General features: G+C 47.0%; 1 protein-coding gene across 1 annotated transcript; it reads right to left on the bottom strand.

The window, feature by feature from the left end:
- Positions 1–191,731: 191,731 nt before the first annotated feature.
- Positions 191,732–453,788, bottom strand: DNAJB14 (DnaJ heat shock protein family (Hsp40) member B14). Its single transcript, XM_078676085.1, has 8 exons — positions 453,486–453,788; positions 304,670–304,844; positions 282,998–283,143; positions 256,227–256,412; positions 215,243–215,340; positions 209,347–209,456; positions 207,308–207,480; positions 191,732–193,185 (listed from the first exon to the last, which is right to left on the bottom strand). The coding sequence occupies exons 1-8, from the start codon at positions 453,616–453,618 to the stop codon at positions 193,061–193,063; spliced, it is 1,146 nt and encodes a 381-aa protein (XP_078532211.1). The 5' UTR covers positions 453,619–453,788; the 3' UTR covers positions 191,732–193,060.
- Between the last annotated feature and the right edge of the window lie 122,928 nt (positions 453,789–576,716).

Raw genomic sequence — 576,716 nt, 5'->3', positions numbered from 1 at the left:
ATGAATTGTCACTTTTGCTCAACGTCCATACGGGATTGTTTCATGCAGTAGTGATTGGAACCACTACCCCTGCATCCATCAAGTCTTGAATTGTGACACTGATTTCATCATTCCCACCAGGAATTCTGTACTGTTTCATAGAAATCACTTTAGTTGCCTGAGGCCCCGTCACAGGGGGAATTTTCAAACGACCTACTCTCACTGCATTAGCTGAAATGTAACATTTTGTTCCAAACTGATAGTACCAGTCATCTAAACACAGTCATTCCTTTTAAAATGTCAATTCCGATGATATATTCAGAAAGAGGCACAACTAACACACTATGGGCCAGATGTAGGAGCCATTTACCGACCGGTAAATGGGTTTTTGGTATGTAGGGGCACATTTTTACAGAATCGGTAAATTTACCGATTCGGTAAATTTACCGATTCTGTAAAACACCGAATCGGTATTTTTACCGATTCGGTAAATCTCAGATGTAGGTGGGACTCTTCAGAGTCCCAATGGCCCTACAAATTCGGTATTTTACCACCCAATCGGGTGTTAAAATACCGAATTCAGGTGTGCATGCACATGTGTGCATGCACACCTATGCCATGTGACAGACAGACATGCCCTTAGGGCATGTCTGTGTGCCACAAGGCGCACATGTCAATTTCTGGGGTGCCAAAGGGTGTCAAAGTGACACCCCCTGCACCCTTGCAGAATTCGGTATTTACCGATTCGGTAATTACCGAATCGGTATTTCCCATTGTTTCCTATGGGCTGTGAAGCCCGTAGGAATCAATAGGAAATACCGATTCGGTATTTACCGAATCGGTAAATACCGAATATTAGCGATTCAGTAATTCCACATCTGGAATTACCTACATCTCCCCCCTCTATTTTACCGATTCATAAATACCGAATCGGTAAAATTCGGTATTTATGAGTCGGTAAAATAGACTTGCCTACATCTGGCCCTATATTCTCTTTTTGGTATTCTTCCAATTTTTTATTTGACATTGGTTTGCACTGCTGGGGTCTCTTTACCACCTCAACCTGTGATTGTAAAATACTGTCCTCTAAATTTCTTGGGATATCCATATATTAAATTGGCCTCCGCTCCCGTTTCTACTAGGGCTCGGGCCTGTTGTACATGTCTCCAGAAAATATCTATATCCACATGGGGTCTATTATCTTTGCGAGCCCAATTTTGTACAGGAGCTTGACCTATTTTCTAGCCATTTTTTGCTCTTGTCCTGCGCCCAAGACAAATCAGGGTAAAGACTTTTGTATCGTTTAGGAAGCACATCCTCCACATACACTCTCTCTTCATAATATGAATTACTTATGTTTCTGTCGCTCTGCGTTCTTCGATCTGGGGATCTACCTTGTTCGTTTCTCATTCTCTGTACTGGGGATCTACCTCTTTCACTTCTGACTCTGCGATTTACAGATTCTTCCCTCTCATGTCGTGTTCTATATTTTGGAGATTCCTCCCTTCTCCCACGGTATGACTCATCACCACTTCCATCTGAGTGTCTCCGCTCATGATCCTGTTATTAACTCTTCTGCTCCCTTCTTTTCTGTCTAAACCCCTTTTCCGAAACATGCTCCATAACTTCGGAGTAGTTTCCTCATCTATTTACTCTTTCTTCACCCCATCTTTCATTAAAGCGGTAAACAAATTTCGTCTAGTTAGTCTGTTATTATCTGTTCGAGTTTCAGGTCTAGAAGGTCTTTCGAATTTCATCCACTCTCCCAGGTCGCTCAACTCACAAACTGCCTCAATCACTTGTGTTAGAGTATTTCCAATCTGATTTATCAATAATGTCATCATCACCTGCTTGTAAGCAGGAGGAGCAGTACGAATAATCTTATTTCGCACAGAAGTATTAAGCAATCATCCATTAATTTATGTGCCTGATCCAGGAAAATAGACGTTTTCATGACCTCTTCCTTCAGTCTTTGTGTCGCATCTCTCAAAGTATACCACGGTTTCTCATTTATTGTCCAGTCTGATTCAGTCGGGTATTTGTGACTACACCCAGCTACAGCTAATTGTAATAAACTAATCTGATCAACAAGTTCATAGTTTCTAAAATGTTCCTGAACTGTCGGGCCTGAGCTTAACGTATAAAATTTGACTGCATCTCCTTGGTCTAACATCACAACTGCGGAACCAAAATCATAGATGCGAACCATCCATGTAAGTAAATGTTCATCAGGTCTCTGCCAAAACCTGTCCAAGATGTCATTAATCTCTTGTTGCGTAAAATCCTCCAAGCTATCTAAAGCTACCCCCAGGGGGTATTGTGGACCACCCTGCAACTTTCTTCTATGTATCGGCTGCGCATACACCTCTCTACGCTCTTCTGATTTATTCTCTTTCTCAGTCTTAATAGGCTTCGCTTTCTTGTTATCTTCCTCACCCGACCCTGAAAACTCTGAAGAATCCCAGATATTTCCATCCCACTCCTCGGGATCCCAATCAAGTCCTGCCTTTGCAATAGCTGAGTATATCTTCATCCTATTAATTCTCCCTCTCTTGTTCCTATATTTGTACTTTGCAATACACACTGCAGCCATTTCTGCTACGATCTGATAAGTCTCTATCTTGTCCAACAATAATTTATTCTGACATGTTAACAACGTCGTGGCATTCTTTGCTTCAACATACTGTTCTTGAAATCCCTTACGCTCACGCTGCAACCGTACATATTTCTCATGTATTATTCTGTAGGCATTTAACAAAACCCATCCTCTGCTTCCTAATATAGGAAGCTCTTCTCTTCTTCTTACAGGTACTTTTTGTAGACCTGCAACCACCTGAGCCGGTTTGGCTTCTAGCAAACACGCATTCCAGTTTTCACTCAAACCAGCACTATTAGCCCACTCATGGACCAGTACTCCATATGGAGTCGATTCCCATCCGGGAATTTCCATTGACAACTGAGAGTCAACCTTTGTTTTCCTAGAAAACATAATCCTCTTTTCTCCCCTTAGAATCCACCCCTTTGATCCTGTTCGGCACGACGCCAAAATGTAATGGCTAGAAAATTCTGCCTATTATCAGGACATGCAAGCTTATCCCTCTTGGAACCCAAAAGATACAACACTCTACAATTCCTACCCAAGAAAGGTACACCAAAACTAAGTATAATGCTATAGCGCTTGCCGAGAGGTTCGCACACAACAACAACAAAGTATCAAAATGTATGAACACATTACAAACCTCTTGGTGACAAGCGCTGCACGGAAGACTATTTCTTGCTCCTCTCCGGTTACAGAATACTCACCCAGGTAGGACTACATATATCCAATGCATACCTCTCCTAACAAGGCAGTGGGGGGTGGAAGAATTAGAATTTCGCTCCTTGCTGGGAGCCGGTCAACCTTCCATATCAACAATTACACGTTGGAAGGGAACTTACCCATCCTTCGACAAGCATTTGGTCAAAAAGGAGCCTGACCTCCCTCCACAAGGAATACAGACAAATAATCATATACTCTGGGGTTTCTTTTATTACACAATGAAAGAATAGGAATAAGACACGATTGGCCTTCTTCACACTAGCAACTAAGCAATTGCTAAACGCAATCAATAAAACATATATAGAACTTATATGTATATAAATGTATAGAACCTGAAACAGAAGAAGATAGTTAGGCAAGAACAGTAGGAATATAAGAATTAGTGAAACATCTCACCAACTGTTTGCACATCCCGCGTCCACTTCGCCGAGGGGAGTCCGTTTCTCCGGCCTAATCAGGATTATCTGCTCCCTCGTCACAGCTGCACGTCTACACTGTGCTGAACGTCCGGTGATCTGAATCCAGACACCCCTTTAGTACCAGTGGAGACATAAGATGAGGCTCCTGTGAGCCCCGCCCCCTTTTGCCATCAGATTCTGTACCACTCCGTACCAAGGCCACAGCTTCAGCTGGCCAGGCCTCTGTTATGACTTGGGAGCAGAGTGAGTAGATTCTTCTGACAAGAACCGGTTTCTACCAGCATACGGAGTGCAGAAAACAAGTGAAAAGCATAACATTGTTTCTCATCTAGAAAGGCTCAGAAGATGGCGACAGCTTAGAAAATTGAGTCGCTTAAGCATAGGCCACTATTCCCGTAAATGAGCAAAATTAGTATGCATGACGGCATAAGAGTATGCCAAAGCCAATAAGCAAGATAAAGTCTGAAACAAACAAGGCATTATCGAGCCCTACTTTGTAGCTTAATCATACTATGCAGGCCTACACATCACTATATTAGACCACAATATACTGAGATGGTGATGGGCAACGGTCATAATCGGGCCATTCAACCATATACATGGCACATTCATTACAGCTTCCTTCATCTGAAATAATTCAATAGTGTTTCCAATCACTTCTTTTGGATGTAGAGGATGTATAATGTGATGTTAATAAATCTCTTCACTCCTGGAGTTGTCCACTTTTTCAATTTGGCCAGTTGAAATTTCTGTATCTTCTTCCAAACATATTTCCTGTTCTTCCACATTTACAGTGTTATAATAAATATTGTTCTGTGCAAGATATAATGTAGCCTTTTGAAGTCTGGTGACATCTACTCTCTCTTGCCATATTTTCCGACTTTGTTGGTACACCATTAACTAGAATAAGTATAGGATCACTTTCCTCTCTCTATACCAACAGTTTCAATATTTTTCTTAAAATCTAATGGTAAGTACAAAACTTTTCCTTTCAGACCTCTTAATAAATCTGTTAGAGGCAGCTTACCTGTTTTAGGCTCCATACGAACAATAGCCTGAAACGGGTGAACTGGTTGAATAAGAATGGACTTTCATGTATTTAAATCTGCCAGTCCCGGAGAAATAGCTACCAACTCAAAGTTGTTCTATACTGCTCTTGCTAGCATTTTGTTCTCTTATAATTTGTTGTAACAATAGTTACAAATACGTTGATCAGTACCCAACTCAAATGACCTTCTACCAAAAAATAAGCACCAAATTCCTCCCACTTATGATTATTTTCCTTTTCACTTTTTAAATACACTTCAACATTCCTAGTTTGACTTCTATAGTGAGTAAATCGACAACAAATACAAACATAGTTTGGTTTTTCACATGAAAGTATCTTAAACTTTGAGATTTCTTCAGCAAACTTCTCAGTACTAATATCTCCCAGCTGCCCTTCAACTCTTACTCTTGAAGAAAGCTCTCACTTTCTCTAGTCTCCTCTTGTAAACTAAAGAAACAAAACTGTATTTCATCACAAACTTTTTTTACAGCCTATCATGAACCATGCAAAAGAGCGTTGTTGATTTCACTTAAACTTAATGCGGAACTATTTCTTCTTCGATAACTTTATTTCGGTCACATTAGACCATAAAAGCATATCTATAACATACATACAGACAACTGCCAAATGAATAAATAACATTTAAACAGTATAAAACAGTCATATTTACAAACATTTACCGTATTTAAATGACGCTTCTACCATCCCAATTTAAACACAGAAAAGTTCATTATTAGTTATCGGAGAACTAAGTAGTTAAAAAAACGTGTTCCAAATGACCAGTACATCGATACCTTCATGCTGGTTCACTTTAATAAAAAACAAATATGCAGTTCCGTAGTTAGTTACTTTAAAAAGGTCCTACGCTTATGCCACATCGCGTTAAGAAAACGCGAGACGGCAAAAACAATAGGGGGATGGGTATCATACTTTAAAACCCTAAAAGCCTGCAAACAGTGTCTAAAACCCAAGTTTCTGCAAATTGGAATTACCCATCTTTTACGTAATTGCAAATATGCAGGACAAATGAAAAATACATGAATTTCCGACTCTAACTTATAATTACACGCAGGACATTCAATATTCTTTTCACTGTCCCATTTACTAGTAAGCGGCTTGAGTGGAAGAGTCCCTATTCTGAATTGGATATATAATTTCCTAGCCGCAGGCGGGTAAATCAAGTCTAGAAACTCTTCTTTTCCATAGCCCACTTTCACTTGGAAAAACTCTGATGTCAAGCGAGCAACAGTGGAAGTTGTTTGCAAAATCAACAGATTGTGAAGCCTGTAATAGTGCCCCAAATCCGCCCTAGTTATTAATGGGCATGCTGTGCCCGGAGCTTCCCAGAGCTCAGACCTTCCTAATCGATTACAGAGTACTCTTATGTGGCTAAGCCATGGGATTTTCCTGCTACTCAGAGTTGGTAGTACCTCCCTAAATTCCTCTCTATAGGAAGATAACTCTGGGACTGCCCAAAGTCTTCTCCAATACATCAGTGGCCTCAACGCGGCTTCTTCTCCAATGAGTAGAAGCCCCATATCCATGCGGAGGGGGACAAGAAGCGTACTCCCTGGAAGTCCAACCAAATTCCTCATGAATGCATGCTCTATCTTCATGAGGTTGGCGGTGCTAGAGTGCCCCCATAATTCGGCCCCATATAAAGTAGCCGCCCTGGCCTGTACTTTATAGATTTCAACACTGGGAGCAACTGGCTTATGATTGGACAATCTATACATTTTCAATATTCCCCCCACTACTTGAGATAATTTCAAAGAAGCCCTAGCAATCTGGGTCTCCCACTCAAATTTTTCCGATAGAGTGATGCCCAGATACTCAAACGTCTTCACTCTTTCCAGGGGAGTGCCATCTAGTGCTGGGTTTGGGCGAGTAGTCCCGGGAGGATTGAAGATCATATATTTAGTCTTAGATAAATTGATCTCCAGTCCTCTCGAGGTACAAAAACCAGCAAAGCCATCCAGAGTACGCTGGATGCCTGTTGATGTTTTGGACAACAACAAAGTGTCGTCCGCAAACATCAGCGCGGGCACCCTCCCCGAAACTAATTTTGGGGCGTCACAGTCTTTGATACCATGTAGATGGTGTATGAGCCCATTGATGTAGAGGCAAAATAAAGTTGGTGCCAAAACGCACACCTGGCGAACCCCCTGTTTCACCGGTAAGCATGCTGACAATTCCCCATTCTTCCCACACCTAACTTGTGCGTAGGTCTCCCTATGCAATCTCTCAATCACATCTAGAAGTTATGGTGGGATTCCAAGATCATGCAATACCCTCCACAGCTTTTCTCTAGGCACCAGATCGAATGCAGACTTCAGATCAACGAAGATGAGGTGGAGGCTGCCACCCTCTACACTCACCGTCTTCCAGTAAAGGACCTGAAGTCTGAATTTCTGGTCAGTTGTTGATGTGCTCATCCTGAAACCAGCCTAGAAGGGACTCAGGATCTCTTTCGCCTCAATCCATCCCTGGACTCTGTCCAAGATGACCCGTACCATAAGTTTCTGGGTGGTATCTATTAGGCTGATGGGCCTATAATTGGACGGTAGAAGTGGGCAGCCTTTTTTGTAAATCGGGACTATCTCCGCCCCTTGCCAAGTATTCGGGGGATCCATGCCCTTTAGAATATCATTGAACAGGGCACATAAATATGGGGCCCAGATTTTTGGTTCCATCCTAAAAAGATCCCCGGGTAACTTGTCTAGACCCGGCGCTTTGTTGGGTTGTAATTTATCAATGGCAAATTCTACCTCGCGTAAGGAAATCTCACTGACCCTCTCCAATGGATGCTCATGGAGGGGGCTCGGAAGAGAAGAAGAATTGCCTTCATTACCTGACTCAGCATACAAAGCCCCAAAGTATGCTCCCCAAACAGCTGGGGCAATATTAGGCTCTACCACAGGTCTCCCCTCCCTGCCCCCCAGAGCTCACTATAGCCCAGAATGTTTTCAGGTCTCTATCGCGAAGGGCGATCCTGAGATCTTCCCACTGATTGGCTTCCCAATCTTTCTTGGCTTGGTGAATATTCTGTGATTTGCCTATCCTTTGCTTTTACTGCAGTTAGCAATTCTGTCTTAGCTTTACGACAGTTTGCATTATACCAGGGGTGGGCTGGAAGAATTTTCACCCTTTGTTTCCCTATTGGGTAGAACACGTCCACTAGTTTGGATATCAGCCGTTTGTGGATTTTAACGGGCCTGCCGTCATTCCCCGACTGTATGTTCGTATCACCTGACTCACTCACTTCTATAAGATATGGTACAACTTGTTGGTAAATAGTTGCCAAGTTGGTTGGCGAGCCCTGGATATGACACCACTTTACTCTCCGCCTGTTGTTCGCCAGGGACAGTGGAGCCTGAAGTGAGTTCGGGTCTGGTGCAAGATTGGACAGGCCCAGGCTCCCTGGTTTGAGAGTCATTACCAGTGCAACGATTTGTGTCCTTCTCTATTGAAGGTAAACTGGCCCGGTCTATCCGATTTCCCCCTCCCGTTACAGGCCCTTAGCGAACATGACAGGGTAAACAAGTTTATTTGCAGAACCAGTGGTGTCCAGGCTCTAACAGGTGGAATCTGAGGGTCGGGAATATGTCAGTACTGATCCTCATCTGCAATGCCATCTAAAGTTGAAGTGGATAGAGGCTCAAACTGGCAATTGAAATCACCCCTACTATCAAAACAACTGATGGATCAATGGGTTTGTATAAACTGTCTCAATTGGTCAATTGTCCCGGATTCCTGCCCGTTCTGTACTGGCCTAGAATAAACGTTAAGGAGGGCAATTTGTGTATTGTCATAGTTAAGAGAACACATTCTGCATCCTCGGATTTCGTTTTAATTTGCTCAGCTTTAGCACCGAGGTGAGTACCTACCCAAATGCTTAGCCCACCCGAGGGTCTCTTTCTACCCTTCATGAAGGCCATTATGTTATAAATGGCAAAGCCTGATCTTTGGTAGTCCTCCCGATCCCAGGTCTCTTGGAACAGGCACACATCAAAATCTTCTACAAAGGATCCCCAATCTGTGCAGGAAAGCTTGTTTTTAATACCCGCCAAATTCCAACAAAGTATTCTTATATTAGCATTAACCTCCTTCCCGTGGATATTCTGGGATACGATGCTATGTCTATCAACTGCGACAATGATGTCATCGGAGTTTGATCCCTCTTGGTTTTGCATGTGCACCCCCTCCACCAACTCTACGTCTGGGCTTATAACCCTCCTGAGTGCTGCAGGAGATACAGCTCAAGCTGCACATTCTCTGGTTGGTAGACCAGTAATAGGCAACACACCGTCATCCCCGCCGGTCAAATCTATATCAACCCTGATCTTGTCACTAGCCCCCAGTATAAGGCTCTCACACCCCTTGCAACCATTTCGGGAAAAAATCTGTTTATATGACTCCACTCCCTCACAGCCCCCCAACATTCCCAAGCCCTTATCACCATTCCTCACCTGTCAATCTACCTGATCCAGGACACTGAATCTATTTTTCAGGGGAAATGGACACAATTGGAGGGTGTTGTTAGATTCTTCCCCCCAATTTCCATTGATTGGCTGGGCTCTCGGTCCTCGGGTATCCCAGTTAGACCAGCGGTGGGATCTTCTAGTTAAATTAGAAGTATAATTAGTGTGGGTATGGGTAGCAGGATAGAAATAGGTTAGAGGAAGGGGCTGGATTTGTGTGGTTAGGCTGGCTGGATACCAATCACATATGTGCTCAACAGCCTGCCTACTTCTAAAGTTGATCAGAATGCAATCACCCTTAATGCTTTTCTTTTGTTGTCCCACCCAGTTCACCCTTCGAGCGAAGAAAATTTCACAAGAGACTTGTGCAGGAAGGGGCCTATTATTATTCAGCCAATGGATAGATTTATTCTTGCGATCGATAAATGACTCATCTTTGCCTTCGCTTAATGCAGGAACCCCAGCCAACACCACAACGTATGGTGTTGACTCAGGGTGGAGATCTATAGACGGTAGTATTGACTTTGGTGTATCTCCGATCCCAACCCCCCTTAAGGGGGCAGGAGGGCCTGTTCTTGTCACTGTCTCAGGCATCATACCACCCTCCTTAGACAATAGTACTATATTAGTGTCCTTAGTTCCTCCACTCCGGTCATTTGCCGCCCTCTACCCCTAGTTATACCATTATTCACAGTGTGCACAATGGTTGGTGGTCTCTCTGGAGTCCCATTGTCTCTGTTTTCCAGCACAGTGTCCTTGGCATGGACTGCTGGTAGGAGTTGCTCAAGATGCGCTAGTCTGGCCTCTATAGATTTCAATCTATCGTATAGAGGAAGACAGGAATTGGTGAATAGGACTTCCATTTTAGCCCAAAAGCCTGGTTCTAGCTGTATCAAGTTACCATCACCCTGATAAGATGTGGTTACACTCTTTTGCCTACGTGGGCTATGGGGTTCAGGGCTAGATCCGGTAGTTATCAGTTCTCCTGGCTTGGTGCGTTTTGAGATTTTGGCTTTTTTGTTCCCTTGCAAGGTTCCTCCGTGCTTCCTCTTGGTGGCTGGGTCCGGTGCACATCGTTTAGTTGCCGCTGTCCGGGTTAAGTTGCACGCAGACTGAGTCTTAAATATAAACGGTTACAGCTCTGAACTTTAATTGTAGGTTAGGAGAAAAATGAAAACCGTGATGTATGACATGCTTATGGTAAATATATGTTGTGCTGGAAATAGACATTCACGAATAAAGTTTTTTTTTAAAAAGTTGCACGCAGACCTCGTTTGTGCTCCTTGCGTGGGATTTCTAACAAACTCTTGGTTTATTGGACGGACTTGTGGGGTTTCTACTCTAATATTAGGACACGCCGATGGACTGGGCTGGCCCCCTACACCCTCAGAGCGCTGGATACTATTGCCTATATTGGAAGCGGAGTCAGCGGCTTTAGATCGAGGTCATTTGGGTGAGGTTGCGTTGGCCAGCCTTCCCAAAGATGACCGTTTATCAAGGATGGGGTCTAATGACAACCGCCTTTCCGTCAGTTCGATCTCATGGGCCAGTACAGAGGATGCCCTAATTAAAAATTGGTCCAGAGAGCCCAATATCGTCCCACCAGAAATAGATTTCTTGCCTTGCCCTCCTCGGCACGTCATCTTAATTTGAGGGGGATACACAACAGTTACTCAAGTAGTGCAACACAGGCCTGCAGTATATAATGATGACTTGATTAGCGACCGTCTTGAGGCCAAAAAGTGCGTGCACTAACCTTGTATGGTTTCCGTGTCAAAAAATTAGAGGGGGGTCTCGTCCCATCCCCGCCGTTGGCCCGGGCTTCGCCCGGTGCGCGCCCGCGCGCGTTCCGCAAGGCGGAAGCAGCGAGTTCCTTTTGTAACCCCCGGGTGGTCACAGGTGAGGGTTGTTTAGCAAAGAGGCTCCTGGGTCATGCAGTCCTTGACCAGTGGCAGTGGCGTTTCATGAAACGGGAGCGGCGAGTTCCTTTTGTAGCCCCCGGGTGGTCACAGGTCAGCGCTGTTCAGCAAAGAGGCTCCTCGGACATGCAGTCCTTGACCAGTGGTGTTTCACGAAGCGGGAGCAGTGAGTTACTTTTGTAGCCCCCGGGTGGTCCCAGGTGAGGGCTGTTTAGCAAAGAAGCTCCTGGGACATGCAGTCCTTGACCAGTGGCAGTGGCGTTTCACGAAGCGGCTCCCACGAAGCGGGAGCGGCGAGTTCCTTTTGTAGCCCCCGGGTGGTCAGAGGTGAGGGCTGTTTAGCAAAGAGGCTCCTGGGACATTCAGTCCTTGACCAGTGGCAGTGGCGTTAGTCCTTAATAACTTTCGCATTTCTGAGTGATGTACAGCAAACATTCTTAAATGATGAAAAGTACTTTGACACACTTTTCTAGAAAGACAAGTCAGAGAATGATACTGCAACTTTGTATATTTTCTCACTTTACAAGGATCTAGTCCTTGCAACATCTTAATCTTCTGTTTAACACTTTTTTGGCATATCCTCATTAAGAAAATTCATAATATATCGATGGATTCCTGTTGAATACTACAAATACTACTACAATCCCACTTATACACTGGAGCTTGAGTACGTCTCTCTTCAATTTCTTCAGCTATTTCTTCTTCTACATTTCTAGAAACCATCTTTTCTTTTTCAATTGGACAACCATCTTTAAACTCATAACAATGACCACTGGTATCAACTGCATGAACTAATGAATTTTGTTGAAAATAGCTATCTTCATTAAAGAAAGGCTCCGTAATAGAAGTGTGCTTCCATTCACCAGTAAAAGTTTTACAAAAGTTACTTCCATCAACCAGTCTTTTTCTTTTGCTTTTCTCCTTCATAAAGTGCATTGTTTTATTCAATGTTTTCATTCTCTTCAATACCAATATAAATAATTTCTGTTTCAATTCAAAAGCAGTATCTGCTACACTGTTGCCTCTTCTTAAATGCTGCAGACTTTTTAAATACTTTTTACAATCTTTTATTACATTTTGAATTACTCTGTTATGAAACATACGTATATCACTATCAAAGGAGAGAGAGAGGACTAGGTAGCTAGTCCGTATCCCCAGGGTTTTATATGTGAAATCAATAAGGACTAGCCTATTTGTGAATTTACATAGATTCAAGCCTGTAAGACAGGGTACAAACCCTTGTGTTTGTTCATGAAGCCCTCACCCACCAACCTGGTTGGTGGCATGCTTCATCATCGTGCCCACCCAGTGACACCGAGTGTGTCCCGGGTGTGCTTTGAGGCCTGAATACAACGGAGCAGGTATGTTTCTGAGTGTGCAGTGTAGTGACGGGAAGGTGAACATTTAATAGCTATACAGGGATCCCAGTACCCAAGGGTAAATTATATTTCAATAACTGGGTCACTGTTAGCATTAAAAAAAGGCTGTTGGATGTTATAGGAGTGTTAATTAGGTTCTCCTACATCCAGGTGTGGTCTACATGTTTCAGCCAGGCCTTTGATTAAAACTGGTTTCCCTCCGGACCAAAGTGTGTAGGTGCAAATTACTTAATTTTAAGTGATTGTGTCATTTTCAAAAATGTATAGCACTCGCTAAGGTGCTTTACACGTGTGGGGGATTCCCTCTTAGAGCATTACTGGACATACAACAAGTATGACAAAACACACATACAGGGGAGAGTCTTAGTATGGTGACATATTCACAAAACAGTTTGATTGCCGATATCTATTGTGCTGTGTAGACGATAAATAAGGGGCAAATGGTGTAGCCATATTGGTGGTATGGCTAGGGTGAAAGTTATCATATATACATGACGTTTTGTGGTGGGCTAAACATCGTAAGCGCATCAACACAAAAAAACGGTGGTAGGTGCATGAAAGGAAGAATATCCTCACGTTGGCTCGTTGCCAAATTGGCCCCATGGAGTAGTCCGGCAGAGGAGTGGACCCTGGGAAGATAAAGGGGCCTCAGGGGGTTAGGGACCTGTGGAGAGAGAGCTTACCAGGCTCGTAGCTGAAGCGCTCGGTTTACTCACGAAACTTTCGGTCAGTGTCTGCGTTGAACCTCTTGTTGTCTCTGCGACCTCCGTAAGACTGCCCTGGGCCGTGTTTGTGAGTTAAATGCAGTCTGCCTCATTTGGATCACCTGTGCGGGGGAGGACAAGGAAAACAGACTGTGCGATGACACGCTGAGTCATGGCTATACTGCGCATGTGCGGGAGAGTAGTGTATCCTACTGTGAGCATGCCCATGTGTGGGAGAGTAGTGTATTCTGCTGTGAGCATGCGCGGTACCGATTGTCGGTGCCTGCGTATTGGGTGTGGCTCTGTAAGCTGTACCCAGTGTACACAGATTAGTGCACAGGTGTAGTAACATGAACGGTTGAGAAATAAAGAGCGCTAATGGTAAACAAGCATTGAAAATGCAATAGGTCTCGCAATAGAAGAGTTTGACCTTTTTTGTTTTGCAAATGGATGAGTGGCGTTGCGTGGTTGAGTGGCGTTGCGTGGGTGAGTGGCGTTGCGTGGGTGAGTGGCGTTGCGTGTGTGTGAGTGGCGTTGCGTGTGGGTGAGTGGCGTTGCGTGTGTGTGAGTGGCGTTGCGTGTGAGTGGCGTTGCGTGTGTGAGTGGCGTTGCGTGTGTGAGTGGCATTGCGTGAGTGGCATTGCGTGAGTGAGTGTCGTTGCGTGTGTGAGTGGCGTTGCGTGTGTGAGTGGCGTTGCGTGTGTGAGTGGCGTACAGTGCATAGAGTGGTGGATAGGGTGGTGGCACATAGAGTGGTGGCGGATAGAGTGGTAGAGTGATGGTGGAGAGAGTGGTAGAGTGGTGGCGGTAGAAGGCTGTACTGTGTGTGAGAGAGAGTGTGTGTGTGAGAGAGAGTGTGTGTGTATGTGAGAGTGTGTGAGAGAGAGAGTGTGTGTGTGAGAGAGAGAGTGTGTGTGAGAGAGAGAGTGTGTGTGAGAGAGAGAGTGTGTGTGAGAGAGAGAGTGTGTGTGTGAGAGAGTGTGTGTGTGAGAGAGAGTGGGTGTGTGAGAGAGAGTGTGTGTGTGTGAGAGAGAGAGTGTGTGTGAGAGAGAGAGTGTGTGTGTGAGAGAGTGTGTGTGTGAGAGAGAGTGTGTGTGAGAGAGAGTGTGTGTGACAGAGAGTGTGTGTGAGAGAGTGTGTGTGAGAGAGAGATAGAAAGAGAGAGAGAGTGAGGTAGTGAGAGAGAGAGAGAGAGATAGTGAGGGAGAGTGAGGTTGTGAGAGAGAGTGAGTTAGTGAGGTAGATAGAGAGAGTGAGGTAGTGCGATGGCAGTTAATGCCCATTGCTCGTAGGACCTCAGCTTTGTGCGGATACAGTGAGTTACTTAGACATGGAGAACCGCACTGGATAATTAATGTTTCTGCTGACAGAAGGCAAAGTGTTGTCGAATATATTCCGTTTCTTGTTTGGATTGTTTCTTGAATCTGCAGCTATAAACTGGAAAAGCTTTATGATGAGTCCTGTGTTAACAGTGGAAGAAGGAGAAGTGAGGCCACTGCATCTTTGTTATATTCATAAGATTAGTTCAAAAAAGATTTATTGTTTTCTCTGTATGTAACACACCTGCGCATGGATGTCAGTTTTCAGGACCTGGTCTTACTCAATATTCACGCATATGTTTGAAGTAAACTGTTTAGCCTCCTTTTGCCAAGATTTGCAGGAATTACACAAAGTGGGGCATATTTAAAACTGTTTTCACATAATCCAATGTAGCATTTCAGTTGTCTGGCATTACATGTTATATGGCCATTGACACAAATCGTGGAAAATTTGCTGGTGACGTGCAACACCAGAGAATTCCATGGACACCAGCTGAAGCCGATACAACAAGGACATTAATATGGGATTTTCCTATTTAGGGTCAACAATAGGGTTATTAAGACCCAGATTTAAAAGTAGCGCAATAGAAAACCGACACAGACTGCGTGTCACTTTTTCTGTAACCATTTTGTAGCAAGTAATGCTCCAGTTCTCAGTGAAAACTCTCCAAGCTCTAAGGATAAACGTTTAAAAATTAGCGAGGGGGACGACAAAGGCTGCTATAATTAAGCAGGTGAACTGACCGCCAGTATTGATTAAATTACTCAATTGAACTCATGAGATAATGCAAATATGGGTGCTGTGTAAAGATAAATTGCCTGAAAGTAATTATATATTAGAAAATGTATCTGGCCCCAAACTCAACGATTCTTTGGACGGACTGTTTCTCTGTTTGCGTTTTTGCAATGTAAAACGCTGTTTATCTTAGAGTGTTTAAATTTACATTTACCGTACTCAAATAACATTTAGAAATAATTATTTCAGCCTGCAAGAGGGAAAAAAAATCAAACCTTAGGAAAGGGTCCCAGGAAGCACGGCGTGTCTGTCTGACTGTAGAGCAGGGAGGAAGTGTTTTTAAAAGAGGAAATATCTACAGATGCTGGAAACAAGAAACACGAGGGAGGAATGTTGGGGTAATTAAAGCAAGACAAAAAGTGGAGTGGTGTGCCAGGGGGTGGTAAAGCAATCAGAAACAGCTGGGAGGAGGCAGGGGAGGAATGAAACCAACACGAGAAGGAGCAGCAATGGCAGGGGTGAATTAGGAACTGCTGTGTTTGGTTGCCGATAGAGTAAACCAGGCTAGAGGGGCTGGGGGGAGGGCCGAGGATAGGCTGAAAACAAGCTGCAAGCGGTTGGGATTTCAGATGATCCTCATTAGTTTAAAGCAGTTAACGCCGATCCGCTGAGAACACAAGCGCTAATTAAGCAAACACACACGTTTTAAAGCCTTCTACAGTTATTAAAATAGGGACTGATTTCCTCACCCGAGCCACAGGGATGTTAACAGTGACGGATCCTTCCTTTCCCTCCTCATGGCCGGGGTACTATGTGAAAGAGGCGAAAGCAGCTGCCGGGAGCAGCTGATGGATGCTTCCGCTTTGATATGGCGCACTCGCACATTTCTTTTGTTGTGTACTCGGCACGCAAACTTTGACGGCGCCTGTGTTGTCAATTTCAATAAGAAAACATGTTTGTGCGCCGAGTAGGTGAAGGAAGAGGCACAGAACAAAAGAAAAGACACTGTGAACTAGAAGGGATATAAAATGTGAGACGGGTCACAGGCATAAAGAAGGGCACAGTAACAAAGACGGGCGTTGAGAAAAAAAAACAAGAAATCTTTAAGTCCTGTGGTTGAAAGAAAACCGCCAAATAAAAGCGTGGCTGGTGCATCCAGTTCAGAAGCTTACAAGAGCACAAGCCTCACTCGTTGCAGACTGGCAGTCTGGGCCAAAGCGCGCACTCTGCAAGTTCAACCCTTCTGAACTCTACGGTCCAAACAGCTCAACAAGAAGCCCATGCCCCCTTTCGGGTTATGTGGTAAACAAAGGCTAAACAATTTAAACGAAGCCTGCAGAACAGGCAACTGAGGAAGGGCTTCAAGGCTGTGGTGAGAGCCTCAGAAACATAAATTAATGAGACGACCCGCAAGCAAAGGAAAGCGGCCCGAATCAATACCAAGCAGCAGGGAGGAGCTGCAATGTTGCACTACAGGGACAATGCTTATCAACAAGCAGCAGCCACAATGTAAAGGACCCAGCAAATTCAAAACCGACGGCAAGCTCTTGAAAGGTTGCAATAGAGGGAGCCTCTTAGCTGCTCATGTCCCCGAAGAGACTGCTGCGTGCAGGATCTTTATAATGGTAGTCGATAAACACTACATATGCGAGGCTTGTAATGGACGGGGATTAGGACCCGAGAGAGAAAAGGAAACAAGCAGAAACACGAGAGACGGCCTGCGGCCGTCAAAGTGAAGTGGACACGGCGGGCAGGGGAGGGGGCGGAGCGGGGAGAGCGGCATGTGGGTGTGAAGAAGCCGGGGCCTTTGAAGTGAAGCTAAGCTTCACTTCAAAAGGTGTCGGAGGAATGCGGCTGAGGGAACAGACGGCGATTGCGGCTGAGGGAACTGATGTGCACGCGCTTTTAAGCTCAATGCACATGCGCATTGAGCTTAAAAGTCACGGGCACTGCAAGGAATCGCCACGATTCCTTGCAACTTGGTTAAAGACTGTTTAAGCCGCAATAGGCTCGCAAGCTCGATGCGCATGCGCATCGACAGGCGAGACCTAAAAAGGACTTTAAAAGTGCTGTGGGGTTAGGTTGTGAGGCCAGGGGTATTATAACTGGCTAATACAACTGAGGGACATTTAACACGGAGAGGAATCCAGAGTAGTGTTTCATGTGCGGAGACAAAAATTCATGTTTTTAGTGAGGTCCAGGGTATGGAGTCATTCAAGCCCAAACCCAGTTGCTGGGTGGAGAAGCGATATATCCATCTCTGTTCTTTTGTATGAAGGATCCGGTCATTGTCTGTTTGGTTAATGTCAAATTGTTCAATAACAGTCCAGGACATGTAATTGGGGGTGTGGTGTGCCGTGAGGTAGTGCTCTGTCAGTCTGCTGATGTTTTGCCACTCCTGATCGTGCTTCTGTGTTCAAGCGCTCTGGTCCTGATTTTGCGGGTCGTCATGCCCACATAACGGAGCCCGCAGGGGCATGTTATGAGGTTGCTGGAGTTGCCCACCACAAAACTTCATGTATATATGATAACTTTAACCCTAGCCACACCACCAATATGGCTACACCATTTGCCGCTTATTTATCGTCTACACAGCACAATAGATATCGGCAATGAAACTGTTTTGTGAATATGTTACCAACAGAGAATCGCTACTGGAAACGGTGACAAGACCAGGAACCACTCATGACCTGTGTGACCACCTATAATACAGTGTCAAATCAAGTTTCTAGTATCATCCGCAAACATTAGAAGATAATCAATTCAGGCACCAGAGAATGGAAGATCCCGCGCTTTGCATTTAAACGTGCTAACAACCTTAAAGACAAACTAGTGTCAACACTACCAAGTGCCAGTCCTAAATCTATGGACAATACAGTCCTCAACTGTTGGGGCCTCCCCAAAGTTACTGGCCATTATCCATGTAACAACTTCAGTGTCTGCCATCTCACTAAACCATGGAAAACTCTCAACCTTGAACCTGGCAAAATCTGGACACAATGCCAACACACCAACTGCAACTCCAGCAACCTCGTGTACCACATAACATGCCCCTGCGGGCTCTGTTATGTGGGCATGACGTCCCACAAAATCAGGACTAGAGTGGTTGAACACAGAAGAACGATCAGGTGTGGCAAAAACATTGGCAGACTGACAGAGGACTACCTCACGGCACACCACACCCCCAATGACATGTCCTGGACTGTCATTGAACAATTTGACATTAACCAAACAGACAATGACCGGATCCTTCATACAAAAGAACAGAGATGGATCTATCGCCTCTCCACCCAGCAACTGGGTTTGGGCTTGAATGACTCCATACCCTGGAGCTCACTGAAAACATGATTTTTTTCTCCGCACATGAAACACTACTCTTGATTCCTCTTCATGTTAAATGTCCCTCTGTTGTATTAGCCAGTTATAATACCCCTGGCCTCACAACCTAACCACACAGCGCTTTTTAAGTCCTTTTTTCACCGTTAGCGCTCTTTATTTCTCAACCGTTCATGTTACTACACCTGTACACTAATCTGTGTACACTGGGTACAGCTTACAGAGCCACACCCAATGCGCAGGCGCTGACAATCGGTACCGCGCATGCTCACAGCAGGATACACTACTCTCCCGCACATGCACAGTATAGCCATGACTCAGCGTGTCCTCGCACAGTCTGTTTTCTCTGTCCTTTCCCGCACAGGTGATCCGAATGATGCAGACTGCATTTAAGGCACAAACACGGGCCAGGACAGGCTTACGGAGGCCGCACAGACAACAAGAGGTTCAACGCAGACACTGACCGAAAGTTTCGTGAGTAAACCGAGCGCTTCAGCTACGAGCTGGGTAAGCTCTCTCTCCACAGGTCCCTTACCCCCTGAGGCCCCTTTATCTTCCCAGGGTTCACTCCTCTGCCGGACCCCTAATCTTCCTTTCATGCACCTACCACCGTTTTTTTGTGTTGATGCACTTACGATGTTTAGCCCACCACAAAACTTTATGTATATATGATAACTTTCACCCTAGCTCTACCACCAATATGGCTACACCATTTCCACTTATTCATCGTCTACACAGCACAATAGATATCGGCAATCAAACTGTTTTGTGAATATGTTACCATACTAAGACTCTCCCCGGTATGTGTGTTTTGTCATACTTGTTGTATGTCCAGTAATGCTCTAAGAGGGAATCCACCTCACACATGTAAAGCACCTTAGTGAGTGCTACACATTTTTCAAAATTACACAATCACTTAAAATTAAGTAATTTGCACCTACACACTCTGGTCCTGAGGAAAGCCAGTTTTAATCATAAAGGCCTGGCTGAAACATGTAGACCACACCTGGATGTAGGAGACCCTAATTAACACTCCTTTAACATCCAACAGCCTTTTTTAATGCTAACAGTGACCCAGTTATTAAAATATAATTTACCCTTGGGTATTGGGATCCCTGTATAGCTTTTACATTTTTACCTTCACGTCACTACACTGCACACTCAGAAACATACCTTTTCCACTGTATTCAGGCGTCGAAACACACCCGGGACACACTCTGTGTCACTGGGTGGGCCAGATGATGAAGCATGCCACCAACCAGGTTGGTGGGTGAGGGCTTCATGAACAAACAAAAGGGGTTGTACCCTGTCTTACAGTCTTGAGTCTAAGTAAATTCACAAATAGGCTAGTCCTTATTGATTTCACATGAAACATACGTACACATATGTCCTTAAATTGTTTTTGTCTTTTTGTCACATGTGCTTCTTTTCCCTGGTGTTTCTTCATTTCCTTCTCCTTTGTTTGAAAAATATCTTTCCACCTTTGGTTCTTATTTTGATCGTTCAATCTCTCCACAACTGTTTTTTTAATAAATTGCTTAGTTCTCTTACCAGAAGCCACTTTATCCTCAGCATCCTTTTGGTGTTTTTCTTCTCCACTCATGTTAGTTTTCATTAAGTACTTCTGTTTCCTTTGTTCTCTTTTCATGTTTTCTTGCCCTCTTTTATTTTTCATCCAAATAAAATATCCTCCTAAAAAATGAATAGTTTAATTATTTTAGTACATTAATTAAAATTTCAAAATTAATAGCATTTTAATTTTAAAAATAACAACTAAGCACAAAACTACAATTAAATTTCTATTGCATTTATAACTCATAAGAAGAAAAAAGTATACAAATGACATCTGCAAAAATACAAGAATAGGTGGTCACACAGTCAAAAGGAGAAAGGAAAAAAAAACAAGTTTTATAAACAGCAAAATAAAATACTTAAACAATACAGCTACTGAAAATTTTAAGAAATGCAAAAAGAAGCCACGGATGTACAGAAAGAGGCAAGACAGATGCATAAAGAGGCAAGAGAAGTGCAGAAAGAGGGACAGGGCAGTAAAACGAGGGAAAAGATTTGCAGAAACAGAGAAAAGGGCTGCAGAAACAACCAAGATGGGTGCAAAAGAGACAAGAGGATTGCAGAAAGAAGCAACAAACGTGCACAATGAGACAACAGTGGTAAAGAAAGAGGCAACAGAGGTGCAGAAAGAAGCAAGAGCGGTACAGGAAGAAGCAAGAGAAGTACAGAAGAAAGAAACAAAAGTGCAGAAAGAGGCTAGAGAGTTGCAGAAACAGGCAAAAGAGGTAAGGTTAGAGAGAACAGGGGTGCAGAAAGAAGCAAGAGAGGTGCAGAAAAAGTGAAAAAGGATACAGAAAGAAGCAACAGAAGTGCAGAAAGAAACACCAGAAATGGAAAAAGAGACAAGAGAACTGTAGAAAGAGGCAAGAGTATTCCAGAAACAGGCAACTGCGGTACACAAAGAAACAAGAGAGGTGCAGAAAGAGGCAAGAGAAATACAAAAAGAGGGTAGAGGGTAGAGGGGTGTAGAAAGAGCCAAGAGGAATGCAGAAAAAAACAAGTGAGGTGCAGAAAGAGGCAACAGAGGTTCAAAAAGAGGGAAGAGGGGTGTAGAAAGAAGCAAGAGGGGTACAGAAGGCAGCACTTTCAGCTGCAGCTTCACTATTTAACAACTACTCGGTATTAGACCTGCCAAATACAAAACAGCAAGTTTTTTAATATGTTTCTTAAAAAGACTCACAATATTCCAGAAAGCATGCATGCATGTGTCGGTAACTTTTACAAGTGCCATCATATATCAAAGAAACCTGCAAATAGATTGGAGAGTGGGCAGTGCTTGAGAAAATAGATGACTAGATGGGTAGTGCCTGAGGGAATAGTTCACTGCAACACTACTGCCTGGGTGATTTAGTGAGAGCAGCAGTACTAAATGGGTGATTAGATCAGCACAGGAGAAATACCTTAAACAAACCATGTGCGCAAGCTAAACACATGGTTGAAGACATGAGTATGAGTATTGCTTGAAAGAATAAAAACATGTATACATACTGCCTGAGTGATTGTGTGGCTGCAGTGGTAGTAACTTGATTGTATGGGAAGTACCTGAGAGAAAATAACACTGTAACGGTAATGCTACAGACATTCTATTAGTGCATCAGTTGTACCATATTGAGTTGATGAGAACATCAGTACTGCCTGACTGAATCTTTGAGTGGGATAGTAGTGCCTGCATGATTGCACAAATCTATGATCAATATCTGAGGGAGTACATAACATGTGTATCTGTGTCTTTTCATACTGCCATCATATGTAAAAGAAACAAACAGATACAGGTGTACCAGAGTATTACACCTCTAACATCTCTTCAACATAACACATGAGAGAATACATGAGCACGCAGACACATACCTCAGTCATAACACTAAAAAGTCCCTTAAGCTTAACAGACTACACTTCTCATTTTAAAGAGACACTTAAAATTCTGCAGCATACTTGAAGTATACATCTCAATAGACCAATACAACATACCCTAATAACTAATCCCGCTGCCAACATATATTAAACCTCACTTTTCAGCTGCTCCTTCACTATTCACTAACTACTCAGAGTCTTGGGCTTAAGCAAATACAAAGCAACAACCTTTTGAATCTATCTGTTAAAAGTCTCACAATATTCCAGAAAGCATGCATGCATGTATCTGTACCTTTTTAAAAGTGGCATTATATATCAAAGAAATTGCCTGAGAGAATGCACGACTAGATGAGTAGCATCTGAGTAAATAGTTCAGTGCAACAGGACTGCATGAGAATAGTAGCACTGAATGGGTGATTAGATGAGTGCAGGGGAAATACCTTAGACAAACCATGAGTGCAAAGTTAATGCATGGTTGAAGACAAGATAGGCGTGAACTACGTGGATGGCTTTTTACGTAGCGCAAGCCTTTCCATCCTATCTATTGTGCCCTGCCTCCATGTTATAGTTTCAGTCCGATTGGCCATTGAAAAACCTCCCCCACGGACTGTCATGCATCCCCTTGTTGGTTTGTGTATGAATGTGTAAATAATGTGCTGAATGATGTTATGAATGAGAGTACTTGCTTTGGATGACTGTGGGAGAAAGTGGGATTTGATTAAATGATTTTGATTTATAAATTCTTGTGACCCATTGTATATTTATAATCTATGTTCGATCAACTATAAATAAAATATATCTATTTTTCATAGAGAATTGCTTGGACCTTGTGTCATTCTATGTCTGCTCTGAGATGGTTACCCTTGTCACCTCTCATTTAACATGAGGATCCTCGAGTAGGACCTTACAATTTAGCCCTGGCAGGGTTCTGTCCTTTTCTATTTTGCTGAAGACAAGATTGAATCAGTAATGCTTGAAAGAATAAAAACATGCATAGGTACTGACCGTGTGATTCTGTGACTGCAGTGCTAGTAACTGGATAATTGTTTAAGAGTATGGAAAGTACCTGACAGTAAATATAAGTATAAGGGTAATGCTTGGACTATTCTATGAGTGCATCAGTAGTACCTGACTGAGTATATGAGAGAATGGGTAGTGCCTGGCTAAATCTTTGAGTGGGATATTAGTGCCTTGGTGATTGCACGAATCTATGGTTAATGTCTGAGGGATTACATAGCATGCATGTGTCTGTGCCTTTTCCTAGTGGCATCATATGTAAAAGAAACATACAGATACATGTACACCAGAGTTTTATACCTCTACCATCTGTTTAGGCATAACACGTGAGAGAATGCATGTGCACGCAGACAAATACCTCAGTCACAAGAGTAAAAAGACCCTTAATCTTGACAGACTGGACTTCCCATTTTAAAGAGACACCTAAAATGAAGTGGCATACTTAGTGTACATCTCCACAGACCAACACGAGCTAACCTAACCTCTAATCCTTCTACCAACAACTCTTAAACCTCACTTTTGGGCTGCAGCTTCAGTATGCAGCAACTACTCAGCTAGTTGGGCCTAGCCGAATTACAAAGCAGCAACTTTTTCAATGTGCCTGTTAAAAGTCTCACCATATTCCAGAGAGCATGCATGCATGTGTCTGTACCTTTTAAAAGTGCCATAATATATGACAGAAACATACAAATAGGCAAGTAGTGGGTACTGCCTAAGATAATGGATAACTCGATGGGTAGTGCCTGGGTGAAAAGTTCAGTGCAAAGGTACTGCCTGGGTGATTGTATAAGTATATGGGAAAAACCTGAGATACAATATGAGTGTAAGGGTAATGCTTGGGCTATTCTATGAGTGTATCAGTAGTACCTGACTGAGTAGATGAGAACATGGGTAGTGCCTGACTGAATCTTTGAGTGGGATAGTAGAGATTGGTGATTGTACAAATCTATGCTTAAAGTTTGAGGGATTACATAGCATGCATGTGTCTGGGTCTTTTGCTAGTGGCATCATCTATAAAAGAAACATACAGATACATGCATACTAGAGTTTTATACCTCTACCATCTGTCCTGAATGGGTGATTAGAACAGTGCAGCAAAAATACCTTACACAAACCATGAGTGCAAGGTTAATGCATGCTTGAAGACAAGAGTATATCAGTACATTTTAAAAAGAGACCTAAAATTATGCGGCATATTTGAAGTATACATCTCCACAGACCAATACAAGCTAAGCTAATCACTAATCCCTCTGGCAAAATGTTTTAAACCTCAGTTTTGGACTGCAGCTTCACTATTCAGTAACTACTCCGAGAGACTAAATACAAAGCACCAACCTTTTCAGTCCATCTGTTAAAACTCTCACAATATTCCAGAACGCAAGCTTTTATGTGTCTGTACCTTTTAAAAGTGGCATCATATATCAAAGAAACATACAATTAACTGGGTAGTGGGTAGTGCCTGAGAGAATACATGACTAGATGAGTAGTGCCTCAGTGAAAGGTTCAGTGCAAGAGTATTGCCTGGATAATTTCAGAAAGCCAACACTAATGCTTCTACCATGTTTCTATCTCCAAACTATTTCAAAACTCTTCATTACAATAATACAAAATATAATAGAGCGCTGTACATTTCACAACATATTTCATAAATCACATTTGTCTTACAATTTCAACACTTAATTTTTTTTTTTTTTAAAGTAAAAATATCAGTAGACACAATAAAGCTGTGCTGAATAATATATGATACACCTTGCAAAATGGTGACCCACGTTTGAGGTAGTATTGCAGAATACCAAATATCAGAAACTCTTAGCAGATTTTCTTTTCCATACAAGAGATGTAATGCACCGCTCTCGAAAAAGTGAAACCAGAAATGGCAAACTTTCCTTCTGTTTTTGCACTCAAATAAATGTAGGTATCAAATCACATTGCTTCCCTCATTATTCCAAATTGTAAAACACATTTCTAATGGTTAGACATATTAACCCTTTCTAACGGTCTTCAAATGGTGCCCAAACTGCTTCTGTCATTTTCTGAAGTTGCGACTCCACTGCAGTGGAGCCGCAAATCCACATCGGAGCTCAAAAAACAATTTTTAATAATACTAGTATAGATTGTCAGCAAAGCACTACTTCTCCACATACTACTGGCTTAGAAAACCTTAATTTACTAAATTTTCACTTATATTTAAGTATCCATTTCACATTTTAAGTCCACAGTTAAGTTTCAACCCTTCCCCCATTCTACTTAATGCCAGTTTCCATAGAAACAGTTCATGGAATTTTCAACTGTACTGACAGGTCACAAGTTCACTGTAGTTTCAAGTTCACCACACAAACTTACTAATGCATACAGCAGGTGTGGTTGACCTTTGCAAAATTTTACCTTATGGTATCAACTGTACCTTTCAAACATTTTCTAACAGTGACTCACAAACATGATACCTCAGCAAAGTAACATGCATCCTATTTTTGAGCGCACAATCTTGATGAACAGCCAATCATTTATCAACTTTTTTTTAAAACATGTTCTCCACCATTTTAGATACTTCTCATTCTACTGACTGACTACCTAAGCTACAGACATCTTTTGATTACTTCCAGACATCCTTTCAAGATGCTGACAGTGTGGATTGTAGGGCCAGGCTATGTTTTCTGGTGCAAAAGGTATGCTGAACGCTGAGGTATTGCCAAAAATCTAGGTTTGCAAAATGTGGAAATTATGTGGATTGTAAGGAGAGGATTAAAGTGGCACCAATTGATGCCTTAGGTTAAAACCTTTTTGCATGTCTAACCCCTTGACCTCATGATTGTGCACTGTGGCAATGACCTAGGCACATTGACTGGGGTAGGTCTGGAAATGCTAATGAAGGACCCCTTTGCACAATTGATGTTGCTTTTGCCTCGAACTGTCTTTGTATACTCTAATATATGCCAAAGACACAACTTGAACTGGTCAACTCAATTCTGTCCACAGTTTGAGAAAGCTAGGAAAAATGTCAATAAAGCTGTTTCTGCATACCTCAGAGATTATAGAATGGGGACCATCTACAACAACAATCTAGGTTTCAATATGGACGACATCTACAGAAGTGATGGAGTGTACTTCATAGATCAAGGGATCTTCCAAGCTGTGCATCCGCACTGGCATGTAGCTTCAACAAAGTCAGAATGAAAACAAGGGTTCTTTTTAGAGCCACCCTATAACCTAACATATAATCTTACCTTTGAAAAAACAAAATATCTTCTTTTTTTTATTTTGCCTGGAGTCGCAAACTTATCGTGGTTACACAGGGTGCCGCGCTGAGAGCTGCAATAGAGTTGTGACACTAAACACGTGACAAAAAGAAATGCCCCCATTCTAATTACTCAAACTCTGCCTCAGGGACCCACCCCCCGAGACCCCATCCCCCAGGGCATGCCCTCACGTTGGGAACCGCTGGGGAGCCCCAATGCTCTCACAGTCTCTGCTGGCTCCCCACCTCCTGCGGGAGCCAGCATTGCTTTTGGACAAGGAGAGCAGCTACCTTTGTCCAAAAGCAATATGCGGGGTCGTGGCTAGCGGACACCCAAGATGGCCACAGAGGAGTGAAGCTCTGAGCTTCCATTAACTAAATTCCCCTCAAACTCAGCTAAATTATTCCGGATAGCCCACAAAAACCATTTATCTGGGTGCCCACTGAGCAACGGAGTCATCCGGTCAGCTGACAGCAAAAATCGGTCCGCTCTAAACCTGAGAAATCCGACCTGAAGTGCCGGACCGGGATCGCAAGGAGGCTTTGGCTGTGACAATGTCTGGAGCCGCCCTACATGACATCTACTTCTGCTGTGAGGGTCTGCAGGCATGGGGCATTGTTCTGCTCTCGGTGCTGCTGCCTTTCTGCGGAGGGGGTCATACCTTAGTCCTGGTGGGTCTCCGTCTGCTCTTCATCAGTGGATCTGTGTGGCAGACTTTGCGCTGTGCTGGGTGGGTGGTACGCGTGAAGATAATTGGTGAGAGGCGGGTGCAATTGATTGCCTCCGATGCTGCCGCGGGGGTTGGGAGCGGTGGTATTGGCTTCCCTCCCCCTTCTACTGCAAATTAAAAGGTCGTCAGTGCAAATTTGGGACATGTTTAACTATTGCACACTGGGCCCGCCATTGTGTAGCAGCACGGTGCCCCTCCCCCATCCGGGCTGAGAACTCAATTTACAGTCGACTACTGGGGCGAATGGAGTAAAAACGTAGCAGATTAATAGTCAAACAGATCCAAGCCCTTGGGATCAGCTGGTTCCACTTCAAGGATAGGACTGGAAGCTATGTAGCTGGCCTGGTATCTTTTATTGCCCCAAGAGCACAGAGGAACTGTGCGAAAGCGATGAAGGGTTAGGACTTGACTCCTTGTTTCCCACGATGAGTTGCTGTTCCATTGGAGGTTTGTTGAATGTAGAGCGATTGGACTTCCTCTAATCATTGTTAGTATTGGCCCCCCAGTATATGCACCTCACTATCCCCTACATCTGGGGATTCTATTTGAGACTGGATAATAATAATAATAATAATAATAAAAACATTTATTAAGCGCCTGAATACACTAGGACAGTGTGTCTCCGCGCTAGGATGCGTTCCAACATTAAAAATCAAGAACAAACCATGGAGAAGAGGAACAAGGGAAAAAGGACACCGTCAGGAAAACGAATCTTTCGGAAATAGATGGGTCTTCAGTTTCTGTCGGAACCTGGTTTCCGATGGCTCCATCCGTAAATCAACAGGAAGATCATTCCATTGCTGGCTGGCCAGAAATCTGAAAGAGCGCCCTCCCATCCGTGCTTTGAGTATGCGAGGTATCACAAACTGCATACTGCCCATGGATCTCAGGAGTCGTCTGGGACGATAGATAGTTAGCAGCTTGTGGAGATAGACCGGACCCTTGCCATGTGCAATATGGTGACTAAAGCACATGGTCTTAAACCTAATGCGTTCCCTCATGGGGAGCCAGTGCAAGCGCTGTAGTGCACGTTTACCAGACGACCTCCTCGGCAACTTCAACACAAGCCTGGCCGCCGCATTTTGTACACACTGTAACTGGGTCAATCCCTTTTTACTTAGGCCACAGAGCAGAACGTTCCCATAATCAAGATGGGACGTGACCAAAGCGTGGACCAGGGTTTTCCTATCTTTCATAGGTAGGAGATCCAGGATCTTCCGCAGGACCTTCAATATGCCGTAGAATCTCCCTGCCATCTTACCTATGTGTTGAGAAAATGTGAGCTTGGAGTCCAGAAGCACACCCAAGTTCTTCACAATGTCAGAGGGGATGGGTGTAGGACCCAGGTCGATGGGCCACCAATCCGATGACCAAATTGAGGGCGAGGAGTCAATCACAAGTAGCTCCGTCTTATTGCCGTTCAGGCGAAGACAGTTGCACTTCATCCAGTTCGCCAGTGTCACCAGGCACTCCCTGAAATTACCAGCCGTCTCAACTGGGTTATGAGATAGCGTAACCACCAGTTGCGTATCATCCGCGTATGATACAATCTCCACCCCGTACGATTCCACCAACCTGGTCAGGGGTTCCATGTATAGATTAAACAGTACAGGACTTAAGATGGAACCCTGCGGGACCCCTTGGTTTAAAATTCGGGGCGTGGATTTGAAGGGGGGACAGTGAATTTGAAATTGTCTGTCCGCCAGGAAGGAAGTTATCCATTCAAGAGCCGGACCAACAACACCAATTTCACTCAGACGGGCTAGCAATCTGGGGTGCGACATGGTGTCAAATGCCGCACTTAAGTCCAGCAATATTAAGGCGGCCGTCTGTCCTTGATCCACTTTCTGTCGAAGCAGTTCTGTGGAAAAGAGAAGGGCAGTTTCCGTCGAATACCTGGCCCTAAAGCCAGATTGGGAGGGATGAAGAAGCTGATTGTCTTCCACATATTTAACCAGCTGATTGGTAACCAGTTTTTCCACCACTTTAGCACTAAATGGCAAAAGCGAAATGGGCCTGAGGTTGTCTAAGTTCGAAATGCTCAATGTAGCCTTCTTCTTAATTGGAACAACCTGTGCGAGTTTCCATTCCGTCGGCACTAATCTTTCTTGGAAGGAAAGATGAGCCAAATTGCCAATGTAACTTGATAAGAGGTGGGCATGGTTCCTAAGGATCCTAGGCGGCGCCACATCCAAAGGGGAGTCCGACTGAATACTCATGATTAGCTTTATCAGTTCCTCCCTTGGTGGGACTGTAAATTCATTAAGACAAGCGCTAGTATGCGGTCCTGGGTAAGTGATTCTAGCCGATAATTTTTCATGTGATCCCTGCTGAAAAGACACATAAATCTTCTCCACCTTATGTACAAAGTGATCGGCGATAGATTCGCATATTTCAGTGGATAGATGGTCTTTAGTCTCCGTCCTGGTGAGAGCCGTGAGCTCTTTATAGATAGAGAAGAGCTCCTTTGAGGAGTTTTCAGCAGATTTGATCCTTACTTTGAAAAATAGTCCTTTCGCCTTATTAATGCGCCTATGATATTCCTTCAGGCTGCTCATATACCGCTCTTTCATATCAGAGTCGTAGTCTTTACGCCACAGGCGTTCAAGTCTTTTACAACTGGCTTTTGCTGCACACAGATCCTCGTTATACCAGGGGGCGGACTTTGTCCTGCGAGCAGGAGCTTTATGGGTCCATGGGGACACCTTGTCTAACGCTTTAGATACCCAGTCCTCATACTCCAACCAAGCTTCCTTAAAACTTTTACTAAGGGGAGGTTTCCCTAGCATAAGCATAGATTCGAATGTCTACTGATTAAAATTGTTCCATTTCCTACGTTTACATACAGTAGGCCGCTCAGGTCTATACCCCTTACCACTGCCAGTGATATTAAATGGGATAAGATAATGATCAGACCATGGAACTCTAATAGGAGGGAGCACCCTTATACTGTCCCAGTTAGAGAATATGGGGTCCAAGAGATGACCCGCCTGATGCGTGGGCATCTCAACCAAAAGGGAGAGCATCAGGGATTTCAAGGAGGATATCATTGATTGTGCCTCTATGCATTTCATATCCTCAAAGTGAAGATTAAGATCACCTAGTAAGATGAATTTATTGTAGCGTAAAGCCGGCTGAGTCACTGATTCCAGTAGACTATCAGCGAACAATGTAGAACCCCCGGGGGGGCGATAGATGAGATACCCCATAATCGTGCATTCAGGGGAGATGTTAATGGAAAAAAGACCGGCTTCACAGTTACTAATTTTTATAAGTTCTAATGAGCACTCAAACTTAGCCTTATATACCATTGCGATACCACCCCCTCTTTGGGCTCCTCTATCGATTCATAGTATACTATATTCTGGTGGAAGGGCCTCCAGGATCTCAGGTGATGAAGATTCTTCTAACCATGTTTCAGTTAAAAACAGCAGATCTACCTGATACTCAGTCAAGACATCATAGATGTCTAAGCTATGTTTTTTAAGAGAACGGCAATTGATTAGAAACCCCTTTAATAAATCTCCGGTATTGCTAATTATCGGGGCCGGGGGGCGAAATTAAGGTGACACACCATACACTTCAACATCCCATCACCCGGAACAATACTGTGTTTACAGGCGGCCTTGACAGTAGTGCGAAGGTTAAGCAATTGCTCACCCGTAAACATTATGGTTTTAGCCGGTTCCCTCGTAGAAGAGACAGAACTCCTCACCCTTGGCCGCATTCGCTGCGCCTCGCCCTCCGCACAAACGCCCACAATGGATGCGGCGGACCGGGCGGGATCAACAAAAAAGGCACAGGTAGTTAAAATAATTTTAAACAGGGAAATACAATTTATCGGAGTTCTCACAACATTCTAGCAGCAATAGGTTGTTAAAACAATGTGAAGGTTGATTTAAAAATGCAGGGTCTGTACACCTCATGAGCCTCCCCTTCGCCCCCCCATGCCGAGGTTGTTGAAAACAGTAACGTTAGACTCTCTGTCCCTGCCACTGACAGAGTACACATCCACCTCAAGGGCCCTCGCGTTCCTCCCTATAACAACTCTGCCCTGCAAGAACTAGAGCGCTCACCCCAGCGCAGCGTAGGCAGGAAGTGGAGTATTCCTCGCCTTCCGCACAAACGCCCACAATGGACGCGGGGGACCGGGGCGGGATCAACAAGAAAGGCACAGGTAGTTAAAAACAATTTTAAACAGGGAAATACAATTTATCGGAGTTCTCACAACATTCTAGCAGCAATAGGTTGTTAAAACAATGTGAAGGTTAATTTAAAAATGCAGGGTCTGTACACCGCATGAGCCTCCCCTTCGCCCTCCACGCCGAGGTTGTTGAAAACAGTAACGTTAGACTCTCTGTCCCTGCCACTGACAGAGTACACATCCCGACACAATAGCTAACAATAAAGGCTCCAGGTAATCCAGCCTGATGAAACTATCCAAATTTGTCCAATCTAAAGCTGATGAATCGGAGGAAAAGCAAGCCGAGACCGAACTGAAGCAACAAACCACCACAGACAACCCGTCTTTCTCCGACATTATGGAGGCCATTCAAGGGGTTCGCTCGGTGTTGGAGCAAAAGATTTATATGGTAACAACGGAAGTCACCCTCATACAAGCTGATCTTCGTAAAATGGGCGATAGAGTCAAGGAGACCGAAAATTCGGTAAAAACACTTGAGACCTCAACTAAGTCCCTCGAACTGTCGGTCAAGTGATTACAGGCCAAGCTTCGGACTTTGAGGCTAAATTGGTGGACTATGAAGGGCGCGCACAAAGAAACAACGTACACATTTTGGGGTTCCTGAAAAGTCAGAAGGGCAAGCCGCAGATCTGTTTGTTGAAGAATTAATACACTTCCACCTACAGCCCGGTCCCTTACAAAACACTTTTCTGAGGAACAGGCTCATTGTGTGCTGGTAGGCCTCCGAAACCAGACGCTCCTCTGCGACCTATGCTTGCGAGGATGTTTAATTTTTAAGACTGAGATATCATCCTATAAACGGCTGCCCCACCACTTAAATTCGAAAACTCTTCTATTACATTTTTTCCAGAATCTACCTACAAGGTACAACAGAGATGCAGATCTTTCCTCGAAGTAAAGAGGGCACTTCATGATTACGACCTAAAATATGCCATGCTCTTTCTGGCCAATTTGAGGATACTCACGGATGGGAAATTGTGATTTTTCCAGACTCCGGAGGAGACCTGGGACTGGCTTGAAGGTTGGTGCTCCTCCAATACACGAAAGCGATTATCCCCGAGTCAAGGGGGGAGACTGGACAGTCAGCCAGAACACACTGATAGAAAGGAGAGTGACTGACTGATGGTCCAATTCTCCTGCAGTAAAGACCCGACTTGCCTGCCGGAATTGAGATGAACCCTGGTCAAGCAGTAGTCACGATGAGTATTGACTGGTCTTATGGGGCTGGGGTCTGTTCATATTGCCAGATAGAGAATTGGAGGTTGCAAATCTTTTCACCTGGTAGGGTGCCCAGAACTAATAGACCGGCTGGAAGGGTCACTTGCGCACTACCTAGAACCATTGTTAGGTGGCAAAATTGCAGATGGGAAGTATTTGGTAGCATGTAGGAACTGGCTCCTGGCTCTTTCACCGTTATGTTTAGGGGCTCATGCATTAGTTAACTCGGGAGTTTGGTAATGTAACCATTTGGGTAGATTGGCTGTGTAACATTTTCCTCCGTAAAGTTGATTTGAACTGGGTTTACAGGCGCTCTGCAAAATTGGAGGGTGGCCAGTTTTATGTCTATGTTGCAGGGAGGCAGGATGGGGGTGGGATCCAGGGTGTGTTAATGGGTGTTGTTGCAGTCTTTGCATGTGTGTTCGGTACAATCTCATAGTCGTGGTCTCCTTCAGGGCAACTTGGGTCATTATTAATGTTGATTTCCATATTTCATGAATCATGTACTTACTGTTTCCAGTGTGGCCACGGGGGGATGATTCATCTGTATTACATCTCAGTTATCCTTCATGTATCAGGGCCTGTTACTAGTTGGTTAAATGGGTATTGAACAAGAACCAACCCCGCTCTTGGGATGCCTTAAATTACTTTCTTGGAAAGTGAACGGCCTGGGTGATCGCGTCAAGTGGGAAATTGTGCTGGAATATCTAAAACAACAGGCCCCTGATCTTGTTTTGCCCAGAAGACCCATATTCAAGGTACCTCCTACTGTGCTCTTAATAGATTGGGCTATAAATTGGTGGCTCATGCGGGCTATGCAAGAGGGTCCAGAGGGGTGGGTATTCTTGTACGCTATTCCCTTCCTTTCCAAATACAAAAAGTTACTCGAGATCCACTGGCCAGGTTTGTCACAGCTTTGGGGAGGGGGGAGGGGAGACCACTTAACTTAACCTCTCCCTTTATGTGCCCCCCAGACTTCATTCCATCATACTTGCTGACCTAGAGCCACATATGCTGAACTTGACGGATGGTGTGTACTGGTAGGGGGTGATTGTAATGCCGCTCTCAACTGGGAAATGGACTGTTTGCCTCCCGGGGTGGGGGGGGGGGGCATCCGGGAAGTTACTGGCAGAATTTCTTGAGGCACTGTGTTTGATGTGTGGAGGACCTGTAATCCTACCTCCTCACAATACACCTTTCATTCTGGGGTACATTGGAGTCTATCCAGTATCGATTATTGCTTTAGAAAAGCCTCTCAGCTTCCCATGTTCGATGGGACCTCCTTCCTTCCCAGGGGCATCTCAGACCACTCCTCAATCATGACACACTATGGGGGTGTTCCTCCCCATATCCGACACAAAATGATTCTTAATCCCTGGTATCTCAAAGTGCAGACGATAAGAGGCAATTTGGTAACATCAACCCAAAATTAATTTGCGGAAAATGACAGTTCGGTGGCTTTGGATGTAACGTAAAGGGAGGCTTACAAGGTTGTAATCCGTGGTAGTGGGGTGGCAGCGATTGCGGGTCACAGAAAAGAGAAACATAAACAACTGGTGGATTTGGAGAAAGAGATGGCCACGCTCGAAGGTGAGTTGGTGGCCTCTCATAAAACTGATACTACGCACAAATTATCTATAAAACAAAAGGAATATAGGGACATTGCTGAGGGGGCAGCTAGGACCTGGTACCGGGTCACCTCACATTGCATTTATGATATAGGTGACAAGTAGTGTGGTTGGACAAAAGAAAGTTGGCCAATGGGTGGGTGGCTCAGATCCTTGATCAGGGGGTGATGACATACAGGACAGGGTTAAAATTGCGGGGGTGTTTGCTTACCATTTTGAACGGGTATATACTTCTATGCAGTAGTCTACGCCGGTGGAAGCAGAGGAATTGCTTGCTACTTAGCCGCTGCCTGTTTTAGACGCCCACGAAGTTGAGGACCTCGATGCTGCTTTGACAGCCAAAGAGGTATCTAAAGCTATCTGCTCTTTGCAGTCCGGTAAGGCCATGGGCCCGAGAGGCCTTCCAATTGAGCTGTATAAATCTAATGCCTGGACTATTGCCCCATTCTTAGTGCGAATATACAAGGAAAGCACAATTTGGGGTATTTTGCCTGAAATGCAAAGACTAGCCAATATTGTGGTAATTCATAAAAAAGGTAAACCCCCCGGGCTATGTAGCTCCTATTGGCCTATTTCCCTATTGGACCCTAAGGTTAAAATCCTAGCTAAGCTACTGGCACTACGTCTTTCCCTGTGCCTCCTCAAATTAGTGCATCCTGACCAATGAGGCTTTATGCCCAAAAGGAATAAAGCATTGAATCTCCACTGTCTATACGGTGTCCTGGGCAGAGCAACCACTTTACAGGAGGATTCCATTATTATGTCTTTTGATGCCAAAATGGCCTTTGACATGATTGAATGGCCCTTTCTGTTTGCTGCCCTTGAAAGATATGGATTTGGTGGTCGGTTTCTGTCTTGGGTGCATCTTCTTTACTCTGAGCCCCTAGCAAGGATTTCGGTAAATGGAGTTCGTTAGGCATCCTTTGGGTTGGGGAAAGGTACGAGACAGGGTAGCTCGCTCTCGCCCCTGCTCTTTGCCTTGGCTCTGGAACCTCAATCACTTTGGATAAGAGGTGACCCCCTTGTCAGGGGCCTCAATTGGTCGTTGGACTGGACAGACAAGATTTCCCTCTATGCCGATGACATCTTGCTGTACCTGGCAAAACCCCCCTTTTCTATTCGAAGAGTGATACATATCTTTGCTCTTTTTCAAAAATATTCCTGCTATACTATTAACTGGGCTAAATCCCTGATTTATGTTTTGAGTGGGGGCCTTAAGAGTTTACCAACGGGTTGTGAAGCCCAAATGGTACTAGACGGCTCTCAATACTTAGGAATATATATTACGCCAGATTCCTCAGTTTTCCATTAACGTAACTTGCTGCTCCCCTTATATCATCTTCGAGAGGATATAAACCATTGGAAAACATTACCCCTTACACTTTTAGGTAGAGCAGCCCTCTACAAGACGATGGCACTCCTGTGCTTTTTGTATGCCATGCAAAACACGTCATACTTAGTCCCACTGCGGTATTTTCAAATTATTGACTCTGAAGTGCATGCCCTGCTTTGGAACCAGGGTACTCCACATATTGCTCTCACGAAACTAACAAAAAGCTGGTATGACAGAGGAATTGCCCTACCTGATATCAGATCTTACTACTGGGCCTCACAATTAGTTGTTCCGAATCACTGGGTCCACCGACCCATGTCGGACCCCTCTTACAGAATGGGCAGGCATAATATGCTTCCTTTCACCTATCTACGGGCGCTTTATGGAGGGGCAAGGTATGCCCCTTGTTTCACTCCCACATCCTCTACTGTAGAGTTATGGCACAAGGCAGCACGCGTTCTGGGGTGGAAAGACAAAATAATGCAAGTCACTCCATTATTGGAAACAGACCGGTTAGGTATGCTATCAAAACAACCAGGGTTCGACGAATGGGACTTGATTGGTCTCTCGAAAGTTGGAGACATGTGGGTGAAGGCTAGAGTGGTTCCTTTTAGCGACTTGAAAAGAGACTACCAATTGCATGAAAGGGGAAACTTTTGTTACCTTCAGGCCAGAAACATGTTGTATAAAGCTATTCCGAAGGACTCAGACTTGCCGGTCTCTCCTCTGGAGGCTAGGTAGTTGGATGACTATCTCTTGGAAAGGGCCATCTCATTGACCTACCATAAAATCCTGTATCATACTCCAGATGCCCAGGAGAAAACTGGTACAAAGTGGGCTGACGACATAGGGGACTTGGATGATGACGACTGGCGGGAGGCATTGGCCTCCCCCGTGAAGTAGCGATCCATTCTAGATTCAAACTTATCCAACTTAAATTGTTGCATCGGGCCTACTACACCAGCTCGGTACTGGTCAATATGGGGGTACTGGACTCCCCTGACTGTCCCCGTGGTTGTGGGCACATGGGTACCTACAGACATCAATGGTGGCACTGCCTTATCCTCCAGGGGTATTTGGAGAAGGATATCACAAGAATTTCTTGAATCTGTAATTCGCCTATAAATGTTTCCCCCAGGTTGTGATTGTTAAACATTTGGGATGACACGGCTCAATCACACGCTGAGAAGACATGGGTTTCTTTGGGCTGCATGGACGCGAAGTGCAACATAGCACGAACATGGAAGGGAGGATCCCAACCCAGCTACACAAACTGGGAGTCGGATTGGTGCATGCAGGCGGAGAGGGTTGTCTATGGGAGTAGGGGTTGTACTCTTAAATGGATGAAAATTTGGGGCCCTTGGAATGAGAGTAGAGGTTTGGTATGTACTCCCATTAGCCTCCCTCCTTCCCTGGTGGTTGACGATGAAGATATTTAAATGATTTAAATATGGAACAATGATATGTGCCTTTTGTACGGTAACCCAATGCCTGAACTTATATCTGTACTGTGTGACGCGATTATTGGAAGTTTTGAATGATGCATTGTACTGCTTCTGGTTTTTTATGTTGTCTTTTGTATTTTATGTTATTCTTTGAATAAAAAGATTTCCCCCCCAAAAAAGCAATATGCATCGCTTCATGGAAGCGAAAGCATGTTTTCTGCTCTCGCTTCCATGAAGCAAAGCAGAGTTTGCAATGACAGGGCGGGAGCGTACTCCCGCTCTGTCATTGCAAACTGCAATGTCCTGGGGGTGGGCACCCTTGGACATTGCTGGAGCCGGCCCTGGTGGGTGGCGGTACCCAGGGCCAAGGAAGGCTCCAGAAGGGGGGCTGCGCAGCCCAGCCCAACTTGTAAATAGCCTTGGGGAGGTGGTGGTCCCTGGGGCTGCGGGGGCCCACGTGGCCCTCACATATATTTTTCATAATGCCCCTGGGACCGGGCCCACCCAGGGTCTCATTAAAACAAAGCGCAGCATATCGCGCATAGTTTTTTTTTCCAGAGGGATTCGCACTCCCAGCGCGAATTCCGCCGAAAAAGTACAACAAATACAAACAATAATACTCTTTTGTGCTCTGTGGAACCCCCTGAACAGGCCTAGGGGGTCAGGGTGTTTCTACCCTGCCCCCTTTTTTTTTTTGAATGTATAAATACTCTTTTTTACGGGGCGTGGCTTGACCACCGACGAGCATGGACGCGTGAGCTGAGAGCTCCGCGCTCGCCTCGATGCTTATCCTGTTTTAACTGCTGCCCCGATGGCGCTTGGGGTTCGGAGGGGCCCCCTAGAACCGCGTGGATCCCTGTGTGACAAATGGGGATCCTAGGAGACGTTTGCCTGCAGCACCGGAGCGGAGATTTCTGCCGGCCTTCTCGGGGAGTGCCGGCCATCTTGGTGGGGCCTGCTCCAAACGCTACATCCTCGGCCTCGCATGACTGGGAGGCCGTCGCGGAGAGGGTACGAGTCGGCCATGGCTGCAGCTGAGTCCGGTGAAGTGCGCCTAACACCGGCGATCGGAGGTGGCGTTGCTGCGACCTGGACAGTAGTCGGAGCTGCTGGTGAAGTGAAGCAGGAGACCCCGGCAGCCGGGGGATGTTGTGCCCAAGTGCTGGTGGCCACGAGAGGAGACCCGTGCAACGCGTGGTACTGGCGCAGGGGCGGAGGACACCCGAGCGCTTGTGAGACCGGCCAGCTCGGAACCACACATGTACTCCTGACGACAAGACGTTGCTGCGGTCGCAGTGGGGACCCATCCATCTGTGTGAGTGTTGCTGCCACAGAGGGATTAAGGCCGGATGCCCGCACGACTGGCGTAGCGGCCTGAGAGAGGCCAGCAGCGGGCGGAGCTGTGTCGCAGCAGGTTAACAGGCCTTCCCCGTACCCTAGGGGGTGTTTGAAATGGATCATAACCCTGAGGGGCAGCATTGGAGAGTGCGGCAGCACTGAAGGCCAGGTGCATGCTGCAGAGGTTGCAGGGGTGGCCACCACGAGACCATTCGTCCGGAGGTTGGAACGGTGACATAGGCGCTGGCCCTTAGCGACTGGAGCTGGCCTAGCGGGGCTGCTGCGGAGAGGTACTGCATCGCTGAGGGTGAAGCCCATCCGTGATTGCCCAGTGCCTGGTGGTGCTTGGAAAGCTGCCTGGCAACGGAGGTCTCGGGTGGTTGGGGCTGGACGCCTGGGGCAACCACCTGCGACCGTGAAAGACCTGCAGAAGGGTGGCCAGAACTATTGGGACTCTGCCAGCATTGAGTGGTGATGGCTGACAGCCCGTGCCAGCACCCATACCGCTGGGGACTGCTTTTGTGAGGTCCCGACTAACGAACGTCTTGGAAAGTATCTGGAGGCCTGGAATATGGGGAAACCACGGCGCGATACCTCTTGACCCCAACTGAGGAACTACCGGAGAGTCAGGATCAAGATCCATCCAGAGCACACACGACAGGGCTACAACAACAGCAGATGGACCAAATTCTGAAGGCCATTTCGGACACGAGGGAAGCATTACACCATGACATAGCACAAGTGTCGACGAGTTTGGGGCTATTGCGGGCGGACCACGGAAAATTGGTGGACCGTGTCAAGCACACGGAACTTACCTTGGAAGTGCTGGAACCGGCCCAAAAGGCAACAGATGCGGCGATGGGGGATTTGTTGCGAAGGGTGCAGCACCTGGAGAAAAGAGCTGAGGACGCCGAAGGACGTAAATCGGCGTAATAACATACGGGTGGTGGGCCTACCCGAAAAAATTGATGGGGACAGTATGATCAACTACTTGGAAACCTGGTTGCGTGATGTGGTTGCCCCCGATGGACTGTCACAGTTCTACACGTTAGAGCGGGCTCATCGGGACCGGCCCGCCCACCGGCTCTTGGCCGACCCCCTCGACCTGTGGTGGCATGCCTATTGCACTTTAAAGACCGGGGGCCTCATTTATGAGGCCTTGCGTCAGTTTTGCGCTTCCGATGCGTCACTTTTTGTGATGCATCGGCGGCGTAAAACATGCCTCCTGTTGAGCACTATTTACAAAGTGACGCATCTAAGCAGATGCGTCACTTTGTAAACCCCTGCGCTACATTATACCTGCGTCAGGTATAATGTATGCAGAGGGGGCGTTCCGCTGCAAAAAGCCTCGTAATAGTGACGCAGTGAAATCTATGAGATTTCACTGCGTCCCTTTTAGGACGCTGTTGCGTCAAAATTTTGCGCCTGCCTCACAGCAGGCGGAAGACTGACACAAGCCCTTTTACTTGGGGCTTTCCCCATGTGAAAGGACGCATTGCTGGAGTTGCGTCACTTTTGTGACACACTCCAGCAATGCGTCACTTTTGCGCTTACAGATACGTCAGAAATACTGACGTATCTGTAAGTCCTTGCGCAATGGGAGGGGAGGGATGAGGGCTTGTTGGGGATGTTTGGGGTTCAAGGGGAATGTCAGTGTGCCTACCAAGCTAAGGGAGAGGTTGTTCTGTAGCATGCTCAGGTATGGGGACCCGACTTGAGTTGAAATGTATCACCTGGAATGTGCGGGGCTGAGTTCCATGACGAAACGATACAAGGTTCATGCATATTTAGTGCGTAGGGGGATTCAAGTGGCCTTTTTGCAGGAAACGCACATTGATCAGACTGAGGGGCGGGTGTTGCAGCGGAGATGGAGGGGCCAATTGTTTTATACTACTTATTCTGCATATGCACGAGAGACATTGGTTTGGGTGAGATCAGGTGTTCCCTTCCAGCCTTTGACGACGGTGATTGATCCGGAGGGGAGATTTGTGGCGGTACAAGGGCGACTAGATGGGAGGGATGTTGCACTGTGTAGTGTGTATGCCCCGAATGTGGAACAGTCCGCTTTCTTTTCACGGTTGTCTGGGAAGCTGGTGTCATTCCTGACGGGCACGTGTTTTTGGGGGGAGATTTTAATTCAGTCACTGACATAGATTTGGACCGATCGCATCCTCCGTTGGCCCAATCTGCGGTTCACCGACTAGCGAAGGTGAGGCGGGAGTGGCAGAACACCTGGGGTCTAGGCGATGCCTGGCGGCCACACCATCCCACGGATAGAGATTACTCATTCTATTCGGTGCCACATGATTTACATGTACGGCTGGACAGTATCTTATGTTCGCCGGCAGCTCAGGGGCTGACTTACCGTAGTGAATATTTGGCGAGGACGATATCTGATCACAACCCTTGTCTGATAGCGGTACAGTGGACCAGGCAGCGACAGGCGATCCCCACTTGGCGCTTGAACCCCCATGACACTGGAGGACCCAGTTTTTTGTGCGGAGGTTCGAGATGGTATTGAGTATTACTTTACGGAGAATAAGGGGACAGCATCGAGCAGGGCCCAGGAATGGGACGCTTTTAAAGCAGTAGTGAGAGGGGTGTGTATTTCGTCCACAACAGGGGCTCGCAAAACATTATTGCATGATATAGAGCAGGAGGAAGATCGCTTGCGCCAGGCAGAGAAGGCTAGCCATATAGATCCAAAGGGGCAGGAGGCAGTCCTTGCAGCACGCGAAAAAGTGGCTACTCTAATTGAACGGTTACGCTGTTTTGACTATAAGGAATACTTGGTACGGGCGCATGCAGAGAGGGACAGAGTGGGGTCCCTACTAGCTTGGTTGGCTAACCCGGCAGCCCGGGGCACTCCGATTTTATCGCTGGCTACAGCGGCCGGGAACCTAGTATACTCACAAAAGGAGATTAATGATCAGTTCCTGATCTATTACACGTCGCTCTACAAGAGCACGATGCAGGACCTGCCGGACGGGGTTAATGACGTCCTGTCGGCAGCGCAGCTCCCACGTTTAGATCCTGAACAGGGGGACAGGCTGGGGGGGGAATTCTCACTAGGAGAGATTCGAACAGCGATTAAGCACATGGCTAGGCGGAAAACACCAGGAGCGGACGGCCTCCCTGTGGAGTTTTATGCGGCTTATGTAGACCTCCTTGCACCGCACTTACAATCTGTGTACAGGGAGGCGTGGGAACAGGGCAGGTTGGCTTCGACTGCCAGAGAAGTGATCATAGTACCGTTGTTGAAGTGAAGGGGGGATGCCTGCTCTCGATCGGCATACCGGCCACTCTCAATGCTCATGGTGGACTACAAAATTCTGAGTAAGATTCTTGCAACGCGACTCCTGGGACACATGGGTACCCTGATACACCCAGATCAAGCGGGCTTCATCCCCACTAGGAACACAGCGACATGTATATGTCAGCTTATTAGGGTTATGGGAGAAGGACACGATAGGGAACCGGGCGCGGTGGTGCTCTCGGTCGACATTGAGAAGGCCTTCGATAGCGTGGAATGGCCGTATCTATTTCAAGTCTTGAGGGAATTTGGCCTTGGAGATCAGTTCATACGGTGTACTAAACTGTTATACAACTCAGCCACCGCTAGGGTTCGAACGGGGCTAGCCATCTCAGCGGCATATCGGGTGGGGAGAGGTACTCGCCAGGGCTGTTCCTTATCCCCTTTACTGTTTGCCCTGGCCATTGAACCACTGGTGTCACACGCTCGACTGGGATGGTCGTATGAGGGTCTATCACTGTGGGGAGAGGTCCACTACATTTATTGTTGTTTTTGGCTGATGTGGATGACTCTCTGCAGGGTGCCAAAACCCTGCTTCGGGAGTTCGGCGGTTTTTTGGGTTAAAAGTGAATGGGGGTAAGACCTGTTTGTTCCCTTTGACCCTGGTTGACCGAGTGCCTCTAAAAGTGGGGGATTCACGATGGGAACCCCAGTGTCTACCTTACCTGGGTACTCACATCTATCACACTCAGACCGACCTCCTGGAGGGCAATGTAGGCAGAGCGATGAGGGGGCTTCAGGGCAGTATGGGGTTCTGGCGAACCCTCCCCCTGTCAGTGGCCGGGAGGGTGGCACTGTTGAAAATTGTGGTGCTCCCACGTTTGCTCTACTTTTTTCGCACGTTACCCGTATGGGTCCCGGCGTCATTCTTTAAGAGGCTTAGAGCCTTGACTAAAGGGTTCATCTGGGGTTCGGGTAGAAGACGAGTTGCGCTAAACACGCTGATGCGACCGAGGGCACAGGGGGACTGGCGGCCCCTGACTTTGAATGGTACTATCTGGCAGCGCAGTTACAGTGGCTCACACAGGCGGTGGCTCAGGAGTTTAGAGGCCCTGATGGACCGCACGGTAGAGTAATTCCCCGGCATGTATTGTTATTTATAGTCCTCCAACAGAAGATCAGTCTCGATCAGCTCACTCTTGAGGAACGCACACTCTGCTTATGCTGGAAACGGAGCCAAAAACTAGCGGGGTTTCCTCGCCCATATGCTCCGGAGATCCCCCTGGGCATGTGTACAGCCCTTCCGCATGGGGGGAACTGGTCTGCGTTGGCTGTTTGGGAGGAGCTTGGGCTCCATATGTTGGGTGATTTATACAGAGACGGAGCTCTGTTATCATTTCAAGACTTGCAGAGCACTTTTGGGTTACCGTGGGGAGACTATTTATTGCATGCTGCCCTAATAGTAGGGATTCAACGACAGTGGAAGATGGGGCTATTGAAACCCCTGACTTCATTGGGTTGCCAGTATGTAACCATGGCGGCAGGTACGTTCAAGGCTATCACGTGCCTCTACAGACGCTTTGTCGACCGGGCAGCTTCCACCCCTACATGTTCTGAAAGGCAAATGGGAAGCGGATATTGGTAAGCCCATACCGGAGATGACATGGCCTCAGTTGATGCAGTGTGCCTGGAAGGGTACACGTAACGCCAGGTTCCAATTGGTTCAGTTCTTCACATTACATAGGGCCTATTTGACGCTGGTTAAAATCCTACAGTATTTTGGGGGCTCCCTGTCACAGTGCCCGAGTTGTAATGCCGATGGAGCTGATTTCCGTCACATGTTCTGGTCTTGTACGGGGTTGGGGTCTTACTGGGAGGAGGTGATAGCATATTTAAATCAGGCGACAGGACGAACGATAGAAGCCGAGATGGGGACTTGCTTATTACTTTGGGTCCCCCATACCCCCAACACGAAGATTACGAGTAAGTTCTATGACTTAGGGTTAATTATGGCGAAAAGGGAGCTTACCATGCACTGGAAGCCGAAGACGGGGCCTAATTATCTGAGATGGAGAGCAAGCTTTTTAAATTGGGCGGGCAGTGAAGGGAGGCTTCGCTTGCAACTGGCTAGACGCACTGCTAATGATATCGCATTGGAGGCGGCCGGGGCATGGGGGGCTTTGGTGGCAGATCTCCAAACCCCGGCTGTAGATGTTGAGGAAGGGGAGGAGGATGTAGAGATAGAACAGGGGGAGAGAGTGACGTCGGCGAACTAACAAGAAGTGAAGCACGGGATGGCGTACCAAGTTGTAGTGTGAGGGAGGGCCGCCTTGCATATTCCAGGTTTAGTGTTACTAGCGGGCTAGAGCGGTGACGCAAGGGAACATGTAGTTTGCTAATGGAACTTCCTTTTTTTGTTTTTTGTTTTTCTTTTTCTCTGTTTGATTGGCTGGAAGACAGGACAGTTTGGTAGCTACATTCAGGGCTAAATGGGATGGGCACACTGACAGGGGGTGGGGGTAAAGGGGCGGGGGTGTTAGGACTGTTGGGGATAGGGGACGGTTGAGTAACCTTGATTGACACTGAAAACGTTTGATGGGCCATCTGCGTACTCTAAATGTGGCGCTTATTTGAAAGGTTATGAGGAATGTTGAAAGCAATAAAAATCCTTTTTAAAAATAAATAAATACTCTTTTTTTACATTTGACTTGGTTTTACAGAGTCACAAAATGGCTGCCAACACTTATTGGTTTGGAGTGTTGATAGTCAATCAAAATGAAGCTCATGCTCGGGAGGGTTGGCGAATTCACTGTGGTCACCAGATATCAGATATATTTTTAATTATTTCTCGGGAACTACGGAATGGATTTACACCATTTAAAGCAAAGAATGCACTCTGGAACAACAGCTGCATCTCTACCAAATTTGGTGTAATTACGTTCAGCAGTTCAAGCTGTAGCCGCGACAAAAGTTCCAATAAAAATTAACATGAAGGGACGTGGCCGGGCAAGATAGCCGAGCGGACGTGATCTGCTTCGGCTCCCGGTCCGTGCGCTGCCTTGCAGCATTTATCGGCCTCAATCACTGACCGAATAGCCTACCAGAGATACCTGCGGTTGGCGGATGAGCTGAAGTACTGCCGCGGGACGTTATCGCGGCTCTCCATCGAACCCTGGGGTCCCCGCGCGCTTGATCCAGCTGCCGGAGGGAGACTCCGGAGCTAAAATGGCGGCCGCAGTCCAATGCGGGGTCGCGACTGGTGGCGGCGGGTGAGTCCCCACGGCAGCCTTAGTATGAATGGAGGGCTGCTGCGGGCGCTGACCCTCCCGGGGCATTGGCGCTGCGCCTGGACTCTGAGTTAAGAAGTGAGGGTCTCGGCAGATGACGTGAATCGGCTGGCCTCCCCCCTGCTTGACTTCAAGATGGCAGCCGTGGGGTTTCCTCGCTCCAGTGCGGCCCTCTGAGAGCCTCCCCCACGACAGAAGTTTGAATCCGAGATTCGCACCGAACTCAGCCAGGACATCAAGGTCTCCATGGATCAACTCCGAACAGACTTGTCTGAGCGGTTGTCCTCTCTCCAGCATGATGTGGACTCGGTGGGCACGAGAGTCCTAGACATGGAGACGCAACACCAGGAACACAAGCAACTTACCGATGAGCTCTGCGAAGATATCCACGCCCTTAAGGTACAACTGCAAGAGACACAACTTAAAGCGGAAGACCTTGAGAATGGTGCTAGGAGGGAGAACATACGGATCAGAGACCTGGTGGAGGGCGTGGAGGGACCGGACCTAGGATCTTTGTGGAAGGGCTTTTCTCTGAGATTTCGAACCCCCAGAAGCTTAAGATAAAGCTGGACAGAGTCCATCGAGTGGGTTCCCTGCAGAATGGCGATCGGCGGAGGCCCCGCAACATTTTGACAAAGTTCCATTCCTACAAAGTCAAGGAGGCGGTATTATAGGCGGCTAGAGCGAAGGACTCCATCTCCTTTCAGAATTATTCCTGTGCTATATATCAAGATGTCGCCCCCTCCATGCTGGCACGCAGGCAAACACGTCAGCCGGTCACTAATAACCTGCAAGCAGATGGCATCAGGTACAGCTGGACATACCCCTTTGGTCTTAGTTTTGAATACCGGAACAAGCAGCAACATGTCACCGAGCTGAAGGAGGGCTCAGAGATTCTGGGCCTCCCAGTGGAGGAGAGTGGCCCCTCTTCCACAGCATCTGTAGAACCCTCTCGGGGTTCTCTATCCACTTCCACTTGGGTGCTGGGCTCGCGAAGAGGACGCCGCTGAGGACCTGCGAGTCTTGTGCTCACGTATGTGAGGCTATGTAGCCCGCTGGAGGTGTTCTGATTTGCCCGGAGCCACCATCTCTGCAGAGCGGGCCTTCCTGGAGATTTAAGGACTCGACAGCGGTGAGAGTGTGTACTTTCTCTGTCAGTAACGCTGCACCCTCAGACTTCTTCTTCTTGGCTCCCACGAATGGGGGGCCTGAACCTCTCCTGGAACTATGGGTGCAAAAGACGCTTTGGGAACTCTGTATATGTGTCCCCTGCCTTATCACCGCTGTCGATACAAGGGTGGATGGCTTGGCCGCTGCTTTGGGGGACACTGTCTTCCTGAGGTTATGGGCCTAATGTCGGTTGGTTTGTATTATGCTGGGGCAGTTCAGGTACACTTTAGCTACATCATGGACCTGATGATTCTTCCAAGAGAGTTTGCCGGGACACGGCGTGGACTGGGTCCCTGGACCCGTTGTCCCCCTGATCCATGTGGGGCGTTTACGCCCTGATGTGTGTATCTTGGTTTCTGTTTGGTTTTCTTGTTTGTTCTTGTTTATGTTTTACTAGAGGTTTTGGGGTGGGCGAGGGAGGGACGTGGTGGCGGCTTTTTATTGATCTTCTTTGTTGGCTCTATTGCTTTTTGTATCGGCACAGCATACGTAGGCTTAGGGGCCGTTGAGGGCGGAGAGGTATGGGGGCCCAATAGGCCTAGAAAGATGGGGTCTTCTTCCAGGTGTCATGATGCCGGTCACTGTGGCAACCTGGAATGTCAAGGGCCTGAATTCACCACAGAAACGGCTCAAAGTTTGGAAATATATTGTGGACTATCACTTAGATGTCGTAGCCCTTCAGGAGACTCACTTGGCTAGACCCGACGAATCCCGTCTCAAGCATAAACTCTACCCCCTAATATACCGCTCCTCTGCACACACCAAGCACCGGGGGGTGGCCATAATGTTTTGTGCTGCTGTTTACTTCCAACCTCTGGGAGTTCAATCTGATAGGGATAGCCGATGGATCTTGGTCAATGGCCGATTGAGGGGACGCCTCTGTACCTTTGCAGCCTTATATGCTCCCAATGTAGGCCAGACGACATTCTTGCACTCCTTCCTGGGGAAACTCACTGACTTTGCAGAGGGCCAACTGATAGTAATGGGTGACTTTAACCTAATTTGGCAGAAGGATCTGGACAGTTACCACTCCCAGCGTGCAGACGCAGGCTCCTTTTCGGCGGACACGCAGCAGACAATGCGGGACCTGGGCCTCCTTGATTCCTGGCGGGTGTTATATCCACAGGCGCGGGATTACACATTTTTTTCCCATGTCCACCGCACCTATTCCCGGCTGGATTATATTTTTATTAGCCAGTCCTTTCAGGGTGAGCTGCAGGAAGCTAAAATATTCCCCCTCTCAGTCTCTGACCATAGCCTGTACTCTATTTGCCTTCAATGGCGGGGTCCTGCGCCCGCTGCTCCCAAATGGTACTTTCCTCCTGCTTTCACTCGCGACATAGACTCCTGCACCAAGCTTCGGTCTGCCTTCAATGATTTTTTTAAGGCCAACCCGCCAGAAGACGACTCAGAATTTGTAACTTGGGATGCTCTGAAAGCCATCCTCCTGGGCGAATGTATTGCCCTTAACGCCGCTCTGAACAAGCAACGCGCTTGTGAACAGGAGGCGCTGGAAACAGAGCTATCCGCCCTCGAGCAGCGTCATAAAGCCAACCCCACAAGGCAGACGCAACGACAACTTACGGCGGTGCGGGGCAAATTGCGGGCTATCTATACTAATAGAGCAGAATTCACCCTTCTTAAATTGCGCCATCACTCTTACGCCCAAGGTAATAAAGTGGGTAAGCATCTAGCTCGGCAGTTGAGAGGTAAACGTGAGAAGGAATATGTTGGAGGCATCCTGGACCCACTTGGGAGAGTGATGCATAAAGATGAGGATAAGGCCACTCTTTTCGGGTCTTTTTACCGGGACCTCTATTCAGGAGTCCCCTTAGAGGAGGAGGCCCAGCGGGAGTACCTCTCGGAAGCCTGGAATGAATCCCTCTCCGCACCCATCACCTTGGAGGATGTTACCTCGGCTATCGCAGCCCTAAAGCCCAATAAAGCCCCCGGGCCTGATGGCTTCACGGCCCTTTTTTTACAAGACCTTTGCCCCTGATCTCTCTCCCTATTTGGTTACGCTCTTTAATAAAATGGCGGAAGAGGGAACGACCTCTGGCTCTATGTCTGAAGCCGTAATCTCAGGTATTCCCAAACCTGGGAAGGACCCTCACTCCTGTGCCTCCTATAGGCCTATAGCCCTGCTTAATCTAGACGTGAAGCTCTATTCCTCCATCATTGCTAAGCTCCTCAATGACCTCATGCCCATACTTATCCACCCGGACAAGTCCGGATTTATTAAAGGCCGCCAGACACACGACAACACGCGCAGGGTCGTTCACCTCATAGAGAAGGTAAACAGGTGCCATATCCCAGCGGTTCTAGTAGGCCTGGACGCCGAGAAGGCCTTCGACAGGGTCGATTGGGCTTTCCTTTTTCATACACTCACGGCCTTCGGCTTCGCCCCCAAATTCCTTAATATGATTCGGGCTAACTATCGCTTCTCCTGTTCCAGAGTGGTCGTTAATGGAGTACCTTCGCCTCCTTTTCCGCACTCCAGAGGGACCAGGCAGGGTTGCCCCCTCTCCCCCCTGCTCTTTGGTTTAAGTATCGAACCCCAGGTGCTCGCTATTAGGAACAATCCTGCTATTCAGGGGATTCCCTTCACGGGGGAGCCTCATAAGATTTCTTTATTTGCAGATGATGTGCTCTTGTCTCTGACAGAGCCAGAATCCTCTCTCCCGAGCTTACAAGAGGAGCTTGCGCGCTATGAGCGGGCCTCGGGCTTTAAAATAAATGCCAGCAAATCCTTCATTCTAAATCTTCCCTCTAGCCGGAGGCGGTTCTTAATCTGCGACCCATTAAGACGCTAGCCTGGGTCTCCACGGCCATTCAGTATCTGGGGGTTCAACTGACATCCACTGTGCGCGGGCTTTATGCGGCTAATTTCCCCCGCTTCTCACGCACATCCAGGCGGAACTCGCTAAATGGAAGCCACTCTTCATGTCTTGGTTAGGCTGCATCCACGCTGTAAAGATGACCCTCCTGCCCAAGCTTCTGTATCTTTTTCAAGCCTTACCAATTGAGTTGGAACGTGATTTCTTCCAGAAGATGAAGTCCCTTATCCTGCGCTTTCTTTGGCAAGGAGGCCGAGTTCGCTTCTCTTATTCTCTGCTGCATCGTCCCCGGGTTAAGGGCAGGGTTGGCTTACCTGATATCCAGCTATACTATAGAGCAGCCCAATTGAGGGTGTTAGTGAAGTGGACCCAGAGAGATTCAGAGAAGCAGTGGCTACACATGGACCATAGTGCGACAGGCAGAACTATATGGGACTTGGTTTGGCGCCCTGGCAAGGACAGACCCCTAAACACGTGCATTAGTACTCCCACACTGACGACATTGAAAATCTGGGATATTGTCTCAGGCGACAACAGATGGACCTCTTTCCCGTCGCCTTTCACTCCCATCCATTTCAATCCAGCTTTCCCCCCAGCTCACCATGAAGGGCCTTTTGAGGCGTGGAAACGGGGCGGGTGCCTTACTCTCACTCACCTATTCTGCGACTCTGAACCCCTCTCTTTCGAAGAATGTAGGCGGGAATTTGACCTAGGGAACGGGGAACAGTACCATTACACACAGCTGATGCATTGGGCCCTGACACCTAGTGTCCGGGAAGCCGCTACTCGTCCCCTCACAGATCCTCCGTGGGTAAAAGCGGCATAGTAGAGTGCACAGCCTTGAATCATCACACCATGTGCGCGCTGGCAGTCCCGAATTCCATGTCATAGACACATCAGGGGCGCACACATGCGGCGGTTCCTCATCGTGACCCAGGTATGACCGCATTAATTCCACAAAAAGTTCTGCCCGATAAGATGAGGCCCACTCTGCCAGCGAACCGCCTCTCGCGGGGGTGACTGCAGCCTCAGAACACAACTTTAATATGCTTGAAGCCTTACGCGTTTCAGAAATGAATTCCTTAGTGACAAAATACTTGAAGAGGCAGGAAGGAAGGCTAAAACCAGGTCTCGAGAGTCCCTTTTGAAGGGCAAAGCAATCTCCGATGGGGTGGTTGCTATATCACCTAGCACAACCATGGCGCAAACGGCCCCCAGACTGATTACGACCTTCAGCAAACATCACAAACAAGTAAGGGGGATCTTGAATAAAAATTGGCCAATTCTACAAACGGATGGGGTTCTGGCTCCTATTTTAGGGAGCAGGCCCACCATTACATTTAGAAAGGCCAAATCAATGAAAATGGACCTGAGAAGTGATAGCACATTTGAGATAAGTAAAAGCACCTGGCTCAAACCCAAGAATGGATTTTTTAAATGCTCTACTTGCAGGGCTTGTAAGTTGGAATCAATAAAAACAAATACAAAGTTCCTTTTAGCCCCAATGAAAGACCCATTACAGGACACTTTACGTGTCGCACAGACTTTGCAGTATATGTTTTATCATGCACGTGTGGTCTCTCATACATTGGGAGTACCAAGCTACAAGCTTATGCACGCATTCTTCAATACCTTCGGGCTTTTGTCAATAGTGATTCCAGCTACCCAGTGGCTCGGCATTTAAAAAAAGTACATGCCAATAACCTTGACTGTCTCAAATATTTTGTGATAGATGCGATTCCCCCTCTGTATAGAGGAGGGAATAGAGAAAAACTGTTGAGACAACTGGAATCACAATACATCCTGGAATTTGACAGTAAGGCCCCGAATGGTCTCAACAACACGGAAGGCCTACATAATTTCTTGAAAGATGCATTTAGTTACACAAATCATATATATGTAGGGTATAAGATGAGACAGGAGATAGTTTGGTACGTGAATGTTTTCCATCTTAAAGCCATAGATTCATTAGACTTGGGTGATATGTTCAAGATTTAAGATATGCATATCTTACTATGTACACTGAAATTTGAAAATATTTAAAACATTTAACTCTTCTTTGTGTTACTAGATCTATATATATATATATTCACTGAAAAAACCATAGGTTATAGACCATATATAGTTAGGAATTTGCATTTACAAAACCTTGAAAATTCACTGAAAAAACCATAGGTTAGAGACCATATATAGTTAGCTGGACATTTTATTGACATAAAACCAATGAAATTCCATATATAGTTAGTTGCACTAACTATATATCGCGCACCCGCAATCCACTGCTGATGATGTCACATATTACATCATTCATGACATGGTCAGTGACATCACTGATGACATCACTGATGACATTTCAAATGACATCACTGATGACATCTCAAATGACATCACTGATGACATCATCTAGTGTCTGTGTGTTTTTGTAAAGTTTAAATATGTTTTACATATTGAAGAATGAGTGGATGTATGGAAGACTGAGTGTGTGTGTGGCTGGCTGGGAGGTGTGTGACTCTGTGCATATCAATGTGTACTTGTATCAGTGATTGTATAAGAGAGTAAGTATGTGTTAGTATATGTGTGAAAAGTATGGTGTTCAGTGTTTAACTGTATAGATGAGGAAATCGAAGTGTGATTGATTCTTCACAGGACTGACTAGGTGTATGAGTGCATATGATAGTGTTGTAATAATGAGTGACTGTATGTATGAGTGATTGTATGGGTGAATGAGTGAATGTGTGTGTAGACGTAGGAATCAGTGAGTGCGTATGTAGTAACTGGTATTGGTGTGTCATGATGTCATCAGTGATGTCATTTGAGATGTCATCAGTGATGTCATTTGAGATGTCATCAGTGATGTCATCAGTGATGTCACTGAAGTATGGTGTTCTGTGTTTAACTGTATAGATGAGGAAATGGAAGTGTGATTGATTCTTTACAGGACTGACTAGGTGTGTGAGTAACTCCATGGATGAGTGGCAGTGTGTGAGTGTCTGCATAGGTGTATGAGTGCATATGATAGTGTTGTAATAATGAGTGACTGTATGTATGAGTGATTGTATGGGTGAATGAGTGAATGTGTGTGTAGACGTAGGAATCAGTGAGTGCGTATGTAGTAACTGGTATTGGTGTGTCATGATGTCATCAGTGATGTCATTTGAGATGTCATTTGAGATGTCATCAGTGATGTCATCAGTGATGTCACTGACCATGTCATGAATGATGTAATATGTGACATCATCAGCAGTGGATTGCGGGTGCGCGATATATAGTTAGTGCAACTAACTATATATGGAATTTCATTGGTTTTATGTCAATAAAATGTCCAGCTAACTATATATGGTCTCTAACCTATGGTTTTTTCAGTGAATTTTCAAGGTTTTGTAAATGCAAATTCCTAACTATATATGGTCTATAACCTATGGTTTTTTCAGTGAATTTCATTGGTTTTTTAAAAGCTAATATCTATAGCTGTAAAATATATTCTTTATTACGTGACGTATCACGTAGCCACGTGAGACGCCTCATGACGCGTCGCATAACCGTGACGTATCGGCTCTGCAGCGCAAACAAAACCCGTAACGTAAGCGTGCCGGAGCACGCTTACAGATATATATATTTTTTTTAACCTTAATTAGACAAAATCCACACGTGCACATATCTTGAGGCCTTGCAAAGGCACATCAAACAAACAGTCCCTACAATTTTGCCAAGTTTGCTGGAAATCTATTCCCTTAATTTTTTTTTACTGTTTCTCTTGGTTTTCCCCTTGTTACGCTTACCGGGACGCTACCCGGTACGCGAACCGGACGCTCCAAGAACACAAGATGGCGGACTCCCGCTACGCTGCCGGTTAGCTGCCCGGTTCGCGTACCGGGAAGCGCCTCTACCGCGAAAAATCGCGGGGGACTTTAATATCCCCCTCATCAATCCTAGGGGGTCAGGAGGGGTTTACCTTGCCCCCTTTCCTTCATTTCCCCCTTCTTTTTTCACCACATCTTGTCTCTCGCACCTACCGAGAGACAAGATGGCGGCCGCTCCGGACTGTTTACAATGTTGACAGCTACGCTGCCGGTTAGCTGCCCGGTTAGCTGCCCGGTGAGCTGCCCGGTTCGCGTACCGGGACGCGCCTCTACGGCGTAAAATCGCAAAAAAAAATGTTTTTTTATTTTTTGCCCCGCGGGGCACTTTAATATCCCCCTCATCAATCCTAGGGGGTCAGGAGTGGTCTACCTTGCCCCCTTTCCTTCATTTCCCCCTTCGTTTTTCACCACATCTTGTCTCTCGATCGTACCGAGAGACAAGATGGCGGCCGCTCCGGACTGTTTAGAATGTTGACAGACACCGGAGAGCCAATCAGCTTCGCTTCGCGAAGTTCCGTTACGCGTCAGGTACGCGAACCGGGGCGCTAACCGGAGCGCTGTCACAGATATATATTTTTTTTTAAACGTTAATTTCTCAAAATCCACTGGAGCACATATATTGAGACATAGCAAAGGCACGTCGGGCAAACCATATCTACAATTTTGCCAAGTTTCATGTAAATCTATTCAGCCGTTCGAGCTAAAAGTGAGTCCAACCGCCCTATGGAAAAATGAATGGGAAAACGCGTTTTGGGACCCCCCTTTTTTCTCGGCCCCCCCTTGACGAAACCCCCCCAAATTTTCGGGGGCTGCTCAGAAACAAAATGTGCCATTTTCCTGAAAATTTCTGCCAATTCCGTCCACAAACGCCAAAGTTATTAGACATAGAATTTTCAGAAATCCCATAGAGAAAAAATCCTAACTATATATACCCACTGGCTATCGCCAGTAGGTAATATACATATATAAACATATATAATCTGCATATCTATATAAATATAAATGCATGCATACATATACATATATGCATACATATGCATGTTATTTACATGAAAGTTTTAAAAACACTAATAAAAGCAAAGCTAAAAAGCCACCTAATTACAAACAGAATGGCTTTAACTTAAACGAGGGCGAGATCTATTGCATTTTCAATGCTTGTTTACTTTGGTTCTATCAAGAAGGCATTCAGATGTGTCACACATTTGCCATAAATTCTGAATGTTAGCACTCTAGTTGCTCATTAGATCACTGTAGTAAAGCTAGTGCTCACCAGGGAAGTCTGCTGCTAATCATGGTTTGCAGCCATTTTCCCGCATTTTTTATCCCGCAGACTTTCAGTCCGCATACCATTATCCCGCAAGGTCATTGACCTCGCATACCATTATCCCGCATTTTTTCAAAACGCATGTGCATTTATCGCGCATGCCTTTACAAAGAATTACGTTTTAAAGGCATGTATGGTAAATGCATTTGCGTTGTGAAAACCACGATGACGAGAGAGGTAAGTGGGTTTGTGTTAATTTTTTCGTGGGTTAGTGATTGTGTAGTGTAGTGTAGTGTTGTGTAGTGTAGTGTTGTGTTAGTGTAGTGTAGAGTTGTGGTGGTTGTTTAGTGTAGGGTCATGCTGGGGGTAGTGTTTTAGGGTTTAGGGTTGTGTTGTAGTGTTTGCGTAGTGTAGGGTCATGCTGGGGGTAGTGTTTTAGGGTTTAGGGTAGTGTTGTAGTGTTTGCGTAGTGTAGGGTCATGCTGGGGGTAGTGTTTTAGGGTTTAGGGTTGTGTTGTAGTGTTTGCGTAGTGTAGGGTCATGCTGGGGCTAGTGTTTTAGGGTTTAGGGTAGTGTTGTAGTGTTTGCGTAGTGTAGGGTCATGCTGGGCGTAGTGTTTTAGGGTTTAGGATAGTGTTGTAGTGTTTGCGTAGTGTAGGGTCATGCTGGGGGTAGTGTTTTAGGGTTTTGGGTAGTGTTGTAGTGTTTGCGTAGTGTAGGGTCATGCTGGGGTGTAGTATTTTAGGGTTTTGGGTAGTGTTGTAGTGTTTGCGTAGTGTAGGGTCATGCTGGGGGTAGTGTTTTAGGGTTTTGGGTAGTGTTGTAGTGTTTGCGTAGTGTAGGGTCATGCTGGGGTGTAGTGTTTTAGGGTTTTGGGTAGTGTTGTAGTGTTTGCGTAGTGTAGGGTCATGCTGGGGGTAGTGTTTTAGGGTTTTGGGTAGTGTTGTAGTGTTTGCGTAGTGTAGGGTCATGCTGGGGGTAGTGTTTTAGGGTTTTGGGTAGTGTTGTAGTGTTTGCGTAGTGTAGGGTCATGCTGGGGGGTAGTGTTTTAGGGTTTTGGGTAGTGTTGTAGTGTTTGCGTAGTGTAGGGTCATGCTGGGGGTAGTGTTTTAGGGTTTTGGGTAGTGTTGTAGTGTTTGCGTAGTGTAGGGTCATGCTGGGGGTAGTGTTTTAGGGTTTAGGGTAGTGTTGTAGTGTTTGCGAAGTGTAGGGTCATGCTGGGGGTAGTGTTTTAGGGTTTAGGGTAGTGTTGTAGTGTTTGGTAGTGTAGGGTCATGCTGGGGGTAGTGTTTTAGGGTTTAGGGTAGTGTTGTAGTGTTTGCGTAGTGTAGGGTCATGCTGGGGGTAGTGTTTTAGGGTTTAGGGTAGTGTTGTAGTGTTTGCGTAGTGTAGGGTCATGCTGGGGGTAGTGTTTTAGGGTTTAGGGTTGTGTTGTAGTGTTTGCGTAGTGTAGGGTCATGCTGGGGCTAGTGTTTTAGGGTTTAGGGTAGTGTTGTAGTGTTTGCGTAGTGTAGGGTCATGCTGGGCGTAGTGTTTTAGGGTTTAGGATAGTGTTGTAGTGTTTGCGTAGTGTAGGGTCATGCTGGGGGTAGTGTTTTAGGGTTTTGGGTAGTGTTGTAGTGTTTGCGTAGTGTAGGGTCATGCTGGGGTGTAGTATTTTAGGGTTTAGGGTAGTGTTGTAGTGTTTGCGTAGTGTAGGGTCATGCTGGGGGTAGTGTTTTAGGGTTTTGGGTAGTGTTGTAGTGTTTGCGTAGTGTAGGGTCATGCTGGGGTGTAGTGTTTTAGGGTTTTGGGTAGTGTTGTAGTGTTTGCGTAGTGTAGGGTCATGCTGGGGGTAGTGTTTTAGGGTTTTGGGTAGTGTTGTAGTGTTTGCGTAGTGTAGGGTCATGCTGGGGGTAGTGTTTTAGGGTTTTGGGTAGTGTTGTAGTGTTTGCGTAGTGTAGGGTCATGCTGGGGGGTAGTGTTTTAGGGTTTTGGGTAGTGTTGTAGTGTTTGCGTAGTGTAGGGTCATGCTGGGGGTAGTGTTTTAGGGTTTTGGGTAGTGTTGTAGTGTTTGCGTAGTGTAGGGTCATGCTGGGGGTAGTGTTTTAGGGTTTAGGGTAGTGTTGTAGTGTTTGCGTAGTGTAGGGTCATGCTGGGGGTAGTGTTTTAGGGTTTAGGGTAGTGTTGTAGTGTTTGCGTAGTGTAGGGTCATGCTGGGGATAGTGTTTTAGGGTAGTGTTGTAGTGTTTGCGTAGTGTAGGGTCATGCTGGGGTGTAGTGTTTTAGGGTTTTGGGTAGTGTTGTAGTGTTTGCGTAGTGTAGGGTCATGCTGGGGGTAGTGTTTTAGGGTTTAGGGTAGTGTTGTAGTGTTTGCGTAGTGTAGGGTCATGCTGGGGGTAGTGTTTTAGGGTTTAGGGTTGTGTTGTAGTGTTTGCGTAGTGTAGGGTCATGCTGGGGGTAGTGTTTTAGGGTTTAGGGTTGTGTTGTAGTGTTTGTGTAGTGTAGGGTCATGCTGGGGGTAGTGTTTTAGGGTTTAGGGTAGTGTTGTAGTGTTTGCGTAGTGTAGGGTCATGCTGGGGTGTAGTGTTTTAGGGTTTTGGGTAGTGTTGTAGTGTTTGCGTAGTGTAGGGTCATGCTGGGGGTAGTGTTTTAGGGTTTAGGGTAGTGTTGTAGTGTTTGTGTAGTGTAGGGTCATGCTGGGGGTAGTGTTTTAGGGTTTAGGGTAGTGTTGTACTGTTTGTGTAGTGTAGGGCCATGCTGGGGGTAGTGTTTTAGGGTTTAGGGTAGTTTAGTTGTTTAGTGTATGCTAAAGGCATATTCGTTCTAAAAGTTTTCGTTATTTTAATTTGCGGCCTAATAGTACATGCAGGATTTTTTTTGCGGACTGATGGTATGCGGGATTTCGTCATATATTCGCTAATCATACTTTCTATGGCAAAATGAACCCTCTCATTTTGTTCAATTTTAAATTAAATGTTTTAAGAGTTACCACTTTATTCCAATCAAGATGGCTTCAGGTGTGCCATACCTTTGTAATAAGTAGGACTGTTAGCACTCTAGTTGTTCTTTAGAACACTCTGGGACATTCTGTCATTGGGCTATAGTTGGGCTACATCTGGCTGATATTTGGGCTACATTTGTTTTTTTTGTCTCTGGTGGCCATCTTTGGGCTACATTGGGCTACATTGGGCTACATTGGGCTACATTTGGGCTCCAACATATATATAGCCCAATGTAGCCCAATATATATTTTTCAAAGTTAATTTTCGTAAAAACCACTGGAGCCTATATCTTGAGACATAGCAAAGGCACATCGGGCTACCAGTCCCTACAATTTTGCCAAGTTTGGTGTAAATCCATTCAGCCGTTCAGGCTAAAAGTGAGGCCAACCGCCCTATGGAAAATTGCATGGGAAAAACACGTTTTGGGACCCCCCTTTTTTCTCGGCCCCCCCTTGACGAAACCCCCACAAATTTTCAGGGGCTGCTCAGAAACAAAATGTTCAATTTTCCTGAAAATTTCAGCCAATTCTGTCCTCAAACGCCAAAGTTATTCGACATAGAATTTTCAAAAATCCCATAGGAAAAAAATCCTAACTATATATACCTACTGGCTATCGCCAGTAGGTAATATATGTATATATATATATATACATATACATTTTATACCCCATGTGACATAAGACAAACTTTTTATTCTTTTTAGTTGAGATGTCCACTCCTGGGATACGTTTTCTCTGAAGTTCATGTACTGCATTTTTTAACAGGACGTTGCATTGTAGTTATGTCTTCTTTCTAACAATCTACCAAGACCTCCCATTTTATATATCATTACATTTTACACATATGAATTTTTTGCACTTTATAATAGATTTTTAAACATGGTTGTAGGGGATTATATAGTACATTTGGACTGCATATCTGCCTAAGATCATGAATATGTATTGTTTGATAGCTCCAAGTCGGAAATCAAATTGAGGACTGCGTATTTTGCACATTTGTATAGAGTTTTGCACTAAACGTAACTGGCATTAGGGGATAACATGTATTTTGTACTGTAAGCCAGCATACATTTAGAACAGCAATGTTATGCTTATTACGTTGTGCACTTTATCTGCATATTTTTGCACATTTGTTACTCTTTGCACTATTTGCAATTTGCACAAATCATATCATATTATACTGTATGCAGGTCTCTAGCAATTACCTTAAAACAGCAATGCTAGGTACATAAGGTTATGCACTTTATTTTGTATCTTTTGCACAAATTTGCCAAGATTTGCACACTGACAAGGTGCTTCCAATATGTAAGATCAAACTGAGTCGGATTGGCATTGATTCTGGCAACAATTCAGTATTTTGTACTAGTTATATATTGATAATATATACACTTATTTGCCTGTTGTAGTTTATAAATTTTAAAAGCATACCAAAGATGGAAATGAATGCCTAAAGTATAAGGTATTTTCTTGTAAATAGCGGTATATGCAAACTAAGTATTTTTTCTATGTCTATGCATTTTTGAACCATGTGACACTTAATGGGTGTGTATTTTAAAGTCAGATCTCGCGTCTATGGGTTTACATGTGATCAAGGCCAGCTTGGCGGGCCGAAACGCGTAATGATAGGTTGTGGGAGCACAGCAAGTAGTTGAAAATAAAAAACAACTGCAATTGGAGTTCGTGTATTTCTCCATCGCCGGCCGAAGGTTGGGGAAACTTTGGACTTTGTAATATATATATATATTTGGTGCGGTCTGGGGAGATGAGGGGGTGCCTGCCATGTGTATTCCAAGGTGAATTTGGCCCGTTAAAACTTTTCTCACCCCGTGATTGTGCCAGTTCAGCCCACAGCATTCTGGGACTTGTAGTATCGACGCACTGGGCGTCCTATACTATCCAATTAACTTTCAGCCATTAAGATCTAGTGCTGTCCGGGGGGCGGAGCCTACTTTCACCCAGCAGGAGGAGAAGCGGTATTTATACCGGTGAACATTTGCCCGTGACCTGCTGCAACCATCTGGCGCTGACGAGGCTAAACATCATGCCGAAATGCATCCGCCTTGAATTTGGTTTGGCATTAAATGTACCTCCTATGTCTCCCCGCTTGTGGCCTCTTCTTCCTGTCCTTGGAGGAGTTCTGTTGATATATATATATATATATATATATACATATATATATGTTATGTTATGTTATGTTATGTTGTCTTGTAAAGCGCATGGCTACCCCAGCAATGGGGAGTCCCAGCGCTGTAGACCACTGGGGAACCCGTCCTGGCTTTCCCTGTGAGATGATCCCTGCTGGGTATCTCCAAGGTGAAACCAGGCATCCCCGGTGTATGTGGGGGGCCGTTGTGGAGATGAGGCAAGCTAATGCCCAGAGTTGCCGAGTGTGATCCCTGGTTAGAGTAGGCACCGAAGCGAGAATTATCGAGTCCGTTGTCCCTGGTCCCCGACCCTTCCGCGTCGGGAATTGAACCCTGGTCCCGGGCCGTCCTCTGCTTCCGGGTCTGCCGCCTCTAACCAGTGAGCCACACCACTCCACATATATATATCATGCTCGAAAATTTCTCGCTTCACGAAAAATAACAGCACTCTGGAGGAACGGATCAGGATCCACAGTTTCTTTATTCAGGAACCCCACAACAAACGCGTTTCGGCGTTGCCTTCGACAGTGTCAGTGACACAATGCTATATGATGGGCAATTTTCCAATGTGTAATGTTGTATACCCTCTGCTAGTGTGTAGCAACCTATCTATAGGCTGCATGATACTGACTGGAAGGCAAGAAGTAAATACACACTTCAAGATGGCGCCTATGTTGTTGCAGAGGGGTCAGTCCCTTGTTGATGTCCATTGAGGGTGAGAAACTTTATTAACATGTCAAGAGCATTGTGTCACTGACAAAGGCAACGCCGAAACGCGTTTGTTGTGGGGTTCCTGAATAAAGAAACTGTGGATCCTGATCCGTTCCTCCAGAGTGCTGTTATTTTTCGTGAAGCGAGAAATTTTCGAGCATGATGTTTTTGCGGCGTTCCACAGCCACTAACAGCACCCGCCCATGAGTGCACGAGGCATCAGTGTGGAGAGTGAGCGGTTATAATATATATATATATATATATATATATATATATATATATATATTTTATAATCCAATCTCCCGGCACTCAGTTGTGACAATTTAGGTCAATATTTGTTCAAAATAGGACTTACTCTGTGCATAGATCTAGGCATTCGTCCACAAGCCACAATTTGGGTTCTTACAAAAAAGGTATTTTATTAACACACATTAGTGAGCACAGTCACAATAATTTATAAGGCAGACATAAAATAGTACTAATTTCACTGGTGAAAACTGGCCAGGAGAGGATGGTAAGTGAAATAAGGGACAATTGATATTTATATGTCCTCCTCTTCCTGGTCCACAAGAGACAACAGCCGACAAAATCATTCGTTACCAATTCCTTAACTGTGGAAATCAACGAGAAGAATATAGACTCAGACACCAACCTTCGCTTTAAAATATCTAGAAGCCTTGAGGAAGTCACATGACGTGACGAAACACATGTTTCGTCACGTCATGTGACTTCCTCAAGGCTTCTAGATATTTTAAAGCGAAGGTTGGTGTCTGAGTCTATATTCTTCTCGTTGATTTCCACAGTTAAGGAATTGGTAACGAATGATTTTGTCCAAATGTTTCTTATGCTCCTGTTTACTGCAGTTAGTGTATCAGACCCAGAGATAGTGTTGCATCAACGTGTCTTCCTCAACAAACCGAGTCCAATGATAACGCAAGAAATATCAGTGTATTTATCAACAAAAGGAAGAAGGCCACCGTAATATACTGGAATCTCAAATCTGTGTTCCTATGGGGTGTGGGCTTCGGCGGGCCGGAATAACAAGCGGGGAGGCCAGATATAATGCGCTATCGTTAGCTGGTTTTATTGTTGCCACAGTACAGGAGGGGAGATGGAGTCTCTGGGATGGGGCCACGGGTTTCTTGTAAGGTATCCGGAGGAAAAAGGAGATGTCCTGTGGGTTGCTTTCCGCTGCTGGGCTGAGGTCGTCCGGGCAATGGGCTCTCTCCTGGGGTCGTCCGGGCGATGGGAGCACTCACTCTCGGCGTAGTCGTCAGGTCCTGTATAATACACCGGTGGGCCTCGGAGGTTTGGGACGAGAGGAAAATACAGAGCCGTTAGTCTTTATGCTCTCCTGACGTAACGTAACTACCACCGACACCAGGATGTGGGGGTTTGGAAGAGGCGAAGGTGAGGGAGGGGTGGACGGGGAAGGTGGAAGCGACCGACGAGACAGGGGGGGGGAAAGGGGTGAATAGTGTGCTCAAGGGGTGGAAGGGACCTATATATATATATATACAGTGATTACAGTGCTCCGGTTTGTGCAGCTTTCTACAATATTTACATCTATCTGTACAAGGGACACACGGCGAAAGATGAGGTGTACTCACGTGGCCCGCCGCAACTCCCTGGTGAGTTGCGGCCGCTCTCCAGCCACCTCCTGAGGACTCCACCAGTCCTCAGACCACACGTCGCCGTCGGGGTCCTCCTCCTCTGCCTCGACTCGACTCTCCGACTCCTCGCTCCTCGGTCTCAGCTCCGGTTCCTTCCTTACTGCCTCCTGCCACGAGTCCGCTGGTTGGAACCTCCTTCCTTGTGGACCGTCGGCTTTTCTACCTTCCGGGTCGGCGCAGGGGGTGGGGTTTCCGGGGTCATGGAGAACTGCTTCCGGTATCCTGTCTTCCGTGTTCGGTTCTTGGCGTACCTGCAGGGGATGAGAGAGAGAAGAACTCCTGGGGAAAGGGAACAAGGTGCAATCTGGGTTAGACGAGACGGCCCCGCGCGAGGATGCTTCCCCGCTAAGGTAGGGGCCTCGACCTTTCCACATCCCCTTTCCCTAGCTGTCTTTCTTGTAGGGGCAGCAGAACAAGGGTATCGGGAGAGGTAATCAGCATTCCCCTGTTCCGTCCCTTTCCTATGTTCGGTTTTGAATCTATATGGCTGAAGGGAAAGGAACCATCTAAGGACGCGATCATTGTGGCCTCGATTCCGGGCCATCCATTCCAGGGGGGCATGGTCCGTATATAACACGAACTCCCGTCCCTCGAGGTAATAGCGGAGACTGTCCACTGCCCATTTTATTGCCAGTGCCTCTTTCTCCACACAGGCGTAGTTCATTTCCCTGGGATAGAGTTTCCTGCTCAGATACAATATGGGTCTTTCGTTCCCTTGTGGATCTCTCTGGGACAAGACGGCCCCCAACCCTTGGTCGGATGCATCAGTTTGTAAAATGAATGCTTGCCTATAGTCTGGGCTAACAAGGACGGGTCTTGACACCAGGGCCTGTTTTAGGTGTTCGAAAGCCCGTAGTAATGGAACTGAGGGATGGCAAAGTTCCTCTTCTGTTTTAGTGCACTTCTTCAATAAATCGGTTAGGGGAACAGCAGTTTGTGAGAAGTTAGGTATAAACCGTCTGTAGTAGTGCAGAAGCCCCAGGAAGGCCCTGAGTTCTTTCTTGGTCTTCGGGAACGGTATAGAGTGAATGGCCTCTATTTTGTTGTCCTGGGGGCGGATTAGGCCTTCGCCCAATAGATAGCCCAGATACTTGACGCTTTGAGCGACTAGTGTGGTTTTGGCAGGATTTATGGTGAAGCCGCTGTTACCCAGAGAGGACACAACCGCCCGGAGATGTCCCAGATGTTGCTCCCAGGTGTCGCTGTGTATCACTATATCATCCAAATACGCTCCCGCGTATTTGGAGTGGGGCTGTAGGACTAGATTCATGGCCCTCTGGAAAGTCGCTGGGGCTCCGTGTAGCCCAAAAGGCATCACTCGAAATTGAAACAGGCCATCAGGGGTAGAGAAAGCAGTTTTTCTTTTGTCGTCCTCTTTCAGGGGTATCTGCCAGTATCCCTTGCATAAGTCGAGCGTGCTTATGTACTTTGCTGCGCCTATCCGTTCTACCATCTCGTCGACCCGCGGGAGGGGATAGGAATCGAATCTAGAGACCTTGTTTACTGCGCGAAAGTCGATGCAGAAACGCACCGAACCGTCGGGTTTGGGGACCAAGACTATCGGCGAGTTCCAACTACTGACCGAGGGCTTGATAATACCCATCTGCAGCATTTGCTCTGTCTCCTGTTTTATTATTTTTCGGCGGGCCTCCGGGACACGATAGGGTCGTTGTCGTACTGTAACCCCAGGATCAGTCGTAATGGCGTGTTCCACTATTTTGGTGTGACCGGGAAGAGAAGAGAAAACGTTACGTACAGGGGACAACACTCGTCTCAGATCCTGTTTCAACATGAGAGGCAGGTCCGGGTCTAGGCAGGCCTCAAAGGGTAGAGCGACATCCGCTGGGTCACTGGATAGGACGGGACGGGGGCCCTCCCATTTCTTCAGGAGGTTGATGTGGTATATTTGTCGGACCCCTCTAGCTGGTTCGGTCTCTATCTCGTAGGTAACAGGGGTCACCTGTCTAATGACGGAGAACGGACCCTGCCACTGACCTAAGAGTTTGTGATCTGAGGACGGTAGGAGCAATAACACTAGATCCCCGATTGCAAAGGACCGCGTCTTGGTTCCCTTGTCATACTGTTGTTTTTGGGTCTTTTGTGCGTTTTCCATGTTCTGTCGTACAATGTCTATAATTTGTGCCAGGTGGGTTTTCAGATTGTCGACATATTCGGGCAGGGGTCGGGTACGGTCGGGTTCGGCTTCCCAGGCTTCGCGAGCCATATCCAGCAATGTCCGTGGAGGTCTCCCATACAATAGTTCGTAGGGCGAGTAGCCGGTGCTGCTGTGGGTCTTACACCGGATGGCGAATAAAGCCAGAGGTAGCATCTCCTCCCACCTCTTGCTTTCCAAACCCAACAGTTTTTTAAGTGTGGCTTTCAGGGTGGCATTGTAGCGTTCAACTAACCCGTCGGTTTGTGGGTGGTACGCTGAGGTTCTTATTTGCTTGATGCCTAACTGGGAGCATACTTGGCGCATTAGGGTGGACACAAAAGGGGTCCCCTGGTCGGTTAAGACCTCCCGGGGAAAACCAACCCGGGCGAAGATAGACACTAATGCTTTCGCTATGTTTTGGGTGGTGGGTTGTTTTAGGGCGACAGCCTCCGGGAAGCGCGTAGCATAGTCCACCAATACTAAAGCGTATCTACAGCCGCTCCTGGAAGGCAACATCGGACCTATAAGGTCCATCCCTACCCGACTGAAGGGGACGTCTATGAGGGGAAGAGGACTGAGGGGGGCCTTAGGGGGTCGGTAGCGGCTGTTCTTTTGGCAGATGGAGCATTCTTTACAGTACCGTTTGACTTGACTATATACCCCGGGCCAGTAGAATTTCTCAAGTATTGCCTGTCCTGTCTTTTCTTCGCCGAAATGGCCTCCCAAAAGATGGCTGTGGGCCAAGAACAACACCTTGTCCCGAAATGGCCCTGGAATGACTAGTTGGGGTTTTTGCTGTGGTCCATCCTTCCGGTATAACAATCCCCTAGAACGGAAGAAGTAGGGACCTACACGTTGCGGGTCCTCGTTGTCTTGGGCCTGACCCCAGGCACCCTGCAACACCGGATCCTCCTGCTGAGCTGCTCGGAATTCGCGGTCTGTTTCCCAGGGATGCAGTGCTTCTTGTACTGGATATGCTCCAACGTACCCCCTCCTTTCCTTTTTCTTTTGATTTTTGGTTTTCAACTGTTTCAGCGAGGAATGACTCGGGGTTTGGTTTTGTGCGAACGGGGCTTCCTTCCACCATTTCTCAAGGGAACATGTAGTGTCCCGTAGAAGGAAGGGAAGACCACTATAATCGCTTCCCAGTATTGCTTGTTCCGGTAAATTAGGGATCAGTCCCACTTTCAGGGTGCTACCAGGGTCGGTCTTATTGTGTATAGTCACTCGTGCAGTGGGGTAGCGTTTGGTGTCGCCATGCACACATTTGATGTCCACAGACCCAGTGATAGGGCCTACTGGTTTCGGCATGTCCTGAGGACGCAATACACTGTGCCTACATCCGGTGTCTGCAAGCGCCATCAGGGGATGGTTGTTGATTCGTACCGGACATCTAAACGGCGGGGGTGAAGGTCCTGACGTGAGGCATACATAGTTCCGAGATATGCCCACTTCCATGGGTTCTTCCTTCTGCGGGCAATGACGAGCGATATGTCCAAAACCACCACAGTGATAACATTGAGGTCCGGGGGGGTTTGGTCTAGGCATCACTGGATAGGGTACAAAAGGCGCTGGGTCCGGTCTCCTGGGGACGGGTGGCCTTTGAGAGCGGAGGTGACTGCTGTGGGGCCCCCGAGGGAGATGTTCGTCCTTTGTTTTCTGTACTTCTTGGGCTTTACTGTAAGCGTTGGCTATCTCGACTGCTCTGTCTAGTGTCAAGTGAGCATGCTGCCGTACCCACTTTTGGGTGGTCGGATGAAGGGAAGCGAGGAATTGTTCGAGATTAATTTTGGCCACTATCTCTTCTTTGGTGGATGTAGCCGGTTTCAACCACCGGGTTAAGTCCTGGATACGATAGGACAGAGCCCGCGGGGTTTCTTGTGGGCCCTCTCTGACTTGTCTCAGGCGTATCCGGTAGGAGTCCTCGTCTATCCCTAAGCGCTCTAGGATGCAAGCCTTGATGTCAGTATACGGGGTCTGTCCTTGCAGGTTGGCCTGTTGGTAGGCTGACTGCAATTCACCGGTCAACAATGGTCCCAAGTAATGCCCCCAGCGATCAATCGGCCAATTCGCTGCCTCTGCCAGTCGTTCAAAGTTCGTGAAAAAGAAGTCGGGGTCTTCTCCCGTTACATATTTCTGTAGGACCACAGATGGCAGGGGAGCCACGGGCTTCTGCTGTCCCATGGCCTCCGTGAGTTTCCCCAGCGCCTGGTCTTGTGCTGTGCCTTGCCCTTTCAGAACATCGTGCAGTTGTCCGCAGTCATCCTCCGCGGTTTTCATGAACCTTTCCATCAACTGTCCGAGTTGTTCCTGGCTTTCCGCCAGTTTCTTGACAGCGGCCTCCATGCCTCCGGGCAATCCCACTTCTGACACCACCTGTGGGGTGTGGGCTTCGGCGGGCCGGAATAACAAGCGGGGAGGCCAGATATAATGCGCTATCGTTAGCTGGTTTTATTGTTGCCACAGTACAGGAGGGGAGATGGAGTCTCTGGGATGGTGCCACGGGTTTCTTGTAAGGTATCCGGAGGAAAAAGGAGATGTCCTGTGGGTTGCTTTCCGCTGCTGGGCTGAGGTCGTCCGGGCGATGGGCTCTCTCCTGGGGTCGTCCGGGCGATGGGAGCACTCACTCTCGGCGTAGTCGTCAGGTCCTGTATAATACACCGGTGGGCCTCGGAGGTTTGGGACGAGAGGAAAATACAGAGCCGTTAGTCTTTATGCTCTCCTGACGTAACGTAACTACCACCGACACCAGGATGTGGGGGTACGGAAGAGGCGAAGGTGAGGGAGGGGTGGACGGGGAAGGTGGAAGCGACCGACGAGACAGGGGGGGGGAAAGGGGTGAATAGTGTGCTCAAGGGGTGGAAGGGACCTATATATATATATACAGTGATTACAGTGCTCCGGTTTGTGCAGCTTTCTACAATATTTACATCTATCTGTACAAGGGACACACGGAGAAAGATGAGGTGTACTCACGTGGCCCGCCGCAACTCCCTGGTGAGTTGCGGCCGCTCTCCAGCCACCTCCTGAGGACTCCACCAGTCCTCAGACCACACGTCGCCGTCGGGGTCCTCCTCCTCTGCCTCGACTCGACTCTCCGACTCCTCGCTCCTCGGTCTCAGCTCCGGTTCCTTCCTTACTGCCTCCTGCCACGAGTCCGCTGGTTGGAACCTCCTTCCTTGTGGACCGTCGGCTTTTCTACCTTCCGGGTCGGCGCAGGGGGTGGGGTTTCCGGGGTTATGGAGAACTGCTTCCGGTATCCCGTCTTCCGTGTTCGGTTCTTGGCGTACCTGCAGGGAATGAGTGAGAGAAGAACTCCTGGGGAAAGGGAACAAGGTGCAATCTGGGTTAGACGAGACGGCCCCCGCGCGAGGATGCTTCCCCGCTAAGGTAGGGGCCTCGACCTTTCCACAGTTCCCAAATGTATTTATCTCTCAGGTTCCATTGTCCCTTGGAGCACACTAATAATTTTTTCAGTATGGCCTTAATTTCTCTTTTGGTGTCCAAGGTAGCGTCCTCAAAATCGTTGTTCGTGTCCTATGTGTTTATTGGTTGAGACCGTTTGTTATTGGAAGCATTTTCAATTGAAGAGCGTAAGTCGTGGGCTCTGATAAGCCACGTAAATAAAGAAATCCGTCCTCTCCACGACAGCTACCAGGTCCGCTGTCGTGGAGAGGACGGACTTAGGGATTGTCTTTGATATTCCCTTTGTTTTTGTGCACCTAGGTAGTAGGGTGCGTTTTTTCCCGAGAGGCACCAACCCCAAATATAAATGTGAAAACAATAAACATTGTTGCATTCCCCAAATGTATAGTCCGATCTGATTGTACTGTTAAATGAGGTGTGCCTCCGTAGCATTACTGCCAGTGAAATTGTATATATATATATATATATATATATATATATATATATATATATATATAGATAGATAGATAGATAGATAGATAGATAGATAGATATTTATAAAAACAAATTCAGGACAGGGAACTAAGGGGTATATTATCAACAACTAGCGATAATTTTTGTCTCTAACTTGTTTAGAGACAAAAATTATCGCCGCACATCGGCGATTTTTATCGCAGATAAACCTTGCTATTAGCAAGGTTTATCGCAAATGCGATAAAAAACGCCCGCAATGCATGAATATCGCTGAAAAGTCAGCGATATTCATGCATTATCGAGCAAATGCTCTTAGCCATGTTATCCACCTCCCATTGGATAACATGGCTAAGAACTGCTCAGGGCAGGTGTTAGCTTTTGGAGATATTCGCCCTTAGCGCAAATATCTCCAAAAGTTGGTAATAGGAGATAGCGATGTTAGCGACTGTTTCCAGTCGCTAACATCTTGGCACGCCCACTTTGCATATCATTAGTGATAAATATCACTGACATGCAAAGTGGGGCCCATGATGGTCGCTATCTCCTATTAGCTGTCGCTAACTGGTGTTAGCGACAGCTTGGTAATAGGGAGATAATTTTATCTCCGCTTTCTTGGCTTTTAAAGCCAAAAAAGCGGAGATAAAACCCCTTGATAATATACCCCTAAGTTCCAGAGTCCTGCTGCATGCAACATTTTCTTTCTCATGTTGCAGTCAGCCAATTAAAGTATTAGCTCCCACAAAAGCCTGACTCCTGCAGAAGTGAAGTGGCCCAAGGGAAAGAAGCCCAGTAGGCCAATAAGAATGCTCTATTTTTGTATTAGTTTCGAGGGACTCTTGCAAGACTCCCTCAAACCCAACCGTCCAGATATACAAACTGATTTATACATTTAGGGGCAGATTAGGATATCGGTTTTTCCGTATCCTCCGGGCCGGCGGAAGCCACCGCCGGCCCGGAGGATACGGAAAAACCGCAGCGGACCCACCAAAGACCCACCGCCACATTAGGATGGCTGGTGGGTCCAGGTTTACGTCCGCAGCTTTTCAGCCGCGGTTGGCTTACAACCGCGGCGGAAAAGCCCTAATATGGTGGCGGTGTCTCTCAGACACCGCCAGCCATATTAGGATGCCCAAAGAGAAATGCTTTTCCACGGCGGGTTTTCCGCCGTGGAAAAGCATACGGAGCTTCACTGCGGGGGCCCGTTGGGTGCGGGCCCCCTGGGTGAAGGGGGGTTGGGGGGTGCACATGGGGGGGTACCTATGGTACCCCCCTGCATTTGTATGCAGTAATCGGCAGGCACCGCGCGGTGCCTGCCGCTCTCTGCATACAAATGCAATGTATGCATTTTTAACATTGCGGGGGGTGCAGCTTGAAGCTGCACCCGCCGCAATGTTAAAAATAGAGGATGTGACCACCAGGGTGGCGGTCACATCCTAATTGGAGAGGAGGGAACTCCGCAGGCCATGCGGAGGTTCCCTCCTCCTCGAAGGTCGCGGACGGACTCAAGTCCGTCCGCGATCATAATGAGCCCCTTAATTCTCAAAAACTACTGAACGGATTTACACAAAATGCACACTTTCTGGCCCAAGATTTATATAGCGCGGTAGCTACCCTCAGGCGTCCTAGCGCTGCAGACATCACGCTTGATCCTCGGCAGTCAGGAGCTATTCGATTTTTGTTAAAAAGCCAAGTTTTTAAGAGTTTGCGGAAAGCGAGCAGTTTGGGATCTGAGCTGGAGAGGGAGGGAGTTCCAAAGCTTGGCTGAGTTATGGGAAAAAGAGCGGCCTCCACACTGGCTCGCTTGACCCTAGGCATTGCGGCCAGGAAAGAAGAGCCCGATCTGAGCTGTCTGGTTGGGTGATAGGCGGTTATCAGAGGTTGGTTGATGGCAGCACCTGTCCCCCAGAAGGATCGGTGCGCAATGCACATTGATTTAAATTGAATTCTTTCCCTGATTGGGAGCCAGTGGAGATCTCCGAGTCTGGTTTTGACAGGGAGGCGACGGGGGATTTGGAGGAGGGTTCTGGCTGCACAGTTTTGGATGATTTGCAGTTTGTTTAAAGTGATCTGGGGTGCTCCTAGATACAGGGCGTTTCTAAAGTCTAGACGGGACAGGATTAAACCCTGGACCATAGTCTGTCTTGCGTGGAAGGGTAGAAGGGTAGAAGGGGAAGGATTTTGCGCAAAAGTCTTAACAAGCCAAAGCAGGTGGCCGAAAGTTTGGCTGCCTGACAGTTGAATTTGAGGGACTTGTCAAGCCAGATGCCTAGGCTTTTAATTGTGTCCTTAGGTGCGGGGGCAGCTCCTAGGCAGGGGGGCCAGAATGGATCAATGGTGTTATTTATGGAACTGCCCAGGAGCATAAGCTCTGTTTTGTCCCCATTGAACTTGAGGCAGGAAGATGTCATCCACTCGTGAACTGCTTCCAGGCAGTTCTTAAGGTCATTGGGTGCGTTTTGTGGGGGGTTGAGAGCAACCACTAGCTGAGTGTCGTCCGCATAAGTGATGATTTTTACACCGAAGGGGCGGATGATCTCAGCTAGGGGGCTCATGTATATATTAAATAATGTAGGGCTCAGGGAAGAGCCCTGCGGTACGCCGCAGCCGAGGAGCTTGCTGGGAGAGGTGTTGTTGCCCTCAAAGACCTGGAAGGAGCAATTGGATAGGAAGGATTTAAACCAGGAGATTGCCATGCCCGAGATTCCCTTGCTGCTAAGTCTGTGGAGTAGGATGTTGTGTTCACAGTGTCGAAGGCGGCACGTAGGTCTAGGAGGATGATGGCAGCAGTGCCTCCATTGTCCAGGATCCTCCTGGCCTCATGCGTTACGGCAACCAGAGCGGCTTCGGACGCGTGGAGGGGGCGGAAACCGGTCTTTCCGGTGTAATTCTGTTCAGCAGTTTTTGCAGTACCTCAAAAAGTCTATGCAAACTGCATTGGGAAATTTGTTTTTGGGACCCCTTTTTTTCTCGGCCCTCGTTCAACGGAGCACCCAGGAATTTTTGATGGAGCAGAGGGGGAGTGCCAAAGTTATTAGCAAACTAAAAAACGCTCTTCCTATGAAAACACAGGCTTCACTATAACTGCCCAGTGATGGCTGCCACTGATATATATATATATATATATATATATATATATATATATATAGATATATACATATATATATACATATACATATATATATATATATATATATATATATATATATATATATATATATATATATATATATATATATATATATATATATATATATATATATATATATGTATTTCCAAATGTGTATCCAAGAGGCCAAGGACGCACTCAACAGCAGCAATTCCGACTGAATTCTTTAATGGAAGGGAAACCGGCAATGTGTTCCTGAATTATTTTCTGCCTGACCCGTTTCGGAGCCTTCCTGCTCCTTTATCGAAGGCATCTCAGGATTTCTGCAGACAATTCAAAGGCACACTCGAGGCTGCATGCTAATTAAGTACCTGCCCCTCAGTGGGCCTCCAGGTGAGCAATTTTCACATAGAATGCTCGTTGTTGACCACCTGTGACCTCCCCCATCCTGGCCAATTATAACTGACGCAAGCCGTAACTGAGGACACTAGCGCTGTAAACAAACACTCAACTCTAATGTGTAATGGCTGGCACACCAAGTCCTGCACAGGGAAGGTCAGTCCATCCTCCTCCTAGCTGTCGAAACAAGAGCATGGTCTTTAGTGTGGTCCCTGAATCATTCAAAAAGGACATCCTCTCTTCTTTTAGGTCTGGCTACAGACATTGATAGATGTCTTGTGGAGCTACTACAATGTACACAGATGGGCAAAAAAGCAAGTCTCTTCAGCAAGAGATGTTTTAGGTGTCATTTGTTTGTTCATCACACCCCATTCTTCAGGTATACTCTGACTGGAACAGTCATTCATGACTTATGAAGTTACCACTGCACCTCAGTTACAACAATTTTATTGGTGTCAGGTTTTGTTGTCTGTAAATTGAAGGACATTGTCTTAGTGCTGGAAGGCTATAGGGGGTCGGTGTTTGTGTTCCTGAGCTGTTATGCGTGCAAAACATTAGCACAGCTGGTGCATCTGCTGCCTGCGGCTTCCCAGTCCCCCTGAGTGTTTTGGGGTTGACGACACTGATCGTGGATTGCTTGTTGAGACAATAAACCTTGGTATTACCAAGGTTTATCGCAAATGCGATAAAAATCGGCCGCAATGCATGAATATCGCTGAAAAGTCCGCGATATTCATGCATTACCGAGCTAATGCTCTTAGCCATGTTATCCACCTCCCATTGGATAACATGGCTAAGAACTGCTCAGGGCAGGTGTTAGCTTTTGGAGATATTCACGCTTAGCGCGAATATCTCCATAAGTTGGTAATAGGAGATAGCGATGTTAGCGACTGTTTCCAGTCGCTAACATCTTGGCACGCCCACTTTGCATGTCATTAGTGATAAATATTACTGATATGCAAATTGGGGCCCAAGATGGTCACTATCTCCTACTAGCTGTCGCTAACTGGTGTTAGCGACAGCTAGGTAATAGGGAGATAATTTTATCTCCGCTTTCTTGGCTTTTAAAGCCAAAAAAGCGGAGATAAACCCCCTTGATAATATGCCCCTATGTTCAGGTCACATGAGAAGGTAGCAGTGTTGTACATGTCATTGGCAGTCGTTGCTATTCATTTTTCAACTGATATATCGGACTTTCGTGACATGCAAATCATAGTTCAATGGCCCTAATCCACATAAAGTAATATGAGTGAAGTTCCACAGGGGCTTTGAGGAACCTAAGCAAGTCCATTGAGTCTCAGAGGGGGCTGATGTGCCTCCTAGGATGAGCAGATGTTTGCTTTAAAAAAAGAAATTGGCAGAGCCTAGGAGCCCTTAAGTCTTCAAATATTGACGCACTGACAAAATATCTCAGTTTGGGCGAATATGCAAAAAAGAATGGCTGAAGGGAGCCCTACATTGGGGTGGCCTGAAGGTCACATTGTCCAGAGTAGGCAGAGTGACCAAAATGCAAAAACGCGTCCACGCCTACATTATTTGAAAGCTCATGCACCAAAGAGCAAATGCTCACTCTGCCCCTAACCGCAATAAATCAGGGCAACATTATGCGCTCACTGATCCATTTCCTGATCTATCTGTTTCTCTGTGCATACCTACACCCATTCATCCATCCTCTCACCTATGCATCCATCATTGAAAAACTAATTATCATCCTTCATCCATGGACTCACTCATCACAAGATCATCCAAACATTCTGTCTCTGGTGCCTGGAGAAATCTTTTAACTTAGCGCGCTATGAAGAGAGTCTGACCCAATAATCTCTCTGGCAAAATCAGGCTTACAGTTGTGTTCTACAATTCGTAATTTGAGCCTGCGGGGCCCACCAGCACACATGTTTGGGGACTGCCACTTATTTTTCCTCATCAAGCTTTTACCCCCAGCAAAAGAGAAAAACACAAAAGGGGAAAGGAAGAAGAGAAGGATAGAAAAACAGTGAAAAAGGCAGAAAGCAAGAACCTGTTAGAGTGAGATAAAGGGGCAGAGAGTGTCTGGTAGTAGAAAGATGCACAAGGGGCAATCTAGACTATGGAGCGTTGGTATTCTGCAATCCTGACATTCGGAAGTGCGGCTTCCCAGCTTTTAAACATCATTTTGAGCCCCGGCAGTTGGGGGTCTATTTACTAAGAATTAACTCTGTATTTGTGTCACAAAAGGGAAGCAAAACAATGCCAAATACTTTTTTCACCTATTTACTTTCCAATGTAAAGCCTGTTTCCGATGCAACCACCCAAGGTTTCCAACACTAAGCCCTATCTACTGAAAAAATAGATTGCGTTTAGCGTGAGAAACTAGCACTCATTTCAAATAGGCGCTATGAAGGAGAAATGCTTTCATTTCTCCTATATTTCCCAACTTTTTACGTGTGCTGCACTCTACAGCGCACATACAAAGAGGGAAAAGGTTTCAAGTTAGTCTAAGCATGGTATTTTAGACTGTGGTGCAAAGGTGTGTTCGTGGAACACAGCAGCACATTTCCGCGTGGCGCTGGTGAGAGGCGAATGCCATATTTATGTAAATGTGACACTCTCCTGCTCTCTCCCCCTCATGCAGCACAGCATTTGTGGCTGCTGCACTGCACTCTGTTAGAATCTAGTAAATCTGGCCCTTATTCTTTTACAAATTAAGCACTGGGACTGTTCCATAATGGTCAATCTCAGGTGCTTTTCACATTCCTAGTCATGAAGGGCTACTTAAGACCTAAGGACAAGGTACCCATGTATGTATCAGAAATATTGCTCCCCCTTGGGAGTTGACTTATGCTCTTTCAAAATGATAGGCTCCTCTTTGCCATGCAATAAATCAGATCTTCGGCACCTCTCTTTGAAGGTCACATTTATTTGCAATCACTTTAGTGCTTCAGGTTTGAGGGCCACTCTGTGCCACGCCAGGCGGTTATTTGACTGCCTGGACCACACAAAAAAAAATTGAAAAGTAGAAACAATAATTTGATAACTGTGGGGCTCTCCACTGAGGCCTGTCAACATCCCGTCTTTTAGATTGTTTTCTTGTAACCGGTTATGAAAAAGCTGACAAACACCTTCCAAGAAACCCAAGGATCATTCTGTCAGAGGAAACATGGCTATTACAGTCCTCCTTGGCAATGTCCCCATTGGCAAGATGTCCAGGGTAAGCTACTCTTGCCAATCACTAGTGCCCGCTCTCTGATTTCAGAACAGATGGGCCAAGTTTATCTTCAGGAGCTTTTTTTGGTTACTTTTCAGTTTAATTTTCCCTTCTTCCATCTTTCTATTTTCCTGGCTTGCTATTCCATCCTGTGTTTATTGTTATCCATGAATACCCCACCTTTGAGAAAGAAAAGTTATTTACTTTTTAAACCTACTTCTCCATTATGTGTGTATTCTTGATTTAAAAGAAAATCTTGTTCTTCATTTGGGACGGTGGTTGCTGGTTGTGTGAACCGGTACTTAAATTCGGGCACCAGGACTTATTTTTTATAATCGGACTTTGACCCAGAGCAAAAGAGGGAAAAAGGCTGAAAAAGAAGACGACGAAAAAACGGAGACAACCAGAGAAATCCGGGATTTAAAAGGAAATAGAAGAGTGACATAAACAGTTAGAACGTGTTGAGTGGTGGAGGAAGAAATACCTGAGAAGGAATTTGGACTAGGCAGCCTTGGTATTCTGCAAAACCTAGCATTCGGCTGCTGGCTCATAAGAACAAGCATTTGCGATGCAATAGGTCTCACATTTACGCAAGTTTAAGCTATTGGCATTGTAAATGACAACGCCTTTTATTTATGTTTTAAACACCAAAACATTTTTCTCAAAAAATGTGAATACAGAAAGGGAGGCCATAAATGAGACAGTCTACCAATCTTTTCTCCTCTAGCAAGGCTGCCAAGTGCTACGTGTCATGTGTCACTCCTGACCCAATGCTGTCTTTTTTAATTTGAAACCAAAAAGAGGGTTTGGGCTCCATGCAGTAAGGTCAAGCCTCACTTAGCTGAATAGCAAAACAAAAACACCAGTACTGCAAAATTACTCTAAACTGAGTGAACTTGATATAGTGAATCAAAACACCATATAGACAAGACTACTTTTTCTGTCTGAATTGAATCTTTATATATAAACTTTGTTTTCAAAAAAATCAAATTTTTCATTTTTTAGCACATTGACACATAGGATACAGAACACAATTCAATTTTTTGTATATCACATATATTACACAAAATTACAAATATGCAATCATCATCTCCAATCACACCATCCAAACTCACATTCACCCAGACTCACTAGAGCCACTCATACTATTTATTTACACATTATACATTTTACAACTAATATAACAATGTCAGTAACTTGAAATCAAAAAGCAACCTTGGAGTCAATTTAACTTCATTATATACATTTGATATTTTAAATTTCCTAAGGTCGCACAAAGGCTGGTCTACGCGTTTCGAACACCCTTAATGAGGGGTGCTCTCGTCAGGACCACATATCTCTGCCTTGTGGTGGCGCGAGGTGAGAGGAGAATTATTCAAGGGGTCTTATGTGCTGCCTTGATTGAGATATATTAATATTAAAGGATTTGTGCTTGTGTGCAATGCACCGGCGTTTTATTTTCTTTAACGGCCAGATGATTCTTCGTTCGTTTTCATAAGCAGTCGCATAGTCGACTATCCTTCAGGACTATGCGACTGCTTATGAAAACGGTGAAGAATTGGCTTTGTAGTTTGGTCTGCCCTGTTCCCATGATGCACTGGGCCAGGGACAGACTAATTTGCATATAGCCAGGTTCTGAGCTGGGATGGGGCAGTGAGCTAAATAACGGTGATGGATCAAGCCCTGATCTTTGGACTGGGTAAGAGTGGTCTGCTTAATTCAGACACTCTGTTCATCACCACCCCCTTTTCTGAATCACCCCCTTTTCCCCCTTTTCTGAATCATCTACACTGATTAGAGCATGGTTAATTAACGCCAGGTCTCTGGTTAAGCATGCCGCCGATGTTTGTGAAATTGTGGCGGAGAACCAATTGGATCTTTTTTTTATTACTGAGACCTGGTTAAATGGTTCTTGTGCTCCAGTGGTGGAACTAGCTATTCCGCGTGGTTTCAAGATCACGAGGGCAGACCGCCCACTCGGGAGAGGGGGTGGTGTCGCCGTGATCTACAGGGACCAATGGGTTCTCTCCTGTGAGCCTCAGGACGAGCTAGGAGATGAGGAGATGCTCAATTTTTCCATTGTGATTAACCCACATTTTACCCTAGGAGGTACTTTGGTGTATCGGCCTCCGGGTAATGTTGGGAATTTTATAGGGGCATTGGAGGAGGTTATAGTGCCTCGTGCACTCGTGATCTTTTTTTTATTGCTGAGACCTGGTTAAATGGTTCTTGTGCTCCAGTGGTGGAACTAGCTATTCCGCGTGGTTTCAAGATCACGAGGGCAGACCGCCCACTCGGGAGAGGGGGTGGTGTCGCCGTGATCTACAGGGACCAATGGGTTCTCTCCTGTGAGCCTCAGGACGAGCTAGGAGATGAGGAGATGCTCAATTTTTCCATTGTGATTAACCCACATTTTACCCTAGGAGGTACTTTGGTGTATCGGCCTCCGGGTAATGTTGGGAATTTTATAGGGGCATTGGAGGAGGTTATAGTGCCTCGTGCCTTAAGATTTGTAAGGTATCTCCTTTTGGGGGATTTTAACATTCATGTGGATGTTCCGGACTCCATTGAGGCCATTCGCTTGGGTGAAGCTCTAACTATGGCCCATCTCAAACAATGGGTCGATGCCTCAACCCAACCTTTTAGATCTGGTCTGCTCCAACTTTGATATTGACATGACTTGCCCTGAGAAGGTGACATGATCAGACCATGAGCTAATTAGGTTCTCCTGGTCCTTGGATAGAGCTACGGGGGCCGGGAGTATCCCCCCATCTGCACATTTACAAAGGATCAATCTAGCCATTATGAATGAGTCTTTATCCCGAAACCGCCCGATACTGACTTCGGAGATCGAGACGGCGGTTAGTGCCTTCAATACATGGGTGCAACAGGGGTCTGCTGCTTTCATCAACAAGGGATGTATTCGCAGGATGCGATCTACCCCCTCCAAACCATGGTTTTCCCACACCTTACGGGAACTGAAACTTGGATGTAAGAAGCTGGAACGGGTGTGGAGACAAGCTTACACGCCCGAGGCAAAGAGCAATCTGCGTGCGGCTCAAATAGAATACTATGCTGCGATTAGGTCAGCTAAGAGCAGTTATTATGCAGGAAGAATTGAAAAAGCGAATAATAACAGCAAGGAAATTTTTTCAATTGTACAGAGCTTTTTATCGCCATGCGCTGCGCAACCTTTGTTGCCTTCATCTGATCACTGGTGTGAAGAGCTCTCTTCTTTCTTTATAGACAAAATTGCCAAGATCCAAGAGGACTTGCGAGTCGTCTGTGATGGCTCCAAGTCCTCTCCAGCACTACCCTCTTTTCTGGTGCCTAGGTCAGCTGAGCAGTTTGCTGTCTTCTCTCCTTCCACTGAGTCTGACACTCTGGCGGTACTTGAGGCCCTGAAATCGGGGTCCCCCTCTGACCCGTGTCCTGCAAGGGTTTTTGGGGGGGTGGCTGAAACAATTTGCAAAGAGGTTACCCAGATTGTTAATCTCTCCTTTTCGTCCGCAACTGTTCCACTATGCTGGAAGCAAGCCAAACTTCTGCCACTTTTAAAAAAGGCCGGCTCAGATCCAGCTGCTCCTTCCAGCTACCGGCCTATTTCGCTGCTGCCGGCCCTGGCGAAAGTCTGTGAGAAGATTGCTTTTAGACAGTTGGACAATTTTATTGAGTCATCTCAGGCCTTGCACCCTGCTCAATCAGGGTTTTGGGCGGCTTATAGCACTGAAACGGCACTGGTAGAGATGTCTGAGGCGATTTGGGAGTGCCTTGAAGGAGGTGGCAGAGCGGTTCTGATTCTACTAGACCTCTCTGCCGCCTTCGACACGGTGCCCCATGCCCTACTTCTTGCCAGACTAGCTGACGTTGGCATCTCTGGACTAGCACTTGATTGGCTGACATCATTTCTGGATAATAGGACGCAACAGGTCTGGATGCCACCTTATGCCTCCCTGCCAAAAAAACTCACCACAGGAGTCCCACAGGGGTCCACCTTGAGCCCCCTGCTTTTTAATATTTATTTAACTCCTTTGATCTACCTGGCGGAATAGTTGGGGGCTAAAATAATGGCCTACGCCGACGATACCCAACTTTTATTCACTTGGTCAAAAGATAATTTGGATACGTCGGCGGTTCAGCTTTGCCTATTATCCGTTTTTCGCTGGTTAGCACTTGCCCAGCTCAAGTGTAATGAAGATAAGTCGGAGGTTCTGTTCTATGGTTCCTTTCCCGATAATTTTAGAGACCTCCTATGGCCACCAGACTTGCCTTGTCCCAACTCTATGTGTGGCCCAGCTAAGAACTTGGGGGTCTGGTTTGGGAATGATCTTAAGTTTGAGGACCATATTAAAAAACTTACGGGTGTTTGCTTCGCCACTCTTAAAGCCTTACGTAGGTTTTTTCCCCTCCTTCCGAGAGAGGCCAAAGAAACGGTGCCACGTGCTCTAATACTTTCCAGGCTTGATTATGCGAATGCCCTGTTTAGTGGCTTACCTGCCTATCTGATCCAACGGCTTCAGGTTATTCAAAATGCAGCCGCACGACTTTTGTTTAAGCTCCCTAGGAGATCTAGCATCTGCCCTTACCTACGCAGTCTTCACTGGCTTCCGGTTGCTCATTGGATTTTGTTTAAATCATTGGTTCCCTCCCATCAGCTTGGCCCTGTGTACTTGAGGAAAAGGTTTACCTTATATGTTCCGAATCGTTGTCTCCGCTCGGCAAACCAGTGCCTAATGATTGTGCCCAGTTTTAGGTACTCTTGACTAGGAGGCCAGTCTATCTCTGTTAGGGCATCTAGGGCTTGGAACGCTCTCCCTCTGCATCTTAGGGTTGCCCCGACGGTTGCTGCCTTCAAGAAAGGGCTGAAAACTCATCTGTTTCATATGATCCTTTAATTTTCAGCTCTGTTTTTTACCACTCACCTCTGCAACCTCATTCACCGCGCCAGGATACTTGTAAGTAATGGAGCGCGATATAAACGTTTTTATAACATAACATAACATAACAAGTCCGAGAATGCAAAGTGGTGTTTGGTGAAATTCAGGCCTGGTTGATGTTGTCACACATAATATGGGTCACTTAGCACCTTTGCATCCCATCTCTCCCACCTGACACTTCCTTCTCCCACAAACTCTCTCTTCCTTTCTGTCTTCCTCTACCTTTCTCTCTTCCACTCCCATTCACCCTTTCTTTTCCCCCATCTTCCCTTCCCCATTAACTGACTCTTTCTCTCTCACTGGATTTTCTCTCACCCGTCTCTATCTCGCTTTTTCCCCCTACACCCACTAGCGCTTCCAATATCCTCACTATCATAATAAGGGTGACCAGGACATCTGTTTTCTTTTTCTGGGACTTGTTTTTTACTTTTCTCATTATTACTGTGGCCTGCAAATCCCAGCATGTGCTGTTGGCAAAGTACCTGGATTCCTGAACTCTGTATCTTGGCTTAGATGCAGTGTACACCTGCCTCTCATACTTTATAATATGTGTGATCAAACCACCTACCTCCCTTTCCTACCTTGTTTTCTCATTTAACTGGAACAACGATCTGTGTTCGCCTCTTACCTTTTGTCCAGTCCCTCAATCTCCTCACTTGTATGTCTTCTCCCTTTTTCTCCTCATCCTCTCAGAGTTCACTTTTAATGAAAAGCCATCGCAAAGTGTTTCGGATCTACAAACCTACTGTTAATCGCTTATTTAAAAGTTAGCCCTGAAAGTGCCTAAACAGAAATATGTTTGCCGAACTAAAACCATGGGTGCACAAAATATCCCCAGTGCTCTGCTCTTTCTAAAAAGGCTTACTTACACAGAAGGCTGCTCTGACCACCAGGAGATACTCAGGACTGTGCTACTTAAAATACCCACCTATGTCAAGCCAGTTGGTTGTATGATGGTACAACGCATGCCTCTGCCACGCAGTCTCGACCAGGCCTTTACCATGCATGCCTTTACCATGTGCACCTTTACCATGCATGCCTTTACCATGCATGCCTTTACCATGAGCGCCTTTACCATGCATGCCTTTACCATGCAATTTCGTGGTAAAGACATGATGGGTAAAGAGTCATGCGTTCTAAAGATCATACCCCTGACATCTGCCCTGTAAACTGTCCCTTTTCCCCTGCCCTACGCCTTAAACATTAAACCCATGCTCCAAAAACTACCCTGACCTCAGGCCCCACGCCCTAAGCCTTACAAATTGTCCCCTAAATGCCTAAACTACTCCGATTCATCCCCCCCCACCCGCACTGAGGTCTAAAACTGCCCGCTGCCCTGTAAACTGTCCCTTTACCCTGGCCCTCAGCCCTAAAAATTAACCTTCCACCCCAAAAACGACCCCAAACCCAGCCCCCCCCCACCCTGAGCCATAAAAACTGCCCCTGCCGTAACTGTTTACACATTCCAAAAGGAAGTTGGAAAGCTTACATAAAAGGCATATAATATCTACAAACATACTAACACTACAGAATAAATACAAGATTCGGGTAGGTTCTCACCCGTGTTTAATCTTCCTATTCACTCGTGCAGTGGTGTAAATTCAGTACTACAGGGACACTTTACATATGATCAAAATCCATCTTTCCTCTTTCTTTTACAGCACTACTCGTTCCACCCCTGCTTTTCACTATTGCATCGCCGTCACCTTTTCTTCCTATCTCTAAACATGGGTCAAATAATCACTCCACTGCAAAAACAAAACAAAAAACTAAAAAGCAGTGTCATTTGCTACACCAATACCTCTAACTTTCACTATTGCGAGACCAATTGCATTGTAAATGCTTGTTTTCTCGGCCCTTGCTCAACACAGAACACAGGAACTTTTGAAGAAGAAGCAGAGGTGGATGATCGTTTTTTCTTTTTTTTTGGCAGGATTCGTGAAGATTTATCAAACAGTGCCAAAGTTATTAGCAAACTAAAAAACGCTCTTCCTATGAAAACACAGACATGCCACTGAGATATATTGTAGTGTAGTTCCTATATTCCCAATAGTTTCTGCGCATTGGAATAGTGTATCCTGTAGTTTAGACGTAGGACTGAAGTCGACTAGGTCTCTACCGAATATACTTAATTGTGTGTGTGTCAGCAAGCTCAGAGGTCACTAGAAACGTTCTCGAATGAACAAGAAGGGATTAGTTTCTGACAACCTCTTAAAACATGACAACTTTGTTCCCCAAGAGTAAGAAATATATCTCTAGAGTCGTGGAAACAATAGATAGTTATTTCACTCAGTCAATCGTGCATGCTTCGTTTCACCAGAGGTGCAGAGAAATAGAGAGACGGGCGTTTTTTACTAAAAAGGTATTTATTGAACAGTCTTCTTTCTCAAGCATAAGAAATGAACTGCTGCAATCGTAATACTTGCTGTAAAGTACAAAGCGTACAATACGAAGAGTATTATAAAATAATACTATAAAAGCATGATATGGTTTCTAAGCCATAAAATACCTAAAATGCATAAAATACATACAGTGATACATAATGACTAATAGTACTCAACTGGTGCTTCTAAAATACGCCTACCCCTGTGTACCTAACCTAGGTCTAATACAAGGGAAGAAGTAAGTAAGGTGTAGCCTAGTTTTAGTATTCTTTGCCAAGAATCTAATCCAAGAATTCTCTTAGGGTCTAATCAGCTCCGTACCTTGGTTTTTAGAATGTAGGAGATCTCGTATCTCTCTCTCAGGACACGATTTCCCAGCAACCCGCAAGGGTAGCCTGGAAACACTGGAGCTGGATTTCTCAGCAGGAGAAAGTACAGCGTCTCTCAGTGCGTCAGCTGGAGGGTCGGCTTCCTTCGGCACTTGCTGCAGCAGGGCGCGTCGGGCAAGTAGATAGTCGTACAGCTCCAAACCACTGTGTGTTTGTTTGGACAAGTGTGGGCATATTTATACCTTGAAGGTGCCGAGATTGGACATAATAACGTCATCAGAGACTTAATTCTCTGAAAACTCCATGAGTTCTTGGATAAATTAATATTCATGCAGGGGCACGTCCTGGACTGCTGAAGGCGGGTTTTTCCAAGAAATCGTTGTAGATTTTCGGAACTAGTGAAAGTAGCCAACCCTAATTAGGACTACATGAGCTATGTCTTAATATGGTTCTGATTTCTATGCCTATATTAGGATACGATATTTTATACCAATATAAGGGCATGAATCGGGAAAATTACACTAGGGTACTAAAACGCTATACAACAATATATATATATAAATATATATATATATATATATATATATATATATATATATATATATATATACATATATATATATATATATATGTATATATACATATTTTTTTTTTGCAAGGAACAATCTTTACATTTGTACCATTTTTAGACCAAACATAAATTCATTGGAAAAAAATAAGCGCACTTAATCTTTCGTTCTAATTTAGTCAAGACATGGACCAAATAATGGTATGAACTTTGTGTTGCTCATTCTCAATTGAAATGTTTATTTTATAAAGGTTTTTAAAATCCACATTTCCGAATTCTGATTCCTATTTGTCCATCTTTTTGATTGACTTGATGTGGTAACTATTAAGATGTTTAAGCCTCATGAAATGCTTTGACACCATGGGCCACAAAAAGCTTACACACAAATTCCACCAGCAAAGAATCATCAATCTTTCAATCACAGTGCATACACTGCTGTTCAGTTATTTTTGATAATCAGGGGCAGCTTCTCTGCAATGGTGGAGGAGTGTCGCCTCCCCGCCAACACCCTCCAAAACATGAAAAATAAAACAACAATAAAACGGGTTTAAAACCAGTTTTATCATTGTTTTATTTTCCTTGTGCAGAGTCTTGGGGAGGGAGTAAAAAAGGGAGGAATGATTTCTACATTTGCAACAACTAAAATGCACTCACTTATCAAAATGGTCAACCAATGAATGAATGATCATATCAGCATCAGCAGAGAAAGAGTCCATATTATTTGGAATCCGTCCGTATGCAGGAGTTATTTAATGTAAAAAGAGGAGACAAGGGTATAATCGGAGGCCACTACGGCTCAGATTCAGGCTTAAACATAGTATCAAGTGGGAAAAGAACGTCTGCCGGCGGGAGACACAATTACCTTAATCTGTTGTGGAGTCCAGCTGTGTGATTGTGACGCCGCTCTCCTCGTGTCTAAATATAAACAGCGGAAGGTCAAAGTGCACACGGCAGGGAATGCGTCGGGAGCCTAGTCGCTAAGGGGCATATTTACAAGGGCTTTTTTTGGCTTTTAAAGCCAAAAACGCGGAGATAAAACTATCGCCCTATTAACAAGAGGGTGCTAACATGCATTAGCGCATGTTAGCACCCTTTTACCCGACGCCTCCCTTTGCATCTCTAATGACATGCAAAGTGGGCATCACTGGGCAGTACAACCTTGTAAATATCTCTAATGTGCACATCGCAATATTTACAAGGCTGCCAACGCATTTTAGCAGACAGTAGTTTTGGGCGAAAACCGCTTTTGGGCGAAAACCGCTGTTGGAAAATCAGCGATGTTCCCTGCAAAATGGTGATTTCCCCGCTATTGCTGGTAATTATATCGCCCTGGGTAAACGCGCTGTAAATTACGCACTAACAGGGCGATATAATCCAGTGATAGACGGCGATAAATAGAAAAGCTCTAAGCGCGCTTTGCGTTTATTTATCGCCATCCTTGTAAATATGCCCCTTAGTGTGTACTCTGATGCTCAAGTGCGGCGGAGGCCGTCATTCGATCAAGTAAGTGAAAAGGGGAAAGCATCCAAACCACTGGATGTCAGGTCAAACGGTGTGCCCGAAGGGAAAGTTGTTTTATGTTTCAAAAGGTCCTTATCGGATCAACTATTAAAAACAGACATATGTTTAACCAATAGCATCACAAAGGTGATGAACCACCATTATATTGGGGAACGAGACTGATACTTGTAGGCACAACAATACATTGCAGACATCATCTCTGCCGAAATGGATGGGATCATTCATTCAATGGTTGACCATTTTTGATGAGTGAGTGCATTATAGTAGTCGCAGCTTTAGAAATCATTCCCCCCCCCTTTTTGCAATAGACTGGCGTGCTTTCCGTTACTTTCAGCACGCGCCATTCACACAAAAATAATCCTTGCGACATCTCATCCCTCTGCCATAAGAGCCTATGGGCCCAATTATTTGCCATTTTCCACGGACATCTTCCCCGTGGAATAAGGTGAACATTATTTGACCTCTCATGTATAATACATATTACATGGTCCATGTCACCCTTATTAATTTTGACATTTTTCAACTCATTTCACCTATAAGTGGCTCCCCCCTGTCCTGATGAAGACCCCGGTCTAAGGACTGAATGCTCCTCTATATTTAGGTTCCAAACGTCGACTATTACCTACATAATTGTACTGGTTTTGTAACTACAGTTAGATAACAGTGGTTGATTGACTGTATCTCCTTAATACTGTGTATCTCTACTCTGATTATTGCAGTGACCAGACAGGTCCTTATAAATAGATGGTATATATTGCACAATTCTCCTACCCTCACATGAGCACATCTTCCTGCACAATTCTTTTACTTTTCCTCAGAGCACCTTTCATGCAAATTATATTGATTACTCGTTTCATGTTAAATGATGGTAACATTTCCTTTTGAATTTGAACTCTAATTGAATAATGTGATTATTTAGGGTGATAAGTTTTGATGTAATTTGTACTTCCACTGTGACCACTCTTTCTGTACTATAATTGACCCAGGACCAGTGATTTTTGGGTTTCCCCCATTATTTTGTAGCAAGTCTTGGGGAGGAGCCAAAGTGACGACAGGAACTGAGGGGAGTGGTATGTGCACTCCCTTCACTGCACAGGACTGTTTGGTCAGCCGTCTAAGGCAGGCCAAACCATCATACGCAGTGAACGTTCTCTCCAACCCAGTAACGCTGCTGGGTTGGGGGGAGAAGGTACAGACTACCAGTCTGTCCTGGAGTGCAAATCGAGGACACTCAGGCCAATCATGAAGCTGCCCTCATGCTTGAGAGCAGCTTCAGGATTGGCCGCAGGGCAGGCTGGAAGCAAGTGTCTTCGGAAGAGGAGAGAAACAGCCGAGAGTGATGCAATGGTAGAAGGCAGCAAGTAAGTTATTTTTTATATTTATCTGCCTTGTTCCCCTTTATACTCCCCCCCGTGACTTCCCCAACCCGCCTCTTTTCCCTGACACAAGCCGCAACTGAGGACACTAGCCTGTAAGCAAACAACTCAACTCTAATGTGTAATGGCTGGCACACCAAGTCCTGCACAGGGAAGGTCAGTCCATCCTCCTCCTAGCTGTCGAAACAAGAGCATGGTCTTTAGTGTGGTCCCTGAATCATTTAAAAAGAGCATCCTCTCTTCTTTTAGGTCTGGCTACAGACATTGATAGCTGTCTTGTGGAGCTACTACAATGTCCACAGATGGGTAAAAAAGCAAGTCTCTTCAGCAAGAGATGTTTTAGGTGTCATTCGTTTGTTGATCACACCCCATTCTTCAGGCATACTTTGACTGGACCAGTCATTCATGACTTATAAAGTTACCACTGCACCTCAGTTACAACAATTTTATTGGCGTCGTGTTTTGTTGTCAGTAAATTGAAGGACATTGTCTTTGTGCTGGAAAGCTAAAGGGTTCTGGTGTTTGTGTTCCTGAGCTGTTATGCGTGCAAAACATTAGCACAGCTGGTGCATCTGCTGCCTGCGGCTTCCCAGTCCCCCTGAGTGTTTTGGGGTTGACGACACTGATCGTGGATTGCTTGTGTTGGCCAAGGCCTTTGATGCCACCTAGGCTGTTAGGGTCTTGGGCTTTAGGTGCTGAAATACTCCCTGCTCCCGACAGGTTGTTGGACAGGACACCAAGGAGGTAGCATCGAGGTTCCATGTGCCAGATGGCATCACATTTCCATTCAGCGGCATGAACCATTGCCTTTGGAGAGAGCAATTTTAAGGTACTGGTTGAGGATGGAGATAGGAATGCAGAAGTGAACGGGTGGAGATTGCAGGAGAGGGGAGATATGAAGCCAGGCCATTGATAGTGGTCTGCCTCTCTGGAAGGAGGAGTGCCTAGAGGCGTTGTAGGTACTAGTGTGCAGTGTGAGCGATCTATGTTCCGGTCACATGAGAAGGTAGCAGTGTTGTAAAAGTCATTGGCAGTCGCTGTTATTCAATGTTCTACCGATATATCGGACTTTGGTGAAATGCAAATCATAGTTCAATTGCCCTAATCCACATAAATTAATATGAGTGAAGTTCCACAGGGCTTTTTGGAACCTAAGCAAGTCCATTGAGTCTCAGAGGGGGCTGATGTGCCACATAGGAGGAGCAGATATTTGCTTTAAAAAAGAAATTGTGGGGGGCGGGGGGGCATGGCCAAGATGGCGACGGAGTGAGACATGTTCTAAAGTCCTTTCGGCGCCACGCGACTTATAGCTTTGATTAGCACCCTCTTGGAACTCCAGATTTCCGTGCCCCGCGCTGCCTGCGCGCCGGAGACTGTCTGGAGGTGCCGGGAGATCCCGTTCTGCCGCTGGGTCGCCGTGCTGAGGAGATCGGCGGTGCGGCCTGCTTGGCGGCAACTGCGGGACTGGCCGGCGTGCGGCGTAGCCTAAAGTTGGTGAAGGCCCCGGCGCGGGGATCCCTCGAGACGGTGAGAGCGGCGGCCCCTGGGGCCTGCGGCCGGAGAGGGCCTGCCGGGTGCCCAGATTGATTGCGGCTGCTTGACCGGAGGTGAGGCTGCGGCGCCCCGTAGCCTGGGAGGAGCCGGGACAGCAAGCAGGCACCGGGACCCAGCTCCCGGGACTCGGCTCCACTGGCCAATCGAGGTCGGGGCAATAGCGTCCTGACCTGCAGGCGGCTGACGCTAGGATCAGTGCCGGCTCTCCCGACGGGGAGAAGAGACTTTGGTGCCCCGCAGCGCTGCTGGTGTGTACGCGGCTTCGGACCCCGGGAACTTGAGCACTGAGCCTGCTCCGAGCTGAGGAGGACGCTGGGGGGGTTTCCCGGCCTGGTGGTGCTGGCTTCGGGAGTGCAGAGGGCTTCCCTGGCCTGCGGCCGGAGAGAGCCTGCCGGGTGCCCTGAGTGACGGCGGCTGGTTGACCGGAGGTGAGGCTGCGGCGCCCCGTAGCCTGGGAGGAGCCGGGACAGCAAGCAGGCACCGGGACCCAGCTCCCGGGACTCGACTCCACTGGCCAATCGCGGTCGGGGCTTCTGGGCCCGTGTAGGCCCCGACCAGCAATAGCGTCCGGACCTGTAGGCGGCCGACGCTAGGATCAGCGCCGGCTCTCCCGACGGGGAGAAGAGACTCTGGTACCCTGCAGCGCTAACGGGGTGTAAACGGCTCCGGACCACAGAATCGCGAGCGCTGAGCTTGCTCCGAGCTGAGGAGGACGCTGGGGGGGGTTTCCTGGCCTGGTGGTGCTGGCTTTGGGAGTACAGAGGGCTTCCCTGGTCTTCAGAAGATCGTCTGAGGAGGTGGAGGGGCTAATCCTTTACCCTCAAGCTCTGGGGGAGCGCCTGAAGGATCCGTTGAGGGCAACCTGAGGCAGGAGCAGCCTGTAAGCCTTAGTAGTTGTCCGGCTGGTGGTCCGCCGCGTGGTTCGTCCTGGCACAGCTCGCGAGTGGGCTCATCGTCTGGGGAGCGCAGCAGTGGTGGGCCTGATGCCTGGTGGAGCCCTATCTGGACCTTTGCAAGCGATCTGGCGAGGGGTACACGGAACACTTCTGGCCAGTGGGGACGACACCTTCCAGACCTGCAGTGAGGCACGGAGTACTGAACGGAGGGGGGCAGGGGAGCGTAACCGGCGGGCCGTACTGTCGGCGGTCGGTACAAGGCCACCCTGGGAGGACGTGAGGTCGTTGGTCGGACATAGTGCCCCTCCCCAAGAACTAGTTTTGGGGTGCGCTCCAGCAACCATGGCGTCCAACAGGACAAAAAAGAATAAGCCGGGGAAAGAAGGGACCCTGAAAGGAGCGGCGCAGTCTACCTCGCCTATCCCGACAAATCCCCCAAAAAGGGGGACAATGAAGAACCCGCGACCAAGGCCTTCATGAATGAACTTTTTGCTGCCATCAAGGAAGACATATCGGAGCTGCGCTCGCAGCTGGCCTCAGACCTGCGCGAGGTGAGGAGAGATGTGGACGGTGTGTGGGGGAGCGGGTCGCGACACTGGAAGAACACGACGTGGGAACAGCAGAGGACATCCACCGCCTTCAACAAGATGTGATTCGCCTGACGGAGCAAAACCTTGACCTGCAAGCCCATACCGAGGACTTGGAAAATAGGTCGCGCCGCAACAATATCCGCATTCGCTCGGTGCCCTGGAAAGGAGAGGGGGCAGACTTGAGGGAGTACGTCGAGGCGCTGTTCAAACACATTCTCAGAGGGGCGGACATCCAAATCATGCGAATGGATCAAGTACATTGTGTAGGGTTGCCACGCGGACCCCAGGCACCACCCCCTGACATTCTGGTGTGTGTGCATGATTTCCAGCTGAAGGAAAGGATCCTCAGGAAAGCACGAGATCAGGCCCCCCTCCAATTCCGGGATCATCGCCCCCTGCTATATCAGGACCTAGCAGCTTCTACACTGCAAAAGCGCAAGGACTTTAAACCGGTTACCACATACCTGCAGGAGCAAAAAGTGCCCTACTCCTGGGGGCACCCCTTCCGTCTCATCTTCCGTTGGCAGAACAAGTTGGTTCAGGTGCGTTCGTTGGAGGTGGCGATGGATCTACTGGGCTTGGAGCGTCAGGACTCGGCGTCTGGGGACAGCGGCCCAGTTGGTAGGCGACGTCGGCGCTCCGCAGAGTGGCAGAGACTGGGCAAGCCCAAGCAGGTGGGGGGCCCGGACCTGTCGGCAAGGGCACAAGAGCGGGATGCAGCTGTAGCTTCTGTGGCCCAGGTCACTGACGCAGCAACAGGTCATGGTGAGACGGCCTCATGAAACTGAGAGGGCCATCTGCTGGCGCCGGAGGGGGCCACCACTCTGAGGTAACACTTGTGCCTTCTCTCCATGATCGTGAGGGTGCCCGACGACACGAACTGGAAGAAAAGTGACTGGTGCCATGTCCCCCTGTCCTTCAGTCTTCTCCCTTTTATGTATTGTTTTTCTTCTAGGGCTGTTGGAGGGGTGGAAGGGGTGGGTTAGGGTGGGTAGTGGTGGTGGTAGCAGGGGCACGCGCGTAGGTCTGCTTCAGGGGTACTTGCGAGCGGGGTGGGTGGGTTGGCGGAGGGGAAGCGGGGAGTTCAGAGCGGGGAGGTCCTGCGAAGCGGGTTGGTCCTGACATGAGCGGGTGGTGGCATGCTGCATTCGGGTTCTGGCGGGGATCTGAGGAGGGGGGAGCCGTTAACTCGGACGCTCAACATGATGGGCTGGGGCAGAAGGCCTTTGCGGAGCTGCATTGTAGGGACTTCCAATGCTGCCTCTAACCTTAGGAACGTGGAATGTTAAAGGGCTGAATTCTCCCCAGAAGCGCCAAAAGATCTGGAAATATATCATAGATCACCATCTAGACATAGTGGGCCTTCAGGAGACTCATCTGACTAAAACGGAGGATTCACGCCTTAAGCACAAAAGGTTCCCATTAACCTATAGATCCTCCGCCGCCACGAAACAGAGGGGGGTGGCCCTAATGTTTCGCTCGACCCTACAATTCCAACCCATGGGTGTTCAGAGTGACAGGGAGGGTCGCTGGATCATGGTTAAGGGCCTATTGCGGGGTAGACTCTGCACATTTCTTGTGTTGTACGCACCTAACACGGGGCAAAACGCCTTTCTGCATACCCTGCTGAGGACCGCGGCTGAGTATGTGGAGGGGCCGCTGATTGTCATGGGGACTTTAACTTGGTATGGCAAAAAGTCCTAGATAGCATGCACTCAGAGAGGTCAGACATGGGCACGTTCACCCCCGACACGCAACAACAGATTTCTGACTAGGGCCTTTTTGATGCTTGGCGTTTCCTATATCCCCAGTCCAGAGATTTCACCTTCTTCTCCCACGTCCACCGCTCATATTCCCAAATTGACCACTTCTTCCTGAGCCAGTCCCTTCGGGGGGATCTACGGGAGGCGAAGATCTTCCTATTATCGGTTTCTGACCATAGCAGTGGGTTTCCAGTGGGGTGTGAAGAATAAGGATAGTTCCAGGTGGTATTTCCCAGCTTCCCTGGTTCGGGACAAACCCTCTTGTACCAAACTACGAGGCCTTATCACCAAGTTGTTTGCTCTCAACGATCCAGGGGACCACATGGGATGCCTTCAAGGTGTGCCTTCATGGGCATTGCATAGCACTGAACGCTGCTCTTAATCGGCAGCGAGGTTGGGAGCGAGAGCAACTAGAGGAGGAACTCTCCTCCTTAGAAAAGGCGCATAAGGAAAACCCCTCCAGATTGGGACATACGGCAGCTAACGGCCGTCAGAGGCAAACTCCGAGCCCACTATAATAATAGGGCCGAATATACCCTGCTAAAACTGAGGCGCCTCTCTTACTCCCAGGGCAACAAGGTGGGGAGACACCTCGCCAGGAAGCTACGGGATAAAAGGGAGAGGCAGTATATAGGGGGAATTCAAGATGCACAGGGAGGAGTGACGCATCAGGACGAGGTGAAGGCGGAGCTGTTTGGGGCCTTCTACAAGACCCTTTATACGGGGGACCACCTGGACGCTACAGCTCAAGCCGAATACCTGGGAGGACTAACACTGCCCCACGTTTCGGTGGAATGGAATGAGGCACTCTCTGCCCCCTTCTCTAGAGAGAGGACGTGCTGGCTGCCATTAAAGCTCTAAAACCCCACAAGGCTCCGGGGGCTGATGGGTATACGGCCATCTTCTATAAAACGTTCGCCTCTGAACTATGCCCATACCTGGTTCAGCTGTTTAACGGCATGGCGGAGGAGGGTGAGACCTCCCGCACGATGGCAGAGGCACTTGTATCCATCATTCCCAAGCCCGGCAAAGACCCTAGTAAGTGCGCTTCCTATAGGCCGATTGCCCTCCTGAATCTAGATGCGAAGCTCTACTCCTCCATCATCGCTCAGTGGCTCAACGACCTGATGCCGGCTCTCATAGACCCCGATTAGTCGGGGTTCATCAAAGGGCGCCAGACCCATGATAACACACGGCGGGTGGTACACCTAATTGAGAAAGCCAACAAGTTTAAAATTCCAGCGGTTCTGGTGGGCCTGGATGCCGAGAAGGCATTCGACAGGGTGAAATGAAATGAAATTAAATTAAATTAAATGAAATGAAATGAAAAAGAAACTTAATAGAGCGCACTGCGGCCAAGCGGCTTCCTGGCGCTGAAGACTCATACAGGCTCACAGAGGGAACCCAAGGAGACTAGCTGGGGAATGCCTGAGAGAACAGAAAGGTTTTGAGGGCCCTACGAAAGTGGGTATAGATAGGGATGGAACGTATGGAAAGAGGGAGACTGTTCCAGAACCGGGGGGCCAGAACCGAGAAACGGGTGCCCCCTGTACGTGATTTACGGAAACGGGGAACGTGGAGGAGAGAAAGTGATGAGGAACGGAGAGTACGGCTGGGGGCGTGAAAGGTGATGAGAGAATTGATGAAGAGAGGGACGGAGCGAGCGTGCGCCCGAAACGCCAGGCAGGCTAGCTTGAAGTAGGATCTGAGATGAACAGGGAGCCAGTGTAGGGACTTAAGTGCAGGGGTAATGTGAGAAGATTTGGGTAGGCGGAGGATAAGGCGGGCCGCTTGGTTTTGAATGGCCTGGAGGCGGCGAGTTTCATAGGCAGGAATGCCTACGTACAGGCCATTCCCATAATCCAGGCGAGAAATAATAAGAGCCATGACGATGGTTTTAAGGGCATCTACAGAAAAAAAACGGGAAATCTTACGAATTAGGCGAAGAGACAAGAAACAGGAGGACACAACGGAACTGATTTGGGCATGCATGGACAGGTCATGGCTGACCTTGATGCCCAGGGTACGAACAGAAGAAGCCGGTGAGGGAGGGGGACCAAAGGAAAGGGGCCAGTGTGCCGGGGACCAGGGATTAGAAGGACCACCCGTGAGTACAAGCTCTGTCTTGTCCGGATTGAGCTTCAAATGATTGAAGCTCATCCACTGAGAAATAAAGACTAAAGTGGAACAGAACTTGGGAAGGGAGTCAGAAGGGGACGAAAGATCAAAGACGAGCTGGAGGTCATCTGCGTAATTATACACAGAGACCCCCAGCTCGAGAAGAGAAGAGATAAGAGGACGGATATAAAGATTAAAGAGAAGTGGGGAAAGGGAGGAACCTTGAGGGACCCCACAGGTAACCGGACGAGGGGGAGGGGAAAAACCGGAGAGGTGAACCGCTTGCGACCTGCCTTGAAGGAAGGACGCGATCCAAGAAAAGGCAGCGCCCTGAATGCCCGCTGCGCTGACACGATCGAGAAGGATGGCATGATCGACCGTGTCAAACGCAGCAGACAAATCGAGGAGGACCAGAGCTTGGGGGAGGTTGCTATCAGCTTTCCCCTTGAGTTCGTCCAGGACCGCAAGGACCACTCCCTCAGTGGAGTGGCCTGGGCGAAAACCCGCCTGGTGGGAGGCCAGAAGATGATTCTCCTCGATGTAGGTGGACAGGCAAGATGTAACATGACTTTCAAGGATCTTCCCCAGGTAAGGGAGCAAAGAAATAAGCCTGAAATTAGATGAGAGAGAAGGATCTAAACCAGGTTTTTTAAGAATTGGGAGAACTATAGCGGATTTGAATGAAGAAGGGACAGAGCCCAAAGCCAGAGAAAGATTAAGGAAAGTAAGAGGAGGGGCGGGGCAACAAGTGAAGAGTGTTCGGAGAATCCGTGCAGGAGCACAGTCTGCCGGAGAACCAGACTTAACCTTGACAAGCAAGTCAAGGAAAAGCTCAGGAGAGATGGATTGAAAATGGTCCAAAGAAGAGGAGGGCAGAGGAAGGGGACCAGAGAGTTCAGGATGAGGTACAATGGGAATGTTGGCCTTGATAGTAATGATCTTGTCAATGAATTAATCATTCAGTGAAGAGCAGAGAATTTGAGATGGAACAAGAGACGTGCAGGTGCGTTCGGAAGTGGCGAGATTATGGACTAATGAGAAGATTTCTCGGGATTTATTGGCAGAGAGGGCCACTCTCTCGGTGAAGTATTTAGCCGCTAAAATGGCTCTTTTGTAGTCATTGAGGAGAGCTTTATATTTGAGGTGGAGAGTGGGGCAATAGTTCCGTCTCCAATGGCGTTCCGAGCGCCTGAGATCTAGTTTGAGAGCTTTAAGCTCGCTGGTAAACCATTTGTGCGCATCGTAGGGACGGAGGGATTTGACCTTCTTGAGCAGGGCAACCTGGTCGCATGAGGAAGAGAGCCAGGTGCTGATGGCAACTGCCTGACTTTCCAGGGACAGGTCAGTCAGGTCAGGAGCAGAAGAGGCCAAGGAAGACAAAAGAGAGTTGAGGTCGGTCTGGTTCCAACTACGAGCCAGAATGTTTTTAGGTAGAGGGACTTTCTCAGCTGGACCCAAGTAGATGGAAAATGAGATCATAGAGTGGTCCGACCAGACGCAGGGGAGGATAGAGGTAGATGAGACGTTACAGCGTAAAGACCAAATTTGGTCCAAGATATGACCCTGGATGTGAGTGGGGGCCAAAACGTGAGATGAAAAATTGAGACACTGAAGTGTAGCAGAAAAGTCTTTAGACGATGAGTCCTCCCTGGGGTCACCCGGCCAAAAGTTGAAGTCACCAAGTAGTAGCAACGAAGAGTTGTTAACCACCAGTGTGGCCAAGAGATCCTGCAAGGTGGACACAAATAGCGGCATCGCTTGAGGGGGGCGGTACATAAGGACAACAGTGAGAGGAGAGGGGAGATTAAGGGAACGGGCGACCAGATAGTCTACATTGGGTATGGGGGGTGAGCAAGAAGTTGGAATTTCAAGGAAGAGCGGATTATCATAGCCACGCCCCCTCCAACCTTGCCGTCCGGGCGGTCTGCTCGGAGGGCGTAATAGGTGTCAGGGAGGATGGCCAAGAGATCTGGAAGAGAATCAGTGGAGAACCAGGTTTCTGAGAGAAATAGGAAATCAGGGGACTCAGTGTTGAGAAGATTAAAGAGTGCCGTTTGATTTTTGGCCGCAGATCGGGTGTTGAGCAGAAAGGCAGAGGCTGCCAAGGGACCAGGAAAGGGGCGAGTGGCAGGGAGAGTACAAGACATAGGGGAGGCGGGACTGGATGCGACTGAGAGAGAGCAAGTGGGGTGGGGGGCATATATACCAAGAGTATCTAAACGGTGCAATAAAAAAGGGGAGAGGGGGATGGTGGCAAGATGTGCAGACAGTTGAGCCGAAGTGTAGACCAGTGGAAGAGCAGAGTCTGTGGCCCCTGGTCCCGGCCCGTCGCGGACGGGCGCAGACGGGCTTAACTTAGGCGCTACTTCGGCGCGCCTTCGTCGCGCCCGCTGCGCTCATCCGCTGCGCTGCCGGGACTGATTAACCAAGATGTAGGGACACATGAGGGGGGAGGATCAGGGGGAGTGGCAGGGGGTGGAGGGGCCGGAAGACTGCAGCGCTGACCCCAGAGCCGCCCAAGATGGTGGACTCGCCCATCCCTACCAGCCCGGCAGGAGGAGACGATCAGCGGCAGGCGCTCTGTGGCGCGTGCAGGAGGTTGAGGCAGCTAAAAGGTTGCAATGCGCGAAAGTCCAGAGCGCAGCTAGGAGACACAAAGTTCGTGGACCAGAGGTCAGTGTTTAGCTAAAAAGAAACGTTGCTCCCGGCGAAGCCTCGGGAGATCTGTGGGAGGAGTGAGAATAGGCGCGAAGTCCGCTGGGTGCCTGAAATGCTTGTCGGGGAGGGAGGGGCCGGAAGACTGCAGCGCTGACCCCAGAGCCGCCCAAGATGGTGGACTCGCCCGTCCCTACCAGCCCGGCAGGAGGAGACAATCAGCGGCAGGCGCTCTGGGGCACGTGCAGGAGGATGAGGCAGCTAAAAGGTTGCAATGCGCCAAAGTCCAGAGCGCAGCTAGGAGACACAAAGTTCGTGGACCAGAGGTCAGTGTTTAGCTAAAAAGAAACGTTGCTCCCGGCAAAGCTTCGGGAGATCTGTGGGAGGAGTGAGAATAGGCGCGAAGTCCGCTGGGCGCCTGAAATGCTAGTCGGGGGGCAGGGGCCGGAAGACTGCAGCGCTGACCCCAGAGCCGCCCAAGATGGTGGACTCGCCCGTCCCTACCAGCCCGGCAGGAGGAGACGATCAGCGGCAGGCGCTCTGGGGCGCGTGCAGGAGGATGAGGCAGCTAAAAGGTTGCAATACGCGAAAGTCCAGAGCGCAGCTAGGAGACACAAAGTTCGTGGACCAGAGGTCAGTGTTTAGCTAAAAAGAAACGTTGCTCCCGGCGAAGCCTCGGGAGATCTGTGGGAGGAGTGAGAATAGAGGTGGACTGGGGATTCCTGTTCCGCACGTTGGCCGCCTTCGGCTTCTCATCCAAATTTATTACAATGATCCGGGCGAATTACCTCTTCCCCCGATCCCGAGTAGCAGTGAATGGCCAGTTATCCCCCTTTTTTGAGCATTCCAAGGGCACAAGGCAGGGATGTCCTCTGTCCCCGCTGCTTTTTGCCCTTAGCATTGAACCACTGGCAATAGCGGTGAGAGCCAACCCTGACATCCAGGGACTTCCTTTCGCTGGGGAGTTCCACAAGATTACTCTCTTTGCAGACGATGTACTCCTCTCCGTCTCTGAGCCGGCCCACTCCCTTCTCTATGTGCAAGCCACGTTGGAGCGCTACGAAGCGGTGGCGGGGTTCAAAATTAACTAAAACAAATCTTATATCCTCAACCTCACGATTCCCCAGTCGGAGCTTCCCCATCTTCAGTCGTTAACCCCTCTGCCGTGGACTGATTCCTCGATTCAATACCTGGGGATCCACCTGACCCCCACGCTGGGGAAAGTGTACTCTGCTAACTTCCCTCCACTCCTTGCTAGGATCCAGTCCGACCTGGCCCGATGGAAACCCATGTTCATTTCCTGGCTTGGGAGGATCCACGCGATTAAAATGACTCTCCTACCCAAGCTTTTATACCTGTTCCAGGCCCTTCCTTCTTGACGGAGAATTCTTCAGGCGAGTGAAGTCCATGATGCTGCGTTTCGTCTGGCAGGGAGGCCGGGCACGCTTCTCCTTCGCCGTCGTACGCAAACCAAGGAAAGAGGGGGGCGTGGGGCTACCTGACATTCATTTGTATTACAAAGCTGCACAACTCCGTATACTAGTTGAATGGTCGCAACCAGAATCAGATAAACACTGGCTTCATATGGATAGGAGCGTGGCTGGGAGAACGATTTGGGACTTGGTGTGGAGGCCCAAGTGCGATAGACCTAAGAATGCATATGTCAGTACCCCCACTAGCACCACCCTGAAGGTTTGGGACTCTGTCTCTAAGGATGACAGTTTGACCACCTTCCCCTCCCTCTTCACGCCTATACACTTCAACCCCGCCTTCCCCCCCGTGTCACTCGAGGGCCCCTTCAGGGCTTGGAAAGAAGGAGGTTGCCTAGCACTTACTCACCTATTTCACATTTATTTTTGACCCGCTCACCTTTGAAAACTGTAGGAGGGACTAAGGGGTGTTGGAATGTGAGCGATATCATCATGCGCAACTGATGCACTGGGCGCTCTCCCCTCAGGTACGGGAGGCGGCCACTCATCCCCTCACGAAATTTGAGGCCTTCCTGACCAGGACTTCTTCCATGAAGGGTGCCATCACTTTCATCTATGGGCTCCTTCTTACCACTGCAGTTTCTCCTAGGCCCCGGTATATGAATATGTGGGAAGGGATCCTCCAACAGGGCATCTCCGATGCCGAGTGGACACACCTTTGGTCCGATATTGCCAAGTTTAACCACTCAGTGGAACTTAGGGAGGCACATATGAAGACCATGATGGACTGGTACCTATACCCCGCCAAGCTGAAACTGATTTTCCCGGGCACCTCCGACAGATGTTGGAGGGGATGTGGGTTCTTAGGGGACTTCCAGCACATTTGGTGGGACTGTCCCATTATCCGGCCGTTCTGGGAGGAAATTCTAGCCTAAATTAAGGAAATACTGGGATACCCTATTCCTACTTCGATGGCCTCCACGCTGATGGGTCTCCGGGATCCTGACCTCGAACACCAGACCAGGGCGTACAAGAGGATCATGTGGCTCAGCATTGGCGCAGCCAAAATTACTCTGGCTGCGGCGTGGAAGAAGAAAGAGGCTCCGGCCTCCTCTCTTTGGCACTCGAGGCTTTGGAAGTTGCTCAGTATGGAAAGGATGGCGGACATCTTTCTAGATGATTTTAAGAATTTCGAATTTCGCTGGGGCCCGCTGGTTGCTTTCCTCTCCAAGGGCCTGCCATCCGCGGTCTGTCCACCTAGTGTTCGAGCTCTCCACTTGTTTCAACTCTGATTCCCTGCCACTATGCATTTGGTTCCCTGTCCTGGGATTAATGCTACCACCACTGGGGAGGGAGGTGGTGGGTGGGGAGAGGAGAGGGGGGGTTAATGTTCGTTTCTTTGTTTGAATTTGACATCTCTCTTAATGCTCACTTATAGTCATGCACGCTCAGCCACATATCTGCAGAAGGGGCTATTAGCACTATTGCAAGCTGTTTGTGATCCACATTCCAGGAGGATTCGTTGTTTTAACGCATGGGTATGACTCTGTACAACCGAGACTCTTAGCTGGCCTCTTCCTCCTTTACATACCGTCTGATGGTTCACACGTTGGTCGATTGGCACTTCCTAGGACACTTCGCTAAGTGTAAGAGGCTTGATTGCAGGGACCCTTCCCCAGTCTGTCGTGCTGTCTTAAGGCAACTGCTTTGGCTACCCCCTGTGTGGGATGAAATGCGGGATTGTCGCATGTTTATTTCTACTGTTTTTTATTAAACTGTCAATAAAAATACTTTTGACAAAAAAAAGAAATTGGCAAAGCCTAGGATCCCCAACGTCTTCAAATATTGACACACTGTAAAAATATCACCGTTTAGGCAAACATGCAAAAAAGAATGGCTGAAGGGAGCCCTACATTGGGGTGGCCTGAAGGTCACATTGTCCAGAGTAGGCAGAGTGACCAAAATGCAAAAACGCGTCCACGCCTACATTATTTGAAAGCTCATGCACCAAAGAGCAAATGCTCACTCTGCCCCTAACCGCAATAAATCTCGGTGCAACATTATGCGCTCACTGATCCATTTCCTGATCTATCTGTTGCTCTGTGCATACCTACACCCATTCATCCATCCTCTCACCTATGCATCCATCATTGAAAAACTAATTATCATCCTTCATCCATGTACTCACTCATCACTAGATCATCCAAATATTCTGTCTCTGGTGCTTGGAGAAATCTTTCAATTTAGCGCGCTATGAAGAGTGTCTTGCCCTAATAATCTCTCTGGCAAAATCAGGTTTACAGTTGTGTTCTACAATTCGTAATTTGAGCAGGTGAGGCTCACCAGCACACATATTTGCCACTTATTTTTCCTTATCAAGCTTTTACCCCCAGCAAAAGAAAACAGCAGAAAAGGAAGAAGAGACGGACAGAAAACAGTGACAAAGGTAGAATGCAAGAACCTGCAAGGAGTGAGATAAAGGGGCAGCGAGTGTCTGGTGGTGGATAAAGGAGCACGAGGGCAATCTACACTATGGAGCATTGGTAATGTGCAATCCTGACATTCAGTAGCGCCGCCCCCCAGCTTCTAAACATCACTTGAAGTCCCGGCACTTGGGGGTCTAGTTACTAAGATTTAACTCTGTATTTGTGTCACAAAAAGGAAGCAAAACAAAGCTAAATACTTTTTTCACCTATTTACTCTAGAATGTAAAGCCTGTTTCCGATGCAACCTCCCAAGGTTTCCGACACTAAGCCCTAATCACTTAAAAAAAAGCAGACTGCGTTTAGCGTGAGAAACTAGCGCTCATTTCAAATAGGCGCTATGAAGGAAAATGCTTTAATTTCTCCATTCTTTCCCGACTTTTTATGTGTGATGCACTCTACAGCGCACCTACAAAGTGGGAAAAGTTAGTCTAAGCATGGTATTTTAGACTGTGGTGCAAACGTATGTCCGTGGAACACAGCAGCACATTTCCGCTCTGGCGCTGGTGAGATGCGAATGCCATATTTATGTAAATGTGACACTCTCCTGCTCTCTCCCGCTCATGCAGCACAGCATTTGTGGCTGCTGCACTGCACTCAGAGAGAATCTAATACATTTGGCCCCTATTCTTTTACAAATTAAGCACTAGGACTGTTCCATAAAGGTCAATCTCAGGTGCTTTTCACAGACCCAGGCATGAAGGGCTACTTAAAACCTAAGGACAAGGTACCCATGTATGTATCAGAAATCTTGCTCCCCCTTGGGAGTTGACTTATGCTCTTTGAAAGTGATAGGCTCCTCTTTGCCATGCAATCAATCAGACCTTCGGCACCTCTCCTTGAAGGTCACATTTATTTGCAATCACTTCAGTGCTTCAGGTTTGAGGGCCACTCTGTGCCACGCCAGGCGGTTATTTGACTGCCTGGACCACACAAAAAAAAATTGAAAAGTAGAAACAATAATTTGATAACTGTGGGGCTCTCCACTGAGGCCTGTCAACATCCCGTCTTTTAGATTGTTTTCTTGTAACCGGTTATGAAAAAGCTGACAAACACCTTCCAAGAAACCCAAGGATCATTCTGCCAGAGGAAACATGGCTATTACAGTCCTCCTTGGCAATGTCCCCATTGGCACGATTTCCAGGGTAAGCTACGCTTGCCAATCACTAGTGCCCGCTCTCTGATTTCAGAACAGATGGGCCAAGTTTCTTTTCAGAAGCTTTTTTTTGTTACTTTTCAGTTTAATTTTCCCTTCTTCCATCTTTCTATTTTTCTGGCTTGCTATTCTATCCAGTGTTTATTGTTACCAATGAATACCCCACCATTGAGAAAGAAAAGTTATTTACTTTTTAAACCTACTTCTCCATGATGTGTGTGTTCTTGATTAAAAATAAAAATCTTGCCTTCCTCCAGTGAAACTAGTTCTTCATTTCGGACGGTGGTTGCTGGTTGTGTTAACTGGTACTCAAATTTGGGCACACGGACTTATTTTTCATAATTGGATTTTGACCCAGAGCAAAAGAGGAAAAAAGGCTGAAACAGGACAGGAAGGAAAAACGGAGACAACCAGAGAAAGCCGGGATTAAAAAGGAAATAGAAAAGTGAGATAAACAGTTATAAAGTGTAGAGAGGTGGAGGAAGAAATACCTGAGAAGGAATTGGGACTAGGCAGCCTTGGTATTCTGCAAAACCTACCATTCAGCTGCTGGCTCACAAGGGCAAGCATTTGCAATGCAATAGGTCACGCATTTACGCGAGTTTAAGCTATTGGCATTGTAAATGACAATGCCTTTCATTTATGTTTTAAAAACCAAAACATTGTAAATGACAATGCCTTTTATTTATGTTTTAAAAACCAAAACATACATAAAAGGAATAGTGATTTACAATGCCAATAGCTCAAATTAGCATAAGACTTATTGCATTACAAATGCTTGTTTTTGTCAGCTGGCGCACAGGTGTTTATTCAGCTCTTGTATGTTTTCTACCTGGCGCACTGGACCAAGATGCATTTACTAATGAGCACTGTGGGGCTGTGTATATATAGTATTGCAGACATTCAGATAATCTAGGTCTTGCCACAATTCCAAGAATGAGGTTCCTGAGAGTCCTTTCTTTCAAAATGAGTCCGTGTCCTCTGAAACCTACTCTCTTGGCTAAGGATTGTCAAGTTTGCTTGGAGTAGTTAGCAAACTCTCTTCAAAACCCATTCTGGATACACGTTTGTTTCAATAGAAAGGAAACAGATGTTTTTGTAAGCTTCCCTTCGAAATACAATTGTCACTCTGAAAGGGGAATGAAGACTGACTACAAATTGTCTCACCTGCCCAATCGGGGCTTGGGGTAGGGTGAGGCTGAGAGGGAGGAGGCAAGCATGAGAGCTCAACTGCTTACATTAAAGGACAGTTACTAGAACCCCTACTAAACTCTCACACCAGCACCTGTATTTCCAAATATCCGGTAATCTGTTTCACACTTTTCCAGTATTAATAGCTCCCTCTAGAATCTATCGTTGCTGGAAGATATTATAATTCATGCATATGATCTTCAAGCTATATACCCTATTAATATTTCTGCATAAGGTTGAATTCAATGCTCGTATCACTACTAGACCTAACATGGAACATGGTCCTATATTGCTGGTTGAAGGTAGGGACCTGGATAAACGCAAATGATTTAACAGGTTCGGATATACCAGGCCGTGATATATGCCGGCAATATAGGTGCACTAGAATTTAACGTTGCTTGACTTAGTATAACCTGTTAGACCAGCTTGGGTAAAAAGAGGTGTGTGTTCTGATACTAACGGCGTATTTTCCTCTTATGTTTGAATTCATTGGCCTAATGCTACTGCACCTGCTGCTCTACTGATAACACTGCCTCTGTACATAGGAGTTCACAACCATCAGTGGGTTAAAAAGGAGGGGCATATTCTCAAGAACGTGTGATAATCATCTCAAAATTAGCTGAACACAACTCTTCACATCGTAGTCTATCGCCGGAAAATAACGCCGAGTTAACGTTGTATTCTCTAAACTGCAGTACCATGCGATAGGCTCACGATAACGGTCAAAAGACTGCGTTAAAATCAACGCGACATCGCAAGAATGCGAAAGAAAAAATGCAAAAAAAGTTGCAATGAGGCCAATCGCGATACAAAAATCAGCGATAACCAGCGACAGGCCTGCAATTTCCACACGTCATGTGGGAAAATGCACCATAAAAGCAGAACAAAAACAAAGGGGGAAAAAAATAAACTGTGTAGCACCATGAATGCACCCGGACCGAGTGCAGAGGCCTACGCAAACCCCACAAGCCCCCCAGACCACCAGGAAGGAACCTCGGTGTCCGGTAAGGCCAAGGAGAAGAGGAAGAGGAAGACGGGGTTCTGTCCGCATGAAAACCGGATCAGCGTCACGGAGGCGACAGAGCACTACCAACAAGCGTTCGTCACCTCCACTGTGTCATTGGCAACACAAACGGAAATATGGTGGCTACAGTCATCATTGTGGAGACAGTGCAAGGAGTTGGGGAGTCCGGACACAGCTCGATAGGACCTGACAAAACATCAACAGGGTGAGCAACGACAAGGGACTGGGGGGGCAGGGGAGATGGGCACAATGGCACATATGCACAACAATGTGTAGCACACTGCACACCCAGAATGACCCTGGATCATGTCCCTGATCCCCGTGGCACACTGCAGCACAGATACAAACACCAAGTAGGTCCCCATCCATCATGTGCCCAAAGGAGTCCCACCCCACACATCAACAATCCTACAACCAACACATGCACATGTGCGAAAACCTGCAAAGATGCACATTTGTGAGCCACACTGACAATGCAAGTGACACTACATGACGATCAGCATGGCTCCAGTACAATCATCATGACGTTGTGCACGCCACAACACTGAGGTGGCTGAGTGTGGACCACATCCGGAAAGGAGCAGGTCACACTCTGACACATCCACGTGCACAAACAACCCCTGACGTCTACAATACATCTGCAGACAAACAATGCACAAGAGTACAATAACCGTCCAAGCGCACAAATGACCCAAGTCGCCCACATCTCAGCATCGTAAAAGTACAAAAATCAAAGGCACACCGTCTCAAAGGGATAAGTACAGCAAACTCACAGCTGCAGGGGCGACTCTCCCATAATGCAGCACACACACATAGCAATAACAGCACATCAACATTGACGACAATGTGGTACAAAGTGCATCACTTATACTGCAGAACAGAGGACACAACTGGGTCCACTTGTGCGTAGAAACTGGTCAATCACATCTGACATAGCAGGAACTGTGAGATGAAAATGTGCATGTTCAACATCACATCCGTCATGTAGTCTAAATGTCCACTGTCCCGCATCAAATAGTCAGCTCCTCCTAAACAGTCACAATGTACATTGTCATACAGTCTGCATGTAAACTTGAACAATGCGCCAACATACATGTCAACACAATGTCAAAATGCATCTCCCCTTCACATTGCAGTGGGACAAACAACAACTCCAGCAGACCAGACAACTCATCAGTGATGCTGAAGAGGACCTCCATACCTACGACACCGACGCCCTTCAACAGCTCATGGACATCTTAGGCAACCCACCTCCAGGAGCAGGGCAGCCCAGCTGCATCGAGGAGATCCCACTCCCTGCACAGACCACACAGCAGGAAGCACCCACCACCACAGCTGGCTCCCAGAACCTGACTGAAGCACACATCGCATTCCAAGGTCAGGTGTTAGACTGCGAGAAGGAGGTGGCCGAAGAGGTGTGGGTGGGGTTCGACCTCATGGAAGCCTAACTAGATCACATACGTGGGTGTCTAAGTCCCATCAGGGACCACCTACACTCCCCAACGGAGACCCACACTGTGACAGAGACACAGGCATTTGCAGATTTCCTGTATTGAACCAGAGCCCCAAGATAATCATTCACACCCCCACACTGGACCTGCGTATGCCGGCCCTGTCCACACCTCTTACGTATTGAGTGGGGGATGACAAAGGTACATGTCCAAGGCCTGCGGTGACATGGTTGACACATTCAGATAGTTTGTGGGACTGCTTATGGGCACGTGCGCAAGGCACCTTTATTGCCAGGGTCACATGTACAGTGACAACTGTCCTGGATGTGTGTGGGGTGAGTGTAAGCCAGCCCTCACAGAATTGTCAGTGCTGGCAACAACTCGAACAGTGATCACTATTAAAAAGGAAACAGAAAACACCAGCATTGCAGAAACAATTGCGAAGCATCATGGTGGTAGCCGGAGCAAGTACAGAGGTCACCCAATATGCAAACAGAAGTGTCCATGATTTGCAGTGCACTGAGGTTGGGGCACTAGAGCTGAGCGTGCTCATGTGAATAGATTGCCTTGGAGTGTGTCCCTTCTGGATATTCTTGATGCAGCTGCAGTGAGGTGTGTTACACCTGCATCATCTTTCTCATCATCGTCCCAGATCTCCCACACTGCCTGAGAAGACATTGCTGCGTGAACTGTCCAGAGCACAAAACTCCATCAGAAATGGTCCATGAGTTGTGGTGCACTGAGTTAGTGGCACCTGAAGAGCTGAGCAGGGTATCATGCAGATGATGGCATCCACGACAGGTGTGAGCAACTTTGATAGTCTGGCAGTAAGACTCTTTGGACTCTGGCAGTTGTTGGTTGTAGGTGGTCCTTGGGGTGGTGGTGTGTGCATCCTGCGGTGATGCGACGTCCGGACCGGTCAGGACTCAATTTGATGTGTGGGTCCTGATGGACCGTAGTTGAGGCCGGAGGCAGGGGACAGCGCAGAACCACAGACACATGGCGTTGATGACCCCTAAGCCATCGACCCAGAGGCCATCCAATATTCTATCAGACAGGGTCCCTGACTTGAGCTGCACAGAGCTGGTGGCCCGGATGCACTGCGGCTGGCACAAGCACACTGCCACGGGACAGTGACTTGCGGCGCACTGAGGTAGGGCCATGAGAGCTGAGCGGATCCTCGTTGATGTCGAAGGCGAATGTAATGAGGATTGCGGGGGACAATGGAAAGTGTCCTTACAGGGCATGATGCAGAGGGCAGAAGCCGGCCGAAACAGGCAAATGTAGGAGTGGATTTCTACAGCCTCACTTTTTACCACCAAGTCAGTATCACCAAAATGATGATGAAGACAACCCCCAGGCCACAGACTCAAACGCCACCTAAGTTCAACCACATAGTATCCATGAATGTCGGGGCACAGACTTAGTGCCACCGGAGCTGAAGCGGGATACAGTCTGCAATGAGGCCTGTACAATGATATAAACTCTGCCTTAAATAAATCAAAACTCTTACGATGCACAGAGTTAGTGACTCCAGAGCAGTTGTTGGTACTGTTCGATCACCTCCTTAACGATGATCCTTTTTTCCTCCGTACTGAAACGCATCTTCCTCTTACGCCTCTCCTTGTGTGCAATGATTTGAACTCTGCCATTGGGAAATCAAGACTTAGTTCCAAATGTGTGGCCTACTGGCTCGCAGTGTAGGCCGAAGGCAGTAGTCAGCAAGGGACCACAGACACGTGTGGTTGGAATGCTATACACAGAGTTGGTGGCACCACATCGAGGGGATACAGTGATATCAAAAGTCCCATGAACATATGAACTCGGCCATCAGGATATCAAGACTCAGTTCCAAATGTGTGACCTACTTGACCATAGTGTAGGCCGGAGGCAGCAGTGGAGTACGTCAACGAGAAAGGAGTACTGCAGCCTGTGTCGCGGAGGCTGTGATTGTCTGAGGAGGCTGCAAAGGTCGCAGGCCTTGGGCTTGGTGCTTGCACCGGCACGTGGTGAGCCCTCTTTGACACACACCGGTGTCAGCAGGTGAGCAGTGAGGCCTGGGTGTGTAGGGGCGGGCAAGATGGGTCCGGGGAACAGCGCCCCGGGGTGCAGCAGGTACACAGGATCGTGGCCAACACCGCTCACGGTGACGGCATCGGCCTCGTTTTTGGGTGAGAGGCGCCGCCCTGGCAGACACGTTGGGCATTCCGGAAGAGAACCATGCCCAGAGCTACGTGCTCTTTATTCACACCCCTACGCTGGCCTGGCGTACGCCGGTCCAGCCCATTCCGCTCACACTCACAGGGGGGACGTAACAAGGTACATTTCCACGATCTTTCCCATTAGCTGGGGTGACATAGTTGCATCCACTGTCCACTACGCTCCAAACACCAGCAGTGTCTGTTGACATGGATATGTCTATGGTCTGCAAACTGCAGTCTGTCCTACACATCTGCGCCACACTTGGCATTGTGTACATACTCATTCATGGAACACTTGCCTCTTCGCACATGCCTGGTTCCCGCCTCTTCCCACAATCTGCTATTGTGTGGCTGAGTTGCCATGCCGTTGATGGCTCATGTACCTGGCTAGCCCAGGTTACCACAGTAAGTTGTGCTGTCATGTCTGGTGGGTGGGCATGTTGTTTGGCATGTTGTATGTGATTTTGTAACATGTGCATTCCCAGAGTTGTGAGTTGCATGATTGTGGAGTTGGGGTGTGTGGTGTGTTCATTTGGTTCTTGCCAATGAGCAGAGCTTTTCTGTAGGTGCCATCCGTTAAGCACCGGTTGATGATGGACTGTCGGAAGATGTAGGAATCATGCACACTGCCTGGGTAGTTGGCGACGAGATTGGTGAAGCGTCCCCGGTGGTCCACTATTGCCTGCACATTGATGGAATGCGTGGGCTTTCTGTTGCGATAAATGTGTGCAGTATCGGCAGGGGGCACAAGTAGGACATGTGTGCAGTCAATTGCCCCAAACACGTGCGTTGAAGCCTTGCTTGGTCTTCAGCTGTTCCTGTGCAGTGTAGGGGTAGTGGAGGTGTTGGGGTACCAATTTGATGATTGCATCCAAGACAGTTGTGATGGACTTTGATGGTCTGGCTGTGAGACTCCTCCGACTAAGGCGGTTGTTGGTTGGAAGGTACCAGAGGCCAAAAGATGCAGCACAGCCAGCAGCTTTGTCTGAGGTGGGATTTTGGTTGCCCACTGTGTTGGTACCGTCAGCCTGTGGGCTATGATGTTCAGGATGCAGCGGATGGTTGTCCTCTTGAGCTTGTGGTGGGCAATAACATCCTCTGGTGTTAGGTCTGTGAGGCTGATGCATTTCCCGAAGGTCCGCTGTCTTTGTCTGCGCTGCCTCTGTGGTAGTCCGGGGGTGGTGGGGGGTTCCAGGGGTGGTGTAGCGTGCAGGGGGGGTGGGCTGGTGGTGGTGGCGGTGGGTGTTGAGGCCCTCTTGGGGCTCTGAGCTGCATGATCAGCAGCTCCATGGTATCTGTTGTTCTTCTGGTGTGGCTCTTGGCTGGGCTTCCTTTTACGACCGACTTTACACCAGGTCAGAGCAGGTGTTAAATTCCTGCTGTTCATGCGCCTGATCGCCTGTTTTGGGATCTTATCACCAATCTGGCTACTCGTTGAGAATGTTGCGGAGAGGTGTTGTCGCAGCTTTTTGCATGGGAACGCCTACTCTGCATCTCATTAGCGTTAGTTGCCGGGGTCATCTGTGGCGATGTTTTTTGCGGCTGCTATCGCAGTTAAACTCGTTGTAGGGGCTGTTAGCACCAGCTTGTGAATGGGGTGATAAATATATCGCCATTTTGGCTGTGATAAAGTGCTGATAACTCGGCGATAAGTCCTTGAGAATATGCCCAGCAGTGTTTGCAAAATGCTGTGGCACGGCTGGTTTGAGGTCTTTGCAGGCCTGAACATGTAACTTAGGCCACTAAATGTGTGCACGTAGGAAAATGCCATTGGAGAAAAGGCACGGACAGCAGAGTGGGGTGAAGGGAGGGGGTGCAAAAATGCACAGACAGCGGAGTGCGGGCAGGGGTAGGGGGGGTGCGAAAATACACAGAGAACTGAGTGCGGGCAGTGGGAGGGGGGTGATAGGAGTTCACAACCATCGGTGGGTAAAAATGCAGTGTTTACAAAATGCTGTGGCATGGCTAGTTGGAGGTCTTTGCAGGCCTGCACATGTAACTTAAGCCACTAAAGGTGTGCAGGTAGGAAAACGCCATTGAAGAAAAGGCATGACAGTGGAGTGGGCAGAAGGTGCGAAAATGCACGGACAGCAGAATGCGGGGGGTGCGAAAATGCACAAACAGCGGAGTGCAGAGGGGGTGAAAATGCACAGACAGCAGAGTGCGGGCGAGGGGAGGGGGTGCGAAAATACATGGAGAACTGAGTGCAGGCGGGGAAGGGGGGTGCAAAAAGGCACGGAGAACTGAGTGCGGGTAGTGGGGAGGGTTTACGAAAATGCACGGACAACGGAGTGCGGGCGGTGGGAGGGGGTTACGAAAATGCACGGACAACAGAGTGCGGGCAGGGGAATAAAAATAAATAAACTGAGCACCTCGGCGTGGGCTATATCATGTAATCATAAATAAATAAACAGAACACACGTGGAGGGAAGGGGCAAATAAAATAAAACATGTTACAAAAGAATAGCATGGCAGCTATTATTAGTGCTGAGGCTGCCGCAATGTTAAACAAGCTGTCGCCATTGCGCGAACGATTAAAAAAAAGTGCTTACCTAGTAGTTAAAGGAGACGTATTCTAACCTTACTTCACGGCCGCAACTGCACAGACCGTTTCTACGAATTTTGTACTTAGTATGCTTTTAGTACGCATGCTACTGTTACTTCGCAGGCTATTTACTTTGTTGTGTTTTTTGATGCGCTTCCGTATAATGTGAATCTAATGACAGGAAGCACATGAAGAGAGGAACCATGCTTGAAGGTGAAGTGAGGGACCATAAGGGGAGACAGGTAAGTGTTTAGGGTAGTGTTGGGGTCGTGAAGGGTAGTGTAAGAATGCAGGGACAGGACTAGGGGAAGGGGAAGAGGGAGGGTCGTGCAGCGGGTAGTAATTTAGGATTTAGGATATTGTTGTGGTGTAGTGCTGTGGCGTTTAGAGTAGTGTCAGGGTTCTGAAGGGTAGTGTAAGAATGCAGGGACAGGACTAGGGGAAGGGGGAGGGTTGTGCAGGGTTAGGGATTTAGGGCTTAGGGTAGTGCTGTGATGTAGTGCTGTGGTGTTTAGGGTAGTGTAGGGGGTGTGAAGGGTAGTGTAAGAGTTCAGAGACAATACTAGGGGAAGGGGGTAGGTCGTGCAGGGGGTAATAATTTAGGGTTTAGGGTAGTGCTGTGGTGTAGTGCTGTGGTATTTAGGGTAGTGTTGGGGTTGTGAAGGGTAGTGAGAGAATGTAGGGCCAGGATTGGGGGAAGGGGGAGGGTCGTGCGGGGGTTAGTAATTTATGGTTTAGGGTAGTGCTGTGGTGTAGTGCTGTGGTGTTTCGGGTAGTGTCAGGGTTGTGAAGGGTAATGTAAGATTGCAGGGACAGGGGGAAGGTCGTGCAGGTGGTAGTCATTTAGGGTTTAGGTAGTGTTGTTGTGTTTAGGGTAGTGTCGGGGTCGTGAAGGGTAGTGAAAGAATGTAGGGCCAGGAGTAGGGGAAGGAGGAGGGTTATGCAGGGGGTAGTAATTTAGGGTTATGGGTAGTGCTGTGGTGTAGTGCTGTGTTGTTTAGGGTATTGTAGGGGTTGTGAAGGGTAGTCTAAGAATGTAGGGCCAGGAGTTAAGGAAGAGGTAGGGTCGTGCAGGGGGTAGTAATTTAGGGTTTAGAGTAGTGTTGTGTTATTGTTTATGTAGTGTAGGGTAGTGTGAGGGGGACGAGGAGGGTAGAAAGTGCTGTAAATGTTACGTTTTGTGCTTTAATAGTATTAGCACTGTGACTCTATTCAGTGCTAACTAGACAAAAAAAAAGAGGTGAAAGGTTCATCCCAACAAAATGTGTATAGTTTTTGTATGGATGTGATGCAAAAGGATTATTTGATCTAAGCATGTTTGGTTTAAATATCTTGCCACTTGTTTTTTAAAAAGATATTGTTATCGGTTTATTTCAACATTGTACGATGAATACTTGTTTTTATTTTCAAGTTCAAAGTTTGGTATTTTTCCATATCTCGGTGATGTTGGTATTTGGCTGCAGGATGGCTTTTTGAGATATTACGTGACAAAAATGAAAAAAATGTGGTATAAAACAGCATAGTTTATATTTGTCAATGTATTTGCGTAGTAAAAGCATGCGCACTAAAATATTGCTAAGTAATGGTTTTTGCGATGTAAAAACATCGCACTAAAGACATGCGTAGTAATGTCTACTAAGTAAGCCATCATCTTCCGGGATCACTTATTTTGTAGATCTAGCGATGCCCAAATCATGGACTCCGAAAGCTGCTTCTTTACCATCCAGCTAGCCCCGACAAGTACTTTGTCTGGCCTATTGGTATATCGTCCCCCTGGCCATTTTGGCCCTTTTGCGGTCGCTCTCCTTGAAACCATATCATCCTTGGCCCATCTCACCTCCAATTTTTCCATTCTGGGAGACTTAAACATCCACTTCGACGACCCTCTGGACTCAGGGGCATCTGACCTGATCAATGACCTGGCTGCCTATGGCCTCCCTCTTATTAACTCCGGAGCTACGCACATTAAGGGACATTTGCTAGACCCAGTGTTCACTAACTGCCCTTCCCTACAAACCATAGAGTCCCTCCCCCTCCCGTGGACGGACCATTTCTTGGTCACTATCCACTTACCAGGGTTATTCAGGAAACCCCCAAAACCAGCCACCTATACCAGGGACAGGGCATGGGCCAGACTCTCGGCAGAGGACTGGACTAAAGCCCTAAACTCAACAACCCCTAGCCTTCCTGACAACCCGGCCACTGCCGACAAACAGTTCAGGGAATGGATTTCCACCTCCCTCGACTCCATCCTTCCTAAAAAAACTCGGGTGGAGAATAACAGGAAAATTGGCTCGGCCCCCTGGTACAGCCCTGAACTCCGATCTCTCCGCAAAGAGTGTAAAAAAGCAGAGAGAGTGTGGAGAAAGGAATGGCTCCATGCCAGTAAGGATGCCTACCGCAGGTCGGTGAGAATTTATAAATCCACCCTGAAGCTTACTAAAGCCGCCTACTATGACGCCAGAATACAAAATGCTACCAACTCGGCTAGAGAATCTTACCTTATCGCCAAAGAGCTGCTTAAAATACCAGGGCCATCGTCTTCGCACCCACCCCCACCAGACAGAAGTAACGAACTGGCATCCTACTTCGACTCCAAAATTGCCCGGATACTAGCCTCCCTCCCACCTCCTAGTCCATCCTACCACACAGACAAAGAGGCGGCCGATATTCCTTTGGGCAACAACCTACATCCCCAGCTGTCCACTTTCAGAGCGATTTCTCTGGACGAAGTAGTCTCAACACTGGCCAAGATGAAAAGCGGCTCTCCTCTTGACCCGGCCCCTGTGAGATTCCTAAAAACTGTGTCCCCTAGCATAGCTCCTACTATCAGGGAACTAATCAACATCTCTCTTTCGCAGGGCTCTGTTCCTTCGAACTGGAAGAGCGCTGTTGTCAAGGCCCTGCTCAAAAAACCTCAACTGGACCCCGTGGACATGGCCAACTACAGACCGATCTCGCTTCTCCCTTGTATAGGCAAGATGGCTGAGAAGTTGGTTAATGTGCAACTTTCCCAGTACCTCGAAGTTAACAATCTACTGCGTCGGTCCCAAACTGGATTCCGACCCGGCCATGGCACGGACACCGCACTCCTCACTGTCATCGAGGAGGCAAGGTGCATTTTGGATTCAGGAGGGTCAGTGGCGGTGATCCTCCTGGACCTCAGTGCAGCCTTCGATACGGTAGACCACCGTGTCCTTCTCCAACGGCTGGCCATGGCAGGAATCGCGGGTACTGCGCTCGCTTGGATAGACTCATTTCTATCAGGCCGCTCATTTCAGGTTTGGGACGGCAACTCACACTCTGCCCCTCTTCCACTCTCTAGCGGAGTCCCCCAGGGGTCCTCGCTTAGTCCCACCCTGTTTAATGTCTACATGGCCCCCCTCGAGGATGTTGTTGCACCCTACGGGATAAAAATAGTGAGCTATGCGGACGACACGCAACTGGTCGTCTCACTATCCCACCTTGAAAACCACCCAGATAACCTGTTGAACTGCCTCCAGGACATTTACAACTGGATGAGCGAGTCCTCTCTGAAGCTCAACGGAGCGAAAACTGAAATAATGCTTATGGGCAAGAAATGGACAACCATCCCCCTCTCGGTCTGGCCAGACGTCCTCGGTGAGGTGCCAACCCCGGAAAAGGAAATCAAGACACTGGGAGTCTGGCTAGAACCCGAGTTGACCATGAAGACCCAAGCAGCCAAAACAGCAGGAATCTGCTTTGGGCTCATGCGATCCATCCGCAGGATCCTCCCACTTCTTCCTCCGTTATCAAGGAAACTACTGGTTCAAGGCCTTATTCTTGCCCGGCTTGACTACAGCAATGCCATCTACCTCGGGGCCCCTGAATCCACCTTGGCTAAACTCCAACGCATCCAAAATGCGGCGGCGCGGCTCATTATGGGCCTCCCCACCAGAGCATCGGCCAGACCTGCCCTCAAGGCTCTTCACTGGCTCCCGGTGCGGCAGAGGGTAGAATTCAAGGCCCTGTGCACTGCCCATAAACTCATCAATGGTGTTGGCCCAGCCGCCCTGAAGGATATGGTCACTCCCTACAAAGCCCCCAGACTCCTGCGCTCGGACAACGAACGCTTGGCCAGTGTCCCCAGATTCAGGAAGGTACGCACCGGTGGTCGACGCTTTTCGGTCAAAGCGTCCTTAGGATGGAACTCACTCCCCCGCAGCCTGCGTCTGGAATCCTGTTACCCCCTCTTCCGTAAAAGACTGAAAACTCTCCTATTCCCCAAATAGTACCTCTCCTCATTACCTCCGGTCTCCAATAACTTTCACAGCGCGGGGATGCCTTCGGGTCACCAGGCGCTCTATAAATCGCTAAATAAATAAATAAATAAAAATAAGTAACGTCATATATTCGAGAGACTGTATATTGCCGTAAGCAAAAGATCCAGTCCGGATGGGCCGTCCAAAAAGGAGACAGGGCAGTAACAAAGAAGCCTCATTTTTAATTGGAAGCCAGCGTTTAGCATAAACGATGATGCCAACCAATCAGAATGATGGGCAGGGCTTCAACTCCATTTCTGAAATCTACTCGATTACAATAAGCCTCGCAAAGCTAGCAGCGCATGCGCGCTGCAACGCAGGTCTGCAAGACCTAAAAATCATGGGTCCCGTCAAACGCAGGTCTGCAAGACCTAAAAATCATGGGTCCCGTCAATTATTTTTTTAATTAATCAGTGACTAACGCCATGAGAAATGGAATGGAGTTTAGCTATGAGCTTGACTTGCATTTGTACTGCTTCTCTCAAGGGTGGGTGCTTAACCTGGCTGCCCTAAAAGTACATAGTTCCTCCAGTCTTTGAGGCTGGGCTGCCTATATGGCTATTTTGTTTCCTTTTGGAAAGGCAATACCATCCTTTTCCGAGGTTTCATCATTTCTGAAAACTTCTTGTTAAATGATGAATAGGCTACATCAGCGTGCCTGTAGACAGATAGGGGCCTATTTATTATGAAGTCACCTTGCTGCGCTGTGCTGTGTGACAGGGAAAGGCCAGGAATGTGCATTCCTGTCTTTTGTCAGCACTGATCCACAATGTGCAAGGTGAAAAGGTTCCTGCTTTATAGGCAGGATTGTTTTTGGGCAAGAAGGGGCACCTTCCTGCCCAAAAACAATCCCCTGAGGCATTTTCCTCTTTCTATGTGTCCTGCAAAATGCAGCAAACCTAGCAAGAGGAAATAATGAAAAGAAATAAACCTATTTTTCCTCGTTACACCTCACCTGGGAAGGCTTAGCATTTTGGCATATTCCCAGGTCTACCAGTGTTGGTAAATCTGGGAATGCGCTAAAATCCATGGGTGTTACGTAAGAACACCCAAGGAACGCCTCCCTGGGACAAAGTAACCCAACACAGTGATTTATGCTGCCTTGCATTACCCTAGATTTATCAAGCCACTCACGGCTATGCAAGGTGGCCTTGTGTGGCTTCATAAATCGCACTTTGTAGTTATGTCGTGTATGCACCCTGTTGCATGTTGCAAGTGAGATGCAACTACATGATAACTGTTAAGCCTGGCATCTTTGGCTGCTTGTTGTTCCCCTGGATTTTTTCTTCTAAACTCCTGGTTTTGACTGTGTGCTGCATTTCATTTTTGCTAATTTTAGAACTCTGGGCAATTTATCACTGCTGATCAGTGCTAAAATGCAAGTATTTCCTGTGTAAATTGTGATTGGTTTCCTTGATTAGCATATCTAATTTACTTGAAAGTCCCTAGGAAAGTGTAGTATGTGTGCCCAGGTCTTGTAATTCAAATGCTACTAGTGGGCCTGCAGCACTGATTCGCCGTCCACAAGAGTAGCCCTGTAACCATGTCTCAGACCTGCCACTAAACTGTCTGTGTATGCAGTTTTAAACTGACATGTCGACCAAAACCTTCCTTTTTATCTACATGTAGGCAGGGTGCAATCTATGTGAAAGTAGGACATGTACTGGTTTGTTTTATATGTCCCGATAGTGAAACACTGCCAATTTTGTTTTCCAACTATTGCCAGGACTATCTCTCCCATAGGTTATAATTGGATCAGCCTTGTAACATCTTACAAGTGCCACTTTCAACAGGGAAGAGGTCGTGATCTGGAGTTTTGGGTTCCCTGAACTCAGAATTTAAAAATACATATTTTAGTGAAGCTGGTTTCTAAATTGTGTGTTTAATAATGCCACTTTTATAAGGTGGACATTTTCTTGCTTTACCATTCTGTGTCTCTGCCTGCCTGTGCAATCAACATCTGGTTTAGAATGACAGTTGGGTAGTTTTTGGATTCACTCTAGACAGACACACAAAGGAAGCTGAGGCGTTCCCTGCATATCCTGATGGCCCAGCACCAGGTCGATTGGTCTTCCTGAGCTAAAGTGATGTGAGGAGTTGTAACTGACACCTGAATAGGGCTGTGCCTGTCCTCGCACAAAGCTGTCTCCACCTCCCCTGTAGTGTGTCATGACCCAGGCAAGGGCAAGGCAGGATCATGTGCACTACAAAGACTATCCTATGAAGTTGCCAAGTACAGGCTGACTTCCAAGAGAAATTGTCAGATTATGAGGAGATAGCGGCGTGGGAGGTGAAGTTCAGGGGTAGATACTGGGTGGCCCGTAGATACGGGGAGGGCGAATGGCCAGGTAGAGTGTTGGCAGAGGTGATTAGGTGCCCACGCTTCTCCATGCATATTTTGGAAATTGCAGGACAAGGGGAGGTAGTCCATCAAGACACAAGTGACATACTCAAAGCATTCACCTCACACTATAGCACATTGTATACCACTCAGCGCAGCGGGTCACTGGATATGGATGACTTTTTGGGAGATGTAGCACTTGGGTGGTAAAGTGACACGGTGAGAAAATTCTCGTGCCCTCCGTTTGAACTGGACTAAATCAGAGAAGCAATAATGCAACTGAAAAACAGAAAGGCGCCTGGGTCAGACGGTATACCCGCCGAATTCTATAAACACTACATTGACATTATGGCCCCGGTCCTTAAGGAGATATACGAGCAATCCTTAGAACAGGGAGTGCTCCCCCCCCCTCGATGAGGGAAGCGCTAATAACATCTCTTTTGAAGCCGGGTAAGCCCCCGAATCTTGCGACTCTTAATGGCCGCTTTTCCTTATAAATTGTGATACGAAAATACTTTAAAAAATATTGGCTAATAGATTGACCCTCCTAATGGATGAACTTGTTCTCCCCGATCAATCAGGATTCATCCCAGGCAGATCCACAACTCACAACCTTAGAACTTTGTTCTTTCTCCTTCAGAACGTGGCACCTGAATTCCCACTAGCTGCAGTTTTTTTAGACGCCACCAAGGCGTTTGATTCTGTGGAGTGGGATTATTTATTTAGTGTCTTACAACGCATGGGTTTTCCCCTTTTATTTATTTCCTGGATAAAGTTGTTATATCGGCAACCTACTGCAAGGGTGCTGATTAATGGTCATCTCTCTCCTGCGCTCTCCATCACGAGAGGTACGCGGCAGGGGTGCCCGTTATCTCCACTACTTTTTGCTTTAGCGGTGGAACCACTGGCATCCCGACTCCGTCAACACCACTGCGAGAGGGCATTCCGCTGTTGTCTGCGTCAAATCCTAATATTCCTATACGCAGACGACATCACACTGTATGTTAGGGACCCGCAACAAAATGTAAACCCTATATTGCGGGACTTTCTCGTATTCAGCAGGTTATCTGGGCTTGGTATCAATTGGGGAAAATCTCAGTTTTTCCGTTTAACACCTGTGGTTGCCAAGTTCACACTAGATTTCCCACTGGACTGGTGTGATACTGACTTACGTTACTTAGGTATACAGCTGGCCCAGGACAAGGACACTGTTGTGCGTCTCAACTATGGTACGGCAGTTGCGAAACTTGCAGATAATGTTACTCGCTTGATATCGTTGCCCCTCTCGCTCGCAGGCCGCGCGTACATTATCAAAATGGTAGTTCTCCCGCAATTTTTATATTTATTTATAAATATACCCTATAATCCTGGCCAGCACTTCTTTAAAACTTTACGCACTGAGCTATTACGACTTCTGTGGGGAGGTAAGCAGCCGCGACTGAAGTGGTCTATACTTACAAGGCCCTACGCTCAGGGTGGTTTCGATATACCTGACTTTGAGGTCCATTTTCTCAGTGCACAGGCTCGCTATGCATATTACTGGGTCAACCCCCAAAATACATGCCACAGATCGCCACAGAGGACCTGCTTGTGGACCCTCTCCCACTGACCGGTCTTATACACGCCCCAGCTCGCACGCGTGCATCACCACCCACCATGGTTACCAGTACGGTGGATGCATGGAATAGAATCGCGGCCCTCCTCAGTGTCCCCCTGTTGTACTCCTCAAAGTTGCCACTGTCTTATCATCCCAGCATACCACTGCTGCAGGAAAAAGGCTTTCAAAGTATGTGTGAGAAGGTTAAGGTCGCTGCATGGGGTAATTTGTTTCACGATGGTGTGTTCCGCTCGTCGGACCATTTTTTTCAATGCAGTGCAGCCCTCGCCTCTGGATGTCAACTTATATGTCAGGTTGTGACAGGGGGTAGATTCAGTCGTCCCCGATTTCCCACAGGAGTCCATGAATCTTGCCCCCCTGCACCTCATGCTGGAGTCTGAGGATAGCAAGCATTTAGTGTCCGGATTATATAACAACATACGCATGCAGCAGGTGGGTGCTCCTTGCCCTGCTCAAGCACAGTGTGGCTGCAGAACTGGGGGAGGAAATAGATGATGAGAAATAGTCATATTGTTGTCTCCAGACTTCGGAAATCTCATCTAGTTGTAGATTGCTTGTTATACACTATAAATTTTTACATCGCTTGTACTACACCCCGGTTAAAAAGTTCAGATATCAGCTGTCCGATACCGATTGTTGGGAGAGATGTAGGAGGCCAGCAGCTGGAATTCTCCATCTGGCATGGGACTTTCCAAAGGTGCAGGACTTTTGGGAGCAAGTCCACGGGGCGCTCGAGACAATGGTGAATAACACGTTAGCCAGAGATCCCTTGGTGGCGCTCTTAAGTTATACTGCGCAGATACCCAAAACACATTGCAAATTCTTAGCTGTATCGTTTTTACTGGCGCAACACAGAGTGGCATGTAGATGGGGTAGGGGGAGAGCTCCGAAGTTCGGGGACTGGCTGGGAGATCTGATCTATTGTCAGGAACAGCTGATCATCTACGCGGAGACACTTCCACAAGCCTCAAGGCACAGGGACATATGGGGGCCGCTTCACGACTACCTCCTCCTGCAAGACACAGATGGGTCTTAGAATGCCCATCTGGAACCGGTTGCTTAGATGTGCTATGTAGTTGCCCTTCCCTGAGATTGATACCCCTCCTGTTGTGGTCTTACAGTAATCATTTGTTGCTGTGCCCCCCGCAATAGCCCCCCCCCACCGCTCTAATGTCAGCACTAGACGCTATGTAAAGAACGGATTGGGTGAGTTTTAAATGGGAATGTGTTATGCTCCTGATGTATTGTACCTAGGCCAATTTTAATGCATGCTTACCTAATACTGTCTATGACATTTGGACGCTTGCTGATAGGCATGGAACAATTGATTTACCTGCTTGTTGTATTTAATTCCTTTGATGAAGCTCGTTGAAAGAGAGCGCAATGTAAGAGGTGGCCTGTACTGTTTATTTTCAAAGTACTACTATACAGACAATGTAATGTATGTTACTTATGCCAAAAACAATAAAAAATAAATGTTTAAAAAAAGAATATCCTTTGAAGTTTGCCTACTTCAAAGGAAGAAACTGGTGTAAGTACTGGATGTGTTACATCAGAACTTCAGAACACTTCTGGACCAAGAAGAGATTCTGCCAAGAAGAGCTGAAGGAGATCTGTCACTCTGCTTGTTGCTGTGTTGCGCTTGCCTACTACTTGCTGCTTCTGTCTTGAGCAGTAAAAGGACCAGACTTTGATTTTTGTATCCTGCTTGCCAAGGTTCTCCAAGAGCTTATGTCTGCTTGGCTCATGTTAAGAAGTCTCAGGGCCATCAAAGACTTCACCTGCATCCCCTGAACTCCTTTGCTGGGAGTTCTTATCTGCCAAGGAGTGCCAATTTCTGTTCTGGGCCCTTGAATGTGGTTTTGCTGCAAAGAAGCCTGAAAATCCATGTATCGCTCTTCAGCACCTGCTTTTCCGGCGCAGCCCGGCTGCGCAACTAAAAAATCACTGCATTGCAGTGGTGCGACTGAAGAATTGACGCAGCGCCTGCCGTGTGGCTGAAAGATCGAGACAGCTTGAGTCTTGAGCCCTCTAACCAAAGTCTGTGGCAACCACTCTGACTTCAACAAAGGCCCTCCTGTGCGGCTGAAGAAATCAACGTATCACTTGCGACGCAGTTGGAAAATCGACGCAGGGCCTGTTTCACCGCATCAACACAGCGCGTCTGGATTTCGGACACATAGCACCCATTTTCATTGATGCAGCCCAGCAGTAAGCAACCAAGGCTGTGTGTCTGGAAATAGATACATCACCTCCCCTTACAGTAAGGAACTCAAGCATCACCTACCATGACAGTAAGGAACAGCTGCATCACCTTCGCTGTGCTGCAGTAAGGAACCAATGCTTTACCTCCCCTGTATGTAAATAACAGACACATCATCTCCCCTAGTTGTAAGGAGCAAACGCATTGCTTTGTTTCCGGTATCCCACCTTCTCTGCGCCTGTTTTTGTCCTTGATTTTGAAGCATCCCAGGTACTTTGTGCTAAAAGTGACGCATCCATGGTTTCCTATGGACTGAACTATTTATAACATTTTAAAAGTAATGTCTTTGCTTGTGTATATAGGATTTTTGTCGCTGTGGTCTTGTTTTACTTAAGGAGCGGTTATACTAGTATGGTGTCCATTTGTAGTGTTTTTACTGTGTGTGTTTGTGCAAATGCTTTAGACATTGCCTCCGCGATAAGCTTAACTGCTTGTGCCAAGATGCCAAGGGGGTGAGCAAGGGTGAATATCTAGGGTGTGTAATACCCTTACCCTGACTAGAAGGGAGGGTCCCTACTTGGACAGGGTGCAAGCAAGTGCCAACTAGAGGGCCCCATTTCTAACAACAAATATGGCCCATAATATAGAAAACATGAGAACGTTTTGACTTTATCGTGTCCCAGGATTCTGCTCAGAAGCACAGACCCTCACTGTAACTCAATGAAGATATCCGAGACTGTAAAAAAAAAGTTTACAAGTGAGTAGCATTTCCTAAAGCTTTGCATATTTTTTTTATTTTAACATGCCCTTTCCATTCTGTTTTGTGTACACAAGGATATGTAGGACTGTCAACTGCACCCCTCATTCAATTTAGAAGAGTAATCCATGCATGAAGATACCAGATATGGATTGGATGTTGAAAAGTTTTTGGTAGGACTAGAAACTAAAATGGCTCTTGGTAAAGAAGTTTAGCTGAGCCCCGCACTTCAGGTGGCAACCACTAGCATCGTGTCATTGCAGCCCATCTAGCTCTGAAAGCATCCTTGAAGCCTGCAGCACGCCGGGAAAATGACATAGCGGTAGAGTGGCTCAAATTTGGGTTTTCCTTATTATGTTAATATAGCATTTCTGAATATTTTGGGATAGATTTACAAGCCCCTTGCAACACCTTTGCACCGCTGTTGCGTCACTTTTTGTGATGCAGCTGCAGTGTAAATAATGTGCCTCATTGCAGCCCATTTACAACGTGACGCATCTAGGGTAATGTGTCACCTTGTAAAGCCATGCGTCACATTATACCTGCGTCAGGTATAATGTAGGCAGGGTGGGCGTTCCCACGCAGAAACTCCTCGTAGAAGTGACACAGTGAAATCTACAAGATTTCACTGCGCCACTTCTGGCACACCACTGCGTCAAAACGCTCCGCCTGCTTGGAGCAGGCATATGGAGTGACGCAGCGTATTGGGAATAGGCCTCTCCATGCATTGCTGGAGTTGCACCGTGCTTGTGACATGACTTCAGCAATGTGTGACTTTTGCAGCAACAGATGCATCAGAATTTCTGATGCATCTGTCAATCCTTGCGCCATGTTGCACGGTATTGTTAATACGGCGCATCCATGGTGGTGCAAGGGTTTCACATGGAGGCGCAGGGAAACTGACGCACCTCTACAGATGCGTCAGATTCTTGAAAATCTGCCCCTTTGTTTTACTGTATGTGGGCCTTAGCACAGATTTGTGGACATATTTACAAGATAATGATTCAGCGGGGCGCTGCAAGCCATCTTGCTGCGCCAAGCTGCTTCATTAGGAAAGTGCAGGGTTGCATCATATTTACATTTATTTATATTTATAACAGTATGTTGCATCCCTATGCTTTCCTCTGCACTGGCACACATATGTCTGCCTAGCACCAATGCAGGCACCCTTGCACGGACTGTAAGGGTGCTTTCCTTGCGGGATGATTGTTTGTGTGCATGAAGCCACACTTTCCTGCACAAAACAATCATTGATGCCGTTTTCCTCCTATGTGTGCTGCAGAATGTAGCACACGTAAAAAGAGGAAAAACAAAGAGAAATAAAGGTATATTTCTCTGTTGTGCCACTGTAGGAAGCTGGCTCTGTATATACTAAAATGAGGTATAGTGTGCACAGAGTCCAGTGGAACCCCAAAGGTAGGCAGAGGTAAAAGAAGATTGCACCTTCTCTCTATTTGTGGTAGTGTGGGTGAGCACAAAGGCTTCTTCAGAGGGTAATGTTAAGCATTTGTTGTACACCCTCAGGCAGCAAATGCTGTCACATACACAAAGAGTGAACTCAGACCAATTTGTTTATATAAAAATATTATTTAGTTATATTTATTTTCTAGAACCAAGCGAGCTTTGTACGGGTACAGGTAAATGGTACTTTTCAAAGCAGGTTGAACAATATAAGCAAGCTGAGTGAAAATGAATTTGTAACAAGTTTGTAAATACTTGGAATACAGTTGAAATTATTGTTAGATTACTTTTGATTACACTACAGATTATTTTATGGATTACTTTTTCTACTCAGTATGATATGCCTAGATATCACACTGGGTCATTTCCTAGAGAAAAGGTAATTCACTTTTAGTACATGAGCAGTTTTTGAATTTTCCATACAAACCAATTCCACACTTAATTTTCAAGAAAAGCAGTCAATGCAATTCTAGGGGAGGAAATGAAGTTAACAGTTTGCATGTAAGTACCTATTTGAGGGAGTTGGTATTCTGGAGTTAGAACCAGGGTGCCCCCAGGGTCGAGTATGCACTCTTGAAACACCCTTGGCCGCACTAGAGCACCCAGGTGCAGAGTGCTGAGACCCAATGTTATGCAATGGGGAATAGGGGGCCTCAGGTTGGTGGCTGCTTACGAGCAGGCCACAAAGTTGTGAGAGCAAAGGGCACAGGGCACAGGGTGATCAGAGTTATCATGCAAGGTGCACCCGCAGCAACTCAAGGGCGCTGGGTGCAGGGTGCTGTTTTGGCATCGGGTGCCTCGTTGTTTTCAAGGGGAGTTGGCGGTTTTGAGTTTTGGCTACAGGCTCATTCCAGGAAGACTTCCAGGAAGAACCTACAGCTGGGCAGGTAAGATGGAGGGCTCAGGGAAGTAGGTGCATCTCGGGTTCTCTTCTCCAGGGCACAGGGCAGCTCGATGCAGGGGTGTCTTTTGAGGTATGATTTTACCTTAACAGGCCACTAGCGGTTGGGGGGGTCTCCGTGTAGAGACTGCAGGCGACGTCGGGGAGTCCTGGGGGAGTCAACCCACAGTAGACTCTGACTCTGGAGCACTGGGGGACCTTGTTGGGACCGGTGGGCCACTCGGATTCAGGTCAGGTGCAGTGGTGGTTCCAGGTGTCCGGTTCCTTTGTCATCAGCAGGCTCAGAGTCTTTCTTGGAGTTTCTTTTGAACAGAGCAGCTGTTCACACGAGATCCGGTCTTTGTTGTACGCACTCAATCCTCCCAGGGGTTCTGGAGGTTGCTGGCTGCAGAACAAGGCGACTTTTGGTGCAGGATCTCTGGAAACTGCAGATTGGCTGGTAGGGCTGGGGTCAAGTCAGTTCTTCTCTGCAGTCTCCTCTGCTGGGTGTCTTCTTTCGTCCTTCTTCGGAGGTTGTGGGAATCTGTCTGCTTGGTTCAGGTCTGCCCCCCTAAATACTGTATTTATTGGCATTTTAGGGGTCTCGAGGTCAGTAGCCAATGGCCTTGGGGTGACTACACCCTTGGTGTGCTCACTCCACATACAGGAGTGGGCACAATCTCTAATACTGATTGGAGAGTGCCTGCCATCTGCAAGAGGGTGGGCACTGAAGGGAGGTCTTCACCTTGCCTGCTCCATCTGAGGGGTGGGGTTGGATGAGGTGGACACACCCTCTGAACTGTGCTAATTTTTCCTGCCTGTTTTACCGCCGAAAAGGAGGGGAGCAGGAAGGGGTCCTGCTCCTGATAGCAGGAGAGGCTGGGGGTCACTTTACAAAGGCGGCAAGGCCTGCCACAGATGACTTTTTCTGAGCTGGTGGAGGTGTGACCAACTCCGCCTAGGAAAGGCTTTGTTTCTGGGCTCAGGGAGCGAAGGCTCTTACCTCAGGGGTCCAGAAACATGTCTTGTGGTAGCAGGCTGGTGTGTGCCAGTCAAGGAACCCACCAGAGGCTGGTAATTTATCGGGGGCATCTCCCTCCGATTGCATTTTTCATTAAATCCCACGCTCGCATCAGTGTACGTTTAATGTGCTGAGAAGTTTGATACCAAACTTCCCGGTTTTCAGTAAAGCCATTATGGTGCTGTGGAGTTCGTAATGACAAACTCCCAGCACCATATTCACTTAATTGCTTTAGTGCATTTTCAATGTCTAAGAATCTGTCTAGACAATGTAGAGGTACAGGGCTCATACACCTGTAACCGGTACCCTCACCACTGGTATAGTGTACCCAGTGAGAGGGATGGTTGACCTATGCCAGGGCAGTGGGTTGTAGGCATGGCACACAGGGATGTGTGTCATGTCGATCCTTCACTTTGTTCTGCACCAAAACACACAGCCTGCAATTACAGTGTGGTTGTGTAAAGTACAGTGCCTTTAAGAGTCGCACAATAAGTGCTGCAGCCCTTAGAGGCCTTCCCTGGCCACAGTGCTCTTGGTATACATGGTACCTTTTACAATGGACTTACATGTGGCCAGAGAGGTGCCAATTGGGGGTAGAAGGTACAGTTTGGGGAAAGAACAGAGGCCCTGGGAACCTGATTGGCAAAGACCCAGGGCACAACAAGTCAAAGTGCATCAGAAGTCTGGCAAAAAGTGTGTGTGGGTGTGTGTGTGTGTGTGGGGGGGGGTTACTGCAATAGAAACATAGCTTCCTACAGCCACTTTTACGCTAACCCCTGGGGAGGCGTTAGAATCGGATGCATTCCCAGGTTTAAAAAAACCTTGTAAATCTGGGAATGCGTCAGAACCCATGGATGTTGCAGGAGAACACCCACAGCAACAGCCTATTGAAATCCTAAACAAAAAGCTCTGAGAGGCAACATGAACACACTCTAAAGTGCTTGAAGCTCAAATGCCACACATGCACATATGAGACAAGATGATGTCTTTGTGTATTCGATCCTTTATTTCAAATGTTTGATAATTTGGGAGACTCAAAAGCTGTATTTGAAAAGTGTCTTTAGTACAGTCCAGTATTAACAAAGGAAGTGTAAAGATTATATTTCTCCAATGAAAAGCCTGTTTGGCAAGGGTAAAGCACAAACACGCTAATGATGTGGAACCGTCAGCCACATCTCAGTCCAGTTCTGTGTCCGACTTCAGCATCCCGTTCACGAACAATTCAATTGGGTAGCGTCTGAGAAATACAATCCTGAATACGGAGAGTGCGCATGACTGGGTTGGTCGGCCCTGGGGCCGACTAAACAGTCAAGCCACTTCCCCCTGCCCTCGAGCAGGACTGCCCACCCGCTCGCCCCTAACCAGGCACTTCTGCTTTCTCACAGTGCAAGAAGCAGAAACATAAAATGGTAGTTTTACCATTTTATGTTTCTGCCTTCTCACACTGCGAGAAAGCAGTGAGGCGATGCCCCCACGCTTCAACAAAGGAGCCACCACTGATAACAACAGATGCATACAAGAGTTTTGGAAATTCTCCTTCCTAACTGTGGCTGTTAAAGTGGAGACCTATGATATCACCGTGACATATACAAGTCAAAATGCAAGTATGATGGGACTGAACCACCTAATATACCATAATACTGTTTTCTGTAATTAGCACTCTGAAATAAGCTCATCTATGAAAGTGATGGAGTAAAGGTCTTTTTATCTCAGCAGCTTAGTGTAACCATTAAACAAGACTCTCCATTTGTAGTGTGGACCTTTGATTGTTGAATGAAAGCGCAAGAAAGGAGCTGGCATCAGCAGTATAGTTCAATAACCATGAAAGCAATGTGGCTCCACAAAAACGACAGAGAGGATGGGGTCCAAACCATAAGGGTTTTATTATCAATTTAGTGATAGTTACAATTCAATCAATTAAAAATATAATATTCAATTTATTGTAAAAGCATGTATAGTTAAATGATCATGCAATCTGAATTTTTATATTATGAAGAATAATTACAGAAAACAGTATTACGGTATTTTAATACAGATAGAGAAAGATAGAGTCAGATGGAGACAGAGACAGACAGAGATAGAGAGATAGAGAGAGAGAGAGAGAGAGAGAGATAGAGATGGATAGAGAGAGAGAGAGCGCGATAGATAGATATAGAAAGAGAGAGTGAGAGATACAGAGAGAGATAGTTAGAGAGAGATAGAAAGATAGATAAATAGATAGATAGATGTGTGTATGCCGGGTCTGGTGGCTCAGTGGACTAAGGGGTCTGTGTTCAGCCTCATGGTCAGTTTTTTTTTGCTCTAGCCCGCCCCCCCTGACCCCGCCACCACCGTTGTGGCCCTCGAGAGAAAGTTTTTGAGTACCCATGATCTACAGGCATCTTATATCGAAAAAGTTTTTGGTACTGGTTTGAAGAACACTGGTGAAATTTAAGGGGAATCCGTGGTCATCTGCTAAATCACATGGACTGTATGTGTTGTAGTCTTGGTTGAAGAGGTACTGCCTTTTCACAAGCTGATTAAATCTGTCGAACCAAGAGTCAGTTTTGTGGTTTTCTCTCTAAATCCTTTCCAGGACTGAAGTTGGATGAGCCGGAAGACACTGGTGGTGATGCTACCAGCCTTTGGAGCATACTGCTGAAAAGGGACCAAGACAGAGAAGAATATCGAATTACCACAATTAATTGTGCAGTCGCGGCTCCTGCCTGGAAGCAACAGTGGGGTGGGTTGGGGCAAAGGGGCGGGGAGATGGGGGATCACCGCCACTGCCTCCCCTGCGTCCTCTTCCTGGCTTCTTGTGAGAAACAGGAAGCACCAGGGCTCCCACGCTCCCCGCAGCTGATCACAACGCTGCAATGCAGCGTTGTGATTAGTCTGAGCGCCATGCCACGGCACTCAGCCAGGGGCTGTAGGGGTGGGCGTGTTCTCCATGCAGGCTGTAATGCAGCCTGCATGGAGAACGGGGAAAGTGTGCATGACTGGTTTGGGGGGCCCAAGAGGGCTGACCAAACAGTTATCATGCACTTAGGAGAGTTGTACCACTCCCCCTGCTCTTCAACCCACCCTGTACCCTCACTCAAGCTACCAAAGCAGGAGGATAAAATAAAATGTGTTGCTTGTGGGGTACAGATGAGGTATGAGAGTATGAATGAGAGTAGGGACGTGAATAACTGTATGTGTGAATTTATGTAGTAGCAACTAAAGCGCCTATAGGCAGAAAATAGGAGATTATCAATCAGGAAGTCTTTAATGGTTCATGTGGCTGCCACAATATTTGTCTAGCCTGTTATCCCATGCAGAAATTGAAGAGAAGACGCAAGTCACACTCACCTCAGTAAGAAAGTCTCCTCCTTAGTCACCACAAGCCTCATGGGTGGTATGGTGAGTGGAATAAATAAATGTGGACAAGCAGGCAGTATTATGGTCAGAATTACTAAACTTCAGGCACTACAGCAAATCTGCAGTACTGTCTTGCTTGAATAGTTGAAAAGTAGTGAAACACCTAATTCACCAACCATTGACAAACCCATTAGCTCAAGCTAAAATGTGGTAATGTTTACAAACTGCACTTGCCCATGATTTTCTCGTCATGCTTATCCACCTTCACCTATTGGGTGTGCCAATGCTCGTTTTATTTTAGGCAGCGGGATTCTGTACACTTATGTATGTCTTTGTGTATTCTTATACATGTACATGTATGTATGACACATGATTCTTGACTAAACGTTTACAAAACTCTTGCTTTAGTGAAAACAAAATAAAGTCACTTTTAAATAAAGGATTTTCAGGCAGATGCATCAAAGAAAATACCGGGAGCAAACGGGCAGATTCTCAGAATCTAGCCGTTTGCTCCCGGTATTTTTGCATTTGGGATGCATCATCCCAAATGCAGAAATCGCAATTTAAGGAATCTCTAAATAGCGATTCCTTAAATTGCTCTTGCATTTAAGGAATCCCAAAATGAGATTCCTTAAATGCAATGCATGAAACCCAAAAAAATAGCGAATTCGCTAATAGGGGGAGCAAATTACCATGAAGTTCAACTTCGTGGTAATTTGCAAAAACTTTGAAAAATGCACTTTTGTGCATTTTTCAAAGTTACATGTTACGCACACACATGCCCTTAGGGCATGTGTGTGTGTAACATTTGTTCACAGGTCCATTTCAGGGGTGCAAGAGGGTGTCTTTTGGACACCCTGGCACCCTTGAAATAGCGGAACATTAGCGATTCGGTAATAGCTAATCGCTAATAAGGAATGGCTTTCCCATTCATTCCTATGGGCCTTTAGGCCCATAGAAATGAATGGGAATGCCATTCCTTATTAGCGATTAGCTATTACCGAATCGCAAATAAGGAATCTGTAGGAATCGCTAATAACATTGCGATTCCTTCATGCATCCCGTTTTGCGAGTCTTTAATAGCGATTCCTTAAAATTCGCTATTAAGGACTCGCAAAACATAACTTTGATGCATCTGCCAGTTTGTGTGTGATGCTACAGTGCCCTTTCAAGATCTTAAATAGCCCCTCGTGCATGATGATGCATGCATGCCATAGAAGGCCAAATGATACATCAAATAGCTAACAGTGAGAGAAAAATACTCTTGTGGGTGGAGCCAAAGCCCACTGTATATATATTTAAAGAATTGGTAACAATAGATCTTGCAGATAGCTGCAACTTCAAGCTGAGAACAACCACTCCAGGGTAAACTGTGTTCAGTGTGAAATTTCATGCAAACTATATATTACGCTTAGTAATATCACGCAATGTGTTGTTTGTCCCTTGTTTGTGCTTGTAATCATTTGCCAATAAGATATCACTCAAAGCCAGGGGAGGCTAAAATTTGAAGCAGCCTCATACAAAACAAGACACTCTTCTGAAAACATTTATGACTAGGTATGTGTCACTCTTTTACCACGCAACTTGGTGCAAGAGCGATGTAAACCATAAGTCTGATTTTTTAGCACCTGAAGGCCACTTTATGTGGCTTTGAGTGGCTCCAAAAATCTGGGGTAATGCAACGCAGCGCAAATCACTGTGTTGCGTTACTCTGCCCTGGATAGGTGTTCCATGGGCATTGCATGGGTGTTTCCATTCAACTGCCATGGTTTTTGACGCATTCCTAGATTTACAAGAGCTTGTAAACCTGGGAATGCACCAATAAGATACACCACCCAAGGTAAGGAGTAAAGAGGAGAAATATGTTTATTTCTCCTTATTACTTCCTCTTTCTATGTGTGCTGCAAAGAGTGAAAAGCTTCTCAGAATTGTTTTTGTGCAGTAATCCTGCCTACAACACAGGCTCCCTTGTACCATGGTGCAAGAGTGCCTGAATTTGCGCTAGGCTGCCAAATTGGATATATACAGAGCATTCCTGCCCATTCCCTGTGACTCAGAGCAGTGCAGCTAGATGACTTGCTGTGCTGCCCTGCACCACAAAAGTCATAAATAGGCCCTTTAATTTTTAATGCAAACAGGATCACAAACCCCTTTTTAAACACCTGATGATATTGACGTTGAAAGCAAAAGAATAAAAACAGAACCAAGAAACACATTATTTTCCATCTATATTGATGTTTAAAAATCTGCAAAAAGTTGAAAACTGGGAGACATAATCATAATAAATGAAATAGTCTACAGTTGTCATTAAGCAAGGCATAGACGGTGTATAGGTGATTATCGCACTAAGTGAAATCTGATATTCTGTAAATCGTTTATATGTACATGATTCATTAAAATCTTTACAAAACTATAAAACATTACTAAAAATTGTTTGGAAAGTTCACTTGTGCGCAATCTCTCTAATTAAAAGTTGATTAATATCTATTCATGATGGTCCATAAAATCTTTCAATGTTCATCAGGCGCTCTTATATCTTCTTTCTGCTAAATCAAAGACCTTTACGACCTGGCAGTTTAATTTGGTGTTGCTGGGGTTAAAACACAGTTTAACAGCTTGCCTGCATGTCCGAACGCCGTATAATTTGAAAGAGGACCGTAATAAATTGTACCCCAAGTCCTTTCGTTTGGGACAAATACAAATCGCGTGGACAATATCTTCCTTGTCTGCTTTGCACAGGCGGCACTGCTGTTGAAAGTTATTTCTTACCCAAGGTGGTAGATGTGGGGCTACTGGAATTATGCCGAGGCGTAATTTAAAAAACTTTTCTTTAGTTTTTAGGTTCATACCAATGTTAAGGTATGCTTGTGGTTGCGGTTTTCCGTAGTCACTAAGCGTGATCTAGCCATGCGCTCTTTTTGCTAATGCCTCCTTGTCCTCAATAGCTGAAAAAATACGTGCTGATTTTTTCGCAACTTTTTTGAAGGACAAGAGGTCTGTTGGGGTGTCCCAGATGTCAGACAGACCTAGGACTTGAAGTGAGTCAAGTAGGTAGTCTCTGGCTGAGGATTTATGTTGTCGAAGTAGCTCTTCCAATACGTTGGAACTTAAAGAGCCAACATCGGCAGGGCGAATCTTATGCCAGCTGGTAACATACGCACTCCGCCTTTCTAGTGTTTGTTTGAGAATATCGAATTCTAGCCGAAACTGTGCAGGCGAGACGTATCTTGGCAGGTTAAAGATAGCCCTGTATGAGTTGGCTATGACTGTGTCCTGTAATGCGGCATTCTTTCCTTGAAGGGATTCACTCCCATATGTGAGAGTCGGCTGTAACTTGGCACATAGGATCTGGAGGAGAGGGTTGAGCGTTAGGTCAGGGAGTTTGGCCTTTAAGGATTTTATAGCCAGGTAGATCATGGTTCCCTTTCCTCATAAGGAGTCTAATTGAGGCTTGCACATATTCTTGGAGTCCAGAATTACAACTAAGTACTTGTAGGTAGTTACCAGGTCCAGTCTTTCTCTATTTAAGTGCCAATTAATTTTCCTTTTTTTTTGTAGTTCACAGCCATGACCTTTGATTTGTTGAAACTTATTTGCAGGGCATTCCTTACTGAAAAGGGGTAGGCTACATTCAGGAGGTGCTGGAGGCCCATGGGTGTCCGGCTTATCAGTACCAAGTCGTCCGCATATAGCAGATTGGACAGGGGAATTTTTCCTAGTTTAGGTGCATGACTAAGACATTTATCGAGTTCCCCTGGTGGATCAGCAAGGAAGAGATTGAATAAAATTGGTGCTAGCAAACACCCGTTTTAACCCTTTTGTTGTCCGAATGGGTTTAGATAGGTGTGTTCCCGCTCCTAGTTTGACTTTAATCCAGGTGTTTGAGTGGAGTAGTATCAGCACGTCTAGGAGGTGTTTAGGTATTCCCCATTTATCCAGTTTCTGCCAAAGCTTGTTGCGATCAACATGGTCAAATGCAGCAGTATAATCAATGAAGGAGAGGTATAGTGTTTTTTATCTCTTTTGCTGCTTCCATCAGCAGGGTCAGTGCCATGATGTTGGTTGTGGTCCCTTGGCCCCTGCAGAACCCCATTTGGTTGATCGGGATTACTGAGTTTGCAGATGCCCATAACGTTAACTCCTCCAGGATGGTTCCTGCAAAATACCTGGCCTCCATGTCTATGAGAGCGATAAGCTGATAATTGTTTAGGTGTTTCTTGTTGCCATGCTTAAAAATTGGGCTGATAATTGACCCATGCCAAGACTCAGGAAGAGCCTGGGTGTTCTTTGTGCTATTAAATATTGGTGTTAGTGCTGCACTCCAGAATTCCGCGTCTGATTTGTACAACATTGGTGGATTCCCATTTGGCCCGGGGGCTCCTGTCAGTCTACCCCTTGCTATTTGCCTTTTGAGGTCAGCTGGCACAGTCATCAGTAGTCCAAGCTCAGTGTGGTAAGAAGAACTTGCTTCAGGCGTTAGAAATCAGATACATCCAAGTTCGGAAATTACCTCGTACTGTATTATGGAAGTGCCCCCGACGAGGGGGTGCGCTACAAGCATTAGCTCCCACTTTACGTGGACCCGGGGCAATTTGGTAATACAGAAGGGGCTGCAGATGCTTGTGCGGCCCCTTCTGTACTACCGATAGCAGTAGCGCACATATAGCGCCAGCACTATTAACAAAGAACATTTCCTTCGTTGCATGAGGGTGTGACCCCATGCAAACGAGTTAATCCCTTTGTTTCTGTGCCTGGGCCATTCTAGATGAGGGCGCAGAGGGAAAGAAGCTGTCAGGGGGCGCACTGACAGTGTGCAGCACCTGATGGTAGCCCTCTGGGGGGAATAGGGGGTTCTATGGGCCCCTCAGACATCCCCATGCAGGCAGGTGTAATCACTCAAGGGGATCTCTCTCCCCTCTTGAAAGTGCAGGTGGGTTGCGGCCTGCACAGTGGCTGCTCCAAATCCCCTCCTTTTTTCACATGAATGTGCTGCTCCCAATGCAGCACAAGTTTGCGGCGGCCCTTGGGGCAGTGCATTCAATGTAATAGGATGCATTTTACCTGTTTGCGCCGGTGCATCTGTTTTAAGGTGTACTGTGCACAAATAAAGAAAGTGCACGCTATTCATAATACAGAACTGGGTGCTATACTTGTCTCTAATTCAGAGTTTCCTCACTGAAAGAGGAGAATGACATGTAGAAATCAAGTTTTCAAGCCAGATGTAGGGGTACATTAGCAAGAAAATGGCGCAGAGCAGTGGAAAATTTTGCAGTGCCGCGCTGCGTCACAAAAGAAAACGCAGGCTTGGGCAGTATTCACAAGAATACGGAGCACCCCTGTGTTGTCCCTTACACTGGTGTTAAAAAATCGCTCCATAACGTCAACACAGACACCAGTGCAAGGGCGACTGTGTTGCAGGGAATTATTGTGTATGTGCAGGAAGGGACACCTGCCTGCACATAAACAATGTTTAAAGTCCATTTGCTTTTCCTATGTGTGCTGCAGAATGCAGCAGACCTAGAAAGAGCAAAAACGAGGAGAAATAAAAGTATTTTTTCTCGCTGCACGAACTAACACCCGCTTTTGCATTGCGTTAGTTTGTGGAATTGCCTCAGATTTACAGATCCTTTTAAATCTGGGACAGTGTCAAACAGCAAAGGGTGTTGCGGTGGAACGCCCACAGCAACACCCATTGCAAGTGCTTTTCACTCAGAAAACTGTGTGAAAGCTTACCATATTTACAAAGCGGCGTAAAGCTTTGTATATATGGTGCAGTGCATTGCGCCACTTGAACATCAAAAAAAGGGACAGTCCGGTGGCGCACTCCCCTAGTAAACATGCCCCTTAGCATGCCCCAGTAAGTTTCAACAGGTAGGACATACTGAAATGTACTTGACTCAAAATGTAGAATTGTGCTCTAACCTGGAAGTCTAGGGGCATATTTACAAAAAAGTGGCGTAGCGCGGGTTAGCTCCAAAATAGCTAATGCCACACTAAGTCACTTTAGAAACAGTGATGCGCTGTATTTACTAAAATACGGCACACCCCTGCGTTTCTCCCTGCGCTGGCGCTAAATTTAGCTGCCTAGCACCAACGCAGGCACCCGTGCACCACAGTGACATTCCTGTGGCGATAGGGACTGAAAAATATGCCTCTAGATATCTTGTGAAGATGAGGTGGTTCACTTAAATGTTTCCTTTGAACAATGTAAGGGGAGAGATTAACTCATGTGCCAGAGCTGTGCTCTCGCTTATGTGCACTTTTCCTCTCCCAGGCAGCTACTATGAATAAGAATGACTAGAGTAAGGAGCCTGTGAAGGGTTAGTTCTCTGACCTAAGGATCACTTCCCACTGAGAGATATTCCTCGTGTGTACTTCACTTACATCCAGAGTGGAGGATTATCCTCTTCTCTTGGCAAATCCTACTTTTCCTTTGTACATCTGTCAACCTTGTGCTCCAAATATTGAGCGATTCACACGAGTATATATAAATATATTAAATACCATCTACCCTCTATTCCTTGAATTGAGCAACAACTCCACTGCCACTTGTAGGATTTCAATTGGAGTGATAGGATGGAACCTGCACAATTACTGGAGCTGTAAAAAGCTTCCTGCTCCAGTCTGAATTTTGAGGCTAGCATCTGCATTCCATGTGTTGTGAGCAAACGCGAGATCCATGAATGGTGTTATATTTTATCTTATAAAGTTAATAATGTCGGCCCAGAGAATTTAGAACTGTACCTGTGCAGGGGAAGAAGCCAACACGTTCAACCTCATCAGTTGCATTTGCTATTTCATGTAGAACTTAAACCTGGCTATAAGTATGATGCAATACCTGAGTGTTGGATAGGAATGTCCCTTCAATGGCTCGGTGAAGCTCGCACACCTGCTTTGAGGTCCTTTGACAGCAAGTCCCTACATACTCTTGTTTTTAGGGCCTCTTGTGAAATGGAATGAGACCTAGAAGAGGCCTCTATGGTCTGGAGAGGCACAAAGAGTGCACTTCCCTGTTCTTGAGAATGGCTAGTGTGCCAAGTCAAAAAGCTGAGAAGAACTGGCAGTACAATATTAAAATAAAGGAATGGGCCTTTTTTTACCAGTTACCTTCGGTAGAGTTGCCTACTGGCCTTGCATGGTTAAAAAGGTCCGCAGTTCCTGTCAGCACGGTCCTTCACTTTATCCATGTGGAACATAAATGACACACGTATATATGCTGTATAATAATGAGGCGAGTGAACATGAAGTGTGTGAGGGCTACTTGACATCATGAAGACAGGAATCCATTTAGGGACTGTTTCATGTGAATGGTCAATAAATGGAGGTTGGCGAGAGCCTAACAGACAGGGATGCTTTTTTCAAACAAGGATAAAGAACCATGTGAATAGAAGTCAGGGGTCAGATGCTCATTGTGAAGTGCAGCAACATCTCTTACCTCCTTCCTGCTTTATTCTTCATCAGAGGTGTGCTTTAGACAGTTTTGTGTAGTAGCCAGATAAGGAAGGCCTCCTCCTTGTAGGCAATAGTTTCCCAACCTCTGACAGAACATACCCAGCTCAACCGCCCTTCCTGCCAAATCTGCAGATCAAAGAAATATGACTGGTGTGCCTGTGTGAGCAGAAGCCAACGCAGTGAAATCAGACATCACCCAGAATAAAGCGAGGGTCAGGAATTCCCATTTCCGTCTACCATTTCCAAACTACTGCAAGGAGAAGGTGCATGAAGGCACTCCAACAAACTGTCTAGAACAGGAAGGGTAAGGGCCCAGTGACCTGTGATTAGGAGAAACCTGAGCAGAGGGAAGTGAGGAAGACTGCAACATTCATCATGTAAAGCTTGGGGGAGAAGCTGTGCTGTGAGGATTTGTGATGAGCTGAAAACCTCAGGGTGTGTGCTTCTCTTGTTACCCCGCACTGTGCTTCCAGCCATGCCCATCTCAATGGCTTGAAGAGTAAGCGGGGTTGCCACCACAGCCTATGCTTTAACCCCTGGCTTCAGGACCGGTCCCTGAAACAGGACTGTAATCACGCAGCACTGCAACATATTGCCCAGTTCATGTTACCTTCAACTTGCCATCTAAGAACTTGTGTACTCATCTCAACATCAGCAAAAATGACAATTGATGGACAGAATGCAGAACAATGTCATACATTCACCCAGTACAGAGATCTGGGCCTAAATCCATCGTTTCTTTGCTCACCATGCCATTCCAGGATGGACCCAGCCAAATGCAAATCAGTCTTGACCCCGTGCCCAATGGGAACAGTCCAACCCGAACTGCCAGGCTAGGTCCTCCCTGGACTGGAAACAAGCATCCAAGGACCTGTTTTGGGCTTTCAGCCCTCATCAGCCAGGGTAGATTGACTCCAGTGGTGTGGAGAGCACAGGACCCACGTCTGGGCATACCCGTCCCACTCGGAGTGACAAATGCAAAAAGAACAATTGATGGCCAGAATACAGAACAATGTTATACATTCACCCCAGTACAGAGATCTAGGCCTAAATCCATCGTTTTTTTTGCTCACCATGCCATTCCAGTTTGGACCCAGCCAAATGCAAATTAGTCTTGACCCTGCGCCCAATGGGAACAGTCTAGCCCGAACTGCCAGGCCAGGGAACAAGCATCCTAGGACCAGATCTCTTGACTGGGGGTGAATGTTTTGATTAGTACTGCATTCCGTCCATCAATTGTGTCTCTTTTGCTCATCTCAACATCAGGTCATGGATCATAGTTCATAGGCAGCAGTGTGCATCTATAGTCTTCTAAGTACATTGGGCCTGTAATGGTGCAGCTTCTGTATTCATTTGGGGAGGATCTCAGAATCAGCAAGAGTTACAAGGGCATTCCAAGGATCAGAGCAAAACTGAGCAGAGAAGGTTGTCTATGCACCACCACCAAGAGACCTCTCAGCCCCTCAGTGAGACCACTCAGATTCACTGTCTGCTGCAGCTGAAGTGCAAGCATACACACTCGGTCTTAGTAGGAACTGCAAGACTGGCCTAAAGAAAAACAATGAAACTGCCAGTGCTGAAGCAATGTCACTATTTTTCGTTTGCACATCATAGCATGCTACTATATCATTTGTATAAACAATGCTTATGTGAGAGGTTGGGTGTATTATATGGTATGACGGCCTCACCACGTAATGCACTCGCAAAACACTTTGGGGTTTAGTCAGGCTTGTTTGTAAAATATTAAGTTCAACCCTGGGTCACTATGGCTTCGAGCAGGAAAGCTTAATAAAAGCTTCTATGGTAAAGCATTTAACAGTACCAAAATAACAAAACAATAGCCGCACAACAGGAAATAAATCCAACACCAATTTATAAAAATAGATAATATTTTTAGGAATGTCTGGAGACCAAGATGAGCAAAGGGCACCGGAGGGTTCCAGAGATACAGATTTTTGAAGAAAACTTAAATCCTATTTTAACCACACACAAGCATTGGTAACTGTAAAGTTTGTAAACATTTGAAAAGTTTGTAAGAGTTGAGTTTGACTACTCTAGCCGGGTTGGGTGACCAAATCAGACAGGGAAGACGGTCTAGGGGGCCAATAAGAAATATTTTGAGAGTTACCTGGCCACCAAACCGTTTCCCAGTCCAGTCCCAAACTTTACAGCATGATCGCCATAGACTTCAATAAAGTGCTCCTGATGCTGTGGTGCAGGAGATGGAAGATGCTCAAGGAGAGGTGGAGAAGTGTGGCTCACTGGTTAGAGGAGGCAGACCCTCAAGCAGAGGTCAGACCCGGGACCAGGGTTCAATTCCCGACGCGGCAGGGTCTTGAGCCCAAATGCTTGCTTAATCTCCACTACGCACCCCCCCCCCCCCCCCCCCCCCCGCGGCGAGATGCCTGGCTTTCACCTTGGGGATGCCCAGTAAGGGTTATCTCACAGGGAAAAGCCAGGACGGGTTCCCAAAGCAAGCGCCTTGAGACCTTGTGGTGATAAGGCGCTATATAAGAACCTTTGACATTGACATTGACAAGGATGCTCCAGGTAATGTGCAGTCAATGGGGGTGCCTTTGCAGTTACTCCTTGGTCCACAGGTCAGGTGGGGTGACTTTAACCACAGGGTTAAGGGTCCCTTGAAGTCCTCTTGGCGATAGAAGATGGTCAGCTACAGTTGGACTACCATTCACCATCCACAGCGGTCCCAGTGGTATCATTTGGTGGAGGCTGGTGTCCCTCTTGGGCGACCAATCTGAACTCAGAGGACACACCCGTGTCGGCCTGATTTGGGTGCAACTTTTGGCCATCGAGGATCTGTCTCTTGGGGCCAGCAGTCAGTGGTGATTTTCTTTAAGTGGCTAGTGCCTTGCCTAGTTGAACTACTTCAGCCTTTGATGTCCTAGGTTCTAGGAGGTCAGCTGACTGTCCCTTGGAGTCACTTCTTTGGGCTAGGGAACAACTTTTTCAGCTACCACAGGCAGAGTCCCCTCTTCACTAGTCCACAGTGCAGCAGGTTCAGTCCAGCAGACACTGCAGCCTCTCTTTGTCAAGTCCAGGGATCAGTAGGGCAGTGCTTCTTTGGTCCTTTCCCCAGTTCCGTAGTGATCCAAGGTTCAAGGTAACACATTTATCCCCTGAAAGTGCCCTGGAGGAATGATGTGGTCACTAACCAAGGGGCTACCAGGCCCAACCTTTTTGGTGATGGCATTCTGGCTATGTATGGCATCTAGCAATCCCAGAGTGCACTGTTCTGCCCACTCTCAAGTTATCTGAACCCTTCATTGGATGTTAGGAGCTTGGTAGCCTGGTGTGGCTACCTAGGGGCTACATGCCCACGGGAAAACCTGTTTGGGCACTGATCTACTCCCTTTCTTCCTTTAACTAGCCTACCTGAACAAAGGGCAGCTCCTCAGGAGTGTGATTGTCCTTTGCCTACCAATGGCGGCTACGTCTTTGAGGCTAGCCCTTTGGGCTAACACTGAGTGACCTCCTGCAAAAGTGGGATGCCACATCGCCCTGCAGCAGTGAGTCATTCACACTAGTCCTCAGGGGGGCAGAAAACTGTCTGGTGGCCAATCAATCGGGGGGGAGCGGCTCCGGATCAGTCAAAGGGCCAGGTCTTGAGGTCCTTACTGAACGTGTGCAGGTTCGGGGAACATCTGATGTTCATGGGGAGCTTGTTCCAGGTCTTGGCAGCGATGTAGGAGAAAGCTCTCCCACCAGTTTGGGTTCTGCGGGTGCGGGAGAACTCGGGCAATTCCAGGCCGGTGGAGTGGGGGCTCCTCTTGGGTACATGGAATGATACTCTCTCGTTGAGGTATTTGGGTCTGATGTTGTTGAGGGATTTGTAGGTGTGGGTGAGGAGTTTAAAGGTGACCCTCTTCTCGACAGGGAGCCAGTGGAGACCCTGTAGGTGATGGGTCATGTGTTCGTGGCGCGGTGTCCCGAGGACAAGCCTGACTGCGGCGTTCTGGGTGGTTTGAATTTTGTGTAGAAGAGTTCTGTTGATTCCAGCTAGAGGATGTTGCCGTAGTCCAGTCTGCTGGTTATGAGTGCATGTGTGACTGCAGTCGGGGGGGATCCATTTGAAGGTCTTACGGAGGATGCGAAGGCAGTTGAAACTAGTGGAAACTGTGCGTGGTGCAATCACCATCTTTATCCTGCTACCAAGGTGGTTTAAGAGAATGGTTCTCACAGACATGTAGAAAGGTTAGAATTTGGCAAAAAATCTGCCAGAATCTGCCCCACTTGTCTGAACTGGGATGGGGTGGTGAGCAAAAAAAAACGATGGATTTAGGCCCAGATCTCTGTACTGGGGTGAAAGTATGACATTGTTCTGCATTCTGTCCATCAACTGTTGTTTTTGCATTTGTCACCCCGAGTGGGACGGGTATTCTCAGACGTGAGTCCCGTGCTCTCAACGCCACTGGAGTCAAGCTATCCTGGCTGAAGATGGCTGATAGCCAGAAACCGGTCCTAGGATGCTTGGTTCCGGTCCAGGGAAGACATGGCTTGGCAGTTCGGGCTGGACTGTTCCCATGAGGCACAGGGGCAACGCTGATTTGCATATGGCCATGTCTGAACCTGGGTGGTGTGGTGAGCAAAAAAAACGATGAATTTAGGCCCAGATCTCTGTACTGGGGTGAATGTATGAAATTGTTCTGCATTCTGTCCATCAACTGTTGTTTTTGCATTTGTCACCCCGAGTGGGACGGGTATGCTCAGACATGAGTCCCGTGCTCTCCACGCCACTGGAGACAAGCTAACCTGGCTGAACACGACTGATAGCCAGAAACCGGTCCTAGGATGCTTGGTTCCGGTCCAGGGAAGGCATGGCTTGGCAGTTCAGGCTGGACTGTTCCCATGAGGCACAGGGTCAAGGCTGATTTGCATATCGTCATGTCTGAACTGGGGTGGTGTGTGAGCAAAAAACGATGGATTTAGACCCAGATCTCTGTACTGGGGTGAATGTATGACATTGTTCTGCATTCTGTCCATCAACTGTTGTTTTTAGAATCTGCCTCAGATCCATCAACAGCCCAATGTTCCTGGGGTCCAGTTTGAAGAATTTGTCATGTGCAGGGGTTCCCACAGCAGTTGCGGTGTCGTAGGAGTGGGAGTATAATGGGGTTATGCATTTGGTGGTGTGTTGCTGAGCTTTGCAGTGTTTGTGGATTTTGAAGAGCTAGTGTGCCATGTGGTGTCCATTTTTAATCCAGAAGGGCTCAGTGTTGAGGTGAAAGTTTAGACTTTGCTTTGTGCATACTGTCTGTGCTTATGAAGAAATGCGCTTGTGGTAAGAGTAATATAAACATTGAGTATACTCATTTGTAATTTGTCTGTTAAGGTTTGTGGTGTTGGATCATGAAGCGCTATCAGCGGCACAAAAGATAGGGGCATGTTAACTTCTATCGTGAGGCCATAATAATTGAGATTGGGGTTTGTTTAAGCCTTTGCACAGAGGAAAGGACTGCACTAGTGAGTGTGATTTCCCACTAGTCTAGATTTCACTTCATGTATGAGATGATTTCACTTCATTTATGTAATTGTACTAGGAAGGTGATTCAGTAGCGGCTCCTGGAGGGAGTGCTGCCGGGCGGTGATGCAGGGCGGGGGAGGGTCAGCGTGGGAGGTAGTAAAGTCCGGATTACTGTCTAACGGAGGTAAGTATACAAATAAATAAATAAAACGAATTTCATTGTGCGCTGCATCGCAATTGGCGATGCAGAGCCCACAATGAAATTTGTTCGTTTGTAAGTTGTGCTTGTGTGCACTGTGAACCACTGCACTGCTCTTAAAGCAACTGTACGTTCACTTATGGAATATACCAAAAAGTGTTTGTTGCACACCTGATCTATTTAGTAGTCATTTCGGCCTGGCCATTCGCCATGCTAAATGGCAAATACTGGAAATAGAAACATGCCATTCATAAATATATTTGCACATTTAAGTTGTACTTAGGGGCACAAAGGAATTGAACTCATGGCGAAAATCCTGAGTCACAGAATCATGCTCTGTAGATATCCAGGCATGCAGATAAAACTAGAAAGTAAGACAGAGGAGATACAAGGTCAAGACAATGTTAGCAATCTAGGTAGTGGAGGCAAGTACATCAACTCGCTAAGAAGGGAAAATGGCAGGTTGAGGGCAGCAGAGCAATTATTTTCCATGATTGGCAAGTGGCGGTCGGTGCTCAAGAAATTTCCTAATGAAACCATCCAGTATTGTGCTCCAAACCTCCAATGACGAGCATTTGTTCGTCTATATTGACATTGTGTGTAAGCAAGCTATTTTAGCTAATTCCCATTTATTAACATTGTGTTCGAAGGCTCAGTCAGCACAGGACTCCACAACGGAAGTGAAGTAGTCTCGCTTTTCATTTTTCTTTTACCAGTTCTCGTTTATGCTGCAGTTCTTCTAGTGATCACTAGGTGGCAGTGAAATGCAGCAAACTTGTGTTGTTTAAGGTGCTCCTGTTTGGATGCAGTGTCGTATTTGTAGCAGTGCAAATCTACCATAGTGAAAACAAAAAGCTCTGGTAGGAAGGATAAAAACGCAGAAATGGGGGAAGGCTCAAATAAGAGCAAGGCAACTGAGCCTGACGGGAAATATGTCAATTCACCAACAAGTGGAAGTCAGGCAAACTGTACTTACAAGCCTTATCCCAAACACCACATTCATTTGTTTCCAAGCCACCCCTTTAGGGAGCAGGTCACTGTTTTTCAGTCTGTAAAAAACGTGATTGACTCTAGTACATGCTGTAAATAGAAAATGCCACTTACCTGCAACATATTGGCACCCTGTAGTGATTACTCTCACCTCCCAGGATATGAGGTTATGTTCAGATGTTTTTACATAATCAATACATATACGTTAATTTCACTTTCATGATGCACCAGTACACATAAGCTGTACTACCTTTCTTACACTTCATATATATTTATTATTTACATTTTAAAAAGCAATCGAAGGTAGGGTCTTTGTCCTAGTGCATTGTGAGTTTTCTTTACTTAGAAGAAAAACAACTTGCAATATCCACGCTCCATACTAGATGTAAGGAGTATGCAAAGCATGTGATTTACAGTAGTAGGTTCAGCAAACCCTACTTTCCTTATAATGCTATATCACTAAAGTGTGCCTTGTAAGCTCACAGGGCAGGGTGCTAAACATATAACATTGGAACATGCTTGATATTAAGAAAAAGCTTGAACCCCAAAATTTTCAGCTGCAAAAGGCTGTTTGCCACTGTGTAGGGAAAGCTACATTTTCCACGGCAGGTCTAGCTTTGAATAAAAACCCGTTCTGTAGCTTTGCTTGGTCAAACTCTAGAATATTGAAACAAGGGTATGTTCCTCTTGTTGGTAAAAAATCTAATTTATTGGTCAATTTTTGATTAAGTTAATAGAAAAGCAAATCTGCACACATGTATTCTGTATTACTGAAGAGTAAACTGGTTTGCCCAGCAGCCCTGCTCCGAATATAAAAACACATCCCCGGCTGGCTGTTAACAGGTTTCCTCCAGGAGGAAAATGGTTGGCCTCTGCCAGTAGGAAGACTGGATTTGTGTTAGCCGTGGCCACGTAGCAGGCATTAGCTATCTTTGAGTAGGAAAGGAACATCTGAGAACACATAGGGCAGTTTTCACAGTTCTTCATTTTGAAGCAGAGGCTCAAAATTAGTATCTCAGGAACTTAAACCATTCACTCCTTGAGCCACTCTAGACTTTGTCTGTGCTCCCAGTAGAAGGGAAAACTATTCCAGCACTTGAGAGAGGAGCAAACCGTATCTCCATAGAGCAGTAGAGAGAAAAAGGGTCAAGGTTCCTGCAGGCGGACGAAAGATAGGGCCAATTTAGCTGAGGGACTCTGTAAATGTGTAGAGTAAAATGAGAAAGACGTGATGAAAGAGAGGTTTTTTTTTTTCTTAGCGAAAGTTACCAGAACTGGGTGTAGGGAATGCTCCAATCATTGGCATTTTTATAGGATTGGGACCTCACCATCACCTTCTCAGAACATGTCTCCTCATAGTAAGAAACATTTAAAGGAAATAATATTCTGCCTCAGTGCTAGAAGAAAGTAGACCCACGTAATCTTACTGGTACACAGAAACTGGGACTACTCATCTAGGGTAACGAGAGTTGCCTGTTGCTGCTGTATGCACACTAAAGGCAGAAGAGATATGTCCTTTGAAGAAGGACTGGTCTGTAGAGGAAACCACGGATGATTTCAGTATCCATATACAGGGCCGGCGCTAGGCATGGGCAGCATGGGCGGCTGCCCAGGGCCCCGTGCTCAGCCCATCAACAGGGGGCCTCGCAAAAGTGCTTCCCCACCGGCCTCGTGCCTCTGGTGAGCACTGCGTGGCCCAGGGAAGGGCTGCCTCTCCCCTGGGCTTCGCAGGCATGTGTAGGAATAGGGGAAGAGGCCCCCTCCCCTGTGCCTAGCAGCACTTGGCAATGGCTGTTAACCCCCAGGGAGGGGGCCCTTTTCCCTTGGGTCATGCAGCCCACATGTAGTGCGAGGCCCGTCTGCATTTGCAGGCTTGACCTGTAATTGGAGAGGCTATTCACTTCCCACTCCAGTGCCAATTAGCACGCATTTTGGGACCTGACAGTTGTAATTATTTATAAAGACAAGCAACTCTCACTCTTTCAGATGCTGATGAGCTGCGGAAGAGATGCTGGTCAGTGGCAGAAAGGAAGGCGTTGTAGCACACAAGGAGGGCATGCACCATGCAGGGTCAGGAGCACCTTCCCTAATTTAGATGCAAATAGCTTTCAATCTCTGCTCCAAAGAGCTCTCTCAGTCCTGGGGCTGTGTGTCAGGTCAGTTAAAAATGTTAAGTGTTTTGCAAATTTTTGGCAGGCTCCACTGGTGGAGAGTTCATAGTGTTCTACTCCTCATTTCAGTCGTGCATGAATGTTACGCGTCCCCAAAGCTTTGAGGGTAAAAAAAGTTACCTTTTAATTAGTAGTTACAAAAAACTTGATTGTGAAAAATTATGTCTATTTGGGCAGTACCGTGTCTAGTAGTTTAAACCATAGGCTACGTTTTACAACTTTTTTTAAAACAAATCTATGGAGATAAAAACACTTTAAACATCGAATGCAAATATATAAAATAAAAATGTTGCCTAACCCAATTAATGCCCTTGAGTATATGCCCATTTTTAATTGGCCTATTTGAAATGTATACAAAGGGGAGAGTTTCGAAAAGTTTGTAGCCTAAGCTCTGCTATCCCAGTACAAATTCTTAGGCTAGAGCTTGGACTCCATCACCCATGTTCAAACACTGGCTAATGTGATCTGTTGGGGGGTACAAGGTCCTTAACTCCCTTTGCTGCTAGGCCTTTCCCCGTGCTAAGCCATTTTTGGGCCATTTGTTGTAGTTTGCGTTTAGGCCCGTAACTTTGTGCATGCAAGGGGATGGAACCACCGTCCCCTGGGCCTTACAGCTCGGGCTCATGGGCGGGGGTCCACATCTTGAAGCCATAATGTAGCACTGAAAGGCTTTGCAGAGGGCCCCTCTCCCCCTGGCCCTCATAGCTATGGTTCAGTGCTGATAGGTCTAAAGGTCTATCCTAATCCTCTCAATGATACACCATGTCTGAGAGGCACAGGAGAGGGGCGCACATTGTGGTGACCCCCACCCCTGGGTCCAATTACATTTTTCTCACAGTGCTGGACACTGGCCCTGTGCATGTGTCTCTAACAGAGGAATAGCAATCGGTAGTGCAGCAGGTGGCGTGGCACCAGGCTCAGGCATATTAAGAGCTCAATGTTCCCATATTAGGCCTTACTGCACTGTGCAGCCAGTGGACGAAGGTGAGAGATGCTTTCATTTGCACAATGGCACCACTGGTGTGCTACAGTCCTCTCTTTCATGGGCCTCACAGCTATTTTACAGAGCCGTGAGGCCTGCGAGAGACCCTCCCTCCCATGGCATTACAGCCATGGTCGACACTCACAAGAGGAGGCACCCTCCTATGAGATAAGCAGCACTAAAACATGGCTATGAGGCCCATGGGTCCTCTCTCAGGGGGTGTAGTTAACAATAGTGCAGCAGGTGCAGTGGCACCAGGGCTCTTTCTTGCATCACGGTCCATGGCAACATTACTATGTCATTGGTTCCTCCTCCCATGCACCTCACAGCCATGATCCAGTACTGCTGTGCAGCTCACGGAATGCCCACCCTCCCCTAGGCCTCACTGTCATCGTCCAATGCTGAGAGGCAGCACAGATTCATGAATTCCAAGGTTAGGGCAAAATGCGACATCTGAAGGGCATAGCTATCAATAGTGTAGAAAGTGCAATGGGACCATGGTCTTGTGGGGTTATGTGTCCAATGCCCCTAAATTACGGCTGTATTTTACTGCTCAGTCAGTGCCCAGAGGGTAGTGGGGAGACACAATTTGCCTTGCTTGCACGACGGCTGGCCTGCTCTCCTACACCTTACAGCCACGATCCTGTTCTGCAATGTCCAAATGTCATTCTCTCCCTTGGGCCTTATGTTTTTTACTATATGTGTTGTGTTTTACACTTTACATAATTCTGGCGAGTAAGGAGCCTACACACAAAAAAGATTGTCCTACGTCTCTTAGCATGTGCGTGTGGGATACTAGTGAGAGAGAGGATTTATGTTAAAACGAATTGCGAAGTATTAATGCCATCCTAAGGTAGCACAATAATGGCACAATGACCTTTTGAAATTTGCAATTATATCCATGGTGTGAGAGGTTTTACCTTGTGTTATTTTATATTTTGAATGATCCCGTCCCTCATTACCTCACAGGATCTCCCCCCTTTATGAGGCAGAACTGGAAATTGTATCATGCACTCATCTGGAAACAATCAGTTAACGAGGAGTAAATAATATACATCTTTGTGAGACCTGCACCTAGCTTTTCCATCCAATGTGACAAATGTAATCCATTTAAGACAGTTTTAAAACATATGGACTTACTTCATTTGCATATTTATCTTTTTGTCCATGTTACTGATATCCATGTTAGGTCTCTTCAGGGATGCCAAATAAGATCAATAGTCCTGCGATGTCACTTCTTGCGATGTCACTTCTTGCGACTTGTTCCGGGAAGAGGAGGAGCGAATCGTGAGCGCTGGAGAACGGCGGAGCCGGTGAGCGATATTCCGCTGGCACTCTCGCCCCAGTCCGCCCTGGTCCGCCTTGGTCCGGCACCCTGTTAACCTACGACCGGGCCGCAACTAACCCCCACCGCAGCATCATATCACGGGCTCCGGGGATCAGCAAACAAACAGGCAAACTCTCCTTAAGCCCCACAGCTTCCCGCAGACCGCCTCCCGCCTTGACACTGCGGTGACCCCGCCTCCTCCCCGTCCTGCTCCGTCCGGACTTGTGGACATCTACGGGGGGCAAGGACGCGAGGGTTGGGCTGAGACGAGGGCTGAGGTTCAAGGCACGAGGCCTGAGGGATCCATCTGCCAGCCCCGCGGCGCTTGACCGTTTCTGCAGCACAACACTGCAATTGCTGCATTTCAACCCTGCTTTTCAACTTTGCTCTGCACACCTCGGCAATTGGCGACTGGCGTTCTCCAAGAATCTTGAAAATCCTGAAAAGCTGCACCAGAGGCCTTGAGCCCCCAGTCATCCACCATCCTTAGACCACACGAGAGGTGAGAGCCTGGTTGGGCATACGCAAGCACGGCTGCCGTTAGAGGCAGCTGCTAAGTAAGAGCCGGGGGGCAGCGAGCCTGGCAGGGGCGACTAGGTCTATCCCTGCCGGAGGCCCGTCCCTGTGTGCCCCGCTCGCCATCCATTTATATTGCTTCATCACTTACTATTGCTGCCTACCGCTGCCTATTGCGGTCCACCTTACCGGAAAGATCTATATAAAAGCACTTCAAAAGTCTCTTTTCACGTGACCGAAGTGTCAAAAAAGCACCTTTTTAAACGCAGCGCACCAGAGACTTTCAAGACTTTCAAGACTTCGAAAAACTGTGGTTGTCCATTACACCTCAACCCTCAACTATTACTCCATTCCTCAATCCTTTTGCAATTATTTTTTGAAGTGACACTGGTCTTCCCGACACCCCATTTACCCCTTATACCACCACAATGCACACGAGGAGTAGCTCTCAACCACTAAATTCTAACCGTCCTCACAAGTCCGCCAAGCGTCAGAAGTCTAAACTGCTATATTCACAAATGATTGGAAGGGGCCCCAATCTCCCCCCCCAACTGCAATCGAAGCAAGCGGAAGAGGTGGCCGCGAAATCTTCAAAGACCCCACCAGGACGCTTAAAGGGCGATAAAATGTTACTTAATCATCTGCAATTAGCTCGCTTGCAGTACTCACCGAGAACTAAAAACAACAGCACTGCTGATATCAGAGAGCATTTTCTCCGGATCAGCAAATTAAACCAAACTGACTCATATTCTCATCACGGTATCCATGGAGTGCCTTCTCACCAATCACCGGCGTCGCCAGTTCATCCCGACTTGATGTCCCTTTAACCTGAAATAATCATTCAACCCAAGACCACAGCTTCTGCCTGTGCACCGGAAAAATCATCATCAAAGCACCCTATCCATGATGTGTCACCTCTATTGCCACCACCAGAGCTCCATCCAATTCGGCTAAGCATAAATAAATCGCTTGGACTTCAATGCCCCTTGGTAGCGCCAACTCTACCTGCTCCGCCGTCTACTGAGAGCTCAATCTCCATCTTAGCACCTAAAATCGAGCCTCCAACCTTTAAGTGGGAGAATGGAAATTGCAACTATAACGGCGAGAATCCGACATGTTGCAAAGATGACTCTATAATCTGGGTCTCAACGCATCACCCCCCAACCAAAGTAGTTAGGACTTCGCCATTGAAATCTGGCCTAGTACGCGACGACGCGACAAATCTGTTGAAGAGCCCACTGAATGACTCCTCTCAACCCCCCAGTTTCGATCCTCCATCACAGACGTCCACTCCACTTCTCAGTGGGGTACCAGACTTCGCCTGCGCCAGAAACTGTGAACTGCTCGCGGCGGCAATCAAAGTAAGCCCATCAAAAGGGCTTCCAGCAACCGGCAGCAGTTATAATGCTGGCACTAAAGACTACAGTCCTATCTTAAGTCAAAACAATAAACTTCTAAATGAACAAATCAACATGTCCGCCAATCCATTTTCAGCTCACAACCCCACAATTGCTACCAACCCACTTCCAAAAGACCTTGGGCTCGGAGCCACCCCACTCCAACCCAATTCTGGAATGTTAAAAATTGAGGCACTTCTGTCAGTCACCAATAAAGCCTTGAGCTCTATGACCTGTGCGGCCCACATGCACGCCGATAAACTTGATACCCAGATATCCATTCTACAATTGGTGGCCGACTCCATAATTGGAATCGATTCAAAACTGGATCAACTAAATTCGCTTATACGCAGAGCCCAAACAAGCAAGAATCAAAATCATGCGCCCGAAGCGAATCCGAGCATGGAACCAACTCTAAACGTAACCGTACACTCAAATCAAGGCCAAAAAACCTGCATCTGTGAGCCTCTATTGAATAAACTTGAAACTCTACCAGAAATAATGTCTACGCTAATAGAAGATCTGAGGGTGAAGACCCAAGCTAGACCATTGAGTCCTAACACCCCCCCTACTCACCTTCGAATTTTGGAAACTCAAAGGCGATCAGAACCATGCCCCAACAGCTCATCCCGTCTTATTAACAATTATACCAGTTTAAAACTGGACCATTCCCGGTCTAAATTGACACAAAATACTCCTTCTGAACAGCTCTTCTTTGAGCCTCCGGCCTCTGCTGGCGATCTTTGTTCACAAACACTGAATGCCACAAAAATAATCACGCACCCCATTACCGAAGCACACTCCCTTACCCTATTAAACCACCATACGCCATCTACCAAGGCCGTCAATGCCCAAAAAGCAAGCACCTATCTATTCAGTAAAAATAAGAAGAAATTGAAGAAACTAAACAAAGCAAAAAAAAAGGGCAACGCATTAACACAATGGCTCGGAACAAAAGTGGGCAAGTCCCCAATTGAGCTGATCAATAAGGCAGAAAAAATGGCAGCCTCTCAAAATGAAAAAACTGAAAATTCAGAAACCCCACGGAATTGTACATAGCCACTAATAGATCACAAGTCTCCCGGTAATTGCCCAAAGCAAAATGTTGGCCTATCAAAACCCTCTGACAATAGTACTTTGCTTATAATTGCCACAGTACACAAACCCGTCATCAAGGACCAAAGTCCTAAAGAAGGAATAGTGGCGGACGTCTCCCCATCGCCTTGCCTCGGAGTGGAAAAAAAACAGCTCAAGGTTAACGGAAACGCAGATAGCTCTGACAGTAAAATGCCTAGCCCCCAAGAACCCCCAATGTGCAGCAAGCCGCTAAGAATACCCTGCCCATTAATGATGAAATCAAGCGCACAAGCCAACACAGAGCCCCCTGGCACTGTCCCTGATGCTCATAGCATCAACCCGGTTTCACTGCCTCAAGACCCTTGTCTCGGTCAACAACTGCATAGAAAAATACTGCTCTACCCGGAGTATGAATCCCAGGGACAATGGGATATCTTAAATAGAGGTAACATCCTCAGACTTTTCCAGCACTTGCTGGGTCTAGAAAGTGTGAACTCAACGGACATTGAGACAGTGTGTTTCATAGACTCTGTCCCAGGACAAAGAAATGAGTCCACACTGGTAACCTTCTTTAATCAAGAACGTGGGGCCACGCTAATGAAGAACAAAAAACAACTGAATGAATGGGGCATCCAGGCTAGCCCTTATATCAACACCAACTACCCGTCCTTTTTAAAAAACCTCTCTGACATAGCTTTGTCTGCCAATACCAGACTGGTCCAAAATCAAGCAAAGTATACATCCCAGTCATCCTCGATGCTACGGGGCTTCCGGCAAGAGCCGAAAACAGTTTCATGGACTGAGAATCCACTGCAAGTAATCGCCTCCACAGCAGGCGGCCCACTAAAATGCATATTAAAACCCCATAAATCGGAAGACTGGTCTTGGCTCTCTCAGGTGTTAGGGTAGTGCACCGATACCTGTGTATGGCCACAAACCCAACCATGAGACAGTGAACCATTTAAACATATGTTCTTGGAATATTCGGGGCCTCTCACAGGTCCGCTGAAGACCCACAAAATCTTTGCCCTACAAGAAACTTGGGCCTTGGAAAATACCATCTGGGAAGACTTTACTGTAATAGAATCCATTGCCACTCCTCCCAAGGTGGGCGGCCACGCATCCGGGGGGGTGCTGATTGCCGTGAAGAACTCCTTGACTATGAAGACTGAAATGCTCTATAGCGGGGATGGTGACCATGTCTTTATCAGCTTGGAGATTGAGAGCCAGGCAAAGGGGAAATCAAAGCAAAAAATTATCCTTGGCTGCGTCTATTTACATCCAACAAAAACGAGGCGTGAGTCCACCTTGAGCAAGTTATTACCAATAATGAACAACCTTGAAGTTCTCTATCCAACTGACTTGTGGCTGATAATGGGTGACTTCAATGCAAACCTAACGGAAATTGACTCTACTCAATCCTCTCAATTAACAACTTTTAACGCAATGTGGGCAATTCCGGAGATAATAACCCAGTACCAGCGAAAGGACACGAATGGAATAAAACTGGCAACAAAATTGAACCATCTCGGCCTGCGCACCCTCAATAGAAGGATGGCTTCAGATCAACTGGCCGCCTACTCACACATATCCTCCTCTTGAATGGCCACTCTAGATTACATATGGGTATCGCTAATGGCCTTCCATCTGGTGTTCCAATTCTTCGTAACACCATCCTCAGACAGCGATCACGCCACTTTAACATGCAGCATTGCCCTCGGGCCATTACATCGTCCTAACATAAATCCAATAGGGGCTGCTTCAGGCCTGCAGAGTGTGAGGAAACTTCGATGGTCAGAAAGTAACCAGGATGTAATTGAAATGGAGGTGGACAAGCTTATGCTCAGAGGTTCCCCTGCTGCTTGCATTCAGGTGACTGCCCCCGCTTATGAAGCTATATTGACCAACTTTAGAGACCTTTTTGCCTCAAAACTGCCAAACAATCGATCTAGGGACATTCCGACTATGACAACTCTGTCAGTGCAACATCAACATACAAGAACTGCCAAGAGTAAATTAAATAAGTTACAAAGAAAAACTGCTCATAATGAAAACGATCACAAATTTTTGAAGGAGGATATCATGGCTGCGCGGAAAGCCTATAGGAAGGAACGCTTTGCCCTAAAGAAACTGGAAGAAGACCAGCACTGGGTAACAGCCTTTGAGATTATAAAATCTAAAGATCAATGGAAATTCTGGAATTGGGTTAAGGCCAGTAAAACCACCAAACCACCTACCGCAACTAACATCTCACCAGCGGATTGAGAAACCTACGTTAAAATGCTTTACACAGCTCCATATGGCCAGATCACCAATAGCCCGGCCTTTCTCGATCAACCAGTCAACCAGAAAGAAACCACCACCCTTGTCAATACACTAACGGTTGACATAACCAGAATAAAAAGAAAATGCGCTCGGGTGGCGCCCCAGGACCTAATGGAATCCTGACCCAAGTATTTAAAACCTCTGCTGGAAAATGGGCCCAGATACTGACACCCCTCTTTGAGGTCGGAATACTGGGTGGCCCCATCCCGGCGTCTTGGCAAGGATCGCTCCTTGTCCCCTTTCATAGGAAAGGACCGCGCTCCAATCCCGATAACTATCGGATGATAGCTCTCTTAGACGTGGACGGGAAGGCATATGCTAGCATTCTTTTAACAGCACTTACTTCGTGGGCGGAAACCAACAACCTAGTTCCCTTCACTCAAACCGGTTTCCAGAGAGGCTGCCACATGGAAGATAACCTGATATGCATTGCTCATTTGATGGAATCCACCTTAGCCGCAAAAGGTAAAACCTTACATCTCGGTTTTATCGATTTTCGAAAAGCCTTTGACAGCGTAAGTCGGCCAAAATTGTGGGAAAAACTTGCAAGATGGGGTATTCCACAGTCGCTACTGAAAGCATTAATCGCTCTACATACTGACAACTGGGTCAAAGTGCGAGTCACATCGAGTTGGTCGACCTCCAATAAAATCTACACTACCAGAGGTTTAAAGCAAGGGTGCACCCTTGCACCAATGCTTTTCAACCTGTACCTCGCGGATCTCCCCGAATGGCTGTCATGCATTTGTGTTTTCCCTCCAAGAATAGAGTCAAGAAAGATCCAAACTCTTCAATATGCAGATGACACCATACTGCTAGATCAAACCCAGGTAGGTCTCCAGAGACTGTTCGACTCCCTCGCTCAGTGTTGCAATATAAACCTGCTTGAGATAAACGTGACGAAAACTAAACAATGATAATATCATCTGGAAAAATCAAAAAGACCATGTGGTTCATTGAAGGGAAAAGACTGGAAACTGTCACTACCTATAAGTATCTGGGGATGTGGATCGACCACAAAGGGAGACCCTCTGTGCACACAACCGAAATGCAGGCCGTGGCCCGTAGTCTAGAAGGGGCCTTTATAAGAAAAAAAAGTGCTCTGCACTCTCAAAAATCTAGTACCACTAATAAAACTGATCATCGCAAAATTACTCCCCACTATCTCCTTTGGTGCAATAATATTCAAGGACAAAATGAATAATTGGTTGGACAGAGCACAATCGTCCTGTTATCGTAGGGTTTTTCGGCTGCCAAATTCAACCGCCCATGCCCAAATTCGGAAAGAATTTGGACTGTCTTCCCAGAGATGGATAATGAGTGCACGCTACATTAACTATTGTTTAAAAACAAAGCACGCTAGCCCTCACTCCTTAAAAAGCGTTCTATGGTTAGTCCTCAGCAACCACAAAACATCGTGGAACAAATATCTGACATCATGTCTAGAATCCCTCAAAGCAAAGGACATATGGTCATCCTCGTTGCCCATTGCGGCGAAAACAAATCTTCTAACCAAACAAGCAAAAATTCTATCAAGCGACCACGACGAGCAACGGGTCGCTCAGCTCTTCCATGGCCCCTGGGTTTCAAAATTATACAACCAGAACATTTTTCCGTCATATCTGGCAGCTCCTATGAAAGTTCACATAAAACTTCAATTAATGCGCTTTCGTTTTGGTTTAATCCCGCTGATGGCATACAAGTTTGGCCAGGGGGTACAGGAAAGAGGCTTCGTCTTGATGCCACTTTTGCAAGCAGCAGGAGGAAAACCTTATCCACATACTGTGCATTTGCCAAAAACTTCGAATCCAAAGAAACTTCTGGTTGCGTCCTATTTGGCTTTTTCTTAACATCAGGACCTGCCAGGAAGCACTAGACGCTTGCATGAGGGAGACTCGCCGCAGTTGGCGGCCCGTTTTCGTAGTTTATTCTAGACATTAATTCCCCTAATCTGATTTCCGACCCCGCCTGAGTTTTCCTCATCTCTTGGTGACACTACTGTACGTCTTTTTTATTAATTAATAATTTCTTTGTTTTTAACTGTTCCGTGTATCTCTTCACCCTTAATATGTAATGGTCATCCTAGTGTGTGTACATTCCAATGATTTTAATTAATTGCGCAATGAAAAACTTTACTTTACTTACTTACTCACTTCTTGTGATGTTACCAAGGGCGGCTCCTCCACTAGGGCGGAGGAGCGTTGCTCCACTGCTTTCTCACAGTGCGCGAAGCAGAAACACAAAATGCTAAAACTACCATTTTATGTTTCTGCTTCTCGCACTGCGGGAAAGCAGAAGTGTTTGGTTGGGGGCGGGTGGGTCTGCTTTAGGGCAGGGGAGGAGTGCCTTGCCCTCTGCTAAGGGCCCTGACTGTTTGTTTGGACTGTTTAAATAAATTGCCCAAGAGATCCAGACCTTGCTCTGGCAGGGAGGTGCATCACGTATTGCCCTACATAAATTGCAGAGAGGGCTCTATGGCACTTGGTTGGCAATCCCTGATGTTAAAATTTACTATTGGGCCTCACAACTCCTAGTGATTAATGACTGGCCTACACAGACTGGGGAGAGCTGACCTACAGGGTGGACAGAGCGGCAATGCCAGCCTGTAGCTATGAGCCCATTCAGTATGCCTTTCGGCTGTGGAGAGGTGCTGGACTAAGGCTAACAGATCTCTGGGTTGACATTTTAGACTGACAAACATGACTCGTCTGTGGCATAGCGATCAGCTGGGGGAGGCATCCAACGTACTGAGATTCTTGTGTTGGGCATTGAGCACATGGGGAGGAACGTTTCTTTCTTTTGATATTCTGGGTCAGGAATATGACTTATCTGCCACTCAGATGCTCCATTACTTTTGGCTCAGACACGCCCTTAGGAGGGCATTGATCTCCCAGATTTCTCCTCCTTAGAACACCCGTTTCTTGCAGACCCCATTCCGAACAAAGGGACATCAGTAATTTATTGAAAACTAATGAACAACTCCCCCGACCCTTGGGCTTCCTCAGTCGTGCCTGAACCGTCGATGTAGGCTACATTGATGAAGAGGAATGGGTAAAAGCCCTACAGAGTCCCCAATATTTGGCAATCAGAGCCAGGTTCCGGATAATACAGCTTAAAGTACTGCATCATACTTACTACCCACGCACTTTCCTACATAAAATGGGGTGGTAGAGACATTACAATGTGCGAGAAGTTGTGCCCAGGAGGGATCCTTTTATCACATCCCGTGGGAATGTCCTGCGATCTACGAATATTGGCAGGAGGTGACTGCGATGTCTAGAGTCCTGGCAGTGAGGGTGCCTATGGATGCTAAATGGCTTTTGATGGTTCAGGGTGAGGAGGACTGACCCTGACATATTGAGCTCTGACTAGCATTGGCTGCGAGAGTTGCAAAAGGGAATATAGCACGTGGTGGAGGGTCTCTCTTTCATCGTCGGTGGCAAAATGGGAGGCTGATTTGAACTGGTGCCACACAGCGGAGGAAGTAATCTACAAAATCATAGGGTGCCCTAGGAAGTGGGAGAAGATATGAAGTCCTTAGCAGGATTATAGGGGTACATCATAAGGGTCATGACTCACCTGTGTACTGCAACGATTACTGTGTGCTATAATGGTGTAGAAAATGGGCGGCTCACACCCCACACTCAAAGGAGTATTGCTAGACAGTCCCTGAGACATTCAGGAATTGTGCATCGACCGCTTTACAATGTAATACACATGTTGAATTGTGATTATGTACTTGCGAGTATGTTCTGACTTGTATTGTATGATGAGCTCGTTTAACAAAAAGAATTTACAAAAAATAAAAATATAATATATAGGAAGTGTCTCACCTAAGCAACCCCCATGAACCGCTTGGCTGTTACTCACCAACTGGCTCGCTAGATCATCATCAGACACTTTCTAATATTGACAGGAGGAACCAACACCATGTTGGAAGCTAATGGTGCTCACCGAGTATAACTTTTCTATAAATACAAAAAACAAACAGGAATGGTTACTTGAATGGAATGAGAGAGTGGGTGATAATATGAATGGTAGTAATGAAAGAAGTTGTGTGGATAATAATGAGAAAGATGGTGGTTCTTCCACAGGTAATGAAAATAATAGCCTGGAAGAGTATACTGGACGATTGTGTTACGCAATAAAAAGACCTGTCAGACATGAAGATTTTTTTATGTATGTGGACTCATTGTATGAATGTACTCATGTTGTATTCTTAATATTTTATGTAAGTCAGTGCATTGGTATTACCATTTATTTGTAGATCTCTAGTTATCTGTACTCTTTAATAAGTATAGAATTGTTTTAGAGCCAATTTTATGTAATATTTAGGTCTTGTTTGAGTAGCGCTTGCACGGTCTTTTTGAGACCGTATTCAGGATCTTGGCATTCAACATGCCCAACGCTTCTGGTTGATTAATTGGCCTGCCTTTCTAAATTCCTTTACTCTGGTTGGTCAGTACTGTCCATCTGTCCCGTCTTTGTGTGCTTGGTTCCCTCCCAGCAGACATAACCAATCGTTTTTTTTTTGGTTGGTCATCTCTTGCCTCCTTGTTCGCAACCCATCTCTCCCGCCACTGCCGCCGTCCTTCCTGCACTGCTGCCGATGTAATGCATTGTATTTTGATAACTTTACCGATCGTATTTGTTAGATCTGAGGGTCTCTAGTTGGCAATGGTATTCACCTTTGTCCAAATAGGGACCCTTACTTCTAAGTCAGGAAAAGGGGATTGTCCGTTCTTGGCAAACGGCGACCGGGAAACTCAAGAGGCGGGATAACACACTTCGGAAAGAGACGCCGAGACTGGTCGGCACTCGTATTTACCATAAGGATCCCCTCCCGGTTACTGACTGATACGCACACGTATCAAGTATACGCTCTTCACAAGCCTACGCCTTGATGTTTTAAATTGAATCGGAAGCATACACACTTGTCTTCCGCCTTTTCTTGAATAACCACTTTTTGATCTAACGAATTCTGTCCACACTTGATGGATGTCCTTCTTGAACATCCACCCTTCTAGACCTGGAAACATACAGGCTAGCCACAAGCCCTGAAGAGTCGTGTTGTACCACACTCACACGATGAAACACGTGTCGGCTGATTGTGGCCTTTTTGTGGACTGATTAAACAACTCGTCGTGGAACACATACTCAAGAATCTGCATCTGTTCTTCTTATGATACTGTTGTGGTGCTTTCAACTCTAATGGTTCGCCTTCTGCGAAACCTTTAATGTTTTTTGGGTGCAAGAGCAATGCTGTATTTTCTAGATTTATGAAATTCATATGTTTTTCATGTTGAGTGGTTACGGGCTTCCCCACTCGCTCTTCACGCACCTTACCATTACTTAGCTTTCTACATAGCCAGACGTATACATCAGGCAGAGCGCCAGACTCTTACTGAGTTTGTCCTAAAAAACCCTTTCGCTGCAGGAAAAGGGGATTACACTCCTTAATAACCCCTGCTCACCCCCTTGGTAGCTTGGCACGAGCAGACAGGCTTATCTCGTAGGCAGTGTGTTAGGCATTTGTGAATATACACAGTAATACAGTGAAAACACTACAGATGGACACAACGCAGGTTTTATAAAAATAAGTATTCTTTATATAGACTTAAACACAAGACCACAAACGACAAAAATCCACAATACTACAATTAAGATTACTTAAAAGATGATTAAAGTTGCTTAGTTCAAGTTGATGGTAAATGCGACAAAGTTCTCAACAAAGTACCTGGATGCGTAATGCAAAGTAAACAAAAGGCTTGCAAAAGGGGAGATGCATTGGTTCCGTGATCCGGGGGAGATGATGCGTCGTGCCTCAATGCTTATGCAGAGTAGGGGATGCGTCGTGATCCTTACCAGTGCGGAGGTGATGCGTAGATTCTCGGCCTGGGGGCCCGTTGCGGTGCGCAAGATGGCGCCTTGATGCGATGTGATGATCCTGTTGCGATGCGAGAAGATGGCGCCCTTGATGCGGCGATGTGATGACGCCCTGGCAGCCTTGCGACGACTCTGTACTTTGGAGCCGCGACAGGCCCTGCGACACGCTTCTCCGGTGATGCGATAGCGACTCTCACGATGGCGTCACGCTTCTCTGGTGATGCGACAGCAGGCAGCTTCGATGAACACATGCTTCCAGGGAGATGCGGCGAAGGCTCGCTTCTCCAGCGATGCGACGATTTCAGCTGCGGCGGCGACACGCTTCTTCTTGATGTGTCGCGTGCCGCTAGGAGCTGGAAGCGCAAGTGTCTGGAGTCAGAATTCCCAGCAAGGAAATTCAGTGGAGAGCTGGAGGTGAAGTCTTTTGTCCCTGAGACTTCAGTAGGAAGCAAGCACAGTTCAAGCCCTTGGAGAATATTCTGTAGATGAAAGTCCTTACAAAGTTCCTTCTCCTTTCCCTTGGCAATGAAGCAATCACTGCAGGCCAACCCAGCAAACAGCACACTGGCAGAGGGGTAGTACAACTCCTGCAGCTTCCTTGGATCTTCTCCTTGGCAGAAAGGTTTCTTGTCCAGAAGTGATCCAATTTCTTGGGATCAGGGTTCCAATATTTATACCCCAAAATCCTTTGTTCTCTGAAGGCAGAGAGGCTTCTGCCTAGTCCAAACCAGTTCCTGAGCACTTTGTTTACATGACTCTCTTCTTCCTTAAACTGTGCAGGGCAGAGACATCAGCCGCCCCACAGGAGGTGGAGCCAGCACAGGGGAGGGAAGATACAGCTCTGGAGCACTCTGTTGACATGATTCCTCCTCTCCTTTCACAGCGCAGGGTAGAGACATCAGACAAGCCACAGGAGGTGGAGTCAGCATTGTAGAGGGAAGGCCCAGCCCTATTCAGGTCCCAGGTGCAACTCCTCCCTCCCATCTAGATGCAGATCCCTCTATTCACCACTTTGCTGCCCCAGCCTGTCTCCTGCAATCGCCCAGCCCTCTCACTCACAAACCCACACAAGAAATACACAACCTAGCAGAGGCAGGCCTGGATAGTTAGGCAAGAAAATACCTACTTTCTAAAAGTAGCATTTTCAAGCACAGAATATTAAAACCAACTTTATTAAAATATGTATTTTATTTTTCTGAGTTCAGGCATACTAAATTCGAATTTCTACCATGTTCCTTGAGTCAGATAGGATTATAAGAATGTAATAATCCAACTGCCCATTCTGGCCAATGGAGAACAGGTAGCCTTCAATAGTGAAAAACGAAAATGGCTGTAATTCACGATTAGAACATGCTACACACATCAGAGCATGTCCTACCTTATACTTACAATGCATCCTGCCCTTGAGCCTACGATAGGGGTGTCTAATATAAAGCAAAGGGAAGGGTTAGGGACTGGCAAGTGGGTGCACTTGGCCAAGTCGACATGGCAGTGCTAGACTGCACACAGGCCTTGCAATGGCAGGCATGAGACACTTTACAAGCTGCTCCTGTGGGTGGCACAACCAGTGCTGCAAGCCTACCAGCAGCATTTGATTTACAAGCCCTGGGCACCCATGGTGCACTCTACTAGGTGCTGACAGATAAATCAAATAACCCAATCATGGAATTACGAATTAGTACATCAATTTAACATAGGGAGCACTCACACTGTGGTACTGATTAGCAGTGGCACAGTGCCCAAAGCATAACACCAGCAAAAACATATCAAAACAGAGGAGACAATCCATCAAAACAGAAGGGAGACTCACACCAATGATGGCAGGTCTAACACGTGTCCCCTCCAGCTGAAATGTGTAGAGAACTACCTTTCCCCTTGGCGTTCTCTTCACAAAGGTGGAAAAATCTGGACAGACCATCAGCGTTGGCGTGTTCTGTACCAGGGCGGTGTTCCACCGTAAAGTCCAAAGGGAAATGGACCACCTCAACAACTTTGGGTTCTCACCCCTCATCTGCATCAGCCATCTGAGGGGCCTGTGGTTGGTCTGAACCAGGAAGCGAGTCCCAAACAAGTATGGTCTCAACTTCTTCAGCGCCCAGACCACAGCAAATGCCTCAGGCTCAATTGCACTCCACCTCTGTTCCCGTGGAAGTAACCTCCTAGTGATGAAGGCTACAGGTTGGTCTAGACCTTCTTCATTAATATGCGATAGAACAGCCCCCACACCATGCTCTGAAGCGTCTGTCTGTACAGTGAATTCTTTTGAGAAATGGGGAGCCTTAAGCACGGGTGCTGTGCACATAGCAGTCTTCGGGGCGTCAAAAGCCTTCTGACAGGTGTCAGTCCAGTTCACTTTCTTGGGCTGCTTCCTGGAAGTCAGCTCAGTCAAGGGTGCAACAATGTTGCCATACCCCTTGACAAACCTCCTGTAGTACCCAGTGAGTTCTAAAAATGCTCTCACCTGTGTCTGAGTCTTTGGGGGTTCCCATGCCAGGATGGTATCAATCTTGGGTTGTAGGGGCGCCACCTGGCCACTTCCTACCTGGAGACTCAAGTACACCACAGAACCCTGCCTGATCTGGCACTTACTAGCCTTGATTGTGAGGCCTGACTTGCGCAGTGCCATCAACACTTCCCAGAGGTGCTGCAGATGTTCTTCCCAATTGGCGCTGAACACTGCAATGTCATCCAGGTAGGCGGCAATGAAATCCTCCAGCCCAGCCAACACCTGGTAGACCAACCTCTGAAAGGTGGCAGATGCATTCTTCATCCCAAAAGGCATAACCCGAAAGTGGTAGTGCCCATCTGGTGTGGAGAATGCTGACCTATCCTTAGTCCCATCAGTCAAGGAGATCTGCCAGTACCCAGACGTCAAATCAAATGTGCTGAGGTACCGTGCAGCCCCTAACCGATCAATGAGCTCATCAGCTCTGGGGATGGGGTGTGCATCAGTCCTGGTGACTGAATTGAGCCCTCTGTAGTCCACACAGAACCGGAGTTCAGGTGTGGCACCCAGTGAGGCAGCCTTTGGGACCAAGACCACTGGGCTGGCCCAAGGACTGTTTGAGGAATCAATGACCCCTAAAGCAAACATTTTGGAGATTTCCTCCTTAATGTAAGCCCTAACCTTGTCAGTCACTCTGTAAGCCTTGTGCTTCACAGGAGGACTGTCTCCACTGTCCACATCATGGACGCACCACTCTGTGACACCGCGAACCAAGGAAAATAGATCAGAGAATTGCCCCAACAGCTGGTGACAATCTTGCTGCTGATCAGGGGTCAGTGTGGCAGAGAGGCTGACACCATAAACTGACCCATCTTGCTCTTTTGCAGACAGGTCAGGAAGAGGCTCAGTCTCCTCCTCCATTCCATCATCTGTCGCTAGGAGCATGCCCACTTCGGACCTTTCTAAGTGGGGCTTTAGGCGGTTAACATGCAGGACCCGCAAGCGGTTTCTCGGAGACCGCAAGTTCACCAGATAGGTGATATCACTCTTGCATTCCACCACCTAATATGGACCGGTCCATCTATCCTGGAGCACACAAGGCTCCACAGGGGCCATGACCCAAACTTTCTGTCCAGGCTGAAGCTCAATCAGAGTGGCATTCTGATCGTACCCCCACTTCATTTCCTCCTGGCTGGCTTCCAGATTCGCCTGAGCGAGATCTCTGAAACGCCAAGTCTGGTTCCTGAAGGCCAGCATGTAACTATATACATCCTGGGGAGGTTTCCTGGGAGATTGCTCCCAGCCTTCCTTGACCAAACTCAAAGGTCCTCTTACTGGGTGACCATAAAAAAGCTCAAAGGGGCTGTACCCTAGAGACTTTTGTGGCACCTCTCGGTAGGCAAACAGAAGGCATGGCAACAGGACGTCCTACTTACGCCTCATTGGTTCCTCAAGACCCATGATCAGGCCTTTGAGGGTCCGGTTGAATCTTTCAACCAGCCCATTACCTTCTGGGTGGTAAGGAGTGGGGAACTTGTAGCTAACACCACACTTCTTCCACAGAGACTTCCTATAATTAGAAATTAAGTTTGGACCACGGTCAGACACTACCTCTCTGGGGAACCCCCACACAGGAGAAGATCCCCATCAGTGCATGTCCCACCACGGGGCCGTCACTGTTCTGAGCGGAATGAGTTCCGGGTACCGGGTAGCATGGTCCACCAAGACCAGGATAAACCTTTTTGACCATTGCTGTCTTGGGGTCCAGTGGCCCCACAATGTCAATGCCCACCTGTTCAAAGGGGGTACGGACTACAGGGAAAGGCTGGAGAGGGGCCTTGTGCCTCCTTCCATTTTTCCCACTTGCCTGGCAAGTTTGACAGGTCCTACAATGAGTATCTGAACTCTTCCGCATCTGGGGCCAATAAAAGTGGGAGACAAGCCTTTCAAAGGTTTTGTTCTGCCCCAGATGACCAGCTAAAGGAACATCATGAGCCAACCCCAGTAGGAAGGCTCTGAAGCACTGGGGTACCACCAGCACATGGGCTGACCCAGGCTCAGCAACCTTAGGCTCGCTATACAGGAGACCCTTCTCCCAGTAGATCCAATGTGATCCAGACTGATCACATGCTGCCTGGGTTGTGGCCTGTTGCCTCAAATCCACAAGAAAAGGGCACTTCTGCTGCTCTTCACAAAATTCCTCCCTGGAGGGACCCCCTTCTTGCTGCCAATGGCTCAGCTCAGGTAGGTTCCCCAGTTCGGAAACTTGCTCCCCTGTAGGTTCCAGGGCATCCCCCTCAAGGTCTGCCTCCTCCTGGACCGTGGGAACAATGGGGGCTGGTTTCCGGCACCCCCTACCTCTACTCTTTAAGGCAGGTCCCTGGGCCATACTTTCAGGCTCCAGGGTCTCTTGAACACCCTTAGCTGCCATAGACCGAGTGGTCACACAAGCCCACTCAGGCAGACCCAACATCTCTAAATGCATCTTCCTCTCCACCTTAGACCAAGGGGAGCTTTCTATATCATTTCCTAACAGACAATCAACAGGCATGGATGGCCTCACAGCTACTTGAAGAGTACCAGAGACCCCCCTCCCCCCACTCAAAGGGAACTTGAGCCACTTTGCAATGGCTCTCTGTGTTGTCTGCCGCAACAACTGGGAAGAATGCATCAAGGACTACCTGCTCTTCAGACACCAAGTGACACTTGACAGCTGTCACACTTGCGCATGTGTCTCTCAGAGCCTCCACTCAATGGCCATTGATGGTCACCCACTGCCTGTATTTTTTAGTGTTATCAGGCAGCTGAGTTCTAGGGACAATCTCAAAGTCTCCTAATAATGAGACAAGGAACATTTCTGCGGGACTCCACCCACCTTGGGCACCCATCTCCTCCCCACCCAGGGCTACACTGGCTATCTGACGTGGGTGGAGCACAGGGTGGCATATACTGACCCTTTTGGGGACACTGGAGATCATACCAACAGTGTCCCACCTGCTTACACTGAAAGCAGGTAACAGGCCCCCTTTGAGCAAGTTTACCTGTCGGGGGTCCTGACTTCTTCTCAGGGAGAGGCTGGGAACCCTTACCTTGGTTCCCTTGGGAATTACTTTGGGGACCTTTTGGAACTCCTTCTGTTTACCCTTGTCCCCCCACTCTTCTGCTGGGGACCCTGCCGACCTTTGGCGGAGTCTCCCACAAGACCCTTGTGGCCCCTGGTACTGACCCAGCGGTCCGCCTCTTCAGCAAGCTTTCTAGGGTTAGTCAACTTGCTATCAATAAGGTGCTGGCGTAGCTCTGGATAACAATTAGCAGACAAGTGCCCCCTAGCAATCAAATCATAGAGCGCTTGAAAATTATCAACATTGCTACCCCTCACCCAACCATCCATAGCTCTGCAAAAGAAAGACACATTCTACCCAAGTGGTTCCCTCCAGTTTCTTACAATTCCTGAACCTCTGTCTATAGAGCTCTGGAGTTAACCCATACCTTGTCATCAGTGCTTCTTTCATGTGGGCATAAAACATCCTATGATCACTAGGCAAGTCTAACAAAGTATCCCTACCTTCAGTTAAAAAGCAACCCACAACCCCGCTCCCCAACCCTTCTCAGGGACCCGGTGGGCCAACATTGCTATCTCATAGGCTGCAAACCACTGCCCAATATCTTCACCTTTGTGGAAATCTTTGATGACATCCTTGGGAATATATACCCTGCCTTCTGAAGGCACAGATGATGCACTGCCACCAGAGGGATTGATTTCTAAGCCCCTGGCCTTGATCTTCAACTCCCTCAACATCCTCTCATGCTCCATTCTCATTCTCTCTCTTTCCAAAGACAACCTGTTATTCTCTGTTTCCCTCTGACTCTCCATCTTAAGCTTAGCCAACTGCAGCTTGAGTGCCCTATTTCTCTCCCTTTCTTTCAGCTCTCTGGGGGACAGGTTTTTGGAAGAGATACTGCTGCCAGGTGGGGTCGGCAACCCTCTCCTGGCTGGAAACACTGGCCTATTAATTTACATATCTGCATCCCCAACTGGCTCCACCACAAGGTCAGGGACATTTCTTGCTTCTACCCAGGACCTCAGCGCCTTTTGGAAGTCTTCCTTTTTAGAAATGCCTGGTGTAGCAACTTTCAGTTTCCTGCAGAGATACTTGAGCTGTTTCACAGTGTAGGTTTCCAACCTCTCTTCCTCAAAATCAAGATCCATCGATGTATCAGATGTTGGTTTACTCATGGTAGTAAGAATTGGGAGTTTTAAGGACAAACCAACAGTCCAAGGAAAAAGATTCTAAAAAAAAGTATGTGGTCGCGTTTGGTGTGCACTCACTAGTAGTGTACGCCAATCACTGTATATGAAACACAAATGCAAAGCCCAAATCCTCACCGCTGACCACCAATGTTAGATCTGGGGGTCTCTAGTTGGCAATGGTATTCACCTTTGTCCAAATAGGGACCCTTACTTCTAAGTCAGGATAAGGGGATTACACTCCTTAATAACCCCTGCTCACCCCCTTGGTAGCTTGGCACGAGCAGACAGGCTTATCCCAGAGGCATTGTGTTAAGCATTTGTGAATATACACAGTAATACAGTGAAAAAATTACAGATGGACACAGCACAGGTTTTATAAAAATAAGTATTCTTTATACAGACTTAAACACAAGACCAAAAACGACAAACATCCACAATACTACAAACATCCACAATACTACACTTAAGATTACTTAAAAGATGATTAAAGTTGCTTAGTTCAATTTGATGATAAATGCAACAAAGCTCTCAACAGAGTACCTGGATGCGTAACGCAAAGTAAACAAAAGGCACGCAAAAGGGGAGATGCGTCGATTCCGTGATCTGGGGGAGATGATGCGTCGTGCCTCAATGCTTGCGCAGAGTAGGGGATGCGTCGTGATCCTTACCGGTGCAGAGGTGATGCGTAGATTCTTGGCCTGCGGGCCCGTTGCGGTGCGCAAGATGGTGCCTTGATGCGATGCGATGATCCGGTTGCGATGCGAGAAGATGGCGCCCTTGATGCGGCGATGCGATGACACCCTGGCAGCCTTGCGACAACTCTGTACTTTGGAGTCGCGAAAGGCCCTGCGACATGCTTCTATAGTGATGCGATGGCGACTCTCACAATGGCGTCACACTTCTCCTGTGATGCGACAGCAGGCAGCTTCCATGAACACACGCTCCCAGGGAGATGCGGCGAAGGCTCGCTTCTCCGGCGATGCGACGATTTCAGCTGCGGCGGCATCACGCTTCTTCTTGATGGGTCACGCTTCCAGCTCCCAGCGGCACACAAGTGTCTGGAGTCAGAATTCCCAGCAAGGAAATTCAGTGGGGAACTGGAGGTGAAGTCTTTTGTCCCTGAGACTTCAGCAGGAGGCAATCACAGTTCAAGCCCTTGGAGAATATTCTGTAGATGAAAGTCCTTACAAAGTTCCTTCTCCTTTCCCTTGGCAATGAAGCAATGAAGCAACCACTGCAGGCCAACCCAGCAAACAGCACACTGGCAGAGGGGCAGTACAAGTCCTGCAGCTTCCTTGGTTCTTCTCCTTGGCAGAAAGGTTTCTTGTCCAGAAGTGATCTAATTTCTTAGGATCAGGGTGCCAATATGTATACCCCAAAATCCTTTGTTCTCTGAAGGCAGAGAGGCTTCTACCTAGTCCAAACCAGTTACTGAGCACTTTGCTTACATGACTCTCTTCTTCCTTTCACTGTGCAGGGCAGACATCAGTCACCCCACAGGAGGTGGAGCCAGCACAGGGAAGGGAAGATACAGCTCTGGAGCACTCTGTTGACATGATTCCTCCTCTCCTTTCACAGTGCAGGGCAGAGACATCAGACAAGCCACAGGTGGTGGAGCCAGCATTGTAGAGGGAAGGCCCAGCCCTATTCAGGTCCAAGGTGCAACTCCTCCCTCCCATCTAGATGTAGATCCCTCTATTCACCACTGGGCTGCCCCAGCCTGTTTCCTGGAATCCCCCAGCCCTGTCACTCACAAACCCAGACAAGGAATACACAACCCAGCAGAGGCAGGGCTGGATAGTTAGGCAATAAAATACCTACTTTCTAAAAGTGGCATTTTCAAACACAGAATATTAAAACCAACTTTACTAAAAGATGTATTTTATTATTCTGAGTTCAGGCATACTAAATTCGAATTTCTACCATGTTCCCTGAGTCAGATAGGATTAGAACAATGTAATAATCTAACTGTCCATTCTGGCCTATGGAGAACAGGTAGCCTTCAATAGTGAAAAACGAAAATGGCTGTAATTCACTATTAGAACATGCTACACACATCAAAGCATGTCCTACCTTATACTTACAATGCATCCTGCCCATGGGCCTACCATAGGGGTGTCTAATATGAAGCAAAGGGAAGGTTTAGGGACTGGAAAGTAGGTGCACTTGGCCAAGTCGACATGGCAGTGCTAGACTGCAAACAGGCCTTGCAATGGCAGGCCTGAGATGCACTTTACAAGCTGCTCCCTTGGGTGGCACAACCAGTGCTGAAAGCCCACCAGCAGCATTTGATTTACAAGCCCTGGGCACCCATAGTGCACTGAACTAGGGGCTGACAAATAAATCAAATAACCCAATCATGGAATAACCAATTAGTACATCAATTTAACATAGGGAGCACTCGCACTGTGGTACTGATTAGCAGTGGCACAGTGCCCAAAGCATAAAACCAGCAAATACATATCAAAACAGAGGAGGCAATCCGTCAAAATGGAAGGGAGACTCACGCCAATGATGCCAGGTCTAACAGTATTGCATTGTATTTGTTTGCTCCGGCATGCCCCACCCCGCTGCACCACACTGCATTGACTTTTGTGGGAATGGCCTTGTATTCTTGTAACTTTATCGAGTGTAACACATTGTATTTATTGTTCGCTACAGCATGCTCCACCCCTCTCTGCACAACACTGCACTGGCTTTTGTGGCAATAGCTTTAAACATCTAAAGCTAAAGCGCGGCGTGCCATCACTTCTACAAAAGTCAACAAAAAAATAAAGGCGGGTAGACGCCACATTTCTTTTCTATCTAATTACTTATAGCAATGGCAGCACACCGCACTTTACCTTTAAACATGTAAAGCTAAAGCGTGCGTGCCACAATTGCTACAATGGTAAATAAACAAGGAAAAAACGGCGGCTGCACACATTTCTTTTTCTATTCATTGACTTGTAGCAATGGTGGAACACCATGCTTTAGCTTTAAACATCTAAAGTTAAAGAGTGGTGTGCCGCAATTGCTACAAAAGTCAATAAATAAAAATAAAAAAATGCAGATGGACACCACATTTTTTTCCATTTGCAAAGCCAATAGCTCTACATTTCACTAATGTAAAATCTAATGCATTGCAAATGCTTGTTGCACAAGTTATTACTTGTGTAACGATATATCTGTAAGAGACATTAGTTAGTGATAGATTCATTACCTTAGAATATCCCCAGGCGACAGACTGGATCCGGACATTTTTGCGTAGCAGTACCCTTGCGCCTCGGTAGGCATCGTCTGCGGCTCCGCGTCCGTCTTCGGCGTCGTGATGACGTCGTCGGAGTACTTAGACACCGCCTCTGCGTGCTGACGTCAGTTCTTAGACACAGCTTTTCCGCGCCAGAAGCGCTGAGCCATGTTAAAAACCAACACTGGTGCCATTGAAACTAGGGCCCTGAAAGGGGATAACCCTAACCCTAGATATCGGTTCGCAGAACGGGGAGGATGGGTGGGTCGGTAAGGAATCTATCACTAACTAATGTCTCTTACAGATATATCGTTACACAAGTAGTAACTTGTGCATCTGAAAGAGACACGTTAGTGATAGATTCCTTACCTTAGAATAGATACCCCAGCAATACCAACCCCGGTGGTGGGTCTGCGAACCAATAATCACACCAGAAAGTTCTGGAGGACAGAACGGCCAAAGAAGCCATCCCTCCGGACTTGGCTGTCCAGGCAGTAGTGTCTCGCAAACGTGTGCAGTGATGCCCACGTAGCTGCCTGACAGATGTCTTGTAAGGGCACACCCCGGCCCAGGGCAGTTGTAGTCGCCGTGGCTCGGGTGGAATGAGCCCGCAATCCAACAGGAGGCTCTTTCTTAGCCAAGGAGTAACATGCCTGAATACACAAGATGATCGACCGGGAGATGGTCCTCTTGTGCACCGCTTTCCCCTTCTTTGCGCCCACGTAACAAACAAAGAGTTGGTCATCCACCCGGAACTGGCGTTTGTGATGCCCTTTTGAAATCTGTTTACAATAGGGGACTTGAACAAAGAAGGTTGATCAGGCAGCCTCAAAAAGGCTGAAAGGGCAGAAAGGTAGCCCTTGATAGCACCCAGAGCAGAGCCCTGCTGGGCAAGAGAAAGAAGGAAGAGAAGAACCTCAGAGAGAAGGGCAGCAAGAGGATCCACAGCCTTTGCTGTGCACCATGCCACAAATCTTCCACCTGCAGGCGTATACCGACTTTGTGGAGGGACGCCTGGCTGCCAGAATGACATTACAGACTTCAGGAGGCAAGTCAAATGGCCTCAACTGTCGCCGCTCAATCTCCAAGCATGGAGGTGGAGACTGGACAGGTTCGGTGGAGGACCGCCCCCTGCTGCTGCGACAGTAGGTCCTCCTGAAGAGGCAGACGAACCGGGGGATCGACCGACATACTGAGTAGCTCTGGATACCAGTACCTTCTCCAGTATTAGGGGTGTCTTTCATAGATTCACATGCTTGAATATCCCCCGTCGTCGAAGTGGGAGTCCCACGGTACATAAAATAGCAGTCATATATGCATGTATACATGAAAAATATAACTAATAAAAATATACATACATATAGTGCAGTAAATTGTAAATTCTAAAAGTACCATAGAACATAATAGGCCCATTGAAAAGCCTAAGGGAGAACTCACTTTAGTAGCATATCTGAGTCATTATGTGTTGGATCACATTCCAGCCAATCAGGCTGTAGCCTCCTCTAGAACCTTCTCCTCAGAAGCCCAAGTCCTCAGATTTTCTACCGCACGTCGTGTGAAGGGAGTCTCCCTGAGCTCTGCTCAGTTTTCTTCAACATTACCTGTTTTTTCTTCAAGAAAATGTCTTCAAACAAGAAATCCCTGTTTAAAGCTTGCCCTTCATGTGGTAAACTGCGCCTTTTCCACGAGGATCCACACAGTAAATGCATTTACTGTCTCTACCCAGACCATGAGGTGAAAAACTGTAAGTACTGTCGCACTTTCCCTCCTAAGACTCTGAGAGATAGAGAGGCCCGTCTCCTTCTGTGGCTACAGAAGTTGAAGACTTCGGAGTCTGTGGTTTCTGATGTAGAGAGCCTGTCATCTTTTACTTCAAAGTCCTCTCAGAAGCGTGGGGCTGAGACTGAGGTTCCTTCTCCTTTTCTCAAGAAGAGTAGACTGTTGGATCCCTCTAGGATTGTCTCCCCACAGGATTCGCTTCAGGGCACGTCTACGGGACCTGGTTCTCTGACGTCTGCGCCCAAAGCCTTACCTACCAGTAAGAAATCTGGTTTTGGGTCGTCGACGGGCTCGTCGACGCGCCCGTCGACGTCTTCAGCGTCGACGAAATCCATTTCTACCACCTCCACGTCGACGACGACATGTTCCATGTCCACCGGCGCTACGTCGACGACGACCACCTCGTCGACGGCGACCTCGAAGGTGAGACCCATCTCTTCAGTGGTGAAGATCTCGTCGACGACCGTCAAGGATAGACCGTCGACGACGAAGCCGTCGACGCATCCATCGTCGGCGCATACACCGTCGACGAAGACCAAGCCTCCACTCAGCGCCCCGTCGACGACGAAGCCGTCGACGCATCCATCATCGGCGCATACATCGTCGACGAAGACCAAGCCTCCACCCAGCACCCCGTCGACGGGCCCGTCGACGGTGCCCCCGTCGACGACGCCTCCGTCGACCAGCACTACCTCGTCGACGGCCTCGTCGACGACTCTCACACCGTCGACGCCTTCGTCGTCGACGGCCAAAGCTCCACTCTCGTCGACGAATAAAGCCCCGCTTCCGTCGACGGGCCCGTCGACGGACAAGGAATCCTCGTCGACGAAGAAAATTCCGTCCAAGTCGACGCCGATGGCCTCGTTGTCGACAATGCACCCGCCTCAGGGTGTTGCTGACGGTGCCGCATTTACGCCAATGGGCTCGTTGGCGTCGCACCAACCTCTACCAAAAACGGCTTCCATCTACACAGTGGTTACTGCTTCTTCTTTGCGGACCATACCACTCATCCAACTGAGTCCTGTGAGGAGTGGCGCTCGTCTTCCAGACAAATTATTCCAGTCTGGTGAGGAAGAATCCGGAAATGATTCGGAAGTGGAAGGATTATTTACACAGGCAACAAGTCCTTCGGATTTGAACATTAAGTGCCAGGAATATAGTGACGAGGGTGATGTGGTGGACAATGTCGAAGATGGGACTGACTTGTTTCCTGTTGATACGTCCGAACCGGTGCCTTCTGAGCCTATTACCCAGATACCTCTGTCCTTGGTGATGAACCTTCAGCACATGCTGGATGATTATAACCGCAGGTTTCCTTCTTCTACTCCTGCTTCTCCAGCACCACTGCCTCCTCCGCAGCCTCAACCGCAACTTCCTCAGGCACCTACACCAGTTTCACCGGCTTCACCGGATGGTGCTCGCCCTGACACTGGCGACGAGGATCCGGATCCTCACAATACAGATGACGACGACAATGACGCCGACATGGCTGAGTGGGACAATTATAGGGCTCAAACACCTTCCACTCCACCCACCTCGCCTCTACATTCGCCCCCAGTGGACATGGCACATTTCCACAATTTGATGATCCGGGCTACAAAACGGTTTCATCTCAAAGTCGAACAACAACAGCATGAAAGTGACTGCTTTCTATATGACTTTAAAGACATCTCACAAAGGCAATCCCACACTATACCAATCGTGGAATATATTTGGAAGGAAGGCCTTAAATTGATGGAACGTCCCAATTCTGTTCCTGCGGTCTTACCCAGATTGGACAGGAAATACAAAGCACCGGCGTCTTCTCCGGCCTGCTTGGTGTCTCAACCGAAGGCAGATTCGGTAATTACTCAGGCTGCACAAAAAAGATCGCGCAATCCTGCAACGCCACTCACGTCTCCTCCTGATCAGGAAGGCCGCAAATTGGATTCCATAGGAAAGAAATTCACGACCATGGCGGCTACTACAGTGAGGGCGGCAAACACTCTGGCTATACTGGGCCGTTATGACCGCCAGATGTGGTCCGAGATTGCTGCATTGATTCCTCAGCTGCCTGAGGCAATCCAGACAGAAGCACAGGCGATTATTCACGAGGGGGAGTTGATTTCTTCCGAAATCATTGATTGTGCACTCGATATTTCCTCCACGGGATTTCGACAATTGGCGGGGGCTGCAGTTTTGAGGCGTCAAGGCTGGCTGCGCTCTACCACTTTCCGTCCTGAAGTTCAGGCAAGAGTCCTAGATTTACCGTATGACGGTGAATTATTGTTTGGCAAACATGTGGATGATGCCCTTGAGGCGATAAAAAAGGACACTGACACTGCGAAATCCTTGGCGAGCCTACAATACAAGAAACGGCCTTTTCGGGGTGCACGGGGTAGAGGCGGAGGCTCCTCTACTTTTCGTGGCTCAAGTCAATATCGTTCATTCAACACCTACAACGATAACAGACAGCGGGGTGCCTATCAATCTCAAACTCGACAATCCACCTCCAGGCCTTACCAAAGGAAATCCACTTATAGAGGTGGATCAAACACCAAAAAGCAGTGACTGCCTCAGACCCTTCCTTTTGCCGACCGTACATCTTGGAGGTCGCATCTCGAAATACTTTTACAAATGGTCCACAATCACCTCCGACCAATGGGTCCTGGACGTTATATCCAAAGGACATACCCTGGAATTCACAAAATTTCCACCCACTCATCCACCTTCGGGGCCACCACCCCCTCATTTCAAGGACCTTCTGGCCCAGGTGAACTTAATGATCAAAAAAGGAGCCATCGAACTAGTGCCGCAAGGTCAACGCGGCAAGGGGTTCTATTCCCGCTTTTTCTTAGTCAAGAAGAAGTCGGGGGAATGGCGTCCAATATTGGATCTACGAGCTCTAAACAAATTTCTAATTTCAAAAACTTTTCAGATGTTGACTCTGATCCAAATTCTGAATTTTCTCAATCCAAGCGAGTTCTATTCCACAATCGACCTTCAGGACGCTTACTTCCATGTGCCAATCCACCCCAGACACAGGAAGTATCTCCGCTTCACGGTCGGGCAGCTACACTTCCAATTCAAAGTCCTGCCATTCGGCCTCCGCTCAGCACCAAGGGTTTTTACCAAAATCTTGGCCCCCGTAGCTGCCTTCCTACGTCTCCAAGGTATTCAATTTTACCCATACCTGGACGACTGCCTCATCAAGGCAAGCACTTTTCACCAGACGGAGCAGCACACTCAAGTTTGCGTCTCCCTTTTCCACGCCTTGGGGCTGTCAATCAATTGCCAGAAGTCACACTTTCAACCATCGCAACGGAGAAATTTTCTCGGAGCCTTGCTAGATTCTCGGCAGGGAAAAGTGTTCGTTTCCCAGGAAAGACAGGACCGCATGTTAATGATGGTGCGCTCCCTCCAATCAAAACTGTCCGTTTCTGTCCGAATGTTCAAATCATTCCTTGGCATGGCCTCCTCGTGCATCCACCTCATTCCAAATTGCAGATTGCACATGAGGACTCTCCAGGAGGAACTGGACAGGCAGTGGAAACAGGTGTCGGGGTCCTTCGAGGACAAGGTCCTTTTAACACCTCGCATACAGAAAGCGCTGGAGTGGTGGGCTCACCCTCCACACATATCTGCGGGCCGTTCATTCCAGGACGAACCCCCAACTCTGACGCTTACGACAGACGCGTCTCTCGAAGGCTGGGGAGCGCATCTCGACGGCATGTCTGTGAAAGGGAAGTGGACGGCAATACAACGAACTTGGCACATCAATCGTCTGGAACTCTTGGCGATTTTCTTAGCCCTCAAATCTTTCCAGAGGTTAGTGCGGGGACACACTTTGCTGGTGAGGACGGACAACACCACCAGCATGCACTACCTCAACAAGCAGGGCGGCACGAGGTCTCTTCCACTTTCTCAACTAGCACAAGAAATATGGGATTGGGCGATTCAATGTCAAATTCATCTCACAGCCATTCACGTGCCAGGTGTGGCCAATGTTCTGGCGGATTCTCTCAGCCGAGCATCATCAGACAATCACGAGTGGGAACTCAATCAGCCCACGGTCGAGTACATATTCCGGCGGTGGGGCCAGCCACGGATGGATCTTTTCGCGACTGCTGTCAACAAGAAATGCCCACGCTTTGCAAGTCGGCATCCCCACAGAGAGTCGAGCGGGAATGCATTTTCGATCGATTGGTCGAACGATTTCATCTATGCTTTCCCTCCACTTCCTCTGATCCCTCGATTGTTACACAGGATGAGGTTCCAACCTTGTCGCATCATCCTGATCGCACCCAAGTGGCCGAGACGTCCATGGTTCACGGACCTGCTCCTCTTCTCGCAGTCCGATCCGTTGCCACTCCATCCTCTGCCGCACCTCCTCACGATGCAGCAGGGACTAATTTGTCATCCGGATCCAGCATACCTTCAACTCCATGCCTGGAACCTGAGTACAATGAATTTGCACGTTTAACTATTGACAAGGACTGCAGAGAGGTGTTAGCGCGGGCTCGCGCACCCTCCACCATAAAAACGTACCAACTCAAGTGGAAACGTTTCTGTGTCTGGTGCCGCACCAAGGATTTGGACCCAATGACTGCAAAACCTGAACAAATTTTACCTTTCTTTTTATCCCTGGCAAAATCAGGTCTGTCCCACTCAACTCTTAAAGTGTTTCTGGCGGCGATTTCCCGTTTCCGCCATGATGGTTCCACATCTTTATGTTCTTCAAGGATCATTAAACAATTTTACAAGGGCCTTTTTAGGATGTTTCCACCTATCCGTCGCCCTCCGCCTGCCTGGCGCTTGAATTTGGTCTTGTCTCAACTACTTCTACCACCATTTGAACCTATTCACTCGGCAACTCTTAAATTTCTCACGTGGAAAGTTGCTCTCTTACTCGCCTTAACGTCCTCAAGACGTGTCAGTGACATCCAGGCGTTTACCATACAGCCTCCTTTCCTAAAATTCTCCAACGAGGCCGTGACATTACGAACTAATCCTAAGTTCATCCCGAAGGTTCCCAGTGACTTTCATCTCAACGAACCTGTAATTCTGAAGACTTTCTTTCCTGCTCCGCAAACTCCAGCTGAGCGGTCATTGCATTCATTAGATTTGAAACGTTGTCTCAAATTCTACATTCAACGAACTGCACCTATCAGAAAATCGGATCAATTGTTTGTGGCATATGGTCCAACTTGCAAAGGACAACCTGTTACCAAGCAGACTATAACCAGGTGGATCTCCTCTATCATATCCTTCTGCCACCAACGGGCTAGAAAGCCCCTTCCTGCTCCTGTTCGAGCTCATTCAACTAGAGCAGTGTCTACTTCGGCTGCCCTTTTTGCGGGGGTACCCTTACGCCAGATCTGCAGAGCTGCTACTTGGTCGAGCAGCCATACTTTTACTAAGCACTACTGCCTGCAATCAACAGACGCCGCGGATGCGGCAGTGGGTCAAGCGGTGCTGCGGAATCTTTTCCAGTAAAGGTGAGCCTCTGTTGCTACCCGCCTCCAGTCATAAAGGTTTTTTCATAATTATGTTTTGGTATTTAGTGCATATTACCATATATATATATATATTTACCTTCTTTGCTTGATGTATTACCTTTATGACTCCTGTGATGTTTTTACTGCTTTCTACTCTATTCAAGCATGTGAATCTATGAAAGACACCCCTAATACTGGAGAAGAACTATAGTTACTTACCTGTAAACTGTGGTTCTCCAGTATTGGTGTCTTTCATAGATTCACATGCGACCCTCCCATCCTCCCCTCAGAGGCTCTCTTTCTCCTCAGGCACTTTTACTTACTCTGTGCTACGAAAATCTGAGGACTTGGGCTTCTGAGGAGAAGGTTCTAGAGGAGGCTACAGCCTGATTGGCTGGAATGTGATCCAACACATAATGACTCAGATATGCTACTAAAGTGAGTTCTCCCTTAGGCTTTTCAATGGGCCTATTATGTTCTATGGTACTTTTAGAATTTACAATTTACTGCACTATATGTATGTATATTTTTATTAGTTATATTTTTCATGTATACATGCATATATGACTGCTATTTTATGTACCGTGGGACTCCCACTTCGACGACGGGGGATATTCAAGCATGTGAATCTATGAAAGACACCAATACTGGAGAACCACAGTTTACAGGTAAGTAACTATAGTTCTTCGTGCCCAGTCGGGAGCCACAAGGATGACTTGTGCCCGGTCGCGCTTGATCTTCAGCACTCTGGGCAGAAGTGGTATAGGCGGAGAGGCGTACAAAAGACCGCAACTCCACTCGTGACGAAAAGCGTCTCCGAGCGAGTGCTACCTTGGAAATTCCAACACGCAGAACCGATGACATTGCGCGTTCTCTTCGGTGGCGAATAGATCTAACCAAGGCTCTCCCCATCGCTGAAAGAGGCCTTGCGCCACGTCCGAGTTCAGACGCCATTCGTGATCCATCATGCACAGACGGCTGAGCTCGTCCGCCCTGGCATTCAGAGAACCTGCCAGGTGTTGTGCCACCAGGGTCACGCCCTGGCGTTCCAGCCACTGCCAGAGGCGCAGAGCCTCCTGGCAAAGGGTCCACGACCCTACCCCGCCGTGTTTGTTGCGGTACCACATGGCGGTGGTGTTGTCCGTGAACACCTGCACTACACTCCCCCGGACAGAGGGGAGGAATGCTTTCAGTGCTAGACGAATCGCTCGTAACTCCAAAAGGTTGATGTGGAGCCGGGCCTCGGCCGGAGACCAGAGGCCTCTGATCTCCGCCTCGCCCATGTGGCCGCCCCAGCCCTGGAGGGACGCGTCCGTCACAACTACGTGCTCCGGTTGGGGAAGGGAGAGGGATCTGCCGCTGACCCAATCGCGGTCCGTGAGCCACCACTACAGCTGTCTCGCAGTGCCCTCCGAGATCAGGACGTGGTCGGACAGGTTGCCTTGATGCTGGGCCCACTGAAACTTCAGATTCCAATGCAGTGCCCGCATCCGCCACCTGGCGTGATGCACCAGTAGGATGCAGGAGGCCATCAGCCCCAGAAGCCGCTGCGTCAACCTGACCGAGACCCGGGACAAAGGCTGAAAGGTCGGAATCAGATCCCGAATATTCCGGTCCCGCTGTCGAGAACCGCTCCGATGAAGAGGAGCTTCTGAGAGGGTCACAGGTGTGACTTTGGTACATTGATGGAGAACCCCAGCTGGTGCAGGAGATTTGCCATAGTCTGGAGGTGGCTGACAACTGTCTGGGGCGAGCCCGCCTTCAACAGCCAGTCGTCGAGGTAGGGTAAGACTGAAAACCCTAACCTGCGCAGATGAGCTGCAACCACCGCCATCACCTTTGTGAACACCCGTGGGGCGCTGGTAAGGCCGAAGGGGAGCACGGTATACTGAAAGTGCTTGTGGCCAACCGTGAACCGCAGGTAGCGCCGGTGGGCCGGCAGGACGGGGATGTGGAAATAAGCGTCCTGCAAGTCTAACGCTACCATCCAGTCTCCTGGGTCCAGGGCAGCTAAGACCTGAGCCAGAGTCAGCATTTTGAACTTCTCCTTCCGGAGGAAGCCGTTGACGTTCCTTAGGTCCAAGATAGGGCGTAGGCTTGCGGAGCGTGGCTGGCAGCACATGGGGGTACACCCCTTCCGTGGCCACGAAAGGTGTGAAAGGCAGCCGATTGCTGGCGCGGAGCCAAGAGGCCCAAGGACTTGGCCGTAGCCCTGGAGTCCTTAAAGCGCTCAAGCGCATGGTCTGCCTTGCCGCCACAAAGGCGACGGCCATCAAACGGCATGTCCATCAGTGTGTTTTGGACATCGGCCGAAAAGTTGGCGGACCTCAACCAGGCGTGACGTCTGACCGCCACCGTCGTTGCCATCGCTCTACCTAGTGAGTCGGTGGTATCCAGTCCACACCGGATAGAATATCTGGCTGCATCCCGGCCCTCCACAAGGGCTTGGCCGAGTTTGGCCCGTACCTCCAACGGACACTCTGGCAGCACATCCGCAACCGTATCCCACAGAGAGTGGGTGTAGCGGCCCAAGAGGCATGCGGTGTTGGAAGACCGCAGTCCCAGACTAAGAGAGGCGAAGATCTTTTTACCGTACTGCTTGTACCTCTTGGATTCCCTGTCCGGCAGAGCCAACGGGAATGCGGTCTGGGAATTGGAGGCCTGGATGACCAGGCTCTCGGGGGTGGGGTGGGTGGACAGGAAACATGGGTCGCCCGGGGCCGGGCGGTGGCGTCTGGCCACGTTCCTATCTATGGGCGAACCCGTAGCGGGCTTGGACCAAGTGCCCAAAAGAACGTCGGTTAAGGCCTCGTTAAACGGCAGCAGAGGCTCGGCTGAGCATGACTGCGGCTTAAGGACCTCGGTGAGGTTAGTCCTCACGGCCGCGACGGGGAGCTCAAGGCCCAGGGCCTTGGCCGCCCTCATCAACTCCACACTATAGGTTGCCCCCTCCTCCGTAGCCACGGTAGGAGATGAGACAAAGCCAGTGTCAGGTGAAGTGTCCAGACCACTGGCATCCCCAAGGTCACCTGTCCAGTCCTCCTGGGACTGACACTCACGTGTCAGAGGGTCCTCAGACCCCTCCCAATACTCCTCATCACCCATCTCCTGGTACTCAGGGTTAGTAAATGATGGGGCCGGTTCATGGAAAGTGAACTCTCCGAACGGCGTCTGAAGCGGCGCCCAGCGGTGCCGCACCAAGTCGAGGGAGGCATCGGGGACGGCGCCGCCCGAGGACCGCGCCGGGGTGACACTTGAGGGCCCGGCACCGGGGAGGTCGTTAAATCCGCCGGCGACGACCCGGAACCGGAACCGGATCCAGCGGGGACTTGCGGCGCCGGGCCCGAAGGCGGCGTCGAAGCCCCCGACGGCGTCGGGACCAAAGCCCCCGACCCGCTAGGACCCCCAGACGGGTCCGCTGGGCCTGAAGGCGCCGCGGAGCCCATCGGAGGAGAGAGGGACCTCATGGCCATGAGGAACCGCTCGATCTCCTCCGGCGCCGCGTTAGGCCCAGGGACCGGAGGGTATGAGGCCGGATGCGGCACCTGCAACTCCGACGGGGCCGCGTGGGCGGTGCCACCTGAACCCCCGGCCGCGTTGTGCGAGCGTCGGGGGGGGGGGGGGTGGGTGGGGGAGTCAGAAGAGCGATGACGTCTCTTCGACTTCTTTTGCTTACCTGACAACTTCGACCCTGAGGTGTGATGCGACTCCCGGAGCTCCGATGGCTCCTCTCCCACGACCGGTCCCTTGACCTCCGTCCGGACCGGGACCTCTCTTGGCGCGGGGCCGACTGCCGGAGTTCGAGTTGCTTATGGGACCGCTCCCGTCTAGCCTTCGAAGTCAGGGCCCGGCAGTCGGAACAGGTCTTGTCGTCGTGGTCGACGCCGAGACAGTGGAGACACAGACGGTGAGGGTCCGTGACCGACATCAGCCGGTCGCAATCCTCACAGGGCTTAAAACCAGGCATCCCTACCGGTACCTTTCGGAGTCGAAGACTCGAAAAAGGATGATCAAAGATCAAAAAGTTTTAGTCAAAAAGTGACTAAGGTACCACTTTTTCCGGATCTGCACTGCTGGCGCGGAAAAAAGAACTGACGTCAGCACGCGGAGGTGGCGTCTAAGTACTCCGACGACGTCATCACGGCGCCCACAACGGACGCGGAGCCGCAGACGACGCCTACCGACGCACAAGGGTACTGCTACGCAAAAATTTCCAGATCCAGTCTTGACGCCTGGGGATAAGGTAAGGAATCTATCACTAACGTGTCTCTTTCAGATTTATTATTTGGTAGGGATGTGTTGTGATGAACATTTATACTTTGTTTATTACTAATTTTGGACACTGTGAGGTGCCATATTATGCCAGCAATGAGTAGAATGTTAGTACTATGATTGTAAAGGAATGTGATGAGGAAAAGTGGGAGTTGTAAGAAAGATCGTCCAGGGGAAAACTGGGTCTCCTGAGTGGGTGCCAGGATTTATTGGAAGAATAAAGTGTGGAACTTACACCTTGCCTGTGGAAGCATCTTTACAGTGTCTCTCTCCTTTGAAAAACTATAAAGCATCCAGTGAACTCTCAATGAAAGAAATCCTGTGAATTCTAAACAGAATACAGAGCAGATCACTCGCTGTAAGGATTCTCCTGGAATGTCACACAATTCAGAATGTAATGTTCTTTAGCTCTTTTATTCTTTACTTCTACCAACCTTTCCACTGAGCCAGTTTTGCTTTGATGTGCCAGTGACTCAACTTCAATGTCAAGCAACCAGTGGAACGTAACCATTTCCTCTGCTGTGTATACTAGTAGAGGCAGAACACTGCTAGGGCCTTATAATGATGTTTGTTCTACTCATTTCCTCTACTTGTAGGAATAGAGAAGCCAGACCTAAATTAACCCATGCATACTCTCCAGCGTGCTTTATTCCATCACACACCTCCTCCGTGTTTGTGGCCTCTTGCTGCACATTACATTTAGTACAAGGAATATCCCTTCCTATTAACCATGTGTGTTAAAGGAATTGATATTTCGCAGACACTTCCCATTTGTTGCTCAAAGGGTTCTGTTCCAAATATCATCTCAACCAGTGTGTAACCCTAATTCCTTTATGAAGACCATGCCACTTCACCTCCTACCACAGTTTCACAGCCCTTACCGAGTGCCCAGTTCTTCCATTGGCGTCTCTCTGTGTGAACTATGTGTTTAAAACAACCAAACCATTCTTAAGAGGCATGCCCAAGGATTGAGGTTGAAAGCAGTCTTTTGATTTCAGTAGAGAAGTGTACAATAAAGGTAAGACCAATAAAACAGAAACCAGATATAAAACCTGGGTTGTGGACCATGCTTTAATGCTAAGACTGAGTTAACAGTGTCTCAGCTGGCTAACAGTCCATTACATACTAGACTTTAACAGCCAGGGTATGCTGGTAAACTTGTGAACTGGATACCTATTAAAAAAGTCTTATTTTGCTTGTTTGTGAAGTGCCAGAGTACCATGCTGGGGTGGGTAACTTATCCCACATCCTATCCCATAGGAAATGAATGCAGAATGGGTGGGAAATACCACAGAGTAAATGGGTTTACCATGGCATTCTTAATAAAGGTGGGGGGCTGTACCCTGGAAACCAGGTACATCTGAAGAGATTACTGGAGCCACATATTGGAGGACAACCTATTGCGGTTTGCCCAGTGAGAGAACGCAGTACTGCTTCAATTAAGTTCAGCTGATAAATAAACACTCGCTGCTCATGATGAAACCTTTATTTTGTGTTTTATGACGAGGAGGAGCTATCTTCATCTATAGTCTATTTAGTAGCAGACTTTCATGTTGCCACAAATCTCCAGTACATTACAATAGTGCGTGCTCCAAAGCCTCTGCCCAGCCTAAAGGTGTGCCTATAAGAGCATTACATGAATCTTTTTCCCCTAGCCCCCCAGTCTGCTCTACCTTCCCATCAGTGGTGGCAGAGCAGCCCTCTGCTCTCCTTTCGGCAGGAATCCCTGTTGTTTCACCTACTGTAGATGAATCCAACCTCTCCTATGGCTACTCCACTCCTGTGTATTTCTCTGCGTCGACCATAATGACAACTGCCTGCAGGTATACTGGATTGTCCTATTCTGCCCCATACAGTGATTGCTACATCTGCTAGGTGTGCAGTGGCTTATTGTCTCTGGTGGCAGGCAGGATTTCCCTGTTACATCTCACACATCATCAGTTCCCTGCATTCTCTGGTCTCTAAATGCTGGGGAGGCTTTCTAGTGAACTTCATGCCTTGCAGATTGAACTATGTAGATTCAAACACAAAGTACACCAATTTCTTTGAACTATATATGAACTCTCACACCACATGCTACCACCAAACTCTGGGTAGTTAATTCTAGGAATTACCACTGTGCCTTGAGGGACATCCCAAGGACAACCTTTCTAAAACATCCCCAAGGCCAACAAAAGAGGGATGACAGGGGTTCCCTCGGTAGAAGGCATGGATTTGTGGTATGAGACTCTCTAGGAGTTCCCTTTTTTTGGGTGTGCTGGCAAACCCCTGAGAAGGTCTCCTTGGTATTACCATTGTGCCTTGATGTGCCAGTCGTGGTGTAACTGCGAATATATCTATATTGAGGTGCTGCACTCCCGGAAGATCACCATTAGCAGCATTTATTCAAAACAGCACATTTCAGGCAAAGCACCACGACGTGTTTCAACGTCATGTTTTTTTCAAGTGGTGCCACTTGATGATTTCATTTGCCATGCCTCATTTATATCCAGATGCATTGTGGGCAGTATAGTTCCATAGTTTGGCCTCATTTCTTAAGTCCAATCAGGGCTTAGTGCGGATTTCTTTTGCAGAGTTTGAATGCTCCCACCGCATGATATTTCCATTTAAACTGTTAAAATACTTAAACCTCCGGACCAGTTCTCCAAACATTCCTGGTCGCATCAGTGAAATTACTCAAAGGACAGGCATTCGCCATTTTCCCTTTGACGAACCTGACCTAGAAGGCTGGAGGCACACAAGGCGTCTAGGTGTGGATTCGTTCCTCCATCTTCCAGGGTATAGCACCTGCGCTGGAGAAATGCATCTCCTTGTTAGCTCCATTCTTCCTTCATAATGTCCAACACCGAGCGCTGAAGCATATTGGCATTTGAAAACCAAAGTGGTCTTGGAAGCAGCACTCACTACTGATGGTGTAGTGTTTGTGGTAAAAGACCACAAACCCCTTACAATTGGTTTCACAAATGGAGATGCAGCACTACCGGAGGTTCACCATTAGCAGCATTTATTCAAACAGCACATTTCATACCAGGCGTCCATAAGTGGGCAAAGGAGCTTGATAGGTGCATGGTGGCAGAAACGGAAGTATTTGTGGCAAGGGGTGCCCCAAGAAATGGGACCGGAAGTGGTCGAACTGGAATAAATATCGAGGAGAGATTGTGGTGTCCCCAATGGTGGAATTGACAATGCGTAACCGTACAGAAAGTGCAGAATGTCTATAAGGTGTAAATCTATTTGCTGACTGTCTGGCTCGTGACACATGTGTAAGTTTATAATGTACTGTCTTGCTAATGCACATGATTTTGTTGTATTAATAAAAACATTTAAATTAAAAAAAAACAGCACATTTCAGGCAAAGCACCACAAAGCGTTTCGACTTCATATCTTTTTTCACGTGGTGTCAATTGATGATTCCATTTGCCATGCCTCATTTATATCCAGATGCATTGTGGGCAGCATAGTTTTATTTTCTGTCCTTTTTCCGAAGTCCAATCATGGCTTAGTGTGGATTTCTTTTGCACTTTTTGAATGTTCCCACAGCATGATATTTCCATTTAAACTGTTAAAATACTGCAACCTCTCGACCCAGTCTCCAAACAATCTAGTAGATGCAGGTGCACAAAGAATGAATTCAGAAATCTCTACAAGCAATGGAAAAACATTCTATCACGCTAATTTTGTTCACAGAGCAAAACATGTAAACACTTCTAACCACGGATTTTGGCAGATTTTGAAAACAGAGTAAAGCACTGAAAAACTTTCAGGGATTCATCAAAAATAAAAACTAGCCTAGCTGTAATACAGGAAAATAGTATGGCTATGTATTGTGTCCTGGCTGCCAACATGTTGTGCCAAAGTTGGGACAGAATGTTGCTCCTATAGGTGGTAAATTCAATTTACATGGGTGGTGTATTTGGTCATGTCTTAGAGAAACCGTTGTTGGATTGGGTTAGAAGTTAACTGGAATAATGCTTGCCACTTTCGTTGTCCTTGTTTTCTTTCTTCTAGTAGTCTGTATGTGTGCTATTCATCGCCTCAAACAATAAAGATTTCCTCAGTTCCTTCCACTCACTATTCCCAAAAGAGATGATGATGATACGAACAGTAACTTTGATTATAAAATAGAGAAACACATTAAGTAAAATATAACAAGGCTTGTATGAAGATAGTCGATTAAGGTCAATAAAGTTGTTCTAAGAGTTGCACCTGGTGGTGCAAAAGGAGGGGATTGAGAGACCGCTCACATGTACTATGACCATTACTGTTGTAGACAACAGCATTTCGTTTGCCCACGGTAATTATACTTGCACAGCCTTGCCCCTTCTGATGTATTTACTCTCCCTCTTATGCTTAGCAGGTCTAAGCTAGTATTTGCAAGTAATCACCTTAGCATCTAAAAGTTTACATTCCTTGGGTCTTTTCTGTAGGTCATTGGTGCCTTTCTCATAAGAACACTACATCGGCAATGGTCTGTTTCGGTTTTGGTCATATGTATTCCATTGGTACATGTAAGCAAAATTCTACAGAACCTCTATGTTCTGGAATCGGGACAGTAGGTTCAGTTAGATGCTCACTGTGGTCAAGGGGGAACCTTTGTTGCTTTAACTCATATCACTCTTCTCATATTTTTGCTTAATAAACATGCATAAAGGTGACATGTGAGAGGATTCTTCTTCGACACTATTTAAATTCATACAGATCCAATAAAAAAAAAGTGTTTGTTTGCTAATAAATTTGTTCAAGTTTGATGAATCTGCAAGAAATGTGACAGACATTTAGCAGGTTTGGCTTTCGGCTGGTGTGTTAAAGGGAGGGGCAAGGATAAATGGGAGGCAATTAAAGTTTTATTCTCTAATACCTTAGGCACTCCTCGGTGAATCAATCTGAAAGATAGCAATAAGTTTGCAAACTAAGACCAGTGAAAAATATTAGGTTTCATTAAGATCAGAGATGTGGGAGATCAATGCGATGGGGTGGGCAAAGTTAAAGTCAGTTCCTGCACGAAACCCCCACTGCGCATGTCAAAAGGCCATACATGGCACAGATTGTCCTCCCGTGGGTATTTGGCACAGTCTGCCCAAAGGGCAGGCACTGCAGCCAAACACCCGCTGCACATAGCCAAAGGCAGTGTGTAGTGTGGATTGGGGAAATAGGAGGTGAATGAGTATATCATATACACTCCCCCCCCCCCCCCCCCCCCCGAAATTCAATGAAAACATAACAGTTAAAGGTCCGTTATGGCTCAATTAACATAAAGAAAATGTAAATTCTTCCTTTGGTAGACCTCTTAAAACTCCATTGTTATCATCATGCTTCCACTCATTACCATAATACTTCCCTTCGTACACCAATAAAATCTCACATTAATGAAAAAAGTACATGTATCCACTACTCTACATACAATGACCTTCAGGAAGGGCCTTAAAACCTGGCTCTTTGCCCTTTAGACTCCCCTCTTTTATTTTGCGGTTTCTGTCTTTTTTATCTTTGTGTTGCGTTTGTATTGCTCAGGTTGTCAATAAAGCGCCGGGACACTCTTTTTGAGTAGCCGTGCGCTATAAAAGACAAAATTAACGGAGGAGCTTCGCGCGATTCCAAGATGGACACGTGAGCTAAGGGCTCCCGAGACCCCCTTCCGCGACTATCCTGTACTTTATCCTGCTTACGACGACGGGTACTTTTCATTGATGCCCTGCTGACGCCAGCGTCCTTTTCAAAATTTGTTTTGGCCGCCGGACACTGGACTTGCTGCGCCCTGAACTTTGAGGCCTACATCGTATGCCAGCCGGGGGCTTGAGTCCCTGAGGTACCCAGGTGGCAATCGAACAACAACGGCTGATACGCCACGCCCACTGCCCCTGGTGTACTTTCGGTTTTGTTTCTGCATCTTGTGTGACCGCCCAATTCCCGATCGGATTTCCGATTCTGCAACCGCCGGCCTGGTGCTAGCGCTGTGCCCCTATTCACCCGCAGTTGCGCGCCTGCCACGACGAAGATAGTTTTGCCTGGTCTCCGCAATTCCTGTTGGAGCATTTCCCCCGTCCTGACGGGCAGAACAGTTGTCGAGAGGCGCAGCACTAGAGGTTCGTCCCGAGGGGGGGTCACCCAATCTCAGACCATTGATCGATTTACTCGACCAAGGGGCTCCCCGGGCGGATCGAGTGGTGCCCTGGAGGAAGCTGGAGATGGTACTCCTGATGACGAAGAGCCAACATTGAAAGACGTTATGGGCGCTATTGCGAGTGTCCAATCCAACATGGGCCAGCAATATAAAACCCTGGCTGCAAAGATAGACACGGTGGCGGTTGATGTTACCCTCATCAGAGCGGACCTTGGGAAGACAAACGAGCGTGTCAAATCTCTTGACCTCAAGACCACAAGTTTGACCACGGATGTCTCGGACCTCCAGACCACGGTCCGTAATCTTCGGACTACTTGTGACCTGTTTGCCAATCGGTTGGAAGATTTTGAGGGCCGGGCCAGGCGCAATAATGTCCGCATCGTTGGTGTCCCGGAGAATTCTGCCGACACTCCTGTCGATATCCTAGTGGAGGACCTCGTGTTGAAGCATCTGGTACCGAAAGGCCTAAGTAAATTCTTTGCGGTGGAAAGGGCCCATCGTGTCCCGGGTGGCAAGCCAAAGTCGGGAGCCGCTCCACGGCCTATAATCGCTAGACTTTTAAATTTTCATGATAGAGACGCTATCCTGCAAGCATCGCGGACGAATGGGCCCACTAAATTTGAGAACGTTTCAATAAGTTTTTATCCGGACTTCACACAGGCAGTACAGAGACAAAGGATGGGCTTTACGGGTGTGAAAAGGCGCCTCAGAGGGCTGGGACTGAAATATGCTATGCTTTTCCCGGACCGCCTGAGAATTGAACATGCTGATCGCGAGCCAGAATCCATCGCAGTGGCTAAGAGACTATGTTTCAAGCATGATGTGCATGCCCGGGGGTGGGGGGGGGGGGTTTAGGGGATCTTCCTCCTCTGGGGACTTTTCTCTCTTTCTGTAGGTTAGTTTAATGGGGCGACAGGCACACTGCAAGTTGGGGTGGCTTCTAGGTCTACCGCAGGGGTGCAGGGAGGGGGGTTTGACTCTGTTGGGTTCCTTGGGGGTGGTGGGGGGGTTCTTTTTTCTTTGTTTGTTCCGAGGCTGTGTTCTGCTTTACAATTGCTTTCATGTGGCTGTTTCGAGGTGGGGTGAGCGGTCAGTCTCCTTTCGGGATGGGGGGTAGGGGACTTAGGGTGTTGAGCTGGAATGTTAACGGTCTTGGGGACAGGATAAAACGTGGGATTGTGCTGCAATACTTTAAGAGGTGTTCCCCGGATGTGGTCTTGCTCCAGGAAACTCATCTGGTGGGAAATACATGTCATGCATTGAATAGGAGAGGCTATCGTTTGGTGGCACATTCCGGCTTTACCTCGGGATTGAGAGGGACTGGTATCCTGGTCAGGAATTCCCTTCCCCTGGAGATAGATACCACACTGCTAGATGACAGAGGCCGCTATGCTGGCATTACGGGGAGGTGGGAGGGGAAATTGATTTCCATACTGTCTATTTATGTTCCGCCTGGGCTGCAATCTACCACATTTGCCGATTTGGGTGAGGTCATTCTGGGCTTGCCCGATGGCTTGCTTGTGTTGGGTGGGGACTTTAATTCTGTGGCAAATGGAGAGTGTGATCGTAGCCCCCCCAGGGTCCTCCCTACATCGCAGTTGTGGCTGGGGAGGTTCCTAGATGCCTTTGGGTTGGCAGACTGTTGGAGGCAGCTGCACCCAGGCCAACTACAGTACACTTTTCATTTGGGGGCCCATGGCAGTCTCTCGAGACTTGATTATATCCTCGTGCCGATGGTGCAGTTGATCTCTGTGCGTGAAATCAGACACTTGGCTAGAGGGATCTCGGACCATTCCCCGATGTGGCTCCACTTAGATATCCGTTTGGGGACTGGGGGCCGAATTGCCCCGATCAATCCATGGCATTTTCATAACCCCAAAATCAGATCTGAGGTGGTCAAGTGTATGAACTACTATTTTTTTGAAAATGAGGGGTCGGTGTCTTCCCCAGTTTCACTGTGGGAGGCCTATAAAACTGTGATCCGTGGTCAGGCGCTGTCCCTGGTTGCCGATGAGAAACGGCGTAACCAAGAAGAGGTGGTGAGTTTGGAGTCTGAGATTGCGGTGTTGGAGGAACGATTGGAAGCTGGGGCTACGCCTGAGATATTGCATGTTTTGGCTCTTAAGCAAACTGAGTACAGGGCCCTGGTGACTGCCTCGGCTGAGGCCATGCATCGTATGCAGCAGGGGCGACTCTATGATGTGGGTGATAAGGCCGGAAAGTTGATTGCTTGGCTGGACAGACGAGACAGATTGAATTGTGTGGTGCCTGTGGTTGAGAGAGATGATGGAGTGCGAGTCGTGGACCCGGTTGAGATAGTTGAGGTGTTTGCTCAGCACTTTCGGGTCGTGTATGCGCCGGTTTCGGGCCTGCCGGAGGAGGACTCGTGCCTGTTACTTCGGGATCTTGACCTGCCCAGTCTCTCGGAGTCAGACGGGGTGTTAATGGAGGCTGATTTTTCCATCGATGAGGTTGCGCTGGCTATTCGCTCTCTTCGTTCGGGGAAGGCTTCGGGCCCTAATGGTATACCGGTTGAGCTGTATAAGTTATGCCCAGACAAAATGGCGCCGTATCTGCTGCGTATGTTTGCGGCTTCGCGAGATCTTGGCTTTCTTCCCAGGGACCAGAGGCTGGCCTCCATTGTGGTCATTCATAAAGACGGCAAGCCCCGCGAGCGTTGCTCATCGTATCGTCCGATTTCACTTTTAAACGCTGAACCCAAGATATTGGCGAAAATACTGGCAAACCGACTGGTCACGGTGATTAGCGGACTGATCCACCCGGATCAGTCCGGTTTTATCCCCCGGCGCAATACTGCACTTAATCTTCGTCGTCTCCATGGCGTCGTCGCGAGGGCGGGATCTCTTAGTGAGCCGGCCATCCTGGTTTCTCTTGATGCTCCGATGGCCTTTGATACGGTCGAATGGCCATATTTGTGGGCCACCCTCGCCAAGTTTGGCTTTGGTCCGAACTTCATTGCATGGGTTAAACTCCTGTATGAGCAGCCACTGGCACAGGTGGTGGTTAATGGTAGAGCCTCGGAGCCCTTCGCTCTCGGGCGGGGCACGAGGCAGGGATGTCCTTTGTCGCCGCTGTTGTTTGCGCTTGAACCGCTGGCCGCCGGGAACCCTCCCTAAGGGGTATTCGGTGGTCTCCAGATTTTGAAGACCGTGTCTCACTATATGCCGATGACATCCTGCTGTATCTGACGTCCCCCCGTAAGTCACTGGGAGTTCTCATTGATGTTCTGCGCTCCTTCGGCCGTAACTCCGGGTTGGTTATCAACTGGTCCAAATCCTGTATCTTTCCGCTCACCAATGACCCTCTTTCTTTGCCCCGAGTATGTCCGATCCCGGTTCGCACTGATGGTTTTAAGTATTTGGGGATTTATATTTCGCTTGACCCTGTGCTGCGTTATGATCAGAATTTGTTGCCTCCGCTCGCTCGGCTTCGGTCGGACGTGGCGGCGTGGTTTAATCTGCCCTTATCCCCCTTGGGACGGGCAGCATTGTTTAAAATGATGTCCCTCCCCCGGTTCTTGTATGCCGTACAAAACACACTCGATCTGGTGCCGGCTAGCTACTTTCGCTAAATTGAGTGCCTCCAGAGGAAACTGGTGTGGGCTGGTCGACCCCGTATTGCATTGGCTAAACTCACGTTACCCTGGTATGACGGGGGCATCGCATTACCCGATATCAGACGATATTACTGGGCGTCTCAATTGAGTGCTGTGAACCATGCTATGTATGGTCCAGTTCCGAATCCTGCTTTTGAAATGGACCGATGGCTCTTACCCGGGGGGGGACTACTACAGGGCATTCTATTCTAGAAGTGCTAGGAAGACCTTGACGGGTCCCACGGCAGTGGCGGTGCGAGTATGGGGCAGCGCGACCGCGGCTACTGGGTGGACGGATAGGCTTACCAGAGCGACCCCTTTCTTTGCTGCGGAGAGGCTGGGTGGACTATGGACTACAAAGGGGTTTGATAAGTGGGACCTCATCGGGATCAGTAAGGTGGATGACCTCTGGGTCAAAGATAGAGTTAAGACCTTTGCTGAACTGCAGCAGGAGTATGGTTTGAAGGATTCGGAATCTTTTCGATATCTCCAGGTCCGCCATGCCATTGGGTCGGTTTTTCCGGCCGGTTCTGACATCCCGGAGAGCTCCCCCCTGGAGGATAGGGTGCTGGACGGACATGTTCCGGACAGCACTATCTCTCTTATTTATAAGAAACTTATCAATGCTCGATCGGACTTGCTTGTTCACTTGCGTAGTGCCTGGACTACCGATGGGCTGGGGCTGGAACTGGATGATGAAGATTGGCAGGCCGCGGTATCCTCTCCTAGGGAGGTCGCGATTCCGGAGCGTCTGCGACTGATTCAGCTGAAAATTCTGCACCGTGTCTATGTCACGGGTCCCCGATTGATGCATATGGGTTTCTCTGAGGATGGACTGTGTCGGCGGGGATGTGGTATACTTGCTACTTTCCTCCATATTGTATGGGAGTGTCCGGTGGTTGTGTCCTTTTGGAAGGGAATACATGAGGTGCTGAGTGAAGTCACGAATGTTCAGCTGCTACCTGAAGCCAGGCGCTGTCTATTGAATGTATGGGAACCGAATGATTGTACTGTTGGCCAGACTCAGTGGGTGACACTGGGGAACGTGGTTGCTAAGAGGGACATTGCCCAATTGTGGGGGTCTCAGAGGGCTCCATCGGTCTCCGGGTGGGAAGACAATATGGACTGGTGCATGTTCAGGGAGAAGATCGTTTATATATCCCGTGGCAGGCCCAAAAAATGGGGTAGGATATGGAACCAGTGGAACGCGTTCCGAGGGGATATATGTGAACCCCCTTTCATTGATCCCCCTGATATTCCTTGTTCCCCTTGACTGTACGTTTTGGCTCCTTCCTGTACTGTATCACCGATAGATCATTTGCTCTGGGTCCCCGTTCGGCCCCCCCCTTTTTTTCTCATCTCCTGAAGAATCTCCTGTTTTTCATATTGTTATCTGACTGCTTCTCCCCGCACCATATGGAACGGATATAATTACTGGAACATAGCCTTGTTTTTCTTCATTGTTTTTTTTTCCCGTTTAGATGTTATAAAAATGAAACCTTTCTATATCCTGTCATTCTGGAACTTACCGATTTTAACTACTATGGCTGCCGGACCCCTGGTTGTCGGCTGATGAGCTGTGTATCACACTGTTGATTTGCGGTATTGCACTAGCCGGCCCAATGGGTTGTAGGCATATCTCTATTTTATTTCTTGCAAATAAAGGTTTTCACAAAAAAAAAAATAAAAAAAAAAAAAAATAACATAACATATCATAACAATGTGCCACTACGCAAAGAACCTATGTATAAAAATACTTTATTACAAAGTTATTGATAGTATTCGACACAGATCAAAAACAGTATCACCTTAATCCATTGGCTTTGGAAAAAATTAATAAACAATTCCACAATACTATTATTATATTAATCATTACAAAGATATAGGGTTAAAACAGATAAAGTATATTAAAAAAAAGGAAGAGCACATTCATAAGACAGTTCCCTTTGTCTTAAAAACGGCCAATCTGTGTGACAATCTAATCTGAGCTAGCACACAATAATTTCACGATATTTCATCTATTGTGCCAAAACTTTCCACAGATTAGGCCTCAAATGCATCGACATGTTTCGATGATATCCTCCTGGTGTACACCAACTTTTTCAAGACTATAACAATAAGTCTCATTCTTATATTAAAATGAATATCTTGCACCTGTATATTAACATACATCATAAATGCCAGTTACTCCATATGCTCTCGGTTTCTTCCATTTTGGCTACACATATGCAGTACAAAAAACACGGGGTGATAGAATTGTAGTAAATGCAAATCTTTAAGCACAGTAGAAGGGCATGATCCAGGATGTATGTATGAAATTGATATTTGACATAGTGGTGCAAAAACACATGTAAATAGGACAGAGCTAAATCTAGATAGTAGTTTTAACATTTATAAAGTTGTTTTTATGGTTTGTTTTCATTTTGCGAATGTTTATAATGATGTTATTAGAAGGATGTTTTTTGTACTGCATATGAGTGCTTAGCCAATATGGAAGAAATGATGAGCATATTGAGTAACTGTATGCGTGTATATATATATGTATGTGTGTGTATATATGTATAGGTGTATTTTTTTGTGTGTGTATATATATATATATATATATATATATATTAATATACAGGTGCAAGATATTCATTTTAATATAAGAGTGAGAGTTATGTTCTGTATAAAGATGGTGTAAGCCAGGATACCATCGAAACACGTCAACGCATTTGAAGCCCAATCTGTGGAACGTGTTGGCACAATAGTTTAAATATTGTGAATGTATTGTGTTCCAGCTCTGATTAGATTGTCACACAGATTGGCTGTTTTTATGACAAAGTGAACTCTCTTGTGAATACTCTTCCTATTTTTTCTTTTTTTATTCTCTGTTTTAACCCTATATATCTTTGTAATGTTTGATGTAATAATAGTATTGGGGAATTGTTGATGATTTTTTTCCAAAACCAATGGATTAAAGCGATAGTCTATTTGATCTGTGTCGAATACTATCAATACATTTTTTATAAAGTATTTTTATATGTAGGTTCTTTGTGTAGTGACACATTGTATGTAGAGAAGTGTATACATACATATACTCCCTTCATTAATGTGAGATTATATAGGTGTACGAATGGAAGTATTATGGTAATGAGAGGAAGCATGATGAAAACGATAAGAGTTTTAAGCGGATTTACATTTTCTTTGTTGAATACGAAATCCTACTCCTTTGGCGAATAAATAGTCCCTCATTATTTTTCTCTCAATTAACACAAACCCTTTATATTCAGCAGTTATAGAACGCAACACACAAATTTACACCTTAACACACACTCCTGCCATACCAATGTACCACGGTGCTGATGAGCCATGAAAAAAGGTGTCTACCAAGAGCAAACAGCACAGAAGGCCTGAGTTATGGTGTGCTTCTGTGCATACCAAACGGGGCATAGCGATGTGATGTTTTTAGTCTGTGTTACGATTAGACTTAACATTTCTGTCCATAAACAAATACAAAACATGGTTTACAGTATTTATTTCAAAGTGCAGGCTGAAGTCCTCAGTTTCCAAGTAAAAGCATCAGGAAAGCTCAAATATCCCACCATGGAGCACTGAGGCTTGCATGGATTTCTCTTGCAAATGAACTTTTACATCACAGTCGGTCAAGCTCGACAAATCGCTACTATTACTTTGAGACGGACTTTGGTGGTTGAAATGGAACTTGCAAATAACCCTAGGTACTTTTAACACAAAACACGTTGGAGATTTAAAAGGCATAAATGATGGAAGTAGACAAACTTAGCATGTCGCTGTCAGATGGCAAGATGCATAATCAGGGCTCGAGTCGGGGTACCACGTGGGTGGACGGCGTCCCCCCACTAATTTTAACGGGGGGACACCGTCTTCCCTGCCAAACAGCTGGACTTCACTCTTTGGCCTTTCTGGGACAAGGAGCTCAGCACCTTTTGTGACGTCACTTCCGGTGACAGCGTCCCCCCACTACTTTTTTCACGACTTGTGCCCTGTGCATAATACACTTGTAGTTTATCTCCAGTTCGAGATGCTTACACCCTGTAGCCACCATCGGCAGTCTAAGGAGCAGTCAAGGTTAAAGGTACTATGGTGCAAAGAATGAGAGGACTAGGGAGAACCAAAAACAAAAACTTTAATGAAATTGCTCATCTGCTTAAAGGTCCAGTATCACCACATCGTAGTCAAAAATTGGCCAGTCCATCAGATCCCCCAAATATTCTAAGAGTGGGCAATTAATTATTACCTTTATGTAAACGTATCTAAACGAATTTCGGCACTACCGTATAAATCACAGTGAAACACACATTGTCTAATATGCAACCTTTACCTAACAGACGTGAAGTAAAACATTAAAAACAATAACAAAAATTAGAATGCAATATCTTTCAAGAGCTGCTAAGTAGCTGGCAGTCACAGTTGTCTTAAGATGATAAAAACAAATGTAGTAGCAGCATCCTGTTCTAAACAGGACTTTATGTTACCAGGCACTCATTCACTGCTGTACTAGAAATAAATTCCAGAGCAACCACTTTTAAATAACACTCAAAATTTATTCTCCAACTTTCCATTTGTCAACATTTAGATGGTTATATAAATCATTGTTTTGTCCTACTGAGCCAAAAAGGATTCACATTTTCGACAAGTAGCCCTCCCCAAACATCTTCATCTGAGGAAATGTACTAACAATTCTCTGCGTTTTTTCCTCGCAGTTTACTGTCCTCGGAAAGTCAAGATCATCGGAATGTAGAATAAAACATCTAGCTAGCAAGCATTCAAAGCTACAGTGTGCGGCACGTGTCAAATGTGTGCATCCGATTGTTAAAAACAATAAATTATCAGGCTAGAAATGTGACTATTGCTGTCGCAAGTGTTTTATCAGTTTTGGGTGAGATGTTCCTGGCTGAAATGCAGTAAAGGGTAATGCACACAAGTAACATCTTTCCTTCATTACAGCTAGAGGAGCCAAGCAGCGCTTGTTTGACTTGAGGGGTTTAAACAGAAATGCAACACTTTGGACCCTGTGGAAAATATAAGAAATAAGCCACTGAAGTCTCCTGCAGGCTCACGCCAGTACTAAAGTATCCCTGTCCCACTGCAGCCAGGGTTTGCGCCTCTTCCCCTGCTATCTAGCGTCAGTCTAATGGAGTCATTGGAACCTGAACAGAGACATGGTGGATAACAAGACATACTTTTGACAAGTTCCTGCATAGAACATGTAATAAGCCAGCATTAAACTAGACAGCGCTGAGGAATGCTTGCAGACAGCTGGCTCCACAAAAGATTCTATTCTACACCATGGTCTCTGGCTGCCATGTTCTCAGCGGCGAGTGCAAGATAAAGCCATCTCGATGCAAGAAAATCAACATACATTTGTGAGCATCCATAAAGAAAACTCAGACCATTCGGTACAAAAACATTGTTGATCCCTGTTGAGACATGTACATATCAATTAGGCACTGGTTTTGCATCTCTTCACAAGTGGTAGTCATTCCAAAAGCGATCCAATGAGTTAGAGCAAGTTCAAGCTAACTTTCTAAATAAAAACAAACGTATTAAAATGTGAAAAGTCACTCCCTTCCAGAGAGTTTAATATTTAGTTCATGGAATCAGGAACTTATTTGGAACATCACAAATTCAGGTTCGTGAAAAGTGCTACCCAGCAGCAGTTTTCATTCTTCATTCCGCACTCGCCTATATCCACTTTGTGATGAGACTATTCCTCCTATATTATAGGGGGTGGCGAGAACATATACATATATTTATATCAATATACAAACACTTATATATATATATATTTATATATATCTATATGTACACAATGCAGAGGAACAAAGGTGCAAGTGGTCCAATCTGGCAAGTCATCCTCCCCGATAGAGGCTAGTCAATCGCTCTAGTTCTTTGCAGTTATCCATCATCATGGACTCCGCCTTCCGTTTGAGACGGTCATCGCGGTACACTTTTGAAGCATAGATCAAATCAGATTCTAGAAAAAGAACAAGTCAGAAATAAGTTCTAAGGCTTTAAGAATATACACAAAACACAACATATGCTCTACCATAACCTGGTCCTTTGCAGGACCTGGGGCTCAGTGTTCTAAAACACACCCATTCACCATTTCCTCCATGTATAGTCCCGTACTCTCTCCTCCCACCCCTTTTTGGGTTTTGCCCACAGCGTGCATGAACCATCTATGAATGCTATTGTTCTTAAAAAACAAATCTTTATAGGGGCTTAGAGACTGCTCTTTAGTTGGCTCCCACGTTTCTTTTACTTACCATCGGTCACCTTCTCCTTGCTTCAGCTTCATCCTAGGGGTTCTCTGGAGTATGGACCAACCACAGTTTTCTGTGGCCAGTGTCCCTCCACTGGCCACAGGCTCCTACTAGTACTCTTTTGTTACTTTTGAACATCCACTCTTACTGACAGGATGTCCACAAGTAACTCTCCTTATTTCCACCCGCATTTTTCCACCACCTATGTCCATCATTGTTTCACCCCCGCTCTCCAATGTGTGTCCAACCCACCCACAAACATCCGCCCACTGATTTGTAGTTCTCTCCTACGCAGCGCACATACGCTGCATAGGAGGACCTTTAGCCGTCGCTCTGCTCCTTTCCTAGCACACACTCGTGCTTGTGGTGGCATCCACCTTGCGGGAGCGAGCAGCGGCACGCCACAAGTGCAGTGCTAGAAAATGAGCAGACTGCTCTCCCGGCTCGACATCCTTGCGCTTTCACATTCGTTCGAGGCCGCGCAGGCAGGCCACTGTAAACCCTCGCTGACAGAGACATACGGTTACTGTGTGTCCCGCCCTCTCCCCACCATAGTCGCTTGTGAAATATTCCTTCAAGGGTCGGCGAGGCGTGACGTGACGTGTCGCATCTGCTCCACTATCTCTTGGACCTGAAACCGCCTCTCTCTAGATGCTGGTGAGTACGTCAGTGAGACTGCAAACGTGAATCCCTTTCTATAGGCCCCGCTGAATGAATCCGCTAGGCACTCCCAGACCTGCATCGCCCTCAACTTCTGTTCTGCAATGTTATGCTCCGAAGCTGCCACACCTTAGCACTTGCTGGCAAATAAAACTTCAACGTTTCTGAGCGAGACACCATACCAACGACCCACTAACCTGCCAACAAATGTAAAGCCTCCCACCAGCGTCATTGACGCTCCGAAAACATATCTGAATAAACTCCAGGGCGAGCAAACAGGCCCCGCTTACCGACCCTCGGAAACACCTTACCAGCTGCCTTGACACCTAGGCCGCCCCATTTACACAAAAAGCCTAGTAACGAGCTAGCGTCGTCCCTTTCAACAAACCTTCATTCTGGTTATTGCTAATTCCGAAAACTCTACCACATTTCTTTTATTACATACCACTCTAATTCCTAGTCTTTTACTGGCTGCTTTCAGTGTCTTCTTTGAAACTTGTAGCACATTAACTCAACTTCGTCTTCTGCTATTTCTATACCTGAAACCACTTTACACACAAATTAGTATTTTTAAATTTTTTTTATTTCTGAAGGTGTCTAACACCCCTTGAACGACTGGCAACTCAGTAGGTTACTGGGGGAGTTTGCGATTATACCATCCCATTGAGGGCCGGCCCTAAATCAGATTGACAAGGACAATGCCCTGTGCGGAAAAAAGATTTGGTGTTTGTTGTGGGGCGGGGGTCGTTGCCTGTGATTGCAGCAGGCGCAAGGGAGATGGGAGGATGATGTCAAAGCCTAATGCGGGGCCCGATATTACAAAAGCACAGGGAGTGTCCAGTGACTTTTCTTTCCCGCATGCACTAGCACTTTCAGATGTTTTAGTCCAATAAACAAAGAGGGTAGTGGTGGAAGAAAAAAAAAAAATCGCACCTCCATAATAGGAACACATTTGGTGGTCAAGTAGTACCACTAGGGAAGTAAAAATTAACTGTAATGAATTGTGGTGCCATTCAGGGTAATAAAACACCTCACCACCTTGAGTATGAGTACGCAACAAACAATGGCTTCGTGCTACAATAGACTTAAGGAAATGTACCCCGGGACTCCAATCATTTGACACTGTTTAGTGTCATATATTTATAAGCTTTGCTAGAAGAACTTTGTTACTTTTTCACAGGTTGCACAAATACAGAAGAAAGTCATTCATGTTCAATGGTTTAATCTCATTGAAAACAAGTAAATTCCATTAACATTTTTACAGAAAGAAAGCAAAATTATCTATACAAGGACTGAACACTTTGATGATGGCGTTTCCAATTCCAAATGGTACAGCAGTTTTCGGTGAAAGTCAACAGCTGACTCATGTTTTGTCACTAAGGTGACTTTTTCAAGGCTGTATGATAGTAAAAACGTGTTGAATTTACATTTACTGATTAACAAGTTACTTAGTTGTCCAGCCTACACCTAGTGTCAAACAAGCAATGGCACAGCCAATAGGTCTCACCTTTGGGACCTTATAAGTGTTTAGCTATGCAACAGTTGATGTTGCACCAAGGATATTATGCTGCATAATTAAATACTTATAAAGGTCCCAAAGGCGGGACCTATTGGCTATGCCAATGCTTGTTTTTACATGTTGCACAGCAGGGAGGGCTGCTGCACAACTTGGTTAAAAGAATGAAAAGCAATATGATGCAGCCAACAAGTACTAGCGTTTTGTTTTTTCTACTTTATGACATGTTGCACAGCCACTCGTGCTGCTGTGCAACATGTTAAAATTGATTGTTAAACATTGATAAAGCAATAGATTTTGCATAGGGGAACCTATTGACTTTGCAAATGATTGTTAAATCCTATACCCCTTTAACTGTAGCTTTACTCTTTGACATGTGACTTTAGTAGAAACTAACCTTTATCCAACAACACATGCATGCAGAAACGTGACAAGGGAAGACTACCAAGCATGTCAAAAGCATCTAGCTTCTTAACTCCTTCCATGCTCATGACGGAGCCGCTCCATCATGAGCCTCGGTTGAGCTGTGCTCATGACGGAGCAGTTCCGTCATGGCCCGCTCGGCACGCCTGCGCGAATTCCGCGCCTGCGCTGGACGTTCCATTGAGCGGGCGGGGCCATGACGGAACCGCTCCGTCATGAGCACAGCGCAACCGCGGCTCGTGACGGAGCGGCTCCGTCACGAGCCCTGCTCGGCTCACCCCTCCCCCCTAGCGCTGCGGCGGAATTGCCGCCGCAGCGAAGGAGTTAAGACTGACTTAGTGCCCTGCATTTTTTCCCCTGCATGATTACTTTAAGGCATACATGATCTGTGTTCGCCCATGACCAAAAATCAGTAACAGGAATTCAGATATCGATGCCCAATGTAGGCTACATAGAACTGTCCCACCTTACACTTGGTTGCCTTGGTGGTCAGTTTCGCTTTCTGTATCCTAGTCAATACCTGTCCTATGTGCCTCAGGTGGTCCTGCCAAGAAATGCTGAACACAGCAGTGACATTTAGGAAGACCACATTAAAAACACCTCCAGCCCTGCGAGAAATATTTCACCAGGTGCTGATAAGTGGCAGAAACATTGTTCAACTCATAAGAGCATTACTTCAAACTGGAATAACCCCTCTGGGGTAGAAAATGCAGTCCTCTTTCTTTGGCACATGGAGCTATGGCATTCTGCCAGTACCCACTGGTCAGATCAAGGGCACTAAAGTACTCAGCAGCACCTAACTGATCACATATTCATCCACTCTCAGGCTATTTTTGGCATTGGTCTGTCACTTCATTAAGGGCTTAGCAATTCACACAGAACAGCAAGTCAGTAGAACCTTGTTTGAGTGCAGGTACCACAGGACAAGAGCAAGGAGGACAAGGTCTCTTAATGACCCCAAAGTTCAACTTATTGGCAACCTCTGCCTTAATACATCCATAAACCCAGTCCGAAATCTGGCGCATTCTGATTTTCGCTAGCAAACTGTCATCTGTGTCTATGTCACGGACACATATAGACGTTAATGCCAGAGCCACTGAGAAAAGGTTGATACTCTGTCCCGAAACCTCTCATGCTCTCTGCTGCTCAGGCATTAACTTGTGTGATAACTGAACCTTCATATCACTATATAGTAGATTAGGAGGAGATCCACTGTCTTCCTTAACATCCTTTGCAATTGCATTGACATTCCCTGTGTTATCCCGCTGGAGGTACAGCTTCAGCCTATTCACATGGAACAACCTCCTGGGTTTTTGTGTGGCACTTGTGTCCACAAAGTAGGTAACATCAGAATTTTTCTGAACTACTTTGTATGGCTCACACCTTTTGCCCTCAAAAGCCTGGGCACAAACAGGCTTCAGCGTCAACACCTCATGGACTTCCTGATACCCAATCAGCATAGCTTTCTGGGCATAAAAGTCATTCATGAGTGTTTGGCTTGCCTGAGTGTTTTCCTTCGCTGGATGTATTGCACCATGAATCTCCTGAGGTCAATCAAATAGTCTATCACATTCTTCTTTGGAGACATTGAGGTTTCTTCCCACCCTTCTCGGACTAGAGTGAGAGGACCCGGCACAGAGTGTCCATACATAAGCTAAAAAGGACTACACCCCACCCGTTGCGCCGGAAACTTGCAGGTAGTGAACAAGAGACATGGCAAATGGACATTCTACTTCCTCCTTAGTTCGAGCTCCTGTAATGCTTTTCATTGTCCTGTTGAACAGCTCCACCAAAACAATTTGTTTGTGGGAGGTATGCCGTGGAAAAGTGATATGTCACACCAGCTTGCTCCCACATCTCATGAATGAGGAGATAAAGTTGTTTACCCACTAGAAATGACCTCCCTTAGAAATCCAACTCTAGCAAGATCCCCAGGAGAGCACCAGCTATCACCTGTGCTGTCATGCTCCTCAGAGGTAAGTCTAAGGGTACCTAGTTAAATATTTCAACACAACCAAGACCAAAAAGTTACTTACTTGCTGTAACCAACATTCTGGTGGATACTCTATCTACCGGCAAATTCCTTGTCTGTAAAACAACAACCAGGCGTCAGACTGGATCTGGAAATCTTTAAAGCAACAATGTCACCGGTTGAGGCCACGAGACTTAGTTTGCGCTGGAAAGGATGTTCGGCTACACAGACAAAGCCATAAAGTGCCCGCCCTGGCGCACTGAAATCAGTTTCTCTCCACTGCCTTCTAGGCGAGAGGGAGATTGAGAGCGTGAGAAATTGTACCAACCTACTTGACATATAGGATCTTATTAACTTTCCATGAGGCGGCGGGCAGGTTGGTGAGGAATCTGCAGTTAGAGTATCCACCAGAATGATTGTTACCGTAGGTTTGTAACTTTTTCTTCTGGTTGATACTTCTGCCTGCAGATTTCTGACCTGTAGAACAGATTTCACAGCAATGCACAGCTCAGGAGAGTGGTTGGTGGATGATATAAACCGAGAACTCCTGCAATACAGATCTGTCCTTATTCACCTCCATATCAAGGCAGTAATGCTTTTCAAAGGTGTGCAAGTAGCCCACGTTGCCACCTTATAGATTTCAGCAATCATGACTCCCCTGAGCTAGTGCAAAAGTGTTGGACCTACCCTATTGGAATGGGCTCTAATCCCTTCAGCAAGCTCCACATGTCTAAGGACTAACAAGTCTTCATGCATAGGATGATCCAGCAGGACACGGTCCTTTTCTTGACCGCTTTTCTGGCTCAACTATAGCCCACGAAGAGCTGATCATCTAACCAGAATTCATTGGTGCAGTCAGGGTAGTAATTAACCACCCACCTAAGATCCAACCAAGGCAACCATTCCTATTCCTTCATTGGATGGGCAGGGTTTAAGGTCAGAAGGGTAATGGATTGAGCAAGGCGGAAGGGAGTGACTACCTTAGGGAGGTTCGCAACACTTTTCTGGAAAGAAGGTATTGAACGGAGGACCACAGTTAAGTTCCTGCAACTTCCTAACTGATCTAGCAGATCTGATGGCAAACAAACATACTGTTTGAGGCTCAAAATGCGAAGGGTATAACTATGCAAGGGCTCAAACTGAGTCCCCAATAAGAACATGAGAATGAAATGAAAGTCCCATTGAGGAACCACAAATGGAGTGGGAGGAAAAAGGTTAGTCAGGCCCTTAAGAAAAAGCATTATAACAGGGGACTTGAACAGGGATGGCTGATCCGGAAGACCGAGGAAGGCAGACAAGGCAGTTAAATAGCCCTTCACAGTTCCAACGGTACATGCCCTCTGAGCAAGGGACAGCACAAGGGAAAAGTTGGCCTGCAAGGGATCCACACCATTGTCCTGACACCATACAACAAAGTTACTCCATCTGCAGGAGTAGGACGAATTAGTGGAGCGGGAATATGCTAAATAAATTACGTCTACCACCTCCAGTGGCAGCTGAAAAAAGCTCAGCTGTCCCCGCTTGATCTCCAAACATGTAGGTGGCGGCCTCAGTTAGGGGTGCAGACTCATTACCCCCAAACTGGGAGAAAAGATCTAGCCTGAATGGGAGGCGGTGCAGGGAACACGTGGAGAATCAACGGAGGACTGTATACCACACACTTCTCGGACAAAATGGGCCGATGGAAGGGCTTAGGCCTGGACTAGTCAAATTTTCCTCAGAACCAGAGGAATCAAGGGAATCGGGGGAAATTTGTAATTCAGCTGAAAGTCCCACCTCAAGTGAAACGTGTCCCCCAAGGCTCTCGGTTCAATGGATGCTGGAGGGTGCAGACCTACTGGCACTGAGCCTTTTCCCAGGAGGCAAATAAGTTCACCTAAGGAGTGCCCCACTGGAAGAAGATTACTGGACTACCTCCGGTAGAAGACGCCACTCCTGATCAGCAAGATAACTATCTACTGATGTTGTCTCTGATATTCAGAGACCCTGCCACGTGATTGGCTGTATGCCAGATCCCTAGGGCCACTCCTGATCAGCAAGATAACTATCTACTGATGTCGTCTCTGATATTCAGAGACCCTGCCAGGTGATTGGCTGTATGCCAGTTCCCTAGGCAGTGTGCCCAACACCACTGTCTCAACACTTCCCCTTTCAGCAAAGAAGCTGAGATTCTACTCCCCTTGCTTGTCTCATACTACATCGCAGTAGTTTTTCCATCAAGATCTAGATGGACCAACCTACGATGGAGGAAAGGAAAGTCTTGAGCGCCAGCTAAATCATTCAAAGTTCAACAGGTTATTAAGAAAAACCTGCTCTTCTGAAGACCAGAGGCCTCTAATCTTCATATCCTCCGGATGAGCGCGCCACCCCGGGGTGGAAGCATCTGTCATTACCATAGCCACAGCAGACGTGGTGTGAAGGGCAGCCAGTGCATTAGGTTCATCTCAGTCTCCCATCAATCTCCTTCCACCACAGTGCTGGGGGGAGAACATGAATGAGTCCGACAGGTCTCCCCACACTGGAACCACTATCTGCAGAGGCACCACTGCAGAGCGCTCATGTGCCAAGGTGCATGCGCAAATAGGAGAATGCAGGAACCCAGCAGACCTAGGATTGGGAGGGAGGTAAAATTTGGGCTCTTTGATCGAAAAGCCCAGGTCGAATAGTAGAAACGTCAAATACTGCTGAAAATGCAACACCATATCTGGTGAGCTGGCTTTAATGAGCTAGTCGTCCAGGTATGGGAAAAAATAGTACACCCAACCTTCGAAGATGGCTGCATTCACTTCCATCACCTTTGTGAAGACTCAAGGTGCTGATGTCAAACCAAAGGGCAGTACTGCAAATTAGTAGTGCATAGAACCCACCACAAACCGCAAATACTTCAGATGGGAGTGGAGGATAAGAATGTGGAAATAAGCATTTTGCAAGTCTAGTGACACCATCCAGTTTCCAAACTCCAATGCCAGAAAAAGTTGAGCTAGAGTCAGCATCTTGAAGTTCTCCTTTTTGAGAAAGAAATTCAGGCTCCTAATGTCTAGAATGGGATGTAGGCCACCATCCTTCTTGGGAACCAGGAAATAATGTGTAGCAAATTTGGCCTATTTTCTTGTCTGGCCTATTTCCTTGTCTGGTTTTTGGGCGAGCTGCCACCTCTTGCTGCTAAATGGTCAAATGATCGGGAGGTGGGGGAAGGAGGAGGAGATGGGCTGGAGGGCAGAACCTCCTATGATCTGAAGGATCCACTGGTCCAAAGTATTGGCCTTCCATGCTAAAAGAAAATGGGGGAATCTGCCTCCTATGGGCTTGGTGTGAGGTTGGATAAACAAACTAAGCCTACTTTCCTGGAGGTGTAGGGAGGAGGAAGAGGGTTGTAATGGGGATACAAGGCCATGTCATTTGGCACGGCTCCCTGTATGGTCGAATGAGGGGATAATGGTGCTGCTGGAATGCCTCGTACTGCCTGGGACAAAAGGTGGAACCTCTGCAGAAGCCAAGAAAGCAACATAAGGTCCGGAAGTATTTAGATAGTGGCAGAAGTTGAAGGCCCAGCGATTGTGCAGTGGCGATCAAAGTCTTCAATCGCTCAAGCACCGACTCCACTATATCACCGAATAGGCGTACTTTATCAAAGGTAAGGTCCATCAGATTGGTTTCGACGTCTTCAGTGAATTTGGACATCCGAAGAGAAATGTGGAGATAGATAGAAATGGAGGTCCTCATGGTATGGGCAAGGGAGTAGAGCTGTGTACAGTCCAGATTTAATTATATGGCTGGAAGCAATCTGACTATCTGCAATGACATCCTGAAAGGTTCCTTCATGTTTGCGGGATGTGGGGCAGCATCATTTGAGTCATGTCCCATAAAGCATGGGTACAAAAAGCGAGAAGGCAGTTGGCCAATAACGATTTCAGGGCCATACTCCCTGCTGAGAAGCCTTTCTTGCTCCCTGCTTCCAGTCTTTTAGACTCCCTATCTGAAGGTACAGTAAATAATGCACCACTCAATTGTGTGCTGGAGAAAGAAGCTTGAATACCCAGGCTCTCTGGAGATGGGCGTGTGGAGAGGAAAAGTGAGTTGCTGCCTGGTACCGAACTGTACCGCTACGCCACAAGTCTATCCACCGCTGGCATTGATGATGGCTTTTCCCAAGCTGCCACGACAGATGCCATCAAAGCCTCTTTGAAGTGCAGCTAAGGCTCTGATGTGGCTGATGATGACAAGAGAATCTCAGTAAGAACATTGATCTTGGTCTCTGCTGAACGGAAATCCAAAGATCTCCACGGCCTGTAGCACTCTTTTTTGAAGGCAGACCACTGCAGGTGTTGGTGGCAGAGTTGCGATTTCCATGACCAGTTCCAGTGAGGTATCCTGGCCACTTGCAGAGGAGAGGCCTCGAATTTCCAGAAGGGGGTCCTGGCCTAGGTCGACGTGGTTGTCACGACAAGTCTGATTATAGTATTACTTCAGGCAAAATTCCAATAAACAAGGATTCATGATGATATTTGTTTATAAAAAGTGTTGTCACTCTTTCTGTGAGGATGAGCATTGAAGGGACTGACAGCCAACACAGGTTTCACCCCTTTACATGGCCATCCGGCCTGGGGCATCCTCAGGGCTGTACATATAAACACAGTGATCAACAAAGAAGTGTGTTTCCACATTTATAGAGAAAGGCAAAAAAAGAAACAGAAGTAGATCCAAAGTTAGAATCAAAGAAAGAAAAGAAGAGAGAAGCAACATCAATAACAAAGAAAGAAATTGTGATACAAGACATTATAGAAAACGTGAAAAAACAACAACAGAAATGAAAGAGCTAAAGAAAAAGATGAGGAATGCAAATTGAAAAGGCAAGAAGCACACATTAATGGTTAAGCCATATTAATGTTTATGTATTTAGCGATTTATATGATTACAATATACACAGTTATGCATCAACAATATATGAGGTGACACCGAAAATCGAAACCAGGGTGCGGAAAGGTAGGCATTTCCATTGACATTTCAAGGAAAAGCATTAATAAGTACATTATGAAGGCATAGTAGCATAGGTGGCTAAGGCATAATAGCAAAGGTAGGGATAGAAAGTAGCAGCAGGAAACAGTAGCAGAATTTAAACAATCGGAAAAATAAGAGCGCAATAAAGACGGGCCATGTGCATGAGGTTGAATTTCAAGAATTAGGACATGACATGAAGATTATTGGTGACCGGAAAGGTGAGGAGAAAGAGAATGCATGGAAGACAAATGACGTGAATGCCATCCGTATGCAAAAAATAAATAAATAAACACATACAAGTTAAGTGACATCAATAAGATCAGGTAATCTAAATTTACACATGTATACAAGAAGGTGTAACCCAAAAAACGGTAACGTTATATTTACATGTGTCGGTGATAAATCATGTTCGAGGGTCCAAACCGGATTCAAGTATATATAAAGAAGATGAGACTCATTAGACAGGGGAAAGCCGCGTCATTTCGCAATACTGTTCCGTAAATGGTGGCCCTACTTGGGTCATTGTTAAGCATGGTGCCACCCTGTTCCCTTAGTATGCAGAATACTTAATCTAATATGTAGGGGTTATGAGCGGGGGGATAGGGAGCTGCGTGGGTGGAGAGCGCTATTGTGAAGCCTTGTGGCTGCTGCATAATAAAGAAGGTTTATTAAGGTTGGAAGGAGTAACCATACCACTGTGCGTGCGCGCCTCACTGGGGAAAGTGTCCAATCTTACCGTAAACTATTCTTTGGATGACTTCGGTCGTCGGTATAATTAGGAAGTCCTGGACCATCTAAAGGCATAACCGTAGTTATTGGAAGCATATCTAGAGCAGGATATTATAGAGAGGTTCAGGAGGGGCACAAGTCCTAGAGACGCTTACCTATTTCATTACAGGCGTAATGCCGGTCCGGTCTGTCTGGATCAGGTGTTGTGGCTCAACCCCACGTAGGCTTGTACGGCATTTTTATGTGTGGGGAAGGGCCTAGTGCTTCCGGGTGGTGGAGTCAGGGGACTGCCTCGAGTACCACAGTGAGCGCCATTTTGTAATGGTCAGAATGAGGGTTTAACTCTGGTGTAGCGGATGGGAAGGTATGGAAAAGACGGATCAAAGAGGTTCCACTTATGGAGAGGTAATTGGCAACAGCCAGCCAATATCCCCGTTTAAGAGTGGGTGACGGGGTGAGAAGCTCATTATGTGAAACATATGCAAGTGGTCATACGGGTGTGTTAGCGGTTGCTTGCTAGCTTATGGAACATGCAGAATAAACCTGTTGAGGTGTGTCGATTTAGAGGCGGAGGGTGGAGGTGCATATGGGTAGGGGCGGGTAGGTATGCCCTGTATTGTGTGGAGTGTGTGTAGGACTATCTACAGCTGCTATCTAGATTGCGAGAGATGAACATGGACGTGGGTGGAGGCTCGTCATATAAATCAATAGATCTGGTATCTGGGTTGAATCACATGTTCTGCGTGGCAGCGAGAAATGGAAGAGCCTGGGGTGGAGGAAGACATGCCATATAAAAAGGGGACTAATATGTGGTTGGCAAGCAGAGACAGCAAAGAGTATGACCCTGCTATGTGTGGAGAAAAGGAGAAGAACATGTAGGTTATTATATACGGTTTATCTTCTCCTGGGGCCATACATCAATGATACAAGCCCTTATTAAGGGGCAAAAATTAGCCTTTGTATTAATCTTCTCCCAGCCATACATGCATTTCTGCATCTTTGTTTAGTCCCAGAGTCACAGTCTTGAACTTGAGAATAAGTCCGCTTTCACGTCATCGGAGTTTCAGTTCACGAACTGGGTCGACATATGGCAGAAAATTTACAGGGTCCGAGTCTGTGCCAGAGATTTAATGAAGGTGTATCATGTATGCCTCCTCCCCTGCAAGCCTGTGCCTCCCCAAGGAACGGATCAACGAATGTATGTCGGTCTGCGGCACAGTGGCCCCGTATCTGGAGGTGGGGGTAGAGGAGGCAGTAGTGTCCATGGAGTCCGCTGCATTGCCAAGAAGTGAAGAACCAGATCAAAGCAGGAAGCATCCACGTCAGATCTGATGTCGTGGCACTGACCGGCGTCAGTAGGAAAAGCAAGAACGGCAGAAGCCAGGGTGGAGTTGATGAGACCGAAGGGCCTCTATATGGCATTAACGCTTTGGGAAAGGCGCTGTACATGGTGCTGAGAAACGCTAATTCATGGAGTTGTGGCATCTGAGACACCGGCATGAGGGCTCAGGACATTGTTGAGATCTATCCAGAGTTGATCCAAATAGAGGAGCATAAGTCTGTGGAGGATCCTCAATGGGCATCTCAACCAACTCCAGTTCCAAGGATGAAGGACCTGTGGGAGTCAGGCAGCGCCTAGAAGATTTCTCACTTGAGTGCGTTTTTGACATTTTATGTGATCTCTGTTTTGTGGACGAAAAAGATTTAGAACATCAACAGCGTAGTGCACACTTTGGACGCCGGCTGTCATCTTTGCCGTGGCCATGAAGAGCTTGGTTTCCTGCTCCTTGATGGCCTTGGGGCTATGCGGAGTCATGAGGAGCAGGCCTTGGAATCATGGTGAGACCATAGACACCACAAACGGACTGAGTAGGGGGGGGCATTGATGGGCATCTGTCCCTCAAAATCTGCAGTGTTTTAAACATGACGTTTATGAGGTGACAGGGTACTGCATTTAGGAACATTTGTGAGAAGAATTTCCTCAGAGACAGAAGCTCTGGATCCATGCTGAAGGCGCTGATAAAAAGTAACTGCGATACAAAAGGGGATGATGGACGGAGCGTTTGAACAAATCAAACACTCACCCCCAGTCAACTGATCTATTTCCGGTCCATGGAAGACATGGCTTGGCAGTTCGGGCTGGACTGTTCCCATGAGGCACAGGGTCAGACTGATTTGCATATAGCCATGTCTGAAATGGGGTGGCTGAGTGGGCTAAAGAATGGTGATGGATTAAACCCAGATCAGTTGACTGGGGGTGAGTGTTTGATTTGCTCAAACGCTCCGTCCATCATCCCCTTTTGTATCGATAAAAAGTAACTGACATCAATGCGTCTGGCGAGTGCCTTATCGCCCTGAAGGCGTCGCCGGACACCACTCCGACGTAGACTGAGTCCAGGGCACTCTACCGGTGACATTGTTGCTTGTAGGTTCAAGTCAGAACAACAGGCATAAATTAGTAGTAATTTGGTGAGTTTGGCAAATGGGGAATACTTCATCGGGTTGAGCTTCAAGTGGGTATTTGGCATTCAGTTCTGGATTAGTTGAAGGCAGGATTTGAGTCCCTGAATTTCAAAGTTTATAGAGATTGCAATGAATAGTTGAGGGTCATCTGGATATTGACAAATCTTCATGCTGTCACGAAGCAAGGATCAGAATGGTCGCACAGAGGTTGAACATGATGAGCGAGGGAAAAGAAGCTATAGCCTTTTTTTTAATAAACTTTTGTGTCAATTACTTTTGTGTTTTTAAGGTTTTTTCTCATCTTCCAGTAGACATAAGAGTATTTGGCAACCCTGTATAGATACAGAGAGAAGAGAGGACCAACTGGGTGACGATCGTTCCTTGGAGTAAGTGTGACATCAGGACGACGTCCCACTCTCTCCCTGAATACTGGATTGGATATGTGAAACTCAGGAAGTTCCTAGTGTGTTACTATAACGATTCAGTTAAGTATACACTAAAAATCTCAATGATGAAATATTTTTGGAGTTACGAAAACAGGATCTATATCCTGAGGAATGCCACAGACCCCTAAGGGGCTACAGAATCTGGCAAGAAACCTGTCGATATAAAGCAGAGAGGGTGACAGGGGCGCTAATTTCCCAAGTCTACCTGTAATATGCATTTTTAATCCAATCAGGAAGGATCCAGGAATAAAGTAATATAAAGGGTAGCCTCCTAGATAGTTCCAATTAAATCACTGCCTCTGCACAAATGAATCCCTAGTCTTTTTTTTCTTAAATGTTTTTTTTTAGCTTAACCCAGTTTGTTGGCCTGCAGCAGGGCGTCGAAGCAGGCCACTAACTAGTAGGTGAGGGCAATATTTAAAACCCTGTGGGTTTTCCCGAAACGCAGATTGTGATAAACTAATCCAACTCAGAAGCTTTATCTTCTTTATGTACGTTTAAAGATTTTTTAATTGTCATGAATTTTGTCTGTCTCATAGATTGTACTCCTTATGTTTTATTCTTTATGCTGCTTTTAAGGGTGCATTAATCCGAAATAAACATAATTCAACCAACTGATTACTTACTTTGTTGTCTTTCTTTCCAGCAGTTATTTCTGATGTTGGTGACATAATCGTCTTCTACGTCCTTTTCCAATTTTTGCAATGCCATTCCACTGTACTCATTTTGAAAGTCTTTGTTCACATAATAATTAACTCCCAGGTTCTCAGTTTGTCTCTTAATATTGTGTCCAGAACCACTGTAGAAAGGAGAAAAATAGAAGTCAGCGTTCACCAACAGCTTCAGTAGGGTCACGAACACAAATATACTAAAGCAATATACGATACACTAAAGCTACTTCAGAAGCGCTTAGTATTGCCTCTCTCCTCCTCGCATTGTGCTGATGACCCGTGACAGAAGCCCAATGCAACATCAAGCAGAAATATTAAGAAGAGCCTATTTCTTAAAATCATCTTCAAGTAGGAAGTATTTTCCAGGTTATGTGATTTCCGATGGCATTTGAAAACCTACCTTTTGGCAAAAGCATTTCTTCAGATTTTTTTTTTTTTTAGCTGTATTGTTTCCCTTGCCATCTTAAGCAATAGTTGCACCCAACAAATTACCAAAATAAATAAATAGTTGAGTCTCACTAGCACTTTGGAGTGTTTGTCTAATGCTGTTAAATGGAAGAGCAAGAAATGGCTTACACCTAACAAATCTACGGCTTCAAGTTTGCGCCCTGAAAAAAATGTGGGGCTGCCCAACCATTCCTTTTGTGGGTGATTATTTCGGGCAGATATAATCGAGGATTTCAATCCGAATTTGGAAGACCGCTTTGTCATTCTGATTTATTTTTGGTCCGATTACACCAATATTTTATTACCAGAAAACCATCAAAGCCAAGACTGTCTGACTAAAAACAAGTTTACTATTTGCTATACAATTAAAGATTTTTGTTTATTTTCCTCACTAAACTCTGTCTTCGCACCCGTTGGCGTGAACTCCAAAACCAGACACGAGCATGCACACAAAAACATACAACAACATAACCAGGCCAAAGGTACCGCGAATTGTTCCAACGCCATACATAAATGTACTCCCCACTCGAGGTGAAATCACAAAAACAACTACACATTCGTTTGTATTTGTGTAAAGTGGAATGACAACAATTAAACTATTTTTACTCAGATTTCCACTTGGACACCTCTTCCAGCCATGTAAAACATTCAGCTAGTGATCTGTTTTCCTGAGATGATGAATCCGTGTTTTAAGTCACGTTTACTCTTCCCTGCCATACTGTAGTGGTCCCGTTGAAAACGATACTTTCGAGTGCCATTATCAAGAGTTGCTACAGGAGCTTGGCACCACTTGCCAAGGAAAAAAATCGATTATGAAAGGGCCCTCTTATCATTCAGTGGCCCGAAAATATGAACCATATTTTACATTTTGTTTTATAGTCAATGCAATGGTACCATCATTCTTTCGGTGCAAGTTTATGCGTTTGCACTAACAGTAACAATAGGTTGAGAAGGGTGCAGAGCAGTAATATTTGCTTTATTTCTGACCACTTCGGCCATCTTCACTTAGATATCAGACGTTCAAGTACGATTTGCAGCCCTGCATCCCCTTATGTGCTCTTTATCCTACGTGTAAGTTTATTAAACATCACACACCATTACGTGTGTAAAACAGTGTGGATGCTGATGACGTTAAGCCTATGGACTTTTCATTTAATTGAATAGTCATTGGGTTTACGGACTTAAAAACCCCACAAAAAAACAGTCATTACTATGACAGAACTTCCAGTTGCCTTACTTTATTTTATTTTCTGCTGATTCAGCATATACCACTTCTGGTCTTCCAGTCCTTCTACACTGCTGATAACGTGTTTAAACAGGATAATAATGACTTAAGAGACAAATCTATCTTCTTATCACATTACATTCAGCACTAGCGAGTAAAGACTTATGAACAGTGTTTACCCATTAAACTATACAATCTTCAATTATTGCAACAGAGTCAAACCTTAGAAACAGCAGCAAGCACTTTAGCCTTACAGAATAGAGTCTCCCCAACTTCTGCCCATCCCACCTCCCCTCAGTGTTACGCATTGTACTTTACTTACTGCTTAGGATATAAGCTGTACGGTGGGTTGGAGACCATTAACTGGCTCAACAAGGAGACGAGAATCAGAACAACTATCGGCATAAGTTGGATGAACATCGAGAAGCCTCCCTGTGCATGAAAAGAGAATGGACAATTATTAACACTGCACTTCTTGAGAAACCACATGTCAAACCATATGACAACATAATCCTTCCATTTTCATTGAGCAAAGGAACTCTCGATTTACTGAGCAAAATCAGCAGTGATCTTTGAAGGAAAGCAGATGGTGGCATTGGCTAAAAAATTTCCCCTTGTTAGCTTATAATTAACTGAAATTGGTATGGTTTATTTATGGGCAATTCTGATAGGACGAAGGTGAGGATTTCGCGGTATTTCCTTTACTTCTGGAGTAACAGCAAATAAAATAATACACTTTCAAAAGCTGCACTATTCAGAAGACTGGACTAGGAAACTACAAAAATCTTGTGACCCAGAGCACCAGTCTTTAATCAGCACCCTCTATTAGCCCTTGCAGGAGAATATACTCTGACTTTTGATGGTCGAGCATTCGAGACCTCTTGTATGCACTTTAGTATATACTTATTATATACTTATATGTGTATGTACTTTGTGCGCTCTGGAGATCAGCCCTAAGACTTGTCTGCTTCCGCTTAGGGACTTTTTCTGTTCAACTACCTCCATTTAACTGTCTTGATAGAAAACGACCAGCAGAGGTCAGAACAACACCAGAATTGTTTCGGCTGAGGGACTTTCTTTTTTTAATTTCTCTGGCTTTTTTTTATTTCTCTATTTAACTTTCTTGATAGAAAACTACCTGCCAAGGTCAGTAAAATACCAGAATCACTTTAGCATTCTCTAGATTCCAGTCAATAGAAATTGCTTTTCACAAGCACCCATAGACCATATTATTTTTTTCAAATCTTGTATTTTCAGTGAGATGACCACCTAAGGCCCTGATTTTCTATTAAAAACAGAGCTTTGGACTATAACATTTCCCGCTGAAAGGCAATATTTCTCTACATGTGTTCCCATACCATGTGTATCACGCAGTTTGGTGCTTAGTTTCCCTCCATGTTAAAGAGCAGTGAATGTTTCAGCACCCAGGCTAATGTACTGCATAGCTAAATACATATAAGGTCCCAAAGGCGAGACCGATTGCATTGTACATGCTCGTTTCTTAATGCCGGATTTTGCAGATAATTAGGCTGAGGAAAGGAAGAGGCACTGCTGTGTTTGTGGGTCCAAGACGTTATGGTTTGGGGTCTGAAGGCGTCTTGGGGAGCACATGAGAGTTTGACCATCTTCCTAATGGGGATGAGCTACAAAGGATTTGAAGAATTCAAGAAAATGAGTTATGCGGGATGCTAGGAGAAAGAATGCTTGCTAGAGGAAGACAGGTTTAAGATGAGTGGCATATGCTTTACATGAAAATGATTATAGTAGAGAAAAAGGAGCAAAGTTTGTAGTGTGAAAGCTACGGTGTGACTGAGGTGGTGGGAGAAAGTTCTATTTATGTGCAGGATAGGTGTAGAGACTGACTGGAAGGCACTATTTGAGGTTTTTGCAGTCAAAGTGAGAAAGCTAATTAAATAAAAAATCTGCTGGACATAATTATTCAGTTGCTAACAGTACGGCTTAAAATGGGCACAACAAATAAATGTATATGGTATAGTCTTATGTGTAACGTATTAACTGTGTCTGATGACATTGTTAGATTCCATGATGATATGCAAAGGTTCCAGGTTGGAACCTCGGGGGAAGACTTAGTGAAATGTTTGTGACTTATTGCCAATAAAGCTTTCACTGGTACAACCTTATGGATATCGGCATTTTCATCACTTCATATTTGGCGACGATCGATTCGAGGAGATCTCACCGAGTTGTACTTTCATGGTAACTGTGTCGCCTTTATTTATTAATTAACGCTTGGTCGCGTAGTTCAAGTGGCAGTTTATTGGCTCAAGCGCCTGTTCTCAGGCGCTGCTGATTTTATTGAGCGTGTTCCTAGTCGAGCGCACTGCATTCCAGGCCCACGCATCACAGCATCACTGCAACTCGCATGCTGAGGGCCTCTCCTCTTTATTCAAGGTCTCATACTCCGTCTCTGCGGATGCAGTTTTATTTAGTGGGTTAAGATGGTCAAGGGAGCTTCCTGGTATTTGGAAGAACTCAAGTTCCCTACTTGAGATCGGGTTGCCTGCAGCGCCAACTACTGGGGCATTCTATATCGTGTAGACGACGCCACCTACTGGTGTATTCTATATTGTGCCGACGGCAATTAGCATGGTAAATCTTGAAAACTTTGTTTAACTTGGCATACCTAACGCAATATGCATGCTATAACAGCAAAGACGTATTTTCCTTTTACAAAGCTGTGACAAGCTCTTAGAAATGGGGTCTCCTTTGGTAGTGGTAGGCACACTGTCCAAGTAGGGCCCACCGTTCTAGTCAGGGAAAGTCAGATACACACCCTAAATTAACCTGTGCTCACCCTTTAGTAGTTTGGCAGTAACAGACAAAACACCACATAATGGCTCCACACCAGTTAAGACAAATAAGGAATGTTTATCTGATTAAAACAAAAACCAAAATGACAAAAATCAAATAAGTAGAACTCGAGATATGGATGTTTAAACATTAAATGTAAAAAATAGTGCTTAGAAGTCGCTAGTGGTCAAAAGGTTACTTGGCGTCATGAGAAACTGGTAAAAATCTAAAGTTCTGGCCGACCGCAATAGCGGGCAGTCAGGCTACAGGACCCAAATAGGTCCTGCTGAAGGAATACCTTGGATGGAGTTTTTGTCAACGTCGTTGTTGAGCTGTGCAGAGGGTGTCCCGCGTCGTTGTCAAGCTCCACTGAACTGCTTTGTCTCATGTACAGTGTGTATGGGTATGTGTGAATAAAAAGGGGCGAGATGTGTGGTACAGTCTTATATGTTTATTAGCTGTGTCTGATGACCTTGTTGGGTTGCATGATGACATGTTAAGGTTCCAGGTTGGAACCTCGGGGAGAGGCTGAAGGGGTTAGGACCCGGAGGTGTGTTCTGGAATCAGTGCTTGTACTATTACTTATGTGACTTACTAACTATAAAACGTTTATTGGGACAACCTTTTGAATATCTGCATTTTAATCAGTTTAAGTACATATTTGTTTGTAGAACAGAAAAACGTGAAGCAATTTCCAAATGCTGGTCTTGCTTATCTTTTTTTTGTAGATAACAAGATGCAACTTATCAAAGCTAAAACTCTGCGACCAGGTTGACAGTAATGAAAGGTTTCCATAGTTTATGATGAATTTTCCTCCTCCATGTTAAGAGCAAGAAAAAAGTATGTGCAAAACAAATTTATGCTGTGCATTTTTTAAAGTCTATATTGTGCTTTTGGTTTGAAATTACATTACTAATGAATATTTGCATATTAACAAGCATATATCTGGACGGATATTAAAATACCACAATATTTTTCTTAATAACATTGTCCAAATCATAATAAAAGGGCTTGAGCTTTTTGCAGGAGTTTTTTTTTGCTTGCTTACTTCATTTTCACAGACCTCTGCTGGTCTGCCAAACACTTTTTAATTTGGAGATATTTTTGCTACAAGCATTTCATTTGTGCATTTATTTGTACGTTGACTCTTCTGGTTTGAAGCGCTTACTTGACATTTTGCACTGTTTTCTTTTACTTAAAAGCAAACTTATTTGACAAGTGCAGAGCTCCTTCTATGAGCACGCTGACATTTTCTCATGTGGGGCACCTGTTACTTGTTAACTGGATAACGCTTTGTTCCTTTTGACAATTAATGTGCCAATAGCATCAAACTGATTTTTTTGCAATATATTAATTTTTACTGCCTGCTGTGCAGCTGTAACTTTAACTATATTCCCTGAATAAATCGAATGATAAATAGACGAGAGAAGCCGTTTGATAAACAAATTTTTGCATGTTTTTTGAAAGCACGTTGTTTTCCACCGGTCCTGTTGATCGACCTTCATTAATATGATAAATGTCAACACACCAAACACGTAAATGTAAAATGTTTTCGCAGGGTTTTCTTTCTTTGTAATAGAAGCTCTAAACATTTTTACTTTTTTTTTTAAGGTCCACAGAGGATCAAATTGCACTTAGAAAGTGTTTTGGAACAGGGGACGCCACCTCGTAAGATGCACTGTCCCATGATTTGTAGTGTGTGCAAAGTTCAGGTTTGTAGTCCCAGCATCACAGAATCACCCACAGCCAAGCAGAAAAGTCGAAAACAAAGCAGTTGACGCGGCTTTAAAATCTCAGCAAGTTTGAGCAAAACCAATGAGTGAGGTCAGACAGGCAGGAACTTTGCTCATTATACAAAAGTAATGTATTACATACAGAAAAAAGTTCCTCTAAGCATCCAAATGAGCATGTGATTTTAAAACAAAATGCTTAGAGAACATAAGACATCTGAATGCATAAGCTTGAAAACAGAAGCATGGTAAATGCATCAATTACATGAGGACACAATTAGGTTCCCAACTTACACTAAGACGCAAGTGTGTGACTTTAACAACCCATTTACCCACTTTACAAAGATAAAATGTATTTTCAACCTTTCTATTGGTGATATGAAAGGCAATGGACTTAGCCTAGGTTTCTGACTGGGCTAACATTGGCAGCCATTTTCTGAACACTCACGAGAAAAAAACAATTTGAATCAGGCTTGAAGTTGCAGTTAGTGAGTTGGAGTTCACCTATATGAACACGCAACTGCTTTCAAGGCATTGCATAGGCTAGATTTTGTGTTCTGATCATAATCGTCGCTTACAGACGGTTACTTACTGAAGAAGACTGCTGTTTGAAGGTGGCATGACACCTATTTAATTTCTGATTGAGCTTGGTGGATCCTAGACCTAGATTGACAGCACATCAGCTACCCCTGGGAGTGGATGCTGGCAAACCGATCATACATCCTCTAAACATGGTTTGTCGCCCGGAGTATCAATTTGGCACTCTGAGGTGTTTGGGCCACTAAAACACCTACAATGCGTCTATGAATAGTAGCTAACACTGAACCTATATTCATGTTCTTCAGAAGGTGAAGATAATCTGTTGTATTTAGATCACAGCCAAAAAACCTTAATACATCAGATGTTTGACACTATTAACACAAATCCTTGCCCAAGTCACAGAAGGCAAACAAGGCGAGATGTGATTATAGGTTCTCAAAGTGCTATGTTTGAGGAGTTCCCTTTTTGATAGCGACCCAAATGTGCCCTAATGTCACACACAGGACCCGGACATTACAAAAAATTTAGCATGTGGGGCCCTCTTGTTAATTAGTGGGTACTTTTGCAGGGAAGTGAGGAAAGAAGATCCATAAAAAAATAAAAAATCTCAAAAGCCTACTCGGATAACATTTCGTTGAATAGTGGGATGACAGTGAGATCATTAAAAAAAGTGTCAAAGACATTATTACACCTGCATCCAAAAGATCAACATGTTTCAGCCCTCCACTTGCCCTATAAGGGGTCCTGGGCTTTAATCAGGACCGGGATCGTTAAGTTATTTCCCTGATTACAACTATACATCACCAGCATACATACATTCATTACCAGGACTGTTTGTGCCAGAGGGAAATATGTAGATCTTGCAAGGTTCATGAGGTCCTGTGACACAGAAATACATAAAAATATTTTTTTCTAAAGAAACAATTTTCTATTTTTAATATTTTTAGGTATTTATATGTCACTGGTCCTCATGAATCTTTGTGAATATTTTTTTGAGAGAGAAACTCAAACATGATACAGAGTCAGCCGTCCTGGAGGATGGAGATAATGAAACCAAGCAATACCGCTTCGTTAACCGAGGCTGAATAGTCTCATGAGTAAAGAGAAAATAAGCTTTGACAGAATTTCCTCACTTACATCTCCCCTTTCCTCTTCTCTCTCGTGTCCGCTGTGATGATGGTGCTGATGGTTGTGACTGTGTCGGTTGCGCCCATTTGAAAAGGAATGTACAGTACCTGCGAGATCAAATAAATCCTATTAAAAACAATTTCACATGTGATCCACAGAATATGAATACCTGCATACAAATCAAAAGCCTCTGTGAAGATCCAAATACTAATGGCACGAGTATCTAAAACATGCGGAACATTAGACTCAATAATGGCAAGTGACACAGGTTAGTTTTGGTTAGTTGGATCAACCCAAGAAAGGTAATTGATTTATATTATTAGTAAATATTCCTGCAGAGGTTCTGATTTTCGTTTACTGTCAGACTCGATTTGTAGAAAAGTTACACAACAAAACACTGCTTCATACCGAATTCATGCTTACCACAAACACACTTGTTATTAATTTGCATCAATAATTCAATACCTCCGATTAATTCAATACTCCAGCTTGTGTTCTAAAATAAGGATGGGATACGGATTTTGTACCTTGTCCTATTAACTTTAGCTTCTGAAAAGCCAGCCAGGATTAAGACAATAGTTGGGCCTTCTCGCTTTAGAACCACAGAAGGTGCACAAGGGGCCGAGCTCCTGCCTTACTTCCCTCATTACCAGATCAGCGACATACCAAAAGAAATTACAGCATGAATTGAATATGACAGGCTTTACTTGAAGGCTCATGGTGTACTCAAAGGTTCAGTGCTCTCTCCGACACTGTTCAACATATACATACAACCCATCACCACTATACTAAAAAACGTGAAGATTCCCTTCCACCTATACGCTGATGACACCCAGATCTATCTAGAAACCACCTCCCCAGACGACATTTCAAGACTAAATAACACTATTAAAGAAATTGAACAATGGCTGCCCAAAAACCACCTCAAACTCAATTGCAGAATGGCTCAAGGATATGAATGCTCTAAGCAACACTCCCACCATGGCTAACTCAGTAAAATCTCTGGGAATCACCCTTGACCCAAAACTGGAAATGACCCAACACATCAAAAACTCCGCAAAGACGGTCTTCCTTAACCTGAAACGTCTCCACAAAATTAAACCATTCATCCCTACCAAAGACCTCAAACAAGCTACACAAGCACTGGTGCTATCCAGACTAGACTATGGTAATGTAACCCTAACCGGCACTGGTAAATCCCACCTAGCCCCCCTCAAAACAACCCTCAACGCGGCAGCCAGAATGGTCAACAGAATCAGGAAATAGGACCACATCTCACTAGCCCTAAGAGAACTAAAATGGCTCCGTGTGGAACAGCGGGCCAACTTCAAAACTGCCTTCCTCACGCACAAAGCCCTACACACAGGAAAACCGGACTACCTGGCCGCCAAACTAAAGAGGGATGGCCAAACAAGGAACCTCAGGAGCTCCAACTCCCTGCTTTTCATCCCCATGAAAGCACGCAAACGAAAAAAAACGCGGCCAGATCATTCGCCGGAAACACGCCCAAAATCTGGAACTCCATCCCAGGATATATCAGGACCACCCCGTCCATCACTAAATAAAAAAAAAACTCCTAAACGCCCTCCTCCTCAACCGCTACCTCCCAAATGGATAGCTGCCACCTCCACACCAACCCTGATCCAGTTGATCTTTGACTGCATTGTACTGATCCACTAAAGTTCGCCACCTGACAAATCGGTCCAGAAGGCGAGGCTGCTGCTAAACTCTTGCACTACCTCAAGAATGCATTCAATGAAGCGACCTCAGGACCCGTCTACTACCTCATGAATCCACAGCACTTGTTGAATCCAGAATCTCTATGTTTAAGACTCCTCTACTATTGTAATTCTTAATCTCACTGTTGTAAAGCGCTCCGATACCCTCGGATCAGGTCAGCGCTATATAAAACTCCTAAAAGAAATAAATAAATAAATAAATAAATAAATAAATGGTGAGGCAGATTGCATCAAACAAGGTGGAAAAGACACAGCCCACCCAAAACAACCATAATCTTACCCAAAACAACCATACAAGAGTGTGACGATGATGAATCAAGAATAGATTAAAATCTGGTTCACCACATGACAAGAAGTTTGATGGATCCGATGATTTTAGAAGTGCTGAACTTTTTTTTCTTTAATGCCAAACTGACAAAGAACAGAAACTGGCGAGTACTCTTCCACAGGCTAGACTAGCATTCTTTGAAAGCAAAGTGCATTATTTTACGTTTCATTTAAAATGGGCAAATGAAACAAATTCCAAAAAAGACAGTATATTTTAAGGTTTTTATTTACCATTTTCAATAAAACAAATTTCCCATGAAATGTGCAACAGTTGAAAGACAAGAATTACCGAATTATAAAATAAATGAATGTTAAAATAAACAAAACCAAAGAATACAAATGTGGGAATAAACATATCCCTAAAATATTCCAAAATGTTTATAAGAACTCTATCCATAGATTGGCGGCACCAGCTTTCTAATATTCTGATAGTTCAATAAATATTAAGTCAACTTTGGCTGCAAGTCGTACTTTTGGACCAAGATGGGGTTTATTTCTGATGTACGAGTTGAACTGAGCTGAGAAAGAATTCTTCATTGATCTCTTAACATGCTAACTAGTTTTAAGGTTCAATCCCAGCTGATTAATGCTGTATCTGATGGATCAAGTCTTGAGACTTATTTGCTTTGATTTGATCCTTAAGGAGCTACTACTGATAAGGGAAAGGGTCATATTAGCTCTATAAAAAAACTCAAATAAATACTGGAAAGTGGTGGTTAGTTGGCCTTGGATCGTTCTCTTGTGAACAGTTCTACATTTAGGTTTTGTTTCACAGCTTATTGTTAAAGTGTTTGGCCTCAATAATAACTGGCTCACTTACCATTGCAAAATCAACCCCAACTTGTTACGTCGTTTGATTTACACTGCTACGTAGAGAACATATTTTCTTCTTCTGGATTATAATACATATACACAGGTCTGGCCCACTCGTTAGGTCATGATTTCCACCATGGGCTCTACATCTACTTTCTCTTGTGAGTAGCGTTCGGGGTGGCCCAGGGTGCCTGGCCCCTTGCTTTGGTACACTCAAACACAATCAATAAAAATTTAGTATGTGTTCTTGCCACTAATAATGGAGCAACAGCTTACAAGAAAATAAGCTAGGTCCGCAAAGGAGCTAGACTCAGAACCTCTAAACACATCTACACACAACAATTTTGACCCGCAATCAGCAAAAAATGAGTCAAATGGAGTTAAAAAATTAAACTCTACAAAGCGAGAAAAGCCCTGTTAAGGGTCTGTGAATAGCAGCCTTAAAGCCTCCGATCACCAAGTTAACTTTACGATCAGTCCCAACGCTAAAGACTTGGGCACAACTCTTAATACTATTGATTCTCTAGCTTAAATTTGGATATTTTTTTCAATTCTATAGTCATCAATTTAGCCGAGTCCACTGATGTCTTGGGGAGAGGTGTGGCGCCGCGGCCAGGGCGACTGACGCTGGAATCTGGGGACCACGGTTCGATCCCCGGCTCCGGCGGCAGGTTAGCCCAGCACCATGTGACTCTGGGCAATAGCTCGCTTAATCTTCCCGACGGCCCCCAGCGCCTAGAGACCCTTACGGGTGATTGTGCGCTTTACAAATGTGGACTTTACTTTTTATGTCTTCATCAGACTTGAAGCACAATGAAGAGTTAAAATCCGCAAAAGGCCTTGTTACACTGGTTGTTGCCTCATTGCCTAGCGAGAAGCCTAAGCAAAAAGAGTATCCTAGCCTTTCACTTTCCGGAAATATTAAGGCATCTTTATTAACTATCATTACTATGCATTCAACAAAGCTTGATATTAATCTTATTACAAGAAATCTTTCAACATATTTTCCAATTATCTTTACAACATGCTGACCTACACATCCTAATGACCCAAGCGTTAAGGACAGCCTAATGACTCAAACATCAAGGAATGCTAATGCTACTCAATTTTTTTAATTCTATTTTATCAAATGATTATGAAGTTCATAGGGCAGTTGCCATAGTTGAGTCAGGTCAAATAAAGTATGTGGCTACTGAATATGAACCTCAACATCTTTATGGTTCCACTCTATACCTAATGATATTGATTGTTTACACAGTAATCACATTAATTTTGTTCCTGGTAATTAGACTTAACACACGAACAGCGGGATGCCTCTAAGTAGCTACCGAAGGGGGTAATCCGACCCTTAAGGAGAAAAATCTAGTGCTTTCAGAAACAAAGCTCTTGCATGGCATAAAACCCCATCACTTGGGCAGTCTTGTGGTCCATAAACTAGGTTGCTATTTTTTCCAAAGGCAAGAAACCAAAAATTTCTTATGAGGGTGGGAGACCTCCAAATCAGAACGGTTAACAAATTTAGTGAATTCATTTTTTTCTAAACCAAATTCAGTTCCCAGATGCAGAGTCCATGTCCACCCTTGCTCATGTAGTCTGTATGGGGTCATCTGAAGTTACTGAGGTTAATACAGACTCTGCCACCCTTCCCAAGCTGAATGCTGCTCTAATTGGGAGTAGTAGGATCCATATACGATCATGGAAGGGACGTGGTTTGACAACACAAGATGTCAGCCGCCTTTAGGTGACTCTTCGAACCCACCTGCAAAATATTCGCTGATCCTGTAATTGGGGTGACATCACTGCTTCGACCCCATGAATGGACCCGGAGCCTTTTCTGCGTGATCTTTGGCCATGATCTTGCTGCTCCTTGGGCAAGCCTTACTGCCCGGCCAACCTGTGAGGTGTACGCAGCCCGTTTCTCTGGGCCTGGGCACCGGAAAGGAGCAGGGACGCTCCTGGCTTGCCCTGCACTGCGGGTATCACCAGCACACCAGCCCTTAGTTACTGTTCTCCATAAAACTAACAGCCCTCTCTGGGAACTGGTTTTCCTGTCGGATCCTGTACCCATCATGGGCCCACGAATAGTGTGTGGCCTGCTAGTCGGGCCTGGATACTGCTCAGTGGGTGTGTGGCAGCCATACCACTCTGCATTACCAGGACTTTGCTGCTAAGTCTGCAGGACTGCTCAAAGCCTGAAAAACTTCCAGAGGCCTACACTTCTCTGGGACCCCCATGGGGAGGAGATGAAAGGGGGAGCTTTTGTTGTGGGATCCACTTTCTGCAGAAGAGGGTGGAGGGCCACACTCGTCGATCCGTTGTCAGCCTGCCAAAGGGCTCAGAGGGCCCTGACCCTACCATCTTTATCCAAAACTGTCTGTTAAAATGTGTGGTCCCGAGGGTCTTTCCTTTCTCTATGTGGTAGAACGGGCCTATAGGGTTCTAGCCTGTCGAACTCCACCGGGTGGCCAAACTAGGCAGATAGCTGGCAAGCTTCAAATTATCATGACAAACAGCTGATCCTGTGAAAGGCACAATAATTAAGCCACCCCACCCATGCAGGGGTCCAGATCCTGATTTTCCCAGACTTCACAATTGCACTACAGCATAGCCGTGCCTCATTCATGGAGGTCAAACGGAAATTCCAGGACATGGGTGTTACATATCGGTGTTCCCAGCCGAGCTGAAAATAATCTCCAACCAAACTATAGACTTTTTCACTACAAGGAGGTGGTATGCGACTCGGCTGAACAGCAGGACTCTGGCCCCAAATCCTTGGGCAGCCCGCAGTGGCATCCTCGGAGAACACTGCGCCCTGGAAGACGAAGGCAAGGTACCCGGACCTTAAAAAACAGCACCTCCAGGTGCTCACTCCAAGCCAAGTGTGCCTTGAGAGGCTTTCAGATCTATTCTTGGCCTCCAAGCTCAAAAAGGTCAGCCAACGAGGCCTCATCCATTAACTGACTCAATTTGATCAGGCAAAGACTCCCAATAGTCTCTGCTCAGTACAGCGTCTGCTACTCTACCTGTCATCACAACAACTTCCAGGCCAGAGGTAAACTTTGTACTATATACTAGACACTTATGCCAATTAGGAGTATGGCAAATCAAACGATATCTAAAGGAAGTGCATACGCATTTTACTTCTGGGGTGCAGGGGTACAATGCTCAGAATTCTAAAGCCAGCATAAATACAAGGTACAACAAAAGGCAAAAAATCTGGGGCGACCAGACACAAAAGGCGGGTGTAGTATGTGTTTGAGCAAAGGAACACCTTGATAGCCATGCAAATGTCTGATACTTGAGTATTCATGTACACTGCAGGTCACTGCATAGGTGTAGTAATGGGATAGCAGGGAGTGGTGCACGTAAAATTAAGTTGGTATTGATATCATCTGATGTCACAGCAATGAGAAACATGTTTTTGTGAGCTGGTGGATCTTGGCTCACTTCAAGACAAAGCTTGGTGCAAGTTTGGTGAAGGGCTGAATAAAGAGAGTTATAAGTGCTCTGTGGATATCTTAATATTTGGACAGAAGAGTATGCCAGGTCAGGATTGTGATACATTTACTGAGCTCTTAAGATGTCCTTGCATAGATTCCTGAGAGTGTCTCAGTATTGGGCTATGCCTACCTGTAGCAGGTCTGAACAGCTGTATTGTGCTAATTCTCCTAGTGGACGGATAGCTGTAAATGTTGCAGGTCAGAATAGATGAGCATTCTAAAAGTTCTGAGAAAGTCTCAATACAGAGATATCATTGCATTGTGCAATCTAAACTAGATGGGCACTGTGAACCTGTTTAAGTTATAAACTGATAAGTATTTCTATAATCCAACAATGGAAGTACAGTAAACCTTTTTAAATGGCAATAGTTACACCTTTTAGAAGGCATTTTACAATACAATAATATGATTTCTACAATTACCCACGTTGAATTTTATGGTTTTGTACCATAATGCTACAAATGTTGATTACTTTTAGAATGTTGAACCATGGCACCTACTGTTTCCACCCCTAACACCCTTCCTTTCTCACACAAACCTTTTTAGTTGGTGAAGTTTTAGCTGGCCATACCATTTTTTTTCAACTGTTTATTGAAAGGATTTTTAAGAAATAGAAATCATACCTACATCATATTCGGTATAGACTAGTCAGAAGGCAGCGTAAGTATTCAGGGCATCAAACAGTATTGAATATGCTACTTACCAGTATGCATCTGTTCTTGGCATGTAGGGCTGCTAACATTCATATCTTAGCATTAGATCGCCGCCTAGTGTTGGGTCCGGATGATCGCACATTGTTGTCCTGGAAGAGTCTTCGAAGTATCCTGAGATAGGTGGCTCCTCCCCAGGACTACAGTGCGCATGGGCATCGGCTCCATCCCCAGATTGTTTTTCGCCATTGTGGCAGAAGATGGAGTGAAAAGTGTAAAGGATGTCCATGCTAATAAGTGAATACAATAGTATATCTGCAGCTGCGACAGGCACCGGGGAGGAGGGTGGGCGATATGAATGTTAGCAGCCCTACATGCCAAGAACAGATGCATACTGGTAAGTAGCATATTCAGTTCGAGGCATGTGGGCTGCTAAATTCATATCTTAGCATAGAATACATAGCAGTCCCTCCATTATCGGCGGTTGCCCGTGCCAGCTGCAGAAACCTGAAAAAGTGTTTTGAGAACAGCCTGTCCTACAGCAGCTTGCTGTTTGGAGTGTACATCAACACAGTAGTGTTTTGTAAAGGTATGTGGTGTAACCCACGTGGCTGCTCTGCAAATATCCTCTAGAGGAATGTTCCCTAGGAAAGCCATGGATGCCCCCAGTTTGCGTGTGGAGTGCGCCCTAGGGGGTATCGTTAAAGTGCGCTTGGCCTTTTGATAACATATTTGGATGCACTTGACAATCCACCTGGCTATTCCTGCTTTGGAAATAGGGTTGCCTTTGTGTTGTGGTGCGAAGGCAACAAAAAGTTGTTTTGTTTTTCTAAAGGGTTGTGTCCTGTCTATGTAGTACATCAACGCCCTCCGTACGTCTAACGTATGGAGCATTCTTTCCGCCACCGTTTGAGGGTTTTGGAAGAATGCCGGTAAGTCAATAGTTTGGTTGAGATGAAACTGTGACACCACCTTCGGAAGGAATTTGGGGTTAGTACGTAGCACTACCCTATTTGGATGAATCTGAATGAATGGCTCTTGAATTGTGAGTGCTTGCAGCTCACTAACACGCCTTAGCGACGTGATAGCGATTAGGAAAGCTACTTTCCACGTTAGGAACTGGAGTTCACACGAGTGCAGTGGCTCAAAAGGTGGTCCCATCAGTCTGGTGAGGACCACATTGAGGTTCCACACCGGAGCTGGTGGCGTTCTTGGGGGAATGACTCGTTTCAGACCTTCAAGGAAAGCTTTAATGGCAGGCACTCTGAAGACAGAGAGATGCTGCCTGTTCTGAAGATAAGCCGCTATGGCGGATAGATGTATCCGGATGGAAGTGTACGCTAGATTGCACTTGTAAAGATGCAACAGATAGCAAATGATGTTAGGGATAGATGCATCTAGCGGGGTGATGTCATTGGCTGTACAGTAAATGACAAAACGCTTCCATTTCGCAGCATAGCATGCTCTGGTAGTTGGCTTCCTTGCCTCCTTGATGATGTCCATGCATTCCGGAGGTAGGTTAAGGTATCCAAACTCTAGGACTTCAGGAGCCAGATCGCCAGGTTGAGCTGTTGCGGATCTGGATGCTGAATTTCTCCATGGTTCTGCGTCAAAAGTCTGGGCGTGAGGCGCAGTCTCTGATGCGGCACCACTGAGAGTTCGAGGAACGTGGTGTACCATGCTTGGCGCGCCCACGTTGGAGCAACTAGGATGAGAGTCATCGCGTGTTGCCTTAGCTTTCTTGCGACCAGCGGTATCAGAGGGGCTGGCGGAAAAGCGTACGCAAATTTGCCTGACCAGTTCATCCATATCGCATTCCCCTGCGACTGTGGGTGAGGGAACCTGGCGGCAAAGTGTTGGCATTTTGCGTTTTCTTTTGTGGCAAACAGGTCTATCTCCGGATGACCCCACTGCTGGAAGTACGGGTGGAGTACAGATGGGTGTAACTCACACTCGTGCATTTGATGGCTGTATCTGCTGAGCAGATCCGCCATCTGATTGTCCTTGCCCGGGAGGTGTTCTGCCATGAGGAAAATGTTCCTCTGAATGGCCCACTTCCACATGCCCTGAGCCAGATGAGACAGCTGTGGCGAGTGGGTGCCCCCCTGCTTTTGAATGTAGTACATCGCGGTCATGTTGTCCGTCCGGACTAACACTACCTTGTTGCACAGATGTACAATGAAGGACTTGAGTGCCATGAAGATTGCCATCAGTTCCAGATAGTTGATGTGCATCTTCTGTTGCTGCGTCGTCCATAGTCCCTGCACTGTGTAAGTGAGCAGATGAGCTCCCCATCCCTGGAGAGATGCGTCCGTCGTGAGGATAATCTGTGGCACCGGCTCTTGGAACAGTCGGCCCTTGCAAAGGTTGTGTGGAGTCCACCAATGCAGAGAGTCGTATGCCCGACTGGTAACCAACACTAGGTCTGTTAATTGTCCTTGAGCCTGTGTCCACTGATTTGCTAAGCACTCCTGGAGCGGACGCATATGTAGACGTGCGTGAGGGACTATGAAGATGCAGGAGGCCATCATGCCAATCAACTGCATGAACACTCTCGCTGGAAGTGAGTGTTGTGGTCTGAACTTTTGGATTAGAGACTGCATGCTGTCTATTCTGACTTGGTTTGGCTGAGCCCTGGCTGTCAGGGTATTGATCGTCGCACCTAGAAACTGCCGGACATGTGCCGGCTGAAGATGCGACTTTGGGTAGTTCAACGAGAAGCCTAGATCGTGAAGGAGGTGAATGGTAGTCGACATGTCCGCGGCGCACTGTTGTTCCGACTTGGCTTGAACGAGCCAGTCGTCTAGGTAGGGGTAGACATGAATGTTCTGCCTCCTGAGGTGCGCTGCTACTGTCGCCAGACACTTGGTAAACACCCTTGGGGCTGTGGTCACTCCGAAGGGTAGAACCTTGAACTGATAATGCTTGCCTTGGATAGTGAATCAGAGGTATTTCCTGTGGGATGGGTGCAGTGGAATGTGGAAATAAGCATCCTTGAGATCTAAGGTTGCTAAGAAGTCTCCCTGGTTTAGCAAGGGAAGAATCTGTTGCAGTGTAAGCATATGGAAGTGTTCTGACAGTATGTACAGGTTGAGGGGACGTAGATCTAGAATGGGTCTGAGAGATCCGTCCTTTTTCGGAATAAGGAAGTACAGGGAATATACCCCTGTGCCTTCCTCTCCCACCGGCACGAGCTCGATTGCGCCTTTTTGCAGCATCACCACTACTTCCTGCTGCAATAAGTGCAAGTGCTCTGCGGACATAGGCCTTTGCCTTGGCGGGATGTTGGGTGGAGTGGATTTCAGCTCTAGGCAATAACCATACTGGACTAGTTGTCGCACCCACCTGTCTGTGGTGATGTTTCTCCAGACGGGCAGGAACTGCTGCAGTCTCCCCCCGACAGGTGTTAAGTGGTCGGGGGGCAGTGACAGAGAGTCACTGTTTGCTTGGGGTAGAGGAGCGGGAGCTGTTGTTTCCTCTGCCGCGCCCTCTGTTGCTGTTGTTTCTGTAACCTCCCTTGTTCTGTTTTGTGAACGAGGATTGTGCTCCACCTCTTGAGAATTGAGACTGTTGACCCATTTGTCCTCTGGTGACTCCACGTGCACCTGAGCGACGAAAATTGCTGCCACGAAACTGTTGTGACTGCAGGGCCCCCATGGACTTTGCAGTTTCTGTGTCCTTCTTTATCTTCGAGGGTGGTGTCAACATCTGGACCAAACAGTCGATCAGGATTGACTGGCTGATTAAGGATGGTTGTCTGAATATCAGGTTTAAACCCTGATATGCGGAGCCAAGCCTGTCGTCGCAGCATGACGCTAGTGTTGATTGCCCTAGCTGCTGTGTCTGCGGCGTCAAGTGCACAGTTGATGGCTGCGTTGGAGATCAGTTTCCCTTCCTCTATAAGCAGTCTGGTGCCCTCTTGAAACTTTGGAGGCAGGTGTTGTACAATCTGCTCTAGGGTGTCGTAATGCGCCCTATCGTAGCGTGCTAGGAGTGCTTGTGTATTAGAAATACGCCAAAAGTTGGCAGCCTGTGCAGCTACTCTTTTGCCCCCTGCCTCTAGCACTTTGGACTCCTTATCCGGGGGAGGAGCTTCACCCGTCGTTTGGGAGTTGGCGCGTTTGCGGGCATTGGCAACCACCAGGGAGTCCAGTGGCAACTGTCCCCGAATGTATGCAGGGTCTGCAGGTGCTGGTCTGTACTTTTTTTCAATACGTGGATTGACCACTCTCGCCCTGGTAGGTTCTTTAAAGATGTCCGCAGCATGTTTGAGGACCCCCTTGAGCATCGGCAGTGTCTTTACAGTCCTTTCAGAGACTGAAAATGTGTCAAAGAGAAAGTCTTCTTCAACCGGGTCAGCATGCATGTCTACATCATGATTAGCAGCTGCCCTCTCAATGAGTGCATGAAAACCTGCAGAATCCTCTGTTGGGGATGCACGTGCATTAAAAGGTTGTGGGTCTTGCCCCACACCCTGGGTGCCTTGGTCACCAGTGTCATCATATGCATCTGGATGTGCATCTGGTTCATTGATGGGGAAGGTGTACTGGTCCTCATCATATCCCTCACCCTCAGATTGTTCTGGTGAGGGAGTAGGGCTTCTTCTAGGAGGAGGCTGGATAGGCTCCATGAGGTTAGAAGCGTCCAGAGGAACCCTCTTTTTCTTCAGTGGGATGACATAAGAGTCCAGAGGCTCTGAAGTGATCCTCCTTTTGTATAGGGTCAATTTGCCGGTGTTGGCGTCGATGAAGTGCTCCGAATCGTCCTCTGATTCGAGTTCTCGACCTGAAGGTGCACCTGGCGTAGAAGAATCCGACTTCTTTGGCGTCGATTTTGTGGAAAAAACCTTCGGAGCCTCTTTCGGCGGCAGAAGGAAGAGAAGCTTGCTCTTAGGCTTTGCTGGAGCGTCCTTCGACGTCTGAGGCGACGGCAACGGAGCCGACGTAGCAGCGGCCTTGTCCCTGATTCTCTGTAGCGAAGCGGCGATGGGGGACGCTTCACTTGCAGTGGCCTTTGGCGCCGACGAGGAAGCCTTGACCTTCCCCTCGGATCCGACGTCATGGTGTCCTTTCTTAGGTTTGGACGCCGGTGTTGATGACCCAGAGTCTTTGGATCGATGCGCAGATGTGCCAGGCGTCGATCCATGCGCCTGCGTCGGTTCCGTGTCCACTACTCGACCGACTAACGGAGTCACAGGTGTAGTCGGAGCCGTGCCGCTGGCCTTGGCGTGCTTAGACGGTGTCGCTGCGGTTGATCCGTGTCGACCACCCTTTGTAGAGGATCCCTCCTCTTGCGCCGCTTTGGACCCTTTGGAATCGACCGATTTCTCCGACTTCTGCGGACCGGAGGTCGACGGAGCCGATGCGGCGGGTGCAGTAGCTTTCTGTGTGCCGGCCGCCATTTTAGGGACGCTCGAGTCCATAAGTTTCGTTTTCGGGTCGGCCATTTTAGGTGTAGTCGACACCGTAGGTTTCGGTTTCGGTTTCGATGTGGCCTGCTCAGCAAGTACGTCCGTGGCCGGGCCTGATGGCGGGGCCGTGGCTTGTGGCACAGGGTCTTGGGTAAGGCCGACTGGCGATCCCGTGACCCGATCGTGATCCACGAAACCTTCGGGCATAGCTTGTCACCTGAGCTATCTGCCGCGGCCCCATAAATCTCTTCGACGTCCCCTACCTCGTCGACGTATTCAAGGCCTTGATCCGCGACTCCGTCGTCGTCCACCGGATCCGCCTCGACCTCCGTTTCTGGTGGGGATATCTGGAGATGATGACCCTGTTCATCTTCGTCTTGGTCGCCGAAGATGTTTTCTGGATCCGGGGCCGCTTGTCTGGCCTCCAGGCGCACCGCGCGCCGGAGCTTAAGAGTCTTCTTAGACCGGAACTGAGCGCAAGCCTTGCACTTGCCGTCGTCATGGTCCGGTGAAAGGCACTTGTTACAGACCGGGTGCAGGTCTATATGTGGGTACTTCGACCCACAGAGCGGACAGTATTTAAACGGACTCCGCTCCATGTCTTGAAAGTTGCGGTCGTGTCGCGATGAGAAGGCCTCGACGTCCGAAGAGTGATAAAACTCCGCTGAATCCGACTCCAAGAGTTGGAAGAACTCGAGACCGTGCGCAAACAATACCGACGCTATAAAATACAAGACCTTTTGGTCTTAAAAAGTAAGTTTTAACTCGGTTCCGACAGAGAGAAGTCGGGCCCGCATCCGAACCCAATGGCGGAAAAAAACAATCTGGGGATGGAGCCGATGCCCATGCGCACTGTAGTCCTGGGGAGGAGCCACCTATCTCAGGATACTTCGAAGACTCTTCCAGGACAACAATGTGCGATCATCCGGACCCAACACTAGGCGGCGATCTAATGCTAAGATATGAATTTAGCAGCCCACATGCCTCGAACATGAAGTACATGTCAAATTTAGGTTTCAAACATCAAATAGCATAACACATTTAGTAGGGTGTCTCACTAATTGGAATACAAATTAAATTTGTTGAAGAAAATATGTTACCTCAAGTGCAATCCAGTTTGCTGAAAGAACATAGAATCATACAGGATCGTAAACCTTGAATACAAATTGTGCAAATGTACAACTATAAAAATTCCCCAGTGGTATAAAGGGTAAAAATAATATCTTATCGAGACTCCAAGTGTGATTAAGACAGTTCATTTATATTCTGCAGTGTGAGGCCTTTGAGAATGGGGAGCACAGCATAGTCCCATAAAGGGAAAGGTCGCTTCAGCAGCCTCCGATGGACTGGCCACACCATTTTGCTTACTAGAACATTGCAGACTTACCCTCACCCCAGAAGCCTCTGATGAAGACACACCTCTGCAGAGAACAAAGTAAACTTACACTCTGCTCTCTGACATCCATTCCTACCGCTGCTCTCACTATACTTATCTCGCGGCAAACCTGGACGCATTAAACTAAACCACAAATATGATACTTAACAATAATACTGTTAGCCAAGCAAACCTTTGATTTCAGTTTAATAGGTGAATGTCCTGTACAATAATCAGAAAAGAGAAAACACTGGGCTCAGCAGGTTATTGTGATTGTATTAAAGATGTGTGTCAATCTGTTTATTATAAATGTGTAGCACAGAAGTTTGATTCTATGACAGGACCGGAGGCTTCGGATTATGCCTTACTTCCTTCGCTTTATTGCAAACGCAGCAGCAAGAAAAACACATACAAAACTACTTTTCCCATGAACAGTTGGGAAAACAAAAAGTCTCAACGGTAATCCTTCTTCACTCTCCGCACTCCAGCAGCTCCCATCATGCCTTGCAGCTGCTTCCTCTTCCTTCGCTGCTCAGCAGCAAGTTAAGTGGATTTTGGTTTTTTCTCCTAGTGTTTGGGATCTGTGTGGGTAGCGTTTCGAGTTTGGGGCAAGCGCTGACCTAGTTTCTCTTCACAGAGTCCCCTGGTGATCGCGGGACGCTTTGCAGTGCTCCTCATGCAACCCTGGTCCCTTTAGTGCTGCGGTGCGCGATTTCCGCCGCTAGGGGGCGAGCTTCTTTCTTTGGCTAGAGTGCCTGAAGAACGCTTTTAAAGCATTTTTTGGAGCGTTTTTGGTCTCAGTCTGTTGGCGGTGCCCCTTGCCTCCCGGCCCGACACCCTGCGGGGTCGTAATCCTTAGACCTTCCCTCATTTGTGGACGCCCGCTTTGGGTTGTATTGTGCTTTTCCCCCCCGACACCCTGAGGGGTCGTAATAGCGCCAGTGTTGGTGCTGGGGACGCTTTACCGGGTTGGTGCCCTGCGATGTTAAGGGCTGCAGCGTTCCCAGGGCATGTCCCGTGAATTGGGTGCCTCGGTGTTCCCCCATATAGCCTGGGCTCCCTCCCAGTTTCAATTGGTGCCTGTTGGGCCATTAATCATTGCTTTGCCTTAATTCTCTCCCCAGCAGAGCCTAATTGACCTCGAGATACAGGGGGAGCATGGCCGGTATGTAGAGGAAGACCCTCTCAGTTACACCCCTTGGGATGAAGACTTCTACCAAGCGGTTGACGATTCAATCCATAGGGCAGTTGATCAAGCCATAGTACCACTGGAACAGCGCCTCACGGCACAGTTAGACGAGGCATATTCCAAGTTGGCGGCCCTGATGCATACGCCGACCCCTTCCCCTTCGCCCCCCCCCCCTCCGCCTAAGAAGCATTGTGACGAGGGGTTGTCTCAGAGGCTTTCGCCCGCATTAAAAGTGCCTTTATGGAACATGAGGGCACTCCATCCTGTCCTGTCCCTGTGGAGGCTACCCCTCCGACGCCACGCACTATGTCGCCTGATCCCCAGGATGATGGAGATTCCCCGGACACGGACGAGGAGGCTTGCTCCTCGAGGTCGTGGCTCCCGTCCCAGGCCACCTCCTCTGCTGGTCCTTCTGACATGTTGGACCTGGACGAGATCGTCCACCCCCGGTCTTCGGACTGGGTTCCCGGTGACAAGGTGGCCCAGTATGTCGCAAGTCGCTTGCGCAAACCGGTAGAGAAGGATGCCCGTGACCGCCTCAGGGCGGAGTGCCATCGCCCCACCCTAGAGGGTAAGGTGGCGTTGACGCCTGACATCGACCCTAAGATGGCGACGTTCTTGGCGAAATTCGTCAGGGACCCCAGAAAAGGTATCGACAGGTCCTGGCGCACTTGCCAGGACAAGCTTCTGGATGCGATTGGGCCCATGACTAAAATTCTGGACATGGCCGAGGAGGCCAAGATCTCGGCCGACCCCATATCCCCGGAGGTCCTATCCAACTGGGCTCAACGGGCCATTGTCTTCCTGGGCAACGCAAATTGTGCCCTCTCTACTGAGAGGAGGAGGTCACTGTTGATCAAAATTGACCCTAAGTTGGATGACCTCGCTTCTTCAGAGGCAGGAGCGGTGGCGCAAGGGGGCCTCTTTGGGGACCCCTTCATTAAGGAACTTGGGAAGTTCGTTGCCACGTTTACTTCGCTGGACAGGGCTCAGTCCAACATTAAAAAGGTTTTACCCCCTCGGGTTTTTGACAAGGCCGGGCGTGGCAGGGGCCGCTCGTTCAGTCGTGGCAACAGCTCCGATCGGGGGCAAGGCTCTGGCCGCGGACAGGCACAAGACAGTTCCCGCTTCAACAATTTCTACCCTACTCGGGGACAACGATTCAGGGGCCGCGGAGGCCAGAGAGGACAACAACAAGGTGTTCGAAGAGGTGAGTGTGCTGCCTTCAGCGAGTTTGCGGGTGGGGGCGCTTGGCGCAGTTTTTTCAGCGTGGGTTTCCCTCACAAGCGACGCCTGGGTGCTGCAGACAGTCCAGGGCTTCCAGCTGGAGTTTCATGGCTGTCGGTTTCAGCCTCAGCATCCCCGTCCTATTACCTTTTGCCAGAGCGATGCAGACTTAGTGCGCGACGAGGTGTTCGCCCTCCTCCAAAAAGGGGCGATTTGTTCCGCGCAAGAACACCCCGGGGGTTTCCTCAGCAATCTTTTTCTAGTCGACAAGGTCGACGGAGGCCGGCGCCCGGTCATCAACCTGTATGAATCCAACGAATGGTTGGTGTACCGCCATTTCAAGATGGAAGGCATCCATCTCCTGAGGGATGCTTTGCGCCCTTCCGACTAGATGGTCAGGCTAGACTTAAAAGTTGCCTACTTGGCGGTGCCGGTTTTCCCTCCCCACCGTCGTTTCCTCCAGTTCTGGTGGGATGGACAGGTTTACGAGTTCACCACGCTACCTTTCGGGCGCTCCTCCGCGCCGTGGTGCTTCACAAAGGTGTTACGCCCGGTGGTAGAGGCTTTGCGAGCTAGAGGTATCAGAATGATCGTATACCGGACGATATGCTCTTCATGGACCAATGTCCGAAGCGGCTAGCAGCCCAGCTTCAGGTGGCGTGCAACCTGCTTCAAGGCCTGGGCTTCGTGATCAACGAAAAGAAGTCCCTTCTGATTCCCACTCAGTGTGCAACCTTTTTGGGGTTCAACATAGACTCGGTGGCGTCGACCCGGAGTCTTCCCACCAGGAAGATGGCAAAGATCCGGCACGAGTTACGCCGGAATCTGGCGAAACCGTTCACGTCATTGCGCCACTTGGCGTGCTTAGTGGGTCTTCTGTCCTCTTTGATTCAGGCCATCTTCCCGGGACCACTTCACTACCGGGCCATGCAACGCCTGAAGGCTCACCATCTCAGGAAGGGCCTGACGTATTCTCAGATGATTCCGCTGTCGGAAGAAGTGAGAGACGAAATGCGGTGGTGGTTGACGCACATGGAGGCCTGGAATGGCTGTGCGATTTTCGGCTGTGCGATTTTCGGTTGCGCTCCGGATGTGGTTATAGAGTCGGACGTCAGTTGTTCTGGCTGGGGTGCCAGGTGCGGAGATTTTTCCACAGGAGGCGCCTGGTCGGCCCACGAACAGTCCTTGCATATCAACTGTTTGGAGTTGCTAGCGAGCTCCTTTGCGGTCCAGTGCTGGACGAAAGACAGAGTTTAGTCTTGTGTTCTCCTTCGGATGGACAACATATCAGTGGTCCGCTATATCAATCATCTCGGGGGAACCAGGTCCAAGGTATTAGCGGACCTTGCCAAGGACTTTTGGCATTTTTGCTTGGATCGGCAGATATCGGTCACGGCAGAGTACCTGCCGGGACAACAGAACGAGGTAGCCGATTGGCACTCCCGGCACCTGTTGGATGCCAGTGCGTGGAAGCTGGACCCTCAGGTGTTCTCCCGGCTGACGAACAAATGGGGTCCTTTCTCGGTGGACCTGTTCGCGTCTCGCCTGGATCACCAACTTCTGAGGTTCTTCAGTTGGCGCCCAGATCCGTTGGCGGAGGCGACGGATGTGTTCCTCCAGGATTGGTCGGGCGAACAGGGGTACGCGTTTCCCCCGTTTTCAATGATAACGCGAGTGTCGGCGTTGCTTCGCCGTCAGTTGGCGGAGGTGGTCTTGATCACTCCGTGGTGGAGGTCTCAAGTTTGGTTTCCGGTTCTTCTGAACTTTCTTGGGATTCTCCAATCCTACTCCCCCTCTCTCCTCGCATTCTGCTCAGTCCGGATGGGTTTCCCCACTGGCTAGTCCAGGAGGGATCACTGCGTCTGATGGCTTGGCGGCTCTCCGGCGTCGCTGGATGCTCCCAGGCCTTTCGGGAAAAGCAGAGGATCTGCTCTCCAAGGCATGGGCGGATAGCACGACCAGGAGATATTGATCAGCCTGGCATAGATGGCGTCGCTGGTGTGTGCGTCGGAGTTTTGATCCCGTGGGAGCGGATGTAGTTCATGTTCTTAACTTTTTGGCCGGTTTGGCGGAGGATGGCTTGGCTTACCGGTCGATCAACACCTTCCGTTCCGCTATCTCGGCCGGGCATGACCTAGTACAAGGTTCTTCGGTTGGAGAGCACCCTTTGGTGTGCAGACTCCTGAGAGGGATCCGCCTCTCGTTGCCCCCTGAGCCGCGCTATTCCGCCCTTTGGGATGTAAACAGGGTTCTGAACTTGTTTTTGTCTTGGCAACCGAATAGGTTTTTGTCGCGCAAGGAGCTCACGGCTAAGTTGGCAATGTTGTTGTGCCTGATATCTTGCAGGCGAGTTTCTGACGTTCGAGCTCTTGACATCACTGCTAGAGTTTTCTTCCCGGATGGGGTGTCATTTACTGTGAGTAGACGGAGTAAGTCCTTTGAGGGTGATTTCTTACCCGGCTTTTCAGGATTCCCCGAAACTGTGCGTTGTACAGTGCCTCCGTGCATATGAGGACTTGACAGAAGATACTCGCCCTCCGGGCGAAAGACAATTGCTCATTGCCTTGCGTAAACCGTACAAGGCAGTTTCTTCCCCAACTATCGCCAGATGGGTGCGTTGGGTGATGCAGGAGGCGGAGATTGATACCAAGCAGTTTGGTGCTCATTCAGCAAGAGGAGCGATGGCCTCTAAAGCTTTTGCCCTTGGGGCTAGATTGGAGGATTTGATGAGAGCGGCCGATTGGTCCTCGGACTCCACTTTTAAGAGGTTTTATTTCAAGCCAGTGTTAGAAGTAGCTCGGCTGGTTGTCGACAAGCTTTGAACTGGCATAATCCGAAGCCTCCGGTCCTGTCATAGAATGAGAATTTGCCTAGCCTTGGTGCTGGTAAGTTCCAATTCTATTAAGGACTCGGAGGCGAGGATTATCCCCCCCAATGACTTCATGGAAGTGGACCCTCCCCGTATGGATTGTAAGTAACTTGTTTATACCATTCTTACTGGCTATGTATGCTATTGACTGTGATATCTCTCGCCATGTTTCTTAAAGCTGAGTTGTTTTGTTGGCCGGTATCTGACACTGCGTATTTTGCAGGGAATGATGGTACCAAACAAGACACGTAAAGTGGATGGAGCATGGGCTTCGCGCGAAGAAAGAGGAAGCAGCTGCAAGGCATGATGGGAGCTGCTGGAGTGCGGAGAGTGAAGAAGGACTACCGTTGAGACTTTTTGTTTTCCCAACTGTTCATGGGAAAAGTAGTTTTGTATGTGTTTTTCTTGCTGCTGCGTTTGCAATAAAGCGAAGGAAGTAAGGCATAATCCTCGCCTCCGAGTCCTTAATAGAATTGGAACTTACCAGCACCAAGGCTAGGCAAATTCTCATTCGGCTTTTTACTCTACTAAAAAGACCCAAGGAACACTGAGGTGGGATGCAGTAGCACCTGGCATTTACAGTGCTATCAAAGTACAACGGTGCAATTACACACTCAATATACATAAAAGAAAATATGTTGTACTGTATTAAGGTGAAACACTTAAATGAATATATTCAATTTTAGGCTCTTCCTCTAACTAGATATTTATTGTATCCCTCTGAGCCTAGATTCCTTATCTGTCAAGACTAGGAGTGCTAAAAAAAAATGACTTGAGGCTAGTGCAATATTAGAACAGTAAAGTACTGATAGGATGCTTTGTAGGGCCCAAGTGACCTAATGAATCCAGTGTAAGCCTGTGTTTAACAGCATCTCTAAGAAACAATTGTGGTCTTTATCCCCAAGCTATCAAATACATTGGCACTTTTCACTTCCAAATAAGAATATAGCAATTAAGGAAGATGCTTGGAAAGGTGCAATAAGCCACTTTATAGGTCTTACTGCATGATGTCAGTTTACGATGTCAAGAGCACGGGGGTAGGTATATTAGCCAATGTCGAGTACGGAGCCTTGGGGTGAAGGTGCAGAACACGTAACCTGGTGATCTACCTCTGCTACATTTAATATTTGCATTATGCTGTGAAAAGGTTACTTTGCGTGTCAAACACCCCTGTGATTCTTTTGGCCGCCTACTAATGTCACAGCAACAAGGAGTTACTATAGACTGAGGGATGAATTCAGGGAGTTAGCACTGAGGAGAATGTCAGAAGACCGTTCTTCACGGCCACCATACCCCTCACACAAACATGGCCTCAGTGACCAGAGAAAAACAAAGCATCCAAGCTGTATTCCTTTTTTGGGAGTCAGGGCAACTGACCAACATGGATGCCAGTGATCACATAGTCCAGGTATGTTTCAAGAGTTCCCGCTCAACCATGTAACATAGCTGCGTCCCATAAAAATATGGCCTGATTTTGGCTAGTTCAATGCCATATGCCTTCAGGGCTCAGTCCACTGAGGCAGCCGATTTGCCAATCGGCTGTGTTCCCCTAGAGTGGGATTTGATTACACCTTTATAGGTAGAGGCTTCCGATCTAATATAGATTTTATAATTGTCCCAAACTGTTATGTGAATTGGGTAGCAAACTATAAAATCCACCCAAACATTATGAGTGACCACTTGCCTCACAGTATTGACACAGTCCTCCCAAATGTCATCGACCAGCAAATTAATACAAATTGGTTTGGATGCAGGGTGTATCCCTTGCTTGTCAAAATGGTTACACCTTGCGTTGGGATAGATACGACCCGGTTGAGTTGAATAAGCAAATCATATCAAAGTCTTATGAATCAATCTTAGTATGCTTGCGGGAAAGCACCTCTCAGAAAATAATTCTGAATGCCATCTCACAGATTACCCTGACCATTTAAAAATTGCTCAGAATCGAAAATAAGGGCACTCGAGTTAAGAAAAATGGGTGGTTTGACTCAAACTGCACAAAAGCATATTCTAAACTAAAATAGGCCCTTCATAGGACAGAAAGAGACCAAGGTGAGATTAGAGAATGTAGAAAGATCTATAACTTGGCTCGAAGAACCCGAAAGAAAGAGTTAAAAAACCAAGCATGGGTGGCACTCCACAAGGCATCTGAGTGTACAGATAGCTCCTTATTTTGGCAGGCGGTGAATGCGCCGTATTTTAAAACTAAGGATGTTGCGACAATAGCCGTTGCAATAGATGAAAAAACATGGGTAGACTTTTTTCTCAAGGGTCTATAGTATTCAGGGGAACGTGGAAACTGTTCCTGATCCCAAAATCCAAGAGGTGAAAAATTCTACTACTTTCTCACCCATTGACCTTCAAATCACCTATGACGAGGTAACTGGGGCAATAAATGCAAGCAAGGGTGGCAAAGCCCCGGGGCCCGACGGGCTCCCAATCGATCTATTTAAATCTGGCCAGCTACTCTGGGCACCGTTGATAACAAGGGTCCTGCAAGCTAGTTGCTCAAAGGGCTTTATAAAGACCTGGTCAGTGTCCGTAATTACACCAATTTTCAAAAAAGGGGATCGAGAAAACCCGGCCTGCTATCGCCCGATATCCTTACTTGATTCTCTATTGAAAGTAATGGGAAGGGTCGTCCTGAACAAATTGCAAACCTGGGCAGACGAGAATAATAAAATAAGTGATGTACAATATGGTTTTAGGCAGGGATTAGGGACAAATGAGAAGGTTTTAAATCTTACTATTTGAATCTGAAAGTACACCCAGGCAAAGACTGGGAAGCTCTATGTGGCGTTTGTAGACCTTACAGCCACATTTGACTGTGTGATACACAGTAAACTTTTGACAAAATTGAAGATAGATTCGGTACTGGTCCAGTTTTTAAAACAACTCTATTCTGGGGCTATGGCCAAGGTGCGCTATGGATCTAAAGGGGAATGTACAGCGCCATTTAGTGTGGATAGAGGGGCGAGACAAGGTTGTGTTCTCGCGCCGTACCTTTTCACCTTCTATACCAATGCTCTGGAACAGGAGCTAGAAGGAACGGCTGGAGATCCTCCGTATGTTAACAAGCTGCCAACAGTCTCCCCCCTGTACCCTGATGACGCAGTACTCATGGCCCGCACACAATTAGGTTTGCAGAAAGCCCTCACTATATACACTATCTTTATGGACAATTTAGGATTAAAACCAAAAACTTTGTGATGACCTGCTGGCGAGGGAGAAATAAATGCAACTGGCTCCCTCTGGGGGACAAAAGGGTAGACTCCACAAATACCTTTACCTACCTGGGCGTCCTTTTTGCAAATAAGGGCTCTTGGGACCCAGCGGTGAAGAGTAGGAGTCTACTATTTATAAAGTTCACTGCAGCTGTCCTTAATTTTCCCCAAAAAATGGGAAAAAGGCCCCCTGGTATACTTATTAAAATATACCAGGCAAAGTGTATAAGTATTGCGAAGTTTGGGGCAGGTGTGTGGGGTTTTTATGATGTATCCTCGATTCAACAGGTGGAAAACACATTTTTAAGGTTTATTTTAGCTGTCCCGGTAAGTGCCCCAGTTTTTAATTGTCACAGCGAGCTGGTATCCCTTATGACTCAGAGGCCATTAAAATGCAACCGGTCTTGCTCTGGAGTCGAATATGGACTTCTAGTGGCACAGAACTTAACAGAGAGATAATTAAGGACTCAATGAACCTGGACCACGCCAGTAAGATTGCGTGGTTGAATTATGTCAAAAATGTTATGATTGATATAGGGCATCCAGAATATTTTACTATTCCAGAAAAATTGAACTCTATTCCAAGGAAGGAGCTTACAATAATCTGGTTGACCCATTTAGAGTCACTTAGAACAGCCCTGGAAATGAATAAAGGTTTGGTAGCACAGCATCAATTGACCTGGATTACGTATGACATCCAACCATATCTCTTAAGTTGTATGGAGGGATACAATAGATATCTCTTAACTCGATTCAGGTTCAATTGTTTTCATCGTCTGGTTAGCTACCCGGGGATAAATGATTGGTCTAGAGAACTTTCCCCTTGCCCTTGTGACAATGAGTCACCACAATCTACCATCCATGTGATATTATTTTGTAAACTCTATGCAAAGGAAAGAGCTAGATGGATTTTACCAATTTTAAAGCAGGGGGATGGAGGCAATGTAGACCTGCCTTTTTATACTGACAATTCTTAGATAGTTTTTTATCTGTATGTGCCATGACTGGATTCCTGAAAAATATATTGAAAGCCAGGAAAACTGTAAAGGGATACATTTATATTGAACATAGCTTGGTTTGCACAAATCTTGTAGGATTGACCTCCATTGAATGTACTCTACGCAGTTTGTGAAAATGGTATGCTCTCTTAAATTAATGTATATATCAAATGTTTTTATGAATTGCACGCTTTTCTGATTTTAATTGACTAAAATCGCATGAAGCTTACTTTGAATTGATTAGTGAGTTGAAGCCTATTCTGTATGTATTTCCCTTCCTCTGTTAACCCACAAGTAATGCAATATAGTGCATGCAAGACCATTCTTGTAGCTTCAAACTAGGCAGACCAATTCTCCTTTCTGGAACCTTAATTTCCTGACTGGGGGAAGGATACTTTTGTGCTTTGTGTTTGTATCTATTTGATTGCTATAACTTCCCTGCAAGCAATGCAGCAGAGGTCATGGGTAAGCAAGTGGCAAAATTATCTAGTACAAATAGAGAATTATACACACTGGGATAGCGGGAGAGTAGAAAGAGAACCTTTGAGAAAGAGGCAACATGACAGCGCACTTTGGTTCTAGGGCAACAACAACATGCAGTACATATTTAAAAAAACAAGTACATGGATTCCATATGTTTCATGTCTTAATGAACACTCTTGGAGCTGGCTTTACTCTGGTAATGTAAGGGGTTGTGTTGTACCTCCCAAGTACAGGTAATACGTCTTAAGGGTACCTCTGTGAGTATGAAGGGATAAAGAGAAAACCAGTTCCAGATGGGGGATTTTCGAGTGCTACAGTGCACAGAGGACAAACATCAAAAATCAATATTATGTGCCTGAGCGCATATACACCCTGCAAACTATACACACTCCCCCCCCCCCCCATACTCACGGCACACACCCACTCAAATCCATTTGCATGCACATTCCACTTGAGCATCATACACTACTCAGTCTTAAAATATACATTACACCTCACCCTCAGCAACACACAATCTGACACTAGCATTATCACCACTCACAATAATAGCAGAATGTTCATCACAGACAGCTGACTGAATCCTCTGTCCTCATTCCCATAAGATATAATCAGACTCACAAGATGGGAGTGCAACTCACTGCCATTAAGAAGTTCTCTTATCCATCAACTTTCCCAGCAACCTTTAATCGATGAACTTGTCACCTATTTCCTAATCTCAACGAGTTTCAAAAAGACTTCCCTGAAGACTCCATTTAAAAGGACCTCACCATCCTAGCAACCACATCTTACCTCTCAACTATTAATACACTCACAGTCTGAACACAACTCAGCAAAATGTGGAACCCAAAAACCGATTGAAAATTAGATCTAACAAATCCAAGCACAACGCACCACAGTTTTCTCTAAAACTCACCAACACTGAATCTAATGTCAAGAAGACCTAACACCACTCAGGTAGAATCACATTATCATCAAACTCCATAGTACACATCAACCATCACAAAACCAGCAAACAAATGTAATATTTTCCGAGCTAGCAAAAAAAGCAACAATTCTCTCCTTGACTTTCTCAAACCCACAGACTTCTCACATTCCACTGATAAATTAATATGTTCTTCACATAGGAAAAAAACAGGATCAGACATCACAAAAACACAAAGTGGACAAATATTCTTCCTTTCATCCCACCATGCAACACCCCCAAATGGACCTCCTTCAAATCCCTCTCCAGGACATGCCTCACCAACATCACTGTTGAACTCCTACTCAACTCCTTTGACAACATCAGCCTTCCTTCATTCAGTGATCATGAAGTGCCCTCAACACAAGCATTCACTCACTGCAATAATGTCAATGTCTCAGTATTCAAGGCATTTTCGCTGATACACTCAAAATAGTACATATCGTACCTCTAGTGAGGAGACCAACTATGGGCGCAAAGTACAGATCCAGAAAACTGTTGCTAGAGAGTTGCATGGCAAAATTAACAAGAATCGCCTTTTCAATGGATTGCCAGTATGGATACAGGCCTAAATGCAACAGTGCAATGGATGATGCCTATGCCCCCTTTGTCACTTTATTGGTGTTTATTTACTTTGTTACCTTCAACACAGTTGATTTTAAGGCCTTGACTCATTATGGATGCTGGCATGGGTTTCTAAAGCATGGTTTGCCTTTTACAAATGAAACCATCACCAATTCATCCAGATGGAGGCCTCAAGAACACAGAAGCTACTAGTTGCAGATCCATCCTTGGTCATTTTCCCACCTGGAAAGATGGAAATTTCCTCCACACTGGTACTTGTGCCTTGGTCCTACTTAATGGCCAGTTACATTTCTCCTTGGAAATTCATCAAAGGATTAAGGGGATACAACCACATTATCCATATGCTCAAGACTGCCTCTTCAAGTCAAAAGCACAATAATCTGTGGCATCAGGTACAGTGTAGCAAGAAAAATGTCCTTGCCTAACAAGGTGGGCAGGATTAAGGACAGCACAGATGATGGAAGGAAAATGCTACTTACCAGTATGCATCTGTTCTTGGCATGTAGAGCTGCAGAGTTACACACTGTGCATAGATCACCACCTAGTGTTGGGCCCGGATGTTTGCAGTTTGTTTTTTTCCTGAAAAGTTCTTTGGAAGTCACGAGATAGGGGACTCCTCCTTTGGACCACATTGCTCATGAGCATCGGCTCCATCCTCAGAATGTTTTTCACCATTAGCGAAATGATGGAACTTTGCAAGAAAGGGGAGGATGTCCATGTAAGCTGTATCTAATTAAGATACTACTGGAACAGATAAGGGTAGATGGGGAGGCGGGTGGTTGTGTATAACTCTGCAGCTCTACATGCCAAGAACAGATGCATACTGGTAAGTAGCATTTTCCGTTCGAGGCATATGAGCTGCAGATTACACACTGTGCATAGATTGTATAGCAGTACCCACTCTTAGCGGCGACCACCCCTATCAGCTGCAGTAGTTTGAAATAGTGTTTTGAGAACAGCCTGGCCCACATTAGCTTGATGTTAAGTTTGCACGTCTACACAACAGTGTTTTGTGAATGTGTGCGGTGTAGACCATGTAGTTGCTTTGCAGATGTCATCTAAGGGAATGTTCCCTAAAAATACCATTGAAGCCCCCATTTTCCTTGTAGAATGGGCTTTAGGAGGAACAGGTAATGTACGTTTAGCTTTGTGATCGCACCTAGCTAACCCAAATTTTGATATAGGGTTGCCCTTGTGTGGTGGTGAGAAAGACACAAAAAGTTGTTTGGTCTTACGAAAAGGTTGTGTTCTTTCAATGTAGTATAACAAAGCTCTTGACATCTAGGGTATGAAGAGCTATTTCTGCTACTGTTTGTGGCTGCAAGAACACAGGGAGTTTCACAGATTGATTGAGGTGGAAGGGAGAGATGACTTTGGGAAGGAATTTTGGATTGCTACGGAGAACGACCTTATTGTGATGCATTTGCACGAAAGGTTCTTGAATGGTTAGTGCTTGTAGTTCACTAACTGTCCATAGTGAAGCAATAGCTACTAGGAACGCAACCTTCCATGTTAAAAATTGTCGTTCACATTTATGTAAAGGTTCGAAGGGAGGTCACATTAGCCGTGTGAGAACAATGTTTAAATTCCACACTGGTGAAGGTGGTACCCTGGGAGGAATTATTCGCTTGAGGCTTTCCATGAAAGCTTTAATAGCAGGCACTCTAAAGATAGATGCTGTCTGTTCTGTAGATAGGCTGCTATGGCAGCAAGATGCAGTCTAATAGACTTGTAGGCTAAGTTACATTTTTGAAGATGTAATAAATATGGTATGATGTGTTGAATAGACATGTCTGGAGGATTAATATTGTTGTTGTGACAATATATTACAAAGCGTTTCCACTTGGCTGCACAGCATGCTCTAGTGGTTGGACGTCTAGCCTCTTTTATGACGTTCATACAGTCAGGAGGAAGGTTAGGATATCCGAATTCTAGGATTTCATGAGCCAGATCGCAAGGTTGAGCTGAGCTGGGTCCGGGGGTCTGATCTCTCCACGGTTCAGGGTTAAAAAGGCATGGAGATAGGTATAGCTTTTGGTGCGGCACTACAGACCATTGTAGCAGTGTGGTGTACCACAGCTGTCTGGCCCACGTTGTAGCAACTAGGATGAGGATTAGAGAATGCTGCTGTAGTTTGCGTACTACTAGTGGCATGAGTGGTAGAGGCGGAAAAGCGTACGCAAATTTGCCTGACTAGTTCATCCATATCGCATTGCCTTTGGACTGTGGGTGTGGATATCTGGTGGCGAAGCTTGGGCATTTGGCGTTTTCGTGGGTGGCAAAGAGGTCTATCTGAGCTTATCCCCACATCTGAAAGAATGGTTGAAGAACTTGCGGATGAAGTTTCCACTCATGGATCTGTTGTGTCTGACGATTTAACAGATCCGCTATGGTATTTTGTACTCCTGGAACATGCTGGGCTAAGAGGAATATGTTTTGAAGTATAGCCCACCGCCATATGTTCTGTGCTAGCTGAGAGAGTTGCAGGGATTGTGTTCCGCCCTGTTTCTGTATGTAATACATGGCTGTCATGTTGTCCGTGCGGACTAACACAGCTTTGTTTGATACTTGCTTTTGGAAAGCTTTCAATGCTAGGAATATGGCTAGTAACTCCAGATGGTTGATATGTAGTAACTTTTGTAGCAGTGTTCACCTTCCTTGCATAGTGTGCTGCAGTAGTTGGGCTCCCCAGCCGGAGAGCGATGCGTCCGGTGTCAAGACTATTTGAGGAACTCGCTCTAGGAACGGTCGCCCTTTGGAAAGGTTTTTGGTGTTCCACCACTGCAGAGAGCGATGAGTACGACCGTCCACCAATACTAGGTCTGTTAATTGACCTTGAGCATGGTTCCATTGGCGTGCTAAGCACTCTTGCAGAGGACGCATTTGAAGTCTTGCATGGGGCACTATGAAAATGCAAGAGACCATCATTCCAATGAGCTGCATGAACACTCGTGCTGGAAGGGACTGTTGTGGCTGAAACTTTGTGAGAATTGCTTACATGCAGGCTATCCTTACCGGAGTGGGATAAGCTAGCGCTGTCGAGGTGTTTATTGTGGCACCGAGGTATTGTTGTACTTTGGATGGTTGCAGATGGTACTTGCGTGTGGTTTATGGTGAACCCTAAGTTTTGAAGTAGTTGGATAGTGGCATGAGTGTGTTTTACACACTGGTTGTATGAGCTGGGTTTTATGAGCCAGTCGTCCAGGTATGGGAAGACGTGGATGTGCTGTCTTCGTAAATGTGGTGCTGCTACTACTGCTAGGCACTTGGTGAATACGATTGGTGCTGTTGTGACTCCGAATGGGAGTACTTAGATTTGTAATAGATGGCAAGCACTATCAATTCAGAGATACTTCCTGTGAGCTTTGTGAATGGGAATGTGGAAGTATGCGTCCTTGAGATCTAGAGTAGCAAGGAAGTCGTTTTGTAACAGAAGAGAAAGGACTTGTTGGAGTGTGACCATGTGAAAATGATCTGACTGTATGTATATGGTTAGATGTCTGAGGTCTAGAATAGGCCTTAGAGCACAGCTTTCCAAACTGTGTGGCGCGACATACGTAGGTGTGTCGCACGATGGCGCCGTAGCACTTCTCCCTCCCCCCAAATCCCCCCCCCCCCCAGAGTGCTACGGCGCTGCTCATGGCCACTGTGAGACTCTGAGTCAGGCGAGTCCAAATACATACATTTGTTTTTTAGTGGCAGCGCGATCACCTGCAGGCGTAGCTGGGGGGGGTGGGGGCGGTGGGGGCAGTCCACCCCAGGCGGCACTATCTTTGGGGCGGCGGCCGTAATGCACTGTCAAGGAGTCATCTGTTGCAGCAGAAAAATGATCGAACACGAGTGTGAAGTATCTGCTGATGTGCCATCTACCTGGGTGCTGTAATGAAACATGTTCCAAGCTCCATAGCTCCGAGCAGAGGTGGGAAGAGGGGCTACAGCAGTGCTGTGAGGGGCAGTGCCTGTAATATGGGAGACACCATGGCGAACCCTGCGACACTCGTATGTGTGTCGCAGGTGCTGATGAAAGCTCTTGGAACCGGTTTGCCATGATGCCACTGGTCCGTAGAAAGGAACCATTACCCAGGATATGCAGTGCAGCAAGCACCTAGGCATGCCGGTCCGAGCGGCGGCCTTTATCATTTATTTGAGCACAGAAAAACGGGGTCTCACTTGCATAGGCTGGTCTTGGAGATCAGCTGCTCATGTGGATCTGACACCTTTTCTACTTAACACAACAGAGTTTATTGGGTCAGGGGGCGGCAGGCCACTGATTGTTTCCTGTGCCGTGCACGCCCCTTCCAAACTAGATGAGACTCTGCTTTATGCCCCTTTGCCAGTGTGCCGATTGTTATCTTAACGTCGTGCATGAGGCGAGGTGAGCTGCTGCATTTACTTCATTTTGTCAATCCAGCTAGATTTTAAATCACTGTGAAAATCGTGTACTGTAAATAATGAAAATGAGGAAGAAAGTAAGGAAGGGAAGGGAAGTGAAGTGAAAGAAGGGCATAAGGGACCGGAAGGGAGAAGTGGAGTGAGGAAAGAAAGAGAAAGATTAAAATAAAAGGGAGAAAGAATTAGGGATGAAAGATATACGGAAGGAGCAGTAAAGAAATGAATAACTGGAACACAGATGAAAAAAAGGCTAATGTTGTTAAACCAACGTTTTGTTTTTTAAAGTTTCTAACTCTGTGTTGTGCAGCTTTTCCGTATTCAACTAGAGGTCAACAAAATGCTATTTTCAGAGAGACACCATTTCCATTTTCTTTACTGTGAACCTTTTGTTTTTGGTGAAGTGAAGTACATATTTACAAGTGTGCCCATATTAACGATCTTGCACTGGGGGTGGTATTTGTGAAAATAGTAAAATTGAAGCCAGGTAGAGGAAGCTTAACGCTTTCTTCATGAGAGGCATTTTAGGTAGTTAAAGCAGAAAAAGAGGGCCAAACACGAAATGTTCCAGGGCTTCAAAGTACTCAAACGGGCAATTCTTAAGTGAACGTAGTTTGGGACCAATCGACCATCAGTGTAGCCAAGTGGAGTAATTATAAGAAAGCAATTACGTTGAAATAATGGTAGAAAACATGCTTTAAGCTTTACCACGCAGCTTATGCCAAACTTTTTTTGTTGAGCAAACTAGAGCAAAAGGTATAAGAGCGCTTTACATAAGCACCAGTTGTGTTACAGACGGACACTTGCATTTTTGTGTGTGTGGGGTGTGTGTGCGTGGGGGTGTGGGGTGCGTGGGGGTGTGGGGTGCGTGTGTGTGGGGGGGTGTGTGGGGGGGTGTGTGTGCGGGGGGTTGTGTGTGCGGGGGGTTGTGTGTGCGGGGGGTTGTGTGTGCGGGGGGTTGTGTGTGCGGGGGTTGTGTGTGCGGGGGGTTGTGTGTGCGGGGGGTTGTGTGTGTGGGGGGTTGTGTGTGTGGGGGGTTGTGTGTGTGTGGGGTTGTGTGTGTGTGGGGTTGTGCGTGTGTGGGGTTGTGCGTGTGTGGGGTTGTGCGTGTGTGGGGTTGTGCGTGTGTGGGGTTGTGCGTGTGGGGGGTTGTGCGTGTGTGGGGTTGTGTGTGTGGGGGGGGGTGTGGGGTGTGTGGGGGGTGTGGGGTGTGTGGGGGGTGTGGGGTTGTGCGTGTGTGGGGTTGTGCGTGTGGGGGGGGTGTGGGGTGTGGGGGGTGTGGGGTGTGGGTGGGTGTGTGTGGGTGGGTGGGTGTGTGTGTGTGTGTGTGTGTGTGTGTGTGTGTGTGTGGGGGGGGGGTTGTGGGTGTGTGGGGTTGTGCGTGTGTGGGGTTGTGCATGTGTGGGGTGTGTGTGTGTGTGGGGGGTGTGTGTGGGGGGTGTGGGTGTGTGTGTGTGGGGTTGTGGGTGTGTGTGGTTGTGGGTGTGTGGGGTTGTGGGTGTGTGGGGTTGTGGGTGTGTGGGGTCGTGGGTGTGTGGGGTCGTGTGTGTGGGTGTGTGGGGTCTTGTGTGTGGGTGTGTGGGGTCTTGTGTGTGTGTGTGTGGGGTTTTGCGTGTGTGGTGTGTGTGGGGTTGTGCGTGTGGTGTGTGTGGGGTTGTGGGTGTGTGGGGTTGTGGGTGTGTGTGTGTGGGGTTGTGGGTGTGTGGGGTTGTGGGCGTGTGGGGTTGTGGGCGTGTGGGGTTGTGGGCGTGTGGGGTTGTGGGCGTGTGGGGTTGTGGGCGTGTGGGGTTGTGGGAGTGTGGGGTTGTGGGAGTGTGGGGTTGTGGGAGTGTGGGAGTGTGGGGTTGTGGGAGTGTGGGGTTGTGGGAGTGTGTGTGTGGGGTTGTGTGTGTGTGGGGTTGTGTGTGTGTGGGGTTGTGTGTGTGTGTGGGGTTGTGTGTGTGTGTGGGGTTGTGTGTGTGTGGGGTTGTGTGTGTGTGGGGTTGTGTGTGTGTGGGGGGGGGTGTGGGGTTGTGCGTGTGTGGTGTGTGTGGGGTTGTGCGTGTGTGGTGTGTGTGGGGTTGTGGGTGTGTGGGGTTGTGGGTGTGTGTGGGGTTGTGGGTGTGTGGGGTTGTGGGTGTGTGGGGTTGTGGGTGTGTGGGGTTGTGGGGTTGTGGGTGTGTGGGGTTGTGGGTGTGTGGGGTTGTGGGTGTGTGGGGTTGTGGGAGTGTGGGGTTGTGGGAGTGTGGGGTTGTGGGAGTGTGGGGTTGTGGGAGTGTGGGGTTGTGGGAGTGTGGGGTTGTGGGAGTGTGTGTTTGTGGGAGTGTGTGTGTGTGTGTGGGGTTGTGTGTGTGTGTGTGTGGGGTTGTGTGTGTGTGTGGGGTTGTGTGTGTGTGGGGTTGTGTGTGTGTGTGTGTGGGGTTGTGTGTGTGGGGTTGTTTGTGTGTGTGGGGGGGGGGGATTGTGGGGCCTGACGCCCCTTAGGTGGTTTGGGCTCGCTTGCTCCCGTTACCGTGTCCCTGAACATTTTTTCACAAAAAGGTGTGTCACCAACATGAAAAGTTTGGAAAGCTGTGCCTTAGAGTGCCATCCTTCTTTGGAATAAGAAAGTATAGGGAGTAGACTCCCTTGTTTTGTTGGTGCAAAGGAATAGGTTCTATTGCACCCTTTTCCAGTACAAATATTACTTCTTGCTTTAGGAGTGATAGATGCTCTTGTGACATTGGACGCAATTTTGGCGGTATGTTTGGGCGGTAGATGTTAGTTCCAGACAGTAACCTGATTGAATAGTTTGTCGCATCCACCGGTCTGATGTGATGTTGATACAGGCAGGGAGGAATTGTTGTAGTCTTCCCCCCACAGGAGTGGAATGGTGGGAGGGTGGGAAGGGGGGGAGGGGTAGTGTAGGAAAGTCATTGGGTAGGGGTGGAGGCAGAGCGGGAGTTGTTGGTTTTGCCTCTGCTATTTTTACCCTGTAACACCCTCTTTGGTAGCCCTAAGTGAATGTGGATTGGCTAGGGGTCTTATAGAAAGTGGAGGGGCTATCGGAGGAGTAGCCTCTTGTGTTGCCTCTATATGATGAGCAACGAAAAGAACGTCTGGGAGCTTGCAATTGCAAATTCCCCATAGATTTAGCTGTGTCAGTGTCTTTTTTCATTTCCTCTAAAGATACATCGATATTAGGGCCAAGTAGGTGTTTCTCATCAAAAGGCTGATTGAGGATGGAATTTTGTACTTCAGATTTAAAACCTGAAAAACATAGCCAGGCATGCCTACGCAAAAGGACACTGGTGTTAATTGCCCTTGAGGCAGTATCTGCGGCATCTAGGGCATGGAAGTATTGGTGACATTTTTACCTTCCCGTATGAGTTCATTGACCCTATTTTTATATTTATCTGGTAGATGCTGCATTATGGATTCCAGTTCATCATAATGTGCCCTGTCATATCTTGCCAATAGCGCTTGAGTATTGGCAATGCGCCATATGTTAGCTGCCTGTGATGCTGTTCGTTTGCCAGAGGCGTCAAGGAGTTTAGATTCCTTATCTGGTGGTGAGGCTTCACCTGATGTTTGTGAACTGGCACGTTTACGTGCGTTAGAAACTACCAAGGAATCTAGTGGTGTTGGGCCTCTAATGTAAACTGGATCTGTAGGGGCAGCTTTGTATTTTTTCTCAATGCGGGGGTTGAGGACTCGAGCCCTGACAGGATCTTTGAATACCTCTGCTGCATGCTTAATGACCCGCTTAAGCATTGGCAAAATGGAAGTAGACCTTTGTGTAGTGTTAAAAGTGTCCAATAAGAAATCTTACTCCACAGTGTCTTTATGCAAGTCGACCCCATGGGATTGGGCAGCCCTATGGACTAGTAGGTTAAAACCTATAGTGTCCTGTGGGGGAGGGGGGGGGGCCTGGAGGGATATACATCATCTTGAGGGACGTAAGGCACATCAGGGATGGTATAATCATCCCATGGATTAGGTGACTGAGGGGGACTATTGGTCCCTACGGGGTCATGTGCCTCCCCACCTGTGTCATCAGAGTCTGTATCTACATCACCATCTGGATTAGGGGATGGTGTAGGAGAATGATGTGGTGGAGGAGGAGGAGGAGGAGGAGTATGGGGAGGTGGTGGAGAAGGGACCCTTAATGGAGAGGTTGCAATGTCTTTCTTCTTTGGAGGAGGAGGTGCGGGTGCCTCTAGTGGCCTCTTCTTGGAGCGAAGTGTCAGTTGGCCTGTCTTAGGATCCTTTACAAGAGTCTTTTGAGAAGGATCTGGTGTAAAGCATAAGTTACTTACCTTCGGTAACGATATATCCGTAAGAAACAGTAGTTAGTGTTAGATTCCTTAGCTTAGAATATCCCCAGGCGTCAGACTGGATCCGGAAAGTTTTGCGTAGCAGTACCCCTGTGCGTCGGTAGGCGTCGTCTTCGGCGGCATGACGTCGGAGAACTTAGACGCCGCCCTTGCGCACTGACATCAATTCTTATACACAGCTTTTCCGCGCCAGGAACGCAGAGCCATGATAAAAACAGACACTGGTGCCATGAAACTAGGGCCCTCAAAGGGAAGAACCTTAACCCTTGATATCGGTTCGCAGAACGGGGAGGATGGGTGGGGCGGTAAGGAATCTAACACTAACTGCTGTTTCTTACAGATATATCGTTACCGAAGGTAAGTAACTTGTGCATCTGAAAGAAACAGGTTAGTGTTAGATTCCTTACCTTAGAATAGATACCCCAGCAATACCAACCCTGGTGGTGGGTCTGCGAACTAATGAACACACCAGAAAGTCCCGAAGAACAGAACGGCCGAAAGAGCCATCTCTCCGGACCTGGCTGTCCAGGCAGTAGTGTCTAGCAAACGTGTGCAGCGAGGCCCACGTAGCTGCCTGACAGATGTCCTGCAAGGGGACTCCCCGACCTAGAGCAGTAGTAGCCGCCGTGGCCCGAGGGAATGGGCCCTCAGCCCAACAGGAGGCTCCTTTTTAGCCAAAGAGTAGCATACCTTGATGCACAACATGACCCGCTGAGAGATGGTCCATTTGTGCACCGCCCGTCCCTTCTTAGCGCCCACATAACCAACAAAGAGCTGGTCGTCCACCCGGAACTGGCGTGTGTGGTCCAGATAGACGTTTTGAGTCCAGACGGTGGAGCCTCTCTTTCTCTTTTGAGGGATGCGGAGGCGGAAAGAAGGTGGGCAAGGTGATGGACGGCCCGATGTGGAAGGCTGTGACTACCTTGGGCAGGAAAACCTTGTCCGGATGGACAGAAAGGAAAGGAGGTTTGGAAGAAAGAGCCTGGAGCTCACTCACTCTCCTGGCAGAGGTGATGGCAAACAGGAAGGCAGTCTTAAGAGTGAGAAGACGAAGAGGTCAATAGTGAAGTGGCTCGAAAGGAGCACACATCAAATAAGTAAGAACAAGGTTCAAGTCCCACTGAGGCATCACGAAAGGAACAGGAGGAAACATGTGAGTGATGCCCTTCAAGAATCTATTTACGACAGGGGACTTGAAAAGAGAAGGCTGATCAGGTAGCCTTAAAAAAGCTGAAATGGCAGAGAGGTAGCCCTGGATAGTGCCCAGAGCAGAGCCCTGCTGAGCAAGAGAAAGAAGAAAGAGGAGAACCTCTGAAAGGGGGGGGCGGAAAGGGGATCCACAGCCTTTGCTGTGCACCATGCCACAAATTTGTTCCACCTGCAGGCGTATACCGATTTTGTGGAGGGACCCCTGGCTGCCAAAATCACATCACAGACCTCAGGAGGCAAGTCAAATGGCCTCAACTGTCGCCGCTCAATCTCCACGCATGGAGGTGGAGACTGGACAGGTTCGGGTGGAGGACCATCCCCTGCTGCTGCGACAGAAGGTCCTCCTGAAGAGGCAGACGAATCGGGGGATCGACTGACATGCTGAGTAGCTCGGGACCAGTATCTTCGTGCCCAGTCCGGAGCCACAAGGATGACTTGGGCCTGGTCGCGCCTGATCTTCTTCAGCACTCTGGGCAGAAGTGGTATAGACGGAAAGGCGCACAATAGACCGCAGCTCCACTCATGACGAAAAGCGTCTCCGAGCGAGTGCCGCCTTGGAAATGCCAACGAGCAGAACTGATGACATTGCGCGTTCCCTTCGGTGGCGAATAGATCTAACCAAGGCTCTCCCCATCGCTGAAAGAGGCCTTGCGCCACGTCCGAGTTCAGACGCCATTCGTGATCCATCATGCACCGGCGGCTGAGTTCGTCCGCCCTGGCGTTCAGGGAACCTGCCAGGTGTTGAACCACCAGGGTGACGCCATGGTGTTCCAGCCATTGCCAGAGGCGCAGAGCCTCCTGACAAAGGGTCCACGACCCCACCCGCCCGGTTTGTTGCAGTACCAAATGAAGGTGGTGTTGTCCGAGAACACCTACACTAGACTTCCCCGGACAGAGGGAAGGAATGCTTCAGTGCAAGTCGGATCGCCCGCAGCTCCAGAAGGTTGATATGGAGCCGGGACTCCGCCGGAGACCAGAGGCCTCTGATCTCCGCCTCTCCCATGTGGCCACCCCAGCCGAGGAGGTACGCATCAGTCACTACTACGTGCTCCAGTTGGGGTAGGGAGAGGGATCTGCCGTTGACCCAATCACGGTCCGTGAGCCACCACTGCAACTGTCTCGCAGTGCCCTCCGAGATCAGGACGTGGTCGGACAGGTTGCCCTGATGCTGGGCCCACTGAAACTTCAGGTCCCACTGCAGAGCCCGCATCCGCCACCTGGCGTGATGCACCAGAAGGATGCAGGAGGCCATCAGCCCCAGAAGCCGCAGCATCAACCTGACCGAGATGCGGGATAAAGGCCAAAAGATCGGAATCAGAGCCTGAATATCCCGAACCCGCTGTTCGGGAGGATAAACCCCAAACTGCGCCGAGTCCAGAACCGCTCCGATGAAGAGGAGCTTCCGAGAGAGACACAATGTGACTTCGGCACATTGATGGAGAACCCCAGCAGGTGCAGGAGGTCGGCCGTAGTCTGGAGGTGGCTGACTACTGTCTGGGGCGAGCCCGCCCGCCTTTAACAACCAGTCGTCGAGATAGGGGAAGACTGACACCCCTAATCTGCGCAGATGGGCTGAGACCACAGCCATCACTTTCGTGAACACACGAGGGGCGCTGGTAAGGCCGAAGGGGAGCACGGTAAACTGGAAGTGCGCATGGCCTACCGTGAACCGCAGGTAACGCCAGTGGGCCGGCAGGAAGGGGATGTGGAAATATGCGTCCTGCAAGTCCAACGCTACCATCCAGTCTTCTGGGTCTAGGGCAGCTATGACCTGAGCCAAAGTCAGCATCTTGAACTTCTTCCGGAGGAAGCCGTTGACGTTCCGCAGGTCCAAGATAGGGCGTAGGCCCCCTTTGCCCTTCTTGGGAACCAGAAAGTAGAGGGAGTAACAACCACACCCTACTTCTGGCCCAGGAACGTGCTCAATGGCCCCCTTGGCCAAGAGGGCCGTAACTTCCTCTTGCAGAAGTTGCGGTGGTACTGCGGTGGCATGGCTGGAGGGGTCGCCTCGAAGGGGAGGGAGTAGCCCCTCCGGACGATTTGCAGCACCCACCTGTCCGATGTGATGGAGCGCCAGTGGAGGAGGTGATGGCGAAACCTGCCACCCACTGGCGTCGAATGGGCCTGAAAGCTCAGACTAGGAAGGCTTTGAGGCGTATGCTGCGGGGGTGGATGTGGACTGGCCTCGCCGCTGTCCCCTGGCACCGCCACAGCGGTTACCACGTCAGCCGCCATGCTGGATGTTAGTCTGCGGCCCGTGGCTGGCAGGACGCGAGGGGGCACCCCTTCCTTGGCCGCGAAAGGCAGAAGTTTGCTGGCGCTGGCACGACAGGCCCAAGGACTAGGCCGTAGCCCTGAAGTCCTTGAAACGCTCAAGCGCACTGTCTGCCTTGTCGCCAAAGAGGCGACGGCCATCAGACAGCATGTCCATGAGGGAATTCTGGACATCAGCTGAAAAGTTGGTGGACCTCAGCCAGACGTGGCGGCGAACCGCCACCGTCGTGGAAATCGCCCTGCCCAGCGAGTCCGTGGTATCCAGCCCACATCGGATGGAATACCGTGCTGCATCCCGCCCTTCCGCAAGTGCTTGAGTGAGGTTGACCAGGGCCTCCTCCGGGCAAGCTGGCAGCACATCCGCGACCGTGTCCCACAGAGAGTGGGTATAATGGCCCAAAAGGCAAGCGGTGTTGACCGACCGCAACCCCAAACTAAGTGAGGAGAACAGCTTCTTACCGAACTGCTCATACCTTTTGGATTCCCGCTCAGGTGGTGCAGTCGGGAATGTGGTCTGGGAGTTATAGGCCTGGATAACCAGGCTCTCGGGGTGGGGTGGGTGGACAGGAAGCTAGGGTCGCCCGGGGCCGGGTGGTGGCGCCTGACCACGTTCCGATCTACAGGAGGACCTGTAGCACGCCTGGACCAAGTGCCCAACAGAACGTCAGTAAGGGCCTCATTAAACGGCAGTAGAGGCTCCGAAGAGCTTGCCTGCGGTTTAAGGACCTCGGTTAGGCGGTTAGTCCTCACGGCCGCGACGGGGAGCTCAAGACCCAAGGCCTTGGCCACCCTTGTCAGCACCCCCTGTAAGCAGCCCCCTCCTCCGTACCCATGGTAGGAAGGGAGAAAACGCCAGTGTCGGGCGAAGTGTCCAAACCACTGGCCTCCCCTAGATCCACTGTCCAGTCCTGATACGACTGGCACTCTTGTTCCAGAGGGTCCTCAGACCCCTCCCAATCCCCCTCGCCTCCCATCTCCTGATAGTCAGGTGCAAAGGATGGGGCCGGATCATAGAAGAATTGCTCTTCTCTCTGCGCCAAATGCAGTGTCCAGCGATGCCGGATCCGGACCGAGGGAGGGACCGGGGACGACGTCGCCTGGGAACAGCGTCGTAAGGTCAACCAGCGGTGACCCGGATCTGGACCAGGATCCGGTGGGTCCCTGCGGCATCGGGGCCGAAGCACCCGGCCCGCTTGGGCTCCCAGTCGGGGCCACGAGGCCCGAAGGCGCCACAGCAGGACCCGACGGAGGAGAGAGCGACCTCAATGCCATGAGGAAGGCATCGATCTCCTCAGGCGTCACGTTCAGCCCAGGGACCGGCGGGTGTGGACCTGGCAGCGGCACCTGCGGCTCCAGAGGAGTCGTGTGGGCGGTGTCGCCCGAACCCCCAGCCGAATCGTGCAAGCGTCGGGGGAAGTCGGAAGAGCAATGACGTCTCTTCGACTTCTTGTGCCTCTTACCTGAGGACTTGGAGCCCGACGAATGGTGTCGACTCGCCGAGCTGCGATGACTGTGGCCCCGCGACCGGTCCTTTGACCTCCTCCTCGACCTGGACCGTGAACGGCGCGGGCCGACTGCCGGAGCTCTAGGCGCTTACGGGACCGCTCCCGCCTAGCCTTCGACGTCAAGGCCCGGCAGTCGGGGCACGACGTCATGGTCGGCCCCAAGGCAATACAGGCACCGGCGATGGGGGTCGGTAACTGACATCAGTCGGTTGCATTCGGCACAGGGCTTGAACCCTTCCGGCACAGATAGTCTTACGACTCGAAACAGGATCAAAAAGATCGAAAAAATTAGTCAAAAAGTGACTACGGAGTACTGCTTTTTCCAGATCTGCGTTTGCTGGCGCGAAATAAAGAAGAACTGACATAAGGGCGGCGTCTAAGTACTCGGACGACGTCATCCCGGCACCAACGACGCCTACGACTGGCGGGGAGCTGCAGACGACGCTTACCGACGCGCAGGGGTACTGCTATGAAAAACTTTCCAGATCCAGTCTGACGCCTGGGGATATTCTAAGTTAAGGAATCTAACACTAACCTGTTTCTTTCAGATAAGCTCTTCTGTGGAGGGTAGATCCTTCGGTGTCAAAGTTCTTGGTTCCGGAGGTCTTTTCGGCACAGACTCGGTAGCTGGTCTAGGGTCTTTCGGCTGAAAACTGTGACCTTTTGAAATGTCCTTAACCAGAACGTGTTTTTTCGGTTCCGGGGGTTTTTCCGGCTCCGAAGCATGGGAGTCTGGACCTTTAGGTAGTTTTTCACTTGGCTCCGAGAGCAGTTTTGACGTGGATGAGCCGGTGCCAGTCTTCGGCACAGAATGCTTGGGTGTTGAAGAAGCGGTCGGCGTGGATGAGGAAGATGGCTTCTTTTTCGGTGTTAGTATGGGATCGACACCCAGAATAGGCGGACTCAAGCCCGAGCTGCCTGAAGGCTTAGTAGTCTTCTTTACCGGGCCCGAAGGCAGGGCATGGGAAGCAGTCTCCCGGTGTGCACCCGGGCCCGAAGGAGTGTGTCGAGGAAGGGTCGGGCCGACGTGTGTACTTATGACTCGTTGAGCAGAGTGATGTCCTCGACGTCTTAGTCTTCGGCATCAGAAGAGCTGTCGCTTTCTTCGGCCCGCTGCTGTTCTGGCGTGTGGACGCCCTCTTCAAAGATGTCGTCCGGGATCAAAGCTGATGAGCGGCCGTGATTCTTCGAGCTCGTCGTTCCGAGGAAGGAAGCACAAGCGGAACAGTCTTTGGCCTCGCGCTCCAAGGAGAGGCAAAGGTTACACACCACATTGAGGACACTTCTTGAATGGCGTCCTTTCCAAGAGCCAGAGTGTAAGGCCCAGGTAGGCCCGAAGGCCTTCGTCGACGGTCGAAGGCCTTCGTCGACGGTCGACGACCGGAATCGTAGACTTCGAAGTTGTGAAGAGTCGCGTCGATGGGGACCGCAATCGAAACAATACAGTCGAAGTGGGCGAGGATTGCGCGCCGAAGGAAAATTGGTTCCAAACCGGAGCACAGGAAACACATCCGAGCCCGATGGCGGAAAAAAACTGAGGATAGAGCCGATGCCCATGCACAATGTGGTCCAACGGAGGAGTCACCTATATTGTGACTTCCAAAGAACTTTTCAGGGCAAAAACAAACTGCAAACATCCAGGCCCAACACTAGGCGGTGATCTATGCACAGTGTGTAATCTGCAGCTCATATGCCTCGAACAGTACTTAATATCAGTTTTGGATGAGCTAAGAATGAGGGCCAACCAGTGTTGGGATGCAATGAGACAATCAGTAATATTGACTTGGAGGCAAGTGAAGAAAGGCAAGAAAAACTAATCATGTGTCCCACTAGCAAAAAGGAGATTGGATAACCCACATAAAAAGTGTCTGGAAGGAAAAGTGGTAAGCTGCTGGGAAAAGACATCCATCAATTGATTTAACATTTTTTTCTGACTTTGGAAGACAGCAATTGAGGTTTTCATTAACTTACCTGTTGGAAAGCCTCCTCCAAAGAACATATTGAAAAGGTCCTCTGGAGTAATGTCGGCCTCAAAGCCCCTGTGGAAATCAAAGCCTCCATTGCTTTGGTGTGAACTGCTTTGCTCTTCGCCACCGGTCAGATCATACTGCCTTCGCTTTTCTGGATTGCTCAGCACAGCATATGCATTTCCGATTTCTGGCGAAAATGAAAGCAACAGAATAATTAGGGACGCAACAGATAAGGCAGCATAAAATATAGGGTGAAGAGTATGATCATAATTATCGCAATGATCCCTGCCAAAGAAAGTATGAACTTGTTTACCCACATATCATATGACAAAACACCCTTCAGTAAACTTGAAAAGAGTATAGACTGTATAATAAAATAAACCAGGAAAGTTGTACCATAAAGAATCTAACAACCCTCAAATTACTGCAAATTATCACTTTGTATAAGAACCCAAAACATGGGGTCATGAAGTCATACTTTGGGTGTCAATGTAAACTTTTATTAATCATTTCGCACACTGCTACTTCACATCAACGGTTTAGAGATGAACAAATCCTCTTTCTCAGGTGGGATGATTCTTTCTGTAATGTAACAATTAATATCAACAGAACTAATTGAAGCTAGGATCAGAGAATGATAACTATAAAATGAGGGTACGACTACAGAGTTCCTATCCTAGAAGGAATATGCTACTTACCAGTATGCATCTGTTCTTGGCATGTAGGGCTGCTGACATTCATTTCTGTGCATAAATCGCCGTCTAGTGTTGGGTCCGGATGATTGCACTTTGTTGTCCTGGAAGAGTCTTCGAAGTATCACGAGATAGGGGACTCCTCCTCTGGACTACAGTGCGCATGGGCATCTTCTCCATCCTCAGATTGTTTTTCGCCATTGTGGCAAAGATGGAGTATAGAAAAGTAAGAGATGTCCATGTAAATGTATGTACAAAAGTCCTGCAGTTGTGACAGGCACCGGGGAGGAGGGTGGGTGATATGAATATCAGCAGCCCTACATGCCAAGAACAGATGCATACTGGTAAGTAGCATATTCCGTTCGAGGCATGTGGGCTGCTGAATTCATATCGGTGCATAGACTGTATCGCAGTATCTCCCCTAGCGGTGGTCACCTGTAGCAGCTGCAGCAGTTTGGAAAAGAGTTTTAAGGACAGCCTGGCCCACAGCAGCTTGCTGCTTTGCTTGTACATCTACACAGTAGTGTTTAGTGAAAGTGTGTATGGTAGACCATGTAGCTGCCTTACATATTTTTCCTAGCGGAATGTTTCCTAGGAATGTCATGGATGCCCCCATTTTACGCATAGAGTGTGCTTTTGGGGGAACTGTTAGAGTGTGTTTAGCTTTTTGGTAGCATATCTGAATGCATTTGACTATCCATCTGGCTATTCCTATTTTTGAGATGGGATTCACTTTATGTTGTGGTGCAAAAGCAACAAATAGTTGCTTTGTTTTTCTGAATGATTTGGTTCTGTCAACGTAATATAGCTGGGCTCTTTTTACATCTAGCGTGTGTAGAGCTCTCAGCCACTGATTGCGGGTTTTGGAAGAAAACTGGCAATTCTATGGACCGATTGATATGGAAAGTGGATATAACTTTTGGAATAAACTTAGGGTTAGTACGAAGCACTACCTTATTGTTATGTATTTGCATGAAAGCTTCTTTAATGGTTAATGCCTGTAGCTCACTCACTCTCCTGAGGGAGGTAATGGCAATCAAAAATGCCACCTTCCAAGTTAGAAATTGTAATTCACATGAATGTAATGGTTCAAATGGAGGTCCCATAAGTCTGGTAAGTACTATATTTAAGTTCGAGACTGGTGAAGGTGGGTGCTTTGGAGGGATTATCCTCTTAAGCCATTCCATAAAAGCTTTGATTGGGGGTACTCTAAACAAAGACATATGTTGTCTGTTTTGGAGGTAAGCTGCAAAAGCAGCAAGATGTAGTCTTAAGGAAGAGTATGCCAAATTGCATCTTTGAAGATGCAATAGGTTACAGATAATGTTCTGGATGGAAGCATATAATGGGTTGATTTGGTTATTTTTGCAATAAATTACAAATCTCTTACATTTAGCTGCATAGCATGCTCTAGTAGTTGGACGTCTCACCTCCTTGATAATGTTCATGCAATCAGGGGGCAAATTAAGGTACCCGAACTCTAAGACTTCAGGAGCCAGATCGCTAGGTTCATCTGATTGGGATCTGGGTACCGGATTTCTCCATGGTTCCGAGTTAAAAGATGTGGCGAGAGGTGCAGTGTTTGGTGGGGAACCACTGAAAGTTCTAAGAACGTTGTGTATCATGGTTGTCTTGCCCATGTGGGAGCAACCAGGATCATTGTGAGTGACTGTTGGCGCAGTTTGCGTGCCACCAGCGAAATCAGTGGGGCTGGTGGAAAAGCGTACGCAAATCTATCTGACCAGCTCATCCATATCGCATTGCCCTGTGACAACGGATGTGGGAACCTGGCGGCAAAGTACTGGCATTTTGAGTTTTCTTTTGTGGCAAACAGGTCTATCTCTGGATGCCCCCATTCTTGGAAGAATGGTTGGAGAACTTGAGGGTGAATCTCTCATTCGTGTAGCTGCTGGCTGTGTCTGCTTAACAGATCTGCTACTTGATTGTCTTTCCCCGGCAGGTGTTCTGCTAGGAGAAAGATGCCCTTTGGAACTGCCCACCTCCATATGCTCTGTGCTAGGTGAGATAACTGTGGAGAGTGTGTCCCTCCCTGCTTCTGTATGTAATACATGGCAGTCATGTTGTCCGTCCGGATCAACACAGTCTTGTTGTACAAGTACTTCTGAAAAGCTTTCAGTGCTAGAAAAACTGCAAGCAACTCTAAGTGGTCGATGTACAGTGTTTTTTGTTTGATTGTCCAGAGCCCTTGGACTGTGAATTGAAGTAGGTGGGCTCCCCAACCTGTCAGTGATGCATCCGCTGTTAGTACTACTTGTGGAACCGGCTCTTGGAACAGTCGCCCCTTGGAAAGGTTTTGTGGGTTCCACCACTGCAGAGAGCTGTAAGCGCGACTGTCGACCAACACTAGGTCTTTTAACCCCTTCCACGCTGATGACGAGCCCGGCTCGTCATGGCGTAGCCTCCTCGCACGCTGATGACGAGCCCAGCTCGTCACGTAACATGCGCTTTGAAAAATCTCAGCGTACGAGCGGAATTACGCCCGCACGCATGCGGTTAATTGTCCTTGAGCTTGGATCCACTGCCTCGCTAGGCATTCTTGCAGTGGACGCATTTGGAGTCGGTATGAGGGACAATGAATATACAGGAGGCCATCATGCCTATTAACTGCATGAACACTCTCGCTGGCAGGGAGTGTTGTGGCTGAAACTTTTTAATGAGAGTCTGCATATTGCCTATTCTGGCTGGATTTGGATATGCCTTTGCTACTGAGGTATCTATTGTGGCTCCCAGATATTGCTGTATGTGGGAGGGCTGTAGATGCGATTTTGGGTAATTTATGGAAAACCCCAGACTGTGCAACAGCCGGAGTGTCTGAGATGTATGGCTTGCACATTGCACGTACGAGTTGGCCTTTATGAGCCAATCGTCGAGGTATGGAAACACATGGATGTGTTGCCTTCTGAGGTGTGCTGCTACAACCGCTAGGCATTTTGTGAAAACTCTTGGGGCCTTAGTTACCCCGAAGGGGAGAACTTTGAACTGATAATGTTGCCCTTCTATGGTGAACCGGAGGTATTTTCTGTGAGCAGGATGTATAGGTATGTGAAAATATGCGTCCTTGAGGTCTAATGTAGCAAGAAAGTCGTTTTGTTGGAGTAACGGGAGTACTTGCTGTAGCGTAATCATATGGAAATGCTCTGAGAGTATGTACTGATTTAGCGGTCTGAGGTCTAGATTGAGTCTGAGGGAACCATCTTTCTTTGGAATTAGGAAGTATAGAGAGTATACTCCTGTCCCCTGATGTTGAAAAGGGACTGGCTCTATGGCTCCCTTTTCTAGCATGGCCGCGACCTCTTGTTGTAACAGTGTGATGTGTTCTTTGGACATAGGACGATGTTTGGGTGGTATGTTGGGTGGAGTAGAAGCGAGTTCCAGGCAGTTACCATAGTGGATAATTTGTCTCACCCATCTGTCTGTGGTAATGGCATTCCAGACTGGTAGGAATTGACTTATTCTGCCTCCGACAGGTGTTGGGTGGTCTGGAGGGAGTGTGATCAAGTCACTGTTTGTTGGCAGTGGAAGCTCTGGTGTTATTGTCGCCACGTCCTCTACCCTTGTTATTGTTTCCCCTATAACCCCCTCTGTTGGAGCCCTTATTAATCGGTACTCTGGGTGTTACTCTTGAAGGTAGAGGAAGCCTGTGATGTGTTGCCTCTTGTGGAGCCTCTGTAAGAGGAGCGACGAAAGGAACCTCTGTGTTGAAACTGAAGTGCGCCCATAGACTTAGCAGTTTCAGTGTCTTTTTTCATTTTGTCTAATATTGAGTCTACTGCTGTACCAAACAAGAAATCTGGGTTAACTGGTTGGTTGAGGATTGTGGATTGCACATCGTTCTTAAAACCAGAGATGCGCAACCACGCATGCCTGCGTAGTAACACACTAGTATTAATGGATCTTGCTGCTGAATCAGCTGCATCCAGCGCACATTTAATGGAAGCATTAGTTATAAATTTGCCTTCCTGAATGAGGTTGTTAGCTTTAGCTTTAAAAGCTTCTGGTAAATGCTGCAGCAGACCCTCAAGTTCATCGTAATGCGCCCTATCATAGCGTGCTAATAAAGCCTGTGTGTTTGCAATCCTCAAGGAATGTGCAGCTTGTGAGGCCACTCTTTTGCCTGAGGCTTCTAAGATCTTATACTCTTTGTCAGGAGGGGGAGCATCTCCTGTAGTCTGTGAGTTGGCTCTCTTTCGGGCGTTTGCCACTACTAGTGAGTCTAAAGGCAATTAGGATTTTATATAGGCGGGGTCGGAAGGGGCCGCCTTATTTCTTCTCTATTCTGGGATGGAGTACACACGCTCTGGCTGGGTCTTTGAGTGTCTGGCGCGTGTTTAAATAACCCTTTTACCATAGGAAGTGTCCTGACATGTTTTTCAGAAGTAGGAAAGGTGTCAAATAAAAAGTCCTCTTCTATGGGGTCAGTTTGCATGTCCACATTGTGATATTTTGCTGCCCTATCTAGCAACTGATTAAACAGAATGGTGTAGTCTGTAGGCAACGGTTTTGTAGGGTATGTGGAGGTGTCTGGGATGGGCTGTGGATCATATGGATCGTTTTGGTCATCCCATGGGTTATCTTGTGCATCAGGATCCTGTGGCTCGAAGTTTACATGCGAATCTACCCCCATGTTCTCATCCTCATCATACTGTGAATGTGTAAGAGAGTAAGGCACAAAAGGCATATTAGGATAGAGAGGAGGAGGAGTGAAAGGTCTTGAGGGAGATGTCCCGAAGTCTTTTTTCTTTGGAGGAACAGGGGAAGGAGTGTCCGTGTCCAATGGTCTCTTTTTCCAATAGTAAACTGTAACCTTTCCTGTTTTAGGGTCTATGTACAGTTTAGATTGTTCCTCACTCACTGGATCAGGATGAAAGAGTTCTTCCTCAACTGTCCGTGGCCTTGGTGCCGATGGTTTTGGCTTAATGATTAGTCCGTGACTGTTTGGCTCGGGAGCCTTTGGTCGTGGAGCTTTCTCTGGTTCAACTGTTATTTTAGGGTCGGAGACCTTTTTCGGGTCGACGACTTTTTCCTTGTCAATATTTTTCGGTACTTTAACAGTCTTTTGTGGTTCTTCGACCTTCCTTTGATTGACAACCTGTTGTTTCGGATCGACCAGAGTCTTTGGTTCGATACGTTTGTCTTGTTTTTTATGCTCGATGACCTTTTTCGGCTCGATGTTTTTGCTCGAGTCGACGGCTTTTTTCATGTCGACTGGCTTTTTCTTCGGGTCGAGTATCTTCTTTGGATCAACGACCTTCTTTGGCTCAGAGCTCTTTTTTGGCTCGAGAGCTTTCGGCTCGATAACTTTCTTGGGTTGGCTGACCTTCTTTTGTTCGAGAACCTTCTTCGGTTCGACGACTTTCGGGTCGACAACTCTTTGGTTCGACGACCTTTGGTTCGACAACCTTTTTTGGGTCGAAAACCTTCTTTGATAGAGTGTTACTCGGGCCAGGTTTATCAAGAGGCTTATTCTTGGGCTTCGGAGCCGAGCCGGAAGGCGGGGCTTCTGAAGTAACTTGTTGATCTCGGCTAAGGCCCGTAGGCGATGCGTCGACCGGAGCCTTTTCTTTTGGAATGATCGGGGTCGGGGGCGGAGTACTCACTTTTTGCCCCGGCGTGATCTGGACATCGGAGTCCGATTGGTCCTCAACGGTGACGATCCGAGTCTTCCGCTTCCGGGAGGTCGTGTTAGTCATCGAAGATGTTCTCCGGTTCCGGTGCCTGCCGCTGCATCTCTTGCCTAGCGGCCCGTCTATTCCGGATGGTTTTCTTCGAACGGAATTGGGCACACGCTGAGCAAGTTTGTTCGTTGTGGTCTGGTGATAGACGCATGTTGCATACTGTATGTTTGTCAGTATGCGGGAACTTGGCGTGGCATTGTGGGCACCTTTTAAACAGACTTCTTTCCATCAACAGCAATCCCACGTGGCATCGAAAAGGCCCCACGGCCCGCGTCGACAACCGGATCGAGATGGAAAGTTAAATCGCGTCAAGGAGTACCGAACAAGAACAATACCGTCGAGGTAGAAGGCCTTTTGGCCTTAGAAAGTAAGTTAGTTTCGATTCCGAAGTTGGAGTAGAGGAATAACATCCGAACTCAATGGCGGAAAAAAACAATCTGAGGATGGAGAAGATGCCCATGCACACCGTAGACCAGGGGAGGAGTCACCTATCTTGTGATACTTAGAAGACTCTTCCAGGACAACAAAGTGCAATCATCCGGACCCAACACTAGGCTGGGATCTATGCACAGATATGAATTCAGCAGCCCACATGCCTCGAACATAGTGTTGTCATAATCTGATGTGTTCCTGGTCTCTCATTTTGAATTTCTTGAAATCAACCAGAGAACAGGGTTCTCGGACCCATTATCTGTTCTACATCTGCAATCACTCGTTTGCCAACGCCCAGCCATATCCATGGGGCACTAAAAGATATCAAATAGACACCAACTTGTTTAGAATGGCTACCCTATTATAGATTGCGGACACGTCTGCTATAGTCCTCCTTTATGGAAGCAGAGCACACAGCTCCTTTTTGATACGTCATATTCCCCAAGAGTGACTCAGAAACCATGGGTTGGTAAGCCACATAGGCCCTGAACTAAATTGCCCTGGAATGGACAGATCCAGTAAATAGGATCATGCCAAGGGGAGGTATTTAACGGATGTGGTAAATGCATAACATTCTGAGCTTCCCCAAGAGAATGAAGAACGCGTTTGGGATTTGTGCTTTCCAACGCCAAATTCTGACTGAGCTGACATTTTTAGAACAAATTTCTGATGGTTTAGACAGGGGAAAAAGGAGAAAACAAATACACACAAAGGGTGGGGTAATGACGATATGTGAAGTAACGTAAGTAAGTAAGTAATCCAAAATTAGCACTTTAAATATTCAAAGGGCTGTCTATTGCTGCAGACCCCACGTAAATTCGGACAGGCACCGCTAAACCTGAAACTGACTACAAAGTACTGTCAAACACTAACGTCTAGTTAGTGCATCACCCACAAACTCCACTACACAATATTCTGGTATACATGCTCACCAACTTAATTGTGAGATGCTTACACTCACAGAAAGTGCCCTGGTTCACGCTGTGCTGAGCATACAACACCAAACTAAATCAATCCTGTGGCGAGAGACTAACCCTGACAAACTCAAATGTGATAGATTTAAACAACATCCTGTTGGCATTTAAAACTATGACATTGCATATTATGCATAGATCACTGCAGCACACACTCATCTCATTGGGATTGAAGCTTGTTACATTCAAGAAACAAAGGCATTGATTTAAACATAGGCGGGACAACTGCTTAATCTCAGTAACTGCATGCCATTCTCATGCCATTGTCACAAGCAATAATGCCCCTTGATTATAGGAGCTTCTTCTGTGGCAATAGAATGACAGGGGGAGGTTGGTACCGGCATGGTTGGGCAGGCATGGTCATGCTAAAGACCCACTTCTGCCTTGTGGTCACGCAGGATCACCTGGAGGAAAGACAGCTGTCAGCAAGCTTGTGGTGATTTCCAGTGCACTCGCTTGGTAACCTGGGGCACCTTGGTAATCTCAAATTAAACCTTTCCCGGGGTGCAGATTTCACAATACATTTATCTTACATTCACAAATAACTAAGATGGGAAGCAAGTTGGATCCTTCACTGCACATTTATAAATCCTGCTTTATAAAACAGCTGAAAAACTATGGCTAACATTCTTCCCTGTCTATCATTGCCCAATGGTGCTCGTTGACACTTAAAACACCCCATGGTATCTTCTCTTTGCTATAAGGTACCTCATTTGACATAACAGCCTACCCAACTCGGTATAAAACAGAAGAATATTCTCAGTAACGGACACCAAGCTCTTTCGACCTGTACTTTTAAGAGCCCTTCTCAACACAATATTATGCTACACAGAAAATTATCCCTGGGCCGCCAACTGATTTTATATCTACATGCATTCACCGTGATCCACTTGCATTCTACTCGGGCCCTTCCAGCCCCTACTTAGCACCTTCTAAGTTTGGCACAAACTCAACCAATCACCATGTTAAGCTAAGCTAGACACCTTCAGTCGGATTTCGTATACTTTCAGCCACCCTCAGGCTCCACACACCTTCAACCAGACTTCGCACACCATCATCAGGTTCTACACCCTCATTTAGGCTCACTTTAGCTTGAGGAAGTGGATGGGAAGAATTTTTCTGCCAGGAGCCCGTAAAGGAAGAAATCTGGTCACACAATAGGTCTGGTGGGTCGAGTGGAAGATAAGACAAGATGGGGAAATGTCATAGATTTTAAAATGAGAAAGTAATCTGTACCTTCTTTATTCTTTTCAGTCAGTGTCTGTGGACAGCTGGAGGTTACAGGAAGGTTGGCATGCTAAACCTTTCCCCTACAAACAGACATGATCAGCACATTTGTGATGGAGTGTCCTGCCGGCCAAACTCTAAGTAAGGCCCTTAGGAAAGAACAAGGAATGATAATTCAGCTTATATCATCTATTTGCATTCCTTTGAGTGATGGACTTCCATGATGGAAAGGTTCCTGGGTAAAGCCTAGGCTTCCCGGGAGAAAGTCATCAATTAAATTTCTGTCTGCATTTTCAGGTAGTACAGTCATTGGGTTCATTTGTGCGGAACGGAGCTGTCTGTTAGTGCTGGACAAAAGAATTTTAAGGACAGGCGATTAGCTCTCAGTGTTAGCATGTTTTTGTGATTTGATGATGACTCTTTTCAGGACCACATCCCAGAACTTGCAATTTTCGGAGGTTCCAATTCTTCAACAGACGAGTGTGCCAATATGATAAAAGAAGGGGTTGAGGAATGGCACTCCTTTCATTATGGTTTCAACTCAATACAGAAAACACTGAAAGCTCCCATCGACAATATCAATTTGTGGATCAGTTACGGAGCATTCACTCCACTAGTCCTCTGCACACTCCACAGAGGTCACTATTGCAACATTTCATGAGGCACAGTGGAAATGCACAAAGTAGTCACTTAGGTTGGACACAATCTGCCAAACCACTGAATTCATTTTCAGAGCGGAGAATGACATTTCTGGATGAAAATTATTTTGCCTCGGTTGATTTTAAGACTAAACAATGCATGATTGTCACTGTTGAGAGATAGATCATCCTTTTTAATATTGCTTTTTTCTCTGTTCATTATTCTTCACATGAACTTATTTCAGTGATAAAATGTTAATCTAGTTAAGCTGAGTGCAGCTGGGTTCATGAAAAGGTTAGTTGAATTAGATACCTAAAGAAAAGCTTTGACTACGGAATGTTTTTCTTCCTGTTCAAAGACCACTAAAGGAAAGCATTCATTTCTCACTTACTTTTGTAAAGTGTCACCAAGGTTTGGGAGCTGGTAAGGAAGCCAGAGCTGCACAGAGGTTCTCATAAGTTTTGTTATAAATACTTGAAAGTCCCCATTCTGTTGTCGAGGTCAGTGAATAATGAGTGTAACCAGACATTGTGAGAGAATAAGGAATCAAATCAACTATTGTTCATGATCAATGGCAAGCAGCCTGAAATCTTCCTGCTACAGCTGCATTTTTCAAGGACCATTGTGTTTTATGGTCATTTTTTTGTTGATATGATTACTTTCCAACGTTTTCTATGTGACTACCAATGTATATAAGCGGAGTAGTTTGCAACCTCAAGCAGACTCTGGCAAATGCTCGTAGAGTCCACTACTGCAGCGGAAGCAGAATAAAAAGATACTGGAGATTTCCCATGACGGACTGTTATTTGATGACTTCTTCACTTAAACTTTAACTGTTGGTGGACCGTACAGGGATGAACATGGGCAACTCCAGTTGGTTCTCAGTACCGTGGTGAAGGGGCCAGTGTGGAACCCCCCCTACATATCTCAAAGTGCACATCTCAACGGGACTGGTTTCCTGAGTCAGCATCTGTGGGGGATCAGCAGTGTGACCTCTACACAAAGTGAGTGACCCATTCTTCACCCCAAAGAACTACAGAGAAGTCAGTCATTGAGTAAGGGGAGCAAACAGGATAAAGGAGACACAGAGGCATTGATAAAGGGAACAAAGGGAATTGGTTTCCATGGGGAAGCTGGTTCTTCCTCAATTCAGGACGTTGGGTCGTCCAAGGTTGACTATTTGAAGTCCCCAGGGTTTGTAAAGATTGTTGGAGTGCCCAAGGTCGATTTTAATAATGGGTCAAGCATTTAGCAAATGTGATATTTTAGACGAGAGTCAGCCTTCGCCATCTGAAGTGTCTCCGGCCCATGAAATAATGACAAAGGTCTCTATATCAATAGGTTTATTTTTGGTTTAATGGCATGAGTATACTAAGGGCAATGTTTCTTTTCAATTCCCCTTGGAGGGTACCATTGACTTGGCGAAAATAAAGCATTTAAGATACTGCATGGTCAAACAGACAGGAAAAAGAAGATTAGATGGCATAGTTTCATTTCTTGAATGATGGGAGACACATGAAACACAACAGAGGTGTGTGAAACAAGTGAAGGGGATGGTACGTAATACATTAAACAGGAGTTACAGGAATTTAGACAAGTCAGGAGTGTGCAGAAGAGTAAGGAATACAGGTGCGATGATGTTTTGGCGGAAAGTAAGGCTTTTGCGGCACAGCCTTCGGCGCTAGAACACGAGGAGGAGGCTGAATTACAGTCTGCCATTAAGAAACACCTCCAGACAGTTATTTCCTGCTGGTCGGTGGAACCCCTTGATAAGATACTGTTAAATGCTCAATATTGCTTTGAGTTTCAGCAACAGCGGGACCAACAAGAGAAGCAACAAAAGGATACTAAAACCAAGCTGATGGTTCAACAGTTGCAGTAGTGGAATACCAAGAATAGGGCTGGGGATTCTATGGCAGCACGCAGACCCAGAGAGGTGGAGGCTTCAGGGGACAGGTAGCCCCCCCCCCCCTCCCCACGCCCGTCAGACCAATGATGATGTATTTGTGGTGCTAATGATTACTGGAACAATGAATGTCCCAATAACCCCAACAATTTCAAATCTAGTATGAAGTCTCCAATGCAATGTCAAACCAATTCCTTCCCCGCATCCTATCGAGGGCCTCCATTGGGTCCAAAACACTGAAATTATTTTTATCAGTGATATCAGCACACCCCACATTAAATGATGGCCCAGGACACCTATGGTGAGGTCTATTATGAAGCATTGGGTGCCACAGAGGGAAAATAGGAGTAGCAGCACATGCACTGTCAGTTGACCAGACAGTATGTTCAAGGAGAAGAACATGGTCATAATGCTACATTTCTCCTAGATACTGGTGCATACATACTCCATAGTATCAGCTAATACTGTCCCCCAATTACCCCTTTCGGGGATTACCAACACCTCTGTGGGGATTTCAAAGTTGCCATAATAGTAAACCTGTGACGTTTACCATTGGTCCAATTATGGCCAAACTTTTTTGTGGTTTTTGACAAAGCTACCTATAACTTGTTGGGTCTTGATTTATTGAAAAACAATAATGCTAATCACAAAATATAAAATGGATGGTGTTTTCTTTGAATAAAGTGATGAGTATCCATTTATATCTCAAATGTTTGCACATCGTACTGAAGTTGAATCGGATGTTTTGGATCGTTTACCTGATATTGTGCTAAACAATGTAAAAGTTGATGTTTGGGCTTTAAAGAAATCTGATGTGGGAAGAACACTGAATGTTGAGCCTATTCATATTGTTAAGAAGATAAATGTTTTATTGCCAAGAGTTCCACAGTACCATATTTCACAGACGGTAGATATGTGATTGCAGGAAATAATATCAGCACTGGTTAAGGAGGGAGACTTGGTAGACACAAAGTGGGGTGTCTGTAATTCCGGATTTTCCAGGTGCGCAAACGAAGTAGGAAAGTCTCAAAGCACAAGTTACTACTTGTGTAACAATATATCTGTAAGAGACATTCGTTAGTGATAGATTCCTTACCTTAGAATATCCCCAGGCGTCAGACTGGATCGGAAATTTTTGCCTAGCAGTACCCTTGCGCGTCGGTGGGCGTCGTCTGCGGCTCCGCGTCCGTCGTCGGAGTCGTGGGCGCCGTGATGACGTCGTCGTACTTAGACGCCGCCTCCGCGTGTTGACGTCAGTTCTTGGACACAGCTTTTCCGCGCCAGAAGCGCTGAGCCATGTAAAAACCCAACACTGGTGCCATTGAAACTAGGGCCCTGAAGGGGAAAACCCCAACCCTAGATATTGGTTCGCAGAACGGGGAGGATGGGTGGGTCGGTAAGGAATCTATCCCTAACTAATGTCTCTTACAGATATATTGTTACACAAGTAGTAACTTGTGCATCTGAAAGAGACATGTTAGTGATAGATTCCTTACCTTAGAATAGATACCCTAGCAATACCAACCCCGGTGGTGGGTCTGCGAACCAATAATCACACCAGAAAGTCCTGGAGGACAGAACGGCCAAAGAAGCCATCCCTCCAGACTTGGCTGTCCAGGCAGTAGTGTCTTGCAAACGTGTGCAGCGAGGCCCACGTAGCTGCCTGACAGATGTCTTGTAAGGGCACTCCCCAGCCCAGGGCAGTTGTAGTCGCCGTGGCTCGGGTGGAATGAGCCCGCAATCCAACAGGAGGCTCCTTCTTAGCCAAGGAGTAACATGCCTGAATACACAAGATGATCGACCGGGAGATGGTCCTCTTGTGCACCGCTTTCTCCTTCTTAGCGCCCACGTAACCAACAAAGAGTTGGTCATCCACCTGGAACTGGCGTGTGCGATCCAAATAGAATGAGAGCGCACGTTTTGGGTCCAGACGGTGGAGCCGCTCTTCCTCTTTAGAGGGATGCGGTGACGGAAAGAAGGTTGGCATGGTGATAGACTGCCCGATGTGGAAGGCCGTGACAACCTTGGGCAGGAAAGATGGCTTAGTACGCAACACAACCTTGTCCGGATGGACAGAAAGGAAAGGAGGAGTACAAGAAAGGGCCTGGAGCTCACTCATTCTCCTGGCAGAGGTGATGGCAACCAGGAAGGCAGTCTTCAAATTAAGAAGGCGGAAAGGACAGTTGTGAAGTGGCTCAAAGGGAGCGCACATCAGAAATGTAAGAACAAGGTTCAAGTCCCACTGAGGAATCACAAACTGAACAGGAGGTAACGTGTGTGTGATGCCCTTTAGAAAACAATTTACAATAGGGGACTTGAACAAAGAAGGTTGATCAGGCAGCCTTAGAAAGGATGAAAGGGCAGAAAGGTAGCCCTTGATAGTGCCCAGAGCAGAGCCCTGCTGGGCAAGAGAAAGAAGGAAGAGAAGAACCTCAGAGAGAGGGGCAGCAAGAGGATCCACAGCCTTAGCTGTGCACCATGCCACAAAACTGTTCCACCTGCAGGCGTATACCGACTTTGTGGAGGGACGCCTGGCTGCCAGAATGACATTACAGCCTTCAGGAGGCAAGTCAAATGGCCTCAACTGTCGCCGCTCAAGCTCAAAGCATGGCGGTGGAGACTGGACAGGTTCGGGTGGAGGACCGTCCCCTGCTGCTGCGACAGAAGGTCCTCCTGAAGAGGCAGACGAACCGGGGGATCGACTGACATACTGAGTAGCTCTGGATACCAGTACCTTCGTGCCCAGTCCGGGGCCACAAGAATGACTTGTGCCCGGTCGCGCTTGATCTTCTTCAGCACTCTGGGCAGAAGTGGTATAGGCGGAAAGGCGTACAATAGACCGCAACTCCACTCGCGACGAAAAGCGTCTGAGCGAGTGCCGCCTTGGAAATTCCAACGCGCAGAACTGATGACATTGCGCGTTCTCTTCGGTGGCGAATAGATTTAACCAAGGCTCTCCCCATCGCTGAAAGAGGCCTTGCGCCACGTCCGAGTTCAGACGCCATTCGTGATCCATCATGCACCGACGGCTGAGCTCATCCGCCCTGGCGCTCAGAGAACCTGCCAGGTGTTGAGCCACCAGGGTCACGCCCTGGCGTTCCAGCCACTGCCAGAGGCGCAGAGCCTCCTGGCAAAGGGTCCACGACTCCACCCCGCCCTGTTTGTTGCAGTACCACATGGCGGTGGTGTTGTCTGTGAACACCTGCACTACACTCCCCCGGACAGAGGGGAGGAATGCTTTCAGTGGTAGACGAATCGCCCGCAACTCCAAAAGGTTGATGCGGAGCCGGGTCTCCTTCGGAGACAAGAGGCCTCTGATCTCCGCCTCTCCCATGTGGCCTCCCCCAGCCCTGGACTACGTGCTCCGGTTGGGAGAGGGATCTGCCGCTGACCCAATCGCGGTCCGTGAGCCACCACTGCAGTTGTCTCGCAGTGCCCTCCGAGATCAGGAGGCCATCAGCCCCAGAAGCCGCAGCGTCAACCTGACCGAGACCCGGGATAAAGGCTGAAAGAGTGGAATCGGAGCCTGAATTTCCCAGACCGGCTGTTCGGGAGGATAAACCCGAAACTGCGCTGAGTCCAGAACCGCTCCGATGAAGAGGAGCTTCTGAGAGGGGCACAGGTGTGACTTCAGCACATTGAGGGAGAACCCCAGCTGGTGCAGGAGGTCTGCCGTTGTCTGGAGGTGGCTGACGACTGTTTGGGGCGAGCCCGCCTTCAACAACCAGTCGTCGAGGTAGGGGAAGACTGAAACCCCTAACCTGCGCAGATGAGCTGCGACCACCGCCATCACCTTTGTGAACACCCGTGGGGCGCTGGTAAGGCCGAAGGGGAGCACGGTAAACTGAAAGTGCTCATGGCCAACCGTGAACCGCAGGTAGCGCCGGTGGGCTGGCAGGACGGGGATGTGGAAATAAGCGCCCTGCAAGTCCAACGCTACCCTCCAGTCTCCTGGGTCCAGGGCAGCCAAGACCTGAGCCAGTGTCAGCATTTTGAACTTCTCCTTCCGGAGGAAGCCGTTGACGTTCCTTAGGTCCAAGATAGGGCGTAGGCCCCCTTTGCCCTTCTTGGTTACCAGAAAGTAGTGGGAGTAGCAACCACACCCTACTTCTGGCCCAGGAACTCGCTCAATGGCCCCCTTGGCCAAGAGGGCCGTAACTTCCTCCTGCAGAAGCTGCAAATGATCCCCAGATACTCGGTGGTACTGCGGTGTCATGGCTGGAGGGGTCACCTCGAAGGGGAGGGAGTAGCCCCTTCGGACGATTTGCAGCACCCACCTGTCCGACGTGACAGTGCACCAGTGGAGGAGGTGATGGCGAACCCTGCCCCCCACTGGCGTCACATGGGCCTGAAAGCACTGACAAGGAGGGTTTTGAGGCGGTGCTGCGGGGGAAGGTGTGGACTGACCTCGCCGTTGTCCCCGACCGCCGCCACGGCGGTTTCCACGGCCGCCACCGCGTTGGGTATTACCCTGCGGAGCGTGGCTGGCAGCACTTGTGGGTACACCCCTTCCGTGGCCACGAAAGGAGTGAAAGGCAGCCGATTGCTGGCGCGGGGCCGAGAGGTCCAAGGACTTGGCCGTAGCCCTGGAGTCCTTAAAGCACTCAAGCGCATGGTCTACCTTGTCGCCAAAAAGGCATGTCCATGAGTGTATTCTGGACATCAGCCGAGAAGTTGGCGGACCTCAACCAGGCGTGGCGACGAATCGCCACCTTCGTTGCCATCGCTCTGCCCAGAGAGTCAGTGGTATCCAGTCCAGACCGGATCGAATAACGTGCCGCATCTCGGCCTTCCACAAGGGCTTGGCCGAGTTTAGCCCGTACTTCCAACGGGCATTCTGGCAGCATGTCCGCGACCGTATCCCACAGAGAGTGGGTGTAACGGCCCAAGAGGCACGCGGTGTTGGAAGACCGCAGTCCCAGACTCAGGAAGGAGAATACCTTCTTGCCGTATTGCTCGTACCTCTTGGATTCCCTGTCAGGCTGCGCTGACGGGAATGCGGTCTGGGAATTTTAAGCCTGGATCACCAGGCTCTCAGGGGTGGGGTGGGTGGACAGGAAACAAGGGTCGCCCTGGGCCGGGCGGTGGCGTCTGGCCACGTTCCTATCTACAGGCGAACCTGTAGCGGGCCTGGACCAAGTGCCCAAAAGAGCATCAGTTAAGGCCTCGTTAAACGGCAGCAGAGGCTCGGCTGAGCATGACTGCGGCTTAAGGACCTCAGTGAGGAGGTTAGTCCTCACGGCCGCGACGGGGAGCTCAAGGCCCAAGGCCTTGGCTGCCCTCATCAACACCACACTATAGGTTGCCCCCTCCTCCGAAGCCACGGTAGGAGGTGAGACAAAGCCAGTGTCAGGCAAAGTGTCTATACCACTGGCCTCCCCAAGATCACCTGCCCAGTATTCCTGAGACTGACATTCACGTGCAAGAGGGTCCTCAGACCCCTTCCAATCCTCCTCATCACCCATCTCCTGGTACTCAGGGTTAGCAAATGATGGGGCCGGTTCATGGAAAGTGAACTCTCCGAACGGCGTCTGAAGCGGCGCCCAGCGGCGCCGCTCCGGCGCCAGAACCGGGTCGAGGGAGGCATCGGGGACGGCGCCGCCCGAGGACAGCGCCGGGGTGACACCTGAGGGGTCGGCGCCAGGTAGGTCGTCAAGTCCACCGGCGACGACCCGGATCCAGAACCGGATCCAGCGGGGCCCTGCGGCGCCGGACCCAAAGGCGCCGGCGGCGTCGGAGCCGAAACACCCGACGGCGTCGGGGCCAAAGCCCCCGTCCCGCTAGGACCCCCAGACGGGTCCGCTGGGCCCGAAAGCGTCGCGGAGCCCGTCGGACGAGAGAGGCACCTCATGGCCATGAGGAACCGCTCGATCTCCTCCGGCGCGGCGTTAGGCCCAGGGACCGGAGGGTGTGGGGCCGGACGCGGCGCCTGCGACGGGGCCGCGTGGGTGGTGTCACCTGAACCCCTGTCCGTGTCGGGGGGAGACAGAAGAGCGATGACGTCTCTTCGACTTCTTGTGCTTACCTGATGACTTCGACCCAGAGGAGTGATGTCGACTCCCGGAGCTATGATGGCTCCACTCCTGCGACCGGTCCCTCGACCTCCGTCCGTACCGGGACCTCTCACGGCGCGGGACCAACTGCCGGAGTTCGAGCCGTTTACGGGACCGGTCCCGCCTAGCCTTCGAAGTCGGGGCCCGACAGTCGGAACAGGTCTTGTCGTCGTGATCGACGCCGAGGCAGTGGAGACACAGGCGGTGAGGGTCGGTGACCGGCATCAGCCGGTCGCAATCCTCGCAGGGCTTAAAACCTGGCATCCCTACCGGCACAGTTCGGAGACTTCGAAAAAGGATGATCAAAAGATCAAAAAAGTTTAGTCAAAAAGTGACTAAGGTACCACTTTTTCCGTATCTGCGCTGCTGGCGCGGAAAAAAGATGAACTGACGTCAGCACGCGGAGGCTGCGTCTAAGTACTCCGACGCCGTCATCACGGCGCCCACGACGCAGACGACGGATGCGGAGCCGCAGACGACGCCTACCGACGCGCAAGGGTACTGCTACACAAAAATTTCCGGATCCAGTCTGACGCCTGGGGATATTCTAAGGTAAGGAATCTCTCACTAACGTGTCTCTTTCAGATACCTGGTGAACAGCGTCTCGTGCAAGATCTTTGTAAGATTAACATGATAGTACAGCCGATATTTCCTGGGATGCCAAACCCCACACACTCTTGCTACCATACCCCCTTCTGACACTTATTTCTTCAGTCATAGATGTAAAAATGCATTTTTTGTCCCTTTCCCCACACTTAGTCAATATTTATTTTTCTTTCCTTAAAGGGACGCAGTTTTTCTTGGACATATACCCCACAAGGGTATCCATAATCTCCTTCCACATAGTCACAAATACTAAAGGTAGACTTTGAACAATATGTTTTGGAACCCAGAGTCGAATTGACCCAATATGTACCTGATCTTCTTATAGCAGCTGATATGGAAGAACAGCGTATGCGAGTCACTATACATTTGCTTAACTTCTTAGCATCCCATGGTCACAAAGCATCCCCAAAGAAATTACAGTTTGTAGAAAATAGGTGTCCTGAATTCTAAAGGGTGGAGAACATCACCTAAACATATTCTTGCAATCATGCATCACCTTGCTCCCATGAGACAACATGAAGTACGTTCATTTCTAGGAATGACAGTTTATTGCAGGCTGTGGATACCAAATATTTCCATAATTTCTAAACCTTTACAAGACCTGACACACAAGGATGTTATTGACCTGTCCCCAGATGCAGATACATCATGAAAGTATTCACACTATTAAAAAAGGCTCTCTAGGAGTCTCCAGAATTGGGGATTCCAGATTAGGCTGAAGAGTTCCAACTCTTTACACATGAGCGAAAAGGATGCGCCCTTGCAATACTCACACAGGAAAGTGGGGGTTGTTAGACCTGGCATCTTTTGGTGTGTTTCCCCAGTCTTTTTTCTTTCTGGCCTCCCAGTTTTGACCCGTTTTTTTGCTGGTTTAGTGTCTCTGCGCACTTTAGTCCTGCTGTTCAGTGTTAAAGTGCAAGTGTTCCTATTGTAAATTGGATTAGGGATTTGTGTTTCCATGACTGGCATATCTGATTTATTGGTAAGTCCCCAATAGTACACTGAGAGTGCCAGGGCCTGTAAACCAAAAATCTAAATGCTGTTAGTGGGCTTGCACCACTGATGTGCCACCCAAATGAGCAGCCTTTCAAAGGGTTCTCAACCTGCCACTGCAGTGTCTGTGAACAGTTTTTACTGTCAGAGACAACAGCGTTGGGGATGCGCCGAGGTCTGTATACTCACCGCCTTGCCCCCAGCTGGAAACTTGTGGGGATGCAGAATATTTGGGGATACCGGCCTATGCTCTTGTTGCCCTGATGCATAACGCAATGGTGTCCGGGTGATTTTAGCTGCTGGGCTCACTGGTGCTAGCACGCTTGGGTGCCACCGATACTTACCTTCCATTGGCTCCCTCTATACCGGCGGAGCAGTTATAGCGTTCCTTTTTGGCGTTCAACATGTGGCGGAGGGATCCCAAACAAAGGCAACTTACCTTCATGACTGCAATAACCCCTGGACGAGAGAGCAGTGAGGACCCCCATTGTGAAGAACCTTCGGGACCCACGGACTCTCGAGAAAAACTAGCCCTCTGCGGAATGCGTGGTGGCAATCACAGAAGAGCCGCACGCTAGCTTTAAGGCCATAGAAGAGTGCTTTGATACCTTTGCGACTCGACTGGATGGCATGCATGGCCATATAGAGCAACAGGAGGCCCGCATTGATGCTGTAGAGCACTGTGTCTCGGAGGTGGAGGATGCTCAATCAGCGGTGGACAATCGCCTGGAACACACAGAACGCCTGCTCAGGTTCATATCGGCTAAGGGGGAAGATTTAGAAACCGGATTATGCCGAAATAACATATGGATAGCCGGGGTTGCAGAGTCTACCAACACCGGGGCCATGGAATCATATGTGGAGCGGCTCTTGGAGGATATTTTTGGAAGAGATGCTTTCTTGCCAACCTTCGCGATTGAGCCTGCTCACCGAACACTTGCGCCTCGAGCTGCCCCTGGTGCCCCACCACGACTGATCGTAGCCCGGCTCTTGAATTACCGTGATCGGGATGCTGCCCTGCGCAAGGCCAGAGATACTGAGGGGCTGCAGTATCAGGGTATGTCACTCTCTTTCTTCCTGGACTTCACCCCATTGTTCAGGAGGCATGGTGCAAGTTCCAAGATATAAAACAGGCCCGAGAGGCGCAAATATCAAGTACGGTATGTTGTACCTGGCGCGTCTCTGCTTTCAACTCAACGGCAAGACCCATGTTTTTGACACACCTGCAGATGCTGCAGAGTTTTGGAAACGTAACAAACCAGGCTCCAGCTCATCCTCCGGGAAATTAACTGCTCCAGCCTACCCTACCTTTGCTGGGTGCTTTCAAGGCTGGGTCTTCTACAGACTGACCCCATTGGGGCCGTACTCCGTAACCCTTCCCGATGCCTCTCCTGGAATTACCTCTGGCAGTGGAACAAGTTTATTTTTTTCTTTCCTATATGCTACAAATGTTTTTTTCTGGGTATGCTACTATTGTTTACTCTAGCGGCCCGTTCTGGGCGTTGCCTCCCCCTAGGAGATCTCCTGCTGTTCTTACTTGGGATAATAATGGGATTCACCAGATACAGGTTGGGTGGTTATCCGATGTGGGTCATGGTTTGGGAGTTCTTTCATGTTGGATTGATAATGTTTGGTTTATGTAGGACACCAATGGCTGGATTCGCAAAGTTGCGTATGCTGACGCACTTCAATATGCTTTATTATGGCTACCATGAAATGAGAGGCTGAGAAACTAGGTGCGTTAGAACTGAAGTTTATGTCATGGAATGTGAGAGGCTTATCTAATCCGCGTAAGAGTAGACAAGTGTTGGCAGACCTTGTTAATCACAAAATACACATTGCTTTCCTACAGGAGACCCTTTATGTCCAAATCCCGTTTTGCCTCTGCCTGGGGGACTAATTGGTTCTTCGCCAACTATAGCACCTATTCATGTGGGGGGTGTATTTTGGTTCACAAGGCAATACCGTTTCAGATGCACGCAGTAACCAGGGACCATGAGGGGCGATATTGGTTAGTGGAGGGCAGCCTTGGTGCGAAGCGGATACTATTGGTCAATATTTATGCCCCCAATAAAGACGCACGTAGTTTTTTCTCTGGCATATCCAAACATATTTCTAGTTCTTCGCCGACTCCATAGTGTTGGAGGGCGGGGGGAATTTCAACCTCACGCAGCAGCCTATATTGGAGACTACGGGAACCGGTCAGTTCACTAAACCGCACTCCGCCAGGGAACTGCAGACCCTGTTACAAACCTACTAGCTTGCGGTAGCCGGGTGCCGTCAACATCCTACGAACAGCGGGGACTCCTTTTACTCTGCCCCACACGGCACCTAGTCTCGAATAGACCACTGGAACCTGCCTCCTGAACTCCTGGTTCACACTCTATAGACTGACTATTTGCCCCTGACTTTGTCAGACCACTCACCGGTGCTTCTCTCACGGACAATCCCCAGCATAGCGCGACCGTGCATGCCCTGGCGCTTTCTCTCTGATGCGCTTATAAAGTGAAGTTGCGGATGCTATTGCTGAATATTTTCACCTTAATGCTGGCTCAGTCCCTCGCTGTGCCATGCTATGGGAAGTCTTTAAAGTTTACATTTGGGGCGTTTGCCTGGCTCAGCAGGCAGAGATACTGCACACCATTCGGCGAAATCTTGACGCAGTAGAAGAAGTGCTGAGGGACTTCGATGTGGGTGCCCTGGAGGGGGACCCCTCCTCTTCACTACACCGACAAGTGAAATTCCTTGAGTAATTCCAAGAGCTTGCAGCTCGCAAGCCTGCTTATTTAGGGAAATATACGGTGGCCAGAGTGTAGGGGAGGGGGACTGCTTAGCCGACACCAGACTTCATACATCACCCAGTTGCGGCTGGAGGATGGCATGTATGTCACTCAAAATGCAGACTTCTCGTCGACCTTCCTCTCATACTACAGTCTCTTATATACCACATGTGCCCCGCCTGAGGGGACTACTCTCTCTGAATATCTAGCGGAGATTGCGATTGTCTGGATTGAAGAAGGCCAGCGTACATTCTTAGCCTCCCATGTCGGAGTTCACGAGGTGTCGCAAGCTATCGACTACCTTGATGGATCCCATGTCCCTGGCACGGATGGTCTTAGGGTTGTATTTTAGAAGACTTATAAAGATCTGCTTATCCTTCACCTCCTTGAGGTCTACGCGGAGGCACTTGAATCAGGGGTGCTGCCTTTCAGTATGCGAGAGCCTATTATCTCCCTACTCCTCAAGCCGAGCAAGCCACCTGACAGATGCACCTCCTACAGGCCCCTGTCTCTCCTCAATCAGGACTATATAATCCTGGCTAAGGTCTTTGTGACATATATCTCTCTCCTCATTGATCAAAGTATTTCTCCTTTCCAAACTGGTTTCGTTCTGAATCGGTCGACATCTGTTAATTTGCGCACAATATTTGCTGTGCTTAATCAACTGAACTCCGGGCTTCCAGCTGCTGCAATTCTATTGGATGCTGAAAAAGCCTTTGACTTCTTGGAGTGGTCCTTTTTGCATGCTGTACTCAACAAACTGGGCTTTCCCCGTGGATCCTGTAGCCTTGTTCACCTCCTTTATTCAGACCCAGTAGCCTTGTTCACCTCCTTTATTCCGACCCAGTAGCCCAACTCCGGGTGAATGATGAGCTCAAAGGCCAATACCCTCTGTCGAGGGGCATTAGACAGGTCTGCCCCCGCTTGCCTTTATTGTTTATAATCGCCAAGGACCCACTGGTGCAACATCTCCAGGAACATCATCATCGTGGCCTCCAAAATCATCGGGGTCCTCTTCTGGCCTCACTCTTAAGCGGATGATGTCCCGTTTTTCGTAGGTGAGCTCGTTATCAACCTGCCTGTGCTCCTCCGGGAGGTTGTGCGTTTTGGAGTCTTCTCTGGCCTGGTTATTAACTGGCCCAAATCTGAACTATTCCCCCTCACGGATGTCCCCTCCCTCCATTGGACTTCCCTCTGCGCTGGTGCAATGATCTCCCCAGTATCTTTGCATCATATTGCATCGCACGGCGTCAGAAGTCATCTTCCCTAATTATGGTCCTGCAATAGAGCATCTGTCTTCGCAGGTGGAGAGGTGGATTGCATTTCCATCATCAGTGGCTGGCAGGATCGCCATTATTCAAATGGTGGTACTGTTCAGTTGGTCGTATTTTTTTAATATTCCTATTTCACTCACGTCTAAATTTTTCGAGATACTCTGTAGTTTGTTGATCAGATAGGTGTGGGCGGGCAAGCAGGAAGGCCCGCATTAGTTGGCAAACGCTCACTATGCCCTTCACGCGTGGGGGGTTTAGGGTACCAGACTTCTTCTTAGATTATCTAGTGTTGCAGCTCCATTATATGTACTTTTTGTATCACCCGGACAGGTCGCCTACAATACCTGAAACCTGAATACTTGCAGGTTCGCCCCTGCCCACTTGCTGCGGTCTTTCCTCAGGGACTCACCTGGTCTCCTACTGAAATACAAACACCGCACACTGCGTGGTGGGCCTGGGAAAGATTCCGTTGGTACTTGCAAGCTGACTGCCTCTATCCTCCACATATACAGCTGTTAAACAACCCATGGCTATCCCCGACCACTGAGGCCCTTACAAGACAAAACGCTTCATGGTCTTAATACTATTGGGTACCTGTTCTGCATGACCCAATTGCGCTCAGTTTCAGACCTTGCTGCGGGCCACAATGTTACCATGATGGATAGATTCCTCCTGCATATAACGCGGGCCACTATGGAGGCTGCTGTGCATGCCTCATGCCTCCACTACAGAACCATAAGAATTTCCTCTGCTCTCCACAATTATTTTGTCACCAGACAGTGTACATCTTGTTTCCCATTTATACCACTCAGCGTTCCAGTTTATATCACTTCGTACGGCAGTGGGTGGGGTAGCTCATGTAGCATGGGAGAGACCTGGGCCACCCCCCTACCAGACAAAACATGGGCATACTGCTGCGAACACACTGAGCACATATCTTGTACAGATACAACCGCCTCCATTTTAAGTATTTGCACAGGTCTTACATTACCCCAAAGTTCCTCGCTCGGATGGACCCCCCAACCCCCCCCCCCCCCCCCCCCCCCCCCCAAGCTCCATGCCTGCCCCTGATACACATTTGGTGATGCGGACTTTATACACTTAGCGCGGAACTGTCTGCCTCTCCTAGTCTTTTGGGAGGCAATCTCTCAACACCTCGCATCAACGAACAAAGCTGATCTGACACCTTCCCCATTGCTTGTGTGGTTGAGTTATACCGAACCATTAAGGGATGCGTCCCGCCATTTTGCGTCTATTGCTCTGTTATGAGCTAAAGAAATATTACTGTACACTGGGGCGGTTCCACTACTCCCACGATTAAAGCCTGGCTTAGGGATCTAATGTACTGCAACATTACTAGTGATGTATATGCCACACTCCTGCCTCCAGCTTCCAGACTCTCCTGCTGCAGTGGAAGCAGAATAAAATGATTCTGGAAATTCCCCATGACTGACTCCTTCATTATTAGAAGTCTTTCATTTCAGCTTCAACACTGTTACTTGGTAATCTTGCCATATATTGCCTCAATAACTGCAGTTAAGCACACAAACGGAGATTCATTTTCTTCAGACATGGGACACCACTGGGCCCATCTATTTGGAAAGGGCGTTCTTAGGAAGAAGAATAGAAAAATGTTCCAATTCAAAAGTTGTGAGCTCCAAGTACAGTAGAAAATACACCATGTTCCTACAATTTCTATTGGTGTCCAGAGTATGAGTCTCTACAATTTATTATTCAGAGTTTGATATGGCAAAAAACATACATCAGATTTCAATATGGTGTCTCATTTTCACTCCACAAATGCAAGTGACAGGAGTTTCGGCGTTGGACTACTATACAAAGTCTAATCAGGATATTAAGTTCTCAAATATGGATCTCAGATGTCACGAAGGTTTGCCATTAAACATTTTTGGTCATCAAGGCATGGTTCTACTAACAAGGATATCAACATGCCATATGGAATACATCCACTCTTAAGGCTGTTTCGTAAAACACGAATGCCACAATGTCAGTTTTGTTGACCACCAGGAACTATAAATTAAAATGAATTAATAGAACACTGCAGCTACAGATGTATCAAGCAATGGTGGGAGGGCGGATGGTCTGATCCCAAGATGGCAGTCTCGCAATATTGCAAATCTGTGTGACTTCAGGAGAGCTATTTTGGGGTTTGGCTGTCCCAACCTATAAAGGGACAACTCAACTGAACAGCCATCAATGGTCAGAACTTTCACTCGAACCATGACAAAACCATTAAAAATAAGGCGACTTAAAAATGCCTTTGGTCCAGCCATCTGTGTTGTCTTTCAAAACAGAAAACATAAGCCTTCTGCCGGCACCCTGCAAATCAGCCCAATTGAAGATGTTCCATTTGAAAAGGAGTTATCTGTTGTTCCTAATGCTAATAATACATTGAGCAGTGGGACATCACTGCACATTAGACCCCACCTGTGCAAGAATTTAAATGCATCTGTGCACTGTCCAGGGTAGTACGGTGAACCAAGCAAGCTAGCAGATCGAAGACAACTTGTCTTGTGAAGAAGTTAGATGCAAATGGTATCTTTAACACTGCTCTACGGTGTAAGAAAACAGCGGAATACAGTAATTGTTTATTGCCTCGTACTGAAGGATGTAATCACAGCTGTGTGCTCCTTGATGTTCGGTATTAGATCAGGGTCAAGCAGGGATGAGGCGTTTTTCAATACGGACGCTGCAAGGTTAGCACGGAAAAAGATCTGTGACAAGAGGCAGATGAGGCGCAACAATGATGCTACTACATACAGAGCTTTTCCGGGTATTGCTCTTGAAAACATCAACTGGAGCAAAGACAAAAAAGTTGCTCCATTTCCAGAGAAGGAAAACTAGGCAAATCCTTAACAAAAAAAACTCAAAAATTAAGTTGGTGGCCCAAAAACACTCCTTAGACACATTAAACATGATATTGCCGGTTAAGATCTCTCAAAGGTGTTCACAAACATGTTAAGCCCTCCTTGTGGTCGTCAATTGCATGTATTTGACAATCTTGGGTAACTGATGAGGCTTAAGGGATGACAAACACTAAACTATTAGCATAAGAGCTTACTAACACTGAACAATTTAAATACCATGGTCAGTAAAATAAACTGAAAACACATCCACTGAACATGGTGAGAAAAAAAAGAGAGGTCTTTGGTTAGGTTTGCAATTGATGCTCCCTTTGATAATGCTTCTTTTCTCCCTCAAAAATGTAACTTTTGAATCCACAATATTCCATCAAAACGCAAAATCAATGCCATTTCATTTTTTGTGCGTACTGTCATCTTTTCAGGGCACGTCTTTTGGACAGCAAACAAGGCCGTGGAATGGTAATTTCAGCTGGTCAACACTCTATGCAGGCCAACAGATCACCCAGAGACAGAGGTGGAACACTATACTGTTGATTGCAATGTATGTTTAAAAACATGCCAATTTGTACCCCGCACACTCACAGCTTCACAAGCTCATATATGTCTTCCACTTACTTTTAAATGCTTCGGTTGCTCCTGGTGCTTGGTTTTTATCTGGATGAAACTTCAAGGCTAGCTTTCGATATGCCTTCTTCAAGTCTTCCTCCCCAACATCAGCGCTCACCCCAAGTACTTCATAATAGGTTTTGCACTTTTTTATTCTATAAAGCAGAATCGAAGAACAAGGTCACACTTTAGAGTGAGCTCTCACTGAAAACACAACGTTACTGATTATAACACCTTAACAAATTCCAGAATTAACCCACCCATAGTGGCTGAATACATTATATTATGCTTGCATCATGGAGAAGTGCAGCCGAATCCTAAAGGTACGGTTTTAAATACATTTATGGCGGACAAGTACACATGACAGTCAATTTATTCTCAACCAAAATATTGGTTAAAACAACAATGTTCAATAGACAATTGGTCCTACATAAGAAAAATTTAAGAGTCGCTAAACCCAAACAGCCTCTACAGCCTAAAAATATACAGCTGCAGGCAAATCTCATTTAGAATTTGATCCGGCACCTTACAAATTCATATGATAAAACCTTTTTTTCCCTACTTTATTACTAAAGGGAAAAGAATGGGCAACTCCAGGCTTAATTGAGTCCAGATTTGATTACTTTCGCCCTAGGATAAAATAAAACCCCATCAACACGTCTTCAGTCAAACCAAAATCAAGGAACAAGAAGGGATGCCTCAGCATCACGTTTTCTGAATGGAAAATAGTTTCTATTTCAATTACACTGGCTGCCATTTAAGGAGAGGGTACATTTTGAAGTTATTTGAACAGATCAGAAATGCTTGGTTAGATCAGCACCTGCCTTTCTTTCATCACAAAAATCAACAGGTACCCCTTCCCTTGACTACAATCTAATTCTAAGCTTCGCTTAAAGAGCCCTACCTTTTGAAAAGCCTCATTAAAGGGTAAAGCCTTAACTGGCTTGGCTCTGAACATCTGGAAATCCCTACCCTTAGTAATAAGAACATCACCTCACACTCTCGCTTGAGGAAGAGGATGAAGACATTGCTCTTCGATGATTTGAGTTCCTCATCATTTGTAGTATCAAGGGGCCAGACGTTGATAGATTTGCATGGCAATACAAGGTTTTGAGTCCATACCTTTGAACACTGCTTTCCAGCTTGACAGGTTTCATTTTCAGGATTATCCAAGCCAATACCTCCATTAGGGGCAGAGGGCGGGGGAAGGGTTCTTAAGTAGAATCAGACTTTACTGGTTGGTTTGAAAATCTGAACGATGATATTTTATTTTTGTATTTTATTTGCATTCAGCAATGGTATAAATACGTCATTCAGAATGATTGCAATTTAAAAAAAAATATTTACAGTTCACCGAGATCACAGTCCTGAATGAAAGAGAGCAGGACTGGTCATGCCAATGCCTACACCAATGACAAATATTAAGTAACATATGGGGGGGGGGGGGGGGGGGTAGAGGGGGAGGGTTTTGTCGGAGCTTGCCTGGCTAAAAGATGGCCGCTGCTTGAGCGAGCTCCGTAAGCCATCTACAGAATCCTTAAGGAATCCTTACGCATCCGTGGGATAATTACACAAGCCCTGCTGCCATTTCAAGCTCTTGGAGGGCGCTTTCTGGCGGTGTGTCTGTCGCTTTTGGCAGGGCTGCTGGCAGGCAGTACCGGGGCACTTTGTGAGCAGCCTAGCTGGGGGCTGCTCTGGCGTCGAAGTGCTCCCCACGGTGAGTATAGGCACTGAAGCCTGTGCCCGACGATCTCCGGAGTAATTGGGGTGCGCCTGGCCTTGTCGACATGTGCAGAGGAGAATTGCGCCTAGCTGCCCAACGCGACACTGCTGCCCAGCGACTGCAGAATGCTGGCCGTGCGCCTCTGGATGGATCACTGAGGAGAGCTGCATATGTTGGCCCAGCGGGCTCACCTACTACTTATGGTGAGACGACGGCGAAGCATCTTGGAGTCCGGGCCTCTAGTTCTGATGCGGGCCGTGGTTTGAGGTTCTGCATTAAGGCTGGATGTCAGTGAGGGCCGATACTATTGACTGGTGAGGATTGTGGAGGCAACCACGGAGCACATTATTGAGCGGGGCGGCGCGCTGAGGCCACGGATCTGAGAGATTCACACAGGGAGCTTCTACTCCCTTCCAGACCCATAATAAATTACAGCACTCACCTGGGGGCTCGTGAGACGGGCCTCCTTCGGCCTCTTGCTCCACTGCTGATTGCTGCCTGTGGACCCTCTGTAGACTACCACATTGATCTTGGGCACGCACTATCAAGCGTGGAGTGCTGGCCGATGGGGGAAGGGGCTTTCATCGCACAGCGGGGGAGCCTGTAGTCCTTGCTGAGTAGTCTAGACCATACGAGAATATGAGCAAGGTGGACAAATCCCAATCTAAGCTGCAGTTTGAGCAGCAGAAATCAAGGCTAAGTGAGGGAGGTGCTGACATGGCCCCTGCCGGGCAGAAGGACACTGCTGAGGATTATGAAGGAGACATTCGCTAAATACTGATGGCCATGCGGAAGAGCTTGTCCAACATTGATGGGAAGATGGTCTCCCTGGCCTAGTGGATGGACAGCATGTCTGAGCGTATTGACAAGCACCCTGAGAGCCTGGACATGGCGGAGATGCGGCTGTCTGAAGTAGAGGATGACCAAACGGAGACGGACAATGCTCAGAAGCAGATGGGGAAACTTCTCAAAGTCATGCAGGACAAGGAGTAGGATTTGGAGGCCAGATCGTGGCGCTGCAACATACGTATCACGGACCTCCCGGAATCCACTGCCATGGGCAATATGGAAAGAGTTTGTTGAGCAGTCTTTTGGGTCGGAACACAGTGTCTGGTATGTTTGTCGTGGAGTGCGCACATCGCTCCCTGGGCCCCAGAACCCCTCCTGGTGCTCCTCCAAGCCCAGTGATCACTAAGTTGTTAAACTATAGAGAAGGGATGCTGCCCTGAGGCACACAAGGGAGCTACGTAATTTAAAGTTTGAGGGTTCTTCGCTCTTTCCAGATTTTACCGTGAAGGTGCAGGAGGTGAGAAGGCAGTTTGCACCCTTGATGCGTCGGCTAAGGGAGCATAGCCTGGAGTATGCAATGCTATACCCGGACAGACTTAGGGTCATGATGAACAGCAAATCAAGAATATACACTGACCCCAAGTCCCTACAGAAGGCCCTCAAAGAATACAGCAAATCTGACGTGCAGAAACAGGCAACGGAGGAGCAGGCCGAGGCTTCTGGCGGAGACTTGGAGGAGCAAGACAGATATGCTCGTAAACTGGACTTCTCTCGCTTGACCCTATAGGTATGCTGTAAATGGTTCGCTGGCCGTGGTGCTCCTAAGGTGGGCTGGAGTCGCTGGGTGCCTGAGTCCAGCTGGGATACACTTGCAATGATTGTTCCTGTTGCGGTCAGCGGCGTTGAGACAAACTGACATTCTCTTCATCATTAGTCTCTGTGGGCTTGCTTCGACCTTGGAGGGAGGCCCTTCTGATGGTGAATAATTGACTAACGTATCTCTCTTTGGGTCCATTTAGCTGTCCTTCTCCGGATGTATACATTGTGAACAGATGGCTATGTTTTATTTCTGTGCTTGTGGGTATTTAAGTGTATTGTTGATAACATTTGCCACTACGTGTTACCCACTGTATGGCGATAAGCCGGAATTGTTGTTTTGATGCTGCAGCTTTTGTTAGAGTAAAACTGGTTAGTGGGGGGGTGATGTATCCACTATGTCAAGTTGGGGTTCGCATAACGTGTGAGGGGCGATGTATTGTCATTGTGTTTTTTGCAATGTGCACACAGTACAAACATGATTCTATGTCAGGACCCGGAGGTGAGAATTAGACTGTTCTTTCTTCTTTAATTTAACCAGCAGACATTAAACAATCAACAGTCAACACCAACAAAGACTTCATTTCCCATGAAGCTTAGAAGCTTAGAGGCAAAACCATCAAGTTTGCGTTACAGTCGGTCATCCAATCAGGAACCTTCTGGTACAATAACTGGTACAATAACTGCCAAAAAATCCCTGCTGGACTTTCTCTTTCTTCTGGCAGCCTGCTCCGTTAAGTGCACTTTCCCTCAGTACTGCTGCTTGAGATTGGTTTTGTCAGCATAAGTTATTTGTTTATTGTATTTAATATATTGTATGGCTCAGTCTTTGTATGGCTTAAGTTGTGGTTAATCAGAGACTCCGCTCCTCCTACGCGGCCACAGGAGCGCTCTGTTGCTCCTATGCGGCCACAATGAATGGGTTGATTGCCAGCGGGGTGTGCGGCGACTGCTGCCGACAGCCAGACGGTCCAGCCTGTACTTCAAGCAGGCCATTCCAGAACCTCGCATAGGTTAGCCTCCCTCTTTAGGGACTTTATTCATGGGCCCTGTCCCAACCTTACATGCCCTCTCACCTGGTGGGTGGCCACCACACTACTTGCCCACTTACCTGCCACCTGCCTCTAGTCTAAACACACAAGATGATGGACCGAATGTTGCACAATGGCAAAACATTCACCCCCTATTCACAGATCTGGGTTGAATCAATCGTTATTTTGCTCACCAAGCCACCCCAGTTCAGACATGGCCATATGCAAATCAGTCTTGACCCTGTGCCGCATGGGAACAGTCCAGCCCGAACTGCCAAGACAGGTCTTCCCTGGACCGGAATCAAGCATCCTAGGACCGGTTTCTGGCTATCAGCCTTCATCAACCAGGATGGCTTGATTCCAGTGGCATGGAGAGCACGGGACTCATGTCTGAGCATACCCCGTCCCACTCGGGGTGACAAATGCAAAAACAACAATTGATGGACGGACTGTTGCACAATGGCCCCTAAACCTCCAGAGCTGGCCTCCGCATCCCCTCTGAGAAACAGCGCAAACACCCACACAATGACGGGGTAGACTTGGATGCGTTCGATAGGCTAAAAAAGAAGTTCTTTGACACCAAAAAGGATTAGTTACTTTCATGTAATGCTAGTTCTCATCCAGGGGTATACTCATCGAAGTCATAATCTATGAATAATCCCCGCCCATGTGCGGGATCCCGGAGCATATAGAAAATACACATAAATATATATGTATATATATATATATATATATGTGAAAACATATTTGCAGCCTAAAACATTTCCCAACTGGCAAATATGCCGCAAAATTACATGAATTAGCATACACACAGTAGTACTCTCTCAACCCCTAAGGAAGCAAGAGAGCATTAAACATTTGCATACAACAATGCTTTATTGCCATAGGAAAACCTATAATTGCAGACATTTGCCAGTAGGCTGCAGTAGAGTATAAAGAAACAAAGAAAAACTGACACCTTGCCTTTAAGGCATTAGAGTAGGGGTACCGTGCCTTTAAGACCGGAAAGAGACCCCCCTGCTCCCATGAAGCACCACAGGTGGCAGTTGGGTCAGTTCTTTTTGGAGGTGAATAACACCTGATTAGATCCACAGTCACATCTCATAACTTTATGAACATGCTCGTCCGGGGAGGTGGGTGGGAGCTTATGACTTTGAGGAGTATAACCCTGGATGAGAACTAGGATTACAGGTAAGTAACTAATCCTTCTCATCCAGGGGATACTCATCAATAGTCATAATCTATTAATAGATTAGCAAGCTCATACCCAAAATGTCGCGGACGAGCAAAAAAGTATACATAGAGACATTGAAAAATTGTACATTTCACATACAACTTATGCAAATAAATTCCTTAAAGAGGCCTGTCACACTTGGGCATCGGCCAGTGTATCCGAGTCTAGGCAATAATGGCGGGTAAAGGTATGCACAGACCGCCATGTAGTTGGAATGAAACCCCTTCCCCTGGTCCTTGGTCAACAAGTCTGGATGCAAGGAAGTCGCCGGTGCAGGACTTCCGACAGCTGGAGAAGATCCGGGTACCACCACTGGCGTGGCCACTCCGGCGCTATCAGGATCATCCTGGTGTTGGTCCTGTAGAATTTTGAATCACCGCCGGGATCAGAGGCAGGGGAGGAAAAGCGTACAGCAATGTCTGCGACCAGCTGATCAAAAGTGCATTCCCCCGTGATCCCTGTTGGGGGAACGTGGACGCGAAGACGGGGCATTTTGCATTTGCGGCGTCTGCGAACAAGTCTATGTCTGGTACGCCCCATAGATGAAAAATCTCCTGTGCAACTTCTTCGTTGAGCACCAAATCGTGCGCTTCTACGAAGGCTCTGCGGAGGCAGTCCGCTTGGACATTTTGTATTCCTGGTAGATGAACTGCCACGATGGATAGACCTCTTGCCAGGAGCCAGTGCCAGATGGTTTGCGCTTCCAGGGATAGTACTCTTGACCTGGTGCCTCCCTGCTTGTTCAGATAGAACATAGTTGTCGTGTTGTCCGTCTGAACTTGGATGTAGTTGGTGCGCAGAGACGAGTAAAGAGATTTGTGCGTCAGATGAACGGCTCGAAGCTCAAGGAAGTTGAAGTGGTATCCTCGCTCTACTTCGGACCAGAGGCCTTGAACCTGAAGCTGGTCCATATGAGCCCCCAGCCTTCAAGAGAGGCATCCGTGGTCACTGACTGATGGAGGAGGGCGATGGAATGGAACTCCCCGGAGAAGGTTGGAGCGTTTCATCCACCATTTGATTGAGTCCTTGGCACCTTGTGGAAGAGAGACATGGTCCTCCCAGTGACCTGAAGTCTGAGACCAATGGTCCTTGAGAGCCTGCTGCAGAGGCCTCATGTGAAGGAGTGCATTGGGCACGATGTAGATGCACAAGGCCAGTGATCCCAGGAGAGAGGACACTTGCCTGGATGTGGGACTGTGATTGTCCAGTAGAAGATGACACTTCAGAAGCATGGATGACAATCTCTCCTCCAAAGGACAAACGTTTGCTTGAACGGAGTCCAGGGAAGCGCCCAGGTAATAAATCTGTTGGGAAGGATTGAGTACTGATTTCTTGAAGTTGACCTGCAACCCCAATGAGTTCATCAGGTTGAGACAGAACGAAAGATGGTCTTGAAGCAGAGCCGGAGTGGAGCTTTTCAGCAGCCAATCGTCTAGATAAGGATAGACGAAGATCTTCTGCCTGCGGAGAAAAACAGCCACCACCGCCATGCACTTTGAGAATGTCCGTGGCGTGGATTTGTGGCCAAACGGAAGCACTCAATACTGGTAGTGCTGGCGCCCGATCTGAAACCTGAGAAACTTTCGGTGCCTCACTGAGACAGGTATGTGAAAGTAAGCGTCCTGCATGTCGATGGCACACATCCAGTCCCCCTGATGGAGAGGGGTAAAGACCTGATGCAGAGCAAGCATGCAGAATTTTTCTTTCCGGTTGATTCTGTTTAGCAGTCGTAGGTCGAGAATGGGCCTGTGTTCTTTGACTACTCCTCTTTTTTGGACAAGAAAATAACAGGAGTAGACTCCTTGATTCCTCTGCATGGCAGGGACCTCCTCTATAGCCTTCTTTTTGTGGAGGGCAGAGACTTCATCCTGCAGCAGCTGACTGTGGAAACGGGGAAGGAGCTTTACTTGAGGAAAAACTTGCGGAGGAGGGGACTTGAACCTCAGCAAGTAACCAGGCTGCACAATATTCAGCACCCATCTTGGTTATGGATCTCCATTCTTCCACATGATGAGAAACACTCCCTCCCACCGGAGTGGCGAACAGCTGTGGAGGAAGCAACAGCTCAGGTCTTTGGAGGCTGTTTGGAGGTAGATTGCTGCTTGTTATTGTTGCCTCTGCCTCTGCCAGGACGTCTTTGCTGAAATTGGGTCTTTTGTTGAGTATGGGAAGACCATTAAGGGGTTTGAACCCTCTGCTGGTTAGGTCGCTTATCCCCCTGATGAAAGCGCTTTCTAAATTCCTTACGCTTCTCCAAACCCACAGCCTTCACAGTGTCCATTTCAGATTTCATTTTGGTCATTTCATCGTCAGCGTGTGAACCAAAGAGAGAAGAGCCATTAAAGGGGAGGTTCAAGATTTCCTTTTGAGCATCCGGTTTGAGGCGCGTGAGGCGGAGCCACGCCGAACGTCGTGAACAGATTCCATGGGAGTAGCCATGGGCCGCGAGGTCAGAGGCATCTGCCGCGGCACTAATGACCTGGTTGCTTACAAGTCCTCCCTCCTGTAGGATTTCAACAAAATCCTGACGGTCTTCTTTTGGAAGCTTCTCTGTGAAGCGAGTGAGGGAGTCCCAGAGGGACCTATCGTACCTCCCAAGTAGAGCAGAAGCACTGCCACCTTCATATATGAAGCAGAGGTGCTGCATACCTTCCTGCCAAACGAATCCATGAGTTTGCTGTCCTTCTCTGGGGGTACCGAAGATGAGGTAGAGGCTGAATGAGACTTCATGGCGGCCACCACGATAACTGAGTCAGCCGGAGGATCCGATCTTAGGAACAAGGGATCCTCTGCGGGCGCCTTGTACTTCTTGGCAAGCCTTGATGGAACAGAACCTACCACTGCAGGCCTGAGGAAGGTAGCCATTGCAGGTTCAAGGAAGCCAGGCACCAGAGGCAGCAGAGATCTAGGCGCTGTCCGGTGATGAAGTGTGTCGAAAATTATAGAGGTAGGGACCACAGGAGCATGCAAGGAGATGTTCAGCTTCTTTGCTCCCCTGCCCAGCACATCTGTGAAGGTTGCAATGTCATCAATAGGTGAGACTCTTGAAGGAGGAGTGGAGGAGAAGGTCGGAGAATAGTCCCGGACCGTCGACCTCGTGGAAGAGGACCAAGTTGGAGATCTAGTGCGTCCTCTGTGATGAGACCTGTCACGATGATGGCTGTGCCGACCCCTGGATCTAGACCGATGTCTTGGTCTGGGGAAGGTCTCGGCTTGGCAGGTGTTCTGGGCCGTACCGGAGAGTGTGATCTGATAGGAGATCTTAATGGGTGGAGGTCGTGGCTTCCGTGGAGGAGACTTAGCCGGCCTGACCGGAGTGCTTGTCCTCTGAGCAGACGGAGAGAACGTGCAGGAGTAATCCGAGCCCGGACTACTGCGACCGCCTGAAACAGCTCCCTGAGGGCGGTGAGATGACACACTGCGTGATCTGTCCGCAGATCTGGGGGACGCTTCTGGAGAGATCTTCACGATGTTCAACTCAGGAGATGAAGATCTGTCCCCTGATGACCTGGAGCCAGGGGACTCCACAATGACCGTGTCCGGTTACCTCGATGGTGAAAGCTTCGACATCGAAGATGTTTGTGTGACCAATGGCGTCGAACGAGGTCTTGACGCTCTCGACGTCTATTGTTCACGTCTTGGCGATCTCGACTGCGATCTTCGGCGTCGAGTTGGTGACCTCGACCTTTCTCGACGTGGAGTATAAGGCGAACCTCCATAGCGTCCTGTCGATGACGACCTTCGACGTAGACCTTCTTCGACGACGTGTCGACGTCGACCTTCTTCGACGACGTGTCGACGTCGACCTTCTTCGACGAGGTGTCGACGGCGGCCTTCTTCGACGACGTGTCGACGGCGGCCTTCTTAGACGACGTGTCGACGGCGACTCCTCTTGACGTCACCTAGCTGTCGACCTCCTCGACATCGAATGGTGGGATCTCGACGACCCTCTCGACGGCGGCACGCCAGCCGGCGGCAATCTGGAAGCCGTCATAACTCTCGCCGCTGACCCCTTCGAGGGCGGCGGAGAGTGTCTCGATGTCGACGGAAGCCTCGACGTCGATGGAGACGTCAGCAGCCACAGACTTTGAGCCTGAAGTGTGGCGTCTCGACGTCGACTTACTTGGCTGCGACTGAGACTTTTGACGTCGCGATGGTGATCCAGAAGAGTGTCTGGGCCTCTTCGACGTCGATGGAGATCTTCTTCCTTCCTTCCTTTTTCTGGAGGTAGGAGATGCGGAAGGTCGCCGTTTTTGAGCATGCTTGCTTGTAGAAGACGTTCTGGGGCCTCCATGGCCACCCACCTGATGACATTTGTCTTTCTCCAAGAGGTCATGAAGTCTAATGCGTTCTCTGTCGCGAAGAGTCAGCCTAGAGAACTTCTGACAGTGATGGCACTGGTCAGGGTCGTGTGCAGATGGAAGGCACACGATACACACTGAGTGTGGGTCAGCCAGACCCATCTTCTTGTCACAAGAAGGACACTTCGGAATAAAGCAGGCATTCTGACAGAAAATGTTTTGTGGAACACCACAAAAAAACAAAGCAGAAGCCTTAAACCCCCAGAAGATGTCGAATTTTCCGAGAAACATCACTCAAATTAACAATTTCAGTCAAAAACTGAAGAGCTCAAGCTCCAGGATCCTCACAGAAGGAGCCGGAAAAAAGAACTGACCCAACTGCCACCTGTGGTGCATCATGGGATCAGGGGGTCGCCTTCAGGTCTTAAAGGCACGGTACCCCTACTCGAATGCCTTAAAGGCAAGGTGTCAGTTTTTCTTTGTTTCTTTATACTCTACTGCAGCCTACTGGCAAATGCCTGCAATTACAGGTTTTCCTATGGCAATAAAGCATCGTTGTATGCAAATGTTTACTGCTCTCTTGCTTCCTTAGGGGTTGGGAGAGAACTACTGTATGTATGCTAATTCATGTAATTTTGCGGCAGATTTGCCAATTGGGAAATGTTTTAGGCTGCAAATATAGGTTTATATATATATATATATATATATATATATATATATATATATATATATATATATATATATATATATATATATATATATATATATATATATTATCCACCAAACGCCTTTGCGCATCAGGAAGGTCTCACCACGGCATCCCCCGGCCACCTGGCTTTACACTGCTCCCGAACAACCTCTCAAGACTTTCCTCAGTATTTGAAAGAGTCCGACGCGTTTCGGGGCCAGAACGCCCCTTCATCATGGACAAAAGACAGAGGCATCTTGTTTCTCACCTTCAAGATTCAAACACACATTTATTTGAATTCGTCCGCCCTAAGTGGGTGTGGCTCACGTGATGATATCGCCAGGATTGCTGGTAATTGTAGTCCAAAAGGTGAGTCTATTTCAATTTCCCTTAAGTAGGTTTCGATGTCTCTGTGCACATTAGTCTGTATTCAGTCCTTTAGTAGGAAATGAGGAAGAGTCTTCGAGGTTGTAACATCACTGGAATGTCGCGCTGGTATGCTGGAGGCTGTATTCCTGCAACAGTCTTTTCACGCGCTGTATTTCTTGGCGCTTGATAAAGCGGAGCTCCTTCCCACGGTCCAGGCAGACCGTTGCAATGTGCACAGAGACATCTAAACCTACTTAAGGGAAATTGAAATAGACTCACCTTTTGGACTACAATTACCAGCAATCCTGGCGATATCATCACGTGAGCCACACCCACTTAGGGCGGACGAATTCAAATAAATGTGTGTTTGAATCTTGAAGGTGAGAAACAAGATGCCTCTGTCTTTTGTCCATGATGAAGGGGCGTTCTGGCCCCGAAACGCGTCGGACTCTTTCAAATACTGAGGAAAGTCTTGAGAGGTTGTTCGGGAGCAGTGTAAAGCCAGGTGGCCGGGGGATGCCGTGGTGAGACCTTCCTGATGCGCAAAGGCGTTTGGTGGATAAAATATTGCAACGGTCTGCCTGGACCGTGGGAAGGAGCTCCGCTTTATCAAGCGCCAAGAAATACAGCGCGTGAAAAGACTGTTGCAGGAATACAGCCTCCAGCATACCAGCGCGACATTCCAGTGATGTTACAACCTCGAAGACTCTTCCTCATTTCCTACTAAAGGACTGAATACAGACTAATGTGCACAGAGACATCTAAACCTACTTAAGGGAAATTGAAATAGACTCACCTTTTGGACTACAATTACCAGCAATCCTGGCGATATCATCACGTGAGCCACACCCACTTAGGGCGGACGAATTCAAATAAATGTGTGTTTGAATCTTGAAGGTGAGAAACAAGATGCCTCTGTCTTTTGTCCATGATGAAGGGGCGTTCTGGCCCCGAAACGCGTCGGACTCTTTCAAATACTGAGGAAAGTCTTGAGAGGTTGTTCGGGAGCAGTGTAAAGCCAGGTGGCCGGGGGATGCCGTGGTGAGACCTTCCTGATGCGCAAAGGCGTTTGGTGGATAATATATATATATATATATATATATATATATATATATATATATATATATATATATATATATATATATATATATTTATATATTTATATGTATTTTCTATATGCTCCGGGATCCCGCACATGGGCGGGGATTATTCATAGATTATGACTATTGATGATTATCCCCTGGATGATAAGCCTACTACGCCAACAGGGTCAGGGCACAGCGGCCTCCCCGCAGCCCTCCGACGATTCCCAGGTCGGCTCTGATGGGGATTCAGATCCTGGCGCCCCTCCCAAACTCTACCCCTGGACCCGCCCCAGGCCTCCGAACCACAGGGCGGCACCCAGTCAAATCTCCTGGATCCGCAGCATCTCCTACACCCCTGTTCTTCAGAGTGGGTACCTTGCGAGAAGCTGGCCAAGTATGTGTTGGTTGTGGAAACCCTTAGATCAGGAGGTCTGCTCCCGCCTTAGGGCAGAATTCCCTCGCCCATCTCTTGATGGCAAGGAGGCCGTGACCCTTGAGATCGACGCAAAGATGGAGACCTTCCTTACTAAATAAATTAAGGATCCAAAGAAGGGCATCAGCAGGTCCTGACGTGCATGCCAGGACAAACTGTTAAACGTCACAGGGCCCTTGGTCAAGATCTTTAACATGGCGAAAAATGAAAAGGCGTCGGGGCCTTAATCCCGCCAGATGTCCTCTCTAGTTGAGTCCAAAGAGTTATCATTTTCTTAGGGAACGCAAACTGCACCCCACTCCACGGAGAGGCGCAGGTCTCTTCTCATCAAACTGGACCCTAAGCTCAGCGAACTGGCCACCTCAGAGGCAAGCCAAGTGACTCAGGGCTGCCTCTTTGGGGACCAGTTTATGAAGGAGCTGAGTAAATTTGTCTCTAAATTCAACTCCTTAGACAAAGGACAATCCACTTTTCAATGCATCGGTTTTCGGAGGGGCCAGCCGTGGTAGAGGGCGCTCGGCTGGCCACTCCTCACAGACGATTCATAAAGGGGGTGGTGATGGACAGAGTATCTGAATTAAGCAGAACACTCCTACCCAGTCAAAAGATCAGGGCTTGATCCATCACCGTTTTTTAGCTCACTGCACCATCCCAGCTCAGAACCTGGCTACATGCAAATTAGTCTGACCCTGGCCCAGTGCATCATGGGAACAGGGCAGACCAAACTACCAAGCCAATTCTTTACTGGAAAGGAAACAAGCTTCCGGGGACCGGTTTCTGGCATTACAGCCGTCTTCGGCCCGGCTTGCTTGAATCCTGATGGTGCAGTGAGCAAGGGACTCACATCTGAGCATACCCTTCCACACTTGTGGTGGCCAAAACGATTCATAAAGGGGGTGGTGATGGACAGAGTATCTGAATTAAGCAGAACACTCCTACCCAGTCAAAAGATCAGGGCTTGATCCATCACCGTTTTTTAGCTGTTCATCACCACCCCCTTTTCTGAATCGTTTTTGGCCACTATAGGTGTGGCAGGGTATACTCAGACATGAGTCCCTTGCTCACTGCTCCATCAGGATTCAAGCAAGCCGGGCCGACGAGGCTGAAATGCCAGAAACCGGTCCCCGGTAGCTTGTCTCCTTTCTGGTGAAGAATTGGCTTGGTAGTTTGGTCTGCCCTGTTCCCATGATGCACTGGGCCAGGACAGACTAATTTGCATATAGCCAGGTTCTGAGCTGGGATGGGGCAGTGAGCTAAATAACGGTGATGGATCAAGCCCTGATCTTTGGACTGGGTAAGAGTGGTCTGCTTAATTCAGACACTCTGTTCATCACCACCCCCTTTTCTGACTCCTCACAGACAGCCTCTGGCAGATGACAATAATCACAGGGAGGACAGTACCAGTACTCCTCGCGCTTCAGTGGTTTCTATCCCACCAGGGGTCGATCTCGCCACAGGGGCCAATGCAGCGGAGCGTTCGGCGGAGGCGCTACCCCCATTCAGGGTGAGTTCTTCTATTGTCTCATGTCATTGCTTGGGTGACAGACTAGCTCACTTTCTAGACAATTGCTGGGCTCTCACGACAGACGTTTGGGTACTCCAAATGGTGCAGGGCTTCCACATAGAGTTTTATGGCTCCCCGGTCCAGCTTTACCCAACGCCAATCGGCTTTTCCAGCAGAGCGGCGGTGCTGATCCAACAGGAGGTTCAGGAACTCCTGGACAAATGGCAATCTGCCACGTCTTTCCCCACCCAAGGGCCTTCTTAAGCAATCTTTACCTGGTAAAAAAACAAGATGGGGCCAGCGTCCAGTGATAAACCTCCGAGAGTTCAACGAGTGGAAGGTTTACTGCCACTTCAAGAAGGAGGGTATTCACCTTTTCTGGGATCTGTTGCGTCCCAACAACTGCATGGCCCCCTTGAACCTCAAGGACGCTTACCTAATGGCCCATCTTTCCTCCTCAGCGTTGTTTCCACCAGTATCGGTGGCAGGGCCAAACTTTGAAATTCACTTCACTTCCCTGCCCTTTGGCCGGTCATCGGCGCTGCAGTGCTTCACCCAGGTCTTGCATCCGGTAGTGGAGAAATTGAGGTCGCAGGGCGTCAGGATATTCGTTTATCTGGCCGACATGCTGTTCATGCGTCAGTGTCCGCGAATTTTGTCGCAACAGCTCCAGTCAGCAGTGCTTCTCCTTCAGTCACTGTGATTCGTGATCAGCCAGGCAAAGTCCTGTCTCCTTCCCTCTCGCTCTGTCAACTTCCTAGGGTTTGTGATCAATTACATGGAGGCGATGTTAAGGTTCCCTTCCAGGAAGATGGCAAAAATTCGGCACGAGATACGACAGATTCTACGGAAGCCGCAGGACACTAGGCGAAGCATTGCCAGGGCGGCTGGGCTGTCATCCTCAATCCGGGTCATCTTTCCGGGTCCGCTTCACTTTCGGGGCCTTCAGAGACTCAAATCATCTCATCTGGGGAGAGGAGTTGGCCTAACGGCTAGAGTGGTCGACCTTGAATCTGGGGCACTGGGTTTGAGTCTCAGCATTGACGCTGAACATCCTGTGATTCTGGGCAAATCACTGAATCTCCCTGTGCCTAACAAAAATGAATGTATCTTCATGTAATACAACGGGTGCTATGAAAAGCGCTCCGATACCCGATTCGGGTCAAGTTCACGCTATATAAAACTATAAAGAAAATAAATCTGCGCTGAGGTTTGTCCTATGCCCAGCGGGTACCTTTGTCCGAGGAGGCGAAGGAGGAGCTCCAGCGGTGGCTGTCCCGCATGGAACGGTCGGGCCATCTTTGATTCCCTTCCGGACCTAGTGATCGAGCCGGACGCCAGCAGTCCAGGATGGGGAGCAAGTTTTGGGGAGTTCACCACAGGAGGAGGTTGGTCCGCTGCAGAGCGATCACTCAACATCAACTGCCTAGAGGTCATGGCGGGCTCCTTCGCGGTCCGTTGCTGGACCAGGCAGAGGGCTCATTACTCCATCCTTCTAAAGATGGACAACGTGGCAGCTGTTCGCTACATAAACCACCTGGGTGGGACTCACTTCAAGGCTCTGGCAGACCTGGTCAAGGACCTCTGGGAGTATTGCTTGTCCCATCAGGTTACGGTGATAGCGGAGCATTTCCCAGGAGTAGTCAACCAGGTGGCAGATTGGCAGTCAAGAGATCTTCGAGACTCGAGCCTATGGAAATTGTTCCCTCCGTTGTTCCGAGCCCTTCAGGATCGGTGAGGACCTTTCTCCATTGACCTATTTGCATCTCACCTCGACCGCCAGCTCCCCAGGTACTTCAGCTGGAGACCGGACCGGGGGCGACGGCCACGGACTCATTCCTTCATAATTGGTCCCCGGAACAGGCTTTATGCCTTTTCCCCCCTTCGCCATGATAATACGATTGACAAATCAGGTCCGTGGGCAGAAGGCGGAACTGGTGGTGATCACCCCGGTCTGGAGAGCGCAAGCATGGTTTTCAGTTCTGATTTAACTTTCTTGGGCTTCTCCAATCAGTCTACTCCCGCGTCCTCGTCTCCTGAGTGATCCAGCAGGAAACCCACATTCCCTAATAGTGAACTCCCTAACCTTAATGGCATGAAGGATTACCGGGCTCGATGTAAGGTCCCAGGACTTTCAGGACACGCAGAGGAGCTCCTTTCCAGGGACGATGGTACAGTTCAACGGCACCGGTCAGCCTGGTCTCGTCGATGGGTTGGTGTCTGCAGCTGGGTCTGGATCCAGTGAGGGTAGACTTTGTCCACATCCTGAATTTTCTGGCCCATTTAGCTTCAGAGGGCCTGGCATACAGGACAATTAATACCTTCCTGCCTGCAATATAAGCCGGGCATGCCGTAATGGCAGATCACCAGGTGCGGGGCCACCCTCTGATAAAGAAACTGCTACGTGGTATAAGACTTTCATTCCCTCCAGAGCCACGATATTCAGTCCTCTAGGATGTCAACAATGTTTTGCATCTACTACCCGGATGGCCTAGCAATAAGTATGAGTTGCGGAAGTAACTATCGGCCATGTTGCTGTGCTTGGTGACCTGTAGACCGGTCTCGGATGTCAGGGCCCTGGACATTTCTGGGAGATCGTTCACTCCGGACGGGGTCACCTTCCACGTTTTCCGTCGTACCAAATACCAGTCTGGGGTATTTTCCTACCAAGCCTTCCCTAGATCACCCAAACTCTGTGTAGTAAGATGTATCAAGGCCTATGAGGCCATTATTGCGGATGTGCGTCCACATGGAGAACGGCAACTCCTAATTGCTTTGAGAAAATAGTTTCGGGAGGTCTCATCCCCAACCATTGCACGATAGGACTGCTGGGTGATGCTGGAGGCTGGCATAGATACAAAGGTTTTAGGAGAACACTCAGCAAGAGATGCCATTGTATCTAAGGTTTTCATGCTTGGACCTCGCTTGGAGGACATTTTGAATGCCGTAGACTGGTCGTTGGACTAAACACTCAAGAGGTTTTACTTTAATCCAGTCTCCTCCATTGCGACCCTAGTAGTAGATAACTTAATACTCGCCTCCGGGTCCTGACAAAATAAAAAATGTCCTAGCTTTCATAACGGAAAGTTTAAATTCTATGCAGGACACGAAGGCGAGGATTAGCCCGCCCTCCGGAAGAACCCGGACCCACCTGGTTTGGTCAGACATGAGTCTGAAGTAAGTAGAGCGTTTTTCTACTCTGTCACGTGTTTTCTATAATGCTGTGCACAATAGCCTTTTCACACGCAAGTTATTATGACCTCTTTTATGTCCGTAGGTGCAGAGTCCTGGAAGCAGGATTAAGGATCTTCCGCAGTCGGCTTTGTCACATGAAGATAGAGAAGTCCAGCAGGGACTGTTGGCAGTTATAGTACCAGGAGGCGTCTGATTAGATGAAAGACTCTAATACGAATTTGACGGTTTTGTCTCTAAGCTTCATGGGAAATGAAGTCTTTGTTGGTGTTGACTGTTGGTTTTTTAATGGCTGCCGGTTAAATTAAAGAAGAAAGAACAGCCTAAAACTAGTCTCTGTGTCCTTATTAGAATTGAAACTTTCCGTTACGAAAGCTAGGACATTTTTCATTCTTTAGTATTGCATTGCTTCCCGGGGGTGAGCCAGGGTCACATGGCTGGTACAGGTTGTACAGATTTGACAACTGTAGCACGGGATGACACAGACCCATGGGAGGAGACTCTGCTTTCTAACCTGGAATATTAGGGGCCTTAATCATTTCAGAAAACTACGCAAAGTAGTTGCTTACCTTACATGGCCCGAGAATGACGTTGCTCTTCTCCAGAAGACCTATCTGCCCATGGACAGCAATATTCTCAAGCGCAAGCATCTACGCTGACTCTTCCATGCAGCGGGGTTCACTACACATGCCAGGGGGGTACTCACTTGGGTCAACCCAAGATCAGGAATTGCACTGGAGGCACATGATGCTGACCCTAGTAGCAGGTATGTGCTGTCGAGGTGTCATGGGCGGAGAGTTGACTAGCATATAGTTAACATTTACAGACCTAACTATGACAACCAGCAGTTTTACCAAGATTTACTTGAACGCATTCGTGTGGAGACCGCTGTGCCGCAACTATGGGGTGGTGATCTCAATTGTGTTTTGCGCTGGATGGCTCCGGGGGCCCTATGCGGCACCCCTCGCCGGCGGCCAGAGCGATATGTGATGCAGCTACTCAATTAGATCTTCTGGACGTCTGGAGGGCATACTCTCCAGGAGTTGGAGGTTTTACACATTACTCAGCCCCGAATGACCTTCATACTAGAATTGACTATTGGTTTATTTCTAGATCACTGTTCCCCCAGATACGCGCCTGCTTGATACTCCCCTGTTCTTTTTCCGATCACTTCTCAATACTGTTGGACATCGAGAGTCCACGGAAGAAGCCTGCTCTCTTCACATGGAGGTTCCCTCTATATTCCCTGCTAGACAATGTCTTCAAGTCTGAACTGGCTGAGGCCATAGAGAGCTATTTTGAAACGAACATTGGATCCGTTCGGCTGTTTTCCACGTAGCGGGAGACTTTCAGCATTTTTATTAGGGGGTAGCCATGTCTAAACATTCAAGGGTCCTTTATTCAATCAGGAGGCGATTGGTAGCTCTTGAGGAACGATTGGCTGGCCTAGAGCAGGCTGTCCTGGCTGGTGCTGATACCCGGGTCGCGGATGACTATAAAAACATTGTAGGAATATCACGAGACCGTGGATAGCGAGGTGAAACACATGGGGAAATATGCAGTCGCCAAAACATATGGGGTAGGTAAGAGGCCAGGTTCAGAGCTAGCGGCACTGCTGTGTGATGAAAGGAAATCTGGCATTGTGACTAAGCTGCAGGCCGTTTGACAGCGAGCTAATGAGTGACCCAACAAGGATAGTGGAGAGGTTCAGTCAATATTACTCTGATTTGTATCGATCCAGGGCAGAGACTGATGGGGCTGCAATTCAAGAGCATTTAGAACATATACAGATGCCGTGGCTGACCAATGAGCACAGGGAGCATCCAATGAAGCCGTTCGAGCCTATTGAGGTACTTGTTGCGCTTAATGCAATGTGAGTTGGGAGCGCTCCTGGGCAAGTCGGTTTTGCATCGCTTTTTATAAAGAGTTTAAGGAGCTACTAATTCCGCATTTGATCACTCTTTTTGAGGAGATGGGAGAGGATGGGTTGATGCCCCCCTCAATGAGAGAAGCCTTAATAGTAATATTATTAAACCCCGGTAAGCCCCCAAATGAATGTTCGTCCTTTAGGCGTCTGTCACTTTTGAACGTGGATACTAAGCTTTTTAGCTAACCGGTTTGTCCCGCTAGTGCTGCTACTGGTGGGGCCGGAACAGTCTGGGTTTGTGCCAGAGCGCAATTTGTAATATAATCTTAGGACTATGTTTGGGGCGATGTCAAGCCAAAGATCAAAGCCGCTGCAGTCGTTGACGCAGAAATTGCCTTTGACTCGGTTGAGTGGGTCTTTATGAATGCTGTACTGAGATGGATGGGGGTGGGAGAGGTCTTCCTCACACTGGTGCCAATTCTATACAATTCCCCTGTCGCTAGGGTAAGAGTTGGTGACATGGTCACAGCCCCTATTGAGATCTCGAGGGGTACCTGGCAAGGTTATAGTTATACCCGCTGCTGTACGCCCTGGTGGCAGAGCCCCTGGCATGCCCTTGAAGGGAATACCACAGGCATAGGGGGATTTGTTTCCCTAAATACAATCTCATCATGACGGCCTATGCGGACGATACACTTTTATAGGTTAGAGATCCGGGGTCCAATCTGTCCCCGGTCCAAAATGACCCAGTGCGCAATCTGGGAGTGCAGGTCCATATGAACTGGGAGTTGGTTCTCAGGGAGAACTATGGCAAGGCGATTGCTAGGATGGAGGAGTATGTGGATCAATGGATTTCCCTGCCCTTGTCATAATTGGGGCGCATTTGCCTTATGAAAATGGTGGTTCTTCCTAGATTTTAATTACTGTTTTCAAACATCCAGATGGTGGTCCCTGGGCACATGTTCAAAGTAATTCGTTCTCTATTAGTTAGGCTGGCCTGGGCCGGGAAACATCCATGTGTCAAATGAGATATTTTCACATTACCCATCTCCATTAAGGGGGGGGGGGGGGGGGGGGGAGAGGGGGGGGAGGTCTTGAGGCCCCTGATTTAGAATTGTATAACAGAGTGGCGCAGAGTCCACAGGCATATCACTGGACTCATGACAGACTAGGCCTCCAACACTTGCAGATCGAAAAGGTGGCAGCAGCATCCTCCCCTCTCCCAATACTGTTATTTCATGCCCCCACGAGGTGGTCCGGTATTCTGGACTCTGTCAATTCTACAACACACACATGGCAGAACCTATTGAGAAGACAGGCGGGCACTATCTTGTATTCCCCCTTGACTCCGGTAAATGGTGTCACTGGTTGCCAGTTTGCAGAGAAAGGGAAGTGGTACATGTTCTTGCAACACTTAATATCACGAAGATTGGCGATCTTTTTTCTGAGGGCAGAGCATGTGGGTGGGCCGAGATTGTAAACGAGGGACACGACTACACGCCACTCACTCAGTTTCATTTCCACAGGGTAAGGCATGCTCTACGCGAGATACTTGGCGAGGACATGCTGGAGCCGCTGGAGTTGGCTTCCTTTTCTTTACTTCTGAGCTCCGCCTTCCCTAGAAAGATAGTTTCCATTATTTTTGACATGTCACAAGAATACAGGTGGAACCATTTCACCAAGGCTAGATTGGAGTGGCAGAATGACCTTGGGGTAGCTCTAGACAATGCCACTAGGCGGTTCTGTTGTAAGGTTACACAGCATGTCTCCCTGAACGGGAGGCCCCGCCTAATCCACTTTAAGTTTCTTAATAGAGTTTACTACATTTCGGAGAGGTTGCATCGATACGGCCTGAGGGACACTGCAGATTGCGAGCGCTGCAGTGCTGGCTCGGCTGAAATCATGCATGTTGCTTTGTCGTGGCCAATTATTGGGATATATTGTGAGCAGATCTTCCAAACATTCAGTGAAATCACGGGCCTTTCATCATCCCTAGACCGGCTATTGGCCTTACTGGGTACACTGTGCAATTGCAGAAAGACATGAGCTGTTTAATAGATATGGGTTTGCTGCTTGCTAAGCATAGGATCGCGCTGGGCTCGCGGGCCGGTGTCAACCGTTGCAAACTGGTCCCAAGATATAGTCTATTGTAATACGCAATCTGAATTGTATAATGATCTAGTGTCTCTATCAGCACTACCTGGTTGGGAAGGAAACTGGAGAAGTTGAAGGCAACAATATTGCTTAACCTTGTTAGTTTGGCTGATGTATTACACCGCATATGAAGTTATCTCCTGGCTGGCTGACTGCTGTGATTTTTTAGAATTATAAATGTCCACTGTTACATTGGTTGGAGATCAAGTACGTATGGCTGCAGGTCAGCTCAATAATCATGCCCCTGGAAGTGTTATTATATTCCTGAGTAATATGCTTGGTAGATGTTCTGTAACTGACTCGTGATGTTGTACACTGTGCGATGCTAATGTACCACTGTCATTTTAAGTGACATATTAAGTATCAATATATACTCTGGAGTTGATAAATGCAGCTGTTCACAAGGGTTTTTGTGCACTAAAGTGAAATGCCTTTTTAATCATTTGTGTTAAACGACCAAGGATTGAGGATACCAAGTCCTATAGAAGCACATACCTAGTGACTCCGTCCAGCTGCTCTTTCATGTAGCTCTTCCCAGTTTCCCCAGCGGCAGATGCATTGTCAGACTTTTCACTGCTCTGCTTGGTTTGCTCACAGCCACTAGGCGGCTTTCGACAGTGAGGGCCATTCCCGGTAGCACTTCCATTTTTGGTAATTGCATCCATTAACACTAAGAATCACAAAAACAAATACGAAGAAATTAAGTCATTCTGGACACAAAACAAATTATAGAAAATTATTCAAAGTGAAACAGTGAGTTCTTGTTTTCCTGTTCTTATGTATTCATCAACAGAGGCATCAAGCATAACAATATTTGCTCAGAAATGTAGATTTATAAAATTATTGATGTTCTCGAAGTTTCTTTTTCAAAGAACAAACATAATTCTCAATTGGTACACTAGTCAAGAACTACATTTAACAGTTACATTTACGAAACATCCCAGAAACCAGAAGAATGCACACACTGCATGCTTCCCTCCCTGGCACTGCACATCTCCTGTTTGGGGATAAAAAAAACATACAAATTACTAAAAAAAAAAAAATCCAGAACGCTGCCCGCCCCATTGCGCTCTTCCTTCTTCTGGGCACAGGCTCCAAGACTGCACTGTGGCCAATCCTGATGCTGTATGAAAGCAGCATCAGGATTTGGGTTCAGCGCTGGCAGCTTGCACTCCCGGGCAAACTGGGAGCCTGTGCCTGCTCTCTCCAGCCCTAGCAACCCAGCGGGGGCTGCAGAGAGCTTTACTGCGCGTGAGGATGTGGCTGGCCTGAGACGGCTGGCAAACCCCTCACGCGCAGTGAAGGGAGTGCACTACCACTCCCCCACCAGCAGTGTCATCCCTGGACCCGCCCCCAAGGCGAGTCAGACTCCTGGGGGCGAGCCCAGGAGATTAATATAAAAATATAATAAAACCAGTCTTATTATCGTTTTATTTGAGGGTGATGGCGTGGGGGGCAGCGGCGCTCCTTTCCCTAATGGAGGGGCCACCTCTGGTCTTGTCCTAGAAGTGTTATCGGTTTCTGAGAAAGGGGAAACAAAGAAAATGGGAAGGGATGGGCGGAAGAGGTAAGAAGGAGTAAGGAAGAACAGAAGCAATGGGTGATCAGATAAAGAAGCAAAGGTAAGACATTAGCACTGTGGTATCGCCACGGTCATCACATTACAACGGTTTCTGTATAAAGAAAGATGGATGAGCCTAACCGACTTCTTACACATAAGGCTGTGCATCTATGCCAAAAGAACTATGTAACTCCGAAAAGGACTGTATTTATATGGAGGTACCCGCACACTACACAGACTGAGTCAGGAGACATCAGCTTCAAACCAAAACAAAAAAACTAAAAGCAGAACACCCTACTTCAGTCCTTCTCCAGGAGTGCTCCTAAGATCTGGCACTCGCACCCTGCTTTCAGCTAACCATATTCTACCATAAAAAAAGATGAAGCTTTGGTACAGAATCCATTGGTTTTTATGCTCCTCTTCTATAATGATCTTGGACTCGATGTATTAAGGACAGATTTCTTGTGAATCCTTATTTGGGAATCGCTATTACTCATGTACAAAGGGATTACCTAGCCCATATTCCCTAAATAGCGATTCGTAGTGAGTTGGAAATAGACCTACCTCATGAATATTAAAGAGGTCGGTCAATTTGTGATGCACTAGGATTCGTTGACATCACAGGGAAGGTGGCCAGCTGCTATGAGCAGACTACCATGTCGGATTTGTTTTCTTAATACAGCCCGTTTTCTTTAAAGGAAAACGGGATGTATTAAAAAGTAAAAGGTTTAATTTTTATTTCTTAAGAGTAGGCAGTGGTCTGTGGGCCCTGCCTTCTCTTAAAAATATATATTTTAAACATTCTCAAAAGGGAAGGCACCTTCTTATTTCTAAATGGATTACCACCAACTTTGAGTTGGTGCTAAAATTTGAATATTTTGCAACCGCATTTTGGTCACAAATATTCATATATCCCATTCTGATTCGGTATTTGGAAGGGACGCCCTAAACATGCCCCTTCCAAATACCGATAGTATGTATTTGCAATTCCAAAATTGCAATTCGGTAACGTTACCGAATCGCAATTTGTCATTATTACATACCAAAATGCATTTTTGCTTTAGGAATCAGCCCAATTCTGCGTATTGGTCCGTTGGCGAAAGCAAAAATGCTTGGTACATCTAGCCTTACTTCCGTTTTTCTCTTCTTCACTCTAGGACTTCGCTTTTTGTTAATTACTCATTACATAGTCTTGGTGTTTAGTGCTACATCTCGCTTCTAACATTCCAATTTGTTTTTATGCACAACTTTTTTCTTATACACAACAATTTGTGCTAAGTTTTTTGTTTCATGCATATCGATCCCAGTATTTTAATCATTACTCCTTATGCCTTTGATGTTATACGTGTAGTTGTTTTGATACGATACTGCTCTATAAAGCACACTTGATGTCTGGTTTGCCTTGTTTGCATTTTACAACACTGTAAAAGTAAAATACAAAAATATTACCTGATGAGGTATAATTCTGCAGACAATTAACACCATACATTCTCCATATTTGGGATCGGTTTTAATATATCACGTGTTTAAGTCTGCAGCTCATTCCTTTTTCTTTTTTTATATATATACTTTGTTGTTAAGAAAGCTGCAGAACAGATGTGACACATATAGAGCCAAATTATATGGAAAACTACAAAACGATCATTCTGTATAGTCTATAAATAGTTTTTTAATTTACAATGGTTTCCGGTGCATCTTATCTAGGGTATGATTATGTGAAAGTGGTCCCACCAATGGCTACATATTTTCCAGAGTTTCAGAGAGCAGCCACAGAGTTTGCATATTGGATCTTCGATATGGGAGTATCTGTATATACCTCTCATCCATTCTTCTCTTGGAGTGGCTGTATCAGATTCTCATGTCTCTTCTAGCAAGTAAACACCGCCTACCCACTAGGATCCTTTCTCCCTTGCATGAACTAATTTCTGCCAGTATTCCCAGGAGAATTTGAATACGTAATCGGTCCAATGGTAATTTTGGGACTCAAGTCAGAATGTGTGTAATGATGTGCCACTAAACCTGAACCATGTGCCAATCCCTAACCATATTAAAGAAGCTATCAACGTCTGCATGGCATGTACTGCACTCAGGGGAACACTCGTGTATAGGTCTAAGCACCTAATAAAGTTAGATTAGTCACAGTATACCGCAGGAGGCCTGCCCCCTTTTGACCATGCATGCATCTCTCCAATCTGTCTCCAGCGTGCCCAGATCTCCCACTCACTTGGCCCTCAAATACTGAAAACAATTAGGGGAATTGTATATCCGAGTTAGATATGTTTTTGAAATGGCTCCCCTGCAAAGGAGACCCATCAGTCTATCTTTCTCCTTAGCCCTTAATGCAGACTTGTTAAGAATAAGAGTCTGAGTGAAGATACCAATGACATGAATGGTTAGTGAGAGCATGCCTACAGCAGCTGATGGAGCAAGGTGATGAACAAGATTTTGTTCAAACTTGTGAAGTTAATCTCTTGTAACTATAATTGAATTAATATGCATGTGGTGAAAAATACTAATCAACTTAGTTTAAAAATACATGCATCAGTACACGTGGGATAAACTAATGTGCTTTTTGTTGCATACGCAAAGAAGAAATAATAAACTAACCTTGTCTATTGTCTTTGTCAGTATTAAATGCGGCTGTTTAACTAATGGCATGTGCTTATTTGTGTGCTTATGTTATGTCTTTTCTGTGACAAAGGCTCTAGGAGTTCGTGCAGCAGTTTACAAAGGAAAAGTAAATATAAAGCTGCTTATTCGTGCTTCTGCTAGGTAACATAATTAACAAGATTAATTAGTAAAGGGGGTGGGTAACGAATGGGTTTCAATTCTTTATTTAATTGATGTCTTGTGTTTGTTTAATAATAGTTTCCAAAGTGAGGCCTAAAGGTGGTTCAGAAATCATGGCTGACAGAAATACAGTTGTGAAAACTTGTCCAGAGCGATGCCTTGCACATGCGTAGCTGTGAAGATTTTTACTGCACAGTCATCATGAATAAAAAGCAGTTCTTGGACTGTGTTGAACGTGCTTAACGGAGAAAAGGCTCAAGGACAGGAACTTAATGTGTCTGCCATGGCTAGGAAGTAAATGTTTGAAACTCGTGGAAAACGTATCTTTCCTGAGGAAGCAGGAAGACGTGGAAATGAGAGACAATAGGGCTTATGTAAAGCCTGGGTCTGGTCAAGTAACGGAGATGACCTAACCAAGTTTATCGTGGACTGACACAGGACAGCCAATGAAAAGCTCGGATTGGTTTTAAAGAATGTAAAATGTAGAAAGTTTAGCTAAAGAAAGGTATAAAACCTGACACTTGGAGCGGAGAAAAAACTCTCTACTTTCCGATTCCTGATTGACGTGAGATGCTGTTGGACTTTTGGCGCACGTAAGGACAGCAGACTTTAAAATGATTTTTCCTTTCTAGGTGAAGTGAGAATCAGACAGGGAAATACATTTAGAGAATGGAAACTGTTATTCTGCTAATATTTCACGTTTCTGAGCTTGCTTTGAAAATGTCAGTTTATTAATTCATTTCCTCACTAAAATGCTGCTTTCTTGACTGCTTACAAAATAAAGATTCTAAAACGTTAATGCTCTTTCACTTCATAAATAAAGTTAATAAAAATTAGATTTGAAATGACAAGCTGGTCTTGTTTATTCATGATCTAGTTACCATCAGTTGATCTAATCGCCTTGGTGGTTTGATTATTAAAATAATAAATGTTTAAATCATGATAAAAATAGATAAACTGCAGCTGTATATAATTTTGTAAATATTATGAGGGTAGCTTAGCTAATCATACCACCTGATTCAGTTGCTCAGAAATTGTCTCATTGGTAGTATGGGCCTTTGTATGGGATTCATGATTAATGGTGAGTATTATGGTGATCAGTGGTGTTATTGAGACAGTTTTTCAATAGGAGCGCTGGATCAATTCCTTGGTAGCAGAGTTCGGTTACTATGGTAACTGACATGTTACATGGTAAATACATAGGATCGATGTTTAACATATGTTAAGTTTGTTAAGTTGTTATATGTAGTCGAAAGGTTTTTTCCAGCAGTGTGAAAATTCCTGGTTTGTGCCGGCAAGAGAAGTGTGACAGGTGAAGTTACACAGTGCATTTGATCTGTTTCAAAATAGTGGTATCGTCGTATATCACAAGTGTTGTGGACGTACAGCACAAGTTTAGGGATTTTAGGTGTGCAAGGTAGAATGTATAGTGAGGATTGTCTACGAAATCGTAGCTTTAGAGTATAGGGACTTGGAGCCTGTTTTAACTCACTGTGAAAAGAGTAGTAGAATTTATCTAAGCTTGAGTGAAGGGTAAGAAAGAGTCGTCTATCTTACTGGCGAATGAGGATTTCTATTGGCGGGTTAAAGTCCTACTAAAGATTTCTGTATGCATGGTTAGGGATTTTTCTGTATGAATGTGCGTAAATGAATTTGTAATACACGATCGAGTTAAACTCTATATTGTCAATGTGCATTTAGAGAGAAACAAGTTTGTTATTACCTGCTAGAAGGGTAGAGTAGCCTTACTTTATCGGCGAACTTAAATATTCTGTGAAAATCGCGTCGTCTATTTCATGTGAAAAGAATACTTGAATGACTGAGAAAGCTATCACTTTACTTAGCGAAACAGACAAATGGTTTGTTTTTTGTGAAGTTATTAACAGAATTCAATTGAAGGAGTTGTAAATATGGCGCTTTGAAAAATATTTTGTAAAGGAGGTGTCAGTTCAAGGAGCGGAGCGAGAGACAGAGAAGCTGCAGCGGCATCATACGTCACAAGAGTCGCGCTGTGATTGGCTAACATACGTCACAGTGTTCGCGCACAGATTGGTTCACATGACTAAGGCAAGCTTACAGCTGATTGGCTCATCCTGAAAAGCAGTAATTCGATTGGCTGAGCAAAATACTGACGTAGCATAACCTGATTGGCTTGTTGGTGAGTTTCGCGCACAGATTGGTTGGTGTTGCGGAATAACAAGGAAGTTGTTACGATCTTTACCGAAGTAAGGGAAATTGTTTAAAAACATGGATTATTATTACATGAAGGAGAAAAAGAAGCTTTCATGGTTTCAGAAATTGAAAAATAAACTTAAACCGGACAAGAAAATTGCAACGCGAGGTGGAAGATTAATTCATAAGTACAAAACACCTGCAGCGTATATGTTGTGTGAATATGGTTATCATACTTGTCTTTGGATTGAGAATTGGATGAAGTATACTGAAAATGATGGTGTATTAGCATGGTCGGAAGATGGATCTTTTAACATGGCAGTTTTTAAAAATTTAAGAGAAAAAATGATGAAACTTCTACCAAAGCCTAGACCTACTCAATTTGAAGCTCTAGTTGAATGGGAGGATGAAATGTTTGACTTACAACGATAAAGTAGAGGAATATCAAGGAGAACAGGACTGGATCTCAATAGAGAAACACATCAGGATAGAATGCGTCGATGGAGAAGCGCAGACATGTGTGATGGTTTGTACCCAGTGAGACTAATTGATGAGGTAACTGGACAAAAGAATGCTCAAAAGAAAAATAATATTAGTGAAGAAAGTGATTCAGAAGATGTGGTATTAGAAGAAATTTATACTAGAAAACCGCCACCTCATCAACCAGTTCGTTCATAGACTTCTCCAAGTGCCCCTCCAAGAGAAATTATTGAGGAGGCATCTCCTAAAACAAATCAGAATCATAGAAAAACACCTGAAAGAGTAGAAACAAGATGTAGTTCAAATGTATCGGGAGAAAATAGAAATTATGCTGAAACCCCAGTCCAGAGAAATGAAACCCCAGTCCAGAGAAATGTAACCCTAATAGGAAAAAGAAAAGAAAGGTATGAGGAATTACCAAATCTCAGAATATAATCGTTCGAAAGATGAATTAATACAGCAGTTAACTAAAAGCATGGAAGCAGTAACAGTACCTGTAACGATTGGACCAGTTCTTCCAGTATTTGATCAAAAAGAGATCAGACATTCAGCTTTAACTGTTCCATTAAATTCAGAAATACAGAAGGTGACTGAAAATTTTTATTCAGATTTGTCAGAAATACATCAAGAGAAAATAATTATGCCTGATTTAACTTTTAATCAAAGTTTGACAAGTAAAACTCCATCTGGTGCAGAATCTGACCCTGGAACTCCGGAAAAAAGTCCAAGTAAAATAGATTTAATACAAACCCCAGAATGTAAATTACTTGATGTTGCAAAATTGAAAGCAGATTTAGAGGAATTAATAATTGGAACGATTGGTACCGACAGTTTGAAGGAATATCAGGATGATGAATTATTATTTATTTGCAAAAGCATAACATGGAAAACGAAAAACAAATATGATCAATTAGAGGAGATGGCTGCTGATTAGATGTAGATTTGAGTAAGCAAAAGAATTTGCAGAAACATTACAGGGTGGATTTCTCTGAAAAAGATTGAATACCACAGGAAGAATCATTCATATAAAAGACTTAATTGTGATTGAGAAAATGGGGTGAACTAGGTAAATGGAGAGTGAAATGGACCAAGAAAAAAGAGATGAAGACAGAACAAGTCTAGCTTTTCCTATCAGAGAAAAGAAGGAAGTAGTAAACGAGTTACCAATGAGAGAAATACCAGGAGGGGAGTATGTGTATGTCCCATGGACAAGGCAGGACATTTTAATATTCACAAATGATTTTCCTCGATTAAGAGAAAAACCTGTAGAATGGTATCGACAGGTAGACAGATTTGTGAAAGTTTCAAAAGTTTTGTGGATTGATCTTGATGGATTCTTTGATATAGTTGTCCCATCAGATCTTTGGGCAGAATGTAAAATTACTATAAATTGGCCTAAAGAAGAATACCCTCGACATAAAGTAACAGGTGCTCCTTCACCAGAGGTAATGAGAAAGTATGATCAGGTAATTGTGTTTTTGAAAAACAAGATTCCCCCAAAGGAGATAGATAGGGTTAAAATAGATAGAACAACCCAAGAGCCAAAAGAATCAGTACATTCATTTTATGAAAGATTATTGTTGGTTTTCAAACAATACAGTGGTTATGAAAATTTAAGTGAAAAAGACAGGAGCCATTTTATATACAGATTTGTATATGGCTTGAGACTCGAAATTAGTGAAATGATAAGAACTGGAATAGTTGGTTGGCAATCAAATACAGTAGATGAAATCTTGAGAAAAGCAAAATACTGTAGTGATGAAATAAATGCTAAACAAAAGAAGCTAAAAGAAAAAGCTATGTGGGCATAGGTAAAAGTGGCTGAACAACAATTAGCAACTTTAAGAAACAAAAATGTTGACCAGAATCAAGGAAAATTTAAAGGTAATTATAATAAGCCAAAATTGATGGGAAATATAGAAGAGCTAAAACAGAAACTCCCATGTTTTAATTGTGGCGAAATTGGACACTGGAACGTGAGTGCAAGAATCCGCCCAGAAATTATTTAAAAAATGCATCATTAAATCCACAGATGCAGAATGAGATAAATCAGCAGCAACAGCTACAGGGACAGGTAGTGAATCAGCAAAGTCAGATACCACAATCGCCACATTCCAAACTGTGTAAATGTGCAGAGATACAGTGCAGAAACAGAATTCAGCGGAGGTGAACCGGTAAACAGATCACCAAGAGTGAAAGTTTCGAATGTGTCACAACAATATTGGTTGAAAAAAGATGGGAGTGAATCTGATGATTACTTCTGACGGTGCCTGAGAGAGGAGGAAGAGTGTGTGGTTGGAGCCACTCTTGAGGTAGATCAGTCTGGTCCATTTGTAAATGGTAAAGTGAATGATGTAGAAATTACTTTCCTAGTGGATACAGGTGCTACCCGTTCTACTGTTAGATCAGTGGAAATAGAAAACCTTCCTCTTTTATCTGGGGATAAAATCCAAGTAGTAGGTGTAGCTAATCAACAGATAAAAACAGATGTAACTGAACCAGTTGAAGTTGAAATAGGTACATTTAAAGACCTGCATAGATTCATAGTTTGTGATAGCAGTCCTGTAAATCTTTTAGGTAGGGATATCCTTTGTAAGATGAATTGCGCAATATATTGCTCACCGGATGGTATTGAGCTACAAACTCCAGAAGAAGATGGGCTTTACAAATTAACAATGTCAATGATTGAGGCAGAGGAAAGTAAATTATTTCCTGTGTTTGATAAGAATAATCTACCTGAAGAATTAAAAGACACAGTGAATCTTAAAATTTGGGATTTCACTGAAGATGAAATGGGTTTGATGAAAAATGTAGATCCAGTAAAAATTTCAGTAAAACAAGGAGCAGATTATCCAAACATTCCTCAGTATAAAATGAAAGCAGAAGTGATTGAAGGAGTTATTCCTGTAATAGACAAATTCATAAAACAAGGTGTTCTAAAAGAAATTGAGAGCAGCCCATGTAACTCACCGATTATGGGAATTAAGAAGCCAAATGGAACTTTCAGAATTGTTCAAGATCTGAGAAAGGTTAATAAAATTGTGGTTCCATGTTGCCCAGTTGTACCAAACCCAGCGGTAATTTTATATCAGATTCCGTATGATGCAGAATGGTATACAGTTATTGATTTATGTAATGCATTCTTTACTGTTCCATTGCATCCAGAAAGCCAACACATTTTTGCGTTCCGGTTCAAAGAGGGTATTCTAGCATGGTGTCGAATCCCTCAAGAGTACACCGAAAGTCCATCTATTTTTAATCAGTTGCTAAAGAAATCCTTGGAAAATCTAGATTTACCTGGAAAATCCACATTAGTGCAGTATATTGATGATCTCCTTGTGGCTGCAAAAACAAGAGATAATTGTGTAACAGATACCATTACTCTTTTAAATCATCTGGCAGATGAGGGACAAAGTATCTCCTGCGAAATTAGAGTTTTGCAAACAAGAAGTAAAATATCTTGGTCATAGAATTGCAAAGGGAGTTAGACAAGTGACAACAGGAAGAATAAAAATGATTCAAGCAATGCAACCTCCAAAAACACAGAGACAGGTTAGAATGTTTCTGGGAATGGTTGGTTATTGTCGTCAGTGGATTAGTGGATTTTCAGTAATTGCAAAGCCACTGCAGAGACGAACAAAAGCAGATATAAAAGAACCGATTAGCCTAACAGAAACTGAATTACAAGCTTTTGAACAGTTGAAGAAAAGTTTGTGTGAAGCTCCAGCATTAGGAATGCCTGACTACGAAAAAGAGTTTGAGCTGTATTGCAGTGAAAGAGAAGGATGTGCATTATCAGTTCTGATTCAGAGACATGGAAGACCGAGAAAGCCAATAGCATATTTCTCAGCTGTTCTTGACCCTGTTGCAAAAGCATTACCAGGTTGCTTAAAAGCAGTAGCTGCAACCAGTGTAAGTTTGGAACAAATTGAAGGAATGATAATGGGATTTCCTGTAAACGTATATGTACCACACTCAGTTGATATTCTCTTCACAAGAAGCAGAACACATCATTTGACAAATAGTAGGCTAACAAAATATGAAAAAGTTATCCTTGGTTCAGACAATGTTTCAATTGCGAGATGTGTGAATTTAAATCCTTCTACATTATTACCTGACACTACTGAAACAGAAATCAGGGATGAGGTTGATCATGAATGCCTAGATGTATTAGAATATTGCACTAAACCCAGACAGGACATGAAAGATGTCCCCTTAGATGAATCAGATTATGTTTATTTTGTTGATGGTTCATGCTTAAGAACAGATGAAGGTGTTCTGAGTGCAGCATATTCAGTGTGCACAGTTGCAGATGTGATTGAAGCCTCCTGTCTCAAAGGAATTTGTTCAGCTCAAATAGCAGAATTGATTGCTTTGATTCGTGCATGCTTTGATTCGTGCATGCGAGTTGGGAAAAGAGCAAAAAATTACCATAGTGACTGATAGTCAGTATGGTTATGGCGTAGTCCATGACTATGGCCAGCTCTGGTCTCAAAGAGGTTATTTAACTTCTGCAGGATCACCAATCAGAAATGCAGAGTTGATTAAAAGACTAACCGATGGAATTCAGCTACCAGAAAAAATTGCAGTTGTAAAGTGCACAGCACATAAAAAGGGTGAGGATTACATAACAAAAGGAAATTCATATGCTGACACTATAGCAAGATTCTGTGCAAAAAATAATATGTCTATTAATCGAGAAAAAGCAAATGAACATGTTTTGAACTCACTTATGCTAACATCTGTAGTTGAGACTTGGCAGGGAGTAAAACAGTTGCAAGATGAGGCAGATGATGAAGAGAAAAACACATGGTTAAAAGCAGGTTGCAGACAGAGAGAAGAAGATGAGGTTTGGGTTCACAAAGATGACAGACCAGTAATGCCAGACAGTATGATATCTGACATGGCACGCATGTACCATGGTCCAGGACATATTGGCAGAGATTCAATGATTAGATTATTTAGACAAACATGGTACAATCCAAAATTCAGAATAATTGCAGAGTCCCTTTGTCAGAGGTGTCTTATCTGCCAACAGATCAACCCAAACAGAAAAACTGTTGTAAGCATGGGAACCATAGGACGGGAGGGTGGTCCTTTTACCAGATTACAGCTTGACTTCATTCACATGCCACCTCACAACAAACTCAGATATGTTTTGGTGATAATCTGTTTGTTTTCAAGATGGGTAGAAGCATTCCCAACACGCCGTAATGATTCAATTACTGTGGCAAAATTGCTTTTGAGAGAAATCATACCAAGGTATGGATTTCCGGTGACGGTCGAGACAGATCGTGGCACACATTTTGAAAACAGATTGCTACAATTGGTTTGTGAAGCTCTGGATATAAAACAAAAATTACACTGCGCTTACAGACCAGAAGCATCAGGTGTTGTTGCGCAAGTGAATGGTACAATAAAAAACAGAATAGCAAAAACGTGTTTAGCAACAGGAATGAAGTGGACAGACGCACTTCCACTTGTTTTGATGTCTTTGAGAAGCATTCCAGATAGAAAAACAGGTTTGAGCCCTCATGACATTTTAATGGGTAGGGTCATGAGGCAAGCATTTGTTCCAGTTGATAAACTGTTGAGCATTAATGATAGCATCATAATGGATTACTGCAAAAATCTATCTGATGTGGTGGCTTCTGTGTTCCATCAGGTGGGAACTGAAGTAATTACAAAAGAGAAAGAATAAGCTCATGATCTGTTACCAGGAGACTGGGTGAGGACAAAAGTTCATCGAAGAAGAAACTGCCTAGTACCAAGGTGGCAGAAGGCAAGACAGGTGATATTAGTCACAATGAATGCAGTAAAGTGTAGGGGATTGAAGAGATGGATTCATGCTAGTCATACCATATGAGTGCCAGCACCTGAGAATCCTGACGAAGGTGAAACAACAGCTGATTCAGACTCAGAAGAAGAACCTGAAAGAAATCCAGATCCTGAAGATCGACAAGAAAGTCGACATCTGGAAAATTCAATTGCCAATGAGGCGTTGAATGAAGAAAATGAAGAAGATGTGATACAAGATTCGGAAGAAAATGATGAAGATCTGCTAGATCAAGTAGTAGAAAAAGAAACTGAAGAAGTAGTGATTCAAGATCAAGATCAGGACATTATTGAAAAGCAGATTGGAAGCTCTGGAATAAGGAACGCAAATTCTGAAACTGGAGAATTGGAAGTAATTGAAGAAGAAGAAGAAGAATTTCCAAGTACCAGCTATAAGGATGATGTTCCTAACAGAGTGAAACTGCAGAGTAAAGAAGTTCCTGAATCTAAAGAAGAATCCGATACAGTAAAACTGATTATTAATGAATCAGCTGATCACACAGAAAGTGAAACAGATGAAAGTGGAGATGAATCAAAAGTGAAAAGATCAAGAAAAAGAGCTTGGAGAGTGGAATAAGCCGAAAAAGAAATTATCAAGAAAAGGAGATAATTGGCCAAATAAACATGTAGGGCTAAAATATAAATTATTGAATAAAGCAAAGGAGCAGGTTAATGAAATCACAAGTCAAAAGGAAGAAAGCACAAATCAGAAAAAGCAAGCAGGAAAGAAAATAGAAGTGAAACAGCAGAGCCAAAAGAGTAATAAAGCCAATTCAGAAGTACAAATCACCTGTGTGGACTTGCATAATTATTCCACCAGTGGTAGAAGTAAATAGTAGTCAAAGAAATTTTGATGATGCAAGTGAAAATGATTGATTTCATTTATTAGGTGACACAAGGTTGAAGAAATTGTGTTAGGTGACAAGGTCGAAGAAATTGTGTTAGCTGGAAAATACATTGATGTTTGACATAAGGTCGAAGAAAAGCTGTTAGAAAATAAAGCTTTCTGTTAAAAAAACAAAAACAAAAAAAAAGAGAGGGGAGTATATTCAGTAATTTTTATTTTTATTTTTTAGGGTCCTTGTTTGGGAAAAAAATATATGCCTTATACTAATAATAATTCGAGATGCTCAATTTTCAAAAGATGCTGCAAATTGTCTTCAATATGTGTAATCTTGATAATTTTAGTTTGGTTAATTTTTGCTGTCATTTTTCCTTTTGGAATAGATAAAGAAATGTATAAAACTAACATGACTAGTAAAGTTGTGGTTAATCATGTTAAGGTTGATAAAACTGATAAAATCATTGTACATAAACCAGAAATTCATCAAGATAGATCTGTAGGGGATTTTTCTAGTAATACCTTTTCAGGACTTTTATCTGAATATGTTAAGGTAATGGATGCAAAAGATTGCTACATTTGTGTAAAATTACCTACTTCTGTGTCTGAAGGTGTCACATATAATATGCTTCCTCTTACTTATGGCATTACATGTAGTGTAATAGCTAGTTTGTTTTATCAAACTGGACGCTTGGAGTATTACTATTCAAATTATGATGACATTTTTGCAAATTTAAAAGTTGTAGATAGCTTGAATAAGGTGAAATATGCTAAACAGATGAGGGAATTTTTCCTAGTGACTAGTGAACTTACTTATGAGTATGCTTTTAGAAATAATTTAACATGTAAATTGAGAACAGAAGAGAAAACGTTCTTGAATTTGGTGGAAGAGAGAAGGGCAATTTACAAGCGAAATGAGATGATGAAACATACTAAGTCAAAATTTTGGCAAATGGAAGATGAAAAGCTCAATGGTAGAAATGAAAATGTTGCAATTCACATAGATACACCTGTTAGTGGAAAATTCTGTTTAAGAAGAGATAATACTTTGTTTGATAATTATTTTGTTGGTGCAAGTCAATGTGAAGATACTTATCGTATAATAGAGGGTTGGGATTTAAAGGAGGCAAAGATCCAATTTTTCCTGGAATTTATTTTGTTTGTGGGAATAAAGCTTATTACAATCTCCCAGATCACTGGTATGGGACATGTTATGCAGGTTTAGTTTTTCCCCCAAGTTTTTCGTGTAGATAGAAATGCAATAGGTTCATTTGAAATTAGCAATCACCTGAATAGATTTAGAAGAGAAAGCTTTTCAGAAATCTTGGGAGATATATGTGATGCAATTATACCTATGGTAGGAATAACCCTGAATGCAAACAAAATCAGAAAAATGTTTACAATTGTTGATAGATTGTCAACAGATACTGCAAGTGGATTTCAATTAGTGAATACAGAGCTTATTGCTATGAGGACTATGGTGATGCAAAATCGTCTTGCTGTAGATATTTTGTTAGCAAAAGAGGGTGGAGTCTGTGGAATTTTGCATGTCCAACATTGTTGTACTTATATACCAGACAAAAGTCAGAATATAGAAATGTACGTTAGGAACATAACTGAATTACATAATTAAGTAGAACCTTTCGAAGATGATAGTTTTTCAGAACGCTTAAGTAAAAGATTTGTAGCTATTAAACATTGGTTTCAAGAGATTGGTAGTTCAATTATAGGTAAAATAGTTTTTCCTTTAATAGTCATAGCTATAGTGATACTTTTGTTAAAAATTAGTTGCATGATACACAAGAGAAGAAAATATATAGTAGAAAAGAAAAGAATTTGCAAACTTAGAAAGGAGAAAGAAAAAGAAATAGAATTAGAAGAGTTTCGGAGAACTCAATATGAAAAATGCAGAAAAACAGACGAATCTAAAGTTTAGAAATACTAATATTAAGAAAGTCCAAAACATGTTCAAGGGTTGAAAATTTATAAATTTTGGGTATTGTTTGGTGATTTTAAAATCACCCGATGAGGGAATTGATGGAGCAAGGTGATGAACAAGATTTTGTTCAAACTTGTGAAGTTAATCTCTTGTAACTATAATTGAATTAATACGCTTGTGGTGAAAAATACTAATCAACTTAGTTTAAGAATACATGCATCATTACACGCGGGATAAACTAATGTGCTTTTTGTTGCATACGCAAAGAAGAAATAATAAACTAACCTTGTCTATTGTCTTTGTCAGTATTAAATGCGGCTGTTTAACTAATGGCATGTGCTTATTTGTGTCTTATGTTGTCTTTTCTGTGACAAAGGCTCTAGGAGTTCGTGTAGCAGTTTCCAAAGGAAAAGTAAATATAAAGCTGCTTATTCGTGCTTCTGCTAGGTAACATAATTAACGGGATTAATTAGTAAAGGGGGTGGGTAACAGAATGGGTTTCAATTCTTTAATTAATTGAGGTCTTGTGTTTGTTTAATAATAGTTTCCAAAGTGAGGACTAAAGGTGGTTCACAAATCATGGCTGACAGAAATACAGTTGTGAAAACTTGTCCAGAGCGATGCCTTGCACATGCGTAGCTGTGAAGATTTTTCCTGCACAGTCCTCATGAATAAAAAGCAGTTCTTGGACTGTGTTGAACGTGCTTAACGGAGAAAAGGCTGAAAGACAGGAACTTAATGCGTCTGCCAAGGCTAGGAAGTAAATGTTTGAAACTCGTGGAAAAAGTATCTTTCCTGAGGAAGCTGGAAGACGTGGAAATGAGACAATAGGGCTTATGTAAAGCCTGGGTCTGGTCAAGTAACGGAGATGACCTAACCAAGTTTATCGTGGACTGACACAGGACAGCCAATGAAAAGCTCCGATTTGTTTTAAAGAATGTAAAATGTAGAAAGTTTAGCTAGAAAAAAAGGTATAAAACCTGACACTTGGAGCAGAGAAAAAACTCTCTACTTTCCGATTCCTGATTGACGTGAGATGCTGTTGGACTTTCGGCGCACGTAAGGACAGCAGACTTTAAAATGATTTTTCCTTTCTAGGTGAAGTGAGAATCAGACAGGGAAATAGATTTAGGGAATGGAAACTGTTATTCTGCTAATATTTCACGTTTCTGAGCTTGCTTTGAAAATGTCAGTTTATTAATTCATTTCCTCACTAAAATGCTGCTTTCTTGACTGCTTACAAAATAAAGATTCTAAAACGTTAATGCTTTTTCACTTGATAAATAAAGTTAATAAAAATTAGATTTGAAATGACAAGCTGGTCTTGTTTATTCATGATCTAGTTACCATCAGTTGATCTAATCGCCTTGGTGGTTTGATTATTAAAATAATAAATGTTTAAATCATGATAAAAATAGATAAACTGCAGTTGTATATAATTTTGTAAATATTATGAGGGTAGTTTAGCTAATCATACCACCTGATTCAGTTGCTCAGAAATTGTCTCATTGGTAGTATGGGCCTTTGTATGTGATTCATGATTAATGGTGAGTATTATGGTGATCAGTGGTGTTATTGAGACAGTTTTTCAATAGGAGCGCTGGATCACAGCCCATAGAATAGGAATATTTACGCTAAGGTGGCAGAGTTATAGCAAACATAAAAGTTTTTTTGAGGCAAAGCACTAAAAGAGGTGTCAAATGAAAAAACAAAAAGGTAATGGGTGGAATGCTTGAATTAATCTCAGCTACTGGCAATTGCTTAGGCCACATCCCAATCCATCATTTTTTGCCCACCATGTCAACTCGGTTTGAACCCAGCCATATGCGAATTAGTCTTGACCCTGCTCCTCATGGGAACAGTCCAGCACAAGCTGCCAGGTCCTCCATAAACTGGAACACAAGCAACCTAGGACCAGCTAAAGAGCCCCAAGTAGTGTGAAAACGGTCCTCTGTTGATTGTGTTCCGGTTCAGGGAGGACCTGGTCTGACAGTTCGGGCTGGACTGATTTGCATATGGATGAGTCTAAACCGAGGTGGCATTGTGGGCAAAAAACAGAAGGACTGGGATGATGACCAGTGCAATTTCCAGAGGCTAAGATTAATTGAAGCAGTTCATCCATCACTCGGAGTGGTTTTTAGGTCTCGCGTAGCGAATGCAGCGCAGCAGATAGCGAAACTCTATTGCTGCCGCTTTCTGTCCCGAAGGGAGACAAGAGGTGGCATGCGGACAGGAGATGTGCACTCGTTACGCGTGCATATCTCCAGCCAGCAATAAATCAAGTGAGCAGAGAAGCCGTCACGAGTGTCCGACAGATGTTTCTGTGCGTGGGAGACTGCCCTCCGCACCCAGGCTCCTTTCCCGATCGGTTGAGCTCAGTGATCGGAATCTGGAGTGAACTGCCAGTTTTGTGCCCTTCCAAGAATTGGTGAGACACAGTTCCGGCCGTCTCTGGCACAGCCGGGAGGAGGCTGTGCGTGTAGGAGGTGGGGGATACCTCTCTGGAGCCAGTGACAGATGGGGAGTCCAGGGAAGCAGGGCCGCCTGCCCTTCTGCTCCTTTCACAGGTGCCTTATTTCCGCATCAGAAATTCAGGATTCCAAAGAGAGGACTAACAGGAAGTGACCTTTATTGATTGCATTAAAACAACTCACTATTTAGAATCGTCAAACGTTGAGAAATAAAGTGAGAATCATTTTTGCACTGAATTAAAGAACATTCAGCAGTGTGAGGGAACGTGTCATTGGCTCAGCGCTTCAACAGTCAAAGAAGAAGAGCCCCTTAAGTTAACATAGCGCTTCTTACTGCTAGTGAGTCCACCAGGTGCTCTCCTGAGTGGACAGGTAAGAGGTAAGGTGAGGTGAGGTGGGGTGGGTGAGTCTGAGAGGGAGGGTGCATTTTGTTTTATAGTGTGACCTATGTGGGAACCATCGGGTGCCGTCCACTGGGCGCGTGCTCCAGTTGCGGCTGCAACTGGTCGCCGTGCTTGCGAGTGAAAAGAGGCGGAAGCGCGCGCAGGAGAGAGGGTGGTTGTGCTCGTAGGCCTGCTGACCCACGGATGGGAAATGGGGTCAACTTTGGAGGTGCGCTTGTGTCCTCAATAGCATAGCAAGGAAGGCCATGGGCGCTGGTGCATTCAAGAACAAGCATTTACAATGCAATGGTCTCGGCATCATTAAAGGTAGAGCTATTGGCATTGCTCATGACATTTCTTTTTTTTTCTTTAAATCATAAATAAATGGCATTGTCATTTACATTGTCAATACACACCACTCTGCCCTCTGCACTCACTACTCTGCACTCACTACTCTGCACTCACTACTCTGCACTCACTACTCTGCACTCACTACTCTGCACTCACTACACACACGATAACGGCAAGTTACCCGGGCTGTGCCCAGAGGCATTAAAGTCTTTGACAGGTGGTGGAGAAGTGTGGCTCAGGGGTTAGAGGCAGCAGACCCGGAAGCTGAGATCGGTCCTGGACCAGGGTTCAATTCCCCGCCTCAGCGGGTCTTGGGCTAAAAAATTCCACGGACTCGATAATTCTCGCCCCGGTGCCTCCTCGACTCACGGGTTCACACTCTGCGACTCTGGGCAGTAGCTTGCTTAATCTCCACAACGGCCCCTCGCGGCGGGATGCCTGACTTTCACCTTGTGGATACCCTGCTATCTCACAGGGGAATATCAGGACGGGTTCCCTAAGCAAGCGCCGGGAAACCCACTGCGGGTAGCTGTGCGCTATATAAGCTCAACTACATTTACATTTACATTTACAGGTGGTGGGCACACTCACTTGCCTGCGCTCGTGGTTACCTTCCACTGCAGGCTGCACACTGCACCACTGTGCCAAGAATGCCCACTGCTACCTTTTACCAGCACACGCTGCTTATTGGGGGCATTACACTGACCCTGTACTTATAACTAGTTCGGGGCTAGTAGGCAAAACACACTTTTCCAAAGCTGCTTCATGTTCATAGTCAAAGGCGACCAAAGCGCTGCGAGGCACAGTCGACTACCCTTACAAACTAATACATTTTAAGAATGTAAAGCTCTTGCACCTAAAGGCGTATGCCTACCAGGTGGCATTCACTACATAAACGCTCATAAATTCACTACTAAATAAATAAAAACGTATTTAGGTGGACTGTTTAATCCCCTCTGGACAATCCAGTGCCTTGACATGTTTGAATGGCTATACTTTCATGCAAAAACATTCTCAAGTAAATTGTTTTTACACGCTAAACTGAATGGTCTGATTTTGTTACATATAGCAATTAACAGTCTACCCAACTTTGTTTCTAAAAAACACCTCTTTATTGCAGCAGATCGTAATGCTCGGCACATGAAAGCAATTTGCCCAGGAACGCACTTTTAAATGCATTTTGTTTGAATGAATGCAGTTGTGAAATAAGTAGACTGTTATAATCGATGTCGTGATGCTCAAGCAGTAGTTTATTTTTTATTCTGGCTGCTTCCGAGTTGTCAGTGTAGGCAGTGGCCATAACAATGGTACAATTGGGTGGCGTAGTAATTTAACCAGGTGAATAACTGAGAAGTTGCGGCCGCCGCATAAGAAAGATTTTGAGCACCGGGACTTATTTTTCTACAAATTAAGCACTGCTTACACTGTGGCATGGAGTCATCCTGCTCAGCTCTCGGCCTCGCGCGCGCCACTCCAGGCATATGTTTTCAATTATCTCCGCCGTGATGGCGAGATAATTGAAGATATATGGCCTTCTGCTCTTAAGACAATGCCTTTCACGTCTGCCCTACACGGAAAGAAAACACAAGAAAAGCACGAACGCGCGCCATTCACTGCAGACTGGTGAACGCGCCCACAACATCTGCATTACATTATCGCGGCACCCTGACAGCTCCTAATTGAAATTAATGCACTGCTGTGCGCGTAACCACACAGACAATGCCAACATGGCGAAGGACAAATTACATTAAGCCTATCGCGTCATGGCTACTAAAAACACAGCGAAGACGAATCACTATGCAGATGCCATAAAAAACACGCGCGCACTAAGGAATGTTGCAGCCCGGACCCCTAAAGAAACTTTTTTTTATATTATAACATAAGAGCTCGGAGCTCCACCTCCCCTGCTGACGCAGGGTTGACGTAGGGCGAGCCCTAAAAATGGCCCCTTTGACTGCTGTTGGGGAGGTACAGTATATCAGTTATCAAGGTGCAATGGGCCCGGGTGCCACTGCACCTGCTGCACCATTGCTAGCTACGCCCCTGTGGGTACAGGGGTAGGTGTTTGGGCGCAGTCGGATCCCTCCTGCTCTTCAGGTCTCGAGGTGCGTGCAGAGATGTCTCCCTCTGCTGGGGGGTGGTTCTGCGGGGAAAAAGGCTCTCGCAGGACTTTCGGGCCCTTGTGGGGGCCATCTAGTTCGATCTAGTGCCGGGGATTGTCCAGTGGTAAACGCAGAGCTCCTTGAAGGAAGGACTTGTAGCCACACAAAGAGAGTGCTAAGGCCGGGGAATGTCCATTAGTTACAGATAAGAGGTAGAATAGACAACTGCAATGTACAAACCGGCTACAAAGAGAAAACGGCATCTCTTGATGGATTGGTAAATTAAATGCTCACTGCTGACATCAGGTGATAGGCGTGTCGAATCCCATCTCAGGCTTCAGAGATTGGTAGAATGAGGGCCCTTAAATTGGTTAACAGAAATACCTGCTATCTGTAGCACTTAGAAACAGAAGGACGGTAGGTTTGAGCGCTATATGAATACATTGTTAGCATTACTTTTGTAAAGTTTTCCGACACGGTGGGGTGAGGTTGGGCCTAGAAGAACCTAAAAAAAAACGCCCCAACCCTGCCTGGGAAGAACGTTAGGGCAGGAAAGCTTTTCATCTTTCCTGTTTTTGTGAACTTTCTGCTGGAACGAGACGTCTCTAAGCACTATTACTAGATACTAGTATTACTAAAACTATTACTACAGGAAAAAAAGGTTACACATCTCTTAAAAAAAAAATAGAAACAGAAAAACATGTATAACGAACAGAAGAAGGGTCAATTCTACAATATATTCAATAGTTTTGAACCATTCTCCATACAATTTCGGATGGTAACAATTGCTCTCTCTTGAGACATCCCAGCATCTAATGCAAGGGCCCCTGCGCTGAACAGAGGCGTGGAGGGCTGCGGCTGCACACCAGGCCGATGCATGACTAAAGGGGTCGAAATCCAAGGCCGCAGGAGGTAAGCTGTCTCAGGAGGTGAGCTGTCTCAGGGGGTGAGCTGTCCACGGATGATGAAGAGGGTGAGGGGGCTGCTTAGCTGCAGATGAAGGGCGTGCCATGATTGTGTGGTGGAAGAGATATCCGGAAGAGAAATTGTGAAAGAAACAGCTTGGAATGTACTGTGTAGGAAACATAATAAGAAAATCCTGTATATAGCTCAGTGGGTGGTGTGCCTGCTTTACAGATCTGTTTGCTTCCATCAAGCCATAGTTCTTTGTCTAGTCGGATAGGTCAGAAGGTTAATAGGGCTGCTACAGAAATGTGTTTGTACCCTGCACGTTATTGTTCAATCTTAGTAAGGTAGTTCAGTGGGTTAACATAGCAGCCAGGATCTCTGTCACCTTCGACCGGTCCTGTCTTTGGATCCAATACCACTCTGTATTCTGAGACGTCTGATGGAGTATCAACTACACGTTCCAGCATGCAATGTGCTTTTTAGGTCTCATCTGGCGACTGCAGCGTGAAAGCGCTGTCGCCAGTGAGATCTATTGTCACTGACTTGCCTCCGGAGGGAGACAGGAGATGGGCACATGCAGGACGGACTGGAAATGTGAACGCGCCGTGCACATCTCCTGTCCCCCTTCCTCGCAAGCCTCCTGTAGTTTCACTTTTGTTTTCTATGCGCACACGCGCTCAACTCTGGATGTTTTTCTTCTAACAGCCTGCAAGCTCTCACTCACCGGCTCGGTGTGCAGGTTCCTTGCCCGTCTCTTGGCAGGCCGCGGGGTCTCCTCATCACTCTGGAGCTCTGTGTTGCCTCTGGTGCCATGCAGTCTGCCCTCGCTCTTCGCCCGGTCCCTCCGATGGGGCCGGGACTTCAGCATGAAGCCTGCAGGGTTCCGGACGTCCTCCCTGACGGTTCCTTCCTGTTCCTTTGGCAGGCCCGCCCACGTCCAAACGAAGGCTGCCTGGCTTCCGGAGTGCGCCCCGCGATGTCGCCTCAGCATATGATAAAAGGAAAACAAGCTGAAGAACTGTCTAGTAGAATGCTCCACGCTGCTGGCGACGAGTGCCATCAGACCTCATGTCCAGGACGTGACATTGCTGACTGTTGCTGGGTCAAAGGAGGCCGGTTGGGGATCGTGCGTGTCTGAGGTACGTCTTGAACTGATGAAATAAATATGTTTTTAAGGCTAAGTTGTTTGGCCTGCAGCCACTATCTTTCATTGCCTAGTTTTAAATGTTTGGTGTGTGTGGACGTGTGTATGTATCAATGTATGTGTATTTGTGCGTGTGTGCTTTGAATTTGCTTGCATCAGTGCACACTTGTGAATCCATGGGCCCGAGTGAGAGTGTGGATGGATGGGCGAGTGTATGTGTCTGGGCGAGTGTATGTGTCTGGGTGTGTGGCCTGCCCGCCCCTCCTCCTGTTCGAATTACCAGCTGACACTGGTACATGCATTACTGCTGTTGAGAACAGCAGGATCCAAGGCATACTGGCAACCAACACTGACCTGATGATCCCAAATCCCCATAGACGACCGAGCTAGAGCTGACACCAGTTGAAAGAAACAGCACTCACCTTGGCATGAGGAACTGGGCCCACTCCTAATCCCCATGGAGAGAGCACACAACTTGGGAGTGATGTCGGACCGTGGCCTAATATTTAACCCCCAAATAAATACAGTCCCAGAAAACCATTACGCGATCTACGTCTATCACAGAGGGTGCTGCCATTTCTCCAATCCTCTCCCAAAAATACCCTAAAGCTCACTGTGTTCATGTTCCTGTTTGATTATTGCAGCAGTCTATACACAGGTCTCTTCAACACCACAGTAGATACACCAGAGAGTTCATTATTTATCAACTCATCTATTGTTTTCATTGAAATGGCATGACCACATAACTCCAGCCCCTACATCCCTCCAATGGGTCCCGGTAAAAGAAAGCAAAATATGTGGCATCGTACACAAAGTACTCTAGTTGCTTCCTTCACTCCCTTACAAAACTGTATCTTACTTTCGGACCTGGAGCCTTTGGTCTGCTAAAAGCCATCTTTTAACAACTTCACCTACATACAAAGGTTTGCTGCTCAGTCTACTCATTTTAAGGCTCTTGGGAATTCTACCACTACATTTGCGAGTGGAAAATGACTACTCTAAATTCAGAAGATCTTTTAAGACCCATGTCTTCCATGGTTTGATAATTTGGTCTGCCTCGAGACACTTCTCCTCAGTTCGAGCCTGAAGCCCTAATGACCTTACACCAGTGTGGTCTTCTTCACTATAGATTTTCAGGTCTCTTACGCTTCTTCAAAGCTTTACCCTATTGAATAGCAGGTATCAGTGGCACTCCACAACCTTGCCAGGGGATAGACTGGTTACTCTTATTTGCAAATCCTTATCTTGTAACCCACTACTACCTATATGTATCCATACCCATTCTGGGGACACTATAAAGTGGTTAGAAAAGCTTTTAAGAACACCCCAAATAAATATAAGTCTGTAGGTGTTCTCGGCTTAAGCTTCCACAATTCACCCCTGTGAGATATCATGATATATAAATCTGCACCATATTCTTGAAATTCTACATATGAATAAATTAATTTATATGGACACGTTCCTGTCTTGTGTATAACAAAAGCACATTGTTTACCTAAATAACAGATTTTAGAATGTGTGGAGTGCTTTTTATCCATTACCCCAACAAGGCCTTAGAGCACCGTCTGAGAGAATGAGTGCATGGCTATTCAGTAGGGGCAGGGAGCTAGTGTATAGTGTATTCTATGAGTAGGTTGGCTGCTGGTGCATAATGCTCGGTGCTGTGTTATGATCATGTTCAGGTGATTTTGAGGCTGCACTTAAGGATGAGTGCGAGGGAGATGTGCGAGACCTGGGGGCATTTTCTCTTATACGTAGCACTGATCATGTAGGTGGGTAAATAGCTTTGTGGACCATCCCCACATGCACTTCATTCACAGTCCACTGCAGTTTTTTGTTTGCGGGAGTGCCACTCTCCAATAGGGTAAAGGGCAGCATAAAATTACTTTTCATTTGATTTTGAATTATTAGTTCTGGCTAAAAATTTAATTTTAACAATGCTCCTAATCAAACATCGTCAGTTTGTTCATGCTACCTTTAACCCGTTGGAGTAACCTAATGTATCACAGCAGAATACAAAATATTGTAACATTGCTTTTTATTGGCTCTATAATGCACTTAAATGTGGCCACCAAAAACACAGAAAAGTGAAGTAAGGAAAGGCTACATAATGAGTAAAGCAACATGATCAGTTGTCTAACTTCAGCCCATATCAATCGCATATTGCTGCTTTAATGGCTCAGGGGCTAATTGTTACTGCTGACATCTGCAGTGATCTGAAGGTGCACAGTGAATCTGTCAAAGCAGAATCAGCCTTCGATTCTTTTAATGTTGGTAAATTAAGTTACATTAAATTAGATAATAGTAACATCTGTTGTTTGCAACACTTACAATCAGTGTATGAAGTGCTATTTAAGATTTTCGTCATGCAACACAACCCACTTATCTTCTTTCGAGTTTGCTACATGGAAACTTCACTGTTCCTCTGCCTCTACACTATGGACCTCGTCACCAGTTGGCTGTTAAATTCCAATATGTGCTGTGTGAGAAGTTGGCCTGATGTATGATGTCTCCAATTCAGGAGGCACCTTGTATCAGTCCAAACAATCCCTTATGGTGGTGGTTGTAAGTCAACCTTAAAAGACAAGCTATCCTAATGGTAGCATGGACTAAGCAGCCTTGCCATCAGTCAGATAGATTGCTCCAAGAGGGCATGTGAAGCCAGCTGTTTAACCATATGCAATCCTGTAATATCAAATGAAAGGACATCACACAAGTTATATATTATAAAAATATATGTATTTATTACTAGAATATTCCCCTGTACTCTTTATGAGTATAGAAGCACAAGCGTTTAAACAAAAGCACAGTATAACATAAGAAAGTTGCACAATTATGGATGAGGCCGGTGGCCACTCAAACCATATATCAAATAAATGGTATAAGTATCACCTTTCAAACTGTGGTAAGGCCTGGGGCCTTGGGAATCGCTGGGACTACACTGGACTAACAGCAGTTAGGACAGGAGTAGCCCACGGGAATCGGGTGCAGCGCTAAAAGCACACGCATGCACCAATGCAAAGTCAATGGTTGTAAAAGTTATCGAGTTACAGTTTTAAGAGTCTTCCCATTGGAAAAGAATTACCACACTTTAAACTTAGACACTAGAGGTGTAAACCACTACAGGAGCACCGGTGTTAGATCGTTACCTCACCCACAGGAAGCGGGTGCATAGGTGCCAAAGTGTGTCGGGTTTCGTTGTGTAGATCTATGGAGCCTGGAGATGAAGATGCAGCAGGCGGCCAGTAGAGAAGAGTCCGGTTTGATCCAAGGGTGGATTGAAGATGTAGAGTACCTCAAAGCAGAGGGGACAGAGTCTGGGTCACTAGCCAGTGACCAGGAAGGAACCAGGAAGGAACCAGGCAATGTCGGGCGCAATCAGGTGCTTGACGGGAAGTTTGTCTCCGCTGCCACTCTGGGGCATCGAGGATGTCCAGGAGTGGATAACGAGCTGTCCAACGAAGGCTCTCGCTTTTGGCGGTGTCGGCTTCAGGATCTGAGTTACTAAGCCTTGGCAAGTGCAACCCACGCAGGATTGGAAGATTGCTTCTTGTTCGGACCAGCAAGGTCAGATAGATTGCTCCTTTTCAGGGGAGCGAGGGCCAGTCTGGAGCAACCAGACCAGCAGTGTAAATTCAAAGGATCGTCGGTATTGGGGCCACTAGCCAACGGGCAAGTGACCGGACCAACGCGTCGAACAGGAAAATGCAAAAGGGCCCCACGCAGCACTCGGTGAGTGTGGAGGGGAGATCTTCGGTGCAAAAGCTGCTCGGGGCTTCTCAAACCCCAATGCACAGCTTCGAGGGAGCCTCGGGAGCTGCACGGTCAGCACTTCGTAGTTTCTCCAAGATGGCCGGCTCCACGCTTCACGTCGCCTCCACGGGTCTCAGATTCGCTGGGACTGTGGATCGGGCTGTTAGAAGTCGAGGGAAGCTGGTCTTGCCAATCTCTGTCGCTCGAGTTCCGGCGGGAACTGATACAAAGCAAACCGTTGGGCGCTGGATGGTGCCTGTTTGCACAGGGTGGTCACTCCTTGACCACAAGGGAGATTCTTCAGTCTTCCACGTCGAGTGGGATGTCGAAGGGTCCAGAGTTCTGTATCAAAGTTTCAGTCAGGATAATCTGATGTGCACTAGCACAGCTCCTACATTTATTCCAAATCAAGGGGCTGGATTACCTGCTAGGTCCCTCCTATGGGTGGGATCCAGGAAGGGGGTGTTTACACCCCTTTCCCTTTGTCCAGTTTCGCGCCAGAGCTGGGGCTGGAGTGCCCCAGAACCGGTTTGACTGGATTTTGCATGGGACACCTTGTGTGCCCCAGGCAGTGTCTAGTTTCTTTCAACCCTCCCTGCTCCAATCCACTATCTCCTATCTGGGGTGGTGTAACGCCTCCCTGTGACAGGAAACTCTTTGTCCAAGCCTCCCCTGCCAGGTTTCGGTCAGCAGCAGGAGGCCAGACTTGTGTCGGGCAGCAGCATCCATTTTGTGATGCTGAGGCTCTGGTTAGATTTAACCGTGTTTAAGTAAAGTAACATGTCTTCTCCCTCTAGAAGGGTGGAATGCTACCCCATCGCCAGAACTGGCGAGAGGGTAGTATTCCAAAGTGTATGACACCTTACACAACATGTTTTGATAAAGCCAAACCAAAGTTAGCAATAACCGCGAGGATTATAATGCACTCAAGAGTATATGGTATGGCAATACCCTGGAACAGCAGTAAGGAAATGGTTCCGAACACTGCAGACAGGCTCGGCTCATGCTAGAGCACCATCTCACATAAAACCAAGCACTCTGCCTCCAGGATTGTTAAGGCCTGCCATAGGAGTGACTTATAGGTGCATATGTGTCCAGATAGAGGTTTATAATAAAAAGAAAGGGAGGACTCCTTATTGATACAATCAGGGACAAGGAGAAAGGAAGTGAAAAGCTTATCGAGTCCCGTAAGAACAACTCGAGACCCTTTACTGTACTGCCCTTATTACTCACAATGCCGACTATGTTGAAACATATACATAATTATACAATATTCATCAAAAGGTGAAAACACAAATATATAAATGATTAAACATAATTTGGTATATTAAAAAATAAACAGTTTATTACAGATCGATAAAATCACGAATCATTCACATCAATAAAGTGCCATATATTAAAATTCTATCTGAGTTTTTTTTTTAAAAAGGGTAATCCTTATATACATGTAAAACAATACAAAATCATGAAAGTCACAGTTGTCACAATTGTTATGAGCCTCACAAGATCACAGTTGTCAAAGTCGTCGACGCAGCGTTTCGGTGTATTATGATATCACCTTCATCAGGACAAACAATTCTGCGAAAATTGATTAGCCCTCTTGTTTTAATTGGAGGTAGTCTGGTTGACGTATCTCAAATGATAGAGACTCTGATCTAGTCCATCAAATGTGAAATTCCTTTCTGTTAAATTCAGGAACTCAATAGTGAGGATGTAGCTGGAGGGGGGCCAGATAGAGGTTTAGACATAGGTATACTATATCTAAGCAAGGGGTGATTACACGACCTTGCCCCAGCTGAGTGATCAGCCAGTTGTGTCAGTTTGGATGGCCAGCCAGGGTTGGCAAAAGATATGCTGCAGCCCCCGGTAGGCCTTGGATGCACCTATGCCCTGGGTACCTATAGTACACTGTACAGGGGCTGATAAGGTGACCGAACCCAATTTAGTTATGCACCTAGGGTACATGGAGTCCATTTTAAAGAGAGAGCAGATAGCCTGGGACCCTGATTAGCAGGAACCCAGGCCAACTAAGTCGAAAACCAGCTAATCACTAGGCAAAAAAATGTGGGGTAACCATAGTCAGGTATCCACCTTCCTACATATCCCCCCCAAACGAAAGGAGATAAGGCTATCCTTGACCAGGTAAGCCTATATTGCCTAAGTGGCCATATAAGGAAGTACCTGCACTAGCATGGTTACCCCCCGTCTCATGGTCCACTAAGCAATCCCGCACCCTAGGGGTATCAGAGGGTCTCCACCATAGGGAGTCACTACCTGTGGTGTGTTTTGGGAAAGTAAAAGGCTGGTGTTGAGATGGAGTACTGAAGTGAGGCTCCACTAATGTAGGGCTCAGCTTCCCCTCCAATCATCTTCCACCATGTGTGCCTTTCTTTCCTTGACTGAGTTGCACTGTGCTCTCAGGGTCAACCTCTGGCTGCCTACAGCTGGAGGCTGGGTCCCTTCTGTTGGCTTACTGGAGAGACAGGTCAGGTTTGGGGCCTTGGGGTCTCAGGTTTGGCTGTGCCAAACAGTGTTCATTTGGGGGAGGTCCCTAACTAGTTGTAAGGGGGATCCCTCAGGAATTTTTAAAGTTTTTACCTTGCTAGGGCTGCTAGCTTTGGTGCCCCGAATCTGCGTTGAGGGTGTTTTATTTGACAGGGGGCCCTTTGGGGCTCACTGACCTCCTTGACCTCTGCAGCCCTGGGCTGACTGAGGCAGGGTAGAGAGGGGCAGGTTACCTGCTCCAGACTGGGTCCCACCTTGGAAGAGTCCACTGACATCAGGGGCTCTGCCAGGCTAGGCCTGACTACCTCTGGGGCAGTTTCTTCACACGGGGTAAGATCAGTTCCCTGAGGAGGCTGATCCTTTCCTAATGTCTGGTGGGAGGGAGATTTCTCTTCCTCCTCAATGCTCTCTGTTTGTGTGGAGTGATCCATAGTTTCAGGATTCACAACACATGAATCAGTTTGAGTTTGGGCTGTGGTCATCACAGCCCCGCCAACCGTTTCTGGAAGGGACTCAGTTCGGGTATGGGATGTTACCATAACAGCTCTGCTAACTTGTTCAGGTAAGGAATCTGTTTGAGATGGGGCTGAGACTAGCACAGCCTTACCAACCTTTTCAGGAAGGACATCTTGGATTGGGGCTGTGGCCATCACAGCCCCACTAACCTTTCTATGGACATTTACCATTTTAGAAAGGGTTTCTTGTTCCACCTCAGCCCAGGCTGAGATTTCTAAATCATTCCCAAGTAGACAATCTACAGGCAAGTTTCTTGACACTGCCACTCTCTTTGGGACAGTGACACCTACCCAGCTGAGATTTACTACTGCCATGGGATGATTTTTTTGCACTCCATCAATATTAGTCACCTGATATGGGGCCCCAGGTAAAAGTTGCCTTGAGGGGACTAGATTCTCAGTCACCATAGTGATACTAGCCCCTTTGTCTCTGTAGGCCCCAACTTTTTGACCATTGATGAGGGGCTCCTGTCTGTATTTGCTTAAAGTGTTTGGGCAATCAGTGAAGATGGCAAACCCCATGCCATTCTCACAGACAAGAGTAGCTATTGTAGGGGACCTGGTTAGGCCAGAATCCATCTGTGTTCCAAAAGTAAACCCAGCCACATTCTTGGGGGTGCTCCCACCACCTGGGGGATTACTACTGATAGGAACTGATTGGAGCTTTACTTGGAGGTATATTTTCTTTATTGCTATTCTTTGGGCAACAGCTATCTGTTTTCCAGTGGCCAGTCTGTTTACAGACATGGCAGTAAGGTTTCTTCTGGATAGAGGAAGGGTTTTGGGACCCACCCCCATCCTTGGAGTTTTGGGGCCCTTGGGGAGACTTTTCTTTTGGTGTATCCCCACCTTTCTCTTGAGCCTTGGAAGTATCCTTCGTTTGGTCATTACCCTGATTCTTAGGCCTAATCCTGGTTCTGACCCATTTGTCTGCCCTCTTACCCAATTCTTGTGGAGAGGCCAGATCTGAGTCCACGAGGTGGTGGTGCAAAAGCTGGTTGACAATTACTAAGGATCTGCTCCCTCATAATCAAATTATACAATCCTGTATAGTCATGTACTTTGCTGCCAAGTAGCCAACCTTCCAGAGCCTTAGTAGCACAATCTACAAAATCAGTCCAGTCCTGAGTCTGAGCTTTTTGGGTCTCTCTGAACAACAACCTGTATTGCTCAGTGGTTAAGCCAAACCCATCAATAAGAGCACTCTTCAAGACTGTATAGTTTTTAGCATCCTCAGGTCTAACTGTGAGTAGCTTGTCTCTACCTTTCTCAGAAAAAGAGTACCATAAAATTGCTGCCCACTGTTCTTGAGGAACCTGCTGTACCATGCAGGCTCTCTCCAGAGCAGTTATCCATTTGTGGATATCATCACCTTCCCTATAGGGGGGCACAATCTTTGTCAGGTTTCTAGTATCATAGGACCCGTCTTTCTCTTTGGGAATAATGCTGCCACCAGTGGGTATCTCCCCACACAATCTTTGTTCCCTTGCTAAAGCAAGTTTAGCTTGGGCCAGGGCTATCTCTTCCCTCTCTATCTGGAGTTTGACAGCTCTCATCATGGCCTTATGCTCTTTTCTCTGGGGGGGAAGTCATTCCCCTTTGAGATTCCCTTGAGGCACTAGAAAGGTGAGAGTTCCTGGAAGTAGATCTCTCTCTTCTATTGCCTGAAAGTATTCTGGTATGGAATCTGGGGAGATGCTGGCTCTCTCCATTTCCATGTAGGTCCGGCTAAGCCTTCCAATTGGTACCTGGTTATCCCCTTGCTCATGATCTGAATCTTCTCCTTCTGATTCTGGGTTCACCTCCTCATTTTCTACCTCTGGGGTGGTGTTCCCATTAACTGGGGGGATCACTCCTTCTCCTGAACTACCTGAGGGAACTGCACTAGCTTTCTCAAGCTCATCATTCTCCAGGATGGCTATCAGGACAGGAATGGTAGGGTTGTGACCCTTTTTCAGCCTCCTTGCAGTGCACAAGGGACTCAAGTCCCTATGGCTGAGTTTGTCATAGCTGGAGGGTGCCTTGGTAAGGTTACCTTCCACAGGCAGAGCAATGGGTTGCTCACCTGTGCCACACATGACTCTAGTGAGGTGTGAGTGATGCACTTACCTACACTAAGTGTTTTCCTACTGTACCTTGCTAGTGAGTTGTAGGCAGGGTGTGCTCAGCCCTTTAATCTACAACTACTAAGTTCAGTAGAACTAAAATATGTAAGCTTTGTTTATATGTACCTATGGTACTTAATGCGATCTTTCAATTTGATAAAAAGATTTCAATGGTAAAACAACAGCAAGCTCAAATCCCAACCGCTGCACACCAATGTGAGAAGATGGCCTGATGTATGATGTCTCCAATTCTGGGGGCACCTTGTATCAGTCCAAACAATCCCTTATGGTGGTGGTTGTAAGTCAACCTTAAAAGACAAGCTATCCTAATGGTAGCATGGACTAAGCAGCCTTCAGGCTAAACTCAAGTGGGCATGTGAAGCCAGCTGTTTTACCATATGCAATCTTGTAATATCAAATGAAAGGACACCACACAAGTTATATATTATAAAAATATATGTATTTATTACTAGAATAATCCCATGTACTCTTTATGAGTATAGAAGCACAAGCGTTTAAATAAACGCACAGTATAACATATGAAAGTTGCACAATTATGGATGAGGCCGGTGGCCACTCAAACCATATATCAAATAAATGATATAAGTATCACCTTTCGAACTGTGGTAAGGCCTGGGGCCTTGGGAATCGCTGGGACTACACTGGACTAACAGCAGTTAGGACGGGAGTAGCCCGCGGGAATCGGGTGCAGCGCTAAAAGCACACGCATGCACCAATGCAAAGTCAATGGTGCGTAAAAGTTATCGAGTTACAGTGTTAAGAGTCTTCCGACTGGAATAGAATTACCACACTTTAAACTTAGACACGAGGTGTAAACCACTACAGGAGCACCGGTGTTAGATCGTTACCTCACCCACAGGAAGCGGGTGCATAGGTGCCAAAGTGTGTCGGGTTTCGTCGTGTAGCTCTATGGAGCCTGGAGATGAAAATGCTGCAGGTGGCCAGTAGAGAAGAGTCCGGTTGGATCCAAGGGTGGATCGAAGATGTAGAGTACCTGAAAGCAGAGGGGACAGAGTCTGGGTCACTAGCCAGTGACCAGGAAGGAACCAGGAAGGAACCAGGCAATGTCGGGCGCAATCAGGTGCTTGACGGGAAGTTGGTCTCCGCTGCCACGTGGACTCTGGGGCATCGAGGATGTCCAAGAGTGGATCACGAGCTGTCCCACGAAGGCTCTCGCTGTCGGCGGTGTCGGCTTCCGGTTCGGAGTTACCAAGCCTTGGCAAGTGCAACCCAAGCAGGATTGGAAGATCGCTTCTTGTTCGGACCAGCAAGGTCAGATAGATTGCTCCTTTTCAGGGGAGCGAGGGCCAGTCTGGAGCAACCAGACCAGCAGTGTAAATTCAAAGGATCGTCGGTATTGGGGCCACTAGCCAACGGGCAAGTGACCGGACCAACGCGTCGAACAGGAAAATGGAAAAGGGCCCCACGCAGCACTCGGTGAGTGTGGAGGGGAGATCTTCGGTGCAAAAGCTGCTCGGGGCTGGGGATTCTCAAACCCCAATGCACAGCTTCGAGGGAGCCTCGGGAGCTGCACGGTCAGCACTTCGTAGTTTCTCCAAGATGGCCGGCTCCACGCTTCACGTCGCCTCCACGGGTCTCAGATTCGCTGGGACTGTGGATCGGGCTGTTAGACGTCGAGGGGAGCTGGTCTTGCCGATCTCTGTCGCTCGAGTTCCGGCGGGAACTGATACAAAGCAAACCGTTGGGCGCTGGATGGTGCCTGTTTGCACAGGGTGGTCACTCCTTGACCACAAGGGAGATTCTTCAGTCTTCCACATCGAGTGGGATGTCGAAGGGTCCAGAGTTCTGTATCAAAGTTTCAGTCAGGATAATCTGATGTGCACTAGCACAGCTCCTACCTTTATTCCAAATCAAGGGGCTGGATTACCTGCTAGGTCCCTCCTATGGGTGGGACCCAGGAAGGGGTGGTTACACCCCTTTCCCTTTGTCCAGTTTCACGCCAGAGCTGGGGCTGGAGTGCCCCAGAACCGGTTTGACTCGATTTCTCATGGGACACCTTGTGTGCCACAGGCAGTGTCTAGTTTCTTTCAACCCTACCTGCTCCAATCCACTATCTCCTGTCTGGGGTGGTGTAACACCTCCCTGTGACAGGAAACTCTTTGTCCAAGCCTCCCCTGCCAGGTTTCGGTCAGCAGCAGGAGGCCAGACTTGTGTCGGGCAGCAGCATCCATTTTGTGATGCTGAGGCCATGGGTAGATTTAACCGCGTTTAAGTAAAGTAACAGGTCTTCTCCCTCTAGAAGGGTGGAATGCTACCCCCGTCGCCAGAACTGGCGAGGGGGTAGCATTCCAAAGTGTATGACACCTTACATGACATGTTTTGATAAAGCCAAACCAAAGTTAGCAATAACTGCGAGGATTATAATGCACTTAAGAGCATATGGTATGGCAATACCCTGGAACAGCAGTAAGGAAATGGTTCCGAACACTGCAGACAGGCTCGGCTTATGCTAGAGCACCATCTCACATAAAACCAAGCACTCTGCCTCCAGGATTGTTAAGGCCTGCCATAGGAGTGACTTATAGGTGCATATGTGTCCAGATATAGGTTTAGACATAGGTATACTATATCTAAGCAAGGGGTGATTACACAACCTTGCCCCAGCTGAGTGATCAGCCAGTTGTGTCCGTTTGGATGGCCAGCCAGGGGTGGCAAAAGATATGCTGCAGCCCCTGGTAGGCCTTGGATGTACCTATGCCCTGGGTACCTATAGTACACTGTACAGGGGCTGATAAGGTGACCCAACCCAATTTAGTTATGCACCTAGGGTACATGGAGTCCATTTTAAAGAGAGAGCAGATAGCCTGGGACCCTGATTAGCAGGATCCCGGGCCAACTAAGTCGAAAACCAGCTAATCACTAGGCAAAATAATCTGGGGTAACCATAGTCCGGTATCCACCTTCCTACATGCTGTAACTCCTGTTACTGCACATATTTAAATTAAGAGCCTTGTGATGAAAATTCCATCCCATAGTTTCATTTAGCAGGTCAAATCTGCTGGTATTTACCAGGGGAAGTTAATAATGGGACAAGTAGAGGAGGAGGAGCTTGGCGGGCATCCGAGATGGCCGCGTGAGCACAGCGCTCCCCGGACCCCCGCCGCTCCCGGCATAATATCCTGCATAAATCCTGATTTTTCACGAGGATTTGTATAGAGGGCGTTGGGCTGATCTACCTGGACCTTTCAGAAATTTATTTTGACACCGGGTGCCTGAGTTACGGTGATTCGAACTTTTGGGCTCCGCCCTAGAGGTGCGCCCGGGACTGGGTGAGGTTCAGTGGCCGTCTTGGAGTTGAACAACAACGGCAGGGGGATTGGACTTGTGGGTCCCCTTCTTAAGTTTCGGTTTCGATTCTGCCTCTGACTGGGACATCGGTGAGAGGGTCGGGCCAGAGCTGGGTCCAGGGCACTAGTCGGCTGTCGGGCCTTTGGCTGGACTATTCTCCTATTTGGCTGTCCCTATCCTGGTGGTACCCTTGTTGCGGTCCTTTGGTCCCGAGGCCTCCCTTTCTGGTGCCCGGTCCGTTGACCCTGGTGAATCTCCTTGTGACGCATCTCCAAAATGGCGGGCAGAGGGGACCGGGAGACGCGGAAGACGAAGACACCTCTGCGCGGGGGTCCGGTCTAATCTAACGTCATGGACCGTTATACCCACTCTAAGGGGTCCCCCGGAGCTGCCCTGCCCGGTCCCAGTGCGTCTGACCACGTCGTGGATGCGTCGACGGAGCCTTCCTTGCAGGACATCATGGGCGCCATCTCTGGCATGAGGGAGTCGATAGGCCAACAATATGAAACCTTGGCCCACAAAATTGACACCGTGGCCATCGATGTGAACCTAATTCGAGCCGACCTCTCAAAAACGAACGAAAAGGTGAAGTCATTGGACATCAAATCATCCAGCCTCACGGCGGACGTCTCTGAGATACAGACGGAGATTGGCAATCTCCGTAGGGTGAACGATTTCATGACCCGGCGCTTGGAAGATTTTGAGAACAGGGCACGTCGCTGTAATGTTCGCGTGGTTGGTGTTCCGGAGAATCCAGAACCCCACTCGGTTGATCTCCTGGTTGAAGACCTGATCCAAAACCACCTTTCTCCATCTGGCCTTAGTAAATTTTTCACAGTGGAGCGTGCACATCGTGTTCCGGGGGGCCAGGGTAAGCCAGGTGCCCCGCCGAGACCTATTGTTGCAAAACTTTTCCACTATAGGGATCGGGACGCTATCCTGCAGGCATCACGGGTAAAGGGCCCGGTGGCCTTTGAGAATGCCACGGTGAACTTTCATCCGGACTTTTCCCAACAGGTCCAGAGGCAGCGGATGGGATTTCGTGGTGCCAAGAAGCGTCTTAGGGACATGGGGATGCGCTACGCTATGCTTTTTCCGACCAGGCTGCGGGTTGAGTATAATGACCGAACTTTCTTCTTTGATCGGCCGGATGCTGTGAATGACTGGCTGGACTCCTTGCCTGGCCGACCTCCTGAGACTGAGTCCGATGCCCACCCGGGCGGTGCTGAAGGTGGTGTAGAGAGCTGAACATTTCGTCTTTGCCTGGTGCCTTGTTCTGAATAACTCTTTCCAGGAGTGTATGCCTACGTTCCTCTACTGCTTATGTGATTTGATGTATGTTCTTTTTCTCGTTACTGGTCTTGATCGGGGTGGCGGGTGGGACGGAGCCTTTCCTCCTCCGGGGTCTTTGTGTAGAATAGGGGTTCTTGGGCGACAGGCACACTGCAGGTTGGGGTGGCTTTTTAGCTTTTTGCAGGGGTGCAGGGTGGGGGGTGTTTTCTTGTTATTTGGGGGGTGGGCGGTTGGGAAGTTCGTTGTTTGTGTGTTCTGTTTTCAAGGCGACTTTATCCTGTATTTGAAGATGTTTCTTGTGTCATGCTCATTGGTGGGGGGTTTTGGCTTTGCTGGGTGGGATGGGGGGTAGCGGGTTGAGATTTGTTTCATGGAACGTTAACGGTCTGGGGGATCGTATCAAACGGAGTGTGGTGTTGAAATGTATACGACGTTTATCTCCTGATATTGTTTTCCTGCAGGAGACTCATTTGGTAGGCAATGTTTGTCATGCGATGAATAGATGGGGCTATCGCCTCGTAGCACATTCGGGGTTTACCTCGGGTTCTAGGGGTGTGGGTATCCTTGTTCGGGCTTCCCTCCCCCTAGCTATTGAGGATGTGATTCAGGATGATCGGGGGCGATATGCTGTCCTTGTGGGTCGCTATGAGGGTCGTGCCCTCTCCCTATTTACTGTTTACGTGCCCCCCGGCTTGCAGACTTCTACCTTTTCCGATTTGGGCCGTGTGTTGTTGGACCTCCCTGATAGTACTCTCTTTCTGGCTGGTGATTTTAATTCGGTGTTCTCCGGTCTCCACGATCGCCACCCCCCTAGAGATACTCCTGCGGCCCAACAGTGGTTGGGTGGGTTTTTGGATACCTTTGGCTTGGTGGATTGCTGGAGGCTTTTGCATCCTACTCAGCTTCAATACACCTTTCACTCTGGGGCCCATGGGAGTCTGTCTAGACTAGATTATTTCCTGATGCCTGCGGCTCAGTCGCCAGCGGTGCGTGAGATTGTACACCTACCCAGGGGTATTTCTGACCACTCTCCGCTCTGGCTCCGTTTTGAGGTTGGAGTGGAGGCAGTGGGCCGGGTGGCTCCCATCAATCCGTGGTACCTTACCTCCCCCGAGACCCGCAGCCTTTTGCTTCAGTCTTTGGACGCATATTTTCTGGATAACGAGGGGTCGGTTTCCTCAGCGGTGTCCCTGTGGGAGGCCTTTAAGACGGTGATTCGTGGGCAGGCCCTCTCCCTTATTGTTGAAGCTAAGAGGGCGAGGAATAGGGAGGTGGTGGACCTTGAGGGAGAGATTTCTGCATTGGAGGATGCTTTGGAATCGGGTGTCACGTCTGCGAAACTCCACGCCCTGGGTCTGAAACAATTTGCCTATAAATCTGTGGTCACGGATGCTGCTAAAGTGATGTTTCGGGAGCAACAGGGTCGTTTGTATGATGTGGGGGACAAAGCGGGTAAATTGCTGGCATGGCTGGATAAGAAGGAGAGAGCTAATCGTGTGGTGCCCGTGATTCAGTCTTCGAGTGGTGAGAGTGTGACGGACCCGATTGGCATAGTTGACTGTTTTGCTGAGTACTTCCGTGTGGTATATACCCCTGTGTCTGTGAGGGATGTGGCTGACTCTCGCCTTCTATTGCGTGATATAGCTCTGCCCAGTGTCTCCGATTTGGATCGTGTAGCGTTGGATTCCCCCTTTACTGTTGATGAGATAGCTACTGCCATCCGTTCACTCCGTTCGGGCAAAGCATTGGGCCCGAACGGGTTGCCAATTGAACTGTACAAGTTACGTCCCGACAGAGTGGCGCCTTATCTTCGCGCCATGTTTCTGGAGTCCCGGGAACGGGGTATTCTCCCATATGATCAGCGACTGGCCACGATAGTTGTCATCCCCAAGGATGGTAAACCGCGGGACCTTTGTTCATCCTATATACCCATATCCCTGCTGAATGTTGAGCCCAAGATATTGGCGAAACTCCTGGCGTCCCGCCTCCTGACGGTCATTAGTGGCTTGGTCCATCCAGATCAATCCGGATTTATCCCGCATCGCAACACGGCTCTTAACCTACGTCGTCTCCACGGTGCGATTGCGAGGGCGGGGCTTCTGACGGAGCCGGCCATTTTGGCATCGTTGGATGCCTCAATGGCTTTTGATACTGTGGAATGGCCTTATCTTTGGGCGGCTCTTGAGAAATTTGGTTTCGGGCCTGAGTTTATTGGTTGGATCAAGTTATTATATGCTGAACCTCTGGCGCAAGTAGTGGTAAATGGTAGAGTTTCGACCCCTTTCACCCTTGGCAGGGGTACCCGTCAGGGCTGCCCCTTGTCTCTGTTGCTTTTTGCACTCGCCTTGGAACCATTAGCTGCATGGCTTCGGTGGGAGCCTTCGCTCAAGGGAATTCGCTGGTCACCGGACTTTGAGGACCGCGTCTCGCTTTACGCGGACGACATTCTTTTATATCTCACCTCCCCGCTTAAATCTCTGACTGTTTTATTTGATGTTCTCACTTCATTTGGTGCCAACTCAGGCCTTGTTATTAACTGGGCCAAGTCCTGTGTGTATGTTCTTTCGGGTGTTTTACCCCCATTGCCGAGCAGACTTCCTATCCAGGTGGTCCAGTCTGGCTTCAAATACTTAGGGATTTTCATTACGCTGGACCCTTCGCTCCGATTTGAGCGCATTCTCCTCCCCCCGTTGCTTAGATTGCGACTGGACGTGGCCCGTTGGCGTAAGCTTCCTTTGTCTCCTCTGGGCAGGGCGGCTCTGTTTAAAATGATGTCCTTGCCGCGGTTCCTCTATGCGCTCCAGAATTCCTATGACGACATCCCCAAGACCTATTTCCGAGAGATCGAGAGTCTTCAAAGGCAATTGATTTGGGACGGGCGTCCACGTATTGCCCTCGCGAAACTCACCATCCCTTGGTACGACGGGGGCATGGCGCTCCCAGATATCAAGCGATATTATTGGGCTTCCCAGTTGTCTGCGATTAATCACGTGATGTTTTCACCGGGTCGAAATCCTGCATTCGAGATGGATAGACTCCAGCTGCCGGGTGGGGACTTTAATAGAGCGCTTTATTCTCGATCAGCCGGGCGCCATCTCGTGGGCCCGTCCAGGATTGCAGTAACTGTGTGGCGAGCCGCGAATGTGAGTTTGGGATGGGAGGATCGAATGACACTGGCGACGCCGCTTTATGCCTCGGAACGTTTGGGGTGTCTCTGGTCTACTAAGGGCTTCGACCCCTGGGATATGATTGGGATATGTAAGGTGGGTGATGTCTGTTCGAAAGGTAGTGTGAAGTCGTTCCAGGCCCTCCAGGCGGAATACGGTTTGAATGGTAGGGAATTTTTTCGTTATCTGCAGGTCCGACACGCCCTCGCCTCAGTCTTGACTCCTGATGAGGCCCTGCCTGAGTCTTCCCCCCTCGAAGATCGTGTCCTTGATGGGCACCTGCCTGATAGCACTATTTCCCTGATCTATAAGAAGCTGATCAATAATCGGGCGGACTTATTGGTCCGACTTCGGGAGGTTTGGGTCGGCGATGGGTTGGAACTGGACGACGAGGATTGGCAATCGGCACTCTCTTCTCCCAAGGAGGTAGCAATTCCTGCCCGTCTCCGTTTGGTTCAACTTAAAATCCTTCATCGAGTGTATGTCACTGGTCCGCGTCGGGTGACAATGGGCTTTTCCCTGGATGGGTTATGTAAGCGTGGTTGTGGGTCGAGTGCTACTTTTTTACACATTCTTTGGGAGTGCCCAGTTGTGGCGGCCTACTGGACTGCTGTGCTTGAGGTGATGACTGCTGTGACTGGTGTTGCCCTGCGGCCGGAGCCGCGACGGTGTCTGTTGAATGTGTGGGAGCCCACTGACTACTCTGTAGCCCAGACTAGATGGGCTACCTTGGGTTACATGATTGCGAAACGGGATATTGCGCAACTCTGGGGCGCATCCAGGCCCCCTGAGGTCTCGAAATGGGAGGACAACATGGACTGGTCCATGTTTCGTGAGAAGACTGTATATGTGGCCAGGGGCAGACCCAGGGCGTGGACGAATATTTGGGGCCAGTGGAATGAATATCGTGGGGATATCTGTACCCCTCCCCTTGTAGGCACTACTGATGTTGTCCGATCTCCCTAGGCGAGCGTTCCCGGAACCTTTTCATACTGTTTTGGAAATTTCCGATTCTCCCCGCTGCTCCCCCCCCCCCCGACCTTGTTGGAGCCTCAGGGCTCTTGGTATGCTCTCCTGATTGTTGACCATCCCCTCCGTTCTTTGGGCTGACCTTGATTGCTGTGCATTCGCCTTTTTAGTGTTTGTTTTTCTTTTTGTATAAAACAAAAATTCAATAGGCTCTGTGATATGTTGGGAGTAATGCTTGGTACTTGATTTGTGCCTGACCACGGGAGTACATTTCTAATTTATTCCTTGTGCCTTATTATTAGCGGCCAGCCCGTGAGGTTGTAGGCCCATTCTTGTAATTTTCTATGCTTGCTCAAATAAAGGTTTTTGAACAAAAAAAAAATAAAAATAAATAAATAATGGGACAAGTAGCAAACTCTGTATGTTATTCTCCATTACCGGGAAAACCGTAATTGGGTGGTATTGCTCACACCCAATGCATTATGGCCCAGCAGAGTCTGATTTTTTTCGAGTGTGATAAATATTGCATCAATTACTGACAAACTCGTAAGGAGGGCCTGGAATGGATCTTAAAATTTTGTAAATGACCTCAATTTAAAACATAAAAAAGCATTTGCAATGCAATAGGTCTCGCATTTGCGAGGTTTTCAGCTATTGCCATTGTAAATGACAATGCCTTTTAATTATTTGTTGGTTTTTAAAACAGATAAATAAAAGGCAGTGTCAGTTACAATGCCAATAGCTTAAACTCTCGCAAATGCGAGACCTAGTGCTTTGCAAAAACAAGCAAGCATTTGCAATGCAATATCAGGGGTATATTAAGGTTCAGAAACCTAGGCCATCGGAGCTGCAGTGAGTTAGCAAAGGCAAAATTATTTTCTGAGACTGCTACTGACAATTTTTACCTTGCCAATGCATCTTGATTTTAGCCTTCAGTGTGTTGCTTGTGAAATATTTTAGTTCCACAGTTAGTCTGCGTCAGACATTGGAGTCTAGTGAACCGGAACCATACAAGAAATCTACAAGAGAAGTTATATCTGCTCTGCACTGTTTCATTTGAGGTCAACAATATGTATGTCTTGACCCAGAATTGTCATTAGTGTTAATTCCCGACAGATACGAGAGATGTCCCACTTTGGAACAGGTCACAATGCCATTACAGAGTCCTCAAATTGCTTTTTAATTTTGACACAACAGTTCCTCTCAATTAAACTACTTCCGGACATGGAGTTATATGTAGATTGGACTCAACTATTCCATTAAAGGTTCAGTACACAAAGTTTCACTTTGCAATCCTCCCTACAGTGACTTTTAAAGAACTAGTAGGCTTTAACCTAAAAATGGAATACCGGCTGCTCTAGATCCAACCGCTGTGTAGTTTGCTGTGATTTGGGAGTCGGAAGCCATTTTCAACATTCTCTGTCCTGGACCACACTTATAAAATATGGTTATTGACAGTTTAGTAGATTATAAATTGTTAATAGTCTGCACAATAATGTCTTATTGGGTAAGCAACCGTGCTTTAAACCTCAAATATTTGCATGGAAAAAACAGAAAACATATGGCCTTCACACCGTATTTGCTAATGCAATACATTATGTTATGCTAAAGCAATCTATCAAAAAGCATTCCTACTTTTGTAAATTGCTGTAGAGACCTTCATTGCTATCCATTTAAGTAAGGTTTAAGTCTTGCTGCCAAGAAGCTTAATAAATTGTCATACACTGCGTTCTGAATTATTATTTCAATTGAATGCTTAATCATATGTTTAAACACATGCACTTCATTAGCGGTTACTGGTCCTTTTTCGATCGAGCCTACCAGACAGGACAACATGCCTAATAGCAAAAGGCTTAGGGCATGGTTATGAGTTTGGCAGTGTGGGAGCAGGTTAGCGCGCCACCGTCCCGCTCCCACACTGCCAAACTCCACCGCTGACCACCAGCCAGATTACAAGTAGTAATCTGGGTGGCCGGTCCTGTGGTGGGTAGCCCACAGCGCTGCCTAGCCCACAGCCCTGCCTTTCAAAGGCTCATAGGAGAGCTTTAGAAAGACAGCGGTGTGGGACCACCACAGCGCAGTCCAACTAGAGGTCCAGAAAGACAGGTGGGAACACCATGTGCCCCCCTGCATGCATCCCTGTGCACCAAGGAACCAGGGGGTCCTGTAGGGCCCCCCTAGTTGCCTCCCCACCATGAAAAGGAGAGTAGTGAGAAAACTCATATAATGCTTGGCAGTGCAGCAGCTGCACCTCCGACCAGATCCATGGCAGATGCAGCGGTTCATGGCGGTCTGACCGCCACAGTCATAGTACAGTAGGTGGTCGGACCGTCTGGGCGGCGGTTGCCGCACCACAACCATGGGTTTGGTGGTCCATTGGACTGACAAACTCAATCAAGCCCTTATTATTAACTTACCAAGAATTTAATGGGCTTATAGCCCGTCCACTGGTTAGCTTTATTGCCACTCATCTACTTGCTTCTTATTCAATGGCTTTGTGGTATCAGCTGGTTAGTCTTGTTTTTGTCCTTCCCCAAGAGCATGCCCTCTTTACACTCTCTCTGGTTGGCTAATTTCTATCTTTCCACTGCTCACTTTTAGGGAACTACTTGTTTCTTTTTGATTAAGCCATCCATCATGGTGCATGTGTGAGTTTACTAGCTTTCTCCCTGATGTGGTTACCCCAAAGCGCTGCTTTGACAATTGTGCGCTTCTCCCCATTCATTACTCTCCCCCATGTGCTGCTGCCCCCCCAGTCCACTCCACTCCTCGCTGCGCCCCCCCAGTCCACTCCACTCATCGCTGCACCCCCCCCCCCCCCACCCCACCATCTGCTCCTTTGTTGCTCCTCAAACCCACTGTATCTTTTTGAAAAATATTTTTGGTATGACGTGGCATGGTTAGGACATGGTAGCAAAATGCCTTAGAAAACCACTATATACTACTCCTTCCCCATTTTATTTTTTTATACTTACCAACCTCTTTGACCAGTGAATAAAAAAAACTGTGCCTGGTCATAATTTTGTAGGTGCGCAGGTGTCATGATGCAGGTGAGCATTAATGCACGTGCACACATACCAAGTGACACAGCTGTGTCAGAGTGCCTTTTTCTTTTCGCCATACTATACAATATCTTGAAACTGCATTAACAAAGCCACTAGGTCTCAAAGATAGGAGACCTACTGACTTTGCCAATGCTTGTTAGGTTTGATGCATAATAGCACTTGTACTATTCATGGCAAACATAGTGTAGTCCATACATACGCTAGGTAGTACCGAGTCACAAGAAAACAGTGAAACAAACGCGAAAAACAAGAAAAGGGGGCAGGGTAAAAACACCCTGACCCCATAGGCCTGCTCAGGGGTCCCACAAGGACCCCCAGGTCCCAAAAATGCTTTAAAAATAAAAAAACACTTTAAAAAACGGCCAAATTCGCGCTGAGATCACAAATCCGGCCAAGAAAATAAAAATTAAAAAAGAGGTATTGAAGCTCCTGGGTGGGCCAGGTCCTGGGGGCACTAAAAAAAATGTGTGGTGGGTCCCAATCTCCCCCACACTGCCCTAGGGACCGCCAACCCCGGGGCTATTTTTTAAATAGGTGTGGTCCGCCCGCAGCCCTGGGGACCGCCAACCCCGGGGGCTTTTTAAAGAAATAAACCTGTGGGGGGGCTCAAGCCTCCCCACAGGCCCCGGGGACCGCCTCCTCCCCGGGGAACTAATATGCAAGTGTGGGTTTCTGTGACCACCACCTTCCCAGGGCTGTGCACTAGGTGGGAGGGGGGCAGTGCGGCCCTCCCACCTGGAGCCCTCATGGCCCTGGGACCACCACCCCCCAGGGCCGGCTCCTGCATTGTCCCGTGGTGCCCACCCCCTGGACACTGCTGTTTGCTCCCGCCCTGTCATAGCAAACTATGGTTTGGATTTTGTAAGTGAGAGCCGATTTCCTGCTCTCGCTTACAAAATCCAAACCACATTGTTTTTCCACAAGGGGAGCTGCATATTAGCAGCTCCCCGTGTGGAAAAGCAATGCCGGCTCCCGCAGGAGGCGGGGAGGCGGCGAGACCGAGGGGGGATCGGGGCTCCCCCCACGGTCCCCAATGAAGAGGCCAGGCCCCGGGGATGGGTTCCCCTAGGCCCTGAGTAGCCTAGGAGGGGGGCCACGCGGTAATCAAGGGGAAAGGATAAGCCCCTACGGCCAGAGCTGCTGACTTTGGAGCTGGGGAACCAGGTTTGAGCCTCGGTCAGCATCCTGTGATTCACGGCAAATCACCTAATCCCCCCCTGCCTACCAAAAATGAATGTTCTTGTGTACCATAACTGATGCTCCTATAAAGCGCCCCAATACCTTTGAGTCTAGTTTGCGCTATATAAATCCACAAAAGGGGGGGGGGGGGGGGGGGGGGGGGGAGTCAGGGTGGATGGTGTACCGATCTGGACTGATTGACACACACAGTCCAGGTCTCTTGAATTGGCCCAATCAGGGAGAGAGACAGTGAGGCTCATGAGAGTTCAGGAAGACGGATCTCTGGACTGACGGCTTACCCGCGAGGCTCAGGTGAAAACAGGGCTACCGAGGCTGTCTGTGCAGATATCCCAGGGGCCCCCACCTCCTGTGAGGGGATGTACGATGGTACAACGCGTGGTATTACCACGCGTACCGTTACAACGTGTTTTTTACAACGCAAGTCGTTACCACGACTTGCGCTGTAGGGGTGCTGGACTTCGAATAGTTAAATTTACTATTTCAACACCAGCCTACGTACAGTAGGGAAGGTGTTGGAATAGTAAATCTACTATTCCTTGTCCTTGAGCGCCCTCCAGCCCAAGCCGTGGTTACGACTTCCGTTGTAAAAGACGTGTTGTAACAGTACTGCGGGGTAACATCCGCGTTGTAAAGGATGTTCCCCGTGTGAGGTCACTGTGCCCTTATAACACTGAGTTCACGATCAGACCCCTGCTGCTTTTAAGCCTTCGTGTGCCTCCGCCCCCATGTGGGGTGGTTTAGTTCCTCGTGCCGGAATGCCACCCTCACATTTGATATGCTCTTATGCTAGAGAGGGGACATGCCGTCACCGAAGCCTCAAGTGAGGTATACTTCTCATATCCAAGGAACACAATGCACCCAGGTGAGACAGTGTTGGGTAGGCCCGTGGGGGAATCTGGCCGGAAGGCTGATCTGACATGACAGTGTGTGGGCTTGTTTTATGGTCTGTGAGTCAATTTTAATATGGGTATACCTATTACCACCAACGTTGCCTGCGGCACGCACAAACGCATGCAGTCTTCCACAGCTTGCAAAACACCTGGACAGCGTGTCTTTACAAGTTCAAAACTGCCCCGAATTCTCAAATTTGGGCCAATTTTTTAAGCTATGTGCTAAGAGGCCACTTTTATTTTGAGACCCGGTCCAATTTTTCTGCCTCAGTCCGACCCTGGTGTGAAGTTGCTCCTGTATGCCAAAAATGATCGATTCTCCTTTGGAGGCGCAGTTCTCTACCTAAAAGTACAGCCCGCGATGCACCACCCCTCGTTCTTCTTAGGTAGATACCATGTGTACAATCGAGATGAGCGATACCTACACTTGTTAGTGCTGCGTTTAGAACCCGTACAGCTAACGTGCCATTAAGCATTATATGCATGATGGCACACTGTACTGCTTCCGTCATACTCGATAATGTGCTCCTTATCGTCATGGAGAGCAGCCTCCCTACCTGTTAATATACACTCCATTTGCATGATCTGGACCGAGCAACCCATTTCCGGGACACCCCTACCTAACCTTACTGTGGAATCTTCAGTCTAGGCTTCCTGAGGAATTCTTGACACCTCCCACAAGACACATACCAAGTACCTGCCACCCCCCTGCATTCAAACCCAAACAGAACTCCGCCTTAAGAGGGTAACGGCATCAGGGTGGTGGTGGTGGTGTCGGCGGTGGGTCCCACCACATCGCTAGCGCTGTTAAACGAGTCCTGCTTGAGTTGATGACTGACATTTTAGGCAGTCGGTGTCTGACACAGCATTTTATTTTTGTACGCATGCTGTTAAAGTAGCCCCTTTGAGTTCGTTCGCTTTTTACTTTGCTGGTATATTTAGAGAGCGGGGTCTGCTGGTGGGCTGAGGCAATCGGTACTCACAGGGGCAGCAAAATGTTGTCTCTAGCATGCCCGAGGGCCACGCTGAGGGCAGCATGGTGGAGTGGGCTTTGAAAGGAGAGGGGTTAAGGTGGGCGCTATGGTCAGCTTGGGAGATAAAAGTGTAAGAATCACGCCCGCGAAAGTGAAAGAGGCACGCACTCTTATGGAGGTGGGGTGGAGGGGACGCGCCTTCTAAGAAAAGTGTGAAACCGGACCCAACAAAAGCAGATGGCTCCTGCACGCCGCTGCTGGCTCAAGAGCAAAACGCTCTGGGACTAAACATTTCAGGAACAGCTGGGACATCCACACGCCTTCGGCCAATTGTGTGCTAAAGCCACATGCAAAGGCCAATAGCATGTGAGCACCACACGCACAAGCTTGTAGGAAAGCTAGTGATTCCATGAGGTCGATTTTCTAGAGCAGCCCATGTAAGCTGCCCTAGGCTCGACCTAAAAAGGGGGATCAAAATGATCCCACATGTTCTCTATCAATTTCCTTTTTTGGATTCTTTCCTTAAGATGGTAGGACGGGTTGTTTTAAACATGCTACAAATTTGGGCAGAAGACCCTGGTGTACTATCAAAATTACAGTATGGGTTTCGAACGGGTCTTGGGATCACTGAACAGGGTTTAAACCTAAGTCTTATAATAAGTAAATATACACAGACCAAGGATGAACGGTTCTATTTGGTATTTGTGGACCTTAGTTCCGCCTTTGATTGTGTGAAGCATGATAGGCTGTGGGGTATTCATGTTAAGATGGGAGTATAGCATCCACTTATACATTATATGAGAGAATTATATAAAGATGCAGGGGCGAGAGTTCGGGTTGGAAAACAGGGTGAATGTACAGCCAAGTTTCCAATTAGAAAAGGAGTGAGACAGGGTTCTGTGCTCGCCCCTTTTCTTTTTTACTTTATATATCAATGGCCTTGGCCAATTCTTAATAGAACATTGTCAGGATCTCCCGAGTATTAATAATACTACAATTCCAGTTTTATTATACGCAGACGATGCGGTTTTAATGGCAAGAACCCCATTAGGCTACAAAGAGTTGTAACTAGTTTTGCCTCTTTTATGCAATCCAGAGGTCTGAGTGTGAACACTACCAAAAGCTAGTCTATGAAGTATGGGAAGAAGAGTGCGAAGTGTCGCGACATTTTTATTAACAATATAAAAATTTAAAGCACTAACAGGTTTTCGTATTTAGGGATTAACTTTGACAACAAGGGGTAATGGTCTCCTGCAGTTCTTGCTAGGAAACGGTCGTTCTGAAGAGCTACAGGTGCTGTGATAAATTTCACAAGAAAGTTAGGTTGCAGAGCAGTCCCCGAATTGCTACTTATATATAAATCAAAGTGCCTTACAACAGCCTTGTATGGTGCAGGAATTTGGGGCCTTACGAATGTTCAGCAATTACAAGTGACTGAAAATGTTTTTCTACGATATTTGCTAGCTGTACCGAGTTCCAATGCAAATGATATTTGCCATTCGGAGCTTGGTCTATCATTTGTATCAGACCTGGCCAAAATTTAACCCATTTGGTTATGGCACAAGGTCTGGGTGACAACCGAGACCATTTTTAATTGTGATATTATTAAGGATTGTTTAATGCTTGACAAGGCTTTTCGTATCCATTGGTTTAGATATATCAAGCAATTAATGAGTAATATGGGCCACCCAGAATATTTCGAGAGACCGTACAGTATGGGATCTATTTCAAGAAAGGTACTGAAAGTAGAACGTCTTGCTTATTTACAATCTAAAAGATGGCATGGTAAGTGTGTGAAATCCACTGTCATGGATAATCAGTTGATGTTATGTCCTAGCACTCATCCGTTTTTGGTCCAAGTGCTAGGAAGTTATGATCGTATGTTATTGACACGCTTCCGCTTGGGGATGTTCCACAGACATATTAGTTTTCCTGTTTTAAATGGTTGGTCTAGGAATTTGGATCCCTGCCTATGCGATGATGTGTCAAGGCAATCCACACTCCATGTTCTTTTATTCTGTAGATTTTATTCAAACCCTAGAAAAAGGCTTATATTACCCATTCTAAAAATTTTGGATTTAAGACAATGTCGCGTAGCTTTTTTAAATGTTACAAACTCTAGATAATGAAATGATTACAAAGCATGTAGCTCTTTTTAAAAAAAATGTAAATACGTTTAGGAAATCTATGTGTAACTGGAACTCAGGTCTATAACCATGCAGATCGGATGTATTTTAAGGCTATGTGCATTTGACAAAAATGGGTTTTATTGTAAGTGGGTATTATATTTTGTGCTTCTATGGTTTATTTTTAAATCAAATAAAGCGATTTTTGAATTTGATCACGGACATGGTGGTCAGCTGACCCAAGCAGGCCACCGTCCCGGTGATTGTAGTGGGTTCCAATTTGTAACCTACTCCATGAATATTGATGAAGTAGGTTTGCGACCCAATAAGATTCTCCATTTTGTGAACCGACCTATTAGTACATAGGTGAGCTCGCAAAATATCAATGCATTCAATAGATGTGGGTGCGCAAAATAGGGAATAGTTTTACCATATCCATTGTAGTACATTCCGAATAAGAAATTGTGAAACGTTAATAGTCACAATTTACGATTTCATATTTAGAATCTTTGTACAGGAGGCCATTTGGGGCTCTTATTTACAGACCACCAGGCCCCAGAAATCACTTTTTAGGCAACAACAATATTCTATGGGATGTCAAAGCAAACTCTTCGGAGTTCACCATTTTGGGTGATTTTAATTTTCACTTGGAGAATAATAAGGACTTCAACACTATCCATCTTTTTTCTTCTTCCTCACTCTTAGGATTGTTAAAGCTAGTTCATGATCCCACTCATTCAGGGGGTCACAAACTAGATTAAGTTTTCCCAGCTAGCCCTTTTATTCAGGTTACTTCTTCCGTGCCGCTTACTTAGTCAGAGAAACTGGGCAGTAATGTTCCAATTTAAGCTGACAAATTATCTCTCTCAAGAGACCCTGGCGGTCTACCCCAAAACATCATCCTTGGCACAAAATTCACGCAGACCAGCTAGCGGACTCTCTAATTAGATCTAAACCAACAGCAATAAATGACCTTGATACACTAACAGAATCGTATCATTAATGGCTTAGTTCAAGCATCAACAGTCTTGCTCCTTTTAAACAATAACAGATGTTTGCCATCTGAACCTTGGTTTGGCGAAGAACTCAGAATCCACAAGCAATTATGTAGAAGACTAGGGAGGAAATGGCGGACCAACTATAGTTTAGAAGACAAAATTACATACAAAGCGACAATTCAAACTTACAAAAAAATTGCTGAAAAAAGCTAAGTACAACTGCTTTATTAATAAGATCAAAAATGCCATTAACATCCCCAAAGAGTCTTTTGCCACAATGAGTAAACTGCCGGAGGCTAAAAATTCCAAATCTAGATAATTCTTTCAGCAACAAATTAGCTTCCTTTTTTAAAGATAAGGTAGGGGCTATTTTAAATATTGTTGCTTCAAATCAAATCTCGGATTATGATAGCACGACTAACATTTTCATTTTGCAGGTTGATCCGCCAGGTGGTATTGAAATCTTACCAACAATTGGGAGGGAGCTAACTCTGCTACAGAATAACAAAAACCCTGTGAGCACAGCAACGACATTCTTCAGTCTTTCACCCACCTTACAGCCGAACAGGCTGTTGCCCTGTTTAATCTAATAAAATCAGTCACCTCTTGACTCCTGCCCCCCCCCCCCCTCTAGAGGTCTGCGCCTAGCTTCTAATGTTGTCCCCATCTCTCTCCAGTCCATTTTTAATCAGATGTTTTCTTCGAAATACTTTCCCAAAAATTTTAAAAATTGCCTCCATTCTTCCTCTTCTGAAGAAACAGGATCTGGATGCAAGCAATCCCAGTAACCATAGACCAATATCTTGTTTTCCTTTTCATGCTAAGATGATGGTAAAAGCTATGAACACTGAGCTTTCACAATTAATCCAGAAACAAGATCTGCTGGATCAGTCACAGTTTGGCTTCACAAGCCAGCACAGCACTGAGTTGGATCTGATTACTGCCACAGAATAGAAAAACATTGGAGGCAACGATACCTCAATCCCGTTAGACCTCTCAGCAGTGTTCGACACAGTGAATCATGGCCTTCTTATCAAGCGCCTTATTTCTTTAGGCATCAAGGGTAAAGCCCTCATGCTCTTTCAATAATTTCTTTCAGATAAAGAACAATTTGTAGGATCAAATGGTTTTAGGTCTTCCTTTACACTACCCGCGGGGTACTGCAAGGATCAGCATGGAGTCCAACTCTCTTTAAATTATATGTAACACCTCTTGTACTACTGATTAATAGCTATGGTTTCACAATAGTTTCGTAGGTTGACGACACCCAGATAGTGCTGTCAGTCACGGAAGATTTAGAGAAGACTGCTGTTTGTTTCCATGACTGCATGCAACAGATTGGGAGCTGGATGTCAAATAACTGCATGAAGCTGAACTCTGGTAAAACAGAGGTTCTACTCTTTGGCAATCGTTCATCCTTCTGGTCAACCAAATGGTGGCCTCAGGAATTGAGAACTCTCCCAACTCCTGTTGCTGAAGCAAAAAATGTAGGAATTCACTTCGATGTAAAACTTTCCTTTGAAGGACATTTAAATGCCATCACTTCATCATGCTTTCTAATGTTCAATACACTTTTAAAAAATCCTTCTCATTTATCCCTGTGGACCTGCCCAAGGCAGGGATCGCTGCCCTCTTCTTTCCTAAAATAGACTATTGCAGCGGTTTGCTACTTACTGCGCATAGAAAATCCCTGCACAAGCTTCAGATGGTTCAAAATGTGAGAGCTAGACTACTTTTAGGGATACCAAAATATAAGTCGTCTCCCATACCCTTAAATCACTCCACTGGGTTCATGTGAAAAAGCGGGAGGAGTTTAAATCTCTATAGCTTTCAAGGCCTTGCACCTTGAGGGTCCAGAATCTATAAGGCAGCTCTTCCAATGGTACACCCCTTTTAGACCATTAAGATCTTCCTCTCTGCCAAATTTGGTCATGCCTAAAGTTAAGAAAGCCACCTGGGGAGGCAAGAGCTTTGTAGTGGCAACGGCCAAATTATGGAACTCAATGCCTCTTAACCTAAAAAACACAACCAACTTACTGAACTTCCGAAGGGCCTTTAAGACACAGTTGTTTAATAAATAGCTACGCTTACACTGTCTCTTCACTTTCTCCACATATTTCTAGTTTGGTTATTTTACTCTCTTTCTTCCTCTGCCAGAATCTCTCAGCGCCTAGACACCCATGGGTTTTAGCGCGCTTTATGAATTACGATTTCATTTCAGAAAAGGAATCTGAAAGTCTAAGAAGAAGGACCTGTCCATTCTAAGCAACCTTTTTAGTATGAAACACTATAGACAGGAAGTAGCTCAGATGTGTTGTGGGAAATTGTCATTATAAGTGCGAGTGGCACATTTTAGTCTGATTTAGCAACCCTGAAATATATCAAGATATAATCATAGCATTTGTGCTTTAAAGGGGTTCTTAAATAGCTGTACCTGAGCAACTAGCTATCACAGTGCCTTCAGAGATTCAAGCAATTTGCAGTTTAGAGTAAAAAGGTTCCTGCAATATTTGCATAGAGTTCTTCACTGTCAGAGACTGTCACATCAGTGCAATTCTGTCAGGTCCTTTTACTAGACATAAAGAGACAGGAGATCAAATCAGTTAAGGGGATTATTTAAACACCCACACAAATGGAATACTTGGGAATACCACATAAGTGCTTTAATAACAGGCAAAGTACAACACCTGATATATTTGTTGTTGCTATATGTTAGACTTCTCAGCCTTATGGTGGTCTTCCCCTACGTACCTCCAATTTTTGATGGATAAAGTTTTTGTTTGTCTTAGGACTCTAGCACTGGATACTAGTTGCAAAGTACACACAGTGCTTATGCTCACTCTCCTGAATATGGTTTGGCATTTACCCAACGGACATATTTTATTTACTTATCAGTCCCTTGTAGAGTGGCATACCATATGCCCAGGGTCTGTAAATTATAAACTACCAGTGGGCCTGCAGCACATAGAGTCACCCACTTAAGTAGCCCTCTAAAACATGTCCCAGGCTTGCCATTGCAGCCTGAATGTAGTGTTATACTACCATGTCAACTTGGCATTTAACCCTCTTGCCAAGCCTTAAACTCCCCTTTTATTGCATCAGTCACGCCTCAGGTAGGCCATAGAAAGCCCAAAGGGTAGGGTGATGTGTAATTAAAAGGTTGGACATGTACTTTTAAGTCTTGTATGTCCTAGTAGTGAAAAACTCCTACATTTGTTTTTCAGTACTTTGAGGCCTAGCCTTTCTATAGGATAACATTGGGGATTCCATTTAATAAACTAATTCCTAATTGGGAACAGCTCGATTTATCATGTTTGGTACCTACGAAATTGTAATTATAAACGCTCTTTAATGGTAAAGTCAGATTTTTCATTACAATTTTAAAAAAGCCACTTTATAAGTCAGCCCTTTGAGCCTGCAGCCTGTCTTGGGTCACATGACTGGGTGTAGCTGACAAACTTTGTGAATCCTCAGAGACCGTCATACTAGCGGGATTAGGTGTGCCTCAATGGCCCATCTGTTGGACAGATGGGGGGGCGGAGCTGAGAGCAGCCCCCACTTATGCTTGAATAGCCTGCCCTTCACACGAAGGGCTTACTAACCCTGGATTGTCACTGAAATTTCATGCACTTCAAAGAACCTTTCCAGTAAATTACCTTGCCTTCCAGAACAGGGTTTAAAAATGGGACCTTCAGACCCACTCGTCAGTTCAATACTGGACCTGAGGAAGGACTGTCAGAGGACTGCCTGCTGCTGAAACCTGCTGCACACTATGTCCGACTGCTGTTGTACCTTGAAGGACTGCTTTGCTGCCAGGAGCCTGCCTTAAACCCTCAAGAGGTCAGCCCTGCATCTTCACCTGCACTCAGGACAACCAGAAGGGACTCCAAGAACTTGTTTTCTGGCTTCCTGTTCAGAGATGGGGGAAATAGAGCGCTCCCACCATCTTGAACCCACACCTGCACCCAGACTTAGCGAGCCCTTAACCTCCAACAGGTGTCCAACCAGTCCTGGACCCTTGGTTGTGGTGCTAAAGGTGCTCAGATGGGCAATTTCCAAAGCAGACACTGCAGAAAAACAGGCAGTGCGTGTTCTCGTGAGTGACAAACCGGTCCAGCCGAGGAGACCCCCACATCTGAAAGGTGCAATGGACCACCTCCGGATGAAGCCGCCACTCGTGATCCGCCGAGTTACGCCTACAGACTGTCCGCACGAACATTCAGCACACCGGACCACACAAATCCGATGGTTCTGAACGCAGGACCAGAGTCGCAGAGCTTCTCGACAGAGACAATATGACCCTACACCTCCCTGTTTGTTGATGTACCACATCGCAGTAGTGTCGTCCGTCAGGACCTGAACCGACTGACCGGGAAGGGAAAGGAAGAAAGCCTTCAGTGCCAAATTAATCGCCCGCAATTCCAGAAGGTTGTTGTGAAGCAACCTTTCCTCTGGAGACCTAAGACCATTGACCTCCAGATCCCCCAGATGAGCACCCCACCCTAGAGTGGAGGTATCCGTGATTACTGTGGCCACCAGCGGAGGAGGCTGAATGGGCTTTCCTTAAGACAGGTTGCCCTGCACACTCCACCAAGACAGCTCCGCTGCAGCTTCTCTGGAGATTCTGATGGACTACCTGAGGTCTCCGTTGTGTTGATACCACGGCCTGCGGAGGCACCACTGGAGTGCCCTCATGTGCCAGCGTGCATGGTTGACCAACAGAATGCAGGAAGCGAACAGACCGAGCAGGCGAAGAACCTTCAGGATTGGAACAACCGCTCCATCGTGAAATAAAGGAATCATTTCCTGAATATCGAGAATCCTCTGCGGAGGAGGGAAAGCTCGACATACAGTAGTGTCCAGTATTGTCCCTATGAACAGGCTGCGCTTAGAAGGCACCAGGTGAGATTTGGGCACATTAATCTAGAAACCCAATTTGAACAACAGATGAGCTGTTACCTGCAAGTGGCGCGAAACCAACTCTTGAGACTCCGCTTTGAGCAGCCAGTCGTCCAGGTAGGGAAAAACAGGAACCCCTGACCTTTTGAGATGAGCCTCTACCACTGCCAACACCTTTGTAAAGACTCGAGGGGCAGACGACCGAACAGAAGAACTGCAAACTGATAATGTTGCGACCCTACCGTGAACCGGAGATACGATAGATGAGACTGCAGGATGGGAAGATAAAAATACGCATCCTGTAGATCGATTGACACCATCCAGTCTTCCTGTTGCTGCGCAAGAAGAACCTGAGCCAAGGTAAACATTTTGAACTTCTCCTGTCGGAGGTAAAGGTTCAAAATCCTGAGGTCCAAGATTGGTCTTAAGCGACCATCCTTTTTTGGGATCAGGAAATACCGGGAGTAGCAACCCTTATCCCTTTCCTGCTCCGGAACCACCTTTATCGCACCTTTCTGAAGCAAAGTAAGAACCTCCTGCTGTAAAAGCAGTAAGTGGTCCTCTGAGCACCAACCCTGGCGAGAAGGGTAAGGAGGAGAAAACTTCAAAAAAGGGAAGGGCGTACCTATTCTCTACAAGATTCAAGACCCAACGATCAGACGTGATCAGTCTCCAATCTTGTAGAAAGTGGGACACCCGACCTCCAACCGGACCAACATGTTTTAAGATAGGGGGATCTAGATCTGCTTTCCTGTTGTACCAACAGTGGCGGGAGGGGAGGAGGAGGTGGAGGATTATTGCCGAGCTATTCCCCGGAAGCCTCTTTTATTCTTTCTTCTGTACGACTTGTACAAGGGATTCTGCTGTTGCTGACTCTGTTGAAATTGTTGGCGGCCACGAAAGGAAGCAGACCTCCCAAATCCACAATACTGCTTGTAGCTGTGTCCTCTAGACTGCACCTGGAGACCCAGAGACCTTGCAGTAGCCCTGCTGTCTTTAAAACGCTCGAAGGCTGAGTCTGCCTTTGAACCAAAGAGTTTTGACCCATCAAAGGGCAAATCCAGCAAAGTCGCCTGAACATCAGAAGACAAACCAGATGATCGAAGCCATGCCTGTCTCCTTGCAGCCACAGAAGACCCCATCACACGAGCTACAGAGTCAGCAGTGTCCATGTCCGACTGAATCACCTGATTCAAGGAGCCTCTGCGCCTCCCTGCTAGAGCGTTGTTTAGGAATCAGTGTCGGTGGAGCCACACAGGGCGCCGGTGAAGCCATCAACGGCATCGACGGAGGAGCCTCAGCTTCGAACCTCGACGTCAATCGAACTCAAGGCGGTGCCGACTCAGCAGCCGAAAGAGTCCGAGGAGCCGAAATGGAGGACCTTGGCACCGGGAAATGTGAGTTAACGGCAAGAATGGCATGAAGGGTGCCTGGGGATAGAATTGAGGAACATCCAGGTTAAAGGCCAAAGGACCAACCGGGCCCGAAGGCGCAGTGGATGGAGCAGAGGCCCTGGCAAACATGCCAAACATCGCATTGAGAAAATGCGAAGAATCTGACCCAGGAGCAGGAAAAGGAGGATATGGATCCGTACCTTCCTGAAGAGGAGTCACCTGAGGTCGAAGTGGAGGCTGTGGAGCCGGGGACAGCGCTCGCACAGGTGAAGCCACCCGGCCTGGAGAGGACTCCCTAGGCGCCGGAGATATCGCTGGAGCCAGTGAATCTTCATGCTGAGAAGAACCTTTCGAAGCCTGGACCCCGGAAGCAGAGATGGAACCGGCGTCACCCGAGGAGATGGAGAGACAAAGTATTTCCTTCGAGGTCGCTCAGCCAGAGTCGACGACCTCGACCTCGAAGCCCTAGCCTTTGAAGGACGAGGTCCGGAGCCATGTCTTCTTTTAGAATTCTTATGTTTCTTCGACTTCGAAGTATGGGAAGATGAAGACTTCACTCTCTTTCGACCCCTCTTCTCCTTTCTCGGCTTTGGCCATGAACAGCTTGACTTCACGCTCCTTAATAGCCTTAAGATTCATCTTCCTGCAGCTTCAACATTCTTCGACGTCATAGTCTGAAGAGAAGCACCAGAGGCAGTCATCATGCGGGTCTGTGATTGACATATGCCCGCCACACTCTCTGCAGGGTTTAAATCCAGGCTTCCTAGAAGTAGCCATCAGTAACAATCAAGAGATACAAAGTTTTCTTAGTAGAAAATGGTGAGCCCCTAGAAAAACCGTTAAGCGTCAACGTAGCGGAAAAAAGGGAGCGGACGTCAGCACGCCGACTAGGTCCTTTTGTGGCTCCGATGACATCATACGGTGCCGCAAACAGAGCCTGTCTATTGCGACGCCCTCGTCGATGTGGGAGAGCTAGGAAAGAATTTCCTGCGGAATGCTGGAGCAGGGGGTATTCAAAAGGTGAGGAATCCACAGGCATAAGTATCCATCAGAAATCTCCATACTGGCATGGTACTCCATTCCATAAAGTATGCTTGCAAGTCCTACCTCATAGAATGAGGCTTGCAAGAGCCACGTGATAGAAGGGGGCACTGAGCCTAATATACCGGGCAACTATCTATGCCACAGAGCGGGACTGAAATATGTGCAACTTAAAATGGAGCTTGGCTACAAAAAATCAAGTATATTCTGATAAGGGCCATCATCAAAATCCAAACCGCTGAAGTCAGTCATGGCTACAAAAATCAACTTAAAATGGACACAATAAGCATTTCAATATATTTTTGAGAGTATAGTTGAGACTTCAAAAGGAAGAGGTCTAAAGTGCAAATAATAAATAGGATAAGTTAAGAAAGCAACTTAGTTGTGAAACGTGTCGGCCTATCATTCTTAATAATGAAGAAAGAAGATTTTTTTGCCCCTCAAACAGGTATTGAATTCTCACATCGCAAAACTTGCAGACCAAGGTGGAACGTCTAGGAGGCAAATATTGACAACACATAAGGTAACTTCGCATATTTGAGATTTTATGTATCGAGAGAAAAAACTGAAGGTCTTAAATCGGTTTTGTGTTCCGTCATTCACTCTGACGTTTTAACAGAAGACTACAATTACAAAGCCCTTGTTACAACCCCTTTCAGGCACCCCATGTTTGGGGTAACAGTTCTTCTACTATTTACATGCTGGGTCCGATCAAGGACACTTATTTCTTTTATTTTTTTTAAGGTGTTTTCTGCCCAAAACCCCTCTGGCTATATTGGTTTTAGTGCAACTTGTGCAGGGCCTTACATTTTGCAGATTGTAACGGAGGTCGTAATTTTGAGACACTGTCTAGTTTTGCCATCAATTTTATTAATTTGATTTGTCCTCAGGAGCTGACCAACACAAGCCTCTAGCAACTTTGCTTTTACTTTTGCGGCAACAGAATTCTCATTTGTAGATTTACCTTTGTTACCACTTCGAGCATGTGCTTTACACTTCTTCCATTACCGCACCTGGTACCAGGGTACTTTTACCCGCGATTTTGTTCTTCCAGGGATAACACGCGCTCAACACGTTATTTTGCTATATTTTATACTGATTTCTTTGATAATGTATGTGCGTGCTGGTATGCCATTTCTGTCTATATTGTATATTTTGTGCCAATGACAAGTTGACTTATTTGAATTTTATTTTGAACACCCATGTGGATAATTAATTTTCTGTTTTGTAATTAATTTCATGTTTTGCAAAACTCACAATACCATGTATTGTCTATATTTATTGTAACAAGCTAGTCAACAGGCCAATATGGCGGCATATTCTTTGTACTACTCCGATGGAGCCTTATGGCAAGTCCAATTTTCATGCTCATATTCACTTTGTAACAACACTGTTGTGTGTATATATGGGGTTTGGTTTCACAACCACCTTGTGCGTGAGCAAGGCAGAAGGCCATAGCAGGGGCAGGAGGACTTGGATTAAATACTTAAAATTTCATTTTGAGTGTGCGTGATGCTCTCAGAGTTTATTTGGATTTACTGGATTTTATATATCTATCTATCTCTTGAGAGGGAGGCCAGAACCCCATTGGTCACTTCAATGACCACACCTTAGCCGCCTTGTTCTTCATCAGTGACAGTGGTCATGGGAAGAAAAAACTTCATTTGCCTTCTTATTTTTTTATTTTCCCTCCTTTAGAAGAAACAGAACAACATTCACATCAAGCCAGTGTAGATCAACCAGAAAAACAATGCATTTTGCATGGGCACTACGCAATTCATCTGCAGGGTGTTGCCAGGCTGGCAATAAACCAATAGTGCAGACTACCAAGGTCTTCAATCCTGGTAGTCTCTCAGAACCCTTCCTCCCCAAAAGACTTCCACATCCATCTACTGGCTGCTGGGACCACGTAATTCAGGTTTCAACTCTGGTGCCTCTCAAGTATGGTCTTATCCCACTCCTTCAGGTTCTCAAGAAGAGAGCACATAACCCCCCAATTATCCGATCTTCTCTTGGCCAGGTCTCATCTCCGTAGCTCGGTTACAACAGCTTGCCTTGCTCTTTTTTCCCTTGGTGGACGTCTTCCAGTCTGCAGAGCAGAAGTGGACTGCAGAAGGTGCTTGTATCCCCTGTGGCATAGAAGATTCCCGCAGGCTGCCCTCCTTACATCCTCGGCCATGTGGGGCTCCAAATCTGGCACTCCAAAGAAACACATCTTCTCAGAAGCCCTGTTAGCTCTGCCCGCATATCACAATTTAAAGACGAAAGTACTCCAATTTTACATCTGTACGCATATATATTCATAGAGTTAAGTGAGAACACATGAGCAAGAGATTCTTGCTGACAAGGGGGAAGTACACATAATCTACAAGTTATCATTAAATCTAAATTCCTCACTATACCGCTCAATGGTGGGCTTGAATGTCAATCTGCATAAAAGGCAGTGAATGACCAGGTTCCAAAAATACATTAACTCTTCATTCCTGAAAAGGTCTCCCTTGGGGCATTTTTCAGTATTTATACATTAACCAAAGTGTACAATCAGAAAACAAGTCTGCTAAAAGTTATAAGTCCCTGTCCAGACGAACATTCCTTTTTAGGTCTCGCCCTGGAATTCGCATCCGAAGGATGCGTCCAGGGCTGGAGACTTATAGCGAGCTGACACGGGGGAATGACGGACAAAAAACTGTCACGCGCTTCTCCCTGGCTGGATTCAGCTGCTTGCACGCGCACGTCGGCTCCGTCCACATTCACAAGAATTCCCGCGCCGTGCACATCCCCACACATACACACATGCATGCATGCGCATACACACACAGAGACACTCGCTCGCACACACTCTCTCCCTCCCCCCCGCAGTCATCACACACGCATACACACACACACGCATACACACACGCACGCATACACACAGACTCCAAGAAACATACACACACGCACGCACACATACAGAGCCCCCCGCCGCCCCACGCACACACACATGCATGCCCCCCGCCCTCGCAGCTCAGTAAAGGCTCAGTAAAGGCCCCCACTCACCGGTACTTGTCTTCAGGCGAGGGCTCGTTGCAGGCGGCGGCGGTCTCTTCCTTCTGTGCGTGCGAGGCTCTCTCACCTCACGGGAGCCCGCCCGGGCTTCCGGTGTGTCTTCACGTCCCGCCCCCGGCCTGCCTGACTTCCGCCCGGGATTGAAAACCTTGTTCTCATATTAATAATCACTCGCGCTTCATTCGCGGGGGAGTCTTAATGTGTGTTGTTGAAGTGTGTAACCTCATTCTCTTGTATGTACAGCGCACAGACACCCTCTCCTGGTGTTGAAATTCACCAACCACGAGAAACGGACACAGGAAATATAATTCACCGCAGGCTGGAATACTTCAAAATGTATTTATTTTCATTCCATCAGCGCAACATGCAGGACGGGATGACGCGTTTCGGCCAGCAGGGTGGCCTTGCTCACATAATTGCGTTGTTGGCTAAACCTGATTAAATACACCCGAGTGCCTATCACGTGATAGTGCAAGAACTACAAATTAAGTAAACCGTGAAAACATACTACTGGCATACATCCCTCAAAATTGTACGTCTAGTATTAAAATCCGTCACAAATTTAATCTTGTTGCATAGTGGGTAACTAAACAGCATTTAAAAAAATAATTACAACAAAATGTAAGTTATTTACAATGATTTGCAATCGAGGCACACAACTCAGTGCTGATGAGCAACAGTTAGGCGCTTGAGCCCCATTTCCGACTGTCGCCCATTACCAAAGCTCTTGTTCACTATAAAAAATATAGGCGTGTGTGAACAGCACAGTGTAAATAGTGCAGTGACAGGTATACATATCCAAAGTGAAGCAAAACAAAGCAAAGGCTGAAGAATATTGCACACTGCTGACAGCGTCAGTTGATAATAATACTTTTATGTAACACATATCATGTACGCTCAAATACGGATCGAATATGTGCAGCTACAAAACTTGGCACCACGGGAAAATACATGGCTTCACAGATAAAACATGAATATCCGCACAAATCCAAAATTAAGGAACCTCCGTATTACTCAAGGTGGCTCTAACTGCTCAAATGCGCTACTCAATGCTGTTGTTTGCCTTCCACCATGTAAGTACAGTACCCATGTACTTATAGTCCAAGTAGCTCTCCATGGTTGGTTCTGTGTATATTTCCCAAAGGCGCAGCGCCAAATTAACTCAACCCCCCGGGAATATCAGTTTTGATACGTGTGTCTGTCTCTCACTCCGCCCATGCCGATATGCTGATTACATCTATCATCTGCAAATCGCCTATGTGTGCCTCTGACCCACTAGTTGTCACAACTAGATGGAAACTATAGATGAAGCCAACAGTAGTATGTGTAAAGTGCATATGCTAAAATAATAAGGTGACAATAATCTAACTAAATCATCTCTCCCAATGGAGCACGAGAGAGGACTATTGACCTGAATCCCAAATCCGATATTTACTAGCAAGTGATTTACATCTACTATGGTGGCCAGATCCCCTTCAATTAACTGTCATTTAATTCATATATAATTCCTAATGGGAATGGACTGATGGCCAGTAAAATGTAGCATACTATTATGCACACGTGTACCCCAATTGGGAAAATCAAGGAGAAGAAGAAGAGGAAAGCAAGAAAGGCTCGAAGACCCCAACAATGGCAGAAAAATATATACTAAACAAAGCATATATATCCGTGACTCTATTTATGATATTACAGATTCATGTAACAACGAAACAGACGGTGGAAAAACTGCATGAAACGCCAAGCACAGCTACCCTGAAACCCAGGGCTGGAGACTTATAGCGAGCTGACACGGGGGAATGACGGACAAAAAACTGTCACGCGCTTCTCCCCGGCTGGATTCAGCTGCTTGCACGCGCACCAACATTCACGCATGCGCACATCACAGGCACACGCATACACAGCACTCACGCATGCGCACATACACACGCATACACAGGCACACCCCCCGTCGCCGCCGCCGCACCTACACGCATACACAGAGACCCCTTCACACACACCAGCCCCTCTCCTCCCGGCTCCACTCACCGGTGTCTGGCGGGCGCTCCCCGGGTCTCCAGGCTCCTTCCCTTCCTCTGCAGCTGCAGGCTCTCTCTCCGCATGGGAGCCCCGCCTCCTCAGTGCGCCCGCTTCGCCCCGCGGGTCTTCACCCGGTCCCCCATCTCGGGACCGGGACTTTAAGGGAAACAGTATCCAGGGCTCCTTTCTGGTCACGGGAGCCCCGGGGCCGCAAAGCTCACGCCACTTCCTGCTGCCGGCTCCTCTTCCTGCACGTCAGGTCCCGGGCCAGCAGCCAATCAGAGCGCGGCCCGGGAATGACGTCACAGAGGTGTCCCGCAGTACCGCCCCTGGCCTGCCTGACTTCCTGGTCGCAGGACAATTCTACTGCTGAACTGGGTGACGAGCCCACAATCACACACCTCTCTGAGCGCTTCGCGCACAGCAGTCACGAACTGGAGCCTGGAGGTCCGATGATTAATGGGCCTGCCTCTGCGCAGCCGCAGGCACATGATTACCCCGCCCACCCCTCGAGCTGAAGGCAGCCAGGTCTGTACCGTCTCTGTGTGGCACGCATCCATCACTGATTGTGGCCTGCCAACGTGGGGGGACCAGGGGGGCTGCCCGTGATTCGTGTAGCATGCATCTCAGGAGCGGCAAGCAAAGAACTGGTCGGTGCCCGATCGTGCAGCCTGCTTCTGTTGCGGAGGTTCTTCAGGTGCCAGTGTATTCAGGTATGATTAATTTCATTTTGAAGTCCGCTTTTCCTCATCTGCCGTTGTCAGCTGCCCCGTCTCTTTCTGTCTCTCTTGCTGAAACGGTGCTTTTTCCAGGAAGGTATTTTTTTTTCCAGGCAGCATATCACTCTTGTGCATAATTTGAATTGAGCTGCATCCAGGTATATATAGCCGGGCACAACTGGGTTGTAGCTGAAGGCAGTGTGGGTGTCTCAGTGGGATAGTATGGTGTGAAACAAATGTAAAGGGTGTATTTTTTTATTGTTCCTCTTGTTGAGTGCTTCATTAATATTTTAATGTAGCAAATTAAAAACACAACCGCTAAATTCAAGAAATTCAGACGGACGGAAAAGATCTCCAGGTGTTTTCGGGTTTGCAGCCGGCATGTAGAAGCAGCAATTACTGAGCAAGGAGCAGTAGAAATCTGGTTAGAGCCACTTCAGTCTGCCCTGGCCGGGGGGACCAGTTACACAGAAAATACCACTTTGTTTAGGATCAGTGCAAGCTCGCCAATAACAGCGGCTTTCCAGTAAGAACTGGACGCCGTGGGAAGCTTCTTGAATCCACCACGGTGACGCAGGCACATAAGTGACTGTGGTCTCCTTTCGTGTGCTAGAAATTAAAAAGATTTACTAAGGGATACCACAAATTGCCCGGAGTTCCACTGGGAAGGGCGTGAGGACAGGGGTCATAAGCGCAAAAGGGGGTGGGGCCAAATAGAGTCAGCCTGTTGTTCGCTGTTAAATTGCAAGTATGTTGTTTTGGAAAAAGTGTCCACAAATAATTTGAAACATGAAAAAATATGATTGTTAGGATGTTCTGGCCCGAGGCCCTCCTTCAGTTTTCAGACCCCCCCCCCCCCCCCCCCACCCCATCCGTTTGCAAATAGAATGTACATATAAAAATTATTTAGGCACATCATTAAAATGTTTAACTTTTCTACAAGAAATATTGTATATGTACTTTTTTATGCAAAGAAAATGTAAATACTGCAAAATGACTTTTCTACAACACATATATTTTATATGTACCTTTTTATGCAAAGAAAATCAAAATAGCGCATAAATAAAAATAAAAACATTGCCATTTACAGTACTAGTAGCTCAAACTTAAATAATGCGAGACCTATTGCATTGCAAATGCTTGTTTTACTAACGGACTCAGTTTTACTGTACACCGACCTCCTTCCCTCACTCCGTTTACACATCAATTTGAAGCATACTGTTTTTTATGGTGTAAGCTCTCTCTTTTAAACTGTATTCACCCTTTAACCCCTAGATGATGCCTATGAGCAAAGTAACACTTTATAAATCGTAATAATAGATGTGTAAATAGGTTCTGGGGTGCCTGGGGTTATTGTTTCCAAGCCATGTTTATATTTTCACAAATGCACGAATTGAGGATAAAACTTTGTGACTAATGAAAAGTTATGAGCCATCTTTTCCTAGGATATTACTTACAGTTATCTTTATTACGAACAGAGACAATGCCGTTTATTTCTGTTGCTGCAGCGTGCATGTAACGGATGGGACTATGATGACAGAGCAAGCAACGACTGGCAATCTCCGGCTTGCAATACATATTCCCTGTGCACAGATCCAGGTAACGCCACACGAATTCCCTGAAATGGCAAGGGATGATTCTTTTTCGCTACGAGTTTCTATTTTTACTATAGACCTACATTTACACCACTCAGTTATCCACTAAAAGACAAGCTTATGGAAGACAGTAAGCCAAGGTCGGTTGCCTTTTTTTCGGACTGGGAACAAACAGAACACTTACAACTTTCTTCATGCGGAAATGAAGATAAGCCTTTTACCCAACAGTCATGCAGTGTACAGTGCATGTCCCTCAAAAGCCAAAAATGGCATTGCAATTCGGTTCTCTTGTCCCCTAGGCCTTTTTTTGTGCCCAATTGGAGTAATTTTGCAGTGGTTGCAGGTGGATTACCAGCACTTATGTTTGCGGGGCCGGCACTTCTTTTTCCTGATCAGACATTTCATGAGAACAAATGACACAAAAAGAAAAAATGAGGAAGTTAAAGCTGGAAAAAATGACACAAAGGAAGAAAGCACGAACCTGCACTAGTGAAAAAGGCACAGGGAGGGTCTAGCAGTGGATTTAAGATGCATGAGGTGGATTGAAGACTATAAAGTCTTCATATTCAGTACAGTGATATGTAATAGCACCAACATGGGCTTTCAAGCAGAGTTTTGGGCACTGGCACTTATTCTTTTACAAATGAGGCACTGTACCCGTTTAGTAGGCTGCGGGACTAAAAGGATCATACAGTTGCCTACCCTGCCACTTTCAGCATGAAGCAGCTTTTACAGCTTATGGTCTTAAATATGCTTTGGATACCCCGAAGGGCCTTAGAGAAAAGTAGTCTACAAATCATCACCCCTAATCCAAGAAACATCAACATGCTCGTGGAGATCTTCGAGAAACGCTCTCCAAAGACTAAGGCATGTTAGGTTCCAGTTTTTTTTTTTTTTTTTTAACAGTTCTTGCTATGGAAAACTGTGACAAACTGGCAGTCCGAGCCAAAATGCTGGTAATTGGGAAAAAGTGGTTAAATTAATCATAGTGAAAAATCAAAGCATTAGGAGCATTAAGTGAGTGGCTTTCAAACTATTTCATCAAGTTCCCGGCCAAATACACTTTGATCCTATCATCAGGTCTCCTGAAGGCCTAGGAGGTCTCACTGACAGTAAATCTGCCACATTTCTCTTCTACTCCCCACGGTTTTCCACAGGGGACAATAGATCTTTTTCAGGTTTTCGATAATGAGGATACCTTCAAACAGCTGCCCTTGTGTTGCGGAGTCCCTCCAGGCTCAGCCTTGAGCCCCACCTTGTTTAACGCCTATATGTGTTTGATTGCAGAATCAGTGTCACCCTTTGGCATACATATAGTGACCTACGCGGATGACACACAAATGGTGATGGGGATTCAATAGTCCCGACAACTCCCTATCCTGCTGTCTGGAGGAAACGGCCAAATGGATGAACGACTCCTTTCTGGAATTGAATGGCGATAAAAGTGAGTTAATGATCCTAGGGAACCAATCTCCTCTTGATCTCAACTTAATATGGCAGACCACCATGGGCCCTGTCCCCTCTCCCAAGATTGAGCTTAAAAGCCTGGGTATTTCGCTGGACCATGATTTTACTTTCAGGACACAGGCAGGCAACTTAGCAGCTGCGTGCTATGTTATCCTGAAATTGTTGTGAAAGATTCTTCCCCTCCTTCCATTTCAAGCTAAAAAGACCATGGTTCAGGCATTGATGTTGTCTCGCCTGGGTTATGGGAACGCCCTCTATTTGGGTGCTCCCACCTCGACCCTATCCAAACTTCAGACCATCCAAAACTGGGCAGCCAGACTGCTTCTGGATATCCCTAAATTCCAGTCAGCAAAACCTGCACTGAACTATCTTCATTGGCTGCCAATTAGGGAGAGAGTCAAATTCAAGGCGATGTGCAGTATCCACAAGTCCTTAGCAAGAAAGGGCCCTGCCATCAACGATTCCATCATCCAGCCCTGTCGGGCTAAAAGATGCTTCCGCTCAGATTACATGAATTTTGTTACTGTACCCAAGAGCAGGAAAGCCCGTAGCGGAGGCCGGCGTTTTGCACTTAATGCCGCCAGGCTATTGAATATGCCCTACCTTTGTATCTACGTAAGGAACCTAATAATCTCGCCTTCTGCAAACTTTTAAAGACTTGGCTATTTCCTTAGTCTGGCCATCTCCCTTGTTGCTGTTTCTAGCGCTGGGATGCCTCCGGGTAGCCATTCGCTATACAAATGTCAACAATAAACACCAAAAACCTTGCCAACTATGGTAATCTGTGAGGTGAGAGTCTATGCAACTAAACAACTGCCTACAGCCTTTCACATCGTGATATACCAATCCACCCTTGTATGGTTAGTGGCTTTAACAAATGGTTTTCGCAATAAATTAAACTGACATACTGTAATTTTCAGGACCTTTAATAGGCAAAACAGAATATAATCCCTCTTTAGAGAGCATTATAAAAGGTTATCCCAGTAGAAATATTTTTACCCCAGGGCTTATCAGAGGGGGTAACCAAAACCCTTGCCTCTTATGGTAATCCATGAGATTCCGTATGACAACAGGCTTTAACAAGGAATAAAAGTAAACCATCCATAAATACCTTTTGGCTGGAACATAAGCTTTTCACAATAAAAACATTGGATATCCGGTCTGTAACCTTTCATAATAAACAGATTAAACCTATAGCCTTGATCATTAGCTTGTCACTATACCCAATTTAGTACTGCTGTACGGAGCATAATATTTCCCAAAATGCTGTACTTGAGACAACAAATAGAGTAGTGCTTTGGAAAGCTTTCTGCTGACCACATAAGGCCACACGACAGTTGCACTGTCACATCAGACCTAAAAAAGAATTACATATAAAAGTGCTCTCCATCTGACCCACCGGGGTACCTCGCCATTGTTCCTCTTTTGTTCTTTGTGTAGGGCACTCGTGAGGATTTGCGTCCCTCACTGCTTTGTTGCTGCTACAGTAGCTAATCTGTTTTTTATACATTAATAATAGTTATATCTTTCTCACAGGTTGTATTGTAAGCTAGTGTGGTGATTGTCCACTGGTTTATTGCCTCTACACTTTGTGCTGGCAGTGGTGCTTGGCTCTTCTGTGCAAAATGTCTCACTTGATTCCAGGATATGTATTTCTATGTACCTTCTTCTCAATACTATGTCTTCAGTGTACTGATGTATACTGCACCATGCTCTATGTCTATTCTTTGAAAATAAAAAAAACAAGTTTAAAAAAAAATCAATCAATATAAAAAACAAAAAGACAAGAGTAAAACATTTTTAAAAAAAAATCAATACCTCAAATTCAAACTACTAGTTTAACAAGAAAACATCTCACATGCTTCTGAAGACACCTTATCTAATAAACTAATATCACCGGTAACAACTATAAACCACAAAAGAAAACATTTTTAGGAGAGGGACATCAAAGAAAAGACAGAAGAAAAAAGAAACTTACACTCAAGAAAACAATAGTGGTTAAAATCTCAAATTAAATCCACCTACAAGTTAGAAAACAGCTGATCTTTTTGAAACTATTGTCATGAAAGAAATGACATTCCTAAATTATGAAAAATCCATTAGGAGACCTAAAGGGACACAAAATGAATTGTGTACATTGAAATATTTAAAAGCAAATGCAAATATTACAACCTGGAATGCAGAGAAGAGTGATGCTTTACTAATACTGGACAAAATAAACATAACAAAAAAAATAATGGGAGAACATTCGGAGTGACAGGACCACTTACTTTAAATTGGAGAAAGCTCAAGTGAGAAACATTAAGCTATGATTCAGCACATACTAGAGCATGCGGTGGGAAAAATGCTTATGAAACAAGACAGAATTGTTTCCTACCAAATAAGCACCCAATTTCTTCTGCACACATTTTACACCTAGAATTTCTCAAATTTGATGGCTCAGCCAGACTAATCAGCGGCATCGGGGGGTAAGCTTAATTTTTCAACTTGTAAGTAATAATCCTCAATATGACTCGAAATGAAGCAACGCAGAATTAATTTTGCATCTTATGTGTGTGTGACTATATTACAACCTGTGTTCCCAGCAACGTGCGCGCCAGTGCACGCGCGCCTGTCTGTTCCTCCGAGCGCGCAGTGCTGCCTGTGGAGCGCGCACCCACAACACATCCCTGGTGATCATTTCCGCTGCCGTTTTTATATCGCGAGCGGCACGAAAAATTACAATTTCCTGGTTGTTGTGGGTCCTGCACTTGCTGTATTTACTCCTTAATGGAGCACGGTTGCAGGGTGATTGTGGGCCTTTGTGAAAATATTTGTTAATTGCAGCACCGTGATGCGCTGCAATTAGCATAAATATTTCTACAATGGCCCACAATCACCCTGCAGCCGTGCTCCATTAAGAGAAAAATGCAGCAAGCCCAAAGCGCCTCGAGCCTCTCTTGCAATGCCCCCTGTACCTCATGCACTGGCACAACTGCAGGGCTCTCCAAGGGCATCACAGCCCACAGCATCTGCAGAGCTCCGACATGCATTATTTTCTTGGACATCAGCGCCGAGCTGTTCACAGGACTCTCAGACGGATTTGGAAAAACAAGTTTCGGGGGAATTGGAGCGCTGCGAGACCGTTTTCTCATGGGATAGTTCTTAGAGGTAAAATGTTGACTGCGGTGATCAACGTTTAGTTTAAGACTATAGTGTGCTTTCTTTCCGAAACCATTGAAATTAGCACCTCAGTCTGCAGCGGAGCAATACAACCCCTGCTAAAACAGCGCCAGGACCCATGGTGTAGGAAGTGTGGGGGATGCGGGGGATATACCCCCCCCCCCCTGATTTTGGAGTGGGAGGGACAAGGGGGACAAGGGAACAAAACAATGTACCCTCTCCCTTCAGTAAATTTCATGGCCATTAGCGCACGAAAGCGCTACCTAGAATGGCCCTGCCATTGACCTGTTACTTGCCTCCAGGTCCCTGGAATTGAGCAGGTATGCAGCGCCCATAGGACTAAAAGGGCTTTGCCCCACTCCCCGCCCGTGCCGACACTCCTCCTCCTTCCGTCCTGTACTCAGCCTGGGCTGCTGTAGCTTGAGCTGCTGTGGGCTGGGCTGGGACGTAATCTTCACACCCGAGTTTTTCACAAGTATTTAACAGGCCATTTACATCCCTTGGATGTTGTTAGGGAGGCTTTGTCTGTTTTGTTTACTGGTTTCTGTAGCCCTTGAGTCTTCTCTCTAAAACGTGTATATGAGATGGAGCAAAAACAGTTGCAAATATAAAACAAAAGGAAACACGTTACATTTCTATCCCCTAATGAGCTAACTGCATATAGTTTGCCTTGCTGTCAAACAAAGAGAGAATTAACTTTCAAACTGTTATCTTTCAATAATATTAACCACAGTCTAATAGTCAAGTCAAAGACGTGGTAAAGGAGTCCCTGGTAGAGAGAAGGCCATTATGTAATGTCAGGCGGTTCCTGATCCAGCGGCCTTTTTTACAGGCACTGTTTTAGGAAATGTTGCAGAGATGTCCCGGGGATGCTAGGAGCAGAGTTTGGGTATTTTATGTTTTCCTTCCTCGCCGTAGTCATTTCTGATCTTACACAGCCAAGTACAGTGGCTTGCAACATTCCAAGGTTGCAAGAGCGTACTGCGGTACAGGATTCGGCTACCAGAAGGAGAACTTTAATACCACACCTCACTTTCTACTGTCCCTTCCAACTTCATGGATTTCTTCCTCGGGTAGTCATGTTTTGTTTGAACCACTGAAATCTAGGTATGCTTTATGGCGTAGCCATAGCAGAACTAGCTGACAGAAGGGGACCTTTTAACACAATAATCATTTTAGAATGTAACCTGTCCAAACCATCTATTTAAAATCACTGTGTAAAATTCAAAGGAAACTAGAAGAAAAAGAATCAAATAATCAGATGCTTATTGTCATACTTTGTGTTTTAATAGAAAGTCAACTACCCCAACACCACAATGCTATTTTGTTGCAAAATGTATATGTCCTTAAAATGTGATACCTAAACGTCATGTCTTGTCCTGCTAAGCAAGCTGCCTAGCGGAGCTTGTTGAGGGCGCTCAGTGTGGCCCACTTTTCACCCTGTGCTTCCTGTGTCTGCTCTCTGGAGATGGAGAGGGCTCTAAGGCACTGTGTCCATGCACAGCCATCGGCAGCGTGCTGGTAAGCTCCATGCATCGCTACAGAGGAGAGGTAACCTGGCCAGAGGGCCTCTGTTGCTGCCACATCTGAGCTAGGGCAATGGGATGCCTGCATGACAAGATGGCGGCCCGCCTTCCTGGGCCTGCTGGTAACCTATGGCCTGCACCAGGACCTCATCACCTTTTTTTTTTTTTTTTTTTTAACCGGTTTTATTATCAGATTGCACAAGTAGTGCAGGGCCTTGTACCCCAGGGGCGACTGCAAGCAGAAACATGACAGCATCAACAGCAATCGACTTTTCACTGTACACATATAAATCTTAGAGTAAATAAACATCCCCCCTCTCCCCGTCCTCCCACCCCAGACCCCAACCCCCCAAACTCCCCATACCCCTCCCAACCTCTCCGAAACCCCCAACCACCACCCCCTCATCACCTTCTTAACACACAAGAGACTTGCCATGGTGGCTTTCACACACAGGGACCTGTCCAACCTGTTCATGGGCCTGAAGATCTTCCATATCCCCAGCTCAACTTCAACCGCCTGGTGAATGGTGGCAGCATACTGATTACCGGTTCTCTGTAGTCCCATTAGTGGACCTGCCATGGAGCCTGTGCATTGCTGGCTCTGTGACTTGCTGTAAGTATTTAAATTCCTAACTATCCCTTGTGCGCTGCAAGGGCCCTGATCACGAAGTGCCGAAGCTGCAGGATGAGTGCACATAAAAGGGGCATCAGTGGGGAGTGGTCACACCTGCACAATGTTACTTGTCCTCGGGGTGGCATCCAAGGTCACCCCCATTATGTGTGTTCATTGCGGCCCTAGAGGCTGACGCTGGGTGAGAGTTGGTCAGAGCACCATGGGGCATGGAACCCACCTTCCCTGCACCCAGGATGCTGATACAGAGCCAACCATGAGCATAGGAAGTGTGGGGGACGCAGTGGATATATCCCTTCCAGATTTTGGAGTGGGGGGACAAGGGAGGGAGGGACGAGGGGACAAAATAATTTCTCCCTCTCCCCTCTGATTCGTAGGGCCATTAGCTCACAAAAGCACTACCTAGAAGGGCCCTGAACTTGACCTGTGAACTGCCTCCAGTTGGCTGTGATTTATCAGGTTCTATGTTTGAATCCCAGTTAGATGGCTCAGTGGGCAGAACTCTGCGGCAGAACTCTCCATTTAAATGCAGGGTACACGTTACTAAACCCCTTACATTGCTTGGTTGGTGAATGCACCCACTAGAAAGACATCTAATGTGAAAGTTATGCTTCTAGTCCCAGTGAGGCAGCCTGTCAGGTTAATGCACCTGCTGCAGATATCTGAGGGTTGTACATTCCCGCACTCACTTCTTAAGTACTCTGGGTTATGCAATTCAGATGAGGGAATTAAGGTATGTGCACAGTGTAACCGTGAGCTAAAAGGACAGTAAGCAGACTACATTGAGTCGACCTTTAAAACCGCAAGCCAAAATCTGGATGTTAAGCCTAATTAATAGTCGTTCCCTTCCAAAACATAAAATAGAAATATGACTTCTGTTGGAAGAGGGAGATTTTGATGTTTTGTTTATTATGGAATGTTGACTTAATAATAGTTCCGTTCTGGATATTTTGATGGCCCTTCCCTCTGGGTTTCAAATACTCAGACAAGATCGTATAGGAAGGGTAGGCGGCCGGCATAGCTTTTGTACTAAAGGACAAACTAAAATGCACCATTACTCCCCTCCAAATATCAGATTGGGAAAGCTTTCAATTCGCATCTCATTTTCTCCTACATAGACTTTTTCAGTCAAGCCCTGCCTGCCCCATTAAACAGGCCTTCTCACTTCCAATACTTAGGTTATTTATCTGCACAATCAAGAAGGAACCCCAGTGTCAGAACCCCTGTTGCTGCACCCACACACGCGGTCGGGTTCTTGGCGCACATTGCGTGGCTGGAGCGCACAGAGACCTTAAACTGCCGCACATAGAGGAAACAAGCATTTACAATGCAACGGTTTCGCCTTTGCAAAAGTTGGAGCTATTGGCATTGTAAATGACAACATTTTTATTTATGTGTTGGTTTTGAAAACAGATAAATAAATGGCATTGTCATTTACAATACCAATAGCGCATGCATTTGAGGCACGGTCCAGGCACAAATAAACCTACGCTCACATAAGCACCACGCTCTCACAGGCCCACGCATGCTACCTCATGTCAGTGATACACCCCATGGTCGGCTAGGGCACATGTACATTAGGGCCTCGAAGGGCCAGCCTGGTTCTATGTGTACGGAACCAGGCACCATGGTATTGCGTCCACACCCCCCATTCACACACTGCTTTTCAAGAGCCGGTCACAAAGATAACCAGCACGTTCAGGTCCCAAGCACGAATGCCTTGCCCCTGCACAAGTGGACCCACACTCATATTACCATTCGCCTGCCCACTAAATTCTTTCATACTGCCCACTAAACAGCTTGCTCCCCACGGGTCAGGGCACAAACCGTGGCCACGAGGCTCGGAGATATACACACACCCATCCCCCCCAACAGGGCCCGGACGAACATCCTGTCGTCACGGGACCCAGCCACAGGGTGCAGTGTCTTACATCAGCCTTAAAAACATTTCAACCTTTTCCACAGCTGCCTGGCCGACCCAAACTTCCACCACCGAGAACTGAATGCCTAGTATCCGGGGCGAGCTCTGGTTACCCCCGCAAGCGGGATCGCATAATGCCTTAAAATAGCAGGGAGCACTCACTGTAAACCCCACTAACAACACTTTAAGAGCGATTGCGGCAATTAGCGTCCTGTGTGCATATTTTACAGCCCCGAAATGTGCACCTCGGTCATAAATCACCCAGGAACAGAGAAACCCAGCAACACAGCCGGTGCTCACATCCACAGATACTGAAATTCACCAAAGCCCTCTGTTAAACACAAGTGAAAGGGTATATCAACGCTGGTCACTTTCAGTGCACACCCACACCCGCCAAAAGAAGAGAAGGCGAGAACCTCAATTCACCTCCATTTGCCGCAACATTGGTTACGGCTGTGTCGAAACACTGCAGCGCTGTATTCACTGGTCCCACATCCAATCCAAGAATGTACCGTGACAGACACTGAGAAAATGCTGCTCGTGTCCGCTACTAAATTGCAATTCTAACATTAATTTCCCTCCATCTGTATAGTTCACAAACACCAACTAGTTAACTAACCAAGTACGGACAGCGCTTGCGAGGCAGCCATTCCCATCCAGCCATCTGTTACTCAGAAGAAGGCCCAGTGCAATGAAGGGAAACTGACTTTGTTTAGCTTCTGGTTGGATTTTAGCAATATTGATCCTGGATAAGATAATCAGCGGAAAGCCTCAGCTATTACAATCTGTTCCCCGCAAATTAGCCGAGGGGGAGCCATGCGTGGCCATTGGCTTCCTAATATTTTGCAGGCCAGCCTTATTACAGTTCTATATGCATATTTTACTCAGTTGGCCTGCGCCTGGCTGATACATTGTGGGTTTAAGTTGTCCCGCAGTGAACATTCCCAATTCACTCTGAAGCTCCACTCTGCACTCTGCACACCAGCAGACCCCCGAGGCCCGGCTCGTGTCTGCACGTACATGCCGGTGCAGGGAACTCCCCGGACAGGGCTCCACCTCTCAGGCCTCCAGAGCAGCAGCCGGGAGCCCGGCCGGAGACGAGGAAGGCGGGGAGGACATGACGAGTGAAGGTAGGAGACAGGGGGAGAGAGGTTGGGGCAGGAAGGCAGGGGAAGAGAGGAGGGGAAAAAAAAATACAAAAAAACCAATCGACTCACCTGCACCTTGCGACGGCGGCACTTCTCCGGTCTCCCTCTTCGGCATGGGAGACCGGCAACGTCGAAAATCTCTCTGGCACTTCTCCGGTCTCCCTCTTCTGCATGGGAGACCGGCAACGTCGACGGCGGCGGTTCCCTCCAGGCCACGGGAGCCCCGCGGGCGCCGCCATACTGCTTGCCGTCTTCCTTCTTCCCCCGGGCTGCGGGGGGCGGGCACTTCCGGCCGGCCGCGCTAGGATTGGCCGGCCGGCCAGTCACGGGGCGGGAAACGGGGGAGAAGAGACGCAGTAGTGCCGGCAATGCCGGACCAGACTCGGGGGCGTTCCCGGCGTCGCGTGACGTCGGCAAAAGGAAAAGAATCTCGGGAACGCCCCCGTGTCTGGTCCGGCATTGACGGACAGGCCCCTCGTCCAATGGCAAGGCTCCGTTTACGGAGCCAGCCAATCAATGACGAGGGCCGAACCAAAGCCACACTACAGTTCTCATAAGATTTCTCCTGCGCAAAAGCTGCTTGCGCAGCTTTTTGCAGTCGAAACCTAAAAAATTAGAGGGAACATTGATTACAACTATTTCAGATATGAAAAAATTCAAAGTAGAAATACCACTTCAGTGGATTCAAATGTTTCATCTTTATATGCAAATATCCTAAATGTGCTGCATGTGTTCTACATGCTTACAATGGAACATTGGAAAGATCATTTACAGTAGTAGGTACAGTGTATAGATACTAATTTCCGAATAACTAAAATTCCAAAGGAGTTACTTCATTGGAAGACAATTTGGATTAGAAAGAAAAAACACAAGTGAATAAAATTCCAATCAACACAATTTCTGGATGTAAAGATCATTTAAGATGGATGTGAACTGATAAGCATCAAGCTGTCAAACAGAAATGGTACATTACTGTATAACATTTTCACATGAAAACATTAAAAAAAACTACCACATTCACAACGTCTTATAGTTAAGAGAATCACACCTTATGAAGACGATTATCACCTGGAACAGTAGGTTAGAAAGATCTTATCAGAAGGGGCACTCAAGAAGTGCCGACAACAAATGAAGAGAAAACACTGAAATTACCAAGGAATTAACCATTTAAAATAAAAATGAGAAACATAAAACATCTTTGACTCCAAGTACCTGATAAAAGTGGTGTTATCAAGGAAATTATTAATACGTATTGGTAATTGTTACAACACAAAAAAGATCTGAAGAAAATGTTTTTTTTCTTTAAAAATATTCTTCGCATAAATATCAGATTGAGTAATAAAGACCAAGCTTCAAAAAGGTGACCTTTAAAACAAAGGATTTTAAAAAGCCAAGAAGGGGGCACATTCCCATGCCTTAATTATTTAAGCTGTTATAAAGACATAAAATCTCACTATTATCAGCAACAGGGAGGTAAAAAAAATCCATTTAAAAACACTGCAACTTGTGAAGCAAAGAATTGCATATATTTGATCAAATGCCTGTTACGCTTATTAAACATTGGCCTTTCATCTTGTGCAATCAGGGTAAGAGGCAAAGAACACAAACATCAAATAAGGAATGAAAATACTGAATCTCTATTAGCAAGATACTTTACAGAAATGTGTCATAACATCACTCAGCTCAAATTTCAGTTATTGTCGTACTATAAAAACAATGAGGAATAGAAAGATTATTACTGCAAAGAGAAACTTGGTGAATGGGCAAGTTAAATATGATAAATCCTAGTCTTGAGCATTTATACTTTTGAAACTAAGGTCAACTAGGATAGTATGGATAAAACAAAAAAAATAAACAGCTTAATGCAATAATGCATTTATTTAAGAGTAATCGTATCACTGATTTGGTAAGATCAGCAAATAGAGACATATTAAACATTAACTTAAAACCATAACTTTTTTATCATTGAATCTGAATGAGTAGAAATATGGCTGGAATTATAAGGCGGGAATAAATATCCAATACAAACTCTCAAATAATATGCATTGTGGCTATAGGAAAAAGACTAGGAGGAGTGATAGATGCAATAATGTCAGATTACAACATAAATCACGCAATGCGCTTTATGATACGAGAAGCAGTGACTTGGGCAATACATATCAAGTTACCTCTTTGATACTATTTCAAAGTTTAGATTCGCTTAAAGAGGATGAATACAGACTGGTGGGATGAAAAAGTCACTTAAAGGTAACCATGTGTGCCTTAACCATGAGTGTCCAGCTATAGTGATATCTGGATTCTGGATCTCTGGTGCCCACTTTTGGCCATAGGTGAACACGAATCATGTGTGGTTGCCATGACGTCCGCTTGTCTCATAGATTGCAGTTTTGCTTAGACTTGGACGGGCACCCAAAGCTCTTCCCTCGTGTGGTGGAAGGCTACTATTTTACCAGGGAATTAAGTAGCCCGAGCACAGCGGCAGCAGCATACAGTGTTTTAAGTAATACTGATCAATAGAGTTAACAGGCATTTTTACAAAAGTGTCGGAGAAGCACATGGGAGGTGGGTGGAGGAGCCCCTCCGACACATTTATGAATTGCTGCATTCCTGAGAGCTCGGTGGGCAACACACTGGAGGAAGGAAGAACTAGGCTTTTCAGTACATTTCAAAAGGGTTCTTCGATTCTGAAAGACGTCACTGCTCAAAGGGGCCTGGACACAGCTCAGAAGGGGATGGGTCTGATAAGGGAAACATAAAGAGTACGGCTGAGGGACTATGTAGCCTTTTGAAAAACATATCAGTGAGGCTGCCATCAAGGTGTGATCCTCTAGTCACTCCCATGCCTGCAGCTATCAAGTTCGGAGGCACTCCTGCTGTGACAGACAGTATTCTGGAGGAAGGATAGGACAGAGGAGTCGGCAGTTGAAAGTGGGCTACCCCATACCACAAACTTCAAAGACTCACACACTAAGTTACATTTATATCTGGAAACAGATTATAGAAAGGGGAGCTTAAGCTCAGGAGAACCATGAAACCATGTACACTTGCCGTGGAGCACCAGCTTCTGCTTGACCCAAGACCAGATGCCTGGTAGTAGCCAGGCCCAATGCAGATCCTGTCGAGAGAATACTGGGAGTGGAGTGTGCGGTTCTGATCTATGGGGACCGCAGAACTGATCTGGCTGTCTGTGCTGTTCGCAACCCTTGTATGTGTGATTGGGGCCGGATGGAAGAATAAAGGTAATTGTCCTGGTGCGACGCTGTGACATAAAAAAAAAAAAAAAAAAAAGAAGGAGCTGTATCCCCATTTAGCGTCATGACCGGAAGAGCCATGTATGCCAAGTGTGGGTCGCAGAGAAGATTAAGGTCTGTCGCCCTGATGTGTCACTGTATCAAGAAGAGGGCATTCACCCTGTGTGTGCTGTTACAACTTCCATGTGAGGGCTGTGGCAAAGTGAGAGGGTCTTTGTCCAAAGACAGCGTGCCGCCGTGAAGCTTAAGTGGGATGCGACCAGCTGAGGAATAGCAGCGATTCAACTACCTGAATCCAAGAGCACCTGAGCCCTGCAGCCGTACTCAGAGACAGACAACATGACCAGCCAAGTGCCATGGACGACTGCGGCCTCGACTGCAGCAGTTCGACTTCTGCTCACTGCCGGGCCGCAGCCACTTGACTGGGCACTCCTAACCGCCACTCCAGTGAAAACCGGTAATACTGAATACCGGGCCACTAGCAGGGCCTAGCTTGTTTGTCACTGCATGCAAATGGGAATAACCACAGTTCTTATACTCCGAAAGGAGACTCTAGAGCTGACCCGAGTAATGCTGTTGTGCCTTCCTTATGAAGACTATGTTTATTTTTGCGGTGCGTCATATTATACCTTGTGATCGTATATGAACATTATCTTTTACATAAAAGCAAGTATTTGACTGGCCAATCCCTTATTGGGTTGTGGATATCTTGAGTTGAGAGCTTATATTTACCACATACCTTCCTCCTCCCCGAGAAGCCTTGGACTGCTCGACCCGCGCTACCACTGAGATTCAAGTGATGATGGGGTACTTGGCCCAGTAGCTCAGCGCACATAGTAGACCAGGCCCTGGGGAGATCAGGAGTTAAAGGTCTTAAAACATCAAAGCTGTGCCCAGTAACTTCCACTTTCCAATTGCCCTCTGAACATGGTTCTGACACAGGTTGCAAAACAAGCACAGCCATTACCAATATGAGACACACCCTAATGCTGTCCGTTTAAGAAACACATATAAGAAAATACATTTAATGAACAATGCGAAATGAGGGAAAAACCTGACCTCATAATGAACTACTTGAACGACCAATTTTGAAAGGCTGAGGTAACTGCTCAAGCAGACCAAGGAACAGAGTTGGAAATCGATTTAATTTGCAATTATGAACGGTATGGGGGTCTGTGATATGGAGGCCACAGAGAAACAAATGTTAGGGCAACAACTGATAACTATTAACCATCCATATGAAACAGATATTAATCATTGTATTAGGAATACAGAGAGATGAACAGAGATCCATTACAAATATTATTTATTCTACCCAAGTTATTCTAAATTAGCCCCCGATGAAGAGACATGATGTTAAAATGAAATGGGCATGACAAAAGGCCACAAGATGGTGTATTAACATAACAATAAATGTACTATTTGATCAAGAAAGTGAAAACAATATTTGAGTAGGCAAGTCTAATAAGGCGAGTTTAATCAGATTATAGATTAAAAATATCCATACCTCATTGGTGATGCTGTAAAATAGGCTTCTGTGCAGATTAGCATTTTTGAGGCACACAAAAACCACCATAGTGAAAATTACAAAGTATAAAGGTACAGCAGATGGGCACTGCCATCCTAATTCACAGGATGGTTCAAATTGGCCTTACAAAAGCCATTATATTTATTTACTACAAATCACAAAAACAGAATCAACATGCCCCTGAGCAACTGCACCAACTGAAACCCGCGATTTGAAAAAAGTAATAAATGGAGGCCTAGTAATTTGTGAAAAACATTTGCTGATGAAACAATAGGAGATTACGCAGTCAGGAGCAAATGGACGACCAGACCTCACTGACTACACTTAGGGCCACATGAATTAACGAAAGTACTGGTCGCAAAGGGGCAGATTCGGTATTTTTGCATTTGGGATGCATCATCCCAAATGCAAAATTCGAAATTTAAGGAATCGCAAAATTTGCGATTACTTAAATTGCGATTGCATTTAAGGAATCACAAATTGCGATTCCTTAACATTGCAACGAATTAACAACAAAAAAAATGTGATTTCGCAAATAGCAATCGCAAATTACCGTCAATTTGATGTTGATGGTTATTTGAAAAAACTTTGAAAAATGCACTAAAGTGCATTTTTCAAAGATTCATGTTACACACACACATGCCCTTGGAGCATGTGTGTGCGCAACATGTGGTAAAATGGAAATTTATGGGGTGTAACGGGGTGGCACCGTTGAATTTGCATGCGCAATTTGCGAGTACATATTGTGTCACTAGCAGGGCCTAGCTTGTTTGTCACTGCATGCAAATGGGAATAACCACAGTTCTTACAATTGGGTACCTATTGGGTACTCGCAAATTGCGCATGCAATTCCCATTCATTCCTATGTAGGAATCGCAATTTTTTTTGCGATTCCTACATGCATAGGCAATTGCGATTCCTTAATAAATTGCAATTGCCTATATTGATGCATGTGCACCGCAGTGCTTTAAATGGGCAGGTACTGGCAGAAGCTGCACTTCTTTAATTTGAAATGGAGAGCACCTGCACTTCTCAGCACAGCTGCATACATTTAATGGAGCGTTCCGGTATTTTTAGGAGCAAATGGGTGATCTGGATAGTGAGTACCAACACTTCTATTATTTCATTCAAAGCACTGACTAGCCCAAGTGCAAAGTCAACACAAGTGTGATGGGGCAACAGTAGGACCTAAACGGAGACAAGATCAGGCTCTCATAACTTAACAAGGTTGTGTTACCGTTCAAAGTGGGCATGACCTAGCAGTTCAAGCTGGACTATTTTGTTGGGGAAGGGGCAAGACTGATTTGCTTATGTTGGTCCCGTCCCGTCTGTAGTGGCCCACATAAGCGAAAAACAATGGACTGAAATGCTGCCGAGAATGATTACTAGTGGCTTAAATTAATTCAAGTATTTAATCCATCATCCCTTTCTCTGCAATTTACAGCAAGCAGAAAGTCAGATATTCTGAAGGGAGTTAGGAAGAACAGACTGTTGGGGCAGTTGATGGAACTTTTTATACGGAAGGAATGAATGGCAAATTGATGTTAAGCCTTTACTGCACTGGATATCTTTTGGATGGGAGTGTCACACTATAAACCCCCTGCTAGAGGCGAGGTAATGGCCTCCTGCAGATAGGCGTGCACAGGCATACAACGCCAATAGGGCTTAAAGGGCTTCAGAGCATCCCCCCCACCCCCCCCACCCCCTGTAGTGTGTGTCAGCCCGGGCTGGGACAGCTTATTGCAGGAGCACCTGAGTACTTCACAGGTCTTTCAAAGACCATTTACTAGTTAAAGAGGCTTTGCTGTTTTTTCACCCCTTCTTAGAACCTCTGTATCTCCACTCTGTCTAATGATGGATGAATTAGCCCCCCTCCCCGCCAACCCGGAATTTGGCTCTAGTTGCCACTCTGGGTTTGGAGCTTTCTCCCTTACAAAAAGGTTTATTTACCGAATGTGTAAGTAAATGCCAAACATTAAGTTACAGAATGAGGGTTTCTCAAACACATCCTCGCCATGCTAGCGAGAGCACAATGTTTTTTTAGATAGATGGTCTCACATATACCCTACCGCAACACAATCATTTATTGAGATGCACTCTTTGATTAGGGCTCTGCTCAGTATTTTAAACTTATGAACACACAGAGGCCAGGCCTACTTGCTCTCTCTCCCGAGCTAGAACATTGTGCCCGAGTGTTTCAAACTGTTCCTTCTACTCCATTTTTAGAACATTTGTGATCAAATTGCTGTGTTACTCTTAAAACATCTTCTAATCAGAAGTGGGGGAGATGGAATATTGATCCATTCATTTTCCAAAGGATATCTTATAATCAAGGGAGAAAGGATCACTTGTCCTGATCAACCTTAGGTCTGCAGGATGGTTGGCGGGGGGAATTCTGTCCCAATATTAAGACCCTCATGCACGTGATGGGTATGGTGGTGTCTTGGAGCGGTATATCTTGATTCTCCGCTTATATTTCACGTGTGTGCATAATCATCAGGTCTACTTAGGTTATGCAGCCTCCACCAGGAGGATTTTACCCAAGGTTGGTGCAGTAGTGAGCCAGAGATAAAAAGACCAAAAACCAGGAGGACAAAACTTTAATAGGTCTGATTTCAGGTCTGGTAAACTCAATAGTAGTGCATCCGATTTTACTTGTTTAGGAGTTACAGTTGCACTTTGAGTGACAAGGGGTTAAAAGGTTGGTCGACATGTTTCTGCCTCTATTGCCTTACTTCTAGGACTTACGGGCATTCTTCAGGACCGTGAAATAAACGTGCAAAAAATATAATACAGTGTAAAAAAGGTGAGAAGAAACGGTTATTGACCTGTTTCTATGTCTTGGAGGTCTTATGGTACCTGTAATGAGTAAACACATAGTTGTAACACACACACACGTAGTGGGGTGGGGGGGGTGGGGGAGACACGCACCCACAGCAGTTTACCGCTGTCATTTTACAATAAACTACAAAATGGCAATACTTTTAGACCGTTAGCGTCCATTTGAGTGTCAACTCTCGCATCCTCTCCATACTCAGGCACCGTCCTATAGCATGCTTCCAGAGGGACAGTGCAGGACTATAATGGTATCGTGAATGTATATTCATTTGTGAACTCTCGTGACAATAATGGTCGTGAGCTTTCCGTCAGTTTCTACCAGGGCAAGTGATTAAATCAGCCGACATGTAGTCGTGACATGCAAGGCATACTCCGCGTCTTTGTGAGCTGAAAACGCCGTTATCTTAGAGGGCGCCATGTGGCATGCATATGCTGTTTACGCTCGCGTTTACCTCGCGCATTGCTAATGCACACTTCCTTCAGCCGGTAGAGATATTGGAGCGGGCTAAAGGGGGGGATTTAAAAAAAGGAAGCGTTAATGTTAAGGCGGCTGGTTTGTACTTGCGGTTTTGTAGACAGGGTGAAGTCTATCTCCTTGCTACCTGTTGCGCCTCGTCCTCAGCTTGCTATTGTGCGCGCTGCTCTGCTCTTACCGAACCGGAAGTGGTTCCTGCCCCTTCCGGGTTACTTTTCAGGAGCGGCCTCGTGGGCGGTGCTTGCGCTCCCTACGCGTTCCTATTGGGCTATTGGTATTTACTGTTGTGTGGTTGTCATTATCCTCAGACAGCGAGCCTCTCTTCTTATCTCATTACGGCGATTTTTGTGAAAGTTACCAGGCTCATAAAATAAATAATCAGGCTTGCAAAATACTTGCTGCACATTGAAGGTAGTGTTTTCTGACGAGTGATATGTTCTCAGTCGAGTGGTATGTACACAGTCTTTTGTTTCTTTGACGGTAGACTGTAAATGGGTCATATTCTAATATTCGTTGCTGCACGCGGTTCATATTTTGATAGTGCAGATCTCCACAGCTTGTTACTTGTTGGAATATTCTATCTCTTCCAGAGTCTGTGTAATGGTGGAGTCTATCTTTTATTCGTGGCATTGTTCCTGTTGTGGTTTTCACAGATGGTGGTAAATTAGTTCTTTTTTGGAAGAGGTGCCAATGACTTCTCGCTCTATATATTAATGGGGCAGACTGCAATTTCCAGTATTCAGGTGGCCTTCTATTTTCTCTCATGGGGGGTCTCGCTGGGTTGTTCTATCTACTCATAGAGTAAAGAATGGGGTCCCTATTTTCTTGCCACCGTGAGCCAAGGTATGTTATCATTCAGCCCTTCGGTATCTGTCTTGAGTCTATGGACCCATCTCTGCTCTTTTTCAAAAAGGATTCTTTCAGCATTGTGGTCTTTGTTTGGTAATGTTTCCAGGATTACCCATTGTAGATCTAATGTTGTATGGCCCTTCTCTAAGTAGTGGGTGGCCATTTTAGTGGTGCTCTTTTTGCACTTCACATTGCTCTTGTGTTCGCATAGTCTTTGCTTGGCTGTCCTGCATGTCATTCCGATGTAGTTCATTTTACATGGGCATGTAATCATGTAGATCACGTGGGTGGTATTACAGTTTGTATGACTGTTCAGGGTCCATTTGAAATTTGGCAAGAGTTGCAGTTCTTTTGTTGCTTTTGTGAGGTTGCAGACTGAGCATGAGCCACATGGATAGTGACCTTTCACTTGTGGATTGCCCCATGGGTTGAGATTTTCTCTTGGTTTCTTTGGGGGAGGCCTCGTATGGACCAAGATGTCCTTCAAGTTCCTACTCCTTTTGTTTGCGAATCGTGGTTTTTGCCAGGTCAGATCACCCGATGTCAGTATACGCCAATTCCTATTGACCATCTTCTTGAGATTGTTTGTCATAGGGCTGTACGTGGTGACACATGTAAGTATCTCTTCCACGGGTTTCCTTGGTGCGATCTCAAGGAGTGCCTCTCTGTTTTGATTCCTCGCACGTTTCTTGCAATTGTTGATGATCTTTTTTGGGTAGTCCCTCCTCTCTAGTTTCTTACAAAGGTCATTTGCTTGTACTTTGTATTCTCCAGGGTTGCTGCAATTGCGCCGAAGCCTGAGGAACTGGCTGTAAGGTAAGTTCTCTCGTAGCGGGCGTGGATGGAAACTATTAAAGGATAACAGGCTGTTTTTCGCAGTCGTTTTGAAGAATGTTCGGGTGTGGAGAGTGTTCTCCGCAGCATAGACAGTTATGTCCAAGAAATCGATGCTCTTATCATTGGCACAATGAGTGAACTGTAGGCATTCGTCCCTCTGGTTTAGCCAAGTATGGAACGCTGATAGATTCTGATGGTCTCCTTCCCAGATTACAAAAATATCATCAATGTATCGTTTCCAAAAACGTATACAATGATGATAGGGGTTGTTGGTTTCATTAAGAATGTGAGTCTCCTCGAAGGAGCTCACGTACAGCCCTGCCACGCTCGGGGCAAATGTGCTGCCCATCGATGTCCCGTGGCACTGTAGGTATAGTGTATCTCTGTATTGGAAAAATTTTTCCATCAGGGCCAGCCGGCAACATTCTAGAACAAAGTGCCTGGGGGTTTTGTGTGACCATGTGGTGTTAAACAGCGTGTCTTCTAGAGTTGCCATGGTCTTCTCCTGGGGTAGGCTGGTGTATAAACTTTCAACATCGAAACCCACCAGGAGCATGGTCTCTGGTGAGTACTCGATGTTTTTTAGTTGATTCAGGAGATCCCTTGTGTCCCTTAGGTAAGTGGGAGTGCTTTGAACAAGTGGCCGCAGATATTGGTCAGCGAACTGGGAAAGGGGTTCGAGAATCGAACCAATCCCCGACACTATCGGGCGTCCTGGTGGTGGTATTCGTCCTTTGTGTGTCTTGGGAAGGGAATAGAAGTAGGGGGTTCTTGGTGTTGTAGTTCTCAGGTAATCCCCCTCTTTTTTGGAGATCCAGTTGTTGGTCTCCCCTTCTTCTATCATCATGGCTATTGTTGTTTGCAGTCTTGGTGTCGGGTCTGTTGATAAAATTTTATAGAATTTGTCATTAGACAGAAGGTCCATACACTGTTGGTTGTACCCTGTACTGGTTAGTAGGACCACCCCTCCGCCTTTGTCGGCTGGCTTGATGACTATGTTGTTGTCACTTGTCAATGCATTCAAAGCTAGTTGTTCTGATCTTGTAATGTTCTGGAATGGTTTCTGTATTTCCCGAGCCAGATCGTCAATCCCTTTGAAAATGGCTTGCTCAAAGGTCTGGATTTCGATTGGGACCTGAGAGTTGAGCGGGCAGAAGGAAGACTTCTTTTTTAAGGTTGTGTCTCCTTCTTTTCTGGGTCCCTCTCCTTTGAAGAAAGCTTTCAATTTCAATTTACGGCAGAATTCCGCCATTTCGCACTTGGTTTTGAAAACGTCCAGTTTCGGTGTGGGAACATATCCCAATCCCTTGTTGAGTATGCTTTCCTCATCTTTTGTTAAGACTCGGTCTGCGAGGTTCACGATGAGGGATTCGTTGATGTTCCTGTTTGAGCCTTGGTTACGCTCCTTGTTTGTACCTGTCTCGTCTGGTCGGACCAGGTCACCCCTCTTCTCCGAGTTCTCTCGGACGTGCGGCCATTCCCTAAAAAAGGAATGCGTGGTTGGAAATTTTGTCCACCATGAGGTTGCATCTGATGGTTCATCATCTGTGGGCCTTGGAAGTATGGGTTCATCCAACCTTGGAAATGGGGATTGAACGGCTGGAAGGGCATCCCTTGGATGTCCATTTGAAAGAAGGGTGGGCGCCAGGAGTTGCCTCCACGGCGGTTACCTCTTTTCCTTTGTTGGTTATGTCTTGGGTTGTAATTACTGCCTCCTTGGTCAGAATTATTACTTGATGCACTACTATATGACCCATTGTTGGAAGCATTGTCATCTGCCTTGTAGTCCTTGCTGCTATAGGGATGTACTTTCTCCAAGGAGAACTTTTTGAGTTCCTTGGCCAATTTCTGTAGCTTAGTCTGTACCAGGTACTCATGTGAATCACTCATTTCTTTATTAATTTCATCTAGTTTTGTTTTGTATATGGTGATGTCGACTGAGTTGTTCAGATTTGTTTCCAGAATGCGGATTTTTATTGTCAATTCATCCGCCAGTCTTGAGGCTGTTTTTATAATCAGTACCAGGTAGTCTCTTGTGCATTTCCATGAAATGGCGGACCAGTCTTTTCTAAATGCTAGATCTTTCAGAAAAATTCTTGGAGCTGTGGTGACCCAGAGGCCTCTGGGTGCCGCATTCACTCTCAAATACTCCGTCATAATTATGCCATGTACGGCGGTCCTGACTCTCTTTTTTTATTTCCGTCAGTTCATCCCATTCAGTTGAGCTAGACAGGGTTGCTGAGAGGTCACTGTTCGTGAACGGTGGTGGTCTTGCGAGTATTGCGTCAATCTCTTCAATGGAATAACTTAATCCTAGATTCTCTGCCATCTTGGAATGTCTTCGGCAGTCAACAGGATTTCTTGATCCAATTTATGTAGAGACTCCCACAGCTGTGCGCTGCTAATAATCTTCTAATCAGAAGTGGGGGAGATGGAATATTGATCCATTCATTTTCCAAAGGATATCTTATAATCAAGGGAGAAAGGATCACTTGTCCTGATCAACCTTAGGTCTGCAGGAGAGGGACCCAGAAAAGAAGAAGGAGACACAACCTTAAAAAAGAAGTCTTCCTTCTGCCCTCTCAACTCTCAACTCTCAGGTCCCAATCGAAATCCAGACCTTTGAGCAAGCCATTTTCAAAGGGATTGACGATCTGGCTCGGGAAATACAGAAACCATTCCAGAACATTACAAGATCAGAACAACTAGCTTTGAATGCATTGACAAGTGACAACAACATAGTCATCAAGCCAGCCGACAAAGGCGGAGGGGTGGTCCTACTAACCAGTACAGGGTACAACCAACAGTGTATGGACCTTCTGTCTAATGACAAATTCTATAACATTTTATCAACAGACCCGACACCAAGACTGCAAACAACAATAGCCATGATGATAGAAGAAGGGGAGACCAACAACTGGATCTCCAAAAAAGAGGGGGATTACCTGAGAACTACAACACCAAGAACCCCCTACTTCTATTCCCTTCCCAAGACACACAAAGGACGAATACCACCACCAGGACGCCCGATAGTGTCGGGGATTGGTTCGATTCTCGAACCCCTTTCCCAGTTCGCTGACCAATATCTGCGGCCACTTGTTCAAAGCACTCCCACTTACCTAAGGGACACAAGGGATCTCCTGAATCAACTAAAAAACATCGAGTACTCACCAGAGACCATGCTCCTGGTGGGTTTCGATGTTGAAAGTTTATACACCAGCCTACCCCAGGAGAAGACCATGGCAACTCTAGAAGACACGTTGTTTAACACCACATGGTCACACAAAACCTCCAGGCACTTTGTTCTAGAATGTTGCCGGCTGGCCCTGATGGAAATTTTTTTCCAATACAGAGATACACTATACCTACAGTGCCACGGGACATCGATGGGCAGCACATTTGCCCCGAGCGTGGCAGGGCTGTACGTGAGCTCCTTCGAGCAGACTCACATTCTTAATGAAACCAACAACCCCTATCATCATTGTATACGTTTTTGGAAACGATACATTGATGATATTTTTGTAATCTGGGAAGGAGACCATCAGAATCTATCAGCGTTCCATACTTGGCTAAACCAGAGGGACGAATGCCTACAGTTCACTCATTGTGCCAATGATAAGAGCATCAATTTCTTGGACATAACTGTCTATGCTGCGGAGAACACTCTCCACACCCGAACATTCTTCAAAACGACTGCGAAAAACAGCCTGTTATCCTTTAATAGTTTCCATCCACGCCCGCTACGAGAGAACTTACCTTACAGCCAGTTCCTCAGGCTTCGGCCCAATTGCAGCAACCCTGGAGAATACAAAGTACAAGCAAATGACCTCTGTAAGAAACTAGAGAGGAGGGACTACCCAAAAAAGATCATCAACAATTGCAAGAAACGTGCGAGGAATCAAAACAGAGAGGCACTCCTTGAGATCGCACCAAGGAAACCCGTGGAAGAGATACTTACATGTGTCACCACGTACAGCCCTATGACCAACAATCTCAAGAAGATGGTCAATAGGAATTGGCGTATACTGACATCGGGTGATCTGACCTGGCAAAAACCACGATTCGCAAACAAAAGGAGTAGGAACTTGAAGGACATCTTGGTCCATACGAGGCCTCCCCCAAAGAAACCAAGAGAAAATCTCAACCCATGGGGCAATCCACAAGTGAAAGGTCACTATCCATGTGGCTCATGCTCAGTCTGCAACCTCACAAAAGCAACAAAAGAACTGCAACTCTTGCCAAATTTCAAATGGACCCTGAACAGTCATACAAACTGTAATACCACCCACGTGATCTACATGATTACATGCCCATGTAAAATGAACTATATCGGAATGACATGCAGGAAAGCCAAGCAAAGACTATGCGAACACAAGAGCAATGTGAAGTGCAAAAAGAGCACCACTAAAATGGCCACCCACTACTTAGAGAAGGGCCATACAACATTAGATCTACAATGGGTAATCCTGGAAACATTACCAAACAAAGACCACAATGCTGAAAGAATCCTTTTTGAAAAAGAGCAGAGATGGGTCCATAGACTCAAGACAGATACCGAAGGGCTGAATGATAACATACCTTGGCTCACGGTGGCAAGAAAATAGGGACCCCATTCTTTACTCTATGAGTAGATAGAACAACCCAGCGAGACCCCCCATGAGAGAAAATAGAAGGCCACCTGAATACTGGAAATTGCAGTCTGCCCCATTAATATATAGAGCGAGAAGTCATTGGCACCTCTTCCAAAAAAGAACTAATTTACCACCATCTGTGAAAACCACAACAGGAACAATGCCACGAATAAAAGATAGACTCCACCATTACACAGACTCTGGAAGAGATAAAATATTCCAACAAGTAACAAGCTGTGGAGATCTGCACTATCAAAATATGAACCGCGTGCAGCAACGAATATTAGAATGTGACCCATTTACAGTCTACCGTCAAAGAAACAAAAGACTGTGTACATACCACTCGACTGAGAACATATCACTCGTCAGAAAACACTACCTTCAATGTGCAGCAAGTATTTTGCAAGCCTGATTATTTATTTTATGAGCCTGGTAACTTTCACAAAAATCGCCGTAATGAGATAAGAAGAGAGGCTCGCTGTCTGAGGATAATGACAACCACACAACAGTAAATACCAATAGCCCAATAGGAACGCGTAGGGAGCGCAAGCACCGCCCACGAGGCCGCTCCTGAAAAGTAACCCGGAAGGGGCAGGAACCACTTCCGGTTCGGTAAGAGCAGAGCAGCGCGCACAATAGCAAGCTGAGGACGAGGCGCAACAGGTAGCAAGGAGATAGACTTCACCCTGTCTACAAAACCGCAAGTACAAACCAGCCGCCTTAACATTAACGCTTCCTTTTTTTAAATCCCCCCCCTTTAGCCCGCTCCAATATCTCTACCGGCTGAAGGAAGTGTGCATTAGCAATGCGCGAGGTAAACGCGAGCGTAAACAGCATATGCATGCCACATGGCGCCCTCTAAGATAACGGCGTTTTCAGCTCACAAAGACGCGGAGTATGCCTTGCATGTCACGACTACATGTCGGCTGATTTAATCACTTGCCCTGGTAGAAACTGACGGAAAGCTCACGACCATTATTGTCATGAGAGTTCACAAATGAATATACATTCACGATACCAATATAGTCCTGCACTGTCCCTCTGGAAGCATGCTATAGGACGGTGCCTGAGTATGGAGAGGATGCGAGAGTTGACACTCAAATGGACGCTAACGGTCTAAAAGTATTGCCATTTTGTAGTTGTTTATTGTAAAATGACAGCGGTAAACTGCTGTGGGTGCGTGTCTCCCCCACCCCCCCACCCCACCCCGTGTGTGTGTGTTACAACTATGTGTTTACTCATTACAGGTACCATAAGACCTCCAAGACATAGAAACAGGTCAATAACCTTTTCTTCTCACCTTTTTTACACTGTATTACATTTTTTGCACGTTTATTTCACGGTCCTGAAGAATGCCCGTAAGTCCTAGAAGTAAGGCAATAGAGGCAGAAACATGTCGACCAACCTTTTAACCCCTTGTCACTCAAAGTGCAACTGTAACTCCTAAACAAGTAAAATCGGATGCACTACTATTGAGTTTACCAGACCTGAAATCAGACCTATTAAAGTTTTGTCCTCCTGGTTTTTGGTCTTTTTATCTCTGGCTCACTACTGCACCAACCTTGGGTAAAATCCTCCTGGTGGAGGCTGCATAACCTAAGTAGACCTGATGATTATGCACACACGTGAAATATAAGCGGAGAATCAAGATATACCGCTCCAAGACACCACCATACCCATCACGTGCATGAGGGTCTTAATATTGGGACAGAATTCCCCCCGCCAACCATCCTGCAGACCTAAGGTTGATCAGGACAAGTGATCCTTTCTCCCTTGATTATAAGTTACTCTTAAAACAACCACTAAACATTTTTCTCCCGAGTGAGGGATGATGATTTGCATGCTGAAAGGTCTCTCGTATCAGAATTTTTAGTGGCGCAAGTCTGGGCACAAGTTAAGGTGGATTCTTGGAGTTCATCACTTCATATTACTGCTAGTCACAACCTTAATTTATCCAAAGTTCTTTGATGTAGTAGTGGAGATTTGAGGGGCTTTCAGTGTATAAACAGAGCCAGGTAAGGTAGCTCACTAGTTCTTAGCACCACAAGAGGCATTACTATTGGCGGAGGTAAAACAGTTCGGATTTTCTGACTAGTTGAAACTTGGCTAATTCTTTTGTGCCTGGACAAGGCAAGCAAGTTCACCAAGCTAGGTCCTCTTTTAGAAGGGAAATCTAACTTAGTATTTCACTAGAGAGAGTATTTTGACTGGTCGGCATGGACACTCTAGCACCTGTTTAAGTTCCTACGATATTTCTTTTCTGTGTTCATGCTCACATCGTCCTCTCCGTTTTTGAGACTCCTCTTCAAAGGCACAGCCTTCAGGGAAATAGGCATTGAAGTAACAGTATTTGGCCCCAGAATTAACATTTTCCAAAACACTTACGGCATAAGTGAGGCAAGAGAGGGATTCGTTGTAAAATCTCACAAATGCGTGGACTGACTAGGATCACAGTAGCAGAGAAGGAACACTACTGACCTGCGGACCGACGCATAAAGGCAGTGTATATTAATTCTTTGGTAAAGAACTGGGACTTTCACTTAAATAGCATTACTTATAAGGATAGTTCCGAGAGTGGCCTTGTGACTACTAGGCCAAGTATCTGTTATTTATTAGTTATTTCTGTTCTTTACTTCTGTGGATTCCAGCACAACAAATGTGAGAACTGACAATTTTTTAACCAGTGAACCACCAAAGAACGGGGCTGAGTCCATCAGTATTGGTGTGAAGACGCGCTCAAATAGTAGCCCAATTCTGCAAGTGATCTTTCTGTCTCTTCTACCATGCACCAAAGAATGTTGGACAGACAAGAAGACACGAACATCTGTCGAAAGTACTGGCCCTATCAATATATTACAGGCAAACAATCCAGGTGAAGGAACGGAGGGAACAGGCATCTGTTTCGTCACAAGAGAGGAATTTAGGACATAGTATGGAAAGCAAGGAAAGAGTTAGAGAGATGGGTAAAAGATGTGTCCACTACACTGAACCAATTATAGAGCCCCTCTAGTGTTTCTGGGTTGTGCATTCATGCAGAAGAGAAAAACATGGGGCGAGTTATGTCCCAATCTCACTATTATGGAGTCGTGACCACCTGATCTCTGAAGGCTTTAGGAGCAGCAAGAAGATTCTTAGTTTTAAGCTTTATGAAACACAACTGCAGCGGAAATTTCCACCTGGCTGGGGGGGGGGGGGGTGTATATAATCCTTTAGTTAAGAAAGATCATTTGAAAGCACAATCAGTAACCAATTAACATATATTTGTAATAGAGTGTTGGCTTTGTTCCTTGTCCAGTTACTTATGGAATTTAAACTAACGATTCTGTGGATTACCTTTCCTCTTAAGTTCATTATTTGATTTTTGTTTAGCAGACCCTGTGCATTAACAGTGCAAGATTTTTACTTGGGAACTAAACACGATGCAAGTAATGTAGATATTCAAGAAAAGTATGCTGCCTTAGTTAAGGATATGTGACTGGGCATCCCAATATAATAAACTACTAGAGAATAAAGGTTTAATTCAGTTTTCTCAATTACAGTTTAGTATATGACAAAATTAAAGGACAGTCAGTCGGCCGAGTCAACGGATTACTAATCTGAACACACTGGGACTAGTTCAAATGGTGGCGGGACCTACCCACTCGGCAGGTCACACCCTTGATCTTCTGTTTACCAACACAGCCAGTGTCAGAGTGGAGTCTCCTCTCCCTCTGCTCTGGCCGGACCATAACCTGCAGAAATTCTCCCTACCAATAGTCACCACCAAAAACGACCTTAGTAGTGAACCCACATGGAGAAGGCCCTGGCGGAAAGTCACTCCTGCCACTTTTTTGGCCCACTTTAGCCCTAGTCTTTATCTTGCACCGAGAACATCAATCATGCAGCAACATCCTTTGAGGCCACAATCACACTAGCCCTGAACATCTTGGCCCCCCCTGTCAAGGGTCAAGCTCAAGCCTAGGGCATCATCCTGGTTCACAGAATCATTGCAAACTGAAAAACTTTCCTCTAGGAACACTGAACATAAATGGAGAAAAACCAAAAGTATTGAAGATCAACAAATGTATAAACACATCCATCAAGGCTACTTAGATAATATTAGACATGACAAAAAATGTATCTTATTAACAGGATTAACAAAGCTGCCAATTCCAATAAGGAGCTTTATAAAATACTAAAGGAATTTACTACTCATCCTCTTGGTCAGCCTTGTAACCCATCTTCGTACGAATAGGCAGACACTCTGTCCACCTTTTTTGAAGAAAAGATCATTACGATTCGTAGTTCTTTTCTGCACCATGACACTAAAAATCCTGACAATGATTCTGACATCAACCTGAATCCCACCTTCCCCTATTTGGAAGAGTTCACTGCATTTACCCCAGATGAAGATTCAACTGCCCTGGTGAAGATCAAATCGGGTTCTCCAGTAGACCCGGTTTCACGCCGTTTCTTTTCAACTATTGCCCTCCTGCTCCTCAGTAACCTTAACAACTTATTTAATATGTCGCTAGCACAAGCAGCAGTCCCTGTTAGATGGAAAGCAGCTGGGGTTAAGCCGATACTGAAAAAACCTTATGTTGACCCCAAGGTACCAAGCAATTACCGCCCAATTTCTTTGCTTCCTTATTTTGGAAAGGTACTTGAGTCCTGGGTCAACCAGCAGCTTACTACCTATCTGGAAAGTCATGGACTGTTGGATCCTTCACAGTCGGGGTTCAGGGCTGCCCATAGCACTGAAACCTTGCTAGTGGAGGTTGTCGACAATATAAGACTGGCCCAGGACAAAGGGCAGTCAGCTATGCTTGTCCTATTGGATCTGTCAGCCGCTTTCGACACCATCTCCCATAGCATTTTAGAACAACGGCTCTGGGAGATGGGTGTCAGGGGTGTGGCCCTGGACTGGCTCAGACACTATCCAACTGACCAAACCACCACTGTACAAATGGGCACCCTGGTCTCCCGCAGTCAGCCAGTAAAAATAGGAGTCCCTCAAGGCTCAATCCTAAGTCCCATGCTCTTCAATCTGTATGTGACACCTCTGGCCAAAGTGATCAGGTCCTATGGCTTTGATGTGGTGTCATACACTGACGCCACCCAGTTATTGATTGCCCTAGACCCTGATCCCACTGACACAAGGATCCATTTTAAAAACTGCATGATCCACATCAATAACTGGATGCCTACCAACCACATCCAGCTTAATTATAGTAAAACAGAGGTCATGCTTTTTGGTAAGGCACAATAATTTTGGTCAAATGACTGGAGGCCTCAGAACCTGTGCCCCTGTCCATCTCCCAAACCCGTGGTGCGGAACCATAGGGTGATGATTGACAATCAGTTGTCAATGAAAAACCATACTAATCGCAGAATTGGTATCTGTTATGGAATAATGCGTAATGTACGCAAACTTTTTCAATGGATCCCAATTGAATCAAGGAACACACTTGTCCAGGGACTAATCATAAGTTGTAACGACTATGGAAATGCCCTGTTGGCCTCCATTAACGAGGAGCTCTACTCTCAATCAATCAATCAATCAATGACACTTGTAAAGCGCGCTACATACCCGTAGGGTCTCAAGGCGCTGGGGGGGGGGGGGGGGGTGCCGCTACTGCTCGAACAGCCAGGTCTTCAGCTTCCTCCTGAAGGAGAGGTGGTCTTGGGTCAGGCGCAGGTCGGTCGGGAGGGAGTTCCAGTTCTTGGCAGCCAGGTAGGAGAAGGACCTTCCTCCTGTAGTCGCTCTTCGGATGCGGGGGACGGCGGCGAGGGCGTGGTTGGCTGATCGAAGGTGGCGTTTGGGAGCATAGAAGTTGACTCGGCTGTTGAGGTAGCTCGGGCCTTGGTCGTGTAGGGCTTTGTGTGCGTGGGTGAGGAGGCGGAAGGTGATTCTTTTGCTGACGGGGAGCCAGTGAAGGTCTCTGAGATGTCCGGAGATGTGACTGGTTCGTGGGATGTCGAGGATGAGTCTGGCTGAGGCGTTCTGGATCCGCTGGAGTCTCTTCTGGAGCTTGGCGGTGGTACCGGCGTAGAGGGCGTTGCCGTAGTCCAGTCGGCTGGTGACGAGGGCCTGGGTGACGGTCCTCCTGGTCTCGGTGGGGATCCACCAGAAGATCTTCCGTAGCATGCGTAGGGTGTTGAAGCACGCCGAGGAGACGTTGTTGACTTGCCTGGTCATGGAGAGGGAGGAGTCCAGGATGAAGCCCAGGTTGCGTGCATGGTCTGTTGGTTTGGGTGCGGAGCCCAGGGCGGGAGGCCACCAGGAGTCGTCTAGGCTTTAAGTCTTGCAAAACACTGCTGCCAGACTCATACTAAACATCCTATCAAGGTCTCCATTCAGCACCCAGTCTGAAGACTCTCCACTGGCTTCCCATTAGGAATCGAATCCGCTTCAAGGTCCTCTGTCTGGTTCACAAGAACATGTACGGAAATGAGCAAAGCTACTTTGCAAAACAAGCATTGGCATAGCCAATAGGTCTCGCTTTTGGGACCTTATAAATATTTAGTTATGCATCACAATATCCTTGGTGCAACAACATCATCTGTTGCATGGCTAAACACTTATAAGGTCCCAAAGGCGAGACCTATTGGCTATGCCAATGCTTGTTTGTAAAGCGAAGGGGCTGCTGCAAATGTGTTGATGCACCTGCCAAAAATTTGAAAAAAAATATAATGACCTTGAGGGGAGCCAGTGGGTGGGGACAACGCGAGTGTGGGGGATAAAATAAAAATAAAGCTGAGTGGGGTGGGAAATCAGCACATGAGGAAGAGAGAAACATGGGTTATGGGAAGTATATGAACAAGTGAGCTATATGGAGGGCTGGGAGTTTTGGCAGGAGAAGCACACTAGAGAGACAGAGCAACAGACGAGGGAGAGAGCAGCACGGAGGAGGAGTATTCGGCAGGGTGGAGAAGCTAAAGAGGGAGAGCTGAAAAACACATCCACATTCTATGGAACGCTGTGATGTCGACCTGCCCAGTTTAACCCTGCTCTAATTAACGACTGACCTGGCAGTAGGAGGGAGTGGAGAGGTCAGTCAGTGGCCCTGTCATAATCCGTTGGAGAAGGCCTGGCCTGCTGACTGCCACAGGAACAGTGGGCGCGGAAGGTGACCCCACTGTCAACAAGAGATGCTTGCTGCAGATAATACTGATGGGTGTCTGCCTGAATAATGAGGCTCATAGACCCCTTCAGCACTGACGGCTGTCTCTAAACCCTAGATTACAGACGCTTGACATGTCGGATGGGAGCTCACAGAAGCCGCATCTCCAGGAATCGCAAACACAACAATGATGGACAGAATGTGGATCAATGTCACACATTCACCCCAGTCCAAAGATCTGGGCCCAAATCCATCGTTTTTCCACTCCACACCACCCTGGGTTAGACAATGGCGATATGCAAATCAGCGCTGACCCTGTGCCCCATGGGAACAGTCCAGTCCGAACTACAAAAGCCATGTCCTTCCCAGAACGGAAACAAGCATCCGAGGACCGGCATCTCCAGGAATCGACATCTTGTTTGACGTCAGCCTTGGAACTGTCTTTTTTTTGGGGGGGAAATCTTTTTATTGAAAGAAAAACAGTTCCATCATAATACACATTTTGGAGCAGTTAAAAAGCAGTATTAGCTTACAATGTGAAAATCACATCAGTCCAATCTTAAACAGTCATTGGGATGATCCACCTCAAATTCAGCGTACCCTCTAGCCCGACCCCAGCCTTCAGTCCAACCCCTGTCCAACTAGCTAACCCTCCCACTGGATCCTCCCTCCTCCCTCCTCCCTTTCCCCTCCCGCGGAACTGCAGTTTGTAGCTAAGCCGAAAAACCATGGCCTCCCTGGGAGGAGGGAACACAAGCATGTCACGGGCTATGCCAGATAGGGCAGGGCCCCACTATTCACCCTCCGAGGCATCCAGCCACTCTCCTCTGTACCTTCTCAAGGCCTGCCAGATCTTCTCCCATTTCCTGGGGCAACCCCTACTGTTAAATATGACCCTCTCCGCCCTCTGGCACCAATCCAAGTCTCTTTCCCATTCCTCTATCGTTGGCAGCAGGTCACTCAGCCAGAGACGTGCGATATTTCTTTTCGCCACCATGCTCGCAAAGGCCAACCACACCTTATCTCCCTTAGGCCATGTTACCTCTCCCGTGACTCCTAAGATATGCTACCTGGCCTCAAGCGGCACCTCCGCCCCAACTACCTCCTCCATTATGTCCTTCAACCTGACCCAGTAGGAACGAAGTTTGGGACAGTCCCAGAGGATGTGGAAGAATGTGCCCTCGTAGCCGCACCCTCTCAGGCAGAAGTGTGGCGTTGCGTACCCCATTTTAAATTGCACCGTGAGGACCTGTGGAGTATACGGAGCTGTACCAAACGGAATCGCGCCCGGATCGCCACTTCCCTGGGACACTGCAGGGCCTTGTTCCAGTCGTCGTCTTCTAGCAAGCCCAAATCCGATTCCCATTTTTCCCGTAGTGGCCCGAGTGTGCCCGGGAGGTTATTGGTTAGTTTCTTGTAGGTGAGCGAGATAGCCTTATCAATCATTGGGTCCAGAAGCAGCCTGTCTTCGAGTGGGGCGTATTCAGGCAGTTGGTCCCCCTGTGATAAATGCGAATGTATGGCATGTGTAAGTTGTTGGTAGTGGAGGAATTCTCCATTCCCCATCTGGATTTCAGACTGCAAGGCCATGAATTCCACTACTCGCCCCCTCTTCCAGACATCACCGAATAGATCAATGGCGATAAGACTCCATTTATGCAGATGGCGGAACTACTTCTCTCAGAAGTCGCCCTTCCACAGGGGCGTCTGAGCCGTTAGTTTCTTCTCCCAGCCGAGCAACTTCGTCGCCCGCTTCCATATCTGGACCACCACCACAGTCTGGGGGGGGCAAGGGCAGACTACGCCGCGTCCTGGAGTAAAGGGCCGCCAGATAGGTATCCGCGCCCAGGGCTGCGCGGTCTACCCGATACGCCGGCTCCTCTTGCGGGGCAAAGACCCAACCGTTAATATTGGCCAGCTGAGCCGCCCAGTAGTAAAGGCGAATGTCAGGGACCGCCAGTCCCCCCTCATAAGGACCGCGCTGCAGCTTACTAAGGGCAATCCGCGGGCATACGCCGCTCCACAGAAGGGAACGCTGCTCCGCCTCCACCGTTTTAAAAACCTGGTCTGGGAGCGGAAAGGGGGAGCTCTGCAGCACGTACAGCAGTCGTGGCAGGGCCATCATTTTGAAAAGTACCGCTCTCCCCATGAGGGAGACCGGGAGGGTGCGCCAGTGTTGCACGTCTCCGTGCAAACGGTCAAGTAGCGGCTGTACATTAAGCCGGAAGAACTCTGGGCCGTTGGGGCGATCCAGATCCATAAATAGGGAAACGCCTCCTGCCACATCAGGCCCTCGCATCCTGCAACCACGGGCGGTTGGGATCCCGACAGTACATAGCCAACAGCCTTGGAACTGTCTTAACCCTTATTTGCTGGGAGCGTTGGCCTCAGGTTGAACTTTTCAACCTTGTAAAGCAATGCAGGTTAAACGGAGAATGCACATCCCTCCGCAGTAGACTCTCGTGCACGTTTAAGGAATACCGGTTTCATATTAGTTAATAAATAACTTAATTAGCTCATGGGATAACCAGATGTTTGTCAGAGAGTTACTTTACTATAGCTTACTTGATTTTATTATTCGGATGTTGACACAGGTACACAAGATGAGAAGAACCTAACGGGTACATGTGTGTTGTGTTTGTGTGTTAGTTTGAGGGGGAGGTGAGCGAGAGTGTGTGTTTGGGAGTTGTGTAAGTGCGTGTGTGGGGTGGTGAGAGAATGTGTGTGAGTGTGTGTGTGCTGGTGCGTTCATGCCTTTGCTTTTCTGTATGTTTGTGTTTTGTGATTAAATGTGCGTTTGAGAGTATGTGTGTGTGTGTGTGTGTTTGTGGGGAGGTGAGAGAAGAGTGTGTGTTTGGTAGTGCAGGGGTGTGTGAATTTGTGTGCAAGTTTGTGTGAGTGCGTATGTGTGTGTGGGATGGTGAGTGTGTGTGTGTGTGTTTGGGGGTGTGAGTGTGTGTGTGCTCGTGCGTTCATGACTTTGCTTTTGTGTATGCGTGTGTTTTGCGAATGGTACGTTAGATTCCTAAAGACTCTCCTAGTTTAATATGGAGTCTATCCTTAATAATTAAATCATTATATGTTTTTACTTTACAAGTCTGTTTTGAAGACACTCATTTATCACCTATCCAGACAAGTCAAGGTACCCCATATGAACTTACCGGATCAGCTGTTATTTTCCCTCTCTACTTTTTCCTCCCAAGGATTTCCTCACCAGAACCCTCTTGTCCAAAACAGAGAAGTCTGATAGAGGACTATGGATCACTCCTCTGCAACAGGCATAGCAAGACATTATGCAAAGGATTGAGCACTATCAAAAGGAAATGATGAATTTTTATGCAATTCTATTTTAGACTAATTTCCTCATTATATACCTTCTAATGCTAAATCGGATTTATCAATTTATATTCAAACTCTCTCCACTTTGCCTCATGGAGTTTTATTATTGTATAAAAAGATGATCACACTTAAAGGTAACAATATTAATCTGCATTTGACATTTTGGTATAATGAGCTTTCTCTATCTTTATCTTATAAAACATGGAAAAACTATTTGGCTTAATAGTACTTCAGGATGGTTACCCGTTTCGCTTCATCAAACAAAACTCATATTTTATATAATTGTCTATGGTCTCAACGGAGATTGTTTCAAGCTAAACCCCTTCCAACTCCAAAGTATTGGCACTGTAATTTGCATACTGGTTTGTTAAAACATATGCTTTTTGAATGTCCTTCTATATTTAAATTTTGGACTGAAGTTTGGGATGTTATAAAAAAAATACTTAATATTCATGATGATTTGTCAGTTAATTTGCTAATTTGTAAATCTGCAGTTCTGTCTCAAAAATGTATTGACCTAGAAGGTGAACTTTTTAATTTCCAGTCATCAGTAGTTTTAAAATACATTACCTCATGTTGGAAAGACGTTTCCATTATTATCTGTTCATGTTTGGTTGTCATGGGTTATTTTTACTAGAAGAGGAGCCCATTTATCCTTGAATGGTGTTATTCATAATTGTAATTCTTATTATTTATTTTGGAAACCTATTGAGAATTATCTATATTCTTAAAATGTATTTTTCTATAAGTTAAGTATTTATCGATATTCTTGCATGGTTTCTATTTGATAGTAGTTCTGTCCTAATGATTTTTAACATGTGTACAATTGTTTTTTCTCCCTCCTTTTTAGGTCTCGGCAACGAGAACTATTGTCACCGAGTAAGCTCGCAAGGGAGTACAGATCGGTGCACGAGCCGACCAGGGGCTGTGGACGCGCACCTTCAAAGGCAGGCAGGCAGGCACACACCAGACACACACAGACAGACACACGCACGCACACACACCCACACACACACACACCCTCCCTCTCTGCCCACTCCGTCTCTGCCGCCCCCCCGCCCTCTACCCCCACTCACCGGGCTCTTTCCCTCTGCAGCGGGTCAGTCACGGCAGCAGGCAGGCTCGGTGTCTTCTTCGGCGATCTTCAGCTGATGTGCACGCTCACGCTGCGTCTCCTGCGCGCCCACCACGCTGTTTCGCGCCCGTTGATCCTCAGCTTGTGATTACTACTCCTTCTAACCCGGATTCTAAATTACTATTTCTTGGTTCTCTAACTCCACTCTGTTGATTCGTAACAAACTGATATTCAGCACATTTCACAGTCTCGCTTTTGCTTCTCATAAATACAATAAGATTATTTTAAGCAATGTCTACCCTTCTTTTGGTTCTGTGCCTATTATGCTTCGGACTATAGAGTTTTAGAAAGTGTGGTGGAAGATTCCATGATATCAGTGGTGTGCACAGTGCAGAGTGAGTGTGCAGAGTAGTGAGTGCAGAGTAGTGAGTGCAGAGTAGTGAGTGCAGAGTAGTGAGTGCAGAGTAGTGAGTGGGCAGAGTGAGTGGGCAGAGTGAGTGGGCAGAGTGAGTGGGCAGAGAGAGTGGGCAGAGTAGAGTGGGCAGAGTAGAGTGGGCAGAGTAGAGTGTGCAGAGTAGTGAGTGCGCAGAGTAGTGAGTGCGCAGAGTAGTGAGTGCGCAGAGTAGTGAGTGCGCAGAGTAGTGAGTGCGCAGAGTAGTGAGTGCGCAGAGTAGTGAGTAGTGAGTGCAGAGTAGTGAGTAGAGAGTGCAGAGTAGTGAGTAGAGAGTGCAGAGTAGTGAGTAGAGAGTGCAGAGTAGTGAGTAGAGAGTGCAGAGTAGTGAGTAGAGAGTGCAGAGTAGTGAGTAGTGAGTGCAGAGTAGTGAGTAGTGAGTGCAGAGTAGTGAGTGCAGAATGCAGAGTAGTGAGTGCAGAGTAGTGAGTAGTGAGTGCAGAGTAGTGAGTAGTGAGTGCAGAGTAGTGAGTGCAGAGTAGTGAGTGCAGAGTAGTGAGTGCAGAGTAGTGAGTAGTGAGTGCAGGGTAGTGAGTGCAGAGTAGTGAGTGCAGGGTAGTGAGTGCAGAGTGCAGAGTAGTGAGTAGTGAGTGCAGAGTAGTGAGTGCAGAGTAGTGAGTGCAGAGTAGTGAGTGCAGAGTAGTGAGTGCAGAGTAGTGAGTGCAGAGTAGTGAGTGCAGAGTAGTGAGTGCAGAGTAGTGAGTGCAGAGTAGTGAGTGCAGAGTGGTGAGTGCAGAGTGGTGAGTGCAGAGTGGTGAGTGCAGTGCAGGTGAGTGCAGTGCAGGTGAGTGCAGTGCAGGTGAGTGCAGTGCAGGTGAGTGCAGTGCAGGTGAGTGCAGTGCAGGCGAGTGCAGTGCTGGTGAGTGCAGTGCAGTGCAGGTGAGTGCAGTGCAGTGCAGGTGAGTGCAGTGCAGTGCAGTGCAGGTGAGTGCAGTGCAGTGCAGGTGAGTGCAGTGCAGTGCAGGTGAGTGCAGTGCAGTGCAGGTGAGTGCAGTGCAGGTGAGTGCAGTGCAGTGCAGGCGAGTGCAGTGCAGTGCAGTGCAGGTGAGTGCAGTGCAGGCGAGTGCAGGCGAGTGCAGTGCAGGCGAGTGCAGTGCAGGTGAGTGCAGTGCAGGTGAGTGCAGTGCAGGTGAGTGCAGTGCAGGTGAGTGCAGTGCAGGTGAGTGCAGTGCAGGGCAGGTGAGTGCAGGTGAGTGCAGTGCAGGTGAGTGCAGTGCAGGTGAGTGCAGTGCAGGTGAGTGCAGTGCAGGTGAGTGCAGTGCAGGTGAGTGCAGTGCAGGTGAGTGCAGTGCAGGTGAGTGCAGTGCAGGTGAGTGCAGGTGAGTGCAGTGCAGTGCAGGTGAGTGCAGTGCAGTGCAGGTGAGTGCAGTGCAGGTGAGTGAAGTGCAGTGCAGGTGAGTGAAGTGCAGTGCAGGTGAGTGCAGTGCAGGTGAGTGCAGTGCAGGTGAGTGCAGTGCAGGTGAGTGCAGTGCAGGTGAGTGCAGTGCAGTGCAGGTGAGTGCAGTGCAGGTGCGTGCAGTGCAGGTGCGTGCAGTGCAGTGCAGGTGCGTGCAGTGCAGGCGAGTGCAGTGCAGTGCAGGTGAGTGCAGTGCAGGTGAGTGCAGTGCAGGTGAGTGCAGTGCAGGTGAGTGCAGTGCAGGTGAGTGCAGTGCAGGCGAGTGCAGGCGAGTGCAGTGCAGGCGAGTGCAGTGCAGTGCAGTGCAGTGCAGGTGAGTGCAGGGCAGGGCAGTGCAGGGCAGTGCAGGGCAGTGCAGGTGAGTGCAGTGCAGGTGAGTGCAGTGCAGGTGAGTGCAGGTGAGTGCAGTGCAGGTGAGTGCAGTGCAGGTGAGTGCAGTGCAGGTGAGTGCAGTGCAGTGCAGGTGAGTGCAGTTGAGTGCAGTGCAGTGCAGGTGAGTGCAGTGCAGGTGAGTGCAGTGCAGTGCTGGTGAGTGCAGTGCAGTGCAGGTGAGTGCAGTGCAGGTGAGTGCAGTGCTGGTGAGTGCAGTGCAGTGCAGGTGAGTGCAGTGCAGGTGAGTGCAGTGCAGGTGAGTGCAGTGCAGGTGAGTGCAGTGCAGTGCAGGTGAGTGCAGTGCAGTGCAGGTGAGTGCAGTGCAGGTGAGTGCAGGTGAGTGCAGTGCAGGTGAGTGCAGGTGAGTGCAGTGCAGGTGAGTGCAGTGCAGGTGAGTGCAGTGCAGGTGAGTGCAGTGCAGGTGAGTGCAGTGCAGGTGAGTGCAGTGCAGGTGAGTGCAGTGCAGGTGAGTGCAGTGGTGTGCATGCGAGTGCAGTGCAGGTGAGTGGAGTGCAGGTGAGTGCAGTGCAGTTGAGTGCAGTGCAGGTGAGTGCAGTGCAGGTGAGTGCAGTGCAGTGCAGGTGAGTGCAGTGCAGGTGAGTGCAGTGCAGTGCAGGTGAGTGCAGGTGAGTGCAGTGCAGGTGAGTGCAGTGCAGGTCAGTGCAGTGCAGGTCAGTGCAGTGCAGTGCAGGTCAGTGCAGTGCAGTGCAGGTGAGTGCAGGTGAGTGCAGTGCAGGTGAGTGCAGTGCAGGTGAGTGCAGTGCAGGTGAGTGCAGTGCAGGTGAGTGCAGTGCAGGTGAGTGCAGTGCAGGTGAGTGCAGTGCAGGCGAGTGCAGTGCTGGTGAGTGCAGTGCAGTGCAGGTGAGTGCAGTGCAGGTGAGTGCAGTGCAGGTGAGTGCAGTGCAGGTGAGTGCAGTGCAGGTGAGTGCAGTGCAGTGCAGGTGAGTGCAGTGCAGTGCAGTGCAGGTGAGTGCAGTGCAGGCGAGTGCAGTGCAGGCGAGTGCAGTGCAGGCGAGTGCAGTGCAGGCGAGTGCAGTGCAGTGCAGGTGAGTGCAGTGCAGGTGAGTGCAGTGCAGTGCAGGTGAGTGCAGTGCAGTGCAGGTGAGTGCAGTGCAGGCGAGTGCAGTGCGTGCAGTGCAGGTGAGTGCAGTGCAGTGCAAGTGAGTGCAGTGCAGGTGAGTGCAGTGCAGGTGAGTGCAGTGCAGGTGAGTGCAGTGCAGTGCAAGTGAGTGCAGTGCAGGTGAGTGCAGTGCAGGTGAGTGCAGTGCAGTGCAGTGCAGTGCAGGTGAGTGCAGTGCAGTGCAGGTGAGTGCAGTGCAGTGCAGGTGAGTGCAGTGCAGTGCAGGTGAGTGCAGTGCAGGTGAGTGCAGTGCAGGTGAGTGCAGTGCAGGTGAGTGCAGTGCAGGTGAGTGCAGTGCAGGCGAGTGCAGGCGAGTGCAGTGCTGGTGAGTGGAGTGCAGTGCAGGTGAGTGCAGTGCAGGTGAGTGCAGTGCAGGTGAGTGCAGTGCAGGTGAGTGCAGTGCAGGTGAGTGCAGTGCAGTGCAGGTGAGTGCAGTGCAGGTGAGTGCAGTGCAGGTGAGTGCAGTGCAGTGCAGGTGAGTGCAGTGCAGGTGAGTGCAGTGCAGGTGAGTGCAGTGCAGGTGAGTGCAGTGCAGGTGAGTGCAGTTGAGTGCAGTGCAGGTGAGTGCAGTGCAGGTGAGTGCAGTGCAGGTGAGTGCAGTGCAGAGTGGTGTGTATTGACAATGTAAATGACAATGCCATTTATTTATGATTTAAAGAAAAAAAAATGTCATGAGCAATGCCAATAGCTCTACCTTTAATGATGCCGAGACCATTGCATTGTAAATGCTTGTTTTTATTTTCTGTAACAATATATTATAATGCACCTGTTAAAATTTTATTGATGTTGATAATCTTCATATATTCTCATTGGGTACTTTCATTGTACTATTTTTTGTACCGTCTGTTTGTTAACTTAAAATGCAATGAAATATTCTGAACTAAAAAGGAAATGATCAATATGGAACAGTGCCTATTGTGATGCACTGAAAGGCCAAATAGGAAGCAAGCTGACAAAGGCCTCTGTTCCTCTTAATAGGATGAGACTGACAGACAGAAATAAACTGAAAAAGCACTGGCAATGCCAAAGGGTCTCGACTATGAGAGATCTATTGGTGTTGCAAATTTGTTGTTATGTTGTGTAACAGCGCTGCCCAAACATTTTTTTAGAACCATCACCCCACTTTTTAGAACAACAAACATCTTATCACTCACCTAGCTTTAACCCTTTCACTGCTAGCCCACCCCGTGCTAACCCTTTTTTTTTTTTATATTTGGGGTAGTTTCATCTTAAGCCCCTGTAAGTTTTGGTCCACTTAAGGTATCCAAGCCAAATTTGCATCCCTTTCTTTCAACATCATGAGGATTTTAAAGGTATCCAGGAAAAAATGGAGAAAAAGTGCTGCAGAAGAATGCGTCTGTTTTTTTCCCTGCAAATATATCAACAAAGGGGTTGCGGTGCTTAAATCACTATCTTCCCAGCTTTCAAGGACAGGCAGACTTTTGTCAGAAAACCAAACTTTGTTACACAGTTTGGGAATTTTACTGTGACATACCCTATTTTTGCTACTTTTTGTGCTTTCGACCTCCTTCCAAATTAGTGGTAGAAATGGGTGTGAAAGCAATAATGGATCACAGAAAGCTAAACATGTCTGAAAAGTAGACACAATTCTGAATTCAGCAAGGGGTCATTCATGTAGATCCTTCTAGGCTTTTTTTAATAGAAACTAACAGTTGAAATAAGGAAAAAAAAGAAAATTAGTTGGAAAAAACTGTCATTTGTGGCAATATTTTCACCTGTAACTTCTTCTAAGTATGACAGTTGTCTGAAAGCAATATACTGTTACAAAAAAAACAAAAAAAAACATTTTCTCCACATTTCTGTGATGGAAAGTGTTGGACCCTGCTCAGCCCAAGCACTGCAGGAGCGTAGCATGCACCAGTCCCCTTCTCTAGTCCACCAAAAACCCACAAATGATGTATACTGTGAGTATTCCAGTGAACCCGAAAAGAGGGTGGTAAAACACGAGACACCAAGTCTCCCACCCTGTGGAATCTCAGGACACGGCTCCCTCCTTCACGCCTCTGCACCTAGTGACAACAAGGGAACAAGGAATATAACTTCTTTCACTACACAGTACCCAATGCAGCTTCTATGTCTATGACCATGTACCATCAACCACACCAACAAACATATACCCCCTCCTTACCAATGGTAAGCGCAGGCTTGGCTTCGTGTAGGGACTGGGTTCCCCTAGATCGTATATTGTTTGTAATCCAAGGAGGAAACACCAGTCAGGGGGCACAAAAAACACGGTGTCCGAGATACGCTGAAGGTGCAAGGTAAGCACCCTAAAAAGGGGAAAAAGAAGGCTGGGGCGAATATGTTGACACCAGCTACAAAAAACCCCTTAGGACTGGGCAAGGAATAGGGATCAAGGAATAGGAATGAGACTAAAGTCTCCCCTTGCTTAATGCCAGCGTCTGTGTGCAGTCCAAACAGCGGAATGACCTAAAACGTCATTTCCGCTCGCACAACGATGTAGATAGGCGCTGCAACTCGGGCGGTCTGCCGGCAACAACAAAAACAGTGCGTTTGAACAACGCGGTGCCGGCAAGACAATCAGGCGAAAACGGGAGCCCCCGTTTACACCAGTAACACAAGCGGTGGACAAAAAGGCAGGGAAGGGACGCTGGACAAAAAGCAAGGAAGGGACACAAATCAGGAAGGGAGGTATAATGAAAAGGGGAGGAAAGGGACACTAACTTGCTAACTACAAAACGGGAAGAAATAACGTGAAATGACCAGGAACCCAAAAATAGACATGAATCCCCCACGAGCCCGTGGGAGACAATAAGGAACAAAGACCAAGGACAAAAGTATTCCACAGCGATCACAGGAACCGATAGAGCTGGATACCAGAGCCACAACGTTGGCGATATCGAGCAACGAACAGAGAGGTAGGACACACATTTAACCCATAGCCCTGGTCATGTGATGGTGGCCCATGGTCACAGAAACAGGACTGACCGCTGATCCCTAACAGTACCCCCCCCCTACGACCCTTCCCACGGGACGGGGCTTCAAGGGATGCTGTCTATGGAACAGACGGACCAATCGAGGGGCATGAACACCACCGGCTGGCTCCCAAGTCCTGTCCTCCCGTTTATATCCCTTCCAATCAATCAGATAGAGGAGACGACCCCTAACCCGTTTAGAGTCGCAGATGGCATTCACCTCAAATTCCTCTTGACCATCAATTGTCAAGGAAGGAGGTGGCGGCAGCTCCTGTACAGAAGGTATGTAGGGTTTCAAAAGGGAAACATGAAATACCGGATGTACCCCATAATCCGGTGGCAACTCAAGCTTCATGGCAACTGGATTAATGACCTGGACTATTGGAAAAGGGCCTACAAACCTGGGTTGTAATTTACGGGACCCCTGTAACCTCAGGTTCCGTGAAGCCAACCACACCTTATCGCCCACCGCATAAGGGGGAGCGGGGGCTCGATGTTTATCCGCTTGTGCCTTCATTTCAACCTTGGCCTTCACCAAACTCTTCCGAGCTAAGTCCCAGACGTCGCTCAATTGCCTACAGATCCCATCTATGGCCGGCATGCGTCCTGTGGGCTGAATAGCTACTGCCCTAGGATGGTACCCAAGCGAACAATAGAACGGAGTCATGCCCAAAGCGGAGTGCAAGCTGTTGTTGTACGCAAACTCCGCGATGGGCAGAGCCGTCACCCAATCACATGACAAGGAGGTGATCAAACACCTCAGATATTGTTCCATTGTCTGATTTGTCCGCTCAGTCTGTCCATCGGACTGAGGATGGTATGCCGATGACAGACGTATCTCCGTCTTCAGGACCAGACATAATTCAGACCAAAAATGAGATACGAATTGAGCCCCGCGATCTGATATAACCACTTCTGGTAACCCATGTAAACGGACTACTGAAGACATGAAGACTACTGACATTTCCTTCGCTGTTGGGATCTTACGGAGAGGTATGAAATGAGCCATTTTGGTGAATAAATCCACCACCACCAGAATGGCCGTGTATCCTGAGATCAACGGCAAATCAGTAACAAAATCCATGCTTATGGTATGCCAGGGGGATGGCGGTACCTCCAGAGGGCACAGAAGCCCAAAGGGCTTACAGTGCGATGGCTTATTGATGGCACACACAGGGCATGCTTTAACATAGCCCTGAATGTCCTTCATCATGGAGTCCCACCAGAACCACCGCTCACACATGTCTCTTGTCTTTCTCATCCCTGGATGTGCCACCAGTGCAGACGAATGGCACCACTCCAGCACCTCATCCCTTAAAGAAGGAGGGATTACCAACCTGTCCCCATGATACAACAACCCTTCCTTCTCCTTTATCTGGGGCCCAGATAACATAGAAGCTGGACCAAGAAGCCTCAGTCGCTCTTTTACCAAACCGGGGAATTCATCCATATCCACAGACCCCACTATCCTGTCACCCGCTATCATAGCCCTGTCCTCTTTCACGGACTCATCCCCTCTTGGGTCATTGTGTATCCGAGAAAGGGCGTCGGATTTTAACTGCTGGGCCGCAGGCCTGTAGGTGATAACGAAATCATATTCGTTAAAGAATAACACCCACCGCATCTGACGAGGTGTCAAAGCCCTAGCAGAACGGAAAAATTCGAGGTTCTTGTGGTCTGTGTAGATGGTGATAACATGTCTGGCACCCCACAAATGGTGTCGCCATTCCTCGAATGCCAGCTTTACAGCTAGCAGTTCACGTTCGGCCACTGTATAATTCCGTTCGGCGGGCAACAGGGTCTTTGAAAAGAAAGCAATCGGATGCATATGGCCGGTGGAGTCGTCACGCTGGGATAACACCCCACCCACAGCACACATGGATGCATCGGTTTCAACGAAGAACGGCAGGGCAGGATCTGGATGTATCAATACGGGGGCTGAAGTGAAATGCTCCAACAACGATTGAAAAGCGGTCTGAGTTTCACTGGTCCACTCAAAAGGAACACCCTTTCTCAACAAACGAGTCATCGGTGCCACCACCTCAGAGAAATGCGTAATAAACCGCCGATAGAAATTGGCGAAACCCAGGAGCACCTGGATCTGTTTCACAGAGGTAGGCACAGGCCAGGTTACAATGGCCTTAATTTTCTCCGGATCCATTCGTATCCCCTCCGCTGAAATGATGAACCCAAGAAACTCTACCTCCTGAGTGTCAAACTGGCATTTCTCCAGCTTAGCATACAAACGGTGCTCCCGGAGGGTCCGCAACACCTGACGCACATGGTCTGAGTGCTCTGCCTTTTGTTCCGAAAACACGAGAATATCGTCTAAATAGACGATAACCGTGCGATCCAGGTATTTACTGAGCACCTCGTTGATGAAGAACTGGAATGCCGCCGGCGCATTACAAAGGCCGAACGGCATTACAGTATATTCATAGAGACCATACTTGGTCCTAAAGGCCGTCTTCCACTCATCCCCGGGTCTCATCCTTATCAGATGGTAAGCTCCCCGCAAGTCCAGTTTTGTAAAGACTGTAGCCTTGCGGAGCTGATCTAACAACACGGAGATGAGTGGAAGAGGGTACCTATTTTTTACTGTGGCCGCATTCAAGATCCTGTAATCCACACATGCCCTGAGGGTCCCTTCCTTCTTCGGGATGAAGAAAATAGCAGACGACACAGGGGAGGAGGATGGCCGAATAAACCCAAGACTCAACATTTCATCGATGTACTCCTTTAAGTGTTCTTCCTCAGGTTCTGACAATGCGTACACCCGGCTGCAGGGCAAAGAGACCCCCGGTATCAATTCGATCTTACAATCATAAGCCCTATTAGGGGGCAGTTCCTGGGCATTCGTCTTGTCAAAGACGTCCTTATACTCCGAGTACTGAGGAGGAACGGATCCTACATCCGTCACTGCACAAACCAAGGGGTCGATCTGTGCCCCTGCAACAGCATAACAGTGTCTCAAACAGTGTGCCGAATCCAACGTTACCAACCTCCGTACCCAATCAATCCTAGGATTGTGCGTCTGCAGCCAGGGTACCCCCAACACCAGACCAAAAGAAGGGGCATCGATTAAATCGAAAACCACCATCTCGGAATGCCCATTCTCACAGGATAAACCCAAAGGTGCAGTCCGACGGGTGATACACCCTGATGTTAACTCGGTCCCATCAATAGCCCTTACTGGCTCAGGTCTTTCCTTCAACTGCCAAGGAACCCCCAGCTTCTCCGCCATAGTGATGTCCATAAAATTGCCAGTAGCACCTGAATCTAACAATACGGAGACAGAAACACAATCCCGAGTTCTTAACAACAACTGGGCGTTGATGACAAAATGTCTGGGTGCTAGGTCCACAGATCCGACCACCCCATATTGTTGTCCACTTTCGCCACCCGTCCTGCCATCAACCTGAACACAAGCCACCTTCTTGCTGAAACCTGCACCAGAGGGCTTCACAGGACATTCCCTAGCGAAATGACCCCCCTGACCGCAGTATAAACATAGATTATTCTCCCTCCTTCTCTTCTTTTCCTCTGGCGCCAAAGGACCTCGTACCCCTCCCAGCTCCATGGGCTCGGGTGCCGCCTTGTTATCACCCGTTACCTTACTCTCCACCTTTAGGTAACTGCTTCTAGATGCCTGAAACCTGCTACGCTCACCTCGCCTCTCAGACACCCTGTGGTTCAATTTCACCACCAGATCTATGAACGCTGCGCAGTCTTCCGGGGGATCTACCACCTGGGATACGATGTCCTTAAGTTCTTCACATAAACCCTGGTAGAATATCGATGTTCGCTTTTCAGTGGGCCAGTGGGTCTCAGATACCAACCTATTAAAGGATGCAATGTAGGATAACAAATCCTGCCTGCCCTGCCGGAGCTTCATCAATTCAGCGTCACTAGCCTGCATAAACGCATGTTTGGCAAACAGACCCCGCATTAGTTCTTTAAATGCGCTGTAGTTGTACAGCACCCGATCGTCACTATCCACCAAGGGTATAGCCCATTGAGCAGCATTGCCAGCCAAATAGGAGATCGTGAAGGCAACCTTTGCGGAATCGTCGGGGAAGGCACTTGGTCGGCACATGAAATGCAACTGGCACTGGGTCATGAACATGCCGAATTTCTCGCTATCTCCCGTGAATCTCTCAGGAGGAGCCAACGGGACTGCTACTGGAGAGGACACTGTGACATTAATGGGGTTGCCAGAGCTACTACCTCCCATTGAACCCTGTCCAGCCCCCCCAGTGTACTGGAAGGTCGCAGGATGAATAACGGAAGTAGCTCCCCTTTGGTGTAACTGCTCTCTGGCCCTAACAGCCACCAATTCTTGTTTCAACCCAGCGTTCTCCTGCTGTAGCTCCTGGACCTGCGTCTGTAACGTTTGCAATGCCCCCATAATATCCTGCATTGAAGGACCTCCTGAACCATCCCCCACTGCGTTCCCATCCTCATCCATGCTCGCTCAGGCAGTGCTAAATACGTGGGCTCGATATTCTGTTGGACCCTGCTCAGCCCAAGCACTGCAGGAGCGTAGCATGCACCAGTCCCCTTCTCTAGTCCACCAAAAACCCACAAATGATGTATACTGTGAGTATTCCAGTGAACCCGAAAAGAGGGTGGTAAAACACGAGACACCAAGTCTCCCACCCTGTGGAATCTCAGGACACGGCTCCCTCCTTCACGCCTCTGCACCTAGTGACAACAAGGGAACAAGGAATATAACTTCTTTCACTACACAGTACCCAATGCAGCTTCTATGTCTATGACCATGTACCATCAACCACACCAACAAACATATACCCCCTCCTTACCAATGGTAAGCGCAGGCTTGGCTTCGTGTAGGGACTGGGTTCCCCTAGATCGTATATTGTTTGTAATCCAAGGAGGAAACACCAGTCAGGGGGCACAAAAAACACGGTGTCCGAGATACGCTGAAGGTGCAAGGTAAGCACCCTAAAAAGGGGAAAAAGAAGGCTGGGGCGAATATGTTGACACCAGCTACAAAAAACCCCTTAGGACTGGGCAAGGAATAGGGATCAAGGAATAGGAATGAGACTAAAGTCTCCCCTTGCTTAATGCCAGCGTCTGTGTGCAGTCCAAACAGCGGAATGACCTAAAACGTCATTTCCGCTCGCACAACGATGTAGATAGGCGCTGCAACTCGGGCGGTCTGCCGGCAACAACAAAAACAGTGCGTTTGAACAACGCGGTGCCGGCAAGACAATCAGGCGAAAACGGGAGCCCCCGTTTACACCAGTAACACAAGCGGTGGACAAAAAGGCAGGGAAGGGACGCTGGACAAAAAGCAAGGAAGGGACACAAATCAGGAAGGGAGGTATAATGAAAAGGGGAGGAAAGGGACACTAACTTGCTAACTACAAAACGGGAAGAAATAACGTGAAATGACCAGGAACCCAAAAATAGACATGAATCCCCCACGAGCCCGTGGGAGACAATAAGGAACAAAGACCAAGGACAAAAGTATTCCACAGCGATCACAGGAACCGATAGAGCTGGATACCAGAGCCACAACGTTGGCGATATCGAGCAACGAACAGAGAGGTAGGACACACATTTAACCCATAGCCCTGGTCATGTGATGGTGGCCCATGGTCACAGAAACAGGACTGACCGCTGATCCCTAACAGAAAGTTCTGGAATCTGCATGGGTCCACAAACTTCCTCCCACCCAGCATTCTCCAAAGCCTCCTGATAAAAATGGTACCTCACTCGTGTGGGTAGGCCAAGTACCCTCGACAGGCAAAGGCTTAAAACGTATTGTGGAGACATCAAAATTACCTTTCACAAAACAATCTGGTTTTGCAAGGGGGGGGTGACCTGGGATTTTGGCCCCGGGATCGGCGACCAGGTAGGCAAAGCTACCGCACCCAGACATTTCTGAAAACTAGAGACATGGGGGAGTCCATGGAGGTATGGCTTGCATGGATCCCCCAATGTTTTCCGACCTAGAAACCCCTGCAAACCTCAAATTTAACTGGGGAAAAAAAAAATCACATTTTCCATATGTTTTTGCGTGGGATCACCGTGCCGGCACAAATGATTTACCCCACAGCGTTACCCTCAGTCTCCTGAGTAAAATGATACCTCACTTGTGTGGGTGGGGCAAGGGCCTGTAACTGGGAAGGGCCAACAACATAGGCATTAAGGATATAGCACAGCGAATTCTAAGCTCTACATTTAAAAAAAGATATGTTTTTAGAGAATTCTGCTTTGGACACCCTGGGGGGGTGGCAGAAAGCCTTGTGCTTTCTTTGGTGGGAAGGGTGGGGGTATCGGCATGCCTGTTCTGGACAGCCCCCTTCCCCGGCCAATAAAAAAAATAATCTTTGGCGTCTAGAGCAATGTTCCCTCTAATTTTTTTCCTCTGTGTGCGGCAGTGTAAGGTCTATGTGCGCTGCAACCAAGGCTATGTGCGCCAGTTACCAGAGCGCGTGTGTAGGTGCAGTGCCAAATATCACTCCAAACTTTTGCCCCAAAAAGTGCAAAAACTTTGCATTTCCTCAAATACACGTGAACGGTGTTAAGGCAGACTTGAAACTGTACCTCATAGCAATTTGAAACCTTGGCAGCTATATTGCTGCATTTCTTTTCTTAATAGAGCTTGGCTGCAGGTGATTGTGCGCATTTGTTCAAGTTTTCATGTTAATTTCAGCTCATGACGGACGTTGCGATTAACATGAAAACAAATGCTCTCTTTGACCAGGAAAAATAAAACTATAATAACATAGTTATTATAATTTTACTTTTTGCAGTTTCAAGGCTGGGTTACGGTAGGGCCGCGTGAGGCTTTCGATTAATGCATTTTAATGCTAGTGTCCAATTCACCGCATTGAAATGCATTTAGTCATGCATTCTAACCCCCCTCTGACAATATTGCACTTGAGACATATTGCCAATGCGGCAGCACCAGCACGCTAAAAATGTCTAACATAAGTCATCCATATTGAGAATAATAACAAGTTGCCTCTGGTACAATTCATATATTTAACAATATACATCTTAACACATCCATTGAAATAACTAAGGTATAAAAGGAAGACAGATAACATTTCATGGGGGACAAAAATTCTCAGAAGTTAGATAAAATATTTAGTTTGCCACTACCAGTTCTGCTAAGATATATACTAAGTGGTAACCATAATAAGTGCACATTAGGAACAGATGAGTTTTGTGTGGCGGTTTTGACTCATGGAAAGGTAGTGCAAAGGTCTAATTTGCCTGCTGCAACGTACATGTACCATCCAGATCACAAAGTGGACATAATGTAAATGGGTCAGTGGGTTACTGCTTTTGTCAGTGAGATCCTTTTGGTACTTGCAGTTTATAAGTCAAAATCCTAACAGAAAACAGTGAGCTGTCCTCTAAGAGCTGCATGTTTTTCCCCAGCCTGATTATCCTAATGTTGCAAAAAGGGTCAATTTGAATAGAAATCAATTCTGGTTATTAAAGAGAACCCCCAAGCATGGTATTTAGTTCTAAATTCAGAGTTTACGTTCTAAATTCAGTGTGTTTCTCCAGACCAATCACTATTAAACTATATTGCCTACTAGTATGGATGTCATGTGACTTCTACACCTTGTAGTCCTTTGTCTTATGTAATATTTCCTATACAGAGATTTCCACACATATGATTAATTGTCTCTGTGTAATGAGTGTGATGTAAAGTGCTCTGACACCCTACACTGGTATCAGTGGTGCTGTAAATCAAGTTAAATTCATCTGAGCAAGAGTGTAGTTATGTAGACTTGAGGGGTACTGTTAAAGGGTGGTAGTGAGGGAATCCGTGGCGGAGGGAGTCATTGGGGGGGCACCAACAAACATTGTCGCACAGGGCTCCACCAGCGCTAAAGCTGGCCCTGCCCTTGAGGCCAGGCCACCTCACCCATTGGTCCCTCCGTTGGCCTGGTTTCAGCAGTAGTAGCTGTAACCCACCAGGGGTCGGCAATGCAGGATTTACAAGCACACCAAACTAAGTTCACAAACTTCAGTCTCGATCCTTCATGCACAAGCACTTTTAACATGTGCTGCCTGCTTTGGGACCACTGAAATTATGCAGCAATGGAGGACGAAATTCTACTGCAGTGTTGACTAAATTATGAAGTCCAAAAAAGACTGCAGCGTAATGCAGTATATTTTCTGATACTTTATTATTTCTACATTTTTCTCATGCTAACAGTCTCTGGAAAAAGAATGGCTTTATTAATACCAGTCTAACATACAAATCCAGCAGTGCCAAAGGTGATCAGTCAACCTTTGCAAAGGGCCGTCCACTTTGTAGAAGCACAAGTCAAATTTTTTTTAGTAACAATCAGTTTGAGCTACAAACAATTTATTTGCTAAAAGCGTCAAATTATGCAGCAGATGGTGCATTATGCAGTATATATTGCAGAACTAAAATTATATAGAAAACAATTGCAAATTAGGATATTTTGCCATTCCTGCTTGAACTGCTCTTGTGGAAAAAGGGAGGAGAAGTGCTGATTACAGAGCTGCATAGCTCAGAGACAAATTGTTTGTGCTTCCACTTTTAAGCTTATTTCATCTGAAAGCACATGCCGCGTTTTGTAGGCTTGCTGCATATCTTCTCTTAATAGAGCGCAGCTGTGGGGTGATTGTGCAGCCCTGCCAAGGATCACGTATCCGGCGTGGGACTAATGCATTTTTGTGTGTTGAACCGCATCACTGCACTAAAATAAAAAGTCACGCATTTATGGTGCTGTGAAGTTGCTGACAAGCTGGAAGCGGGAGCGCTGTTATTGCACTCTCTGAGCAAAGTATGACAGACCGCGTGCTGCTCTGGCAGCCACAGATTGTATGGGACTACACTGTGCAGTGCACTGCTTTGCCCTCCTGGTGTTACATTTATACTAAGTATACATGAAATACATGCCTGAGTCCAGTTGCGTTTCCAGGCTGAGCTCAGAGCTACGCTCGTGGCTGCCGCACCGCGCAGGCATTCTCGTCAGTTGACTGCAACATTGATCCTTGGCAGAGATGACAAGTACTAGGGGGCAGGCCAGGCCGGGATGCATGGTGCGCGGACTGGGCATCGGGTGCAGTTGTTTCTAAGGAGTTCTGCGGCCGGTAGCTGCCTGCACCTCCCTCATGATGCCCTGCGACCAGAGATGGCTGGTGGAGGCTCGTCGTCATGGCCGACGGCTCACAGTGAGGTCTGTAATGCCACCAGCTTCTGTTCTTGAAAATAGATGTAATTTTAATTTACAATGTCAGCCTGAGCCTTAGCTCGCTGCTCTCCTCAGGCTGCATTCCGCTCTCAGCTGACAGTGACTCAGTGACTGGACAGGCTCTACTCAATCCGCGCTCAGCCTTTAAGGTTCTTGCACATAACACGTGGATGTGGTCTCTTAGCACACTATGAACTGAGCCCCCAACCCATGCACACATGACAGAGCAGTTTGTTGACTTTCAGTCATTAATAGTCACAACATTAATATTGTGAGGGGTGTTATAAACAATAACATTCACTGCAGTGCTTGATTGGTGACCTGAAGCAGTCACTAAGGCTGAGCAGACAGGAGCACCTCTCGTCATTGCCAGACCCATCGGTGCCTGCTGCTCTGTGCTGTCGACCAAGTTGTACTTTCACACCATGATGGGGTCAGTGCTGCTCTGTGCTGTTAAGCAGATTGTACTTCACACCATGACGGAGTTCTAACAGCAGCCACTGGAAGAGCTAACATTATTTTCAGAATTGCGCAGTGCTGAGTGGTTGTTGTGCTTGCGGGTTGAGAGAAGCAGGTCTGACGCACTGTTTCCACTCTCTATTTGCTTTTACCCTAGCCTCTTAGACATATAGCCAGCATGGGCTGCTCAGTGTTAATGTTACTGACTAAAAGTCAGCAAGCTGCCGTCACGTGTGCATAGGTCGGACCCTGTTAGGTCATACTTACAAGCACCACGAACAGCCGGCTTCCCATCGTTATTCTCCACTGGGGCCACCCGATCTGTGACTGGGACAATGCCTCTGTGCAGGGTTTCGAGTCATCCGCACATAAAACGAAATCAAGTCCATAGCAGCATTCCCCCAGAGGACGTTAGACCAGAAGGCAGCTCAGAGTTAGTATCTGTATGGCATCTACAAACTACAAATTCCGCGTTCTCAACCACTTATTAGATGCAAACGTGTGTGCTAACTAACATGCAGCTGATATCATCCCTGAATAGAACAACACTTCCATCCCAGGTAGGATTTATGGCTGCAGTCTTAAAACCATCATGGAGAGACATAGAAGTGCGGGCCTGACCGGTTATTTAAATATGTTTCAGTTCAAATTACATATCAGATTAGTGTAATTTGAATGAATTGAACAATTTGCATGGCTGGGCCGTTCAGGGTGGATATACATTTTAGCATGCTTTTCTTTGCACATTTTAGAACACGGTTTCTTTACGTGTCACCGATCCCAGAGCACATTATTTTATCCTGGTAGTATGCACGCCTACAGCAGACCTGCCCATCGCATGAACCACAGAGCCATGCTGCGCAGCCACCTTCTCAGAGGAGAGCACACACTGAAAACGGCCTGCACTCCAGTGCTGCATTTCGAGGAGCACCATCTGCAATCATCCTCGCACACTACCAGAAGCCCAATGATCCGCAGCTGGCCCCTCTTTAAAGACGCTCTCTGCTGGCTCAGGTGGACAGTCACTTGTTTGCACAGTTGACTATCACACAGGATTGACAACCAAGTATACAGGGTTCAGTATCTGAGTGTGGGGGGTCAGGGGCAAAGAGGTGCCTAAAAAAGTGCAAAATATTCTTATTCGTTCACAATTTTAGTTGGTGAATCACCTTCCGTCAATACATGTAGAATAACTTTACACACACCTTAAAAGGAAAGCTACATGAATAATAAATGGGAGATGCACTCTGACATTATGAAGCCTCATTTGTTAATGCTATCCGGGCAACAGATGTTGGTGTGTGAGTAGCACCAGTGGGAAGTAGAACTGAATGGTTGTTGGTGTGCGGGAATACTGACTTCCAAAATATTTTGTGTGCCTTTGTTAATGCTTTCATGTTAATGGCAGCGCCCTGTCATGAGCTGCAATTGACATGGAAACTTTAACAAGCATTGAAAATGCAATAGGTCTCGCAATAGAAGAGTTTGACATTTTTCGTTTTGCATATGGATGAGTGGCGTTGCGTGGATGAGTGGCGTTGCGTGGATGAGTGGCGTTGCGTGGGTGAGTGGCGTTGCGTGGGTGAGTGGCGTTGCGTGGGTGAGTGGCGTTGCGTGGGTGAGCGGCGTTGCGTGGATGAGCGGCGTTGCGTGGCTGAGAGGCGTTGCGTGGCTGAGCGGCGTTGCGTGGCTGAGCGGCGTTGCGTGGCTGAGTGGCGTTGCGTGTGTGTGTGGCGTTGCGTGGGTGAGTGGCGTTGCGTGGCTGAGTGGCGTTGCGTGGGTGAGTGGCGTTGCGTGGATGAGTGGCGTTGCGTGTGTGTGTGGCGTTGCGTGGGTGAGTGGCGTTGCGTGGCTGAGTGGCGTTGCGTGGCTGAGTGGCGTTGCTGAGTGGCGTTGCGTGGCTGAGTGGCGTTGCGTGGCTGAGTGGCGTTGCGTGGCTGAGTGGCGTTGCGTGGCTGAGTGGCGTTGCGTGGCTGAGTGGCGTTGCGTGGCTGAGTGGCGTTGCGTGGCTGAGTGGCGTTGCGTGGCTGAGTGGCGTTGCGTGGCTGAGTGGCGTTGCGTGGCTGAGTGGCGTTGCGTGGCTGAGTGGCGTTGCGTGGCTGAGTGGCGTTGCGTGGCTGAGTGGCGTTGCGTGGGTGAGTGGCGTTGCGTGGGTGAGTGGCGTTGCGTGGGTGAGTGGCGTTGCGTGGGTGAGTGGCGTTGCGTGGGTGAGTGGCGTTGCGTGGGTGAGTGGCGTTGCGTGTGTGAGTGGCGTTGCGTGTGTGAGTGGCGTTGCGTGTGTGAGTGGCGTTGCGTGTGTGAGTGGCGTTGCGTGTGTGAGTGGCGTTGCGTGTGTGAGTGGCGTTGCGTGTGTGTGTGGCGTTGCGTGTGTGTGTGGCGTTGCGTGTGTGAGTGGCGTTGCGTGTGTGTGTGGCGTTGCGTGTGTGTGTGGCGTTGCGTGTGTGTGTGGCGTTGCGTGTGTGAGTGGCGTTGCGTGTGTGAGTGGCGTTGCGTGTGTGAGTGGCGTTGCGTGTGTGAGTGGCGTTGCGTGTGTGAGTGGCGTTGCGTGTGTGAGTGGCGTTGCGTGTGTGTGTGGCGTTGCGTGTGTGAGTGGCGTTGCGTGGGTGAGTGGCGTTGCGTGGGTGAGTGGCGTTGCGTGGGTGAGTGGCGTTGCGTGGGTGAGTGGCGTTGCGTGGGTGAGTGGCGTTGCGTGGGTGAGTGGCGTTGCGTGGGTGAGTGGCGTTGCGTGGTTGAGTGGCGTTGCATGTGAGTGGCGTTGCGTGTGTGAGTGGCGTTGCGTGTGTGAGTGGCGTTGCGTGTGTGAGTGGCGTTGCGTGTGTGAGTGGCGTTGCGTGTGTGAGTGGCGTTGCGTGGCTGAGTGGCGTTGCGTGGCTGAGTGGCGTTGCGTGGCTGAGTGGCGTTGCGTGGCTGAGTGGCGTTGCGTGGCTGAGTGGCGTTGCGTGGCTGAGTGGCGTTGCGTGGCTGAGTGGCGTTGCGTGGCTGAGTGGCGTTGCGTGGCTGAGTGGCGTTGCGTGGCTGAGTGGCGTTGCGTGGCTGAGTGGCGTTGCGTGGTTGAGTGGCGTTGCATGTGTGAGTGGCGTTGCATGTGTGAGTGGCGTTGCATGTGTGAGTGGCGTTGCATGTGTGAGTGGCGTTGCATGTGTGAGTGGCGTTGCATGTGTGAGTGGCGTTGCATGTGTGAGTGGCGTTGCATGTGTGAGTGGCGTTGCATGTGTGAGTGGCGTTGCATGTGTGAGTGGCGTTGCATGTGTGTGTGGCGTTGCGTGTGTGTGTGGCGTTGCGTGTGTGTGTGGCGTTGCGTGTGTGTGTGGCGTTGCGTGGCTGAGTGGCGTTGCGTGGCTGAGTGGCGTTGCGTGGCTGAGTGGCGTTGCGTGGCTGAGTGGCGTTGCGTGGCTGAGTGGCGTTGCGTGGCTGAGTGGCGTTGCGTGGCTGAGTGGCGTTGCGTGGCTGAGTGGCGTTGCGTGGCTGAGTGGCGTTGCGTGGCTGAGTGGCGTTGCGTGGGTGAGTGGCGTTGCGTGTGTGAGTGGCGTTGCGTGTGTGAGTGGCGTTGCGTGTGTGAGTGGCGTTGCGTGTGTGAGTGGCGTTGCGTGTGTGAGTGGCGTTGCATGTGTGAGTGGCGTTGCATGTGTGAGTGGCGTTGCATGTGTGAGTGGCGTTGCATGTGTGAGTGGCGTTGCATGTGTGAGTGGCGTTGCATGTGTGAGTGGCGTTGCATGTGTGAGTGGCGTTGCGTGTGTGAGTGGCGTTGCGTGTGTGAGTGGCGTTGCGTGTGTGAGTGGCGTTGCGTGTGTGTGTGGCGTTGCGTGTGTGTGTGGCGTTGCGTGTGTGTGTGGCGTTGCGTGTGTGTGTGGCGTTGCGTGTGTGTGTGGCGTTGCGTGTGTGTGTGGCGTTGCGTGTGTGTGTGGCGTTGCGTGTGTGTGTGGCGTTGCGTGTGTGAGTGGCGTTGCGTGTGTGAGTGGCGTTGGGTGGCTGAGTGGCGTTGCGTGGCTGAGTGGCGTTGCGTGGCTGAGTGGCGTTGCGTGGCTGAGTGGCGTTGCGTGGCTGAGTGGCGTTGCGTGGGTGAGTGGCGTTGCGTGGTTGAGTGGCGTTGCGTGTGTGAGTGGCGTTGCGTGTGTGAGTGGCGTTGCGTGGTTGAGTGGCGTTGCATGTGTGAGTGGCGTTGCATGTGTGAGTGGCGTTGCGTGTGTGTGTGGCGTTGCGTGTGTGTGTGGCGTTGCGTGTGTGGCGTTGCGTGTGTGTGTGGCGTTGCGTGTGTGAGTGGCGTTGCGTGTGTGAGTGGCGTTGCGTGTGTGAGTGGCGTTGCGTGTGTGAGTGGCGTTGCGTGTGTGAGTGGTGTTGCGTGGGTGAGTGGCGTTGCGTGGGTGAGTGGCGTTGCGTGGGTGAGTGGCGTTGCGTGGGTGAGTGGCGTTGCATGGGTGAGTGGCGTTGCGTGGGTGAGTGAATGGTTAGCTGTTGCTTATGCGACGTATAGCACTTAATACTAAAGTAGGCAGACCTTCTTAGCCTTTGTGAGAATAATAGCAAAATAAAAATAAAAACCAGATCAAGTCAAGGACGCAAACGGCACCATGCTATTGTTTATTTACTCAGATGATATGCATAAAAATGTAACTTGTGAGCACGTTTCTCTAACTCTCCAATAATCCCATTACAACACTTTGTACAAATGAGATTGGGACTCATCCTTCCGAAGTCGAGAAAAATGTGCAACGCTGTGTTGAAGTTAATTTTTTTAATTAACAAAATGCAAATAATGTGGAGAGATTTCAAGTGATTCAGGAATGGGGGCCCTTGTAAAGAGAAAGTACGGCCGGCCTGGGCAGTGATAGGGGAGGAGGGAGGAGAAATGCGAGTCACGGCAGCAGCAGCCTTTGATGTGCCTGCCGGCCGGCCGTGAATAATTAGGGGGTGAGAAATGCGCTCGGAGGGCTGCCTTTGATGTGGTAATGCGAGGCAGGCAGGCAGGCGGCTGGTGGCATTGTGCACGCGCTTTTTAGGGCTTGCGCAAGCGCAATGACCTAAAAAGCACATGCACTTGAAGGAATCGCCAGTGGATAAACACTGGATAAGCCCCTATAGAGCTTCGCCAGCTATGCGCTGAAGCGCATCAGCAGGCGAGCCCTAAAAAGGGCACACAATCACCCTGCAGCCCAGCTCTATTAAGAGAAGAAATGCAACAAATCTACAAAAACATCGTGCGCTGTGTTTGTAGACTTGTTGCATTTCTTCTCTTAATAGGTGATTCTAAAAGCGCACGCTGTGTTTGGTGCTGCATTCCTATCGTTTTCTGGAGTGCGACTGTGGGCAGATTGCATGCTTTTGTTTAAAGCAATCGTGTTAATCGCAGCTCTGCAATTAACACCAAGACTTAAACAAGAGTACACAATGAGACCGGCAGGAGAAAACAAAGGAAATTTAGCAAGTGCTCTGAGAACTTGCTAAATGGCTCTTCAATGCAACTTGGAAATGCCCGGTTTTTTTCTCGGCGCGAATGGTCTCGGGGGATGTGTGTGTGTGCGCGCCACACACACAGAACTGCGCGCTCGGGTGTACCTCGGTGGGCGCGCGCGCATGCGCGCGGCTTCTTGGGAACAGTGGTCAGGACTATTGGCTTTGTCAAGGATTGTTAGATGCATACCATAAATAACAAGCAACTATGGCTTGTATATAAGAAAAAGCTTCCACTTAAAGCCCTGGTGACGCCATGACAATAGTGCTGCTCCTGAGTTTCTAAAAGAGAAGGGAAACCCAGAGAAAAAATGACTCTTAAGGATTTTCCTACCCCTACAAGCTCACCTGGCATGACGACATACCGTAACTTCTCCACTAGTGCAGTGTGAGCATGCACACATCGAAGTGCCTGCTGTCACTGCAGGCCGGAGAAAAAACGACCCGCCTGTGCCAGGGCACAAAACATAGCCCGATAGTGACCTGTTTTCGAGGGCCCCTTTAACAAGTAGTAAGTTAGTAAGTTCAAGCACTAAACAATGATTCGTGGTCTACTAACAGTATAATGGCAAAGTTAACAGCCCTGAATTTACAGCGGCAGCGCAACTTAACAGGCATCACAACTGATAATAACAGGCATCACAACTGATAATAACAAACAGCAGGCGTAAACATGATCACATTTAGGTCTACCCTATTGGCTTTGCCAATGCAGAGCAAGAACAACAAGCATTGGAAATGCAATAGGTCTCGCACCATTAGAGTTAGTGCTTTTAAAATTGTTTATGGGGTTTTTTTGTAAATGTTTAGCATTTTTGTTTCCTGTAGCCAATGCTAAAGAATTACAAATAAAAAAAGCCATAAACATTTCTTAAAGCTCTAACTGAAATGGTCTGAGACCTATTGCACTGTGTGAGGGTGAGGGGTTGAGGGTGAGTGAGGGTGAGGGTGGGTGAGGGTGGGTGAGGGTGAGTGAGGGTGAGTGAGGGTGAGTGAGGGTGAGTGAGGGTGAGTGAGGGTGAGTGAGGGTGAGTGAGGGGTTGAGGGTGAGTGAGGGTGAGGGGTTGAGGGTGAGTGAGAGTGAGGGTGAGTGAGGGTGAGGGTGAGTGAGGGTGAGTGAGGGTGAGGGGTTGAGGTTGAGGGTGAGGGGTTGAGGTTGAGGGTGAGGTGTTGAGGGTGAGTGAGGGTGAGGGTGAGTGAGGTGTTGAGGGTGAGTGAGGGTGAGGGTGAGTTAGGGTGAGGGGTTGAGGGTGAGTGAGAGTAGTTGAGGCTGAGTGAGGGTGAGTGAGAGTGAGGGTGAGTGAGGGGTTGAGGGTGAAGGTTTGAGGGTGAGGGGTTGAGGGTGAGTGAGGGTGAGGGGTTGAGGGAGGGTGAGGGTGAGTGTGGGTGAGGGTGAGGGTGAGGGTGAGTGAGGGTGAGTGAGGGTGAGGAGTTGAGGGTGAGGAGTTGAGGGTGAGTGAGGGTGAGTGAGTGTGAGGGGTTGAGGGTGAGTGAGGGTGAGGGTGAGTGAGAGTGAGGCTGAGGTGTTGAGGGTGAGTGAGGGTGAGTGAGGGTGAGTGAGAGGTTGAGGGTGAAGGGTTGCCAATAGGTCTCGCAGTAGGAAAGTTGGAGCTATTACAATTGCAAATAGCAATGCCTTTTATTTTTGTTTTAATTTTAAAAACATAAAGGGCTTTGTCATGTACAAAACCAATAGCTCCAACTTTCCTACTGCGAGACCTATTGGCAACACCAGTGCTTGTTTTTTTTTAGTCAAAGCAACACACGCTCTTGCGTACATGCAGGCACACCACCCAAGAGCATCTGACATCTCTGAGAAAATATGTAAGTACATTCATATTCTGTTCACAGTATGTTATGGTCAGGCATGTCTGAGGACATCTTAGGGCCAGGCATATGAAAGAACATGCATATGTTAAGGTCATGCATACATCTGAGAGGGTTCAGAATAAAAGACAACCTGTCTTCACGATCTTGGGACATCTACTGGGCACGTGACCTTCCTCATCGCCTCAACCCTCTGCATAGGGGCTAAATACAAACATCTAAGAATTAAGCAAGTGCAGGTCATGTTCATATGGTGCATAAAAGGGATGTCACATGGAGTGTGGCCTTAAGGCTGTGAAGTAACTGCTCTCATAGAACCAACATGTGTGCACATATAATAATGGGCGTTTTCAGGGTGTGGCAGAGGGGTCCCTCGAGGGCATTGTTCTAGGACCTCATACTTTCCACTATTTAATTAAAAAATGTAGGATCTCGAATTCACACGCACACAAATTAACACATTCCACTTGCAGGGTGTTGAATTTGTGATAACTTAGGGATTGTGAGCGCATCCTGAGATGTATGACTTTTGCTTGAAATAAGATTACACACTGTCCTATTTTCACACAATGGTAGGCACTGGCTTTGGTTTGCTTCACTTTGATGAATGCCGATCTGAACGCAGTGATACAGAGCGAGTTGCCCAGGATCACACAACTGAGGCAGTTCCTCAGAAGACTGCCTCTGCAGCAAACCCCCTGACCGACACAGCGTAGATCTTGTTGCAGTGACAAACAGAGCTCTACAGACACGTCCCTGTATATCTGGCGCAGCGCAGTGCTGTGAATTAGATTACACAAAACGGAGGGGTGTACGCGTGATTGGGACAGTAAAAAATACAAGTGCTTTTAAATGACATATTTACATGAAACATAAAATGAGTATCACTGCGGCGGGTAACAGTAAACCTCGGTTATTCAGCGCCAAGAAGCTCCAGAGGTGAACGTGCAATTAGCAAACATGCATGTTACATTCACGTTTACATGCACGAGCAAATGAGGCGATCTGCCAAAAATGTAAAGATTTTTGTTGAACCTCGGTAGTCAGGAGTAAAACCAGCATCATCTCCCAGTCCCGCCACGTTCCTGCCCCCAAGCAAACCTCTTGCTGTAGCAGTAGCGCCACTCCAAGAGACCTAAGAGCAATGCAGGCAGAATGAGAGAAGACTGCCACATATCGGAAATGTAAGATTATAAAGGGACCGCGGAGCCGAATGGGAGATTTGACATGGCGTGGAAGCCATCTATTTCACTAGACGGCAGTGTAAGCGCCTCTGTCATCTGCAAACACCCCGCCCCCCAACAATCCCCTTTACAATCAAAGAAACCTAACAGTCTCTGTGAAGTCTGAGAGTGAGTCAGGGACGCATCACAGCATCACGGGCCATGAGAGACGGAACGCAGGGGTAAAATCTGCACGGAGCAGAGGCAGGGGAGAGGGGTGACAGGGCAGCATGTGACGGATGAGGGGCCGCTAGCAGGGTAAGGCAGATGGAAAAGGAAGGAGAGAGGGGTGGAATAAAAAAGAAAAGAAACAAGGCGGGCAGGGGAGGGGGCGGAGCGGGGAGAGCGGCATGTGGGTGTTAAGAAGCCGGGCCAAGATAGCACAGAGAGCAGACAGTCAGTCGGGAGAAATGCACAAGGCGGGCAGGGGAGGGGGCGGAGCGGGGAGAGCGGCATGTGGGTGTTAAGAAGCCGGGCCTTTGAAGTGAAGCTAAGCTTCACTTCAAAAGGTGTCGGAGGAATGCGGCTGACGGCGATTGCGGCTGTGCACGCGCTTTTAAGCTCAATGCACATGCGCATTGAGCTTAAAAGTCACGGGCACTGCAAGGAATCGCCACGATTCCTTGCTTCTTAGTTAAAAGTTGTTTAAGCCGCAATAGGCTCGCAAGCTCGATGCGCATGCGCATCGACAGGCGAGACCTAAAAATGGATTCCTTTGGAAACCACTTTTGGGGGGCAACAAGGAGACGGAGAAAGTAAATTGGAAATGGCATGATGACTATTTCTCTTTTGTGATGGTCTTTCGCGCATTGTAATCCGAGCTCTTTCCGCAAGGAGGAATTAAACACCACATAGCCAATAGCATGTAACGAGGGGGTAATTCATCTCAGGATGGAGCCAAAACACCAGGATTGGTGACAATATGTATTATGTCAAACCAGGCTTATAAAAAACGAGTGCCAATCTCCCGTGTCTTCTGTGAGTGGTGCTGTCCAACAGAGGACAGGCATTGGTTGAAGCGTACATACAGCACTTCTTCATTCCTCGCCTGCAACCCGGCAAACTGTTGAAATGTTACTATCAATCAAAGTTCTCTACATGCGATCGTGCAGCCAACACAAAGTGCAGAGATGCGAACACGCCCACTCATTTCACTTTTTGAACTCTGGGTGTTAGCAGGATGCCTGATTATTATTAAAAACAGGATTATTATTAAAAACAGGACGCGTGATTAATATTAGATGATTAGGATTATTATTACAAACAGGACGCCTGATTATGATTAAAACCGTGGCTCGCAGTCATTCCTTCCTTCCTTCAGCACATCAGCCTTCCTCAAAGACTGGAGGCAGGCGGGTCAGAACGTAACGTGCGCCCTCAAATCATTCACGCTATAAATGTGCAATGTTGGCGTATTGGAGGAGAATATAATGTTGCATTGTTTAATGGCAGTCACATGCTGAAGAATAAAGTAGCAAGTAGTTACTCCCATGTTTACCGTAACTAGTACATGAACAAAATTATACTTCGAGAAGCAACTGTTCTTGGGGTACACGTCAACCCACCTGACCGACGGATAGATGCATGTGAAAAAACGAAAGCCATAAAGCTACGGTTACAATGCACAACTTGGTAATCAAAACCTAAAATGTTGAAAGAGGGACATGATTCGAGGCTACCCAATCAAATCCGAGCTAATCGTTCGTGCGTAGACTTTCAATAGCATTTTACAACCAGTGCGAGACCTAAAAAACAAGACACGTATTGAGAAACTCACCGTCGCAGCCCGGCTTGGACAGGAAGCCAGGCAACCTGTGTTGGGATGGCAGCGGGGCTGCAAAAAGACAGGAAGCAGACGGGAGCCTAGCCCGCGCTCCAGTGCCCGTGAAGCCAGCCAGAACTGAGCTAGCGGGGGCCCCGTGCTCGTGGAGAGCCCCGCCAGGGGGAGGGAGGTGAGGGAGGTAGGTGGGTGGGGTGTGTGTGGGGTGTGTGTGGGGTGTGTGTGTGTGGGGTGTGTGTGTGTGGGGTGTGGGGTGTGGGGTGTGGGGTGTGGGGTGTGTGGGGTGTGTGGTGTGTGGTGTGTGTGGTGTGTGTGGTGTGTGTGGTGTGTGGTGTGTGTACCACTCTGATATTTTAACAATAACACTACATTTAAAATACAACAAGCAGTGAAGCTGCAGTTCACACATAGAACGTAACGCATGAGCTGCACCACGGATTACCTAGGACGCATCGCATTCCATTCCATTCCATTCCCCTCCAAAAGTAAAATGAAGCTATTAAAGCGATAACAATTCTAAAAACAATAATCATTAAACCTACTAGGTCTCTTAACCATACGTGGCCTTGTACCCCAGCACTGCATAGAAAATCAGTATCCTGGATAACACTGCTTGTGCTATCAGCCTCATAACCAGGTCTATCTTCCCTGGTGTCCTCACCAGGCTATACCTATTGTGTCCAATCAGAAACACACTTAGATCGCTTGCTGCGGTCGAAGTCTTGCCAAACTCAGTTCATTCCACCAACCTTTAATCTCTAGGAGAACTGATCCCTTACTTACACTAGAAATTCTTAAAGATGAAGAAAAGAAAAAATTTGACTCCGCTTCCTTGACCATACCGGATTTTTTTATTAAAACTGATCTCCAACAGCAAAGTCAGGTTTACGACTATTATTCTTTACAAAATTGCGTTTCATTCTTGACTGTTTTTCCAAAACCCAACTTGTTCTTTCAAAGTAGTACTTTCCCTAGTTTAATTGCGAACACACTTCCTCAGCCACGTGGGAAACAGAGCAGAATACATTTTGTTACCTAATAACAGTAAAAACGGGGTAACCCAGTGGTACAATGAAGTGTTCTGTTGTACTCCCATACATTAGGTTTGAGAAATTGTTTAGCTTCCACTCTTGCTGAGAGGGCTGCCTGTGTCCCTTCCTTCATCACTTTATTCCATCTTTCCACCAGGCCATTGGATATGAGTGAATACAAAGCAACCCTTAAGTGCTTGACATCATGCTTGCTCAAAAATGTGCCTAGTAACGAAATGTGAGACATTTTTGATCACCAGAGATCTGGACAACCACTCAATGGCATACTCTTCCCGCAGGAATTTGATGGCCGCCTCAGATGAAGGAGAATGGACACAAGAAAAGTGCAACCACTTAGAAAAGTAGTTGACTAATAAAATGACATATCTCATTTTACCAGGAAGTGAGACAAATGGTCCTGAAAAATCCAGGGCCAATTTGTCTCAAGGTGCTTCAGGGTATAACACAGGGTGTAAAGGCATCTTGCTGACCTTCCAATGTTTATCAGAAAGAAGACACTCTAGGCATTTGTCAACCACTTGTTTGACCGGACTATCCAGAGCAGGTCACCAGTAATGTTGCTTGATACGCATACATGTCTTGGTGGTGCCCAAGTGCCCTTTGGATATTATGGACTCAAGTAAACTGAAAGGAGGAACATGTAAATCCCTCTTAGGCCCAAACCGTTGACCAAAGACAGGTCCCCTGCTACCTGAGCATAGGTCTTCAATTCACCTTGCAAGCATCTGATTTCAGGCCAACCCTGGACTACGACACACTGGCCTGCTTAGGGGTTTCATCCTTGGGGAAAGCATTCTTCCAGTCCTCCTCTGAAAACGTGAAATCCTCATCCAAACAGGCAGGTAAATCATCATCCGAACAGGCATGTACAGCATCCACATATGCAACACACACATTATCCATTTTCAATTTGTCTAATTCACACAGAGGGAGTCGAGATAGGTAATCAGCTCGAAAGTTTTTCCCTCCGGTCACATGGCTTATGTTCAACATGTATTCATGCAACTTTGAAACCAACCATGTATGCCTCGCGGACACAATATTATAAATCCTCCCGTTAAAATATTAACAAGGGGTTTGTGATCAGTGTGTAAATCAAAACGATATCCCCAGACATAAAGATTGAATTTCTGAACTGCCCAAACGCATGCCGGGGCCTCACGCTCAATCGTGCTGTACTGTTGTTCATATTTCTTAAGAGACCTGGGAGCAAACGCAACAGTTTGTTCACTTAGAACTGCTCCTAGACCACAGAGGCTCGTCATCTACAGTGATAAGGCATGTGCAGTCAACCCTGGAAGCAGAGTGTGCTGGTGCTTTCACAATCAAGTCCTTCACTTTGGCAAATGTGGTCGGCATCTCCAACCAAATTAACTTCTGCCCCTTACGCAACAGAGATCTGAGACGTTCTGCTATCGTATATCCTGACACAAACAGAGTGTAATGTTCAGCAAGATCTAAAAAGGAACACAAAGCATCACGATCAGTGGGCGCACTGGCATCTTTAATAGCCTTGACGCAAGAGAAATTGGACTTTATACCAGCGTCCTTCATGGTATGACCTAGATAATCCAATACCTTGGTGGCAAACTTGCATCTGTCTTTTCTGACAGTCATGCCTCTATGGGTGATGATGGACAAGACTATCTAGAATGCAATTATGTTGCTCCAACGACTTTGCAAAAACCAGAATATCATCCTGGTACATGTGTACCCCTTTGGGATCAGCAAACAGGTCATTCATGAGTTTTTGGAAAACACAGGCGGCTGATGCCAACCTAAACGAAAGCCTCAAATACTTTTCAGTGCCAAATGGGGTGACAAAAGCCATCAGTTCCTGTGCCTCTTTGTCCAATGGAATTTAGTGGTATGTCAATCTTTGTCGTGTATTTCTATAGGTTCTGAATCAGTCCCCCTATTCCTGACCCTATTCTGGTTAAACTAACTATCAAGTTAACTAACAGTCAGCCCATGAGGCAAGAAAACCCCCATGATGCAGATACCGTTATCTGACGCAGTCACACTACGGCACAGGAACGTGTTATCTGATTAGGTCATAACGCTTGAGATCTAATTAGACAAGCGACATTCCTCCAGCCCCTGATAAGGCATACGACGTTCTCATAACAAATCAAACCTATGACAACCTGGATAATCCGTGCGGCCATTGTTTTGATTTCACAGAGAACTTTGCAAAAGAATGTGCTAACGAGCAAGTCGTATGACATCTTTATTGACGTACCTATGTCCATCCTTACGTCAATCTCGGCACCTTTAAGGTATAAATATTGCCGACCTTGCCCTATGCAAACACACGCGTGGTGACAAGACGGAGCAGCCATACTTGCCGAAGCCGAGAGCAGAAGCAGACCCCGCTGGCAGCAGCCCCGCCTTCCTGACGCGCTGAGAGACGCGCTGCTATCTCAAGCCGAGAGACCCAGCACCGGCGCTTCTGGGCAGCCCTCGCAGGCAGCCTGGAATATCGAGAGCAGAGAAAGAGATACCATTCCTCATTCATCCTAACTTCCAGGTACAGAACTGAATAACCCCTCACAGAGAATTCCTTAGTTATTCACTTGGCAAAAACAAACTTAACTTAAACTGTAACTTTCTATTCCCGCCCACGCATTAGACTTAGGTCAGGTACACGGGGTAGGCGTATTTAGAAACACCAGTTGAGTACGTTTAGTCAAATGTATATGTGTATGTAAATATATTTTAATCATTTTAAACATCATATGGCTCAGAAACCATATCAATGTTTTTACAGTATTATTTTATACTATTGCTTTTAATGTATGCACTTTACTTAACTATAAGTATTGCAATAATATCGATCCATTTCTCTTGTACGAGAAAAGAGACTGATCAATAAATAACACCTTTTATTGAACACGCCCGTCTCTCTTCCTTTTCTCTACATTCTGATGAGACTAAGAATGCACGTACTGACTGAGTAAAATAATTGCCTTGTGCTCACACGACTCTCGAGATTGACTCTTGATTAGGGGAGAGCAAAGTTGTCATGTTCTATGGTTGTCAGAAACTAAATCCCTTCTTGTCTAATCAGGGAAGTTAATCCTTCCTTGAACATTCGAGAACGTTTCTAGCGAACTCTGAGCTTAGCTGGCAAACCCAAAAATTAAGTCTAGCATCGACAGTAGTAGACCTAGTTAACGTCTGGCCTAGGCCTTTACTGCTGTAGGTACTATTCCAATGCGCAGAGCCTATTGGGAAAATAGGAGCTACACTACATGGCGCCCAACGCGTTTGGAAAGGGCGATAAAACTAACGTAAGACATTTAGAGTAACTCAGTCGTGCTTTCTCACTCAGACCCCTTTTCCCGAATACTCCAAAGACGTCTGGAGTGGGTGAAAGGTTATATCCTCCAAAACCTCGCAGGAGGGAACTCCTATGTATGGTTCTTGGTCTAGTCAACGTTGAAGGATAAACAGTTCCAAAATATTGTGCATTTAATCTCTGTTTCCATAAAGAAACCTGATCTGCAAATAAACATAATACCATTCTGTCAGTAAAATGGACAGCGATGAAGAAAGAGAGGCTACTAGATTAGCAGCTGAAATAGCAGCAGCTGATACTACAGCACTCAATGCAGACCAGGATATAATACTCATCCAGGTCGCCAAAAGGAGATCTATAACCTTAAAACTTATAGAAAATGGACTGACACCTAGAGGTGGCACAGTCATATTCGTAATCGAGGCACACGAATATCGGCAGACAGAGGTATACTATTCATGGATACATTTTCCAGCAGCAAATGCTGTAACAAAGTACTTCCACTATTACAAAGTAGAGGAACCTCCTGAAACGTACACTCCTTTCGAGGAGGTGGAAGTACCACTCAAATTCCAAGAGCATTTGCTCTTATTTGATGGCGCCCTAAAACATAACAATCACATTACAAGGCTCGGTCCTTTAGGAAGACCAGGAGCAACGTGGCCGGTCTTAGCCGGATACACACCACATCCAGACATCGACGAGATGCCTGCCCCACAGCTGTTAATACAGCTAAAACAATTACTAAAAATTCACAGACAATTAGTTCAGTATGTAATGCGGACTTCAACAATTCAGCCAGCGATTAAACTTCCACAGCTGACCCCTCACCAGGGGAACACAAATAAAATTACACCACAGAACATCCAATCCTGCCTAGGTAAAGTTCCAGCTAAACGGGAACAGATACCATTCTGGTTGGCACAGAAAATTACCCAAATAGAGGCGGTGTTTCCTGACACCACCCCATTAGAAAAACACAGGATTCTGACTATATGTCTCCCAATGGGAATCGCACCACACATTGAGGACTGTGACACTTGGGGTACAGTCTTTGCTTCCATCTACACAAAAACGCACGGTGTTCCATCCATTTCGGTAATACCAGATGTGCTAAAACAAATTCAAGATGAATACGGTCCAGAACCTGCTTTAACTCTTGGTATGAAATTACTAAAAGACTTCAAACAGGTCTCGGCTATATTACTAGCCAACATAAAAGGTGAAGCAGCAAACGTGGCGATCCGCCAGAGGTTAAAAGAGACAGATATAGCAGACCAACCAGCTGAAATTGCCAGAATCATAGACCATAGTCTAGGTGGAATACCAGTAAAACCGCAACTGACTACAAGTCCAGAAAATATATTTTTTAATAATAATAATTCACCAAAAAAGAACTGGGATGGAAACAAACAATCCAATCCTAAAGAAAAGAAATTCCAGTCCAGAGGAAGGTCTCCGAGGCGAAGAGAGAAATCTCCAAACCAAAGACAGAGGTCACCGCAGAGTGACCCCTCGGGGAATAGATATAACCTTAGAAATAGGGATAATATTAAAAAACCTGATAGATATCAAGACATTGATACACGTCCCTCTCAATCTTTTCAGAATTCCTCGCAGAAATCGGAAAGAAGAGGACGATCAGAAGAGCACGCCAAGTCCAAAGACAAGGAACCTGCTCAGCTAAAAAAGAAATTACAATTTCCAAAAAAGAAGGTAGCCAGTATCAAGGTAGTTAACAATGCCGAGAATACTGAGGACACAACTGAAAAACGGAGAATGGGCTCAGACAATGCTAGACAGCGCAGCAGAGGTGAGCATAGCTCGCAAAGTCCTTATGAATCATCTGGAGACAGTGGACACGAATGAATACCTTCAAGTGGAAACTGCAGACACCAGAGTTAGCAAGCCCCACAAGATATACGAGATAACATTACGTATAGAGGGAGATAAGACTAGGAAAATAAGGGGACTATTTTGGGATAACCTCTCCAAAGGCTATGACATCCTTCTAGCTGAAAAAGACTGGCCACCAGAGTTTGTCAGGGAGTGCCCTCATGGCGAAGAAGTAATTATGCCTGCCTTCTCGAATCAAATCCCGATTCATAAAAAATACACACTTGCTAGAAAGTGGGCAGTGGCCTTAGCACCTGCTTTATATAAAAATCATGTAGGATGGGATGAGGACTCCCCTCCTCACAAAATCCAGTTAAAATCACAACCTACTGCACAAAGGCAGTACCCAATTAAGCAAGAAGCTAAAAAACAGGTAAATGAAATACTAGATCAGCTAGAATACCAGGGGGTGATTAAAACTTGCACCTCACAAATGAACAATCCTTTGTTTCCGGTCTCCAAACCAGACAATTCATATCGTCTAGTTTTGGATTACCGACACCTTAACACATGTTGCAAAACCTTTGCAGTGCAAAACTCACACAGTGCTGCACTAATGAATAACATAGTGCGCAAAAAATACAAAACAACCTTGGACATTTCCAATGGATTCTTTTGTCAAAACATAGCACCGGAGAGCAGATCTTTAACTGCATTCTCAGTAAATGGCACTCAAAAACAATTCTGTCGGTTAGCCCAGGGGTACAAGAACAGCCCGGGGGTATTCTCAGCGAGAGTAACAGAATTACTACAACTATATGATGATGAAGCATTATCTTATGTCGATGACATTTACTTAACAGATGATGACTTGGAGACTCACTTGAAAAGGGTGAACACCATAATACTTGGGTTCGCTGCAGAGGGTTACAAATTCAACTTCAAAAAATCCAGAATTGCCCATCTAAAAATTCTATACGAAGGATATGAATTATCAAGTATAGCCTGGTTGACAATTTTTTAAGAACTAGAAGAATTAAAAAATCTAAAATATGAAAAGACGTATCCTCTGCCAATCGACATTCTGCCTCTACGACATTACGCCTGTGTAATCTATACAGACGGACATGCTCAACCCTCCGTTTGGGGAGAACATGCATACAACCCCACATGTGAGATTACAAAAGAAGTGTGGCGCGGAGGTAAACTAAGACCTCTATTAACAAAATCACACTCAGTAGAAACTAATTCAGAACTACAAACTGAAATAATAGCTTTGAAAATGGCGCTAGATAATGCGGATCGCGAATTCCCGACGCTTATAGTGTCAGATTCATATTACTGCGTCAAAGCATATAACAAGGATTTGCAGACATGGATTCAGAACGGTTACAAAGATGACACAGATGCATCAATAAAGCAGAGACTGCTCTGGGAACAAGTAGCTCTTTTGAAAAAAGAACTACCAAAGACTCACGTGACTCACTCACTGAGTCATCAACGTGATGGCGTTCACGTTGTAGGGAATTCATTGGCTGAAACAGCCGCAGCGGCAGCCACTAAATCGGCTCCTGTAGATCGAAAAAAGCGTACATTAAAATACATTGACGGTGAAACAATGCTGGCGGTGAAAACGTCATCAAAAGGCGACTGCTCAGCGTTACCGATCAACTATCCACTCAATTATACATACATAATCGATGCAAACTCCGTCCCTTTTGCTCGAATCCCTGGAGTGGGGGATAGAGTGATTCCAAACATGGACAGGAGAAACTTGTTAATTGCAGACGCACACATGGGCGAGGGTCACAGACACCTTAAATTAAAAGATTCTCTGGAAGAATTACAATCACGGTACTGGTGGCCAGGCATGAGCCTGCACTACACCATGTTTGTAAAAAACTGCCCAAACTGCAACAGAGATCGCAGTGGGGAGAGAAGCAGTTTAATACCTCGTCGTATCAAGGCAGATAATATTACCAGCAAAAAGAATGGCTTGCGATTAACATATACAGGCTAGTTTGCACTTATAATGTAGATCACCAGCACTCGGCTGACGTCCGGACTATTATACAAGATTTGCGAGTCTAAATGGCATATACGCTAAGAGCATGCTACGTTCGACCATTGTTTTCACTCAGGCAATCCAGCCTGGGGGGGAAACATGGCCAAATGAGCACAGCCCAGCGGGAATCTTCTCACTTCCCTCCTGAGGGTACGGGATGGTGTAAAGAAAAAACCAAGGCAGAAAGCAATCTATAATGGAAAGGATATTCGGTTCGGGAGCTGGGTGGGTCAAACATCTAATAAGTGTCCAACGTAGTCTAAATAACTTGCCAAGAAATTCTCTGAAGGGATTCAGTCCGTACGAATTATTATTCGGAACTAGGATGTTGATCTCTGACCTTGATAGTCAGACTTCAGTGGTAATAGAAAAAACCTTTGATGTCAAAGACCGTTTGGCTATTTTGCAGGACTTAAACAAAACAAGAAAAGACCTGAGCAACATACAGTTGAAACAACAGCCAACGACCACTGAAGAATCACCACCTGTCCCAGCAAGACCTGTCTGGATTCCAAAAGTCGGGGATCTAGTCAGGGAGAAGATCGCGGTAAAGAAGGAATTTGGGCCTTCTTACAGAAAAGCAGTTGCTGTCTTGTCTGTCAACGGGACAAGATCAGTTGTACTACCGCCACTTGCTGGAAAAAAGGAGAACCGAGTTGTATCCATCGACCTGGTAAAACCACAACATGTGGCCGATAACAAACAGTAGGCCAAGTGGACTCCCAATAAGTAGCAGAACACCAAGGTTTGCTACCAGCACAGAGGTCCTAACAAAAAGGCTCATCACATTCGAAACGCCTAAAGAAAAACAAGAAGGACTATGCAACAATGCAATAGAACTGAGACCTCTGAAAACCCAAATAAAAACATTTAGCAGAGACACACCAATCTACAATGAAGTACCAAGTGACAATGCAAGAAACAAAAATCCTGAAGCAATTGGAACAATTGACAGAACTGCATCCGGGTACTTCATCAACTTCGATGATTCCTCTGAAGGCTTCAGTGAATCAAAGACACAGCCATCATCAAAATCCTTTAAAGACAAAGCTAAGGAACTTTTGAAACATCTGAAAGAAACATATCTGGTTTCTCCATGGATTGAATTTTGGGTGGGTTTTGGTTCATTTATCCTCATACTTTGGCTCATCATGGTATTTACTTTGGGACGCTTCATTGAGGGAAAATATGCTAAAATGGACACAGCAAGTCAGAACATCAACTTGATCCTCAAACCACACACATCTTCACACGTCGAGAAAAGAGAACTTTCTTCAGCCAACTTCACAGCCAATCCGATACCTGGTGGGGTAGCCTGGGACAACACTGACTATGAAATTTATGGTCCGGTCGAGATCCTGAAATATCCACACCAAATCAAGATCTCCTTGAGTGACCTTGCAAAACCAAACTCATTTGCTGATGATTGGGACTTTGAAAGTATTAACAATATGATGTCTGACTTAGTAATGTCTGCTAAATTTACAAAACATGATTATTTGCAAGGTTCTACAAATTATGATAGTATGTATTGCTATAACCATTATGGTAACCATTTCTTGCATAAATCTGCACAACTTAGAAATGTTTTAAATTATAATCAATGGGAACACTGTGCTACACCTCCAAAAGGGAGCTCTAGAACCGTTTATGACAAATATTCATATTTTTCAGGTTTTAACATAACTAATGCTGAAACATTTTATTACAAATTGTCAAACAAGACAGGGATGAAAACAATGATAACCAACACAAAATTGATATATTCAGATTCATTCTTTGAAAAAATGAATACTTTTGGATTTGATTATTGGGACAAAAATGTTGATTTGAAAAGTGTTTGGGGTACAAAAGAATGGCAAGTACAGGGTTTAGAAGCTTTGTTTAGAGCCTGCATGATCCCAGAACAAATGATATTTTTAAATGACACTGTTCAACAAACCACCTGTCTTGGCTTAGCCAAAATCAAAGATTTAAATAACCTGTCTATTCCAAAGCCAACAATGTTTAGCAATAACTCTGATACAGATGAAGAAATAGACATAAACCATATACTTAACCAAAACAGAACACATCCTGATTGGAAACAATGGTTGATCTGGCCCACAGATACAAATCACTGTCAAGATAGATTCCTGAATAAAACACAGGGTTTTAAAATGACCAGGCCAGACCCTAGATATCCTCAAAGACATCACCCAGGGATAATAACAACCTACAGTGTGGGCAAATTATGCCTTCAATGGCTACAGTCTTCCACACTGCCTGAAATTAAGCAACACCTAACTTTACTTACTGATGGTGCTGACTTGCGTGATTTCATACTGGGACCACGCAAACAGCGTCAAAAGCGTTTCATAGCAGCCTCTGTATATGCAGCATACAATGAGGCCTGGAAGGTTACTCAAATTGAAACAGCAGAGAGAATACGTGAAATTGATCGTATTAATTTGGAAAAATCACTTTCTGTAGTGGACAATGGGTTAATGACTCTGTCCTCCAGAATTTTTTCATTGGACAGCATTGTGTCTTCAGCAATCGATATATTATCGCAAGACTTACTGTTATTACAACATGGTCAGTCACAATTGCGTTCCATTGCACAGCTTGGCTGGACGTTACAAAATCTGCGTTCAGGCTATGTGCCTTGGCGTTTAATCAACACAACGTCACTATTCCAAATCTTTAACCTTACTGATAGACAAATCGGTATGGCGCAAAAGGGTGCTGATTATACAATCTTGAGCATTGAAAAACTAGAAAGATTACCGTTGACAATGTCAGAACGACCTGTCAGTGAATGGATAATCCACGGAATCATAAATATTCCAATCTCAACCTTCAGGTTTCAATACTGCCAAAAATATATACAGGCTAGCATGTACGAGAAATTGGGAAAGGGGTACCTTAAAACAACTTGGAACCTGCCCTATTCACATGCATGTGTCAGTAATAAAGGACAGAAAGTGTTTCTTAGTGGCAACAATTGTGCTATGTCACTAAGCGGCACGCTTCTGTGTAACGGAATTAGTTTGCATGGAGCCTGTGAAGGGAATTCATACAACCTTTCATGTCACCAGCAAGGCGCACCTGCAACTGAAATAGAACCATTCTTTCAAAGACTCTATAATGGGAGTTACATTCTTATTGTAGACCGCAGATGTTGCAGTCTTATGCCCGGGACTCCTTATCTAGTCACTACAACGGCGAAGGTCAAGTGCTGTGGACGTTCTTTGTTCCCCAGCTCCTTTCCAGACAGGGAGGCGAGGGCATGGCCCAGTTTGAAAATTACTTCTATTCGAATAGACACTTTAAGCAGAATGAAAACAGTGCTTCTTCAGACGCCTACAAGGCTCACGTCATCAAAAGAAACGTATGATCTACAAGTCGCAAGGACGACTGCAGAGATACATACATTATTATCAACTAATTCCCCCGTACATTTCGCGGAAATCCTGAGCGAAATCTTAAATATTTCTGATACCACTGGGGTCTCAAAGGTATTTAAGACAGTATTTTCGATGGCATTAACACCATTCAAAGCCATACTGGGTATTTTTCCAGATTTCGTCCATTCGATTTTTGGCGGACTTCCCCTGATCCTGGGACTAATTGCAGGAATCCTATTCCTAGTCCTTATTTTTCGTTATGGCAACCCATGTCACAGATCAAACTCTCGCGACAATGGAAGATACGATCCTAGCCATTGGATACCGGGACCGGATATCAAAAATCCTGGGACTCTCCCGGCTTAGAGACCTGAACATGACTTGGTTTCTATCATTTCGACCAATGTGGCAAAAGGTGTGTTTTACCTGTACTAAGGTGTCTGCTATGCGGAGAAGAATGCGTGTTAGACACCTGTCTGACACTACAATCGGATGCGCCAGTGGATGCAGATACACTGTTGGTTCCTACCAAGGTTCACGCTTTGTGCTGCCCTCAAAGGCTGCCAATCCTGATGACGGCATTCCTGGAATCTTCACCACTACGATTGAAGAGTAGTGAAGTTCAAGATGAAAGCAGCATCGAACAGGTACGACCTTCTGTCAGCAATGCAAATCAGAATGTCAATGGAGACAATCATGCGCACGAATGCATGGTTACCCCTATTTCCGACTTAGTGGAACTTTCCCATGAAGCTGTTGACAGTTTTTTCGAAAGCCTGAATGATATGATGTTCTCTCCAGAACAGAAATAGAGACTTTTGAGTAAACTCGCACACGGCGTTCCCTGAATTCGGCCTTCAACTTTAAAAATAAAGTCACATGAACAATTACAATGCAGTTCACGTACAGCAATTTTTTCAGCATGCCCCTTAAAATATTTTTCTACATATTTTTTCCCGGGACACTGATCTTCTGCTTAAAGTAAGAAACTATTCCTAGAGAACTAAGATTTCTATTTTTAGATACTTTATATACACTTTAGCTGCCCGCTGGTAGGTTCACAAATATTTTATTATGTGATGAAATGGTCTCGACTTTCCTTTCTGTATAGCCATATTAAGAGCCATTTCATGTGTATTTCTCATATACCAATAAGCAATAATGCATAAAAATGCGTGTTTACTTTTGCATTTAATTCATAGCTTAAGTGCATACAATATATATGACTGCAATTTTTCAGTATATTTGAAAATTTCGAAATGCATTTATGTATTTTGGGGTGGTAAGGTATACACTATACTCTATAGTATGTTGTACTATGTTATACTATGCATAGATTAGTAGATATGACCATAGTTAGCGTGGAGTGGGTGTCGTGTATTTCTATAGGTTCTGAATCAGTCCCCCTATTCCTGACCCTATTCTGGTTAAACTAACTATCAAGTTAACTAACAGTCAGCCCATGAGGCAAGAAAACCCCCATGATGCAGATACCGTTATCTGACGCAGTCACACTACGGCACAGGAACGTGTTATCTGATTAGGTCATAACGCTTGAGATCTAATTAGACAAGCGACATTCCTCCAGCCCCTGATAAGGCATACGACGTTCTCATAACAAATCAAACCTATGACAACCTGGATAATCCGTGCGGCCATTGTTTTGATTTCACAGAGAACTTTTGCAAAAGAATGTGCTAACGAGCAAGTCGTATGACATCTTTATTGACGTACCTATGTCCATCCTTACGTCAATCTCGGCACCTTTAAGGTATAAATATTGCCGACCTTGCCCTATGCAAACACACGCGTGGTGACAAGACGGAGCAGCCATACTTGCCGAAGCCGAGAGCAGAAGCAGACCCCGCTGGCAGCAGCCCCGCCTTCCTGACGCGCTGAGAGACGCGCTGCTATCTCAAGCCGAGAGACCCAGCACCGGCGCTTCTGGGCAGCCCTCGCAGGCAGCCTGGAATATCGAGAGCAGAGAAAGAGATACCATTCCTCATTCATCCTAACTTCCAGGTACAGAACTGAATAACCCCTCACAGAGAATTCCTTAGTTATTCACTTGGCAAAAACAAACTTAACTTAAACTGTAACTTTCTATTCCCGCCCACGCATTAGACTTAGGTCAGGTACACGGGGTAGGCGTATTTAGAAACACCAGTTGAGTACGTTTAGTCAAATGTATATGTGTATGTAAATATATTTTAATCATTTTAAACATCATATGGCTCAGAAACCATATCAATGTTTTTACAGTATTATTTTATACTATTGCTTTTAATGTATGCACTTTACTTAACTATAAGTATTGCAATAATATCGATCCATTTCTCTTGTACGAGAAAAGAGACTGATCAATAAATAACACCTTTTATTGAACACGCCCGTCTCTCTTCCTTTTCTCTACATTCTGATGAGACTAAGAATGCACGTACTGACTGAGTAAAATAATTGCCTTGTGCTCACACGACTCTCGAGATTGACTCTTGATTAGGGGAGAGCAAAGTTGTCATGTTCTATGGTTGTCAGAAACTAAATCCCTTCTTGTCTAATCAGGGAAGTTAATCCTTCCTTGAACATTCGAGAAAGTTTCTAGCGAACTCTGAGCTTAGCTGGCAAACCCAAAAATTAAGTCTAGCATCGACAGTAGTAGACCTAGTTAACGTCTGGCCTAGGCCTTTACTGCTGTAGGTACTATTCCAATGCGCAGAGCCTATTGGGAAAATAGGAGCTACACTACATCTTAAAACAATAATTGAAAAATCACTTAGCATTGCCCAAGTTAGCCAATATTTTGGGTATCCTGGGTAGCGGGTGACAATCAAAATATTGTAATTCAATATGCGCAATTTGGCACACAACCTGATATCGCCTGATTTTTTTTTACGTGTGATGACAATCGATGCGATACCTTGGGAACATAAATCTTTTAACATCTGTTTGAGTTCCCCTCTGACTAACAAAGGAACTTGCCGTACTTTGTGTACAAACGGTTGGGCATGAGCCTTAAGCCTGACATGATGCACAAAACCCTTTACCATGCCAATCTGATCAGAAAATAGTTCCTTATGCCTATTCAGAATTTTGTCAATGGGATCTTCTAAACTTCACGCAGCTTGTTGGTAACTAACCCACATCTACGGGTTACTGGAGCCAGGAATAGAATATAAATCCATCTCAGCAAGGTCTTGCCAACCAATGAGGTCTTTACCTTTGATGGCAACATAAATCTTGGTAAATGTTTCTCTGCCCAAGCACTGAACCTTTCCCAAGAAGAAAACTAAAAGATCAATGGAATTTTCACAAAAACCTTTAGGACAGATATCAGGGGATATGAGAGATTTGTTTGTACTCCATTTGTCGTGGAAAGTGGTATCTCGCAAAATGGTAATCGGCGAGACAGAATCCACCATAACCTGTAACAAAACATTATCAATTATAACATCACATGTGGGTCCTTTAACAGGAGTACAAATGGTGGTACACTCAATGGGTAACACTACATTTTTCACAGAATCAATGCAAGACTCAAGTTTCAAATCCACATAGCTAATGTGAACAGAGTTTTTGCTGCTCCTGCACACAATTTGAAATTGCCCTAGTTTCTTTCAACCAAGACAACGTGTGCCCATAGCTGGACACCCCGGAAAGCTGCTCAAGGGACTTTTTTGATCAACATCTGTTGCAGACTGTAGAGCTCCTCTTTATACTTTTTCTGTTTTTGAAATTTTGCTTTAGTTTGCACAGCCCACAATGAGTCAACTTCATGAGCAGAAGTGGACTCAGCAACTAAATGGACTGTGGCATCAGGATTCAATACTTCTGATGAGATCAAGGATTGTTCAATGCTCTTAGCTAAATCTAACAGTTTTCTAAGAGTAGGGTTGTCACAACTTAGTAGCCGTTCCTATATTTCTTTTGATGCACAATTAAAAACAAATTGTCTTGAAAGTAGGTATCCAAATTAGGACCAAATTTACATGTCGCAGCCAGGATTCTAAGTGCAGCTTAATTGTTTCTGATTTGATCATAAAGTTATACCTTCCAAGCAAGACGCTGGGTTCCCCATAAAATTGTTTCTTTAGTCTTACAATTGCATCCACATACATTTCCCAACTATCAACAGCTGGAGCTTAAAGAGCAAGAACAGGTGGTAAATTGTCAAATATTTGCTGTGCCATAAGCCCCAAACTGCCAAATAAAAGTGCAAATTTCCTTTGTGAACTATAACCCCTGCATCTATGGCAATTAAATGATTCTCAAACAGGAGCAACCACTGAGCCCATTTGATGGTGAATTTGCCCGCGTGGCTCAAGTTATTTGTTGAAGGGGTAGCCATAACAACCGAGTTGCAAAATGTAATACAAATAATCAGTATGGCGCTCACAGTGTCTGAAATTGGCTAAAGACTCAAACTGATAGTAAAAGAAACTTGCCACATTTTTATAAATAGACCCAAAATACCCTATCTTGTTGAACAAGTATTGAAGTACAGTGGCATCACGTTGAAATCTTTGTCACTTAAGAGAGGAGGTTCAAAATAACACTTTAGGTCCAAGCCGCAATTATTGTAATGTGCTCCATGTACATTACTATATGTTGCTTGAAATAGCCTGTGACCTAGCCAATCCAATATGGCCGACGCGTGCACTGTCTCAATTAAAAAGCGTCGAGACAAACGTGAGGAGTACGCCATGAGTTGCCAGGCAAGGATGGAGTGCATGAGGATAGAGTGCTAGTGCTGGGACGCGTGGACGCATGCACTCACACTGGAAACAAGGCACCCAAACACAGGAAAAACGCCTTAAAAGAGCTCCAGGGTAGGTTGAGCACGGGGCCACCACACCATTCACATGTTGAGGAGTCAGCCTGGAAAGTGATGAGATTCAAGCAGCCGGGATGCTTGAAAACAGCAAAAGAGCCAAAAATTGAGGTGAAAAGGAGAAGTCGGTGGGCAAGAACCAATCGTCACCAAATTGTAGTATGAATTACTCCGGAGGCAATCTTAGTTGTTTATTCCCAAAGGTACTCGTCCACGAAAGGCAGAGACTGGCTGGCTCGGATCCCAGGATGAACTGACAAGTTCACTGGAATTCTTGCCCGTCGCTACGTATACCTGCACGGGCCTAGGTCGAACAATAACAAGGCATTTAAAATACAACAAGCAGTGAAAGTGCAGCTCGAACATGGAACAGAACACACGAGCTGCACCACGCTTTGCCTAGGACACATTGCAATAGATTACATCAAGCAGTAGCCATGCACCATTTTATTTTATTTATTTATTACTGTCTATTGTTGAACGAATAATTCCCATGAAGGAAGAAGGATGTGAACGAACAATCAAGGCTGGCAGCCTTAGCAGACACCACACAAACTAGCCATTCGGGTATAATCAGCACAGCACTGCCAGGGTTCTGCAGATATTTTAATGTACAAAATTCAGCAGCAGTGATCGTCTCATGGCAGGATCAATCTGCTTCATAGTACTGAAGCAATGCTCAGGGTCATTGTGGCCACAATCTCCAATGGCAGCCATGGGAAGGAAGAGAGTGAATCGTGATTACCAAAACAAGGCAACTAGCATATGGTCAATACAGGTGAGCAACTTCTCGTTTGTCACCTCCCATTGTGAGAGTGGCACACATCATGGCAAACATGGAAAGCAAGACAGCACTGAGACTAGTCGCCTGTTTTTAAAGTGAAAGAGAACACACAAATAAGCTTGTGGGACCTGTAGGCACTATAAATAAATTAGACCACACCATGTGCAAGTTGCACTATTATGACCTTTGGGAAAACAGTAACTTTTCACTTTTTTCTATGGTTATACCTATACATGCCAACAGGACCTGGCATGCTAAAAAGTCCAGTGCTCCCTTTTTGTAACATAACAATCCTATACAAAATATGTGGTGTTGAAGAAAGAGCGTTCATCTAGTACTATTCCATACTCAAAGCCTGACAGCTAGATGTTACTTTTGGTGGGTGGAGAAAAGATATTCTAGACAGCAACCAAAATTCACAGACATCTTTCAGGTAGTTATTCCCCTAAAGAACTTAGCTCATGCGAATAAAGTTAAGTAACAGATTACAAGTGTCTTATTTATCTTTTGGGCCTGGACATCAATGTTGCAGCATATGACTTGGTCTTCCAGTTTAAGAAGTGGCAAACCACAGTATATGATATGATAGGTATGACAATAATGAAAATTCTGGGGTCAGGTGGCAATGCTGGAAGATGTGAACCTTGTTTTGGAAAGGTCGAGTATGCATTGAAGACTTTTGAGAGAGGGATTGTTCTTGATAACGGCCCCACGTGTGCTGTTTCCGATTTGCCCCTTCTCTGCTGGGTTTAGGGTTCTACTAAATGCATATCTATCAACTAACACAGAAGGACAGTCTCCCCGAGGAGTTTTTTTAATTGAGGGAAATGGCGAATGCTAAAACTCAAAGGACAGTAACACTGGTTAAAATTGATATTGCTTCAAGATCACTTTACACGAAGCTTATCAGATTTGTAGAGAACAACAGAGAGCTTTAATGTTCACATGCAAGCATCATTGTTCATAACTCAAATGGCTTAATGACCACTATCATGCAGGCAGCACTCCTGATTTATGAGGATGGCTCAAGATTTTTAGGTCGAGCCTGTCCCATTCCGCAGGAATGGATAGGATCGAATTCATGTCGGCAAAATCTTCTTCAAACTAAGGGGTTTCAGCCCGGCGTTTTCTTGCAGTTCACGTGAACATGCACGAGCATTCACAGCCAGGGCTTCTCCTCCCCTAGCAGCACTCCTCCCACACCAGCAACTCCCCCCTCCCACACCAGCACCTCCCCTCTCTCTCCCCGCAAACACAGCCTTGCCGTAGCAGCACTCCTCCCACACCGGCACCTCCCCCCTCCCACACCAGCACCTCCCCTCTCTCTCCCCGCAAACACAGCCTTCCTTTCATTTCTCCTCCCCCTCCCCAGCCAGCTTCCCCCCAGGCCGTGTTCCCTCAGATATGCTATTGCATATCGTTTGCTACCTCTTGTATTTTGTTGCTCTTGATACTTGCACAACTGTCACTATTGTCTCATGTAACGTAACGTTTGCTTTTGTAACATGCTCACTTGTAATTTTGGCTTCATGTATCTAAAAATGCCTCCCTCGCGCTCCTTTCTCCCTCTCTCCCACTGCCTAGTCCTCCCACCCCCTCCCTCTCCAGCGCGCGCTCCACTCACATCTGCCTGCTGCTCCCCCGCCCACCCCCCCACTCCCCCAACCAGCAATGCCGAGAAGCTTGTTTTTTTAATTGCCACTCGGCGCCAATGCTTGTTTTTTATTCACGGTCAGCCTGCAGTTTCGTTTTCAACGCCCCATGTCCATCTCGTGAAGCACAGAAATTACTTAGGTTGAAGTGGGCATACGATGCCAACCAGCACAACAGATGTACTGAGCCGCAGCCACGTACAAACACACACACAAACTGCCAGAGCAGCACATTCCAGACTCATGTCTACAATGGCGATGAGAATAGGTTGGAGCAGCTTGAGCGTCAAAACCAGTTACCAAAGGTGCACTCTGCAAGGAGGCGGAGAAAGTAAGAGCAGGCATCTGCACAAAAGACAGACTTTCACAAACGTGTGAAAAGCTGCACACCCTGCTTAGCGCAGATTACTGACCAATATATCTTTATGCACAAGACAAGAATAGACATCAAGTCTCCAACCGGGTGATGCCACCTACATAGACAAACCGACGAAATGCAGGAGCAGGGAAGAAGCTAAAAAGCTGACGTCATCTATATTTTTCTCCATTGTTAGGAGTCAATCACGCAACGGTCCCTTCTCTATAGTGCGAGCGGTAGTGCCTCTTAAGGGTTCAGATGGTCGTATGTCTTCAGAGGCACCAGTCTGACTTCCATAGAAATCTGGAGGATTCAAGACCATCACATCAACTCGGGTCCCACAGTTTAAAACAGAAGACACAAGAAATCATTTGGCAAATCCGATCTCAATTTTAGTTGAACTAACTCCTTACAAAAGTAGGCATTACATTATGGTAAAAGCAGACCACCACATAACGATCTGTATTCGCATCAGACCCGCCACAGCAATGCCGAGAGCTTCACACTTCGAAGGAATGCTCTCCCCCGCCCTCAGGCCTCTTCTCTCACCCTTTCGCTATCTCCCCCGCCCTCCCACCTTCAGCCTCTTCCTCTGTAGTCTCCGCTGGACCTGCCCTCCCTCGCCATTTGTATGCACAGCGCACTCTCTCCCCCCCTCCCTCCTCCTCACAGTGCTACACGAAGGTTGGCACCCCGGCTTGTTGGAGAAGGGTGCTTTACACTGACATCTCCAAACTTAAGTTAAGCGCCCCTAGACTACTTCCCATGCTGCGGATGTTTATATTGATTTGTTTGTACTTTGTAAAGTAAGCACGTGTCTTTCTATATGTAAGAAAACCTCTTGAATACCAGGGACTTCTTCAATCTGCACCCGACCAAGAGTTTCGTAAGTTAATATTAAAAAAATAAACTCCAGAATGTTGTAAGAGAAAGGAATTGCAGGCACAGCTAAACATTTTAAAATATTTAGCAGCACTTTATCAAACAAAGTTGGCTGCCGTGAAACATTTTGTAGTTGAACGTATAGTAAATGTGCTTCTGGACAAAAAATTAAGGTGTTTTCATTATTAATTTTACATCTGAACGTCATCAAGGATTTAAAGGGGTGGGGGCTGCAGCACCTCCCTCTCCCCTACTTCCAGTGCATCTGCTTTCAGACACACAACCCCTTCATGGGATCTAGACACGCACACAATTAAAACAAGCATTGGCATAGCCAATAGGTCTCGCTTGTGGGACCTTATAAGTATTTTGTTTTGCAGAACAATATCCTTGTAACTAAATACTTATAAGGTCCCACAAGCGAGACCTATTGGCTATGCCAATGCTTGTTATCTAAAGGTACATTTGTGAGTAGCTTGTGTAGGGGATGTTCAAAGTACACAGGTGTACCACCTCTTTCACTCCTTCTACAGCCACACTTAAACCCAACATGTGGAGGGGATGTTAAACACTCTACACTGAGATGCATACACAGTGATACATACACAGTGGCGACCACCAGTATCAATGGGTGGGGGGGGGGAGCGCAGAGGTTAATAATCATTTTTAAAACGTACCTGATGCTGCCGTCCGCATCCTGCGTAGAGTTGCTCCTGCTGGCTATTTCCTGAGTCCCAGAAACCCCTGGGATGGACTCCCAGCCAATGCCTGAGCTGCAAAGTAGAGCGGGTATTGGTCTGAGCAGGCAAAAAAAGACACCCTGCTCAGACCAGGGAGTCTGTGGGGGTTTCTCCTGCCCTGCCTCTGAATGCAGCCAGGCTTGAGACTGAGACGGCCGGCCAAACACAAAGGAGCACTTAGGGACTAGGGAGAGCACAAGCACTCCTCCTCCCCCTTCCACGCCCCGCCCCTCCATGCACAAACTGACAAACGAAAAATAAAACTATGCTAGAGCATTGTTTTATTTTTGCATTGCTGGCTCTGCGCCAGGCAGGGGGGCAACACTCGTCCGCCATTGCGGAGCCGCCACTGTACATACAGCCAAGCAGCACCTTACGTCAGTGTATCTCCTAACACAGTGACTCTTTTGAACTAGAGGCTCTCCTAGGGGGAAGATGCAGTCAAGAGCCCAAACAGGGTGCTCCACGATTTTTACAATGGTTGTTGGTGCATATACAACTGCATAAACAAACAAGGGGTGCTGCAGCTGATAAGGGAACGACGAGCGTTGGCGAAAGTGGAAAAGAGTAGATAATGACCGGAAGAGAGGGGAGCTCAGATTGAGCAAAAGGTGGGATGGAGCAAAGGTGAGAGCATCAGTGGAAGAGGTGTGGCGCCGCGGCCAGGGCGACTGACTCCGGAATCTGGGGATCACGGTTCGATCCCCGGCACCGGTGGCAGGTCAGCCCAGCACCATGTGACTCTGGGCAATAGCTTGCTTAATCTTCCCGACGGCCCCCAGCGCCTAGAGACCCTTACGGGTGATTGTGCGCTTTACAAATGTCGATTTATTATTATTATTATTATTTATTATTATAGTGGATGGAAAGAAAAGCTGAGGTATGGAGAAAGTGGGGCGCTTAAGTGAAGGGATGTGAGCTGTGTTTAGAGGAGGGAAAGAAGATTTAGATAAAGAGCCAGGAGCTGTTGTGAAGGATGGAGATGGGAGCTGAGGTAAAGAAAAAATAGTTTTGGAGGCAGCTCAACTGGGGTTGAACGAGAGGAAGTTTTAAAAGGAAGGCTGGTATGTAAATCCTCCCAAGACTAGTTTCATATTCACAACTGATACCACTGCACCCTTTACTCCTGCTGCTAGTAATACTGCTATCATAATATTTATACACTTGCTGCAGGTACTAACACTGCAGCTGTTGCAATGCCTGAACACACTGTAAGTAATGTCGAAGTGTGTACATCTAGCGTAGAAAATAATGCCACAATAAGTACATCTGATGTACGCATGTATACCGGGTCTCATAAGTACAGTATACCCCATACTGTGTCTCATATTTTAACCTTGTATAACGGCGTCTCGTCAATACAATTATAACATTTTCCCTTATATAATAGGTTTTTAAGTCCGCTCACAACCTTTCATACATTCAAAAGACATACAAACAAGTGAGTTCCTGATGAGCCGGCCTAGTACCGGTTGGTGTTGGATGAGGGCCACCGCTACGAAGCATGGCAATTGTGTGGGTGAGGGTTTACGTTGTCTCAAAATAAATTAAAAAAATAGACGTATTTTGTAACTATTACCCAACCGGGAAGAGGAGTTTAAGTAATTTCTGATTGATAGGAAAAAAATGTTTCTTTGAGGCTAACAGAGCTTGCAGGTCTTGATGTTGTAAACATATATATTAGTGGGGAGCTCAATATTGGACCCCCGTAATCCTTCCCATAGTGAACCACCTCATTCTTTGATAAGGGCACACGTAACTGCCTGTGGACCTGGGAACACGTATCTTCTCAATCTTGGCCTTCCCCCCTCTCACCTTTGGCTGCCTGGGTCGGGTAGAGCTTCTCGGCCTTGTTCAGGAAGCGCAGCGCCCGCTCTCGCTCCCCTGCCTCCAGCGCCTCCCGGGCGATGCGCAGGCAGCGCTCTGCCTCGTCCCGGTTGCCTTCCATCCTCTGAGGCCCGGCCTACCTAGCTGCCCATCTCTGTCGCCGCTGCCGGCTCCCGTCTTCACCTTCCTCTGCTAGAGATGGAGACGGCTGTCAGAGTAAGCCAACCCCAGTAACGAAGGGGAGGAGGGAGCAGCGAGGAGGGGGCAAGGGCAGGAAGAGGAAGAGATCTTTCATATGAACCCTGAGGAGGGTGTTGCGTCGTTTCCAGTTCCCCGTCTGGAAGTGCTCCCCCTTGCGTTTGCGCATGCGTATAATCGCACACTAGCAAACACACTGCACTTTGTCTTATTGCATGTCATTTTCAGCTCCTCGGTGTCCTACCGTTTTAGTGCGCATGCGTATAGTTACACGCATGCGCACTAAAACTGTAGGACACCGATTTTTCGTTCGATACGAAGCTCCCCGCGGCAGCGTTACGAGTGATCGTGGATAGTTATCCTGCCCCTTGGTTCGGCTCCCCCACCCCAAAGGGGGTGAGGGGTTGTGGCTGGACCGGGGGCCTTAGTGGAGGCCACCCCCGCCCCCCGGACCAGAACCTGGGCTGGATAGGGCGGAGGTAAGGGGAAAGTAGGCAGGGAACTTGCTGGGCAGCAGATAAGGACAGAGCAAGGAATTTGGCTGGGGGTGGTGGGGTATTTAAACACAAGCGCGGGTCGCAACACCCTCTTTCTCCTAGGAATGTTACATTTGGGGCCATTCGTACTATAGCATAAGGTGAGCTGCAATACACTTTCAGGGACCTGGCTTTCTACTGCCAGGCGAGCTCAGGAGCCATGATCCCCCACTAGCCGCACGTCGGGGATAGGGGCGCCAGTCCGATGGTGTGGAAGGGCTTAGTTGGTGGTGCGCTCGTGGGCACACAGGCAGCTGTGTGTTCAAGGATGGGAGGGTGTTAGCGGTGCTCAAAGACCGCAGCGAAAGTTTACAGCTCAGGAGTCTAATTGCTGCCCTGGTTAGGTAAAATAGACTACACCTGTAAAGTATCACAAAACGGTATCTCTTAACAGCTTTATTGGATAATAGATATAAAGAACAGGAAGCACAACCATACAGATATCCAGCCAGGCTCTAACTGACTCAGCCACCCTGGAACCCAATTACCTACACATATTCCATTCTAGTAAAACACGAGACTTAAAGTGGTAATGCAATATAATACATACAATATAACACATCCCCCCTCCTTATAAAGAAATAACAAACCTACACAAAAAAGAAACATGTAAAATAATAAACAATATAACAAGAAAAAGAACTAAATAAGAATACAATATACAGCAAAAATAAATTATACATTTTACCTAACATACTCCTTAAGCCAAGCAGGCAAAACTCTTTTCCTCTTCATGGAATCCACATTCCCAAGGCTTGACTCTGTATTTCCACCTATACTAGTGTTACTAGTATTTCTTTTTACATTTTGAACTTCTTCATCACCTTGGCCTGATGAAGATCTGCCAACCTTCCTTTCCATCACAGATTCATTCACCCCTTCTCCTTCCCTTAATTGAGAAGACAAACCACCATCAGTACCATAACTTTGGGGCTGCGAACTTTGTCCCCCACCCAAAGCTAATTGGGACTGTAACTCACTATTTTTGAAATAATCTTCCACCCAATCAAAATCTCTTGATTTTTCACTCACCATCACTTCTTCATCATGATCTAGACAGATATCAAAGGCAACATCCTTGAGATTCCAAACTTTTCCATCACTTAATCTAACAGAATTCCTTAAAACCTCAACTACTTGCTTTGCTGAATCAAATTTGTTCTCACCCTTCTGGACTCTTAAAAGGTATCCTAATTCTGACCCAATCTCCAACTTCCACTTGAGTATCTTTTGCATTATGACGTTTATCAAAGTATTCCTTGCTCTTCAAATGAACCAATTCCAAATTCTTTTTCACTTCTTCAGGTGATCAATTTTGTACACTCTTCCTAAATAACCAAAATGGATTAAACTTGCACCTTGGTAAGGTAATCTACCTCTCATCATCACGAAAGGTGACAAACCAGTACAATTATGCAACGTTACCTTATAGGACCACACCGCTTTCTGTATTTCTACTTTCCAATCCAAATTTTTGTTAATGGCCGCTTGTAAAATACCCTTAATCACCCTATTAAACCGTTCTACTGTTCCGTTTCCACTTGGATTATATAAAGCCGTTGTTTTATGCTTAATTCCACACTTGTCAAAGTACTCTTTAGCTGATCTTGATAAAAATTGCACTCCATTATCCGTCAAAATATTCACAGGTATACCTTCCATCATAAAGATCTTATCCAAAAATTTCAGAACTGTTTGAGTGTCAACCTTTTCTACAAACTTAACCACAGGCCACTTAGTAAAAAGATCAATTGCAACTAGACCATATTCCTTCACATCTCCAATAGGACCAAAAATATCTACTGCAATAGTCTCCCAAGGAAGGCTTGGAATTAGTCCTTCACTCATCCTTGGTCTTAATGTCCTTAAAGATTTATCAGCCGAACTGCAAACTGAACAAATTTTTACAAACGCTTCTATCTCCTTGTCAACCTTAGGCCACCAAAATAAACTCTTTACTGCCAACTTAGTTCTCACTATCCCAAAATGTCCTTCATGACACATTTTCAGAATCTTTTTCCGTAAGGTCTGACCTTATGTAGTTTGGGCTGCGCATCACTTTTGAGCATGATCCTATGCTCAAAACCTCTGAGTTTCCCCAACTCTTTTCCTACTACATTAGTAAATTTGTTTTTCAAAATATCTTCTACACTTCTACACTCATCTAGAACTAGAACCTTCTCTTTACTGTTTGGATCTAATATGATATGTAGGATTTTCTGGTCATGCCATCCTAATACAGATGGTCCTGTTTTGGCTATGTATAGCTTTCCTCTTGTTAACCTTTCTTTAAAAAGAAAAGTAAGCCATCTAAACCTTAACAGACCTATTTTCTCTCCTGTGTAACTTACAGGGTTAACAAATCAATTTATCTCCTATTTTGTGCGTACATTTCTTTCTCCATATTTCTTCATTAATGATAGTGTATGGAGATCCCGAATCTGCATACACCTTTACTTTTATACCACCCAAAGACAAATCACATATTGGTTTGCCTTCCATTGCCTCATCTGTGATATTTAGCATATAATTCCCTCTTACGTTTTTTACACAAAATTAATCATCTTCTCCACTCTCATTCGCACTTAATTCCTCACTCCAAATACATTTTACATTACTACGCCTACGGCACATTTTGCTAAAATGTCCAACTAGCCACACACGCCACACTTTTTCCTTGGAGCGGGACACGTCTTGCTGTAAGCCATATGTTCTTTGCTGTCGCAACGATAACACCTTCTTTCTTCTACACCCCTTTCTTTTCCTTGACTCCTGAATGATTGACTAGGTCCTTTACTTTGAAATTGTCTATTCGGTTTATTCGCTGCACCTTGTATCTTGAAAACTGCTGATGACGCTTTCTCAGATTCCCTCACTACATCTTTGACTACATTGGCACATCTCCTGGACATTTCAGACTTCCTCATTATAGCAAGTACGTCATCCAATGGTGCATCACCATTTACCCAAAGTCTGTCCTGTATTGGTGAGTTATCATTGTGCATGACCAGTTGGTCTCGAATCAAATCATCATGCAAGTTACCGAATTTGCAATCGATTGCCAACTTTTTCAAATCATCCAACCATTCATCTACTAACTCTTCTTTCTTTTGCTTCCTCTGAAAGAATTTATGTCTCACTACACCAATACAAACTTTTGGTGCAAAATATCTGTCCATGTCTCCTATAGCGTTATCAAACTCATTCAATTCTGTATTAATTACTTTTTGCATCCGCGAATAAGTTTTCAAACCTTTCGGTCCTAGAGAGTGTAATAATATTCTCTTTTTCTGATCAGCTTTCATTTTCCCAGATTCATCAATAGCACAAATATAGTTAACGAAATACCCACTTTATCTCTGGCTGTGTGCCTGTGGCCCAGAAAGCTTGTGGAGGGCTGATCGTGAAATTTTGTTGAGCCATCTCCTCCTCTGATCTGGCTTCCAATTGATCACCACTTTCCATATAATGTATTCGACTTAATGCATGTTCTCAAAAAAATAACATACACAAAAAAATGTAAATTCCAATTAAATTCTAATAGTGCCCCGACAGTCTCACCTGTTCTTTTCTTCAAATTCCGCTTGTTTTTTTTTTTTTTACACTTTAAATCCTCTTAATTGTCCAATTATTCACCTCGTCGTGTGAAACCTTCCGATGCTTAATTACGAGTAACAGATTGTAAAAATAAAAAATAAATGGCTGCCACGCAAGGTCACGCTACGTGACCTTGCGCACTGATGTCATCCCGCACGTTGCACACTACGCGGCTTCAGGTTCACGTCAATGCATTCGGAGAAGAGTTAAAGAATGTCCTGCTGTAGGGAGATCGCGTATGGAATCACTTTACTGTTTGAAAGATGCGGGCTAAAGTGTCCATCAACTGAACTTGCCACAAGGTAAATTATAAATGTTCCCCATTCCTACCTTGTGCGCGATGGTGCCCGTTTCTGTAGCGATTCAAGTTCACTCACGCAATACTCTCCTTCGATTTTTCAGCAATTTCCATTTCTTCCTTTTTTTTTTTTTGAAGTTCCCGTAGTTTTCACACGTCGTGATAAAAAAAAAATGTTTCACGTAGACTCTCTTCTGTGTTCTCGATTTCCCTCGTCGCCAATTGTAAAGTATCACAAAGAGGTATCTCTTAACAGCTTTATTGGATAATAGATATAAAGAACAGGTAGCGCCAGGAAGCACAACCATACAGATATCCAGCCAGGCTCTAACTGACTCAGCCACCCTGGAACCCAATTATCTACACACATTCCATTCTAGTATAACATGAGACTTAAAGTGGTAATGCAATATAATACATACAATATAACAACACCCCACCCCTTTCATAGCAGGGAGAGGGAGGGTTGGAAAGAGCAGTACCTGGCAGTGCTACACCTGGTGGTGGTTAGTTGGGTAATGTGGGCCCCAGGGGAGCCAAAGATACCTGCAGTAATGGGGGTAGCCATGGTTCATGGTCGCCCACGCCGCTTCCCTTTTGGAGGACAGGATATCAGCTAATGCATTAAGCTGCAATGCAGTGACCTAGCAGCCTTGCCCCAAGGCTATGAACTAATAGGGCCGTTATTAGGATGGCAGCAGAGCCGTATAGATAGTTATAGTTTCTAGGGTCCGACTCCAAGTTCCAGTTCACAGATTATAGTAAGACTCTTTACTTAGAAGGAATCCCAATCATTACTAGCCCCTCTGGCCTCAGAGTAGGCGGGCAAGGCACGTCGCAGTGGGTTTGGGGTGGGAGGGGTTTAGGAGAATGGAAGCTCCTTGCGCCTATTTCCCCAGCGTGCTTACACCAATGGTGGATGGGCCGGGGGGGGATGGGAATAACACAAGTCATTGGCAAGGAAGCACTTACCGAGTTACATATACAGTAAGTACAGTATGTGAAGTAAGCACAAACACGGCAAGAGTATACACAGAAGTATACTATAAGCGGTGATGGTAATACTAGTGTTGGAGGTGACAAGAAAGGCGCACACAAGGGTTGTGGCGAATGGGGTGGAGTGCATCATGGCAGTGATTTACAGGCCATTTACAATCCTGGGGTCGGCAAAGAATGGGCTAGTCGCTGATATATATCGACATAGAAGGGGAGCAAATGAGACAAGAGAGGAAAGAAGAACAGGGAGGAAAGACAACAAATAAGTAGCAAAGCACAGAGATAGACAAGAAGGCCACCCAATCATCAGCAAGAGGCTGACCAAAAGCCCACTCTGTGTATTTAAGACAACAAATAAGTAGCAAAGAACAGAGATAGACAAGAAGGCCACCCAATCATCAGCAAGAGGCTGACCAAAAGCCCACTCTGTGTATTTAAGACAACAAATAAGTAGCAAAGAACAGAGATAGACAAGAAGGCCACCCAATCATCAGCAAGAGGCTGACCAAAAGCCCACTGTGTATTTGGGCTGTAGACAACAGATCTTTGATAACAGCTAAAGCGGTCTGTAAGTGAGACCTAAACAGAGATAGACAAAGGACAATAAATAGGACAGTCTATCTTTTTAAGTGTAAAGTTCTCCGTCCCGACTATGGAATCTCCAAAGTTGTAAACTTACTATTGACTTGTAATTTGTGAGTAGCACAAGAGTTTAAGTTTGCCTTTGTGACTCAGGCCCACATACGTCAACGTTATATAACTTTACAACAATGATCCTAGGAAAACAGATCCCAATCTGTTCTTTAGAAGATTACTGAGTCTCCAAACTTTAAGCCTTACTTTAGGTTTCCTACCCCGAATATTTTTCTAAAAAAGCACTTTTTAAAGTCATGAAACTGCCAATACCGACATTGAAATTTGCCCTCAGAGGCCATGTCTCAACACAAGCAATGAAATTATTTCCACAAGACATTACAAATTTAGTTCACAGTCAAGTAAATGTTCTCACATATCCAGAAAATGATCCCACTACAACCACACAGTCATAGGAATAACTCCACTATAACTTTCTAGATGTCCCCAAAATCCATGAAAATGCACATGGTGGCATAAAAGGCAAGAAATACATCCGACAAACATGACATTTTCCCAGCCCAGGGAGAAATTAAACTGTACCAACTAAAGCCATCACACTGACATCAGACTAGCCCTGACATTTCTACTCTGGGGGCCAGGAAACGTTTCTCACAAGGTGCAGTACATACCAGAATTGGCAAACAAATACCCCAAAGGAGTAATAAAATTGCTTCTTTGGTTAATAAAAAATCCCCCAACATTTAATTTGACCTATCATTAGAACTCATGTGGCCTACATGTCACTCATAAAACTGCTCATAAGCAATTAAATTACATTCAGAGAAAATTTGAAATTGCCTGTAAAGGACTTGGACATTTTGCAAATGAAGCAGTAACCAGGGGTGATCAGATTTCAGAGGTCCCCTAAAGATCAATGGTAAAAAAAAACAGCCACATCAGTCAAAGGCAGTTTCAGCATGCAACACCAGAAAGATAAAGGAGTGCTTATTAAAACGCTTGGCCTTATCAACTAGGACTGGCACCATGCTGATATACTTAAATGCTGAACACCCTTGATTGAAACCTATTAGATCAGACTCACTGGCACCGGTCGACCTTTGTCAAGTCGGTTGCTATGCCCCTTGGTTCGAACCCCCCCACCCCTAAGGGGGGGGGGGTATGTGGCTGGACCGGGGGCTTTAGTGGAGGCCACCCCCCTCAAGCAGAACCGGGCTGGAAAGGGCGGGGGTAAGGGGAGCGTAGGAAGGGAACTTGCTGGGCAGCAGATTAGGACACTGGATTCAGCCCAGCCATAAATTTAAGCAAGGAATTTGGCTGAGGGTGGTGTCGTATTTAAACACAAGCTTGGGTCGCAACACCCTCTTTCTCCTGGGAATGTTACAGAAAAAAGATCTCCCACCCTCTCTCTGAGAAATTCAAAATTTGAGAGCGGGGTACACTTGGGAAAAGTCAAAGGCAGAGAAGACTTACAGGAGGGTGTGTTACTAGCAGAGGATAGCGATCCTACTTAATCTTAGCATCTGCCGAATGAGAACAGGCCCCAAACAGGTAAGTCAGGGCCCAGGGGGTACTGGCATGCTACCGCAATGGCCTTGGGGGTTGGATTGGAAGAAAATAGTAAAGGGCGGAGCCTGTGGCTCGGAAGAAGTTGGGAGGTGTGATGGCACCAGAAGTGTAAGGTCACCCGGTCGGGTTGGAAGCAGGCGCTTACCCGGAAGGAAAGGCATGGTGATACCAGGAAGTGAAATGTCAGCCGGTCGGGTTGGAAGCAAATGCTTACCCAGAATAGAATGTGTGGTGACACCAGAAGTGAAAGGTCACCCGTTCGGGTTGGAAACAGGCGCTTAACCGGAAGGAAAGGTGTGGATGCACCGGAAGTGAAAGGTTACCCGGTCAGGATGGAAGCAGAAGCTTACCCAGAATAGAATGTGGTGGCACCGGAAGTGAAAGGTCACTTGGTCAGGTTGGAAGCAGACGCTTACCCGGAACGAAACGTGAAGTTTTAACGGAAGTGAAAGGTCACCCGATGGGGGGTTGAAAGCAGATGCTTGCCCATAATAGAAGTAAATGATGGCAGGCACTGGATATAGGGCACAGTGCTTCTGGCTATGGTACAGAGGTCGTAGGCCTCCAAATAAATTGAAGTAATGCATGTTGAAGGATCACTTGTAAGTTTAAACTGCCTAATAAACTGCGGCCTCAATTCTGCCATAACGTGAAATTGGTGTGGTCTAAGTTTGTGGGATCCGGGTGGGACGACCAGGTGGAGGGTGTCTTTGCTAAGCCTTCTGATTCACGCTTCTAGCTACCAATTATTAGGGATTGGTGTCCACACTGATTCTAGACACCCCCAAAGGATATGTTGGTCTGTTAGTCCAGCTAGTTCACAGTGCCACTTTCCTGACGACTTGAAACGTGCAGAAGTTAGACCCCTACTTAAGAAGCCCTCAGCAGATCCCACGCACCTCAAGAACTACTGACCCAACTCCCCTTCACAGCCAAAGTCCACGTTCAACTAACAAAATTAATCAAAGAAAGCTCCATCCTCGACCTCCTCCCAATCACAGCACGGAGACCGCTCTACTCGCCGCTGCAGACTACATCCGCAATCTCCTCGACCAATGACACAACGCAGCCCTGATCTTACTCCGTCTCCCACCACACACTCACCGCCAAACTCCACAACGCTGGCATACAGGGAACCGCCCTCGACTGTCTCTGCTCCTTCCTCACTGGCAGAACCCAAAGAATCAGACTGCCACCCTTCCTCTCCTAACCCACGGAAATCAACTGCGGAGTACCCCAAGGATCATCGCTCAGCCCCACACTCAACATGTACATGGCCCCCCTCGCCTCCATCGTCAGACAGCACAGACTCAGCATAGTATCCTACACCGACGACAGCCAGCTCATCCTCTCCCTCACCAAGGTCCTCCTTACCACCAGACTCCACTTCTAGGAAGGAATGAAGGACGTTGCATCCTGGATGAGCAGCAGCTACCTGAAGCTCAACTCGAAGAAGACAGAGGTCTTCGTCCACAGACCCTCCCTCTCTACATGGGACTACACCTGTTGGCCCACTGCCCTCGACAGCCCCCCACGGACCACGCCCGAAGCCTCGGCATTGTACTCTACTCCTCCCTTTCCATGACCCGACAGGTAAAAGCCATCACCTCCACCTGCTTCAACACCCTCCGCAACCTCCAAAAGACATTCAAATGGATACCCCCCTCCGAATCAAGGAAAGACTGCCACCCACGCACTCATAACCAGCAGACTGGACTACGGAAACGCCTTCTTTGCCGGGATCAACAAGTCTCTGCTCTGCAAACTCCAGACCATACAAAACACCACAGCCAGACTCGTCCTCTGCATCCCTCGATACAAACACATCACCCAACACCTGCCCAACTTCCTCCATCTCCCAGTTGAGAAGAGAGTAAGTTTCAAGATACTCACCCACGCCTACAAATGCCTCCATAACACCCCAACCCCAATGTCTCAACAATAGACTCTCCTTCCACATACCCAAGAGGAACCTCCGATCGACCGACCTGGCCGTCTCCGAACCCCCACATATCCGCAGAGCAATAACGGGTGGCATAAGCTTCTCCTACATTGCGGCCAGCACCTGGAACGAGCTCCCAATCGACATCAGACGTGCCCCCACCCAGCACATCTTCAGGAAGACCTTCAAGACCTGGCTCTTCGACTGACCAGAGCTGCCCCCAGCGCCTGGAGATCCTCCTGGGTGAGTAGCGCGCTTTAAGAATCCCTGATTGATTCATTGTGGCACCAGCTCAGGGGGATACGCAAGGCTGCACCATATCCTTGTAAATCTGGTGCAGCCTTACATTTGTGGAGTGAGGTGTTAAGCCATGACTTCTAACTCCTCACTCCGACGCTTTTTTGTACATATGACCCCAGGTTTTCCCTCCTCCCCTGTGGGTTTGTGTGGCAGGCAGAAGCCACGTGAAGCGGGTGAAGTCTCTTCAAAATTCACATAAGTGCAGTTCTTTAACATGCGTAATGTTTTCATTTTAATAAATTGTATTTTCTGTCGTCTGTTTTACATTGGGGGTTTCTGCTTTGTGAAGCTTGAGTGTGTTTGGCAGAAGCCTTGTGGAGCAGATTGAAGTGACTCCAAAATTCACACAACCGCATTTCTTAAACATGCGTAATAGTTTCTATTTTGTTCATCCGATTTTTCTTCGCCTTTTTTATATTAAAGGTTGCTGCTTTGTATCCACAGTGAGTTTGGCAAATAATTTTGTGTTTTTGGTATTTCTCTCTGCATTTCTTAACTTGTGGCAGATTTTCACCTTATTACTTATGATTTCACCCACCCATTATACATTAAGTGTTGCTCCTTTTTGGGGTTGAGCGTGACTGGCAGAATCTACATGAAACAGGTGAAGTATCTCTTCGCCAAACTTCATTTTTTTAAACATGCGTATTTTCAACTTTGTACATTAGATTTTCTCTTGCCCATTGTACATTAAGAGTTAATGATTTGTGTCTCTTGCCGATATTACATTGTGTTGCTGCATTTATTTCTTAGTGTGTGAGATCTGAGCGGGACAGGCAGAAGCAGCTGGTGGAATGGCACCGTGGACCATGAGTAATATGTCTATGGCCCATTGTACCGAATACTGTCTTTTGCTACCCAACCTGTGCATGGTCAACTATTTCTATTGCTTGCCTCAAGGCCTAAATTATTGCTTCATCTATGACCCCTCCCCCGATATATATGACTCCGATTTCCCTGTATGACAAATAATGTCCACTCTTAAATCACTGTCCCAGACATTGTCGGCCTTCCCACAATTTTGTTTCCCTTTTGTGTCAAATCTGCTTAACTTTGGACATTAGTATTAGGATTCAAGTACGGTTGGGGGAGACACAGGTTATTTTTTTTATGTATGGAGGCCCAAAAACAGAATTGTTAAGTAAGTTTTAAATGCCGGGTGCCACGCAGTGAAATGGGTTGCCTAGCAGGGTCTGGTGCTGTTATCTGTTCAACATTGTGTGACTGACTCTTTGCCATACTTTTATTCTGCCTGGAAATTTAGAATTTCCCTATATACCAGGGCATCTACAGTTATGGAAAAAAAATGTTTTTTGTACGCAGCATAATTATTGACACAGCAATATAGTTTCCTGTTAAGCCTGGCATCGGCAGGGAAGGGCTGAATACAAGATTACTGCCGCCTTCAACCAGTGAGCGAAGCAGCACATAATGTCCGCTGTAGCCTTTGATTCCCCTGGCGCTGCACGAGGATATACCCATGCCGGGAGTGACCTTGAGACTGAGATGAGATACTGATTGAGGCACCTGGTTAAGCCTCTGTTGGCTAATATAGGAAAATTATAGCTAGAAACCAATAGCAACCATTTTTATACAAAGGAATACCTTTCTATGTCTGGGATATAAACATGTACTCAATAAGCACCCTAAAAGACCATGGTGTACACATGCAAACAATTGACATGATTAATTTATTTATTTACTTAAAAAAAAAAAAGTTTCATATTTCAATTAACAGAACAATGATTCAATTATGTATATAGGAATCAGATTGATCATTTTAGAGAATTGATTGAAACAGCCATCATAAACATATACAAATCTGTATGATAGACGAAAACGTTGAATCAGGCAGTGCGGCAGATGTCTACAACGCGCGTTTCGGCAAACATGCCTTCATCAGGTAGCCGTCCATTGCACATAGAGTTGATTCTGGTGGTAGACAATGATGTACTGTGGCTTCAAATTGATCTCCACTTCCGAAAGAATATAACAGAACTATGTGTTCGTGCAGGGATAAGTCATTAGATAAAGACACTTTCAGGAGTTAAGCCGTGAATGTCGCGCTACGATAGAACGACCGGACCGTATGTAGTCAGTGTATATGGGGAAGACACCTCTTAAAATAATTTGGTGATAAGTGGGCGATGACGTCACAAACAAGGGTATACTCGCAGGAACGGCTGGAATGTATCGAATCTAGAAACCTGAATAGATAAAAATTGAGTCGTTACGGCTCCTTATCACAGTGAAACACCACATATAGGTACGGATTGAGTAAATTACAGCCTCTATTCCTGAATGATATGAAGGAATTCTCCTTGACAGTGAAGAGAGCGATGTATGCAGCCTCTCGCCCGGACGTCTCAGGCTCGGAATGAGCTCTAATGCCTCTGTTGGCTGGCATCTCCGTCACCGAGACCTGCTATGCGGGAATGCATGCACGGCTGTCGTGACCCGGGTAGACCGGGTGCCACATGTTTTTGACACTTGGGGCGAGCTACCTGTGTGACGGCCTCCCAACAAGGTGTCCTGCGGGTGCCGGCACGGGCCTCGTATTGTGATCAGCCCCCATTCATGGCCATATGAAGGGAGGCTGTCCTGCGGCCGGAGACGACCTAGCATCCCGCCTCCAATCATCCACCAATAGCACTCTCCTTTGCGGATGGTTTTGATGCCCCAGGCTGACCTTGTCTGGTGGCGTGATCACTGTCTGGACCGGGTCACACTTTGGTGCAGTGCCATTGTGAAATAGTGATGTCACCTGAACTATGCAGTCTCTCACATTAGCATTAGGAATTGACCCCAAGCAGCCTGTTGCACTTTGGCAAGCCTCGCATTGTTGCCCGACTGGTGGATGGCCCCTGATGACAGATGAGCAGTCACAGGCCTAGACCCGGCACAATGCGGCTAGGTGCCGCACTACGATTCAGCGATTAGTTCCTGGTGGGCTTCTGCGGACTGGCACTATCTGCACACCTTTACCCAGAGACATAGCTCAGGGTGGCCGCGCAGGCTGTTGCTGCCGATTTCATGTTCCACAGTGCCTACGTTGAGCGACCTCTGCCTCGGGTTCACAGAGGCCCTGTAAGACTAGAGACACATTTCTTGCCAGCTTGCTGGGGCTGAGGTGCATCCAGTCCTGTTGTTCTTCTCCAGACCTGTTCTTCTCCAGACCTCTTCTCCCCTACTGGAGTTTTTCTGGGCTTTAAGAGCAGGTTCCCGTGCTGGCTCCCCAATGCCTCTGCCTTTCTTGTGCTCCAGCTGCTCCCTACTGCATTGCCTCATTCTGCCTGGCTCTCGCCTCTGCCTGGTTGCTATACTGCTATCAGTGTGCTGCATTCTCTCGTGCCTGACTATTGGATTTCCTAGTATGCCATGTTCTCCCTACTGCCTTGACAAATAATACTGTTGTCGGTCCATTCATTGTGCCGTGGTACCTCCACTCCTTATTGTTAGACTGATTGTAAAAATTGTGGTACATTGTGTTCCCTCATTATTGCCTGTTCTCTCGCTCCCTCGTTCCCTCTTTCCTGTTTTGCCCTCTCATTTTCTTCCCGCCAATGCCCTTCACTGTTGTTTCCTCTTCCCTTCCCACGACCTACTTAAAGTAGGCTGCAGAGCGGCCAGCTTACCGAAGGCAAGCCTGAACATCGGCCTCAAGCAACTTGTCACCGACCCTACCCACATCGCAGGACACCCCATTTTCACGTCCTCAGACCTAGTCCAGTACAATCATGTCTCACATCTCAGCTGGGCCAACCACTACAGCATCCACTTGACCATCTCAAGACTTACCAACACTGACTTCATTCTCCCAACACCATGTGCAGAAGCTGGAAAAAGATACCAGAAGAACAGCAGAACAATGCTTTCCACTCTCACCTCCCAGACCCAGAACAGACTGTGAAGAACTTATCCAAGTGGATCATTGAATGCATCAACACAGTTGCCCCTGCCAAATCCAGATGACTTGCCAGAAGAGCCAACTGGTTCATCACGGAGCTGAAATCCACCAAATGTAATTGCCGGCAAGAAGAAAGGAAATGGCGCACCAGCAAAGAGACTGGCACCCATACTACTTTTAAGACCGCACAAACCAGTACCACCCCCTCCTGAGAGGTCATTCCTGTTCCTGAGGCGGAAAGCCGGGAACAATTGGTCGTGATTTTTAAACATTGAAATTGTATTGCTTTTTATTTTACCTGCTCACTCGCTTCTGGGCATTCTCTTCTATCACCACCTGTGGCAGCCCCTCGTGCAGCGGACCTTAGCGCTGCCGAGGCTCGAGACTACACTCGCCGCCATTCCACACTGGCCCACAGGCCACGCCCACGGCCGCGAGGCCACGCCCCCTTCCTCCCGCACCGTATTTAAACACGCTGAATGCTAGCGTGTGACAGAGGTCATTCCTGTTCCTGAGGCGGAAAGCCGGGAACAATTGGTCGTGATTTTTAAACATTAAAATTGTATTGCTTTTTATTTTACCTGCTCCCTCGCTTCTGGGCATTCTCTTCTATCACCACCTGTGGCAGCCCCTCGTGCAGCGGACCTTAGCGCTGCCGAGGCTCGAGACTACACTCGCCGCCATTCCACACTGGCCCACAGGCCACGCCCACGGCTGCGAGGCCACACCCCCTACCTCCTATAAATATGTGCAACCCTCATACGCGCCGAAGGCGCGCCTAAGGCAAGCCCGTCCGAGACTGCCCGGGTCCAGGGGCACCTCACTATGCGCGTTTTCTAACCTACTCCTCGGAACAACTCCATACATTCAATACACACGGGCTGCTAAACCCTGCAACCCTGACTTATGTTCAAAACCTCGGCATCGTTTCTCCTACCTGCACCACGTCTCCTCCCCCCCCCCTTCTACCGCTGCTTTCCTTCTGAATACAAGATCAGCCATTAAGCACCAGACTGAAATATTCCACCTTCTAGACTGCAACTCTCCTGACCTACTGTTCCTAACTGAAACTTGGTACAGATCTGATTCCCTACCGAGTGTACTGGCAGCCCTCCCACCTTACTACTCCATACTTCGCGCTGATAGACCTGAGGATAGAGCAGATGGCGGTGTAGCCATGATCGCCCGCAAGGAATTCCATTTTCAGACACTCGCATCACCCACGCTGCCAGCTGCTGACTGCCTCGTAATACGCTCCACCTCGTTTAAGACCCCCATTACCTGTGTGTTGATGTACAGACCACCCCAGCCAACCCCTGCTTCCTTTCTGCCTTCCAGGATTTATTGGCCACCTTAATAATCAACAATGCCGCTGTCCTCCTCTTGGGGGACTTTAATTTCTGGCCCTCTGACCCTGCTGAAGATATCACTTCCAAAGACTTTACCCACCTACTCCTCAGCCTTAATTTCACTCAGCATGTCCATGGCCCTACCCACATTAAGGGCCACATTCTCGATCAGATTTGGACACTAAACATTCTGACCTCCACTCCCACCATATCGCCCTGCTCATGGTCAGATCACTCTCTGCTCGCCTTCTCCCTGGATTTAAGCCATAAAATAACATCTTCCTCCCCTAAAAACACCTGGGCAAGGAATTGGACTCAAGTCAACATACCATCCTTGTGCAACTCACTTACCGCCACCTGCCCAGATCTATCGGGCTTAGCCCCTGACTCTCAGGCCATTATTTTGGACCACTGGCTCACTAAAGCTTGCGATCCTGTGGCTCCTCTGAAACGGGTCACCATCAACCGGACCCACAATGCTAACAAGTGGTTCAACCCCGGCCTTAAAGCCAAGAAACTAAAGCTACGGCAGGCTGAACGAGCTTGGAGAAGGACTTACTGCCCGACCCAAAAACTACTTTTCACCACCCAACTTAGCGAATATAAACAAGCCATCCTGACAGCCAAAACAGAATACTTCTCTGGGCGCATCTTAGCCGCAGAAAGCCAGGCTCGAGAGATCTTTTCCACCGTCCACGAGTTGGCATCTTCTGACAGAACCTCTCCTAAGATCCCCCCTTCCCAGTCCTTATGTAACTCACTTAACGAGTTTTTCATTGAAAAAATAGTCCGTATTAAAGCTAACATCCCTCCTCCCTCGCCCACTTTTACCCATCCGCAGCCACCGGGCAATAATCGGTCCCTCACTACCATTCCTTCACTGACAAAAGAATCTTTGCTTCCCCTATTGAGACCTGTCAAGTCGGGCTCCCCAGCAGACATCTGCCCAGCACGAATCCTTTGCCAAATCTTTACTGCATGCCCTGCCCCTGCCCTTACCCTCCTGAATAATTCCCTTACGTTTGGTTCTGTCCCTGTTTCCTTCAAAAATGCCACAATTCTTCCAATACTAAAAAAAACGGGCGCTGATCCGTCTTCCCCGACTAACTATCGCCCTATATCCCTTCTCCCCTTTCTTGGAAAGGTAGCTGAATCCCACGTCACTCAGGTGCTCAGCTCTTTTATTGAGGAGAGTAATTATCTTGCACCCTGTCAGGCAGGCTTCTGTCCCCGCCACTCCACTGAGAAGGTGGTCATCTCGGTCATGGACCAACTCAGGGAGGGACTTGACACTAACACTCCTCAAGCCCTTGTCCTCCTAGACCTGTCTGCCGCATTTGACACGGTGGACCATTCCATCCTTTTGTCCCGTGTCAAGGCGGCGGGCATGGGCGAACAGGTATTGACCTGGATAGGTTCCTTCCTGGCTCATCGTACTCAGGCAGTCCATCTTGTCGAATTTTCTGCCCCGCCTTGCAGGGTGAAATGTGGCGTCCCCCAGGGATCTTCCCTTTCCCCCCTCTTGTTCAATCTTTACATTTTTCCCCTTATTTTTGCACTGCAACAACTGGAGGTCACAGTCTACAACTATGCTGATGACCTCCAACTTATCTTTAATTTCTCCTCCCCCTTATCCGGTGCCGCTAGCCTCCAGTCCGTCATGCTGTTTATCCGGGATTGGATGAATGCAAACCACCTCAAACTCAACCCGGATAAGACGGAACTGATTTTGACTGGAGGCAATGGTAACCCCTGGTCTCCTTCTTTCTGGCCCCCATCCCTTGGCTCACCTCCCATTCCCTCCTTTTCAGTCAAAACCCTTGGTATTACTCTCAACCAGGATTTGACACTTCATTCTCACATTGGTTCTGTTGTCTCTTCTTGTTTTTTTCACCCTCCGCATCATCAGGAAAGTATCCCGGTTCTTTTCCCCCTCTGCTTTGAAACTTATAGTGATGAATATGTGTGTGTGATTGACACTCTGCACACCTAAAAGCGAATCTAGTGCTCTAAACTGTAAACTCTTGTTCCTTTTTATCTTTCGTGGTGCTGTCGCCTGACCTGACCGGCTCACGTCAGTAACACAACAAATAACACAAACAGATACTGTTTGAAAGCGACGCACTATTCACAAGCCCCCTCGGGGTGCTCTATATACCACAGTGATACATAATATCAAATGTTTGAAAAAAATGTTATACAGATTAATTCGACCAAAACAATGTCCATATTCCTCTGCATCAAAAAATACAAACTAATCAAATGAAGAACATCATATTTTAATGGTAGTTTTCCTTTTTTCTTGTACTTTGTTCTTCTGTCTTGTGGTACATTACTTCATGTACATCCATTCATCTTTTTCAGTTAATCCCAATGCATTTCGGTATGACAATACCTTCATCAGGGGAATACTGTAATCAAGATCAACACAGTAACAATAATCAGAATTGGGAACTAGGGAGCCCCAGACTCCACCTCATGTGCATCTCAGCTCTAATGCAAATTTGTCATAACGAGTACCAGCTTAGCTCAACCTTCACCAAAGTGTATGCAAGCGAAATGTAAAACACCACGTAACACACTGTGTCCATATCCAATAGGATATCGTAATAAACGTGTACCTGACTCTATGCAATTCACGACTGTTCACTTCAAAGTGTGATACTCCTAAATGGGTAAAACAAAATGGTAACTACCAGTCCTGGCCACTTCAAAAAGCTCTCTACAAACAGAGACCAACTACCGCCTACCTATGTCGATGCGCGTTCTCCCATGGAAATAAGCGTCAACGTTGTCCAGCCTCTCGTTTTCTTAAACTAAAATAAACACAAATGTGGCCGTTAATGCCCCGCTACCGCATCCTGTCTTCTCCCCGCCCTGCGCCTGCACCCGTGCCTCTCGTTACCTTGCTTTCGGGAACTAATCTCTTCTCTCGTCGTCTTGCGTTCAAAGACGCTGACTCCCCACCGTCCTTAAGTGTTAACTGCCGTTTCCGCATAGGCACTGAAAACGGACTTGCGTACTTAATCCTACAACGGGCGCCATTTGTAGCTAGTCAAAGGTGTGTGAGTTAAATGAATGATATGACACATAATTAAAAAGCGTATACGTGGAGAAATGAAAAATGAAAAATAAAAATGAAAAAGAAGGTGCTACTGTACTACTCAACTAAGTGAGTGCTAGTTGTGACAAAGTTGCTGTTCAATATTACAATGATAATAACAACAATGTTAATAACAGATGTTATCCACAATACATGTGCTTATTTACAAAAAACATGCAAATTCAATTTTATCGTTAAGTCCATCCGGTTCTAGCGTATTCAAACTGCGAATCCAGTATGTCTCCCTTTGTGATAATTGGCGATTGGTGTCAGCATGTACCTCCTGATTTATGCTTTCTAACACTGTGAAGCGCAATTGTGGAATCGTGTGGTGTCTCTCTTTCCAGTGCATTGCTAAGTTGGATTTGGGATTGCAAGTTCTTATTAGACTTTTATGCTCTGTTATGCGAACCTTAACCTTTCTAGTGGTTTTGCCCACATATACCAACCCGCAAGGGCATTTGATGGCATAGACTACCATGCTGGTGTTGCAGTCCGACGTATGCCTCAGTTGTATGTGCTTGCCTGTCTGAGGGTGTGTAAAGACATCCCCTACCATTGCATTACCGCAGTGACCACAATTGTGGCACTTCACCATGCCTCTATGTCGAACATTGCCTGTTCTGGTCTGAGATTGTTTTAATATCTCCTTTATGTTCTTGGACCTAGTGTGTGCAAACATTGGTTTATCAAAGAACACATCTTTAAAATCAGTCTCTTGTTCAATTACTTCCCATCTTTTCAGAATACTTTTCTTGATAAATCTGCTCGATGTGGAGTGTTTGATTACAAATACCTCCCTCTTCAATGGTTTTCTAACTGTTTTTTCAAGCAGTTCTTGTCTGTCATTCTGACTGGCTTTTTGTTTAGCCTGCTGCAATACCTCTTCGGGATACCCTCTCTCTTTGTATGCCTGGACCATAACTTCCATCTCATGTGTGCCTTGTTCTTCCTGTGAGCAAATTCTACGTGCACGTAAGAACTGTGAAAAAGGTAAGTGATTTTTCAAAGATAAGGTGTGGAAGCTGCTGTAGTGTAATGCACTATTGCGGTCCGTGGATTTTTTGTACAGTTTTGTATGTAGTCCATCTCCCTTACTTTCTATGAGTATGTCCAAATAATTAATGGATTTGCCATCAATGGAGTATGTGATCTTGATTTGGTCATGACAACAATTTAACTCAGTTAACAGGTTCACTAGCTTTTCGTGTGTGCCATCCCACACCATTAAAATATCGTCTATGTACCTGACATAGAGCTTGAGGTGTTCTGACCATTGGGAACGCTGCAAAATGTTATCATTTTCATACTTTGCCATGAATATATTAGCAAAAGTTGGTGCCCCAGTAAAACCCATGCTCGTACCTGTCCTTTGAAGATAAAAACTGTCTTGCCATCTGAAATATCCATGGTACAAACAAAAATGCAGCAACTCTAGGAGAAACACATTAGTGCCTTCCTCATAATCATGTCGTAATAGCATCCTAGAAAGGTTAAGGTTCGCATAACAGAGCATAAAAGTCTAATAAGAACTTGCAATCCCAAATCCAACTTAGCAATGCACTGGAAAGAGAGACACCACACGATTCCACAATTGCGCTTCACAGTGTTAGAAAGCATAAATCAGGAGGTACATGCTGACACCAATCGCCAATTATCACAAAGGGAGACATACTGGATTCGCAGTTTGAATACGCTAGAACCGGATGGACTTAACGATAAAATTGAATTTGCATGTTTTTTGTAAATAAGCACATGTATTGTGGATAACATCTGTTATTAACATTGTTGTTATTATCATTGTAATATTGAACAGCAACTTTGTCACAACTAGAACTCACTTAGTTGAGTAGTACAGTAGCACCTTCTTTTTCATTTTTAATTTTCATTTTTCATTTCTCCACGTATACGCTTTTTAATTATGTGTCATATCATTCATTTAACTCACACACCTTTGACTAGCTACAAATGGCGCCCGTTGTAGGATTAAGTACGCAAGTCCGTTTTCAGTGCCTATGCGGAAACGGCAGTTAACACTTAAGGACGGTGGGGAGTCAGCGTCTTTGAACGCAAGACGACGAGAGAAGAGATTAGTTCCCGAAAGCAAGGTAACGAGAGGCACGGGTGCAGGCGCAGGGCGGGGAGAAGACAGGATGCGGTAGCGGGGCATTAACGGCCACATTTGTGTTTATTTTAGTTTAAGAAAACGAGAGGCTGGACAACGTTGACGCTTATTTCCATGGGAGAACGCGCATCGACATAGGTAGGCGGTAGTTGGTCTCTGTTTGTAGAGAGCTTTTTGAAGTGGCCAGGACTGGTAGTTACCATTTTGTTTTACCCATTTAGGAGTATCACACTTTGAAGTGAACAGTCGTGAATTGCATAGAGTCAGGTACACGTTTATTACGATATCCTATTGGATATGGACACAGTGTGTTACGTGGTGTTTTACATTTCGCTTGCATACACTTTGGTGAAGGTTGAGCTAAGCTGGTACTCGTTATGACAAATTTGCATTAGAGCTGAGATGCACATGAGGTGGAGTCTGGGGCTCCCTAGTTCCCAATTCTGATTATTGTTACTGTGTTGATCTTGATTACAGTATTCCCCTGATGAAGGTATTGTCATACCGAAATGCATTGGGATTAACTGAAAAAGATGAATGGATGTACATGAAGTAATGTACCACAAGACAGAAGAACAAAGCACAAGAAAAAAGGAAAACTACCATTAAAATATGATGTTCTTCATTTGATTAGTTTGTATTTTTTGATGCAGAGGAATATGGACATTGTTTTGGTCGAATGAATCTGCATAACATTTTTTTCAAACATTTGATATTATGTATCACTGTGGTATATAGAGCACCCCGAGGGGGCTTGTGAATAGTGCGTCGCTTTCAAACTTATAGTGATGGCCTTGGTCTTATCCAAGATCGACTACGGGAACATAATTTACAATGGTGCTCCCGCTTACGCACTTCAGCGTCTCCAGTTGGTGCAGAACCAGGCTGCCCGTCTGGTACATGGCCTATCCAAATATCACCACTCTTCTCCCCTTCTTACTGCCCTTCACTGGCTCCCCATCAAACAACGTGCTCTGTTTAAACTTGGCTGCCTTACTTTTCAAGCTCGAGCGGGCTCCGCCCCTGCTTTTATTAATTCCACCATCGCCAACTACTGCCCCCCTAGAGCGTTGCGCTCCTCTTCTCAATCTTTATTGGTTATCCCCCGATTTAAGAAAAAAAGATCGGGAGGTCAGAAATTCTCGGTTCTGGAACCTACCTTCTGGAACTCTCTCCCACCCCAGGTCAGACTTTCCCCTTCCTATCTTGAGTTCCGCAAAGTTCTCAAGACTTTTCTGTTCCAACAAGCTTTCAGTCTATAGCCCCCAGTGTCCGTCTCAGCTCAAGAACCCTCTAGCGCCAAGAAACTGCACAGTGTACGCGCGCTATATAAATTTTTTTAAATTCAAATTCAAACAAAGAAGAATACTCTAGCAGACCACATAGAAGCCAGCACAAACCACAGCAAGGAGCTATTCGCCATTGTGGAGTCCTCCAACCCTGCAGCCACCGAGAACGACACCGCCCCTTCCCTAGAACTGTGTGACACCCTAACTATCTTCTTCTAGGACAAGATCGGTCAACTATGAAAACTTCAAAACCCTAAACCCCTGCCGCTGACAGCATCAGCCTGCTCACACCCACAAATGCAAACCCCCAAATCCTGCTCACCAATTGGCCTCTCACAATTCAATCCACAATCTCCATTATGATCTCTGTGCACTCTGGTTCACCCATAGACCACTGTCTCCACCCCACCTTCAACCTCAGGAGCAAGACGATTGGCTACGAGCTCAAGAAAGTCCTGAACACCTTCATCACCTCTGTATACTTCCCTGAAGACTGGAAACATGCTGAAGTGTGACCCCTACTGAAAAAAACATCCGCTGACCCAGCAGAGCAGAACGGAAGATCTACCAGCCCATATGCCTACTCCCCTTTCCAGCAAAGATTCTCGAAGGCAGTCAGCCAGCAACTCGCCAGACACCTAGAAAACAACCATCTCCTGGACTTCTATGAATCCGTATGCCGAATCAACCACAGCACAGAGATAGCCCTCATCAAAACCACCAACGACATCAGGACCCTCCCGGACTGCTGCAAAACAGCAGCCCTCATCCTCCTGGACCTATCAACCGCCTTCAACACAGTCTCCCAAAGCATATTGATCAACTGACTCCACCACATCAGAATTCAGTGAGAGGATATCAACCACCTCTAGATTAAGATCGAACTTGTTCAGCTGCCACCGCTCGATCTCTGTGCATGGACATGGATTTTGCTAATGCCTTATCACAAAGCCCAGCCCTGCTACTGCAATAGCAGGTCCTCCCGAGGGCGCAGCTACTTAAGCCCAGGAATTCTGGATACCATATTCTATGTGCCCAATCTGGATCCTCTTGGATAACTTGGACCCAGTTGGCCTGAATATTCTTGCGAACGTGAGACAGGAGTGGTATCACTAGGAAGACCTAGAGGAGTCCCATATTCCACTTCAGGTGGAACGTTCCCGAGTGAGAGTTGCCCTGGAAACACCAGTCTGCAGAAGTGCTTACATTGCTCATTCTTGGTGGTGGCAAACAGATCGAGTCACAGTTCTCCCCATTCGTGTAAGAGAACCTGCCCTGCCTCCAGGTATAATTCCCACTTGTGATCCGCTAGGCGCCGACTGCTGAATTCATCTGCAAAGCGGATTGCCCTCAGTTCCAGAGGTTGATGTGGGGCTGGGACTCGCCCTCCCCCGAGGTCACTGATCTCTACCTCTCTCAGATGGTCAACCCAGAGGCGATGCATTGGTCACTGTCAGCTGAGGGAAGGGAAGAAGGCTCTGCCGTGAATCATTCGCATTGAGACCCCCCTCAAATGGATCCCCTCACACAGAAGAACTCTGATTCCTTCTCCCACCATTCACCTCAGAATCCAAGAAGATCTGCAGCATTCCACATGCACTGTCCCTCAGCCCCACCCTCTTCAACATGCACATGACCCCTTGGCCAACACCTGCTGATTACATGGACTCAAAATCACCTCCTATGCTGACACCCACATCACCCTCTAGCTGTCAGAAGACCCCTCCATTACCAGAGCCAACTTCCACAGATGCATGATGAACTGAATGAAGGACAACTGACCCAAGTTCGGCACGGACAAGACAGAAGGCCTCATCTTTGGGAACAACACCTCACCCTGGAACGATGAATGGTGGCCTGCTTAACTTGGCCCATCCCCCGCCCTGACAGACCACTTCTGCAACCTAAGCATCATTTTGAACAGCAGGCTATCTACGAAGAATCAGGTAAACACAGTCTCATCTGCTAGCTTCAATACCCGACACATGCTCCCCAAGATCTTCAGTTGCCTCCTAGTCAACACCAGGAGTATCATCATGCAGGCTCTCGTCACCAGCCGCTGGACGAAGGGAACACACTCTACATAAGAGTCACTGCACATCTCTGAAGATACTACAGACAATACCAAACTTGGTGGCAAGACTCATCCCCCATCTCCCCAGATGGAACCACATCACACCTCACCTCAGGAAGCTGCTCTGGCTCCTGATCCAGAAGAGATTCCAGTTCAAGATGCTGCCCCACTCATAGAAAGCCCTGCACAACGAAGGACCAGCATACGTCAACAAAAGTATACCCTTCCATCAACTGACCATACACCAGAGATTTGCTTCCCCCGTCCTCTCGGACAACCTCCACCCCCCCAGATCAGCCGAGTTAACAGCGGAGGATGCTCCTTCTCAAACCTGGTGGCCAAAGCTTAGAACGACCTTCCCCTGCATCTCCCGACTGCCCCATCGCTCAGGCAATTCGGGAAAGGACTCCAGTCCTTGCTGGTTCAATGTACAGATCACCATGAAGCAGTTAAGCAACTCCAGTCCCTTTAGACTCTCACAGGTGATCTGCCGCACTTTATAAATCCTTGATTGATTAAGAGGTCGTAGACCGCCCACTTCAATGGCTCTGTAGCATCGGGATGAGTGTGGGCGACTGCCAAAGCCTGAATCTTGCACTTTACCTACTTGGGGCCTTGCACCCCATCAACAGTACTCTGTGATCCACCTTGCTTCGTCCTTTTCTTGAGCCCTGGAGCAAGCAGCCTAGTTGGGGTGTGCCTATACCCCCCCCCAGGCAAATATGGCTCTGTAGTTGGAGATGGGGCGTGACCAGCCCCCACAGCCAAAGCTGTCCCACACCAAAATGGACCTATACATCAAACATACTGTAGATATCTGGTGGACTGCAGAACACCTTCCCCATCGATGACAATAAACATACATGTCCATCATCCTCAAAGCAATTCAAAGCTCCAGGGGAGCAGTAGAGACAAAAGTGAATGACGTCTAGGTGGACGTCTCCCCCCTGCGCCAAGATATTCGCAAAGTAGCAGACAGGGTGGCTGAGGCCAGGGTCTCCACGGTTGAAGATGAAGTGACAACCCTTAAACTCCAGGTCTCCAAATTGCTCGCCACAATGGTTACCCTCGAAGAACGAGCAGAGGGTGATGAAAACAGTTTCCTGAGAAACAATCTGTGCATCATTGGGTTCCCAGAGGGGGTTGAGGCCTATGGGACAGGCGGCTTACTGGATGAATGGTCCCATTCTTGTGTCCCACCGGATAAGCTGTCTTTTATGGGATCAAGACCCCTGACCCTCTGGTCATGCTAATTCTCTCCCGGCGCCCAGCTCCATAGTGAGTGCCTCTGCCAACTGCATCTTCCACTGATCTCGGGTTGAGGCCTGTGCCTCATATCTAGCCTGCTCTTTCTGGCTTCTCTGCTGCCTTTTTGGCCCTCTCTGTTCCTGCCCTTTTTGAATTTTCTTTCCTTTTTACTGCCTTCATTTTTAAACTCCATTATTTTGTTTTCCTTTTTTATCCCTTGCCTCCTTCCCCCTGCTGCGGCCCCTCCTATGTGTTCCCACTCCCTCTTCCCAGCTGACCTGCCCTCCCCTGACACCTACTTAATTGAGGCTGCTGTTGCTTGTGTACCAAAGGCATGCCCGACCGCAACAAGCGCCAGAAACCCTAGTCCTCCGACTCACTAGTGCTACAGCTTTTCTGCTCTCTACACACTCCAAGTCAGCAAGAACATCAACTGCAAAATCTATTCACCTCTCGACACCCATGGACACTTCATCTGCCACCACACCTTCGCCGAGACCCAGGACCCTAGACCCTCCTCCACCCTCCAGCAACAACGCCATCGCACCCAAACCCTGCAATGTATCTTCCTCAATGTCCGCTCCCTCCACAGACATGCTATGGAAATCTGGGACCTCCATGACAGAACCACCACTGACGCCGCCTTCCTCAACGAAACCTGGATGACCAACGCCTTTGAACCGGACATAGTGATCACTTTCCCCGAAGGGTACAAGATCACATGGAAGGACCCATCTTCACAGCAGGAAACTCAACACCTTCAGCTACACCTCCGAACTCCCATGGACGGAGTATCGCTGCGTCGAGTTCACCGTCAAGACTAACATCACCCGCAAATGTCCTCTCCAGCGCAGGAACTGGCACAAGATCTCCGACAACCAGCTCCGCTCCCACCGCGACAGATGACGACCCTACCACTGCAGCCTGTGCTGTACACAACTGGATCTCCGATGCTCCCCCCAAAAAGCTTCCAACCATCACGCCAAGAAAGCCAGATTGTTCTCCACCGAACTGTGAGAATCCAGACAAACCTGCAGATGCCTCACAAAGCTATGGAGGAACTCCAAATCTACAGCAGACTTTGACCGCTTCAAAGCAGCCACCACAAACTCATCAGATACTCAAGAAACTGAATCACCACCCACACACACACACGACAGCAGGGAACTATTTGGCATCATCAAAGAGTTTACCCCACTCAGCAGTGAGACTACTGACTACTGATATCCCACCCTCCCAGGACCTTTGCGACAGACTGCACCTTCTTCCATCTAAAAATCAGGCCATCTACGACCATTTCGATGACAACCTCCACGCGGAACCCACATCCGCCGTTCACTACAACACGCTGCCGACACTTGACAGCTTGACCGGCTGCAGCATTGAAGACACCCTGAAGCCTATGAAGTCAACTCACTCATGGGCCACCACAGATCTCCATCACATATACCACAGAGCTGCAGACATCATCGCCCGATCTTCGAGTCCTCAACCGCTCCCCCGAGACCTCCTTCCCCGATGACTGGAAAGATGCAGAGATCAACCCTCTCCTAATAAAAACCCTCAGCGGACCTCACCAACCTGAAGCTCTACAAACCGATCTCCTTACTCCATTACCCGGCGAAAGTCCTGGAAAAAGCCATTAACAGGCCTCCTTCATAGAAGAAAACAGCATCCTCGACTCCTTCCAATCAGGCTTCAGAAAGCATCACACCACTGAAACCACCCTTATCGCTGCGACACAGCATCTGCTCCCTCCTCGACAGAGGAGAGACTTTTGTCCTCATCCTCCTGGACCTCTCTGCTGCCTTTGGCAGTCTCACAACGCATCCTAGCCCGCAGACTCCACGACGCAGGTATCTGGAACAAGGCCCTGGACTGGATCCGCTCATTCCTCTCTGGCAGAACATAGCTGGTCAGACTCCCTCCTTTCCCCTTAGAACCCACAGCGACCACCTGCCGAGTCCATCAAGGATCCTCCATCTGCCCCATCCTGTTTGTCTACATAGCCCCGCTCACATTAATCGTCAGGTCATACAGACTCAACATTGTAATGTACTCCAATGACACCCAACTCATCCTCTCCCAATACAACTAACCCAACATCTCCAAACAAAATATTCAAGAAGGAATGGAAGCAGTCGCCAAGTGGATGAAGAACTGCTGTCTACAACAAAACATGGACAAAACGGTAGTACTCATCATGGCGCACACCAGACGCCTGGAACAACACCTGGTGGCCCCCGCCCTAAGGAACCCACACTCTCCCAACGGACCACGCATGCAACCTCGGAATCATCCTGTACTCCGAACTCAAAATGGACCACCAGATCAACCTCTTCTTGCTACCACTCCATCCGCCTCCTCCATAAGGCCTTCAAATGGATTCCCCTTGAACACAGGAAAACAGTCACCCACGCTATCATCAGCAGCAGACTGGACTATGGCAATGCACTCTACGCTGGGATAAACGAGAACTCTCCTACAAACTCCAGAACACAGCTGCCAGACTAGTCCTCAACCTACCGCGCCACTGCCACATCAGCCAACACCTCTAGACCCTACACTGGCTCCCTGTCGAGAAGAGAATCACCTTCAAGCTCCTCAACCACGCCCACAAAGCCCTCCACAACATCGGATCAGCCTACATGAACCACTGCCTCTCATTCCATGCACCCCAAAGATCCCTCCGCTCAGCCCAGCTCTCTCTATTGTGACGGAACCCCGCATCAAGAAAACCAGAACAGGAGGACGCTCCTTCTTTTTCCTTGCGGCCCAGGCACGGAACACCCTCCCTCACCACCTCCAACAGACACCTTTACTCGCCAAGTTCATGATGGAACTCCAGACCTGGCTCTTCGACAAAGCACTGTAACAACCTTGGAGCCCCTTTCGGTGGTTGCACTTTACAAACCCTTGATTGATTGATCTTGGTTTTGTGCAGGAGAGGGTGCATCGGGCCCTAGCTAAGCGGCCGCCCGAGGGGTTTTCTCGTCTCATGATAGGCTGCATCTTCAACCACCTGGATCGGGATGTCATCTTCCAGGAGGCTCATATCAGCAAAATCTGCGTTTGACCACCAAGCTCATGATCTTCCCAGATACACCTGGGCGGTCCAGCAGTGCAAATGCTTGTTTGAGGATGTTAAACAGAAACTCCAGACCCTTCAGATCCAATATATGCTCCTATTCTTGGCCTGTCTGAAAGTAATTTTCAACTTCTCCACCTATTTTTTTGCCGCTCCACAACAAGCATGGGAGTGGGCAATGGCGTTTCAGGCACTGCAGCCCACCAGAGTTGGGGAGGCAGCAAACATGAGGACAACTGGGTCCCCGTGAGTCCCCCTCTCGGGTACACTGGAGAAGGCGAACCCCTCAAGGAGGGGCTGACCGAAACCAGCATAGAAGACAAGGGTTATTGATCCCATCTCGTGCTAGGAGTGCACTGGGAGCTCTGGACCCAGAGGCGTCGCTCTATGGCACCCCCACTCTCTTTCATGCTCAAGACAGTGATCATGAGCCACTCACTTAAACCCTTTCAGGCGGTGAGGTGCATAATGACCCGGGTCATGGATAGCCCACCATTGCTGCAGATGCTGTGAACTACTCTATTTCTGTAGTGCATATAATCTTTTTTTAATGGTAAGTGGGGTGGAGGGAGTGTTGTCCTGTGTTCTTACGTTCTTTTGTTTTAGTGTGATAATCAGAAATTGCTGTCAGCTGGCGTGAACTTTCCATTGGGCAACCAGGAGCCTCAGAAGGATACTGAGACACCCTACTAGATTCTTTATGTTGGGTGACGGATGCTTCAGGGTTGGAAGTATGTGGTGGGGGGCTGTTGGGTGGGATAGGTTATTGTTCTGTTTTGCTTTATTGTTCTGACTTTCTTTTGAAGACACCTACAACAAACTTCATCCACTGCGTGCACTCACACACCACATGCTCTACGGCTCCACTGAGTCTATCCCCATGTGGACCAGGAGACTTCTCGTGTGGAGAGGATCCAGCCTACCACTTTCCAGTCCCGCCCCAACTTGCTATGATAATTTCCTGGATTGTAAACTATCTATTCGACAGATAAGAGATCGGTGGTACTTCTCTACATAAAGCGGTTTCGTGTGGATGTGGTCATGCTCCAAGAAACACATCTTTTAGGCTCCAACGGTCCCTTCCTCGTCAGGTTTGGCTATGACCAAGTTTTTCATGCTGGCTTTCACAGAGGTTTGCAAGGGGTTGCGATCCTGCTGCTCAATGTCTTTCCAATGGCGGTGTCCTCCTCATACATCGACCCACGGGAGAGGTACATAGGGATGGATCGCCCTCTAGAGACTAGACACCAGAACTTCATATCGGCTTATGTTCCCCAACAGATGTTGCACTGGACGCTACAGGCACTCCAGGACCTTGTGGTGCCCCCTCCCACCCTCCCTAGGACTACATGATGGGGGTGATTTTAACATGGTTCCAAACCCCACTCTGGATCTTCCCAAGGCCCTTCAGCCTGGCTGAATTGCGCGCTCATCCCAACTTACATTGTGGGCCGACTCAAATGGCCTATGAGATGCTTGGAGATTTTGGAACCTCTCACAGCAACTTTATACTTACATGTCAGCAGTGCATAACATGGGTTCCAGACCTTGAGACCCTCACGGGTGAAGCAGCCCTGCTCTACAAATCCTGATTGATTGAATCTGTCAGATTTTGTTCCCAGCCAGTAACCTCCAGTGTATTACAATGCGTACAGATCCTGACCTAAGGCATCTCAGATCACACACCCCTCATCTTCAAAATGGAAAGCTCTTGGGCACCTTACCCAGGCGTTGATGCCTGGCGCATCAACGCCTGGCATCCAGTAGACCAAGTCTGCATTGACGCTATAGAGGAAGAACCCCAGAACTTATTTAAGCTCAGCTGTAACGCTGTCTTCTCGTCCAGTAAACACACCCTGAGGGGTCTGACCAAAGGATATGTAAGGGGAAAGGTGACACGCCAACTGGTACAGGTAATGGGTTTAGAAGCCCAGATCCTCTCCCTGGAGAGGTGGACCTGCGGCTGGCCCTCTGCGACATTGTGAGCCAGCTGCAGGTCCACCATTCGAGGGAGATGATCTGGACTGCCGGCGCTAGTGAGGCCCACCCTGAAACAGATCTCCCTTGAGGATGTTAGGCAGTGCTGGAGAGCATTGACCCTTCTGGTCTATGAACATAGAGACTAATTTTGTAAGCTCTTATATTGGTTGGCGGCTCAATTGGTTGGCGACTCATGCCGCCTCGACTAGGAAAATAACGGCCATTCTGATTTTTCATGCAACCCTTTGTGAAAGTATGCCCGAGGTTGCTCGGGTCTTATCAAGACTTCTATGTGGCACACCCCTGGACCCCCACAGGAGCGTGCATTCCCACAGCTAAAGGAGATTTCCCCTGTACTCGATCCCTGCCTTCTGTGACCCGAGAACTGGACTAACCGATCACGACTGAGGAGATAAACTTGGCCATATCAGATCTCAGTTCGGGCAAGACCCCTGGCAGACTGGTTCCCCATTTTTAAGCTACCTGACCCATTTGCTTGTCTCACCTACTGGCCATCTATACTGAGGTGGCAGAGCGTGGATCATCTCTCCCCCCCGACATAGAAACTGCCACTATTGTGATTTCCAAGGCCAACCAGCCCACAGAACATTGCTCCTCCTATATGCCTATCTCTCTCATAAACGTGTTTGCGAAGGTCCTAGTGAATACATTAAATCACACACTGATTTACCTAATCCACCCATACAAAATGTTGGTTCATGCCTGGCAGGAGCACCCACTGTTGCATAAGGAGGGTACAACTCTTCCTGTCCCAGCAGTGCTGGTTGAGCGGCTCTCTGGCCTTACTCCTGATTGACTTTGAAAAGGCCTTTGACACTGTTGCATGGTCCTTCTTGGAAGCTGTGCTGAAGCATGCGTGTTTTGGGACTCTGCAGACTCATCAGCCTGCCATATAATGCCCCTGCATCCCATGTCCAGGTTAACAGAGTGCTATGTCCGCTCTTCCCTGTTTTTAGATGCTGCCACCAGGGTCGTCCCCGTCTCCAATATTCGCCCTAGTTATCGAACTCTTAGCATGTCTTATCCTATATAAAGCCCAAATTCGGGGATGGCTTTAAGGGGAGGATCCTGAAGAGCGCATAGTTCTGTATGCGGATGACATCCTATTTTTTCTGCAGGGCCCACAGCCTTTTAGCCCCATATGCCTCTAAATACTACACTTATATGGTGAAGCCTCTGGTCTGCGGATAAACAAGTCGCTGTTGGTACCGGTTGAGGAAAACACTCCAGGACATTCTTGGTGCCCTGCTATCCTGATAAGCTGCCTCTCCTTCAGATATTTAGATAACTATATATTATGAACACCTCTATGGGGCGGGTTGCCTTATTTAATATGATGTGCCTCCTGCACTTGTATGTCACTGTGAACTTCCATTACTTAATCCCCTGAGGACATCCCTCCTGTGCCTTTTGGGGGAGGTTGGGGGGCTGAGACTGGAGAGAATCTTTATCGGCATGGCTACATTGTTGGCCAAACAAGATATCATCCGTAACTGGAAGTCATTGGCGGGGTGGAGGAGGGGGGTGGCTGGTGTGCCCGCTATGAGAAGCTGATCTACGAGGCCCAGTTATGCCACCAAAAGTATAAGATATGGAGAGGTGTTGGACGCATCATGGGTTGAATGTGTAATGATATTGAAGATAATGTATTTACTATGTTTATATCTCTAATGCATTTTTATGGAGTCTTGCAGAATTGTTTGTGGGAAATGCCGAAATCTGAGAACTTGGGTATCAAAAAAAAATATGATGCTTTAAAGTCCCACAATTACCTGGACAAGGACATCCTAGTGCCCGTAGTGCTAAAATTAAAGCAGCTGCCACCCATGGGCTGTCCACCACAAAGTTTCATCTTACCCACACTATGGGAGACCTAGTGGCAGTCCCAGCAACATTTGGTAGTCTGACTTACAAATCTGCAGCGACTGATGCTGGCAAGTAATAGCTGCCTATTTGCAACCATCTCAGGACTTGGATCTTCACGCTGCTCCTCAGCGTTGACGGTAAGTTCCTTTGGGTTTTGATGCAGATTTTGGGTGCGTTAGTCTTTACAAAGTTGATGTCGCAGTTGCACTTACAGTGGTGTTCAAATCTGCGATTGAGTGCATTCTAAGCTCGTTCGTGTTGTTAGCCCGCCTCCACACGCCAGAACGCTTTGCATCCTCAGGACTGGACCGTGAATGTAACTTTGTGAAGCCCGTAGAGTCCGGCCAGTCCCCATTTAAACATACTACGTTTTTACTATCAGTCACTGGTAATATCCGGAACATCCGAAGCGAGAATAATTGTTTGACACGAAAAAAAACCCCTTAAAGAAACATCCACTATATAATCTAGCGCCATCGTGTTTGTAGTTAAGAACTGCGGCGCTGACATTTTTGACCGTGAGGTTTGTGGAGGCGTGGCGTTATTCTTTATCAATTTCGCTCTTCTCTTTGAGAATTGCCTGATCCTTGCATCATCTTCCAACACACCAAGAAGTTTATTTGACCAACTCAATCGTGAATTTTTCTAAAGTGGTATACTGGTGCCGTAATTGATATATCTGCACTCATCTGTTAGCATGAAAGTATTTTGAGTTTCTGTCTTGAAGAAGGCGCTGGCCGCCGAAACGCGCGTCAACAAAATACTCATACATTTCTTATAGAGATCTTATATGTGTTTTTTATGCAATATTATTTTGTGTAATTTTCTCTTAAATAATTTGTTTTATAAATTGTCAATTGTAACTCGTTGTATCACAATTGCCTGGTTGACATGCTTTTTAACTTCACAATTTTATTTGTGTTTATTTGAATTGTGTTTAATAAAATTTGCTTTTAACTGGAAGTGGGTTGTTCTTGTCCTGCCGCTATTACGTGGGCAATCTTCTTATTACTGCCTAGGTTGTTACCTTCATTGTGTTTTTCCCTGACCTAGGGGTTATTTGCTATCCATCCCTCCAGGGGACCCTTGTTTTTTACAAGTTCAAATCTGAGGTCGCTTTCACAGACTCGAGGCGAGGTCCGAATTCTGGTCACATTACTGCCTAGGGTGACAAACCTGTCTTCTCCAGCAACAGTGTTCCAAGGCGATTACCCTTGAATCCCCATGGGGTCAAGGGCAAATACAAGGGTTATTACTCACCTAAGGAGACAACCAGCTTGGGGGTCATAGGTACAGCCCTATTATTTCCACATTGTTGCACCAGGGCAACAGTCCGTAAGTTCCAATTGCTTACTCTTGTTGTGCCATGGTTGTCTCTCACATTTAAGGCAGCCACATGGTCTCTGAAGCATTGTTCTAACATGAAGGCTCTTAAATTTCAGTGCCCCCCTTTTCAAATACAGGGGTCATATCTCTCACGCAGACAGGTTGTACGATCGGTGCAGTGGTCCCAATGCACTCTAATCTTAGACTCTGCCTCTCCGACTCTTGCATCTGGACTTCTAGAACTTGCTACCTCCTAGCTGACTTCTGAACCTCACAGAGTTCACTGGTCTTGGGTGAAGTCGAAGCTTGTGTTCCAGGTGAGAACTCTTGATCCTCTTGGGTGATGTTCCCTCAGCAACCGTGATAGACTGGGCAACCCTCGGGTCACAATCCTGGTTGCAACAAGCTGAACTCTTGTTGAGTTCTTTCATGCTGATGATCAGCTTCATCTGACAAAGTGTTAGTCTCAAGCCGCCTCTTTCATAAACATTTTCCATATGCACTGTCGAATTTTGTGTCTCTGCTTTTGATTTGTGTAACAGGGGCCTACTTGGAAATGCCCACATCTTATTACACTTACTGTAGTTAATAAACTATCACTAAAGGTTAGTCTCCAAATTTGAGAGCCCCCAACACAGCCCCCTTGATGTTCTCATCAGCGATGTGTGCTTTAAATGGTTACCCATGACATTAGTCCCACTCTTTATGATTTTCTTATCAGTCCCATAGTCTTCCACAGATGTGGTTAAGCCTCCTTTGACCGGTGATTCCTTCCGAATGAAAGAGCTACCTTGAAATCCAGGACAGACCCTTGCTCTCCCTTCACCCTTCACCTGACTGTGACCAGCGCCAGGAACCCTGGATCTCTGCACCGCCAATGCTAAGACCCCGCGGCACTCCACGCTCTCAACCTAGGCCGCAACAACTGCAAACTAGTATCAAAAGCCGACACCCACGGACCCTTCAGCTGTCACCGCTGCCGGCACACCTGCAGCACCGCCAAGACCACGGACCCAGTGCAACCCGCCCGCAAGAACACAACTGAACCGAAGACCCTGCAATGCATCCTCCTCAACATCCCATCCCTCCACAAACACGCCACAGAAATCTGGGACCTCCTCGACAGCACCACCCCGGACGTAGCATTCTTTACCAAAACCTGGACCAACTCCTCCTCTGGACCAGACATCGCCATCCCCCAAGGATACTAGATCTCCAGGAAGGACCACCCTACATGCCCGGGATTAGGAATCACCATCGTCCACAAATACACCCTCCGCCTGTGCACACTCCGCGATGAGCCCACAGACCTGATGGAACACCTTCACTTCAAGATACTGGCCAGCCCTACCTCCACCCTCCGAGGAACCCTCATCTACTGACCCCCGGGACCCCGCGGACTTTTCACCAACTTCATCACGGACATCATCTCCCCGCATGCCATTGCATCCACCTACTACACCCTACTGGGAGACCTAACTTCCACCTCGACAACCAACTGGACCCCAGCACTACATCCCTCCTGGACAACCTCCTCAACATTGGACTCCACCAGATCGCGACCAAACCCACGCACTCAGCAGGACACACCCTCAACCCCCTCTTCACAACAGGAAACGCCATCACCTTTAGCCACACCACCAAACTCCCATAGACTGACCATCAATGCGTCCACTTCACCTTCAGAACACCCACCATCCACAGACACCAGCTCCTGCTCCTATGAAGAAACTAGACCAGAATCACCGACGACCAGCTAACCTCATCACTCAGCAACTCCACCCCAACCATCGCGGAAAACGACGACCCCAACATCGCAGCCCGAATCCTGCGCAGATGGATCTCCGACAGCACCAACACCATAGCCCCTGTTAGAACTGGGATTTCTGGTTGGCTAAGGCTTACGCCAAAGCCAAGCAGAAACCACCACTCTAGTCAGGGCAAGGGGGGTCACACGCCAAGATAACCCCTGCTCACCCCCTTGGTAGCTTGGCACGAGCAGACAGGCTTATCCCGGAGGCAATGTGTAAAGCCTTTGCGCACGCACACAACAGCAACAACATCCTAGGCACACCACAAAAGGAACTCCACACAAGGCTATATAAAAATAACTTTTGTATTGTCAAAACACATCAGATAGTAATCACACAATATACATTGTGCCAACTGGCACGGGCAATATTCACACAGGATTATTTACACCAGGACAGGGCCACATGGGCCACTGTCAGAATCAACACTTAGCAGAAATAGCACTTCTAGAACTTAGAATAAGTGTAGCACAAAATAACAATTATAGGTCACAACCAGTAACCACTGGTAAAGGTAGGTACACACTATGCAATACTAATAACCATAGGCTAGATCACGCATGGACACATAACCTCTCTAGTATAAATTATACTAGGCAAAATAAACTTCTAAGCATGAGCACCTTTATAAGTATAACACAAGCATGAAGGCAAAGCACATTATGCAGCACATTTAGGCCTAACTAGTAAAAATACAGTAGGCAATCTCCTCACTAGTCTAAACACATTAGATTCTGCCTCCTAAGAATAAATCACATTTAGGGGCGTACCTCACAGTGAGGTAAACTCTCACTGACATAAACCCACATAGGTAAAATAACCTCATAATCACAGTAACATCACATTGCGCAAAAATCACATTAGGCAATTAGCATTCTAAACATAGTAAAATCAGATTGCGCAGAAATCACATTAGGGCCTTGCCCCCTACCCACATACCAGCCCCCTGGCCAACTGGCCATCTCAAGAAGGGGCTCAAATGCCCTGTGTCCAGAATGTCAGGGCGCGCTGCCAATGCAGCGCCAGTCAGGGGTGCGCCACAGGCGCCAACCTAAACGTTGCAGCTGCCCACTAATTGCTGGGCAGCTGAGGACACTCACAAGGGCCTAAACGCTGCAGCTGGCACTAAGTCCTGCGCAGCTGTGGAAGGCCTGGTACCTCTGTGCTATCTCTGTCCCTCCCAGGGACTCTCAATTGCACCTAAACGGTGCAGCTGCCCACTACTTGCTGGGCAGCTGGGAGGAAAACTGCGGCATGGGCTCTCATTGGCCCTTAGGAAAAACTGCGCCGCAGGGGTTGGAGCCACACAGGCTCTCAGACAGCTGAGGGGCGTTGGAGCCATCTGGCTCTGTGAATTCTCTGCCCCCCAAATGGTTGGAGCCCTCTGGCTCTAGGGATCTACATATGCCCTGGTGGAGCGCACTAGCGCTCTGAAAATAATCAGGCCCCCAAATGGTGGGGCTTCTCAGGGCTCAACAACCAATGTACCACCATGAGCCTCTAGGGCTCCGAAACAAAGTGCCTCCAAATCATGGGGGAGTGGCTCACTGCCAAATGGGGCCACCCGAGACACCAACAGTAACATAAGAGCAGCCCTCTGCAGAGCGGGGCTGCTCAGATCACGGCACCAGCAGGGTACGCGACCTCGCACCTCCCACCCCAGCCGGCTTTCACTCACCGGCTTCCTGGATGTGGGGGCAGCGCGTCTCCTTCTCATGGCCCGGCAGTAGCGCTTCTCTCGTGGGCAAAGGCGGGGCTCTCCCTGACACATGGGAGCCCCGCGGCACAGCTGCTCCTTCAGCGAAGACCGGCGTTCTCCAAACACGGATGCGGCTCCACAGACGAGCCCCTCGTGACGTCGCGGCTCCTTCTCCCAAGTCGGCCAATCACAGTGCGGCTTCCGGGATGAGCCCCTCGTCGACGTGGCAATTCATCTAAGGCGGCCCAATCACCTCGCGGCTTACAGGACGAGCCTCCCGCAGCCCGCCAATGACAGCGCGGCGCCTCAGGAAAGCTTCTCTCAGCCAGCCAATCTCAGTGCGGCCCCTCCGGTACTTCGGCCGCAGCTCCGGGCTGAGGACAGTGATTTCTCTGGCGCCAAATAAACGTAGCAGCGAGGTGGGCACTCGCTGAGGGAGTAGATAAACGGGATGGCACCCGTAAACTATAATAAAATCGCAAAAGACGCAGGGTGGGCACCTGCGCGCCCTGGGGCATACGAAGGGCAGGAGCGCTTCCCCCAGCGGGAAAACGACAGCGCTCTGCCCAGAAAAGTAGAAGAAAGTGCTCTCAAGGCGCTAGGGCATAGGCAAGGCCCCAGGAATGATCCCTACCACCAGAAGGGACCCACTAAGTCCTGGATCTCAAAAACAAAGGTCCTGGTGGCAAAGTGAAGCAAAGGGGACCCCAAGAAAGAAAAGATCCTCCAGGCATCCAGGTCTGTCAGGTACCCAGGGGCTGGGCAGGGCCCAGGGAGGCAAGCCTTCCCCTGGGCCCAAGCAGCAGCATGCCCCTGGTTGATTCCAGTCAGAAACAAGAACACTGACATGGGGTCACAGCCCCTCATTTATACAGAAAAATCCTTTGTCTAGCAGGGTGTAGGCAATGTGAGAACCAGCTACAACTGGTTATGGGGAACTCCCTTTCACTGGCCAGGCTAGGGACATCAGACACATCACAGGGGGTGGAGCCAGCATTGTGGAGGGAAGGACCAGCCCTATTCAGGTCCCAGGTGTACCCCTCCCTCACATCAGCATGCTAATCTCTCCATTCACCACCGGGGCAGACCCATCCAGACTCTTGGAGCCAGGCTCACCAGCCAGCTCCAGCCAATCACGTGCCAGCACACTCACTACACACGCACACCCATGTCTAGAAGTGGCACTTCCACACTAGACACAATTATGCCACATACATCATTGCGCAGAATTTAATCTCACGAGTTCGCACATACCAAACTCGACCCTGCACTCCCCAGACATCAGGAACTACCATGGTCACACATATTCCCCATGCATTCCTATGGGAGGGCAGGTCACTCTCACACACACTCACAGAGCTCACGCACTTTACACTGTACCACAGTGAAAAAGTGCGCAGAGGCCTAAAATCACCAAAACCAGGTTACAGAAACAGGCTAGGAAAAAGCAAAAAGTTTCGGGGTGAACCTGCCAAAAAGGACCGGGTCCAACAGCCCCCCTCAAGAAAAATAACACCACCTACACCAAGAAAGCTAGATTCCAGACGCACTTGCCGTCGCCTCGAAAAGGCCTGGGGGAAACACCAAATCCACATAAGCCCACAACAACTTCAGAGCCGCCACCAACGCTCACCACCAACTCATCAGAAAAACGAGGAAAAAAGCGATTGAATACAGAATCTCCACTCATGCACACAACAGCAAAGAACTCATCAAGGAGTCTGCCCAACCAACCAGCGAGTCCACCGATCCCTCCCTCACAATACCTCTGGGTCAAACTCAGCACCTTTTTCCACCACAAAATCAAGAGCATCTATGACAACTTGGACGAAGACAACCAACACACTAAACCCTCACCAACCACCCCTGACACCCTGAAGCCAGCGATCGACAACTGGACAGCCCTCACCACCGAAGACACACTCAAGACGATGAAGTCAATCCACTCCGGGCCCCCACGGAACCCTGGCCCCACCACATTTTCAACAGAGCCGCCTACACCATTGCACCCATGCTCTGCCACACCATCAACCGCTCCCTGGCAAGCGCCTTGTTCCCTGACGACTGGAAACACGCTGAGATCAACCCCCTCCTGAAGAAACCCTCGGCGGACCCCATCGACCTCAAAAACTACAGACCCTGCTCCCTTTCCCAGCAAAAGTCATCGAGAAAGCCATCAACAGCCAACTCGCCACATTCATCGAAGAGCACAACATCCTCGACTTTTCCTAATCCGGCTTAACAAAAAAACACAGTACGGAAACCGCCCTCCTCACCGCAACAGACGACATCCATACCTTACTGGGCAAAGGAGAAACAGCAGCCCTCATCCTCCTCAACCTCCCAGTGGGGTTCAACACAGTCTCTCACCGCACCCTAATATGCAGACTCCACGCGCAGGGATCCAAGACAAGGCCCTCGACTGGATCCGCTCCTTCCTCTCCAGCAGAACACAGCGGGTCAGACTTCCCTCTTTCTTCTCGAACCGTACACCTACCACCTTTGGAGTCACCCAGGGGTCCTCCCTTAGCCCTACGCTCTTCAACGTCTACATGGCTCCATTCGCCCCCATCGTCAGGACCTCCGGACTCAACATTGTGTTATACTCAGACGACACCCAACTCATCCTCTCCCTATCCAACGAACCCAACACCGTCAGACACAACTTTCGAGAAGGCATCGAAGCTGTCGCCAAATGGATGAAAAACAGCTGCCTTCAACTAAACACCAACAAAATGGAAGTACTCATCATGGGCCCAAACCCTGACGCCTGAAATGACACCTGGTGGACCCCCGCCCACCCCTGCAGACCACGCACACAACCTGGAAATCATCCTGAACTCAGAGCTCAAAATGGACTGCCAGATCAACTCTGTCTCGTTCTCCTGCTTCCACACCCTCCGCCTCCTATGTAAGACCTTCAAATGGATCCTCCCTGAAACACGGAAAGACCGTCACTCACGCCCAGGGCGCTAGCAGGCTCGACTACGGCAACGCACTCTATGCCGGAATAAACAAAAACCTCACCCGCAAGCTACAGAACATCCAAAACACCGCTGCAAGTCTGGTCCTCAACCTGCCAAGACACTGCCACATCTCCCAGCACCTGCGCACACTCCACTGGCTCCCCATCGAAGCTAGAGTCACCTTCAAGATGCTAACCCTCGCTCACAAGCCCTCTACGACACTGAACCAGCATACCTGAACAGCCGACTCAAATTCCACGCAGCCCAAAGGACACTACGATCAGTCCAGCTCTCCTACGCCGTGGTGCCTCTCTGGGATGTCTCTCCCAGCCTACACTAGACCCAGTGGTCCCCTCACAGAATGACCAAACAGAAGCTCACAGGGACTAAATCTCATTCCTTTCTGTGGCACTTCTCTGTAGGTGAAAATCAGGCATGGCAAAAGGACATCCCATCTCCTGAGTTCTTCAGGGATTCCCATGATCATACCTTTCTGGTCTTGTTGAATCGCTCAACTAGACCATTGGTTTGTGGGTGATATGGGGTGGTAAACTTGTATGTCACCCCAAACACAGCCTACATGTCTTTTAGGTAGCCGGATAATGAAGTTACTATCTCTGTCTGACACCACCTCCGTAGGAAATCCCACTCTAGTAAAGAAAATGATTAGGGCCCTGGCACCAGCAGGAGGAGTAACAGTGCTAAGAGGAATTGCTTCAGGATATCTGGTGGTATTATCCACTACCAACAGTATAAATCTGTTTCCTGATGTTTCACCTTTTCTAAGGGAACCCCTACCACTGGAGGTGGAATTAAGGGGGCCTTTGGTGGTTAGCTGTTTTGCTGCTGACTTGCAAAACTCCTTCACTTTCTGGGACTTGCTTGGGCAGTAGAAGTGGGCAACTAGACTACTCAAAGTCTCTGCTTGACCAAGATGCCCAGTTAAGGGGATGTTATGGACTAACAAGAATAAGGACTCTGTATTTCTCAGGCTCCACCACTCCTAGAGGTACCAGGTTTAGGATATATGTCCTTAATATACAGGTGCCCCTCCTCCCAGTAGGTTTTGTGGGATCCACTGACATCTTCCTTTTTCTGTGAGGAAGCTAGAATCCTCAGGCTCTTGAGTGGGACACGTTCTTTGTCTGTGGCACAGGCTCCAACTCCTTTTTTTCACCCTGGGCTTTGCTCTGTGCTCTTTTTTTGCACACACCCATTCAGGTATTCCTAGCATGGCTGCATGGTATCTTAGCTCTACCTCAGCCCATGCTGAGGGCTCCACTCACTCTCTAGCAGAAACCTTACTGGGATGGCAGAGGACACAACCACGTTCTTTTGGCCAGTAACCCCTCCCCACTTTAAGAATACCATAGCCATGGGTGAACTTTAGTATGGTCACCAGCATTGGTGACTGGTTATGTTTGTTCAGCCAAATACTGCTCTGGGGATACCAGGATTTGTTTAGTTGTCATTGTGACACTTGCACCTGTATCCCTTAGTGCTTCTACTCTATCCCCATTGATATGTGGCTGTTGTCTGCATTAAACCCACCCTGAGGGGTCCGATTAAGGGATATGTAATGGGAAAGGAAACACAGAAACTGGTACAGGTAATGGATGTAAAAGCCCAGATCCTCTCTGGAGTGGTGGACCTGCGGCTGGCCCTCTGCGACATTGAGCGTCAGCCGCAGGTCCACCACGCCAGACAACCAGGGCAGTTGCATCCACCCCACCTTCTGAGATTAAGATAGCTTCACTGTGCTCTCTGACCTGGTCACTGCACACCAAGGATCTCATCAGGAAACGTATCACCCCAGTGGTACCTGGGGGTGCACTAGTGGAAGCCTTTTTGGGACAGGAACAGCCCCCACTTAGGTGTCCATTGGCCTTACAATTGAAACATCAAGCCTTTTTGGAATCTCAATTCTTCCCCTGGTACCCACCCTTGGATTGTGAATTGCCTCTGGCCCCACCCTCCTGAACAGTTTTCTATGGGACTTTAGAAGACTCTTTTTACATTTTTTCCTTCGACTTTTCCCCATCTTTCCAGTGGGGGAATAGCAAACCCTTTCTTTTGCTCACCCCCACCCTGCGACATTTGGGACACCCTACTCTCGATCCAATGGTTAGCTTTTCCCCCAAACTCCTCAGGAGAGGCTAAACCTATGTCTACCAAGTATTGATGCAATTTTTCAGACATACAGTCACTTACACTACCCTACACTTGTACCCCCCATACTTGCATTCATCAATATGCCTAAGATCAATGAATCTCTGCTAAAAAGTACCCACTGAAGAGCCTCATCGGACATTCCAGCGCCCGCCCAATGAGGAGCAGCCCTTTGATGAAGCATGACACCCTTCTGGATGTGTGGGGCATTTAGATCTGATCACTTGGGCCCCCATCTACCCCAAATACCTCTGGCCTACTAGCCAGTTCCTTCTGACATCCTTATCATCCACCCCTATGAGGAACTGCACTTTCCTTTTGTGCTAGATTGTCCGTCTAGGAGCTTAGGTGCTGGACCTATTATATCTGCTTCCTTTCCCTCCTTTGATTTATAGTGATTCAGAACCAAGCAGCAAGAGGGTCACAGGCGATCCTTGGTTTAGGCACCGGTTGTAGCGATGTCAGATGAGAGATTTGAGGTAGTGGAATGGCCTTACCAAGAGGACTGGGATATCTAAAAAGAGAAAGTAGGAGGTGAAGAGCAGTGGTTGGAGGTTACATCTCTGAAGGTGCAAGAATGGCTGTAAAGGGGTCTGCAAGGTCTGAAGGTACAACGGCCAGTGGAGGTGACTTGGGGGGTGGGGAGGGGAGATCCTGCAGGGAAAGGGAGCAGAGGGAGATCGAGTAGCCTGAAGCAAGACCTTGGCCAGGTGCCCATCTGCAGGGCAAATGCTGGGTGCAGGGGTGGCATGGGTGGCATGGGTGAAGTGGAAAAAGGATGAAGGCCAGGAGGAAATGGAGCATTACCCATGGGCAGATACTAGTCTAGGGCAGCAGGAAGAGCAAAGTAATGGACCCAAAAGGGTGTATTCCCACAGAGGTCAAGGGGGGGGGGCACAGGCACAGGGAGGACAGCACATAGGCGAAGTTGGGGCATAAGAGTTTAACGGTTCAGCTTTCACATTCCTCCTCTAGCAGGCTAGTAGGCATCTTGGGTGCGGCGTCTAGGCCTCTGTGGTGCGATAGCAGAAGGATGGAAGTCAGTGGAGAGACAGAATAGACGAGAAGGAATGTAGGGCAGCAAGCAGTATACACACCAGACCTATCCTCTTTCTTACAGTTTTCAGGACATTTGCGAGCAGCAGATTATGGAGGGCACAGTGCAGCCCAACAAAACGGAAAAGTGAAGGTATGGCACAGAGTGGTCAGCCGAACGGTGTTTTGGGACCTGCTGTATTCTGTCACAGGGTCTAGTGAGGACTCTCGTCAGGTCAATCTGAGGATATGCGCAGAGCATCTTCGGGAAGAAGGACATAGAGGTCAAACAGGCCCACAACGATAGAGGACTTGGGAGGGCTGATGACTGCCCCCACTCAGGAGAAGGTAAACATTTAACCCAAGGGGGTGTATAATGTGCAATATCTGGTGGCAGTACCAATACGCGCTGAGTGGGTGGGGGCAGATGAATTGGTTGGTTGGGTGGACTTAGACTATGAGGAGGGTAGCCCGGAGGAGGTTGAGGTCTTGGGCAGTGATGTGATTGATAAGGCATAGCAGAGGTGGTGACAGCAAGGGACACAAAGGTCTGTGGGTGACAGGGGCTGGGTTTATTAATCAGTGTCCACATAGTGTTTTAAAGGCTTAAGACCAAGTACCATCCAGATCCACTGACCTCAGGCTGGCTGGCAGGCATCTTCTACTGGCAATGCAGCAGATGGCGGAGAGGGCACTGACTTTAATGCCAGGTAAGGATGTAAGGGCCACTTTGTCGGACTGGTTATGTTGTTAATTTGGGTGTGGGAATGGAAAGGAGTAAACTATATGTCTACAGATGTACTGGTATGTTAAGGACACTCGGTTAGGCACAGAGGACTGAAGGTCAGATACAAAAGGAGGCTGCACAAAGGGACGGAGGGTCTCATACACTGCCTGGGACGTCTGCAGGAGAACAGCAAGGGGACAGGGCTAAGAACACAGGAACTGATGCTGTGGAACAGATTGCGGTGAGGTATAGAAAGGTAAGGTCAAATTAGCGGAGTTCAAGGGCGTGGCTTGGAAGCCGAGCATGGCGGATGTGCCCTAGCTGAGCTCCGTTTGCCTGAGCCCGAATCTGCCGCTATCCAGCATCGATCCTGACTCCAGTTGCTGTACGGACTGTGCAGCGACCAGTGAGGACGTCGCCGCACAACACGGGATTGGTTTCTGCCGCCATATCGCCCTTCACTGTAGACTGGCACGTGTGAGGAGGCGGCCGGCGTGGAGGCGGCGCATTGAAAGAAATCGGGGCGTGAGCATCAAAGCCCACCGCAGCAGCGCAGGTTTGCAACGTTGCGGTCGGACTGCTGAGGTCCTCTTCCCAATCTCCCCGTCCCCTCCCTTGATGGTGCAGTGAAGGGAGCCCCAAGACTGAACACCAAGTGGTGAAGGGGCTGCATTGCGGGTGCTGAACACTACGTACTAGGCCATCGTCCCTGGGATCACTGAGACGAGTTGGTGGGAAACTCGGTCCCACATTGGAGCTCCCCCCTCTATTTTCTGCCTATACACTGCAGCTCTGGGGCTCACTGGGGCTCATGAGAGGTGCGGTGGAGCGGGCCATATGTGTATGATAAGCCCTAACTGACGGTTCTTCAACGGCATATAATGAAACATTAGGGAAGGCCCGGTTCTGAGGACGGACGAGGCAGAGCCCTTAATCACTGACTCTCTGTGCACACTGTTAGGGCGGCTACCAGGTCCCATTAGGGGGCCTACCTGGCTCTCCTCCCCAGGCAGCGGAAGCGGGCAGGCTAGGCCCGGTGCAGCTTGTTGTCAGGTGGCCAGAATCCGTGAGGCCTGGCCTGGGATTATGCCCCAGCAATGATTGTGGCGGCAGCTGCCACGCATTGGGCTCCGCTCTGAAGACTACCATCCTGGGAACACGAGTCAGCAACGCTGAAGAAGATAGTACAACACTACCCTTCATCTATGCATTATCCTTCATTTCCAAGCAAAGCACACTTGATCATAACACCATTATGGGTCCCGGGAATGAGGGTCCCGGAGGTTCGTTCCCAGTTAACACCACCCTGCTGGCGCCGATTACTCAATCGCGGGCCGCACTTGAGACGCAGATAGGCGCTGTCAGCTCTGAGGTTTCCTGCTTGCGTCAGCACCTCCGCAAGGCAGTGGACAGAACTACAGAAGCTGAAACCCTGGTCTCCACAGTGGAAGACGGTGATGATTCTCTAGAAGAAGGTGAACAAACTCAGTCGTGACCCAGGAATTGGCTTCACGGTTTGGGGGGGGCGAAGGTAGGGCCAGGCGCAACAACATACTCTTAGTTGGCTTTCCTGAGGGATGCGAAGGCACATCAATGGATGATTTTCTTACAGTATGGTTCAAATCCTTGTTGCCAACTGCAGCTATGTTCACCAGCTTCGTGATTGAAAGAGCCCACCCCGGGCCCTGACCAAGAAACCACCGCCGAGAGAACGATCAAGATCTGTGATTACCCGACTTCTCAATTACGCAGATCAAGACGCCACACTTCAATACACCAGGACACATAAAGACCAAGGGACATATTATCAAGAAAGGGCGATACATTATCTCTGCTTTTATCGGCAGGAAACTGCCGCTAAAGCAGCGATAATGGGCTTGATAATGTGCCCTTGTGAATTCCCATAGAAGCCCAGGTTAACACCAGAACCTGGGCTTCTATGGGAATTTACAAGGGTATATTATCAAGCCCATTATCGTTGCTTTAGCGGCAGTTTCCTGCCTATAAAAGCAGCGATAATGTATCGCCCTTTCTTGATAATATGGCCCCAAATGCTCTTCAATTCTCATCAAATCATGGTATTCCCTGACTATACCAGGTTGGTACAGCAACCAAGTTAATCCATTACGGATGCAAAGCGCAGACTTCGAGAACTGAACTGAACTTGTCCTCTATGCTGCTGCACCCTGCTAGAATGAAGGTAATCTTTAACTCTAAATCGTTCTTCTTTCATTCTCCCGAGGCGGTATTTGCTTGGTTTGAGGAAAGGGCGCATCTCAAATCACACTCGCCACTACTGCTGGATTCAGACTCCTCGCAGGGCTTGCACAGAAGTCAACAGAATAGAGGCACATCAAGACAGTGGTACAGATCTCGCTCCAACTGGAGTGCCCACACTCAGGCCGAGACAACCGAGTGATCCTGGTAACGACGGACACACAGGCAAGCATTGCGGCCGCACGCTCCTTGAGGTGGGGTTGGAAATACAATAACTTGGGTCCCACACACAGGCTCCTGGACATTTGGTGTTATGTTATATAATGTTGGGATCGGTGGGTTTTCTTAGTGGGGCTGCTTAGGACTTCACATTAGGGGCCCGAGTAATGTCTTCACCGCAATAGGTACTTCTTGTTTATGGAAGCATTGGGGAGAGGGAGGGTGCTTGGGGGGTTGTTGTTTATTTATTTTTAGCACAGTTCTAGACACCGAACACACAGATACGTCACATGCAGACAATATATTAATTGCAAACATTGACTATGGAGCGGGTAGATGACACAACAAACACGTCACTCTCCGTTGGGAGAATTTAACATAATATCGTGGAATGTACGGGCTTGTTGAATAAAATCCAGCGAGGTGCGGTGTTCCGTTTGGCAAAACGGTACGACGCAGATATCCTTCTGTTGCAAGAGACGCACCTCTTGTGCAATAAAACTCCATGCCTTAGTAGATTTAGTTTTGCCACGGTGTATCATTCCAGGCTTACACAGGCCGCGCGTGGGCACAGAGGTCCTAATACATCATCGCGTGCCGATCATCATCTCCAAACACTGGTAAGATCCTGGTGGGCGATTCACATTGGTCTCTGGCACAGTTGCTGGGGAGCAGATAACGATTGGGAGCATATACGACACCCTCCACCCACTCCTCCCCCTCCCTGGGACAAACATTCATGGATAAAATTACACAGCTTTGGGGTGACCATCCTGATAGGTTGACAATCCTGGGTGGTGACTGGAACGACATGATGACTACCCAAGATAAGTGGCAAGCAGTGAGACATGACAAACCCCCTTCCACTTCCAAGCTGGATATCCTGGCTCACACAGTGGGATGGTCGGACACATGGCTTGCCTTTCACCCTACGACATCAGGGTTTTCATATTCATTGGCCGTGCATAACACTCTATTGCGTCTAGACTACATATTTCTCCCACACATGCTTTGTATACGGAATATTGCATTCCTCCATCCAACCAAGAGCTCTCTCTAACCATTCACCCGTTCAGATTCAGCTATGCCTGCAGGTTCAGCGGGCCCCATGCAGGTGGCATATGTCCCCTTGGCTCCTTCTGAACTTCCAATATCAGGAGACTCTGCGACACGCCATAACAGAATATCTTCAGTTTAATCTAGACTCCTCTCCAGCACGTATAATACTGTGGGAGGCTCTCAAGCCATCAATTAGAGGAGTAGATATAAGCTTCAACACCGCGAGAAACGCTGACGCCTGACTCTGGTACTTTAGCTGGAAGAGCGTCAAAGCCAGTTAGAGGGACAAGTATTAGAAGGGTCGGACCCAAGTTCTCGGCGTAATCTCCTACTTACCCAGCAACAAATCCATCAGCTCCTTACAGATGAGGCCAAGAAAGCGTGGCTGGCGACGCGACATAGGATCTACCAATGGGGCGATATGTCCAGCAAAATGCTTCATCGGTTATGCCTGGCTAGGTCAGCCCCTGTACAGGTAGCCCTTCTACAGGATTTGTACAATACGCTCTGCACTTCCCCAGAGACGGTGGTCCAGGCATTTACATCCTTTTACTCTACACTCTGTCAACAGCAGGAGCTTATATCGGAGACTCTTGTGGATGAATTCCTGTCGGATATTCCTTTCCTTAAGCTATCCGACCAAGTAAGAGACTTACAGGATGGCCCCATAACAATAGACGAACTATAGAGGGCGCTATCTAGCATCCATCCTGGCAAGGGCCTGTGCCCGGGCCCGAACGGCTTTCCCAGCGATTTCCTATGTCCGCACATGACAATGTTAGGTCCACATCTGCTCGAGGCACTGCACGAGGCTTTAGAGCAGCGTCTCCTACCCACAGCCTGGTGCCATGCCAAAATTGTGGTGTTCCTCTAGCCTGGCCGCCCCTCCTGATGACCCGGCTTCGTATCGTCCTATCTCATCGCTCAATATTGAGCCCAAGATCCTGGGGAAGGTCCTGGCGGACCGCCTCCGCTCATGCACCCAAGAGATCTCATTCACCCCGATCAGTCTGGCTTCATGTCACAGCACTCCACTAGACATAATATTAGGCGAGATCATAACGCCATTGCAGGAGCTCATAGACTCAGTCTCCCAGCAGCAGTTCTGCCTGCCGACATAGATAAGGCATTCGTCTCCCTGAGTTGGACCTACCTCTTCAACCTCCTTCCTGCCATAAACCTGGGACCATGGTTCATAGCATATACCCTGCTGTTATATACTGATCCCACCCCATCTGCCTGTGTGGCAGGATATCGTCAACCCCCTTTCCCATTTGCCGGGGCACAAGACAGGGATGCCCCCTGTCCCCACTCCTGTTTGCCCTAGCCATAGAATCCCTGGTGGTGTGGGTATGTCAGGACCCGCTGATTCGGGGGCTTGACTGGACCAGGAATATTCAGACAGGAGCGCGCTTTACGCTGATGATGTTCTCTTCTTTATGACAGACCCGTGGTTCTCGGGGCCTCGTGTCCTCCAGATATTTCGAATCTTTGGTGAACCATTGGGTTGATCATCAACCCATCCAAACCCACACTTTTCCCTATATGCAGAGATCAGAGAAGCCAGGCTTGGGCATCACAACTATCTATTGCTACGGAAGGCTTTAAGTACTTAGGAGTCTTTATATCGCCGTGCCCTTCAATCTCATGGGCGCACAATATCACCCCACTACTCCCAGCTGCCCGCAACAAGACAACGGTTTGGTCATAGCTGCCTTTATCTTTATATGGACGAGGCGCTATCTTGATGGTGTCCTTACCGCGTCTGCTATATAGACTTCAGAATTTTCCATATAATATTCTTCCTTCATGGTTTACACAACTCAATGCGATTATGAATCGATTCTTATGGCAGTGGGGAGCGATCCAGGTTGCACTATGTACATACAAACAATCTACATACTGCAGCAGTATCGTAGCAGCCGATGTCCATGCATATTACTCCGCTTCTCACTTTTTGGTAATTAAGGAATGGTGGTATGGGTCTCAGTCATATCCAGCTTACGCAGTTGAACAGGCGGCCATGGCTGGCACTCCGTTGTTACACCTCCTGTACATCAACACTACCTCCATCTTGCAGGACAGGTATACACATTTGGAGACGCACAGTCAAACATTAACTACACATACAACAATATCCCAGAGTCTGCACACAAAAAGAACCAGGCGTTCTTCTCCTAGCCAAGGCTATCTCTACAAAAATAATAAATCCTGAAAAAAATATTCAATACATTTTCGGATTCCCATCACTCACCATACCAGGTGACATGCTTCATCATCTGGGTCTCCTTTAATAGTCAACCTAGTGACTATAAGGGCTAAAACTCCACCATATTGATGGAGGAGACCATGGATGTTTTATATCACTATACTAAATAGTCTATTCACACAGATGTGAGCAAAGAAGTTTTATGGAGTGTATGGGAAAGAAGTGCAGTGCAATCGTGAGTGTGAAATTAAAATTGAATCGTGGTAAGACCAAAATTTTATTCTTGTCTGCCACGGTCCAAATTAAAAACAGTGCAAAAGAACAGTTTCAACAGATAGCTGTCTCTAATAGTCAAATGGTCAACATGTTTCAGCAAATCTAGGCAATCCTGTACCTTGTGCTTTCATCAGGACCTATCCAATTATTTTTGCTACTGCAAAAGTGAAAATGAAAAAATCAATATAAAGTGTGTCCATGCATATGTCCCAATTGGAAACAACACAACCTTGTCACCTGTTTCTCACAATTCATAATTCCTCCTCAAAGAATACTCGTATCTCTTGAAGTATCTAGGAGAAAGTACAAAAGGAGTACATATCATGGCAATCTGTAAGCCTTGGGTGGAGTCACAAGTATTCCATATTTACAACCATTGTAGCAATATATTACCAGCCAGTCAACTCCTATGTAGGGCACCCATCACTCTTTCTTACCTCAAGTATTCGGGGGAAATACCTCACCTCCCTTGGCAACGGTTCAGGGTAAAGGAGGCACCTCTCTGAAAAGGAAAAAACAGAGCAACCTATCATTTAAATTTGATGCTCTGACTTTCCTTACATCTTCTGCTTATTATTCATACTGCAGCAAAACCATTGTCCTACTTCTCATATTTCCACAAACTAACCCTCTCTGTTGTTGTGGTCTAGTCCCTTATTAATAATGTCATAGTGCTCATCTTTCTATGCACCAGACTCAGCATATAGGTTCAAAAACCCCTTCTCAGCCGATGATCTAATATATATAGTAGTGGAGATACCCTACTAAGGAAATAATCACGCGTCTGTTTGTACAGTCCCCGCCACCAAAAACGCTGTTGTAACTGAGCCACAGTGGCTGAAACGCATGCATGCGCAGACGCAACCCCTTCATGGGCCGCTGTGATCAATGTATTTCTGCGATCCGAGTTGGGAATCAATCTCTCCCCAACGTCAGGTATTTTCACATAAGGAACCTTATCGGGACTTAAGTGGTATGAATACGTCGAAGGGAACCCCTTAGGATATTTACTTCCCTTCTCAGTTGCTGCAACTAAATATGTCGATACTGCTGATTTTACTGCCTCATCGGCAAGCGAATTGCCAACAGCGTGGACTCCCACGCGTTGATGACCAAGAGTATTAATTACAAACACGAGTGGCAACTGCTCTTTAAGCTCAGCCACTCGGACCCAGATAATTTTATGTTTTATTGTGCTACCCTTGGAATCACGAAAATCATTCTGAATCCAAAAGAACAAGTTTTCATTGTAAGACTGGACACAGTAGTAAGAATCACTTACAATAAGAGTCGTCACACTAGGATCAGCGTACTCCAATGCAAGCATCAGAGCACGAAGCTCTGCTAATTGTGCGGTGCAGTTCCCTAGAGTCTGCGTGTGCACGACCCTGGACTTGAACTCATCGTTCACCATGGCACCTACCACAATGGCGCAAACGGAAACGTATGCGTGTTTACACCCATGCGCAACCTGCGCCGAACCATCAGTGTATATGATGCAATGGAAATCCTCCAAAGGCCGCATAGCCAAAGGTGCACGATGAACGAATTCATATTGCAAAAACTCCTGCGACTGTAAGGAGGCATCAAAAATAAACGTGACATCCGGAGATTGTATCCACCGAGGGTGCAAAGCTTTAGAATTTGGTACACTGGTTTTCGTTACTGCCACTAATGCAGGAAACGGTGTAACAACCAACATGCGTTTTCCCTGTGACAGAGCACGTTCCTTAAGAATCGCCATCTGCACTGCTGTTAAAACTTTCTCCACAGTGGAAAATCGCATTTCAGCCAAAGTGTACAAGTGTGACTTGTAGGCAATAGGTACTGTGTCTCCTTCGTTAAAAGTAAGGTTAGTGAAACGCACCGCCCCAGGGATGATTCTTATCACCAGGTTGGTGTGGTTATCACGAGTCAGTAAAAATTTAGATTCGAGCAGACCAGCCTGCAAAGATTGCAGAATGGCTGAGTGTTCTGGCAGCCAGCATGATTTGGTAAAAGTAGGTTGTATCAAAGCATACAAAGGCTTGATACGCTGGGCATATTCAGGAATGTATGTCCTCCCGAAATTAAAAAATCCCAGCAAAGACTGTAATTTTTTCAGAGTTGTCGGAGCGTGCAGTTGTGCGCATTTCTCCAAGAAGTGAGGAGCCAATCCTCGGCCTTCATTGTTGAGCTTGTAGCCCAGGAACAACACTGTGTACTCTGCAATGTGAGACTTTGCAAAGTTGAATTTGTAACCAAAGTCCGCAAAGCTACAAATTATGCGGTCAACTCGACACAGATGCTCCCAAAGTTCGTTGTCCGTGAGATAAATATCATCCACATACGAACAAGCATCTGGGTCTATTCTCTCCAAGAGAGAGACTATGCGGGCAGCAAATACCCCAGGACTATTCTTACAGCCCATTGGTAAACGTTTGAACTGTTTTTGTGCGCCGCCGCATGTAAAACTGGTCCATTGGGAACTTAGACCATCCAAATGGTGGGCATAAAAACCGTTGGATATGTCAAGCGGGGTTTTAAACCGCTTACGGACAAGACTATCCACTAAGGCAGAGACGTGAATATTCTGTACTGCACAGGTACGGCAATGCGAGTTCAAATGCCGGTAATCCAATACCAAACAATATGATCCATCAGGTCTGGTCACAGTAAAAAGAGGGTTATTCATCGGTGACACACATGTTTCAATTACTCCTTGATATTCCAATTGTTCAAGGATTTCCGCAACGGAAGCCTTAGCTTCGCATCTAGTGGAATATTGAGGTTGAGGCTGTGGCATAGACCGCAAAGGAATCTTGTGGTGTGGCGAAAATGTATCCCAACCACAGTGTGTATGGTACAGAGCCGGCGCTAGGGCTTTAAAGCCCACTCTGCAAAATTCAGCGCATGCTCCTTCGAGACAGTGTGCGCGAAACTAGGGAGGATTACCTCCTCCCCTCTTGGAGCCGCGAGCACAAAATGTGGAGGCCAGTCAGCCTCCGCTAACAAAATGTCATAGGTATTCGTAAGATTTTCCCAGAATACCCCTTTTATGGTACGTTGTATGTCACCTTCAATGAACAGGACTATTTCATAAAGTCTAGCAGGGGAAGCTACTCTAGTGTCAGCTGTCTCCACAACAACATAACGGTCAGTCGCTGTCACCTTCAGTAGTGGACGCAGCCCTCTCGCACTATGGTAATCTCCGCAGCACTGTCCAGGAAGGTCAGAGCCCATGTCTGATTCCGAATCTGCGTTCTCACTATCTGTGGCATATCTCGCTGTTAAAGCGGCGACTTTCTTTTTCTGAAACTGGGTTATTTTCAGTGTAGATTCGTCCTGCTTGCCTTTACCGTCTTTCGGGTGGGGCTGGTCGTGTCCTTGCTGGCCACCCCGACCCCTGCCGCCACCTCCACCACCGGTCGATGAGGCCGATGTGTCCTGAAAAGAACGAGGAGAGCGTTGATCAGAAACCTGAAAACGATCAGGTGATTTAATCGTCGCGCGATCGCGCAAGTCATAAATACGTTCTGGGGGCGCAGGCAATGGAGACGCAGGACGAGACTCCTGTCTCTGTTGTTGTTGTTTACCCTGTTTCTGTTTTTTCGGCCAATTTTGTTTTTTGGTCTTGGGCTGTTCGTCAGTTTCAGACTTCTGCCATTGGGGTTGTTTTTTCTCTTTAGTAGAAAATGGCTTGAGACCCACACTATTGCGGCCCACGGTTCTTATACGCCGCCACAATAATTCTTGCTAACTGTCGGGGTTTCTCGACATCCGGAATCGCCTGCAAAGCATTTGACACCTGAAAGTTCACTGCATCTCCCTTGACATTTGCAAGAATGAGATCGGAAACCACATCAAAAGAGCCACGTAGGCGCATACCCAATTCAACAGCAGCCTCAGGCCCATGCTCATCCTGAACACGTTTAAGGACCGTCGTCAGGACAGTCATAGACAGAGTGCCATAGCACCTCGCATATACTGCTGCAAAGGTCTTTCCCCATGTCTCACAGTCACCAATCTCTGGGGTCTAGTCTGTTGGCATGCTAATTGTCAGAATCCTGTGTTTTTCACCAGGAGTCGTGTTAGGAAATACCGCTTCCAGCTGGTCAAACTTTTCAGCAAGCCAGAAAGGAAAACCATCCTTATCCTGGGGGCGCTTGCCCATCACAGCGTTGACCATTACAGGACTAAGCTTCATTCCGCCCTGTCCTGCAGGAAGCGCCGCACCACCTGCGGCCCCGCCCGGGAGATTACGGGTTATGTATTGCACTAACGACCTAATCACGCTAATTGCGACTACATGTAGTCGTCTTAAGTCAGCAACGTTACATACTCCGTGCTGAGGATGAGGTGTAAATCCAGCCAAAACAGGCCAAGTTGCGCCCGGAATGGACAAAGGACCTCACCTCGGAGCTGTCAAAGAGTGGGGTAGGGCACCATCAAACCAAACGCGGTGCTGCCAAGCATCAATAGTAACTTCCTGTGTCCTATACGGAGCATATTCCTGCGGCACAGCAGTGGCAGTGTACGTGTCGAACACAGTAGTATTTGCGTTCACAGCCGGGAAGGTCACCCACGAGTAAAACATTTCGTACGGGTAAGCCACCTCTGCACTCACCACCATTATTACGGCCATGCCATCCACGGGGACATTATAAGTCTGCAAATGATTGCGCACCGCAATGGGACTATGTTGCGGAATGTCCACCGCGACCATAGTGACACAGAAAGAAAGAGGTACAAAGAAAACTCTGTAGCACAACTGGGTAGTAATTCAAGCAAACCGTTTTGAAAGAATCAAGCTTGAAAAGACCTATGTAAATATAGTTAGGTTTGTCCGACACCACCGTTAACCGGAAACAATAGTGAAGGGGTTATGGATTGAATATTGCACTACTCAAGTGCCATGTAATGAGACCACCAATGGTTGGGCGCCATGTCGCAGGGATTCCATTCTCATACAGAACTGTGCATAGAGACTTGGAACCTCAGTGAATTAGGGTGTGCCAAAACTCACCTTAGTACCCAAAATCCCCTACCAGACTAGCAACAGTGTCTCATTGGTTCTTACAAACTCCCAATGTTTAGACAAACCGGAACATGGACTTAGAACACCTCAGGTAACGTGGAACACATGAACACTCTTTCGCTATACAATCCTTTCAATCCAGAACAAGGAGTAAATGAGGGCGCGTGCACATTTGAAATGTTTATTTTTTAATGCAGTGTTCTCAAGCGCAGTATCTTAGCTAATACAAGCAAACATATTATAAGAAACAAAGTAATCAGCATAGTTACTAGTCCATAGAATACAAAGGGTGAAAGCATGTTAAAATGCTAGAGGGAAGAAGGCTACAAGACACCTAATTCTCACCCTCCCTTGCTAGTATATTATATTATATCTAAGAAGGTCTCTTTGGGTTTTAGCAGGGCGGCCCCATACCTCTGATCCTAGTGGTAAGGGATCACATCATCTTCCACCAGCTCTCTGCATGCGAAGCACCATCAAGTGTGTGTGTATGCTCTGTGCACTGCAATATAGAACGCGCCTAAAGCCAGTATTTGGCCGCAGCTGCATGTATGTTATGTCTAGAACGTGCGAAGATCAGACCTTACAACAACCACTGTGTTGAGATATCCTTGAAGGCCTCGGCACTCACTGTACAGACACAGCTCACTAAGCAAAGCTGATATCAGAGAAACAACATATTATTCTCGCGTGAAGCAAAACATTCTACTAGGCTCAAAGCTAAAGAAACAATTATGTGTCGTGTGCAGAAGCAGCAGAAAGGTAAAATGGCGTCTAAACTCCTAATAAGCTCATGCTAAATTAACAGTGTGTAAGCAAAGCATATCTATATGACAGTTTAAATACATGGATGTTGTAGGAAGCTGGCTCTGTATATGGTATACCACTAGGTGTTTATACCGTGTGCAGAGTCCAGAAATTCCCCCAGAAGTGTACAGGGCTCAATGCAAACCCAAAGTGCTCTATTTGCGGTATTGTGGGTGAGCAGCCTTAGGCCTAGCATAGAGAAGTGTAAGATATTTGCTGTGCTCACAATGACCAATAAATGACACACGACTAAAAAGGAGATCCACACTAATTTTATAAAATATGTTTTGCTCACGATTTATTTTAAGACAAATATCTTTGCAAAAAGGTCAGTATGTTTTTGAATAGGAATTCTTTTCAGTTTCAGAAGTGGGAACTTTTCAGTCTTTGCAATGTTAACCTATAGAGTAAAATAATAATGTGATTTCACAGGTAAGTAACAAACGTACAAATCCAGTCTTCTGGTTGCAGGTTCAGCACAGGGCAAGGTTCATGTAAGGACAAACACTGCACCAACAGCCGCACAGGGGCTGCCGGGCGCCCGGGGTCGAAGTTGAAGATCAAGCCCAATGTTACCCAATGGAGACGGGTGGGGTTGAAGACACACTGCCTGCAGGAAATTAAAGCGGCTGCAAGCTTTGGAGTTTTTAGGCAAGGACAGGGAGCCACAAGGCAGCGCCAATCATACACCACCACCAACAGCACATGTTGGCCGGATGAAGGGTGCAAACATCGTGTCGGTTGCCCAATGCAATTCAATGCAGAAACTCTGTTTAGAAAACAGGCTGCAGTTGACAAACCGGAGGCTGCACGAAGGAAACCAGTGACAGGAGAGGTAAGTTGGGATGTTGTAGGACATGGGGACACCATTGGTCGAGATCCTTGAGGCCAAGGGGCTTTGGATGCAGGGGTCTCCTTTGGCATCTGGTTTCTCTTACCAGAGTCTGTCGCCAATAGGGGAGCGTTTTCATTCACACTGCAGGAATTGTTGTGGAATCCAGGAGGGGTAAGCCATCACCGGACTTCGACTCAGGATTGCTGGGGAACCTTTTCTGGATCGGTGGGCCTCCTGGACACAGGTTGTAGGCATCAGATGCTGAGTGTTTAGGATTTGCGGATCAGGTGGGCACCATAGTCCTTTGTGTTGCTTTCTTGTGGACAGAGTCTCTGTCCTCTGGAGTTTTGGCTTTCTTCAAAGGCTGGGGGTCCTCCCAGGGCCTGTGGAGGTCACTGATTGCAGAACAGGCGTCATTTCTTCGCAGGATCTTCAAGGGCTGCAGACAGGCTAGTAGGGCTCTGGCCAAGTCAGTGGGCATCAACCGTCTTCTCTGCTCAGCATTTTATTTGTCTTTTTTTTCTTTTTAGGTTAGCAGAAACTAGTTTCAGGGTCTGGGAGAGCCATATAAATGCTAGATTTAGTTGCATTTTAAGGGAGAGACAGGTAGGGCCAATGGCCACCTTATCTGGACTTTCTGCACCCTCAATTATGCCACCCTCCTGCGGGAGGGGGCATAGACCTAGCCCTGATTGGAAGAGTCTGCCCCCTCCCCCCATCTTCCAGATGGCAGAGACTGAAAGATATGCTTCACCTCACTTCCTTCACCTTGGGGGTGGAGTTAGCAATGGTGGGCACACCTCCTAGTGTTTGCCGCCCAAAGTCGGTACTTAAACCAAGGGCTGCCATCTGCTGCTAGCAGCAGAGGATGGGGGTCACATTACAATGGCAGCAGGCCTTTGAAGCATCCCTCTCTAGCCCTGTGCCCATCCTGGGGGAGGAGGTGTGACACCTTCACCCAGGATGTGCTTTGTTTCTGGTCCCAGAGAGAGGGGCTCTTGACTAAGAGGTCCAGAAACATGTCTGGTGGTGGTGGCAGGCTGCCTAAAGCCATTCTATGACCACACCGGCGTTGGAAGCTTTTCAGTGGGCACCTCTGAGGTGCCTGCTGAGTACATGTTTCAATAAATCTCACAATGGCACCAGTGTGTGTTTATTAAGCGGACAAGTTTGGTACCAAATACTCCTGGGTTTAGAGACGCCAACATGGTGCTGGGAAACTTGAGTTGTCGAGTTTCCAGCCCATGTACCATTGGCTCCCCTGGCTCTCACAATATCTAAAAATATACTTTAGTATTATAGGGGCATATCTGATAATGCATATATGCCCACACCTGTGAAATAATGCCCCCTGCCGTAGGGCTTTAAGGCTTGCGAGAGAGGTGACTTACCTATACCTTAGGAAGTGCAAGTTGGCATGCCACACAGGTAGTGTGCCATGTCGACTTTGTCATTTTTGGATGGTGCATTGGCAGTCTGCATGGCCTAGGTGAGGGGTCCTAGGGGACCCTCTTCAGTCCCAATGCCCTGGGTCCCCAGGTTCCAGTTACTAGAGACTTACAGGGGGCCTGAAGGGCCAATTGTGGAAATGTTTAAGGGAATAAGCACTGGCACAGGGGAGCTGTTTGGCAGGGGCCATGTGTATTCTAATTGAAACCACATAATTTTCTTGGAAAAAAGTGGGTGGCTAACCATATTAATCGAGGCACTTTCTCACAGGTGTCTTACGCAAGCAGAGCTTATATATGGGGGGTATGCCTGGACACAGTATGACAAATTCACGGTGCGTATGGCCAAAATGGGGGAAGATCCACTCGATCTCTGGCAGCACATGATGGATCCGGCAAAATCTGTGAAAACGATATTCACAGCAAGTGGTTTGCCCACAGTCCTTTTATCAGAGCTATCATTCCACACACAACGAACAAACGGATGGCCTACGCAGCTCTGCAGGCCTGAAAGCAATATCCTGACCGAATCCAAGCATAACTTTACAGAAAAAAGTGTGCATATTTTCAATCAGAGAACAAGGGTGTTTATGGAAGCTCCCATAGTTGAAGAAATCCTGATTGGCTGTGAAAAGGTATGGAGATCTTCCTAACAGGCACAAAAGGCAGAGGGATAACACCATTATGCTCCTGCTATAGTGAATATTGTAATGATAGATAGGAGCTATCATCATAATGATAGAAATATTTGTTGTGTTCACAATTCTGGTTTTATTAGTTACAGTTTTATTTGATGGCAGCAAGCTACCTTAGGCTGGTGGCTGAGCGGGAGAAGATGGCGAATGGCGAACGGCTAACGAGTCTGGTCGCGAGCTCCGAGCCTCCAGCCATGAAAATTGCTTAACAATGGATGAAGTGTGATGAAATTAAAATGGCACCCGCTAAAATGAATGACTCTTCAGACACATTAAACTCAAACTGGAAATACAAGCGGAAAATAATCCAAATCATCAGGAAATCGAAAAAATTACGGCAGTTAGCAGGGTTTCAGCGGAGGCCGTAAGCAGCGACTGGTTTCAGGATCTGGATCGTGGAGGACGCAGGGGAGCCAGGAAGGAGAGAGGCGGCAACGAGCTGCATCGTGCTCTGCTCTGGCCGGGAGGCGTGTGGCCGGAAGCTGTTACTGCTTTTTGTAGCAGCAGGAGGGCCGTCGCTGGAGTACCCCTGCAAGTAAGAACCTCGATTCAGGCAGAGTCAGGCAGGTACAGCGGTAGCGCTGAGGGTAGGGAGAACACACCGGAACCCTCGATTCGATCAAGAGGGGCAAAAGGAAGCAGAGGACTACAGTGAGGTAGGAGGGTATGTGAAGCTGGGTCCTGCGGTGGGCAGGGGGAAAAAGGAAAAGAACTGGCATGCGTACAATTGCTGGGCATAGACTGAGACATTAATGAATGTAAGGTAAGGGGAGGAAAGTATACCAGCCCTTCCTCATTCTGGAAATAAAAAAATCTGGTACAGACAAATGGGTGTCTACAACAGTAAGCTACTTCCTAAGAAGTAGGGGGTTGAGCAGTCTGAACCCACAAGACCCTGCAAGGGAACTTGCCACTCTAGTGCCTAAAACTGCTAAAAAGAAAGAGAAAGCACACACCTCAGGACAACCACAGCCCCCATGTCCCGGGCAAGTAGGAGAAAATTAGGGGCCACCAGTCCGGGTACACTTCTAAAAGTCACCCCATCTCTGAGGTCGTACTTTAAAGTACAGGAAAAGCAGGAAGTGACACAAACTATGGATGCAGAGGGAGGGGCAACAGGGGCATTAGGAATAATGGATGGTAGCAGGTATAGAGTACTGGAAGCACCTGAGCCCCGAGAAACGGCCACTGAAAACCAGACCCCAGTTACTGCTGGTCCGCAGCAAGTGGAACAACAAAACCAGGCACGTGAAGCACTGTGACCGATCTGACCTGGTCAGAACCGGCCGCTCCACCCGCTCCTCGCCCACCTGGTATTGTATCGACCTTGCTTTTCGCTCTCGATCTCGCCTGCATTCTGTGGCTTTACTCATAATCATTTCCTGTGCCTGATTGTACCCCCGACCTGCCTGCATTGTTTGCCATTGTATTTCTGCTGAAGATTGTGCTCCCGATATTGCCTGCATCCTGCGCCTTTGCTTACGATCGTCATCTGTGCCGGATTGTACCCCCGACCTGCCTGCATTGTTTGCCATTGTGTTTCTGCTGAAGATTGTGATCCCGATATTGCCTGCATTGTGTACCATTGTGTATTTGTACTTGAAGAACATCGTGTTTAGTTTCGCTTTTGGTGCCATCTTGTTGTGGCCCCTAGCCCGTCCCTCCACCCCGCTCCCCGCTCCCCGCTCCCTGCCGCTGCTCCCCCGCGGCCCCACCCCCGTTCCCTACAGCATCCCAAGACCAATCCCCTCCCCACTCGCCACCCCGCTCCCGCCTCCCAGCTGCTCCTCACTCGCTCCGCCCCCCCACTTACCACTTATGACAGATGCACTTACGCGCAGCGTTCACGCGCAGCGGACGCGCCAAAGGTAAGCCCGTCTATGCCCGTCCGCGCCTGGACCGCGCCCAGTGCCAGACCTCCTGGACCCCGCAAAGACCAACCCTCCTGCCAAATTTACGACGCCGCAACCCTCACTGCACTCAACACCGGCCGCCTCCAAGACTGCCACCGAGCCGCCCCAGGACGCACCCACGGACCCTTCACCTGCCAATCCTGCAAGTTCTGCAGCATTAAGACCCACACTGCATCCGCACACGCCACTCAGAGCTCCAACTTCAACCATCTGAAGTGCATCTTGGTCAACACCCGCTCCGTCCACAAACACGCCATCGAACTATGGAACCTACTCGACACCACAACTCCGGACATCGCCTTTCTCACGGAAACCTGGATGAACGCCTCATCAGCGCCAGACATCGCCATAGCCATCCCGGACGGATACAAGATCATCCGAAGAGACCGCATCAACAAAACAGGAGGAGGCGTCGCCATGGTTCACAAGAACACCATCCGCATCACGACCAGCTCCGACGACTCCTTCGTAGCCACTGAACACCTCCACTTCCAGATACACACCGACCCCAAGACCACACTCAGAGGCACCCTCATTTATAGACCCCCAGGTCCCCGCACACAATTCAGCGAAGACATCGCCGACTTCATCAGCCCGCACGCCCTCCCCTCCGATAACTATATTCTCCTTGGGGACCTCAACTTCCACCTGGAGAATAACAACGACAACAACACCACCACCCTGCTGGACAACCTTGCCAATCTCGGACTCAAACAACTGGTGAACACCCCCACCCACTACGCCGGACACACACTCGACCCAATCTTCTCCTCCAGCAAGCACATCTCCTTCAACCACGCCACGGGATTCCACTGAACAGACCACAGCTGCATCCACTTCAGCTTCAGAAAGACCACGACCCACCACCACCCACAACAAGTTCCCCGCAGAAGCTGGAACAAAATTACCACCGACCAGCTCACCACATCTCTGAACCAAAACCCTCCTGCCAGACCAACGGACCCTAATCAAGCAGCCAGCATTCTCGCACAATGGATCCCACACTGCGCTGACGAACTAGCACCCTTGAAAAACCCTCCCAACAAGCCAGGAAGCAAAAAAGCCTCTTGGTTCAACGACGACCTTAAAAACTCCAAAAAGGACTGCCACACCCTCGAGAAAGCCTGGCGAAGGATCCCAACCACAGACAACATGACCGCCCTCAAGAACGCCACCCGCAAACACCACCAGCTGATCCGCTCCACCAAAAAATCAGCATTCAAGGATCGACTAGACAACGACGCCCACAACAGCAAGGAACTCTTCAGCATTGTCAAAGAGTTCACCAATCCCAGCGCCGGCAACAACGACATCACTCCCTCTCAAGACCTCTGTAACTCTCAAGCCTCATTCTTCCACAGCAAGATCGCTGACATACATAACAGCTTCGGAGACTTGACCACTCCCCCGACCACAGAACCGAAGCCCCCCATCACCACCCTGCACCCCTGGACCCCGATCAACACCGAAGACACCATCCGCACGATGAACTCCATCCACTCGGGATCGCCAACCGACCCATGCCCCCATCACATCTTCAACAAAGCTGACTCCATCATCGCCCCCCAACTCCGGGACATCATCAACTGCTCCTTCAGCACCGCTACCTTCCCGGAAAGCTGGAAACATGCAGAACTCAGTGCCCTCCTGAAGAAACCCACAGCAGACCCCACCGAGCTTAAGAACTACCGCCCCATCTCGCTCCTCCCATTCCCCGCCAAAGTAATAGAGAAGACCGTCAACATTCAGCCTGCCACCTTCCTTGAGTCTAACAATTCCCTCGACCCCTCACAGTCCGGTTTCCGAGCCAACCACAGCACGAGACCGCCCTCATTGCAGCCACAGACGACATCCGGGCACTGCTCGACAACGGGGAAACAGTGGCCCTCATCCTCCTGGACCTCTCCGCAGCATTCGACACAGTCTGCCACCACACCCTTGTACAACGCCTCAGGAACGTTGGGATACAAGGTAAGGCCTTGGATTGGATCATCTCGTTCCTCGCCGGAAGAACCCAGAGAGTCCGCCTCCCCCTTTCAGATCAGAGGCCACCGAGGTCATATGCGGCGTACCACAAGGATCATCGCTCAGCCCCACCCTCTTCAACGTCTATATGAGTCCCCTCGCATCCATCGCACGCCAACACAGCCTCAACATCATCTCCTATGCAGACGACACCCAGCTGATCCTCTCCCTCACCAAAGACCCAACCACCGCCAAAACCAACCTACACGAAGGGATGAAAGACGTAGCCGAGTGGATAAAGAACAGCCGTCTAAAACTGAACTCAGACAAGACAGAAGTCCTCATCCTAGGATCATCCCCCTCTGCCTGGGATGACTCATGGTGGCCCCCGGCCCTAGGCAGCGCACTCAAACCAACGGACCATGCTCGCAACTTGGGATTCATCCTAGACTCCTCCCTCTTGATGACCAGACAAGTCAACGCCGTCTCATCATCATGTTTTAACATCCTACGCATGCTCCGAAAGATCTTCCGATGGATCCCCACCGAAACAAGGAAGACGGTCACCCAAGCACTTGTCACCAGCCGACTGGACTACGGAAACACCCTCTACGCCGGAACCACAGCCAAATTACAGAAAAGACTTCAACACATTCAGAACGCCTCCGCTAGACTCATCCTAGACATACCTCGCCACAACCACATATCCGGTCACCTGAGAGACCTGCACTGGCTCCCCGTCAACAAGAGAATCACGTTCCGACTCCTCACCCACGCACACAAGGCCCTCCACGACCAAGGACCCAGATACCTCAACACTCGCCTGACCTTTTACACCCCCACCCGCCAACTACGATCGTCCAACCAAGCCTTCGCCGCGATTCCACGCATCCGAAGAGCCACCATGGGAGGAAGATCCTTCTCCTACCTGGCGGCCAAGACCTGGAACTCCCTCCCCACCCACCTCCGTCTTACACAGAACCACCTCTCCTTCAGAGAGCAACTCAAGACCTGGCTGTTCGATCAGTAGCGAACCCCTCTCCCTTAAGCGCCTTGAGACCCTCCGGGTGAGTAGCACGCTATACAATTTGCTGACTTGACTTGACTTGAACCAGCCGACGCAGAATACCACAGAGAAATGAATGGAGGCCTTGCTTGTGGAAATGAGGACACATTTTGCAACATCACAAAGAAACCAAAAAAAATACAGGAATTGTGTGAGGCACTGGATCAGAAGATCAATGCCTAATGGAGAGAACGACACTCGTGGAGACTCCATAAGCAAAAAAGTAGAAACAAACCAGAAAGAATTTAAACTCTTAAAAACCTTTAGAATTGGACATCAGAGACAAGATGGAATAATTGGAAAACCAAGCCAGAGGAAATATTCTGAGGATACTCCATATACCGGAGGGCCTGGAAGGGGAGGATGTTAGAAAACTCACAATCATGTTGCTTAAAGAGACATTCCCCTAGGCAAAGGTGAGTAACCTAGCAGACGATATCCAAAGAGTTCATCGTGACCCGTTTAGCAGAGGGAAAATTAGAAAAAACCCAAGAAAGATACTAATCAACTTTAAAATGTGTGCTCTCAAAGAGAGAATCCTCAGCGAAGCTTTAAAGGCAGATTCTTTAAGTAAAGATGGCTGGTCTTTCCGAATTAGATCTTACATTGCCAAAGTGATACAAGACAGGCAATGGGAATTAGGCCAGCTAATGCAACAATTAAAATCTCTAGGTGCGACAGTCCAGATGCGATTTCCTGCCTCATTGCGGATAATGTGAGAAAATTAAATGCATCACATCCGAGATCCTTAAGAAGTGGAGTGCCTAATTGATCATATAAAAACGCAACAAAAAGATCACATTTAAAACAGTCTAGTTCTCACCCGGAGGATAAAGGGATCAAAAAGGCAGAACTCTGCCCAAAAAAGAAATGGAAGGCTTCACTTGGGAAGGTAGGGTTAAGGGGAAAAAATCACTAAGAAATTTCTTGAAAAGTAAGATAAAAATAGCACGGGCTGGGAAGCAAGTAAGAGAAAAAAAAGAAAAAAAGTCCAAGGTGTGCAATGATAAGGAAGAAGGGTTCCAGGAAAAGGCGATACGTGCTGGGGGCTCTGTTAGAAGGAAAAAAAAACACAAAGATAGTCATTATAATATCATGGAATATAAAGGGTCTTAGAATAAAAAGACGTAGACAGAAAATCATGGAATATCTGAAGGCAATAGACACCGAGATAATTATATTACAAGAAACCCACCTCTTAAAAAAGGAATGGGTAGACATAATCAAGTATCAGAAGTGGGTAGTTACCTATATTTGCACAAACCAAGAATGTTGTACGAAAGGAGTGGCGATCCTTTTTAAAAAATCCCTTAAGGCAAGGATCGATTCAGCAGAGGTGAATTCAAAGGGGAGATGGGCAATTGAGTAAGGATTTCTGACACTTCGTATACAGTGGTGGGCTATTACGGGCCTAATATGGATGACCCTGTTCCACTGCAAAAAGTTTATTCACAGCTACTGAATGGCCAGTCCTCCATCATAATGGGAGGTGATTTTAATTTAATTTTAAACCCGAATGTGGACCGACTCCTGGCTAGAAATAGAGCAAACCTACCTAAAATGAGAGAGTGGGTAGGACCTGGGGATTATAGACATCTGGAAAGATAAGGGGAATAAGGCCCACTGTTTCACGTTCCACAACAAGAAGCCTCTAGAATAGATTTTTTTTCTTATAGATAGTCGACTGGCCAGTATCACACACAAGGTAGAACATCTACCACCCCACTTCTGACCACTCAGCAGTTTTATTGCGACTTTTGCCTAGAAACACCTCTCCCACTTCAAGGTGGACCATTGACCACAGTATTTTTTATAGATCCTCTTAATACTGAAGCACTAGCTAAAGAAACTGCTCTTTTTAAAAAAAAATAAACGAGGGTGGGTCCTCCAAACAAGTAGCCTGGGATGCATATGAGTCAGTTATCATAGGGAAAATAAAAATCTTGCTGCCTACAAACATAAGAAAACCCAGTCCCTTATTACTCAGGTAGAAAATGAAATAAAAACATTGGAGCGAGAATTGTTAGAAAACGAAACCCAGAATGAAATAGGAAAACTAGAAGAAGCAAAGAAAATGAAGAAGGAAGGTCTTTCGGACATTCTGGAACAATAATAAGGAACAAATGGGAGGTAAGCAAACTCTCGCAGTATGAATACGGTGAAGGATGTTGCAAAATACTGGCTTGGAAATTTAAAACAGACCAAACTTGTAATCGGGTAGCAAGTATTCAAACAGGTAATCAACCTCCCAAAAGTTCGGATGATGCAGCAATGAGAGAAATTTTTGTAAAATTCTTTGAAAATCTATACTTGAAAGAATCCTCGGCCACACTAGGTGAAATATCTAGCTTCCTGGACAAAATAACACTTCCATCCCTGAACCAAGAGCAGGAGGAGGAGCTTAATCAGGAAATTACGGCAAAAGAAGTGGCAGAAGTAATCAAAGGCCTAAAAAGAGGTAAGGCGGCGGATCCCGGTGCACTTCCCAGTGAACTATATGTTAATCTGTGAAGCCTCCTGGTCACCCCTATGACTGAGCTCTTGAATGAAATCTTTCTAGCTCAGAGAGATCTCCCAGATTCATGGAATGAGGCTATTATAACCATTCTGCTAAAACCAGGGAAAGATCCAACAAAGTGTAAATCCTATAGGCCGATTTCACTTCTTAATACAGACTATAACATTTATACACAGAAATTGGCCAAACGGCTTAGTAAGGTTGCATGGTCCTTAGTCCATTCCAACCAGAAAGGTTTTATGGGAAACAAATACAAGGATTAACTCAAGAGCTAATAGGAGCGATAGACAAAGCCACTCCGTACAACGCTCCGTTATCAATCATTACCTTCAATGCCGCCAAAGCATTTGATAGAGTCAGCTGGTCTTTCATGAATGAAGCTCCGGGGAAATTTAACCTGGGAGAAACCTTTCAAAAGGCCATAAAACTAATCTATAAAAACCCCTCAGCAAAAGTTCTGGTGAATGATCTTCTCACTGACCAAATATCAATTAAGAGAGGCACGAGACAGGGCTGTCCCCCATCCCCCTAATTGTTTAATCTTTATACAGAACCACTGGCCTGTTTATTAGGAGGAAACCAGGAGATTATACCAGTTACATATCAGGGCTGGGAGAAAAAAGTGGCACTGTATGCTGATGACCTGATGCTATTTTCTAGTAAGATAGCGACATGACTTCCAGCAATAGAGGAGGTTATGGCTCAGTTCGGAAAGGTATCAGGATATATGATGAATCATTCAAAATCCGAGATAATGGACTGGAACTGTGACTCTAAAAACCCTTTGGTGAAAGAAAAAATAAAACATCTTGGTATAGAACTAGTAAAAGACATTAAAAAAATAACGAATGTGAATTTTCACAGAATTTTGGGGGAAGTAAGGAAGCTTCTCAAAGTTTGGGGTGGGCTTCCACTAACCTTTATGGGAAAATCCAATGTAATCAAAATGTCAATCATCCCTAAATTTACATATATTTTCAGTGCTATACCATTGGAATATAAGAAAGAATTGTTAAAAAAATGACAAGGAGAATTAAATAGCTTCATTTGGGCCGCGAAAGGGACAAGAATTGCCTGGAAAAAACTAAGAAGGAAAGAAGACCAGTGAGGGATAGCAAGCCCTGATTTGTTGGAATACTGTAAGGCTTTTCAATTCAAATACTCAAGAATATTACTGGACAGGAAAGAGGTCTACCCCCACATCTGCAGGCGCTACTTAATAAAGATGACAGCGGGGCGTGTCCAAGATGGCGACGGAGTGAGACGTGTTCTCTGTCCCTCCGCCGCCGTGATCTGCTCAGCCTTGTCCAGCGCCTTCCCTGGACCTTACCAGCGGCTCTTCTCCTAGCGCGACGCCCCCGGAGTCACTGGGGTGCTCTGTGCGCGACCGGGGCCGCGAGGGTGACAGGCTGGTCCCGCATCCACGTCGGGGCCTGTGCCGTGGCGGACGTGTGGAGCCGGGGACTTGCGTACAGCGGTGGACCATCAGACTGCGCTGCTGCGGAGCCGCCCGCCCGGACGGAGGCTGATTGAGCCCACGGTGGTCGAAGGTCCAGCCTCACTGGGGTGAGTTGCGGAGCTGTCCGGAGAGACCCCTGGAGTGACACCGCATTGAGCCCTGGGGCACGGCGAGGCCCCTAGACTACGCGAGCCCGGGGAGCTGCGGCCTAGCTCCCAGCCGCGGTTCCCAACCTCCAGCTTGGATCCTGAGGAGTGACGGGGCGACGCCCACCCCCGGACCAGCGTTGCCGGACACAGAGCTTTGCTGGGGGCTCTCTGATCCTGGGACCGCCGGCGGCCCATAGCGGTTTTGGGCCCCGGTGGCGGCCAGCTACCGTTGGTCCACGAGCTCCCTGCCTGCTGCCCTGGAGCGTGGTCCGGCTGGGCCACAGAGACAGAGCCGGCCTCCCCTTGCACATGCCCTGGGATCTGCGACCCGGTGCCGAGTCGCACTGTTGACGATCCGGCCTCCTGCGGTGCGGCCGGTCACGGCCCGAAGGGGGGTCGGAGCGGCGTCCCCCCCCCCCCCGACTGGTGCTTAGGAGCGAAGGGCTCCACTGGGGGCTCCCGCCGCCGCATCTTACAGGAGTGCCTGGGTCAGACCCCCGGTGGCGGCCTACCTGCGGTGTGTCGCAGGCTACCTGTCTACTGCCTGAGAGGGTGTTGGCCCTCACCCGCTGAAAGAGGCACGAGTCGCGCGACTCCACGTGGGGGTGGCCTGGACTACCGGAGGAGAGCAGAGAGGGGACGCCTGGCCCTGGTGGTGACGAGAAGGGGAGCGCAGTGTGCCCTCTGGGGGCAATCGAGAACTTCCCTGAGGCCTCGGGGTTGCAGTGCTTACCCAGGCGCGACTGGAGGGGGATCACCATCGTCGGAAAGGACTCCCTAGCAGGCACCGGAGACTGGTCGGGTCGCGATGGCTCAAAGAAACCTCAAGGACAAGCCCGGTAAGGAGGGGCCTCTCACGGGATCGCAGGCGACGTCGTCCCCGAGCACTAGCACCGGCTCCTCTCCCCGGCTGCGTGATGATGAAGCTCCGGCCACCAAAGCATTCATGCTAGAACTCTTCTCGGCCATTAAAGAGGACATCTCGGAGCTGCGGTCCCAGCTCGCCTCGAACCTTAGAGAGATGAGAAGGGATGTGGATGGCATTGGCGAGAGGGTCGCGACGTTAGAAGAGCACGATCTGGGCATGGCGGAGGAAGTGCATCAGCTGCAACAGGATGTGATCAGACTGACGGAGCAAAACTTGGACTTGCAGGCCCATGCTGAGGACCTGGAGAACCGTTCTCGCCGAAATAACATACGCATCCGCACGGTGCCATGGGAGGGTGAGGCGGGGGACTTGCGTGGATACGTGGAGGCACTCTGTTTGCAGATCCTGGGTGAAGAAGACCTGCGAGAGATCAGAATGGACAGGGCACATAGAGTTGGGCTGCCGAGAGGCGCGGGGGCTCCACCCCCGGACATTTTGGTCTGTATCAATGACTTTCAACTTAAAGAAGGCGAGGGGGATTGCTGACTTGCAGTTCAGAGGACACCGTCCCCAGCTTTTCCAGGACTTGGCTGCTTCCACTCTGCAGAAGAGGCGCACCTTTAAACCTGTGACTTCCTACCTGAGGGAACAGGGTGTGGCGTATTCCTGGGGCCATCCCTTTCGCCTAATCTTTCGCTGGCAGAACAGATTAGTCCAGGTCCGATCGCTGCAGGCGGCCAGGGAGCTACTGGGCTTGGACGAGCCTGCCCCCTCCCCGGCCGCGGATCGATCCCCGGCGCGGCGACGGCAACGTTCGTCTTCCTGGCGGAGAGTGGGGCGCCCGAAGATGCACAGCAGACCAGATCCCTCGGCCAGCCAACAGGAGAGAGACGGAGCAGTGGCCTCGGTGGTGAATGTGACAGAGTCGCTGCCACAAAGCAGCTCGGGAGCGGCATGACTCTGCAGGGAAGGCTGATGGGCGATGGAGGGACACCCCCCTCCGCTCAGGTACCGTGGGTAATTATGTACTTTTAGAGAAGACACCCCGGTCCAGGACCTGAATGGGACATTACCTGGTGTCCCAATTGCAGCCTGCGGTGGGCTGCTGAAGCCCCCCATCTGGTGGCCTTTTTTTTTTTTTTCTTCCCCTTTTTCTGTTGCCCCCTTGGGGCCTTTGCAGTTACTGGTAGAGGAGGCACTCCTGTTGAGGCTCTCCAGACCTGGGGGTGGGGAGGGGGGTGGGTGTTTGGGGGGGAGTTTGAGGGGGGGGGTGGTGGTAGCGAGAATGCTTGTCGCAGTTTGTTTCTGTCTCCGCAATCTCCGGATGTGGGGGGTCGGAGGGGGATCCGGGTGGGGTGTGTGTTTGATAGGGCTCCAGTGGTGCTGGGTGGAGTGGTGTGTGTCGGGTATAGGGAGGAGGGACGCTGAGCTGAATGTGGGTGCTTGTCCGTCATGCCGGTCATTGTTGGCACATGGAATGTAAAGGGGTTGAATTCCCCTCAAAAGAGGCAGAAGGTGTGGAAATATATTTTGGATCATGATTTGGATGTGGTGGGCCTCCAGGAAACGCATCTGACAAGGAGGGACGAATCCCGCCTCAAGCACAGGCAGTATCCGCTGATATATAGATCTTCGGCCCACACTAAGCACAGAGGGGTGGCTCTTATGTTCCGTTTAGCAGTGCGATTTCAACCGCTGGGAGTCAGGAACAATAAAGAGGGTAGATGGATTTTGGTCAAGGGGGTACTTCGGGGTAGATTGTGTACCTTTCTAGTCCTCTACGCTCCTAATGTAGGTCAAAATAAGTTTCTCCTGGACCTGCTGACCACAGTGATGGACTTTGTTGAGGGGGCGTTTTTTGTCCTGGGGGACTTTAATCTAGTGTGGGACCATGATATGGACTGCTCTCGTTCCCAGAGGGCGGAGGCGGGAGTTTGCTCGGCTGAAACGAATGAGCGGTTTGTGGACTGTGGGCTGTTTGACGGGTGGCGGGCCCTCCATCCCCTCACCCGGGACTACACTTACTATTCACATGTCCATCAGTCTTATTCCCGCCTAGACTATGGATTTCTGAGCCAATCCCTACGGGGAGCCCTGAGCGATGCTAAGATCTTCCTCCTTTCGGTCTCCGATCATAGCCTGCTGACCCTGTGTTTTCGTTGGACGCCGGATGGCGCGGGATCGCGCAAGTGGTATTTCCCGGCCTCTTTGATCAGAGACGACCCCTCCTGTAGAGCTGTGCGGGCGGCGATCCGGAAATTTTTTGATCTTAACCCTGTCCAGGACACCTCAATCTTTGTCACTTGGGATGCCTTTAAGGCGTCGATCAGGGGCAGTTGCTTAGTCCTCAACGCGGCTATCAATCGGCAGCGCCGGGAGGAGAGAGAGGGTTTGGAGGACGAATTGGCTAGGTTAGAGGTGTCGCATAAACAGAATCCCACCAGGCAGACACTCCACTCACTGACAGCGATCCGGGCTAAATACAGGTCCCATTATAATAATAGAGCGGAGTTCACTCTCCTGAAATTGCGCCGTCTCTCCTACTCGCAGGGTAACAAGATTGGGAAACACCTGGCGCGCCAGTTGAGGGACAAACGGGAGAAGGAATATATAGGTGGTATCCAGGATCCTAGGGGTGACCTGCATCATCGTGATGAGGAAAAGGCGGAACTTTATGGTGAGTTTTATGCAGCGCTCTATTCAGGAGATTCCCTGGCCCCTACGGCCCAGAGTGACTATCTTGGTGCTCTTCCACTCCCCCGTGTCTCTCCCGAATGGAACGACCTGCTGGAGGCCCCCTTCACTAGGGAGGAGGTTCTGACGGCGATCAAAGCCCTGAAACCCAATAAGGCGCCCGGGGCAGACGGCTTTACGGCGCTCTTTTATCGGACCTTTGCGGCAGACTTAGTTGACCATTTGGTGCACCTCTTCAATGCCATGGCGGACTCGGGCACGACCACGGGCTCCATGGCTGAGGCAGTGGTTTCGATTATCCCCAAGCCAGGGAAGGACCCTACCAAATGCGCCTCCTATAGACCTATAGCCCTGCTGAATATAGACGCCAAATTATACTCGTCCATACTGGCAACTAGGTTACAAGATCTTATGCCCACGCTCATCCACCCCGACCAATCCGGATTCATTAAGGGGCGCCAGACCCACGATAACACTCGCCGTGTGGTCCACCTTATTGAAAAGGCTAACCGCTTCCGCATCCCTGCGAGATTGGTAGGGTTGGATGCGGAAAAGGCCTTCGACCGGGTGGACTGGGGATTCCTTTTTCGGACCCTGACAGCTTTTGGCTTTTCATCCAAATTTGTGACCATGATCCGTGCGAACTATAGTTGCCCCCGCTCCAGAGTCTCGGTCAACGGTCACCTGTCGGCCTTCTTCCCCCACTTCCGTGGTACGAGGCAGGGGTGCCCGCTTTCGCCCCTGCTCTTTGCTTTGAGTATTGAGCCACTGGCGATGGCGGTGCGGGAACACCCTGCCATCCAGGGACTGCCTTTTACGGGCGAACAACACAAAATCTCGTTGTTTGCGGACGACGTCCTGCTGTCTTTGTCGGATCCTGCACGCTCCCTGCCCCAGGTCCAGGCTGAACTAGAGCGCTTTGAGGGAGTGGCGGGCTTCAAGGTCAACTACGACAAGTCCTTTATTTTGAACCTTACGCTTTCCCTGGCTGAAGTGGACCGTCTTCGCCCGTTGACCCCCCTGCCATGGACGCTTTCTTCCCTTCTGTATCTGGGGATCCGCCTCACTCCAACGGTGGGGAAGCTGTATGCCGCCAACTTTCCCCCCTTGCTGGCGCGTATCCGCTCTGATCTGAGGCGCTGGCTACCCCTTTATATCTCGTGGCTGGGACGGATACACGCGATTAAGATGACACTTCTCCCCAAGCTGCTGTATTTATTCCAGGTGCTCCCCATTGTGGTTGACACCGACTTCTTGCGCAGTATAAAGACACCCATGCTCCGCTTTATTTGGAGGGGAGGGAGGGCTCGCTTCTCCTTTACCGCACTCAGACGGCCACGAGAGGAGGGGGGGGTCGGCCTGCCGGATATGCTTCTCTACTATAAAGCGGCGCTGCTCCGGGTGCTAGTGGAGTGGTCTCAGCCGGAGTCAGAAAAGCATTGGCTCCATATGGACAGGAGTGTGGCGGGGAGATCCATCTGGGATCTGGTGTGGAAACCCAAGAGGGACAGGCCCAAAAATGCATACATCAGCACTCCCACGGGCACCACCTTGAAGGTGTGGGATTCGCTCGCCGGGGATGAGAGATGGACTAAGTTCCCCTCCCCGTTTACGCCCATCCACTTCAACCCTGCCTTCCCGCCTGCCCAATTTGAGGGACCCTTTGACGTCTGGAAGAAGGAGGGATGTTTGGCCCTCACCCACCTGTTTCATGGAGTAGCCCCGCTGACATTTGACAAGTGCAGACGGGACTACGAGGTCCTGCCGACGGAACGATACCATCATGCCCAACTTCTCCACTGGGCGCTTTCCCCTGCTGTACGCGACGCCGCTACTAGAGACCTCACCCCCTTTGAGTCCTTTCTTGTTCGGGCCTCTAGCATGCGGGGTACTGTCTCCTTTCTTTACCGTCACCTCCTGTCCACGGCGATGTCCCCCAGGCCACGATACATGGGGTCGTGGGAAGGTTTGTTGGACCGAGAGATTTCGGAGGTAGAGTGGTCACGGTTGTGGAGAGACTTAGCACAGCACAATCACTCTGTTGAACTTCGAGAGGCCCATCTCAAAACAATGATGGACTGGTACCTCACCCCGGCCAAACTTCACCGTATATTTCCGGGCACTTCCGACAGATGTTGGCGGGGCTGTGGCCTGCTGGGCGACTTCCGCCATGTTTGGTGGGACTGCCCCGCTATCCGCCCCTATTGGGAGGAAATCCTCTCTCATGTTAAAGAGATCCTGGGATACCCAGTGGCAGACTCAATGGCACATGTGTTACTGGGTCTCCGAGATCCACTGCTGGAACATCAGACCCGGGCGGATAAGAAGATCTTATGGTTGTGCTTTGGGGCGGCCAAGACTACCCTGGCAGCGGCTTGGAAGAAGAGGGAGGCCCCGGCGATTTCTTTATGGTATGCTAGGCTGTGGCGACTGTTAAGCTGGGGTCCACTGGTCCGCTTCCTCTCTAAGGGGCTTCCATCTGCGGTCTACCCACCTACGTTGTGGGCCCTGCATCTCTTTCAGGTTTGAATGCTGTTTGTGTGATTGGATGTGCGTGAGGGATGCTGCCACCACCAGGGGGGGGGGTTGGGTTCATTTTTTGTTTTCTCGTTGAATCTCTGGGGCATTGTGCCACGATTGTGGGGGAGTCACTCAACGCTGCTACAGAGGGGCGGCTGCTGATTGCGATCATCCATGATACCGAGGCCTACCCGGACTGTGTCGCTAACACCCGTGGGCGCACTGGACTTGATTGCCTGCTCTGTAATTGTTACCATGCGAGCCCCGACCTCTGGTTGGGGGTCTTCGGCTGTAATCTTAACTCTCTCCCGCCTGCCAATATTGCCCCCTGTGAGGGAAGTTGTGCGAGATTGTCGCGAGTGTTTCTTTTCTGTTGCCTAATAATAAAATACATCTTTGACAAAAAAAAAAGTGAAAAAGTAAATTATGATGACTAGTAAAAGTTACCTGTGTATTTATATGTGGAGGGACAGTTTCACTTGTCTATACAGCTAGTTATACGTAAGTAGTGTTACAATAAAAGAGAATATAATCAAATGAACAACACATAGATATTAGATACCAATTTTGTAAGAAAATAAATGCCTGCTAATGTATACAAACTATGAACAGCCCAAAAAAGCAAAATAAATATATTTATTATTATTTCCAGGCCATTATGGACTGCTCTACAGCACTCACTACAACTCCATAATCCATGCAGTATGATGCCATCTGGGACAACTGTGGAGCCAAATCTTGAAGTAAAGATTAGACTTTTAAATGGACTCTCTGCTGGGTGTTGTTGTGCTGCTATTGAAGTCAAGGTTCCTTCAGCTTTGTGTTGTCTTCTTTTCTTGCTGCTGTCTATGAACACCTCTTATGAAATGTGAAAAAATATAAAAGGGGGAAAAAATACCATGTATGGTTTTTTTGGCAGCAGTGTGAATAGCTGTAATACACTGCTCACGAGCAGTTATAACAACAGTACAGTCCATGCAATATATGGACATTCTTGAAAACTCTGGAGCCATATCTGGTGCAGTAGTCTGCAACTCTGAAGGGACTTTCTTTCCTTGGAATTGTTGTTGCTGGTGCCACTGATGTAGATGGTCCTCCAGCTTCCTTTTACTTTGACCAGTTAGAGATATTTTTTATGGTATGTTAGTTTTGGAACAGTTTTTGATTCTGTTGAGTTTGGATAAGAAGGGGTAATTTTATGGGTGTTTTGTAGCCATGCTCTATTCGTGCTTTCAGATGTTGAAAGTTAATTTTTGAAATTGTTGTCTTTCTTAAATGTGTTTTTTTTAAATAAAAAACAATTATGTTACTAAAAAAAATAAAAAAATAAAAATAAAGATGACAGCCACTTTCTGTATAAATATAGGCACCCCAAGTTCTTCAAAAAAATAAAACTGAAGACCCTCTGGTTAGCTGCAAAACTATGGTACCAGATACGGAGTACTTTGATAATCCCCTACTACAGCGATCTCGCCCCTATATGGGATTTGCCCAGTACCCCGGAATGCCTTAAAGACAGACTAGCCATCCCCTTAAGGGAAAGAGGTATAAATACATGGGGCAAGCTAATAGAGCAAAACTCAATTATCAACTGGGATGCTCTCGTGATCAAGACTGAAGGTACTATTTCAAAATTTAAATATCCCCTGCAGAATTGGATCAAGAGCCTCAGAGAAGAAGAAACAGGAACTAGAGAAGTTGAGAAACGACTCCAAAGAAACAAGATACCCAAGAAAGAAATTTCCTGTTGGTACTGGTCTCTTATTCAGGCGGAGGAAAAGGATTTCACGATTCCAAACAATATATGGGGGAAAGTGCTGCCCACGCTGGATATAACACACATATGGCAAGTATCTTTGGCTACATGCTGGCGCATCGTGAAATATGCCCCTTTGAGAATAAATCACTTGTTTACCACCCACAAAGCATACTGGATACCGAGGAAGCTATCTAAGATTAACAAGCATTTGCAATTCAATAGATCTCGCATTTGTGTGAGTTTAAGCGATTGGCATTGTAAATGACAATTCTTTTTATGTATATTTTAAAAACCAAAACATAAATAAAAGGCTTTGGTATTTACAATGTCAATAGCTCAAACTTGCGTAAATGCGAGACCTATTGCATTGCAAATGCTTATTTAATAAATGCAGGTGTGTAAACGGAGCAAGATCTGTACTATGCTATGGAATAACATGCAGTGAGCACATAGTGTACATACATGCACACAACACACATTTTAAACAATTGATAGATTAAAAATATGTATTAAAGCATCACAGACGAGCAACATTCACCTATAGTTCCTGCTCCGACTGTTTATAAGAGGGGTTATAAGGCAGACTAAAGGGGTGATAATATAGGGTGCTGTTCCAAAATGTATATGCTGATGATGGCTAGAAATAAAACGTTGAGGTTGGGTACAACGGCGAGTACAAAACAAATCGATAAGGTTGTGTACGATGGCTTGATGTTTGTTTTAAGCAAGCGGAACAGAAAGCACCAAGGAAGGGTAATATTTACAATTAGCAATTGTGACATAGGTTTGTTTCCTGTTTCGCGTAGGGTTGCAAAATAATGTTTTTTGCATAAATATAGTAATATTTTGCTTTTGTTTGTTTTTGTGTGTGCATTGGGAAAATGTGTAGTAACAAACGACACAGAGATATATGTGCACATTTAGGAGCGCTGCTTCTAAACACGTATAAGCAAACACCAGCAAATCGCTCTTGTAAGTTGCCTTAACCCCTTAGCTGTTCCGAATGTTCCGCGCTAGTGCGGAACGTTCTATTGAGCGGGCGGGGCTGCGACGGCCAGCGGACGTGCGCAGCACTACAAAGGTAGTGCACGCAACGGCCGTTGGCCGTCGGAAGCAGTCATGAGGTTAACAATAGGCTAATACTGTAAGAGCAAAAGTAGCATGAAAATGTAAGTTACATCGCAGAAAAATGTATTGTTCACAGAAGGAAAAGCGTTACTAATATAAAAAGATTGCTGCATTCTGAGGCGAGACCTAAAAAAGGCACTCTTCTAAATTGAAACCATGCCCCAAGACACGATGAAATGGAAATGCTATGAAAATGGAAGCAGACATATAACACCTACTAAATGAAAAGAACCACAAAAATGTGTTAGATGCGAGCAAGGTGTCTTGTAGGCTGCTTTTTTCCTTGTTATGTAGAATAGATGAAAGCTATCACACAGACGGGAAACGCACAGCATGAGGTTTACTAAGAAAGCTATCACACAGACGGGAAAACGCACAGCATGAGGTTTACTAACCAAACAGACACGGGGAATGCTTAATAAAAATCCCGAGCAATGCTGGCAAAATATGCAGGCAGGGTGGACGGGGCCTATAGCCGACAGGGCGGACACCAACCTCGCTTCCATAGAACCCGGACACAGAAGCAATGACAATAGATCTCGCTGAGGCAAACAGCGCATGTGCTGCATTCGCAGGCAAGACCTAAAAAGCAAAAGGTGAGCTGCTGTCCAAGAAGTGGGGAAGAAAGAGCAGATGATCTCCATGTGTTCCAGCAATGCCCCCTTCTCGAGCAGTTTTGAAATGAGGCGGGTAAGACTCTCGCTTCTCCTGGGCCAACCAATCAAGGTAAGCATAGATTTGTTATTTTTGGGATGGGCCAAAACATCTCGGGTTACCTGAAATTAGATAAAGACTGTGAACATCTTCTCTTCCTATTAATACTGTTGGCCAGCAGAGAAATTTGTATAAATTGGGTGAAACCTGTACCCCCAACACATAGAGAATGGCTAGCCTCAATTCAGAGAATATACAATCTAGGTAAGCGCGGGAGGGTAAGCAAGAGATATACATTTTGGGGTATCTGGGAACAACACAACACTTTTACTTGAAGACCTTCTAGACTGGTACAACGATTTACCTTACAAAATAAGTCCAATCATTAAGCAATGGCAATGGCCTTGAAGCAAGGGCTTGAATGAATAGCCATAATGGCTAGCTCCCCCCCCCCCCACCGACGACAAAATACGGAAGTGGAAACAAGGGGGCCCCCACACCTTGGAAAGTTGGGAACTCTTTCTTCTACCCCAAATTCTACAACTATAAAGGAGTGTTTTCAGTCTAAGTTCGAGAGGACCAGGGCTCTTGATACTCCTCTCTCCTAAACATTGCACAATGAGGACACATTAAAAAAACAAAAACAATTTTTATTTCATATTTGTCTAACAATTGCAGCACACTTAGGGCCTTATTACGATGAGGCCTGGAAAGCCTCCGACCACAGGTCAGAGGCTTTCCGAGCCTCATCGCGGTTTCAATTCTGACCACCTAGTTACAATCTAGGCGGTCTGAATTGAAACCGGACGGTCATTCTGGCTGGATTCCGACGGGCTCAAGGACACCGGCCCGTAATCCCTATGGATGGACTTTCCGCCGTAGGGATTACAATGCTTTGTTTCAGAAAGGCTTTCCACGCCAGACTTTCCGTCATGGATAGCCTGTCAGAAAGTGAGTTGGGGGGCTCCTAAATGGGCCCCCTTCTCCTTGCAGCATCAAGGTGCCTGCCACACGATGCAGGAATAAACCGGGGGACACCATAGATGCGGGTTGCGGTGTTGGTAGGGGTAGGGGTAAAGGGTTGGAAGTAATTTAATTATAATTATTTAATGATTTCTAATTATTATGAATTATTTATTTGAAAATAATTTATGTAAATTGTGTAATTTTTGTGTGTGGTTTATGGTTTTTGTAGAGCTAAAGGTTGTGAAGGAATGTAATTGTAATAATTAATGTTAATTGTTATGAATTATTTAATTGATTGTGTTAATTGTGAAATTAGAAACTTTTTAAAGTTCTCTGGGGTGTGGGTTGTGTTTGTACGGGTATAGAGTGGGAAGTTCATGAAATATAATTAATTTATTAGTTAATTGTTATTCATTGTTTAATTGATTAATTGTGCAATTAAGATTATTTTAAAATATATTAGATGTGCTTTTTTGTGTTTCTAGGTATAAATGGTGGGAAGTTAATTAAGTGTAATATTTTGTTTCAGTTAACTGCTATTTAATTGAATATTGTGTAAAATTTTTTATTATAATTTCAAGATATTTTTAGGTGTGTTTTACTTAGTCGACCTATTGGGTAGGAACTTATTTAAGTTATAAATGTATATGTTCATTGTTATGTTTTTTTATTTATAAATAACTTGTGTTCGTTATAATTGTGAAAATATAGCGTGCTACTTTTTTTCATTTATTTATAAAAATGTATTAAAAATTTTAAAAATATGTAATTCTTTCATTCAAAAATTATTTATATAATTGAAAATATTTATATTTGTTAATGTAGTTGTTAAAATATTTTATTTCTTTGAACTCTCTCTCTCTACTGTTGCACAGACTGGAGTGGGAATCTTACATTTTAGACCTTCCTTATCGAATGCTTTTTCTACTCTTGCACATACAGCAGTGGGAATAGAAAATATTACCCCTCCTGAGTTCAACCCTTTCCCTACTGTTGCACCGACTAGAGTGGTAATGATACATTTTACCCCACTGCAATACAACACTTTCTCTACTGTTGCACAGAGTGAAGTGGAGTGGGAATAGTACATTTTACCCCTCCTGAAACCAACACTTTTCCTACTGTTGAATTTTGGAGGGTAAAATTTGCTATTCCCACTCCAGTCACTGCAACTTTTTTCCATACTGTTGCACTGACTGGAGTGGGAATAGTTAGTTTTAGCCCTCATTAGTTCAACAATTTTGTAGATGTTGCAGAGATTGAAGTGGCAATAGTTATGTATTATTCCTACAATTTTATAAATGTATATATATTGTTTACAATTATATTATTATGAGGCTTATTCTGAGTTTGACGGTACAGGACCCCCTTGCTCCCGCACGGCCAAACCTGTGTAGGAACCTCCCACCAGATCAGGATTTCTTTCCTGTCTTGCTGGATTGAAATATGAATATGAAATAGGCACTTCAATGGGAACGTCAAAATCAGAACCTGCATGGCCTGGACTACTGCAGTACATGCCGTTCTGTTACTGGAGTGCATGCACTCAGGGGGGCACACATTATGCCTGTAGGGACCCCTTTGTTCCCATACCGCCAAACTTTTCATGGCGGTCGCACCGCCATATAAAGTGTGGCGGTGAGGAAACTCCTAATATGCTTGGCCGGACCTCAGTGGACACGCTTAGCATATTGCGGTCTCAGGTCCACCAGGCAGCTGCCAGGAAACGCCAGTTCCCTAGCAGTTGCAGTGGTCCCAGGGCGGCCTGACTGCCCTAGTCTTAATAGGATGGTCCGGAGACCGCCAGAGTCCGAAAAAGGACTTATGATTTGTTTGTCGATTTTCAATTATATTATTTTTTAATTAGTCATGTTTGTGATGTGTAATACATTTTAGTAAATTGTAATTTTTGTTAATTTTTATGTTTAATTAAATTGGTATGTTTTTACATTTTTTCCAGTTTGTGATAAACATACACACATACATATGTGTGTTTTTAAATAAGTAAAATATTTATTTATACTTATAAATTGTCTAAATATATTTAAATTATTTTACTGTTACAAGTTAATATATTACATTTTTAATATTTTTTTATATACAAGTTAAAGGGAAGATCTTTTTAAAATCACTATTGGTGTACAACAATACTGTTTTTCACTTACAAAATAAGTATAGGAAAACTATATTTTCAGGTCTCGCCTAGCTCAGCTCTTTTCAAGCACTCGTGCTTGGGCTGGCATCCACCTTGCGGGAGCGAGCAGCGGCGTGCGCGCTAATTGAAAACAAATGGCCCACGCGCCGCTGCTCACTCCCGCAAGATGGAGCACAAGCACGAGTGCTTGAAAAGCTTGAATTAGCGTATGGCACCCTGCGCGTGATTGTTATTAATTAGTGCGTTTGCCGCTCTGCCGTGCTCGGGGTGCCGAGAGCAGCGGGTGACTAGTGCTCGTTTCTTTTAGCAAGTAACAAGCAGGCCTCCCCCATAAGTTTATTTTTCATGTAACAACCCTTCCACCCACAATACCCCGGCTAATTCAGGCCTCCTAGCAGGAGCTGGTGCTGCTCAACAAACGGCTGTTTGTGTCTGGGGCATCGGTAGCTGGGCCTCGGAGGGCGCGGGCACAGAGCGCCCTTTTGTGCGTGTAACCGGAGCTCGGGTAATTGTGCTTGCTTTAGCCTTCTCTGTGACTGCGACTTCGGCGGGACAAAGGTGCGGAATGAAGGCACCTGTCCTGGCCGCGGGCAAAGCCGGCGCTCCGACGCCCCGTGGGCTGGCTTTCAGGACTCTTGAGTAGAGATTCATTGCTTATGATGAAAAAATGTCGACTCCCCCTTGTCCTACAAGAGATTTTTTTTTAACAAAAACAATTGAATTCATACTTCAAAATTCTCAGGGGGGCTCATTTATGTTGGCTTTTCAGCTGCACGTCTGTTCTTTCGGTGGTTTGATGCTACATTTTTCTTTACTTAAAACAGAAATATACACCTTTCCTGCAAGGGCAATGCCTTTTTAGGCTACATTTACCTTAAATAGAAGTACAATAGGGAAAGAATAAAACTCTCAAAGGTCCCTGGTGCATGCATTAGTAGCTCACTTAGTCCAGGTTTTAACTTTCCATTCTGGGGTATGTAAATCATTTTATAGCGTTTCTTTTTCCTTCAAAGTACTTCAGTTTAACATCAGTTTCCCTTGTCTACTGCTCCCCACTGTGCCACACTCCAGGTTGCTTTCTGTTGCCTGTTTGCTGCTCTTTTTTTTTGTATTTAAATATTTTTATTAACATTTTCTTTATTACATTACACAAAGAGATTGATTAATATCAACACATGGTGGCACCTTCAGCGTGACATTGGCATCATATAAGAACAACAGTGGTGGACAATCTAGTAACTGTTCTAGAATCTTGTACGTTTGTTGTTGGCATCTTTCAGCTGTATAACCCACACACCCGCCACAGGGGATCACTGTGAGTCAGATAGTGACAATCCATAGTGTGTTAACCATGGCTTCCAGAGCTTTTTGGGGCAGCCCCGTGCTTTATACGTCGTCTTTTCCCCCAACATTTACATATCCATACTTTTTTCCCACTCCGTCAGGGATGGGATCGCCACCGCCCCCATGCCTTGGCAAAGTCGAGTTTCGCTACCACTAATCCTAGTTGAAGTGAGGTTAACTTTGGTTTAGGGAGATCAATGTCAGTGGATATTCCCAACAAAACAAACTGCGGACTAAGTGGAATCGTCTCTCCCAAGACAGTACCCAACCTTCCCAACATGGTGGCCCAATACTGTTGAATCCGTGAGCAATCCCACACAGTGTGAAAGAATGTACCCACCGACACCCCACATCGAAAATAGTCTGGTGTTTCTGCCCTACCCATACGGTGCAGTTGCGCCCTATCATAATACATTCTATGCAGATATTTAAATTGTATTAGTCGAAGCCTGGACTTAATGGCCACCTCACGCGGGTGCATCAGCGCCATTTCCCAATCTAAGTCTTCCATCTCACCTAACTCTGCCTCCCATTTCGCACGCAACTTCCGTAAAGTGTCTTGCTTATTGTTAATCATTGTCCTATATGTCCAGGAAACCGCTTTCTCCGCACTTTCTCCCATCAGTATTCGCCCCTCCAGTGGTGCATATTCTGGAATATCATTAGTGTCTAAGTGTTGCGCGCGCCAGGCATGGGTCAGCTGCAAGTATTTGTAGTGTTGAGTCCTGCTCATGTCATATTCAACATGTAGGTGGGAGAATGTGACCAGTTCTTTACTGTGTAATAGATATTTAAGTTGTGAAATGCCTAGTAGGTCCCATTGTTGGAAACCTTGGAGTTTTGTAATTTCCTGAAGCCGGGTACCGACCCAAAGTGGGGTTTCCCTAGTGATCCGGCCATCCCACTTCATTTGTCGTTCAGCCTGTTTCCAGGCTGTTATAACAATCCGTGTCGCAGTCAGGCGTTGAGTTGCCCCTTCCCTCCATATAGGTAGTGCATGTGTGGGCGTTTGGTAAACTGTGTGTGTTCAAGTACATATGTGGGGTGATCCCTCTCTGCATGCTGCCACTCGTTCACAACAACTAGGTTGGCCACCCAGTAATATGCCCGAAGGTCAGGCAACGAGATACCGCCCTTGTATTGGTTACGTTGCAGTGTCGCCAACGCTATCCTAGGCGGCTTCTCCTCCCAAATAAACCTACGCAACAGGTCATCAATTTCATTGAACGACTCGACTGGAATGAACTGGTAGGTATTTTGCAGTACGTAAAGAAATTTGGGGAGCACTATCATTTTATACAGTGCTGCCCTGCCCAACAACGTTAGTGGCAGGGTTCCTCTCCTTTCAACGTCCGCTTGAAACTCCCTGAGCACCCTATAGAGATTGCGGTCCAATGCCATTGCTGCATTGGTGGTAACATAAATCCCTAATTACTTGAAACCCTCCCAAGCCAGCTGGAGTTGACTGTGGCCGATGTCATGATCGCTACTCATACCTACTGGATACATGTATGATTTCTCCCAATTCATTTTGTACCCAGCTTGAATACCATATGTCTCACAGCTATCCATAATGGTGGGGAGCGTCTTCTCTGGGCTTGTGACATACAGTAAGATGTCATCCGCATACAAGGATATGCGTTCATCAGTCACTGCATCATCTCCGCTTCTAAATCCCGTAATGCCCAGGTGCATTCGGATCACACAGGCAAGTGGTTCCAACTTCAGGGCGAAGAGCAGGGGCGATAATGGGCAACCCTGTCGGGTGCCTCTACCTATTGGGAATTCACGTGACACAACTCCATTGACTCTAACCCTGGCCATAGGTCTCTCATAGAGTACAGCGATCCAGCATCTGAATATCGGACCAATTCCAAATTCCTCCAATATAAACATGAGGAAAGGCCAGTGGACAGTGTCAAATGCCTTTTCAGCATCGAGGGAGAGGACCAGGTGGGGATCCTCCCTACCGTGAACCTCTTCTAACCAATTGTGCAGACTCCTTAAATTAAACCTTGTTGATCGCTTAGGCATAAAGCCGGATTGGTTCCTCTGAAGGAGGCCAGTAATGACTATGACTATCCTGTTTGCTAATATTCTAGCCAATATCTTTATCTCCATATTAATGAGAGAGATTGGGCGATATGAATTACACTCTTGCGGTGACCTGTCCTTTTTAGGGATTACTACAATCGTCGCCATCCGCAAGTCTCTGGGGAGGCTGCCCGTCTCATGCACCTCCAAGTATAGTTGGAGGAGATGCGGGCCAAAAAGTGCTGCATGTTGCTTAAAGAATTCTGGGGGTAGCCTGTTAGGTCCCGGAGTCTTTCCCGTTTTCATTTGGCCAATCGCTAACGCAATTTCTTCTGTTGTGAGTTTCTCTTCTAACATCTTGGACTCATTTTCCATTAATTTGGGAAGTTGTATGTCACGACGATATGTTTGTACGCAGGACGTTTCGGCCAGGCGACGCCGCATGTAGAAGGCCTCATAATAGTCTGCGAAGGCATTGGCTATTGTGGTAGGGGTCAGGTGAATCCGACCATCCTCCGTTTGTATCTGTTCAACCCACCTACTGTCAAGCTCTTTCTTACTAAGCCATGCGAGTAACCTACCAGTCTTATCACCCACGTCGTATATGCGCCGGTACATGGCTTGTATTGCATTCTGTGCGTCTTTTTTGGCCAATGAAAAGTATTCCTGTCGGAGGAGTTGTAGACTGCGTAGCATTGAGGGGTCACCACCCGTGCTTGCCTGTGACTTGAGCATCAGCAACTGGGATTCCAGCCCCGCGATCCCCTCATGCTCTTTTCGTTTCTTATGTGCTATTATATTTTGTGCCCTGTCTCTTAGCACCGGTTTATAGGACTCCCATAGGGTGATGGCCAAATCCACTGACCCCAGATTCTCTTTAAAATACAACTCTGTATGCACCCTTGTTTGCTGCTCTTTTGCCATCTGTGTTGTACTTTCCTTTGTGTACTTCTCCCCCTCCCCAGATGCTTTCGCATACATACTCCCCACATTTGTGTCTCTAATCAATGTGCTTCTCTTTGCCCTGCTCTTCACTTTCCTCTCTCTCCCTTCAGTGTTGTTTCCCCTTCCCTCTCTATTGCTTCCTACACCTGTGCCCTCAATGTTGATTCGCCCCCCCACCCCTGTTTTGCTTTGTCTCCTTGTGTTGCTTCCTTCCACATGCGCACCACCAGTGTTGGTTCCCTTCACACGCGCTTAAGGAAAAAAGAAATGCTTTCCCGTTTATAATTTTTTTTATATACTGATCCAACCGGAATCAATAAACAAAAAGAAAAAAAAGCGATAATATTTTGTAGACATGGGCATGCAGGCTGAAGCGCCATTGTGCATTTTTTTTTTTTACTCTTAAGCCATGCTGTTCAACATCGTGGACTCGCTAAAAACCATTGGCAAAGGCAATGAATCCCAAATTTAGGATTAATTGGCTTTGCCAATGCTTGCATTAAGCACCCTTGCCTGGAAAGAAGCCCATATACTATTGAATAGCTCATACAATAAAACTGGATTTGATCTACAAGCATATGGCCACCACATTTAGACGGAGACGGAAATATATACGCGTGGTGACCCAGACGCTGCGATTTTTCACAGCTGCCAAAATATTGGGCGTACAGTTGGCTGAAGATTGAATGCCACTGCAACAGATTTTAAACCCTAATTCTGGTAGTGTTTCCAACACGTTTTCCCACTCACCTAAAGTAAATATGTGGATAACCATAATTCATTGATTGGTCCCCATCGATCTCTTTTTTCAGATATACAACGCTCAAGCCATTTCTCTGTCCTGAAGATGACTGCATAAATAACCAGCGGTCGAAACGCCGTTGACGCCTTTCTGTGGCCCAAATTCATAAGGACACTACATTTATGTATATGTTGTTCTTTCTTTACCATGTAGTGTTTTTTTTTGCCACATGTCTGGTCCTTGTTATATGTTCTGCTTATGTACACCAGCATTGTTCGTCTTGAGCCAAGTTTTTTAATGATTATGTGCTATATTTATAATAAATAATATTCCTTTTGATACTGACAATATAGTTCTCTGGGCTTCCTCAATCCTTCTTTTTTGATTATATTTCTTTATTTTCTTCAATAGGCCACGCATAATTTCACGTTTTCTTTCCCTGAACCTATTATTTGATGTCATAACCGATTGTCCCGGGTTCGGGGTTTATGGACAGCCCCTGTGGTTGTTAATGATCACCATATTTAGATGGCATGAGTTCTATTTTCATTTAATTCCTTGGCATATACTTGTCATATATATTCTTTTTATGGGACACCAGCTTGCTATTCTACAGACTTTTGCCAATGCTTTGTTTCTTTTTTCCGCTGTAACTTCTGCCATTTTATTACAAATCTAACAGCTGGAAGTTAACACTTAGTAGCAATTGTCTTATCATCCTTACAACTCTCTGACACAATTCAAGTGGATTTAGAGACATGTCTTCCTGGATTGCTGGGGCAGGGCTTTAAACGGAAGGCAGCGCGCAAGCTGTCAGCTTGCACGAGCACAGGCGTTTCTGTTTTGCCACATGCATCCAATCAACCCTACATTTACACTGATATCTGCCCCACTTCCTGTCCCTAAGCTCATTCATTCCCGTCTTGTCCACCAGTGACACCTCCTGCTGTCTTTCACCCTCATAGTTAAGTCATTTCCTGTCTCTACCCAACTTCCTTGTCCCTCCAAACTTTCCCTTTTCCATGCAGGTTGTAACTGCATGTGGCGCTGTGCCAGTGTGACACCTCTTGTGGCTTTCTTTTCAACACAACTTCCCATGCTGGAATTTTCTGAGCCCACCCAGAATAATGTGCTGCATGACTAACCACTTATAAGGTCCCAAAGGCGAGATCTTTTGGCTATGCCAATGCTTGTTCTTCTAGATATTTTGGACTCAATAGTTATGTCCCACGATATTTGTGTTTTATATATTTAGGTATAGAACCGAGTAGAGTGGCACTGTGTATAATACCGTGAGTGTTTTTCTCAAGGGTGGTAGTAAAAGTACAGCCAAACAGTGATGGGTTTTCCGTATCCAGCAAGAGAGGGAATACATCTTGTGTATCCTTGCTCTCCTCGTTATAGCCTTCCTGACTTTTGCAGATATCGTAAGAGATCCTCCACTCATCGGATAACGCAGCAAGAAGCTCGATATTCTTGTCTTATTTTTGATCAAGTTGTGAGCGGTAACATCTCAGAAAATAACCCCTGACGAAAGGACCCAAGTCCCGAAATGCATTGGGTTGGGCCTCAAAAATGTGGATTTAAAATTTTATGTCATGCTAAATTGATTTATGTTTATGTGCTTTATGTTGATTTTTGAGATGCAAGATTTTGAATATGTATAGAAATCGCACTAGAGTAGAATTGTAAAATTTGGTGCAATAAAATTGCATTTACTTTACTAAATTGCCATTGTTGATGCGTGTTAGAGTCCTAGTTGCCCATCAGGAGCTAGGAATTTTCTGAGCCCACCCAGGATAATGTGCTGCATGACTAACCACTTATAAGGTCCCAAAGGCGAGACCTATTGGCTATGCCAATGCTTGTTCTTCTAGATATTTTGGACTCAATAGTTATGTCCCACGATATTTGTGTTTTATATATTTAGGTATAGAACCGAGTAGAGTGGCACTGTATATAATACAGTGAGTGTTTTTTTCAAGGGTGGTAGTAAAAGTACGGCCAAACAGTGATGGGTTCCAGGACATCTAGATAATTATATAGGGGGTTAAAGATGCATTCCAGAAGAGGCCTGTGTAAAAACAAATAGACGCCGCCGCAGGTGCGCAATAACACAACCACAACACACAACTAATGGGCTGATACAGGGTCCAAATCAACGTCAGGCACCCTGGTGGGGACAGAAACAGATCTACAAGTATACCCACACCTGACCCACCGGCCACCAAGTCACTCCATCGCATTCAGGAAACACATTTTCCGCGATCATGCAGCAATGTCCCGGTCACGTCACCACAGCGGAGAAGACAAGGGAATACATGCGCACAATGCAGAAGACAGGGCCAGCGCCAGGCATGGGCAGGGCACAAAGACCACTGGGCCACACCTCTACCTTCCACACACTAGCCCCCCCACTTGAAGGAACATGCCATGTGCCCCTCCTGTGCACCCCCATGCACAACAACAAGCCAGGTGACTCCACACCCTGCGCCACAACCAAACAACCAGGGAGACAGCCACAGCAGGAGTGGCTGCAGAGGAACACACAGCACAGAAGCACAGGGCCAGGGCAACACACACACCACAACAACACCACACTCATGGCAAGAAAAATTAGTACAAGCACTAAATGAACACACACACATACAAGGAACAAACATCCTACAGGACACAGAGACTACCAGGTCACACAGACATACCCCACACTGACACACAGACACATACACAGACCACATGCCACCAGCAATGGAGCACAACAAATAGGAAAGCCAAAGGGAGGGGCACCCAAATGGAAGGCCATGGAGACAACCACCAAGCATGTGTACATCACATGCAAGACAAGGAACATAGAACAACACCCTCAGCCCATCAAAGCACACATGGCTGGCACAGTGAGTGAAGTCAAACCACAGACAGCTCAGTGCAACAACCCAGGGAGACAGCAAGGCAACCCATGTATAAGGCACAAGAATGAAAGGAAGGCCCTGAAGTCAAACTGTGAACAGCCACAAATATGTATCCAATTACTTCACAGGAGTACACCAGCAGCACAACACACAGGGCCCATTGACACACTCCATGACTGTCAAACACTAGTAGGAATCTACACACATACCCCCCTCACACCAGAGGCACACAACACCAGTGTCAAACACACTAAAGGGTGGCAATATTTCCCCGTCAATACACAGACAAACAATCACACACCCTAGGGGTAGCCTCAAACATCACACACTCACAGAGATGCCAGAACAAATGTCTGCACAAAAACAACAAACACATAACCCAACAGAAACACACACAGAACCACAATGAAAACAGACATGCGCTGTGCAGCAAAACTGTGGAAAGGCAATGGGAACAGACACAACAGGAGTGCTCAACATCATCAGTGAAATGAAATGAAACGTATATTTGTAGAGCGCGGTTGCTGCCCTGCGGCGTCCAAGCGCTAATTGAAAGGTGTGATTGCTTGACAGAGGTAGTTCGCCAGGAAATTAGTGGTGGAAATTAAAAAGGAAGGTCTTTAACTGTTTCCGAAAAGAAGATAAATTGGGGTTGGACCTGAGTTGAAGGGGGAGTGAATTCCACAGCTTTGCGGCATTATAGGAGAACATCCTGCCGCCGGTTCTTGCCTTTTTTATTCTGGGTACTATGGCCAAGAAGGCCTGGTCAGAGCGGAGGTTTCTACTGGGATGATACTGAGTTATTAGTTTGCGGCTGATTGCCGGGCCTGTGTCCCAGAAGGCCAGATGGGAAATGCACATTGCTTTAAAGGCTATTCTTTGTCGTACCGGTAGCCAATGGAGGCTGCTCAGCCCGGGTTAGGCTGATAGTCTACGCGGCAGTTGGAGCAATGCGCGGGCTGCGCAGTTTTGGACTATCTGCAGTTTGCGCAATGTGTATTCAGGGGCACCGAGATACAAAACATTGCTAAAGTCCAGACGGGACTGGATCCGGCCCTGGACGGTCACCTGTTTGGCCTCCATCGGTAGGAGTGGAAGGACTTTTTTCAACATCCTAAGGAGGCCAAAGCAAGTTGCCGAGAGTTTTGTGGCCTGGGTGTTGAAAGATAGGGCTTTGTCCAACCAAACCCCCAGGCTCTTTATGTTGTCCTTGGGGGCACGAGGAGTGCCCAGACAGGGGGGCCAGAGGTAATTAAAAAGTGTGGGAGTAGTGGGGCCCAGAAGCATGAGCTCTGTTTTATCCCTGTTAAGTTTAAGGGAGGATGTTGTCATCCATCCTTTTACTTGCTCCAGGCAGTTCATCAGCCCCATTGGTGCTGATAGGCCATCCTCCTGCGCCAGGGAGACCACTAGCTGGGTGTCATCCGCATAGGAGATGATTTTAATGCCAAACGGACGAACAACCTCAGCCAGTGGTCTCATATAGATGTTAAATAGCGCAGGGCTTAGGGAGGAGCCTTGCGGGACTCCGCAGCTCAATGGCCTGCTCGCGGACACCAAGTCTCCATCGAAAATCTGGAAAGACCTATTGCTCAGGAATGATTCGAGCCACTGCCATGCCTTGCCAGATATTCCGACATCTGAGAGGTGGCTCAGCAGGATGCCATGGCTGACGGTGTCGAATGCCGCGCTTAGGTCAAGGAGGATCACTGCCACTGATCCCCCTTGGTCAAGGATCTTTCTGGTTTCCTCGGTGACCGCAAGCAAGGCGGTCTCTGTTCCGTGTCTAGGTCGGAAGCCCATCTGGGTGGCATCTAACAGCTGATTATTCTTGAGGAATTCCATCAAATGGATGTTGATATACTTTTCGAGAATTTTGCTCACCCAGGGGAGCAGGGAGATCGGGTGATAGCTACTGAAGTCACCGGGGTCCAGATTCGTTTTTTTTAGCAGAGCACGGACCATGGCCCGCTTCCAGGCAGTTGGAACAATGCCCGAGGTGATGGAGGCATTCAGGAGGTTCAAGATGGTGGGCAGAACAACCTGAGGTGCTAACATCATTACCTCTGGTGGTGCTGGGTCGCATGGTGATCCAGATTTTACTTGGCGGGCTAGGGAGTCTAAGGACTCGGGATCTAATAATGGGAAGTGTTCCAGAATTGCCAGGGGTTGCAGTGGAGCATCCCCCAGTTTTACCTGTTCTTGAGCCCTAGGATCTGCTGCTACAATAGGAAAGGAGGAGTAGATTAGGTTAACTTTCTGGTGGAAAAACTCTGCCAGGTCATTGCAGTGGGCTATGGTTTTGCCCAGGTACGTGGCAGGAGAGGGGAGTGTGGTGAGACTTTTCACTATTTGGAAGATTTCCTTCGGTTTAGACTTGGCTTGCATGATTTTTTCCGAGAAGTAAATTGACTGCGCAGTCTTTACTTCGTCCTTGTAGGCTCTGATTGCCTTCCTGTATTGGGTCTTCTCATCCAGTGAGTAGTCCATACGCCACCGTCTTTCTAGTCTCCTACAGTGGCGTTTCTTTTCCCTAAGGGCCTCCGAGAACCAGGGGGCGGTTTTTTGTGACCGTTTCGATGTAACTTTACAAAGGGGGAGGGTGGCCTCGAGGGATTTTACAATCCACTCTTCATATTCTTGATTGGCCAAGCACGGGTCCCCATTATAAGGGGGGCAGGAAGTCACAAGTCTATTGGACCAGGAGTCAGCTGGTAGTCTGGCCCAATTTCTGGATTTCCTTACAGTGGGGCTGGGAGGGGGTAGCTTACGTGTAGTCCAGGTAAGGGGGATGAGTGAGTGGTCAGTCCAAGGGAGGCAAATTGGTAGCCCGACCATGAGCTCGGTGCAGTTGCTAAAAACTGGGTCCAGGAGGTGACCTTTAATATGAGTGGATGTCTCGACCCGTTGTTCTAACTGTAGGGCCGCTAAGTCATCCGCCAATTCCATAGCGATATGATCGAAGGTGGCATCAAAATGGAGATTGAGGTCCCCTAGCAGTGTATAATTCGAGGCAGTTGTGACTCGTTTGGCTACAATGGCTGGGAGAGATTTATGGAACTGTTTAGAGGGACCCGGAGGGCAATATACCATGGTCCCTGAGAAACAGTCATTGGGGGAGAATTCAATACTGAATGCTAAACTCTCACACTCTGGGATTGATTCAGAGATGACTCGGCAGTGGTACTGCTCTCTGTAAATGATTGCCAGGCCTCCTCCTCTTCCTACTGGACGATCTTGCCGAATGATTTGGAAGCCTGGGGGGAGGGCTGTCACTATGTCAGGATCGGAGTCTGGTGTGAGCCAAGTTTCTGTAAGAAAAGCAGCATCTGGCAGGCGCTCTTCTAGCATGAGAGCAATTTCCGTCCTGTGTTTTGGTAGAGATCTGCAATTTAACAGAAGCATACTATAGTCCAGTTTCACATCAAGTGATTTATTAGGTTTAAGAATCTGTTTACATACCGGGCAGGCCTCTGGCAGATCTATAGCCAAAAATGAGTGCAGACAGCCTTTAATTCCTGTAGTCCTTATACTAAGGAGGGCTTCCGGGCTGTAGTACAATGATTTTATAGGCATGGATGCTGGAGGTATGGCCCTGGGTCCCGCATGGTCGTGGATGGGCGCAGACAGGCTTAACTTAGGCGCAACTTCGGCGCGACTCTGGCGCGCCCGCTGCGTGTTCGTAGTAGGGGGGCTATTTTATAGCGTCGAGGGCGGGAGGGGCCGAGCGCTGGACTGCTCGCCCTGATCTTCACCCAAGATGGCGGCTTGTATTCAAAGTCCCGGCAGCGCCTAATTGGCTGCAGAGGGGGCTATCGGTGAGGTAGTGCTATCAGTTTCAGCTCGCTACCATCCGTTACAGGTCATGCGATTAGTAAAGTACGAGGTACAGGTTTTAAAAAAACGTGCAGAGTGAGTGCCAATAATGTAGCACAGTACAGATTAAAAGCGCAATTTCACGCACACACCAAGTCCCGGCTTCCGCCTCAGGACCTCACAACAACACACTGTCAATCGTGCGCTGCGGTCAGAGCTGGGTTTTTATAGCGTCGAGGGCGGGAGGGGCCGCGCGCTGGACTGCTTGCCCTGATCCTCACCCAAGATGGCGGCTTGTATTCAGAGTCCCGGCAGCGCCTAATTGGCTGCAGAGGGGGCTATCGGTGAGGTAGTGCTATCAGTTTCAGCTCGCTACCATCCGTTACAGGTCGTGCGATTAGTAAAGTACGAGGTACAGGTTTTAAAAAAACTTGCAGAGTGAGTGCCAATAATATAGCACAGTACAGATTAAAAGCGCAATTTCACGCACACACCAAGTCCCGGCTTCCGTCTCAGGACCTCACAACAACACACTGTCAATCGTGCGCTGCGGTCAGAGCTGGGTTTTTATAGCGTCGAGGGCGGGAGGGGCCGCGCGCTGGACTGCTTGCCCTGATCCTCACCCAAGATGGCGGCTTGTATTCAGAGTCCCGGCAGCGCCTAATTGGCTGCAGAGGGGGCTATCGGTGAGGTAGTGCTATCAGTTTCAGCTCGCTACCATCCGTTACAGGTCGTGCGATTAGTAAAGTACGAGGTACAGGTTTTAAAAAAACGTGCAAAGTGAGTGCCAATAATGTAGCACAGTACAGATTAAAAGCGCAATTTCACGCACACACCAAGTCCCGGCTTCCGTCTCAGGACCTCACAACAACACACTGTCAATCGTGCGCTGCGGTCAGAGCTGGGTTTTTATAGCATCGAGGGCGGGAGGGGCCGAGCGCTGGACTGCTCGCCCTGATCCTCACCCAAGATGGCGGCTTGTATTCAGAGTCCCTGCAGCGCCTAATCGGCTGCAGAGGGGGCTATCGGTGAGGTAGTGCTATCAGTTTCAGCTCGCTACCATCCGTTACAGGTCGTGCGATTAGTAAAGTACGAGGTACAGGTTTTAACCCCTTCCGCGCTCATGATGAGCTCAGCTCGTCATGAGTGATGACGCTCGTACGCTCATGACGAGCTGAGCTCGTCATGTAACGCGTTTTTTTAAAAACGCAGCGCGCAGCGGGAAAACCGTTAGCGCGCATGCGGTTAAAAAAACGTGCAGAGTGAGTGCCAATAATGTAGCATAGTACAGATATAAAGCGCAATTTCACGCACACACGAAGTCCCGGCTTCCGCCTCAGGACCTCACAACAACACACTGTCAGTCAGGAACAATGCACAGACAACATACCACAACACAGACAAGAATTGCACCGTCACAGAAAAACACAGCCACATCAAACAAACAACAGATGCACAGGCAAATAAAACACATAGCAAACACAGCAGGACATCAGTGTATGCACACCAGGCAATGACAAGGCAACATACACCCACCGCACTGCATGCACAACAAGCAGTGTGTGCACACCAAGCATACCAGCCCCACACAGATATGAGTGACACAGCATTAACCCACACAACACCAATCAGCACAGCACAAAGACAATACCACACCTAGGATGTGAAGCAGTACCACAGCAAACACACATACATTCAACACAACACCAACAGATACACAAGTCTGGGACAGAAAGGTGGAAACAACTTGACCACAGGACTGGGCAGCACACACAGTTGAAGTGCATATGAGCAACCATGACTGCCAAACAGCACAAGAACATCACATATAACCTATTGGGGAAATGTCCTGAGTGACACATTGCTCCTGGCCAAAGAATTGCACCACAAAGCCCAGTGTCACAAATGAAGTGATGGGGAGGTACATACACATGTAAATCAAGGGGGCAGCTGACATCAAAGTGAAGTATCTTGCATGTCAGTAGTGGACATTGCAGGAGTGTACCATATACAAATAGACTAAGTGCAGACTCACAATGGGTAGGCATCTGAAGCACAGATAGGGGATGGTATCACATACAACATGCCATACGGGAGGCAAAAAGGCACCATGTGACAGCAATGCATGAGAAAACACAACCACAATGGCAGTTTGGAGCAGCAGGTCTGCACAGTCTCCACAAACAGTATCAAGGAACATGGATGATCAACTAAACACAACACTGACTTGCCAATCACACACTCTGCATACTCAAAAGTGACAAAAACAACAAGTAGAAGTCAGACAGACCTGCAAGGACACACCAACACACTGCACAGTGCACAACATGCAACTTGCACATGTGCATACAACCACCTCCTCAGGGTTGAACAATCCAAACAACAGGCACTCAACTCCTGGGTGACACATGCGTGTAGTTGACAATGCAGGGGCACACACACATCAACACTCCCGACAAAGTCACCCCCTTCATACTACACACTTTTTGACCACCCACAAGCACACATTGAAAGTAAGCCATGGAACTAGGATGACTGGCCATCACAAGATGACCATACACATGCACTACTGGGCACACATAAAGGAAGAACACACATACATGATGACCCTGGCCAGCCTGCCTGCAATCCTGTGGATAGAATCCCACTCTGTGCTGGCAGTGCCCCCCAACCTGATGTGTACAATATAGCCAACATGAACAAATTAAGAAAATGACAACTGCATTCCATTTAAAACTGACATCATTGCCCCCACAAGTATCAGGGTCAGGAAGAACTGAAGTCCCTGTCACCCCTGTAAAAAATAGAGTAAGTGAGCCAAGACATTGGCTATGTTGAAGTGGCACACAGAGCATGTGGCACAGTAAACCATATACACACAGCAAAAGAACATTATTCAGTAAGGACACTGACAAAACAGACAACAGGAGTAACTGTCTTTATTCACGGATTGCACAGATAGGCACCAATAGTAGAAAAGAGCAAAGCACAAAATGCAGAGTATGTCCATGAAAAGCGACACAGGCAAGGGCAAAACTGCAAGGCCAGTGGCCAGTTCAAGGTGCAGAGTATGTCCATGAGAAGCTGCACAGGCAAGGGCAAAACAACAAGGCAGGTACCCAGTTCAGGGTGCAGAGTATGTTATGTTAATAAAAATTTCTATAGCGCACGTACACCTGGAGGTTTCTTGGCGCTTTGCTTTGGTCAATATCAAGGCGGCAACAGATTATATGTAAGCCTGCTCAAACAGTCATGCCTTGAGCAGTTTTCTGAACCCCAGGAGTTTGTTACATGACCGTATCCCTAATGGTAGGGAGTTCCAGAATTTGGGGCCTAGTAAGGAGAACCTGCACCCTCCCTGGTGTTTGAGCTTGAAGGTGGGGTGGTTAGCAGCTGGAGGTGTGCCGAGCACAGGTTGCGGGACGGAACATGCCTCGATATCAGGCAGTTGATAACTGTTGAACCCCTACAGAGAAGGGCCTTGAAAATTAGGCACCATGTCTTAAAAGCTGCCCGTTGTGCGATAGGGAGCCAGTGAATTTGTACTAGTAAAGGTCTAGCAGATTGACATTTTAGTTGTTTGTGAACAAGTCTTGTAGCTTGGTTCTGCACCATCTGGAGACGTTTAAGTAGAAATAGTTGCAGGCCGAGGTAGATTGAGTTCGTGATCACCACCTGTATAAGGGCGGCGTGGGTGAGCAGGTGAGCAATCTTCCTAATTTTGCGTAGCTGGAAGAAGCAAGTGGATACCACTGCCCCCACTTGGCCTCCTAGTGAAAGGTCAGCATTTATGTTGACACCTAGGCTTTTTACCGAATGTGGATGGGATGGAGGGAGGTTCTAAACTGGTCGTTCAAGTGTGGGCCCCAGAAAGTCTGGGCCTTCCCGACCAAAACTAATTCGGTCTTGCCCGGGTTAAGTTTAAGATGGTTGAGATCCATCCAACGCTGAATACGGAGCATAGTGGCTTTAAATTCCTGGATTGAGTCAGGGGAATCATCAATGGTAAAGAACAGCTGAAGGTCGTCCGGGTAGTTAAAAAAAAGTTCCTATTCCGTAGGGAGCGGATCAAAGGCAGGAGGTACAGGTTGAACAAGTGGGGAGACAACGATGAACCTTGTGGGACCCCACACATGGTTGCAATTTTTGGAGCAGTGAAAAGAGCGAGACACACTGCTTGAGTGCGGCCCTCAAGGAAGGATTTTATCCACTCGAAGGCTGAGCCCCGTATGCCGGCCTGTCTGACACGGTCCAACAGGATTTTATGGTCGACCGTGTCAAATGCGGTCGACAAGTCTAGGAGCACCAGGGCCTGGGGCGTGCCCTTGTCTGCATTAGCTCGTAAGGCATCCAGGACCGCAAGTATAACCGACTCGGGGGAGTGAGCGGGTCGGAAGCCATCTTGGTGAGAGTCGAGGTGTTCGGAGAGTTCAATGAAGTTAGAAAAACACCTAGCGACATGGGCCTCCAATATCTTGGCCGGGAATGGGAGCAAGGAAATAGGGCGGTCGTTAGAGAGGTTCAGGGGATCAGCTCCGTGTTTTTTTTTAGGAGAGGGACGACTATTGCATTCTTGAATGCGCTGTGGACCCGGCCTTGCGAGAGAGATTCATTTAGAAAGGGTAACGCAGTGTGTGGTAAAGCAGAAAAGATCTCCTTTAGAATGTAGGGAGGGCAGCAGTCTCTTGGGGAGCCTGATTTGACTTGGGCCAGCAAGTCTAGAAAGATCTGTGAACTAATGGCGGGGAGGTGATCTATGGTAGCTGTATTAGTGATCAGAGTATCTGAAGGTACCATATGCCTAACAGTGGAGATGCTAGCTTTAATACTGGCAATTTTATTCACAAAGTAATCATTTAGGGAATTACATAGGTCTTGGGAAGGAACCTGTTTGGGGAGAGTTCTCTCAGCATTGCAAAGATCATTAACAATCATAAACATTTCCTTTGACCTATTATGGGAGCTCAGGATTCTGGTGGAGAAGTGAGCAGCGCTGGCTGCCGTAATAGCGTTTTTGTACTCTTTCCGAGCCTTTAAATACTGAATTTTGTCTTCAGGAGAATAACGTAGTCTCCATCTCCTCTCCTTCTGATGGAGTACTAGTTTTAGATTTTTTAACTCATCCGAAAACCATTTCTGGGCGCCGGCTTGGCACGCCTGCTTGAATTTTGTGAGAGGGACATGTATGTTACTTGCAGCGAGTAACCAGGTAGAGATATTGTCTTCCATGGCATTGATCAGGGGTGGGAGATGAATTGGCTACGGTGCAGGTGAATTACTGTTTGTCAAGAGCCCTCCATTTTCTTATCATACCACCCTCAGCCAAGGCGGTCTTGAGGTATAGAGGGATTGTAACTGTGAATGTTATTAAGTAGTGATCTGACCAAATGCATGGTGAGATAACGGGTTCCGCTAATGTCATATTAAAGGGCACATATTGGACCAAATCTGGTCCATGAATCTGAGTGGGAGAGGAAATATGCTGTGTAAAATTAAGGTTGGAGAGTAGGTCAGATAATTCTGCCGCATGTGGCCCGCCAAGAGCATCATTAAGCCAATAATTCAGATCCCCTATTAGAAGTATGTTAGTATAGTTAGTAACTAGATTGGCCATTTGTTCGCTCAAGGCGAGAGGGAATGAAGGCATATGTTGTGGGGGCCTATAAATAACAACACATATAAGGGATCCAGAGATAGAGTCCAGTTTGATGGCCATGTTCTCCACCGCCGGAAGGTTGAGAGGGCTGATGGTGGTGAATTTATGTTTTTATGAATAATGGCAGGGACACCGCCACCCGCTTTACCCGGTGGCCGATTAACATGTAGTATGTAATAGTCCTGAGGCAGAGCAGCTAGGATGTCTGGGGTGGAATCGAGGGTTAACCAGGCTTCCGTCACCAGAAAGATATCTGGTTTTTCTGACATGAGCAGCAGAAGGATGTCTAACTGGTGTTTCACCATGGAACCGGGGTTGAGGTAGATAATAAGTAAAGCCGGGTGTTTTGCTTTGCCAGGGCAGGAATCTTGAGGGTGGTAAGGAATAGGGGGTGAAGGAATGGCCTGGCAACTCTGTGGTTGATAAATACTGCTATCACTGATACGCTTAATGGTAATGGCGTCAAGGGGAAAGACCGGCTGGGCCAATAGTCTAAGAGCCTCAGGGGAGTAGTTTACAATTTGCCATTATGCCTAGTACCAGGGCCTGTAGGGGCGGGGACGGGTGCAGACGGGCTTGCCTTCAGTGCGCCTTCGGCGCACAGGGAATAGTTGAACACAGCAAAGAGTAACAAGGCCAGTGGCCAAAACAAAGTGCAGAGTATGTCCATGAGAAGCTGCACAGGCAAGGGCAAAACAGCAAGGCCAGTGGCCAGTTCAGGGTACAGAGTATGTCCATGAGAAGCTGCACAGGGAATAGTTGAACACAGCAAAGAGCAACAAGGCCAGTGGCCAAAACAAAGTGCAGAGTATGCCCATGAGAAGCTGCACAGGCAAGGGCATAACAGCAAGGCAATGGCCAGTTCATGGTGCAGAGTATGTCCATGAGAAGCTGCACTGGGGATAGTTGAACACAGCAAAGAGCAACAAGGCCAGTGGCCAAACGAAGAGCAGAGTATGTCCATGAGAAGCTGCACAGGCAAGGGGAACACAGCAGTGAATGACGAGGGCAGTGGCAGGGCAAAGTGCAGAGTGAGTACATGTGAAGCTGCACAGGCAAGGGGCACACAGCAGTGAATGACAAGGCCAGTGGGCAGGGCAAAGTGCAGAGTGAGTACATGAGAAGCTGCAGAAGGAATATGTGCGACTGTACCTTTCCATGGTTAGCAACACAGTCTGGGGGTAACAATGTGCAGTACAGGCCTCCCTGTGTGAGAGACAGGTGTGTGAAGGTGACTACCACTCAGACTAGGCTGTCAGGCGGACTGGGAGCTGGCTGTGTGTTGAAGACAGTTGGAGCACTTGCCCAAGGAGAGAGCGGCCCAGCTGAGGTAGAGCTATCAGTGGCTTGGCAAGCCGGAGGGCTGCTTGGGCAAGGTGGTATAGTGGCAAGTGGAGGTGGAGTCATGCTGACGTGAGCCACAGTGTGGCTGGGAGATTGTAGAGGGGTGCCTTGCCACTTCTTGAGGATCCTAAGTGGCTTCCCTGCCTTGGGATCAATTAGAAGTGGTGTGGACACAACAGGCACACTCACCACCAAAGCTGCATGAAGTGCAGATGCTGGTACTCTCTCTGGGGACGTGCTGGATGCAGAGGAATGCTTCGCCTGGCTTCGCCTTTGCCCCTCCATCCCCTGTTTACCAGGTGTTACCCCTACAGTGCCCTACTTCCACTGCTTTACTGGGCTTGGAATGGGAGTCGAGATGGTGGGTGAATCTGCTTTGGAGCCCTTCTTAGGTGTACGCTTGCCATGCACCACCTTCTGAGTGGGGACAGAAACTGTATGCTTCTCTTTGCGAGATACTTTAGGGACATGAGAGTCCTTGGCTGGGGATGCCTCTGAGGCATGTGAGCCCGAGGTCTGCTTCTTTCCTTTTGGGCCCCTGGTGTTGCCTGATGGTCTTTTGTCTTTGCGCTCTGTGGTGGCTTTAGTCTTCTGTGGGGATGGTGTCTGCGCCCGGGACTGCTTGGGTTGCTGCTGCTGTGTGCTTTGTGTGCTGTATCGTGACTTTGAGGTCTGTGGAGCGTGGTCACTATCGTCAGACGTGGCCACTGAAAGGGGGGTGGACAAAGGGAACGGAGCTGGACTGTGAGTATGTGCCTGTTGAAGGGCTGCTGTCACTGTGGAGGACAAAGACTGGACAGTCCGGTGCAGTCCACCCACGTCTGAATGTATGCCCTCCATGAAAGCAACCACCTGTGCTAATTTTTTGTCGTGGTCAATGAAGGCATTGAGGAGAGTTGTCTGGCCTACACACAGCTGGTGCAAAAGGTCCACAGACTCAGCACTGATGGCAGCAGTTGGACAGAGGCAGGGGCAGCGGTGCCCGGTGTGAAGTACACTCTTCCCCTCTTACTGGTGCGAACACGGGCAGCACCAGAGGAAGTGGCTGGGAGGGAGGGCACTGGCCGGTGTGTGGTGGAAGATGATGCAGAGTCCCCGTTTCCTGTGCCCACAACATGGATGCATCACAGCTGGCATCAGATGGCGTGGAACTTTGCGTTTCAGGCTGGGATTCCTCCAGCACACTCCTGTCCCCCTCCGAGGCGCTGGTCACATCTGTGTGACTGGGCTCCTGTTCAGCTGTTGTGCTTGTTTCATCCCCACTAGTGTCCGTCCCCTGTCCCTCCATGACCACAGGAGATGCTGCATGAGAGAGAGAAATGTGGGGTCAGTTCAGTGGCAGCAACATAACACACATATGCAAGCAAAGCATCACAGAATATTACTAAATCGACATGTTGCAGACCACCCTGTGTATTCACATTGTACTAACTCACTATATTGACTCAAACAGTGCGTGGAAACTGGAAATTCAGGCATAAGTGAACCATGTGATGACCACACAGCACAACACCCTGCTAGTGGCTCTGTTTAAACAGACACACAAATAGCTCTGAGCACACCTAGGGCCATGATGTGGGCACACTACTTGTTGCCACTGAGAGATCTGGATGGAGCAGGAGGGGACAACACAGACACAAACTACAACATGACATTCCACAATGGCCATGAGCCCATGTCACCCACCATGTTGTACTTTGGGGCACTACGACTGGTGCACATTGGTGTCAGATGTCTAAGCCTCCCAAATCTGAGTTCAGGCAAAGGACGCATTGATGAAGGCACACTCAGATTGGGCACACTGACGTTCCCTACCATGGGATTCCCCAGACTTCTCCAATGCAGACGATACCTGAATACCACGACTCAGAATGCAATGGGAATGCACAGTACTCAATTTACCTTAGTAAGTACAGGTAGGGCAAATGCATAACACCTGCACCCAGCCCAGCCCAGCAGCCAATTACAAGCCACTGCATCACTCTACCAACACCGCAAAGGCCAGCACTGGTACAGGCTCTGTACACATGCAGCCACTTCCAGCCAAAGTCACCCTTCCCAGAATAGTCACCCCTGGCTTGCTGCTGAAGCTCCTTCAAACATGCATCAAGTTCAGGCTGTGTCACGGCCAAGATGCAGCCCATGGGTGGTGTCATGCTGCGCCCTGCCAACCGCCCAGTGCGAGGAAGCAGCCCCAAGGTCATCTCCGCCACGTTCTTTGCCAGCCGGCTGATGTCGTCCCACCTCTTGTGGCAGTTGGTGCACGTCTGTTTGGGACATCCAGAGCCTGCACCTTGGCCGCAATGGCCCTCCACATAGCCTTACACTGGTTTACCTTGAGCTGCAGGCATGGGAGAAAAGTAGAGGAAATGATCAGTGACACAGTGTTATGTACCTACATCTCTCAGAACAGTAGCATGATACAAACTCATCCCAAATCCACAGATATGTCTAACAGAGACATGGGAAAAGCTGATGTAAATGCATGCAGGTGTGAGGGAGAACACAGTCCCTGCACATCTTACACACATGCAGGATGCCAGCACTGAAACCCCTGTGTAGCCTGCCCACATCTCCAGTCCATTTTTAGGTTGAGCAGGGCATACCTCACATATCAACATGTGTTTGGGATTAGACTCACTGTGTACAAGACTGGGCAGCCCTCAATGTCCCTGCCCTGTGAATAGATAACGTTGTTATGGATGTCACATTGAGGGACATGATCTCACAAATTCAAAATCCTTTTCACAAGGCCAGTTGTTTGCAATCTATAGTGCTGAGATGGCTCATAGCTGGAGTGCAATGAGAAAAGACAGATGTAATACTCTGTAAGTGAAGTGATGTATGATTGTCTTTTTTGGGCGGGGATGTGCAGCCCTGGTGGGGTCACCCTGAGATGGACAACAGGGGCACACACAGCCATTCAGCCAAGTAATCACTGACCTGACTCCTGCATGAACAACTTGCTACGTCACTGTATGGCTGACAACACAACACAGGTCACTCACACATACATGTGCAGGCAGGGAAATGTGTGGCATAGGGTACACACACCTTCCCCCTGGAGACAGCATGTTAGGCAGTGCATGACACAACCCCAGACTCTCAGGCACATACTGCATCAGTCCACTACATGTGTGGCCCCCTGCACTCCCCCCACTGTTGAGGACTTACCACAACATTTGGGGCACCACATAGCCTTGGGTACTGTGTGAGCACCTCGTCCACTAGGACCTCCAGCTCCTCATTTGTGAAGGGACTAGCACCGATCTTGTCAGTCCTTGCCATCACTGTGGACATGAGACAGCCGCAGCGGAATTGGGTGGTGAGGGGTCCCTGGCAGCAGTCCCTACAGGGAGCAGCAGATGAGGGTCTCTGGCAGCAGTCCCTGGAGGCATCAGAAGGTGAGGGGTCTCTGGCAGCAATCCCTGGAGGCATCAGCAGGTGAGGGGTCTCTGGCAGCAGTCCCTTGAGACAGCAGCAGGTGAGGGGGGTCTCTGGCAGCAGTCCCTGGAGGGAGCAGTAGGTGAGGGGTCTCTGGCAGCAAGCTCTGGGAGCAGTGGAAATGTGGGGCTTCCTCCCACACATATATAGCCCCCTGGGGTCATTTCAAAGGTGCCAAGCTGCATTAATTGGTGTTCAAAGTCTGCCTTTTTCAAATGCATCCAATGACCAGCTCCGCGGTGGCGGAGCATGCCTACCGCGATTTTCAAAATTGCATCATGCCACCGCGATTAAGGTTCCCATTGGCTGTAAGAGCATGGTCCATGGCAGTGACACACCGCAGGGGCCAGGCGGGCGCTACTGCGATGGTGCATCTTTCAATTGCATCCAATGACTGGCTCCGCAGTGGCGGAGCATGCCTACCCCGATTTCCAAAATTCCATCATGCCACCGCGATTAAGGTTCCCATTGGCTTTAAGGGCATGGTCCAGCGCGGTGAAACACTGCAGGGACCAGGTGGAAGCTACCGTGATGGTGCATCTTTCAATTGCATCCAATGACCGGCTCCGCGGTGGTGGAGCACGGCTACCGTGATTTTCAAAATTGCATCATGCCACAGCGATTAAGGTTCCCATTGGCTGTAAAGGCATGCTCCATGGCGGTGACACACCTCTGGGGCCAGGGGGTAGCTTCCACGATTTTGGTGCCATACATTGGCACCGCAATTTGGTTGGTGGTGCATGCCAACCACCATTTGGGCATGTCTCTATGGCTATCACTACCGCACTTGTGTATTGGGGATTGTTGGTGACACACCGCTGGGACCAGGCGGTAGGTACCACGATTTGGGTGCCATACATTCACATGAGGTACCGCGATTAGGGTGGCGGAGCATGCCAACCGCTGGGCATGTCTCTATGGCTATTACTACCACACTTGTGTATTGAGGATTGGGGGTGACACACCGCTGGGGCCAGGCGGTAGCTACTGCGATTTGGGTGCCATACATTCACATGATGTCAGTACTCACGTGACTTCGAGAGACTTCCGCGTTCCATTCCGAGAGACTTCCGTGTTTCATGCCGAAAGTTTGCCTTCACAAATTGGAAGCAAAAAGTGTGAAAAGGAAAAGAGAACGACTGGTCCTTAAAAAAGAAAATTCGTTAAAAGATTAGTCCTGGAGACAAGGAAAATCAGATAATAACTAGGACTACCAATGAGAGTCCTTTGACCGTCTTCAATATTCCTGAGGTTATAAGTAGAATCACTTACAAAGGGTCACTGCTACATGCATACTGTGTTGTCCCGAAGAAGGTCTAAAGGATTAATACAATTGGAGACCGAAACGTCGACTACATAGTCCATTTTTCCATGTGTTATTAATTATATAAGTGACCTTTAATTTAAGACAAATAGATGTCACTTACCATTTTTATATTTGGATTGGTCTTTTTTCAGATGAATTGTAGGAAGAATTGTCAAACTCCTTGTTCATTTGTAAGCATTGCAATCAACAAGAACTCTTGATATGTACCCTATGAATTTATGAGTAATATAAATGAGAAATATTTTTTCAAAAAGATTATCCAGTGATTTTCATCCTTATTCTGACTATATCTTTTGAATAGTCTTTTTGTCCAATTGATTGTTAGAATTTTCGATTATAGTTATGTCAGGTATCGATTTGATTGATCAGATTATTGTGAGAAACTAAAATGAAAGTCTGAATCTGGAAATTATCCTAACAAATAAAATCCCTTGCCGGCATTTTAAACCCTATATTGTTAGTATCTGTCCAAGCCCGCAAGGGTATATTGGGTTTTCCCACCTTCCATTTCCTTTATATATTCACATGAGGCACTGCGATTTGGGTGGCGGAGCATGCCAACTGCCATTTGGGCATGTCTCTATGGCTATCACTACCACACTTGTGTATTGGGGATTGGTGGTGACACATCGCTGGGGCCAGGCGGTAGCTATTGCAATTTGGGTGCCATACAGTGACATGGGTGTGCGAGATTGTGTTGGCGGATTACTTTTTCAACACCAATGGACACATCATGCTGTGTCAATGGCCACCTGGTAAACATCAACAGTGCACAATGGCCACATGGTTAATGGCACAAGGCCCATCATTCTGCACACAATGCCAATGTTCCATTTACTCTACTGGTGACAACACATGCCATGTTTGTGTATGTGATTTTGTAGATTGGCATGTACTCCCTCACATGTCACTTGTGATATTGATAGACCTGAACACAGGACAGTGTTGTTATGGACTCTACAATGTGTACACATGTCAATGTGTTGAGGTGCAGTGACAATAACAGCAATGTTTGCCTCAATGAATGTTGGTGGGTTTTGCATGTCCTCTTATGTTTGATCATGCATACACTCGTCATTTGTACTCAGACTGTGGTCAGTGTGTTGTTGATGTGTGCCAGTTTCAAATGACTCAGGTACAGCAGCTAGGTATGAGACAGTGGGGTTGTAGTGTAGTTCCTATATCCCTGATAGGCTCTGCAAATTGGAATAATATGCACTATAGATTTGACATAGGACTGAGGTGAGTATATCTCTATCGAGTACATTAAACTTAATTGTGTGTGTGTGCCAGCTAACTCAGAGGTCACTAGAAAGTTCTCGAATAAACAAGAAGGGATTAGTCTCTGACAACCGCATAAACATGACAACTTTGTTTCCCTTAGAGTCGGAACAATATCTTCAGAGTCGTGGAAACAATAGATAACTATTTCACTCAGTCAATTGTGCATGCTTCGTTTCTACAGAGTTGCATAGAAATAGAGAGACGGGCGTTTCAATATAAAAGGGTTTATTGAACAGTTCTTTCTCATGCAAGAGATATGAACTGCTACAATCGTAAGACAGAATGCGAAGTATAATACGTACAGCATAAACAGTAATATAAAATAATACTGTAATAGCATGGTCTGTTGCTATGACATATATAAAATTACATACATAAATAACACAGGCTAAAATACTCAACTGGTGCTTCTAAAATAATCCTACCCCAGTGTACCTAACCTAAGTCTAGTACGAGGGAAGGATTAGGTGCTGTCTTAGCATAAGTTTAGTTTAGTTTAGTTTTGCCAAGCATTGCCAAAGGTCTCTCTAGGTTCTAATAAGCCTTATACCTTAGAATGAGAGAGGTTGGTATCTCTTCCCTGGGACTCGATTTCCCAACATCCCGCAAGGGGAGTCATAAACACTGGAGCTGGATTCTTGGCAGGAGGATGACAGCGTCTGGTCAGTGCGTCAGCTTGGGAGTTGGCTTCCTTCGGTACTTGCTGTGGCGAGCTGTGTCGTGCAAGTAGGTAGTCGAACTGCACCGAACCACACCGTGCTTTACCATAGCAAGTGAAGGTATATTTATACCTTGAAGGGGTTTAAGAATGCCTATATTGACGTAAAAGTCGGGCATATGAACGTCATGAATGAACCCCTAAGCAATAGATAATCATGCATAATACATGAGTTCTTGGAGAAATCAATATCCAGGCAAGGGAAAGTCCCTAAGGCTTAAGAGTCTGGTTTTCCAGGAACTCGTTGTGAGGTAGATGAACGGATGTAAGTAGCTATGCCTGTATTTGGGTAGCATGGACTATGCCGAGGTGTGTTTGAGGTACTTGCTGGGTGTAAGATGACAAGTGTGCGATTAGTGTAGCTGAAGGTGTCCCTACATGTAAGCTGGTCTGTAACTCAATTTTGATGACCGTAATTGTTGGCTTTGTGTCAGCCAGAACGTGAGATGCTATGCCCATCTCATGATGTCTTGCATTTACATGTGTCCACTTTCATCTCAACAAGGAGGAGGCCAAATCTGCTTCGTCACTTGACAGTGTTGGCAGACATGGAGGATGAGATGATCATCCTGAAATGCCGTCTGGATAGAGCCACCCTACAAACCCTTTGTGAGGTGTTGGAGCCCCACCTGCAGCCTCGCAGAACATATCCAACAGTTTTCACCCTGACGTAGTAGGTGATGGCCGCCCTGCATTTTTTTGCCACTGGATCATTCCAGCACACAGTGTCCAGCGCAGGTGGGATGTCACAACCTATCTTCAGCTTGGTGCTGCGTGATGTTCTGTCCGCTATGATGATCTACAAGGACAGATATATCTATTTCCCAGGGGGGTCTGGATTGGCAGCTGTGAAGAGAGATTTCTATCCCATCTGCCACATCCCCATGTTGTTGGTGCCATTGATTGCACCCATGTTGGGCTTGTGCCACCACAGGGAAGTGATCACATCTACAGGAATCGTAAACATTACCACTCCATAAATGTGCAAGTGGTGTGCCAGGCAGATATGATCATCTCACACGTGTGTGCCAAATTCCCAGGCTCGGCCCATGACTCATACATCCTGCGTAACAGCATTATACCCCAGCTGATGGCTAATCTGATTCCCGAGCATGCATGGATTGTGGGTGAGTATTCCTAGTCATATAGTGTGCTGTGTGTGTGACCTGTTGCCCTCTGCCTCAGCGACACTGCAATGTTTATTTGTGTTTGTCACACCTAGGTGACTCTGCATATCCCAACTGTCCTTGGTTGCTGAGCCCACTGCGGAACCCCAAGACCCCGGCTGAAGTCCGCTACAATGATGCTCATGGGAGGACACGTTGTGTGGTGGAGCATACTTTTGGTCTGCTGAAGTCACGTTTCAGCTGCCTGGACAATACCGGAGGTGCAACGATGTACTCGCCCAGGAATGTGTGTCAGATTAAGGTGGCATGCTGCATGCTTCACAACCTAGCCATTTGCAAGGAGATTCCCCTGACCCTGGATGATGATGAGCAGCCAAGGCCCCCACCTGCAAACCAACCCGTCTCCAGTGATGAGGACAGTGGTGAGGAGGAAGGTGTTGACCTGCGTCAACAGCTCATCACCAGCTACTTCACTTGTAGGTGGGTGACAATGTACAACATACCCATTGTCTGATGATGTTGCTGTTGTTATGAAGGTGTATGTGAGATTTGTGACAGCAGCCAGTTGGAGACTTAGTGGTGGCTGACAATGTTTCTGGGAAAGTTCATTTAGGTACATCTACAGGATGTGTATGTTGGCACTTGTTGCCCATTGTGATGTGTGCATGTAGGATTCTCTTGTTGTGAAATGTGTGTGATGCCACACCCAGACTAGTGAATGTTGTTTTGTTGTGTTCTCCTAGGTGCATTCAACCTCTCCTTGCCTACCTACTCTCCAGACTCCTTGTACATTGTAATCATGGTGAAGACTGTACATCCTGGAATAAAGACGGAGCAGGTACTACAACATGTGTGTAAGGAGTTGTTTATTTGTAATGGTGACATGTGAGGGAGGTGAACATTTACAGTGAGGTGATTAGTGCAGCAGTGAGTTGACAGTTATGGTACATGAGATAATCGAGTAGTCACCACATAGATGTGGTGACCTAGTCCAACAGGCAGTTGCCATTCACAAGGCAGTGTGGGGAAGGACAGTCCAAAAAGTCATTGCAGTGGGGAAGAGGGTTGCCATCATGGCTGGCTCCATGACTGGCATTTGGCAGGTGCTTTGCCAACAGATACTCCCAGGGTTTTCTTCGGACGACCCCTTTGCCGCTTGGCAGGTGGGGCCTCTGCTGGGGGGCTAGTGGGGTCTGAGGACTCACCCCCCTTTGTGGCCACAGGGGAGGATGGTGAACTGTCATCCTGCGGACCACCAGTGGGAGGGGGAGGTGTTGGTTGTGGCGCAGGCCTGTCCCTCAGTACGGCCACTGGTTGGCCCAAGAGGTCCACAATTTGTCCCATGTGGGTGTCCATGGACCTCATCAGCAGGAGGAGCTCACGGAAATCTTGTTCTGACCGGCCCAATTGTCCCTGGGCCCATTCATATGCCCCAAGGACTCCGTGTATGGGCTCCAGGGATTTGGTCCCAGGCTCTAGTCATCTCTGGGTGACGCTGTCCCTCCCAACTGCCCTGCTGCCACGGACCTGTTTCCTCTCCACTGTTGGCACCCATATCCTCTCCCTGCCCCCTGTCAGTGGGGTGGGGTAGTCATCCTGTGGGACAGGGAGAGTGTTGCAGGCAGCACTGGTAGTGGTGGTGGTGGTGGAGGACGCACGGCCGTAACTGCAGGGGTCTGCATGGAAGTTGTTGTAGCAACAGATGTGGTGGGGGGACAATGGGGTCCTGGGACCTGTTGTGCCCTGGAACACCAGATGGGCCGGCTTAAGGCTCCTCGTCCAAAGAATCCTGGGAGTCAACATCCGAGAGTCGATGTTCCGGGGGGGGGGGGGGGGGGGGAGACTGGCTCTGCAGGTTGATGGTGTTGTCCTCTGCAGTCAGTTCTTGGTCACCTGTGGGTCAGATGGGCAATGGTCATTGTAGTGTCCCTGGCAAGCTTTGTGTTATCTGTCTGTCATTCACTGTACACTACACAGTTGACTGATCATCACATTGTTTTCTATGTGCACTACTGTGCCTCCTGACATGATGCTGTGGTACATGCATTACTTGTCCATCGTGTGAGGTGTCAATACATACCATGCACCACATGCATATTTGTGATTACAGGGACATGTTGACATCTAGAGACTAGCGCAACATTAAATTTCATTGAGGATTCTTTGTTGATTTTTCTGACCTGGCAGAGGTCACATCTGGGCATGGATTGGCCATTGTCATCTCCTGCATACCTTTGTCTTGCCATGTGCATATCTGGATTTGTACCACCAACCATGCTTTCTTTTTTATATGGTCCTTGTTTCTCTGGCCCCATGGCACTGCACATGTCAATCAGTGCTGTGCATGATTGTGCACAGACTTTCTTCTACATGTGCATTGGTGTGTCACACTTTGGTTGCGGTGACACTTTCCTCTGCTTAGCTTTGTGCACACTGTGCATGGCAATAGGATCGGTGTGCATATTTGTGCAATGAGAGGGTTGGTGCTGTCATATGGCAAAATAAATTGTGACGAATGGCTAGGTGCACGTACTGGCTACTTAGCTGTTATGTTTTCACATTTGACTTTGTTATGTGACACATCTTTGTGTGTGTGGTAGCGGCTTACATCCTGCTCAGTGGTGGCACAAGGCAGAATGTTATGTCTACCTACCTGTTAGTTTGTTTGTAGTGTACTGGTGGACAAGGGTGCATGGTGGGAGTAGTAGAGCAGGCCTCCCACCCACAAACAGCCTCCCAAGGAAGATGGCTACCTACCTGCAAGTTTGTTTGGTGTACTGCAATGGCTTCCAACTGCTCTGGGTAGGGGAGTGCTCCATCCTGCTCAGGTATATGACAGGGGGCATGGTGTGAGTAGTAGTATAGGCCTCCCATCTACAAACACCCTCCCAGGGAAGATGGTTACCTACCTGTGAGTTTGTTTGGTGTACTGCAATGGCTTCCAACTGCTTCTGGGTGGGGAGTGCTCCTTCCCGCTTAGGTGTGGGACAGGGGGCATGGTGGGAGTAGTAGTACATGCCTCCCACTCCCAAACAGCCCTCCATGGCAAGATGGCTACCTACCTGTTAGTTTGATGAGGGTTATGTAATGGCTGACACATGCTTCTGGGTGGGACGGAGGAAGTCTCCATCCTACTCAGGTGTAGGAGAGGGTGCATGGTGTGAGTAGTAGTGCAGGCCTCCCATCCACAAACACCCTCTCAGGGAAGATGGCTACCTCCCTGTAAGTTTGTTTGGTGTACTGCAATGGCTTCCAACTGCTTCTGGGTGTGGGAGTGCTTCATCCTGCTCAGGTGTGGGACAGGGGTCATGGTGGGAGTAGTAGTGCAGACCTCCCACCCCCAAGCAGCCCTCCATGGCAAGATGGCTACCTACCTGTTAGTTTGATGAGGGTTATGTAATGGCTGACACATGCTTCTGGGTGGGGTGGGGGAGATCTCAATCTTGCTAGGCTGTGGGACAAGGGTGCATGATAGGAATGGTAGTGCTGGCTGCCTGTACACATGCCCCCATGGTAATGTTGCTAGCTTTATTTGGGGTGAATGGGGGGAGTGAATGTTGGATCTGTGAGACATGTTTTTGGGAGTGTGTGGTGCAGATGAATGGAATTTGTCCTGGGAGGTGTAGTTGTGCAAGACAGTACATAGCAGTGTGGTGGTAGTCATTTGTTTGCACTTACCAGCCTCCACTCCCCGGGTACTCCTGTAAGACTCTCCCTCCCATGCAGTGAATGGTTTTGGTGGAATCCGAGGGCCACCGCCAGTCCTGTCAGCCAGCTCAAAGTTCTTGTTCCTCTTCTCTTTGACAACTCTCTTCAAGTCATGCCACAGCTTCATGATTTCCTTTCTTGATCGCGGGGTGGTCCCTACTGCATTGACCTTCTTGCCTATCCTTGCCCACATTTGTGCTCTTGTAGCTAATGGTATCTGTTGGACCAGGCTACCAAACAGTTGTGGTTCCGCTCTGACTATCTCATCAACCATAACCTTCAACTCACTCTCTGTGAATTTGGGCATTTTATGTGTTGCCTTGGTGTGTGCTGTGCAAAGTGGTTGTGGGTGCAGGGGTGTGAGTGGTGGGTGTGGTAGTGATGTGTTTGGTGTGTGATGTGCAGGAGGTTAGTAGTGCAGGTGTGGAAGTGGTGGTGGTGCTGTGGGTGGTGTGGCTAGTGATGTGTTCTTTGCCTCTCCTTTCAGATGTAGTGTATGTCCCTTCACTTCGGGAGTATTGCAAAGGATTCTGGTCAGGGAAGGGGCTGATTTTATACTCAGCTATGTGGGTGTGGTTCAAATGTAGGAGTGCCGTCAGGTGTGTTGGGTGGGTTGTCCTGGGATTTTTATTTTTATTTTTATATTTGCCATGTGGTTATGCCATTGGGGTGTTTTTTGTGTTTTTGGGGGGCATGGCTAGTTTTCTGTGTGCACTTTGTGGCCTTATTGTGGGGTTTTTCTGTCGACCACCATATTTGTCACGGAGCGTCCGCAGCGGTGGCTATGCTGCAACTCTTCTGCCAGCTCTCCCATTCATCACTGTTTGCGACCGCGGTGTTCGGAAACAGCGGAACATACCGCGTGACCATCTGGGATATCCTAATTTCCCATGCGGTGTCTCCACTATACTTACGTCTGGTTGTTATTTTTCCGCTGCGAATCCAACCGCCACGGACGGGTTTTGGCCATCTCTGCCCACTACGGGCGTTTTTTCTTAGCCCCATTCCCCGCGGTTGGTGTTTTTTGGTGGTTGATCCTAATCTGGCCGCCATTTTTTCCTTGGTACCGGCGGGCGTTTTTTTTTCTGCTTCCATGGCGGTCGGGGTGATTTTCTGACGGCCATCCTAATAGGCCCCTTAATTCCCACTTCACGCAAAAATAAAAAAACTTGCTAAATTTTACAAATCACCCTCCAATGAAAACAATAGTAGCAAAAATGTTTAATTGCATTGCAGATAGTTTTTATTTACAATAACCATTTGACACACTACAACAGTAGGGAAACTGTTGCAGTACTGAAGGGTAAATGTAATACTCCAATCAAAACAGCAGAAGGGAAAGTGTTGGATTGGGGAATAGTAAAATGTACTATACCCACTTCAAAAAATACAACAGTAGGCAAACTATTGGATTCTAAAGGGGTAAAATTTACCTCTCCCACTCCAAGTACAACAGTAGGGAAAGTGTTGGTTAGCGGAGGGGTAAAATTAACTATTCCCACTTCAATTAGTGCAGCAATAAAAAGCAACAAAATATCTTGAACAAAATAAAATAACTTCAAAAACAAATTAAAAATATATAAATATGTGAAAAAAATATGCAAATTTTTTTTTTCTAATATTAAAAATATGTAAATTATATCATATCAAATACTTACAAATATAATTAGGGATACAATTCACAAATAATTGTCATAGAAAATAATTTATTTTACTTTCCGCCGTATAACCCCACAAAACTCAACCTGCACCAAAAATATATATAAAAAAAGATGTATACTATTAATATAAACTAGAACAATACAAATATAATTAATTAAATATTAATAAATTATATTTAATGTGCTTCCCACAAGAGAAGTGTGGCTCACTGGTTAGAGGAGGCAGACCTCGAAGCAGAGGTCAGCCCGGGACCAGGGTTCAATTCCCGGCTCGGCGGGGTCTTGAGTCTTAATATGTCCATGGACTTGACAATTCTCGCTCCGGGGCCTACTCGATTCATGGGGTCACACTCTGGGCAATAGCTTGCTTAATCTCCACAACGGCCCCTCGCGGTGGGATGCCTGGCTTTCACCTTGCGGATACCCTGCCGGGGTTATCTCACAGGGGAATACCAGGACGGGTTCCCTAAGCAAGCGCTTAGAAACCGCTTGGTGATTTGCGCTATATAAATTCCTGTACATTTACATTTACATTTACATACCGCCACAAAGCACACATTATACTTATGAAATTGAACAAAATTGATTTGCACAATTAACATGATTCACTATCAAATTAATAATAAAAACATTATTAATTACTTCATTATTTAATTCCCACCCCATACCCCTACAAAACCCTCATTACATCTAATTCAAATAATTAAAAAACACAATTGACATAATCAATTAAATAATTATTAAAAACTGAATATGAATTGATTACAAATAATTGCATTTCCCACCCTGTACACCTATAAACCCCATAACCCACACCTGAAATCAAAGTAAAAAATACATCATTACACAATTAAAATAATTGTCAATTAAATTATTAATAGAATTTAACAGCTAATTATTTAAAACTAATTTACTCCCCATCCTTTACTGCTGTAAACCCCACACCCTGCACCTAAAATATTTTAATTACTTAAACATAATTATCAATTAATTTTAATTGCTAAATAATTGTAATTAATTAAAAATAGATTTCTTCCCATCCTTTACCCCCATAGCCCCACAACCTATAAACCAAAACATTAAACATAATTATCAATTAATTATTATCAATAATTAATTAACATTTCCACCCACCCGTCGCCCTAAACCCCACATCCCGCACATAAAATTTACAGTAAAAAAAAGAACACAATTAAATCAAAATTAAATTATCTGAAATAAAATTATACATTTATTATAATTAAATAACTTCCTTATGTATTAAACAACACAAAATGTAATTAATCTAAATATAACTACTTTTAAAAATGTAAACAGTAGATTAAAACCATTATACAAAAAATTACAACATTTACATGTAAAGTTTAAACTAAAACACATAATTTAAATATATTTTTTGGTCAGGACTAGTGAGAAGGAATATGACCGAACAGCTGGGCCACTATTGGTGCTGACATCCCTCGTTGACTGGTTGTCAATGCTGTCGGAGCCCTGACTGGACTTTCAACTAACGTTGGATGGCCCAAGTATACAACAGAGCCCTGCCCTATCTTGCACTTGTTTACCTTTATAGTGAGGCCTGCACTCTGCAGACCCTCAACGATATTTCCAAGGTGGAGCAGGTGATCCTGCTCAGTGGGGATGTAGATAGCAGGGGGTACAACGCCAAGGTCTGGCATGGGGCAAGAAGGCCACCACAAAGGTGAGCCTTTCAGAGGCTCCAGGGTTCTGAATGACCTTTTGCATTAAATCCCCATTAAGCCACCTGCTGTGCCCTGCCACTTTTATAATCCAACTACTAACTCCTCAGCAGTTATACAGAGATGATTAGATCTGCAACAGTACCTGATCATCGATAATCTCGCCAGGGCGTCCATCAAGATGTCTGAATTGAACTCCCGGCGACATGAGAAGAGAGCCCAAGAGTCCCGAATGCCACCCCCACCCCCACTCCCAGCGAGATATCTGTTTATTCCGACTGCCTGCGCATAGGCGGTCTCCCAACACCCCACTACTCTACAGGTGTCTGGCAAGGTCCTAGAATCCACTGGTCAATGCCGGTGATCTTACAGGCTGGTCTCCGCCGACCAACGCAACAGGATGGCGGTGAGCGGTTGTGGCCCGACATCTCCTACCTGCCTCTGACTGACACTTTGCGTTGCAGTGCTGTCACGCGGCAACCGTTCATGGTAGTGTGGAACGTTATTGAACTCAGTGTATGGTGATCGCTGTTTCTCACCTTTCTGGGACTCCTATTTATGATGATGTTTAATGCCAGCATCTGCAATTCTACTTGCGCCAGATCAGCAACGCCCCAGGTTCTTCCTTCTGTGACTCCACAGAGAAATTCATAGCCTGATATCCCCCACTCTGGGGCTACGCTTTGCATCAGGGAGCGGACCTGAGTCATGAACGAGCCATTATGGACTCGACCCTGCTGAGGACTTAGGGGCCCTCCCCAGACTGAGGTGGTCCTACCGCCACATTATGACATCAAAAGCTGCTCCACAATGTAACGTGCTGAGCACATCTGACACTGTCCCACAGAGCATATTAAGAGTTACGCCACCAACATACATTTGGCGGTGGAGGAACAAATGGGGCCCGCCCGCTCCCTGCATGGGGATACATCCAGGGGGGCTGAACATACTCCCCGTTGTCTGTATTCCCCTAAAATTCCAACACTTCATGGACGCCACCATCCATGCCATGCTGGAACCTTTTTGCCATTCCCATTGCGGTGTCTATTTTCTAGGCACCACCTTGGGAAAGGCGAAGGACTCTCTGCCTTACACGAGTTTAACTTGTTATAAGGCCAGTGGTCCTTGCACAGCTTTGGCGCAGCTCTGTCGGTGGACATCCAGCTCAACTGCGCCAAAGTTGAGATTTGGTCCATAGACTGCTGAGTTTCAGAAGGCAGTATTGGGCTGTGCCAAGACTCTCTGAACTGGAGCCTAATGGGTACCCGACACCACCCCTTCCTGCCAAGATCCCTCATCCTCTACTGCCCAGCCTTGCCCCAACGTATTATGCTCTTCCCAGAGGGCCGATGATGAGCTCAGTGCTAACTGGCCTTTACTAGGATCTAGCGTCGTACTGAGGGCTGATTATGAGCATGGCGCCCGCAGGCCCTTGCATCTGTTGAGCCACTTCTTCCACATAGATGCTGTGGATTTTCCTCCATTTGCATCCGGGTTGGTGCAGTCCTGTCTGTTCCTTCTACTTGGTGTTCAGGAATGACCACTTTGTAGTGGACATTTTGGGACTCCCAGGTTATGGTCTTTTTACTCTTCCCTAGGTAGGAACTTTCCTTTTGGGACAGACATTAAATGAAATAGAAAGGGAACTAAACTCCCTTTTCTTCTTAAGGGACAGGCATCCTGGAACATGTCCTCTTCCATTATGGTACTCTAACAACTCCCTAGGTCTTCCCTGCCCAGTGAGCTCACCATGGAATCACCCCCATCATTATGTTCAACCCCAACTATCTCCCGCTGGGCACAACTTGGTCCGAATCATTTTTCCTTCTAACTTTACCAGAAACGCAGCTAACAATCTCAAACAAAAATGCTTAAATTGAATCGAGAAACACTCTTCCTAGATTCCAATTTTTGCTAAAAATGAGGGATCGATAATTAACAATCGAATATTTTTTGTTGTTTTTTTTACCAGCGGTCCCTCCCAATGGAAAAAAAGCCTTATCTTCTGTACTCTGTCACCTCCACCAAGAAGATTCTGCACGGTCTCAAACTTGCTATCACACACTCCTCTGTGTACAATGTTGAAACCACCATTAACATTTACAATTACATCACTCTACTGTCGTCTAATTTTTTAATCGGTATTTTGAAAAATGATTGAATCCAGTACTGGGAGCTACACAAATATCACATTTCTTATATCGTGCTGCAGACATTTTGTTTAGGAAAAACTTTTTAAGGTAAGTAATATCATTGACAAAAATATGAGTTGTAAATATCGTTTACAATGATATAGTTGTAAAAATATTTTTTTGAAATTATTTTTATGTATTTTAGTTAACATTTTTATTCTATGTTATAAACTGTATAATTCGTTTTTTTTTAAATATGGTTTGCAATTTTGTCATAATTTTAATTTAATTGCTAATTGCAATTCATGGTGTTGTAGCAGGTTGTGAGGTTTCTAGGCGTAAACAGTGGTAAGTTAATAGTATAATAATGAAATATTCAGTATTAATTATTTAACTGATCATTATGTAAATTGAGTTATTATATTTTTCTAGTTATATTAGGCGCTGCTTGTTAGGTTTTGTAGGGGTACAGGGTGAAAATGTAATAATACGTTTTTTTATTGCTTTTTATTTTCATTTTCATAACAGAAACAATACAAAAAAGTAACATACATTGCAGTGCTGTACTGTAATAGTTTGATCCGACATATCAACGATTCACATGATCTGCCCGTTGTGAGGCCTGCCAAATGTTGTCTACAATATAGAGCATCAAAACGTACAATTCCGCAACAGAGCCTCTCGACTCCGCACTCCACAACAAATCCATACATTACAATCCTAGAAGTGTCACATCGATAGCACATAACATGGAGTCCATACATTAATCATCCGCCATTCTGGAATTTAACTAAGTTACAAATGGTTCCCAGATGTCTTTAGGTCGGCACTTGGTCGTCTCGAGTTCCCAATAGGTGGATAACTGTGTCCTACAATAAGTGACCTGTGTGATCCAGTCATTCGTTAGCGGGGGTCTAGTTGCCCCCAAGTGTAAAGCTATCTGATGTTTAGCCATCAATAGGAGCATTGCTGGTAGTTTGCGTGATTTAGAGGGCACCGTCTCCAGCACCCCAAGCAGGGCCGGAAGGGGCGTGAGGGGGAGATCCAAGCCAACAATATCATTAATGTGTTTATAGACTGCAAGCCAGAAATTGGCTATGGGCCTGCAGCTCCATGCTAAGTGCATAAAGGTTGCGAGTGGGGTGCTGCATTTCCAGCAACAGTCATCCTCTCTGAGCCCCATTTTATGCAAGTGTATGGGAGTGCGATAGAGGCGATGCAGGTATTTAAAGTCTATGAGCCTGAGGCGGTTATTGGGAGACCGGCGCTCCAGCTGTTGACAGCTCAGCCGCCATTGTTCATCTATGAGAGGAATACCCAACTCGTCACCCCAAGCCGCACGGGAGGGAGGATTATTATTGGAGAGGTCTTTTGAGTGTGTCTGTAGATGCGTGATATGAGTTTCCATCCCGATTCCACCGCTAGCAGATTTTCAAGTACCGGCAAGGCAGGTGGAGGTTCTGGAAAGGTGGGGAATTTACTCTTGTAGGATGCGCGGAGATGGTAGTTTAGCATCATGTCAAGTGCTGATGGCTCTGCAGGGGAATACGTGTTGAAGTGTAAGAAAAGTGTCTTCAGGGTACAGATCACTGCCCACTGCTATTTTATGTATACTTGTGCGTTCCTGTGCCTTGCGTTCCATGAGAGGGCGAAACATGGGATTATTGAAAAGGGGCATGGATGGTGCGTATAGTATCTCCAGGCGCGCTCCTTTACGGATACCTTCCCAGGCCCATCTAATAACCTGTACAGTATCTATTTCCCCGCACAGGCACTTATATGGCTGAAACAGGGCAGTTGATATTAGTAGGAGAGCGGCGTGGTCTATTTCCATGGCTACGTGTGGTTGGTTTGGCATGGGGTTCGCCCAGAAGTGAAGAAATTGCGCCTGTGCACTGTAGGCGTACAGCGCAAACTCCGGGGCTGCCAGCCCTCCCTGTTCCTGTGGCAATGTCAACATTTCCTAGGCTATTCTTGGCTGACGCCCACGCCAGCTCAATCATTAGTGATTTTAATCGTCTAAAGAAGTGCATCGGGAGTGGGAGCGGCACATTCACAAACAGGTAAATTAGTTTGGGCAATATTATCATATTAGCTACTGCTATGCGGCCCGCCAACGAGAGGGGAAGCGTCTTCCACCTCCTGACCCTATCTTCAATCCATGCCACTACTTTCCCATAATTGGCTGTCCACATTTCATGCAAGTCATTGGTGAGCCAAACCCCTAGATATCGAATGCGTTCAGAAGCCCATGTCACCGGGTATTCAGTGTCAAATTTCTGCATATCAGATGTGAGGGGGAGGATCACAGACTTACTCCAGTTGGTGTTTACTCCGGAGAGCCCACCAAAGCAGACCACCTCCCTAGTCATGGGGGCCAGGTTGTCTTTGGGATGCACCATATAAAGCGTGATGTCTACTGCATACATAGACACCGTGAGCGCTTTGGTAGTAAAACCAATCCCTCTGTTCACATGGTGTTGGCACAGCTGCGTGGCTAGGGGTTCCATCGTGATCATAAACAGTAACAGTGACAAAGGGCACCCCTGCCTGGTGCCTCTTGTTATGGGTATCGGCTCCGATTTCATGCCCGTTCACCTTTAAACGTGTCGTTGGTTGTGTGCATAGGAGTTGAATTTGCTTTATGAAGATCGGGCTTAGTCCTATCCTTCTGAGCAGAGGAAAGAGAAATCCCCATTACAGCAAATCGAACGCCTTTGAGGCATCCAGTAACGCTGCAGCCGCTGGTAAGTTTGGCGTTAGGTAATGCAGTAGGCCAAATAGGGTTCTGATGTTATGTGAGGTTGCTCTGCCCGGTACAAAGCCTGATTGGTCTGGTAGGACTATCAGTTGGAGCAGTGGTTGGAGTCTGGTATCCAAAAGCTTTGCAAATATTTTGGTGTCAAGATTGATCAATGAGAGTGGACGGTAAGACTCGTTCCATTGTGGGTCCTTGTCTGGTTTTAGGAGCGTGATAATAATCGCCTGTACGGTGCGGGTGAGGGGTGATTGCAATGGGTTATTCCCTTTGACAGTGTTTACAGGGTGTTATTCATTTGTGCCCATTGTGAATTTTCCTCGCACTGGCTTGATATGGGATTGGAGAAAACAGCGAAAAAGACTGTATGTACCTTTTTTTGCGCTGTATTTGTTCATGTCTAACTGCAGTCACCAATGAAGTGGGTTAAAAAAGATTGATTAATGAGAGTGGACGGTAAGACTCGTTCCGTTGCGGGTCCTTGTCTGGTTTGAGGAGAGTGATAATAATCGCCTCTCTCATCGAATCTGGGAGGATTTCCTTTTGGAGCGCCTCTTGATAGACAGCTAGGAGGTGAGGGGCAAGCTCCTCAGAATATTCTTTATAAAATTGTGCGGTGAGGCCATTTGGTCCTGGCGCCCTGTCTGCCCTCAAGCCGCCTAGGACCCAGTGCACATCATCAACCGTGAATGGAATGTCAAGATATTTATGTTGGACAATGTTGAACCACACAAGCGCTATGGAGTCAAGCTACTCTTCTAATACCGAGGTTGCACGTGTCATGTGGGATGTGTAGAGCTGTGAGTAGAAGTCGCGCATTGTTTTTAAAATGTTGGGGGGAGTGTACTAGTTCATCGGTAGTGAGTGCGGTAATAAATGTGGCCCCCCTAGGTGGCTTCAATAGGTTCGTAAGTGTCTTCCCGGGCCTATCCCCTTTACCATATTTCGATGCGATTGCATATTTGTGAAGGAACTTTACCTCCCTGTCTGCCTCCTCCTGGTGGCCTTCAGTTTACTGTGAATTTTCCCCAGCGTCTCGGCTGATGGTGTAGCTTAATATTGTTGTTCGAGTGTGTGCAGCTCGGATTTCAGGTGCCCATGATAGTCCCTAATATCCCTGAGCAGCCTGTTTTGCCCCGCAATAGTGACCACGAATAACCACCGTAAATGCCTCCCACAGAGTCCCCACCGAATCCACAGACCCTGTATTTTTAGCAAAGTATTCCGTAATATGTGTGTGCAGTTCTTCCTTGAACGCAGGATATAGCAGCGCGTTGGGTGGCAGGCGCCATGTAAAAGGCTGACGATATGGCAGAGGTATTTTGAGGGACAAAGTAACTGGAGAGTGATCAGAGAGCGTGTGGGCGTGATAGGACGCATCCGACACCCAGGAGTGCAAGTCGGGAGAGGTGAGCCGAAAGTCCAGTCGCGACCATGCATTATGTTGCTGTATAATGCAAGTGCCCTCTTGGTCGTGTGGGTGAAGGCTTCGCCAGGTGTCTACAAGAACGTAGTCCTCTACTAGATGTTTTAGGACTGCGGCTGCTTGTGATTGGTATGTGCAGGAGGCTCCCACTCTATCAGTTCTCAGGGACATTACTGTGTTAAAATCGCCCCCCCATATCAATGCTGCATCTCCCATGGATTGCATGGTGTGCCACAGTTGCTGGAAGAAGGAGGGATCATCCACGTTAGGCCCATAGACGTTAGCAATTAGGACTTTCTTGTCTCCACTATACTTACGTCGGGTTGTTATTTTTCCGCTGCGAATCCAACCGCCACGGACGGGTTTTGGCCATCTCCGCCCACTACGGGCGTTTTTTCTTAGCCCCATTCCCCGCGGTTGGTGTTTTTTGGTGGTTGATCCTAATCTGGCCGCCATTTTTTCCTTGGTACCGGCGGGCGTTTTTTTTTCTGCTTCCATGGCGGTCGGGGTGATTTTCTGACGGCCATCCTAATAAGCCCCTTAATTCCCACTTCACGCAAAAATAAAAAAACTTGCTAAATTTTACAAATCACCCTCCAATGAAAACAATAGTAGCAAAAATGTTAAATTGCATTGCAGATAGTTTTTATTTACAAAAACCATTTGACACACTACAACAGTAGGGAAACTGTTGCAGTACTGAAGGGTAAATGTAATACTCCAATCAAAACAGCAGAAGGGAAAGTGTTGGATTGGGGAATAGTAAAATGTACTATACCCACTTCAAAAAATACAACAGTAGGCAAACTATTGGATTCTAAAGGGGTAAAATTTACCTCTCCCACTCCAAGTACAACAGTAGGGAAAGTGTTGGTTAGAGGAGGGGTAAAATTAACTATTCCCACTTCAATTAGTGTAGCAATAAAAAGCAACAAAATATCTTGAACAAAATAAAATAACGTCAAAAACAAATTAAAAATATATAAATATGTGAAAAAAATATGCAATTTTTTTTTATAATATTAAAAATATGTAAATTATATCATATCAAATACTTACAAATATAATTAGGGATAAAATTCAAAAATAATTTTCATAGAAAATAATTTATTTTACTTTCCGCCGTATAACCCCACAAAACTCAACCTGCACCAAAAATATATATATAAAAAGATTTATACTATTAATATAAGCTAGAACAATACAAATATATTTAATTAAATATTAATAAATTATATTTAATGTGCTTCCCACAATATACCGTCACAAAACCCAGATTATACTTATGAAATTGAACAAAATTGATTTGCACAATTAACATGATTCACTATCAAATTAATAATAAAAACATTATTAATTACTTCATTATTTAATTCCCACCCCATACCCCTACAAAACCCTCATTACATCTAATTCAAATAATTAAAAAACACAATTGACATAATCAATTAAATAATTATTAAAAACTGAATATGAATTGATTACAAATAATTGCATTTCCCACCCTGTACACCTATAAACCCCATAACCCACACCTGAAATCAAAGTGAAAAATACATCATTACACAATTAAAATAATTGTCAATAAAATTATTAATAGAATTTAACAGCTAATTATTTAAAACTAATTTACTCCCCATCCTTTACTGCTGTAAACCCCACACCCTGCACCTAAAATATTTTAATTACTTAAACATAATTATCAATTAATTTTAATGCTAAATAATTGTAATTAATTAAAAATAGATTTCTTCCCATCCTTTACCCCTATAGCCCCACAACCTATAAACCAAAACATTAAACATAATTATCAATTAATTATTATCAATAATTAATTAACATTTCCACCCACCCATCGCCCTAAACCCCACATCCCGCACATAAAATTTACAGTAAAAAAAAGAACACAATTAAATAAAAATAAAATTATCTGAAATAAAATTATACATTTATTATAATTAAATAACTTCCTTATCTATTAAAAAACACAAGATGTAATTAATCTAAATATAACTACTTTTAAAAATGTAAACAGTAGATTAAAAAAATTATACAAAAAATTACAACATTTACATGTAAAGTTTAAACTAAAACACATAATTTAAATATATTTTTTGGTCAGGACCAGTGAGAAGGAATATGACCGAACAGCTGGGCCACTATTGGTGCTGACATCCCTCGTTGACTGGTTGTCAATGCTGTCGGAGCCCTGACTGGACTTTCAACTAACGTTGGGTGGCCCAAGTATACAACAGAGCCCTGCCCTATCTTGCACTTGTTTACCTTTATAGTGAGGCCTGCACTCTGCAGACCCTCAACGATATTTCCAAGGTGGTGCAGGTGATCCTGCTCAGTGGGGATGTAGATAGCAGGGGGTACAACGCCAAGGTCTGGCATGGGGCAAGAAGGCCACCACAAAGGTGAGCCTTTCAGAGGCTCCAGGGTTCTGAATGACCTTTTTGCATTAAATCCCCATTAAGCCACCTGCTGTGCCCTGCCACTTTTATAATCCAACTACTAACTCCTCAACAGTTATACAGAGATGATTAGATCTGCAACAGTACCTGATCATCGATAATCTCGCCAGGGCGTCCATCAAGATGTCTGAATTGAACTCCCGGCGACATGGAGAAGAGAGCCCAAGAGTCCCGAATGCCACCCCCACCCCCACTCCCAGCGAGATATCTGTTTATTCCGACTGCCTGTGCATAGGCGGTCTCCCAACACCCCACTAC

This window comes from Lissotriton helveticus, chromosome 2_1, assembly GCF_964261635.1.
Source record: "Lissotriton helveticus chromosome 2_1, aLisHel1.1, whole genome shotgun sequence".
NCBI lineage: Eukaryota > Metazoa > Chordata > Amphibia > Caudata > Salamandridae > Lissotriton > Lissotriton helveticus.
The sequence above is the reverse complement of the archived record's forward strand: the minus strand, read 5'-3'. Positions and strand labels throughout refer to the sequence as shown.

Bases quoted from the DNA above. Each gene is read 5' to 3' on its own strand.
- DNAJB14 (XM_078676085.1), bottom strand. From the start codon at position 453,618: ATGGAAGGCAACCGGGACGAGGCAGAGCGCTGCCTGCGCATCGCCCGG. The intron at 256,413-282,997 runs GTAAGTGGAAGA...CATTTTCGCCAG, and splicing joins AGCAACCGAAGCATTTAAAA to AAATCGGAAATGCATATGCT. The intron at 207,481-209,346 runs GTAAGTAAAGTA...TCCTTTCTACAG, and splicing joins TACAGCTTATATCCTAAGCA to TGGTTCTGGACACAATATTA.